Source organism: Muntiacus reevesi, chromosome 2 (genome assembly GCF_963930625.1).
Source record: "Muntiacus reevesi chromosome 2, mMunRee1.1, whole genome shotgun sequence".
NCBI lineage: Eukaryota > Metazoa > Chordata > Mammalia > Artiodactyla > Cervidae > Muntiacus > Muntiacus reevesi.
In genome coordinates, this window is record NC_089250.1 from 194196432 (window position 1) to 194773147 (window position 576716).

Sequence of the window (576716 nt, forward strand, 5' to 3'; positions counted from 1 at the left end):
TTCCTTCATAATGGATAGGACAGTGCTTTGAGACTCTGGACCAAGGACCGCCAGTTTTATCTAACCCAAAGGCTTTTGTTATAATAAGTAATATTAATGGACTCCTTACTGTCCCCAGATGAAACCCACATGTGATAGTGCCTCTCTCTACTCATAACTATTTTAAAATGTCACGTTACATAAAAATAATCTATTAGACTCTGTATTTCAATGTGTAACTACTCAGGCATGATTACAATTAGAAAGCTTAGGGAAATAATAAAATGTGTAAACTTTCATGGGCTTCCCAGGGGGTGTTATTGGTAAAGAACCTACCTGCCCATGCATGAGACATAAGAGACACTGGCTCAATCCCTGGGTCAGGAAGACTCCCTGGAGAAGGAGATGACAATCCACTCCAGTATTCTTGCCTGGAGAATCCCATGGACAGAGGAGCCTGGGGGGCTACAGTTCATAGGGTCACAAACAGTCAGACACGACTAAAATGACTTAGCATGCGCGGACACACACAAACCTGCATATACCAACACCATGGCTGTGACAACTACAAACACGAGTGTCAGGGGGCTTTTATTTGGTGATTCAAATTCACAAACAGTGTGGCCAGTGGTAACATGATTTTTTGAGATGGTGAATAACTCTTACTATGGTTCTGAACATATAGAGTACACAGTTGCCTTGATTTTCACAGTATCTTAAGAGTGTTTAACTTTCTGGAAAATTTGATATATATTAAAAGTGCAAATACCATGTTTAAATTTAAAAGAGTTCTCTTAGCAATAGACTTAGATAGTAATAAATGGATTTTTTGCCTTTACAAATTGCTGAGCATTGTGCACTAAAGAGCCTCTTGATGAAAGTGAAAGAGGAGAGTGAAAAAGCTGGTTTAAAACTCAGCATTCAAAAACTGAAAATCATGGCATCCTGTCCCATCACTTCATGGCAAATAGATGGGGAAACAATGGAAACAGTGAGAGACTTTATTTGGCGGGGGGGGGACTCCAAAAATCACTTCAGATGGTGACTGCAGCCCTGAAATTAAAGACCCTTGCTCCTTAAAAGAAAAGTTATGACCAACCTAGACAGCGTATTAAAAAGCATAGACATTACTTTGCCAACAAAAGATCCTCTAGTCAAAGCTATGGTTTTTCCGGTAGTCATGTATGGATATGAGATTTGGATTATAAAGAAAGCTGAGTACCAAAGAATTGATGCTTTTGAACTGTGGTGTTGGAGAAAGCTCTTGAGAGTCCTTTGGACTGCAAGGAGATCAAACCAGTCCATCCTAAAGGAAATCAGTCCTGAATACTCCTTGGAAGGACTGATGCTGAAGCTGAAACTCCAGTACTTTGGCCACCTGATGGGAAAAACTGACTCCTTGGAAAAGACCCTGATCCTGGGAAGGATTGAAGGCAGGAAGAAAAGGGGACAACAGAGGATGAGATGGTTGGATGGCATCACCGGCTTGACGGACATGAGTTTGAGCAAGCTTTGGGAGTTGGTGAAGGTCAGGGAAGCGGGGCGTGCTGCAACCCATGGGGTTGCAAAGAATTGGACACGACTGCGCAACTGAACTGAACTGAACTGAACATTGTGCAGGATGGCAGGATGACCCCAGGCATCACTGGCGGTCTCGTTTCCTGGACCTTGCCTACCAAATGTGACTGGTGCCCTTCCATCATCATCATCATGATCAAAATGCTCCCCAAGTCCTCCAAATGTCCCCCAAGGGGCAGTGGTACTCCGAGGAGCACCACTGGCCTTACATTCAGGCAGCATTCTCCCAGCTTTCCATCAGCCTCACTTCACCTCTTCTATTCTGGTTTGAACCCCCAGGCCCAGTCCTTATTGCCTATAAGCAGATCTCAACACCCACTCCCCATGCACTGCCCTTAATTTCACTTCTGTCTTCATTTCTGGTCCCTGGTGAGTTTCCTCTTGGGCTATTAAGTTTAAGTGGGTATCCTCATGTTTTTATGATGTGTTGTCCAGCCTAACTATGCATCTGTGGCAAGAGAGGTTGCTGTCAGCCTCAGTTTCACCTGACAATTTACTAGAAATCACATGTGGTTCCATTTTCTCCCCATCACACTGCAGCTCCTGTCCTCATGGCGACATTGTTCAAGTATGGCCATTACAAGTCCACCCCACACTTCTGCTGGTCATTGACCCCAACCACCCCCAACCAGGGCTTCTCAAATCCACCGTCTATAGTCATCACACCCCTGTTAGGACAACACCTGTCCCAAGTTTTTCATGACAGAGACCTTGGTTCCTAACTCACCCCTGCAGTGTCAGGGCATCTGGTTCTAGAAAGGTCTCAGTCATGGCCTCATGACTCCCTCACTTGCCCGGTGAGTTACTCGCTCAACCTGCCCCCCCATGACAACTTGGTCTCAGCCACCTCCCCAGCCCAGCTTCTCCCCATCTGCAGTGAGTCTCCCAACTGCCCACCCCCAGGGCATCCCTCGGGATTGGTGGTGACATCAAGCAGGACCACATGAGTTAGGATTTCCCTGGTGGTCCAGTGATTAAGAATCTGCCTTGCAAATACAGGGCACATGGGGGTTCGATCCCTGATCAGAGAACAGATCACACACATCATGGAGCAACTAAGCCCACATTACAACTACTGAGCTTGTGGGCCACAACTAGAGAGTCTGTGCACCACAGTGAAATCAATAAAATACTTAAAAAAAAAAAATACACGAATCAGCAGAGATATCCTATAACCTTGACCCTCAGGTACTCAGGGGTCAGCATGTCAAACCCTTTCTCCCCAGAAGGGGTCTCAGCCCCCTGGGCAGCTGTGCCCTACTCCCTGTAACACCCTCTGTATTAGTTTTCCGTTGCTTCTGTAACAGATGACCACACTCTGAGTGGCCTCAAACAAATGAATTCTCTATTGTTCTGGAGGGCAGACCTCTGAATTGAGTCCTGTAGGCTAAAGACGAGGTGTCGACAGAGTTCATTTCTTCTGTTGGTGCCAAGGAAGAGTCTGTTTCCTTGCCGTTTTCAGCTTCTAGAAGCTCCCTCAATCCTTGGCTCATGGCCCTGCATCATATGGCCTTTTCTCCCTCTGCTTCCATCATCATCCCACCTGTTCCTCCACTGACCTCCTTGCCTCCCTTCCATAAGATTTGAGGCCCAACCAGTCCAGGATCACACCCTCCCCAGCAAGATCCTTACCAGAGCTAAAGAGCTCCTCCTGCTAAATAAGGGAACATTCCTTGGATCCAGGAATTAGGACTTGGGTATGAAACTCCAATACTTTGGCCACCTCATGCGAAGAATTGACTCATTGGAAAAGACCCTGATGCTGGGAGGGATTGGGGGAGGAGGAGAAGGGGACGGCAGAGGATGAGATGTCTGGATGGCATTACTGATTCAATGGACATGAGTTTGAGTAAACTCCAGGAGTTGGTGTTAGATAGGGAGTCCTGGCGTGCTGCGATTCATGGGGTCGCAAAGAGTCAGACACGACTGAGTGACTGAACTAACTGAACTGATCTTTGGGTGGGTGAAGGGGCATCAGTCAGCCCACCACACTCTCCACCACTTTATAAAAGAGAGTGGGAGTGCTGAGGTCATCAAACTAAAGAAGAAAAATGTTTACAAGCTGTTGCACACATCTAGGGTTTCCACAATGACTCAGCAGGTAAAGAATCCACCTGCACTGCAGGAGATACAGGAGATGTGGATTCAGTCCCTGGCTTGTGAAGATCCTATGGAGAAGGAAATGGCAACCCACTCTGGTCTTCTTGCAGCCCTCTCCACCAATGGACAGAAAAGAAGCTAACAAGGTGTGCATGGGAGTTTCTTGTCTTGTATTAGTAATCATTACAATAATGGGTCTTACCTTACCATGAATCTTGCTGATAAAAAGTACAGAATTCTAACAACAAATAGAACACACTTTCTGTGCCAAGTCTATACATGTTTTATCTCCTTTGAATTACCCTCAAAAGCCTACTAGTGGTACCTTCCTTGTTTTCTGGACAAGGTAACAGAGGCACAGCTAAGTAGCTTGTCCAAGTTTTCCAAGTTAATGAGAGGCAAATCCACAATTGGGAGCCACACACATGTGGACTCAAGAGCCTGCTTCTAACAGAGAGCCTGCAGATCATTCTGCTGCCCAATTATACCACCACATTGCTGTGTGACTTCAAGTCAGCCCCCTTCCCCCTCTGGGTGTTGGTTAAAGCAGAAGTAATAAGCTAGGTCAGGATTTCTTAACCCTCAACTCTACTGACATTCCAGTGGCAGGGGCTGTCCAGAGCACCATAGGATGTAGAGCAGCATTCCTGGCCTCCGCCCACTAGATGGCAGGAGCGTCCCTCCGCTCATCCCCTTCTCCATTGTGATAACCATAGATGTGGAGGAGGGACTCTCCCCTGGTTAAGAACCACTGAGCAGTCACCCATCAGGACTTGCCAAACTTAAAATATTCTGAGATAATTTCTTTCATTCTTTCTTTAGCTTCAATTTACGAATCGCTTTATATTCAGGAAGCTCTCTCAGCAGGCAAGAGTTCAGATGCAATGTGCAAGCTAACTAGTCTTATAAATTAGCACAAACATATGTCAGTGGTAATTAATTAAATACCTCCATCGCATCACTAATAACACTGGCTAAGGACAATATTACCATTCAGAGTACACTGTTACCCATTTCTAAGTTTCGTATCACATGAGGTATAAGAGTAAACAGTTTGTTTAGGGGTTTAAACAAAAGCTGTTGCTTTTCATGTTGAAGGAAAGAGGAATCTCCCCAAATAGAAACAGAATCTGCTCACGCTCCAATCCTGCCACTTTCTGCAAGATCTTCTCAAGGAGCCAATTTACATACGATGGACCAAAAAACAAAAAAGATTGGTCCTCAGAGTTGGCTTATCTTTTTCCTTCTCCCTGTGGTCTCAGGATTGTGAGCTTGCCTCTTAGTTTCAAGTTTTTCCATTACATTGTTATAGAAGCTCTCCAGCCCAACTTCTACCTGGCACATATAATGTGTTCTTATCGTTTGACTTCATCTCCCATTTAAATCAGTTTGGGATTCTTTGGGTACTGACTGAAGCAATGAAAAATATAGACAAATGTCCAATTTTGTATTCCAACTCTACCACTGCTTGTGTGATTCGGGCAAGTGCTTTAATGTCTCAGCCTCAGTTTTATCATCTTTAAAATGGGAGTGGTACCACTTATCTCATGGATGTCCATAAAGATTAAACTAAACTATACCTATTAAGCATCTAGATAGTGCCTGGCAGGTACTGCTGGCTCCCTTTTGCCAAAGCACTGGGTGAGAAGGCAGAGAAGTGGCTTTGGGCTTCTCCCTTAGCTTCTTGCTCTCAATGATTGAAGAATAAAGCTCATGTACATGAGATGGTCTAGATGTATATAAAGAGACGGAAAGAGGTAGAATAGTCAGTCTGTGAATAATGAACATCTGACTATGCATAATCACTTTGGGAAACACAGATCCTAAAGTCTGAGTCCATGCTGCCTTTAAGCAGGATCGAATGTTCAGCTTGATCATGAGCTCGGTGTGGGAAGCTTCACCACACACAATTCACATGCAAATGTGGTCAGCCTGAAAAATCAGATCCACTGGGCTACCAAACTCCTGAATCAGAGGAAAAGAACAGAAGCAATATTCCATAGGATAAGTTTAAGTTTAGCATGAGAAACTAATCTGTGTGTGTGTGCTAAGTCGATTCAGTTGGGTCCAACTCTTTGTGACCCTATGGATTGTAGCCCAGCAGGCTCCTCTGTCCATGGGATTCTCCAGGCAAGATTACTGGAGTGGGTTGTCATGCCCTCCTCCAGGGGATCTTCCTGACCCAGGCCTCTATTAAAATATTTATCAGCTCTTTGGCTAATGACGCCTTTCACCTCCTATATCAGTAAGCTTTTACTAGGTTATGGTGTGTAAAAGCAACCCACAAATCTCAGTGGCTTACAACTTAGCTTTATTTCACCATTTCTTTATTTGCTTGGAGTCACAGATCTTCTTCACCTCTGTTCCACATAAATTCTCATTTCAGGATACAGGTTGAAGGAACAGCATCTGTCAAACAAAGCCTCATGACAATCATAGGGCAAAGGGAAAGAGAAAGAGATCTGACTGAAACACACAATTTTAAAATGGTTCTTTGAACATGCTTTGCATTACATCTACTCATATGCCATTGGGCAGAGCAAGTCATGTGGATAAATCTAACATCAATGGGTCAGACAACAGAAAGAACTAGTGAATATGTAAAGATACATCTCCGAATTGTGTGGGGGGTAGAGGTGGCTTATGCTCCAAGCATTTCCAAGCCTTCTCTGATTTCAAACAAATTTTCAATTTTGAGAAGACAAACCAAGTGAAAGGCTTCTTATACACACAAACAGAAGGCGAATCTCAAATCCTCCTGAAGGTTCTTAGGGTCCATGAACTCCAACTAGGGTCTTTCTAACAGATTTCCAACAGATCCCCTACTCTTTAAATTTATTTTGCTAGAGCAGGGAGGAATCCAGTTATGAGGACAATAACCCATGACAACATCTTTTTCAGGTATCTTTGTGGCTTTTAGGCATTTTCAGCAGAGGAATATTATAATTTCTTTCTAGACTTGCTATGGCTATGAAAAGAATCTGCCTGCAATGCAGGAGACCCAGGGTCAATCTCTGGGTCAGGAAGATCCCCTGGAGAAGTGAATGGCAACCCACTGCAGTATTGTTGCCTGGAGAATTCTGTGGACAGAAGAGTTTGGCAGGCTATAGTCCGTGGGGTCCCAAAAAGTCAGACACAACTAAGTGGTTAACACTTCCACTTTCCTTCATGGCTATGATAGCTTTCACATTAGTAAAAAATGAAAGGACATATAAAGAAAATGGGATATGTATGCACCTTGGGAGGAGTGGGCCCCAAAGGAATATAGAAATGCTGTCACCAAATAATAAAAAGGATGGTGAACAGCCAAAACTACAAGGATTGAGGGACACCAGTTCTTCCATTGGTTCCTGAAATTTCTTCCACATCTAAGATGCTTTAACTCTAAGTTTAAAAATTAATTTCTCTACCCAGACTTCAAACCAACTGCAAAATCATTTTCTAAGTATGATACTTTCCTTCACACCACTCCCTCTCCCCACTGCCACTAGGAAAGAAGCTCCCAAGTTGTCCCTCATTAACTATTTTATTTAAACAAAGGACCCTTTTCTTCCAATTCACTAGCTCCACCACCACCCCAAATCCCATCACTCATCTTCCTAGTTTTCTGATTTCCCTCATTTCCCCAATGACTTTCCTGGGAAAGCTTTGCTGTCCTTGCTGGTCTCAGTCAGCATTCTGAGCATTCTTGCAGCAGCAGTATGAATGTTCACATTGAATCTGTTATGTTCACTAAAGGAAAAAAGCTCACTCATCTTTGTTATCACCAATAACTATCTATCATATTGGCTATTTATGGAGTCCCTGATAATGTTCTAGGCTCTGTGCTCCGGAGTTTTCACTTATGAGAAGCACCTCTGAGTATAAGAGAGAATATATTATGACTCCAATTGAAGAGGTGAATCAGATGGGGACTCAGAAATGTGAAGTGCTTGCCCAAGGTCGCAGGTGCTAGAAACTGGCAGAGTAGGCATTCAGACTCAGTTTTGCCTGATCTCAGTGTCCATGTCTTCCTTCTACATCATGCTTCCCTCCACCTAAATACTGGATGAAACAAGCATTATGAAGGGCACGCCACGCTGGGCCGGAACAATGCCCATTAAGTGGAATTCACACCCACCTTGTACTTCCTGCACACTTCGATTCACTCAACAGACTGAGGAATGGAACGGGAGACACTTATTCCTCTCCAGACAATAAATCACTGGCTTTCTATCTGTCACCGGCTCGATTTTCCAAAGATTTGTTTTCGTCACTTTAATGAATTATTGGATCACCTGGAAATTGCTCAGAATTAACCTGTGGCTGACATTAATGGATCTGCAATACAAGTGTCAAGCTCTCTCTAAACATTCCTATCCATCCTTTTACAAAGAGACCAGCTGCCCCGCACAAGGCGGTTCATTTATTCTAAGGCTGCATCTGCCCGGGTCTGCTGTGGGGAGGTGAACAGGCGCCGGAAGAGCCTGCGGAGGACAAAATGGCGTCCTCTACCGCAGGGGCTTCTGGGCGCTGCCTGCTGCTTCCGCCCTGCCATGTGGGTGGAATCAAGATAATCCCATTATAACTTGCCACACCATCCTCAGTTCTTTGGAGAGCCTTAGCAAGCTTCGAGCTTCTTTACTAGAATCCACTCTGTATCTTAAACATCCTTGAGTCTTCTAAGCTTTTGACTCCAGATCTATCCCGAATTCAAACAGTTCTCTACATCTCCCATGTTGCCAGCCTTATCAAGCTGCTCCCACTTCAGGCCTCAAGAGCTAGCACAAAGCAACTTCTTTGTTCTCCCTGCTGCCCACCCTCAACCTTCAATATCCATTCACTACAGAGTGGCTAGAGTGATCACTTTAAATCAGATCATGCCAACTTTCACTCTGCTTAAAGTTCCTCCTGGCTTCCCACTTTACTTGACAGGAAATCCCCAAGAGCCTCCAAGACCTGGCTCTGTCCTCCACACCGCCTCCTTATCAATCTAGTACCTTGCTCCAGACTCTCCTTTGGCTCCCATCACTTGGGCGTTTGTCCCTCCCACATTCCACTCTGGTTTTTTAGTCTTGTTTTGCTAACCGTCCATCCACAGCACTATGACAGAGCTAGGCACATAGCAGGTATTTACTGTGTTGACTTGATCAATTAATCGGTTATTTTCAGAGTTTTAAGGAGGTGGTGGAGAATGGGGAAATTGAGGGCTGCTGATCCCTTGTGAGTGGTTTTACAACAAAGCTCCACTCATGAGAAGCCCCATAGCTCACTGAGCTCCTCTGCCGTCTCCCTTCAGGGTCCAGTGTTAATTTGCAGGTTGTCAGTCGACTCTCTAGACAAAGAAGTGGTACACTTTTCCTGCAAAGGGCCGGATGGTAAACATTTGCCCCATTCAGTAGCTGTGACAGAGAACCCATGCTGCCTTTTCCAGGAGGCATTCAGTCTCTGTCACAACTACTCTACGCTACCATTGTAGTATAGGCCTCCTATTGACAGTGAAATTTTATTGACCTGTGACAGGCTGGAGCTGGTCCACTGGCTATAGGTTTCTAAATCCTGTTTACAAGTTTCAGGAGTAACCTTAATACAAGGCTGGCCACCACTCACTAAGGGCCCACTGAAGAACGTCCAATACGGTAGAAATGAGAATTCAACCACTGCTGTGGCAGTCAAGAAAGCCCTCTCCATGGTCTTCCTTTTCTGGGAGAAGTCTTTCACATCATAAATGTGGGAATCAAGCCTGTCATCTATTACGGCTTCCCCCACAGACAAGGTATGCAGCCGTGAGTGTGTGTTAGTCACTCAGTCATGTCTGACTCTTTGTGACCCCATGGACTGTAGCCAACCAGGCTCCTCTATCCATGGGATTCTCCAGGCAAGAACACTGGAGTGGGTTGCCATTCCCTTCTCCAGGGGATCTTCCTAACCCAGGGATCAAACCTGGGTCTCCCGCATTGCATGCAGATTGTTTATCATCCGAGCTACCAGCGACAAGTTACCAAATTATTTCTCCTATAAAATGGAACAAAATCTCTTAGGGTTTTTTTTACAGAGCAAAGGAGACAATGTTAAGTGATTCCAGATGAAGTGAGAATCACCCAGCAAACACGTACACACATGTGCAGGCACCTGCCCTGCAGATACAGTTTTGATTGTCAATGCTCAGCCAACAACCTGGCTTTTGTCCTCCCAACTGGTGTTTACAGCCTACATCCTGAGCTGAATTGCTCAGGACAACAGATGACATTCTTTGTAATGCTTTAGAGAAAGAGGTGAGAGAAAGATGAAGCAACTGGCAAGAAGGGAAGATTTTGGTAAAAAAATAAAAACAGGTGTTTGAAAGGGATTTTCATGCTGTATGTGGTATCTGATATAAAATCTCTCCCTTCACCACCCATGAGACTTTCTTATTACTGCATTGCAGAGTTGGGTCCATTTGTTTTTAGGGGGCTTTAAGGCATGAGCTGAGGACAAGTGCTCCCTTGCCTGGCACATTCAAGGTTCAGTAAATGCTAGTTGGGCTTCCCTGATAGCTCAGACAGTAAAAAAGCTTCCCGCAATGTGGGATACCCGGATTCGATCCCTGGGTCAGGAAGGGAATGGCAACCCACAGTTAGTTCCCTTCCTGTTTTACCTTCATCATTTTGTCTTTACAAAAAAAAAAAAATCTTGGGGATTCAGACTTAATACCAAAAAATCAGCAAGTCTCAAGTATGGATGTTTGTTAAAGGAAGAGAGTAATTCAAATGAGGCTTGCCCGATAGAGATCCCTCAAGGATACACAAGAATGGCTTGCAATTAGCATACTCATTCTTAATATATAAATGGGTTATTCTAAAGTGCTGAAGTATGCTTAAAAGCAATTTGATTCTCAGTAGTTCAAGCATTCTCTTTGCAACCTTTCCTCCATGCTGTTTACATTTCTCAAGAATGGGGAAACCAGAGACCAACCCTTTGCCTGAATTATAACAAATTACAAATTAATAATTATCCCAGTACTCCCTGGGAGAGAACTCAAATTTGAGCCCTGGGAAAGAGAACTCAACCAGGTTCCAATTGATATTTTCCCATATGTGTTTGTTTGATCCTGAATAAATCACCTATTCTGTCTGGGTTTCAGTATCTTAACATATTCAAAAACATCTCGTGTGTATTGATTGGAAAATTTAATATTGTTAAGATGTCAATATACTGAAAATGATCTACACATATTCTTGACATTGTCTAACATCTGAGCTGTGAGTTATCTCCTGGGTGAGGTGCTCTAAAAAGTTATTATTTTTGTTGTTTGTCCTCCCCTTGTCCTGGAGATATGTGCATGCACACACACACACACACACACACACACACACACACACACACAATTTACCTCTTTTCTTGCTAATGTTTTTGGTATTATATTTAAGAATTTGGTGCTGAAGCCAAGATTGTGAAGTTTCACCTTTATGTTTTCTTCCAGGGGTCTTATGGCTTTAGCGCTTATATTTAGGTCTTTGATCCCTTTTGAGTTGAACTTTGTCAGTGGTGTGAGGTTGGGATCTAACCTCATTCTTTTGCACATGGAAATCCAGTTGTCCCAGCACCAGCTGTTGAAGAGACAATTCTTTCTCCACTGAACAGACTTGTCACCCTTGTTAAAAATCAATTGGCCATAGATATATTGATTTATTTCTGGACTCTCAAATCTATTCCATTGGTCTATATGTCTATCCTTATGTCAGAAGCACACTATTTTAATTATTATAGCTTTGTAATATGTTTTGGAATAGGGAAGTAGGAGTTCACCAACATAATTATTTTTCAAGATTGTTTTGGCTACTCAGGCCACTTGAAAATCCATATGAATCTGAGGAACAACTTTTTCATTCCTGCAAGAAAGGCCATTATAAAACTCATAGGCCATTGAATCTGTACATCACTTCTATATATTGACTTCTTAACAATATTAAGTTTTCCAGTCCATGAACACAGGATGTATTCTTATTTATTTAGGTCTTATTTAACTCCATTCAGTAGTTAAAATAATTACATTTTTATAGTTTTCAAGATATAAATATTTACCTCCTTGGTTAATTTTTTTTCCTTTGATATTTTATTATTTTAGATGCTATTATATTGGGCTTCCCAGGTGGCACTAGTGGTAAAGAATCCACCTGCAATGCAGGTGATGCAGGACACTCGGCTTCAATCCCTGGGTCAGGAAGATCCCCTGGAGGAGGGCATGGCAACCCACTCCAGTATTCTTTCCTAGAGAATCCCATGGACAGTGCTACAGTCCATAGTGTTGCAAAGAGTTGGACATGACTGAAGCAATTTAGCAGGCGTGCATGCTTCTTAATTTTTTTCTTTGGATTGTTCATTGCAGGTGTATATATTCAACTTGTGTTAATTTTGTTCCCTGCAACTTTGATAAATTTTATGTTAGCTCATCAGCAGCTTTTTTGTAGATTCTTGGGATTTTCTGTGTATAAGGTCATGTCATCTATGAACAGAGATAATTTTCCATCTTCTTTTCCAGTTTGAATTCTTTTCATTTCTTTTTCTTATCTAATTGCTCTTATGAGAATTTCCAGTACAATGTTGATTATCAGTAGTAAAAGCAGACATCCTTGTCTCATTCCTAGTCTTAAAGAAAAAGTTTTCAATCTTTCCCCATTGAATGTGTTAACTGTAAGTTTTTCAGGAATGCTGTCTATTATGTTGAGGCAGTTTCCTTTATCCTTTGTTTTTTTAATGTTTTTTTAACCATTAAAGGGTGTTGAATTTTATCAAATGTCTTTTCTTTATCATCTGAGATGATTGCATGTTTTTCTTCATTCTATCAGTTTTATGTGTTATATTGACTGACTTTCTTACATTGAGCCACCCTTGCATTCCTGGGAGAAATCCCACTTGGCCATGATATATAATCTTTTTAATATGCTGTTAGCAGCAGCAGATTCTATTTGGTAGTATTTGTTGATTTAAAATAACATTTTTAATAAAAGTCAAATCCTCAAAAATCCACTGTAGCCATATTGTAATGAACAGGAGCTCTCTGTCTCCTGCCTACATATAATTAACTTAGCCTCCTAGCAGTTGCACTAGATTTTTACTTTGAAGTATAGATGATAGCTTAAATAACTGATCTTTTATATTTTTAAACATATATATGTTCTTGCGTGTGCCTGTCCGCGTGTGTGTTTGTGTGTGTGTGTGTGTGTGTGTGTGTGTGTGGTTGAGGCAGTACAGCACAGTAGTCTCCTCCAGGCTTCAGGAGTAAAAATCGCCCAAAGTCAGAAAGATCTGCACTCAGCTCCTAGCCCTCTGACACAGCATTTGTGAGAGCCTTACCAATGTCTTAGCTTCCCCGAGCTTCAGTTTCATCACAGGATAGTTTCATCTCTAGCTCTCAGAGCTGTTAGGGAAAAAAAAAAGAACAAATGAGAGTCTGTATGCAAAATATTTAGCACAGTGCCTAGCATAAGACAGAAAGTCTCAATAAAAAGAGCAATTTGCTTATCAGAATAATTTAGATTTAACAAATTACAAGTGTGTTATGTTTGTGCATTTTTTTCTCCCTGGGAGGTTAGTTTTTTTTGGGAAAAGCTGCTCAGTTAACATGAACTTGAAATGGCGGCTGTGGTTACACCTACTCAGCGAGATTGCCAATGAGATAATTCCATCAGGCATCCAGGTATGGTCACAGAGAAGGCTGACTGGAGATATGGACATCTCACTCACAAGCTGAGTGCAGTGGTTCTGCTTTATCAGCGTGGGAAGGGGGGCAGTGCTCAGCCTCCTCTGGCCAGATATTTCCTCTCTGATCTCCATTCTGGGCCAAGGGAGGTGCATTCCATCACTAAGGTGGTGGGTGACTTCCCAGGAAGGAAGCATGGCTGAGTGGATATCCTAGACTAGAAGCTGTTGGAATTAAAAAAAAAAATCAGGTATTTGAGCTGCAGTTTAAAGTCATGACCTTGATTACAGACTAATAGAAGAGAAACTGCTAATATCACTGCCTTGTTTCTCATTTTTTTCTCAAGAAATGGTACTCTGTTTAGGGTAGACTCACCTTTCTGCAACACCCTGTGTGAAAAAAAAATGCATCCAATTCCAGAAATGATGCAGCAATTGTAAAAGCTGAAGTATGCTTAAAGAATCACTATGACCAAAGTTAAGTGTTGGGGTGATTGTATGCTGGCTAAGAGCAAGGTCTCAGCCAACAGAGTGCCTCCCCTGAGGTCCAGAATGTTCCACCAGTGACCTGTTAGCTGTGTGATCTTGGACAGGGCACTTCCTCTCTCTGCACCTTAGTTCTATCACCTGTACAATGGTATAATAATAAAAGCTCTTGGGGGAGGAGTAGATGAGACTATGTGTTAAGCTCTGAGAGCAGTGCCCAGCACATCATAAGTATTCAATACATAAGAGCGATGATTCATTTAGCCAACATTTAGAAGAGTTCATGACAGTAACTCCCCAAAGGGTGGTTGTGAGAAACAAATGAGATTACACAGCTCAAGTGCTTGGAACAGAGTCAGCGCTCAAATCAAGGTTTACTATCAGTATATTAAGGGGAAGAAGCTTACAAAAATACTGACATAGAGCATGATCTCATTTTTCAGATATGCAGAGGAAGGGGAATGGGTACAAAGCTCCTTCTTCTCCTTCACCTGAACCCCTGGTGCTGCTCCAGAAAACCTCAAATACCTAACAGCACGTTCCACCCTGGAGTGTTAGGAAGAGCATGTTGCAGGTGGTTGAGAAGCCTTCAATATCCAAAGGCAAGAGTTTCCTAATGGCATCTTGGGCACCTCCACCACCTGTGCTAGATTCTGACCTTCATTCATGACCCAGGTCTCCTGGAACAGGGGTCTTCACCCTGCAAGTCATGGACCCCTTTGCAGTCAGAAAGCCCATGACTCCTCCTTACAATAATGTGTTTAAATGCATAAGAGAGACTTCATGGGGTTACAAAAGAAGCCTATAATTTGGCATAAGCTATGATTTTTATAGGGCTTCCCTGATGGCTCAGTTGGTAAAGAATCCGCCTGCAGTGCAGAAGACCTGGGTTTGGGAAGATCCCCTGAATAAGGGATAGGCTACCCACTCCGGTATTCTGGCCTAGAGAAGTCCATGGACTGTACAGGCCATGGGGTCACAAAGAGTCAGACAGGACTGAGCAACTTTCACTCTCTTCATGATTTTTATAAGTGAAAGTCACAGATACTACTAATACCATTATCATTTTTGTTTGTATTCATAACTGATTGAAATGCTAATTTTTAGTGGAAGTTAGTTAAAACTGATATGTAAAATTTCCTCTTTCAATGCACAGACTCTTGAATTCTATTCACAGATATCATGGGTCAGTGGTTCAGAGGTGAGAACCCTTGCTGGGACAAATATCCATTAGGCCTACCCTCTTAGGCTTCCCTGATGTCTCAGACAATAAAGAATCTGCCTGCAATGCAGGAGACCCGGGTTCAATCCCTGGATCAGGAAGATCCCATGGAGAAGGAAATGACAACCCACTCCAGTATTCTTGCCTGGGAAATCCCATGGACAGATAAGCCTGGGGGGCTACAGTCCGTGGAGTTGCAAAGAGTTCACAACTGAGACACTAACACTCAGGCAGGCTGACTGAGTCGTTAAGATTTTGTTGTTTATTTCAGGAACAACAGACGTTCCATTATGCTCCTTGAAATCTAAGTGAATTGATTCAGAACACATAGCTTATCACCTTCTTTTAATTATGAGATTGAGAAAAACTACAAGTGCACCTTATGTTGAGGGAAAAATCCATCTAATTGGAATTGAATGGTATCAACAGCTAATTCTTTTTTTTAACACAATGATTCTACATAGAGTAAATTGGTTTGGCTGATCAATGGAAAAGAATACTCTTTTAGGGCTTAATGAGAATAATTCCTTCTTTCCTTACAAAGTTCTCACAGCTAGATGGATGTTCCTCTTGTCACCAAGTTTGGAAGTGATGCTGCCTTGCTTTTCATTAAAAAAACCAAAACACACAACCTTTTCTGAACCTTTTTAGCACAACAGATTTTATATGCACACATGTGTGTGCATATGCATATGGATACATTTTATCCCAGAGTTATGAAACTATGATAAATAATTCTGTACCTAACAGAGAAAGCCTTTTGAGATTGTTTCCAGCAAGAAGCAGATAGAAGAGGTGAAGGACACAAGAGACTAGAGAGAGTGAGAGGGCAAAGCGATTCCTGATTCCCCTGAAACAAACATGTTTCCTTTTTTATCTTCCATTATCAGATCGGTTATGGTGACTTTGCTATCAGGGAAACCATCCTTAGAACATTTACCCCAGTTTCAAGGATCAAAAAAATAAAAAGGGTTACAGAATGTCCCTCTTGATTTTTCCCTGCCTATGATTATCTATTGCTTCTCAAAGCAGAATCCCAAATATAGTCATTTCCTACTGTATCTGCAGCACATACCCAGTGCAAACACCTTTCCTTAATATACGCTATTTAACAATTTTGCTAAGTAAGGGCATATCAGAATAGCCTGGTATAGGTTGTGTGCATGTGTGCTAAGTCACTTCGGTCGTGTCCGACTCTTTTCAACCCTGTGGACTGTGTGGCCCGCCGGGCTCCTCTCTGTTCTTGGGATTCCCCAGACAAGAATACTAGAGTGTGTATACATGGCAATGCCCTCCTCCAGGGGATCTTCCCGACCCAAGGGTTGAACCCACATCTCTTACATCTCCTGCATTGGCAGGTGGGTTCTTTACTATATGCATCACCTGGGAAAGCCCCCTGGTATAGGTTGGGCTGTGGTTATTTCAACACAAAACCAAGTCAAAAGTTTGGTTTGGTCAAGACAGTCAATTCTAGGAAGATAAAAAGGAATAGAACTACCTATGAGGGTGAAGCTTCTTACCTCTTCTTATTAAGCATCAAGATATTGAAATCATTCAATTTTATCTTCCAGGACAGTCTAAAGAGGGAATTGAAAGCCTACTTGAACTTAAGACCAAGAAATTCAATGTGTTTATGGATGTTTGCCTCATACATGTCTACACCATGTATGTATTCACAATGATCGTGCCTTTTATGTGTCTGATCCTCATATCTGTACATGTCAGTGCTGATTCGCAATGTGGGTTAAATGACCAGCAGATGTTGCCTTTGCCTGGTCTCCAAGATTATGTTTTGTGGGTTGCTTACAAATGCCAGCAAAGAAAACTCAACCATGCTTGGTATAGTCAAGAGCCCTAGATGTTGAGAATCTGAATCCCTGAATCTATGAGATACTGTGACACAGAATTTAGATGAGCAAAGGTGGAGAAGTTGAGTTACAAGTAGGGCTTTTGGCAGCAAAAATATTATTTTCATATTCTGCCGGCAATTCTCTACAATGGAGTTGAAAGCAACCTTAGGATGGATTTTTTAAAGACAAACCTTGAAACATTTTGTCAAGTGAATGAACATTAAATAGAAAAGTATAGGAGACATGGATGTAAAAGCTGATTGGTACCAGGCTGGGGAGGGCCCTGAATGCCAGGTTGAAGCAAATGGCCTTGGAGAACCCATCAGGGGCTCTGGCCAAGCAAGGCATGGCACAATGGGGGGCAGATGTGCTATAACCAGGGAGGTCCTGGCATTGGCCATGGACCAGTGTGGGCGCAGTATAACCGGTACACTGGGTGGGTCTTCATGGAAATGGAACTGAGTGAACATGAGTCCCAGTCCTCCACTGACTGCCCAACTGCAGACTCTGCCGGACTCTCAGCTTCTAGAATTGCATAAATGCTCATTCCCATTTATTCTTTCATTAGTTCATTTAACCCATGTTCATTATGGATCTACTATGTTGCAGGCTCTCTCATCAGTACTGGGGTTTGAGCAGTAAATGGAATGCCATGCTCAAACCAAATACCTGTCCTTGTGGGGTGTTCATTCCTACTTGAAGGAGACAGAGACAAGACATACATAAAAATAATAAATTATATACTATGTGAGGCACGAGTAAGTGCTTGGTAGAAAATCTGATAACATAGACAAGGGAGTTGGGAAGAGATGGGCAGTTGAGAAATTTAGATCAGGGAAGATCATGATATTCCAGGGAAATGCGAGGATGTAAGGAGCAAGCATGTGTCTGAAGAAAAAGAACGTTCATCAGAGGAAAGAGTAAGTTCAGAGGCCCTGAAGTGGGAGCTTGTCTGCCATGCTCAAGAGATTATGAAGAGATCAGCCTGTCTGGAGTGAACATGGGGGAGGTGAGGGCAGAGAGATGAAGGAGCTCACAGTAAAGGCATTGATTCAATCTGACTTCTAGAAAGTGTGAGCTACGGGAGGTCGGGAACAAAGCTCGCATTCTTCAAACCAGCATTGGGACCAACAGGACTAAAAGAAATTGCAGTTGCTGGCATGTTTGCGCGGAGCCCTACACAGTCGGTAACAACACTGACAAGTTGCACGGTGAGCAGGGTTCCTTATGTAGTTTCCAGAGAGTCTGAATTTAGAGCCCCTGAAAAAGCAGAATCCAGTTGGTCGCAATCTCTGCTCACCTTAAAGGACCGAGGTCTGTGGTCCAATATCTGCCAACCCTTTCTCTCCAGATGATGGACTCATCATCCAGTTGGATTGATCCACTCACTAGGCACTGAGGACCCAGAGGGGAGGCAACCCAAAATGCCAAAAACCTGATTTTGAGGGAAACTGTGAGGCTCAGGCTCCCCTTCATTCTGCCCTGGTTCTGCCTTCTTTTCAAACACATCTGGATTTCAAAGGAAATTGAAGCCAAGTGGCACCAGTGAGTCACAGATGCTGAACCCCTCAGATGGGTTTTACACAATCCATTTGCTATTTCAGTTTTTTTATCTTAATATCTCCTGTCTTTCCTTTCTTTTTCCTCCTCCTTCTTCTATAAATATTCTTCTTATGTGCAGAGATAGAAAGTGTTTTGGTTGTTTTATTTTGGGGCCAACAGAGCCCTACCCAGGCTTCCCTGGTGGCTAACCTGGTAAGCAAGTTGCCTTCAATGCAGGAGACCTGGGTTCCATCTCTGGGTTGAGAAGATCCCCTGGAGAAGGGAAAGCCTACCCACTCCAATATTTTGCCTGGCGAACTCCATGGACAGAGGAGCCTGGCGGGCTATAGTCCATGCAGTCACAAAGAGTCGGACACAACTGAGCGACTGACACACACACATAGGACCCTACCTTCCTCTTCCTGCTGATGCCACTTGGCACAACCTCCAAACTGGCTTCTTGTCCAATCAGTCCCCTTACTTGCCAGGAGGAAGACATCTCACTCCATCTTTCACTGTTCCAGTCCCACGTTTGCCGGACCCACAACAAACAGTAGGTGAGAGTTTGTGTGGTTCCCCTGGGAGGAGCTATAATTTGGCAGATTTTTTTATTTAGGAATTTTTATCTTTATTCTGTAAATTACCTCAAGGGGTATGTCCCTTAAAAAGAAGCAGTGCGTTAATAAGGCTGCATGGTATGGAACAAGCCACCACTTGCCTGCATGCTCAACGGCTGCTTGAAGAGAAATGCTTCTTGCTTGGGAAGTGTATTTTGGCAGGGTGTATAATAGACATTAAAAAATCCTGATTCAATCCTGTTTGGCATTACTTGAGAGCAATCTGGCTTGAAAAGATTTGAGAGTAGCTATAAGTTTGGCCTTGTCCACCTTAAGAGTCCTTGGGTTTGGTGAGACTTTATGAGCATGTAAAATTGTCCTCACTAAAATATCTCATCACAATAACACACTGATTCTCTCTCCTCCTTAGAGGGCCAATAAATCCATGTCTCATTTTTGTTTACAGGTAAACACTTGCACATCTTTGCTCCACTTAGGACCAACCTCGGTGGTCCTAAAACTTAGGTAGCTTATCCAATCCAAATGGAGTCAAGCACCTTTGACAAGGAGCAGAGTATTGGAGCCTCCTTAGGCCATTGTTGCTGTTGTTGCAGCTACAAGATATCACTGTTGAAGATCAGTTCTGCATAACTCCGACACGCTCCACGTTGGAATGTAAATTCCAGTAGAAGCTTCCGTGGTTCTTTGAGGAAAAACAACCCCACTTCCGTAAGGTTCAGCATAGCCAGTGGTGTTTTCTGCTCAGTTTTGTAAAACTGCATCTCTTTAACACTCCAGAAATCAGTCACTGGCCTCAGGAACAGAGCATGGTATTAGGGTGTCTGAGTCAGTGGCACCACCAAGGTTATAACCAAAATATCTCTTCTTTATAAAACCACAGACTCTATCTTTGGGCTGAACACTATAATGATCTCAGGGCTGTAATGCAGTTAGGACTTCCCCTTTCTTTAAAGTAATCTAATTTCAGGGGTCTTCTTGTTCTCGCCTGCCCATTTGACTTGCTCAGAGCCTCCTGTCAACCTGGTCAGATCTGTTTAACTGAGAGTGGAATAGCAGAGATGAGCTACCTGCTGAATAACACCCCTCAACAACACACGCGCGTGCGCGCACACACACACACACACACACACACCTCTCAGTCACAGGAGGACCCTGGACCCAGATGAAAAACTACATTCCCCAGCTTCCCTTGCAGGAAGGAGCAGCCAATGAGAAGGGAGTGGAGGCCATTGGGTGAGATTTAGAAAAAGACTCTTGATCTTTTCTCCTTGCTTCCATCTGGAGGCCAAACTTGTGAGGGCAACCCCCCACCCCACCAAAGTTCTCTTGGACCATGAAGTAACCTTGAGGATGGAAAACATAGACAAGGATGTTAGAGTGAAAAAATAGGAAGACTTTGGGTCCCTGATGACCAGGAACTTCTGGAAGACCTCAGGCTGCCTTTAATTCATCTTTTAGCTGGACTTCTCAAACTTTAATGTACATACTAATCATATGCTAACATGCAGATTCTGATTTGGGAGATACAGGGAGGAATGAGATTCTGCAATTTTCACATAACTCTAGGTTAGGGTTTCCAGATAAAACACAGAGAAGTAAAAGTGAAAATCACTCAGTCGTGTCCGACTCCATGGACTATACAGTCCTTGGAATTCTGCAGGCCAGAGTACTGGAGTGGGTAGCCATTCCCTTCTCCAGGGGATCTTCCCAACCCAGGAATTGAGCCCAGGTCTCCCACATTGCAGGCAGATTCTTTACCAGCTGAGCCACCAGAGAAGTCCAAGGATACTGGAGTGGGTAGCCATTCCCTTCTTCAGGGGATCTTCCCAACCCAGAAATCAAACCAGGGTCTCCTGCATTGCAGGCAGATTCTTTACCAGCTGAGCTATTAGGGAAGCCCTGAAAACACAGAACACCCCATTACATCTAAATTTCATATAAACAAGTTTTTAGTATACATATGTTCTAAATATAGATGCATGAGATATACCTATGCTCAGAAAAATTTGTATAAATATGACCCAAATATCACACAGTGAGTTAACAGGGGAACATCCTTTTAGGTACAGCAAAAAATGCATATGAGTTCTAAGGAACTTAGACTTCACAGGGTGGGTGGATTTCTAGTCTTTTTATTTTTATTTTTTTTAGTATTGATAGCAAAGGGAAAAAAGCACCCAATCTAAGTCAGATTTTTAAAACACCAGTGGAAAACGTACTTGGGAAACTCCTGGACTGCAAGATGAGATGTCCAGCATGTCACCATGAGTAGCAGCTGGGGTAGCAGCTGTTTGTGGCCAGAGGACTCTCTGCCTGTCTCCCTGATGTTGGCTTTTGTCCTATTTGTGCCTCTGTCTACTCACCAGGAACTAGCTTCTCCTTTCCCACTGGTTCCTAATCCTTCTCTATTTTCACCTTGCCCAGATTTTCACCACGATGCCAGCCCCAGCCCCAGGTCTCCTGGAGTAGTAAAAGAGGCCCCATGACTCAAGGCATGGACTCAGATTCACATCGTGGTACTGTCACTGTTGCTGTTAATACTATGGTAGGGACGTGGTCATACTCTCTGTGCACCAGCTTCCTTGTCTGTAAAATAGGGAGACAGTGGTACCCACGATGTAGGATTGCTGAGTTTGAAATAAGGTGAAATGTGCAAAAGGCCTTAGACCAGCTACTGACACAAAGTAAGCACTAAATAAATCCATTCTGGCTGCTATCACAGCATTGCCTTGACCTCAAGGTCTCATTAGTTTTAAATCTCTGGGCAGAAGGAAGAGGCTCTGGCTTCCTCGGCTCCCTGGGGCTGTCAGTGCAGGGGCTGTGAGGAGGTTAATGGTGCCTCTGGGAAGCTGAGACCTTGGTGCTGTGGGAACCCAAAAAAAGAGTTATCAGCCTTGCCTTATTTGGGAACAGCATCACAGAGAGGTGAGACTGAGCATCTTGAAGACACGCAGGGGGTTTCCAGGAGGGAGAGGGCAAGAGCATTCCAGGCGGAAGTGTAGCAGAGCAGGATGAGCCCAGCCCTTAGCACGCAGCTATTTCTGTGCCTCATTACTCCACACTGTATTACGTGGCAACAGGTCTTCCTCAGCCTTTGCTTGGTCTCTCAGTGGGCCCCGCCCACAAGCAACCACCTGTCAATCAGCGAGCCTTAGTTGTCCTGCTCAGCTATTGGTCAGTGCCACAGTGGGCCCCGCCCCAAAGCAGCCACCTGTCAATCAGCGACCCTTAATTGTCCTGCTCAGCTATTGGTCAGTGCTGCAGTGGGCCCCGCCCAAAAGCAGCCACCTGTCAATCAGCGATCCTTAGTTGCCCTGCTCAGTTATTGGTCAGCGCTGCAGTGGGCCCTGCCTACCGGTAACTGTCAGTGAGGGACCATTGGAGAAGCGATTCAGTCAAGGGTCAGTGGTGTGGCGGTCATCAGGTGGAGACTGAGGTTAGAGGCAGATTCAGGCTTTCGTCCAGAGGCCCTCCAGCACACTCAGCCTTGGGCCAATGGGTGAGCGAGCTGGAGGGCCCAGGAACAGACTGCGGACTATGTCCTGCAGGGGTCGGGAGCCCTCACTAAGGCCCTCCACTAGCCTTGGCCCAGGCCTTGAGGCAGCGGTGAAACTCTGCCTCACTCCTGTCTCTCCGACCTAATAGCAGAAGCCGTCTGCCGGGGTCACAGTCTTTGAGACCGGTCTCCCCATTTAGGTGCCTAAGGAGACTGAGGGCCAGTTGGGTTGGGCGCCTGGCTCCCTCAGGGACGACAGCTGGGCGGGAGGTGGGAGCCTGGCCCTGAAGGAGCCGCCAAATGAGATCTGCCTGCACTTAACCAGGACTGGAACCTTGGAGGGTGAAAGCTGTGCCTTGGGACTCTGTCCTTTCTCGGTCAGAACAGAGAATAGCACTTGCTTTGTACAGATTTACAGGAAAATCATTACCTGACCGTGACCTGAACTCAAGAACAAAGGTTCTGACACCAAAGAAGTTAGCAGCAACTAACGGGAGTGAGACAGGAGGGAGAGAAAGGCTCACTGCTGCCTCAAGGCCTGAGCCAAGGCTGGTGGGGAGCTTTAGTGAGGGCTCTGGAGCCCTGCAGGATGTAGTCCCCAGTCTGTTCCAGCTCACCCACTGGCCCAAGGCTGCATGAACTGGAGAGCCTCTGGGAGAGGCCTGAATCTGCCGCTAACATCACTCTCCACCTGATGACCGCCACACCACTGACCCTTGACTGAATCACTTCCCCAATGGCTCCTCATTGACAGTTGCCAGTCATTGCCCCCCATCACCTTTTGGTTTAAAAGGGCCTTGCCGAAAGTTTTCAGTAACTTTAGGGTTCTTAGGCCATGAGCCACCCATCTCCTTGTATAAATCTGTAATAAACTTTTCTCTGTTCCAGACTCTATAATGTTTTGGTATTGATGGGCCTCACTGTGCATCAGGCACACAGACTTGAGATTCAGTACCAGAAGGAAGACCTTTAAACAAAAGGAACGGAAAGTGTGGCAGAGCTTGATACCCTCTTGGAGTTTCACTAGCCCAGCAGTGAAGACATGTTATGAGATGGAGCAGCAAGAGGTTAAGATGAGGAGGTCAACAGGCAAGATAAAGAAGGTCCTTTATTGGCAAACTCAGGAGTCTGAACTTCATTCAACTAGTAATTAAACTAGTGATCCCAGCCTGGAGTCTGTGAGTTCACTTTGAGAATTTTTCTTAGAAATCTTCTGATGGGATAATTAGAGAAAAGTTAATATCACCTCTCTGAGACTCATTTCTCTCATCTGTAATATGGCAATAATAATCGTCATTTGCTGTTCAGTTGCTAAGTCGTGTCTTAATCTTTTATGACTCCATGGACCGCAGCATGCCAGGCTTCCCTATCCTTCACTATGTCCTGGAGTTTGCTCAAACTCATGTCCATTGAGTTAGTGATGCCATCCAACATCTCATCCTTCACCCCTTTTTCCTTTCTCCATCAATGTTTCCCAGCATCAGGGTCTTTTCCAGTGAGTTGGCACTTTCCATCAGGTGGCCAAAGTACTGGGGCTTCAGCGTCAGCATCAGTCGTTCCAATGAGTATTCAGGGCCAATTTTCTTTAGGATTGACTGGTTTGAGCTCCTTGCTGTCCAAAGGGACTCTCAAAAGTCTTCTCTAACACCACAGTTTGAAAGAATCAATTCTTCGGCAGTCAGCCTGCTTTGTGTCCAACATCCATACATGACTACTGGAAAAGTCATACAGACCTTTGTCGGCAAAGTGTTGTTTCTGCTTTTTAATATGCTGTCTAGGTTTGTTATAGCTTTTCTTCCAAGGAGCAAGCATCTTTTAATTTCATGGCTGCAGTCACTGTCTGCAGTGATTTTGGAGCCCAAGAAAATAAACTCTGTCACTGTTTCCATTTTTTCCCCATCTATTTGCCATGAAGTGATGGGACTGGATGCCATGGCCTGAGTTTTTTGAATGCTGAGTTTTAAGCCAGTTTTTTCACTCTCATCTTTTACCTTCATCAAGAGGCTCTTTAATTTCCTCTTCACTTTTTGCCATTAGAGTAGTATCATCTGCATTATCTGAGGTTGTTGATACTTCTCCTGGCAATCTTGATTCCAGCTTGTGAAACATCCAGCCCCACATCTGACATGATGTACTCTGCATATAAGTTAAATAAGCAGGGTGACAATATACAGCCTTGATACTCCTTCCCCAATTTTGAACAAGTCTGTTGTTCCATGTCCAGTTTTAATTGTTGCTTCTTGACCTGCACGCAGGTTTCTCGGGGGGCAGGTAAGTTGATCTGATATTCCCATCACTTTAAGTATTGTTCACAGTGTGTGTAATCCACACAATCAAAGGCTTTAGTGTAGTCAATGAAACAGAAGTAGATATTTTTCTGGAATTCCCTTTTTTTCCTGTGGTCCAACAGACGTTGGCAATTTGATCTCTACCTTTTCTGAATCCAACTTGTTTATCTGGAAGTTCTCAGTTTACATACTGTTGAAGTCTAACTTGAAGGATTTTGAGCATTACCTTGGTTGCATGTGAAATGAACACAATTGTGTGGTAGTTTAAACATTCTTTGGCATTGCCCTTCTTTGGGATTGGAATGAAAATTGATCTTTTCCAGTCGTGTGGCCACTGCTGAGTTTTCCAAATTTGCTAACTGATTGAGTGTAGCACATTAACAGCATCATCTTTTAGGATTTGAATTAGCTCAGCTGGAATTCCATTATCTTCAATAGCTTTATTCATAATAATGCTTCCTAAGGCCCACTTGACTTCACACTCTAGGATGTCTGTCTCTAGGCAAGTGACCATACCATCCTGATTGTCTGGGCCATTAACACAATAATAATAGTGCCTGCCTTATTGGATTTTAAGGATCAAGTAAGTTACTATATGGCAAGTACTAAGAACAGAGCTTGGCACATAGTAGTTGCTCAATAAATTCCAGTTATTTTTGTTCTTATTAGTTCAGTGAAGTTTAAAAAATGAATCTGGGCACTTTTAGGTCATTTGGGTGGCCCACTTATAGCCTGGGACAGCAATGGGATTACAATACCTGTGTTTGCATTAGCACTTGTGATCCCACTGGCACCACTTAGCATATCTTTCATCATCGTGGATTAATGGGGAAAGAACAAAGGTGGATTTTATCCATCAGGGGTGTTTCTGTAGCAGGTGAGGTTCCAAAAGTGTCAGGGTATGATGTTCAAAAAAGGTGACACATCTTGTTCATAGTGAGGAAAGTGATGGGAGGACTGAGCCATCTCAGGACCAGAGCACAGAGCAGAATCTCCATGAGAAGAAATCTACATCACCGCAGCCAGCAGGGCGCCACAATCTCTCTGCCAAGGGCACTTTAGTTTTGGCACAACAGCATCATCCATCCCATTAAATTAATGTTGTTAATTTAAATGTTATGGGTTTCATAGTCTTACATTTTTCAATTTATAAATTTGGCCTTTGTTGTATAACAGTTATTAGCATACAGACTATATGCCAAGCTTTATGTTGGTACATATTTAAACAACAATATAGTAGTAAACATAATTTAGGTCAATACTAGGAGTCTGCAATTTTTGTATTATTACTCACATTTGAGAATACTGTATACAGCCGGGAGGGCGTTGAAGGGCTGGAGTCTGTGTTTCAGAAAATTCAGGAAGTGTAAGGTTCTGTTGTCTCAACAGCACAGGTTGCTATGAGAAACTAACAACCTTGTGGAAATAACACTACATTTCCTCGGCGGGATTCTGCATCAGGAGTAGGTAACCGGCGGTGGTGGTTTGACTGCGAGCAGGGCCAGCTTCATGAGTCTGCGATGTGTGCAGGGTCCCACACTCAGAAGGAGACCACATTTCCGTTAATGCCCTGTGGTCACAGTCCTGAAATTCTTCAGACATTCTGAACGAGGGCCCTGGACTTTCGTTTTGCATCAGGCCCTGCAAAATTACATAGTCGGTTCTTCCTGGATGAGGTTCCCTGAACATGGAGCATTCAGTGCTAAAATGAAGATCATCTCAGCAAACTGGGAGGGTCGGTCACCCCAACGGGCAGCTGATGTCTTTGCTCTCAGTCCCCTGGCTGCTTCAAGGGGGCATCTGGCAGGGGATCTGTTGAGCCCTCAGGTCAGGAGGATGCACACACCAAGCTCAGGATTCAATTTCCCAGGGGGCTGCTCACTGCAGGGCTGGCGGGTGGCTGGAGATGGCTGCGGAAGCAGCTGGATCTCATTTGTCCCTAGGAGTGAGTCAGCTGGGGAGGAGATGGCCTGGCTCCTTGTAAATTGTTGGGACACACCAAAGGAAACAATATCTGCACAAGTCTCCTGGCAGGATTACTTTTTCCAAAGTTAACAGAAATCCCCTGACTACCTCAAGAAGTAAAAGATGCTGCTTCCTCTGTAGCAAAATCCCCAGCTGGATAAGGGCCTGGCTTCTCCATAGCCAGCTCCCAGATCTAGACCAGCTCTACAGTCTGCAGCTTAATCTCAGGTAATGGGTAATCAAGGAAGAATAAAAAAAGAAAGGTTACTATTTTAGCTGTCAGGCCCCCCCTCATCCAACTGAAGGAAGGTTCAAGGAACAGAGAACAGAAATGCCAAGGTCATGCGGAGCCACAAGCCTCAGGCCAAATACTTCTCTGCCATTGCAGCAAAATGCCTTGCCTTTCCTCAGAAGGTACTCATGGCCATTCAGTGGGGACTAGAAAGAGTCAGCCCTCTCTGGAGTTTAAGCCAGTCTTTAAAACAGCATCAGGCTATATGATCCACTGGACTTCTGAATACAGAATCAGTTCAGTTCAGTCACTCAGTTGTGTCTGACTCTTTGCGATCGCATGGACTGCAGCATGACAGGATTCCCTGTCCATCACCAACTCCCGGAGCTTGCTCAAACTCACGTCTATTGAGTTGGTGATGCCATCCAACCATCTCATCCTCTGTCATCTGCTTCTCCTCCTGTCTTCAATCTTTCCCAGCATCAGGATCTTTTCCAGTTAGTCAGTTCTTTGCATCACGTGGCTAAAGTATTGGAGTTTCAGCTTCAGCACCAGTCCTTCCAATGAATATTCAGGACTGATTTCCTTTAGGATTGACTGGTTGGCTCTCCTTGCATTCCAAGTGACTCTAAAGAGTCTTCTCCAACACTACAGATCAAAAGCATCAATTCTTTGGCACTCAGCATTCTTTATGGTCTAACTCTCACATCTATACATGACTACTGGAAAAACCATAGCTTTGACTGTATGGACCTTTGTTGGCAAAGTAACGTCTCTGCTTTTTAATATGCTGTCTAGGTTGGTCATAGCTTTTCTTTCAAGGAGCAAGAGTCTTTTAATTTCATGGCTGCAGTCACCATGTGCATTGATTTTGGAGCCTGTGTCTCATGCTTTTCAAGAGTTATTTTTCATATGTGAATTGTTATTTGTAGAGTATATATATATTCCCTTCAGTAGTGACCTCATGAACTGTAGCCCACCAGGCTCCTCTGTCCATGGGATTCTCCTGGCAAGAATACTGGAGTGAGTTGCCATTTCCTTCTCCAAGGGATCTTCCTGACCCAGGGATCAAACCTGCATTTCTTAAGTATCCTGCATTGATAGGCAGGTTCTTCAGCACTAGTGCCACCTGGAAAGCTTAAATATATATATAGATATAAAATATATATATATACATATATATGTGTGTGTGTATATATATATGGCATGCCTGTCCACTTTTCTTTGAAGGAAGTGTCCATGATCAAACATATTTGAGGACTATTGGCTCAGATGTTTTAAACCTTGAAAGCAAAAGAAGCTGTAAGTTTCCATTCAGGCTCTTTTTTCCTTCCCACACTTCAGTGGATTATGTGCATCAGCTGTGTGCTGTGTGGATGACGTCATACAGATGCAATAAAGAAAGGCACACAATTGATGTCCCCCTGGGGTCAGCAATCTGATGCAAGAGCCAGGGAGACACATAGAAGGGGTTTTTTTAAATTTTTTCCCCCATTTTTTTTTTTATTAGTTGGAGGCTAATTACTTTACAATTTTGTAGTGGTTTTTGCCATACATTGACATGAATCAGCCATGGATTTACATGTGTTCCCCATCCCGATCTCCTCTCCTGCCTCCCTCTCCATCCCATCCCTCTGGGTCTTCCCAGTGCACCAGCCCTGAGTACTTGTCTCATGCATCCAACCTGGGCTGGTGATCTGTTTCACCCTTGATAGTATACTTGTTTCAGTGCTGTTCTCTCTGAACATCCCACCCTCGCCTTCTCCCACAAAGTGTAAAAGTCTGTTTTGTACATCTGTGTCTCTTTTTCTGTTTTGCATATAGGGTTATTGTTACCATCTTTTTTAATTCCATATATATGCATTAGTATATTGTATTGGTCTTTATCTTTCTGGCTTACTTCACTCTGTATAATGGACTCCAGTTTCATCCATCTCATTAGAACTGATTCAAATGAATTCTTTTTAATGGCTGAGTAATATTCCATGGTGTATATGTACCACAGCTTCCTTATCCATTCGTCTGCTGATGGGCATCTAGTTGCTTCCATGTCCTGGCTATTATAAACAGTGCTGCGATGAACATTGGGGTGCACGTGTCTCTTTCAGATCTGGTTTCCTCGGTGTGTGTGCCCAGTAGTGGGATTGCTGGGTCATATGGCAGTTCACATAGAAGGGTTTAATCCATGTTTTTGAGTAAAAGATGGAGAGTGGAATTGAAACAATGGGTCAGGAGTTATTGGATGAATACAGAGCAGAAAGATACTTTAGGCAAAAGAAAGAATTTGAGCAACAATATGGAGAGAATAGTATTCAGTTTGTGGTTTAGAGATGGATGCTAGCGGGGAGAGCAGAGATGCAACATGGTAGTGAAAGTCACTCAGTGGCATCCAGCTCTTTGCAACCCCAGGGACTGTATCCCTCCAGGCCCCTCTGTCCGTGGAATTCTGCAGGCATGAATACTGGAGTGGGAATATAAGGCAATATTGGAGATGCCCTTCTCCAGGGGATGTTCCTGACCTAGGGATCAAACCTGGATCTCCTGCATTGCAGGCATATTCTTTTCTGATAAGGGTTCAATAAATATTTTTTGAGTGAATAAAAAAAGAAATGAATGCCAGGCAACCTTGAATGGCAGGCTAAGGACATGAAATTTAATTATAGACAATGAGAAGTCACAATAATAATATTAGTTAACATATATTATCTTCAGTAGTTTTGAGAACAGGAGGTGAGATGCTCAGAGCATCACTTTGGGGGAAACAGGGCACAATATACAGCGTCATGGCATAGATTCTGGGTTGGATGGGAGAGATTAAAGTCCAACTTCCATGGGCTTCCCTGGTGGCTCAACAGTAAAGAATTCACCTGCAATGCAGGAGACACGGGTAGATGCAGGTGCAATCCCTGGGTCAGGAAGATCCGCTGGAGGAGGAAATGGCAACCTACTCCAGTGTTCTTGTCTGGAAAATCCCATGGACAGAGAATCCTGGTGGGCTACAGTCCTTGGAGTCACAAAGAACTGGACCTGACTGAACACAGTATACATTGCAGTGTATCTATCCCAATGGAGCCTAAATTATGTTGGTGGAAACTTAGGTTGTAGAAACATCAATGCCAGAAAAATAAGTAAATGTAGAGCTAGGAAGAAAAAAGCAGGGTAGTGAGAAATACAACAAGGGGGAAGGCTTCCGTAAAGAATTCCTGCTTCAGGTGAGAATCAAAGGCTTACAATCGTTCACCAGGCAACGGGAGTAAAGCAAACATTTCAGGCAGATGGACAGTTCATGCAAATACCCTGAGCTAAGAAGGGCTTTGGTGAACGAGAGAAACAAAGTGAAACAAAATCACAACAATAGCAAAGCTGGTGTGACTGCAGCATTGTGAGTCAAACTGAGAAGTGTGGGCCATGACTAGGCCGGAAACAAGCAGGGGCCAGTTTTGAGCCAGGCCTAGAAGACTTTGTTAAGGATTTCGATTCTCAACCAGAGAGCAAAAAAGGGCCATTACAGGGTCTAAGCAAAGGAGTGATGAGCTTCTATTTATGACTTTTAACAGATCACATTCAAGGGCATGAGTCCAGATGATTTGCCCCTGGACCAAAGACCTGCTTATCTTTCTTTCCTCAGGACAGTCAGATGACGTGCTTTTGTTTGCTAGTAGTATAACTCTGGAATAAAAGTGTATTAACCATATAGATTATGGTTAGGTGATTCCAGAGTTCACTCAGAAGTTCAACAATAGCTTCTCTATGATTCTTTGTCCCTTTCCTCATTGTTCCAAGATGGCTGCCACAGCTCCAAACATCATGTCCTCATCCGGACAATATACAAAACAGAGAGAGAGGAGGATGCCATCTGCTCACATCTCCTCCTCTTTTATGAACAAAAGGTATATTTTCCAGAAACCCCTCTGAAAATTTCCTCTTTACAGAGACTTGGTCACTGGCCATACCATCATGTCAAGGAGGATGTTAAGGCAGTGATCAGTGAAGGAAGGAGGGAAAGACAAGGATTACTCAATGTTGCATTTCACCTCTTTCCCTCATTGCACAAAGGGATGATTACCTGCTTTTGGAGAGTTTTGCTGTGGGGGGAAGTTAGGAGGCAGATATACTTGTCTCTCTGCATACTTAGCCAGTTCGTTGACCTTAAATAAGGCATTGGGGGAAATAGTACAAAATAATGTAATAAACACTCATCCAGCTTAAGGAAAACATCCCAGCAACCATGAGACCCCTGATTACTGTCAATAAGATCATCTCCATCCCTTCAACCACAATTTTGTATTTGAAGTTTATAATCCCTTGAATTTGAGCATGCCTATTACATGTTGGTGTTGGACTGGGAGGCCTGGCATGCTGCGATTCATGGGGTCGCAAAGAGGCAGACACGATTGAGTCAGTGAACTGAACTGAACAGAACTGATTACACGTTTATATCCTGAAAAGATGGCCCTTCCTGGTGGCTCAGCCGGTAAAGAATTTGCCTGCAGTGCAGGAGAGCCCCGTTCGATTCCTGGGTTGGGAAGATCCCCTGGAAAAGGAATAGGCTACCCACTCCAGTATTCATGGGCTTCCCTGTGGCTCAGACAGTAAAGAATCCATCTACAATGCGAGAGACCTGGGTTCAATCCCTGGGTTGGGAAGATCCCCTGGAGGAGGTCATGGCAAACCACTCCAGTATTCTTGCCTGGAGAATCCCCATGGAGAGAGGAGCCTGGACGGATACAGTCCATGGGGTCACAAAGAGTCAGACATGACTGAGCGACAAAGCACAGCTCTGCACATCCTTAAAAGACACATGGTAATCTTTGATATATTGTCGAAACTTGATATGGAATGATCCTATACTAATACACTCCTTGGCAGTTTTTTTCATCCACACTGCTTCCTCCTCCACATTAAAGATGGTATGAATATCTCTAGTTCATTCAGTTTAACTGACATATACTCTTTCAGTGTTTAAATGTTCCAGTTTTTTTTTTTTTATCCTTTCTCTCACTGATAGACATTTGGGATTGATACCACTTGCTTCCACTATTACAAACAGATATTTTTGTATATGTTTTTGTATATTCCTCTGTGTACATGGGTATGTTTCTCCAGGGCATATAATGGGAGAATTGCTATGTGGAAAAGCACAAAACTAAGAGTCAAACCTGCTAAGACTGGATTATACCACTAGTTCTGCCACCTTCTCACCTCGTAGGTGAGTCCTCTAACTGCTCTCCCCCAGGTTCTGCATCTGTGAGCCACAGGATAATGATGTCGTTATGAGAATCATTATGAAAATTAAATTAAATCATGTCTGCTGAATACCTAACAGAGACCAGGCACAGAGTAGGTTTGTGTCCCCCCACTACCTCCCCTGGCTATTCCCTCAGTACTTCTCCTGTTTCATTATTTATAAAATGATGATTGTATTCCTCATCTTGCTAACTATCCAGAATCAAAGGGGATATGGTAGTAGGTAAAAATCTTATGAAACTGCTGCCTTTATAAGACAAAAAAGTTCTAATAGTGGCAATCTGTCACACAATTCAGCATGATATATCGAAGTGCTGTGAAAGTGAAACCCAGCGTTCATTCATTCATCAGATATTTTTTGAGATCTGCTTCACACCAGGCACCGGGTCATCAAAGGCTGAACAAACAGACCCAGACATGGACTCCCAAACCTGCAGAGAAATGTAGTGTACAATTATCACACAAATACGTATAAATTATGCTAAGTGTGAGGAAAGAAAATAATAGCTAGTAATAATAATAACAATGGCAAATAATCTTGGCACTACCCATCCTGCCTGGGAGCTAATGTAATTCTCACAACAACCCTGTGAGATTGATATTATTATTGGGTATACTATCAGTTACTATATTGATATAACAATAATACAATATTATTATTGTAGCAGGAAGCAAATGGCCTAATCCAAGGAGTAACCGAGCTGAGTGCGATGAAGGGGATATTGACCGAGGTGTGGGCAGGGCTGAAAGGTACCCCAGGGCGGGGAGGCTGCCAGGGGCTGGCAGCATTAGGAAGCTGTGACCTCCTTGGTGCTAAGGGAGTATGGGGGGGCATGCACTTTCTAGAACTTAACTGCCCATCAAGAACCTGGAGAGGGAACAGAGCCACCACTTCGCAGGTCGGGAGCTGGCTGAGTAGGGTGGCCAGACAGAGAACCTGCAGTACCAATCGTTATCCTTATTGACAAATGACGGTTAGCCACGGGAAAGGAAAAAACATTGTTGAGATCAAGGATAGTCACAAGCAACCTTTTGCTGCCATGTGTGATCCAGGAGGGCTTCTCAGAGGAGCTGACCCACCCAGTGAGCAGGGACCAGCAGGAGAAAGAATGCCGAGAGGATGTGCACAGGTAAAGATCCTAAGTGAGGGAAGTTCCAGTTGTGCTGGACAAATAGAACGAAGGTCAGCTCAGAGTGACTGCAGGGTTGGAGCCTGGTGGAGAGAGGCACCTCACGGACTATTTCTATTACTGCGAGTGGACTGGCTCCCGAGGAACATGGCTGAAAGGCCCCTCACCACTTCCCTCTCTAATCTGAATTCACAAAGGCCCGCTGTGGACACCAGGCTAGTTTCTCCTCACCGGGTCACGCCGCTGGTGCGTGGTCACCTAAGAGTGGCCACTCCTCGGCGGGAGGTTCTTGGCAGGATGCCCGGGCCAGACCGGCTGAGCTTGGCCGCAGCCCGCAGGACCCTGCAAGGGGGCCGTCAATCCGCTCAGCGATGAGAGCTGCCTAATGGCGCGGAACGTGTTTAAAATGCAACCCAGGTGCCGGACCCTATTCTACATGCAGTACCACTGGGGAGGCTCCATCCTCGGCCGAACAGGACTCCCGTGTCCACAAGGGCACGACTTAGAGTGAGATTGGACTGAAATTGACTTTGGAGGAGGGTGACCTCCCCGAGTGAGGAGCAGAGGGAAGGGAAGCAGGGAGCACCTCTGCTCTGGGCACCGCCAGGCAGTCACTGTGGGTCTCAGTTACTGCCGGTTCCTCACTCTTGCCGGGGCCTGCAATGGACAAGGCACCCTTCAGAGGGGAAAACAAACTCTTTCAGCTGTTAGCTTGTTGGAATCCAGGTGTGAGCCTTGTCTAATTTACATATTTGTTTTACTAATTTGTATGGATGTATGCATGTATACATCCACCCATCCACTCATCTATGTACGCATGTATCTATCTATCACAGATAACCACAGGGCTCACATTTTTTTTTTTTTTATCACGTATTCCATTCAAGGAATGGTTGCAATCACTTTAATTTATTTCTTCCTCATAAAACCCCTGTGTGCTAGGTACTGTAATAATTTCCATTTCATGATGGTAATATAGAGGCACAGAGTATTGATGTAGCTTGCCTGGAGGCATTAAACAGCTAGTAAATTAGAAAGTGGAGATTTGAACCCAAGAAGTATGACTTCAGAGGAAGGCTAAAGGATCTGTAAGTGACCACATGCATATCCTCCACCTTAGATTTATAATCGTTGCCTCATTGAAATTTCTGCTCTCTCTCCTTCCTCTTCGTCTCTCTCTCTCCATACAATGCAATGCTATATGTAATTGTATCTCAATAATGCTAGGAAATAAACAGAGTTAGATGAGAATATATTACTCACAGAAGATGCATGCTGAGATTTTAGGGTTGAAGTTTCATGCTATATAGAATTTATTTGCAAACAGTTCAGAAAAATACACAGAAGACATAAAGACAGCCAACAACCACAAGAAAAGATGGTCAGCATCACTAATTATCAAAACTACAATGAGGTATCACCTCACTCTGGTCTGAATGGCCATCATTAAAAAGTCTACAAGTAGTAAATACTGGAGAGGGTGTGGAGAAAAGGGAACCCTCCTACACTGTTGGTGGGCATGTAAATTGGTGCAACAACTATCGAAAACGGTATGGAGTTTCCTTAACAAACTAAAAATAGAACTACCATATGATCCAACAATCCTACTCCTGGGCATATATCCAGAAAAGATGAAAGCTCTAATTCAAAAAACTACAGGCACCCCAATCTCACAGCGGCACTATTTACAATAGCCAAAATGTGGAAGCAATGTAAATATCCAATAGACAAAATGATAAAGATGTGGTGTGTATCTATCTTTCTATACATATGTATATGTGTATATATATATGTATATAGATATACTGTGGTGTGTATATATATATAGTACATATGTACATATATACATATATTTAGATATACATGTATATATACATATGAAAAGTGGAAGTGTTAGTCACTCAGTTGCATCTGACTCTTGGTGACCCCACAGACAGTCCCAGGCAAGGATACCGGGGTGGTTTGCCATTTCCTACTCCAAGGGATCTTCCAGACCCAGGGATCAAATCAGCATCTCCTGGATTGGCTGGTGGATTCTTTACTGTCTAAGCCACCAGCGAAGCATATATTACAGCATTATTCAGCTACAAAAAAAGAATGGCTCATGAAAAGAATGAAATAATGCCTTTTGTAGGAATATGGATGGACCTAGAGATTATCATGCTAAGTCAGACAAAAACAAATCAATGAAATCACTCATATGTGGAATCTAAAAGAAAAAAAAGATACAAATGAACTTGTTTAAAAAACAGACATAAACTCACAGAGATCAAAAGCTAACTAATGGTTACCAGAGGGGAAAAAGGGAGAGGGATAAATTAGGAATTAAATTTGGGGTTAACAGATACACACTACTATATGTAAAATAGAGAAAAAACAGGGACCTACTGCATAACACAAGGAGCTATATTTAATATCTGATAATAACCTATAATGGAAAAGAATCTGAGAAAGAATTTTTATGTGAATCACTTTGCTGTACATCTGAAATCAATCAATTAAACTTCAGTGAAAGAAAGACAAGTATGTGTGTTAGTGTGTGTGTGATAAAAACGTTTGATCTACTCTCTTAGCGACTTTCAAATATACACTGTAGTATTGTGAACTATGGTCGCCACGCTGTGTACTGCATCCCCAGAACTTATTCATTACACAACTGAAAGGGTGTACCTTTTGACCTCATTCCCCACAACCCCACCCCCGCTTCTGGCAACCTGTTCTTTGTTTCTATGAGTTCAGTTACTTTAGCTTCCACATATGAGTGAAGCCATCTGGTGTTTGCCTGTCTTTGCCTGACTTATTTCACTTACTGTAATGCCCTCAAGGTCCATCCTTGCCACAAACAACAAGATTTCTTTCTTTTTTATGACTGAATAATATTCCTTTGTGTATATGTACTACTCTTTATCTATTCATCCATCTGCAGACACACATCCATATCTTGACTGTTGTGAATAATACTTCAATGAACATGGGATAGTGATTTCATTTCCTGTGGATATTTACCCAGAAATGGAATTACTAGGTCATACTGTAGTTCTTAATCTTTTTGAGGAATATTCATACTGTCTTCCATAGTGCCTTACCAATTTTTATTGTCACCAACTGTGTACAGGATTCTCTTTTCTCTCCATCCTCAGTAGCACTTATTTCTTTTCTTTTTGATGATGACCATCCTAACTTGTGTGCAATGATATCTCACTGTGGTTTTAATTTGCAATTCCCTGATGATTAGTGATATTGAACGTCTTCTTCTGTATCTGTTGGCCATTTGAGTATCTTTTTTTTTTTTGAAAAATGTCTATTCAGGTTCTTCCTCCATTTTTAGTTGCATTATTTGGATTTTTTTTTCTTTTTACTGTTGAGTTACATGAGTTTGTGTTCTCAAATCTTGCCAGCTACAGGTGAACACACTGTCTTGTGATTTATTTTCAGCTAGTAATCAATTAAATCCTCAGGGAAGCGAGGACTTTTAAGTGGTTGTGGCCAATAAATGAGACTCGGAAAATCTGAGCAAGAGAAAGTCCTTTGCAAGAGGCAAGAAGGAAGTAAAACCCAATTTCACTGAAGGTGAACTATCTTCAGCTGAGTGGTTCTACACTTTTCACCCTGATTATTGAAACTTGCAATGCATGAAGGTAAATTTCAATCCCACCTTCCCTGTCTCTGCCTAAAATATTCAGCTCACTCTTCCAGCTTGCCATCAAGATGTCCACAAACAACAGATAATTCCCTGCCTTAGTTGATTCATCTAGAAATTTCTCTGCCACTGCTGCAAGGCCACTCAGATATGATCCTATTTCCTTCCCTCGGCATCTTTTACATTTTCTCTAGCCATGAGTGGAATATTTTTCAAGTCCTGTCTGCTATTTGTTTTTTGTTTTTTTTTTTTCCTGCCCCAAGCCTATCTTCTTGTTCCTGATAGGTGGCAGGAAAGCTGCTCTTTCTGACAGCTGGATAGGCTTAAATAGATCACAGCCCATAATGGGACCCTACAATAAATAGCTATATTCCTCTGAGCGATGGCCTTTCTCAGAATGAGTTATAAAGCTGGCTGACGTAGTAGCATGGCACATTTGTACACCATAACTCCTGTTCGGTATGTTGTATTCCACGGGGAGCATCCTGAGACAAAATACAATATTTTGCAAAATCCTGCATGAACTATTTATTTGCACAGAGTTTTAACAAAAGCTCCTTCTCGAGCCTTGCATGGAGCAGGGGTTTGAAGATGATAATGAAATAGCAATATTTACTGAGTTCTTAACAGTATACCAGACACTGTGCTAACTATTTTGCATGCCTATATCTCATTTAACCCTTGCAACGGGTCTCTGAAATATAGGTACTGCTATCATTTTAGTTTCACAAATGAGAAAATTGAGGGTTGGAAAGGGGAAGTCATCTGCCCCACCCCCAGAGTTTCTAATTCAGTACGTCTGAGATAGAGAATTTGCATTTCCAGCAAGTCTCCAGGTGATGCTGCTGGTCTGGACCATACTTGGAGAACCACTGAGAGTTTTTTTTTTGATGTTACTTTTCATTTTTAAAGTTTTTATTGCCTATAGTTGATTTACAATGTCGTGTTCATTATCACTGAACTTTTGATCAGCTGTTCTCCTGCCAGTGCTTTTTCACCTCTTCACCTAGGTTGACCTGCACCACAACTCAGACAATAAGTTGCCTTCTCCCCATTTAAGATCTGAGATCCAGAAGAGGGAAGTGGCTTACTCAAGAAGGACCAGGTGTGGCTGACTTCACATTCAGCCGTCCCTACACTAAAGTGCAGCTACCTTCTGAAGTAAGAAGCTCCCTTGGACCTAGATGCATGGAGGGTTTCTGAAATAAATTTTGTTGGAAGATTCTTGACATGGATTTTGAAATCTGTAGTCAGGCAGAGAATCTTGGTTAGGATTTGCCCGTTGCTATCCTGGGATCAGGAGGTTGTGTAGAGCATGAATAAAGCAGAGACACTTATAGTGCTTCTTAATCCAGCCTGGATATTTTCCCAAGTGGAGCTGGGGAGGAAGGTCGCAGACACTCGCTCCTCCCCGTGTATTTGAGGGTCCCTTACTCCGCTGCCCCTGCCGGGAAATGAGAACCCTATTCCCTCTCAGCGCTGTGAATGGCCCTCTGGTGGACTGAAAGAGTTAATGCAATCTCCGAAAGGTTTAAGCCGGGAAGCACAGAGCAGTAGAACTTGTCTGCATGAAGAGTGTCCTGAGGCAGGTGGGAAATGCCAGCAGCCAGCCCCAACACCAAAACTGCTCATGAAAGTGAGCTGGGGGAATCTAGCGTCTCAGGCATCCCGGCTTTAAAAAGCGTTCCAAGCGAATTCTAAGATCAGTCAGGCAGGGGTAAGAACTGCTGAAGCGTGAATCAGAATCCCCTAGAGAGCTTGTTAAAACATACATTTTAGGGCTCCGCACCCAGAGACTTCAATTCCCTGGGTCTGGGGAGGAGGAGAATAATTTGCATGTCTCACCCACGACCAGGTGATGCTGACACCTGTCTTTTCGCCACACTCTGCGGAGCAGTCATGCTCGTCCATGTCAATTTCAGAGAACTGAACTCAGAACACAGAACTGAACACCTAACCAGTTACCGGCACATTCAAGATGAGAATTCAGGTCTTCTGACTTTTGCCTGAGGCATGCTTTGCTACTTTCCCCAGAGTCTTCATTCAGCCATTCAGCAAACATTAATTAAGGACCAAATAAGCAGTAGGTGCTATTCCTAGATTCTGGAGGTTTAGGATGAGAAAGATAGACACACCTTCTGTCCTCCCAGAGCCTGTAGTCTAGTGAAGTGGTTCCAACCACAGGTGACTTCACACGTGCTCCCACCTGGGGCACTTGGCAACGTCTGGAGATATTTCTGGTTGTCACAATGGAGATGGAGGGGGAAGGATGCTACAGTGTCTAGTGGGGAGAGGCCAGGGAGGCTGCTAAACATACTGTCTGCACAAGAGAGCCCCTGCAACACAGGGACCCAAATTTCAATGGAGCTGAGACTGAGGAACCCTGAGATAGTGGGTAAGACAGACACACAAACCAGCAACTAAAACACACGAGAGCTGGAGAGAAGGCAGAGTAGGAAGACACTGAGTCACTTACCTACATAGATACACCAAATTACAGCTGCCTATGAGAATGACCTGAAGACTAGCGGAAAGGATTCTCCACAATTAAAGATATGAAGAAGGAACCACAATGAGATGGGTAGGAGGGATTGAGAAATGATATAGACAGGACCCTTACCCCCAGATCAGCAATCCACAAACAGGAGGAATATCACAGTCCTAGGTGTTCTGCCCAAGGAGCAAGGGGTCGAACCTCCACACTGGGTTCCCCAGCCTGGGGGTCCTGCACCAGGAAGGGCAGCCCCCAGAATGTCTGGCTTTGAAAACCAGTGGAGCTTGTGTTTAGGAGAGCTGGAGAGCTATTGGAAACAGACTCCACTCTTAAAGGACACACGCAAAATTCTCACTTGCTCTGAGTCTGTGTCAAGACAGGAGTTTGAAAGGAACCTAAGTCATACACTCTTGCCCATCTTGGAGAACCTCCTGGAGAGGCAGGAGGCACTGAGACTCCCCTTGGGGAGACAGACATAGCAGGCAGCCATTTGGGGGAGTTATTCTACTGCAATAATGCCTGCACTGGCAAACAGCATTTAAAAATACTCCCTTTAGTGAATTAGCACCAGAGACCCAGCCCCACCCACCAGTGCACCAGTACCAGCGCTGAGCACCCCAGGCTGTACTGACAGCCACACAGAGACCTGGCCATGCCCAGCAGTGAGGCAGCAGCAGGCCCATGTCTCCCAGACACACAGCCAACCACGCAAGAAGCCTATCTGGCCTTCCAGTGAGTCCACAGTCCCTGAACAGGGCACAACCTCACGGCTTCCCCGGCTGGGGGCCTGCTCCGCCTAGCAGAGTGCCCGCAGAAGTCAGCCCCACCCCAAGAGGAGGGCACAAGCAGCCCACATAGGCACCCCTCAAGCACATAGGTCTGCAGACCAGAGACGAGGGTGCTGCTGGGCCCATAGGATGTCTCCTGGGTACGGCCATTTCTTCAAGGTTGGGAAACATAACTGACCTGCCTAGCACACAGAATAAACACAGAGAATTGGGCAAAGTGGAGGGTCAGAGGAATGTGCTTTAAATGAAGGAATAAGACACATATACACAAAAAGAACTAAACAGTGTAGATAAGCAAGCAGCAATACATTAAAAGGATCATAGGCCATGATCAAGTGGGATTTATCCTAGGAATGCAAGGAGGTTCAATTTTGCAAATCAATCAATGTAACATACCACCTTAACAAACTGAAAAATAAAAATCATATAACCATCTCAACATGGGTAGACAAATCATTTGACAAAATCAACACCAATTTATGATGAAAATTGTCAACAAAATGGGTATATAGGGAACATACCCTCTCATAATAAACATAATAAAGGTCATACCTAACAAGTTCACAGCTAATATCACAGCTTTTCTCAATGGTGAAAAGCTGAAAACTTTTCCTCTAAGATCAGGGACAAGACAAGGATGTCCACTCTCACCACTTTTAGTATTGGAAGTCCTAGCCACAGCAGTTAGACATGAAAAAGAAATAAAAAAAATCCAAGTTGGAAAGTAAGAAATGAAACTGCCACCACTTGCAGATGATGTGATACTATACACAGAAAATTCTGAAGACACTACCAAAAGCTATTAGAACTAACAAAAGATTTCAGTGAAGCCTCAGGATACTAAAATGAGACACAGAAATCTGTTGCATAGAAACACACTAGCAACTTATTCTCAGAAAGAGAAATTAAGGAAACAATCTCACAATTGCATCAAAAAGAATAAAATACCTAGGAATAAATTTAACCAAGGAGGTGAAAGATTTGTACTCTGAGAAGTATAAGATATTGACAAAAGCAATTGAAAACGATTAAAACAAATGGAACGATATACCATACCATGCTCACGTTTTGCAAGAATTAATATTGTTAAGATGACTATATTACCCAAGAAAATCTACAGATACAATGCAATCTCTATCAAAGTATGAAAGATATTTTTCATAGAACAGAAACAAATCATTCTAAAATTTGTGTGGAAATACAAAGAACCTGAATAGTCAAAACTATTTTGGAAAAGAAGAACAAAGCTTGAAGTACCACACTCCCAAATTTCAAACTATAGCTACAGAGTTATAGCCATCAAAACAGTACAGTACTGGCATAAAAACAGACATACAAATCAGTGAAACACAATGGAGAGCCCAGAAAAAACCCTCACATTTACATGATCCATGAATCTATGAAAGGGGCTCCCCAGGTACCCCAGTGGTAAAGAATCCACCCGCCAGTGTAGGAGATGCAAGAGATGAGGGTTCAGTCCTTGGGTTGGGGAGATCCCCTGGAGCAGGAAATGGCAATCCTCTCCAGTATTCTTGCCTGGAAAATTCCATAGACTGGGGTCCTACATAGTCCATGGGGTCTCAAAGAGTCAGACACAACTAAGCACACGCGCACACACACAAGCTATGACAAAGAAGGCAAGAATATACAATGGGGAAGAGACTGCCTCTCCAATAAATGGTACTGGGAAAACATGCAAAAGAATCAAATTGGACTACTTTCTTATACCATATATAAAAACAAACTCAAAATGGATTAAATACTTAAATGTTAATACTCAAAACCATAAAACTCGTAGAAGAAAACATAAGCAGTATACTCTTTAACACTGATCTTAGCAATATTTTTTGGGGCGGTCTCAGGCAAAAAAACAAAAATAAACAACTGGAACAGCATCAAACTACAAAACTTTTGCACAACACAAGAAAGTATCAACAAAACAAAAAAGCAGCCTCCTGAATGGAAGAGGACTTTTGCAAGAAATGTATCTGTTAAGGGTTAATATCCAAAATTTACAAAGAACTAATACAGCTCAACATAAAAAATAAATAAATAAATAAAAATGGGCAGAGGACCCGAACAGACATTTCTAAAGAAGACATAAATGACCAACAAACATATGAAAAGATGCTTGATACCACTCATAATCAGAGAATCCAAACCAAAAGCACAATGAGATACTACCTCACACCTATCAGAATGACTGTCATCAAAAAACAACAAAGAGCAAGTACTGGTGAGGATGTGAGGAAAAGGGGATCCTTGTGCACTGTTGGTGGAAATGTAAATTGATATATTCACTGTTTTCCAAAGAAGATTCCTTAAAAAATTAAAAATAGAGCTGCCATACAGTTCAGCAACTTCATTGTGGGTCTTTCCTGGGAGAAAACAAGAACACTGAGGAAAAAGACATATGCACACCAATGTTTTTGCAGCACTATTTACAATAGCTGCACTATGGAAGCACCATAATTGTCCATCAACTGATGAGGGGATAAAGAAGACATGTGTGTGTGTGTGTGTGTGTGTGTGTGTGTGTGTGTATGCGATGGAATGTTACTTGGCCATAAGAAAGAAATATTGCCAACTGTGACAACATGGATGTATCCAGAGGGTATTATACTGTTCTACTACATGAAATAAGTCAGGAAAGACAAATACCGGGTGATCTCAACTATGCATGTGTGCTCAGCTGCCTCAGGCATGTCCGAATCTTTGTGACCCCATGGATTGCAGCCCTCCAGGCTCCTCTGTCCATGGGGATTCTCCAGGCAAGAATACTGGACTGAGTTGCCATGCCCTCCTCTAGGGAATCTTCCTAGCCCAGGGATCAAACCTGTATCTCTTACATCTCTTGTATTGGCAGGTGGGTTTTTTACCACTAGCACCACCTGGGAAGCCTGATCTCACTTATACATGGAGTCTACAAACAAAACAAAATACAAAGAAACAGGCGTATAGATGCAGAGAACAATGAGTGGTTTCCAGAGGAGAGGAGGATCAGGGTGGGAAACAGTGAAGGTGATAAAGAGCACAAACCTCTAGATATAAAAGAAGTCATCCATGGGGCTGTGATATACAGCATTAGAAATATGGTCAATAATATTGCAATAACTTGTTATGAAAACAAAGGGTTACCAGACCTACGGTGATCATTTCATAACGTATGCAAATGTCAAACCACAATGTAATACACCTGAAACATTACACTGTATGTCAACTACATGTTTTTTTTAAATGTGAATGTTTGCCAACTGGAATTATCTCTCTCCAGAGGAATTTATTGTATTTTCAGGTAATTAAATATGTATGTGTCCCATTTAAGTTTAATTGTCACATATTCTGTGTAACACATGGCTGTAATTTTTGAAGCATTCCCAGCTGACGGGCACACACAATGTTTTCTCTCCTGTTGCCAATACAAACTGTAATATGGTACAATCTTTAAAAACTTTCTATGCATATGTACTCATTTTTGCCATTAGAGATACCTTAATATATGCAATAATGATTTGTGCTAACGGTAAAGTCATTTTTGAATTTTATGTATGCTAATGGCCAAGTCATTATGCAGTTGAAATCCTCTGAAAAAAGTCTTTACAAGTTTGCTCTCCAGCCTGGGATGCTGCCTTTTGCCAAGGCCCCTCATTCTCAGCACCCAGTCAGGAGACTGTGGAATTGGGATAGAGGTGATGACATAGAGCGTGTTAGACTCTTCTGTTCATTGAAGGTTTTCTGGCTTTTGTTTCCTTCTCCTGCTGAGGAGTTTCACATTAGCCACAAACAACATAGATAGACTTCAACATAGGATTGCATAAAAACTTTGCTATCTTTCCACCAAGAAAAACCACTCAATAACACAGGAATCATTGATCCAGGAAACAATGTAGATGAATCTCAGGAGAGTTACCCTGAGTGAGAAACTTCAAACCCAGAATGTTACATACTTTGTCATTTCACTCATATGACACTTCTGAAATGGCACGTTTGTAGAAATGGAGGACAGATAACAGTTGAATGGTTGCCAAATTTTAGGTGGTGGAGATAGCTGGAGGTAAGTGATCATGGCTATAAAAAGGCAACCGGAAGGATAATTGTGATGATGGAAATGTGTATCTTGAACCATATCAAGTCAATGTTCTAGTCTGTAGGGACTACAGTTTGACATTGGGGAAGCCTGGGCAAAGGACACAGGGGATCTTTGTGTATTAATTATTGCAGCAGTGTGTGAACATAAAATTATCTTGAAATAAACATTAAATAAAACACTGGGTATGACACCTGTGATGGAAAAAGTTGAGAGTGCTCTTGGATCCAGAGAAAGACACTTAACCCACAGATATGGGATTTGGAAGGATTCCAGGGAGAGGAAACATCTCAACAGAAAACAAAAAGAGGAGTCCACTTAGAGAATAAGGGATTGGGGCAGAAAGAGGGATTCAGACAAAAAACAGCATGTGCAAAGAAAAACAAAGCATAGTAGGGGAATAATATTTCCCACTTACCTTTTCTGAGCACACAGCATCCATCAACCATTTTGTTGGAAGCACTGTAAAACCATCATGCATTTAACACTTAAAATCACCTTGTAAAGTAAACACTTCTATTATCCCCTTGTTAAAGATGTGGCACCTGTGGCCCAGAGAGGTCAAATGACTTGCCCGAGGTCACACAGCTGATACGTAGTGGAGCTAGAATTAGAACAAGGCATCCTAGCTCCCAGACTACATAACTTTGATCACTCTTTTACATGGAGATGATGATTCACTATTTGAGAGCTTGAAGGTAAAGGGGTGGGGGTATGGATGGGTATGGGGAAGGTGGGGCCAGGATGTAGGGGACAGGCTGACATGGTCACGTGAGACACCTGAGTGGTGAAGGCACCAGCAGCAGTGGGAAATCACCAAAGGGTTTAGCTGGAAAAAGGGATGCACTTAGATATTCCGGAAGTAGCACTGGTCAGGGAAGAACCAAGATTAAGAGTGGATTGAGGCAGAGGAAGCTTTTAAATTCATGATCCTAGAGGCAGTACTGGCGCCCTTTGAATTCCAGGAAAAGATGTGCATTTCTGGGTTTCTTGGGACATTTCATCCATCCAGTATCTCTCCCCATGAGTGTCAGTAGATCACCCGTCAGCCTGCGACAAGATCAGAACAAAGTGGGGACCAGGCTTCATTGCTACATTTCAGAAGGAGTCTTCTCCGTGGCCAGCCCCCATGTACCATTTAGCCCACTCGCTAACTAGAAGCTTTAAAATAACAGAATTGTTTAGTGGTAGAAAAACACAGTTATTAGCTCTGATTATAGGGGAATCTGATGGGGCCATGAGCGTGCTCTGCCTGTCTTCTCCTAACTGGCAATTTCAAGCTGCCTCTTTTCCCCAGATTTCAGAGAAGGAGGCACCCAAACCTTGCAAACAGCTCCACATTGTTTGTTTGTTATTTTTAAACAAATCAAACGGAAATTGATCTGCCTTCTTGGGAACGCGGTGGCTGCCAAATGGTCTGGCTCTCCGACAGGTTTTTGTGGCGAACACCATCCGTTAGCCGTGATCGCTCCAATTGTGAATAATCAAGGAACTAATTACGGGCCTTGTGGCATCGCCCTCACCAGCAGGTAACATAATTCACTATTAAGTGGGGTGAAAATGAGCCTCCCAGGCTTTAAAGGAAGCTGTCAGTCCCCATAACATTCCAACACTTCCCTACTGCAGGGCTCCCTCAAGGAAGATCTAGCAAGCCTCAGCTTCGGGGAGAACGCTGACCTTCTGCCTGTCTGTCTACCTGCCCATCCCTTCCTTCTCAACATGTATTTATTGAGTCTCTAAGTCAGGCAAGCCAATGAAGCTTGTACCCTACAGGCTAGCCAAGTAAGTATGTAAAGGACATCATTGTTTAATGGTGATAAAGCCTGGAAAGAAAGGCAAACACACATTCCCATAGAATAGATTCCTTAGAAGGGAAGTGTATCTCAAGAGAGCATTTCCCAGGGACCTGATGGATGAGAAGGATGTGGTCCTGCTAAGATTGAGGAGCAGAAGATTCCAGCAAATGCAGAGGCCTGAGGAAGGAGCAAGCTCAAGGTTCAAAGGCTGGAGTAGGTTGAAAGCGGACCAGGTTGAAAGCATAGAATGTAGGGAACCAGGCAGGTAGTGTCTGCTGGGCAGCCATCACCAGGAGCTTAGGTGTAAGGCATAGTTCCGGCGAGGCAGAAAAGGAAAGACGACCTCAACAGAAGTAGGTTACCTTTATTCAGGCAAGGAGGGGCGACAGTCCGCCTAACGACCAGGCTGAGCGCCGAAAGGGATCAGGGAGGCTTCATACTTATAGGGAGGTTTGTGGAAGTGATAAGGGAAACGTCAGTCAGGCGGGATATTTTGAGTATTCTTTTGTTGAGATGACACTTGTAGTTGGGCAGGGGGTGATAAGTCTTCTGGGCGGGTGTAGGGGGTGGTAGGTTTCCAGACAGGGGGTGATAAGTCCCAGATAGATGCAACCAGCCTGGAGCATCAGGCTGGAACTAAAGTTATGCTTTGTTTTCTCCGAAGTTAGATGATTCAGCAAGAGGCCTTTGAGACTGTAGTTCTCTTTTCTAGGCCCCAAAGACTCCTTCATTAGGTATATTCTGAGGGCAGTGGGACACCCCGGGGGAGTGTCAATAAACAGAAAGGCAGGATGAGTGTAAGAGCAAAGTGGAAGATGGGGGAGCAGGGCAGGAACCCCGGGCATGTTCTGGAGGTGGAGCCCAGAGGTGCTGGTGATTTTGTTTGGATGATGAGCATCCTAGGTCCTTGGACACATCACTCCATTTCCTTCTCAGACCAGGGACCAGAGCTCTCTCTGTAAAGTATCAAGGCCCTCACCATGTGTTTCTCAAGCATCTGCTGAGCGTGTGGGTTGGAATTCTCCTTTTAGTGCTCTGTCTACTGCAATATTCAAAGGCAAGAGGTGTTTTTTTTGTTTGTTTGTTTTTTGAAAATCAGGTGGTTTCCAGAAAGCCTGCTATACAAGTAGGAAACAATACAAATTGGTTTTGGTTTTAATTTATTTTCGGGTCACAAAGACCTCACAAATTCTCATGAGAAGTGATATGGACTGCCTTCCAGAAAAATGCATATGCTTATAAGATCTTCATATGGATATTTCTCTAAAGGCTATCTGTGGACACTCTGGGGATCCATGAGCCCCCGGTAAACATTCCTGCCTATCAATTGACTGGATACTGTGCCCCTTAATCTGGCAAATCTTTTAACAATAGCCCCATTGTCATCAGGCCTGGCCACCAAAAGTTCTTGCCTAAAGTAACAGAATCAAGGGCAATGCCTCAAGGGTATATATTATCTCATCCAGTTGAAATTGGAGATAAACTCTCACTGTTGAAACCAAATGTGGAGAAAAAAATGTCAAGAGCCAGCAAAGGTGTCGGGTCTGTCTTGGCCCCATACAGGACAGACAAATTTCACCTGAGAATCAGGCAGCTGGGACTCAAGACCAGCTCTGAGGCTTGCTGAGCTGTGTGAGCTTGAGTGAGGCAGGATGTCTTCTAAAGTTTCATTTGTCTCTGGAAGGGGGACGACCATAGCACTTTCCTTCCAGGTTTTGGGGGAAGAGTAAATAAGATCATGTCGACAATGTGAACTTCCCACGGTGGTGTCATTATAAGCTGAGCAGGTTTGGGCAAGTCAAGACAGCTTGGAACCTCCTGTAACAATGCACCTCCCCTTCTGGGCTAGGATTTTTGGAGAGTCAAATGGGAGAATGTACACAAAAACCCCCTTAATATCCCTAACAGACAATACATACACTGCTGTTGCTCTAAGGAATCATCTAGACGGGCTTCTGAAGCTCCCCTGCTTATAAAAGGGAGGGTCTATGATTTAAAGCAAACAAACAAATTTTCCTTTTAGTCTGTTGCAACTGCCTTTGAGATCATTGATGACATCCTAAGCAACTGGGGCTGGAAATTTTTCGCCTACACTCATAAAGCAGATTGAATAGAACGATTGTTGAATTCAGCTGAGGAGCTGATGAATCACAGCTTGCAGTTGGGTGCGTTCCAATATGTGGCCACATCTGGATGAGCAGGATCTGCAAGGGGGAGACTCGGATCCGGGGACGTCTGGTCATGTGAGGTTTCCCCTTTGATTCTTGCCTGTGAGTCTAAAAGTCTACTGTCCTTCTTCGTCAGTAGAAACTAGGGGACAGTAGAAGCTTTGGTGAGTTCAGACCATGCCCGCATCACTGTTGTCAGGATGACAGCCCCTGTCTCTGCAGGGGCTGGACAAGGACACGGTGCAGGTTGCATATTTAGTCCAAAGCAGGATTGACCTCTGAACACTTGTAAGCCTGTAAAGAGAAACTAAAGACAAAGGAGGAAAGGAAAGATATATCCATCTGAATGCAGAGTTCCAAAGAATAGCTAGGAGAGATAAGAAAGCCATCCTCAGTGACCAATGCAAAGAAGTAGAGGAAAACAATAGAATGGGAAAGACTAGAGATCTCTTCATGAAAATTAGAGATACCAAGGGAACATTTCATGCAAAGATAGGCACAATAAATGACAAAAATGGTATGGACCTAACAGAAGCTGAAGATATTAAGAAAGGGTGGCAAGAATACACAGAAGAACTGTACAAAAAAGATCTTCGTGATGCAGATAACCACAATGGTGTGATCACTCACCTAGAGCCAGACACCCTGGAATTCAAAGTCAAGTGGACCTTAGGAGGCATCACTACGAATAAAGCTACTGGAGGTGAGGGAATTCCAGTTGAACTATTTCAAAGCCTAAAAGATGATGCTGTGAAAGTGCTGCACTGAATATGCCAGCAAATTTGGAAAACTCAATGGCCACAGGTCTGGAAAAGATCAATTTTCATTCCAATCCCAAAGAAAGGCAATGCCAAAGAATGCTCAAACTACTGCACAATTGCACTCATTTCACACACTAGTAAAGTAAAGCTCAAAATTCTCCAAGCAGACTTCAACAGTATGTGAAACGTGAACTTCCAGATGTTCAAACTGGATTTAGAAAAGTCACAGGAATCAGAGACCAAATTGCCAACATCTGCTGGATCATAAAAAAAGCAAGAGAATAATAAAGCAGAAATACATCTACTTCTGCTTTTTTGACTACACCAAAGACTTTGACTGGGTGGAGCACAACAAACTGTGGAAAATTCTTCCAGAGATGGGAATACCAGACCACCTGACCTGCCTCCTGAGTAATCTGTTTGCAGGTCAAGAAGTAACAGTTAGAACTGGATATGGAACAACAGACTGGTTCCAAATCAGGAAAGGAGTATATCAAGGCTGTATGTTGTCACCCTGCTTATTTAACCTATATGCAGTGTACATCATGAGAGATGCTGGTCTGGATGAAGCACAAGCTGGAATCAAGATTGTCGGGAGAAATATGAATAACCTCAGATATGCAGATGACATGACCTTTATGACAGAAAGCAAAGAAGAACTAAAGAGCCTCTTGGTGAAAGTTGAAAGAGGAGAGTGAAAAAGTTGGCTTAAAATTCAACATTCAGAAAACTAAGATCGTGGCATCCGGTCCCATCAGTTCAAATAGATCAGTTCATCTATCAGGCAAATAGATGGGGAAACAATGGCAACAGTGACAGACTTTATTTTTTTGGACTCCAAAATCACTGCAAATGGTGACTGCAGCCTTGAAATTAAAAAATGCTTGTTCCTTGGAAGAAAAGCTATGACCAAACTAGATGACATATTAAAAAGCAGACACATTACATTGCCAACAAAGGTCCATCTAGTCAAAGCTATGGTTTTTCCTGTAGTCATGTATGAATTTGAGAGTTGGACTATAAAGAAAGTTGAGCACCAAAGAACGGCTGCTTTTGAACTATGGTGTTGGAGAAGACTCTTGAGAGTTCCTTGGACAGCAAGGAGATCCAACCAGTCCACCCTAAAGGAAATCAGTCCTGAATATTCATTGGAAAGACTGATGCTGAAGCTGAATCTCCAATACTTTGGCCACTTGGTGCAAAGAAATGACTTAATGGAAATGACCCTGATGCTGGGAAAGCTTGAAGGCAGGAGAGAAGGGGACGATAGAGGATAAGATGGTTGGATGGCATCACTGACTCTATGGACTTGAATTTGAGTAAACTCTGGGAGTTGGTGATGCACAGGGAAGCCTGGTGTGGTGCAGTCCATGGGGTCACAAAGTTTGACACAACTGACCGACTGAACTAAAAACAGAATATTTCCTCGGTGCGGCCACTGTGGAAAACAGTATGTGTGCCTGCTCAGTCACTCAGTCGTGTCCAACTCTTTGCAACCCTGTGAGCTGTAGCCCTCCAGGTTCATCCGCTGGAGTGGGTTTCCATCTCCTTAGGGGATCTTCCCGACTCAAGGGCTTGAACCCATATCTCCAGTGTCTCCTGCATTGGGAGGTGGATTCTTTACCACTGAGTCACCTGAAAGTCCCAAAGAACAATATGGAGCTTCCTTGAAAAAACTAAAAATAGAGCTTCCATATGATCCAGAAATAATCCACTCCTGAGTATATACCTGGAGAAAACCATAATTCAAAAAGATACATTCAACCCAATGTTCATAGCAGCACTATATATGATAGGCAAGACATGGAAACAAGCTAAATATCCGCCAACAGATGAATAGATAAAAAAGATGTATATTATATTATATATATATATATATATCTCAATGTAGTATTACTCAGCCATAAAAAAAGCATGAAATAATGCCTTTTGTAATAACATAGATGAACCTAGAGATTACCATACAAAGTGAAGTAAATCAAAGACAAATATCATGTATCACTTATATGTGGAATCTAAAAAATTGATGCAAATGAACTTATTTACAAAACAGAAACAGACTTACAGACATAGAAAACAAACTTATGTTTACCAAAAGGGAAAGGTGGAGCAGAGGGATAAATTAGGAGGTTGGGAGCAACATATACACACTACTATATATAAAATAGACAAACAACAAGGACCTACCATATAGTACAGGGAACTATAGTCAATATCTTGTAATAATTTACAAGGGAAAAGAATCTGGAAAAAAAAAAAAAATATATATATATATATCTTTGTACTTTGCCATACACCTGAAAAAAATACAACATTGTAAGTCAACTATACTTCAATTTAAAAAACTCATATTATGAGACAATATTGAGGGCTTCCTTGGTGGCTCGGTGGTAAAGAATCCACCTACCAGTGCAGAAGACATGGGTTCATTCCCTAGTCCAAGAAGATCCTACATGCCTCGTGGCAACTAAGCTTCTGCACCACCTCAGCTACTGAAGCCTGTGCATCCTAGAGTCCGTTCTCTACGAAAGGCCATCACAGGGAGAAGCCCGTCACCACAATGAAGAGTAGACCCTTCTCTATGCAACTAGAGAAAGCCCGAGAGCACCGATGAAGACCCAGCACAGCAAATAAATGAATTAATTAAATTATTTAAAAAAATATTGAATGGCAAGAGATGCTATTGTGAATTATGTTCCCTCCCCCCAAAAAGCCACGTTGAAGTCATAATTCCCAGGACCTCAGAACATGATTTTATTTGGACACAGGGTTGTTGCAGACCTCATAGTTAAGATGAGGTCCATTAGAATCAGGCCACGTGAAGACACAGACGCAAAAGGAGAATGTCACACGATGACAAAGGCAGAGTGATGCAGCTGCCAAACAAGGAACGCTAACAATGGGCAGCCTCCACCAGAAGCTAGAAAAAGGCAAGGAAGAATTCCCTGTAGGTTTCAGAGGGATCATGGCCCTGCAGGCACCTTGATCTCAGACTTCTAGCCGCCAGACTGTGAGACAATATATTTCTGTTGCTTTCATCCACCCAGGTTGTGGTACTTTGTTTCGACAGCCCTAGGAAATGAATGCAGGGAGCTGTTAATGCCTTATTGCTAAGTGAAAAAGCTACTGATAAATCAGAGCACAGACTATGATCTCATTTATATAAAAATCATGGTTATGTAATTTTAAACAACAGGAAAGATAGACAATAAAATACTAACAGATTTATCACTAGGGGATGGAATAGCAGGTTTAAATTTTTGTTTATTCTTCTAGTCCATATTTTGCAAATTTTCAACACAAATAGATGATTAGTATAACAGGAGGAAAAGGTTATTTTTTACAACAGAGATAAATTGCCCCTGGAAATATGCTCCTCGCAGATACACCTTATCCCAACAAACAGCATATTGAGTTTGCTTCCTAAAGTCTCAGCCTCTCTTGCCCACACGTGCTCAGACTATGACTGTTCGCTGAGAGAGGAGCAGAAGGAGGAGAGTTCATCCCTCTTCCTCGTATAATCAGTGGCTCCCCAGTACCATCAGAGTACAAGCCGAGCAATATCTATCATTCCCAACTCCTGACAGCATCTCCACTCTCATTTCCTATTCACAACCACACTCCAATACTGATCAGCTTAAATCACACACACACACACACATACACACACACTTGTACTTATCTGGGTAGTAATATTTAGCCTCCTTTCTTAATGAATCTTGTGTGTTGATGTTCAGCCACTTAGTCATGTCCAACTCTTTGTGACCCCATGGACTGAAGCACACCAGGCTTCTCTGTCGTTCACCATCTCCAGGAGCTTGCTCAAACTCATGTTCATCAAATCGGTGATGCCATCCAACCATCTCATCCTCTGTCATCCCCTTCTCCTTTTGCCTTCAATCTTTCCCAGCATCAGTCTTTTTCAGTGAGTTGGCTCTTCACATTAGGTGGCCAAAGTATTGGAGTTTCAGCTTCAGCATCAGTCCTTTCAATGAATATTCATGACTGAGTTCCTTTAGGATTGACTGGTTTGCTCTCCTTGCTGTCCAAGGGACTCTCAAGAGTCTTCTCCAGCACCACAGTTTGAATGCATCAATTCTTCAGCGCTCAGCCTTCTTTATGATCCAATTCTCACATCCATACATGACTACTGAAAAAACCATAGCTTGGACTATGTGAGCCTTTGGTGGCAAAGTGGTGTCTCAGCTTTTTAATCTGCTGTCTAGGTTTATCATCGCTTTTCTTCCAAGGAGCAAATATCTTTTAATTTCATGCCTGCAGTCACCATTTGCAGTGATTTTGGAGCCCCCCAAAATAAATTCTGCCACTGTTTCCATTGCTTCCCCATCTATTTGCCATGAAGTGATGGGACCGGATGCCACGACCTTCGTTTTTCTAACATAAAACCACACTCTGCCATACCTTAGTGCCTTTTCCATCCTGCTTTCTTTGGCAAGTATGACCTCTCCGGCTAAGTTCCAGTCATCCTTAGATTCTTGACTTAAACACCAGTTTCTCCAGGAAGCCCTGCTTGATGACTCTGCCTCTTTAGGTTTTGTTGGGGTTCTTACCCTGGGTCATCACATCATCTGGATATCCTGATGCCCTATCTCAAGCTGTATTGTAATCCTGGCTTCCTTCTGTCTCTCCCACTGCAGCTTCAGTTCCAGGAGGACAGGAAACAATCCCTGATCATCTCTGTACTCAGAGTGACTGGGCCTGGTACATAGTAGCAGCTCAGTAAATTCTTGTTAAACTGCTTAGAAGCCCAGATAGCTGAAGGTGATATGACTGTTGGACTGTGTTATTTAGAAACTGAATCTCCTTGTTCCTGCTTTTGCCCCCTTCACCCCACCATCCACAAACCAAAGATACCATTTTCACTTAAGTTTAGGCCACCCTACACGGGTCCCCATTACTCTTAGAATAAAATTCAAATTCCTTGTCATGGAAAATAAGGCCCTACAGGATTGCCTTCTGACAATGCTAGCCTCAGCTTATATGGTAGAGATGCTATGAAATTTGCAGAATGATGAAATAGATGGTAGGTAGGTGGATAGATGAATGGATGGATGGATGGAGGGATGGATGGATGGGAGTATAAACTTATAGGAAGTACAACTTGAGTATTTATTTCTCTTCAAAGAAACCCTTTGAAAACATTCCACAGCATGGGAAAAGTAGAAAGGACATTCGATTTTTAGTTTTACCACTTATTATCATCCCTTTTTGCATGCATTTTGCTGCTCTGGAACTCAGGGGTCTTGTCTTTTCACAGGGCATTAAGTTAGATGGTTCAACAACATTCACTAGAGATGCTTCTCTGGCCAGTGGTCCCCAGGCATCCAGAGGGCATTGCCTAATAATGCTTTTCTCATCTACTCTCATCTCTTTTTTCTTTCCTCCAATCCCACACTGGTGCCTCAGACAGTAAAGAATCTACCAGTCATGCAGGAGACCCAGGTTTGATCCCTGGGTTGGGAAGATGCCCTGGAAAAGGGAATGGCTACCCACTTCAGTACTCTTACCTGGAGAATTCCATGGACAGAGCAATCTGGCAGGCTAAAGTCCATGCAGTCACGAACAGCTGGACATGACTGAGCGACTAACACAACCCCACACTAGGGAAAATTCTGGATAACCATTAAACTTTGCTTTAGTGGACTTTGCTTTTATTGACTGACGATTTCAGTGTCTCATTTTTTCCTCCCAGCTGGCCATCAAGGTATCTTTCTTTAAAAAAAGTTTTATTCCCAAGAGGAATTTTCAAGTCAGCCAGCAAGATAATGGAAATTTCCCTACAAAACAACATCCCTACCAATCACTGAGCAGACGGAATGTCTGAAAAAATTTTCCATCACAGGATTCAAATCTCCCTACTACACTTCACTTCAAAGTCAGATCATAACTCCCTCATACAATTTTTTTCTCACAACTAGAATTCCACCTGAAGTTTTCAATTGTAGGTCAGAGGTCCCCAAACACCCTAGAATCCATCCACTTTCCCTCACCTTGTGTTCTGCTGATGAAATCTTGGCCAGAATCACCTCCTCCCTGGACTAAGGGGATGACCTCTGAATTGGTCTCCATGCCTCCTCCACTTCCCCTCTAAGATAATTTTGCCACACAACTTCCAACACAGTCTTTTTTTATTTAACAGTGTAAATCAGGGAACTTCCCTGGTGGTCCAGTGGTTGAGAATCTGCCTTCTAATGCAGAGGGCACACCCTGGTGGGGAAACTGAAGTCTCACATGCTAAAGGGCAACTACGCCTTCATACCGCAACTAGAGAAAGCTGGCACGCCACGACAAAGGGACTGTGCAGCCAAAATAAAATAAATATATAAATATTTTAAAATAAAAATTAGTGCATGAGAATATAAACCGAGGCGCCATTGTGGAAAATAATTTGTCTGTTCCTAAAAACAGGAACTATGTTCTATGTGCATTAAACATAGAATGCCCAAGCTTGTGTGCATGCTGTTATTTCGGTCGTGTCTGACCCTTTTCAAAGCGATGGACTATAGGCCGCCAGGCTCCTCTGTCCATGGGATTCTCCAGGCAAGAATACTGGAGTAGGTTGGCATGCCCTCCTCCAGGGGATCTTCTAGACCCAGGGATTGAACCTGAGTTTCTTATGTCTCCTGCATTGGCAAGTGAGTTCTTTACCATTAATGCCATCTGGGAAGCCAAGAATGTGCTTATGACTCAGCAATTCCATTCCTAGGTAGATACCTTACAGAATTGAAAACTGGTATCCAAACAAAAACTCTTGCAAAACGTTCATAGTAGCACTATTCTCAAAGTGAGGAAACCATCCAAATATTCATTATCTAATGACTGCATCAACAAAATGTGGTCTATCCTACAATGGAAGATCATTCAGCCATGAGAAGTATAAGTCACATATTGTATGATCCCATTTATATGAAACATCCAGAATAGATAAATGAATAGAGACAGGAAGCAGATTAGTGGTGAGCAGGGCTGAGAGAGTGATTACTTAATGTCTACAGCTTTCTTTGGGGTGATGCAAATGTTTTGGAACTAGAGATGGTAGTTACACAACATAGTGAATGTACCAAATGTCACTAAATTGTGCACTTTAAAAATTAGTTAATTTTATGTTAGGCAAATTTTACCTGCATTTACAAAAAGTGCAAATCAGCTTATGTCACCAAATGACAAGTCTCCAATGGCTTCCCCTGAGAATCTGAGTCAAGTGCACACTTCTTCCCTTCAGGTGCGTTTCCAGGATCTGGTTCCTACCTACCTCACCCTCTCAGCTTTTGTCTTCCCCCTTGTAACCACAACCTCCAGCCACACTGGCACCCATTGGGCCCAGCCCCTTCCTGCCCCAGGGCCTTTGGTCTTACTCTTCCCCCTGCCTGTAAAGTTATTTACTAATCTGCAAAGTTCCCCCCACAGGCAATTGCCTTAAACACTGTCCCTTTGTGGACACCCTCTGATGATTTCTCCTAATAATGCCTTACATTTCATCTCTGTTGACCTCATTATCCTGCTTTATTTTTCTAGTAGCTCTTCTCATCTGAAATTATTGTATTAGCATGTATTTTTTAATTAAGGTGAATACACATAACGTTGGGCTTCCCCGGTGGCTCAGTGGTAAGAATCCACCTGCAATACAGGAGACTCAGATTTGATCCCTGGGTCAGGATGATCCCCTGGAGGAGGGCATGGCAACCCACTCCACTATTCTTGCCTGGAGAATCCCATGGACAGAGAAGCCTGGCAGGCTACAGTCCATAGGATCGAAAAAAGTCAGACACTACTGAAGCAACTTAACATGCATGCACATATAAAATCAACCATTTAAATGTATAACATTGGCATTAGGCATTTTCACAGTATTGTACAACGGCCACCTCTGTCTAGCTCAACAATATTTTCATCACCCCAAAAGGAAAGCCCATACCCATTAAGCAGTCACTCCCATCCTCCCTCTTTAGCCCTTGCCTCTGACAGGCTGTTCTCTGTCTCTATGGATTTACCTATCCTGGATGTTTCATACAAATGGAATCATACAATATGTGGTCTTTTGCGTCTGACTTCTTTCACTGAACATAATATTTTCAAAGTTCATGCATGTTGTAGCAAGTATCAGAACTTCATTTCTTTTTAAAAAAATGTTTTTTGGAGGATACTTGATTTACAATGGTGTGCTTGTTTCGGGTGTACAGTAAAGTGAATCAGTTATACATACATAGATATCCATTATTTTTTAGATTCTTTTTTCATATAGGCCATTACAGAGTATTGAATAGAGTTCCCTGTGGTACACAGTAGGTCCTTATCAGTTATCTATTTTATATATAGTAGTATTTATATGTCAATTCCAATCTCCCAATTTATCGCTCCCCCTCCTTACCTCCTGGTAACCGTTAAGTTTGTTTTCTACATTTGCAAATCAATTTCTAGTTTGTAGATAAGATTTTTGCACCTTTCTGTTAGATGCCACATATAAGTGATGTCATACAATATTTATCTTTCTCTGTCTGACTTGTTTCACTCAGTACGACAGTTTCTGGACCCACCCACGTTGCTGCAAATGGCATTACTTCATTGTTTCTATGGCCAAGTAATATTCCATCGTGTATGTGTGCCACATCTTCTTTATCCGTCCTCTGTCAACAGGCATATAGGAAGGAGAAAAGGGTGGTCTTCAGGTCAAACAATAGGGTCCTTTGCTGCATTCGTGTCCCTTCAGTCGGGCTCCAGCTGAGGCAAAATTCTGTCCCAGGACTTTCTGAAAATAGCTCACTTCACTGAAGGAAATCCAGTTTGCAGGAAAATGTTTTGGAAAAACTGCAAGCTTCCAAGGATCAGGGGAGAAGCTTGGAAAGAATGTGGTGCATCTCGCCAAAGAGTGGGATCCGCATCGACCCTCGCCCCTCTCCAGGGAGCCCCACACCACTTGCTATCAGCGTCCCCTTCCCCGGGGCAGAGAGAAGGGACAGCTTTCTCCATCCCAGGCTCAAAGCCACGCAATCAAGGATGTCGCCAAGATGATACACCCCGTCAGGATCTTAATCCCCGGGTGGATGAGAGCAGACTTAACGACTCCAGGACCAGAATTAGAGCCCGAGCTATTAAGTGCTTCGTGACTCTGGTGAGGGAACAGATCACTTAGTCCAAGTCTATTAAAATATGTAATAAATTACAGCAGCTGGTAATGGCTCCAATATGGCAACTTTAGCAAAAAAAAAAAAAGAGAGAGAGAGAGAAAGAAGACATTTTACAGTTGGATATTGTCCTATCTCTTTTTCTTTCTGTGCGCCTCCCTCCTCTGCCTACACATATGTATGTATATGTGTGCACACACAGATGCACAGACACACACACACACATACTCACACAAACACACACGTATACACATTTACTGGAGCCCCATGACACTTTCCTCTTCAGAGAGGCCATAGAAAAAACATTATAAAGTCAGACAGAATTGTGTTAGCATCCCATCTTTTCCACTAACCAGCTGGGTGAGCCCAAACAGCTTACTTTACCTCTCTGAACCGCTATTTCTTTTCCTGTAAGACAGGAGCCTCAATAATGCTTAGGCCAATCACCACGACAAGCATGAGACAGATGTTGGATCAGGTGCACCCCTGCAGTTTGTAGGGTGAGTAAGCCCCCTTTTTCATCCCAAGGAGCCTAGATGTCAGGGGAAGGAAGTGGCCCAGGGCTCAGGATGCTGTTTTTCAGAGTCATGGCAGCCATGTCCAGGGAAAGTCATCTCAAACAGAAGGCCAATTGGAGGCATTTGGTGATAATTAGAAATCACAAAGAATAATGTGTAACCCAGCAATCTTTGAAATACGCATTAGTGCAAACCCTTAAGGAAAAAGCAAAGAGAGCCGCAGCATCATTCAGCACTAGATTGCAGACTGACACGCTTTAATCCAGCTCTTAAATTTTTAATTATGTTAATCTAATTTTAGACAGTAATGAGATTGTGGTGCACAGCCTTTATTTCCATTTCAGGTTGTCTCCCTTCCTTCTCAATCACCCACACTCCCCAACAGCGCCGGGCACCGGAGCCAGCCAGCTCCCTCTTCCTCGGAACTGGTGATGGCTTCCCAATGCCTCTGCCTGGCAGCTCCGTGCAGTCTGCCCACGAGCAGTGGCAGCATCACCTGGGAGCTTGTTAGAAATGCAGACTCTCAGGCCCTGCCCCGAATCAGAATCTGCAGTTTCAAAAGATCTGCCAGGAGTCCATCAAAGCATGAACTACTGCATTTGAGGACCCTCTAGACAACAGGAGATCTTTCTAAACACAGCTGGTCCCTGGAGCCCGGGGCCACAGGAGGCTGCAAACCTAGTCTGCCAACTTCTTGTGCTTCCTGAGTTTCTGTAGTTATTCTTGTTCTTATTTTAATCAGGCATGAAGATTAGCTAATCTTGTGTTGCCAAAGGATGGTGTGCCATCCTTTGGCAACACAAGCTTAGTTCTCTCCCTGTTGGCAGCTGCAGCCAAAGGGGCCCAGGGAATAATAAACCTAGTGCACCTTTACACTATGTTGACTGGGCCAGGTCTTGTTCTCAATGCTTTGAAAGTGAAAGTCGCTCAGTCATGTCCAACTCTTTGCAACAACCATGTACTATACAGTCCATGGAATTCTCCAGTCCAGAATACTGGAGTGGGTAGCCGTTCCCTTCTCCAGGTGAACTTCCCAACCCAGGGATCGAACCCAGGTCTCCCGCATTGCAGGCAGATTCTTTACCAGTTGAGCCACCAGGAAACCTCAATAATACTGGAGTGGGTAGCCTATCCCTTCTCCAGCGGATCTTCCTGACCCAGGAATTGAACCGGGGTCTCCTGCACTGCAGACAGATTCTCTACCAGCTGAGCTACCAGGGAATTCTCAATGCTTTACTGGTAATGAAGTACCCCTTGCAGCATCCCTGGGAAGTGGCTGCCACTATTATCCCTGTTTCACAGATGAGGAAACAGAGCCTAACCAAGGTAAGTGACTTCCCCAAGGTCACAGTTAGTCAGGCTTGGAACGGAAGAGTCTGACTTCAGAGCCTGAACCTTATCAATTGTGTGCTCCCACAGGGACTTCAACCCACGTAAGACCCTGATTTCTTCGCTCAACAGATATTTCTCGAGCCAGGAATGTGCCAGTCACTGGGGGGGTGGATTGTAATTGAAGAAAGAGATTTCACCACGGGGACCTAGGTCCAGTGGGAAAGAAGGACATTAACCAGACAATTACACACACACACACACACATGTATGCATATGTGTCCTTACAAATGGAGAGGGTGTTAGATGGAAGAGGCACGCAGTAGTCTAAGAATGACTAGCTGGGGGAAGTGCCCAGGGTGGGTGTCAGGGTGAGCCCCCAGGAGACCTCTGAGCTCAGGGATTTTTGAGCACAGGGCTCATGGAAGCATTAGCTAACAATGGGACATGAACAGTCCAAAAAGAAAAGATGTGAGAGTCTAGGAAGCAAACATGATGGAAAGAGACAGGCCCCACCAGGACTTCTTCAGACCATGCTAAGAACATCATTATCCATGGCATCCTTCTCTTCACGATTTCCTCCCAGCACAATTTTCCCTCTCCTGCCTCACCATACCCCTGCTTCCTTGCCTCTTCTCCAAGGTTTTCCCTTCCCCTCCTTCTTCTCCTTGTTGTTCCAGTCCTGCTCCATTTTGGCACTGATTTGTGGCTATAGTCATCAGGTCAGGGCTAGTTGCATATGACAGGAGCCCAATTCCAACAGGTTTAAACCTAAATGGTATGGCTTCAGGAGCAGTTGGATCCAGGTGCTCTACAATGGTATTGGGAATTCCTTCTCTCCTTATTTGGATTCTGATTTCTTGAGTTGGCCTCATCTCCAATGAGTTCGATGGCCCCCTGCAGCTCCAAACCTAGATATCCCATTGACTTGTTACCAGCCAGGTAACAATGGTTACCTAATGGTTCTGTGACCTTTCCAAGGAGAAGTCAAGCAGCCCAGCTTGGATGATACATCTGTCCCCGAACCAGTCACTCTAGCCAGGATACATTAATGCTTCAGTTTGCCAAGCCAGGGGATCATCCCTGGAGCCCAAGGTTCCTAAAGGATCATGAGAAAGAATTTGAATAGCTGATATTTCAGGCATGATGAGCATGTGGGGAGGGGCTAGAGGAAAAAGAACCATGACTGTCTTCTGGGTGCCCTTCAATACTTTGCTTGCAATCATCCTTGACAGTTCCTAATAGCAGGGTCAACTGAATCATTCTTTCTTATAAGAATTTGCCTCAATTATAAAATGTCATTGGTTATTTTTATCAGTAAAATATAAAAAGTAGACTTTTATCAGAAAGCACATGCTTGCTTTAGAAATGTCAGCGTAGTTAGGACAGCATCTTAAAATCAACAGGATGTTATCAAAGGTTCTAGTAAGCATGAGGTTTGGGGTGAGGCGCAGAGAATTAAATAAGTCAATTCTCATCTCATTTTCCCAGAGTTACCATGTTCTGCTTCCTAATCCCTAGCAAGGTTGGTTATGATAGCTGATAAAGCTATATTCATTATCTACAGAGGATAAAATTCTGTATCTTGGTGGAGAGAAGACATACAGACAGAAATGGGGTTGATAGAGACAGATAAAAGGAGAGAGCAAGAAACCAAAAATAAATACATAAAGATTGGGCTTACAATTTACAAGACAGTTTAGGGAGATGCCCCAAGTACAAGTGTGAAATTAATCATGATTTTCTTGTAAGTGGGTATGATTCTTGGACCAAAGGGCAGGAAGCATTTTGATCTCAAATATTCTAAAGAATTATGGACTGTTTCTGTTTCTGGGAGGGAAGAGAACAAGAACAGATCAGAGAATCTTCTTCTTCCCCAAGACAGAACCGGCCAGCAACCTCCGTCTCCGGGAGGAAGTGCCATGGCTCAGGCACGTGGCGTCTGCAGCCAATGCACACACATCCACCCCGTACTGTTGTTGACAAGACGTTTACAAATTCAGGGAGAGAAAAATGTGGTCGTTTATACTGCCACGCTCTAAAGCTTGACATCAGTGGAGCTACCAGAGTCCATGAATCACCGAAGGAGGTAAAAATCCAAATGGATATAAATGTCCAATAATAGTGGCAAAGTTAAATAAATTACACTTCATCCATATCATGGAATAATATGAAGCCATTATAAAAGTGAGCTAGACCTCCACTGAGTGCCACAAAAAGGCCTCCAAGAAACACTCAGTTAAAATAGAAAAGCAAATTGCAGAACAATACATATAATATGAGCCCATCTATTTATGCTCGGAAAAAAATAGCTATGCATATAAATGCATAGATAAAGGATTTGTACCAAACAATACCAGTGACTATCTCCTGGGAGGAACTGGGCATAGTAAGATTGAGATTTCCATAATTTCTTTATCTATTTAGATTTAGATAAAGAAACATTTTTCTACTATTGGGCTCTTTTTCAAGGAAAAACTATATCTATATATCTATATTATATCATATACATGATATCATTGTACTTACCATGTGAGAAATGACAATGGAAGTTAGCGATCTGGGGAAACAGAAAACATTCATTTATTTACCCCCAGCCTCATGAACACCCCCTGCCCCTCTCCCCCAAGACTACTGGTACCCTACCTCTGGCCACACTGGCCACTGCGGTTCTCCTGTCCAGGCTGGACTACTCTCCATACCGTCACGGTCCACCTTTCTGCTCTGTCTACAGGGCTGGGCTCATACAAGAGCATTTTGTTCAAACACATGTAGAATCAAGAGATAACACTATTACCGAAATCACCACCGTGCTTCCGTCAGGATGGGCCTGGTTATGCCACAGTAACAAAGCAGTCCTACACCTCAGTGCTTCAGCATGGCAGAGGTTTGCTTCTTGCTCACGGTTCATGTCAGATCTTGTCACAGATCAGAGCTGACTCTGCTTCAAATTGTCTTCAATTCCGGGGTAAAAGTTAAGCCTCTGGCACATCCTCTAGGATGTTGCTGGTTTCCTGTTACAGTCAAAATGAGATCAGGGTGAACCATGTGATGGTTCTTAAAACTCCTTCCTTGGAAGAGAAGAGGCCCATGTCACTTCTGCTCATATTGCAATGACTCAAGTCACATGGCCAAGGCCAATACCAAAGGGTCAGAGAAGCATGAGCCTCCTGGGGTAGGGACATATGATGGGGAGGAGGCAGCAGATATTTTTCAACAGTAATACATCCCCTCATGCATGATTTTCAAAGACTTGAACCACAGCAAATACTCCTGGAGTGCCTGCTATATGCTAACTACTGTACCACTTGAGGGGATATGAAGACAAATCATAATGTTAAAATCTAGACATTTTTATGCCTTATGACAACAGATACTATGCTAAACATGTTGCATGAATTAACTCATTTAATTCTCAAGTCAGCTATTATTGGGGATGAGCAACCTGGGGCTGAGAAAAGTCAATCACTTGCTCATATGCACACAATCCCTCTCCTCCAGGAGTTTAGTCTGCAGATATCCTAGGATGTGTCCCAGGCTTGGAATACGAAAACTGCTTAAGACTTTATGCTCTTCAAGAATTTATTTATAGATTCAATCACCCACCACATGTAAGAACTGAGTTGGGTTCTTAGGATGCTTTAGAAGAGAACTATCACCAGGACATTAGTTCTTCCTATCACTGTATTAGCTATAGAAGCTAGAGAGTTGCTCAGCCTCTCTCAGCCTCCAGATCCTCATCTAAAACTGAGGATGAATGTGGAGTCTGCTCTTTATTCAATGGGATCTACACAACTCCTCCTCTATACCAGACAAAATTCTAGGTATCAGTGCCGCAGCAATGAGTGGATCTCCCTCCACCCTTATTGGGGGCTGAGAGTCTACTGGGGGAGAAAGAAATTAATCAATATATAACTTAGTGATAATATATAATAAGTGCTATAAAAAGTAATAAGGCAGAAGAAGGAATTTAGTGATGAGGGTGCTATTTTTAAATAGAGTGGTCAGTAAAGACCTTACTGATGAAGTGATACTTCAGCAGAGACCCAAATAAAGCAAGTGACATATAGTCATGTGAGGTTCTAAGAGAGCATGTTTCCAATAGAGAAAATAGCAGATACAAAGCCTGTGAGGCCAGGCTGTGTACCCTGTGTTGGAGGAGCAGAGGAGGCCAGTGTGGAATGGCTAAACCCAATAAGCAAGCAGGAGAGCTCTAGTAGAGACAGAAAGGCAGGACCACATCATGAAGGATCCCATGGGCCGTGGAAAGGGGTTTCAGTTTCATTCAACCAAAAGGATGAAATGAGGTAGTCCCGGGAAAAGTGCTTAGCACAATGCCAAGTGTGGAGTGAGCCTTCAACAAATGAATGGATATCAGCAGTTCTTCATACCATAAGTGCCTAAAGATTTATGCAAGACCTTTATGTGCTAGGCATTTTCCTGGAAGCTTGGGAATCACCAGTGCACACGGCACAGAAAGATGCTCTCATGAAGTTTGATTTGAACATGAGAGCCAGACAACAAAATAGATAAATATAACAAATAAATAAGTAAATGGTGAGGTGTGTTGGAAAAGTAGCAAGTGCTATGTGTAGCAGATAAGGAAGGGGGTTCAGGCACAGAGCAAGGTGATGTCACGCTGTGATGTTAAGTCTTGTTGAATGGGTGAGTAGGCTTCATGAGAATGAAGTCTCAGGTGAGGAGTTCAAGGAAGCAGATTTCTGGGGGAGGAGTATTTCAGGCAGAGGGAACAGCTGGAGCAAAGCCCTGGAGGCGGGGCTGTCACTGGTGTATTCAGGGGACATCAGTGACACCAGAGAGGAGCAGGGGATGAGGTCACCGGGGTGATGGGAGCCAGAGCACGCAGGGCCTTGTAGGCCATTGTAGAAACCTGGGCTTTTGCTCTGAGTGCTGAGGGTGCACCAGAGGGTTCTGAGCAAAAGACGGACATGATCCAAGGTAGGTTCTAACAGGCTGGCTCCAACAACTGGTTGAAAAGGTGGTTGCTTAGAAGCAGGAAGACCATTTGGAAACTGATGCAGGAATCCAGGTGGGAGATGCTGGTGGCTGTGGCCCAGCTGGTAGTGATAAAGATGATGAGAAAGAATAGGATTCTGAGTATATTTTGAGGTTAGAGCTCCCTCCCCAGGCCCCAATCCATTTCCTCTACCCCAACCTCTATTATTCCTGCCATAAACAATCAAGGAGAGGGGAGGCCACCATCAGCATCCCATGCCTAAGCTTAAACTCAGGACATTGCACGTGTCTCTATTCCCTGCCTTGCTGGAGAGCTCTCCATTTATTGATAGCAGCTGCTCCTACCTCTGATGGCATGGAATCAGTTCCATTAAGCCCAGATTGGCAATGTGAGGCTCGGCGAGAGAGGGGTACAAAATAAAGATTCCAGCAGCAGAAGGAAAGATAGCCCTTATATAAGAGGAATTTCATGCCTCAGCCCTCTCCTGGTGCTATTTCTAGAAGCCCCCAACCCTTTGATCCTAAATACACCCCCTTAAAGTCTTGAGAGAGTGATCTTCCCTGGTATCTTGTTATCAAAAAGACATGCATATTGGGTCTTTCTTTTTTAAAGGAATAATAGATTCTTTTTTTCCTCATGTCCTTTGATTTATTCATTTTGCAAATAATTATTTTAGTGCCAGGCATTCTGATAAGTGATAAAGATAGAGTGGGCACAATCAATACAGCCCTTGACTGCACAGAGCATATAATTGAGCAGAGAGACAGATAATGAATAAGTAATTCAACCTGTAAACAGTGGAACACTGTGGCCAAGAGGAAGCAGGGGCTAAGGATGCAGGCTTTGGAGATAGCTGTTTGCTGGAAAATATCAGGAAAATTACCTAGCGACTCTGTGCCTCAGTTCCCTCCCTTGTGAAATGAGGTATAATAAGACTGCCTACTTTCCAGATTTGTTGATGGATTGAATTCACATATACAAAACTCCTATGAAAATATCCAGCACATAGGAAATGTTGTCTCAATATTTGCCACTATTATTATAAGCATTTAATTCAGGTTATGATTATTCTGGGCTTCCCAATGGCTGAGTGGGTAAGTCATCCACCTGCAATGGAGGAGATACAGGAGATATGGGTTTGGTCCTTAGGTTAGAAAGATGCCTTGTAGGAGAAAATGGCAACCCACTCCTTTATTCTTGCCTGAAAAATCCCATGGACAGAAGAACCTGGCAGGCTACAGTCCAGAATGTCTCAGAGTTAGACACGATGGAGCCCAAGCACAAAACAATGATTATTCTTTGAAAGAACTGTATAGCATATGTACATAGGTGGAGAAGACAGAAAAGTGTGTGGAGGGCAGTCTCTCCATGGAGGTGAATTTAAGGTGAGCCCTGAAGGACAATCCGGAGGCACCTTTGCAAAAGTGTGGGGGGAGGGGCCACAGGGCAAAGTGTTTGAGCAGAGAGAAGCGTGTGGGCGAAGACTCTTGTTCAGGGAAGAGGATGGTTTGGGGGGAGCCTCGCAAAGAGTCGGACACGAATGAGCGACTGAACTGAACTGAACTGAACTGTGGAGAGGGTGGTACAAGGCACACGAACCTGCAAAGTCGACCGGTCCTTTCCTGCAGCAGGAGCGCAGGTGTTGGGGGATTGACTGAAGTAGCCAATAGCAAGCTTATTGCCTCAGAAGATTTTGACATGGATCCTTATCACGTGGTCTTACCAAAGCCCAAGTCATTCTCAATCACAGCAGGTATTTGCCCTCTTTTCCTGCTTTGTCTAGCGAAGATGCCTTTGAAGACCCATATCCAACGCACACCCCAGCAACCCAGTATCTACCCCCTCCCTTTGTAGCCTTGTTTGTGATGTGGGACTTTGACCCTGAGCATATATGATTGGATGAAAAAGCAAAAATTGGCCAATCAGATTCTCCCCTGGGAATTTTGAGTTGTAGTACCTGATCACTTTTGCTCGTCAATTACTGAGACTAGATCTGAGAGATGTCACACTACTTGCAATAGCTAGGACACCGAAGCAACCTAGATGTCCACTGGCAGATGAATTGACAAGGAAGTTGTGGTATATATACACAATGGAATATTACTCAGCTATAAAAAAAGGAATCCATTTGAGTCAGTTCTAGTAAGGTGGATAAAACTCTGGCCTGTTATATGGAGAGAGAAAATGAAGAAAAAGTATGGTAGCCACATTTGGGCTGTGGGCAGGATAAGTAGAAAAGCTACTCTGCATAGAAAGAATGGGGAAAATAAAAAGCAGATGGGCTGAGAGCAGCAGAGAGGAGGGAGAATGCAGCTCCAAGAAAGCAGAAAGAATAGAGGAGCCTCAGACCCTGATATGTTCAGTTTCTGGTTCTTGAGTCCAGGTGAGCTGTTAAGAGGTACCCTTGTGCTGATCAAGCTTAGACTGATTTGAGTCAGCTCCTTTGGCTTGCAACCAGCACGCCCTGAGCACCTCCTTGACCATTCCACAAAATGCCAATTACATTGTTGAACTTCTAGGTCTAGGGAGTGGGCACAATAAAATTTCATGGACACTCTGAAAAATTTTCCATGAGCATTTTATTTTATATTTGCTTTCTTGTTCTAGTCCAAGATTTCTTTTTTTATTGAAACATTGTTTATTTACAATATCATGTTTGTTTCAGGTATACAGAAAAGTGATTCAGTTATGCATATAAATATATATCCATTCTTTTTTAGTCCACTTTCCATTATAGGTTATCATAAGATATTGCATGTAGTTCCCCATGCTACACTGTATTTGTTGGTTATCTATTTTATATATAGTAGGGGGTATATGTATATTTTAATCCAAACTCCTAATTTATCTCTCTGCCCCTTTTCTCGTTTGCAACCATAAGCTTGTATTCTATGTCTGTGAGTCTATTTCATGAGCCTTTTGAAGTAGAAAATTCTCTGTAACTAATACATATGCATTCCAACAACAACAAAAAATCCAGCTCAACATGTAAACTCTTTGTACATGGGTTATGCCAATAGCAATAGTTTTAGGTGGTTTATCCTAGAATATCTACATATCTGGGCATTTCATTGACTTAAATATTTAAAGGAGCATAGATCACTTGGACATTGTACAAAGAGATCTATCTGCAGAGTAGCACTCATGGGTTTATTTTTAAAATTTTTTTCTTGATTAATTAGTTGTAGAATTAATACTAATAGTCATTATTTATCAATTAATTATTATATGTCAGATACTGCTTTGGGGGTTTGACATGAATTAACTTATTTCATTCCCATTGCAATGTTATGATATAGGCGCTATCATCCTCATTTAAGGGGCTTCCCAGGTAGCACTATGGTAAAGAATCCACCTGCCAAGGCTGGAGCCACAGGAGATTGGATCCCTGGGTTGGGAAGATCCCCTGGAGGAGGAAATGGCAACCCACTTTAGTATTCTTGCCTGGGAAATTCCATGGACAGAGGAGCCTGGTAGGGTACAGTCCATGGGGTTGCAGAGAATTGGGCATAACCGAGTGACTAAGAACAAACATCCGCATTTAAGATGGGAAAACTGAGGCACAAAAGATGAAGAAACTTGCCCAAGAGCATCTGTTAATAAATGACAAAACTGGAGTTAAAGCTCAGTTGCTGAGTTCCAGAGTCTAGGCTTTCAGTAATCACACTACTTTTGTCCCACGCTCTCCATTTTGTATCCACATAGCTGGTTCTATAGCTTATTTTTATAGCATTATCATATTTCTGATAGTTACTATTTTATTTCTGACACCTCTGAGGTGTTAGAAGGGCTTTTTCCCCATCTTCTCTGTCACCACCTCACTCCCTTCATCCCCAAATGTTTGGTAGATATAATCACAAATATGTTTCATATTTGCAGATGAAACAGTAGAGCCACTAGGTAAATAATTTTTTACCCAAGGAAATAAAAATGATAGCATATATTTAGTACTTAGAGTATGCCAGGTTGTGCTTGTTGCAATCAATATTTCATTTAATTCATAATTTTCCTTGTGAGGAAAATTATTTCCTCCCCCTCACTTTGCAGATAGTAAAACTCAGACTTGAAAAGATAATGTGACTTGGCCAAGATCACAGAGCTAGTATATCATGGATCCAATATTTAGACTCCTGTCATATGACACACACATGCACACACTCCAATTACCAAGATCCGTGGCCCCAGAACTGGAAGAAAGGACAAGATAGAACGCAACACGAGCCTTGTAATTTAGACTGGTCCCTCTTGAACCCGAGGGACTAATGTCTGAATGCAAAAAAGCACAGGCTACAGCAAAAGAGAGGTCAAAACCAAAAGGTGGTCTGGGGGTTAAGATTTCACCTTCCAGTGAGGGGGGTGCAGTTTGACTCCTAGGTGAGAAGCTAAGATCCCACATGCCTCACAGCCAAAAAGCCCAAACATAAGAAACAAAACCAATATTGTAACAAATTCAATAAAACTTGAAAAAAAAAAAAAAACTAAAGCCTTGTTTTGGTGAAATTTCTGGGGACATTGATTGCATCTGAGTTTACTAGTAGGCTCAGCAGTATTTGTTTCAACAGGGACTTTTGGGATGAGCTGTCATTGTGCTTCCAACACCATCTCATCACCCTTGGTGCCAACGGTGTTCTCAGCCCTCACCCAGAGCGAACAGCGCAGAGCAGAAAGAAAAAAGCAGGCTTCATGGGATGGCCAAGCAAACTGGGCTTGTGAGAACAGGCCAGACATTCCCCCAGGGGCTCCCAGAAATGGTGAGGTTGCTGGCATTGGGAGCTTCAGGTGGATACTGGGGTTATCACCACTGGAAGTAGAAATAAAGTTCCGGGGTATGTATCCAAGATGATCAATCTATCCTTGTCACATTATGGTCCATCACACACAGACTGAACACACATCAAAACAGCACAGCTTTATCACCCCAAATTCACAGAACACCTACCATGTGCTGGACACTGTGGGGTCAGCACTCATGACAGAAGAGTCAGTACATCCACAGGTAACCAATCAAGGTGAGGCTGTCAGATAAGAGCGGTGACAATAGGCAAAACAATTGAAGGTGCTTCCACACATTTGCGTGTGTGAGCGTTATACTAGGAACTTCATTGAATCTAATACACAAAAGCAAAACCAAACAAACAATGACGATAAAAAACAAGGAAGATGTTAATATTCCCCAAGGATGAGAAAACTGAAGCTCAGAGAGGTGAATAATATTCTCAGAGCCACACAGCCAGTAAGCTGTTGTACCAGGATTCAGGTTTCAAGATCCCTGTGGCTCCTGAGCCCAAGTGTGTCAACATCTGGCTAGTATTTGTCAAGTTGTTTTTCTTCCTTAAAGTGGGCTCCAGACCTTCATGGAAGTTTTCCCTGGGAGAGACTCCACTCTGACCCCGTGAGATGACAAAGGTTGATGCTTGCTGAGAAGAATACAGAGAGGTGAGGCATCGCTGTCTCCCCAGAAGCATTCTAAGGGTGTGTTCTTTTTCTGTAAGTTTCTGCAAGTGACTTTGATCTGGTTTTTATTTTTTAACAAAGCCCATAAATAGTTGATGTGGTGAGGCTGACCACCTAGCCATCCTTTCTATGGTAGGGTCTGCCAGCTTCATAAGGCTGGGAGACATGTTTTAGCCTAAAAGAAAATGTCTCAAACACAGAGCTTCTGAAATAAGCGTTTCCTCCCTCCATGGGGAGGCAGGAGGCAACGAGGCGGGAGGAAACGTGAAAAAATGGGAAGGCCAGGCATTGTCCATGCCTGCAGAGACCAGAGTCCCGGGCTTGGGACGCCAAGCAAGGCTGCGTGCCAGGCTCCTCTTCCCAGCTGGAGACGTGGAATAGAAATGCAGGTAGGGCGATGTCAGTGTCAGGCTTCTGATTTTCAAACAAAGGGATCAGTTCAGGATGGTGTGAGCTGAAAAGAAACATATCAGAAGTGATTTGTGAACTCACAGGATCTTTAGGAGGTGGTGCAGTGGATTGAATCCTGGCCTGCCAAAAAATATATCCATGTTCTAATCCCTGAAATCTGTGGATGTGATCTTATTTGGGAAAGTCTCTGAAGATGTAATTAAGGTAAGGTTCTTGAGATAAGAAGACATCATTCTGGATTATCCAGCTGGGTCCTAAATCCAATGACTGCTGTTGCTGTTTAGTCACTAAATTGTGTCTAGCTCTTTGAGGCCCCATTGACTGTAGTCTGCCAGGCTCCTCTGTCCATGGGATTTCCCAGGCAAGAATACCAGAGTGGGTTGCCAGCTCCTTCTCCAAGGGACCTTCCTGACTCAGGGATGGAACCCACGTCTCCTGCATTTGCAGGTAGGTTCTTTACCACTGAGCCACCTGGAAGATCTGCAAATCCTTACGAAGCAGAGATTTGACACAATTGGAAGGGAAGACATAGAGCAAAGGGGAGACCACGTGACCAAGGAGGCAGACTGAAGTGATGGGGCTGTAAGTCAAGGCTTGCCAACAGCCACCAGAAGCCAGAAGAAGCAGAGACCCATTTCTCCCCTAGAGCCTCCAGAGCAAGCATGGCCCTCTGACACCTTGATTTTGAACTCCTGACCTCCAGAAATATGAGGGAGTAAATTTTGTTGTTTTGACCCACCAAGGTTGTGGTCATGTGTTACAACAGGAAACGAATGCCCATGAAGAGAACCAAGTTTTGAGGCTCTGCTTAGGGTAATTCTTAAACTCATACTGCAGAACTGGTGCAGCAGAGGCATCACCACCCCCATGGTTGGCTCCATGGACCTTGCAATGCCAGCCCCTGGGATGCTCCACTAACCCAGTGGCCCCTGCTGCCTCTGGAAGCAAGCTGTGGCCATTATGGGCGAACCAGCTTTCAAGGCAATGTCTGTAACAAGCAATCTGATTGGTGGAAACAGTGTCACATGTTTTCACTCTAGCTGCAAGGGAGACGGGAAAGGTAGCATCTGGCTTCTGTTGTAAAAGGTGGGAACTTAGAGCAGGTAAATTCCCCAAACACAGGAAGGTATGGGGCAGTCAAAAAGAGAGGAGTATCCTCTAGAGGTGACTTGCCAAGCAAGCCCCCATCCTATTCCCTGACTCCTCCCATTCAGCATCTCCAGGTATTAGCAGCCCCAGAACCATCTTACTGAATGAACTGTGTTTTTGGTGTAATAAGGTGTGGGTATAAAGAAACGGTAAGGGCATCCCAGGTGCCTCAGTGCTAAAAAATCCACCTGCCAAAGCAGGAGATGCGGCTTTGAACCCTGGTTAGGGATGATCTCCTGGAGAAGGAAATAGTAACCCACTCCAGCTTTCTTGCCTGGGAAATCCCATGGTCAGAGGAGCCTGGTGGGCTACAGTCCATGGGGTTGCAAAAGAGTCAGACATGACTTAGCGACTACACAGCAGCAGCAGAAGAAACTGTCAGGCTTGCTTCCCCAATTTCATTATTGCAGCAGCTGGGTTTTGTTTTCACTTTTGTTCTTCAGAGTTAACTTACCCTTTGTTGTTGAGGTTTGCTTCCTATTGAAGGCTGTGAGGTTACAGGTCACGTTGCATGGTCTGGCCCCACCACTCTCCTGGCTGCTACCTTGGCTGCAAGCCACACTGACCTCTCTGCTGCTGCTTCTTCCTCTTTGTTTTAATGATACCATGTAACATTTTTTATAATATTTATTTTATTTATTTGACTGCATTGGGTCTTAGTTGCGACACTCCAGATCTTCACTGTGGAACACAGGCTTCTCAAGTTGCAGCTCATGGGCTTATTTGCCCTGCAGCATGTGGGATCTTAGTTCCCTGAGCAGGGATCAAACACATGTCCCCTACATTGGAAGGCGAATTCTTAACCACTGGGCCACCAGGGAAATCCCTCCACCGCTTCTTGAATATGCCAGTGGCCATCTGACTTATTCCTGCCTGAAATTCACTTTCCTTGAAACTGACATGATTCACCACCTCACTTGGTTCAGCTTCAGTTCTTGACCCAAGTGTCATCTCTTTTGAAAAACGTTTCCTCACCACTCAGTTTGAAATAGCAACCCCTACCCATCATCTCCATCTTCCCACCCTGCTTTATTAGTGAAAGCACTCATCTAACCAGTGTAAATTGCATTTATTTGCTTATTTTTTATGGCATCTTACCCTCCCTAAATTCCACAGGAAAAGGATCTTTTGTTTGTGTGCCCCTGGGTCCCCAGTGCCTAGGGATAATTCCTGGCATGTAGGTGGTGCTCACTAATGTTCGTTGAATGCAGAAATCATATTATCACTAATAGTTTAAATATTTTCTCTCCCCCAGTAGGATTTAGCCATTTTTACAAAATGATTCAATCTTATTATTCTGTATTCCCCTCGGAGCCTAGCAGAGTGCTGAGCTCATAGAGGACCCCAGGGAGTATTTGCAAGAAGAATAATTGAGTAGGCAAGCACATTCACACTCTTGTTAAACCCAAACACTTGTGTATACAAGCAAGATTCTCGAGTGGAGATTTCTCCTAATGGTATTTCCCAGCTTTAAGCTGGCATCCGGTATAATTAGATCTGCCTTTCCATAGCTCTCTTCTAACATACAGACAGACAATGTGGTTTTGTACACATAGTATCTAATTCTAGTAAGTAGCAATAAGCATCCACCCAACTTGCATGTTTTTATTCATTAACAAAAGAGTTCTCTTTTCCCTCAAAGATCCCCTGGAGGAGGGCATGACAACCCACTCCATTATTCTTGCCTACCGAATCTCTTGGACAGAGCCTGGTGGGCTATAGTCCATAGGGTTGCAAAGAGTCAGGCATGACTGAAGTAACTTAGCACGTATGCACGGGGCCATTATGAAACGAAGTTTCTTAATATTTATGTACACATTATATTTATAGTATGCATATATTGCATAATTATATACATTATATTTATAGTATATATTATGCTTTAAAATAATATATGATATTATAATATTCCCAGGTGGTGCTAGTGATAAAGAACCCGCCTGCCAATGCAGAAGACATAAGAGATGTAGAATCTTATGGGTGAGGAAGATCCCCTGGAGGACAGCATAGCAACCCACTCCAGTATTCTTGCCTGGAGAATCCCATGGACAGAGGAGCCTAGCGGGCTACAGTCTATGGGGTTACAAGAGTCAGACAAGACAGAGCAACTAAGCCACCAGTGCTAAACATTGTCTTCCTTTTACAGAGAAACAAAAGGTTGAGAACCATTAATAAACATGTTTGGCACCTGAGATGTTCTCTATAATATTTTTTAGTAATTTATACCAGTAATAAATAACTGGTATTTATGTTCACCAATCTACAGAATGCTAATATAAAGGAAAGTTCAAGGTTGCTTAAGGAAAGTAGGATATGTAGTTTAGTAAAGGAGGTATGAGGAATGAAATTGCATTTTGTTAAGGGAAAAAGAAATAGGTCTGACTTACAGGTGTCTGTTTCTGAATGGGAAAATTAAGTTATGGATACAGAAAGGGATGAGAAAGTTTTGTGGAAAAAGGGCCCATAAAGAGTTTCATACATGGCACAAGTTTCCTAGGGATGTTGAAATGCCTTTGGTAACAGATTTGGTTTCTTTACTTCTCAAGCAATCTCTTCTGTATTTGCCTTTGAAATATTTTATCGTTACTTTGGTTAAGTGAATATTATTTCACAATGACCTATGATCCGATCTAAATATGTGTTCTAAACCCTTTGATATTTTTGACAGAACTTCCTAAAATCAAATTCTAATTATCAAGAGAACACACTGATCATAAAAAACATCCTCTTCCAACAACACAAGAAAAGACTCTACACATGGACATCACCAGATGGTCAATACTGAAATCAGATTGATTATATTCTTTGCAGCCAAAGATGGAGAAGCTCTATACAGTCAGCAAAAACAAGACTGGGAACCAACTGTGGCTCAGATCATGAACTCCTTATTGCCAAATTCAGACTTAAATTGAAGAAAGTAGGGAAAACCACTAGACCATTCAGATATGACCTAAATCAAATCCCTTACAATTATACAGTGGAAGTGACAAATAGATTCAAGGGATTAGAGCTGATAGAGTGTCTGAAGAACTATTGATGGAGGTTTGTGACATAGTACAGGAGGCAGTGATCAAGACCATCCCCAAGAAAAACAAATGCAAAAAAGGCAAAATGGTTGTCTGAGGAGGCCTTACAAATAGCTGTGAAAAGAAGAGAGGCAAAAGGCAAAGGAAAAAAGATAATATATACCCATTTGAATGCAGAGTTCCAAAGAATAGCAAGGAGAGATAGAAAGCCTTCCTCAGTGATCAACGCAAGGAAATAGAGGAAAACAATAGAATGGGAAAGACTAGAGATCTCTTCAAGAAAATTAGAGATACCAAGGGAACATTTCATGCAAAGATGGGCATAATAAAGGACAGAAATGGCATACCTAACAGAAGCAAAAGATATTAAGAAGAGGTGGCAAGAATACACAGAACTATACATGAAAGATCATAACCCAGATCACAATGGTGTGATCACTCACCTAGAGCCAGACATCCTGGAATGCAAAGTCAAGTGGACCTTAGGAAGCATCACTACAAAAAAAGCTAGTGGAGGTGATGAAATTCCAATTGAGCTATTTCAAATCCTAAAAGATGATGCTGTGAAAGTGCTGCACTCAATATGCCAGCAAATTTGGAAAACTCAGCAGTGGCCACAGGACTGGGAAAGATCAATTTTCATTCCAATCCCAAAGAAAGGCAATGCCAAAGAATGCCCAAACTACTGCACAATTGCACTCATCTCACATGTTAGTAAAGTAATGCTCAAAATTCTCCAAACCAGGCTTCAACAGTACGTGAACTATGAACTTCTGGATCTTCAAGCTGGATTTAGAAAAGGCAGAGGAACCAGAGATCAAATTGCCAACATCTGTTGGATTATTGAAAAAGTGAGCGAGTTCCAGTAAAAAATCTACTTTTGTTTTACTGACTATGCCAAAGCCTTTGACTGTGTGGATCACAACAAACTGGAAAATTCTTAAGGAGATGGGAATACCAGACCACCTGACCTACCTCCTGAGAAATCTGTATGCAGGTTAGGAAGCAACTGTTAGAACTGGACATGGAACAACAGACTGGTCCCAAATTGGGTAAAGAGTACATCAAGGCTGTATATTGTCACCCTGCTTATTTAGCTTATATGCAGAGTTCATCATGAGAAGTGCTGGACTAGATGAAACACAGACTGGAATCAAGATTGCCGGGAGAAATATCAATAACCTCAGATATGCAGATGACACCACCCTTATGGCAGAAAGTGAAGAGGAACTAAAGAGTCTCTTAATGAAAGTCAAAGAGGAGAGTGAAAAAGTTGGCTTAAAACTCAACATTCAGAAAATTAAGACCTGGCCCCTTCAGTTCATGGCAAATAGATGGAGAAACAATGGAAAGAGTGAGAGACTTTATTTTGGGGGGCTCCAAAATCACTGCAGATTGTAACTGCAACCATGAAATTAAAAGATGCCTGCTCTTGGAAGGAAAGCTATGACCAACTTAAACAGCATATTAAAAAGTAGAGACATTACTTTGCCAACAAAAGTTCATCTAGGCAAAGCTATGGTTTCTCCAGTAGTCATGTATGGATGTGAAAGTTGGAGCACCAAAGAATTGATGCTTTGAACTGTGGTGTTGGAGAAGACTCTTGAGAGTCCCTTGGACTGCAAGAAGATCCAACCAGTCCATCCTAAAGGCAATCAGTCCTGAATATTCATTGGAAGGACTGAGGCTGAAGCTGAATATTCAGCTTCAATATTTTGGCCACCTGATGTGAAGAACTGACTCATTGGAAAAGACCCAGATGCTGGGAAAGATTGAAGGCTGGAGGAGAAGGGGACGACAGAGGATGAGATGGTTGGATGGCATCACCAACTCAATGGACATGAGTGTGAGCAAGCTCCGGGAGTTAGTGCTGGACAGCGAAGCCTGGCGTGCTGTAGTCCATGGGGTCGCAAAGAGTCAGTCGGACAAGATTGAGTGACTGAAATGAACTGAACTGAATGAAGTTCTTTTGAGCTTTAGCTAACTTTGGGGTACTTCAGAGGGCCCTGAGGCATCCCGAAGAGAGAAATTAATTAGGTTCATTTGGTATGGGAGATTTTGTCAAAATAGTTACAAATATCAGGCTATATTGTATGATAAATCTTACTAATACAGAGATTCTAGAGATTATATAGAATTCATAAAGATCTGATATGATATATCCTGGCAAACTGTTATAATTCATAATTCTAGTTATTATATAGAAGTGTTACATGTCACAGCCATGACCAGGTTACTTTTTCATTTGCAAAATAATCAGATTTTAAATGTGTCTTAACTCTTTCTGTCATTATGGACTGGACAGCTATGATTTCACTCTGATGCCTTGGCAAAAAAAAAAATACTACAACCTTTTCAAGATTTATAGGAAAGACATTCTAAGATTAAATTAAAATTAACCAGATAAACAAATTTTGTTATTAACAGTAAGCTGTTCTCAGACTAGAATTTGGTTTTCTCTCTCTGCTAAGAGAACAAAGTTTTCTTGGTATGTGGCTTTCGATAACAGACTGTGAATTTTTGGCTTTAAGTGATTTATATTTGTTTTTTAAACCTTTTGTTACTTTGGTAAGGTAAATAAACATTATTTCACAATGATCTATGAAGACTGTGGCACACACAGATAAAGCTCATTCTGCTTCTTCAAAAAATTGACCCCCTCATTTTGCTATCCTGATGTCCTCAGGACCTGGCAAGAGTCTACTCCTGAGTTAAGGAATTTAAAATCGGTTAAATAGCTGTAAATGAAACAGTCAGGGTTATGGGAAATCCAAGACGGCTGCTTGGCTTTTCCTGGTTCCCTGACAAACTTCATTTTTTAATTTGATGGGATAAAGCCTTCCCTGGCTGCAGACTTGTGCATGCATGCTAAGTTGCTTCAGCTATATCCGACTCTTTGCAAACCTGCGGATGGTAGCCTGCCAGGCTCATCTGTATATGGGATTCTCCAGGCAGGAATACTGGAGTAGGTTGCCATGCCCTCCTCCAGGCAATCTTCCTGACCCAGGGATCGAACTCACATCTCTTACATCACCTGCATTTGCTGGTGTGTTCCAGGTGGAACACACCTGGAAAGCTCAACTGCATGGTTAATGCCCTCACACACACACACACAAAATTATGTATTTCACTGAACATTAAATTCTAGCTTTGTTATTTTGAAATCTATGTTGACTAAGACTTACTTCCCAGATATTTCCTTGCTGTTATCTAATATTCTGTGAGCTACAAGGAAGGGACATAAAATTACACATGTTTATCAATGAACTATATGCTAATTGAAGCTTATGGCAAAAACAGCAAGGCAAAAGAGTGCCTTTATGATTCTGGGTTGGGCAATTTCCAGAGACTGGTGGAAATTACACTACCTTTGAAAAACAGCTTTGACTTGTTTTGGGGCTTTGATTGATATGAAGCAACTGACTATAGATCACACTGTAATATTAAGACCTCAAGTACCAGTCATGCAATGGTTACTAATACAAAGTGCACCCAAAACCCACAGGATTGGGCAAGCCCAGGAGTCCAGCATAATAAAATGGAAGTGGTATATTCAGGACTGAGCCAAACCTGAGCCCCATGGAGTCACTGCCTTCCGTGAAATGATGCCCTAAATTCCTACAGAAGGCCTTGAGCAAGAGGTTGTAATTAGACCTGAGATAACTGTCTTTTTTCTTTTAAATTAATTAATTTATTTTAGTTGGAGGAAAATTGCTTCACAATATTGTGATGGTTTTCGTCATACATCAACATGAATCAGTCACCAGTGTACATGTGTCTCCCCCATGCTGAATCCCCCTCCCCTCTCCTTCCCCACCCTATCCCTCTGGGTTGTCCCAGAGCACTGGCTTTGGGTGCTCTGCTTCATGCATCGAACTTACACTGGTCATCTATTTTACATATGGTAATGCATATGTTTCGATGTTATTCTATCAAATTATCCCACAATGGAACATTACTCAGCTATAAAAAGGAATGCATTTGAGATAACTGTTATTAATGTTGTTTAGTCACTAAGACATGTTCATCTCTTTTGTGACCCCATGGACTGCAGCCCATCAGGCTCCTCTGACCATGGGATTTCTTAGGCAAGAAAACTGGAGTGAATTGCCATTTCCTTCTCCAGGGGATCTTCCTTGACCCAGGGATCAAACCCACATCTCCTGAAGTGACAGGCAGACCCTTTTACCACTGAGTCACCAGGGAAGCCCTGAGATAACTGAATCACCTGTAAAATGGCGAAAGTCCTTTGACTCTTTAACTGCACAAGAAAAACAGCCTGCATGATTTACTGATGGATCAGCCAAATATTAATATATAGGATCCACCTGCTATTGGGGAAGGTAAAATAGTCAGTTTGCCAAGTTATACACTCTTTATCATGTGTCAAAGAAGAGAATTTAACTCAATGTCATATATATACACACAGATTCTTGGTCAGAGGCCAATGGATGTGTTACTTGGCTTCCCCTATGGGTAAAGAATAACTGGCAAATTTACTCCAAAGAGCTATGGGGAAAGGAATTATAGTCTCACATTTGAGGAATTGTTCATCCTACTAATGTTTCAGTCGTCCATGTAGATGTTCACAGTGTTCCAAATTATACAGAATAATGGTATAACTCTATTACGAGAACAAACCTGAATCCAAGCAGTAGAAATCAATCCAGACTCCAGCGATTTAAAAGGTTTGACATAGTGGGCACACCAAAAATGGGGCCATCTGGGAGAAGAAGCAACACACATGTGGGCTCAGGATAGAGGTATTTATTTAACTTTTATGAAAGTAAAAGTGTTAGTCGGTCAGTTGTGTCTAACTCTTTGTGAATCCATGAACTGTAGCCCACCAGGCTCCTCTGTCCATGGCATTTCTCAGGCAAGAGTACTGGAGTGGGTTGCCATTCCCTTCTTCAGGGGATCTTCCTGACCCAGGGATCAAAGCCAGGTCTCACGCATTGCAGGCAGATTCTTACCACCTGAGCCACAAGGGAGACCCATTCTTTAATGATGAATCTCATTAAATCTGTAATTTTATACTATCTGATTTGTCAACATATTAAGTGTAGAAGGTTGCCACAATTAATCAAGGTACAATTGGCACATTACAAACTGCCTGGACAAATATGAAAAATTGGGTTACATTGGCTCATTAATTTGAGATAAAGGATGCCAATATGCGTGCATGGCTGTGGACACATATTCTGGATATTTAGTGGCCATTTCCTTTGGGAAATCCAATCAGACTAATACTATAATTTCATGACCGAGTTATAGACCCAGACTATCAAGGAGAAATCTGAGTAATATTGCAAATTGAAGGAAAGAATGCTCTATTTGTCAATAAACATAATCAAATTGCCCAACTGTTGATTCATCCATATGTAATTGGCAAAGTACAAAAAAGAAGAACTTCCCATCTTATTCCACTCCAGTATTCCTACCTTGAGAATTCCGTGAACAGTGTGAAAAAGCAAAAAGATACGACACCAGAAATAAGCCTCCCAGATTGGTAGGTGTCTAATATGCTACTGAGGAAGAGCAGAGAAATAACTCCAGAAAGAATGAAGAAGCTAGACCAAAGTGGAAATGACACTCAATTGTAGATGTGTCTGGTGGTGAAAGTAAAGTCTGATGCTGTATAGAACAATACTGCATAGGAACCTGGAATGTTAGGTCCGTGAATCAAGGTAAACTGAACATAGTCAAGCAGAAGATGGCAAGAGTGAACATCGATATTTTAGGAATTAGTGAACTAAAAGGGACGGGAATGGGCAAATTTAATTCAGATAACCATTACATCTACTATTGTGGGAATAATCCCTTAGGAAGGTGAGAGTAGCCCTCAAAGTCAAAAAAAGAGTCTGAAATGCAGTACTTGGGTGCAGTCTCAAACATGACAGAATGATCTTGGTTCATTTCCAGGCAACCCTTTCAATAGCACAGTAATCCAAGTCTATACCCCAACGACTAACATTGAAGAAGCTGAAGTTGAACGATTCTGTGAATAACTCCAAAACCTTCTAGAACACCAAAAAAAAAAAAGATATGCTTTTCATCTTAGGTGATTAGAATGCAAAATCAGGAAATCAAGAGACACCTGGAGTAAAAAGCAAGTTTGAACTTGCAGTACAAAATGAAGCAGGACAAAAGCTAACAGAGTTTTGCCAAAAGAACACACTGGTCATAGCAAACACACTCTTCCAACAACACAAGAGATGACTCTACACATGGACATTACCAGATGGTCAACAGTGAAATCAATTTGATTGTATTCCTTGCAGCTGAAGGTGGAGAAGCTATATACAGTCGGAAAAACAAGACCTGGAGCTGACTGTGGCTCCAATCATGAACTCCTTCCTCCAAAACTCAGGATTAAATTGAAGAGAGCAGGGAAAACATTAGGATACTTAGGGTGCTCATGTGTACTCAGTCACTTCAGTCATGTCCAGCTCTCTTTGACACTGTGGAGTGTAGCTTTCCAAGCTCCTCTGTCCATGGAATTTTCCAGGCTAGAATACTGGAGTGGATTGCCATGCTCTCCTCCAGGGGATCTTCCCAGCCCAGGGATCAAACCCGCATCTCCAATGGCTCCTGCATTGTAGGAAGATTCTTTACTGCTGAGCCACTGTGGAAGTTCAGGTCATACAGGTATGACCTAAATCAAATCCTTTCACTCGAATCCCAAAGAACAGTGCCAAAGAATATTCAAACTACCATGCAATTGCACTTATTTCACATGCTAGCAAGATAATGCTCAAAATCCTTCAAGCTAGGTTTTAACACTATGTCAACCGAGAGCTTCCAAAATGCAAACTGGATTTAGGGAAGGCAGAGGAACCAGAGATCAAATCACCAATGTCTGTTGGATCATAGAAAAAGGGAATTCCAAAAAAAAAAAACTACTTTTGCATCATTGATTGACCTAAAGCCTTTGACTGTGTGGATCACAACAAACTGTGGAAAATTCTTAAAGAAATGGGAATACCAGACCACCTTACCTGTCTTCTGAGAAAACTGTATGCAGGACAAAAAGCAACAGTTAGAGTCATACCTGAAACAATGGACTAGTTTTGTTCAAAACTGGGAAAGGAGTATGATAAGGCTGTATATTGTTACCCTGCTGATTTAACTTCTATGCAGAGTACATCATGCAAAGTGCAAGACTTGGTGAATCACAAGCTGGAATCAAGATTGCCCAGAGAAATATCAACAACCTCAGATACATAGATAATATCACTCTAATGGCGGAAGGCAAAGAGGAACTAAAGAGCCTCCTGATGAGTGTGAAGGAAGAAAGTGAAAAAACTGACCTAATACTCAATAGCCAAAAAACTCAAATCATGTCAGCTGGTCCTATCACTTCATGGCAAATAGATGGGAGAAAAATGGAAACACTGTCAGATTTTGTTTTCCTGGTCTCCAAAATCACTGTGGATGGTGACTACGGCCACAAAATGAAAAGACGATTGCTCTTTGTAAGAAAAGCTATGACAAATGTAGACAGTATTCAAAAGCAGAGACATTACTTTTTCTGACAAAGGTCTGTATAGTCAAAGCTATGGTTTTTCCAGTAGGCATGTATGGATGTGAGAGTTGGACCTAAAGAATGCTGAGTGCCGAAGAATTGATTCTGTTGAATTGTCATGACTGAAAATACTCTTGAGAGTCCCTCAGACAGCAAGGAAATCAACCAGTCAATCCTAAAGGAAATGAACCCTGAATATTCAGTGGAAGGACTGACGCTGAAGCTCCAATACTTTGGGCACCTGACGGGAAGAGCTGACCCTTTGGAAAAGACCCTGATGCTGGGAAAGATTGAGGGCAGAGGCGAAGGGGGTGACAGAGGATGAGACAGTTGGAGCACATCAGCAATTCAGTGGGCGTGAGTTTGAGCAAACTCTGGGAGACAGTGAAGGACAGAGAAGCCTGGCACGCTGCAGTCCATGCGGTCACAAAGAGTTGGACACGACTTAGTGACTGAACAACAGCAACCCACCTTAACAGCCAGAGGTGATGGAGGGTTTGGATCCACAAATGAAATACACGCAATCAGAGCTAAAGTCTGAGGGAAGGAACCTAACCATCTTCCCATATCTGCTGATGCGACTTCTCAGAGGAAGGATAATACCGTATTACTGATGATATCCATCAGGAAACAGAGAAATATGTGCCATTAACCCCAGTTATTCTCATAAATAGATTATTCTTAAAAGCCTAACTATAAAGTGGATTGTCATTCATGCCTCATCCGCAAGGGTATGCTACAATTAAAAGAAAAATATGTGTGTCAGGGATGCATGTATACCTGTGGCTGATTCATGTTGATGTATGGCAAAAACCATCATAATATTGTAAAGTAATTATCCTCCAATTAAAATAAATAAATAAATTTTAAAATTTGTAAAAGAAAAATATGAAGAAAGTTCTTGGGTAATCTTCAGCTAGAGAAACATGGGCTGGACCTCAACACAGGATAACTTCACCTGCCCAACAAAAGGTCTGTCTTTTCTTAACTTTGATTTTGTAGGGACAATATTTATCAATATGCTAGATTACACATCACTGGTAAAGATATAGCTCAAGCCTTGAACACAAGTATTATGTGCCAATTTCATGTGTTACTTTAATAGTTGCCCCCACTTATTGATAGACTCTGACAAAGCTACCAAGGGACTGCTATGTGGACCAAGGGAAGGGCTACCCACTCCAGTATTCTGGCCTGGAAATTCCATGGACTATAGTCCATGGGGTTGTAAAGAGTCGGACACGACTGAGTGAATTTTGCTTTTACTTTCATGTGGACCAAGGTCTCACATTTGGGAATCCTGCAAATTGGAGAACTCCACCAACTATTATGAATGGACTATCTTCCCTAAATCCTTCAATATGTTTTTTGAAATAGCCCCTCAATTTATACGTATTGTAACCAGTAGATGTAGATACTACTTCTGGGTGTCAATTAGGAGCTTTTTTTTCCCAGCAGCCTAACACATGTTTGAATGGGACCACCTATTACTTCCCTCCTCCCCAAGTGTGCATGCATACTCGATCGCTTCAGTCATGTCCAACTCTCTGCAACGCTATGGATTGTAGCCTACCAGGCTCCTCTGTTCATGGAATTCTCCAGGCAAGAATACTGGACAGGGTTGCCATGCCCTCCTCCAGGGGATCTTCCTGACCCAGGGATTGAACCCACATCTCCTGCATTGCAAACAGATTCTTTACTGCTGAGCCACTGGGGAAGTCCCCCCACCCTCATGAGAATTCAGGTACTGCAGACTCAAATGTTATTCCCTACTCTTTCTTTTCCTAGTATTAACTTCCCCTCAGAATGCTTACTAAGATTTTGCATGGAACCATTTGCAAAATTTCATAGCTAAGCATAATTTCACCTTGATAGAACATTCTGTTGTTACTACTATTTTTGCCAACAAGTTAATGGATGTAGGAGTTGATGTACAAAAATATACGTCTCATTCATGGTGGGATGTTTTCTTTTTTTTTTTTTTTTTCATTTATTTTTCTTAGTTGGAGGCTAATTACCTTACAATATTGTAGTGGTTTTTGTCATACACTGACATGAATCAGCCATGGATTTACATGTATTCCCCATCCCGATCCCCCCTCCCACCTCCCTCTCCACCTGATTCCTCTGGGTCTTCCCAGTGCACCAGGCCCGAGCACTTGTCTCATGCATCCAGCCTGGGCTGGTGATCTGTTTCACCCTAGATAATATACATGTTTCGATGCTGTTCTCTCTTAACATCCCACCCTTGCCTTCTCCCACAGAGTCCAAAATTCTGTTCTATATATCTGTGTCTCTTTTTCTGTTTTGCATATAGGGTTATTGTTACCATCTTTCTATGATGCTCAACATCACTCATTATCAGAGAAATGCAAATCAAAACCACAATGAGGTACCATTACACGCCAGTCAGGATGGCTGCTATCCAAAAGTCTACAAGCAATAAATACTGGAGAGGGTGTGGAGAAAAGGGAACCCTCTTATACTGTTGGTGGGAATCCAAACTAGTACAGCCGCTATGGAGAACAGTGTGGAGATTTCTTTAAAAACTGGAATTAAAACTGTCATATGAAAAAAAAAAAAAAACTGTCATATGACCCAGCAATCCCACTTCTGGGCATACACACTGAGGAAACCAGATCTGAGAGAGACACGTGCACCCCAGTGTTCATCGAAGCACTGTTTATAATAGCCAGGACATGGAAGCAACCTAGATGCCCATCAGCAGACGAATGGATAAGGAAGCTATGGTACGTATACACCATGGAATATTACTCAGCCATTAAAAAGAATTCATTTGAATCAGTTCTAATGAGATGGATGAAACTGGAGCCCATTATACAGAGTGAAGTAAGCCAGAAAGATAAAGACCAATACAGTATACTAATGCATATATATGGAATTTAGGAAGGATGTTTTCTTTACTAAATGCCCTACTTCTCAAAAATTGCTTGCTGCATTGTTTAACCCATTCCTTGTTTCTTTGATCACTTTATTTCTATTGGCCATCTGAAATTGTTATTTGACTTACAGAATTGAGGACAGCTCCTGTTATTCTGCCTTCTTCCTATACTCTTCAGCCTCAACTATCCTGGGCCTGACTAGTAGGGAAAGTAAAATGGAGGCTTCAGAAGCAGGAGAGCAGGCCTCTGACCTGCTTCTGACCTGCCTGGACGCTGCCTGGATTCCATGCCTGCCAGGAATCACAGCAAGTCAGGCAGCACTTTGGACAAGAAAGCCCCTGAGGGTCCGGTCAATCTCCGGGGGTCTAATCCTAAAACTCAAAAGGTGAAACAAACAGCACTGTTAAAAGGTTAAAGTAAAGCCAGAGCTGCATTGTTCTCGCAAACTGATTATGATATCAGTCTGCAGCCTGGGATTATGGACAGGAGCCCCAAAACTCCAGCTTGAAGTCTGGCCTGTGGGGTGGACGCACTGCCAGGGACCTTTTCCCAACCGGGACTCCAGATTGTTGTTACTTGTAACTTCCAAGAATGCTGTTTTAAGTCTGGATGTTGGTCAGCCCGATTTGGTGGTGTATGTGCTGTTACTGTCCTCTGTTGTTTCCATTCTCTTTTCTTTTAATGACTGTGTATTGACATTAAATTAAATTATCTTCAATTAAAATATTAAACTTTTTTATTTGTGTGTAATGAGTGGTTTCTGTTGTTAACAAATCCTTTGAACCTGGAAACTAAAGTAAAATTTTTGGCAAGACACATCCATCAATCCACAATTCCTGGGGGCCTGCTCTGCACCAGTGCTGGGCGCTGGGGTTGCACAGTGAGAATGACCGCCAAGGCCGACCAGGCCAGCGGACCATTCATGGCCTTCAGCCCCTGGCTGTGCTCTGGATGCCTTTGTATAGTGCATGGAGGTACAGCCCTGACCTTTATCTTCATGGAACTATTCATCAAAAGGTGGAGGGAAAAAATACATGAGTTTACTGAATACACCATTCACATAAGAGTGACAAGAGGGGGATAGAAATGCATAAAAAGGAAATTGAGCTAAATCACGGGGAGCCAGGGAAATCTCTCCGATACAATATTTGATCTGAGATGAGAGAGATGGACAAGAGTAAATGATGCAGTGTGTGTGTGTGTGTGTGTGTGTGTGTGTGTGTGTAAGAGAAACAGGGGCAGAATCCAGAACCCAAACTAAAGGAAGAATTTATAGGAAGAGGAAGCTTGATGCTCAAGGCCTGCAGAAGAGTCGCATAACAGGTGCCCAGCAGGCAAAGGGAGGGGCCGTGTGTGACTCAGGTGAGACCAGGCCACCTTCAGTTTAGTCTCAGCGATGTTATGCTAAAGAAAGACAAACCTAAACCCAAGAGAAGCTGAGCAGAGTGATATGTATCTTTCCTAAAGAATAGGAGCCATCAGCCCCCTCTCCTGAAATTCTCCATCAGCCATCTTTCCCAGGACCCCAAGAACTGTTATGTGAAACTGAAAATGATGTTCTGCCTCTTAAAGAAGGATACAAGAGGGTGTCTAAGTGACTCTCCTCTCTCATCTTTGTGTTAGTTACATCTGAGTATGTCTTTTTTTAAAGATGAGACGTTTATTGCTTTTTGAGAATCAATCTAGTAATGACCTCGACAGTCTCCACGTGTGAGATCCACTTACTATCACTCCATCTTCCCAGCATCGCCTGCAAGTGTGGCAACGACAGATTATTATTAGCTATCCTTTCTCGACATCTTTCATTAACTCGACATTGATGAGGGGTTGCCCTGATGAGTGTCCCTTGCCTAAGTTCTGGCTTTCTCGTCCTTACTGCAATAGGTGAGAAAAACATTTACACAGGACCCTGAAGGCTGTATTATGTATCTTGGATTTTTTTTCCTAAAAACAATAGGAAGCCAGTGGAGGATTTTGAACAGAGGAGTGTGATGTGATTTGTGATCTGAAGTAAGAATAGTTCACCTTTCTCGACTCAGCATAAAAGTTTTCCCAAGGCCAGGAGAGATCACCTTTTTCAAGTTGCAGACTATACATCTCAAAAGAAGGCAGTGTCTTGGGTCTGGCCCCTTGCTCTGGGGGGCAGTTTCTCAGCCCCATGAACACTGTGGACCAGGTGATCCTATCCTGGTGGGCAGCTGTGTGCCTGCCAGCATCCCTGGCCACTCCTCACTAGATGCTGGTAGTAAGCTTTCAGGTCCAACAACACAAAATGCCTTCATCTTATCAAGTGTCCTCTGGGAGGAAGGACAAAATCGCCTCCCTTAGGAAGCTCTGCTGTATAGTTTAGTACTTACACTTTTCTCACCCCATCATGGGGTTATCACCTAAATGCCATCCACCCAAGATACATGGAAGGCTCAGTTTCCATGGATATTGACATTTAAGCCCTCTGTTTAAGCTCTTGTGGATTTTATTCTTTCATCAATGAGATTTAAGGTGCTTGTTCACTGATCCTTCAACCACCTTCTGGGAACCTTTGTCAAGTCCCAACCCATTCACCTGATTCGTATCCTCTTAGCTGGAATGAGCGCCCCTTTCTCAGTTCTGTGGACATCATCCAGAATGCAGGGGTCGTATACAGACTTAGACAAAGAAGGCATTGGCTAGCCATGAAGTAACAAATACATTTTCCTATACTTAGAACTGCAAGGCTTTTTATGATTTACTGGGGATGTCTCCAGGCTCCTACATTGTTTGAAATTTTAAAAAAATGACCTTGAACATAAATGAGTTTTCACTAACAAGTGAGAGAATTCATATTTCTAAAGCAGGAAGCCATCCTAAATACTTTCCAAAATGAGGCCTATTGTATTCACTAGGGAAAAGGAGGTTTAGGCATGTACCCTCGACTGCCTATATTATTCATCCATTTCAGACTTCCTAAAAACACCCCGGACTTGGGATTCTCTATTTCCAGGCTCCCTGCGCTCACTAATTTCTCTACAGAAGAGCAGGTGGCCCGGCTGCCACAAAGTACCTGGAGCTTGGTTTATTGGAAAAGAGATGACAGAATGTCAATTTCCCTCCTAACTGCATGTCATCGTCAGGAATCAAATAAGCAATTACACAAGGCTAAATTGAATTCATTTCAAATTCAGATGGGCAGCCTGCACTTAGGGTGTCCCACCAAGGGGATACAGCCTTTCTGACTGTGTATATAGTAACAGCAAGCCTGCAGATGGTGGGTGTGTGAGAGATGCTGCCTCTCCCCTGCTCAGGGTTGCCCTGAGATTGTCACTAAAACAGTTTCCCACCTGTACTTCCCATATCCACTCTCCTGATCTGTCATGCCCTAGGTGCTCCAAGACTAGAGCTGTGAAAAGTGGCGGTGAATGGCTCTAATGATGGAATTTTAGGCAACAACTGAAAGTGTGGGGATGTGTCCGTATAAGATCAGCTCCTTCCTGACTCCTCCCAGGGGTTCTCTACAGCATCCTTCCAACTGGTCCTGCCAGCTACCATGGTAGTCTTTGAAGATGAGAAAAAGAGAAAGAGTTTGAAAGAAAGGCTCATTTTTAAAAATGTCAGTCATAGGATGGTACAAGATTAAATGAACTAATTTCAGTTTAGCTCATTTAATTCTTAACTCTCTAAAATAGGTATTGCTACAATTTCCTCCATTTTTACAAAATCTTAGTTGACAGAGACAATCTCACTGTATACTCATGTTCTCTACTATATCTCCCTGCTTTTGTTGGTATTTGTTTTGGACCACATAACTTATTATAATACCGAAGAAGTTCTCACACTGTTGTGAAATTTCTAGGCGCCACATCAAACTTCCCAAACTGGGAATCTAGCAAATGGACTGAGAATCTCCAGGGAATTTGACTTTGAAGGACAGTGGGATTTGATTACTGAATTTCCATGGGACTGGGGGAGACAGAGACTCTTGCAGAGCACAAACAAAACCTTGTGCGCACCAGGACCCAGGGGAAAGGAGTAGGGACACCACAAGAGACTGAGCCAGACCTGCCTGGGAGGGTGTGAGGGTCTCCAGTGGAGGTGAGGCTGGCAGTGGCTTGCCGTGAGGACAGGGGCATTGGCAGGTGCAGTCAAAGGAGGCACATGTTGGCATAAGTCCTCTGGGAGGTCACCAGTAGCCCTACCACAGAGCCTGTCAACCCCCGGACTGGGTCACCTCAGGCCAAACAACTAACAAGGAGGGCACACAGCCACACCCATTAGCAGACAGTTGGATTAAATATTTACTGAGCATGGCCCCAACCACCAGAGCAAGACCATTTTCCCACCAGGAAGCTTGCACAATCCTCTTATCCTCATCCATCAGAGGGCAGGCAAAAGAAGCAAGAACTATAATCCCACAGCCTCCAGAATGAAAACCATAATCACAGAAAGCTAACCAAAATGATCACATGGATCACAGCCTTCTGTAACTTGATGTGAACTAGACATGAAACAATATACTGGTTCAAAATTGGGTAAGCAGTATGACAAGGCTGTATGTTGTTCCTCTGCTTATTTAACTTATATGCAGAGTACATCATGTGAAATGCAGGGCTAGATGATTCACAAGCTGGAACCAAGATTGTCAGGAGAGATATCAACAACCTCAGATACAAAGATGATATCACTCTAATGGCAGAAAGCAAAGAGGGACTAAAGAGCCTCTTGATGAGGGTGAAAGAAGAGAGTAAAAAATCTGGCTTAAAACTCAGCATTCAAAAAATGAAGATCATGGCATCTGGTCTCATCACTTCATGACAAATAGATGGGGAAACAATGGGAACAGTGGCAGATTTTATTTTCTTGGGCTCCAAAATCACTGTGGCTGGTGACTGCAGGCATGAACTTAAAAGACACTTTCTCTTTGGAAGAAAAGCTATGACAAACCTAGACAGCGTATTAAATCCATGACTGATTCACGTCAGTGTATGACAAAAACCACTACAATATTGTAAAGTAATTAGCCTCCAACTAATAAAAATAAATGAAAAAAAAATTAAAAAGCAGAGACATTATTTTTACGACAAAGGTCTGCATAGTAAAAGCTATGGTTTGTCCAGCAGTTGTGTATGGATGTGAGAGTTGACCCATAAAGAAGACTGAGCACCAAAGAGCTGATGCTTTCGAATCCTGGTGCTGAAGAAGACTCTTGAGAGTCCCTTGGGCTGCAAGGAGATCAAACCAGTCAGTCCTAAAGGAAATCAACCCTGAATATTCATTGGAAGGACTGAGGCTGAAGCTGAAGCTCCAATATTTTGGCAACCTGATGTGAAAAGCAGACTCATTGGAAAAGACCCTGATGTTGGGAAAACATTGAGGGCAGGAGGAGAAGGGGGTGACAAAGAATGAGATGATTGGATGGCATCACTGAGTCACTGGCCACTAGTTTGAGCAAACTCTGGGACATAGTGAAGGACTGGGAATTCTGGCGTGCTGCAGTCCATGGGGTTGCAAAGAGTTAGACACAACTTAGTGACTAAAAAACAACAAGAACTTTTTATAGCCATTGTGCTGTAAGCAGGGGTGATCCACATCACTGCTGGGCCATGTAGTTAAGAGGCCTCTTCCTTCCTTCTCTTCTCCTATTGCAACAAACATGGAGGCCATGTGGGCCAAATAGTGCAGAACCAAGATGGCAGAGGGCACTGTTAATTATCTTATACACTTGTGTTTTTAAAATTAACTTATCTATTTTAATTGGAGGATAATTACTTAACGATATTGTGATGGTTTTTGCCATGTATCAGCATGAGTGGGCCATAGGTGGACATGTGTCCCCCCATAGTTGAGAGAGTTTTTAGAAGGTTGATACTTCTCCCACGTCCCAGCCAAGTTCATTTCCTCTTCTTGTACACTTTCAGTAACAAAGATCTCACCACCTCCTGAGCTCCTTGTAAGTAATTCAGCTCTGTCTCCAATAATCCTTATTCTATCCTTGGGAGCCACACAGACCAATTATCCTTGCTTGTAAGCAGAACATCTTTCTCAGTATTTGGGCAGAAGCACTCTGTCCTCTGTGAGTTTTCCTTTTCCCCAGCTTAGTTTTTTAAGCCATTTTTGCTTGGTGTTGTGTTCACTCACCACTCATAGCTCAAGCAGAAAAACAGAAGCCCACAGAAGCAAGTGATGTATCAAAGTATAAACTATTCCTTAATGACGGAACCTGGCATTGAATTGTCTTAAGTTCCAGGAGGGAAAGGATTTGAGTCTGTTTGATTCACTCACTGTTGTGTTCTAGGACAGTGCTTGGCACTGTAGGTACTCAATTAAATAATTGTAGGTACTCAATTAACATTTATTGAGTAAATGAATGAACCCAAGAGTCCAAACTCATTTTTCTTCTTTTTCCTTTAAACAGTGTAAAGAAATCAACCTGCTAAGTCACTTCAGGCGTGTCCGACCCTGTGTGACCCCATAGATGGCAGCCCATCAGGTTCCCCTGTCCCTGGGATGCTCAAGCCAAGAACACTGGAGTGGGTTGCCATTTCCTTCTCTAGTGTGTGAAAGTGAAAAGTGAAAGTGAAGTCACTCAGTCATGTCCAACTCAGCGACCCCATGGACTGCAGCCTACCAGGCTCCTCTGTCCATGGGATTTTCCAGGCAAGAGTACTGGAGTGGGGTGCCATTGCCTTCTCCAAGAAATCAACAGTCAATCATAAATTCCATGCTAAACTCCTATCTGGGAACCCCTAAGAACAAAGCACTATAACACATCTATAATCCAAATAAAACAAGTATCAAATAGGCTTGGGCATATAAGGCATTTAAACCTGCCAAAGAAGATAGTGTGTGTCCATGTATATATAAAGATGATGATGAACATATGGTTGACCACTCTACCTTCCATCCCCATAGCCTTAACTTTGTTGGGTCTTTAGTAAAGCTTTTCTCATGGAGAGTGTTCCAGATGCCCTGTATTCTAATTCTCTCCACCAGCATCATGGCAATCACTAAAGTTTTATTAATACACATGCATTTTGAGGCATATTTCAACAGTTTGGATAATACCTGCAAGGATTAGAGTTAAGAACAATAACAAAATGTACCTAGTTTTTGACATTAAAATTGTTATTTACACTTTTTTTTCTGCAATGTGACATTATAATGAGGGTAAACTTTTCTTTTGAAAAGATTAATACGATTCTGGAATGAAAATGAGCACTGGTTAATAAAACCACAGATAAATATACCTTTACATGACGCCATTATGTTTAGTCAATAATTTAAATATGTTTATCTTACTCCCCAGTGGATGAGGCAACATCTTCCTGAGAAAAATATGTTTGGGGGGGATGGGTGCAGATCCCAGCTCTGACATGAGCTATTGTAATACACCTTTTCATTATGTGTAAAGTGAGAATAAGATAAAGTTCACTAAAAACATAGTTTTGGAACTCCTAAGATATGTCATGAACTGGAAGTTTGTTTTCTGTAGTAAAGGGAAGAACAGTCCTAACTAGCTAGTTATCTGCATGACTAAGTGGTAGGTGGATGGATATATGTGTAGATGGATGGTCGAATGGATGGATGGATGGATGAATAAATGGATTAAAGATGGCTAGATGAACAGCGAGATAGATAGGAAGGATGGTAGAGAGTCTTTCTTTGCATTTTCAGGATTATCCCCTCTTATCCAATAATAGCAATCCAATTCTCCTGAGGGAATCCCTCTTCATCAGTCTCTGCCCGTGTATTTCACATGGATCTGGCCAGAATTGTGACCAAAAGACCTATTCTGACCAATGAGACCACTGGGACTGATTCAGGGCTAGGCAGAGCCCAAAAGCTCTAATTCCAGAACTAGGGCAGGTGTGACCTGGAGAGAGGCAACTCTTTTCTACTGGACTTGTATTTGGGAGGTTTGGCTCTTGCTTGGTAGGTGTGGGTGAACACAGAGGGAGCTTACCTGGGAGTAAAATCACCAGAGAAGAAAGCAGCACTGTGGGAAGTAAAAAGTGGAATACTGATAAAATGACTTAAACATCTGATTTCTGCCATGCCTGATACTAATATCTAGGCTTTTGAACTCACTTGAGATTTTATATCTGCACCTTTTTTGGCATAAGTTTTTCTTTTGGTTGTTTGCAATGAAAAGAGTTATTTAAAAAAAAAAAGAGAGAGAGAGAGAGAGAGAGAGAGAGAAACAGATACCTAACCCAGGAGAGGGCCTCAGCTATTGTGCAATGTGTGGTGGAGGATGGAAAGTGGAATCAATCATGGTGTCCCATTCACTACCTCTTGGATGAGTAACCACAGCCTGTGGGCCATGTGACCTGCCTAAATTCTGGGATATATAATCTAATTTCAAATTCAACAATTTGAAAGTCAACTCCACAGGACTACTTCTCAAATATTGATATTTAATATTTAGTATATCAGATGTCCCAAATATTTGCCTTTTAATGGCCAAAGAGCAAGGCCAAACCTTTTACTGAAAACCGTCTATTCAATTGAGTAAGTAAACTAAGTTGTGAGAATGTCTCCCTTCCTGGCGAAGAACTTAATAAAACTATTCCATCTTGAATTTGCTTTGAATGAACCAAAAGAATGTAGATGGTAAACATGTTTACTTTCCCTGAAGCAGTTCTTGTGGATAGAGTGTTGCCCAGCATTGGTTTTGATAGATGATATCCTCCCAGGATCTTTTCAGCTTTAAAATCCTGAGGTTACATAAAAAGGGTAGTGAGAAGTTTCTCTGCGCATTATCATGTAAAACCCTCGCAACTCAGCACAGTGCCCAGCACAGAGAAGGTCCTCAGTAACTATTTGGGGAATAATTGATGAATAAATGTTGTCTCCTCCAGAATTCTCATCCTCTACCTGCTTGGTTAGGAGGACCCTGATAGACAAGGCTCACAAGAGGCAGTTAGATTCCAAAGAAACAATCCCAGAGAGTAAAAAATGTCCCTTAAAACTCCTCTTAAGTTACCTATGCTGTGAAGAAGCAGATCACCTCTCAATATGTCCAACTGAATCCATTTTCCGTCCATCTTGAACAGACTACTGTGTCTTGGGCTGAGCAAGTGATGAAAAGGCTGAGTTCTGTTTAAGCAAATCCCGCTGACTATAAACAGCAGCCTGGCCCTCAGCATGGGGAAACGCTTGTACAATGAGAGGAAAAGGGACGAGAGGAGGGATCTGCAGAATCAGATTTTCCATCTTCTGCTTTCTTGGACTGTGAGTGGGGTGGAGGTTGAAGTAATGTATGTGATTTAAAAGCTTCTCTCTCCTCTTCCCTGGTCTCCTCCTCCTTCCTTCCCTCCCTCCCTCTCTCTCTTCCTTTATGTACCCTCTCTCTCTCAACTCTTGCCCTCCCTGCTACCCAACCCCATACAGTATAATTTTGGATAGCTAACATATACTTCTGATGCAACTATATTGTACAACTATACTTTCACAGACCAATGAATGTCTCCAGTAAAAAGCACAAAAAGGAGGTTTCGCTCTGTCCCCTGATGTCTGTCCCAACACAGAACCTTTCAGGGTTGATAGAAAGTATCCTTCCTCCTTCTGTATTCTGGTGATCTTGAGGAAGCAGAAAGATCAGAGGAAAATGCTTCAAGCAAGCTCCATATTAGACTCTGAAAACCATCATGATTCATTCTTTTCCCAACCAAATAAAACCTCTGTCTTTACGGTAAATGCGGTGAATAGAAACAGCATCCTTGGAGATTTATATACATCTTGCAGGCTTCCCCCCTACCCCCGCCCCTTTCTCTCTCCTCTTCCCCATCTTCTTTTCATTTTGCAGTGCAACAAAGTTTCACAAGGAAGGGTTTTATAGGAAATCCATGTCTGGGGATTTATTCAGGCTTTTATCATAAATTATGGCAACACAGAACCAGTCTCTCGCTATACAGTTCCAAATATTTCAACAAGGTGATTACAATGAAGTCCTCAGCTCTTCAGCTGGAGTAGAGCTGGTGAGTGTGCAGCTGTTCTCCCAGATATGAGTGAGACAAACGCAGTACAAAAGCTTCCTTTGATGAGAAGGCAAGGCTGAGTTTTGGAAGGGAAGGCAGTCTTTTTCCCCAAAGAATACAATGTTGAAATAGAAGTGTCTTTTTAAAACCCAGATCCGCATCTAATCTACAGGGCATGGAAATGACAGCACACAAGACTATAAAGCCTCCCTGGATGAGAAATGACCTCGTCCCTTGATTCATCTTTGCAGTTAATATAATGACCTTTAAAATCGGGTTGCTGAGAATTGGACAAAGTTTTTAAAAAATCAAGCATGAAAGCCCTGGAAAGACGATAAGGGATTGTTTAAATGCCTACTAATCGGGTGCCATGCCATCTGTGACCTACAACATAAACCAAGGGAGCAAGTGAGCCATTTTCCTCACTGTTTTTGGATAAAAATCTAATGTGAGAAAGAAGTACTTCAAAGATCAATTTCCACTCTGAGTTAAATTTCTATGGTCCATCCAACCCTAGCTGCAGCCTCTGTGGGGGCCGTCAGGGATGGTTGGAGGTCCAGCTGATCATCTCAGATAAGCAAGATGGTCCATCTATTAGATGATGCCATTGATTCATCTGGGCTTTCAGCAGGAACACGTGAATCTCTTCCATTTCAACAGATTGAGTTTTATCTGCAGAAGCCTGGATCTTCTTTTTCCTTCATTTCTCAACATCACTGCCATCTCCTCCAGACATCCTCCCAGGCCACTTCATTGGAAGACTCTTCCCATACCTCAGTCACTGGCTACCATTCCCCATTTTTATTTTCCTCATGTGTTTTATATCTATACTTTCTTATTAATGTATTTATTTATTTGCATATTGCCTCTCTCCCATAGAACCTAATTCCAAGAATTCTTATCTGTCTTATTCACCATGGTGCTGGTACTGAGACTAATACCTAGAACCCTGCAATGATGAAAAATTAGTTCTGAATAAAGAAATGGCTATCCTTTCTAACAATAATTTTTCCATGCGTACTTTACTTTGTGTAAGCCAAATATATTTTTAAATGATTTATAAGATTCTTCCAGTTAATAAAGAAAGTATGATATGTATATATGTATGTGTGTGTGTGTGTGTGTGTGTGTGTGTGTGTGTGTGTGTGTGTGTGTGTGTGTATTTGGGCTTCCCTGTGGCTTAGCTGGTAAAGAATCTGCCTGCAGTGTGGGAGACCTGGGTTTGATCCCTGGGTTGGGAAGATCCCCTGGAGAAAGGAAAGGCTCCCCACTCCAGTGTTCCAGTGTTCTGGCCTAGAGAATTCCATGGACTATAGAGTTGGACACAACTGAGTGACTTTCACTTCACTTCACTTCATACACACACACACACACACACACACATATATATATATATATTTTTTATACAATGGAATACTACTCAGTCATCAAAAAAGAATGAAATAATGTCATTCACAGCAACCCGGAAGAACCTAGAGATCATTATACTAACTGAAGTAAGCCAGAGAGGGGAAACAAATACCACATGATATCACTTATATGTGGAATCTAAAATATGACACAAATGAAACTATCTAAGAAACAGACTCACAGACATAGAGAACAGACTTGTGGTTGCTAGGGTGTTGAGGGAAGAGGTGGATTGGAAGTTTAATATTAGCTGGTGCAATATAGTATATATAGACTGGACAGACAACAAGGTCCTACTGTATAGCATAAGGAACTATATTCAATATTCTGTAATAAACCATAATGAAAAAGAATATATATATATATGTATAACTGAATCACTTTGTTATGCAGCAGAAATTAACACATCGTAAATCAACTGTAGTTCAATACAAATTTTTTAAAAAGGAGATTCTTCCACTTGGAATTCCACAAAAGCATCCTACAGCCAGCTCCACGAGGGCATGAAGGGACCATTTCACCCTCTCTCTTTCAGGAGCACAACAGATACAGTTGGAAGCATGAATCCACCTTGGAAACTGCCGAGGCCGCTGTGGCAGGTCAGATCTTCTAGAAGCAGATGTTGGCTTGGAGTCTGGGCTACAAGGTGTTTATTAGGAATCAACACCAGGGAAAAGAAGCAGGTTGGAGATGGGGTGGCAAGAGGTGGAATCACAATGCAGGGCTGTCTTAGCTATGGAGCAAGTGCTGGGTGACATCGGAATGACCCCAGTGAGATCTTAGGTCATATCCCTGCTTCACTAAATCATAGGCTGTGGGCTGACTGGGGGCCTGAATCTCTGGAGCTGGGGCTGACCCAGAAAGAGCTGATAACTGGAGGTCATTTCCAGCTACACTCCCGAGATCTGGGCAGGGAGTCCTTGGCCCAAGGACCCCTGGTCAGGACACCTCCCCCACACTTCAGTGTTGCAAACTTCAAGTGCAAACCAGCCTTTCCAGAAGACTGGCTACTGGGAGTCCACTGAGCTCCCACTGTCTTCAGAGATGAGCCGCAAATAGTCCAATTCCTAAATTAGAAGTCACGTCCTGTAAGTGCTTGCTGACTTGGCAGCATTAACACTGACATAATTTCACAAATAATGATGTTATCCGAGGGAAAAGTTGCATTAGATCAATTACCACTCTATTTCAGTGCCATCTCAGTAGCTCTCAGTGTTTATTTCAGTTCACCTATTTTTAAACCAAAGCTCTCAGGCTTCTGAACCACAGCCATGAACATACCTTCCTTTTCTAGTCCTTGACAGCATCTTGCTCGCATTGTGAACTAAAGACGATTTGAATATCATCCACCCCAATCTAACTTTTCAGTTCCCTTTCTTTTTGTCCTTTAATCTGGGGGGAGGGGGAGTGGTTTTCAGCTACAGGAAGAGTCAAAAGCTTAAGGCTCAGAAAAGAAATGAGAGAATATTGATATCTTAAGAGAATGAAAGGCGATGAATTTGAACTGTGACAAGAGAAGGTTTGGATTATATTAGGAATATTTTCCTACTGGAGAAGGATGTTAAAAACGGCTGGGCTGCCAAGAGAAATCGTTACACCTCAGATGCACACCAGTGTGGCTGGTGTTTGGGACTGAATTGTGTTGCCCCCAAATTCACATGGTGATGTCCTAACCCGCTCTCCATACCTTAGAATTGAACTTTTTTGGAAATAACTACGGAGGTTGAAGTGCAACCATTAGAGTGGATCCTAATCCAAAATGATTGGCATCTTTCTAAAAGGGGGAAATTTGGGCATAGATATAGAGGAAAGATAATGTGAAGAGCCATGGGGAGGAGATGGACATGTTCTGAGATGACTGTTTGTATCTCCCTCCCTACCTCCTCACCCCACCACCATGGGTTTCTCCGTTACTCTTACATGACTACAGCGATTACAGCACTTCTGACACCAGATGTGGGTGGGATTTCCCCCACCAAGCACTTTCTGCAACACCAGCTGCATGATCCTCAATCTCACTTCATTCTGACACTCTCTACCTGGAGACAGCATCAGATTCTATAGGTGAAGAGCTTAGCCTCACAAGACTGCCTCACCCTACTTCAGATGCCAGTCACAAGTTGTAGGTCTCCAGATGAGCCACAATTTCTGTCCAATGTGGCCACAAGTCAGAAATTCCCATAACCTCCTCCTGCTGGACTGGATGATTTGCTAAAACTCAGGGAAACACACTTATCTGTTTACTAATTGCTGTGACAAAGGAGACAGACATGGAGCCAGATGAAGAGATAGATATATAGTGAGGTCTGTGAGGGTTCCAAGCTCAGGATCTTCTGTCCCTGCAGAGCTGGGATGAATTACCCTCCTGAATGGGCTGCCCAGGTGGCGATAGTGGTAAAGAACCTGCCTGCCAGTGCAGAAGACATTAGAGACCTGGGTTCTATCCCTGGGTTGGGAAGATCCACTGGAGGAGGGATTGGCAACCCACTCCAGTATTCTTGCCTAGAGAATCCCCATGAACAGAGGAGCCTGGGGGTCTATAGTCCAAAGAGTCCAAAAGAGTCCAATACAACGGAAGCAACTGACCACACATGCACACACCATCCTGAGTATTCACTGCAAGGAGTGATACTGAAGCTCCAATACTTTGGTCACCTGATGCAAAGAGCTGACTCGTTGGTCAAGACACTGATGCTGGGAAAGATTGAGGGCAGGAGGAGAAGGGGGTGACAGAGGATGAGATGGTTGAACGGCATCACCAACTCAATGGACAGGAGTTTGAGCAAACTCTGGGAGACAGTGAAGGACAGGGAGGCCTGGTGTGCTGCAATCACCAGACACAACTGAGGTTGCAAAGAGTCGGACACAGCTGAGCAGCTGAACAACAGCAACAACCCTCCTGGTACATGGATGTGTTCACCGATCTGGATGCTCTCTGACCCCCACACTACTGGAATTTTATGGAGGCTTTCTCATGTGACCATGGTCCATTATTAACTCCATTTGCAGCCCCTCTTCCCTCTCTGGATAATGGAGGGGTGAGGCTGAAAATTCCAAGCTTCTAAATAAATCATGGTTTGGTCTTTCTGGTGACCAGTCTCCCATCCAGGAGCCATCCAGGTGTCCATCCAGAGTCACCTCAATAGAACAAAAGATGCTCCCAAGGCTTTTAGGAGCTCTGGGCCAGGTACCTAGAACAGAGAGCAATTTGTATGTTTTCTATTATCTCACACCCTAAAATTCTAGGTTGAAACCCCCATCCCCAATGTGATGGTTTTTGGAGGGGAAGACTTTGTTTAAGCTCCTCAGTTTCTGCAAATTTGTTAAGGCAGCCCTAGCAAACTCACCCAGTTGGAAGGGATCAGGTGAAGGCTAGGTGATCCTTAGGAACTGTCCTAGCTCCATGCTGACGGACTCGCTGAGCCTCAGAAAGCAGGGGGATTTAGCGGAGAGCCCTGCTGTCCATGAGAATATGAGAAAATCATTTCCTCCCCCCTTTACCCTTCTCTCAACACTTTACCTTTTCATTCCCTGCCCTTGGGTCTCTCTCAGATGTGTTGGTGTAAAACATGGGACTTCCTGCATTTCAGGGGTCTTGCATATCAAATAGGCATAAAAGATAATCAATGTGCAAATGTTGTAGAGGGGAATGTGTAGGACAATACAAATAAAGTACAGGCACATAGCAAGTGATCAGCAGACGGACACCGTAACCATCAATATTGGGGTGAGCAAGAGCTTCACATTATACTTTATCCGCTGTAAGTAATGATAAGAAATTATAATTAATGGGTGAATCATTATTAATATTGGTAAATCAAAGTCTTCTTCTAATCTCCCTGTCACTCCTGGGATGTGTCATAAATCACACCAGCCTCAGTTCAAAGCCTAGATCTATAATTTACAAGTGACAAGACCCAGGTGAGAGGCTTAAGGCATTTGCAGAAATAGATATGGGAGGGGGGCCCTGAAGACAGAAAAGGGGCTGCGGGCTGGGAAGACAGACCCATCCTGATGAAATAAGAGTTGAAAAGGGAAAAGAGAGCGGAGAACACAGTAATTGGGTGGTTTTAAAACATCTGGGTAACTTTGGGGAAGAGGCAAGAGGAATGATTATTTTGTTTCTGACACCCCTCCATGCCCTGCTCCGGCTGGTTAGCATTGAAGGCGGAGCCCTTAGTCCTGAACACCAAACTCCTTACATCTTTTATCCTAAGTTTTTATTTTATATTGGAGTATCGCTGATTAACAATGTTGCAATAGTTTCAAGCAAAGTGATTCAGTTATACATATACACGTTTCTGTTCTTTTTCAAATTCTTTTCTCATTTAGATTGTTACATAATATTGAGCAGAATTCCCTGTGCTATCCTATACATCCTTGTCAGTTATCCTTTTTCTTTCTCAATAAGATGAGACTTTTATTGACATTTGATAAACACACAATTTGAAAAACTCCACAGTAAAATACAGGTTTTACTGTAAAAATGCTATTTCCTGGGTTAATATTTCAGTGTATATATTTCTGAACAGAAGAAAACACAATTCACACTTAAATCCTTCTATCTAATAAGGAACATGTGGAAACAGAGCTTTTTCATACATGAATGTTAAGCTATTAAAACTATTTGATCAGAGGTATGTAGTGCTGCTAACAAAAGGAGTCTCATATTTAGCATTTTTCTCCCTGTCTGCCCAGAAAGTAGCAAAAGATCAGATTCTATGGGTAATAGAAAAGTGACAAATTTCAGATGTTACTGTTCAAAAGTTTGAACCGTGGCAGTTGGAACCCAGATGGGGCCCAGTGAACCTCTGCTAGGGCTGCCAGGACAAAGTATGCAGACTGGATGCTTACACAACAGGCGTTTATTTTCTCACAGTTCTGGAGGCTGAAAGTTCAAAGTCCAGGGTGTTGGTTTCCTCCTAGACCCCTCTCCTTAGCTGGCAGATGGCCTTCTTCTCTCTGCGTGTTTATACAGTGTTCCCTCTGTCCGTGTCTGTGTCCACATTTCCACGTCTTGTAAAGGCATACCCCATTTTAACTCAATTACCTCTTAAAGACCGTATCTCCGTATCGCATCCTGGGATGCTGGGAGTTAGGATTTCCAGATGTGACATTTCAGGGAACATGGTAAAGTCCAGAGAAACAAAGCGCCCCCCACCCCAAAGCTGTGTTTCCTCAGCAGTTTGAAATGCATGCCATTGATAAAGTGGCATGGCTTCAGATATGACCTGGGCTGGTGTAACAACACTGAATTATTCCTAGGGAAAGCAACTCTCTTTTCAGATGTCTTCCAATCACTCTGATCAGCTAGGGAGACTGTCTCAGCTAGGTGTTGATGACTTTAATACTTCTCCAAACCTTAGAGGTCTGTTCTTTGAACAAAGACAGCTATCAAGATAACTAACTAGAATATAAAGCCTGGCTTATTTTCCATTTTATATTTGTTTTTCCAGTGACTTCCTCATCAAGGCTAGGAAAAATAGCCTTCCCTTTTAAAGAACTGATATGACATTTCCTTTTTAAATAAATGCACCTTTTTAAAAAAAGAATGAGTCCATCTAAAGAAACAACACTATGAGCAAATCAGAGTCAGAATGGTTCACAGAAATGACAGTCCATGGAGTATTTCTACAATGACTGAAGTTTAGGAGACTTTTGTCTGTATTGCAGCCACAGGAATGACAGAAACAGAAAGAATCCATAAATCAAAGGCTGAGAAGAAAAGAATTCCTGAAGGGACACCTCAGCTAGAGATGGTGGGGCAGTTCTGTAGGTCTTAAGATTCTGGGGTCTTAAGTCAATGCTACAAAGCTAATTGACCATTTCACACCAGAGGGGTGGGCCCCCTCATTTGGGAATCCTTTCTTTTTCAGCCTTCAGCCTCTGAATCTCACCTCTTCTCTTATTTCTCCATCCTGGACAGGACTGAGTCCTGTTGACAGGTCAGTGTCAACAGAGCTTTTCTGAATTTACTGAAGTCATCCCACCAGCCAGGGTCAGGATGTCGCTCTGGCTGGTTCATGAGAATCCAGACATCAAATCTCCTGGGTATGCATCAGTCCAGGAGTTTTCTGGAGTGAGGAACTCTTCCATCAAAAGATGGCCATAGTGACCTGAGCCAGACCCCAGCAAAGCCAGGGAGAAGATACTTGGGGGTCTTCTACCTTCTCTGCCTTCATCCATCTTCCTATTCCAGCTACTTCCAAATCTTTTCCCCACTTCTAAGCAAGTTCATATTGTCAACTAGGTAGCTAAGATCTGCCTGCCATATCAGTCGGTGTTCTCCAGAGAAACAGAATCAATAGGATGTGTGTGTGTGTCTGTGTGTGTGTATATATATACATATATACATATACATATATATATATATATATATATATATATATATATATATATATATGGAAAGAGGTTTATTGTAAGGAATTGGCTTACAAAATTATGAAGTTATGGAAGCTGGTAAGGCCAAATCTAGAGTGGGGTTGGCTGGCTAGAGACCCACGAGTTGATGGCACAGCACTGATGTGAAGGCAGTCTGCTGGAGAATTCCCTTTTGCTCAGGGGAGCCCCATCTTTCTGTTCTATCCAGGCCTTCAACTGATTGGATGAGGCCCATCCACATTACTGAGGCAATTGTGCCACATATTCGCCATGTCTCTGGCCTGTTTCTGTCAGCTCAATGATGGTCACTTAAGCCTTGACACATGCTCTGTATCCTGCAGCTTGAAGGAACCAAATTTCTACCCAAGTTAACATCCTTGGAGAAGCATTAACACAAGAGGAAAAAAGAGTGAGGGTGTCCCATGTGGAGTCAGCATGCCTGGGTCAGGGCTTGGGGTTGGCCTTGTGGAGACAAGGTTTCCCAGGTGGCTTAGATGCTAAAGACTCTGCCTGCAATGTGGGACACCCAGTTTCAATCCCTGGGTCGGGAAGATCCCCTGGAGAAGGGAATGGTTACTCACTCCAGTATTCTTGCCTGGAGAATTCCAGGGACAGAGGAGGATGGTGGGCTACAGTCCATGGGGTTGCAAAGACTCAGACATGACTAAGCAACTAGCACGGTCACTTTCACACTTGTGGGGACAGAAGAGGGTGTCCCTGTCTCTCTGTTTCCACTCTGGGCCCCAGAACAGCTCCCCTGAAGCTGCTGGGAGCACCTGTTCTACTCACTTGTTGTTCCTCTCCAGAGGATCCCAGGATCCAGATGCAGGGACAGATTGGGGTCACAGGTCCAAGACCCAGCTTCCAGCCCTGTGTTACCAACAACAACGTTGATACTTTCACAGCTGTTTGTTCCTGAGCCTATTTCTCAATTGATTCATAATGCAAAGGTGAACAAGTGATATTTACAAATTGCACACGACAGGGGACAACAGCCAAACTTCTACTTTGTCGGTTAGTCAAGAATCAACGAGTAGGAGCAGCTCAGAGAAAATGACCTTCAGCAGCAAAGTCAGAGTCTGCTTTGGGTGAGATGGGGTGGACCACATCCCATATCCTAACCCACTGTGCTTACCAGACAGTTAGTTGTGGGCTAATTCTGCCCCTGGGCATGGGGAATTGCAACCAGTTTACCCAACAGACACAGGGGATGGCAGGAGGTCTGCAGAATGCATATTGCAGTTGACCAGTTAGCCAGTTGTTCTACTCATTTTTCCCCTCATCAAGTTTAGTTTAGTTTTGTTTCTAGGTAATTAATTTCTACAAAGACAGAAAGGAAACTATGAGGGAATTGGCAGGCCAGTAGGGAAACAAGATCTCTCCATACATCAGTTGCTTCCAAAGACTGAATTCCTCAGCTCCCAAGAAGTTATTTGATCTATTTAACAATATAGGATTCCCTGAGTCAGTCCCATTTATTTCGGTGCTGAGGTTAGTGGGTTAATGGGTATCAAGGTCTCAGCCAACAGCTTGCTGGCTGCTAGTCTTTTGTGTTGAAAAGATACCTTGAAAATACATAGACTCAAAAGCTCATAGGAGCAAATGTATCCCGGGGAAGATGGAACCCTAGGCCAAGCGTGGGGTGTCTCTTAGTCACCTATTGTAATGCAACCATTGGTCACTTCATCTAGAATATCTCCCTCTCCCTCACCAAAAAGTTACTTGCTAAGCTCTTACCCATTTTTTTTTTTTTTTTTTTTACTTCCTATCTATACCCTGAACCATTTGGAGAGAGATTTTCTCGTTTACACAGAAAATCATATATTGTATGATCCCACTTAGGTAAAATATTCACAAAAGGTAAATCCATGGAGACAGAAAGTAGATTAGCACTTGTCAGGAGCTGAGAATGGGAACAGAGATTAGCTGTAAATGGGCAGGCGGGTTCTTCTTGGGGTGATGAAAATGCTCTAAAGATAGATTATGGTGATGGTCAGGCAACTCATTAAGTTGGCTAGAAATGATTATACAATTAAAACGGATAAATGTTAGTCTATAATTTACACTTCAATAAGGTTGTTTATAAATAAAATGAAGAAGAAAGAGGACTCAGGGAGTTGCTGATGTCTGCCCCCATTCTCTAGGCCTGTGGGTTTCCATACAGTCTCCCTGGCTTCCACCTCCAGCTTAGATCTCTTGGCCTCAAGGCTTTTTCTGGCCACCAATACTCACTCTGCCCATGTGTGGCAGACTGAACTGCCAAGGAATTCATGTCCTTTGAGAGTAGCCTTCAACCAATAACTGCTAAGAATTAGTGTATAAATACCTTACCAATGTAAATGTAAAAAGCTCTCTGCCCTAGAGGCACATTTTGCATGGTACTTCCCAGAGTTCTCCAAGTGGGCCTGAAATTCCAGTTTCCGGCAGTAATGACTTGCTCCAGGACATACATTTTACAGGCTCCCTTCCCTCCCCTGCCTCAATTTCCCACTCCTGTACTGGCATTTCATACCAAATTACTTCCACTTAAACCTTCATCTTAGAGACTGATTTTAGGTTAACCCACTAAAGAAGATGTGTTGGAAATTGGAAAGAAGTAAAAGTCAGTTAAATCATTTAGACTGGAGTTGATCCACAGACTTGGGAGTCAGATTGCCTAGGTTGGAGCCCCGACCCTACTTTACCACTCATGAGATTTCCACTGGGTTTCTCTGCCCTGAAATCTCGTATCACTTATGTGTCTAAACAGGATAACTATACCATCTCTGTCACAGGGATGCTGCGAGGATGCAATGCAGTGATACAGCTGGAGCTCTTAGCAGCACATAGTAAATGTTTAATAAGATGTAATTATATGTGATTTTATGAGGCAATGACTGGTCTACTAAATAATAACAGACATTGGAACCAGACCGAAAAAGAGGGTAGGGGTGGATTTTCCTGGGGCTCAGCCATAGAGGGTACATTTGTAGCCAAGATCGTAAAGCTTTGGGCTTGTTGCTTGGATGACATGAGTGCCACCCTCACCAAATGACACCAGTCACTCTAGAGGTGGGCAGAAAATGGAACAGACAGTGCCTTATTTTGTCTTAATGAGTAAACTGGATTACCTATTTCTCTACAGGGATCCACTTTCCTGAGAGTAATTATCAATAATTAACAGGATTAGCTTTATGACCTTCTGAAAAGTAGAGGACACTATCATATTTTATTTGGTTCCATGTTGAGCCCACATTGTTATTGGATCATATTTTAATTGGTTCCATGTTAAGCCCAAATTGTTCATTGGATCAATGAGCAATCCTGCTGTGACTGTGTTACTTTGAAAAGTTGTTTCCTTTCTCTTAGCCTCAGTCGTCATCTGTCAAAAGGCAATAAAAATACTCAACTTGAAGGGATATCCTGAGATGTTATGACTCATTATACGTAAAGAGACTCGTGTATAAGGTCTAGCATTGAGCAGATAGCCAACATTTACCCTTTTGTCCTCCTCTGGTAATGTTTCTCCAGTGATGTTAACATGGAGAGAAATTGGGTTCTTCAACCTGTAGGAAATAGGGCATGTGTCAAAGCAGAGGTGACAATCATTAAATTGGCAGAAATAATCCAGTAGGCCCAGAAAATGTGTGGCACACATCCCCCAATTCCCCTGTCCACAATAACAGCAGACATTACTAATCAATCATTGCTCTTTTTATTTGAGTTTGGATACAGTTCCAGAATCTTTTCCAGCAGAGCCCTCAAGGCCACCATTACCAACTGATCAAATTTGGCATGCAAGATGAAAGTTATTTGCCAACCTCTAGTGTAAGCTTGTAGGACTTCCCTGGTGGCTCAGGAGGTAAAGCGTCTGCCTACAATGTGGGAGACCCGGGTTCAATCCCTGGGTGGGGAAGATCCTCTGGAGAAGGAAATGGCAACCCACTCCAGTACTCTTGCCTGGAAAATCCCATGGGAGAAGCCTGGTAGGCTACAGTCCTTGGGGTCGCAAAGAGTTGGACACGACTGAGTGACTTCACTTCAGTATAAGTTTAAAAATAGTGAAGTTTACCACAGGTCTGGTACTCGATAAACAATAAATAGATGACTAAAGGATAAATGCAGTGAGATTAGTTAATACTGCCATCACCTATGTCTTTATTAGCAATCTCATTCAATGATCAAGTCCAAATTCCTCCAAGGTCCTCCTCCCATAATGTGAATCTTCCCTTGTGGTTTAAGGTTTTGGAGGAAACCTGGAATGCTCATAACTATAGGTTCAAAGGAACCTCCTATGAAAATACATATATTGGTATTATCTCATCTTGGGAGATTAAAGTTCCTTTGAGTTACAGCATTTTCATCTAGCACTGGCTGCACAGAAACTTCTGAGATGTGTAAGTTTCTGAAGCAGCGCTTATTCTGGCAACAAAGGAGAAATCCTTAATTGGTAGAACATAGCCAACTATTTTCTGACCAGGAGGCACATCTCAAAACTGCACGTCAGGAGGATACTACTGAGCTGAAATGCTGAAGCTGATGGTGATCTCCTTAGGAAATTGGTTTTAGCCATAGGAATGACTGCCCTTTTAAAACAAAAAGACCAGCATCTTACATCAAGTCTGTAATTCCAAACATCCCATGCTATTAGTCACAGCAAGACTGATTCTTGGTCCAATGTTTGCTTTTTTCATATTATAAATTTAAAGGCATTAATTATATTTATATCATTATGAAATCTAAACATATTCATTTTAAATGCAAAAAAAATTGAAAGAAGAAAACAAAATTATCCCTAGATTCACTACTCAAAGATAGTCAGTATTGGGTTTCCCTGGTGGAGCAGTAGATAGGAATCCACCAGTTAATGCAGGGAACATGGGTTTGATCCCTGGTCTGGGAGGATTCCACATGCCAGTGAGACAGCCAAACCCACGTGCCACAACTACTGAGCCCCTGCTCTAGAGCCGGTGTTCTGTAACAAAAGAGACCATCACAGTGAAAAGCCCGTGTTCCACAACTAGGGAGTTGCCCCCCTCACAGAAACTGGAGGAGCACACAGCAATGAAAACCCAGCCAAAAATAAAATAAATAAATAATTTAAAAATCCACTGTGAAAGCTGACCTGCATCATTAATTAAAAAAAATACATAGTATTAAAATATGGAGTATTTCCCCACTGTCATCTTTCTATGCATGTTTTAGCATGTTTGTGTATTACATGTAAAGATTTTACATTCTACTTTTTTTTCCAATTTAACTTTAGCATGTCGCCATGTTTTTGCAAACTCTCCACACATATTTTAGTTGTTGTATAAACATTCCAATAAGTGAATATGCTCTAATTTACTTAAACTTTAGATGATATTGTCCAACATTAGGTTGTTGCTGATGTTATTTCTATTGTCAAAATGCTATGATGACTGTATTTGCATATAAAGTTTTTCCTGTATATATGAATGTATAAGGGTTTCCTTGGAATACTTAGGTAGATTCCAACTCACTCTTTGTCCCTTCTCTCTCTCTCTCTCAGAGGTACAGAATACATAAAATGATAAAGTATGCACATTTTAAGTGTAGAGCTCAACTACTCTTTACATATGTACCCAGGTACCACTATCCAGGTCAAGGTGTAGTATTTTTCCAGCACACCAAAAAGTACCCATGAGTCCCTTCTATGGCATGATTTTTTCAATAAAAATTTGTGCTTAGCACCCTACAAAGAAACATGCCTCCTTCTTTGTCCTACAAAATTAACAGTTCCTTTCCTGACCCAGAAAAGTCAGAATCACTATCACTGTTCGATTATAGTGATGTCTTCCTTTCCCATCACCCTGGAATCTCAGTGTATGCGAGGCCCCTCTCAAAGCTGCTCAGAGGTTGCTTCCACCATCCTTAAAGGAACTCAGACGCATGCTAGTCAAACTCTACAAATGGCATTTAGTCCTCCTTCCATCTGTCCTTGGCATGTTGTTTAGAAAGTTTAAAATACTACTTATTTTCTCTCCAATTTAATAAATGACTTTGGGAGAAGCCAGTGATTTTCTTTCTAGCAACTGTGGAACTTGATAAAGTTAATTTGTTAGATGATAACTCACCAGGGATAATAGTATGAATGCAAAAATTAAAATATCTATGATACAAATAAATATATATGAGTAAAAATTAGAATGAAGATAAATAAACATATATATATATATATATATTTCTCTAATTCTTTCCTTGATCTAATTCTAAATCACCACAAGCCCATTATCATCATCACCATCATGTTTATTGAATACCTACTGTGTGCCAGACATTACCTAATTTATATACATTTAATTCATTTAATTCTCATTTTATGGATAAGGAAAGTGAGGCCATATGCCACATAGGAAGCATCGAGATTGGCATTTGAACCCAGTGTGGTTGCCTCTGAGGCTAGCACATTTAGTCACCAAGCCACACCTCTGCTGAGGTGAGGCACACTTGACGTTTTAGGTAATGGTGATTCACTGAGCTACCATTTAGATTTCTGACAAGTGATCTATTTGCAATGGTATATGCCAATTCTGGGCTTCCTAGGTGGCTCATTTGTAAAGAATCCTCCTGCCAAACAGGAGACGCGAATTCGATCCATGGGTTGGGAAGTTCCCCTGGAGAAAGAAACGGCAACCCACTCTGGTATTCTTGCCTGGGAAATCCCGTGGACAGAGGAGCCTGGCCAGCTACAGTCCACGGTGTCGCAAACAGTTGGACATAGTTTAGCAAGGAAACAACAACATGCCAATTCTAAGAAAAGGAAACCTGCACTTTGTATCCTTGATAAAATAGGCTCCCTGTGTTCTACCCAGGCTGTAAACCAACGTGGAAATGAGCTTTATTGTGGCTTAACATACATATTGTAAAATTCACTGGTTTTGGCATGTTTATAGTTAGGCAGTCACTACCACAATCCAATTTTAGAACATATCCACCATCCCCCAAAGAAATCATGAACACATCATAAGTCGCTTCCCATATCCCCCTTTCCCCAGCCTCTGCCAACCACTAAACTGCTTCCTGTCTCAACAGATTTGCCTCTTCTGGACATTTCATAAAATCCGACTCACACAGTACATGGACTCCTGCGTCTGGCTTCCTTCTTGTCCTTGTGGTGGCATGAATCTGTACTTCTTCTCTTTATGCTATCCAACAGTTGTCCAGAGTGCCATCAATATTTTCACCACACTAAACATCTTTCTCATTCTTTCCCAGTTTATAAGACTCAATTTGTTCAAAACTGTATTTCTCTCTCTCAGATCAAGCTCCACCTGACCTCCATGTCCTGTTGAAGTTTATTCTTAAAGAGTTGCTTACTCCTTTTCTTTCTTTCTTTCTTTGTCTCTTCTGAATTTTTGTTGTTTTCGTTTGATTTACTTATATTCAAGACCTTAATACATCTGGAATTTTCTTGTACATAATATAAGTGCTCAACATTACTTTTTCCCAGAGGAAAATCTTTTGGGTCAGGAACTTACTTTACAAAGGCCATATTCCCTACTGGATTCAAATATCATCTTTGTCATATAAAGTGTTTTCTGCATGAGCTCTAAATGATCTACCTACATTTTTCTATTCCAAACCCAGCAGTAACATGTTTATTTGCTACATTTGACTTATATCCTAACGTAAGTTGAAGCAAGTCTATCCCTGCCACTTATTTATTTATTGGCTATTTTAGGGCATCTCCTCTTCCATTTGTTTAATCCAGTTTCCTACATTCCCTCTCCTCACTACTAAAAGCAAATTGTTGACATTATAATTGATTCTAGAATTTTAAGTTAATTTCATTAAATTTTACATCACACTTCCCCATTCAAAAAATATGACATTTATTTCCATTTGTGTGGATCTTGTTTTATGACATTCAATGAGATTATGAAAATAATTTTCTAAAATAGTTTCTTCATATAATTCCTGAGCTTCTCTTCTTAACTGTGTGCCAGGTTATTTTATAGTTAGCGCTACTGTGATTGGGATATTTTTTCCATCTACATCCTCCCCATATCCATTTCAAAGTCATTATTGTTAGTATAGAGAAAAGCTATTAGTGTTTATATAATTCTATTGTTTCTAGTCACCTTGCAAATACTGATTCTAGTAAGATTATTGTCTTAATTTTTACAGAGATTTAATTCTAGGCAAAAGGAGAAAGGAGGTGGTGGAGGATGAGATTGTTAGAGAGCATCACTGACTCAATGGACATGAATCTAAGCAAACACCAGGAGCTAGTGAAGGACGGGGGAGCCTGGTGTGCTGCAGTCCAGGGGTGGCAAAGAGTCAGACATGACTTAGAGACTGAGCAACAACAAATTTTTACCAGTTTCCTTAATACACAAGCAAACCATCAGTAAAAATAAAGTTTAAAATTTTCTTTCCAATGCTTACACTGATTATTTTATTTTCTTATTTTAAATCATTTGCAAGAATTTTGTAACTATTTAACTAATTCACCATTTGAAATATGGTTTTTTATTCATTAACTTAGATTTAGGCAATTTCCTTCTATTAGTGGTTTATTTGTTGATTTATTAGGAATCACCACCTATTCAAATGGCTTTTCAGCTTCACCTTTAATATTGATGTAATGAAAAGATTATGCTGATACCTTCCCTGATCCAAACCAGCCTTGAATTCTTGGAATGAATCCTCCTTGGCCATAATATTTTATTCCCTTGATGCCAATAGTTTAGTGAAAATACTTGCCTTTATTCATAAGTAAGTTTACATATAGTTTTATTTTTTGGTGCTACCCATCAGAACTGGGTTTTGAATGAATTGAAACACTTCTAATTACTTTCTGTGGACAAGGTTATCAACCCTGGCTGCACATTAGAATCATCTGGAGAGCTATTGTTAGATGCTCATGCCTGGTACAACCAGAGGTATTGAATAGGAAACTGGGGATGGGATTTGAACATCAGTAGTAAGCAACAATTAAAACCAGATCTGAAACATTGGACTGGTTCCAAATTGGGAAAGGAGTTTGTCAAGGCTGTATATTGTCACCTTGCTTATTTAACTTATATGCAGCATACATCATACGAAATGCTGGACTGGATGAAGCACAAGCTGGAATCAATACTGCAGGGAAGAAATATCAGTAACCTCAGATACGCAAATGACACCACCCTTATGGCAGAAAGTGAAGAGGAACTAAAGAGTCTCTTGATGAAAGTAAAAGAGGAGAGTGAGAAAGCTGGCTTAAAACTCAACATGCAGAAAAATAAGATCATGGCATCCAGTCCCATCACTTCCTGGCAAATAGATGGGGAAACATGGAAACAGAGAGAGACTTTATTTTCTGGGCTCCAGAATCACTGCAGATGGTAACTGCAGCCATGAAATTAAAAGACGCTTGCTCCTTGGAAGAAAAACTATAATCAACCTAGACAGCATATTAAAAGTCAGAGACATTGCTTTGCCGACAAAGGTCCACATAGTCAGAGCTATGATTTTTTTCAGTAGTCAAGTACAGATGTAAGAGTTGGACCATAAAGAAAGCTGAGTGCCTAAGAGTTCATGATTTTGAACTGTGGTGTTGGAGAAGACTCTTGAGAGTCCTTTGGCCTGCAAGGAGATCAAACTAGTCCATCCTAAAGGAAATAGTCCTGAGTATTCATTGGAAGAACTGATACTGAAGATGAAGTTCCAATACTTTGGCCACCTGATACAAAGAACTGACTCATTAGAAAAGACCCTGATGCTGGGAAAGATTGAAGGCAGGAGAAGGGGACGACAGAAGATGAGATGATTGGATGGTATCACTGACTCGATGAACATGAGTTTGAGCAAGCGTTGGGAGTTGGTGATGGACAGGGGAACCTGGCGTGCTGCAATCCATGGGATCGCAAGGAGTTGGAAATGACTGAGTGACTGAACTGAACCAAACTGAACTGAATTTTAAAAAATATGCCAGGTGATTCTGTCATTTGGTCAAGTCTCAAAATCACTATGATTTGCAATTATTTGAATAATATTGGAGCACCAGTGAGTGGGCACCAGCCCCAGGCCCTCCTAGTCCCCCCAGCTGGCTGCTCTGGGAATCTGGCCTTGCAAACCAGTGGGTCAGCACCAGCCCCAGACCCTCCCGGCCCTGTGCCATTGGACACAGCCCTGGTCACGAGAATTCTGGCACCAGCACCAGCTGCTATTGACCCAAAGGCAGCTACCCTAGGGCCCAGCACAACACAACAGCAAGTCAGCAGCCTCTGTATGAGGCAGGATCTGACTGCCAAACGGGCCAGTGGGCCAGCCCCACCCACCAGTGTGCCAGCAGCAGTCGGCACTCACACAACGAAAGGAAACATTCAGCCTGTATAACCGGCAGCCCTAGAATATATAGTTTTTGTGTCCAGAGGGGAGTATGCTGTTGGGACTCAGGATGGATCTTACATAAGGCCACTTCTCCAAGACTTGGAAATTTAACTAACATACCTACAGCATGTTAAACCTCTTCAGGTTCGTCCGACTCTTTGCAACCCTATGGACTATCACCTGCCAGGTTCTTCTATCCATGGGATTCTCCAGGCAAGAATACTGGAGTGAGTTGCTATGCTCTCCTCCAGGGGATCTTCAGGACCTAGGGATCAAACTGGCGTCTCTTATGTCTCCTGCATTGGCAGGTGGGTTCTTTACCACTGAGCCACCTGGGAAGCCCTACCTACTATGTAGACATAAATACAGAAAAATAGGCAAAACTAGGAGACAGAAGAATATGTTTCAAAGAAAAAAAGATAGAACCCCAGAAGAAGAACTAAGGGAAGTGTAAATAAACAGACTGATAAAGAGTTCAAGGTAATGATTAAAAAAATGCTCAGTGAACTTAGAAAAAGAACTGATGAACATAATAAGAAGTTTATAAGAGTTAGAAAATATAGAGAAGACCCAAACAGAGCTAAGGAATACAATAACTAAAATGATTTTTTTAAAAAATACAACACTAGACAAAATCAACAACAAAGCAGATGATACAGAAAAATAGACCAGTGAATTGCAAGACAGAGTAGTGGAAATCTGAAACCTGAGCTGAATAGAAAAAAGGAAAAAGAATTTCAGAAAAAAATGAGGACAGATTGAGAGACTTCTGTGATAACATCAAGCACACTCACATTTGAATTATAGTGGACCAAAAGGAGAAGAAAGATAGAGAGGGGGAAGGTGATTTATTTGAAGAAATAAAAGCTGAAAATTTCCCTAACCTGGGGGAAAAAACAAGCATTCAGGTGCAGGAAGCACAGAAAATTCCATATAAGATGAATCCAAAGAGGTCTACAACAAGATACATTTTACTTAAAACAGCAAAAATTAAAAAATGAATGGAGACTCTCAAAGGCAGCAAGAGAAAAGCAGTGAGTTAGATACAAGGGAACCCCCATCAGACTATGAGTTGGCTTTTTAATAGAAATCTTCCAGGCTGAAAGGGAGAGGGACAAGATATTCAAACTGATGAAAGGAAAAAAATCCCTAAAACCAAGAATACTCTACCCAGCAAGGCTATCATTCAGATTTGAAGGAGAGATAAAGAGTGTTACAGACAAGCAAAAGCTTTCAGTTCAGCACCACTAACCTGGCTTTAAAGAATTGTTAAAGGGACTTCTCTAAAAGGAAAAGAAGAGACCATGACTAGAAATATGAAAATTACAAAAGGACAAATCTCAGTCATAATGGCAAGCATATAGTAAAGCTACTGGACCAACTACTTATAAAGCTAGTAGGAAGGTTAGGGTTCAGGATGGGGAACACACGTAAATCCATGGCTGATTCATATCAATGTATGGCAAAAACCACTACAGTATTGTAAAGTAATTAGCCTCCAACTAATATCAATAAATGAAAAAAACAAATAAAAAATAAATAAACATTTCATAAAAAAGTAGTAAAGTCATTTATATTTACAATAAGTAGTTAAGGGATACATGAAACAAAAAGATGTAAAGTAGAACGTCAAAAGCATGAAGCACCGAGTGGGGGAAAAACAAGTCAGAGTTGTTAGAAGACACTGAACCTTAAGAGATCATCGACTTAAAACAGCAGATAATTATATACAAACCTCATGGTAACCACAAGCCGGCAGTGGCACCCCACTCCAGTACTCTTGCCTAGAAAACCCCATGGATGGAGAAGCCTGGTGGGCTGCAGTCTATGGGGTCTCTACGAGTTGGACACGATGGAGCGATTTCACTTTCACTTCTCACTTTCATGCATTGGAGAAGGAAATGGCAGCCCACTCCAGTGTTCTTGCCTGGAGAATCCCAGGGGTGGGGGAGCCTGGTGGGCTGCCGTCTATGGGGTCCCACAGAGTCGGACACGACTGAAGTGACTTAGCAGCAGCAACCACAAGCCAAAAATCTGTAACAGATACACACACACAAAAGTAAAAATAAATCCAAAACATAACATACATAGGCAATCATTGAATCAGGAGGGAAGAGACAACAGAAGGAACAAAATTGTGCTACAAAGCAACCTGAAAACAATGAACAAAATGGCAGTAAGTATATACCGACCAATAATTACATTTTTAAAAAATTACCTAACTATGACATTTATTAAGTAGAATAATGCACTCATTCAATTAGGAGATGTGTCCAGTACCAATAAGCTCCTTAAATGTAAATGAACTAACTGGTTCAATCAAAAGACATAGATTGACCGAGTGGATTTATAAAGAGATATACATATATATCATATAGATACATAGATATTTATGATGTCTACAAGAGACTCACTGCAGATCTAAAAACACAAACTGAAAGTGAGGGGATAGAAAAAGGTATTCCATGTAAATGGAAAAATAAAGAAAGCTGGGGTAGCAAATAATACTTATACCATGCAAAATAAACTTTAAATCAAAGACTGTAACACAGACAAATAAAGGCATTACATAATGATACAGAAAATCCATCAAAAAGATGCAACAGTTACAAATATATACGCATCCAACACAAGCACATCTAAATAAATATCAAAAATATTGATATCAAAAAACATAACAGGAAAAACTGACAGTAATGTAATAATACTAGGGCACTTTAATACCCCATTTACACTAATGCCCAGATCATCCAGACAAGAAATCAATGAAAAAACACTGGCCTCAAATGACACATTATACCTGATGAACTTAGTAGCTATATAGAGAACATTCCAACCCAAAACAGCAGAATACACATTCTTTTCAAGTACACATGGAACATTCTCCAGAAAAGAACATATGCTAAACCACAAAACAAGTTTCAATAAATTTAAAAAGACTGAAATCATACCAAGTATCTTATTCAACCACAACAGTATGAGATGAAATTAACTACAAGAAAAAAAATCCTCAGAAAAATACACAAACATGTGGAGGCTGAACAATATACTGCTAAACAACAAATGGGTCACTGAAGAAATCAAACAGAAAATCAGAAAATATAGGGAGGCAAATGTTAATAGAAACAGAACACTCCACAGTCTATATAACAGCTCAAGAAACAGGAAAAATATCAAATAAACAATATAACCTCACACCTAAAGGAACTAGAGAAAAAAAAACAAATGAAACCCAAAGTTATTTGAAGGAAATATATAGTAAAGATAAGAGCAGAAATCAAAGAAACAGAGGCTAAAAGAATACAATAGAAAAAAACAATGAAAGTAAAAGTGGTTCTTTGAAGATTTTTTTAATGGATAAACTTTTAGCCAGATTCATCAAGTAAAAAATAGAGGACCCAATTAAATAAAATCAGAAATAAAAGAGAAGACATTATAACCAATGCCACAGAAATTCAAAGGATCACAAGAGATTATCATGAACAAGTATATACCAGTAAAATGGACAACCTAAAAGAAATGGATGAATTCCTAGAAACATATACTCTCCCTAGACTGGATCAGGAAGAAATAGAAAATATAAACAGATCAATTACTCAGAATGGAATCAAATCAGTAATTTAAAAAAAAATCTCCCAAAAAACAAAAGCAAGGACCAGATGTCTTCACAAGTAAACTTTACCAAACAGTAAAAGAAGAGCTAATACTTCTCTGGGTATTTACCTGAAGAAAACAAAAACACTGATTCAGAAAGAAGTGTGTACACCAATGTTTATCACAGCCTAATTTACAATATCCAAGACATGGAAGCAACAGAAGCATCCACCGATAGCGAAAGAAGGAAAATTGTACATGTGTATGTGTGTATAGACACAGACACACATATACACACACAATGGAATAATACTCTAACATAGCAAAGAATAAATTCTTGCCAGTTGCAACATCCTGAATAGATCTAGAGGGTTAAGTGCTAAGTTAAATAAGTCAGACAGAAAAAGACGAACACTGTATGATTTCACTTACATGTGGAATTTTAAAAACAAAGCAAATGAACAAGCATAACAAAACAGAAACAGATCCACAGATACAGAAAACAAATTGTTGGCTGTTCGTGCAAGGGGCTGGGGGGATAAGCAAAACAGAGGAGGAAGATTAAGAGTCACAAACTTCCAGTTAAAAAATAAATAAGCTACACGTAAAATAATGAAATTAGAACATTCTCTAACACCATACACGAAAGTAAACTCAAAATAGATTAAAGGCCTAAATGGAAGACCAGATACTATGAAACTCCTAGAGGAAAACATAGGCAGAAGAGTCTGACATAAATCACAGCAGTATCTTTTTGATCTGTCTCCTAGAGTAATGGAAATATAAAATATAAGCAAAAATAAACAAATGGGACCTAATTAAACTTAAAAACTTCTACACAGTAAAGGAAACCATAAACAAAATGAAAAGACAACCTACAAAATGGGAGAAAACACTTGCAAATGATGTAGCCGACAGGGGATTAATCTCCAAAACATATAAACAGATCATACAGCTCAATATAAAAAAAATTTTTTTAATGGGTAGAAGATCTAAATAGACATGTCTCCAAATAAGACATATAGATGGTCAAAAGACAAAGATCCACATCTATAATTATTAGAGAAAGGCAAATCAAAACTGCAACAAGATATCACTTCACACCAGTCAGAATGGCCTTAATCAAAAGTTTACAAATAATAAATGTTGGAAAGGGTTTGAAGAAAAAGGAACACAGCTACACTGTTGGTGGGAATGTAAATTGGTATAGCCATTATGGAGAACAGTCTGGAGGTTCCTTTAAAAACTAAAAATAGAGGTGCCCTATGATCCTGCAATCCCAACTCCTGAGCATGCATCTGGAGAAAATCATAATTTGAAAAGATACATGCACCCCAATGTTTACTGCAGCATGATTTACAATAGCCAAGACATGGAAGCAACTTAAATGTCTATTGACAGATGAATGAATGTATTGGTACAATGACATATTACTCATCCTAGAGATTATCATACTAAGTGAAGTATGTCAGATACAGAAAGATGAATATCCTATGACATTATTTACATGTGGAATCTAAAAAACTAATACAAATGAACTTATATACAAAACAGAAATAGACTTACAGACATAGAAAACAAATTTGAAGTTACCAAACGGGAAAAGGGAATGGAGAGAGATAAATTAGGAGTTTGGGATTAACATACGCACACTACTACATATAAAATTAAAAAATACATAACCAACAAAGACCTGCTAAATAGCACAGGGAACAATACTCAATATTTTGGGAAAAGGAATCTGAAAAAATAAATATATACGTATGCATAACTGAATCATTTTACTGTATACCTGAAATTAACAGAACATTGTAAATCAACTATACTTCAATTAAAAAAATAAAATAAACTGAAAACAAACGTGCAAATAAATAAGTCACAGGATAGAATGTACAGCACAAAAATGTAGTCAATATGTATGGCGACTGATATTAACTGGATTTACCATGGTGATCAATCTATAATGCTGAAAACATCAAATCACCATCTTGTACACCTGAAACTAATATAATATTATAAGTCGATTATACTTCAATAGAAGGAAACTGGAGCAATTTGCTTTTCATATGACATTATATAGAATTCAGCTAAGAACCTCTCTGTTCTGCAGCTCTTTTAAAATGCTAAACCTTTCATCTCTTTTAGGTAATTGGTTCCTTCAAATGTTCTACCTTTTCCAGAGTCATTTTATTTATTTTTTCCAAAAAAGTAACCATTTCATATGACCATACTTTCTTCCTGAGTCAGACTTATGTGGGGTTTAATTTGGTATTTTCATTTTTCCAATTTAAATTTTTAAATTGATACATAATTGACATATAGCATTACATTAGTTTCAGGTGTACAACATAAGATTTGATATTTGTATATTGCAAAATGATCACTCTGAGTCTAGTTATCATCTGTCACCATCAATCAGTTCAATTCAGTCGCTCAGTCCTGTCTTGACTCTTTGCAGCCTCATGGACTTTAGCATGCCAGGCTTCCCTGTCAATCACCAACTACCAGAGTTTGCTCAAACTCACGTCCAGCTTGTTGGTGATGCCATCAAACCATCTCATCCTCTGTCATCCCCTTCTCTTCCTGCCTTCAGTCTTTCCTGGAATCAGGGTCTTTTCCAGTGAGTCAACTCTTTGCATCAGGTGGCCAAAGTATTGGAGCTTCATTGTTGGCATCAGTCCTTCCAATGAATATTCAGAACTGATTTTCTTTAGGATGAACTGGTTGGATCTCCTTGCAGTCCAAGGGACTCTCAAGAGTCTTCTCTAACACCACAGTTCAAAAGGATCAATTCTTCGGTGCTCAGCTTTTTTTAAAGTCCAACTCTCACATCCATCCATCATCAGACATAGTCATAGTTGTTTTTTCTTCTGAATGAAGATTTTTAAGATCTGAATTTTTAATAGCTTTCAAACATATAATACAGTATTATTAACTATAGTCACCATGCTTCACAATATATTCCCAAGACTTATCTATTTTATAATTAGAAATTTGTACCTTTTGATTCCTTTCACCCAATATGGTATTTCAAAAATGAGCTTTTGAGCTTGTTTTCTTTTTTGCTATTCATGCCTTCTGTTCTATTACATCAGATTCTATAATTATTAATTTGCTGTTCAGAATGTTTTATTGTATTTTGTTCTTATTCTAACATCCTGGGGTTTCTAACACGTTCTCTTATTGTTTTACTAGTTATTCTTTGCAGTAAAGGCATTGAAGTTTATTAATTTTCCTCTGACTACAGCTTTTATTGTATTTCATAGACTGTTATAAAGTGTTGCTTTATTTATTGCTTTAAAAAAGATTGAATTTTGTTGTCTAAGATTGTGTTTCTCAATTTTTAAGTTCTAAGAAATGAATTTCTAATATTATTGAATTATTAACAGAGAGAATTTGGCTTGAATAAAATCTCTTTATTTCATTTGTTGAGACTTTAGATTCAGACATCATGGGTACTAGAAAACAATACTTACCTTCGTTAATATAAATCTGTTTCTGTACATATCTATTGAGTTTTTAGGTTGCACAATGCAATTTCTCCTGTTATATATTTTTATTTCTATTTTTTTCTTTATATGGAAAAGAGTATTGATTTCTTCAAAAACATACGTATTCATTTTATCAAGTTCTCACCATTTCGCTAATAGTTTTCAGTTTTTGAACTTGGTGTTACTTTGTGTTTGGCACTGGTTCAAGTGCGTTTTAACAGTAACTCATTCATTTAAGCTCCAGGCATCCCCTGGAGGACGGTAAGAAGGATGTGAAACGACTTTGCACAGTGTCAGAGGTAAGATAAAAGGAGTAGATCCAGGGTTCAAACTGGGATGGTTTGGATACAGTCTTGTTCTCAAACAATACCCTGCATCTGACATCTGTGGCATGGTTGACTTTGCACTCTTGCAAATGGTCCCCTCATTACACTAATGCAAGTTCTCCATCTTCTTAGGGGAGCCTACTCTTGTAACTAAATCCAGTGGGTCCCAGGCAGCGCCAGGCTCAAGCCAGGACCATCAGCACTCTTGCTGAGATGTTTTTGGATTATGTCTAAAAAAGTGATTAATTCACTGATCTATCTAAAATATAGTTCAACACCTACTCTGTGCCAAGGACTTAGTGCTAGAAGTAGAGTAGCAAACAAAACGATAATACCTGCCCTCATGGGGCTTATAATCTGTGGGGTGAGACAGTTATAAAGCAAAAACTGCAATAAATGATTTTTTCTCTTTTATAAAAAATATTTATTTATTTGGTTGTCCCTGGTCTTACTGTGGTATGTGAACTCTTAGTTGCAGCATGTGGGATCTAGTTCCCTGGCCAGGGACTGAACCTGGGTCCCCTGCATTGGGAGCCTGGAGTCTTACCCACTAGAGCACCAGGGAAGTTCCATAAATGATTTTTATACAAAAGGAAATCAGTGCTACAGTAAAGGTGATTAGGAGTGTTGACTGCAGTTTCACTAGGATAGTCAAGAAAGGCATAAATGAGGTGACATTGGTGCACAAGCTTGATCAGGGCGAAGGAGGGAGGCGTGCAGAGATCCTGTTCAGGGCTGTAACTGGTGAAGAATATTCTATACAGAATGAATAACCAGGGCAGTGTCATGAGAAAGGCCTGACTGGTGTGTTTCAGGGACAGCAAGGAAGCCAGGGGAATGGAGGAGCATGAGTGACAGGGAGGGGAGCTGCTGACGGTGAGAGATGATGGGCTTGAGAGCAGTTTCACTGTGTGTGCAAAGCACAGGCGGAGGACAGGGAGCCAGAACCTTGTTCAGGAGAAAATAGGGAAGTGCGTACTGGAGACAGGGAGTTAGGTAACTCTTCTGAGGACTTCTGCTGCAAAGGGAAGAGAAACACAAGGAAGCAGGACCGAGAGAGGACTTTGTTTTTGATCAGAGAAGTAGCAGTTAAGTTTGAATCCTGGAAACCATGCTACTGGAGAGAGTGGGGAGGCGAGAGAGGGACGCGGTGGAGTGATGTCCAAAAACCAAGAGAAACAGTGGAGTCTCATGGGCAAGTGAGAGTAGGCTTCATGCAGGAGCCTGGCTAGCACGTCCACCAAAACACAGTTGATGCAATGAACACTGCGATATGTGTCTTTTTGAATTATGTACCCCAGTGTGCACTGCAGCACTATTTACAATAGCCAGGACATGGAAGCAACCTAGATGTCCACTGACAGATGAATGGATAGAGAAGATGGAGTACCTATATACAAAGGGATATTACTCAGCCATAAAAAGCAATGAAATTGGGTCATTTGCAGGATGTGGAGGGACCTAGAGTCTGTCATACAGAGTGCAGTGAGTTAGAAAGAGGAAAACAAATATTGCATATTAATGCATATATGTGAAATCTTAAAAAAAAAAAGGTACAGATGAACCAATTTGCGGAGCAGGAATAGGAATGAAGATGTAGAGAATAGACATGTGGACATGGGGAAGAGGGGAAGGTGGGATGAATTGGGAGATTAGGACCCAGATGGGGGTGATAAGGGGGTGGGACGGTGACCCAAGAGGGAGGGTGTGTATGTATACATACAGTTGATTTATTTCACTGTATAACAGAAATTAACACAACATTATCATAAGGCAATTATACCCCAATAAAAAATACCTTAGTCAACGCACATGCAGGGGAGTGTGGAAATGAGGCAGAGGGAGCTTGTGGGAACCCCTTTCTGCTTGCTTTCTCCTTCATCAGTGACCCACGAAGCAGGTCCTCAGGCAAGCGAGGGAGAGAGAGGGGCGTTAGAGACTGAAGGGCCTGGGAGAGTAACTGGACTCGTGACATGTGGAGGGATAGAGCAGCCTCAAGGGCCCACCTGAGGTCCATCGTTGTTACGACGGCCATGGGACGTGCCACTCAAGACCTGGGCAGCTGCGTTTCTTAAACATGGAGGGCATCACTCGGCTGTGAGAGAGAACTAACCAAGCTTTCAAAGAGGAGCAGAGACAGAAGATGAACGGATAGATTTGTGTCTTCGCATCTCTGGTTCCAGCTCTTCCCAAGGCATAGCTCTATCCCTAACCTTCTTTCAGTTAGGTTGTTCAATTCCATCCCATATCTCAGGGTACCAACTGCAGAAACAGAAGCCCAGTGTGAGTGGCTTCAACCACCTGAAACAAGGAGCAAGGGTGGGCCATATATGGCAGCTCACAAAGGCTTCAGGGATCTAGGCTGCTTCTCTCCTTCTGGCTCATTACTTCCGAGTAATGACTTCTATCCTCGTGGTTATAAAATGGCTGCTGGAGTTCCAGCCATCCTTTTTACATTCCAGAAAGAATGGAAATAGCAAGGGACTAGAGGGCACTCACTAACTGATTTAGCACTCTCTCCCAAAGGGTATCTTGGAAGCTCCACAAAGACATCTATTGCTCTTTCTTTGATCACTGCAAACTACAAGGAAAGTTGGGGACCATTGTTTTATGCTTGGGCATATCATCACCCTAAATAAATCAGGATTTTTTATCAAGCAAGAGGAGAAGAACAGGTACTGGCAGGCATCTTGCAGACTCAAGCGTATCCACTTTTCCCTTGAGTCTTTTTGAAATGGATTCCTGAGGTATACAAGCAAAAGGGACTTGAGCTACACTGAGGAATAAAAACAGGTACAAGGTGAATTGAGATGAGGGTACAAAACAGAGGCTGCAAGCAAGATGGGAAATGAGTTTGGGGTACAAGGCTGAACCTACAACTTAAAGACACAAGGACTAGACAGAAACACTGGCAACACACTGAACTTCTGAGAGGGGTGAAGGTAAAGTTAATAAAACAAAAGAGAATTTGGACAAAAAAAGTTTGAGATAAAATACATCAGTTCAGTTCAGTCGCTCAGCATGTCTGACTCTTTGCGACCCCATGGACTGCAGTATGCCAGGCTTCCCTGTCCACCACCAGCTCCCAGATGGACTCATGTCCATCGAGTCGGTGATGCCATCCAACCATCTCATCCTCTGTCGTCCCCTTCTCCTACTTCCAATTTTTCCCAGCATCAGGGTCTTTTCAAATGAGTTGTCTTCAAACTTTTTTTTTTGGTAAGGTGGTATCCCTTTAACTTTTTACTTTATTAATGAACTTTTCACTCATTCTATCTTCTCATCATACCCAGGAAAATTGTCGAGTTTTGACCAATCATTGTTTGAGAAAATCCAAAACAACAAAAGAACTTCCATGAATTAGGTAGCATTTTTCACTTACAAGATCATATACACACATTTGATAAAAACAGACCTAACCTTTATTTATTCAGTCGCTAGATGATGGAGCTTTAAAGAAATCAGACTCCTTAAAAGCTGGATTTCATGAGATAGTTCATGAAACACTCTAGTAGAACCCTATCAGTGAGGTCCTCTTGACAGGTCTATTTAAACTTGCCCTATCCTGGTCATTCTAGCAGACAGCCCCTTATAATTTTCTTCACTCTTCACTCTCTGATAGTACTTGTTCATATATTTATTTGCTCATCTTGGTCACATGTATAATCAAGAATCTAGAATTTAGAATGCAGTTTTCAGGAGGGCAGGGACCTTCCATGTTTTATTCATCATTGAATGCCCCCCTGCATGAGCACCATCCTGGGTATCATAGGTTCTTGATAAATATTTGGTGATTACTACTGTTAACACAGCTCAGAGGTTAAAGCATCTGCCTGGAATGCGGGAGACCTAGGTTTGATCCCTGGGTCAGGAAGATCCCCTGGAGAAGGAAATGGCAACCCACTCCAGTACTCTTGCCTAGAGAATCCCATGGACGGAGAAGCCTGGTAGGTTACAGTCCACAGGGTCGCAAAGAGCAAGTCTCCATACAGGGCTTGGCACACAGTAAGTGCTCCATAAACTTCTAACTGTCACCATCACAGTCATCAGTATCATCATTCTCTGTTATCACTGCTGTCCTTCCGCAGTTCTAAGCCTATAGCCCCAGGGACCAGACTGTGCACCACTAATACACACAATGATGGAGAAGGAAAAGGAAGCCCACTTCAGTACTCTTGTCTGGAGAATCCATGGACAGAGGAGCCTGGAGGGTTACAGTCTGAGGGGTCGCAAAGAGTCAGACGCAACTGAAGCAACTTAGCACGCATGCAATACACATATAAACACTTATTTTGAAGAGAAAAAGTCTGCCAAGCTAGTTTGAGACTTGGACCCTTTTCAGTCATCATATAAATGAGAGGCTAGTATTGAACAAAGGCTGTGAGATGACTGGGAGTGGATAAAAGGGCTGGTACAGAACAAGGTCAGATAATCCCCTAAGCAGTGGTGGCGGTGGCTGATTGTCATGCATCCTTTCCTCAGCTGGTGTCTCCTCCTCTTTCAGATCACTCTCCAGTCCTGACCACCAAGCCTCCCACCACCCCACACCACCCCACACCACCCCAGCAAATCGGTGGCGTTTGCTTCTACACAGGACAGATGCCAGACCCAGTTAGGACCCCCACTTATTCTAGTTGTCTCCTGCAAATCTCATCTGCAGGCAAGTACTACATGCTGTCAGAGGAAAGTTATTTGCTACCTAGAGCTCCCTCTGCTGATACAGTGGGCAGACGGTTCTCCGGAAAAGCCGCAGGTTTCAGAAGCACAGCTGGGCGTCTGGCGGGGCATGTCACCTGCGTCAGCCTGTGGTCTGATCAGAGGCCGTTTCCTTCTTTTGGGTGGGGTTGAGGGTGATGCGTGCCCATGTCCTCATGTGTTTTGGGGAGCCCTGGGGGAGGGGCTTTCAGCATCCTGACTCTTCTGAACTCCAAGCACCCAGGCACCCTGTGCCTGCACGTGCTTGTTGGAGAGAGTCAGGAATTCCTGGGGGCGGGACAACGGACGGATGTTTCATGCATAACTCTCTTCCTGACCTTTAGGAACAGGTGATCCATGTCTATGATTTCTGTCTGATGCAGAAGTGAAACCTAAGGCGAGGCTTTAAATTTTTTAAGAGCAAAGTCAGAGTCAATTTGTAGAGTTTGGGTAAACAAAATAAACTCTGCAATAAACCAAAAAGAAACAGGCACATGATTAAGGTTTCCAAAAATAAAAATTGTGTATTTGACTAAATTTATTATTCAGCTGAAGTTTATTTAGATTTAGAAGAAGGCATGTCAATCCCTAGTCTCAGGTAGCGTCCGTCAGAGCTACTGGAGAGAAAGGGAGGGCATCTCCTTTATAGACCAGCCTGCTAACATTCCTTCAGTTCTGCCAGGGGTCAGTACCAGCATCTTATAGGAAATGTATTATGCCACTCCCCCGCCTCTGACCTCTAGTAGCCTTTGTCTGTGTGTGTGCGTGCTTAGTCATGTCCGACTCTTTGCAATCACTTGGACTACAGGGCGCCAGGCTCCTCTGTCCATAGGATTTTCCAAGGCAAGGATACTGGAGTGGGTTTCCATTTCCTTCTCCAGGGGATCTTCCTGACCCAGGGATCAAACCGGAGTCTCTTGCAATCCAGGCAGATTCTTTACTACCCCGCCACTCAGTAGCCTTAAGACATGGCTATTAGTCTTCTTCATCTTTTACACATGGAAATGCTGAGGCTTGGTAACGCTAAACAACTTGCTTAAACTCTTACAACTAAAAAGTTGCTGTGATGGGGTCTGTGAACTTGAGGTACCAGGCTCCACTCAGCGGCTGTCTTACTGCTGGAGGAACATACCAGGCCCATTCCAGCAGCATGAATGTTATTGGGATTCATTGTTCAACCAAAGTTGACTCTACCCTGCACTATGGAAAGTGCCAGAGACAGCAGAGATGAATGAGGCCAGTTCCCTAACCTTGGAGGCCTTGGCAATCCTCCATTCAAATCAAGGGCTAGGTTGAGTGCCACTTCTTCCAGGTTGTTTTCCCTGACTACTCTTTTTTCCCTCTGATATCTTCAGACACTGCCCTACTGTTATAAATGAAATGAATAGTATCTTACGTTTAATGAGCACTTACTGTGTGCCAATCTCTACAGAGAAAAAAATCTTTACATGCATTATCTCATTTAATCCTTATAAGAAATCTATGAGAAAAGCCCTATTATCATCCCACCCCATCCATTTCACAGAGCTTCCCAGGTAGTAAGTATAGTGGTAAAGAATCTACCTGTCAACGCAGGAGACTCGCATTTGATCCCAGGGTTGGGAAGATCCCCTGGAGCAGGAAATGGCAACCCACTCCAGTGTTCTTGATTGGAAAATTCAATGAACAGAGGAACCTGTTAGACTACAGTCCATGGGATCGCAAAGAGTCAGACAGGACTGAGTGCGCACAGATGCACCCATTTTACAGGTGAAAAACTGAGGCATAGAGAAGCAAAACAACTGATGCTGAAAGTCTCAGCTGAAAAGCGGCAAAGCTGGCAATCCGTTTGACAGCTCCTTGAGGGTAAAGACCCCGCCCCAGTTTCCCTCTCCTCCCCTAGCCTCATGCTGAGCAAACCAGGATCTCAGAACTACTGATTCACTGATTTACTCTCCCCTCACTGAAAAGTGGTGATAAAACAAGATTCAGGGATGGGGTAGGGAAAGGAATCCCACAAATCAGCGAGAACTTCTTCAGAGCGCTGGCTCTCAGTTAATGCAAGCATAGGAAGCACACTTAAAAAGAAAAACTCCTTAGGGAATCTTCTGCATTTCTATATCACACTTGCCCAGCATGATGCCTAGCACAGAACAGGGTCCAATACATCTGTGTTGAATGACTGAATGAGATTTAAAAATTCTCAAGAAACTTGCTGCTGTTGTGAAAGTCTGCTGCTGCCAGACGCTTAGGCATTACTTGGGCCCCACAAAGATGCTTGAGGTTCTGCTGTCTTGATCTGTCTTGGGGCAGGAAGATGGTCCCTAGGATCCCGCTTTCCCATTCCTCTATCTCAGGTGATTTTTTATCTTAAAAACCTCACATAAGCTGTTTATGGCATCCATAACCTGCCGGAGCTTTTAAACCTCTTTTTGGGGCGGCATTTTATGAGTTGAGATAAACAACTCTCTCTTTTTCCAGGGACCCAGGGGGCTGGATCCTTAACCTCACTCCAGCCTGTGGCTCTCGAGGGAGCTGAACAAGAATGTGGGCCCCAAAGGACTGTGGTTAAACAGTCCTTTGGTTAAACTGTGCCACGTGGAGGAAGCAGATAACATCGTTGCTGCCTAGAGGAGAAATGCAGCAGAACGACTGAAGCAAAGATGGGCCAGAAGGCAGGGATGTCAAGTGTCTCCAGGGCAGTCCCGGCTGGGTTGGAAGCTCTCTTTAGATACTAAGCAAGAGTTCCGGGGACATGACATGATGATCTTGGGGACCGTCTCATTGAATTCTTCATTTGGCTTTAAAGAAACTGAAGTCCTGGGAAAGAAGTGGCTTGCCCAAGTCAGGTAAGCATCACAGTGACTTCACAGAGTAGAAGCAACCTTCCCTGCACCTATTCCCACCTTCCCGTAAGACCTTGATCTCTATAGATTCTATAGGGTGGTTGGAGGGAAGCTGGCTTTGCCCCAGTGCTCGAGGTGGTGTATGGGACCTTGGCCAAGCTGATGAGCACATTCTATCTTTCCGGCCACAGAGCTTGGTTTAGGGGTGACCTGTGACCCGAAGCTGGCTCAATCAGAAAAAATATCTGGACCTTTGAGGAGAATGCTGGGAAATCCTGACCCTCCTTCTCTTGGGCTAAAAGTGAACAAAAGATACAATTAGTCTGAGCAACTGATGCCAGGCTGTGACACAAAGAGAGAAACTCAGGATGAAGCTGGCCTCATGAAAGGCAGAGAGGAGAGATGGAAAGAAAAGCAGTCCCAGGACATAGTTCTGAGTTGCTGGATCAAACCTCACCTGATGTCTTTTCTCTGGAACATTTGGTTATATGATGCAGTAAACTCTATTTTTAAAGACATAATAAATGTTTTATTCCCTGTAACCAAAATATTCCCAGGTGATAAATAGATGGCCAAAGACTCATGGTGTGACCATAGGAGCTGGCCTCTCTTCTGTCTCACTCCTGGTTAGAAGGGCTGTGCCCAAGGTGGGTGGCCTTTATGCTTGGCCACATGCCCAGCCAGGCTTGGATAATCTGAAGGCTGAGCCTCGTGTGGAGTTTAGATCTCCCTAGCTGGCATTTTACATTGCCAGTTCAGGGAAATGGGTTTGCTTATTACATGAATCCAGAAAGCACCTTCTTAGAGGCCACTCCCACTGCACCCTCATGAACCCAGAGCACTTGGAGCACATCTCCAAAGCAACACTGACCTCACTGTCAGTTAGTGACCAACATGCACATCTGGCTCCTCGAGACTCCTGGCTTGCTGAAGGGGAGGTTAAGCCTCACTCATCTTTGGATTCCTGCCGTTTGCCGTGATGGTCACACACTGTTGTTGAGCAAGTGAAACAATCTCTTCCCTGCCTCCTCCTCATTATTCTTTCACTTTTTTCCCTTTAAAGTTAGGATCAGGTTGAAGAACACAGTGGATAAGATGCAAAGCCTTCACCCCCTTCACCCCGAGTCCCCGATTCACAAGCTGGGGGGTTGATGTGCTATGGGTTTTGGGTACTGCTGAGTCTTATCCGGGACACCCACTCCCGCTTTGCACTCACCACGTGCTCAGGGCTGCTGGGCAAGAAGACACCGGAGGGAAAGACTGAGTCAGAGATGGCTGACGATGAAACTTGAGTCCGTTGGGATCTGTGAGCCTAAACCCTCATTGGCAGAGGAGGATGCTCAGGCCCAGGGAGGAGTTCCTGGCTCAAGGTCACCAGGACAGTCCAGCCTTGATGGGAAAGAACTTGACTTTGCAAGGCAAGACCCACTTGTTCTCTCAGGAGGTGAGCCTTGGGCAGTCAGGCAGGCGGGTTTCAGGGTGGATGAGAAGGACCTGGTGGAAGGCAGGGACCAGGCTTTGGGGCTTGCAGCCTGAGGGATGAGGAACTCCACGGAGTCTCTCTGTCCCCAGGAAAGCACTTGCTTGCCAACTGTGTTTGGAAGTCTCCTGGCTTGTTGGTCCTTGGGGATCAGAGAAGTGACTCAGTGAAGCACTTAGTACATCTTTGGCACTAGGGGACGGGGTGTGATTCAGGAGTCACGCACACTCCCGTGTAGCCTCCTCCCCTCCCCTTCCAGCCAGAGATCCAGGGATCGGCCGCGTGAGCCCCTTCCCTGGCTCAGACAGTCCTGACACGTTTCTCGCGTCCCCACCTGCCAAGCAGTCTCTGCCCAGAGAAGACTCCTGGACCGCGAGCTCCGGGCGGGGAGCGCGCTCCACTCAGCTGCCTTCCCACATGGAAGGCTGGATCTCGGAACCCTCGAGCCTCCCCACCTCCCCTAGATTCTGAGCCGGCCCACCCTCACCCCAAGCTCCCTCTTCCTTTTATGCCCCCGGCCTCGTCTCTTCGGCCGCAGGCGGGGACTGTCCCCCCATCGCCCACCCAGTCCCGCCGGGGTCCGGGGGACCCGGGGCCCTCTCTGCTCGCCGCCGCCCCCTTCCTCTCCCTCCTTCTTTTCCCTCCCTCGCCCCGCCCCCAGGCCCGCCCCTCTTCGCTCCTCTCCGTCCGGGCCCGCGTCCCCGCCGGCCCCGTGATCCCAGCCCCCGCGCCCCCGGGCCTGGGGAAGGGGCTGCGGGGCGGGCGAGCCCCGCGGGCGAGGCCCCCGCCCTCCCCGCGCGCCCCGCCCGAGCGCGCGCGCCCGCCGCCCCCCTCCGCGGCCTCCGGCTCCCCGCCTCCCCGCCTTCCCCTCCTCCTGGTGACGTCCGGGTCCCTGCCCGTCTGAAAACTCCGCGCCGCGGCGGTGGAGGCGGCGGCGGCGGCAGCGGCGGCGGCGGAGGAGGAGCAGCGGCGAGCCGAGGCGGCGGCGGCGGCCCGAGCGGGAGCCCGAGCGGCGCGGCGGCGGCGGCGGCCGCGGGAGCCGCGGGGAGCGCGGGGGCGGCCCGGAGCGCCCGGGGTCCCCGCGCCCCGCTCGCCCGCCGCGCTCCGAAGATGGTGGCGGCGCCGTGCGCCCGGAGGCTGGCCCGGCGCTCGCACTCGGCGCTGCTCGCGGCGCTCACTGTGCTGCTGCTGCAGACGCTGGTCGTGTGGAATTTCAGCAGCCTCGACTCCGGGGCCGGGGAGCGCCGCGGGGGCGCAGCGGCCGGCGGCGCGGAGCAGCCGCCCCCGGCCCCGGCCCCGCGCCGCGAGCGCCGGGACCTGCCCGCCGAGCCGGCTGCAGCCCGAGGAGGAGGCGGCGGCGGCGGCGGAGGAGGAGGACGGGGGCTCCCGGCGCGGGCGCGGGGAGGCGGCCCCGGAGCACCCCGCGCGCAGCAGCCGGCCAGCCGAGGGGCACTGGCCTCACGGGCGCTGGTAAGATGCCCTTTCGGCTCGCGTCCTGGAGGGAGGGAGGGAAACCGGAGGGCAGGCGGCCGGACCCCACGTCCCCCCACCTCCAGCCCTTGAACCCCGCTCATCAGATCGGGACTCCCCAAGCCTGCTGTCCCCCATATTTCTTTCCCCTGGAAGCCGGGGCTGGTTCCCTGCCCCATCCCGAGTCTGAGGTCTGCCCCCTGGGGGTCTGGGGAAGTTATCTCCAGAGGAGGCGCTCTGGGGGTGGGGGGTTACCGGAGCCTGGCTGGATGCCTGTCCCCCGTCACTCTCGCTGGGCGCCCCGACTTGCTCTGTGCTTGTGGTTGTTGCTGCCTCGCTCCCGGTCTGAGTGCCTGGACCGTGCCGGGATCCGCAGCCACTGTTCCGGCGGTGGTGCTCCGCGCATCTCTGGTTTTTGCCAGGCTGGCTGCACACCACTCAGTCCTCCGTCTGCTACCTCGTTCGTTGTCTTTGCCTGGCCTGAGAGGGGTCTGGGATCAGTGTCCCAAGTCCTCACCCGTGCCCCGGAGTCAAGACTCTGTCTCCGGCGCCCGGTCTTACTTTGAGTCTCCCGTTTTGCATCCCTGGATGCCTGGGACTCCTGTCTCTCCCTTGTCCATGTCTAACCTTGCCCTCTCCTGGTTCCCAGTCTCCAGTGTCAGGCGGTGGCCCCTTCTCCTAGGCGTTTGTGTCCAACTCTCTGTCTCGTCTGGGGCTCATTCCTGTCTCCAGCTGTGTATCAGATCACAGCACCTCAACTTAGGCTTCTGTGGGTTTACTTTGCCCTCTTTGGGTGTGAACAATTCAGGCTCTGAAACTGTTCCTTCTGCAGATCTTCTGGGGCCATCTGGGTGTCTCCTACCCTGCCCCTGACCTCTCCTCGGAGGCCTTTCACACCTTCTTTGGGCCACCTTGCTTAGCCCACTGAACTCAGATCACACAGGAGAGGTCAGAGTCCCCAGCTTTGAGCCAGGGTCTCAGCACCCTGTGGGTGTGTCTGTCTTCAAGCTTACGGATGTGTATCTTCATGATGTGTCTGTATCTTCATCCCTGCTGCTTGCCCATAGAGCTTCTCCTAGCCCTTAGGGACATTAGACACCAGGGGGGTAATTTCAGACTCTTAGGCATTGAATGCATGTCTCTGTCACCCGTCACTTTGGGAGCCTTCACTGAAGGCTGCCTTCAGACACAGCGTGATACCCTTTGATTTGCCAAACTTCTTTGGAGGCAGAGAGGCGACCCTTTTTGCTAGAGTGCGGTTCTTTGTGTCTGTGGGCTGAGCCAGCCCAAGGTGTGATGTGATGGCATTTCACGTTGCTGGCTGCTCTGTGTGGGTAGCAGGGAGAAGTCTTTTCCCTGTTTGCAGGGAGGAGGATGGAGTAAGAGTCCCGGTGGAGAACCAGAACGTTCCAAATGACTTTTATTTGTAGCAAAGGGTACTCTCAGACATTGCCTTTGAACTGCAAGAGTGGATAGTGATGTGTTTGGGCAGAAATGCAATTAGAAGTTCTTTCTGGAGTCAGAGCCCTATGGGGAAGTGGGATGGGAGGAGGTTCAGGACATGCACCGCTAGCAGGGTGTGGGAACATGTAGGATGGCCATGGAAGCACGGGGCTGACTGTATCCTTTGCATCTGGGGTCCAGATGGGCGTCAGGAGGTGCCTTTCCCCATGCACTACCACCTGTTGAAGAAGCAAGTGGAGGGAAGCCTGCTTGGCTGATTCCTTCCTGGGTCTCTGACATTTCGGGTCCTACGTCCACACCTGCTCTCTGGGTGTTCAGTTCTGTGTCTTCCTCTCTCGTCCTCCAGCGGGGCCGCGCTGAGGTTAGCAGTTGGGAAGGTAGGAGGGAGCATGCCTCTCTTTCTTTTCTATTCCTTTTGAAATGCCAGTGCTAGCAACTGAGGTGCTTTGCTTTTCTGAAACCCTGCTCTCATCTGCAAGTTCAGTGACTGTCCCCCTACACACACCCCCCAGGGTCTCAATTTCTTCTGATATAGACACACCTGTATTTTGTTTTTTCATTTTTCCTGTCCTCCCCGCTTCTTTGTGGCTGTCTGCCGTGCAGTTGTTCACTGCCGTCTCTCCTGGGTTTGTACTGGATATTTAATCTGTTTGTCCGTGTCCTTGCTCTCCCCTTCCCTGATGATGTCTACCCCCGTGCCCTGTCAGATCCTGAAATCACAGCGCAGACCTGCAGGGTGGAGCCGGGGGCCCATCCTCCTGTAGCTGTGCCCACCCAGCCCCTGCCCTTCCATGGAGCTCAAGGAGACCAGAAGGGGGCAGGCTGTTCCCAAAGTCCGACTTCGCCTGAGCCTAGATTGCAGCCTAGGAGGAGAGGACCAGACCGTTTGGGCAGGCCACTGAGGCCCTCAGAACACGCGGTCTGTTTGCAGACCCCGCGGAGGCTGCTGGTGCGTGATGCCTCAGAGGGAGATTGGGGAGTGGGACTTAAAAAAAAATCCCTGTGATTTTCCAGAGCTGATGAGGCGCGTGCTCGGGAGATGATGCTTCATCTCTGTGCTCTGAAGAAGGTGGGGTGGGCAGTTGTGGTTTGGGGTGCAGAGAGACTCAGAACTGGCGGCGGTGGTGGTGGTGGGTATGTCTCAAAGAGTGTCAGGCCGACACTGTGTTCAGGGTATTTTCTAAACCAGACTTCGCTGCTTCCTTGTGCTCACCTTTCCAGAGCTTCTGCAGTTGTACTTTTTCTGTTTGGGGAGCTGCATCCCAGTGGAAGGGCCTGATTGTCATTTTGGTGCATTTTAAGGAGTCAAGAAGAAACACCCAGTTTCTCAAGCAGACAGAGCCAGAGAGCTTGCGGGTGGTGGCGAGACGGGCATTTCCCTAAAAGATTTGCAGGCTTTGCCTCTCAGCCTCTCCCAAAGCTCTTACAGATTAGAATTGTTGGGCGGATGGCAGCTGAGTTCCGCGGCTATGGCACTCATTCCTTCACGGGGTCCCAGTATGCTCTGGGTTTTATTGTCATCTCAGAATGTAAGAAATGGATGAGCTCACTTATAAAGGGAGGGAAAATGTCGAGGAGAGTGTCAGAAAGATCACACTACAGGTTCTGAATCAATTTTGGGGAGCATGAAAGGAGCTGTGTGTTAATGTAAATGAATGTTTATTTTCTTTCCCCTTGCCTCCAGTGATCCTCTGAAGTCCTCACATTATTGCTTGAGCCCTTAGATAAACTATTATTCAGTAAGTTTCACTTAAGAAACCTAGTTTTTTATTGTCCTGACACACACACAGACAGACACACACACATACACCCTCTTAAAGTAGAATGGTCTTTCTGTATTGTCTGACCCCTTTGAAATGTTGATTTTTCGGCAGAAATTCCTCATACTTCACATTACTCAGATAACTCAGGACTTTTTCAGACATTGGCAGTGACTTTGAAAAATTGGTTCACTGTATCCAGATCGCCTCTGGTTCTAACAGCCTCAGAGGCGTAGCTTTTCTTTCTATCCAAATGTTTTGAGACCAGAGAGAACAGAGGGTATTTTATTGATGGTTCGTTTTTCTCACACTCTCAATGGAGTTTTATTTTGCTTGAGCAGTGCATTACACTTTGTATACAGAAATATGCATCACTGAACAATATTTATCTTGATGCAGATGCTGCCATCTGCTTAATCATATCCTGAAAAATGTTAAATAAAATAGATAAATAAAAGTACAAATCATTATATGCATATATGCATATATAATATTTATATTCACTTTCCTTCCAGTCTTCTTACACCTTAGACATTGTCTCTAGTTTTTCAATTCTTTTTATTTTAATCTTCCAGAAGGTTGAGTGGCAGATGCTTGCTGTTTTGCAAATAGGAAGCCAAACTCTTAAGTTCCTATTTGCTGGGGATTGTCCAACTTTGATCCAGCCTCTTCATAGAAAAGGAAATTATTTTGATCTTGAGCAGATATCTGACATCGTTGTGTATGTGTGTGTGTGTGTTTTCCCAGAAGACAACATATCCTTAAGCAAGCATCTGTCCTCCCACCCAGAGCTATTTACGATCAATGGGGCCATAAATCTACATGTAGAAAGAGGAAAATGCATGGTGCTGTCATAATTGGACTACCCAGGGTCAGGGCTGACCTGGTCTCTAGCTTGGTCAATACTTCCCTAAGACTTGTCACTTATGATAAATCTTCCATTTTTTTCATTTGCATCTTCCACTTCTATTGCTTGCAATCCCTATCTACCAGGACCAAAGAGAAAATACTTTGAAGAAAATGAAAAGATGAATAAAATACAAACTCAGCCTCATAACACCCAAGTTCAAAGGAAGGGCTGTGGGAGCAGACGAAAAGTCACAGGAAACCTGTGCCCGGCCCTGGTACAAGGGACAGAAAGGCGTTGGTTTCTAAGTCATGTCTGACTCTTTGTGACCCCGTGGACTGTAGCCTGCCAGACTTCTCTGTCCTTGGGATTCTCCAGGCAAGAATACTAGAGTGGGTTGCCTTTCCCTTCTCCAGGGGATCTTCCCGACCCAGGGACTGAACCCAGGTCTCCAGCATTGCAGGCAGATTCTATACCGTTTGAGCCACAGGGAGGGATACTCGGGGGACAAAAGCCTCTGTTAATTACCTTTGGGTCCACTCCTGCCAGGTTCAGATCCTGGCTGTATTCTTGGCCATCCCTGGGATCTTGGGCAAGTTATTCTAACTTCATTCCTCTGAAAATCAGGGCCACCTCATGGGGTTATGTGAGGATGAAATGTAATAAGACGTGTGAGCCAGTTTGTGCCTGGCACATAATAAATGCTCAAATGTGAGCCATTATTCTTAAAAAGAAACTCTTCGTATGTTTGAAAATAAGCAAATTTTTGCAATTACTCATTTTTCCAAGCCAAGTAGGGTTTGAGCGTAATCCAAGGCTGTAGAACGCATCCAACTCCTCTGTGTGACAGCCTTGGAGCAGGATGGAATGTGGGAGAGAGAGGAGTGCTAGCATTTGTGGAGTGACAACTGTATGCCAGGCATCCTTTAGGTGTTCTACATACATGATGTTGTTAATTGCTCAAACACACACAGTAATGCAGGATGAAAGAAAGGGTTGCATACAAAATTGAGACTACGGTCTCCTGGCTAGAAATCACGTTTTCTGGGTACAGTCTTCAACAGTACGTGAACCAAGAACTTCCAGATGTTCAAGCTGGATTTAGAAAAGGCAGAGGAACCAGAGATCAAATTGCCAACATCCGTTGGAATATAGAAAAAGCATGAGAGTTCCAGAAAAACATCTACTTCTGCTTTATTGACTACGCCAAAGCCTTTGACAGTGTGGATCACTACAAACTGGAAAATTCTTAAAGAGATGGGAATACCAGACCACCTGACCTGCCTCCTGAGAAATCTGTATGCAGGTCAAGAAGCAATAGTTAGGACCAGACATGGAAAAACAGACTGGTTCCAAATTGGGAAAGGCGTATATCAAGGCTATATATTGTCACTCTGCTTCTTTAACTTATATGCAGAGTACATCATGCAAAATGCCAGGCTGGATGAAGCACAAACTGGAATCAAGATTGCCGGAAGAAATATCAGTGACCTCAGATTCACAGATGACACCACCCTTATGGCAGAAAGTGAAGAACTAAAGAACCTCTTGATGAAAGGGAAAGAGGAAAGTAAAAAAGTTGGCTTAAAACTCAACATTCAGAAAACTAAGATCATGGCACATGGTCCCATTACTTCATGGCAATAGATGGGGAAACAATGGAAACAGTGAGAGACTTTTATTTTGGGGGGCTTCAAAATCACTGCAGATGGTGACTGCAGCCATGAAATTAAAAGATACTTGCTCCTTGGAAGAAAAGCTATGACCAACCTAGGCAGCTGTCTAGTCAAAGCTGTGGTTTCTCAGTAGTCACGTACGGATGTGAGAGTTGGACTAAAAAGAAAGCTGAGTGCTGAAGAATTGATGCTTTTGAACTGTGGTGTTGGAGAAGACTCTTGAGAGTCCCTTGGACTGCAAGGAGATCCAACCAGTCAATCCTAAAGGAAATCAGTCCTGAATATTCGTTGGAAGGACTGATGCTGAAGCTGAAACTCCAATACTTTGGTCACCAGATGTGAAGAACTGACTCATTTAGAAGAGACCTTGATGCAGGGAAAGATTGAAGGCAGGAGGAGAAGGGGACCACAGAGGATGAGATGGTTGGATGGCATAACTGACTTGATGGAGATAAGTTTGAACAAGCTCCGGGAGTTGGTGATGGACAGGGGAGCCTGACATGCTGAAGTCCATGGGGTTGCAAAGTCAGACAACTGAGCGACTGAACTGAACTGGGTACCGGTTACATGGTGGGGATAATGAGGGCTCTGCCAATGTTACCTCACTGTCTCAATGAATCCTCTCAACTCTGTAGGGTAGAACTGTTGCTGTCCCTACTTGATAGGAAAAATGGGGCTCGGAGTGGAAAAGCAGCTTTCACTAAGATTGTGCTGAGGAGCAGCAGAACTGGAATCCAGACCTCGGACTGCCCCATTCCACTCAGTGTACAGATTTCAGGCTGCCTTGTCTGTGGAGGTCTTTGAAAAACCCAATATGCAGATGGATCATTCCTGAAAATCTTTATGTCACTTTCCTTACTTGTTGCAGATTCATAAAAATGTGCCAGCCCTAGAAAAGGAGCAGATACGCAGCTTTTCTTGAATCAGACCCCTGAATAATGAGATCAGATAGAAGGGCTTCCCTGGTGGCTCAGACGGTAAAGAAATTGCCTGCAATGGGGTCTGATCCCGGGTCAGGAAGATCCCCTGGAGAAGGGAATGGCAACTCACTCCAGTATTCTTGCCTGGGAAATCCCATGGCCAGAGGAGCGTGGCGGGCTACAGTCCATGGGGTCGCAAGGAGTGGGACACGAGTGGGTGACTGCTGCTTTCACTTTCAGGAGGGTAGTCATCATAATAGCAGTGATGCTTCTGTAGCAGTTATGGCTTGCCAGGAATTGCTTTAGTCCTCCTAATGTATTTTATTTTTTCAAGGAATGTACTATCATATTTCAACAGCCAACAATCATGATGCTTAATAGAACCAGGCCCTGTATGGGGTGTTTCACAAATATTAGCTCATTTAAACCTCACACTACAATGAGGAAAGTGAGGTGTGGGGAGCCTAAAACAGTTTTCCCAGGGGTCATAGTACCCACGGCAGAGCTGGGATTTGAACCCTGGCAGTCTGTTCTCTCAGCCGTTCTATTCCACAGCTTCCCTCTTCTAAGCCTCTTGCGAAGGTCCCCAACCTTGGAACCGCAGACCTCATTTAAGGAGGCGCATAGGTAATTGATTCGGTCACAATTTGCCCTGCCCCAAGGATAGGATTTTATGGTCCAGGAAAAGAAGGTATCGCCCTGTAGTGAAATATGCATCGTGCACGCTAGGGAATAATTGAACCTGAACTGCTGGAAGTGGAGTTGGTGGAAGAAGGTGTTTTGAATTCAGCTCCCCCTGGCAGGGGAGGAGGGGAAGAGGGTGCTACGCAGGCTTCCTTGGCCTTTCGTTCGTGGTCAGCAGGCCTCCTGCTGCTCTGCTCACCCATGACTTGCCCCCAGGAGCCCGGGTGAAGCTGGAGGTGTCATCAGGAACATGCAGTCTGACTGTCTTTTGAACACTTCCTTCCTTCCTTCCGCCTGCAACAGAAACTGTCCGTTTGCCCACAAATACTGATCGAGTTCTGCCCTTCTGATCCCTGAGGTTAGGGTTGCCCCCTCCCCCATCGAAAGCCAGAACCTTGACAAAGAAGGTGGCAAGGACAGGGCAGGTTTGTGTGTGTGTGTGTGTGTGTGTCTCTGTGTGTGTGTGTGTGTGTATCAGAGTCCGGGAGTCCAGACACCCGGCCTGATGGGCAAGGAGCAGGACCCTACGGGCATCTCCAGCCTTTGGGGAAGGGGGAGAACTCCCCCTCCAGGGGCCTCTGAGGGCAGCAAAATGGATTTGTTCTGTCTCAGCTCTGGTTTGTCCCAGGCAGGCTTATCTGAGCATCTAATCCAGGCTGATGTGTCCGGGGATGTTAATGACAAGCGTTTCTCCTCCCAGGGGATCCTTTGCTGTAATCCTTGGCCACGCGTCACATGGTTTAGGCCCAAAGGAGTTGAGCTCATGGGGCAGAAAAATTGATGCAGATGTCCCCTACCCAAGGGATACAGACATCGTAACTGTGATCCTGATGAGGAGGAGGACTTCCTGTATTGAATGTTTCCCTTGCTCTTGATGCTGTGGAGATACTGGGAAGACATGATCTTATTGAATCCCTGTCCTGCAAGTTAAGGACTGCTAGTTCCATCTCTGTTTCACTGATTACAAATAAGGAAAGCAAAGCAATGAGTTGTATGAAAGTTAAAGAGCTGAGAGGCAGCCAGACTAGGAATTGAGGCTTGGTGGTGACTCCAAAGGTTGAGTTCCTGGTCTCTACCCAGTTCAGAGTCAGTAAGTCCCTCGTTCTTCACACCCTGCCCTCTCTCACTTCTCTCCTATCCATGTTTGCATCTCTGCATGCATGCATGCGTGCGTGCATCCATCGACATGTCCACCCTTCCACCCACCCTCCACTCCAACATGCCCAGCACTAGGACTGCCTTTGTGAAATAGGGCAGTTGTACCCCTGCCCTCCCAGAGGGCCAGTCCAGCCGATGAGGGTTGGGACCACGGCCTGTCAACAGAGAGGTTCCTCTCTGGTCCTAGCCCAGCTCACTGTACAGTGGCTTCTTGGACACAAGAGAAAGGTGTCCTCCATTAGATGGGAGCCAGGAATAGTGTGTTTCAGGAGCCTGAAAGCCCTCATATCTCTAATACCCCCCCCCAGACTGCCAGACTTGAGGCTGGCTTGCCCCATCTGTGGAGTTCAAGCTCATCTTCTAGTCTAATAGGGAGCCCAGAGCTGAACGCAGAGGTAAGGTTTGTGGGGAGTGCAGGTTGCTGGAAGTTGCAGGGCCCGGGAGGCGTGCCATGCAGTGTTAGGACGGAGAACCAATGTGTCACGCACACGTCCCTTCGCCTCTCTGGGGCAGGATTTCCTCGCCTGTGATGCAGGGACCTTCCTACCTGGAAGAGCCTGATGATGAGGCGCTGCCTCCAGGCTCATGGTCCCTGCTCCCACCGTCCCTAATGCAGCCTCACCACAAGGGATGCTTGCAAGATGGGCCTTTGTGTTTGTGGCCCGAGGGCAGGTTTTATTTAACCCGCACCGTCTTAAAATAAAAAATGCACCAAAGTGTAAGGGTTAGGATAGAAGACGATGTGGTCCTTTGGAATGCTTAAGAAGTCAGGAGATCTGACAGCCCGGGGCCACATTCTTTCCTGCTGTTCACTGGCCAAGTCGGGAGGGGCTTCTTGGGATCCTCCACGTTTCTGAGACCCCCTCCACCCAAAATCTCTTCCTTCACCTGTGACACCTGACTCAGTCCTTTGGGCTGAGAAGTTTGCAGCCTCTGCCTGGAAGATGTCTTTGTTCATTGTGCCAAGCTAAAAATAAGTGTCTGTGGTTCTTTTCAGTGATCCCCGTGCAGTTTATTCATAGCACTTCTTTATCTCAACTGCCTTTACCTTCCCCTGTGTGGTGGAGGTTTCCTTCCTTCTCCCCCTGCTGTTAGTGTACACCCAGAATATGCAAATTCTTGTGAGTGTTAGGCATTAGGACGTGGTGAAAGAAGTGTCCTCAACGGGAATAGAACCATGCATTCTACCGTTTGGTCAACTGGCTTCCCCTCTGCTGTGGGGTTAGGTCATGCACTGTTTTGAATCATCTGCCTTCCCTTCTCTGTGCTCCTCACCACCTTGTGCCGTCCTCCCCCAGAAACACCTGTGGGGATGTTGTGAGTTGTCAGAGAGCTGGCTTGGGGGTTGGACTAGGGGGTAGAAGAGTGTAATATTCTGGAGCGTCTTGGCTCAAGTATCTTTAAATGTATTCAAGAGCCCCGACTCTGTCAAGGGGCAGACCCTGACTTTCACCTCTTTGTGTCTTTTTTGGCATTTCTGCCAGATGATGCCAATAAACCCCGCCCTTCCTTAGACTGGGTTTTGAGGGTGCGAGTTGATGAATAGATGAGAAAGTGTATTGAGGCTCAGAAACACTGCATGAATGTAAGGCGGTGCTCCCGTCTTCAGCCTTGAACAGAAGAACTAGTGGGAGCAGTCAGACTAGTTGGCTATCACTTTGTAATCCCTGGTGGAGCAAGAGAGAATGAGTGAGTAAAATCCATCAGCGGTTTCCCATTCCCTCCTCCATCTGTGCATTAATTCAACAGGTAGTGCTCGAGTGCGTGCTGTGAGTACTCCACAAAGTATGAGGGGAGAGACAGCTGTGCCTGCCCTCATGGGGTGTATGGTCTAGAGGCAGAATGACCCCCCAGCACACACATTTTTAAAAATATCAAATTGTTCCAAATGCAGTGACTTACAGTTGGAGTGCTGAGAGAAGATAAGAGGCCATGCGTGAAGATTTATTCACGATGCGGTGGATCCATTTTATATAGTTTTTGCTTGAGGACTTATTTTGGATGGATCTCTTTTGCTGGAATAGCTCTAGACTGACCCCAGGAATCCCAAGTGTAGTATGCATGTGAATTCTGATACATGTATGATTGAAAGCGCTATGTGGGCACACAGTCTCTATTATAGTAGCTTTTAATAAAGAATTTGTATTCATAGTGTGCAAAATTTATTTCCTAACTTTTGCCTATATTTTTAAGTTTTTTTTTAACCAAAATATATATACACAAAAGTGCACATTATTCTAAATGTACAGGTTGATGAATTTTCATGTACTGAATAGACTGAGTAACCTCCTCCAGTAAAAGCAGAGATATCAGTTTGCTGACAAAGGTTCATCTAGTCAAAGCTGTGGCTTTTCCAGTAGTCAAATATGGATGTGAGAGTTGGACCATAAGGAAGGCTGAACGCCAAATCACTGATGCTTTCGAACTGTGGTGCTGGGCAAGACTCTTTACCGTCCCTTGGACAGCAGGGAGATCCAACCAGTCAGTCCTAAAGGAAGTCAACCCTGAATATTCATTGGAAGGACTGAAGCTGAAACTGAAGCTTCAGTACCTTGACCATCTAACGCAAAGAGCCAACTCATTGGAAAAGACCCTGATGCTGGGAAAGATAGAAGACAGGAGAAGGGGACGACAGAGGATGAGATGGTTGGATGGCATCACCAACTCAGTGGACATGAGCTTGAGCAAGCTCTGGGAGATGGTGATGGACAGGGAAACCTGGAGTGCTGCAGTCCGTGGGGTCACAAAGAGTCAGACACGACTGAGGATAGAACAACAGCAAGAGCAACGCCCACCCAGACCAAGAACCAGGGCATCTGTGACCTCCCAAATGCACTCAGCCCTTGCTTCTTGGTGAACAGTTTTTGACACTTGTCATGGCTGTATATACCTTTAAATGTACATTAGGGAAAATAGGGAAATATAGCCAGTCAAGCAGAATGATCTCATCAGGGCTCTTACTGCCTAGCATGAGGGTTAAGTGGCGTTTAAGTAAAAATGTTGGTTGACATGTTGAAAATACCTAAATTATAGTATCTAAACATATTGTGCTAATGCTAATCCTGACCTCACTTTAGATGTATGATTGACGGGGGCGATGGAATGACCAGGGTTTGGTAAACACTGACTTAACCAGCTTGAAGATACCCCGCACTTCTGGTAAACAGCTGTGTTGTTTTGTTCTCAAGTCCACCTGGAGAGGATCTAAGTTAGACGTCAGGAGGAACTGTGCCCTGGGTCTGTGTAAGTGGATGTCCCTGTCGTGGGCCCTCGCTGACGTTCTGGGTCACTGTCTGCAGCACTCCTGTAGTTACGGATGTCCCAAGCCTCTCTCCTGGACTCGAGTCTGGACCCTTCCTGGCGTCTCTTGGTTTATGCGCTGGGCCTCTGCTTCCCACTGACTCTTTGACTGTAGTCCCTGTGTGTTGGACATGAATTAGGCTTGATGAATGGGTCCCCAATCGGGCCCGTAATGAGTACATTAACTTAACCCTGAACCAAGACTCTGTCTTAAGAACCAGGATAACAGAACCACAGCACTAGAACAGCAATTCAAAAGGGCAATGGAGACAACTAATCATTTTATAATGAGCAAGAGAAGAAGCAATAAAGAGAGAGCCCAAGGACAGCATGGTAATTTCCCAAAGTCCTAGCACTCAACCAGACTCACGTTAATAAAATAAACAAATGTTTTTGGTAATGGAGAGCTAATGTATACATTATTTAAGGGGAGTATTAAAACCAGATTAGATAGATCAAGTCATACAGTGGTTACCTCGTTAAGCCTCCTTTCTTTGGGGATGTGGAAAACTTGTCTGTCTTTTTTCCCTCTTTCCTTGTGAAATGGTGCTTTATTAATTAGAAATGTAATGGGACATCTTTTTTTTTTCCTTCCCGGACTGGTGGCTGTTTTCTATTTATTTTTTAATGTAGGACCATGCTTTGCAGATGTTCTCTTTGAAATAAAAGCCTATTCATTGTCTCTGTTCCTCTCTCTTTTATCCCCAGCTCAGAAGGGGCAGCTCTTAGGAAAGGCACAGAGAGCCTGTTTGCTTGTCATCAGGCATTACGGAGGATTCCACTCCCCCATGTGAAATACTCCCCTTACCTGCTTTTTTTCTCATCATCCTGCTGAAGAATAGTTTTCAAATTGCTGCATCTGATTCCCTCTTGTTTAGAAGAAGAGGTGATGACAGAGGACAGGAGGGAGATGACCTCAGGGTGGCTCTTATGAAAGAAAAGCTGGCCTGTTTGCAGATGGGCATGGATGATTATTAACTCCTCTTAGCAGAAGTGGTGACTGCTGTCTGATTTTCTTTTAGAGTGAAAAAAAAAAAAAAGATCATGGGCACAAGCAAATGCTTTATTAGAGCGAGCAGGTGGTAGAAACCCCCAACAAAAGTGGATGCTGGAAAATACAGGTGAAGGGGGCCAGGGCCTGTGGTTGGATCTGAGTTACAGCTGGAATAACAGCAGCATAGGCTTTCTTCTTTTTGCTTTCTCTCTCTTTTTTTTTAAGTTAAATTACTTTCCAACATTTTAAAATCAGTGATTTCAAATAGACATCTGATTTGAAGTTGCTATTAAAATTTTTGAAATTCTGGCCTTTCTTCCCAAAGAGGTAATAATTTTAGGAAGCAGGGGACTGTGGCTACCCTGCTTTCCAATTTGCCATGGCTCCCACATGCGTTTTTTGCAGGACTGCTGTTAGGATTTGAGTTTATTACTGTCAAAATGATAATGATAATAATACTATTATCTATTAAGTACTACGTGAGAGGCACTGTGCTAAGCAGCATATCATGAATTATCTCATCTAATCGTTAGAGCAGCCTTACGGTATTATCCCCATTCACAGATGAGGAAACTGAGGCACAGAGCTGCCCAGAGTCACAGACAGTAGACTTGGAATCTAAACTCAGGCAGTGAGGCTGGGAAGCCTGTGTATCAGATCATATGCTTGAACTGCACAAAACGTTTTAACAAAGCAGTTCTGGTGAGGAATTCATCACAATACCTCTGCAAAAAGATGGCACACTCTTTGCCCACTGCGTGAATGAAACCACTGAGACACACCAAGTTCAGACCGTGATGTAAAATGCAGGTCATGACTCACCATCTCTAAAGAGAGCACCGGCATTAAAATGACCGTGGACTTGGGCACTGGTGAAGCCGGCAGTCTGGCCATGGTAGAAGGACCCCCACCAGGGTCCCCGCCGTCCTCTCATGTAGAGCAGGGTGGGGTACTGGCCTCTACCCTGCATCCTTGCAGCAGCGAGGTAACACCTACAGGGTAACATTTTGATAAGTTGCTGATCTGTATTAAAATAATAATTGCAGCAATAATTACAAGCATGGATTTTGGTGAGACTCAGCTGCTGACCGCGAGGAAAAATAATTAGCTGCGTGTTCTCTCAGAATCACATGGTAGCCAGGCCTGGCCTTTTTCCTTTGTGTGGGCCCAGTTCAGGGTCTTTTGCAGGTTGAAGGCCACATGTTTTGCCAGATGCTATTTACGTTCACAGTATCGATGGCAGATCTCCACACGAGGAGGAGCTGGTCATCGGGCTAACATCATTGCTTCCCATGAATACAGACAAAAGTGACCTGACAGGGATCCATGGACGCACCATCCTTTAACTTATGAAGTGTACCTCGCCCTGGAAGCAAATGCAGAAACAGCTAGAGGGAAAGTGATTTAAATCTGCTTTTAATAAATGTTTTTGAATACTCTAGCATTGGCTCCTATCTGACCATGGTGATGAATGTGTAGCTAATTTAACTGGATGGCTGTGGTTCTCTTTAAATGTCTGTTTTTGAAGCTGGTTGAATAGTTTTGGCTTGATTTTAACAACTTGCTAAATTTCACTTGAAATAGAACATGCGTACAGAAAAGGGCAGAAATTGTGAATGTACAGCTCAACCAAGCGGCCACATTTGAGTAACAAGGACTCGGATCAGAGCCCAGAGCATTACGGCTCCCTCCTCCCCAGTGTCCTTCTTATTTCCACTTCTAATCCCTACATCTTCAAGGGTAACCTTTGTCATGACTTCTGATCCCATAGATTATTTTTGCTTCTTTTTAGAAATAGAATCATGTGGTCTGCACTCCCTTTTGCCTGGTTTATTTTGCTGAACATCATTTGTCATTACATTTTATGAGATCACATCAGTGGTTGGCAGACTATAGCCCCATAGGCCAAATGCAGCCCGTTTGTTGTCTGTTTTCATAGGCTTATGAGCTAAGAATGGATTTCACATTTTTAAATACATGGGGAAAAAATCAAAAGAAAGATATTTTGTGATGTGAGAAAAGCACTGAAATTTAAATGTCAGTGTGTATCAATAAAGCTTTATTGGAACCTGGTCATGTCCGCTTATTACATACCAACTATGGCTGCTTTTGCCCCCTAAAATGGCAGAGTTGAATAGAGTAAACAAAGGCCGGAAGATTTACTATTTGGCATTTTACAAAGAAGTTTCTGACCCTCTATCTGCATTGTTTTATGTATTTGTAATTGTCTGTTTACATGGCTCCATAGTATCTCATTGTGGAACATATCACAATTTACATATCTGTTCTGTTTATTGGGAAGATCCTAGTTTTTGGTCATTACAAAGAGCACTGCCATGTACATTCTTGTGCAGGTCTTTAGGTAAAAAAAAAAAACGTTTCATAAGCATTTCTATTGGGAATTTATGTATATGGATATTTATGTAGGAGAGGAATTTATTTAACTGCTCTTCATTGTTTGTTTTTTTTTAATGGGTTGATTTGACAAGTGTATTTAAAATTGGAAGTCTTACTTTCCCTACGAGGGAGTAAGGCTCGGTGATATTTACATGTATTGAAACTCTGGAGCCAGGCTTACTTTAAAAAAGATAATTAGTCTTGCAAAATTGAGCATCCATAGAGCCGCAATTCATTAGTGGATTACTATTCTTCCACCTCGGTACCTTCAAGGATATTGGGAACATGCCTGATGTTAACTGCTTTAGTTGGTTCTGGGAATGGTACCATCATTGAATTTCTTATACCAAAGCCGTCTTGTCCAAAGGCTGCTTATCTTTATGCAGCAAAACAGGTCTGGCAGAGTTAGGAGAGTTTTTCTGATGTCACTTTCTGCTTTGATTGACTTCTGTTTATCTCTGGCTGTTCTGGTTTTCTTGCTGGGCAGTAGATGAATACAGCTCTGCATCCCCAATAAGATCTCTAGCCTTCAGTAGCATGTGTCATTTTGCATTGAAACAGCGTGCTGAAATGCCCCTTCAGGGACTGCAAACGTTGTATGTGGCCACAGCAATGGAGCTCAGAGATTCCCCCTAAGGAGCTGCCTTCCTGTGCATTGTCAGTATTGTTTAGCAGCGTCAGTCCTGCGTCAGTACCTGCAACACTGGGCCTTTTCCATTTGCTGTCCTACTTTTGTAGGCAGAGGCACTGACAGAGTTGAGAGAAGAATGTCAGGATTCCCTGGGATCCACTTGTCTTTCAGGTTTGCTTGGCACTGGCTGACAAATGACTTAATACTCTTTCTGGGGCTCTTTAAAAGTTGTATCAGCTTCCTTTTTCAGACCAGCCCACTTTACAGGGGGTAAAGTCTTGTTTGTTTTAATCCTGCCTTCTGTCTGTGCCTTATGCAATTAACAGAATTCAGGAATGTCACCAGAGAAGATGCTCAGAGGATGTTTTAGTATTTCTTTGGAAGACAGCTGGATTCTGTGGTGAAGGAGTTAGTGGAATTGAAATTCAGTCTCAGCTGAAATGCAATGGTACAGCTGGCTCAGCCTCAGACAGCCTCAGTTTAGTCTTTAAAATGGGGTTATAGAGCAGTGCCATTACGGGTAAAGTTCCTAGGTGTTGAATTTCTAGATAGGAGAACTTTAATCTTTAGATTCTGGTAGATCTTCCCCCTCCTTAATAATTTGTTTACTTTCTTCCTTTGGATATTTACTTTTGAAAAGATAAACTTTTTTTGTTAAGTATTCTATGAAACTGTTTACAAAGGTATATGTGTGTTTGTGTTCTAGGAGAAGCTTTCTCTTTCTAAAGATTCTTTCCGAGATGTTCTATGATACCTTAATTAAAATGGATAATTGGTCTCAAAAGAAATGTAATAGATTTCAAAAGTAGAAATCATCCAGGCCTGACTTACAAAACAATAAGATATATTAAAAATTAGCCTTCTAAAAGACTGTCACTTAGAAAATTTAAACAAAACAACAAAACTCTTCTATATAACTCTTTAAGGAGAAATCAAACTTGGAATTTCAGATTCTAGGGTGATGAATGAAAATGAGAATACTTCATATCAAAACCCATGGGATGAGGCTAAAACTGTGCCCAGAGGAAAATTAATAGCCTATTATAAAAGCACTTTAGATTTTGACATTAAATGCAAGAGATGAAAATGATGGTTTCCAATTTTTATTTAAAAAAACATCATTGAAAACCTGAAAGAAGATAGGAAAGGGGCTAAATAGAAATAAAAGCAGCCATTCGTGAAACAGGACACAAACATGATAGCATTGTCCTACAAGATCCTCTAACTATTAAGCACACAATACTGATCTAGTTCCTCTTAGGGTTGGAACCTGTGAATGGGCCGAGTGTTCCTAACTCACATTGTTTGCTCTGGGCTTCTGTTCTGACTGTTGAATAAAGGAAGCGGTGGGTAGCAGAAGTCTCTGAAGTTTCACGTTATTTGGGCGGGGTGGGTTAGGGGAAGTTACTGCTTAGCCTACCCACATCAAGGCAGAGCCAGCCTTCTGCACTGTTTTCCTATTGACCAACTTCCTCTTGCCTTTAAATGTAAGAAGGCTGGCAAGGCATTTTGTTGTTTTGTAGAATACACTGACACTCCTCCAGGTTCCCAGAGAGCTTTACCCCCTGGTCTGATGCTTTCCTGGTCTTGTAAAGCCAGCATTCTTCTTGTCCTGGGATTACTGTTGAGGCTGGGTGGGGCCTGGGGAATGGAACCTGGGGAGCCAGGCAAGAGGCTTCTGTCTGGCTACTTTCTGGGAGGAATGGGAGACCAACTTTGTGGGCTGGGCTTCGGTTTTGGTGTCTTCCAAGCAGCATCCATTGATGATCTACCATGTATCATGTGCTAGACATTTTATGTGCCTTATCTTGCATATAATTATCATGTATCTAGATTTCCCCAGGGTATACACAGACCCTTAATCATTCATTCATTTGCAGTATTACCAGGCACATGCTGACACATGCTGGGAGCAGTGGACAAAACAGGGTCCCAGCCCACCTGGAGCTCACATCCTGGTAGCAGGAACAGTGAGTAATGGAACAGTCATTAGGACAGGCTTTTCTGGCAAGATGACATTTAAAGTGAAATAAATAGAAGGTGGTCAGGCAAGGATTGGGGGAACACAGGGACAGAGTGACCTTCATGAGCAAGGCCATAAACGTCAGTAGGAAGAGACAGGAGCCGGGGCCTGCAGGGGCTTCAGGGCCACTGTGCAGCGCTCTCTGATGTAAGCTTCCTCTTAGCCTTGTCAGTGTATCCATCAGCCCCATTTTCCCGAAACCTCAAAATTGTTGACTAGTTCAGACGTGTGATGTGGAAGTGGTCCTTGAACAGAAGAAGGCTGAGTGGCGAAGGATCGATGCTTTCAAATTGTGGTGCTGGAGAAGACTCTTGCAAGTCTCTTGGGCTGCAAGGAGATCAGACTAGTCAATCCTAAAGGAAATCAATCCTGAGTATTCATTGGAAGGACTGAGGCTGAAGCTGAAGCTCCAGTACTTTGGCCCCCTGATGCAAAGAGCCAACTCATTGGAAAAGACCCTGATGCTGGGAAAGATTTGAGGGCAGGAAGAGAAGGGGGTGACAGAGGATGAGATGGTTGGATGGCATCACTGACTCAATGGACATGAGTTTGAGCAATCTCTGGGAGAGGGTGAAGTACAAGGAAGCCTGGCATGCTCCAGTTCATGGGGTTGTTGAGAGGCGAACAGAACTTAGCCATTGAACAACAACTTAAACAGATCGAAAGGTTTACTGTTGGTTGTCCAAAATCGTTCTGTCTCCCATGGTCTTTTCAGCACTTTCTAGCCACGCTGTCTGTAACAGGAGACGTTCCTGCCTTCTCCGGATCCTCTCACATTCCCACCTGCCCCTCCAGAATGATGTCTCCAACTCAGCAACTTTCTCTGCCTTCATCCCATATCAAAAGTCACCCATCCATGGTCCCATTCTCAAGGGGCTTGTTTGGTACTGGCATCCCGCACCAACTCTTGCTTAGTAGCATCGGCCCAGAGAAGTGGCAGCAAGGGGCCTGGCACTGTGTCTGGCTGTGGCTGTGCTGGGCGCTGTGCAGTGCTGGGCTTGCTTCTGCACTTCCCAAAGCGGTCTGTCCTTCTGGGAGTCAGACACCTGGGGGCCAGTCCTTGCTCTGCATCTCATGTGGTGGGATTTCTGTGTGGCCCTTTCAGGGCCTCTGTCTCCCCATCTTTTAGCTGGACTAAGAAATTTCCAGGTTCTTATGCTTCCCACTCTTAGGTCTTTTGTGGTTTCCTTTGCTCAGATGCCTGGCTGTTTTCTCCCAGCTGTGGCCTGCCCCCAACAAGGGGGATTACAGGGAGCCTTACCCTTTTACTCCATGCACGTGTACTTGGCTGGTCTGGTGTGGCTTCTGTGCAATGCATGTGTGTGTGCTGGGTCTCTCCTGTCGTGTCCGACTCTTTGTGGCCCCATGGACTGTAGCCTGCCAGGCTCCTCTGTCCATGGGATTCTCCAGGCAAGAATACTAGACTGGGTTGCCATGCCCTCCTCCAGAAGATCTTCCTGACCCAGGGATCGAACCTGTGTCTCCTACATGGGCAGGCAGATTCTTTACCACTAGCACCAGCTGGGAAGCAGCTCCTGTGAAGAAATGCATCTTATTCCTCCCCGCCCACCCCCACCTCCCAGATCTATCCCTCTGCTTAATGATAAACTCCAGTGTCAGGAGAGGCTGTATTGGGAGTCCCCATCACCAACATGGCTGATCTCTGCCCCCCTGCCCCCATCAGGGCCTCCCCAGGGCTAAAACGGTGAATGGCACATAACAGATGCTCAGTAAGATTTTTGTTGGTTGGCTGGTAGGTTTCCTTCAGACAATGTGTGAAAGATCAGATGATGACATTCTCTAAAGGAAAGAGCTAGAAGGCCCTGTTTCCAAATGGCATTTTACCATCCAGAGGCAAAGTTTTGCTAGAACTTGAATCGTGTGTAGTTTCTTTGGTTTCTCGTTGACTCTCCAACCGTCCTGACAGTACCTTAGGGTTTACCTTGAGGTTTTAGTACGTGATGCAGGGGCCTGTGGATGAAGACGTTCATGATGTTACTGAATTATAATAATTAAATGGTAATAATAATAGTAGGTGCTATTTATTAAGCACTACACATGCCAAGCATTTTACTCTTAATGCTCCCAGCGCCCTGGGATGTGAGCATTGTGGAAGTCATGGTTTTGTGGACTGAGGAAGTAGGGCAAGAGAGGGGAAGTGACTCCCCCAAGGTGGCACAGCTGGTAGGAGACGGATCTGCTTTCCCACCCAGGCAGGCTGGTGTGGAGCCCGCATTCTTAACCACCGTGGCTCCTGATGCTAAGTCATCTTCGTGTGACTGAGAACTGGCTGAACCTGGTTGGACCAGGGGCAGTCCCTTCTGCCAACCCTGGCCCCGCCCCTTCCTTCCTGCCCACAGGTCTGGCAGATCTCCGCTGCTTCTGCCCTCTTCGGGGACCCCCGTTTTCCAGGACCACAGACAGGGCGAGTGAGAGGCTGGTTTCTGTGGCATCTTCACCGGGGATGGGGCGGCACACGTGGTCCTCTCTCCATTGCCGAGCTCAGCTGGCCCCATGCAGACGCACCCGGAGGGCTGGGACGAGAGGCGCAGACCTGGCCAAGTCTTTCCCAAGGGGGAAGGAGGGATGGGCTCTCCAGGTTCGAAGGAACTGTTCTATTACTCTTCATCTTTGCAGGAAGAGGAGGAGGGAGGAGGAGAATAGGAAAGGGGGGAGAGGAGGAGGAGGAGGAATTGGAAGCAGGGGGGGTTGCCTGGATAACTCAGCTCCTCCTCTCCTTCCTCCCTCCAGAGAGATGGGGGAACTGGATCCTGTTCCCAGCTCAGCTGTGAATGACTGTGTGCCCTTAGTCGGTCACGTGTTCTCTCTCTACCTGCTTTCTCACCAAAAATTAATACAGTGATTGTAATGATGGTAATAATTGAATTCATTTTAAGATGCATATTTTTACACTTAACAAATAGCATTTCTAACATCTGGCATGGGTTGTACAATTGATGTGTGTGTTTCTTTTATGCTTCCTCATGCAGCCCGTTGCCCGAAACAAATCAACAGTGCAACTCAGAAGCAACAGGGTCTTAGAATTAAGAGGCTATGGTGTCTATGAGGTACCAAACAAGATGGTACCTGAGTGTGTTCACATGAACTGTTTTATTTACTACAAACTACAGCCCTAGGGGGTAGGTGCCATTATTCTCCCATTTTACAGATCTGAAAACTGAGGCTCAGAGAAAAAGTAGCTTGTGTGCAAGGTCATGCCTGTTTAAGCAGCAGAACTAGTGCTCAACCATTGATGAGTCTGATGTCAGAACCTGCAAGTCTTTCCCAAGGGTGTCGGGTAACATCCCTCTCCTTCTGGCTTCTCGGGGATGTGGGTACTTGCTCCTGAAGAGAGCCTCAAGTTTTTAGAGGAAAAATGTTTAATGGTGGTCTTAATGCCTCATAGGCCTCCGCCAATTACCGAAAGTCCTTGACCGTGAGCTTGGAAGGGTGGCAGCGTGCCTGGGAGATCCTCACAGGTCGTGCTTTCTGTAGAACACAATGTTTTCTGAGCCTGAAGCATTTTAGAAAATAACGTGGGATTCATCCCAGAGCCTGGCAGAGGGTCTGGAATTCCTGAGCCCTGTTTTCCAGTTGGATTAAACTGAGGTCAGACTTTCTGCCCCGAAGCCCGAAGTGAGTCACGCAGGCTGGGAGCAGCCCCTGGCTGGCTGACCTGCTCCCAGGCTCTGGGCAGTGAGGGGCCTTGCCCACTGGTCTGTGTGCCCACTGCCAGGGTGGGTAGTGTTTGCTGGGCTTTGGGGGGGTCTCTGGGGAAGGGAGAAGAAAAACAGGGGGCCATCTGACAGCCTGGAGCAGTTTTGGGCAGAGTCCAGAAATGATCTTGCTAACAGTGACAGTCTGAGTCTGTGGGAAGCAGGGTCGTGAATAATTGATTGCCGCTAATTAAGTTGTGAAATCCATTTTCAGAGATTCCAATCAACAGGCTGATGAGGGGATAGACAGGATGAGGGCTTCCTTCTCCCTGGAGCCCAGGGGACCTTCTGAGGCTCCCTCTTGTCTACCCAGCGAGCTTGGCCATGGGCCCCGGACTTGGAGGTGGTTCTGGTTGCCCCGTGTCCTCTTCGGGGACCAACTTCAGGTCAGGAGGAGGGGTGGCCTTGGCTCTGCTGGGTGGGCTGGGCCTCCCCCCGAGGGGGGACCCCAGGTTGTCTCAGATACAGAGTGGCTCCCCACGTCCACAGAAGGGGGACACTGCAATGCAGGCCCCAGGGTGCTTTGGGGCTCGTTCATCCTGCTTTGTTTGTAGAAGAGAAGCATCACCTCATGGTTAGGGAGGAGCTGAGGGCCCGGGCTCGGATCCTGGAGCCACCCCTAACTATTGGTCTGAGTTTGGACCAGTCACATTACTGTTCTCTGCCTCAGTGTTCCATCTGTAAAATGGGGCTGATGGGGCTCCCTACTTTAAAAGATTGTTATGACAGTTAAGTTGGTGTTTAAACCCAAGGATAGATAAATACAAGTGCATGTAAAATAAAACTGCAGTTGTTACATCATTCAGTCCTCTTAACAGCCCGTGAGGAAGGCAGGGTGAGAAAGGACAGGCAGAGGAGACCGCACGGAGGAGCAGAGGAGGCAGGACAGATGCCGCGTGAAAGCCGCACAGCTGGTTTAAGGAGGGTAGACAGCCTCTGGGTTTGCCAGAAGCGAGGTTGTGAATAACTGACTGCTGCTAACTGAGTTGTGAAAATCCTTCTTGGAGATTCCAGTCTGGGTTCAAATCCGAGTGCCACCAAGGACCAGCTGTGAAAGTGAAAGCACCTGCGTGGTGCTGCTGGGCCCTTCAGAGCCTCACTTCATCACATGCAAAATGGGGTGAGAATATCACCTCCCCTGTGGGGTGAGGGCTTCCCCGGTAGCTCAGCTGGTAAAGAATTCACCTGCAATGCAGGACACCCTGGTTCGATTCCTGGGTTATCCTTGGGCTTCCCTTGGTGGCTCAGATGGTAAAGAATCCACCTGCAATGAGGGAGACCTGGGTTTGATTCCTGGGTCGGGAAGAGCCCCTGGAGAAGGGAATGGCTACGCACTCCAAGATTCTTGCCTGGAGAATTCCATGGACAGAGGAGCCTGGCGGGCTACAGTCCATGGGGTTGCACAGAGTAGGACATGACTGGGTGGCTTTCACTTTCACTTGTGGGATGATGTGCACAGATGGCCGCTCATTCATTCACCCAGTAAACATTTACTGAGTGCTCAGTACCTGCCGGGCACATCCGAAGAGTTTGAACCATATTTATGAACACAGCAGTGGCCCTGCCTTGTGGAGTTACCATTCTAGAGAAGGAAGGCAGTTAGTTAGTGTTAGTCGCTCAGTTGTGTCTGACTGTTTGTGACCCCCCCTGGACTCTAGACCCCCAGGCTCCTCTGTCCATGGAATTCTCCAGTCGAGAATACTAGAGTGGGTTGCCATTCCCTTCTCCAGGGGATCTTCCTGACCCAGGGATCAAACCTGGGTCTCCTGCATCGCAGGCAGATTCTTTACCATCTGAGCCACCAGGGAAGCCCTAGAGGGGGAGGGCAGATAATAAATAATAAACATTTTTATAGTTGGAGGGAAATTGCTTTACAATGTTGCATTGGTTTCTGCTGTATAATAACAAACCAGCCATAATTATACATATATCCCTCCCTTTCTAGCCTCCCTCCCCTCCCCATCCCCCCCCCAGGTCATCACAGAGCGCCAGGCTGTGGTCCCCGTGTTACACCGCAGCTCCTCACCAGCTGTCTGTTTTGCACGTGGTAGTGTATAAATGTCAATGCTGTTTAATAAATCCAGTAAACATCCTAGAGAAGGGGTTGGCTAACATTGTCCGTATAGGGTCAGATAGTAAATATTTTAGGCCTCATGGGACTTAAGTCCCTCTTAGTGTAATTGGCTTAGTTGTGTCCGACTCTTTGCGACGCCATAGACTGTATAGCCCTCCAGGCGCCTCTGCCCGTGGGGTTCTCCAGGCAAGAATACTGGAGTGGTTTGCAATTTCCTTCTCCAGGGGATCTTCCTGACCCAGGGATTGAATCTGGGTCTTCTTCATTGCAGGCAGATTCTTTACCATCTAAGCCACCAGGGAAGCCCCGAGATCCCTGTTAAGACTACTCAACTCAGCCTGGAAGTTTGGAAGAGAATGGATACACATATATGTATGGCTGAGTCCCTTTGATGTTCACCTGAAACTATTGTTAATTGGCTATACCCCAACAGAAAATAAAAAGTTTAAGGAAAAACAAAAACAGTTAAGGCAACCCTGGACAGTATGTGAGTGAATGGGTGTGGCTGTGTTCCAATAAAACTTTATTTACAGACTGAGGCAGTGGACTTGATTCAACCCATGGGTCATCGTTTGCCAACCCCTGTTCTAGAAAAGAGAATCAGAAGGTCGTCGGTGGTCTAAGAAAGGAAAAAAAAAAAAAAGGCCTACTTTAGGGTGAGTTGGATATGCAGGTGGGAAGGATAGTGCGTGTTGGAGTTTGAACACATGCAGACACTCACGTAGCCTAGTGAGGCTTCTCAGGACTGGAGGGTTCGTTTGCCAACCCCTGTTCTAGAAAAGAGAATCAGAAGGTCGTCGGTGGTCTAAGAAAGGGAAAAAAGGCCTACTCCAGGGTGAGTTGGATATGCAGGTGGGAAGGATAGTGCGTGTTGGAGTTTGAACACATGCAGACACTCACGTAGCCTAGTGAGGCTTCTCAGGACTGGAGGGTTGAGGGCCAGGTACAAGGTGCTCTCTCAACAGGGAGTGGAGCGAACTTGGTGATACAGTGCAGATGGAGCCGTGTCTCAGGGTCCATCCTTTCCCTCTGACACCCTGCTGGGCACAGAAAGGAGACTGATGGGACCCAGATTCCCCTCTCCAGCCCCCGCCAGGGTGAGATTAGTGACTGGTGGTTGTTAGCATCGTGAGAGATGCTTGGAAGTGGTCTCTGCTTGCCGGTCTAGCAGGCATGATGGCCGTCGACATGTCTCACCAGGAACCTCCCTACCCACTGTGGCCTCTGCCTGGAGCAGGGAGACGTTTTTCTTGCGACTCCAGAGTCCAGAGGTGAAAGCTACTTTCTGGGGTGTGTTTGAACTTGTGGACCTACTGCCAGCCTTGGACCAGATCCTCTTTACCCTTGTACCTCCATAAACCTTTGTTTCTTTCCCGCTCTCCCTTCCCTCAGCCTGCCTGTGGTCCCTCTGGGTCCCTGACTCCACGTGTCTTATCTGGATGTGAACTTCTTCCTTGTGTTCCATTGCGGAGGGAATCAGGGGCTCGTAACCCACAGTCAGATGCTCTCAGACCCCATAGAAAGTTTCTGACACCTTTTCTTTCTTCTCTGACTTATGAGAGGGCTTTGCTTAATTCTCCATTGTAGCTGAACCTTGAGGGAAAGCTTGAATGCAGAAGGAGTTGGTGCTTTATAGCCTTCCTGTCAGGTAGGTCATAGGGGATGAACCAGATGAAAGAAGGAGAAAAGAGGTTTGGAGCCAGGAGAAGCCCTGGGTGGGGAGGAAAAGGGGGCCTTCATTCTTCCTGTGAGTTTTCAACCTGAGCTGGTGAACACTGGGTGATTGTAGGCGTGCCTGATGTCTTTATGGGGTTAGAGAGAAGTGCCCACTCTAGGGAGGCGACATGGCTTGGCCAGAAAGCAATGCCTGTGCAGAGAAAAGATGCCCCTTCCTATGAGCACTGCAGTCTTGGACAGTGGAATGTGGCTAGATTTCCCCCTCACCGGGCCCTATGTGCAGTGCCCAACCTGCACAACTGTACATGGTGGCTCTGTAGAATGCCACCGTATTTAGTAGCAGGTGGTTATTTTCCCTGGGTGCTTTCTTCTCTCCAAGCCTAAGGAGCTATTCCAGGCTTCTCATATCTGCTGGTGCTCACCCAAGTCGACTGTTTGGCAGACCTCCATGGCCTGTGCCTAAATTTTCCAGTGGGAGTTGGACTCTCAGCCTTCCCTAGAGAGGCTGACGTTGTCTAAAATGTTGCCCTAAGGCCTGTGGCCTCCCAGCGAGGTGCCTTCCGCTTGTGTCCAGGCTTCCTGAGGGCCCCCCACCCTTCATCCTGTTAGAAATAAACACCGTTTTCTTCGCTCGCTTCAGCTGTGAGTTGTACCTTGCAGAGCAAGAGTTTGTATTTCCTCAAAAGGGCTCCAAAGGAAGACAAATAAACAAACTGTAAACAGCTGTTTCTCCCCTGGTGACAGGATTCAGACAATAGACCGTGAGGGTAACAGTCAGCTGCCTTTCCTGTGGCAGCTTTGCATCGCGGGCTGCGAGGAGCCTCCATGCTGGGGAGGCGGTGGCCGGGACTTCCTGAATGAGCAGGGGGCCGTCATCGCTCGCAGGCCGGGTGACGGCCGCCACCTCCGCGCAGCCGCCGGGCCTGCTGCTCTCCCCAAACAGATGTCCAGGCAGCTGGTACGAGGCTCCCAGCGTTCCTCACTGGCAGCCTCTTGCGAGAGAGCCTGGGTTGGAAAAGTGGCCCCAGCTGACTTATTCCTCCTGGTCACCTCTTTCTTTGAAAATAGATGGCATTCACTCAAATACCAGTCATCCAGCAAATATTGAGCACCTGCTGCATACCAGGTACCACAGTACCTGGGATAAATCACTGGGATACATCAGTGACCAGTATTTAATTCAAGAGGTATTTATTGAGCACCTACTATACACAGGTGTTGTACTAATTTCTTGGGATGTGTGTGAATGTTTGAAAACAGATACCCCCCTTCATTTATTCATTCTTTCAACCTCATGTCAACAGGTATTTAATGAGTACCTACTCTGTGCCAGGTACTGTTCTAGGTACTTACTATGAAATGATGAACAGATAGGCATTGCACCTACATTCCAACCAGGGAATAGACCATAGGATCAGTCCAGATGACAATGAGTGTGCTCATGAAGTGGAGAGAGGGTGGGTGTGACGGGGTGAGGTTGGCTTAGCTGGGGTGACAAGGGGAGACCACTTGGCAGATGACAGTCACAAAGAGGACAGACAGCTTTCCAGCAAAGGCAGAGCCTGGACTGAGTTTGGGATTCAAAGAGACTCCTGGGCGCAGGCACCACTGTGAGTGAGGGTCGTGTGGATGAGACGGGAGGGGTGTCTGCAGGGCTAAAGTATGTGGGTCTTGGAGACTAGAGCCAGGAGCTCCAGTTTTATTCAAACTGTGTGGGAACTCACTGAGTTTAAAGCAGGAAAATGATCTGCATTGAGCTTTTTAAAAGAAATCCTTCTGGTCTAGATATGATGACAAAATCCAGTGTGGTTTTCTGGATTGGATCCTGGAACAGAAAAAGAAAAGGTCGTTAGTGGAAAAATCGGTGAAATCTGTATGAAGTCTGCAATTTCGTGTTGTAATGAATAGTGTTGCACCAATGTAGATTTCTTGGTTTTGATGAATGAACCACGGGCAGCGCAAGATGTGGATATTAGGGGAAGCTGGGAGACGGGTACACAGCAACCCTCTGCACTGTCTCTGCAATTTTTCTACAAATCTAGAGTTATCTGAGAATAAAAGAATGACGTTAAAGATCCCTCTGGGTAACAGGTATTAAGGGAAACACTGAAAAAAGGCTAGTGAGAAGGCGGGGAGAACAGCGAGGGGGCTTTTGAGGTCAGCCAGATGGGGGATCATGGCAGGAAAAGCATAGTGGGGATTCTGAACTAGGAGAGGCGGCCTCCTTAGTTGAGTGGTAGATCTGAAGAACTTTCTGTCACTGATCTGAGTCAGCCTGTGCGTGCGTGTGTGTGTGCTAAGTCGCTTCTGTTGTGTCTGACCCTTTGTGACCCCATGGACCGTAGCCTGCCACGCTCCTGTATCCCTGGGGATTCTCCAGGCAAGAATGCTGGAGTGGGTCGCCATGTCCTCCTCCAGGGGCTCTTCCCAACCCATGGATCGAACATGCATCTCTTGTGTCTCCTGCATTGACAGGCAGGTTCTAACTCCAATTCAGCTAGTGCTTTTTTGAGAATGTTCTAGGTGCTGAGTGCTATGCTGGGGATCAGTTAGTCCTCACTCCACTCCTGGTCAGTATGGCCTCTTATTTCTACCTGCATCGTTCCCTTGTTGGAAATGACCACATCACCTTTGGTAGTGATTTGAAGTTAGTGAGAAAGAGAAAGAGAGAGACAGTGATAGACAAACAGACCCTGAGAGTGAGTGAGATTGTGTGTATGTGTGTGTGTAATGCCTGACACAGGCTAAGACACATGGAGTGGGGGTTAATGTTATCACTGGTATATAGCAAGCACTCAATAAATACTATCGTTATATAAATATGTTATTATATGTACATGGAATGAATATGTAAATACTATAAAACAACAACAACAACAACAGTGACAGTAAGCAATTAATTAGTATTTGCTGTTTGCCAAGCACATGTTAAGCCCTTCACTTGAATTTTAATGAGGTAACGACTATTTCTGTGCTCATTTTACAAAAGGGTTTCAGATTGTTGCTCAAGGTCACAAAGCAGAGCCAGGATTTGCATCCAGGCAGTCTGGGTCCAGTGACCCCAGTCTCTAAGCTCCGTGCCTGCTCTAGAATGAATGCAGAATGAATTGGTAACTTTCATTATCTTTGCTGATTAAAGAGACACATAATTCTTTGAGGAAAATTTAGGAAACCAAGACGAATGTGCGAAGAAGAAAATCCGAATTTCCCACACCAAAACTCTCGGTTTACTCCTGGAGGATGGAAATAAGTGGTCGTGTTTTCTTTCTCCCGAGAGCAATAAAGGATGCAGAGAGTTGGACTCAGGAGGAAGTGTGGGAAGCGGGAAGAGAGCTGCAAAGGCTTATGGGAGCATGCTTTGCACATCTTCCCAGCATTCCCTGGGGTCGTCCCTCGGCAGGAGAATCCATCAAGCTCACCGAGACCCAGAGTCAAGGGACATTCTGAAGCTGAAAAGATACTCCAGCCAACCCATGGCAGCTGATAATCCTCTAGGTAGTTGAGCCTCCTCAGCTTAAACAGTGGTTCAAGGGAAGAGACAGAGTTTCCCATGATTCTTTGCTTCTGATTCTCCATCATTTGTAAGCTTTGGACCATTGGTTTGATAACAGTTTTTTGTTTTCTTTTTTGAGAAGGGGGTTGTATTAGGCTTCCCCAGAGTAACAGAGTCAACAGGATGTATATGAGGAGAGAAATAGATTTATTATAAGGAATTGGCTCCCACTCTGGTGGAGGCAGAGAAGTCTGCGATCTGCACTTGGCAGGTAGGAGAGAGCTGAGCGTGTGATTTCAGTCTAAGTCCAGAGGCCTGAGAGCCCAGCGGGACCACCGATACAAGTTTCAGCTTGAAGGCTGGCCGCTCAATGCTGGGAAGGACAGTGTTTCAGTTTGTACCTAAAGGCAGGAAATAAAAAACAAAAACCTCCTCCCAGTTTGAAGGCGGTCAGTCAAGAGGGATTCTTTTTACTTGGAAGAGGCTCAGTCTTTCTCTTCTGTTCAGACTTTTGCCTGATTGTGTGAGGCCTACCCATGTCACCCTGGAGAAGGAAAGGGCAACCCACTCCTGTATTCTTGCCTGGAGAATCCCATGGACAAAGGAGCCTGGCAGGCTACTGTCCATGGGGTTGCAAGAGTCAGACATGACTTAGCGACTAAATTATAAAACTACTACCCATGTCAAGGAGGACAGTCTGCTTTAAACAGCCTACCAATTCAAACGTGAATCCCCTCCAGAAACACCCTCACAGACACACCCAGAATAATATTTGACGAAAGGTCTGGGCAGCTGGTGACCCAGTCAAATGGACATAAAATTAACTATCACTGGATTGGGAATGGGGGGTGGAGTTTTGATACTTAAGCTCTGGCAGCTCGTTTTTGGGTCATGCGCAGAGGGTTGTTGCAGAGAGCTGGATCTTTATCCTTCTGATCTGACTCTATCTTTATCCTCAGCCATTATCTGGCACTTACTGTTGCTGAGGATTTCCTTAGGGAAGACTTAATCTTATTCATTATCTATTCTTGCCATTGCTACTTAGAGTACTTGATATTAAAAATAAAGTCCTAGAGGAGGCAAGTCTTTAAGGAATTAAAGCAAGGGTCAAAACCCCAAATGTCCTTAAGGCTAGGCAGTTCTACGGGACGTGTGTGGGGCGACAGGGAGTGATGGGGACAGTGGTGAACAGAAAAGCAAGTACCGCCTTCCATGGATGGTGCTTCTTGGCGATAGCTGCCCAAAACGTTGAGAGAATCAGGCCCAAGGTTATCTGCTCTTTCGAGTTTTATGAGTAACCAGGAATCTAGATTTTTCACTGTGATCTCATATATATTGGCAACTAATTCAGATTTTTTAAATTTATCTATTTTAGTAACACCTTGTGTGAAGCAAACAAAACATTTGGTGGACTGGATTTGTCCCATAACCTCTGTGTAACCAATTGAATTAAATTATGACTTAAATAACCATAGTGAGAATAAGAATAATAAATGATTTTAACAAGATAGCTGCCGTTTATTTAACATCCGTTGCATGCCTGGCACTACTCCAAGTCCTTAATTACCTTGTTTCACTAAGTCATCAGAACAGAGGTGGGTACTGATGTTATGCTCATTTAATAGATGAGGCAAAGTAGGGTGCTTACAGACATACTGTTAGTAAGTGTTGGAATTTGACGTTTCTAGATCAGCTGCCTTTGCTTTAAATTCCTGGATGATGATGATGACTCCCACACCCACTGGAGATTTTCAGCCTGGGTTATCACAGACCACAGCAGAGAGCCCAGGAGGAACTTACACAAGGAAGCTCATATTTTATTGGGCAACTGTGCCGTAGACCACACTAAGCACTTTCAAATATAAACACAACAAACCTTTGCGTTGCCGCAGTGATGTGGATTTTTTCCACTTATTGCAGATGAGAAGATAAAACTCTGTTTCTGTCTTCCCAAGGTCACATAGCTAGTGAGGGCAGAGGTGGGCCTGGAACCCAGATCATTGCAACCCTAAGGCCCATGGTCTTTCTACTCTCCTGTATAATCAAGGTCAAAGAATTGAAAAAGAGCTGGTACAAGTCACTGACCAAGAATACCGTTGCACTGACTATAGCTAGATATGAGTATGGGTATGGATCCTCGTTCAGACGGTCATTCTAATTTATACTTTATTGCTTACCTGTGTGAGTGAGCACATCTCCATAAACTGACAAAATAGTATAAGTTTGACAGCCATTTGTGTTTCCATGTTGAAAATGGTTCTCAGGAAAGTTTTTGTTCTCTGCTTTTTCATTGGTCCAGTGATGGTGTCTGTTCATATCTGTCTTCACAAAATAAGTGCAGATTCATCTAAAGCCTTTTGATTGATGCCCTAGTTTTTGCTGTAGAATCTCCAAAGTTTCTCTCACTTACCTTTGTTTTATAGTACAAAGAAATTTACCATTTATACTTTTAGCCCCTATGTCTCATAGCATGAAACGTGTTTCATCAGTGGTATTCAAATTGATCATATGTGGCACTGTATTAATTATCTATCATGCACAAATTATACCTAAAACTTAGTGGTTTTAAACGGCAGATATTTATCATCTTAGTTTCTGTGGGTCAGGGATCTATTATATAAACAACTTAGCTGAGTATTCTTGTTCACGATCTCTCTTGAAGCTGAATCTCATTTTCTTAATTTTTCTCAATGAACATATATTATTTTAATTAGGAAAGAAAACTGAAGTTATTCATTCATTCTGCATTTGAGCTGGTGGCTATACTGTGGTCTCATCTGAAGGTTCAACTGGGAGGGGGGAAGATCCACTTCCCAGCTCACTCACACTGCTGTCAGCAGGCCATGGCTTCTCATAGCCTGGGGCCTTCGGGTCATTGCTGGTAGTTGTCTGGATGTCTTTTTCAGTTCTTCACCATAGGGCAGTTCACAACAGAGCAGGAGGATTCCCCTAGAGCCAGTGATCCAAGAAGAGAACCATAGGAAAGAGAGCTGCAGTTCTTATATAACTGAACCTTGCACATGAAATACTATCGCTTCTGCCGTATTCTGTTCATGAAACATGAGGCGCTAAACCTCAGCTCTCCCTCTACGGGAGGGATTTGCAGAAGAGAGTGAATGGTCCACTCAGAATGGCTGTGTACACCAAGCGGCATTCAGGATTCAGCCTCTTTGCTGCAAGTATTGTGAAACACGATTTGGCTCTGGGGAAATGGTACTGGAATCCACGAAAGTGAATCTTACTCTATTTTTAAAACTAGCCAGATTTATGTTTCTTCATACTTCAAACTGGTGCATGGAGAGAGGTATTTCAAAGGAGTGTTCTGATCCCACTTTCCCTCTGCCCTCTTTATCTAGAGAACTGCTCCATAAAAAGTAGGCTGTTGATCTTGTTGGACCTGGTAACACTTTTCCAGGGCGACATTCCAAGAGAGACATCATTCCAAGTGCTACAGTGTGGACACGAGTGCATGCCAAGCAGATGTGGGTGACATTGTGCACATTGGCTTAACATGGGACCATTTCCTGGAGTGAGCCCAATAAACATTTGGTACAGATAAAGATCACTTGTCCCCAGATGCCTTCTTGGTTGTGGTGGAGCCAAATATGAGTGAAGGCAGAGGATGCTGGGCTTGAAAAGTGCTCTTCTGTGGCCACGTGTGGGAGTTTAGCCCAGGGAAATGCCAGTGAAGTGGGAAACAGGCAGCTTGTATCCAACATAGGCCCAGACGGCCCTGGCCTTCTTGCCTTCCTGTCTGAGATGTTGGAATTTTGGCAAGCTTTTTTTTCCCCCTTGACGTAATCTTCAGTGTTATTTGCAGCAGTGTTGCAAATGTGAGTTAAAGACTGCATCACATGACTCTCAGTCCATGACCTGTGTCCTGAGCCTGGCTTCATTCAGTCTCCCTTTTTGTAAAAGGGGACCCGTGATGTTTGCCTGCTGCAGAAGGGTCTTAATGAGGACTAAACGGAATGGTGCATTTGAGTCATTTAGTGTGGGTCTAGCCACCAGGACGTACACAAGGAGTGTCAGTTATTATTATTGTTATTATTACCATGATCAGCCACCTCATCTGCACTGTTCTCTCTGGGAAGCACAAGTGTTGAAAAGTGAATGGAATAAGTCTTTATTTCCTTGTGTGATCCAAGCAGTTACATAAAACCCTCTGCTCCTATATTACGAGCTTAACAGAAATGCTAATTTTACAAAAAGGAAAGTGCCAGTGGAGACTTAAATTGTTTTTCTGAGCTGTTATGTAATTCTTCAGCACATCTCATTTAATCATCCTATATTGAGGCCATGTCTTAGCTCTATGGTCATTTGAATAGATTCCTTTCTGGATTCTTACCTTTAACTCTAAGAAATTCCTTAGGGTAAACTTCTGCTTTCCATTTTTATAGAATGACCTCATTCCTGGCCCATAGCTTCAAAGCTGAGAGTGACTGCAGTTGCTTTAAATAAGATGATCAAATTCAATTTAGCAGACATTGGCTGAGCCCCTACTATGTGCCACCCACCATGTCTGAAGCCACAGTAAACTTCCTTGAAAAATGAGGGGGCATCATGCTTGCAAGCAGGGACTCAAGCCAAGCAGCCTTCAGTCACAACCCTCTGCCTCCTCCTGTCTGTGTGACTTTAGGGAAATCACTTCACCTCTCTGAGCCTCAATTTCCTTAGCTCTAAGATGGAGACATAATAGTACCTGGGCATCTAATTTAGTTGGACATAAATGAACCAGTAGTCATGTATGGATGTGAGAGTTGGACTATAAAGAAAGCTGAGCGCCAAAGAATTGATGCTTTGAACTGTGGTGTTAGAGAAGACTCTTGAGAGTCTCTGGGATAGCAAGGAGATCTAACCAGTCTATCCTAAAGGAGATCAGTCCTGGGTGTTCATTGGAAGGACTGATATTGAAGCTGAAACTCTGATACTTTGGCCACCTGATGCAAAGAGCTGACTCATTTGAAAAGACCCTGATGGTGGGAAAGATTGAGGGCAGGAGGAGAAGGGGATGACAGAGGATGAGATGGTTGGAAGGCATCACCAACTCAGTGGACATAAGTTTGGGTAAACTCCGGGAATTGGTGATGGACAGGGAGGCCTGGTGTGCTGCAGTCCATGGGGTCGCAAAGAGTCGGACACGACTGAGCGACTGAACTGAACTGAGATGAAGTCATATGTTTCATGCCTCCCGTAGTACCCAAGCATTGTGCACAGCCTCTGTCCCCAGCCACGCTCAGGCAAGTGGGACAGGAAGAAAATAAAGCAGATGAGACTCTTTAGAAGATTAAGGGGACTTCCCTGGTGGCTGAGACTCCACGCTTCCAATGCAGGGGGCCCGGGTCCAATCCCTGGATTAGATCCCGCATGCCACAAGACCCAGTGCAGCCAAATAAATAAATCAGAATAAATATTTAAGAAAAGAAGACTAAGCCCTGGAGAGAGGGTACTGGGTTTTCAGTGCTCACGATGCCCTTTGGCCACCTGTTGGTCTTGTCGGGAGGAGCCATGCTGTCTCAGCCGTGTCACGGCCCCCACGTCTGCTGCTCCCTGCATGTCCCTCCTGGACTGTCCTCTCCTGCGGGCAGGCCCCATGGGATGCCAGCCCCTCGCCTGGAGCCTGGCACGTGGCAGGAGCTTTGTAAACCTTGGCTGAAGGAGCCGACGACATCGCCAGACGGTGTACCCCCACAAGCTCTGAGGCCAAACTTAGATGTAACCAAAGCTGCAGCTGCCGTCCGCCAGAGCCAGAGCCTGAAATAGCCCCGGAGCCCCTCGTCATGTGTGTTTCTTCACTACTGCAGCTGCTGGGGCTTTTTAAAAAAAGCTCGCTTGTGCACTCAGACAAAGTGACTAGATGCTGGGTTGCCTCTCTTTGCCAGACAGGGTCCCAGAGGGCTTGGTGGCAACCCTCTGGTCTCAGCTGGCTTTTTCTGAGGTGGACCGCTGCTGGCTGCCTCCCTTGTCTTTCTGCTCTTGAGTCAGCAATGTGAAAATTCAGTGGCGATCGGAGAGCTCTGTGTGACCTTCCAGGACAGGTCCAGAGGGGATGGAAACTTCCATCCTGGTGACTCCCTGCCTCCCCCGTGTGGCACCCACGGTGGACCCCTGAGCTACTCACCCCAAGGGCATCTTTAGCCGCATTCCTGCCTGGCCGCCTGCAATGTAAATGGCCCATCTATCCCCGATGCCGAGAGAATGAGTGAGAAACGGAAAACTGAGATGAGTGTGGCGAATGCAAAGTCCAGGCAGTCAGGGTATCTGTGCTGTTATTACCTTCTCACGCATCCCTCCTTTCGTCTCTACGGCTACAGGCACACTTGAGGTTGGGGCTACTAATCCATTTATTTCCGTGGCTAATCTCAGGGTTAAAGAGAGGAGCTGGCTTGCTAAGACTTCCTAACCCAGATCTTTTGCTTCCCCAGTTTTTCCCATAGCTCACTTTTCTTTATAATTTCCCCCCCCCCAGAAATGACAGGTAATGCACTTTTCTTGTTGGAAACTGAAGACATACAGAATAAACATTGTATTGTTAACAAACCTTCACTGGCTATGGCCAGAAGAAACAGGGATGTGGGGTGAGGTGATTCCTGGAAGGGAACCTATGTAAGTCACTGAAGGGTGAGGATGCTTGGTCAGCGAGGCTGAGATGTGGCTCGTTCCGGGCTGTGCCAGAAGGACTGCTCCTAAAACATCACTTGACATTGATGATGATGGAGATAATCTGCAAAGATTGGATCCAGAGGGAGAGGAGAGAGTTTCTGAGCCAGAGCGGCTCATTCTGGGGCTGTCCACTTAAATAAAGCCCTGGCTTAGAAAACCCCAAACACACTAAAGTGGATACTGTAATGGGATTTATGCAATACTCTGTTAAGGGCAAACCCAGCCCCATAAATACATGTCCGAAATTCAATCTGCTAAATGAAATGTTAAAGGCGCCAAATGGATTTCTTGAAAGGATCAGAGCTAAGATGTAGTTTGCCTGCACTTGATAAGCTTATCCAGCCTTGCCACTGGGAAAGAAAAAGAGAGAGAAAGAGGAAATGGAGTTACGGATTTTACTGTATTCTCCAGTATCTTAGATACTTTCTTTTTCAATGGGAAGGGAGAAAGAGATTATCAGACCTCTGGCTATGAAACCAGTGTTCCTGATCCAAACACCTTCTGGGCTACAGAGGGAGAGCTATTAATTCCCGTACTGGAGCCCCGGTTCTGTTCTCCCAGCCCCGGAGCCTCCTGTATAGGACTCCTCCTATACTGGTTGGCTCAGCTACCTGGGTCCGGCACCCAGGTGACTGAGGCCATGGCTGGCATGTGGGCCAGCTCGAGTCACCGTTCCCATCCCCAGGTCCCACCTTTGACTTTGGCTGCTGCCATCCAGTTGTTTGTGAGTGATGAAGTGAGTCAGGAGAGGAAAGCTGTAGTAGACACTGTGGATCATCCTATACACTTCCTCCTGACTTCCTCCTTCTTATGTTTCATGATTTTCCATCAGCTAGGAATATATCATCTCCTGCAAGTGATTTGAATTGTTCTGTCCACCCCCCCACCCCCACCCCCCACCCTCCCCCCCCAGAGAAGGAGATGGCACACATGTGTGCTTGCTCAGTCTTTTCTGTTGTGTTCGACTCTGTGACCCTGTAAACTGTAGCCCCTCAGGCTCCTTTGTCCGTGGGGTTCTCCAGGCTAGAATACTGGAATGGGTTGTCATTTCCTTCTCCAGGGGATCTTCCCAACCCACGGATCGAACCCACGTCTCCTGCAACTTCTGCATTGCAGGCAGATTCTTTACTGCTGAGCCACCGGGAAAGCCCAGGAGATAGCGTAATAGCTTGGAATTTCATAAGATGTTCTTGGTACCATTTCAGGGCAAGCCAAAGCTATATCGGCAGGGAGACGTTTTTACTTTCTTACACGCATAGAAGTTGCTTCTGGCATTGGAACGCTTTCAGAGTTGCTTTCAGGGTGACTGCATCCTTCAAAGAATATGCTGTCTTGGTGGGTGAATGAGTTTGAGGGTTATTTGGAGAGTTGATGGATTTGCTCTCAGCATACCAAGTTTCCTTTTTTTCTCTTCTGCTTCCAGCTGCTGAACTAGGTCTTCACCATAGCTGCCGTCACTTCTGACTCCCCTTGGGCCAAGGTCTTTGCGAGCCTGGTGGGCTGGGGTTGGGTTGAAGCTCGAGGCTGTTGGGTGGAGGAGCCATCTCCACAGGCACCATCCTGATGGGCCAGGTGACGATGCTCCAACAACAGGTGAATTCTGTGCATGCTGGCACATCAAGGACTGTTCCTTACCTGTTTATTTCCCTCCTTTGGTGAGTCAGCACCTTCAGGGTGTTTGTCTGGGTCAAAGTCCTGGCTTCCCTGGTGGCTCAAATGGTAGAGAATCTGCCTGAAATGCGGGAGACCCAGGTTCGATCCCTGGGTTGGAACAATCCCTGCAAGAAGGGAATGACTACCCACTCCAGTATTCTTGCCTGGAAAATTCCATGGACAGAGGAGCCTGGTGGGCTATAGTCCTTGAGGTCACAAAGAGTCGGACAAAACTGAGTGACTAACGCTTCAGCCTCAGCTGGAATAAACATAGGGTCTTCTGGGTCTGTTGCAGTGTATGAGATTCCTAAGTATTTTAAGAACTAGAGAGTGACACAGGAAAGGACACAATGGGAACATTTAATTTTTAAAACAACATTATTGAGGTACAATTTATGTACCATAAAGTTTACACATTTTAATGTGTAGCCAGTGATTTTAATGTAATGTCTCTCCAGTGATTTTTTAGTAAATTCGCCAAGTTGTGTAACCATCACCATGCGTGCCTGTGTGCTAAGTCACTTCGGTCGTGTCTGATTCTGCAACCATATGGACTGTAGTCCTCCAGATTTCTCTGTCCATGGAATTCTCCAGGCAAGAATACTAGAGTCGGTTGCCATACTCTCCTCCAGGGGATCTTCCCGACCCAGGGATTGAACCTGCATCTGTTTTGTTTCCTGCATTGCCAGGCGGGTTCTTTACCACTAGCGCCACCTGGGGAAGCCCAACCATCACTATAGTCTAGTTTTAAAACATTTCCATTGTGCCAACATTAAATTCTTCAGACCAGTCTGTAGTCACTTCCCAGGCATCTGCTCTGCTACTTTCTGCGTCTGTAGATTTGCTCATTCTGGGCCTTTCATAGAAAAGGGCTAATACCACATGTGGTCTTTTGTATCTGGCTTCTCTCACTTTGCATAATGTCAATGAGGTCTAAACTTGTGGCATGCTGCTGAGCAGTGTTCCACTGGATCATGGCCATTTTCTTTATCCATTCAACAGTTGATGGCTACTTAGGCTGTTGTGAATGGTGCTGCTGTGAGCATTTCTGCCCAAGTCTTGCATGTGAACATGCTTTTTCATTTCTCTTGGGTAGACTCCCAGGAGTGGAATTTTTGGGTCATATGATAAATTTATATTTAACTTTTTCAGGAATTGCCAGATTGTTTTCCAGAGTTTTCCCAAGCTGCATCATTCTACATTCTCACCCACAATGAATGATCAGAACCATTCATTTATGCTCTTACTGTGAACTGGACAGTGGAGATGTTTACTAGAGACCATTGTAGGTGAAATACAGAAATTGCCCCCTGCGTGTGGAGAGCGGGCCCTCAGTGGGATCTCGACAACACACCAGAAGGGTCTCGACCCCAATTTCCACATAAGCGTCACCAGCAGATGTCAGAGCTTCCAGCCCAGAGGGGCCCCTGTCCCTCACTCCCACTCCCCTCCCCCACTCCAGCTCTGCCAGCCCCAGCTCCCCTGCAGCCCTTCTCATTCCAAGGAGGATTCACTCTTATAAAAAGTTCTGCATCACACTGGTGCTAATTTAGCGACGTTACTGGGCAATGTGATTCACCATCCATGGCCCGCCTTCGAATGGATTCATTTACCTGCATTGATTGGTACATGCTGCTGTTAACTGTCACCAGAAAACGCACAGCAGTCCTCAAAAGCGGTGTAGCATTTTGCTTTCTGATAATGAGAGTTAACTCCATCCTTGATCGCCAATGACATGGTAGTCCTCTCTTGGAGATGGACTTAAATGGCGTAGCTCTGTTCCTTGATGATGAGAAAATAAATTACTTTTTGATGCTGTGTTCTGCTAAGCATTTCATAAATTTGGGTTCTTCAGTAGGTGTTTCTCCTTTTTTGGGGGGAGGGGTCTACTCCCTTTGCCACTCAAAGTGCAGTCTTGGACTACCAGCATTGGCATCCTCTGGGATCCTATTAGAAATGCAGAGCCGCCAACCCCACCTGCAATTTCCAGAATCAGAATCTCATTTTAACTCGATCCCCAGGTCCTGTTCATGCACTTTGAAGTTTTCAAAGTGCTGCTCTAAATCTGGAATCAGCAAAATAGGCCCTTGGAGCAAATCTGGCCAGATGCTTGTTTTCATTAAAAAAATTTTTTTTTATTAGAACATAGCCATGCCCATTCTTTCTGTATTATCTGTGGCTCCTTGGGACTCCAACTACACAATTAAGAGCTGCCCTATGGCTGGCAGAGCTGAAAATGTTTACTTTCCAGACCTTTGCAGAAAAAGTTGCTGACGTTTGCTCTGGAGATAGTTTTATTCTTGCTTGTTTTTTATTATATAACATTTATTAGTTATAATTTACTTATTTTTATTTACTTAATAAACTGTGTTAGCTTTTCTTATTTGACTTTTAGCATCTTCCATTTATTACAAGCTTTGGGTCATGACACTTTTTTAAAAAATTTCTTTATAATTAGAGGATAATTCTGTTGGTTTCTGCCATACATCCACATGAATCAGCACAGGTATACAGATGCCCCCTCCCTCCTGAACCCTCCCTCCCATCCCCTCCATCCCACCTCTGTGTTATGAGTACCATCCATCCCCCGATTCTCTTTGGAGCCTGCCTCTTAGGATAAAGTGATTGAACTTTGATGAAGCTTAGGGTTTGGGTTTCTCATCCACGAACTGAAAAACTCACAGGCGCCCTGATTTCTCAGATGCCACCCCACTCTACTTGAAGAGTGCTCTGGGTGAGCGTTGGTTTATGTCATTTTATTCTTTGCGAGAGAGGAGATTCATTATTTGTGAAACTGGAAGGCCATATTTGTTAGTATTTGTAAAGGCTTAAAATAGAGACATTCACAAGTAGAAGAAAGCAGAAAAGAATTCCTTGTCAAGTCACAGGGTCGAGTTAGAGTGAGAAAATCTCCTGAGAGTAACGCGGGAAGCACCCGGAAGGGGATGCGAGCAGAACTGGCTTCCAGGCGCACCCGGTGTGCTGGGTTCCCTGCTTGGGAGGACACATCCTCGCTCGTTTCATGCTGAGTTGTCACCACCTTGTAATTCTTAATAACTTTAAAAGCAGATGCCCTCACTCTTTTTTGCATCAGGCCCTACAACTTAGGTAGCCAGTACTGGAAGTCAGTGATGGGGTCGGAAGACCCGCCCAGCGCCCGTTCCTGGGGGAGCTGAGAACTGTGTGCCTGACATCCCATTAGCCTGCGGCTATGTTATCCTGGACCGGTGATTGTATCACAGCCCTGCTGTCATACACACAGCCCTTCGTGTGTCTGGCTGACTTCTCTACCTTACTATGTGCCACGAGAAGAAAGAACACTTTGAATGATTTCTTAAATTAAGCAGTTAGAGAGGTGAATCTGCTCGTGCAGAGGCATCTCCAAGTGAAGTTCGGATTATCCCCAGTCAAGGTCGGTAGTTGAGCCTCACAACTCTGATGTGATTGCTTTCAGGGCTTGTATGTTGCACTTTTCCCTGCGGAGTCAGTGAGAGATGCCGCTTTTCCGACAGGGGTACTCCTTAAAGAAATTGGGCTCCCACCTGGCTTAGGTTGAGGTCTCTGGGGACATCTTAACACCTTGGAACTTCAGGCCACAGGTCACTGGTGGAACACTTCCAAGGGTGCCACTTCCTCCTGGTCTCTGTGGGGAGGAATTGCATCCAGTGACCCTGCAGGTAGCTGATTGAGGCTGAAATAGCAGCTTCCCAACCCAGCAGGGACCAGAACAAGGAACATTGCCTTAATCGCTTTCCTCCTCCCCTCTGAACGATTGTTCATCAGGAGTCTTGTGGAAACAAAAAACGAAAGGGAAGCAAGAAACAGGAGACCTAGTTTGGTGAACCCGATGGAAAATTACTGTTCTACCAAGAGGTCCCCAAAGGGCGGTGAGTGAGCCAGGTACTAGGGATGTTGCAGAAGCTTAGACATGCTGGTGACAAGATGCTGTTAACACTTTTTGAGAGACTAAAGGACATTTGATGATCATAAATGATAACCCTAGGAGATTATGTATTAGTCATCCCAGCTTGGTCATTTATGGAGCATCTACTTTGTGTCACAGCCTGGGCCAAGTCATGCATAGCTCTTAATTCTTGCCCTGTATACAGCCCAGCTCTCTCTTACAGATGAGACTGTAAGAGAGACTTCTGAGACTCTCAAGGTTTGACTTGGCCCAGAGCACACAGCTGGTCAGTGATAGGATCAGGTTTAAGCTCTGTCTGACTCCAGAGCGTGGGCCACCTTCCCTAAGCTGCCCTCTGACCTCACCACTCCCTCTGATAGCACTACAGTACTCCCTCCCCAAAATCATGTCAGGAGCTGATTGGTCATGGGTTGCATTAAATGGGGTTCTGGCACATCTAAATGTCAGCTATTTTTTCCCAAAGTGTAGTTCAGGTGAATTTAGGTGGTAGACAGGTGAACATTTTTCCTTAAAATAAAATGTATTTATTGTATTTTAAGGAAAATGTATATTTTTACTGGTATATTAAACCTGTGATTTTTAGAGTGAACAGTTCCTTTTAAAATATGAATGTAAGTAAAGAAACAGTCTTTTAAATAAAATTAGTGTCCGTGAGATACGTGTACAGCCTGCTGGTTCAACCCTTCTAGAAGCATCTTACCTGAGCAGTTGGACAACCTTGGAGGCAGTGTCAGTGGGTGAGGGGTGGGGAACGTGGTCAGGCAGAGCTGGGTTCCTACACAGGGAGACTTTGTTCTTGGTGGGAAAGACGTCTTGAGCACAGTTGTCGTCATTTTAGGCTTTTTTATCCATGCTAATGGTGCCATCACCTCTTCCTCTTCCATGGTGACAGTCTCACCACTTGTTGCTCAGAAACCAGAGAACTGAGTGCACTGTCTTTCGAAATTGTTCACAAATATTAACACGAGCCCTTACCATGGCCTGGGAGGTTCCACATTCCCTGTGTTTTAACTGCCAAGGTCTGGTCTTGTGCCATTCTCTACCACATTATGCCACACTGGCTTCCTTTCTGTCTCTAGAATAAGACAAGCCTAAACCTACCCCAGGGCCTTTGCACTTGCTCTTCTTTCTGCCTGGAACCCTTTCCCCTAGACATTTGCATGACGGATGCCTTCTTCTCCTTTTGGTCTTAGGACTCCCCTGTCCACCCACTTTAAGTCCCCCTCTTCCTGAAATCACTAAAAGACTGGATAGGGATGTTTTGGGCTTGTGGGCCATATGGTCTGTGATGTACCTATTCAACTCTGCCATTGTTGTGAGAAAGGAGTTGGAGACAAGATGTAGATAAATGGATATTGCTGTGTTTCAGTCATTTTATTTATAGTAACAGTAGCAGGCTGGATTTATAAAATAATAGCCTAGAGCAGGGTTGGGCAAACCACTGGCTGTAGTTGGCCCATCCCTTCTCTGTACTGTTATTTTATTGCTGTCATAATGTTTATCACTATCTGAAATACTCTTGTTTGTTTTTAGCTTTGTCTCCTTGTATCTAGAATGTGAGCTCCATGCTGGCAGGGGCGTGTCCTTCCTTGTTTAGTGAGATATCCTGATGCTTAGTTCCCCACACCTGGTACGTGCCCGATGAAGACTTGTTAGATGAATGGACACTGTCCCTCATCAGATTCCTGTATTCATTCATTCTCTGAGCATACGTGGCTCGCTTACTTTGCTGATTGCTTCATATGGAACATTGGAGGCAGAGCTTGCAGTCCAATACATGTACAGGTATGGTAGCAGGCTACAGTACAACACGAAATTCAACCAAGGAGGTTCAGAAGTAGCTCAGCACAGCAGGGAATTGACTCCAAGGAAGTCAGAGGTGGCTTCTTCGAGGGAGTGGCATCTGAGCTGAGTCTGAAGGGTGTCTTTAAGCTCCCTGGGCAGATACTAGAAGGGCATCCACACTCAAGGAACAGCCTGAAGCAGAGGCGTGGCTGCAGGAACCAGCTATGTCATAGGAAGGAAAAGCAGCTTAGGTGAATGGAGTCAACATAGGCCAAGTGTAGCCAAAGGTGCCAGAAACAGCAGTAGATGAAAGTTGGGTGAGTTTTTGGGAACAGTTAACAAAGAGCCTTTCCTGAAATGTGGACTTGGGTCCTGCACATTTAATGTGGGATTTCTACAAATTGAAAGGTTGTATTGCTCCATAGACATTTAAGAATTCTTAGTCCATGAATCTGATTAATGCTGATAACACCTTCTCAGTTGATTTGGCCTCAGTCATCTAAAGGTGGCCATTGGGAGGGGAGCTCCTCAACATCCTATATAATTGGTAGGTCCAAAAAAAAAAAAAAATAGGTTTTTGGCTTTTAAAATCTATAGACAGTGCTAATGAGCTGCCTTCCCTGGCTCTCACCCTGCCCTATCCACGCATCTTAAGTCTCATCAGTTGTCAGCAGGGAGTTAAATACACAGAGAAAGGGCAGCATCTGGTGTGAAAGAGTGGAGAATAGCAAGCCCCGAATAAAATTTTATGGAGGTGGGCCAGCCCTGCTGTTTACGAGGCGCTTAAAGGGAAATCACGACCTGCAAAGCTGAGGGCTGTTCCTTCTCATCACCCTGGCGGCCTGGAAAAATCCCCAAGATTCTGCCTCCAACTTTCTAAGCCTTGGCCAAGCCCTAATGAGCCTGGAGCCAAGGTCAGGGGTGGAGGCTGATGCTGTCACAGACCTTGGGGCTGTACTGACAGGAGGACCATGGGAAAGGGAGGCAGACACTGACCCAGCACCTACTATGCGCTAGGCTGTGTCTAAACCCTTCCTACGTGCATGTGCGGGGAGGGGGAGGGTATCCACGTTCATTATTTTCTCCATGACACTTTCCCCAGCAAAAGTAATTATATATATTTATATGTGTGTGTGTGTGTGTCTGTGTGTGTGTCTCTGTGTGTGCGTGTGTATATATAGAGAGAGAGGAGCATAGCAACTCTCTCCAATATTCTTGCCTGGAGTATTCCATGGACAGAGGAGCCTGGCAGGCTACAAGTCCATAGGGTCACAAAGAGTTGGACACCACTGAGCAATTAGCACTTTCATATGTATATAATCTACTCACTTTTTACTATTGTCAGACCAACCCTATACTGTCCATTAAGTTGCGGTACTAAGGATGCCTGTTTAGTTATAGAATGTGCTATGTACTTAGTTGCTCAGTCATGTCCGACTCTTTGCTACCCCCTGGACTGTGGCCCGCCAGGCTCCTCTGTCCATGGGGATTTTTCAGGCAAGAATACTGGAGTGGGTGGCCATGCCCTCCTCCAGGGGATCTTCCCAACCCAGGGATCGAACCCAGGTCTCCTGCATTGCAGGCGGGTTCTTTACCAGCTGAGCCATAAGGCCAGTCCAAGAATACTGGAGTGGGTAGCCTGTCCCTTCTCCAGGGGATTTCCTGACCCAGGAATCAAACTGTCTGTATTACAGGCAGATTCTTTACCAGCTGAGCTACCAGGGAAGCCCTTCTTATAGGATACATTAGTGTAAATACATAACTACTGAAATTTTTCAGAAAGGTTTTTTCACAAACCACATAGGATAACTTGTGTGCTGCTGTTTCTAGTATTATGATAGCTCTGTTGCTTCCATTTTATAGCTGAGGAAATAGAGATCCAGAGAGATTTAGCAGTGCAGCCAAACTCACAGAGCTAGGAAGTGTCTGGATTTGAACACAGATCTTTCTGGCTCTAAAGTCCAGGCAATATGCACCATCTTCTCAGAGGGAGAAAATGGGAAAGGATGTCCACACTCCCTGTTGGACAGACAAAGCTCTCGGGACAGGCACAGAGGGTAAGACCGAGGGCTGATCAGACTTCCTGCTCCTTCTCAGGAGGCAAAGATATCTTTGACCTCTGACATCTCTGTTCCCTAGGTTTTGGCTACAGGACCTGCTTAGATTAAGCTTGTTCTTGGGGGCACTGCCATCATGGCACAGTGAGCCTTTAAGCATCTCCTCAAATCACAGTGATCAGTACTGACTCCTGCACAAAAGCTCAGGGGGGTGAGGTGAGGAGGTGCCCAGGATGGCCTCCACAACCCCACTGCCCAGCCCCAGGGCGGCAGGAGGCCTCCTTTGTACCAGAGGCTCATTAGTATTCAGTCCTCATGGAGGGACCTTGCAGGGAAAAAAATCATCTTAATGGGCTTTGAACGAGTCCAACTGGCAGCTGTTCCTGGATGGCCACAGGGAGCAGACGTGGCCACCTTTGCCCTTGAGGCCAGGCAGTGACTGCCATTTCACGTGGCATCAGTGAGCAGGTACCGCTGCTGAAGGAGCAGACCCGCTGGGCAGGGAGGGCTTCAGCCACATGTGGAGTTTGCAGCTTAGGGATAGAACGAAGCAGGCCTGGATTCCACTGGCAAGCCCAGCGAGGTGGCCAGGAGGGCAGAGGAGGAGTAACTGCAGTCGGCCACGGTCATCACATTGTTCCTTAAAACTCGAAAGTGTCCAGGGGTCAAGGTCTCCAACCGGGACATCTGGGTTTGGGGGCAGTGCTGGTCTATGTGGGGCCTTTGCTGGGAGGATAAAGACACTTTTGGTGGAGGACTAGGGAGAGTGTCCAGCTGGGTGACGGCCATCCTCCCTGGGCGCAGCTTGGTGAGGGCCACTGGCTGGGTTTCAGACCCGCGTTTGCAGTCTGCACACTAGATGGCCATTCACAGTGGCCTTGGATGAACTTATTTACAAAACAGAAATAAACTCACAGACATAGAAAGCAAACTTATGGTTACCAAAGGGGATAGCGGGGGATGGGGGGAGATAAATTAGGAGTCTGGGATTAATATATAGTCTCCTGTCCTTCTGTATAGCACAGGGAACTATATATTCAATATCTTGCGTGCATGCATGCCAAGTTGCTTCAGTTGTGTCCGACTCTTTGCAACCTCATAAACTGTAGCTTGCCAGGCTCCTCTGTCCATGGGATTCTCCAGGCAAGAATACTGGAGTGGGTGCCATGGCCTCCTTCAGGGGATCTTCCTGACCCAGGGATTGAACCTGTGTCTCTTACTTCTCCTGAATTGACAGGTGGGTTCTTTGCCATTAGTACCACATAGGAAGCCCACTCAATATAATAACTATAATGGAAAAGAATCTGGAAAGGAATATATATATATATATATATTATATTATATTATATATTATATATATATTTATATATATAATCTATAGTGGAATCACTTTGCTGTGTACTTGAAACTAACTCAACATTGTAAATAACTATAAAAAACACTAAATATTAAAAATGCTACATGTACTAGCTCTCTAGTATATAACAAGCTCTTTGAAAACCTAGTGAATTGAAATAGCCATCTTTTCTTCTTCATGGTTTTGTGGGTGAGGGATGTAGGAAGGGTTCTGTCGGGCGATTTGTTTCTGCAGCAGGGGCTGGAGGACCCAGTTCTAGGATGACCTTTTCATTCATATGTCTGGTGTCTTGTTTCTCCTCAGCTCCCTGTCTGTCCATGTGGCATCTTGTCTGCCAGAGCCTCTTGCGTAACTTGATTTTCTCGCAGTGTGATGGTCTCAGAGGAGTGAGGCTGCTTCTGTGGCCGCTGGCCTCCAGGAGGCAGGAAGTGGAGGTCGCCAGAAAGCACAGCATCACCCTGGCTAGTTCTGTTGCTGAGAGCAGTCCAAGGGCCCGCCCGGATTCTAGGGCTAGGAAAACTAGACCCACCTCTTGTTGGGATGCGGAGAGGGAATTTATGTGGCAAGGTTACCTCGCAGAAAAGTATATGGGATGGGTGATATAATTGCAGCCATTTTTGGAAAATACAGTCCGCCACTCCTTAATTGGCACAGATTTTTCAGGCACTTCACAATGATTCTTCTATCTTGGACTCACCTCAGCCTCCCATAAAAAGAACAATGAGCAAAGCCCTGGAGTATTCTTCTAAGATCAAGATATATGTCTAACTATTAATTTTGTTAGCAGAGTCCAGTTTGATCTGAAAGGTGATGCTAATAAGGTGAACCAACTTGCAAAGCAGAAAGAATCCCAACATGAGCCTGGCTGTAGGAAAGGGATACCAGCGCTTGCCTCTGGTGGTTCAAGAGCCCCGCGGCAAAAGCAGCTTGCCTAGGTTTGGTGAGGTCCCGAAGGTGGGGCCATCTGGCTCGGACCAACTCACCATCTGCCCTGGTGTTTAAACTCAAAGTGCATTTTATTTATTGAGTCAATTAAGAAAGATTCAGTTGCTGAAATGGAGGCAAATTCAGACAGTAAATTGATGTTTTCAGTTGAAACTTGATTCCAAGCCAAGTCCTTGGGTCATTATTGGACATTTGCCTCCCTTTAAAGATATGATGTGACAAATAATATGCACGCCCATTCAATTGAACATTTGGACCCCTGGCCAAAAAAAAAAAAAAAATCTGATAATTAGTCAAGAACATTTTTTGGATGTTGATAAACTTTGCAGAGAACAATGGAAAGAGATATTGCATATTAATTATAACTGGAGAGGAGTTATCCTGTTCTCTTGGGCTGTTTCATGTGCAAGGGGCTGGGGCTGAAAGGGGTGGTTTTGCAGCCTCTTCTCTGCCACTTATGAATTGTGACCTCGGGCCTGTCACTGGCATTTATCGTGAACTTCACTTTCTCTACCTATAAAATGAAAACAGTTATACCTATTCCATCCACTCCTGGGTCTGATTAAGAATAAAATGATGCCATACTGTTTTTTCTTTTTAAAAACTGCTTTGTGAGTTTAGAAATCCTTTGCATATTGAGCTGTTATTGCTGATAACAATAAGCATAGCAAGTTTCTGTTGCCTGAGAATGAACACAAACATGCCTTTGTGACTCATTTAAAAATTGCATATATCGAGTCTGTAATTGTTTTAAAATACACAGATGAAGAAATTAACTGTATAACTCTGACATTTAGAGTTTGGGTACAACTCATAGTTTGTGCACTATGCCTTATATATACATAAGTTCAGTTATTTTGCCAGTTTTGGCTAACCTAGATCGTACTTTCCGTAAGTGAAGGCTTGATTCCATAATGACAAAAGAGTAAGGAAGCCATTTGACAATGTTTTGCTGCTTTGAATAAACTTCACATAGTAGTTGAGCTTTATTGTTGAATGGGCTAATAATAAGTGGATTACTCTCATTATAATAGACACAGATTCAGTTTTTTTGTCAAAAAATAATTTATTGAGGGCTTACAAGGGGAAGTTCTCTTTGCTGTGAGCTGCCTCAGTACTTTCGAAATATCCCTCTTGTGGAATGTTGCTCTCATGAGCCCCCAAAATGTTAGCCGTGTCTGACTCTTTGAGACTCCATGGATGGTAACCCGTCAGTCTCCTCTGTCCATGGGATTCTCTAGGCAAGAATACTAGAGTGGGTTGCCTTTTACTTCTCCAGGGGATCTTTCCCCAGGGATCAAACCCATGTCTCCTGCTTGGTGGATGGATTATTTACCACTGAGCCACCTGGGAAGCCCCACTGGCCCAATTTATAGACAAAGAAAAGAGGTCAGTGGATGATATTTTGCTCGATATTAAATTTTTTTACATTAATTTCTTTTCCTGTAACTTAACCTTTGGCACCTGAACCTACTTGTCCATGCTCAAATATAGTAAAAATTGTCATCTACAATGCAGTATTGAGTACTGAAAGTCATTTCCATCACAGGCATTGTCTGTTTCATTGGTTCTCCAAACATGGTCACTCCCAAATTTAAAGACTATTGGATTACACTCTGTATCAGGGATGGGCAAATCTGGCCTGCTGTCGGTTTTGTAAATAAAGTTTTATTGGAACACAGCTGCAGTCATTCATTTACATGTCATCATGGCAGCTTTCACCCTAGGGTAGAATTGAATAGTTGCAACAAGTGGCCTCATGGTCTGCAAAGCTGAAAATATTTACTGTGTGGCATTTTACAGAAAATGTGTTGTCAGCTACCCTGCAGTGCCATGGTGAGGACTAACAACACAAGAACAAGCTGTCTTTAACCCTGAACTTCCGCTGGAATAGACAGCTGCTGAGGCTTCCATTATGTTGTGACAAGACTCGATTTCCTCCCAAACATGTAGCAAATATAATAGGCAGGGGGAAAAAAAGGATGTTTTCCTTTTAAGGGAACATGAGGTTATTATGGTTAAAAAGAAAAGGGAAGAGGAATTTGGAGAGCTACAAACTGATTTAGGGGCTTCCCCAGTGGCTCAGCGGTAAAGAATCTGCCTGCAATGCAGGAGACCTGGGTTCAATTCCTGGGTCAGGAAGATCCCCTGAAGGAGGGCATGGCAACCAACTCCAGTATTCTTGCCTGAAGAATCCATGGACAGAGAAGCCTGATGGGCTACAGTCTATAAGGTTGCAAAGAGTTGGACTCGACTGAAGGGGCTTATCACAAATGCATGCAAACTGGTTCAAATCTAGCCTTCACTGTTAATTAATTCTCATATTCAATTTTTCATTTAATCCACAGATAATATGTTTGAGAAGGAAATGGCAAACCACTCCAGTATTCTTGCCTGGAGAATTTCATGGATAGACTGGCCAGCTACAGTCCATGGGGTCGCAAAGAGTCAGACAGGACTGAGCGACTAACACTTAAACAACATGTTTACTAAGCACCTAGTCACAGTTGCTGCCTCGAGAATGTACACCTAGGATGCACGTTATCCTGGATCCTGTGGGTACCTGACTATCTATTGCTGTGTAACAAACTGCTGCCAAACTTAGTGGCTTAAACAGTTATTTATTATTATCTCTCCAAGTTTTGTGGGTTAACTGGGCTTTTAGCAGGATGTTTCTCCTCTGGGTTTTCCAATGTGTTACAGTCAGATATAGGGCCTCCCTGGTAGCCCAGCTGGTAAAGAATCGGCCTGCAACGCAGGAGACCTCGGTTCGATCCCTGGGTCGGGAAGATCCTTTGGAGAAGGGGTAGGCTACCCACTCCAGTAGAAACCCACTCCAGGGTTTCCCTGATGGCTCAGCTGGTAAAAAGTCCGCCTGCTGTGTGGGAGACTTGGGTTCGATCTCTGGGTTAGGAAGATCCCCTGGAGAAGGAAACGGCTACCCACTCCAGTATTCTGGCCTGGAGAATTCCACGGACTGTGTAGTCCATGGGGTCGCAAAGAATCAGACAGCTGAGCGACTTTCACTTTTACAGTCCGATTTAGGCTGGTGCAGCCTTTACAGGTTTGGCCAGGATGGAGCCCAGCGTGTCTCATTCAGAGGGCTGGCTGTTGGCCGGGAGCTCAGCTGGAGCTGTTGACTGGAGCACATGTGGCTTGGGTTCCTTCAAGCACAGTGGCTGGGTTCCAGGAAGATGCTTCTCAAGAGTTAATGTTCCAGGAGTCCCAGCAGGAGCTCCTTAATAGCCTAAGCTCAGAGCTCCCAGAACATTACTTCCACCACATGCTATTGGTCAGACAAGTCACTAAGTCTAACCCAGTTTCAAAGGGAACACAACCCCACCTTTCCTTGAGGGAAACATCAGAGAGTGTGTGGCCTCTTGAATCTGACACAGAGGCCTGCAGTGGGGAGCCTGCACACAATGGCTCTTTTGTTAAATTGCAACATTAACAAGTTCTGATGCAGAAAATGAAGCCCTGTTGATAAGAGAGCTTTTAATAGAGTGGTTTGGTCTGGAAAAAAACCAGAGAAGGCTTCTTGGGAGATGGATAAATTGAAATGTGAAGGTCAAGTGGAGTTAACCAGAATGAAGAAGGGAGGACAGAAAGCAACCTGTGCAAATGTCCTGGGGTAGGACTGCAAAAGGCTGGTGGAGCTAGAGCTGAGTGTGTGAAAGGATTGTGGTAAGAGTTAAATTTACTGGCTTGGTGATGATTGTCTCAGTTCCTTATCTCTCTAAGCTTTGAAAATAGGGTAATATTTACCACATTAGGCTGTTCTGAGGATAAATTAAGAAGGAGTCAGTAAAGCCTTGCCCAGCGAAATTTTCTTTCTTCTTAGAAATGTTTATTAGCAAATGAAAAAAGCATCCACCTGGCCTCTCTTCTGCATCCCCTTCTCACTCATCAGATCCACGCTCCAGGGTCAGAAGTGAACTTGCAACATGTGGCTTTACAGTTGCAAGCTTTCCATAAAATCTTACCTAAACTGTGAAGTGCTGTCCTGGGACTTGTGAAGAGTCCCAGTGAACTTAAATCACTGCCTGGCTATTGTTTTGAAGCGACACCGACCCCAAGCTCTAGCATGTGTGGCTGTTGCACAAGGGTTCCATTTCTTTGCCTGCCTTCAGTGCTGACTTGCATGACTTTCCCCCAACCATCACCAGCCCACCCCACCTGACCAGCTGCAGTTAACAATGAATCCACTTATAGCACATGGGACAGGCCCTGACAAAGACAACATGGAGCATCCTCCTTCTTTGCTAAAGTGTGGGCACCGGGAGTGACTGCTGGGAGTCCAGCCTGAGCCCCCCAAAGTGCAGTGTTGATTCATCTTGTCATCAGAAATGCCACCTCTTTTCTGAATAAAGTGTCCACTCCCAGAGGCACAGATGGGCCAGCTGTTGCCTTGCCTCTGCAGGATGCATGCATTGAGTATCTGAGTGTCAGGCTCGGGGCAAGGCACTGCGGTACAGTGGTGAGCAGTTAGGCTCATTCCCTGACCTCCCGACACTTGCAGCCTAGTGGAAGAGGCTGAGGTTAGTGAAACGGGGCAGTAGGGAGATCAGCCCTGGAGATCATGGAAGTCTTCTTAGTGGTAAAGAATCCACCTGCAATACAGGACACACAGGTTCCATCCCTGCATCGGGAAGCCCCGCTGGAGGAGGGTATGGCAATCCACTCCAGTATTCTTGCCTGAAGAATCCCATGGACAGAGGAGCCACTACAGGTCATAGGGTTGCAAAGAGTCAGACAGACAGAAGTGACTTAGCATGCACATACCCCACTGTGGGCTTTCCAGGTGGTGCTAGTGGTAGAGAACCCATCTGACAATCCAGGAGATTTAAGGAATGTGTGTTCAATCCCTGGGTTGGGAAGAGTCCCTGGAGGACGGCATGGCAACCCCCTCCAGTATTCTTGCCTGGAGAATCCCTTGGACAGAGGAGCCTGGTGACTAGTCTATAGGCTCACAAAGAATCGGACACCACTGAAGTGACTTAGCACACACGCACACATACCCCTCCTTGCTTCTCCCCGACAGTAGAAACATCAGGAAAAGCCACACTACATCTGTAGACACACCCCTGTCCAGGTGTTTCTTATCTGGGAAAGCAAATGTGATTAGATCTCCTTGGAGCTCCATCACTTGGGTCAGCCTCCAAAATGGTGGATGATACTTGACTGGGAGATCCAAACTTTGAGACCACCCCATTTCCTTCAGGGTCAGAAAGAGACTTGATTATTTAGATTCCTGAGAACCTTTCTGCCTTGTCCCTTCCCTATTCCCCTGAGAATTGCTAATCTCCACGTGAGGCTTTTTCTCCCCCAATCCTTGGTATTTGTGAAGTTGGAATTCGGTTGTCATGGTATTTAATCTGTTTACATGGGTTTTATTCTGCCCCCTAAGTACATTGTGGGTAGTGTGGTTGAGTCCAGGCAGGGTTAAGCCTGGGGTTCTGGAATCCTTTAGGGGGGTGGTGTGTGTGTGTGTCTGAGTGCTCACGCATGTATGTTAGGAGCACCTCACATGGACGTGACAGTCATGCCCTCCACGTCAGGTGCTATTCACACAATTTCTCATGTGAGTCATTCCCTTAGACTTAGGTCCAACTGTAGCCATGAGAATGCAAATTCTACCTCATCAGCATATGGACCCTCACCTCCAGGATCTGTGCATAGCATTTATGGGGGCATTTGGGGACCCAGAGAAACAATCTTGCATGTATTTCTTACACATGCCCTTCAAGCTGAGTTGGTATGAGCTAAGATGCTCTGGTTGCTGCGCATTAAAAATGTGATTATATTACAGTGGGGGCAACTTTTGTCCCCCTCCACCAAGAAGTTGGATTTTCTAAAAATCATGCACCAGTAGAAAGAAAGCATCCTTTTCCTGAAAGCCTCCTTGCCACCTACTGTTGAGAGTCCGGCTGAGTGTCAGAGTAGATTTCATGATTTAAACAGCTGGATCAATTGTGTCCGTCTAAACCCCATGGACGGAGGATCGCTACGAGTCGGACACGACTGAGCGACTTCACTTTCACTTTTCACTTTCATGCCTTGGAGGAGGAAGTGGCAACCCTGGTGGGCTGCCGTCTATGGGGCGCACAGAGTCGGACACGACTGAAGTGGCTTAGCAGCAGCAGCAGCAGCAAGCCTGCAATGTGGGAGACCTGGGTTCGATCCCTGGGTCAGGAAGATCCCCTGGAGGAGGGCATGGCAGCCCACTCCAGTACTCTTGCCTGGAGAATCCCATGGACAGAGGAGCCTGGTAGGCTACAGTCCGTGGATCACAAGGAGTCGGACACGACTGAGCGACTAAGCGCAGCTCAGCACAAGCCTGAGAGAGGCCTGTAGGCAACAGGGTTCTCTTCTTGGACGGTTTATGGAGTCCCTGACTATGTTTTACAGCCAGCTAAGCAGCTGGTCGTCCTCACAGGACAAAGCTGAAGCAGGATGTACCATAGTTACACTGTTTGACCAGAGCTGTTAGAGATAGGGGGTCTCGGAAAACTTACCCCCTTGAGCAGTGACCCTCCAACCCAGAGCCAGCCAGTGAGTGTTTTCATTTGCGATTTTTCTCAATTCAGTGTCATGGGGCCTTGTGGCCAAAAGATCTCTTCAAAAAGCAATAAACTTTCCTTTCATCAAGTGAAATGACAGGGACACCTTCTAAGCAGTTTTATGGTGGTGGGGCATTTTTAACAGCCTGAGGTGATACCGCCAGCATTCTCCTGAGAGTGAGACAGTATAATTCAATTTGGATATATTATAATTAATTAATTGCATTAAGTAGATAGCGCTTGGCTTTAATGGTACTCAAGAAACTAGCACTGCGAAGGGGGTTGTAATGTTGTTATTTTAATTTTTATTATCAGCATCAATAGTAGCAACTCCAACTAATACTTTTGCACAAATTTATGTTCAGGCACCATGTTGAGTGCTTGGCTTAAATTAGCTTGAATCTGGTGACTCAGGCGGTAAAGAACCCACCTGCAATGCAGGTGACCTGAGTTTGATCCCTGGAGATCCCGGGAAGATCCCCTGGAGAAGGGAATGGCTACCCACTCTACTATTCTTGCCTAGAGAATTCCATGGATAGAGGGGCCTGGTGGGCTACAGTCCATAGAGTTGCAAAGAGCTGGACATGATTGAGCAACTAACACTTATGCTAAGCTCACAGCTAGCCTGTGACAGATGTGCTATTGTGATTTGCATTCTGCACTGGAGGTTGAGTCATTGCCCGAAGTCCTCTAGGTCATAAGGGCTGGATTGCAGGGTTCAGACCCAGACAGATCAATTCCAGCCCACAGGTACTTTACTGCCGAGCGGGTAACCTGCCATCTTTATTAGAATATTTACATCAGTGTCTGGAATATGCAAGAAGTCTTATGCAAGGTGATGACGGTCAGCAACAGAGAACCAAAGTGGAGTGGACCCAGCAGCCTGGGAATGTTCAGGTTTTCTCCCTACACACTTAAGGCTGTAATGCACATTTTGTATCAGCATTCCTGGATTTCACGTGGAAACTGATGGAATGAAGAAGCTAGGCTAGCTCTCTGGTGTGAAGGGCAGCAATGTAGGTGTTGGCTCTAGGGCAGCCAGCCTGTCGAGGTTTGGGTTCTGCGCCTGTCACAGGCAATGTAAACTTGGGAGTAGCCATGACAGGGTCTGTATGAGTCAGTCCCCGTGTGGCTGGGTCATCATCTGCCCCTGTAGAACCTCCAGGCTTGACTCCTGTTATCCCAAAGGCCTTGCAGGTCACCTGATATCATTTAGTGCATTCCTTTTGAGTTTGTTGTTTGCAACTTAAACTTGATCTTACACACACCCTTTAGATATCAAGACTGTAAAAACAGTCGAGTAACTTTAGCAAGCATTCTTTCTCAATCCCTGACAACCCATCTCATCTGCTTGCTAGAGGAGCCAGGACTATAACTGTGATTCAGGGTGAAGGGCGTGCACATTGTTGTCCATGGGCTGTGCACGAGGTGGGCTTTGAGGGGCTGTTGTGATAAGGGGAACACCAGCTGTTGGGACTTTTTAATCTTCAGTCCTAATATGTGTTCCAGTTTCCTCCTTGTCTTCAAACTATGGCCTCTTGCAAATCCCATTCTTATTTTCTGCTTTCCAGTAAACTTCAAAATAGAATTAAATTGCAGGTTGGAACTTGACCTGTTACTCTTTCTAGCTCTGAAGGAGGAGATCCGGGTTCACTTTGGCAGCTTCCTGCTCTTTCCATTCACTTTTAGTAGGTGGTTCGGAAGAAGGTCTTTGTAATTTTCATCTTTTTTTCCCCTTGACTAAGGCTTTCTCTGGTTTTAATATGTGTCATTATGGGCAGATCCTTCGGCCCAGTTTCTAGAGCCCAATTTGGGTCCTGAGTACTGTCTAAATCTGGCATCTGAACCCAGAACAGGCTGGGGGATGTCGCTGGAGGGTGTCCAATGTCCCTCCCCCAAAACATCTGACACGTTATTCTTTCAGCAGCTAGAAGCATATCAAGTGAGGCTATTATGGTCCCATCTACTGAGTTTTGAAATAAGCTGGAGGAATGTTTCTATTTCAGGCTGGAAATGGGGTACCTGGTCAGGAAATTTCTGGGTGACCTATTATAATCACTCAGGTGTGAAACAGGAGTGAGTGGGAACCACAGCCGAGACTGGCTCTACAAGAGCAGTGCTGTGACCTTCCTGAGGCTTTCGTTCTGAAGACTTCATGAGAATTTGTGATATATTCATATATACCTTTCAATTGGGCTTCCTTGGTAGCTTAGCTGGTTAAAGAGTCTGCCTGCAATGCAGGAAGCCCTGGTTCGATTCCTGGGTTGGGAAGATCCCCTGGAGGAGGGCATGGCAATCCACTCCAATATTCTTGCCTGGAGAATCCCCATGGATAGAGGGGACGGGCTACAGTCCATGGGGTTGCAAAGAGTTGGACACAACTGATCGACTAAGCACAGCTCAGCATTTAGTAATCGCTTACCAAGCACATGCCACTGGACCCAATAAAAACTTTTAAAAGCAAGATCCCCTTTATTCCTTAAAAAGAAATCTGTATGATTTTGTTTTGCAGGAGTGGTAACTGAGGCTCTGAGAGGCTGAGTAACTTGCTCAGGGTCACACAGCCTGTAATGACAGGATTAGAATGCAGATCTGCCTGATCCCCAGCGTGGTGGGAATTGACCTTCCATAGCAGGTGTCCCACAGATGGGTGGTGAGTGGACAATGAATGAATGAATGAGTGTGGCAGAGGAGTTCACATAAAGAGGGTGACTTTGAAAGACTGCGAGAAGAGACGCTCTCTGTTCTTCTGTTTTATTTTCCTTTTGCATTCCCACACCCAGTCCAGTGTCTAGCATATTCTAAACACACCAGATAATTTGTTAAATGGACGCTGAATTCACGAGGAACAGAAAAGGCCACGTTGTTTTTTTCTTTTCCCATGAATTAACGATTTAGCTGTTCAGCATCTTCCTCCTTATCCTAACGGGCCTTGGGGTCCCTTTTGACCCCCATCTTCTAAGGGCTGTTGGAGAAGGTTCGCATGAACACAGCTTCTCTTCCCCAGGGCCTCCTTCTCCCCATCTGCTTTCCAGATGAGCAAATGACTCATCAGCTCCCCGCAGCCTTCCCAGACCTGCTTTTTGTCTTCTCCCCTCTCTTTCCTCGTCTCCTGAGCACAGCTCTTTTGGCCGCAAGTGATGGAAACCAGCTCAGTGTTGTTCAGACCCCAGGGAAACTCCAGATGGTGGTTCACAGAACCCTAGGAGAGACTTCACCAAAGCAGAGAGGGGAAGTGGTGTGCTTCAGGTCACATAGCTATTAACCGGAGGGAAGCCTGGGGAGAGCTTGAGGATTTTGAGAATAAACTGCATGAGGGTGGAGACTGTTTTATTCACCACTGTGTGTGCTTAAAACTGTAACACCCGGCACAGAGTACTGCTCACTACTGTCGATAGGATGAAAGAGTGAATGAATATGTGAATAGATGAAGTCTTGGTCTTAGAACTGCCCTCCTCCCCATGGGAGACCTCCCAGTGGTAAAGAATCCACCTGCCAATGCAGGAGATGCAAGAGATACGAGTTCAATCCCTGGGTCAGGAAGATCCCTGGAAGAGGAAATGGCAATCCACTCCTGTATTCTTGCCTGGAAAATCCATGGAGAGAGGACCCTGGTGGGCTACAGTCCGTGGGGTTTGCAGAGTTGGACATGACTGAGTATGCCTCACACCTCCCATGGTGGGTGGGAGGCGGGGGTCACAGATCAGGGAGCAGGTTCAGAAGGGCCCCTTCTAGCCCCTTTGCTGCCTCCTCTCTCATCGCAGGAGGCCCCACCGCTGGCTTCTGCTGGCTCCTGGCCCCAGGTTCTTTCTCTGCCTTGAGTCTATCTCAGCCCCCAGGTAATGCCTGGCCTGCTCCCCTTGGTCCCTGCTGGAGTGTCTCCAGGCTCCCCAAGGCCTCAGGGTGAATGAATGGGCTTTCAGTCTTTTTATCAGCCTGTCTTGGCTGTGACCACAGCAAGCTGTGGCCCCTGAGGAAGATGCCAGAAGCAGGGTCTACTGCCAAAGCGCTCTCCAATGCCATCCCCGGGAATTCCGACTCCCTGGGGCTCCCAGCGGGTGAGAACAAGGGCTTGCTGTGCCCGAGCCCCCCGTCTTTGGGTGGGGCGCGCGCTGAATGGAAAGTCAGCCGCTCGGGCCGCGTGGCTTGGCCTCTGTGAGCAGGGATGCCTCATAAAGTGACTTTTCAAGGCCTTGTCCTTCCACCGGGCCTTGGCAGCCATGCCGACTCTGCAGAACTGAGTGGGCCTTGTGTCTGTTGGGAAGAAAGACGTGAAAATGCAGGCTGGAACGGATGCAGGACTCCGATTCCAGGGGAAACAGGGTACCGTCCTGTGCCGCCGCCTGAGGCAGAGGCGACAGGCAGCACGTTCATTCCTGGCCAGGAGGCCCTCCCTGGGGGCCGTCACCCCGCACAGTCACCGTGGGACCGGCAGTGTTTCTGGGCGTAAGGTGGTGGGGCCGCCAGGAACCCTCGATCCTGCCTTCTCGTCTGCGTTACCCTCCAGAAGACTCTGTGCTCATACTTACTTTGTGCTCTGTGTGAACGGCACCCCCTGGAGGTGTGCAGAGTTGTGGCCCTGGTGTGGAGATGGGGCTGCAGGTGTTCATACAGGCACACCTAGCTGTATGGTATTCTCCCTTATTGCCCTTCGCAGGCATTGTGTAAATTTTTTCTTTTTTTTTTTTTTTTTTACAAATTGAAGTTTTGTGGCAACCCTTTTGATGCAGGCGAGTCTGTCTGTGTCACTTTCCCGGCAGCGTTTGCTCACTTTATGTCTCTGCGTCACATTTTGGTAATGCTCACAATATTTCAAATTTTTCATGGTTGTTATATTTGTTATTGTGGTCTGTGGTCCGTGATCTGTGATGTTACTGCTCCAACTCACTGGAGGTTCAGGTGATGGTTACCAGTTTTAACAATAGAGCCTTTTTATTTTTTTTTAATTTAGATTTATTTATTTGTAATGGGAGGATAATTGCTCTACAATGTTGTGTTGGTTTCTGCCATATATCATCATGAATCAGCCGTAGGTGTGCATATGTGCCCTCCCTGTTGAATCTCCCTCCCACCTCCCATCCCATTCCACCCCTCTAGGTTGTCACCAGCACCAGTTTTGAGCTCCCTGAAGTCTTTTTAAATTAAGGCACGTGCATAGCTTTTTAGACATAACACTATTACACACTTACTAGACGAAAGTATACTGTAAGTACAACTTTTAATACACGCTGGAAAGCCAGAAAAATTCATGGGACTCGCTTTATTGTGATTTTGCTGTCACTGTGATGGTCTAGAGCTGAACATGAAGTATTGCTGAGGAAGCCCGTGTTTACGCCTGTCTCTTGTGTGTGGACACAAGTCTGGATCTTGTGTGTGTGCACAATGCTGTGTGCATGAGTGTGGCTGCCTGGATTCAAATCACGACACAAGGCCTTGACAGAGCAACTTAACTCAGTGACCCTGACTTTCCTCACCTTTGTGAAGAAGGTGATGATTGTTCTCACCTCTCAGGATGGTCGCGGAGGGTAGGTGAGGCAGCCCCGCAGAAGTGATAAATGAATGTCACTTCCTGCCGCTCTTCCTATGTCTTGACCGTGTGTGTGTGTGTATGTGTGTGTGTGTGTGGCTTGTTTCACATCATCAGCTTTGATAGGAATTGTGTCAGCTTTCTCTCTTGCTTTCTGAGCTAAAGATACAGTACTTGGGGTTCTGAAGGGGAGGTGCCAGCCTCAGAGACTTTGGGTCTCACTGGACCTGCCCAGTCTGTTCTGCCTCACTGTGGGGGAGAGGTGTCTGTCATTCAGTGCCCTGTGTCCCGCCCAGCTCACTCAAGCTTGTCACTCTCCCTGCGAGCCCCTCTACACACACACACATACACACACACACAGAGGATCTTTTTGATGTCACTGCAGTTTCTAGGGGCCCTTAAGTAACTCTCCATGGCTGTGGTCTGCACCTCAGAGATGATGTCTTTGTCCTGATGCATAGGGTGGACTTGCCTTACCCAGACTCTGGCTCCTGAGGGCAGCCCTGGTGTTTCAGGCAGCCCGTCTGCTCCCAGAGCTTAGGAGGGCCAGCTCTCAATCAAGACCTTGTGTCTGAAATAGAGATGAGGCTGAGCTACTCTGGGCTGGGCCTCCAGGAAAGGGGCCTCTTGCATCCTGCTGTGTGCAGCCTTCCCGGCCTTTCGTCCGAGGTGGATATAGACTGGTTGGTTGGTTGGTTGAGTGTCTCCCCTCCTAGACTGTAGACTTGAAGAGCGCAGTAGGCACCGGAGCTGTGTTACTCTCCGAGGTACCTAACACAGTGAGATGTACCCACTGTTAGTTGACTGAACGCTTGATGTAACTCCTGGCACCTGTTCTTACCATCCACATGGCCGTAGACTAAGAAGACTGTGAGCATTAGGAGAGAGTTTGATTTCCTTGTTGCATAATGAATATGAACCCCAGAGAGGACCAGTTAATTCGATGGCAGCCACTGGGGAAATTTGTCAGCTAGGAACTTGGTACTTATATTTAGAATACAGTGCCTCTGGTTTTTTTTTTTTTTTTCTTCCCAGAGAAATATTTGCTTTATCTCTGACAGTGTGTATTTTATTGGAATAGAGCAGGAGGATGTCGACCTGCAACATGAAAACATAGCTTCCAAAGAGACTCTGTCAATGGCTTAAAATTAATAAAGGCTCAGTGGTGGATGGTGGGGACAAGAGGGGCCGGACAGGGAGGTGTTGATTAAAGTGCTGCCATTTTGCTGTGGGGACACGGGGCTTTTCTTTTAAAGGTAGGTTAAGGGGATGAAAATCTGAATTGGCATATCTATAAACAAGTTATTACTTTAGCTGTGAGATAATTTGTTGAGAAAATGCCATTATTTTCCCAATCTAGGGCCCTGGGAGTGTGTGGCAGGTCGGGCTGCTGACGCTGCTCCTGCATGTAGATGCTGAGAAGCCGCCAAGCGGGAGAATGAACTTTGGGTTAAAGCCTGTCTGGTCTCAAATAAATGGAGTTTTCGTTTTTCCACCCTGTAATGAAGCGGGAGAAGGGCTTGCCTGGCTGCTTTCTGTGCCAGGGTCAGGGTTGTCCATCCCCTCCCTCAACTCTGAGGGTCCTTCCAGCAGCATCGGAACCTCAGGAAACCCTGGTACTGCCCAGAAAGACCCGAGGGAACCCAGGTCCTTGTTCTTCACAAGGAGGGGGTTCAGAAAGGGTTCTGAAACTCTCAGCACCTGACCCCATGCTTTCTTGCCACCATGAGGGAATCACCTCTCATGGGTTGAATTGAGTCCCTCCCCCAAATGCATGTTGAAATCCTAACCTGAGGTACCTTGGAATGCGACTTTAATGCAAAGATGGTCATTGCAGATGTAGTTAGTAAAGATGAGGTCATTCTGGAGTAGGGTGGGCCCTTAATCCAATGCGATTGGTGCCCTTATCGAAAAAGGAAATCAGGACATAGATATGCTCACTGGCTGACTCAGATGAATGTGAAGGCAGATATTTGGGATGATGCTTTTATAAGCCACGGAACCCTGAGCTCAGACAGAGACATGGAACAGATTTTCCTCATTGCACGCAGAAGGAACCAACCCTGCTGACGCTGTGACTACAGACCTCCATCCTCCAGAACTGTGCGACAGTACACTTCCATTGTTTAAGCTGCCCATCTGCAGCATTCTGTGACGGTGTCCAGGGCTCTGCTGACCTATCACCCACCACCTAAAAACCACTCACATCCACTCAAATCTATGTCTCCACCCTGTTCCCTGAGGGGAGGCCCTTAACTACTGCTGTCTACCTAGATTTCAGCCCAGGGTGCCCTTTGCCCTTTCCAGAAACACAGTCCGCCTTGAACTGTTCCTGTGCAGGTCCAGGTCTCCCTGGGGGATTGTGAGCCCCAGGAACCAAGCCAGTCTCTCTCTGACCTGCTTCCAGCAGGTGCCTAATCAGTGCTGGTCAGATTCATTAGATTGTTGACTCTGACCTCTGAGACCTGTACACTTGTCCTTATTTCTCTATAGTTTTAACCTCTTGCCTCATTAATCCCTTGGTGAGCATATGCTCCTGAATCTTCACGCAAACTATGTGAATTCAAGACACTCTGTTATCTCCAAGGCCTTGAGTATGTGAAAGAGCACTGTAAGCTTAAATGTTCGTCACTCAGTTGTGTCCGACTCTTTGCAACCCCATGGACTGTATGTAGCCCACCAGGCTTCTCTGTTCATGGGATTTCCCAGGCAAGAGTACTGGAGTGGGTAGCCATTCCCTTCCCCAGGGGATTTTCCTGACCCAGGGATTGAACCCAGGGCTCCCACATTGCAGGCAGATTCTTCATCATCTGATCCACCAGGAAAGCCCAAACTGTAAAGTGCCCTAGAAAAATCACAGTGATGACCGATTCTTTTGTTGGAATGTCTGAAGTGGGGTAGTGAGCCTGAGTCAGAGGTCCTGGCTTCTGTCCCACTTTAGCATTTCCCAGGTGGGTGTCTGTCCTTAAGGAAGGCACTTAACCTCTCTGAAGCTCAGTTTTCCCATCTGTAAAGTGGTAATTATTGCCTTGTTTACCTCCCGGATTAGTAGGGAACTAAAGAGTTTGTATGGGATTCCTTTGACAGCCGTGGAGAGGAGGCCATAGACACAGATCAGTATAAAATGGGGGCAGGAAGTGGGTCTGGTGGGGACCATGGAGAGCTGGAGAGGGCTCTGTGGGAGGGCAGGCCCAGTGTGATAGATACTCAGAATTTGACAATAGAAGCCAAAAGGCCATATTATCATGATATAGTCCAGTCTTCCAGCACCATCTCATGAACTGCAGAATTTAATATATGTAGCAGTTGGTGGCAGGGCTTGCTTCCTTTCTTTTACCCAAACTCTGTGAAAATCAAAAATTAATACTGGACAAGGAAAAGGTAGGCTGTCACCTCTTCCAGGAAGCCTTCCCTGATCTCATTCCCACCAATTTGAATTGGTTGAGAAAAGACCAGATAATAAATGTTATAGACACTGAGGACCATTCAGTCTCCTTGGGGACTAATCAACTCTGACTCTGCAATGTGAAAGCAGCCATACATAAATGAATGGGCATGGCTTTGTTCCAATAAAACTTTATTTACAAAAACAAGCCACCGACTGGATTTGGCTCGTGGACTGTAGTAGCTTGCTGACCCCTGAGTTCGATGCTTCTTTTATATGTTGTCCTAACACTGTGAACTTAGCCCCTTATAAGCAGTCTACTACTACAATTAAGAATGAAAACTTTAATTGAGCACTTCCTGTGTGCCAGAGCTGTTCTCAGTCTGTCATTTGCAATGACTCAATTCTCACAAGTCTTCGTGGAAGGCTTGACTGCTATGTCCATTTTACAGATGAGGAGACTGAGTTTCCGAGAGGTTTAGCGAATTGCCCGGAGTCACCCATCTCAGAAAGAGCTTTCACAGTGTCTTAAAGTGAACTCTGCTTCTCTGGCTCACCCAGAAGACTGTCGCTCTTCTTCTTTGTGTCTCCTGAGTGTCTAGCACAGGGACCAGCTCCAAGGATGTCACTCACGAGTGACTGGCAGGCATTGTTTCAGGTTTTGCAGGCCATCCAGGAGGGGGATAAAAATGCTACTTTGCAGTTGTTTCCAAATAGACTGCAGCAGGAACCTGCCCCCAGACTTTTCCAAGCAGGCCTCTTTGCCTCCCTGGCACCAGGAATGTGGTAGCAACTGCTGGGGGTGGAAACTCTGGTTTGGGCTTGCATGGGCCTGATCGTGAACATCTGGTTCTCTGAACGGCCCTAAAATCGGGCAGACCCATGACAACATTGATCTCTCTGCTTCATTGCCTTCAGAACTTTCACAGCCTCTCACAGCTGATTGGAGGGACTCGTGAGTGGAATCTCCGCTAACCAACCAGCGGATGGGTGCGACAGAGAAGACATATGAGGTCTGGGTGGGTCCCTGAAGAACTCCATGTCAGTGTGGCAAATTGATTCTATTTGAAAAGCTCTTCAGATATGTCACTATAGTCAAAGACGTCTTCCATGGAAATCCTCTGGGCTATGAATGATCTCCTGGTAATTTCCCTGCTTTGGGAGTTTGACTTTGGTTTAACTGGGGCACCTCTATTGTCCTGTATTCCTGTTAGCAGAGCTCAGAGTGTCCTAAGGAGTACTGATAATGATTACGATGATTTTTATTGAGACCTTCCACTGGTCAGGCAACATGCCAGCTGCTTGTTTGACCCTCTCAACTCCTCTCTAGGTTATGTGCTGGCCTTTTACATGTGGGTAAACTGAGGTACGGGATTAAATAACATGCCCAAGGTCACATGAGATTGGTAAACGCTGGGATGTGAGCCCAAACAGACCAGCTGCAGGGCCTGGGCTCTTTACCGCCTACTGTGCAGTTCCCTGTGTGTGGCCTTATTTACTTCCAGAAATGATGCCCTTCTCCGTGGTCAGACATGGAGGCTCAGGCCTGGCACACGCAGGCCAAGGTTATGGCAGAAGTCAATGAGGCAGAGCTGTCGCCTCCTGCCTCCAGAGCTGGTCTCCGCAACACCCGCCTCCCTGATGGAGCGATGATTACTCCTGGTATTGTCATGACCTGTGTCTCCCAGCACTGTGTGGCTGTGAGCCCTTGAAGTACAGGTAGTATGATGAGAAATTTAATTTTATTTGATTTTAATTAATTTAAATTAAAAACCTAATACAGTTATTGGAAATCTTCTAAATATGTCTGGAACAACTCGAGCCTGAGAATCTATTTTTTCCCTTTGACACTTTTACGAACCAAAAATGGAGCCTGTATTTCTAATGAAAATTTAGCATCTCGGTTGAAATATACTCTACTGTGAAACACACCACGCCCTCCAAGTTCACCAATTTCCTCTCCTGATGTGGTTCAGCTGTGTTTTCTTCCAGTGGATGTGTAGTCATCGGACAGCTATTTCTTGAGCACCAGCTTTGGACACATTTTCTGTGCATATGCAGAGGATGCAGCAGTGAACAAAACCAGGGATCAAAAAAGAAGAATAAAAAAAGTAAGCGATAAGCGTTGTACATGGAATTAAAGCGGGATGATATAAGGGAGAGGCTGGTCACCAGAGGGCCCTCTGGGGAGGTGACATTTGACCTGACATCTGAATGGCCAGAGAAGCCATGTGAAAACCTGGAGGAAAAGCATTCAGGGCAGGGGGAAGAGACCTTTGGGTGTCAGAGAAAATGGAATGTTTTGGGAGCAGCCAGCAGGCTCTCAGCACTGGGGCACAGGATGAGGGTGAGTGGTGTGAGACAAGCCTGAGAACCAGACAGGACGAAGCTCCTGCAGGCCTCTGCAGGCCAGGGTGAGGGGGTTAGATTTTATTCCCAGGGAGATGGGAATGCTGGATGGATGAGTCGCTATTTCGTATGTCATTTGGTTTATAGTTTTACCAAGGTCCATCCAGCAACTGGGTGGAGACGGGACCCCAGGCCGGGAACAAGTGTTGACGTGAAATGTCCTGGACTTGGACTAGCGTGGTGCTGGCTGAGACCGACTGTGGACAGGTCTGGACACATTTTGGTGGTAGGTTCTGCTGGACTTGCCAGTGAACTGGAGATGGGTTGGCGATGGGGGCGTGAAGGAGAGAGGAATCAAGGTGACTGCTTGGCCTGAGTCCCAGGGAAGGTGGTTCACCCATCCACTTAGGGCCTTTCAGGTTGCTTCCAGCCCATGGTATTGTTCTAATTTCCTTCCTGCCCTATATGCCGAGGTCTTTCTGGCAACTGATAAATGTATATATATAGCCTCAACCTTTTAGGATACATCTCTTGTGAATGGAGAAAGCTGGACTTAGCTTGGTTCAGGGCTCTGCTTCCCCCCGCCCCTTTCTAAGTCTGTTCCTGCTGATGGAAATGACGTTGGTACTAAGAACAGACCTCTTAAACCTGGCGTTGACGTTCCTGGTGTTTTTCCCTCTGTGGGGAGATGCTAAAGATGCTGAAGAAGTGGGGGGTGAAGTGATTATTTAATTGTGTGCAAATGAGAAGCAGTGAGGAAGGCAGACAAAGGGCACTACGGGGAATTCTGTAAGAGCAACCTGACGTGATTCCATTTCCTGACTTTAGGGTCTAAGTGAATTTCTACTTGACTAAAAATACCTCGAGAGCTAGGTGGCAGCTTAAAAAGCTGTCTGTAAATTTAAAACAGGTTTACATGCTGCTGATTTTAGCGAAACATAAAAAGTTAGGAGAGATTGCTGGCTGCACATTTTAACTCCTGCTTCTCCATCCTGTCTTACGTCTGATCCACTTTGATTCTCTGGGGATTTGGGATGGCACGTTGTGTGTATTAATTTTTTTTTTTCCTTTTCACTTCTTGATGGCCAGGGACTCCACTGAGTGTATTTTAAGCTTAAGTTCCAACTTGCTTAAGAGAAGATGAGATGCAAATGTCCTGGGACTGAGTCTAGGGCAAGTTCAGTGTAAATCAGTCACGGGTGGCTTACTGGGTAAATGCTCTCAGGCTACATACTTATCTGCAAGACAGTTCTAGAATGTCTCCACCCCATTTTCTGCCTTCTGGGTCTAGTAGCCATTCTTCTAGATTATCGTGGCAGTCAAACCATCGTTAACCAATATGAAAGCACTGCAGATGGTGATTGCAGCCATGAAATTAAAAGACACTTACTCCTTGGAAGGAAAGTTATGACCAACCTAGATAGCATATTAAAAAGCAGAGACATTACTTTGCCAACAAAGGTCTGTCTAGTCAAGGCTATGGTTTTTCCAGGGGTCATGTATGGATGTGAGAGTTGGACTGTGAAGAAAGCTGAGCACCGAAGAATTGATGCTTTTGAACTGTGGTGTTGGAGAAGACTCTTGAGAGTCCCTTGGACTGCAAGGAGATCCAATCCGTCCATCCTAAAGGAGATCAGTCCTGGGTGTTCATTGGAAGGACTGATGCTGAAGCTGAAACTCCAATACTTTGGCCACCTCATGCGAAGAGTTGACTTGCTGGAAAAGACCCTGATGCTGGGAGGGGTCGGGGGCAGGAGGAGAATGGGATGACAGAGGATGAGATGGCTGGATGGCATCACCAACTCGATGGATGTGAGTTTGAGTAAACTCCGGGAGTTGGTGATGGACAGGGAGGCCTGGCGTGCTGCAACTCATGGGGTCGCAAAGAGTCGGACATGACTGAGAGCTGAACTGAGCTGAGTGCTGATGGGATTTGTTTTAAACACTTTCTGTGTGTTGTCACACTGAATCCACACAACAGGCCTCTTGAGTGTTGACAGGGTTGAATTTTTACCTGAGCCCTGTGCTCCTGGAAAAGAGCAAGTGAGTCATCTCCCTAGCTTCTTGTGTTTTGGAAAAGTGCTTACTGCAAGAGTCACTCTTCTCTGTTTGATGTATACAATGCACAAATGCCCCCTAGTTCACCAATGAGAAAGTCAGGGATACCCTCTGCATTCCCATATTTTGCCTCATAAGTGATTAAACTGAAATGCTTGTCACCGTTGATCACCTAGAACAAAATATTTGTTATCCAAGCTTTGCTTAAGCTTCTCTCCTTCCACCAACCTCAATCTGAGCCAGCAGATGGCCCCTCCTGAGAATAGATTGGCTTCAGGGTAAAGCATTCTCTGATCTGTGGGATCCCTCCACCCTTTCATCTGACTTTCCCACACCCAGTTCTTTCTGGTCTCTTTTACTCTTGTCTATAAAGGAAAGCCCCTGACCTTTAAGATGCTTGCAGATCTTATGATCAAAGCAGCCTCCTTATGCAAGCATCCCCATCCCCTTTTTCCAGAAGTTCTAAGCATTGCAGTAAACCTTTCAAATAAAGTCGGTCCTTACCAAGTCCAGATTTGTTTTCTTTTAGACAGCATCTATTTTGAAGATCCCCATTTTGCAGAGGAGGACGCTGGGGTTCAGGAAGGTGGTAAGAAGCAGAATGGGAGCTCTGGTCTCTCTGAACCCAGATTCTTTACCTCTGCCATTAACGCCTTCATTGTCATTTAGTCGCTAAGTCGTGTCCGACTCTTTGTGATCCCATGGACTATATAGCCCGCCAGAGTCATGGGATTCTCCAGGCAAGAATACTGGAGTGGGTTGCCATATCGAGGCTCTTTTTTGATGGATTTTGGACTTTATCTGAACTCCATCTGGTCCTCAATGTGAAAATTATTATTATAGTTGGAAAATGAACACATTGAGTTCATGTAGCAGCTTTATTTTGTAGCTCTGGCAAGAAAGAAACTCATGCACGATCCTGACTTTATGCGTCTCCTATCCCATATACCTGTACATCTCATATATCTGTACTGATAGAATCTTCCAATGAAGGGAAATAGTGGGATTAGCAACACACACAGGCACTCTGGTCGTGGAGCATGGGTGTTGGGGAGGTACGTGGCCCTGGAGGACGGGCACGGCGTGGTGATGTGGGGGTGTCCAGGCTCCCCCGGATGATCGGACATGAATGTGTGAGGATGAGAAAGAGGATGAGGAGCAGGGCAGTGGCAGGACCGGCGGCCTCGCCTGCCAGGCTGCCAACCGCACCTTCTCGGGGCAACGGGGAGCCACGGCAGGTCTTTAAGCAGGTGAGTGTCGTGATGAAAATGACAGTAGCAGTGATCGTGCTGCCGGTAGCCTGTTCCTCTGGGGTTTTATAGCTGCTCTCCCAAGGTGCCGTTCTCCACCAAGTGGGGCGTGCCTCACAGATGTTATCTAATGAATCACCAGCACTTCCCTGCCGGGGGAGGTTAGGGGGAGCTCGTATCCCCATTTTTCAAGGGAGGAAGACAAGTCATGAGCAGCCCTCAGGTAGCCTCGTAAGGTGGTGCCAGCCCTGGGGGAGCCCCTGCCAAGAGTTCCTCATGCTCCCTTCCTTCACCCACCAACCTTTGGGGAGTCGAGGCCCCTGCGAGAGACTGATTTGTACTCAGAGAGGTTCTAATGACAGGATCCCTGGCATTAAGGATGGAGGAGAGGGGTCAGGCATTGAGTGTTTAGAGGTGCTAGAGTATGGATAATGGGGACGTCACACGTGGCTTTGGGCACACCCTGGGCCCTGGCATCCCCTTCCTCTGTTCCCACAAAAGTCTCCTGGAGGCGAGGATCCTACCTTTGATAATCTAACCTCAGTGCTTGGTTTCTGGACTTTGACTTGAGTATCCACTCAGCCGTCCACTGGCTCTGGAAGAATCGTGTCCCCTCTCTTAGCCTCAGTTTCCTCGATTACACAGTGAATGTAACAGTGACACCGTCTGCACTGGGTCGCTTTGATAGTTAGATGAAATAATGGGTGTTATGTGGTCCACAGCACCTGGTACATTACAAGCATTTATGACATTCAGTCAGTTATCCATGTTCTTATGGTGGGGGCTTAAAATAAGCGTGCTGGATCACTGCTCTGAACTGGCTCATGGATACAAGTGCATCTTTTTTAATGCAATTGATGTGCCACCAAAATTTTGGGTAGGAGTAGGATCCTTTGAAATGGAATAGTTTTCTGTTGTTGAAATCCTTTATGATTTTAAAGAAAGCATGCGCACTTTTTAGTTTCTGTTTGGGCCTAACTAATCATGCCTTTGCTCCAAGTTCCTGGGCCCCTCTACCTCTCCATCAAGTATTTAGTAATCCATAAACAAGGCTTAAGCTGCTATTTAAAGCAACTCTGCTGTTAATCCTTTTGTAAGAGCAAATCCTTTTGGAATGTGAATAACCTTCTCTCCTTTGCCTCCCAGCTCCTCCCTTTGGCTTTCATTGTGTAGAGTCAGGTTTTCCAATTTTATTTCTTTTAAGGTAGGATCATTCATGGATTGAGAGTTTGAAATTCTGAGCTGGAGGGTGGATGGAATTTTAAGAGTGGCTAACCCAGAATTCTCATTTAAAATATGGGAGGGTGGGGGCCTGGGGAATGAGGGCTTTACCCTTCTGGATATTGGCAAAGCAGAGGCTCAGCCTGTGTCTCCATAAGTATTTTTTAATTGCTACATCAGTGACATTTTTTTTCTTTCAATTATCATTTATTATTTTAATATGGCAAATGATACTGTTTTTTTCCCCCTATAAAGATGCTAATACAAATAGCAATCAATGTGCTTACTGTGTGCCAAGCAATTTTCTAAGCACTTGCTGTGAATTAGCATTACATGTTTTAGTTCATTTACCCCTCACATCTGTTTTACAGATGGGCAAGTTGAGGAAAGAGGTCAGCTCCCTTCTCCAAGGTCACACAGCTAGCAAAGCGATGGTCAGCTCTCAGTCACGCTCATCAGTTACAGGTGCCTCTTGGTTACCTAACTATACTGCCAGAAAGTTTTATTTCCAAAATAGATGTACTTCGATAAGAAATGAGACTTGGTGGGAGAAAATATTCAGTCGTACGAGTGGCTAGAGAATCATGAAGCAGTCGTGTCAGCTTTGGAAGTGTGGACTTGTTTACAGGCACCATCCGTGGTGTCAGAGAGGCCCGTAGCAGATTTTCAGTAGGGACTTGTGTTAGGTGCCAAGTAGAGCAGGAGGCTCCAGAAACACAGCTGTCTGGAAACGGACCAAGTCTGTTTCCTGCCATCATGGAGCATAAAGTCTAGTGGACGAGAGACAATGTGCAAGACAAGTAAGATAGTGCAGCTTGGAGGGGGTAGTGTTACAGATTACAGTATGGAGGGAAAACAGAGGGGTGTGTCTGTGTGCGTGTGCGTGTGTGTGTGTGTGTGTGTGTGTTCAGCTTGGAAGCTTGGAGGGGGTAGTATTGTTGTAGGAAGGAGGACCCCTTCCAGGGCCCGAAACGGGGCTCTTGTCTAACACTTGGAAATGAATTGTCCAAGGAGACACATGTGCTGACAAAGCAAGAGATTTTATTGGGAAAGGGCACCCAGGTGGAGAGCAGGAGGGTAAGGGAACCCAGGAGAACTGCTCTGCCACGTGGCTTGCAGTGTCGGGTTTTATGGTGATGGGATTAGTTTCCGGGTTGTCTTTAGCCAGTCATTCTGACTCAGAGTCCTTCCTGGTCGTGCACGCCTTGTTCAGCCAAGGTGAATGCCAGAGAGAAGGATTCTGGGAGGTGGTCAGACATGTGGTGTCTCATTTCGACCTTTCCTGAACTCTTCCCGTTGGTGGTGGCTTATTAGTTCTGTGTTCCTTACCAGGACCTCATGTCGTAAAACAGCTCATGCACATGGTCACTATGGTGCCTGGCCAAGGTGGGCGGTTTCAGACAATGTGCTTCCACTAACAGTATTACAGTGCTGGGGGAAAACAGACAGAGGTGTGTGCGTGTGTTACATGGACAGGGGCAGAAAGCAGTCCGTCACTTCTAGGAAGACGTGACCCTTCAGAAGACAGGAAAGTGACATGAACGTGTTTGTCTCTTCATCTGCTTGTATCTCCTGCCCCATCACTGCCTCTCTGAACTGGGAATAAATGCAGAGAACTTTCAGACCCGGGTCTCTTGGTGGCTCCCGTGGCCCTCAAGGACTCTGCAGTCATCTGCAATCAGGAGTCCTTCCAGTCTTGACGTTGGAAAAGGACGCCACCACCCGATACCCCTCCGTCTGGTGGAGATTGATACGCTGTGCCTCGGGTGATTTATTTTTAGCTTCCTCTGTGAAAGAGGCAGCGAAGGCATGGTTAGCTTATTGTTAAACATAACTGTTTATTCATCTGTGTCTTTACATATTGGTGATGTCAAAGAGAAGTCAGGTGGGTTTGGAATACAGAGTTGCCCCCTGCCTCCAGCTCCATCAGCAGCGGGAGGCCTGTTTCTAGCCCGATCTCTTCTCCTGGCAGGACTAAGTGGGATGCCTTCTGAGCAGGCAGGCGGTAAGAACCAGGATGGCAGTTACAAGGGGGCTGAGAGCGTCCACATGCCATCGGAGATTAATTCTTAACTCCAACTGGTTGGGAATGGGGACCAAACAGGACCAGGTTTTCTGATTTTTCAAGCAAGTTCGGACACCCAGAATTTAAATGCACGGTCTTCCTGAAATTTGGATATGGACAGCCAACTGAAAAATTTTTTAAATGCTTCATAGGCCAAAACCAAAATCGATCTGAGGCTGAAAATATATCACTGCTTAGTGCCTTTTGTCTGAGGGACCCGAAAAAAAGCAGCTGAGAAAGCCAGCTGGGTGTCGTATTCCAAGACTTGGTGAGAAGTAAAGAGGAAGACATTGGCGAATCACCTGTTTTCCTGGAACTGACTGTCTAGTCCAGTTCCTTCCGTCTCATCTGCTTTCATTCTGAGATGTTGGGCCCATAGCTGGCTGGCTTTTGGGGGTTCCCTTGAATGAGCTTCGCTGCCTAAGCCATTTTTTCGGTGACTTGCCAGTGATCCAGGACGTTTATGGAGCGCCTTGTCTGAGCTGAGGCTCCATGCCAAATGCTTTCCATACATTGTCAGCTCACAATATCCCCTGCAGGTGGGTCCTCACGGCACCCCACTAATGAATGGGAAGTGTGGGGCTTCTGGAAGCTAAGACCCTTTGCTTAGGATCACATGGCTAGAATGCAGCTGAGCTGGAAAACTCACATTGGTCCATCTCCAGGGCCTGAGACATTGAAACACACAATTCTCTTTGACATAAGCCATTTCTTTCTTTTTTTTTTTAAGCCACTTTTTAATTCAACTGCTAAAATGTAAATCTTCCTTTTGTTTAAGCCATTCATCTAGTCATTTCCATTCAGAGTCAACATTTGCTGTGCAGGGACCATATATCAGGCACCCTCTTTGGCTCTGGGATTGCACGGATGCATGCATGCTCTGCTCTATCCAACTCTTTGTGACTCCGTGGACTGTAACCCTCCAGGTTCCTCTGTCCATGGGGTTTCCCAGGCAAGAATACTCTGGAGTGAGTTGCCATTTCCTGCTCCAGGGGATCTTCCCGACCTAGGGAGCGAACCTGTGTCTCCTGCTTGGCTCATGTTTAAAGGGTACCGTTTGATGAGTTTGGATGCGTGTGCCCACCTGTGATGCTGTCCTTGCAACTGGATGATGAGCATCACAGCCTGAAATTTCCTTGTGACTCTTTGGAATCCCCATCCCCTACCCGTAACTCATTCCAAGGTGACCTCTGGTCTGCTTTCTGTCACTATAGATTAGTTTCCTTTTCTAGAGTTTTATATAAATGGAACGATAGAATATGTACTCTTATTTTGTCTGCCTTCTTTTACTCAACATGCTTATTTTGAGATTCATTCATATCAATAGTTCATTCCTTTTTATTGCCAAGTAGGATTCCACTCTGTAGATGTACCGCAATTTGCTTATTCTTTTGTATTTGGAAATTTGGGTGGTTACTTAACATAGAAAGTTTACAGGAGAAAGAAAAAGTTATTTGCAATTCCTCAGGGCCAATAATCCCTAATGCATTTGCTTTTTAACAATTTTTGTTTTGTATCTGGATAAAACCTCTGCATGCATGCTAAGTCATTTCAGTCATGTCCGACTTTTTGCGACCCCATGGACTGTAGCCTGCCAGACTTCTCTGTCCAGGATTCTCCAGGCAAGAATACTGGAGTGGGTTGCCATGCCCTCCTCCAGGATAAAATCTCTACTTGATTCCAAAGTTCAAATCTGCAAAACAAGAAATATTTGAAGAAGTCCTTCTTTTTACCACTAAGTACCAATTTTTATTAGTTTTTATCTTATCCTTTTAATTTTTTTGTCTTTCATGTATTTTTACTGGTATAATATATGTAACATAAACCTTACCAGCTTAACCATTTTATTTTTTTTCAGCTTAACCATTTTAAGTGTACAGTTCAGTGACATTATGTTCATATGTTATGTTTATTATGTTCATCCATATGTTCACGTTGTTGCAAACCATCACCACCATCCATCTCCAGAACGTTTTCATCTTCTGCAAACCCAACTGAAACTCCATAAGCATTAAGCAGTAATTCTACATTCCACCCTCTCCAGCCCCTGGCATCCACCTTTCTACTTTCTGTCTCTCTGAATTTGACTGTGCTCAATGCCTTGTAGCGGTGGAATCATACAGCATTTGTCCTTTTGTGCCTGACATTTCTCTTAGCGAGATGTCCTCAAGGTTCATCTATGTGGCAGCATGTGGCAGAATTTCCTTCCTTCTCAAGGCTGAATAAGAGCCCGGTTTGTGTATATACCACATTTTGTTTATCCATTCATCCCTCTGTGGATACTTAGGTTGTTTCCAGATTTGGCTATTGTAAATAATGCCATTTAGACAAGGGCATGCATGTGTTTCAGTCTCTGCTTTTAATTCTTTTGGATACATACCCAGAAGTGGAATTGTTAGGCTCTATGGTAATTCTGTGTTTAATTTTTTTTTTTGAGGAACCACCATATTATCTTTTCAGTTTTAAGTGGCATATCCTTTTTAAATAAAAAGAATTACAAGCATGTGACAAAAAAACAAAAACCACCCATGAGAGAAAGATGCAAATAAAGTAGAATTCTCTCTCCCCCGTTTCTCCCAGTTTCTCTTAAAAGACATCATTGCTAACAAATTATTGTGTATCCTTCTGGGGGAAATACCACCATTTTCAAGTGTGTCTTGAGAGAGAGAGAGTGTGTGTGTGTTTGTGTGTGTGTGTAACTGAGTCATATCCCTTATTTCAAGGATGGGGAAACCGAGAGGCCGCACTTGGCTTTTCACCAGTCCTGAGGATGACATGAACTTCAGAGAAGGCTTGGAGATCACTGCAGCCCCTGGTGCACAGACTCCTTGCCCCCTGCCTCCCCTACCCCCAGCCAGTTACCCGAAGCCCTGGTGTGGCTCCCCGCAGCCCCCATCCACCGCACCCTGATTTCACGCCAGCACCCTCCCTGGGATAAGCTCTCATTTTCTTGTGGTTAGAATTTGCTCAGAAGCCCTGGGGCATCACTGCTGGGACGGACTGTGCTAACCCACAGCGGGTTTCTGTCTCTCAGCCGGCCTTTCTGATTTAAAGCTGCCTGTCAGATGCTGAGATTATGGTAGAAATAAGCTGTTTGGGCTGAATTTTGGAGAAGCGGCTGCCAGATGGGAACTCTGGAGTGTTTTCCTTCTATATTTAGCCTTTATGGTGAGCTGACTGAAGTGAGCACAGTTTATTTTAGGAGGTAACTCCTTGGAGCAGGCATGGTGGATTGGGCTGCTCGCCCGGGGAGCGTTTGAACGATTGCGAAGACTGACATGGAGGATGTGGCCTCTGACAGTTCTGGGAGAGAAGAAGATGCGCTTTTAGCTGCGCTCACCTCGGTGGTGGCCAGCAACAGTGGGGTGGTTGAGAACTGCACCCACTTAACAGATGAAGCAGTTGAGACTCAGTGACTTTGTCAAGTGCCAGCGATTGCAAAGTGGTTGTAATAGAGCTGAGATAGGACAGAGGTTTTCCAGTTCCTTATGTTATATCCTTTTGGTACAAATTCAGTTCCTTGGGGTGTTCTGTGCACGGAAGAATATGGAGGAGAAAGTAGAGGGTGGAATGGGCTTTAATCTGAGGTTGATAGGAACTTGTATAAAGATCTGGGACTTCAGAGTAAAACTCTGGTTCAGTCAGCCTCCTGCTAGCTCTGCGACACTGGAGCGATTACTTTATTGTCTTTTAGCCTCAGTTTTCTCAGCTGTGAACTGGGGATATATATCTCCTTAGAGTGTCATCATGAAAGTGAGAATCCAAAGGAGTGAAGGCCCATAGTGTACATAGTAGATGTACACTGGCACATAATAGATGCTTAATAAAGAACAGTTATTGTTACTTTTATCTAAAGGAAAGCAAGATTTTAGCGTTATCTTCTGAAAAATTACTTCAATTAGAAGGTGATCTCTTTGATAGAATATTAACGAAGATTTTAGGTTAAATTACACAGGCATATATTTAGAGGGTCATCTTTTGGAAAATGGCCATTACCAGTTATCTGGCAGGCGGAAATTTCCATCAGAATTTCCTGCAAGGGCCTGGCCTCTTTGAGCAAATCTAGTAGACATAATCATAATTACATAGTGTTTACAAGGTGGTTTAATAAAATGATTTTTTAGTAAAAAAAAATAAATAATGTCTTGGAGCAAGTGAACACCCATTTGGTATGGGAACTTCAGCATCTCTGTCTCTCTCTTTCACACACACACACACACACACACACACACACACACACACACACACACTCAGACATATTGTCCCACAACGGCGTGTCTACTAAATGCTGAGCATTCACTGAACATTTATAGAGTACCAGCTGTATGCCATACCTAGAGGGGTGAAAACTCCGAACAGTTGAGTAGACGTGTTTGACCTGCCCTAATTCAACTGTGGAGAAGAAGACAAAGGAGAACAAGAACAATGCAAGTCGTCTGACTGTCATCTTTGTTCTTCTAAGCCTCAGTGTTTCTGTCCGTACAATGAGTGCAGTTGGAGATAACCGTCTCTAGATTCTTTGTAGCCCTTTGCTTCTAGAACTTGGTCGAGGTCAGGAATTTCTTTTCCTTGATCTGCACGCCAGCAGGCTGATTCAGAACTGCAGGTTCAGCCTCCCTTTTCTAGGTGAGGCGGTTCCAGCATGACTGTTCAAATTCTCAAAGCTTTCAGTCATCACATGGCCAAGCCAAAGGTAGAAAGTAACTCATGTCTGGGCTTTGAGGACTTCCTGAACATTCTGGTTATCTTTCGAAAGGGAGGTATGGAGAGTGGATTGATTGCTGTAATCTTAGCTTCCATCCCACAGAAGGCATGGTCGTTCAACTTTCTTGATTAGGATGTGTGTGTCAGTGGGATCTTTAAGGGTGTGGTGAGGAAACAGTGAGCCAACTGAATGGTTTTCAAAGTCCTTCCTCAGGAGATAGATCATGCTGGCTGTCTTGCACACCGAATTTAAGCCTTGGCCCCACTCATTACCTGCTGTATGATGTTAGTAACTGTCTTTACCTCTCTGAGCCTGTGTTTTCATTATATTAATGCCTGTGGTTATTGCGGATTGAGCGACCGATTCATCCTAGTTTGAGACTTTCATGATTTGAGTATTGAACACCCAGGTAAACTGGGATGGTGACCACGTTAGTTACAAGGTTGAAATAAACCAGAGCACAGGGCACATAGAGGATGTTAGGAAATAGAAAAGTGAAAGTTGTTTAGTCCTGTCTGATTCTTTGCGACCCCATGGACTGTAGCCCACCAGGCTCCTCTGTCCATGGAATTCTCCAGGCAAGAATACTGGAGTGGGTAGCCATTCCCTTCTCCAGAGGGTCTTCCCAACCCAGAGATCGAACCCCGGTCTCCCACCTGGCAGGCAGATTCTTTACTGTCTGAGCCACCAAGGAAGCCCCAAGAATTAGTATGTACAGCTTGGTTTTGTGGGTGTGTTGGGGGGATGTTTTTGCTATTCATATCTTTTAACCTGTAATTGCCTCTGGCATTTTCCTAAGCCACAGAACTCCGAGTTGCAAATTGACATTTGTATAACCTAGATCGATTTCTTTTGTCTTTCTTTGTTGTAGACAGAAGAAAGATACTCTGTATACTGTGACAGAGTGACACCACTTTTTTCATTGTCTATAGCAATAATGAGAATTGATTAACTTGCAAAGTTAGTAGGTCCTAGCCACCTGTGGCTTAAACTGTGCGCTGTGTTATGATCGCTAAAAATGGGAAATAGAAATGACTTGAAACTCATCTTGAATCTTCAGCATATTGGGTCACTGAGCTGGCTTTCAGAAGTGCCTGTGGTTCCAATATGGAAAGCCAAGTAGATATGATCTGGAGGGTAGCACGGAAAGCAGGTTTCTAACGAAGACACATGTCACTCCACACTAACCTTGTCAGTGATTCATGAGACCCAAACCCCTTCCTAGGAAACTCCACCACCCAGGCCCTTCACCAATCTTCTTTCCTTGTCGCCTGCCACTCATCCGCCGCCACTGTAAGCTCAGACCTCCTTTCTTTGTTTCTTAAAAGTTATGTGTTCTCAGAGTTATAGAACAGACTTAGGTTGCCAGGGGGAAGGGATAGTTAGGGGCTTTGGGATGGACACGTACACACTGCTATATTTAAAATGGCTAACCAACAAGGACGTATTGTACAGCATGTGGGACTCTGCTGAATGTTATGTGGCAGCCTGGATGGGAGGGGAGTTTGGGGGAGAATGGATACATGTATATTTATGGCAGAGACTCTTTGCTGTTCATCAGAAACTATCACAACTTTGTTAATCAACTATACTGCAATACAAAGTAAAAAGTTCAAAAGGAAAAAAAAAAAGGATGTGTTCTTTCCTACCTCAGAGCCTTCGTTAATGCTATTCCCTCTGCCTAAAATGCTTATCCTTTCTCCCATCTGAGACAAGCTGCTCTTTCTCTGAAGCCCAGTTTAAGTTTTACTTCCTAAAAGAATCTTCTTGTCCCCCACCCTGGTTGAAGTTCCTCTGTTTTGTGGCCTTCCTACGTCATCTTCTTTGGCAGCGCTTATCACAAACTTAACTAAACCACCAATGTGGTCATCAGTTGTTTGATATATGATAATTGACTCAGTCAATCCCTACTCTGTCTCTTTGTGTGTTTATCGACAAGGTGACAGTTATTGAATTTTACAACCATAATGAGAAGCTATGGGGGTTTCCCAGGTGATTCTAGTGGTAAAGAACCTGCCTGCCACTGCAGGAGATGTAAGAGGCGTGGATTCTATCCTTGTGTTGAGAAGGTCCCCTGGAGACCTCATCTGTAAATGGGGTCGGGGCAACCTACTCAGCATTTCCTACTCACAGGGTTAGTGTGAATTCAGAAAGATTCGTTGGACAAGTGAGCCCAGGCACAGGGCAGGTGCTTGGTGATGCTTAGTGGTCCAGGTACCGTGAGAAAATCACTGACGGCTCCTCAGATGCCACAGCCGGGGATGCCTGAGCTGCGCTTGGGCTCCGGGAGCCAGACCGTAAATCCAGGCTCCACGCAACGGGCCTTCTCTGTGATTTAAAACAAAACAAAAAGTAATGATGGATGATCCAAGGTGCTGGTTTTATATGGCAGCTAACGAGATAGCAGAGCAAGTAATTGGAGAAGGTATTGCTAACAGACACAATAAATATAGCTGCGATTACATATTAGCAGTTCTCAAATGGCTCGTAATGCGGTGAGTATGCATGAGGTCAAGCAGGCGTTAGAAAACAGATGTTTAAGTGTGTTACAGCTTTATGATAGAACCCGTGCTTTGTAAAAGAAATAGTTATTGGATGATTATTATGAACCAGACATCATCAATGTGCTTTACAAAATTTTTCAAAACTGTTTATTTTGTTTTGGGTAAAGCCAGTTAACAATGTTGTGATAGTTTCAGATGAACAGCAAGGGACTCAGCCATACAGATACATGTATCCATTTTCCCCCAAACAACAGCTCCCCATCCAAGCTGCTACATAACATTGAGCAGAGTTCCTTGTGCTATACAGTAGATCCTTGTTGGTTATCCATTTAAAATTGAGTGCTTTACAGGTGTTGATTCAATTACTTCTGACAAGGGGCCTGAGAGGTAGGCATTATTAATATCCCTATTTCACATATGAGGAAACTGAGGAACCAAGAAAGTGAGTAACTTGTTCAAGGTGGAACAGAGTAATTGATGGACCCAGCATCTGGGCAGAGGTCATCTGACATAAGAGTCTGTGTTCTCTGCTGAAGCACGTGGAAGGATATGATGATTGGAAGTAGATAATTGAATGCAAAATACCCACTTTCTCCTTGCATGGGACAGACCAGCTGTCCTTGGTCCTGATATCCAAGCCTTTCCATTGATGGAACTTGTCTAGTGAATTCTGGAATATTAGCATCGGGAGAACGTTAGTCCTCAAATCAATGGAAGCTATATAATTTCTTCTCTGTACCTTTGACACTCTGCCCACCCCCCACCCCATGCCCTCTCCTGAAACTGATTTTCCCTGAATCAGTTAAAATGTGTGAGTAGTTTACCCTACCTGCTGAAAGCAGGGTCTTAATTAGCCTTAATTTTTGAAGTCGGCAGCTGTAAACTGTGTTGAAAAGATTGAAAAGATTAGTGCACTAGTAATAAGATAATTGTCCCTGAGAAATGCTGTTAGCATGTAAACACAGTTAGCGTGTGAAATCAGAACAACTGTAATATTTCCCCCATTTGGTGTTTAAAGATGCTCTTGCATGAATAATTACAACTAAATGCAAAGTGCAGAAATGAAATACTGCATGCTTTTCTTCTTTCTCGTTCATGTTACAGTTCTGAAATAAAAGTCTGCTCAGTGGAATCTCTCCTGTTGCTGCTTCCCCGCCCCCAGTGTCCATTTGAAATTAGAACCAGGAGTGGGGTAACTCAGGGAAATTGCCCAAAATGAGGGATGCAAGGCAAACGAAATCCACAGATCCCATTGCAGCTTTTTAGCAAGACTTTAGACAGGAAATACCACATATATGTGCATGTGAATGTTCTCAAATGTTTGCATATGTGCGCACACACATACATGCCCACACACACACTCATATACAAAGCTGGAAAATGGTCTCAGCTACATACAACAGAAGCCGAGGCAGTAAACCTGTCTGCCTTTTTAGGCCTAAAAGAGCTGCACCTGCCTGTCCTCTGAAGGCTACTCTCATGAGTTTTTGGTCCTTGGATACATTGGCAACTTACTTTCATTTTACGATGTCAGCATGTCATGTCTTCCCAACAGACCTCATGCTGCAGAGTGTGAATCTCAAATACGCTGCATCACCTATAAAGTTGGGCATCGCCTATAAAGTTGACCCTCTCTGCTGCTGCTTCTCAGACATCAGCCAACCAGTAGGTTGAGCTCATCTACTTCTGCTCAGTCTTTCATTCCCGTGGGACTTGTCTTGATTTTCGGTTGGGAAAACATCCTGCAACTATTAAATGGGCTGGGTTCTGAGCATGCGTCTCTTAGGGTCCATCCCAACATCCCTTGAGCTTCAGTTGATTTTGGTCCAACAAGAATTTGCTCAGGGCTGTCTGTGTGGCAGGCCCAGAACTTTGGTAAAAATGAGCACAAAGAAGATCATCTTGGAAAATGGGACCAGTAGCTAAAGGAGTTGTTCAAATAGCAGGGAGGGAGGAGAGCAGAGAACCGCCCCCCAAACTCGTGGACTCTGCTCCTGAGCACGTGTTCCTGGGTGTGTGTTCATATACATTTCTTGAGTCCAGTTTTGGATTTTGTAGCCAATTGAATTTTATAGCCAAGTTTGCCCCACAACAAGTCAGTATATGTCCCATATCCCAGCCTTCTCCCCCATCCCAGGGCCTCTGCTGAGAGCTTTGGGACTTGATATTCAAGAGGCTACAAACCCCAGTGCCCACAGTAAGCTACATGGCGGCCTTAGTGAGGGGGTCCGGCGTGTGCCCTTAGCTGGAGGGCAGGCACATGTCCCGTCTAAGAGAGACAGCCTTTTCCCAGATCGGCAATCATGGCCTTATGAATTGATGGATTCCTGTTGCCAGGTCTTCTCATTTTCCAAGAAATGCCAGAGCTTTGTAGTTTTGTACGAAACCTCCTGAACTGTAAGTGTTGGCCTCACAAGCAGCATTTTTCTTTTGAAAACATGGCACGGGCTGAACAAAACCCATCTGAGCTGATTACTGCCTGTAGGCCCCACTTTGCTGTTTGCTCTGTGGGCAATAAACTCTCCACAAGACGCTGTTTTCAAGGAGCCTGTAAAACAGAGGCTGCTGCTGGGTGGTCAGTGATGAGTCCCACCGCCTCCTGGATTTGGTCAATTTGAGACCGCAGACTTGAACTTGCATCCTGCTTCTCTGGGCTCATCCTTTCTCATCCTGCCCCCTCCTGCCCCCTCCGTTTGCACAGATGTCTCAATGAAGTTCGTGGGAAAAGAACACTTACTATCCTGAATAGATCCTACAGTTATGCCAAACATGTCACGCGTGTGAGTCTGGGTCCCCTGCCCCCGCCGCCTCCCCGCCCCGGGCAGGAAAGCCTAGAAATCAAAGGGGATCATTGTAGGCCTGGGTCAGCCGAGCCGCCCTGGGCACCGTGGTCGTCTCCTGGGGGCTGATTATCAGCTTGCTTGAGGATCTCAGGCTCTTGCCTGACCTTGGCACAGGGTCTGGCGAGTTTGGCTTTCTGGGTGGAGAATGGGTTGTTTCAGAAACAAAGCCATTGAGACCGAGTCGAGGAGAGAACTCTATTCACTGGTGAAAGGAGCTCATTGTATAGACTCGGTGGGCCCGGCAGGACCCCCTTCCTCTGGCCTCCTCCTCCTCCCTTTTCCCCAGCTGGGGCTTTGTCCGCGAGCCCTGCATGATGCTTTCTCCCGGGCTGCGCTTTCTTCCCCCTTTTCCTGTCTCAGCAGCTTTGGGACTGCCCTGTACAGAAGGAGAGTTGGACTCGCAGCCCCCACACATGTTCTCGGCTCCTTGGGCCAACTCTGTCGTCGTGGGTGATGAGAGCGCTTCCTTCCGGGAGAGCTGGGAACAAACAGCCAGTTCACAGGCAGCTGCACGCGGTGGACGTGCAGGAAGCAAGAGAACAGTGGGCGCTAACAACCTCTTCCTGTGCCACGCTCTGCACCGAAGCCTTCCCACCGGGCGCCCCTGCCTGATGCCCAGCTCCACCACCCGCCCCGCCCCCCTAAAAGTCAAGACCATGGAGCCCCAGGTAGAGGCTTGTCATTGACAGAACTGCAGTGCTCCACTTCCCCGAGCTTTATTAGAGCTTTTCTTTTTCTTCCCTCAAGTCCCAGCATCCTGAACTTTTCTTCCTTGGGGACCAGGTCTGACCGTGGGATCGTGTTGATTGAATAAATCATCTGGTGGGTAAAATGGTACTGTCCCTTATAAGGAGCAATAAAGTATGGTCGTTGAGAGATGGGAGATCCTGGGGACTTCCCTGGTGGTCCAGGGGTTAAGAATCCTCCTTGCGATGCAGGAGACGCGGATTCAATCTCTAGTCAGGGAACTAAGATCCCACCTGCCATAGGGCAACTAAGCCTGTGCACCTCAACTTCTGAGCCACAACTGGAGAATCTGAATGTCTCAACAAGAGATCACGCATGACACAATGAAGATCCCCATGCGGCAATGATGCAGACTAATAAGTAAATAATTGTTTTTAAAAAGAGATGGGAGGTCACAAACTCCCCATCCCTGCAGGTGGGGTGGGGGCTGTGGCTAAGAGGAGGATGCATACCCATCTTTAAGGAGGTGGCAGCTACTCAGCTCCAGCTGTAGCCATACCAGCCCACATCCCCATTTGGCCGGATCTTCTGACATTTAAGAAAAGCCAGAAATCTGGGTATGGTGAAATCACCCACTTTTTAAATGTTGGCAACTGGCTTTAAAAAAAAAAAAGTATTGTGCACTATGTAGGTCAAAACATACCACCTCCGCACACTTTGGTGAATTTTTGAAAACTTCTTAAGAGATATGAAGGTTAAATGAGCCTGGCTCTGCTTTTTGGGCAAGTCTTTCTGAGATTCTGTTTCCTCTTCTATAAATTAGACATCCTGTAGGAAATCCATGGTCTGGAAACAGGCGGATATATAAATAATGTCATCAAGAGCGTTGCCCAGTGAGAAGAGCAAATAATAAAATCATCTGTGTTTCCAGACTTTATGGCCATCTTGTAGTAGCTGCCCCAAGAGGATGGAATGAGCATTTACTGAAATGTACGGAAATGAACAGAGTATTTCATAAGGACTTAAAGCTGTCATAATAGCCATTGTCCATTGGCTCTGTCACCTTCCTCCTCATCACCCTCATTAGCATGAAGACACACAGGAGAAGGCCAGGAAGTCAGGAAGGAGCACTGAGTCTCCCCGGGACCCAGCCCTTTGAAACTTCATGACAATGACCCTGACTCTCTTTGTATGAGGCCTCTGCCCACCTGTCTCCTGCAGACCCACTTGCCAACCATCTCTCTTCTAGCCTCGGAGGGAGGCTCCCCTGTTCCAAGGCACAGCCAGGAGCTGGGGATACGCCTCCTGCATCCGCTGTAAAACTCTCCACTCCATAGCCATGTGCCCGCGTCCTGGGATCCAATTCCCCCATGGCTTGAATCAGCAGTTCTGTGTGTGGCCTCTTGGAGACATTCCAGACTTGAAGCACTGCTGAATCACAGTTTCTCCAGAGCTGGGATATGCTGTCTTTTGGACAAAAGTTGTCCTGGTTAGAGGCTCTGGTGAGGATCTGAAGAAGAGGAAATGAAGAAAAGAAGCGTGGGAAGGACTCACATAGACACTGATGTTGGCAAAAAAGGATGAGCCCAGGATTTTGTATCAAGAAACTTGGATTCTAGGCTGGGTTTTGCTCTACCCGGTGTATGCCCTTAGGAAACTACTTTCCATTCTGGATTGCATATGTTGCTATTGCTGTTTGATCAGTAAGTCATGTTCAACTCTTTGCGACCCCATGGACTGTAGCCTGCCAGGTTCCTCTGTTCATAGAATTCTCCAGGCAAGAATGCCTGGAGTGGGTTCCCATATCCTTCTCCAGGGTATCTTGCCGACCCAGGGATCTGCCATAACAGAAAATGATGGGTTTGATCTAGGTCAGGGCAGGAATTGCATTTCATCTCACTGGAAAATAGGAATGTACCAATAGTGTCTGTTCACAAACCGTGCTGAGAATTTGGGACCAAGTTATTGCCAGGTGATATCCACCTTGGACATCCCATAGGGAAGCTGCTGCTCACCTACCCTATATCTCTTTAGTGTCTTTCCGGTATTCACAGTCTTGGATTCTTGGGCTCAAATCTTTAAACTAGATCCTTGTGGAACAGAAAGCCTACCTCGCAGTCCCAGAAGCTGTAGAACAGAACGCTGTGTGTGTGGATCTCTGGACAGCGTCTCCAGGACGCTTGGCAGCACTGTTTCCATTTGGGCCACCTGCCATCTTGGTGACCACAGCAGATGGGTGTCAAATTGGTAGGTGTCGCCTGGCCTGTGCCTGGGAAGAGTTAATTATTGGGCTGAGCCGGAGATGCGGCTTGCATTCTGAGCTTAGGAAGACTTGTGTCCCGGCGGAATCGGGTGGCCAACTTCAGAAGGACTGTGAGCCCAGACGGTCTACCAGCGCATCTTGTCTGGCTGTGTTGGGTGGAGGTTGCTTAGTTTTTTCTTGGTATGCAGCAGGCATGTCTTGTTTCTGGTCTGAAATGCCTTCGAGCTGTGAAAAACACATACCATGAAGTGACAGTAATTGTCCTCCAAGAGGAACTGACATTTGTGGCTTGCCTACTCGCCACCAGGACTGAGCGAGGTTCTGATATTCCATCTCTGTCAGTCTTTACAGTAACCACTGAGATAGCTATTATTATTACTCTTGCTGTTGTTATTAATATTATTATAAGTTAAGTAATTAGCCAAAGATCCATAGCAATCAAATGGGACTATCTGGTATTTCCTAATACCATGTGATCCAGTTCTCTGCTCCATAAGGCTTCCTGGTGCCAACAACTCACAGAACCATGAGCTGTAGTTAAGTGGTTCTGATTTACACTGTGGTCTTACCCCTGGGAAACAGCATAGTTTAGTGGTCAAAAGTGCAGTTTCAGGGCTTGGGCTGTGTGTGTGTGTGTGTGTGTGTGTGTGTGTGTGTATGTGTTAGTCAGTTGTGTTTGACTCTTTGTGATGCTATGGGCTGTAGCTTCCGGGCTCCTCTGTCCATGTAGTTCTCCCTGCAAGAATACTGGAGTGGTTGCCTTGCCCTCCTCTAAGGGATCTTCCTGATCCAGGGATTGAACCTGGGTCTCCTGCATTGTAGGCAGATTCTTTACATCAGACTCACCATGGAAGCTCTCAGGAGTTGGGCTGTCCTCATCCAAACCTTGTCTCTGCTATTTAGTAATGAATGCCTTTGAGCCTCAGTTATACCATCTGTAAAATGGGGCTGTTAATACTAATAATACCTATGAGTAATCTGAGCTATTGTGAGTTTTTAATGAGAGTTCTTACAGCCCACTTATTATAATGTCTTGCTTCACTGTGAGCCCAGTGTTGGCTACTTTTCTGATTATCGTCAGTATTGATCAGCCACGTGACCCAGGATCACTGCATGAACAAGGGGGAGGTGACAGTTGGCGCACAGTAACCAGGCAGCAGCCGTACCACTAGAAGCTGTACTTTCTGGCAGAAATGCGCATCCAGGGCCTCAGGCAGGTGCATTCAAAACGTAGTTCTGAGAGTTGTAGTTCTGTGCACTTTGCAAAGGATTTTACAAAACCTCTGGAGGCCCACACAGCACAAAGTGTTCTGTATAACAGTTTAGATTTTTCGTGACTGTTTGCGCTCAAAGACACACACGCGGAGCTGAGAAACACTAAAGCCATTGCCGGGTTTCCATGCATCTGTGGCTTCTCCTCTCTTCCCAGGCTGGGGATGGTCAACTACTGATCCAAGGGCTTCGAGCTTCAGTTTGCAGTTCTTTGAGATTCTGTTGCTCCTTTCTGAGGTCTGGACTTAAATATGTGGAGGGAATGCAGAAGAAGATCTAAAAGGTCTCTGAACTTTTAGAACTTTCAAGACCAAAAAGAGGCAGACAGCAAGGAAATTCCACCCCGTTTTCAGGGCCCAGTCACGTCTGTCACCATCTCTCTGATGCCAGGAGAGGCCCCTTGCCCTCTCCACGGGGTTTCTGCTTTCTGCCCTGAGTCCTCTTTGAAGGTGACTTCGCATTTTCCAACAAGGTGAGTCTGTGTGGCGCTGGCCTGCGCTCACGGTCCCAGGGCAGCCTTTCGCGGAGAACAAGGGCGCTCTGTGTCCTTGTGTGCCTCCCCCGTCGCCCGGGGCCGCTGGCCCGCACGTGTCCCGCCTTCATCTCGGGAGCCCCTGCCGTGTAAGATAAGCGCGCCGTGGAATCCCACAGAAAGCGCCATTGTGTGAGCACCTGATGGTTGTGATCAGGCCTCGAGAAAGAATTGAGAAGGGGTCACATGCCCCCCTGGGGGGAATGCTGAAGGGAGGGGAGTGGTTTCTGGGGCAAGAGGGATACCTTCACCATTTACACAGGGAGAAAAGAAGGGGCAGAAACCACCCTGCACCTTGCTGTATACTGAATGTGTGGTGATGGTCATAGTCGCTGAGTCATGTCTGGCTCTTTATGACCCCATGGACTGTTGCTCGCCAGGCTCCTCTCTCCGTGGAATTCTCCAGGCAAGAATACAGGGGTGGGGTGCCATTTCCTTCTTCAGGTGATCTTCCCGACTCTGGGATCGAGCCTGAGTCTCCTGCATTGCAGGCAGATTCTTTACCCCTGAGCCACCAGGGAAGCCCAGACGGAATATATGTGTCCCTCTAAAAATTTGTGTGTTGACATTCTAACACCCCGTGGGATGGCGTTAGGAGGTGGGGCCTTTGGGAGGTGATTAGGTCATGAGGGAGGAGCCCCCATGAATGAGATTAGTGCCCTTATAAAAGAGACCCTGAAAAACTCCCTTGAATCTTCTGCCATGTGAGGTCACAGCAAAAAGACAGCGATCTATGAAGCAGGAAGCTCTCGCCAGACCCCGAGTCTGCCAGCACCTTGACCTTGGACTCTTAGACTCCAGAACTGTGAGAAATAAATTTCTGCTGTTTATAATCCACTCAGTCTACGTTATTCTCTTAGAGTACCCAGGAAAGGCTAGGACACACCCATCGTGAAATTTCCTGGAGGCATGTAGCTTGAGCACCAGAGTCTCAAGCATGTGTCAGACACTTGGTGGCTAGCTGGGTGTCAGAGGTTGGAGTCCTAATAGAGATTTTTCGTTTTTCACTGGCTGTCCTTCTCACCTTGCATGCCTTTAGTCTTGTACTATTCAGGATATAATACAAGCGTTCTCAGGCTTCAGTCTGCCTACGACTTGCCCAAGAGTGTCTAATAAAAATGCAGATTCTTTGGATCCTTGCCCAGAGAGCCTGATTCAGTAAGTTCACACTATTGGAAACACCAGAATATTGGTTAAGGGACCAGTTTCTGGCAGTGTACCAACCTGAGGACCAGACCTGGCCCCATCCCTTCTCGAATCTATGTTCTTGAGCAAAATTGTCCTGCTGGAGCATCAGTTATCTGATCTGTAAAATGGGCAGTTTGAGACTTCCCTTGGCAGGGTTACAAGTAGTTCACGTGCTTGACACAAATAAGCTTTCAAAATCAAGTAGGTAACTTTACCCATTTCACTGCTGTCCTCTTAGGTACAATAGGCTTCTCCGGTGGCTCGGTGGGAAAGAATCTGCCTGCAATGCAAAAGGTACAGAAGACGTGGGTTCGATCCCTGGATTGGGAAGATCCCCTGGAGGAAGAAATGGCAACCCACTCCAGTATTCTTGCCTGAAAAGCCCCAAGGGCAGAGGAGCCTGGCAGGCTACAGTCCATGGGGTCACAAGATTCGGATAAGACTGAGCGACTAAGCATGCATGCACCGTTATGTACAATAATTCTCAGTCCAGAAGAATTATGATCTAGCAGGGTTGGGTGTGGAGGGTTATGTCTTAGCCTTCATAAGCCTGGAAGAAGAAAACAGGGACAATTATCTTTGAGTTTCTAGCCAGAGACCAAATATTTAAAATATCTGTTTTCAGTTAATGTTCACGACAGCCTGTGATATTAGTGTTCTCCTGTTTTCAAGACAGGAGGTGACTGTGTTTCTGAGTTGGTGTGAGACGGTCCAGGTTCACACCTGTTAAGCTGGTGTGATTGTTATCAGTGCTCGTTTTCACTTATAGAGTTTGCCAGACAATACTTTCTATGCTTTACTGTCTTGCAGTAGCTCTGTAGGAGAATATAGACCCACCTGTTAACTTCATGTAAATGAGAAAGTAAAGCTCACAGATGCTATGAGGTTTGGCTGAGGTCACTAGTCTAAGTGGTTGTCATCTGCTGACTTGCCAACCCCGGTTCTTGGGAGCAAAGCCTTTAAAGAAGTGATTCAGTTGAAATGTGGCTTTTAGAGGGGGGTTTCTAATCCAGTCTGAGGGCTTCCCAGATGGCTCGGTGGTAGAGAATCTGCCTGCCAATACAGGAGATGTGTGTCCGGTCCCTGGGTCAAGAAGATTCCCTGGAGAAGGAAATGGCAACCCACTCCAATATTCTTGCCTGGAAAAATCACATGGACACAGGAGCCTGGTGGGCTACAGTTCATGGGGTCACAAAAATAGCTGGACATGATTGAGTGACTTAAACAAAAACAACAGTCCAGTCTGACTGGTATGTTTATAAGAAGAGGAGCTTTAGGTGCACAGAGACAGCCAGAGGCTCCTGTGTGGAGTAAAAGACGATGTAAGTATACAGTGAGAAGGCAGCCATCTGCAAGGTGAGCAGAGAGGCCTCCAAAGGAAAGAACCCTGCTGGCATCTTGACCTTGGACTTGTAGCTCCGAGAATTGTGAGGGAATAAGTTTCTCTTGTGTAAGCCACTCAACCTGTGGTACTTTGTCATGGCGGCCTGAGCAAGACTAGAAATGGGCTTGTGCATGATTTGAACCCAGGGCTGACCCCAAACCTGTATTCTTTCCCCACAAATGATCTTTCTTTGCCCCGTGCGAAGCCTGCAGTACAAGTGACCACATCCATTTCAGTCTCTGGCCTGGCCTCCACACTCAGCTTCCACTGGGTGGTCTCACCAGGGAGTATGTTTCTCCAGCAGGCAGCAGTGCTGAGTTTTTGAGCCCATGAAGAGCTCATTGCATTTCCCAAGGCGTCTGGTGTTGGACAGTGATGAGATTAGATCCAGTCTCTGGATGGTGGAAGCTCCCTCATATGGTGAATCAGAGGACTCCCTGGGAGAATGCCATCCAGCCTTCTGCAACGTCATCCTGGGTGTGTCTGTGCTGAGTCTTATTAGGGGTCCATTGTCTATCTGCTGAGTTGATGGGCCTCAGGGGGGAACTGACTCAGGAAGCCTGAGTCACAGGCTTGTCACCTGTACACCAGAGTCTTTGCTTAATGCCCAAGAATAAGTGCTATCTTATGATGTCATCAAAGACAAGGAAGAAAACCGCCCCTTCCAACCACTGAGGCTTACCCGGGGCTCAGCATGATCAGGAAAGCCAGAAATGTTTGGTGCAAGTCTGGAGTGAAAATGAGCAAATTCCTTCTCTTCTCTCTGCATTCTTTATGAAAGCTTAATTGCTTGTTAAAATTAGGCCCCTGGCCCTGATGGACTCAGAAGTATTTGAGCCTGGTTTCCCCGGTCTTACAACCAAGACTCTTGAGGTGCAAACAAGTTTCATTTCTCCAGGACCTGTAATCAGGCTCCCACCTCATTTAAACAGTTAGCTTTGGGATAGAAGGGTGCACAGAGTCCCTTTAAACTCGGTTCTCTCTCCCTCCTGGGGCCTGCCAGGCAATGCTAGCTGCTGAGTTGGAGCCTAGGAAACATGTGTAAATGAGTCTGGTTAACTCTGCATGGTTCCTCCTGTGGCACAGTGACTGCATTTTGCTTTTAGTCTTGACATGTGTGCTAATTTCTATCAACCGTGTCCACTACCTTTTTAAAAAATACAGATGCTCAAAAAGGATTCCAGTAGTTAAGGTGGTACTTAACCTTTTACTTCCTGTATTCTTCATTTTGATAGACCTTATCCAGGTTGCAGGATTACTTTGTGTAAGGTGGGGCTGTATTCTCTGATAGAGCTACTCTAAAATAGCACAAGTTTCTTGAATACAGGGCGCTGGGATCGAATCCAGGCTTCAGCACTATCTGTGTCAACTTGGATAAGTTATTCAATCCCTGTAGTCATGAGTTTCCCTGTCTCTATAATGGGAATAATGCTAGTGCCTACCATAAAGTTGTTACAAGGGGTAAATGGAATGATGTGTGTATACAGGTTAAACCACTGCCTGAAACATGGTATGAAGTTAAATTATTAGCCAATACTTAACAAGTAACTTAGTAAGTTACTACTAATATTCATGACTATTCTGAATCTTGGTCAAATAATATGCCTATGGAATAAAGTTTAGAATAAACCAAAGGAATGAGAAATGTCTTTATCTCAGAGCAAGGAGGTTCTGAGTGATGATCCCCATTAATGTTGTTGTGAAACTGAAGATGTTAGTCACTTAGTCATGCCCAACTCTTTGTGACCCCTTGGACTATAAGCCGCCAGGCTGCTCTATCCATGGAATTCTCTAGGCAAGAATACTGGAGTGGGTACCCACTCCCTTTTCCAGGGGAGCTTCCTGACCCAGGGATCAACCTGGGTCTCCTGCACTGCAAGTGAATTCTTTACCATCTGAGCCACCAGGGAAGCCCCAATATGTTGTAATGGCACCTAAACAAATTCAGAAGAACTGGTATATTTAGTGAAGAGGGTTGAAGGCTGACTCAGAGGTCATACCCGATACTGATGGTGAGTATTTCTTTGCTTGGTGTAATGTACATCTCGCATAGAGCCTGGTACATAGTGGGGTCTCAGGAAATGATAGCTATTAGCTGTAGTTATTGCAGGTTCCTGGGATGTATTTGCAGACTTAGGGAGAGTATGTATCTTTTTGTTTACAAGGCTGGGCTGTTTGTACAATACATTTTATTTCTATCAAGGTCTACCTTAGAGAGTATATTTACCACAACGGCGCTGTGTAACAAGTCAACCTGAAACTCAGTGGCTTGAGACAACAGGCACATATTCTCTCTGTGAGTGAAGGTTGGCTCGGGGTTGGCTCATCGACGCTGGACTTAGCTTCAATCTGCAGACTGGATCGGGTCTGCCCCGAGTGCTTCTCATCCCCCTTGGACCAGCAGGCTACCTGGGGTGTATTCTCCTGCGCTGACAGCAAAAGCACAAGAGGTCATGCTCAATCATGCACACACATTTCAAGCTTCCACGATGTCTTAACTGCTAATGGGCAAGCCCAAGTTCGAGGAGGAAGCTTGCTCTGCAAAGAAATGCACGATCATGTGACCAGAGGGTGTGGACCGAGGGAGCGGTGAAAATGAGGGCCACTAATTCTGTCTACCCAGTTCCCCACTTGGCTTCCCCACTTTAGTCATTGCAGTAGATGATATGAAAGGGCTTTCCTTGCTGTAGGTGGTTCCCTGGTTCTTGGTCCCCACATTAAGATTCTAAAAGCTCTCCACTGTAGCATCCGAGCACGTTGCAAATTCCCCATTGGTCTCCGGGAGCCTTTCCTCTGACAGACAGGAATTTACTCTACTGTAAACCAAAGAGTCTCAGTTTAGACAGACACGATGGATTAGGCAGACAGCATCATTGACCCGGTTCCACTTCGTTAGCCTTTCCAATTAAGGAGGATGTTACTGAAAGTGAGACCTCACAGAGATACCATCATACCTTGAATCCTCTGGTCTGAGCCTCTGTAGGGAGAGTCTCATATCTCAAATGTGCACAACAAATGTGAATTTGTTGGCCAGTGAATCTTAAGTGTAATGACATGGTCGTTTGTGAGTTACTGTGTCTGTTTTCTTGGCTAAGTAATTAACATGCTAAATAGATAGCATTTTTGCTTTTGTTTTTTCAGAAGCTTTTTAATGAATATTAATCCTCTGACCCTGCACCCAGAGGATCTTGGATCATAGAACACCAAATAGTTGGTGCAACACTGTATCCATGGATCAGGCTCTGGGTTTTGTCAACACGGATGTCAGAGGTTTTCTGTGGCTTTCCGGGAAGGTCTTTTCCAGTGAAGTTGTTCATGGGGTTCAGGATGGCCTTCTCCCCTCTCCCCTGCCTCCCCCGTGGGATTCAGAGCAGTGAAGCGTAAGCCCCAAACAACAGCCAAATGGGCTGTGAAGTACAGCTTAATTAATCTGGGCATGCACCCAACACCCCATCCAATGCTTTACAAGGACCTGGCCTTAAAAAATGAAGCTAATGTCTGAGAAGCAGCTTCTTATCTTCCAGTCAAAATCTGGATGCCAGGATCAGAATAAAGAGAGGGAAAGACAGACACACAAGAGACTGGCTTGAGCTGAAGCGTAGACTTGCTTGCTATCTCTCACTAAACAGCGTGGATCTGACCCAAGCTGCCCAACATGGACCAGGACCATGGCCTTGCCTCCCGGACTAGAATGGGCCCTGCGCAGTGTACTTAACTGACCCTGGGAGACTGGGAGCCCAAGTGTTCACTCTCTCTGCAGACGAGTGATACAGGAGCTGGCTGGGGGGCTCCATGAAGGATGCTAAAATAATGAGCCTCACTTGAATAAAGAGTGGTTCAGTGAAGGTTCTCCCCCGTCCTACCTCTTTCCCCTTGAGAAGGAGCTGGTAAGGATTTGAAGACAGAGGGCTGCAGTATTTCTTACAAGACTTCTTCAAGGTTGTTGTTGTTTTAATATTTATTTGTGTGGCTGTGTTGGGTCTTAGATGGGGCACGTGGGATCTTCCTTGCGTCACACAGGATCATCAACACATGGACTGTCTCGTGTGGGTCTTGGTTCCCCCAGCAGGGATCGAACCCTCGTCCCCCTGCATCGCAAGGTGGATTCTTAACCGCTGGACCACCAGGGAAGTCTTTCTCCAGGTTTCTTTCTGGGCCAAGGCTGCAGTGTGGGGAGAAGGGGAAAAACGCCCCTCAGTATCTTCTTGGGTATGAGGAATGTTCAGTGCCGGGGTAGAGTGTGAAAATGAGAGTGAGATGTCCTCTTGGCATCAACCTCTGAGCTGCACCATTGAAGAGATGCTGGGAATTAGAACTGGAATTGGGAGAAAAGAGTCCCTTGTCTTGAAGGAAAGGTCAGAACAGACCAGAAAGCAAAGCGTTCCTGGGGTCAGGTGTCTGATGCTCATCAGAACTAGGCATCCTTATAAAGATGCCACAGAGGAGCAGTAATCCAGAAAGTGAGTGACAGTTATTTAGGATGGTGTGGGGTTTGGATGTTCCAGTCTCTCTACACTTTCTATCTTTTTTTTTTTTTTTAATTATAGAAAGAACACTTAACATGAGGTCTGTCCTCTGACTGAAATTTTCAGTGTATAGTGCCATGTTGTTAACTCTAGGCTCGAGGTCCTACAACAGATCTCTGGAGCTTATTTGGCTAGTGGGACTGAAACTTCGTACCCGATACATAGCATCTTCCCCTTCCCCTCTCCTTCCAGCCCCAGCCAACCACCCTTCTACTCTCTGCTTCTCTGAGAGCTTATTTTAGTTGCCTCATAAAAGTGGAATTATGAGGTCTGTACTCCCATGATCCTAGAAGCCAAATTCTTAATAGCCAAAACATGGAAACAACCGGTATGTCCATTGACAGGGGAATAAAGAAAATATGTTGTATATATGTATGCACAGCCTGCGTGCTAACTCAGTTGTGTCTGACTGAGTGACCGACTCTTTGTGACCCCATGGACTGTAGCCTGCCAGTCTCCTCTGTCCATGGGATTTTCCAGACAAGAAAACTGGAATGGGTTGCCATTTACCCCTCCATGGGATCTTCCGACCCAGGGATGTATCAAACCTGAGTCTCCTGCGGCTCCTGCAGTGGCAGGCAGATTCCTTACCACTGAGTCACTTGGGAAGCCCCATGTATATACACAGTGGAATATTATTCAGCCTTCAAACAAGAAGGAAATCCTCCCATTTGTAACAACACGGGTGAACCTTGAAGGCATTGTGCTAAGTAAAATAAGCCCATCACAGAAAGACACATAAGGCATGATTTCTACATTTCCTCCTCGTTCACAGCAGGGGCCAGGGGGCTGGGGCAAATTTGCATGCTTTCTGGAAGCCTGTGTTGGAAAATCTGCTTGGATAAAGCAAAGCTTCCAATTGAGTTTGCCCTTCGGGGCTCTAAGATCATGCCCATTCTCAGTCAGAGGCAGCTTGAGGTTACTTTCCCAGAATCATGAATCCAAGATGATTAAGTGCAGGGCCAACACAGTCCAGACAAAAATAGCCTTTATGTGCTGAGCTTCCTGTTTTCTTTGGAATCCACTTGCTGAAAACCGCTACCTCCTCTCCAGGCGTCCCTTGCTCCTCTGTACCCACCCTGCCCCCACCCGGAGTTCACGTTTAATGACCCGAACATTTCCAGTCAATTGGCTTTTGTCGCAAGTGAATGAATGGGACTTTCTCTGGCCTTCTCTCTCCTGAAAGGAATCTTCCCCAGCCCCGTTGGAATGTGCCACACAGACTGGGAATTAAGCTCGTTCTTTTCCCTCTGTCTCATTCCTTCCCTCATTCTCTCCCAGATCAGACACAGTGGTGGCCTTCCCCCTCATGGGGACTTTATATCCTTTCAGGTTTATTTCTAACCCTCTTGTGAACCCATCTTCTCCTTCCCATCGATGATTTGAACACATTTTGAGATGCTCTGCAAGGGGGCTTTGTTTGTTTTTTCTTACCCTTGCACTTCATCTTCTTGCGTGATCTCCTGCGGGTGTCCCTGCAACCTCCTGTGAAAGATTTTATCCTCCTTCCTCATGTGGGTGTGGGAGAAGGTGGAGAATGTCGCATGGAATGGGGGCGACAGAATGGGGCCACCCTCCCTGTGTGGTTGCTTGCGCACTGCAGAGGTACAGCTTTGTTTTAAAGTGGTGCCGGGGTAGAAGTTACATTTCCCCACCACTCACACGCATTTTCTCCTTTTTTCCCCACAGGACCCACAACCAAGCCCAGTGATCACCCTGGAGACCCAGGTGAGTACCTCCCCATGGTCTGTCTCACCTTCTCTGCCCTGTTTCTCCAGAACCACCTCTCCAGGGAGCGTTTATCAACATCCTCTTGGCTCCAGGACTCAGAAAAACGGGACAGACACATAACAGCTGTCTCTCTGCCCTGTTGAGATATTGTGTGTGCACCCAGGTTCTGAAAGCACCATGGGAAGAATCAGACTTGTTTTTCTGAATTTTCCTCCACCCAGTGGTCACAAGGAGGTAAACGCAAAGAGCAGAGGCAGGGAGGAGCCATGCGGTGGGGGGTGGCTGCTCGTTCTTGCCTTGGGTTTGGAGAACTCTCTCCCTTGGGCAGTTAGTTGCATCCTTGCGCCTGCTTGTGCATCGGACCATTCTGGGATTTCTGAATCACAGTGGCGCTCCTGGATGGGGCGGGTGACCAGTGGGCCTTGTAAGGAGGGCCCTTATTGTATGCTTCTGTTTTCCTGGGCAGCTGTGAGTCCAGCAGACTCAGGTGGAGCCCTGGAGCTGTGTCTTCTGGCCCTGAGGGGCCCTGACCCACTCAGCCTCTGTCTGCCCATCTGGAATGTTGTTACCATAGGAATAGTGCCCGCCCTGCAGGGCTGTGATGAGGATGGCAGGGTAGAGTGTCTCTAAAGTCATCAATACATTGCTAAGTGCGTGTGAGTGTTAGCTTTTTAAACCAGTGGAATGCTTCCCTTTCTCATGGGACTTGCAGGAGGTGTATCTTTGTTTTTGTTTTGCTTTTAAACTTCTTATCTTGTACTGGGGTGTAGCTGATTATCAAAAACTGTGATAGTTCCAGGTGAACACTGAAGGGACTCAGCCATACTGATTGATCCATGTATCCATTCTCCCCGAAACTCCCCCCCATCCAGGCTGCCACGTAACATTGAGCAGAGATCCGTGTGGTCTACAGTAGGTCCCTGTTGGCTATCCATTGTAAATACAGCAGTGTGATATGTCCATCCCAAACTCCCTAATTATCCCTTCCCGCTGGCAACCGCAAGTTCATTTTCTAAGTCTGTGAATCTAAGGAGGTGTATCTTTGGATTGATCATTTCCTTAGCTCTGTGGGTTGGTCAGATACTAAAGAGAGAAGACAGGGGTGCACCCCAGCCAGCACCCCACGGCTAACAGTGTGAGACAGGCAGACGAGCGTAGCTGAACTTCTCAAGGCTCTTCAGTGACTCCTTCAGCTCCAGGGACCACCTGCCTCCCACTTGTTACCCTCATCACGAGCATCTCTGCCCTGTTTCCCCAGGGGAGTGAGAGGCAAGCCCACCCTACTCCTCCTTCCTTCATGGAAGGCCAGGAACTGTGAAGAAAGTGGATTTTCAGGGTTCCTTTGGGCTCTTTTGTCCTCTCCCCACCTCCATTTACTTATTTGGCTTCAGAAGTACTAGTCACTCAGTCATGTCCGACTCTTTGCGGCCGCATGGACTGCAGCCCACCAGGCTCCTCTGTCTGTGGAATTCTCCAGGCAAGACTACTGGAGTGGGTAGCCATTCCTTTCTCCAGGGGATCTTCCCAACCCAGGGATTGAACCCGGGTCTCCCTCATTACAGGCGGTTTCTTCACCATCTGAGCTGCCCGGGAAGCCCAGTGGACCTCAGGGATGTCCAGAAAACAGAGCCAGCATGAAGGAGCAATGGTGGGATTTTAAGGGGATAAACACCCAATTTTAGCTCCTGTTTGGCCATCCTCTCGTCTGCTTTTCCCCCAAACTCCTACAGGTCAGGAGGTGATGTGGCTGTCACCTCAGCCACATTTGCCATATGTGAATTGTATATTTTGTTTATCCTAAGTCACCTACAATACATTTTCCCTGACATTAACTTGTTTTACTTTTGGAAGTAGACTTACCCTAAACTGCTGATTCCCGATTAGGAGTGTCTTTGACCTTCAGAGGATGTTTGGCAATGTCTGAAGACATTTTTGGTTATCTCACCTTGGAGGGGATTCATTACTTGCATCTAGTAGGTAGCGACCAGAGAGGCTGCTAAATGTCCTACAAGGTGCAGGACACCCCCACAGGAAAAATTATCTTGCCTGAAAAATGTCAGTAGGGCCGAGGTTGAGAAATGCTATCTCAGGGAATAATATTGGTGAAATTACAAGTTTGATGAACCAGTTATGTTTTTTATTTTTTTCCAAAACTTTTAATGTTGAATTAATAAAATTAAAAAGCTCCTTTGGGTGCCCTTTAAAGTCAATCACAGCATCCTCTCAGATTTATGTGCGTTGTACTTTGGGAAATGTGTCTCTCCCTGGTCTACCCCATGGATTATGAGATGCTGGTCCTTCTCTATCAGTCTTTCCCCAGAGAGAAAATTTATGACTCAGAAAAGCCCTGGGTGCACAGTCTGCACCCAGAATTCTGAAAGCCAATCTGGGATGGAGTGGCTGCAGCCTAGATGGTTCTGGATGGTTCTGTCCTTGCCCCAGCTGCATCTTTCACTATGGAAATTGACCCACCGTTCCTGCAAAACCTCCATGGGAAGGAGCAGTCTGTGTGCCCTGGCTCTGACTAGTACGTTGTGCGTGACTGTTCCCACGCACAATTCTCCACCTTCACGGTGAGCTCTTCCACAGTTACGTCCATGGGCCCTGTACCTGAGCCCTGGTTTGCATACAGCCGGCTGTGGCACGCGGCTGGCTTTCTGCCCTGGTGCCATGTCACTGGGGAAATGACTCAATTTGTCTCCAGACAACAGTCCATCAGTCTCATCTGGCGCTCGGTCTTTGGGGAGCCATAGGATGCTGTTGTCTTTCCCCGAGTTCTGATTTCTGATGTTAAAGAGATGTTGGAACCCAACCAAAGTGCAAATGTATTCTTTGTAACTGCTGGCACAAGCTCGTGGCCAGCTTTGACTCTGTGCTGGGCCTCGGCCCATCGTGGGACTCACGAGGGGATCTTCTTCAGCTGCCTGCAGGCAGGGCAGACGAGAGGGGCAGAGAGGTTTTCTGGCAGAACGTGGTGCCCCAAATATCGCCCATATGGCCTGAGCAAGATGGCAGATGTGGCCGAGCGTGGAAGAGCCGGTCAGGCAGAGGTGAGTGGAGGATATGCCCTGAGCCCTGGGTCAGCGCCCCCTGCCTGCCCCGACTCCTTCCTGCCCCAGTGCCCTTTGCTCCCAAGAAAGGCATCACCTGCTCCGTCCTGGAAAACAGGTGCCACAGGTGGGCCTGACTTCACGATTTCATTGTGAGCTGTGTCCGTACATTGGGCTGCAGTGGCGTGGCTTGCCCAGGGCTCAGCCTGCATTGGGACGTTGGGCCAGCTGGGGCCCCGTCCCTCCCCGCATCCCCTGTCTCCCTAGTACTCCCTGCCTCGGCCCCCACCCAGTGTTCCCAGGCAGCTGTGCCCAGTTGGGGGAGAGACTTCGATTGGCTGCCGAGGCCTCTTCTGCTCTCTGCAGTCGGCACAGCCAAACTTCGCATCTGTTGGCATCAGCAGGACTTTCTCTGCTTAACAGTCAGATTAATGAATGAGGAAGTTGAATAATCCCTGGGGTCAGTTTTCTCTTGGCAGGCTGTCCGGGGGGGTACGGAGGACTCCCTGACTTGTGGTGGTGAATGCCTTTCTGGTCTCCAGATGGTGGTTACCCGGGAACCAAGTGATCTAGAGATGCAAAAAGAATGTCTGAAAGGACTTTGAATTTGGTTAGCAGTGCTGGTGTATCCCCCACTCTTACTGACCTTTACCATTTGCCAAGAACTGATTTCCCCCACTGAATCCTCAAATGCCATTATTCCATGGGTCTTTTCATGATATCCAACTTCCAGGTGAGGACCCTAAGGGTCAGAGAGGTTAAGTAACTTGTCCAAAGACACGCAAGACCTAGCACTGGTGAGTGTCAGACTTGGGGCCATATGACATTGGAATCTATCTTCTCAACCTCTCTATTTTTCCACAAAAAGTTAAAAAAAAAAAAATTTGCTTTGGCATCGACAGAGGATAAGATGGTTGGATGCCATTACTGACTCAATGAACATGAGTTTGGGCATGCTCCAGGAGTTGGTGATGGACAGGGAAGCCTGGCATGCTGCAGTCCATGGGGTCGCAAAGAGTTGGACACGACTGAGCGACTGAACTGAACTGAACCAGTAGAAAGACTTGCCGATGCTCAGAGAAGCTGGAGGGATGAACTTGATGTTTGTGCCCCAAGGTTGGTATAGATAGATAGTGCTTTGTATAGTTTTATGCAGATGTACTTAGGTAAGTAGGTAGAGGAATGATGGATAGATGGTAGGTGGGTAGATGTATAAATAAGTAGAGATAATGCTTCCTGTGAGGCCTAATTCTTTGACAGCTTGCCACTAGGCTTGTGAGTAAAAGGGTTTAAGCAATGGACCCAACAGAAAATTTATTTTAAAAACAACAAAAATGAAACATCTTCCTGTGCAGCAATAGTGTTTTGGTGAATTTAAATGCTCATTATTAACTTTTCCCAGGTGGCGCAGTGGTAAAGAATCTGCCTGCCAATGCAGGAGACATGGGTTCGATCCCTGGGTTGGGAAGATCCCATGGAGTCGGAAATGAATGCTCATTATTTGATTCTCTCTTTCTCATTGGTCCCCAAGATAGTTCATCGTTTCTGAACCCACTCCTGTTCGCAAGGTCTCTCGTCATTTAATTTTAGCTTCTCTGCTGCCCTTCCTGTCACCCCCCTCCCCAGCATCATCACTGTGAATTAGTTCATGGCCTCAGCTCCAACACTGAGATCCCCTGGGAGTGGTAATAAAGGAACTCTTCAGTAGAGTGAAGATATATTAGTCTGCATCTAATATATCTGTGAGGTTGGCTCTTCTTGGAGGGGAGCAAGCCTTCCTTTACTCTGAGATTTCTCTCTGGGCCTGAAGATCAAGGGCATCAGGGGGAAATCTCCTGACTGCTCAGCCTTCAACAACCTACCTGGTCCTTGAATTTCTTTGGTCAGCCAACAGAAGGTACAAGGGCAGGGAGTTACATTCACATTATTTAAAGATAGTGCTGAGTGCTGGGGTCACTGAGGGTGTGAACAAAACTCCCGAAGAAAACAAGCAGTGGGTGGAAGGAAATCAGTCCAGGAGAAATTCATCCAGGTGGTTACCCAGCAAATAGTTTGGTGCCCAAGAGGAGGCCAGGCCTTGATGCTAAAGATACAGCAGTGAACAGGACAGAAGGAGTCTTGCTCATGGAGCTCCCATTCTGCTTGAGGGAGTCAGTGTATTTAGAAACAAGTAAATATGTCCATACTTTCAAGGAGTATTGAGTAAACAAAAACAACACCAGTGTGTCTGTAAGCGGGAGTGATGGGATACCACAAGGGGGAGGGTGCTCAGGGAAGTCACTTTCTGGAGCTGAGTTTCAAGCTCAGGAGGTGACATTTGAGCTGAGAGCTTACAGTGGGAAGAGTTAACCAGGCAAAGAGGCGGCCCTAATCCTGTTTGGGGAGTTTTTCATATTACATCTGAAGTGAAGTGAAAGTCACTCAGTCATGTCTAACTCTTTATGACCCCATGGACTATACAGTCCATGGAATTCTCCAGGCCAGAATACTGGAGTGGGTAGCATTTGCCTTCTCCAGGGGACCTTCCCAACCCAGGGATCGAACCCAGGTCTCCCGCATCGCAGGCGGATTCTTTCCCATTACATCTGGGTTCCTGTAAAAATGGTGCCAGTTTTCCTTAGAATCAGTTCAAGTGTGAGCTCCTTGGAGCTCCTTCGATGCCTTTGTGGCATTAGAACGTCAGGATGAATAAGGAATTACCTTTCTCAGGCAAGGGTGAGGGGCAAGGACTGAGCTGGGACCCAGGGAGAAGTGGCCTAAATCTGGGACTGTCCAGTCAGCCTAATGCCTGGAGCAAGCATTTTGACAGGGAATTCCTGATCCGAGCAGCGCTGGGCTGTAATCATGGGACTTCCATGAAAAATCAGCTAATCGTCATCATCAGCTAATTAGCTGGCTTGAGTTCAGCTGAACTGAAGTCTGAGTCTAAACTAGTGGTTCACGACTTGGGGACAGTTTCACTACCTTCATGCCTGGGGACATTTGTTGATGTCTGGAGACATGTTTGATTGTTACAGCCTGGGGACTGGGGAGAGTTACTGTGGGCAGAGGGCAGGGATGGTGGTAGACACCCCACCATGCTTGCAGTCGCCAATGTCAGTAGTGCCAAGCATGAGAAGGGCTGGTTTAACCTCAGTTGCTATGTGGACAGCTTAGTTTACAAAGACAGCCCCGGCCACGTAATTGTGACCGTGTAGAAGGGCGTAATTTGTTCCTTCCTTGGTGTTCTCTTTGTTTATGTTCAAACATCACCCTCTCTGGTTAATACCAGACCTCCGCCTCCAGGCTCTTGGCCATGACACATCCACACCGCAAAGCCTCTAGGGCTGAGTTGCCAGAGGGGGACTGCACGCAGGGTGATGACTCACAGCGCTTATGAGCATGTGCCCCACGTGTGGAAAAGGGAAAACACCTCTCAGAGACGGTTTCCTGAGAGATGCGAGGGCCCAACAGTGCAGAGAATATACACCTTTTTTTTTTTTTTTTTTTTGAGTTAAAATGCCTAGCTATTTGGCTGGATTTGGAGAGGGTTGGGCCAAGGCTTTTGGACCAATGGAGCAAGACTTGTGAAAAACTCAGCTTTAAGGCCCAGTTCCTCTTTCAGAGGCAGACCACAGCCTCCTCTGTGCAAACTTCTTTCTCTTGAAGCTGTTCCCTGACTCCCAGGATTAAAGCAATTGCTGTCTCCTCGCCTGGCTTCCAGCTCTGGGCTTCGATTAACCTTTTCCTCCGTGGAGAGCGGTTTGGGGAGTAATCAGGAGTTTCTGAATGGCTCTTACCTGAATCTTCAGACCATTAATTCTTATGGTGCCCGGCATCTGTTGAGAAGACAGTGAGAGCAAATTGCTTCGCAACCCATCTGCTTTCCTCCTGCCGGCTTCCTTGGGAGAGCAGTACCTCTATGGAGCCGACAGGGCTGTTTTTGGGACCAGCCAAATCCCTCCACCATGGTCTATTCCTCTGGTTCTGATTTGCCGGGTCTTTAATTAGCCTTGGTGGGAGGGGTGGGCCCCTGCCCGGGCCGGGACTTGGCTCGCCAGGCAGGGAGGCTGGGCCAGGCAGGAGAAACATTCTCAGAGAGGGTTTGCGGTCCTATGGCCATGGTGCTGCCCCAGTCTGCATGATTCAGGGCGCATGAATTGATGCAACCTTCCACAAATAGCCAGCAAGTTCCCCGAAGTGTAGCCACATGCACGATTTTGAAAAACAGATCGTGTTGAGGTCATTATTCCTCTATTCTTGGTGGGAGACGACTTCTTCCAAGATGTTGAGAGTTTGAATTTTAGCCCTTGACTGAGAGCACTGCAAACTGTAGCTCTTGTCAATAATGACCAGTGTATTGACACAGCAACTATATGTTCACTCTGAGCTGCGAACTACTCATATAATTGTGCATTTAGTACTTTTAGCCATGGTTCTCTAAGCACTGAGAATATAGGCTATGCAGTTTTCTAAGTAAGCTCTTTACATGGATTCACTCACCAGATTTCACACCTGTCTCCTGTGGGAGATATTACTGTCATCCCCATTTTACAGACGAGGAACTGAGGCACAACCAGTCAGGCTGCTTGTCCAATAGCTAACACATGGAGCAGCTGGGATTTGGACCTGGAACTGGCAGTCTGACTTTCATTTATCAGGAAACAGGTGATGCTTGCCCGTGCAGGAGACATAAGAGATGAGGGTTCAATCCCTGGATCGGGAAGATCCCCTGGAGGAGGGCATGGCAACCCTCTCCAGTATTTTTTGCCTGGAGAATCCCATGGACAGAGGAGCCTGGCAAGCTATAGTCCGTGGCGTTGCATAGAGTCAGGCATGACTGAAGCGACTCAGTGCATAACACGCATATGTGATGTATGTACATCAGTGCATACAGTCAGCTCTCTGAATTCTCCATCTTCAGATTCAGCCAACCGTGGATCAAAACTATTTGGAAAAAAATTCCAGAAAGTTCTGAAATGCACAACTTGAATTTGCCACATGCTAACAGCTGTTTGTATATCATTTACATTGTATTAGGTATTGTAAGTAATCTAAAGGTGATTTAAGGTATATGGGAGGGAGGATGTGTGTAAGTTATATGCAAATACTATGCCATTTTATGTAAGTGACTTGAGACGCTGTGGATTTTGGTCTCTGTGGGGAGGCCTGGAACCAGTTCCCCCAGAGATACTGAGGGAAGATTGTATACACATAATACATATATGCATGCATGCATGCTAAGCCAGTTCAGTCGTGTTTGACTCTGTGACCATAGCCCACCAGGCTCCTCTGTCCATGGGTTACATTATAGTAATAATATGTTATACATTAGATGTCATATGTTATGTATTAAAAAATACAATTCTGTTTCTATATCTAATTCATATCTAATTTGTGTATCTATCTAATCATTATCTCACATGTATCTATATCTGATGTATATGTGCATTATATTGCATACATTATAATTCACATGTGTGTAATATATGCAATATAACATGCATATGCTCCATGTAGATTAGATAGCTATAGAGCTCATGCAGGGAGATACAGATTAGATATAGAATACATGTATTAACAAATATGGTATTGGTATGGGCTTCCCTTGGTAGCTCAACTGGTAAAGAATCTGTCTGCAATGCAGAAGACCCCGGTTCAATTCCTGGGTCGGGAAGATCCCCTGGAGAAGGGATAGGCTACCCACTGCAGTATTCTTGGACTTCCCTAGTGGCTCAGATGGTAAAGAATCTGCCTGCAATGTGGGAGATCTGAATGCAGTCTCTGGGTTGGGAAGATCCCCTGGAGGAGGGCAAGGTAACCTACTCCACTATTCTTGCCTCAAGAATCCCCATGGACAGAGGAGCCTGGTGGGCTACAGTCCATGGGGTAGCAAAGAGTCAGACACGACTGAGAACACAGCACATTCTGTAAGTAAACAGGCCTCGTTAATTCCACAACTTGATGGACAGTATAGGGTAAGGTTGACACTAAGTATCAAGTAAAAGCAAAAGGCACGACTGAGTGACTAAGCATAGCACAGCATGGAAGAGCTAGAATGTAGATATAGACCTATAGTAGGCATGGATTTAACTACGGATAGAGTCATAGGTGGGGCTTCCCTGGCGACTCAGATGGTAACGGATCTGTCTGCAATGCAGGAGACCTAGGTTATATGTATAGTTACAGATAGAGTTGTAAGTAGAGATGGAGAAAGAGGCAGTGATCTCTCCCTTGGCGGTCCCCAGCAGTCAGGTGTGGAAATACCTGTCTGTTCGGAGTGAATTACTCACAGCTGAGGCTCTGTGCAGTGGGAGTGAGTGCAGAGAGTGAGCAGAGTGGTTGCACCATGAGAAGGAGACACATTTCCCGTCCAGCAGATACATCTTCTTAAAGTGCCCCGAACTCCCAGCTCAGAGGGGAAGCCCACGGTGCCCTCAGCTGAGCAGCAAGGAGTGCCACCAGATTTGCATTAAATGGCACGCTGGAGGCTCAATGAGAAGGGGCTGCCGCCGCTTGGCACACACACCACATGTGTGTGCACTCAGTCACTTCAGTCGTGTCCGGCTCTGTGCGACCCTATGGACTGGAGCCCACCAGGATCCTCTGTCCATGAGATTTCCCAGGCAAGAATACTGGAGTGGATTGCCGTGCCCTCCTCCAGGGGGTCTGCCAGAGCCAAGGATCAAACCCATGTCTCCTGTGGCTCCTGCACTGGCAGGCGGGTTCTTTACCACCAGCGTCACTTGGGAAGTCCGTACCACGAGTTTTGAGGCTTAATCTGTCTTCTCCATGGGGTCTTCTGGTTGACGTGGGTCCTGGTGGAGGAGGGACAGTCGACTCCCAGGGCCCAGACTTGGAGGATTTAGGAACGCAGAGCATCCGAATGCTGTTTTTGCAACATCACTCGCATGCTTTCTCTGCACTAGGACTTTGCTAGTTTACGGGTCATCTTATGTAATCATGACCTGGGGAAGGGATGCGTGTTCCCCTCCTTTGCAAGTGAAGATGCTGAGACACTGACAGGTTAAATCCTTAGTCCAAGGCCACAGCCTCCTAAGTGGCAGAGGAAGGACCAGGGCCAGGCCTCCGTCTTCTGCAGCATTGGCTGTGCCCCCTGCCCCTCGGGGCTCACCGGGGTCCATCTTCATGTGTGTTACACGTGGGAAAACCTGGAGTGGCCTCCCAGCTTTTGCAGTCACCCAGCCTGTTAGTGATAGACTTGCATTCACGTGACCCTTCGCCATTGCCAGTCAGGTAAGCCACGCATGGCTTCTGACCACGGAGAGTTCACACTCACTCTGGACAGTCAACAGCCCCACACCTCCCTCGTGCACCCTCCTGCTGACCCCACCATGGGCGCTAGGTCTCAGCACCCTGCTGTGTGTTGGGCGTCTCCCATCCCCAGCCCCATCAGGTCCATTCCCCATCCATCCATGCTTTTCTGGGTCCCAGAGGTTGACCTTGATGGGTTTCAGCAGTGTGGACTTCTTGCTGCTTTGGCCAAGGGGAGGCGCTGGCAGGAGACGCGAGGAGAGGGGGTCCATGGATGGGGTCATTTCCTATAGGTTGGCTGAGTTGCCTGAGCGGGGCTCAGCTCCCGTAGGGCTGACCTGTCCTGTAGCTACAGCGACTTGCCCCAGAACCTGATCACACGGATTCCCAGAAGTGACAGCTGCCCGCTGTTGCCAGCACCGCTCTGTCAATTTCCCTTGTAGAAAATGTCCCTTTGTAGAGTGTCCTCAGCTGTCCCGCAGGAGAGTGGCATCTGTTTCCTCGGGGCCTGGACATTGAGCCGGCCTCTCGCCCCTTCCAAACATAGCACTCCCAGCGGGGCTTCCAGGGGTGAATCACTCTCCTTTTTGGTCCTGCTGCATGGTAGAGTAGGGGGTCCTCAACCCAGAGGAAAGCCCCAGGATGGATGGCAGGGAACAGTGACTCTCTTGTGGGTGTCTTGAGCATTTTTCTGGGCGGAAGATCAGAGCTGTTAATTCTATTTGTGACAGCCTCCACCCCCTCCCCACACCCCCAACCCAACCTCGGAGCAAACAGTCTCAGCATCGCTGTGCTAAATAAAGCATGAGAGGAACCCACGTGTGTGGGAAAGATGCCCCAGGCAGGGACCAGGCTGCTCTGAGTCTTGTCACTCAGGGTGTGTCTTGTCAGTTACACCCTTGTGCCCGGCTTGGCTCCGAGGCAGTGAAGGGCACCTTCACCTGGAAGGGACCAAGATCTAGGCTGGCGAGGTGGGAAAGGCAGGGCTTCAGCTCCTCCCTGTTCGCCCAGAGCAGACAGACAGACAGACAGAGACGTCAGGGTCTTCCTGCCAGCAAGCAAGGCCTTTGCCAACTCTCCTTTTCTCATTCGCTATCACACCTCCAGGAAATATGACCGTCTTAGCGTTTGAATCTGATTTCTCAGAAGTGCCACCACGTCTCCCCCGGGAGGGCCAGCACGTGGCCATTTCTCCCGCCCCAGTGGTCCTGGCTGGGGGGCTGGGAGGCCTTCTCCCGGTGGGATGGAGCGGTGGGGCCCTGGCTCCAACGTCAGTGCTGCCCTCCCTGCTGAGTTCCAGTGCCTTTCTGAAAAGGAACGTCTTGTTAATAACCCCTTCTGATTTTCTTCTGGGAACTGCAGCTCTTATTTTTCCATGGAAAGGAAGGGGACTGAATGGAAAAACTCAAGTTAGCCGTGGTGTAGCCGCCAGATGGGTGGGGCTGAGGACAGTGGGGCACCTTTATTGTCCTGAGAAGGAAAAGCCCAGCCAGCTCAATGCTTAGAAGAAAGAAACTCCAGCTACACAAGGGGCTTAAAGCGACTTCTTTGCCAGTGACTCGCCTGCCCTAGTTATAGCTGGTACAGTTGTAAGGGGGCAACAGCTAACTTTCTCAAGACATCCTAGAGCCAGAGTCATATACAGGCTTCCTGGTGGCATCTCCAACTGACCCACACGGTTTTTATTTGTTTGTTTGGGAGTTGAGAGGGGGTTTGGAGGATTTGTGGTAAATTGGGAGGTAAAACCACATTGAGCCTCTAGACATCAGCTAGTGGCAAGGGCCAGCTGCCACCTTTGGAAGGGGCCCGGGGTCACCCTCGTGGTCTTTTCCACTCACTCTCCTCGCTGGGAGGCCCCTGGAGCACTGTGTGTGTGGTACCCCTGGGGCAGACAGGATTCTGCATCCCACTGGGGTTCACATGCAGAGTAGTTAAGGGCAGCCTGGCCACTCCACACAGCCCCTTGGTGGGGCAGGAAAGAGCCTTGTAGACTTGGCAGCAGACCTCCTGGCTCACTGCTGACCTGCCATGAGACCTTCCCTATGCTAACTGATATTGTACCTCAATTTCTTTAAAAAATATGAAGGTACCAGCAGTAGCTGCATCTCCGGCAGCTGGGATGGCCAAATGGACTAATATGCATGAAGCAGAAGGTGAAAGAGGAGAATGAAAAAGCTGGCTTAAAATTCAACATTCAAAAAAGTGAAGATCATGGTATCCGGTCCCATTACTTCATGGCAAATAGAGGGGGAAAAAGTGGAACCAGTGTCAGATTTCATTTTCTCAGGCTTCAAATGCAGACAGCGACTGCAGCCATGAAATTAAAAGACGCTTGCTCCTTGGAAGAAAAGCTATGACAAACCTAGACAGTGTGTTAAATGGCAGAGACATCACTTTGCCAACAAAAGTCCATATAATCAAAGCTATGGTTTTTCTAGTAGTCACGTATGCATGTGAGAGTTGGACCATACAGAAAGCTGAGCGTCAAAGAACTGATGCTTTCAAACTGTGGTGAAGAAGAAGACTCTTATGAGTCCCTTGAACAGCAGCAAGGAAATCAACCCAGTCAATCCTAAAGGAAATCCATGCTGAATATTCATTGGAAGGACTGATGTTGAAGCTTAAGCTCCAATACTTTGACCACCTGATGCAAAGAGCCAATTGACTGGAAAGGAAACCCCGATTCTAGAAAGAATTGAAGGCAAGAGGAGAAGGGGTTGACAGAGGGTGACATGGTTGGATGGCATCACTGACTCAATGGACATGAGTTTGAGCAAGCTCAGGGAGAGAGTGAAGGACAGGGAAGCCTGGGGTGCTGAAGTTCATAGGGTCTCGAAGAGTTGGACATGACTTAGCAACTAAACAACTACAATGAGAACCATGCTGGCAGGGAGTACGCATTTAGGATCCCTCTTACAGTTCTGGCTTCAAATCCTGGCTCCTTCCCTTACTGAATGCATCACCTTCGAGAAGGTTTTCAACTTCCTGAGTCTCAGATTCCCTACTGGTTCAAGCAGCCATGACACCCACCTCCCTGGGCTCTTTAGAGGATGGGGTGAGCGTGCCCCGTTATCACTTACAAACACTGACCCCGCCCCGCTTTCTCTCCTGTGTGAGGAGCAGGCCCCCAGAGGGAAGGCTCTTCAGCCTCCTTACACTGTCTCCCCAGCCTGCGTCCTGGCCAAGATGAGGACGCTGGTACTCTGTCCTGGCCAGGATGAGGACGCTGGTACTCTGTCCTGGCCAGGATGAGGACGCTGGTACTCTGTCCTGGCCAGGATGAGGACGCTGGTACTCTGTCCTGGCCAGGATGAGGACGCTGGTACTCTGTCCTGGCCAGGATGAGGACGCTGGTACTCTTTCCTTGCCGGGATTTTTTTTTTTTCTTCTTCCTTCTTTATTTGGATGGCTGGTCCCCTCTTTGCAGAGAGGGGAGTAGCATTCGTTAAAATACCAGGATGTTTCTGATCGCTGAGCCAGATACTTGTGTCCTATGAATGGACTGGGACGTTTGCCTTCGCACAGGGCAAGGGCAGGCTGTGTTGTCACTGTGTAAGGAAAGCCCGGGTCTGCCTGGACGCCGAGCGGTCCACCAAACAACACAGGCAGGCACAGTTCTTCTAATGAAAGAGCATCTTCTTGAGGTGAGGTGAGGTGAGGTGAGAGGTTCCCCCTAGCCCGGGCAGTAGAGCCGCCCCTGCTCAAGAGCCCCACAGCTTCCTTAGCCAGCCAGCTGCCGACCATCTCAGTAACCCCCAGGCAGAGGATGGGCCGAGTCTGATCAACTCTTTTGCCTCTGACCTGCCCATCACTTAAGGGTCCCCCTTCCCAAGGGCTGCCTCACTCTTGCCCCTGCTCATGCACCACGCTTGCTCAGCCGAGGCACTCCTGGCCTTTTGGACTGGATGGCTCTTCATCGTGGGTGCTGTCTTGGGCAGCAGAGCTGGGCCCTACCCACTGGAGGCCAGTGGCATCCCCTCCTCAGTTGCCGCAACCCACAATATCTCCGGATACGGCCAAATGTCCCCTAGGGCCAAGTTGACCCCAGCTGAGAACCACTGGCCTGAGTATGGTTTTTGCAGTGACTGTGTCATAAAACAGTGCTGGGAAGGGTTAGGTGAAGTCCACGGGGTTGGACACCCCCGTATAAATGTCATTGGATTTTAAGTCTTTGCTCTAAAGTGACTTTCTAGGGGTGGAGTGAGGGGGTAGAGGTTAAACAAATCCGCACATGCCTGGTGAGATGAGATAAAAAGGAAAACGCAAATGTTCCAGCAAACGCTGGGACACAGAAAGGTCAAAGGGCCCTGGTGCGTTCCTGGGGTCTGGAGATCCTCACCCCAGCTCCTAACCCCAGTCGCTTTTAGGCTGAGGGCCGGGTGAGGTGAGGGCTGAGTTCCAGGCGGGGCTCCTGAAACTTGCAGGCGTCAGGGTTGGCAGATTTGCTGTGGTTTGGTTCTCGCAGGAGGGTGTGGGCTTGCCTGACACCCGGAAATAGTCTGTGGCTTTGGGACTGACTCTGTAACGTGTTCAAACTGGTCGGTTTTATTCCCTGGTTACGAGGCTCCCGCTGTACTGCATTCACACAAGCAGGTCTTTACGCCCTGGACACTGTGAAAGGGTCCTATGTGCGGAGCATCGACTCAGAACAACCGGACCACTGTGTGCCGTGCCAGAGGTTACTTGTTTACGTGTAGTTTGTCCTTGAGCGTTTCTCCACCCTGTTCTCTGTGGCTAGAAATGTGTTTGCTTTTAATCTTTATTCATTCATTTATTTTTAAATTTTCCTTTTGGGACTTGCGATCTTTTTCTGGTTTTGTTGTTCATTGTCGCTATGCTCAATAACAGACTTCCCAGGTGGTGCTAGTGGTAAAGAAGCCGCCTACGCAGGAGACATGAGATGTGGGTTCAGTCCCTTGACTGGGAAGATCCCCAGAGGGGTGCATGGCAACCCACTCCAGTATTCTTGCCTGGAGAATCCCATGGACAGAGGAGCCCGGTGGGTTACAGTCCTTAGGGTCGCAAGGAGTCAGACATGACTGAAGCAACTTAGCACGCACGCACACATGATCAATAATGTATTATATTCTCCTTTCTTATTATATTATCAATTAGGCCATTCATAGACTATTTATTAAGTGCCTACTTTGTGCCAGACACTGCTTTAGGGGCCAGAGGTACAACAGTGAACAAGACAGAAGTCTGTGCTCTCACATGCTCTCATTCTAAATGGATGGTGTGTGTTTTGATGTTATGTCAGGTGGTTATAGTTGCTAAGGAGGAAACTTAGGAAGAGGAGGGATGGGCCAGGCCAAATCAGTTGAGGACTTTGACTTTTGTGGAACTGGGGTGGGCCTCATGGAAATGAGGCAGTGTTTGGACAGAGACGTGAAGAGTATAGTGGGTGAGGAACAGAGAGCAGCCAGTGCAAAGGCCTTGAGGTGGGCTGTGCTTGGCATTGTTGTTGCACCAGACAAACTAGTGTGGCTAAAGCTAGAATGAGCAAGGGAAAGAGGGGAGGAGGTGGGGCCAGGTCTTTAAAATCTTGTTGAACTTAGGACTTTGCTTATGCTCCACCCTGAGAAGCCCCAGGAGGAATTTGAGCAGAGGAGTGACATGACCTGACTTTTAAAGATGGGACTGGTTACGCCCTGCTGAAAATGCATGGTCATCAGTCAAGAGCAGGCCCAGGGAGACTGGCCAGGGAGGAGGCTGTTAAATATCCAGAGCCATGCAGTGGTCGTGTGGACCAGCTCACAGTGGAGGCCATGATAAGTGGTTTAATTCTGGACACTGGACCTACTGTGGATTGAATGCATATAAAGTAATACAAGCACACAATAATAAATAAATACAATCAAATAATACAAAAGAGTGTGAAGTGAAAAGTGAATCTTTATACCCCCTTTTTTCTGGTCTTCAGAGGTAAATGCTATTATTTTCTTATTTCTCCTTCCAAGTATTTCCTTTGCATATTAATGTGGGTGTGGTGAGGGGGTTGCATAGGCAGGAATTTTTGTTTCCTTGAAACAGAATCTATTAAAGAAAGATATTTTATAGTAACTCGCTGTTTTTCTCACTGTATCTTAGATGTCAGTTTATAACAGCATCCATCACTCTTCTTCATTGTTTTTAGCTGCCTTCTATTTTCTCCAATTATCCCCAGCACCCAGCATGGTGTCTGGTCTGTAGAAACTGTTCAATAAATATTAATTGAATGAATTAAATATCCCATCACCTATTTAGCTGATTTCTTGTTGCTGGACACTTAGATTGTTTCTCTCTCTTTTTTTCCTGTCTTCCAGTGGACGTTCTTGTACACATACCTCTCCACAATTGAGTGTGTACATCTGTAGGGTGAATGCCTATATCTAGGGTGGCTGGCTCAAAGGGTATGTACCTTTTAGGTTTTGGCAGGCCTAGTGGAACTGTCTTATGCAGAGGTTCCTTCAAAACACCTATCAAAGCCATTTCCTGTTTCTTCTCTCAAAAGCACTGGTGATTATCAATCTGTATAATCTGTGTCAAAACAAAGAGTAAAAACAGTACTTACTGTTTTGATTTGCATTTTAGATATGAGTGGGTTGGCGCATTTTTTAAAAGTCGTGTCTGTTGGTGAATCTGTTAGCTCCATTTTCCTGGGTGCCGGATGGCGGAGCTTTCATCCTTGGCCTCCTTGAGATGCGCTGGGTGATACCCGAGACTTGCCGGGCACTTATGTGCCAGTCCGGTCACTCACGTGCCGATGTGATATCCAAGAACGCTGTGAAGGAGGTGTGGTCGGTGTCCTTTTAGATAATGGAACTGAGGCTCAGAGAGGAGTTAAATCAGTGTTCAGAGGTCACCTGTCATGTGAAGTGTACATGGGGAGCTTGCGGACCTTGTTTTATTGCACTTTGCAAATATAGTTAAGTCCTCTGCATACGAGCAAGTTCCATTCTGAGAGCGCGTTCCTAAGTCCAATTTGTTTGTAAGTCCAACAAAGTTACCCTAGGTACCTAATGAATACAACTGGCTATGTAATACTGTACTGTAATAGGTTTATAATACTTTTCATACAAATAATATATGAAAAAAACAAACACAACAAATGAAGAAAACATTTTTAATCTTAAGCTAGTGTCTTGAAAATTACAGTAATACAGTACGACACTTGGCCTACAGGGGCTGGCACACACATTCGTATCTTTGAAAGCTCACAACTGAAAGGTTTATATGTGGGGACCTACTGTACTTTTTTTTTTTTTTTAGCAAGTTGAAGTCTTGGGGCAACCATGCCTTGAGCAAATCTGTTGGCATCATTTTCCCAACAACATTGGCTCACTTTTTGTCTGTGTCATATTTTGGTAATTCTTCACCACATTTCAAAATTTTCACTTGTTATGGTAATCTTCAATCTGTGATCTTTGATGTTACTATTGTAATTGTTTGGATATATTTTAGCAATAAAAATTTTAAATTAAGATATGTACCTCATTTTCTTAGACATGTTATTGCACACTTAACAGGCAGCAGGATGGTACAAACAACTTTTATATGCTCTGGGAAAACAGAAAAGTCATGTGACATGTTTTATTATAACAGTTGCTTTACTGTGTGGTCTAGGATCAAGCCCACAACATCTCCCAGGTGTGTCTGCATTGGAACTGGGCAGAATTCTTACCCACTGTGCCAGACAGGTTGTTGGATTTGGTAATGGCCATGATCCCCCCCACTCCCACCTCCTTTAAGACTTGACCTGTTATTTGGAAAACAAGCCAGAGCATGTCCTGGCTTTAGGGAGTAACTGGACCAGACCTGGCATATGGCTGCATGTAGACCTGGGGCCCAGCCTGTGGTGTGAGAGCTGGAGACACAGCTCTGAGCCAGGCGCACTTTGCCCAAGGCCACTCCAGAGTCCGGCTCACCTTTCCCCACTCAACACATCTCCTGGAACTGGATCTGGGGGCTGACTGCAGAAGTGTCTGCGGTTAGAACCATGGCTCAGATCAGATAGATGGAAAAATGGAGAGAAGATGACAGAGGGACTGATGGAAAGAAGGAAGGATGGAAGAAAAAGAGAGGAAAGAGGGAAGGATAGATTAATAGATAGAAATAAAATCTTGGTTCATATTAAAAAATTCTTACTGTAACCTGGGGTTCCCTAGTGGTTCAGAGACTTCCCTCGTGGTTCGTTGCATCTCTAATGTAGGAGACACAAGTTCAATCCCTGGGTTGGTAAGATCCCCTGGAGAAGGAAATGGCACCCCACTCCAGAATTCTTGCCTAGGAAATCCCATGGACAGAGGGACCTGATGGACTACAGTCCATGGGGTCGCAAAAGAGTCAGACACGGCTTAGCCCCTAGACAGCAACAACTACCACAACTGTACACTGACCACTGCTTCATGGACCAGGAATTGGAAGATTACAGACCTAGTGCCCTGCACCCAGGGAGCTCACATCCAGAGCAGGGCATTTAAACCTTTGGTGTCATGGACTCCTTTGGCATCTGCCAAACTTATGTCCTCCTTCTCTGAATATTCTTCTTAAAAGGAAGAAAAGAGAATGCATAGGATTACAAAGGAAAGCAGTTATATTGAAATACAGCTATCAAAATATATATAAAAATAACAAATACATGGAGTTATAATGCATTTGCATCTTTATTAACACATTAAGTAACTAGATTTGGCAGCAGGTCTAATAACTACCGTAATTATGAAGTAGTGACAAGTGTGAACTAATATTTTGAGACATCTGCTAGTAAAGCAGTGTGATGTGTAAAACTCTGTAATTTCTATTGGAGCCAGTCTTAGGTTTTGCTAATACCTCAGCTGTCTGGTGCCGACATTCATAACTGAAGGGCATGCTAAATTTCAGTTAGAGTTAGTGAAAGTAATGACGAAAATAAATATGTATACAATCAAGACCCCCAGAATTCTCTCCACAGAACCCCATGTCCATGGACAAGGACCCCTGGGCTAGATGGAGAGATGAGTCATCGGGAGATGGTGTACACTCATTTCACAAGTGCAGTGGTGGTCAGGGTCACGTGTATTATTCAAATAAGCTGTCTTGCTGTCTCTTTCTCTCTGTCCTTTTGCGTTTTTCCCAACCATTTATAATTGAAATTATTGTAGGATAAATGAACTTCTGATATTTCTCCCTCTTGGAGTGCTGTCCGTTCAGTTCAGTCACTCAGTCACGTCCAACTCTTTGCGACCCGATGGACTGCAGCACACCAGGCTTCCCCGTCCATCACCAACTCCCGGAGCTTGCTCAAATTCATGTGCACAGAATCAGTGATGCCATCCAACCATCTCATCTTCTGTCGCCCCCTTCTCCTCCTGCTTTCAACCTTTCCCAGCATCAGGATCTTTTCCAATGAGTCAGTTCTTCGCATCAGGTGGCCAAAGTGTTGGAGTGCCGTCAGGTCTGTGATAATCTGGGAGCACCCAGCACAACCCACAGCACTCCTGGAAGGCTCCCGGGAGGAACTGTTGCCTATCTGTTGTCCTAAAGGGTAAGTGAGGGTGGCCAGGAGATTCAGGGATCAGGGGTGCACAGGCCATTCTCAACAGAGAGGACAGAGACGAAATGATAGCTTCTATCAGGAAATCAGAAGGCATGTGATGTTAATGGTGATCAGGGAGAGAAGCAGAGAATGGCAAGAGATGGGCCTGATGAGGTGGGCAATGGGGAGCTATCAAAAGCATTTGAGCAGGAGAGTAACATGGTCTAAGGCCAGCGTGAGAAGATCTTTCTGACTGCCGCTTGGGGAATAGATTGGAAAGGGGAGCCTGGAGGCAAGGGGGCCAGGAAAGGGGCATTCAGTCCAGAAGAGCTATGAGGAATGCATGAAAGGGGCAGGGAAAGAGTGGAGGGGTCAGATTTCAGGGTCATTAATATGTAGACTAGACGGGGCAGGCTTTTGGCAAGTAGGGGGGGTGTCGGGAAGGGCACATAAAAGAATTCAGGTAAGAATGTGTGTCAAGGAGCAAAATTGCACACATACACACATACAGAATTGAAGCTCCTCCCACATTTGTGCAGTGTGACAAATTATTTTCACAGGTTCTATCATAACTCATCCTCACACAATAGTAGCAGTGATAGGCAGCTTTTACAAAGCCTGACTTTGTACAGAGCCTCTGACCTAGCTCCTTACATCTGTTTATTCACTGACTTCATAAAACAACTCTATGAGATGCATGTTATTATTCACTGCATCTCACATATGAGGAAACCAAGGCACAGAGACACTTGTCTTCTCATCCAAGGTCACATAGCTAGAAAGCAGCAGAGCCAGAATTGAACCCATGAAGTTGTACTAAGTTGATGAAGTTGGCATTATTATGCCTATTTTACAGTTGAGGAAACAAATTCAGTAAAATTGGATGTGATTTGTTTCAAAAAGGTGGTGCTAATCTGTTGTTAGCTATTAAAAGTTATAAAACATGGAATAAACTTGTATGTTATTTTGTTAAAAAAAAAAAAAGAATGTGTGAATAAAGGACCGATTTGGAGGGGAGAAGAAATCTTTGGACACAGGAGTTTGTGCAAAATCTTGTGAGATAGTCAAGGAGCGAGTGGAATGGAAAAGATCTTAAGGAGCCTTCTATTCCTGTTTGTCCAGAAGGCCAACCCTTGGGAGGGGGCCTTCCCAGGACTTAGAAATATGGAAACTTGCACCCAGGACCTATTTTGGGTGGAATTGCAGTGTTGCAGGTTTAACGCAGGCCACTATCTCCCAGGAATGAAGCGAGGCAAAGGTTAGCAAGAACTAAACCACTTTTTAAAAGAAAAACTTGCACTTTGCAGGGATTTATATGCCTTTCTGGGCCTGAATAATAAGTTTTTTTACAGCTACAGCTGGCGTTATATATGACCTTGTAAAATGCCATGATAGCGTCTAACGAATATTGTATTGCAGAAGATACGACTTTCTTTTCCAAGGGCTTTTTAAAGCACCATCTCTGGCTTGGGCAGGCACTTCATCTGAGAGGGCAGCGAGCATCTGCCCTGGCACTGCTGTTACTGTCAAGGTTTCCAGGCCCCGAGGAGACAGCCACTGGCAGGGAGGGGCCTGATCTGACGCACGTGCAGGAGCCCCATGTTTGGGGGATGTCAGCTCAGCTGGCTCAAAGGTCAGACTGGCTCTTCCCCAGGGCATTCAGTCTGGCTAGACTTGCTCTGACCAATTTAGAAGTTGACCTTTCGCAAGGTATGAGTGTCTTTTGATGGTCTAGAATGGCCCTGGGAGAATTCACACACACACACACACACACAGACATACACAGACACACACACAGACATACACACAGACAGACATACACACAGATGTGCACACACACACACAGACAGACACACACACAGAGACACATACCAACACACACACACAGACATAAACATACACACAAACACAGATATACACATAGACACACAAAGACACACACAGACAGACATACACACAGACGCGCACACACACACAGACAGACACACACACAGACACACACACACAGAGACATACCAACACACACACGCAGACATAAACATACACACACAGATATACACACAGACACACACAGAGACACACAGACATACACACAGAGACACACACACAGAGACAGACATACACACAGACACACAGACACATACCAACACACACACACAGACATAAACATACACACACAGACATACATAGACACACACAGACAGACATACACACAGATAGACATAAACACAGACGCACACAGAGACACACACACACACAGACACACACAGACATAAACAGACACACACACACGGACATACACACACATGCACACACACTGGTAGGAAATGGGGTTCCAGTGTTAGCATCATCTCATTGACCTTTGACCGCCCTCCTCTTTTTCTCTGTTCCCATCCCCCTCACCCTGACCTTGGAGATCTGCATTCAGAAATCACCATCCTCCAGAAAGCAGGATTTTCCCCTGCCAGAGACATGCAGTCAAACGATAGTTTCTAGAAACCCAGAGGAGCAGTGGGGGCTGGGGTTAATGGTTTTCTGGTTAACCGGGAGTTATAAGAACACTTGTTTCAACCCTCTCTTTTGAAGTATTTCCAGTGTCAGCCGGTATTCCCAGTGCGGTAAGCCCATTACAGGTAACGGAACGTGTCTGTAGTGATTTAATTACGCAGGTGTCAGTTTCCTCTCTGTGTTACACACCCCACGCTCCCTGCGTCGGCCTCTGCACCTTTCTCTAGCCTGTGTGGGTGGCTGGGGTGGCCTCCCTCGCCCTCTGCTTACACAAAGCCTTCCCAGCCAGCCCGGCAAAGCCAGGTTTCAGCCTCTGATAGCAACCTTTTCCAAAGTGTCATGTAAACTGGCAGAGCACAAGATCATTCCCAGCAGTGCATGAGCAAACTTTAAAGAAATTAATTGCTGTGTGTTGATATTTCTAGTTACATTCTATTTATGGCAAAAATTGTAGTGTTTTTTCTTTGGTTCGTGGGTAACATTTCCTTTTTAAATTAGTCCATTAAAGAAAAAGATAGATGAGCTGATTTAAAGAACACTGGTAAATAAAGAAAACAAAAGACACTACATGAATTAGGGGAAAAAAAAAGACACTACATGGATCAGTCAAAATCCAAAATGTTAGCAGATGAATGAGTAAAATTTGGGAGGGGGTGACTGTTTCTTGCTGTCCTCTTCCTCCTGGGATTCCCAGTGGAGACAGTGGGTAATTCTTTCATTTTTCTGATCTTGGTTTTGTCATCATGGTACCTGTTTTATATGTTGGCCAGCCCTCATTTCAGGCAGCCAGCAGCCAATTTTTATTGGACTCATGATTAAGTGATTTTTTTCTCATGTGTGATTTGCCACTGCCCTGCTAGACTGCAGACTCCTTTGGGGAAAGTTTTGTAAGCACCATCAAACTCTGTTACACATTCCTGGGTGGTCAGTAGGAAAAAAGGCCTTTTTAGAGAAGCCCTTACTTTTTTTGGCTCTGAAGTGTGAGTTCGTTTAGAGTGAAAGATTGGGCAAATGCTTTCATAGTCCGAGTCTGAGAAAGAGGCAGATGGTTCAGTGGAGGTGATCGTCTGCAGCGCCTCCCGAAGCCACCATTCTGCTGGGAAGGGCCCTGACTGTAGAGAAAGTCCTTGGCAGCCCCTCCTACAGGTCCTAGGAGACCCGTGTGTGCATGCTCAGTCACTTCTTATGTCCAGCTCTTTGCGACCCCGTGGACTATAGCCCACCAGGCTCCTCAGTCCATGGGATTCTCCAGGCAAGAATACTGGAGTGGGTTGCCATGCCCTCCTCCAGGGGATCTTCCCAACCCAGGGATTGAACATGCATCTCTTATGTCTCCTGTGTTGACAGGCAGGTTCTTTACCACTAGCGCTATCTGGGAAGCCCTCTAGGAGACCCACTTGAGCTCAAATACAACTTGTCTATTGTGACACACCATTGGGAGAAGATACTTAGAAGCAATTGTTGACTGATGCTCAATTAGTTGTAAACACCCAGTACCAGCATTCGCACTTCAGACGTCAACTTCAGAGCTGCCCTGTCCAGGATGGTGGCCACCAGTGTGGGGTCTGCCAAACACTTGTCATAAGCCTGGTTCAAGGTGAGCTATGGTCTAGCTGAACCAGTATCAGAGTATCCCATCAATACTTTTTCATCTTGATTACACAGTGAAATGATAATATTTTGGATATATTAGATTAAGTAAAATAGATGGTTCAAATCAATCTCACCCATTTCTTTTTCTTTTTAAAGCCTGTAGACAATCTCAAGTTACATTTGTAGTTCACACAATGAAGAAGGGAATTGGGCTGGATCAGAGCCAAGCCTTAGAAAACAATCTTTATTTTTCTAAATTAAAAAAGAATTTTTTTTTTACCACACAGCCTGTGGGATCTTACTTCCCTGACCAGGGATCAAACCCAGAGCCCCAGAAGTGAAAGTGCCAAGTCCTAAACATGAGACTCAGGGAATTCCCCACTTTTTAAATTGTGATGTTCCTAAGCTCGGGGTCTCCTGAGAGGAAGTAAAAAGATTTGAGCTAATTGATAGTTCTGGTTAGTTGAGTTCACTTAATCAGGGCTTTGCCTCTAATTGCTTTTACTGTCGTGTCTCCCCGAGTATGGGGCACACCACTCATCATCAATTGCTCCCGAGTTCTCCTGGCTCCTGCCTGGGCTCCATATGGAAAGGTGCGGGTTGCAGAAGTCAGGGTTCTGCCCGCAGACACGTGGTAGGGTGGCAGTGGAATGTTGAAAGAAGAAGGACTTCTGGGCTCTGTCGCTGCTCAGTCTAAGGATGAATCAGGCCCCAGTTATCTGCGTGCCAGAGCCCTCAGCCCGCTGTCTGCTGGCATCTGCCAGGAGGCACTTGGCAAGGTGACCTCTTGAGGGGGCTGAGCAACAATATATTTAATCAGTGTCTTAACAGGCCTCCCTTTCCAGGAAGCTTTTTGGTGTGTGCAGCAGAGATTCCTTCCCAGGGTCCTGGGGATGGCTGAACACACGACCCCCAGTGCCGACAGGTGAGACGGGCAGCAGTTTATTAATCCCAGATACTCACAGCCCCAGAGAGGAGGATGCCACGTGCCGCGAAGGGCCACACTGGAACTTGTTCTCAAGGACAGAGTGACCATCCAGGGCCCGTGGGAGGCAGACTTCATACTTGGTTCTTTGTAGTACCAAGAGGGTGAGGTGACCTCTGGTTCCCACACGAGGATGTGATTGTCTTGTTTTGAGTAATTGTGAGAGCTGACAGGGAACTGAAGCAAAGGTGAGCAGAACTACGCCTGGTTCCTGTAATAAGGAGGGTTGTTTGGCTCAGGGACCTCATCCTGGGGAGCAGAGAGGGCAGGGGCCTCCTGGTTTTCCCCAGATGTCATTGCAACACATAATATTAATTGCCACAATGTGGTGGTCGGGGGGAACCTGGATGGTGGGATGGTCATATCTGGGTTTGAATCTTGCCTGTGTTACTTGTTAGCATTTCAGCTCGTGGGTCCTCAGTGCTCCCATCAGTAGGATGGGGATGTTAGCAGCTCCCATGGGTGTGCATCTGCTCATCTAGACACTTATCTATTCATCTATCTGAACGTATATACACGCACACACACACTTCTACTTAACAGAAGGATGGTTTACTCTCCACCACCACCTTTAAACACCAACAGTATAACCATAGCCAAGTCAAAAACATCGTTTAATGAAAAGCAGATGTGTCAGTTGAGCAAACCGAGTTCTTCCATCCAAAGGCTACATCTGGCCCTCCATGCACTGTTTCCACTGACTTACTGAGGATTTGGTTTTGTCATGGCCAGAGGCAGACATTGGCTCATTCTGATCCCCGGCCAAGGAGCCAAGCTGTTCGTTTATGTAATAATGCTCAGAGGCCAGAGCCTCCACCCTAGTGGAGACAAGGAAGTCCAAGTTCCATGGGCTTTCCTTGGCGTAGTGAAGGCAGCTGCCTGGGAGCCAGGTGCCCCGCGGCACGACCACCCTGTGCGATGCAGCCCCCCCAGAGGCGAGCCATCGTCTTTCTGGCTTAGAGGCAGCCTCGCCTCCACAGGCACCCAGGGGACTGGTTGGGACCTGGTTGAGCAGAAACACTCCCTGCATGCAGAACAGTGGGCTGTCTGTTGGCTTCTTCCCTCCCGATACATACACTGTCTTTTTTCAAAGACAGAACCTCATCCCAGCAGTTCAAGGGACCGCCCTCAAGCCTCCTTAGCTGTTCCTGCTCCAGCTGACGTGTGTAGGGGATTTTACTGCTCCTTGTTCATCCCTTACCTTCTCCTTGGTCACCTCCTGGGATCCCAGAGTCACAGCTGGGCTGAGCAGCTCAGAGGGCTGAGCTAGTCTGGTTCTTTGAGCAGGGTGGGTAGTGGTATTTTGGGGACCTGCACATGGCCAGCAAAATTTCATAATCACATGCCTGGGCCAGCCTATTCCTCAGCTCCTTCCAGGGGATGAATGGATATGGATGGACCTTGGGTAGCTTAACCCAGCTATCAGCTGTTTACAATTATCTGTTTACATTCATGAGTGTTTGTTCATAAGCAAGCAAACAGTTCTTCAACGAGCCTGGACTTTGTGGCAGATACAATTCTTGTCCTAATGGAGTCCACAGCCATGTGTGTGTTTATTTTCCTAGGTGTGTAGGTGTGTATAGACCTGTCACTAATAAAGCACTGATCATTGACAGCACATCCCTTGAATGTCAGGAACTGGGGCTGAGAATACTGTTTTCATTTAATCCTCAGAACCTCATTCAATAGAGGTTAAATGTTTACTATGTGTGAGGCATTACACTAAGCTTAGAGTTTCAAGGTAGAACCTTCTACAACCTACCCTATTATTAACCCTGTTTCACAAATAAAGAGACCCAAGCTGAACAGTCAAGTGCCTTACCTGGTAAAGAATCCATGTGCAGTGCAGGAGACCCCAGTTCAATTCCTGAGTCGGGAAGATCCCCGAGAGAAGGGAGAGGCTGCCCACTCCAGTATTCTGGGGCTTCCCTGGTGGCTCAGATGGTAAAAATCTGCCTGGAGTGTGGGAGACCTGGATTCACTCCCTGGGTTGGAAAGATCCCCTGGAGAAGGGGATGGTTACCCACTTCAGTATTCTGCCTGGAGAATCCCACGGACAGAGGACCTTGGCAGGCTACAGTCCATGGGTTTGCAAAGAGTTGGACACAACTGAGAGACTTTCCCTTTCACTTCACTTTCACATACCTGGGGCTATACATCCAGTAAGTGGGCAAGCTGGATCTCATATGTCAGACACCTAACCATCGTGTCTCCTCTATATCCATGGATAGATTTCTCAGTGGTGTGTCTACAGATTCATGTGTTCCCATGTTTGTATGACCAGCAGATCCAAAGCCAGGGGTCCCTGGGTTTGACAGTATACTTTATCTCTCTAGCTAAAGTATACTTTATCCTTCTGGCCATGAGCCCTGTTTCCTTATCAAGGAATCAGTGGATGATGTCTCTCTATCAACCTTGCAGAATATGAACAGGAGGAGGGTTAGGGGCAATGAGATAATGTTCAAGAAAGGCCATTTATCTGAAAATAATGGTATGGTTAAAGAACTAAGAAAAGTATCTCATAGAAAGAATAGCTATTGGGTGAAGAAAATTAATTTTATCAGTTCTCTACCACTTTTCCTTTTGATACTCAGCAGAGAGGCTATTCGGAGAAGGCCATGGCACCCCACTCCAGTACTCTTGCCTAGAAAATCCCATGGATGGAGGAGCCTGGTGGGCTGCAGTCCATGGAGTCGCTACGAGTTGGACACGACTGAGTGACTTCACTTTCACTTTTCACTTTCACACACTGGAGAAGGAAATGGCACCCCACTCCAGTGTTCTTGCCTGGAGAATCCCAGGGACGGGGGAGCCTGGTGGGCTGCCATCTACGGGGTCACACAGAGTCAGACACGACTGAAGCGACTTAGCAGCAGCAGCAGCAGCAGCAGAGAGGCTATTATTATCCCCCATATTATGAAAGTAGAATACAGAGTCTGGGGTAATAAAATGATAGAGACAGAATTCAAGTCCAGGTCTGGCCTTGTCTGTAGCCCATATTCTTTGATCCAGACCAGCGGTTGTTAAACTATGGCTCATGGGCTCAATATGGCCAGCTCTATTTTAGTCAGTGGAGTTTTATTAGGAACACAACCACGCCCATTCCATACATACTGTCCGTGGCTGCTTTGAGCTACAACGGCGGAGCTGAGCCATTGTGACAGAGACCATATGGCCTGTGAAGCTGGAAGTCTTTGCTCTCTGAGCTTTTCCTGAAAAAGTTTGCAAACTCCTGTTTTAGACTCTGATATAAGACCTGTGGTACAGATTATTTTTTTAAACTAGGTAAAAAGAAATGCTAAGCAATGTGAAAATGCATATATACTGTATATGTTTCATGTGTTCAGAAAAAACTCCAGCAGTCTGAAGCCTTCAGGACATAAAGACAGTCCTGATTTTCTCAAGAGGTACGTTTTACCCATAAGGAATATCTCTGAATTATATCTCCCAGTCTCCTCCTTTCTGAGGCAGAGGATGCTGGACCTGGGTTAAACTTCTCTGAAGAAATCTCACCATCATTTCAAGCACGAGGTTTTGGATTCTGCTAAAAGCACTGATGACTCCCGATGGCATGGAGAAGGATGTAGCTCTTCACTCAATGGTTCCAGAGTCCTTTTAAAAAAATCTTTCTGTCTGCTTTTCAGTCATTTTTCCTGCTCTTACATTTCTTGTCCACCGGTATTTCTCACTGCTTTCAATGCGGCTGATTGTAACCCTCGACTGGCTCTGCTTCTCAGCTCCAGAAATCATCACACTCATTAGAAATGTACAAAGCGTGAATTGGTTGCGTTTGAGAACCTGGCACCTGTGTATCCGCTCTGTCCTTGGCTGCTGTGTGTGGCTGAGCTCCGTGGAAGCAAGGTGATGCCATATGTGTTGGTTTCCTCCTGGCATCCAAAGGCAGGAAGTGGTCTGGGTTCCCTCTCTGTGATGGCCCTGGGTTCCCCGGGTTCAGATTGCCAGTAACCAAGGAAACAGCAAGCCCCGGAAACAGATGTGAGTGTGTCTGGCGCCTCAGACTTCGCAAAATACCCAATGTTATCCTCAGCTTAGAGCTTCATTGACCAGGGGCTGACTGAGAGTTACTTTCATCTTTATCACAGATGTTAGCAGGAATAAGGCTCAACGTGGTGGAATTTAAGACTTGGGAAACTCAGAATTGCCTTTGAAATCCAAGCACAATTTCATAGTTAGAAATGTGTCTTTAAAATAGAAACTGTCATCAAGTATGAAAAGGCAGTTGTTCGTTTTTAATCACCCAACCCCAAGTGTGGTCACTTATTTTTGTTGACAGGTGTGAGTGATGCTTATTGAAAATAAGAATTGTGAGTCGTTCTTATGGAAATGGACACGCTTGGTCTGCCAAACACTTATTACTAAATCTGCTTTTGTTTTGGTGGCTGGTTGTTGGTTAATAGAAACAGCTAGCGATGAGGACAGGGTTAGACGGGGCGTATGTCCTGTGCTCAGGAGGACCATGGACTTGATTGAATGATCTGTTGTCACTACCTTGAAATTCTTAGTAAGTTTTTAGTAAGAGGTCCTTAATTTTTATTTTGCACTGGGTCCCGCAATTTATGTAGTGGGTTTTGGCCGTAGCGAATAGGAGCATGGAATATCAAAGCTAGAAGGAACTTCAAGATCAGACTTTTAAAACCCCTCGTTTTATTAATTTTTAAGTTAATTTTTATTGAAGTATAGTTGGTTTACAGTGCTGTGTTCATTTCTGTTATCCAGCAAGTGATGCAGTTATACATATATATATAGTATATACATATAAAATATTCTTTTCCATTCTGATTTATCACAGGGTATTGAGTATATTTCTCCATGCTACACAGTAGGACCTTGTGTTTTATCCATCCTATATATACTCGGTCACATCTACTAACCCCAGACTCTCCATCCACCCCTCCCTTACCCCTCTCCCCCTGTCCATCACAGGTCTGTTTTCCATCTGAGTCTCTTTCTGTTTCCTGGATAAGTTCGTTTATGTCATATTTTAGATTCCATGTATAAGTGATATCATATAAAACCCCTCATCTTAAAAAAGGGAGAAACTGAGGTCAAAGCAAAAATGAAAGTGACTTGCCTAAGGAAACAGGACGAAGGATGGCAGCTTCAGACCCGTGGGACCCCCGATCCTCAGGTCCCTCGTGATTACAGCCTCTTCCCCCTATCCAGAGACAGTGCTTCCTGCCCAGTTCATGATCATGATCTTGAATGGGACGATGAACGAATTTAACAATAATCTAGCAGTTAATACTGATGAATTTAAATTTACCATTTATCCCCCTTTTCCCAACACACATGCACAAAGAGTAAGTAACCTGTTTTGTTGGTAATGTTTGAAAGTGGTATTTACTATAATAGAATTCTTATTGATGTTATAAAAATTAGGACAAAACTAAAAAATGCTAGTCATTTCCCTGAGTTAAAAATTCGAATGTCATTTTCTTTCCATTTTACAGAAGTCATACTTGTGAAATTGCTGTTTTTGTAGATCAAAAAATGTTGAATATTGACAGTTGGATGTTCAACCAAATTGCAAAAGCATTTCCTTAAATCTTAAGAGTATTCTTTGTAAATGTCATATTTATTGGCTGTATAAAGCTCCATCATGTGTCTGCATGCATTTATGTAACTTTATTGAATAGTATTATCCTATTTTATATAATAATTAGCATACTTATTATAGCGTCATATGTAAATAATTATATACAAATAACTGTATGTCTTCTTATGATAAAGCATCTTGCTCCTTTGCTTTCACAGATGGAATATTCTTTTAAAAATCACTTTGATTTCTTTTTTATGCTAAAAAATGGTGTTTTATTTATAAAGCTTGAGGAAGGTGAAAATAAAACGAGAAGTAAAATTGTCATCCTGAAATAGAATCTTCGGGGCACTTCTTTATGGTCTTGGCTTCCTGCATTTATGTGCATTTGAAAGCCTGCATTTTTTTGTCACCGAACAACATGTGGTGCACATTACATGGGATATTATGAATCTGATTAAGTGCATTCCCAGTGACTGTGGGAAAGGAACTCCTCAAAGTGAGGTCCATGGATCGGGGCCAGTCACCAAGCATTTGTTTGTCACCGTCTGCGCTGAGACAGCTTCAGAAATTGAGAGCAAGCTTTTAGAAACTTTTATAGTAATTGGGCATTGCTTGGCACCCAAGCATGGACAAGCATCTCAAGTTTTTTCTTTTCTTTCTTTTTTTTTTTTGATACTTCAATTTTTTTGTTTCATTTTACAAATCTATCAGTCTGAGATAGAGAGGAGGAAAAAGACCTTTCATCCCAGCGGGATGGAAAGGCATTGTGACAGATCCCAGCTAATGCCTGCGCTCCCATGCCGGGAGGGTGGGCGCCCCTCTCTGATCTACCCACACGTGCGCTGAGGGGCTTTTAAAATTCCTGGGGCAGCTCTCTTGCTGTTTTTTTAGTCTTTTTCTCTCTTCTTTTGTTGCTTGCAATGAGCATCTTTCACTTTCTCTGTTCCTGCCTTTTCCTCTTCTTTTCCCTTTTTCTTCTCATTTCTTCTCCCTCTTATCTCCTGTAAAAAGGGAGGAGAAAGCTAGCAAGCCCCAGATCTAGGATGAGTTGGGAAGTGTGTCTGAACTGGGGTCTCAGAGTGGCTCCATCTAAATTAAACATGCTTTCGCATCCAGATGTTGTCAAATGTCTTCCTGCACCCGGAGAAGAAGGTTTTTCCTTACTTGCAACAGTACTGGTTGCATTTTAGGTCCGAAGTTTGCTGCCTTTGAATAACTTCGATATGTTCTACAGTTAAACATTTTTCCACATTAGCCACACTTTGTCAGCTTCTCTCTCTCTCTGCCTTCTTTGATGGAGAGTCGAGAGCTCACTGCGCATTTTGGGGGACATGGACAGTACCTGATCTTTTTCTCAGTGGGATCCAAAGCCCAGAGAAGACAGCTGCACATTGGTGGTGTCTTGTTGCCGGCGAGCAGGAGCGAGTGGCATCATGCTTTGGAGTGTGGGTCCTCAGACTCCATCAGCCTCATGTCCCCTGGGCAACATGCAGAAGTCCAGTGCTGGCGATAAAGAAAACCGTGATGACGAAATAACTGGCTTTAGTTAAATAATTCGCTGTTTATGGCTTCTCTGTTTATGAATCAGTTAAAAGCCCTTTTAAGTGAAATTGGATAGACTACAAAGTGTTGGTTTCATGTGTTTTATTTGCAGTTTAATCAGCGTGATCCAGCTGCTGGAGTGGGGAGCGTCGAGCCGGGGTTTTAATTATCCCTGCTTTGCCCGAGTTAGGAATTCCCGATGGTGCCGTCTGCGCAAAGATGCCAAAAACTGCATTGTTCTTTAATTAGCTGTTGTAATTGTTTTAGTCTAATCTCCGTGATTAGCAGCAGCATTAAATACAGCAGGAAGAAAAGGCCTGTCCTCTATGCACTGCCCCAGTAAACAGAGCCGTTCTCCCTTCTGGAGCGGGATATCAGAGAGAATCAATTAGAACTCAACCAGCGTTGATTGGAAAATGACAAAGACCAGCCACCATGAAGAAGAAGTGACTCTGGGACATGGGTTTATGGTCCCCACTGCCAACCGGCCTGGCGTATTCTGCTGCCCTGCCCTGTCCTGGAGGCATTTGGACAGGCCCCACTGGATGGCTCTGTTCCTCTGTGGGGCTGGGGAAATGGACTGGTCAGGCACCAGGTCTTGTTTTGGCTTCTGGTCCTTTGCTTCATGCATCCAGCCACAAGCTTTTCTTAGGCATCTCTTTTGTGCCAGGCATCATGCCAGGCATCCGGGCTATAGCTTGGATCAAGGCAGGCACAGTCCCTGTCTGCACAAAGTCTGTAGTTTAGAGGAGGAACCTGACGTTAATGGAACACTTGCATGAGTTCATCGTAAACTGTGAAATGCTGTGAAAGAGACTGGGTTTAATAGCGGTAACTCACCTGATCTGAAGGTCAGGGTGGGTGTCCCAGAGAAGTGAAGTGTATAAGCTGAGAGCCAGTGGGGAAAAAAGTTGGCTGGACAGAGAAACCAGATGAACAGAGTTTCAGGCAGAGGGAACCGCTTGTGCAAGTGTCCTGTGGCAGGGAGGAGTTCAATCCTTCCTTTTTATCGTTTTCTTAGATGCAGTAGAGTGTGGTGGGCATGATCCGATTTCTGGATACAGGCTCCCTGGGTACAAATCCTGCCTCTGCTGTTTGTGAGCCGTGTAAAATTCTTCCAGTGGCTTCAACCCCACTCTATGTCAGTGTTTCCAGGCTGTAAAATGGGGATGTTGATGATGATAACCATAGTAGTATCTAGTTCACAGAGATGTTGTGGAGATGAAGTTCCTACACAGTAAGCATTCAGAACATTGCCTGGCATATGGTGAGGGTCAGGAGATGTGAGCTGAGGCAGCCTTGACTTTGGGATCAAAAAAAGGAGCTAAAATCTAGATCTGCTGTGTGCAAACTTTGTGACCTTGGTTACCTAACCTTGCTGTCCCTGCTTTCTTTTGGGTGAAGTGGGGACATTTCCTTGTGGTTAAGTAAGATACATCAGAGAGTTAGTCCTTTTGTAGTCCATTGAAGATACTCAGAGACTAGCAGCTATTGTCATTATTCATGAGACATCTGCTTGGCACATGGCTAGAGGTTGTTATTCAGTAATGACAAATTCCCCTGACTTTTTTCTTCTTTCTTCTCATTGTCTGTTGTCCTCCCCACACCCACAGAAAGGACATCTCTGTGGCAAGGTTTTTCCAACCTCGGCGCTGTTTCTATCTGAGGCTGGATAAGTCTTTTCTGTAGTGGTGTCCTGTGACGGTAGGGGGTTGAACATTCCTGGTGCCTACCCATGAGATGCCAGTAGCATTCTCTCCCCCACGTGGTGATATCCAGAATGTCTCCAGACATTGCCAAATACCCATGTGGGACAAAATTGCCCCCTGTTGAGGACCACTGCTCTAGGGAGAAATAGGCCAGCTGTTTCGTTAGGAATGATCATAGGATAGTAGGATAAAAACGTAAAAATCTACTGGCAGGGGAGAGTACAGCAGAGAGCTTTGAGGCCCTTTGAGCCTGAGGAGTTCACAGTGGGTCTGGATTTCAGTGCTGCCCCGGAATTACATAGGGAGGATAACACTGATGCCTGTGCTCCCTACTATAGAGGCTGATGTACGGGTGACCCTTCAACAACTCGAGGTTTAGAGGTGCCTCCCTGCTTGCAACTGAAAATCTGCATATAATCTGAGTGCTGCCTGGTATCCACCATTCCTGGTACGCAAAGCTCCATACCCTCAGGTTCAACCGTCTTTGGAGTACAGTACTACAGTACTATTGAAAAAACTCCACATTTACATGGGCCCCTGAAATTCAAACCCACTTGAGAGTCAACTCTAATTGAGCTGAATGTCGCCCAGGCGTGAGGATAGCAAAGAGCTTCCCAGGTGATTCTGATGTGCTGCCTGGGTTGAGAACTCCTGTCTGGTTGCAGAGCGGACATACCTGTGAAAGGCAAGATACCTGGGTGGACCTTGGGTTTTTGTGCCATGGAAGAGTAGTGATGGGAGTATTATTACTGCTGCTGCTGCTACTCCTGGATGCTGCTTATTCACATCGTTGTTCAGTCATTCGGTCGTGTCCGACTCTTTGTGACCCCAAGGACTGCAGCACGCCAGACTTCCCTGTCCTTCACCATCTCCTGGAGTTTGGCTCAAACTCGTGTCCACGGAGTCGATGATGCCATCGAACCATCTCATCTGGTGTGTTTATTCACATACCAGACCTAATTCTCAGTGCGTTACATATGTTAACTCATCTAATGCTGAAAGCAAGTCTGGGAGGTAGGTACCGTTATCAGTGAAAAAAGTGAAAGTGTTAGTCGCTCAGCTGTGTCTGACTCTTTGTGACTCACGGACTATATAGCCCGCCAGGCTCCTCTGTCCTTGGGATTCTCCAGGCAAGAATACTGGAGTGTGTTGTCATTCCCTTCTCCAGGGGATCTTCCTGACCCAAGGCTTGAACCCAGGTCTTCTGTGTTGCAGGCAGATTCTTTACCATCTGAGCCACCGGGGAAGCCCCCCTGTTTTAATAGTAAGGACACTAAGGCAGGCTTACAGTGTGCTAAGTCACCTCAGTCGTGTCCAGCTCTTTGTGACCCTATGTACTCTGCCAGCTTCCTCTGTCCATGGGGTTCTCTAGGCAAGAATACTAGAGTGGGTTGCCATTTCCTTCTCCAGGGGATCTTTCCTATCCAGGAATCGATCCTATGTCTCTTATGTCTCCCGCATTGGCAGACAGGTTCTTTAACACTAACGCCACCTGGAAAGTGCCAGGTCTTATAAAGGGGCCACTTTAGCCAAGACAGAGCCAGAAGGAAGGCCATTCCAGGCAGAGGGAAGAGCAGGCACAGGCTCCCGGAGACTCAGATTGAAGACCTTAAGAAGTCCAGTGGGGAGGGGGTGTGATGAGTGGACTTGGCAGGAGGTTAGGACATGAGTTTAGGGGGGTGGGCAGCAGTCAATGACACAGCTGTTATCCCACCTGATGGCTGAGGAAAGGGAGTGGAGGTGCATCGTTTCCCCAAGGTCACAGAGCTGCTGTCAGAGCCGCTTCCAAACCCAGGCTGTGCGACCTGGACGCGACATGGCCCAGAACGGCTCCTGTTTCCTGCCCTGCCCCTCGGTCAGCCTGCGTGTTCTGAGATGGGGTCTGGGAAAAGCAATGGAGACAGCACTCTTCCTGTTGTTCTTCTAGGACCTAAGAGGCAGAGAGGAACTCTGACAGGTTCCCAGTTGACTTGAACACAGCAGGCATTTAATACATCTTTCTTGACCACTTAGCTGCTTATGAAGTGCCAGGCTCTGTAATAGATATTTTCCATGTACTTCTGGACATGGTATTGAAAGCAGGCCCTTTACAATAGATGGACAGTCATTGTCACCATTTTATATATGTGAAAACCAAGGCCTAGAAAGTGGGGGCAGCTCTTAGCTCAGCCTACTTGACAAACAGCCATGCTTTCTTCCACTATGCTCTTCTGACTGTCTCTGCATTGTCTCTGATACCTGGAAGTCCATTGTATACATTGGCAGCATCAGCTGTTGAATTCAAGGGCCAGGATATGAACTGCAGTTACTCTTGGGAATCTGCATCATTGATGCCTAACATTGCGTTTTGCTGAGGCTCCAACTTGATTCTAGCATGCCGGAAACAGACCTCTAGATAGTGAGAGAAGCAGGCCAGGATACCTGACCCTGTCCATTAGGAAGACGTTAGCATAGGAGCCAAGGTAATTCTTAGGCACTGGTTTACAAACAAAATCTCAGCCTCTGACAAAATACCCCTTCCCCAAAAGCCACGTGCACCGGTGTGTCTTTGGAACATGGTGTCTTTGGAAGTTCAGTGATCTCAGCAGGATATCCTGTGCTGAGGCAATGTGGATTAGTGGTTAAGAACCCAGGCTTTGAACTGATACCAACCAAACCCCGGTTCCAGCTTGCCTCTCATTTCTTCTTTGAGTATTTACGTAGGACCTACTGTGTGCCGGTATCACTCCAGGCAGTGAGTGTATGGGGAGTCCAAGGTCCCTGACTTCATAGAGCTCAGTAAGCAGAAACAGACTATGAACACCTAAGCAAATGCATAAATAAGAAGCATCAAGGACATGGAAAGCTGCTACAGAAAAATTAAACAGGGTGATGAGATGGATTCATGGTTTGTGGGGGGGGTAGGTGGTATTTGAGCCCAACTTTGAATGATGAGAGTCAGTCAAACAGACATTCAGGGCCACAGGGGAGTACTCCAGGCAGAATAGTGGGGTGTATAAATGTCCTGAGGCAGGAATGAGCCTGGCTTGGTGCTTGAAACACAGTAATGAGTGGGGGAGGGCAGGAAGGAGCTGATGGAGGTGGGCAGTCACCGGATCCCATAGCGTCTCACAGGCCGTGATAAGGAGCTTGGGTTTTTATTATTTTATTTATTTATTTTAAAAGATCCTATGTGACAACGTGTTGTATCATAGTTTTTTTGTTTTTTTTTTACTTCTTAATTTTTGATGGTATGTCGGATCTCATGTCTCCAACCAGAGATCAAACCTGCATCTCTGTGCATTGAAAGCATGGAGTCTTAGCTGCTGGGCCACCAGGGAAGTCCCTGAATTTTATTTCAATTACAGAAGAACATGTGAGGGTCATGGGATACATGTAAATATCTGTACAGTGGCTGGCACTGTGTGCTAGTCCCTTAAATGTTAGCTGTTGGTGTCATTATGTATTTATGGTTCCTTTGTACTTGGACATTCATTCCCCAGACCTCTGGTGTATCTGCCGTGAATCTCAAAGGTTACCTTTTTTCTCCACTCTTAAATGACCTGAGGAGAAGTTACAGCTCAAGGAACCATGAAGGGATGGCACGAGGCAAACACCTAGAAATGGATTCACATCACAATTCATCACTGCCAATGACGAGAGGCCCCTTAAATCTGGGGGGGAGCTTAAAAGCCAGTTCTTTCAGATACCAGGTTCTGTGAAAAATTAGCTTTAATCCCAAATCCTTCCACTCTCCAAGTCAGCCACGTAGAGGCAGAAGAAGGTCTCAGAAGAAAGCTGACTCTGAAATCTGCATGGAGTTGGGAAGCAAGGTAACTGTGCTCCCTCCCCCAACCCTCAACTGTCATTCAAAACTCAGTAAATACGCGCTGCCAATAACCTCCAGTCCCCCAGGCCCAGATGACATGTGTAAATATCTCTTCTCCATGTGGTATCCAAAGACTGAGTCAATACGCTTAATTTCCTGTGGATTCCACTGTTGGTTGCTACAGCCTAGAAAATTGATCAGATAAAGGCTGTACACTCAGGGAGGACAGTTTGTGTTGCGAGTCGTGGAACATGACGGCAGTAAGGCCAGCCAGCCTGGTGGGATCCTGCTTAATCCCGCTTTCATCTCGCACCCTGCTGGGGCCTGACTCAGGTCCGGCTGCAGCTTCCTAACCCTCTTCTCCGAGCTTTGCAGGTCGTCATCACATTCTTGTTGGCCCCATATCAAAGCCGAGAGATCTTGGTTTAATTCAGTGGTAAGAGTCTTGCAGAGTAATCTGCTGTATTTAAAATGAATAACCTCATGCATAAGTTTGGTTGAGTCCCTTCGCTCTTCACCTGAAACTACCACAACACTGTTAATCGCCTATACCCCAATATAAAATGTTTCTGATGTTAAAAAAATTTAAGTGAATAACCAGCAAGGACTGATTGTATAGTACATGGAACTCTCTTCAACGTTATGTGGAAGCCTGAATGGGAGCTTCAAGGAGAAGGGATCCATGTGTATGTATGGCTGAGTCCCCCTTCACCGTTCACCTGAAACTATCATAATATTTTTAATCAGATATGTCCCAATACAAAATAAAAAGTTTAAAATTAAAAAAAAAATCTTGCAGAGAAAGATCTGGGATAGATATTCTGATTTGAGTTTAGAGCGATTGGATATAAGGGTCAAGGGCACTGGCCTCAGAGGCAGAGCAGGGATCCACCCAACAGGTTGGTGTTTTTGTGAGCTTCCATCTCCTAACCTAGGAATCATTCTGTGTCTGCCTCAGAGGGTTCAGAATTTATTAGGCTCCTGTTATGTGTCAGGTCCTGGACTGTGGTGCTGGAGGAGATGCACTGGAAAGTGTGTCTTGGTCTTTGTGAGATGACCAGGATGGTGGAGAGATGGGCCAAGATCAACCCACTAAAACATGGAGCAGCACTGCAACAAGGACCCACTGTGACTGGGTCCTGGGAAAGAAGGGAACACTTAAAGGATGAGGGAGTGCAGATGCCCAGACAAACACACAGGGCACTCAGAGCACGAAATGGATGGAGATCAATGTAGCTGAAGGAAGGAGACAGAAGGAAAGAGGCCTGAGCTGGGATTGAATGGAGGGATGAGTTCAGAGTGTGCCAAGCCTGGCAGGGAGTACTCTGGTTTTATTCTAAGGCTGTGCACCATCCCTGGCCTGGCATTTTGCTTTAGCCTCCACATCTGCTTGCTTCTTCTCCCTCTCCTTCTCTGACTCCCACCCCTCGGCAGATATTCTCAGCTCAGCTTCCAGAGCTGTTCTTTTAAATCACGAGTTGGATGAGGTCATGTCTCTGCACTCAGCCTTCCACTGGCTCTCATGCCACTTGAAGTATGAGCCAAAGGCCCGTCCTCAGCAAAACTCCCACTGACCTCTGGACTTGATCACCCACTGCCTCCTCCCTCCCTCACCCCTTTCAGGCACATCACCCCAGGACGGAGTTTTTCTTGTTTCTTTGACTGAGCTTCTAGGTATCAGACTGTGAGTCATACAACACAAGGCATCCCTTTTTGCTTAGGCCACCAGGAAGCTCAGAGCCTTGTCTAATATCAATTGTGATCATTCTGTCAGCTTTGGTTGATAAAGTTTTCCCTCCCTCATGTATGTATTGATCCTCTAGCTCTAGTTCAGTGGTCTTCTGGCTTTGCTGTCTTTCTTGGCAGGCTGACCTTTTATGGGATGGCGGCGGGGGGGAAGTTTAAAGTACAGTTTGGTTTCACATGCTGCTCTGAACTAATTGTGTGTCTATCTCCTCTCCCCTAAAGTAAGAGCAGACACATTAATTCCATTCATGGAGAAATAATTCATAGTGATGAGGGTTGGGGGGTGGTGTTGAGAGGGGAACCTCTGGTGATCTGAGGGGAACCTGCAATGCATATTCCGGGATGTAGAATCTAGTAGTTTCTAGGGGGCTTTAAAAGTGACTTTGACTCAGCCAGTGTGCAGCTGGGGTGGGCTGATTGCACACTCCCTCCTCTGAAGCGCCCAAGATGCTGGTGTGGACGACAGATGGGAGGCTCAGTCAGAGTCCTTTCGGGCTCCTTGCCAGGGAGTGGGGAGCTGGTGGACACTCAGGGACCACAGTTCATTACCCCGGGGCCTGTTGCTGCAGAGCTTTCTGTCTCCTGATCCAAGGGTCACAGAGAGCTCCTGTAATGACTCCTGGACAAGGGCTGTTTAGAAGTCAAAACTAGCACATAGTAAATCAGCCAGCTTGCTCTGACCCATAGGACATTTTTAGACAATTGGATTTTCATCTTCTCTGGGCTGGACAAGCCCTGTCCAGTGCTCCCGAATCAACGACCGTGACTCGGTGACTCGTCCTGATGGGGCTGCGTTTGGAATATCTGGACAGAATAGAAGTAAGAGACACCCCCTTAACCCCGCCTCCTCAATCCCACCCTCTCCCATACAGAGCTCTGTGGGTTAGCCATCTGGGTTGGATCCTTCCAGCCTAATTTGCACTTTCCAGTTGGGGAAACTGAGGCTTAGAGAGGTGAAGAGACTGATGGGGCCCTGACAATAGTTGCTCCATATGGAGGCAGAATTGTTCCCAATACCATAGCAGATTTTTGTAGAAGACTTTTCTTCCTAACGGTTTGAATTGTTTTCCCCTTAATGAAAGGAAACCTTCTTTACCTAACGACACCAGCAGCAATATAGCAATATGAACAGAGTGCCACATTGAAGAAGGAAAGAATTTACCCACAGCCCCACCTCTCTGGCTAGAAATCAAGCAGCGTCCCTGGGTCTGGGTAGTCCCTGTCTGCAGACACAGATCATCCTTACAGAGTTATAAGCACAAGGAACATTCCCTTCCAAGGAGCCCCACATGCTATAAAAGTAGCGGCAAAGAGGAGCCTTGTCTGGTGGGTGCCTGCCCACGAGGCGGCGTCTGGAGGCCCCGCTGGAGAGGGAGGCCTTGTTCTGTGCTGTGAGGCCTCACTGTGCGCCCCCTCTCCCCGCGCCTGCCCACCCCCACCCCAGCCCCAGCAGCCAGAGGCCAAGATTTTGGCCAAGCAGGCCAGGCTCCTGCTTCCTGCCCTCACAAGCAGGCCTCTGTGGGGTTGCCAGGCGCCAGGGAAGGGGCTGAGACGTGGAACAGCAGATTTCTGTCTGGTTCTGATGTTGGCAGACAGCCCAGGGCAGCCTTGCGAACATCACCAGACCAGGTACCAGGGGGGCAGACCTGGCAGACAGGAACACCTTTGAGCCGGGGCGAGACTGCTTCAGGCCCACCGGGGCAGGGCATCTGTGGCCACAGCCCTCTCCTCCAGCTTCTCCACTCAACTTCTGCCAGTGGGCCTTTTCCGCGAAGACCTGGTCCCTTGGGACAGGCCTGGAGCCTCCATGTGGCACCCAGCAGTCCTTCTCAGATATGAATACCCCTGGGAACATCCCTGATCCGTGAGAACTTGCATAAATATCAGAACTTGCCAGAGAAGCAATAAGGAGCGTCAGCTTTGAACCAGACTTCAGGAATTTATTTCTGCCCCCTGCCCTCTTTGTGCAAGTTACTTTAGTCTCTCTGTACCTCCATTTCCTCATATGCAAAATGAGATCTGATAGGGTTGTGGTGAGGAATCAATAATAAACAACACACGCACGTGTGCACACACACACACAAATGAGTTCAAGGAAAATTTGAAACCTAACTAAGGTCTGTGGTCTGGTTAGCAGTACTGGGCTGATGTTCATTGTCGGACCCTGACATATGATGTCACCTTTGGGGGACACTGGGCCAAGGAACATGGACCTTCCTGGAATATCTTGGTGACTTTCTGTGAGTTTGTAATTTTTCTTTTTAATTTTTATTTATTTTTGGCTGTGCTGGGTCTTTGCTGCTGCGCAGGCTTTCCGCCTAGTTGTGGCGAGCAGGGGCCACTCTCTAGTTGTGGGGCGTGAGCTTCTGTGTGGTGGTTTCTCTTGTGGAACATGGGCTCTGGGGCGCGTGGGCTTCAGTCATTGTGGCTCTCGGGGTCTAGATCACAGGCCCAGTAGCTGTGGCCCACGGGCTTAGTTGCTCCATGGCATGTGGGATCTTCCCGAATCAGGAATCAAACCTGTGTCTCTTGCATTGACTGGCAGATTCTTTACCACTGAGCCACCAGGGAAGCCCTGAATAAATCTTTGTTTCTTTAAAAATAAATAATTATTTACTTTTAAAAGTTGACAAACAAAGAAAAACTTGTCAAGGCATGTAAAGCCTCAGGACAAGGCTTGGGGCGTGTCTAGGACCTCGTGAGTGTAGGGGAGCTGATGGTGACAAGGGCGATCACTGAGGATGCTTCAGTCCAGCCTTCGTGGTGCTGGACCACGACAGAGCCTCCAGACGGAGAAGAAGCAGAGTTTCTGTGGCCTCCAGGTCCCCTCTGCTTCTGTCCCCTCCCCTTGCCTATCCCGTCTCTTCCCACCAAGCTGATGAAGGACATTCCCCGAGCACACCTTGTTTTTCATGCTCCTGAGTGTTGCCCCGGCAGCGCCCTCTGTCTGGATTGCCCCTCAAACCCTTCTTGTCTGGTGAGCTCCAGCTCACGCTTGCCTTCCTGACCTTTTCCTGGACCCCCACAAGGCTGCAAAGCTGTTGTTCTCAAAACATGGTCCTGGGTGGACAGGCAGCATCAGCACCACGTGGGAACCTGAGACAAATGCAGGTTTTCCTGCCATGCCCCTGGCCTCCTGCATCACAAAGTGGCGGGGGGAGGCCCCAGTCTGGCAGCCCCCGCCCCCAGTGGCTCTGAGGAGCCCACTCTGTTGTTGCTGAGTCGTGTCCGACTCTTGGCGACCCCATGGACTGTAGCCCACCAGGCTCCTCTGTCCATGGGATTTCCCAGGAGCCCAGATCTCAGACTTTAACACCAATCCCCACCCCGCTCCAACCCCCAGGCACTTGTTCAGGTGCAGTTTCTGATTCAGCAGGTCCAGGGTGGAATCTGGGAGTCTGCATTTCCAGCTGCCCCGCCCCAGGTGATGCAGATGCTTCTGGGCTCCTGGAGGTCACAGTCCACATCTCCTTTCCACTGCCCAGGCAGTAGGGACCTGACAATTTGTTGTTGGTGAAACAGTGGGTGGATTTGCAGGGGCTGGTTATCCCAGACTGAGGGGTGGTTCTTCTCATGGAGGGCTGGGGGCCAGGAACCAGGATCTGTCTTCATGTAACCACGGCTGGAAGGGGGGAAGCTTGTAAGGTGGAGAGGGAAGGGTCAGCTATGGTCTGTGCAGGCAGGCAGACATCACACTCTGCCGGGCCCTATTTCTCCCCTAGTGGTGTCTGGGAGTGGAGCCACAGGATGTGACCCCTGGAAGGGACACTTTGTCCACACTTGGAGCAAGCCTCTCTCTTCCTCCCCCTGTTTAAACATTAATTTATTCTGTAAATGTGCACTGCAACTGAGTAGAACAAAGACATGTTAGTGGGCAAAGCAGATCCCCTCTCTCCCCTCAGACGGTGTCACCATCTGTTTTGGAGACAGATGTCAGTCCTTGAGCGAGGCAGTGATAAGTGTGGTGGAGTGAAGGCTGAGCATCCCTGAGGGTTTCCACTACGAAGCCTCCTTCACAGGGAGGGGCGGCAGCGTGTCCCTGGGGAAGTGAAATTTAAGCTAAAGCAAGGACATGGAGGCTAGAAGCGGCATGTGCAAAGGTCCTGGGCTCAGTAGGAATTCATTGCCACTCATAATGACTGGAGAGAAAGCCTAGAAGCAGGAGAGAGTGGAGCAGGGCCAGGGAGGAGGGCAAGGGCTGTGTCCCTGCAGGGCTCTGCAGACTGCAGTCAGAATTCTATTTTTCTCTTTAGAAAAATAGGGAGAAATGGAAGGATTTTAATTGAAGGAGTAGCATCTGATTTGTCTTTTCAAAGGCTCTCTCTGGCTGCCAGCGGGAGAAGGGATGGATGGGCAGGTAAAGTTCGTGAAGGGGCTCAGTCAGAAATCTGCAGTTCTCGTCCAGCTGCAAGTAATGGAGGAGCTGGAGAGAAGTGGATGGATGGGGCCAAGGGAGACCTAGAACTGGGTGGGGGATTGGAATGGGGACAAGAGGAAGACAAAGTATCCAGTAATTCAGTTCAGTTGCAGCTCATTCCTAAAGGCAGAACCTGGAAGTTTCAATCTAATCCTATCATCATAGAGGTGATATGGAGGCTGCCACCAGCCTCCAACCCAGCTGTCTTTGAGCCCACATAACATTTCTCCCCTCCTACTCCTTTGTCCCTGGGGTCCCTCCACCCATATACCTGTGAACCTATGCATTTTGCTTTCTGTCTCCATAGCCTCCCTAAGCATCCGCTAAGGGTTGTGTTCAGATGCTGAAGAGAAGCATGGGTTTTGCCAACTCTAAACCCAAACCACAAACCCACAGCTTAACTCCATACCTCTTCATCTTCTCGACTACAGTGGCTCATCTACAAAATAGGGAGATTAAACCATTTGGAATGAGAAGGATCCCTTTGGAAGGAGAGGGACAAGAGGCAGGTTGAGTGGGGGGGTATTTACTGTGATATCCACATGAAATATTCAGGGCTAGAAAAATAGTGTCTCAGAAAAGCTGGCATCTTCACAAGGCAGAGCACAAATGATGCACTGCCCGACTGTTTCAGAGAAACTGAGCTGGTGTCTGGCCTGGACAACCTCTCTGCCCTCACTCATCATGGGTGAGAGCCAGGATGCAGCAGCCAAGGCAGGCGGGGGTGGCTCGGTCCTGTGCCCTCGAGCCTCAGCTCTTGCCAGCAGGTAGTTGTTGAGTGAGGGCCCACTGTATGTCAGGCACTTCTCAACCAGGGGCCATGGTGCCCTCAGAGGATGCTTGGCAAAGTCCAGGGACAGTTTTGGCTGTCGTAGCTGGGATGCAGAGTGAGGGATGCTCCTGACATCTGGTGGGTGGAGGCCAGGGATGTTGTTCAACATCCTACAGTGCATAGACAGTTCCTGAACCACAGAAAGTCATCTGCCCCCAAATGCCAGTAATGCTAAGGTTGAGAAATCCTGGTGTAGACCCTTATGCTTCCCTGAGCCTCTCTGAGCCTCCACTGGGCAAATATACGTTTAGAGCTCTCCTTCATGCTAGGCTCTGAGTGGACACTTGCTTTTCCATGAACCTTCGTTTCTTGTTGCCATTCATGTTTCCATCCCTCTCTCCCCATCCGCCCAGATTCACTTGGCACCAGCCATGGCAGGAGGCGCCGTGCTAACCACATTTCCTATTTTACCTGTAATCCTCACGGCTATTAGAGGAAATGGCATTATTTTCCCTGCAGAAAATAATGAATTCCATTTACTGCACCTCTCTTGTGTGCCAGGCACTGGGAGGGATACTGATTTCTACAACTCAGGGCACCTCAGGCTTGAATTAGTTTCTATAATCCTATTTATCGCAAAGTTGGCACTTTGGATGAGAGAAGGATCTCGGTCAAGTCCACGTGCCTGGGAAGTGGGAAGGAAGCTATGGATTGAGTCATCTTTGGTTTGGTTTGCAGGAGCATGGGCAGGTGTCTTAAGACTAAACCAGCCTGTGAGGAGTGGATGGAGCTTCATTCTTCTCTGCACCCCAGCCCCCTTAGCGGAGCCAAGGGAGCAGTAGTGGGTATAGTGGAGTCCTCCCCCACCTCATGGGGGTGAGTGGGGAGCAGGTCAAGGGGAAGAGCTCTGTAGGGAGAAGGGACTGGCCCTTCTGGGCTGTGCCCCATTTTTTATAGTCCAAGGATGTCACATAGCAACTTTTAAGGCATGTTTTGTCAACTCTGACGCACTGCTGACATACCAATCTGGATCTTTGTTATGTGGGGCAAGGGGGCTATGTGCATTTTAGGATGTTTAGCAACCTGGCCTCTTTCTACTAGAAACCAGCTGCACTTGACCCTACCTCCCTAAGTTGTGAAAATCAAAAGTGTCTCCTGGTATTTCCAAATGTTGCCTGGGAGGCAAAATTGCCCTGCTCCCCCGAGCCAAAGACCACTGCCCTAAGATAAGCAGCCTCACCCCAGTTTTAAAGCACGGCTCAGAGCGAGAAGTCGATGACTCAAAGGATGATAGTGAGTAGCGGCGTCTAAGACTGAACTTGGGTCTCTTGGTCTCCCAGCCAACGGGGCACTCAAGATGTGGGTGGCCATTTTGGGAGGTTGGGGTTGTGGACGTGTCTGGAGGAATGGGCCACCCTTCTCAACCCCCAACACCCCCTTGCCCTGTTACAGAGCCTTCATGCTCTCCCACTCTGCATGGCCCACTGTGACTGGCCGATGGACGTGCTGAGGCTCCATTACACTGACCCTGCATTGGCTATCACCCAGAGGGGCAGTGCATCTGCTGTGTCTAACGCCCAATGGCAAGACTTCCCTGTCATCCCTTGTGAGCCTCTTTATTTGAGAGACTTCCGGGCATCAACACCTCTGCAGACCCAGGAGACGAAGGCTGAGCACAATCGGCCCATCACTGCCCACTCTTCAGAGTCCATCCTCACCCCTGCTGGCCACTCCCTCCAGGAGCAACTGCCCAATTGAATCCCATTTATAGACTCAACCTCCTAGGGTGCAGGAAGGCCCCTGGGCATGGAAGATATCCAAGCCCCGATCAATCCCTTCTTTTATTCAGGGCTAAGTTACAAATGGGCCAGAATCATTGGAAAGATTTTCCACCTCACTGTGCAGAGAAACCCTTATGAAAGATGTATTGATGGATCCCCTTGTACCAGGATGTTATTGGTCTCAGAAAGGCAGGAAATAAGTATCTACTGGCTCTCATTCTGCCACAAAAACCCTCTTTCAGGTCAAATTTCCTCTGTGCCCAAGCACATTTGATTTAAATCATTTCACTGCAAAATATAAATAAAATAGAAATGACTCTGTAATGAAAAAAAGAAACACCCCAGTGATGTAGTTTTGACATCCAGCAAATAGGACGTTAAAACCACAGACTCATATAACTAACGGATTCCCAGGCCCCAGGCACTGGCCCACTTATTTCAGGCAGCAGAAGTGAGTAACCACCCAGACATGTACCGCCAAAGAGATCAGACTCTCAGCTTCAAGACTCAACTGTGACTCACTTCATCTGTGGGACCTCGGTCAGTCACTGCCTTTCTGAGCCTTAGACTCTTCCTCTATATAATGAGGAGGCTGGAATGCACACCTCTAATATCCTTTGGCTTCATGAAAGTAAGAACATTTATGAGTTGGAAACTCAAGCGTGCTAAGAGGATACATTTTAAAGACTGGGGACTGATGTTCCATTTCCCCAAAGGATCCTTGTCCTTGTGAATGTTTTGGAGATGTTGTTGTAGACTAAATGTTTGTAATCCCTGCCTCCTTGCAAACTCATATGTTGAAGCCCTAATGTGCAATGTGATGGCATTTGGAGATGGAGTATTGGGGAGATGATTATGGTTCAGTGAAGTCCTGAGAGTGGATTCCCTGTGTTGGGGTTAGTGCCCTTATAAGTAAAGGAAGCTGTCTGTCCACGGTGTGAGGATACAGCAAGAAGGCACCATCTGCAAGCCGGGGAGTGGCTCTCACCAGCACTGCCACGCTGGCACCCTGATCGCAGACTCACCCACCTCCACAACTGAGAAATAAATGTCTGTTGTTGAAGACACCCAGTCTGCGGTATTTTGTTACAGCAGCGCAAATGGACCGAGGCAGAGGGACACCTGCAAGTTGTGAGCTTTCAAAGGTATATACAAAAGGGACTCAAAAAATTCTGCTCGTAGCCAGTGTTTCAGAGGAGCCTGTGCTGCCTAAAGTGAAACACACACGTCTGGTAGCATTGTATCCTACTTGGAGTTTAGTTTTAAAATCAGCAAAAATCCTGTGTGGTCTGAATGTTTGTTCTCTGTTCTGTGTTCTCTGTCCTCCCTCATTCTTACTCTCCATTTCTCTCACTTTTCTCCCCCATTCCTTCTGTCTTTTCCCCTCCCCGGTGACCTCCATTTGAATTTTCTTCATTCAAATGCACCTATGATGTAAACCCACCTGTCTGAGCTCGGGCTGTTCCAACAGAATACCAGAGACTGAGTGACTTATAAACAGCAGATGTTTATATCTCACAGTTGTAAAGTCTGGAAGTCCGAGTTCAGGAGGCAACACAATCAGTTTCCCTATCTTTGGCTTCAGACTTTGCGTTGTGTCCTCACATGGCACGAAGAATGCAGGAGCTCCCTGGGGTCCCTTGTAAAAAAGGCACTAATGCTATTCATGAGGGCCCCACCCTCATGACCTAATCACCTCCCAATGCCCTCCTTTTGGGGGATTAGGTATATAACATGAATTGAGTGGGAAACAAACGTTCAGTCCCTAAAACCACCACATGTTATCTTCTAACAGGAGGATGTGCTCGGTAAGTTCTCTGGAGAGACCCCTGCATGGAAGGGAGAGGGAAGAACTTTCATTTGCCCTTTTGTTCTCAAAAGTCCTCTGGGCTGACTTTATAACTGTTTCCTGTCTCAGGTGTACTTCCATCTTTGTATGTTGGGGAAGGGGCTTAACACTGCAATTTTCCCTGGCCGGAGAGGGCACCCCCCTACACACACACAGCTAGCCTTATCCAAGGTCCGAGGAGTGATGGGTGAGCACAGCCAGGTTCAAAGCAATGAGTAAGCATGCCTACCTGTCTCCCCATGGCTGCCAGAGTGTCTGCAGGCAGGGGGTCGACACAGGACTGACTGTTTCTCACACGTGTGGTTTCCAGATCTGGCGATTTTCATCTGGAAATAAAAGTTCTCAGGAAGCCAGAGCCTATCGTGTTACAGGTATGAATGTTTTAGTAGAGCAACACTTCACCTGTTCAGCAAAAAAGGTATTCTGTTTTATAAGTAAATGTCCCAGAAAACAAAAGCTGACCCCTGTAAGACACATGCACACACACACACACATGTTAGTTGAGTTGTCTTCCTGGAAAATGTGTCACGTCTTCTAGGCTTTGTCAAACGTCGTCTGAAGAACAACATGCAGTGTTCTCACTGGCATCGTTGCTGTCATCATTGATTGCTGTGCTGTGGTTCTGTGATGCCTAAAGGAGTTACCAAGGCGTGACAGAGCCCCTTGCCCGTCCACTGAGTGGCCCCCTCCCTCTGCACCTTGATTCCGCTCTCTCGTCCCTTCCTGTTAGCATCCTTCTCGGTATACTTGCTTCTTGGATGCTTTATTCATCTCCCTCGGCCCCAGCCTTCCTCTCTTGTCCTCTTATTCACACACACGTACACATTCTCATCTGCTGTCATCAAGAATCCAGAAGAACATTGCTTTCAGGAATCAGAGGAAGTGGATAGATTAGCGACCATAGATTTATACTCACGTTGGACATGTGAACTTGAACCTCAGTCTGAGAAATGAGCGCCCCCCTGTCCCCGGTGGCCCTTTGGCCAGGAACTGGAGGGACTCCGGGGTCAGTCGTGTACGATGGGGGGAGCACGCAGGGTGACTGGGTGTACCTGCAGAAGACACTAAAAAGTGTGACTGTGGAAGCAGGTAGGCTTTGGGATCAAGACCTCTGAGCCACCCAGACGCCGTGACTCTGCCTTTTCTGGGTTTGTGGCTCTCTTCTGGCTGAGTTTGCCAGGAATCCCTGTGGAAGAAGGTCAGAGCCACGACCTCATGACCCCGTCCTCTCCTCTCCGCTGCAAAGTTGGGGGACATGTACAGACTTCGGGTTACTTCTGTCTGAGTTCTCTGTGAACACTTGGTGGAAACAGACACTTCCTCACTCAGTTTTACTGGCCAGGTGCAGAGAAGGAACTGGGACTCGCTTAACTGGTCCTACAACTTCAGTGACAACCCATCCAGTTCCCAGGACTTAACCTGCGGATTTACTAGGTTTTGGCAGGTGGTGCATTTGGATGTCGGTTTACAGCGGGTTTAGGGCCAAGAGCACGTGTCAGCTGTTTCAAGGGAGCTGAGAGCAGGAGTCAACTGAAACAAAACGTGTTACAGTCACTGAGCGCTTTCCCCTGCCCGGTCCAAATCCGGGATCCGTTATTTCACCCCACACCTGTGCTACCCACACGGGGCTTCTGTAACCCGTCCGTGGAGAAGCCAAGCCCTTGGTAACGGCTTTAGTGAGGGGAGAGGGGAAAAAGACATACGGCTAAGGATGTGCATCTCTGCATCTGAGCCTGCATCTGAGCCTGCATCTGCCATTTCCTCTGCCTGGAGCCCTGCGCGCCACGTTCCGGTAGGCTCACTCCCTCCCCTGGTTCGGATCACCTTCTGGGGGAACCCATCCCCACAGCACTTGTAAATTGCAGACTTCCACTGTTCTCTGACCCTCTTCTCTACTTTGTTTTTCTGTGTAGCTGTTATTAGCAACCGACCTACTGTGTGCTGACGCTGTCTGCTTCCCCCATTCCTATGTAGACTCCATACAAACCTGACGTTATGTCTTACGGACTATATATACAGGCATACCCCGCAATGTAGGAGACCTGGGTTCAATCCCAAGGTTGGGGACATCCCCTGGAGGAGGGCATGGCTACCCACTGCAGTATTCTTGCCCGGAGAATCCCATGGACAGAGGAGCCTGGTGGGCTACAGTCCATAGGGTTACAAAGAGTCGGACAAAACTGAGCAACTAAGCTCAACCCATGTCTGTAAACGTTGTTGTTGTTCAGCTGCTAAGTCGTGTCCAACTCTTTGCGACCCCATGGACTGCAGCACACCAGGCTTCCCCGTCTTTCGCTATCTCCCAGAGTGTTTTCAAACTCATGTCCGTTGAATCAGTGATGCCATCCAACCATCTCATTCTCTGTCACCCGCTTCCCCTGCTGCCCTCAATCTTTCCAAGCATCAGGGTCTTTTCCAACGAGTCAGCTTTTCACATCAGGTGGCCAAAGTATTTTTACACACACACACACACACACACACACATATATATGGTTCACATAGATGGTTTGTTCTTATATCCTGAATGTCTGCTACATCATTGATCCTCAGCAAATATGAATTAACAAATCATATGTACACAGTGACTTTAAGATAAACCTCAATTTCAGAAATGTTAAAATAGTGAGAAAGAAATACATTCATCTGCAAATCAAGAGAACAGAGTGAAATATCCTGGAAAAATGCCTCTATTACTTAGATCAACTAGTCATACTGATTCCTGGACTCAGAATGAAGAGGCTGAATGTATTTTAAAGACATGTTGGAGTGACATTGTTCCTCTTCTTACTCCCAGCCTTTGTAGTTATCAGTAATAAGGAGAAGAAACAAGCATGGTGGGTGCCTGTGTTCTAGGCTTATTTCTGAGGGCTTCTATGCATTCTCCCATTGAATCGCCTCAATGGCATGCTTATTATGCCAATTTAATAGAAGAGAATACTGGGGTCTCAAGAGGGCATCAGAATTTCGTTTCCGTTGATTTAAGCATTTTTAAGTACTCACAAATAAAACGTGGACTGGGCAGACTTTGTGTAAAGAGCCAGAGAGTCAACACTGGAGACTTTGTGGGCCAGATGGCTTCTGTCACAACTACTCACGGCTGCTGGGTCGCTCTCCAGCAGTTGTGGACGATGTGTAGATGAACAGGTGTGGCTGGGTTCCAGTAAGACTTTACACAAAGCAGCTGGCAGGCCAGATTGGGCCCAGCAGGTAGAGTGTGCTGTTTTCTGAATGAAGCATAATCTTCATGAGGGCAAAGGACCCTGTCATTTTTTAGTTCATCATTGTATCCCGTGCAGGGGACACAGTGCTTTGCGATGGTAGGTCTTGAATGAATGAATGAAGAAACCAGGGCGCTGTGGGATGTCTGTCTATTGAGACCCCGTGACTGATGCTCCGTTTTGCACCCCATGCACACACTTCCCTTCTCTTCCCTTGACCTCCTCTCCACCCTGCCTCTCCTCCTTACCACTCCAAGCCCAAGGGCCAGTCCCCCGTCTTCCCAGCCTCCCTCAGAAGTCTCCAGGGAGCTGGGCGACATGGTCCCACGAGTTCTTCTGCCGGCAGTGGCTTTTTCTGGAACCTCTTAGAGTTCTGTGTGTACTGACTGATCTCTTCACACCCCTCCCTGTTCTAGGGAGGGTGTATGGCAGATAAAACAAAGGAAGATTGTGTAGATTAAAATGAGGCCAAAGGAAGGAAACACGATGCTGGGGCCTTAACTTGGGGTCCGAACGGATCATGAAACTCAGGCTGTGAAGACCTGGCTTATAGGGGAACTGGAGATTTGGCTCTGAGCTTTCTAGCAGCCAGCAGGAAAAGCAAATCTACTCCCTTCCACCACTCTGCGTCCAAACAACTGGCGCAGATCGTGGCTCATGGCAGGCAGAGCTGTTCTTAGTGCTCAGGTCAGTGGGAAATGTCTGCTGGGACTCACAAGAGGCCAGTGTGTGGGCAAAGGAGCAGCAGCTCTAAGGCTTCCTCACGGTGGATGTGCTGGGAGTTCCTGGCCATCTGCTACCCCGACCCCTGGACCAGACTCGCCATCTTGCACTGATGCTCGATGGAGGAAACACATCTGGGAATCTGGACCTGGGTGGACCAGGCAACACCAGGCTGAGATTTCAGGGCAGCTTCATGAACACTGTGGCCTCTGAGCACCACGAGGGCACCGAGTGGAAGCTCTGAGTCAGGGAGACCAGGTAAACACCCCTGGCTCTGCTCTCGACCTTTGGCCTACTCCCGTCACCTCTTTGGACCTCAGGCTTGTCACCTGAGCAATGGGCATTGATATTAGTATTCAGCATCTGGATAAAAAGACAGCCCGGTGTGGCCTCCGCAGCTCCCATTTCGTTCAAGCCTCACAGCAACGTTGCAAGGTAAATGTCATTCCCATTTGCCTCACGCTGCTGAGTACTTTAGATCAGGGCTCCTCAACCTTTTTTTCATTAGCACCCTCCCAGGAAGAAAAATTTAATTTAATTTAAATTCTCCCTAGTGAGAGCAATTAAATAATAAGGGATAAGATTGATCAGGTAGGGCTGAGCCTTGGAGGACCACACACTGTTGTAATAGATAAGATTTTTTTTCACCACCTCATCCTCTGAGTTAGCGTTTGCCCCTTGGCAGGGTAGGGGGAATAATATCACCCCTTGAGCATGCGTGTTTTAGATATATTGCTGCTTCTCAACATGTGACGGAGGAAGAGACTGAGGCCCAGAGAGGTGCAGTAACCTGCCCAAAGTCCCACAGCTGGAGAGAAGGAATTGGAATTCAATCTTCGAGAGTCAGCCAGGCTCGAGCCACGGCTAGAGCGCCTTGAGCCATGTGCCGAGTAACTGCAGCTCTGTTCTCTGTCTGGCTTTTTTCACTTATCTGTGTACCTTGTCACTGCCGTTTCAGTTCCTGTAGAGTCACCTCATTCTTTCTATTGCCGCATGGTGTTCCATTTGCATCAGCATAGCCCAAGTTACTTAGCCAGGCCACAGCTGATGAGGGCTGGGGTTATTTCCAGCCTCTTGAAATTACAAACTCGGCTGTAACAATCCTCCCCGCATGTGTGACATTTTACTTAAGTGCAAGCAACCCTGAAGGTTAAATTCCTAGACACGGAATCACTGCACACTTGCGCAAAGATAGCATTTTGGTTGGGAGTGTGGAAACAGCTCCACTGAAATTCTTACTGAGCCATCCAAGGTCAACTGGACCACTTCGTTAGCTTCTAAGCTACTGTTTTGACCCCCACATCCTGCCTGACCTGGTTATTGATTTAGATGTGGGCTCCCCACCCCTGCCACCTTCTATGCATTTGGTCACCAGATTGTCCTCATGTCATCTGGTATTTCCCTACGAGGCTTTGCACAGTTATTTTTGAACTTAACCTCTCATCTCATTAAAAGAAAGCCTGGGCAGCCAGCTTTCATTCCTGCTGCCTGGATACATGCTTTGAAGAGGACTTGGAAGGAGGTGACACATGGCTTCTCCCGGGTCTTGGTGCCTCACGAGTTGTGGGGAGAGCAACATCCTTGCTGTGCTGCTGGTCCTTTGAAGCTTTCTCTAAGAGCTGCATCTCCGTCTGCAGGCTTCCCTTGGCCTGCGTTTATAAGGGCTGGGGCTGTGCTTTGGCAGTCAGGGAGATCCAGCATGAATGGTCCTGCTTCCGTGTCTGCAGGGGGCAAATTACAGCCACTTCTTCTAGACCTTAGTGGTAGAGTTGCCTTGGCTGAGTCAAGACTAAATCAAACCCAGATACCATGATCTCAGTTAGAAAACCATGGGAAGGGGACTGGAAGCTCATGGAAGTTGCCTTCAGCCTCTCTCCGCAGCAGTGTGGGCTGTGATTAAAGTCTGCTGCACTGTTAAAATCATCTGAGTAATTAAACCCAACGGTGTTTGGCATCGGTTTGTTCTGTACGTTCCTTGAGGAAGAGCTGGTTCACAGGATGGAGAGGCACGAATGGTGTTTGGTGCAAGTGGAATCCTCTAGCCTGTTTTGGTTGTGCAGTCTGACTGTCGCTTTACCACGGCCCCATTCCCACTCTGTCTACTGTCTTCTCCAACTCACATGGGTTCATTAATCATGGAGGCCAGGTTGACAATTGCATGTAGCTGGATTCCACTGTGGTGGTGGGGTTAACCACGCTTTCTCACTCTGTCTGGAGCACATGAGGTGCACAGGCAACAAATGTTTACCTGATTCCTGTAAGGTACTAGGGAGTGTTTATAGAACACAAGCAAGAAAGTAGCCTGCATTCTAGTCGGAGGATACAGCTAGTAAGCAAATATACAGCATCCAGGATATAAGTGGCACAGGAAGGAACATAATAAAAGGGATAGGAAATGCCTATTTTTGACTGAGGGGAGGTCCTTGGAGATGTCTTCTGAGCAGTTTCCTGAAGAGTAAACCATGAGGATATCTAGGGGCAGATTGTTTCCAGGTGTTGAGAACAGCAAGTGCAAAGGCCCTGGGGTCAGTTACAGCGTTTACCTTGAGGAGCACCACTTTAAGGTCTGCAAAGGGCATCACAGCGGGGTCAGAGCTGAGGGATATTCAGTCAAGCCTCTACCCTATAGGATGAAGACTGAGGCCAGAGCAGGGGGAGCTGACTCCCCAGATCAGACAGTTGCTAACAGAATAATTTTTTCAGGACAGTTGACTCCTGTCTTCACACTTTGAGGGGCCTCCAGGGTCGTGTCAGTCAAGCTGGTTCAACTTCTAATATCTCCATTCACCAGCTGTATGGCTTAAATTCCTTTCCCTCCCTGAACCTCAGCTGCCTCATCTATGAAATGGGAATAATGAGATCACCTACCTTCAGACTCGCTGTGAGGGTTAAGTAACACACGGACTCAATGTGCAATGGCTTAGTCTGTAGTGAACCTCGGGGCCCCAAACTTCTTGGTACTGACCCGGATGCAGTGTGCCCTCGCCCCCTCCCTCACCCCCAGCTAAGATACCATCCTTCCTTAGGAGGCTGTCGCGTGACCCAAAACACATCTTGCATTTGTTTGAATTTTTCTTGGGGAGCTCTGTTTTCCCGATGGAGATGTTTGGCAAGTGTGGCAGTGATGGGCATGCTTCTGTTTCCTCCTCTGTGAAACAGAGCAGCGAGGCTCATAGCTGGCTCTCGGGTGTGTTACAAGGACCTGGCCTGGTAGCACACGTGGGAAGTTCCATGTGCTCTGCAGATGGTGGTGGTACTAACAGAACATGGAGAAAAAAGGATTCCACTCCCTGGTTAAGACGTGGTTTCATCCCTCTAAATTGCAGCATTCTCTTATTAAAATGAGACACCCGGGACTTCCCTGGCAGTCCAGTGACTAAGACTCTGAGCTCCCAATGCAGGGGCCCAGGTTTGATTCCTGGTCAGGGAACTAGATCCCACATGCAGCAACTAAGAGTTTGCATGTCACAACTAAAAAGATCCCGCATGCCTCAACTAAGACCGGCATACCGATGGCCAATTCATGTTGATGTATGGCAAAAACCATCACAATATTGTAAAATAATTATACTCCAGTTAAAAATTTTTTTAAAAGACCTGGCACAGCCAAATAAATATTTTTAAAAATGGGACACCCAGTACCACATTGGGTTGTTATGAGAATTCAGCAAGATCATAAGTCTAAAGTTTAATAATAATAGTCTAATAAGTCTAGTAATAGTCCAGCGTCCAGCACCCTGGAATCAGTAAATATGACTTCCATCTTCTCCATTCCTTCCCTTTCTTGTCAAAGTGATTTCCAAGAGTAATTCCCAGTTATTGCTATTTGGTTCCATTTCACAGATGAGGAAACTGAGCCTCAAAGAGGTTAAACTATTTAACACAGTCAGGAAGTGAAGGAGCCAGGGTTTGAACCCTGGTAGTTTGACTCCAGCCTCGAGAGCCTTCCTCTGCCCTTCCCCATCTCAGAGTCCCCTCTGGAATTTTACTGCCTTGATGTGATTGACCCATGAGCTGCCCAAGGAAAGTCAGACCTCAGCCACTCATCTGTCCTTCTCGGTCTTTGGTGTGAGCTAAAGGGTCAGCCCAGCCCTGGAAAAATCCACCCTCATTTGGCCCCCGGCTCTGGGCTCCTGGCCCCAGCTGACCTCATCCCCAGTGATCCCCTCTGACATTCATGTCAGATCCACCACACAGTTTTATTTTCAGAGCCTCTTAGATGTCTTGCACGTCTAATTCCTCAGCCCGTGGGGCCGTGGCTAATTAGCCTTTGATTATTCACAAACACAGAGGCAGCAATGGGGCCTCGAGTCCTCCATGCTTTAATCACTCATGTGAAATCCAGGCAAAACTGTCAGTTTCTGGAAGTGGTTTGGCCAGGATTTGAAGATCAGAGATGAAAACTCTCAAGAAATCACTAGTGAGGCCCCTGCCCTCAGTCTTCACGTGGAGAAAAGCAAATGTTGAGCTGCTGTCCTCCGGCCCCCCATCACACCCCCGGATCCTGGCAAGCGTGTTTTTTATTGTTGCTTTTTGCTTTTTTTTTTTCACTTGGGAAGATCCTGGCCACCTCCATGTCACTGTAGCCAGCTTTCCAAGAAGTTCCTTCTGTTGTCACCAGGCCAGAGACAGCTGGCCTCCTTTTAGGTTGCACATAAAGTAGGACATTTCCTAGCCAGGAGTTCCACTGTGTGCTTTTGGCAGGAAGAAAGGTCCCCTTTCTTTCATTCTGACTCTATTTATAGGAGAAAGGGTTCTAAAGGAGATGAAACACCTTCCGACTTACGATTTGTGTTATCATCGGTGCAGGCGTAGGGTTGCTCATTCATTTAACAAATAATCTCAGGTCACTCAGGACAAAATCCAAAGTCCTTCCAATGATCTGAATTTGCACTCGGTGACGTCCTGGGCTGGATAGTGTCTGCTGGGCCGTCCTGTGCAGAGCGGGGGGTGGGGTATCTTCCCTGATGGCTTCGACAGTGAAGAACCTGCCTTCCATGCGGGAGACCCAGAGTTCGATCTCTGGGTTGGGAAGATTCCCCTGGAGGAGGGAATGGCTACCCACTTCAGCATTCTTGCTTGGAGTATCCCACGGACAGAGGAGCCTGGTGGGCTACAGTCCGTGGGATCGTGGAGTTGGACACTTCTGAATGACTAGCACTTTCACTTGTTTTTCCTGGGCAGTGTAGGAGGTTAGCAACTTCCCTGGCCTCTACCCACTAGATACCAGGACCTGCCACCCCCAGCTGTATCAACTGAAGATATCTCCAAGACATGCAGGATGTCTCTTGAGGGGTAACACTGCCCCCATTGAGTACCAGGGTTCTTGAAGGCATTTTAGATTCTAACCCCCATCCCCTTTCTCTGAGAGAGTCTTCTGCTTTTCATTCTTTTACCTCCTCTGTTCCATCCACACTGGCCTCCTTGTTGGTCCTCACTGGCAAGGTGAGCCATGTCAGGCACGCTGTCACCTCGGGGCCCTTGCACTGCAGCTCCATCTTCCTGAAATGTAGTTCCCCTAAATATCCATATGGCCTGCTCTCTCACCTCCTTTAAGCCTCTGCATAAATCCTACCCTCTCCGTTGAAAGTCTGCCTTGAACAGTCTTTTAAAAGTTGCCCCCCTCCCAGCCTCCTAATGCCCCTTTAAGCATGTTCTTTTGTCGTTGATTTTTGCTTTTTTCACTTGGGAAGATCCTGGCCACCTCTCTGTCACTGTAGCCAGCTTTCCAAAAAGTTCCTCTCTCGCTTGTTCTCCTGCTGTCTCCCCCACTCATTATTTGTATTACTATCATTGTTATTATTTATTGTTCTTCTCTTGATGCTCGAATCTAGTTCCATGAAGGCAAGAGTTTTGTCTGCATTGTTCACGGATGCCTCCCACACCCTTGGATAAGTCCTTCTTTTGTGACATAGTTCTGGGCCTGCTGTATACCGCACCAGGCATTGTGTGGACACCAGGAAGAGAAGAGTGAACATGTAGATCAGGGTCCTGCCCTGAAGGAGCTCAGAACTGTCATAATGAAGACTGGACTTGCCTGGAGCTGGAAGATCTTGTTCCTCCAGTGCCACAGAAATAAGGAACGTGGGCTGGGCAGATAGAACTCAAGGCCTTCCCCCAGGGCAGCAGGAGACAGGGCTGAGTTTGGGGCTTTTCTCCCTGCCTCCTTCCCCAGACCTCCCCACGTGACTGTGGCCGTGGCCAGGCCGTGTCCCCTGGAAGCCCCTGCAGCCAACCTCCCGTGGGCCTCATTGATATTCAGGCTGCCCCTCGCTCTGAATAAACATTTCGCTGCCATCCTCCCTTAGGCAGCAGCTTTTGTCTGTGGCCTGAGAGTGTCGGAAAGGCGATAAAAATAGTGTTTAGTTAGCCGCACTCTGCTTATTTTGTACTTTCCAGCAGTAACACGTCTTCTGACATGTCAGGTTGACCAGCAAGCTCATCATTTCTCCCCAGCGTAGCATGGCCTTGAAACAGCCTCCTCTGAGATGCCTGTCATCCAACCAACACCTTCAGCTGTCAGGGACACCAGCCAGGCTGGCCCAGCCCAGCCACCACCCCTTTCCAGAAACCTCCCCTCTGTCCCCTGTCTTTGTCAGCAACCCATAAAGAATGGGACAGAAGCAAGTGTAGAGGCTGTGTTGGGCAGAAGAACCCATGCTCGGGGACCACTCTGACCCTGGTAGAGGCTCTTGCATCCAACCACAAGGCTCCTTTGGGGACTCCTAATGACATTGGCTGGAACGTTTTCTTTCTGCTAATTTTCTCCATCGGTTGGTGGCTATCTTTGTCCCTATATTGCAGATGAGTAGAGTGAGGTGCAGAGAGATAAAGTGACCAGCTCAAGATCACCCCGGGCTTGAGCAGTAGGAGGTGGAGCCAGGGTCCCAAGCCCCTCCTGTCAGAGCTGTGCTGGGACCAGGGCCCTATCCTGGCCCATCCTGCCATCTCCCCCCATCCACGCTGAGGTCTCCAGGGTGTCTTGCCTGCAGCTGCTTTATGATGGCCTTTCTGAATAGCAAATAATGGTCACTAATATCAACTCTTAAGAGAGATTCTTTTTGCACTTAAAATCTTTAAGTGTAAACCCTCCTGCCTCTGGTTTGGGAGTAAATACATAGCTTTCCACCTCTCAAGTGTCACATTACTTAATTGGTACAACTATCCTAAGGGAACCTCGGTGGCTTCGCTAAGTGGTGGTTACACTAGGGAGATGCTCGAAGGTCAGGGGAATGAGAGATTAAAGAGTAGTTGTTGGGTATTAAACAGAGGTTTCTGGAGCTGTCTGAAGGCATTCAAGTCGGGATGGCAGATCCCTGTCCTACCCACCTCTCCTCCCTCCTGGTTTCCCAGGATCTCTGGACATCAGCTAGAGAGCAGACAGGGAATCCACTTCCCCATGCCCAAGGGCAACGTTCTCCTAAAAGGGCTGCTCTGCCACAAAGGGTTTGGGGAGAGACATGCATTCTCTGCTCCTGTTTGCACACAGCTGCAGTTCTGAAACTTGGCCTGGGAATGCTCGCATGTGGTCCGGGAGCCCGACTCAGTTTACAGCTCCATCGCATGGAACCAGCGGAGGAGCAGTGAGTGCCAGAGGCTGGTCCCTGCCTGTCACACGCAGGGCCCCACGTGGCCCTCTGAGTGCTTGGGGCTAATGTTAGTTGGACTCGCCTTAGATCCTTTCCCCAGAGGGACGGGATAGGGCATGAAGAGAAGTGGGGAGTGGGTTACATTTTCCCCAGCTGCTTCACTTTGTACAGAAAAGGGTTTCAGAAAACCCAGCCCAGATATCAGCCCAGACATGCGTTTTCTCATTCGCTCCCACTTTAAAGTCAGCGATTTCTCTGCTTTGCTTCTGATTGGTATTCTGCTGGCACAGTCTCCTCCCAAAATGCTTTTAGACTTCTCCTTCATCTCCAGTCTGCTCATGTGATGCTCAGTAAATAAACACTTGACTGTACCAGGGATGCAGGCATGCAAACCAGCCAACTCATCTGATTTCAGAAGCTTTTCTGCAGAGCCCTGCAGCAGGTCATTCCAAATCAGCTCAGCAGATGTAAAGACAAAACTAACACACGGAAAACACAACACAATCAGAGTCGATAGCCCTGAAAAATGATGGGTGACTGTCTTCCTTTTTTGCAAAAATGAGGAACCCCGTCATTGACATGGAAGCAAATAACTAGCTTTGTTTCCCTCTTTTCAGTGTCTGCTAGGAAGCTCAAAGACAGAATTCATACTTCTCACAAGTGTCCAGGACTTGTGGTAATTTTCTGCTTGCTTACCAAGTTCCTGTTAGCAAGTTAAATTTCCTATTTCTTGATTCCCTTCCTTGCTTCCCCCTACCTCCTGTGTTTTGTCTGTAATTTTTGGTCAGTGGAACAGTGTGTTTTGCTTAAGCCTTTTTGTACCATGAAAGAGCAGGGGTAAATAGCTATTGAGATTAAAATACAATTTGCGGCTTTTGTGCGTACTCACCTTCTATTTAAGCATGCTTTTCCCCTGCACCCCTTTGCAGTATACTCCAAATGTGAGCACTCACAAGCTTATTTTGGTCTTCAAAACTTGAGGAAAGCACAGCTCAGAGGTCTCACAGGATTCCTGGCCTTGGAATGCGTAGAGGCTGTACAAGGTGGGCACCGAACCCCCAACCCCAAGTCAAATCCGCACCCCTTTACCGACTCTGGGCAGAAAGTCTAGGATGTGTGGTCCTTTCTTGACTGTGTCACTATGGACTGGTGACTGTGGGCAGGTCTTTTCCCTTCCCTGGGCCTCAGTTTCCGCATCTCTGTAATGGGAAACAAGTACCCCTACCTGCTGACCTCATAAGTCCCATGTCTTATATGCCATACATCAAAACTCCTTTTTAAAACAAGGCAGTTGGCAGGTGGCCCAAGGATGGCTGAGATTTAGTGGCAGATCCAAAGGTGTTGACAAACACCTGGACATTGTCACCACCCACACAAAATATGACCATTCGCTAGGTCAGTTATTTCCTCATGATTAATAGAAGACTCTGAACTGAAACAAGCTGGCCGTGAATCTCAGCTCTGTCACTTGCTAGCAGGGGACCTTGGGCATTGGTCTTCATTTCTCCATCTGTATAATGGAGATAATTACGTTAGAAGAGGTTAACACAGCTTCTCTCAGAGATCAAGCATATATCATGAGGAGCCATTGATTAGTGCATGCTTGTGGCCAGATTTGGGCTCTTCATTAGGTGGATCAGGCTAATTGGGATGTTCCAATTACGGAAGGGGAATCTGAACATGCAGTGCATGCACAGTTCCACGCAGTCAAGTACTCCGTCCTGTGACGCCCCACTTTCCTCTCTGCTCCTGGCCAATGTGGTAATGGTGGCTGCAGAAACAGCTAACTCATTGCCAGGTCCTGGGACCAAGGCCGGCTGTTCTTGAAAATTGAATTTAACCATAATGAAAAGTGAGATGGGTTTTCCTCTGCCTCCCTAGCTTTAAGACTTTAAAACTTAAGTCAGTCCAGATAGACATCTTTATTTTTACTTAGAAGGTTGTTAAAAATTATGGAAAGTTTGACACTAACCCTGACTAACCTTGGATGAAATTTTCAAGACGTGGCTCTCAGCTTCTAAATTGGATGAGCTCCTTTGTTAAACTCTCAAGTCTACTTTTTTTTTTCCCCCAATGTGGAGGAAAAGCCAAGCTCGGAGTTCAGTTTAATTGCCAACAAGATTCTGTATTCTAAGTAGGGCAAGTAAGAAGTGAAAAGGGCAAGAAAGAAGTGGAAAAACTGAAATCTATTCTAACATTTTATTTTCTGGATGAGATGTACATTCATAAAACTGAAAATCACCAGGGTTTCATTTGTTCCAACCCCAATTTTCATTCTCTGCAAGAAGTCATCATCACGTGCCTTGCCTGCTTCTTAGAGAGAGATTGCCCCAGAGACCGGGTATGTGGAGTGATGAAAAAGCTCTCAGAATTACTTCTGTATCACTCTGGATTTTTTTGCGATGAAGGGGAGAGGGGCTTTTTTTTTTTTTTTTTTTTTTTTTTGGAGTGAGTCAAATTTCTACAGCTACAGAACTGAAACTTTTTCTTTAAATGTTCTGAACAGGAGTAATTTGCATTCCCAACTGTCACAGCGATGATGTTGGGTCTTGGATTTAGAATATAATCATAACTTTTTAAAGTTCCCATACCTGGGGAATCCAGAGAGCTATCAACCTAACATTAGGAAAACATATCAGTCAAACTGATTTTTGGAAATGACAGAGATTTGCAAAATTAGGGAGTGGAGTTACACACATGCTGGGAAAACAAAGCCACTGAGTTTAGAGTTAGTTGTCACATGCCGTGGAGCAGAATATCAAAATGGTGGAATGTAATGAGCGGTTTTACATAGAAATCCTCGAGAAAGAAAAAAGTGTGATTATAGAGAAAGGGAAGGGAAGAAAGGCTGGTACAAACAGTGATGATGGTGTAGGAAAGTGATCTACAGCTCATGGGCCAAATCTGGCCCTCTGTTTGTTTTTGTAAATAAAGTTCTACTGGAACACAGTCACGCCCAATTGTTTACATGTAGATATTGTGATTGCTTTGGCTCTACAATGGCAGAGTTGAACAGTTGCCACAGAAGCTCTATGGCCTACAAAGCCTAAAATAGTTATTTGTTGGCCCTCTACAGAAATAGTTTGTTGACTCCTTGTTTAGATCATTATGGATGAAAATGCTGGCAATCGGGCAGAATCCCTGCTCCCTCACTTATTAAGTCTTCCCTGGTGGCTCAGACGGTAAAGCGTCTGCCTGCAATGCAGGAGACCCAGGTTCAGTCCCTGGGTCGGGAAGATCCCCTGGAGAAGGAAATGGCAACCCACTCCAGTACTCTTGCCTGGAAAATCCCTTGGACAAAGGAGCCTGGTAAGTTACGGTCCACGGGGTCACAAAGAGTCGGACACGACCGAGCAACTTCACTTCATTTCACTTCACTGACTTATTAGCTGTGTGACTTTAGAAAGTAACATCATGTCTCCAAATCTGTTTCCTTGTATAACACTTATTATATACCATTGGGGTGATTTAACAAAGCGACCCAAACTCAGTAGTGTAAAGCAATGTTTTTGTTATTAGTTTTGCTTCCAGGTCTTTGGGTCAGTGGGGGGCTTCTTCTGGTCTCAGCTGTGGCTCCTCTGATCTTGTCGGGCTCTCAGGTCTGGGCATCGGCTGGCCTTGGACTGCTTTATGACTGACTCAGCAGCCACATGTGGACTCTGCTCCACGTGGTCCCTCATCCCGCAGCAGAGGAGCCTGTCCACGGGGCAGTTACAGGGTTCCAAGAGAGAGAGTGGAAGTATGCAGGGCTTCCTAAAGCCAGACTTACAACTGGATTGTGATCACTTCCACCACATTCATTTGGCCAAAGCACATCACATTACCAAGCAGCCCATATTCAAAATGTGGGGAAGCTGAGTCCACCTGTGACAGAAGAGATGCAAAATCACATTGCCCAGGGCAGGGATACAGCAGATCGTGGCTCGGGGCCATCAGCTCAGGAGGTCTACTCTACACCTAATCAGACAAGCCCCAGTGGGAGCAAAAGAATCATGACCATGACTGGCATGTAGGAGGCAGGTAAGAAATCCCAGCTGCGACGTAAGTGAGGCTGCACCCCTAGGGTTGTGCTCTGAGGAATGTGGCTGTGATCAGTGTATCTCATGGCCCTTCTGCTTGGGCAGAGCATCAGCTTATGTTGGGGAAGGGCAGGTAACTACTGCAGGACCACCATTGAACAGGTGTTCTGAATACAGCACTCAGCGCCTGTTAAAGTCTCATTCAGTCTTCATCTTTGTTACTCTGTTTGATAAACATGAGCTCTTGTTATTGTGTCTACCACGAGCCTCTCCCTTCCAGACAGACTTGGAGTTGGTGTCTGTTTTTCTTCTTCAGATGCCCGGTGTCTCTCTCCCCACCCCTTATCCCCCTCCCCCTCTTATTCCTCTTTTTCCTCTCTCTTACCCTCTCCCTCTTCCTCATTTGGCTTCTCTCTCAGGGACATTTAGCCAAGAGCCCAGCCCAGTGAGCCTTTAATGCAAAGTGACATCTGCTCGGAGTCGAGGGCCCTGGGAGGGCTCCCCAGCAGCAAGTGCCGTTGGCTGCAGAAGCCTTGAGCATGGCGGAGTTCTGGGAATGGCTAAATTGCAGCCTGACAGTGTGGATCAGGAAGGGTCACTGTGCAGAGTGGCTGCCTGATTGGGATGGGGAGAGAGTGCCACCACGGTGCTACCAGGATTCTCAACAGTTGTCTCACAGTGGAACCTCGCCATCTGTGAGCCCAGAGGCTGTGATGAAGGATCACAACCCTTGGGGGTGAAAGGGGTCTGTTCTGGAAGGACCTGTCCCGACCACTACACCTTGACTGAGCTTTTGCCCGTTTAGGGGTACTGGACTGAGCATTTTCTGAGCAGCCTTAGATGAATTGAATCTTGAACTGGGTTAGAAAAGAAGGATATGATGTCTGAGGTGAGTGATGAAGCATCTATAGTGGTTAAAACTCAAATGCAAGTTGGACCTGGGTTGGAATCTCAGATCTTCCTTTTATCTGCTGGGTCAGTGTTTCTATATACAGTTGTCCAGGATATACACTGCACAAGGGAGCAAGTTGGAGCTAAAATTCAGATTGCACTTTAGTCAGCAAGGTGTGCACATAAACTCAGCACTCCAATTGCCCCGAGTAAGAGACAAGTCCAGTTCGTAATTTGCACAAAGCTGCAGTTTGAGCAGTGGCCTGGTCTGAGTAGCACTGGAAGAGTTCAACCTCTCTGAATCTCAGTTCCCTCCCCTATAGAACAGAGATGGACATAGTACCAGAATTATGAGTTTGTTTTTTACATCAAATCTTTGTAAAATGCTTAGAATAGTAGAAAGGCCCAATCAGTAATGGTTACCCCTAGTGGCTCAAAGATGACCCAAGTTCAAATTCTGTTCTGTCACTTGCTAACTGTGCAACCTTGGGCAAGTTATTTAAACATTCTCAGTTTATTCTTCTTTTAAAATGAGGTGATAATAATAATACCTTCCCATGGGGTCATGCTGAGGATTAAATGAGTTAATATATTTAAAGTGCTGATTCAGTACATGCATACATATCAGCCTTATAAGCCAGTTTTAATGCTGTTATGACTGAGGGTCCACGTGGGTGACAAGTCGGTCTGAGCTAGTGAATTTGCCATGAATAAGCAGCCGTGGATATCGAGGGTGAGTGGCTTGTATGTTGGCAAGCTGACGCGCATTTCCACTGTTCCACCAAGACTAGGAAGAGATTCTTTGAAATAGTAGCTCTGTCTTTCCACCTGCCATCCTCTTTCCTGGTGATCTAGCCAGTACCACCCACTACTACCCACTTATAACCCACTCTGTGCACCCTTTCAAGTAAGGGTGGTGCTGAAGGGGCTCAATTTACAGGCTTCAGTGAGCCTGGCTCATTTCCCCAGTCCTACGAAATACTAGCTGTGTGATCTTAGGCAAGTTTCTTAGCTGTCTTAAGCCTCAGTTTCTTTATCTATAAAATGGGAATAATAAGAAGTTGCAAAAAAAAAAAAGTTGCAGGTTTACTGTTAGGGCAAGTCAAGTGTCTAGTGTGCGTTAAGAGGCACACTGCAGCTTCAAACATTAGCTGCTGCTGGTGTTATTCTTGGAATAACTAGTATACATGTGTGCGGGCGCACACACACACACACACACACATCAGGTTTGGGGCTCGACCCTTGGGAGTTACAAACATGAGTGAGTTCTGCTCCTCAGAAGGATGTGTTTGGATGGAGGTTATACCCATGCTGGGCTTCCCAGGTGGTTTAGTGGTAAAGAATCCACCTGCCAGTACAGGAGATGTAAGAGATGCAGGTTCGATCCCTGGGTCAGGAAGATCCCCTGGAGGAGGGCCTGACAACCCACTCCAGTATTCTTGCCTGGAGCCTACTATGGACCGAGGAGCCTGGCAGGCTACAGTCCATGGGGTCGCAAAGAGTCGGACAGGACTGCAGTAACTGAGCACTCACACACATCCTTGCTAAGCAGTAACCCCAGTGCATTGTGGAGGTAAGAACAGAGTTCTGCAGGTGCAGAGGGAGAAGCATGTCTAGTGCACGCACAGCCGTAAAACAGAAAGGAGACGGAAAGCAGGAGTCTGCAAATGCTCACTTGTGGGTGAAATGCATTCTCAGCCCAGGCAGCTGCAGCGAGCAGCCCTTCCAGGCAGTGGTGAAATGTGCAGCCAGACTTGAACGCTGACTCTCAGTTCTGGGCATGAACACACAGTGCCCGCTACACTCCAATAGGTGGGCACCTCCTACTCTGAGGCCATTGTCCGGCTGCCCAAGGTCACCAGGGATCAGAGCCCCAGAACTGGGGGGAAACACCTAAGTTATTAATTCTGCCACTGAGTCCCCAGAAGGATGCTCCCAGGGACCTTCTGAAAGCAGGTCAGATGCACTCGCTCCAGGACAGGTCGCCAGGGCTTCTGGAGGGCTTCGAGTTAATCAGTTCTACCCTGGTACTTGAGGCTCACTAGAATTGCTATTTAGACCCATTTACTGGCAGGAGATCACATTGGGGTGCTGGGTGATTATGGTCACCCAAACTTGCAGCCGAAGACTGTTAAATAAATTCCCATCACTTCCGGTTTTACTTGTACCTATCCCCAGCCATCCCCGACAACATCCTAGAGTCGGGGAGAGGCCAGAGCAGCGCCCAGGAAATGTGTTCTCATCATCATGGACTTGGTGAGGGCTACCTCTGTCCTCACACCCCCATTCTCTGCTTGCATCCGTGGGTGGTGAGAGAAAGGGCCGCTCCACACACACCAGCCAGAGGGACCTTTGTGAAACAGGAAATCTGATCACAGCACACTCTCCTGCTTCACAACCTCCTCTAGTGTGTTTCCAAGGCCTTAGAATGAGATCTGGGTGAACAGTAAGGCCCAGCCCCATGGAACCCCTGCCTTCCTCTCCTGTCACACCTTGGACCCTGTGTCCACATCACGGCCCCACCTGCTCCTTTCTGCTGCCCATGAAGGCCAGGCTCCTTTCTGCCCCAGAAGCTTTGCTCTTCTGCTCTTGCTGCCTGGTGCTGCAGCCCAGAATCTTCCTGTGTCGTCTCCTTCTCACCATGAGGCCCAAATGCCACCTCTTCAGGAACGTCTTCCTCTCTGACCCCCATCTGAGACGTCATCCCCCACCTCTCTCCTACTTTGTCTTCCTTTAAAGGACTCAGCCGCATGTCATGTCATATTTCACAACCATTTGTTGCTCTGTTGCCTCTCTGACCATAGAATGTAAGTTTCATGGATCTATTTCGTTCACTACCCAGCACCCAGGACAAATAGGTTTTGTCTGGAAGGTGCTCCTGTTTTGGAGGGATGAATGAATGAATAAGAAGTAGTAGTAACAATGGATATAATAGAAATAATAATAATAGTAATAATAAACACCTACTACTCTTTGAGTGCATGCCATGTTCCTGTCATCAGGCTTGTCTCACAACAAGCCTATTGAGGTCAGTGCTATTTCCTCCCATTTTACAGATGAGGAAACTGAGACGTGGAAGTGTTAGAAGTAACCCGCCTAAGATCGCCCTCTTGTAAGGGGTGATGCTGAGATTCAGATCAGGTCTTAACCCCCGCTCTGTGTTGATCTGGAATAGCAAAGACAGGAGGCCATTTCCTCTGTACTCCTTCTTTGGCTGAAGAGTGCAGGGAGTCTTCCTGCTGTTGACAGAATCACAGCCAGCTCCTGCAAAGGCAGTGAAGTTGATGAGACTCTGTCTGAAAGCTACAGCGATTGTCAAATGGAAACACCAGTGGAAAAATACTGACCACAGGCACCCCCATCGAACCACACCCGCCTCAGGATGGTGGTGATAGGGCTGTGTGTCTGACCCTGAGAAAGGCCAGAAGACAGTCTTTTCTTGCTTTACTTCATTAAGAAGATGAGATGTGGTTGCTATGAAAGTCCCAAGTGGATCCGTGACTTGAGCCATTTACATCTTTTCAAATTGGAACCTTTTTTTTTTTTCCAAACGGAAAATCTGAAACTGAGCTTGAATCTCACTGCTGAGCATGAAGGACATTGACATGGACTTTCAAAGGCTCTAGAATGTCCAGTGAGAGCCTGGTTGTTAGGGAAAGCCAGCAGTGTGCATGTGTGTGTGTGTGCGTGTGGGGATACACAGCCTGGACCACACAGTACGTGCCCTCTTCCTTGGTGCTCTGCATCCTTCTTCTCTTGTGTGAGGGGACGGCCCGGCCAGCTTCCTTTGTGTCTTTTTGAGTGACTGTGACTGCCACTGGCCTTCAGAGTTTAAGCTCCTGACAGATATTAAAGAACAATTCACTTATTACAGCTAAACAGAAAAGCATATGGAAAAAGCAAACTGCATTAACATCTGCCGCCCGGGTTCCATCTGCTCCCGTTGGCTTGGCTTCGCCTCTAGACGTGCCAGCCTGTCAGTTCTCCGTGGCGGCTCCTTTTTCCTTCCAGGTCAGGATGGGATGTGCCCGTTCACTTCGATTAACTCACACAGGACCAGGCACATCCTGGGTGTTTTGGAAACGTGGAGAAATGCATGAAAGGGCAAGAAATTGGGGGACAATGGGCTCTGGAGTTCATACTCTAGATCAGCTGCTTATTAGCTGTGTGACTGTGGGCAGGGGACATGCATGTCTCTGCCTGTTTCCTTGTCTGTCAAATGGGCTTAGCAACAGTGGTAGCTACATGTGAGGATCATTGTGAGGGTGAAATGACATAATGACCTAAATATCTTGCAATGGGGCAGAGGGTAGGGCCAGAGAGTAAGTGGGTGCGTGCTCACTTGTTCAGTTCAGTTCAGTTCAGTTGCTCAGTCGTGTCCGACTCTCTGCGACCCCACGGACCGCAGCATGCCAGGCCTCCCTGTCTGTCACCAACTCCCGGAGTTTATCCAAACTCATGTCCACTGAGTCGATGATGCCATCCAACCATCTCATCCTCTGTCATCCCCTACTCCTCCTGTCCTCAATCTTTCCCAGCATCAAGATCTTTTCAAATAAGTCAGCTCTTTGCATCAGGTGGCCAAAGTGTTGGAGTTTCAACTTCAGCATCAGTCCCTCCAATGAACACCCAGGACTGATCTCCTTTAGGATGGACTGGTTGGACTGCCTTGCTGTCCAAGGGATGCTCAAGAGTCTTCTCCAACACCACAGTTCAAAAGCATCAATTCTTCGGCGCTCAGCCTTCTTTATAGTCCAACTCTCACACTCATACATGACCACTGGAAAAACCATAGCCTTGACTAGACGGACCTTTGTTGGCAAGGTACTGTCTCTGCTTTTTAATATGCTGTCTAGGTTGGTCATAACTTTCCTTCCAAGGAGTAAGTGTTTTTTAATAGTTGCTCAGTCGTGTCCAACTCTTTGTGACCCCCATGGACTGCAGCCTGCCACTCTTCTCTGACCATGGAGCTCTCCAGGCAGGAATACTGGAGTGGGTTGCCATTGCCTCCTCCAGGAGATCTTCCTGACCCAGGGATCTAACCCAAGTCTCCTGCATTGACAGGTGGATTCTTCACCACTGAGCCACCTAGGAAGTCCCATAGTAAAGTGTACTGTAAATCCTAATTCTTGCTTTCAATAAGAGTGTTTATGCCCGCCCCTACCTGTGTTACTCATCCCTTTTTCTACAGTTTTACAACTTGACTTAAAAAGACTCACCTGCAGCATGGTCTTTCAGCCCCCTGGGAGTTTCCAGTTTGACACGGACACCCTTAAGGACACAGCGCCTTCTCCCCCTCCATCCTCCGTGGAGAGCTCCAAGCTGGAGGCTCCCAGAGCCTCGTTTCATGGGGGCAGTGAGAGGTGCCCGTGCCCCTCGCAGAACTGGACCCACTCTGGGCCAGGCAGCCTCTTCTGTGCTTCGCCTGCAGCTGCCTCCTCCCACCTGAGCTGATTTTTGCCTCCAGCTAGCAAGACAAACCAAATGTTGTTATTTTAGTATCTGGTCGCCTGTCGGAAATAATTTCTAAAAACGTTTTTCCTCTTTCTCTCCCTGGCTCCCTTGAAGCAGCCACAGCTGTAGGGGGATTAAGACAGAACAGCGGGTAACCCCCTGGCCCTTAGGGGAGGGGCTGCAGCCTGGCGATCAGTTGCTACTTACAGGCTGGGGTGAGTCTTCAGCAAGCCACTTCACCTCCCTGTGCCTCAGTTTCATGGTCTAGAAAATGGGAATGCTGGCCTCCAAGGGCTGCTGTAGGTTTAAATGAGTTAGTTCATGCAAGGTGCTTAGAAGGACTCCTGGCATATGGTAAGCGCTGCTCGTTGCCGCTGTTGTTCCTGGGAAGCAGAAAGTGACCTCAAACAGCTGTGTGCAGGAGGACAGCCTGATTAGGGAGGAGGAGTTATTGCAGCCAGTCCTGGGTCTCCTGATCCGTCCCTACACTTGGAGACTTGGCAGGGGGCGGCAGGGGAAACTTCACTCCCTTTCCTAAGATCTCTGGTAGGGCCTATAGACCTGTAGAATCCTAGAGCATCCATGAGATAAGGAACTGACTGCATGATAAATTGTTTCAGTCATGTCCAGCTCTTTGCAACCCGATGGACTGTAGGCTTCTCTGTCCATGGGGATTCTCCAGGCAAGAATACTGGAGTGGGTTGCCATGCCTTCCTCCAGAGGGGTCTTCTCGACCCAGAAATCAAATCCGCATCTCATATCTCCTGCATGGGCAGGTGGGTTCTTTACCACTAGCGCCACCTAGGCAACCCTAAGGAACTGACCAGTCCCATGTTTTTCCAAGACAGATGTGTCCTTCCAGGATGATTTCGGACACTCCATGGACTTAAACAATCTTAATTCATCCAGGGAGAAAGTGAATGCCTTTTCCACAGTTCTTAAGTCTGTTTGATGACACCAATGAGAACATCTCAGCCTGGTAAAAGCATGATTTTAGCACCTAACCCTTGCACGCCTCCCTTTACAACAGAGTGAGCCCTGGGCTCCTAGCCTCAAGCAGTCAACGTGATCTAACCCAGGGTGGGATAACATTGTTTCCTTTTCCTTGTGTTCAGGTTTTTAGGAACTCCCTCATAGCTCAGTTGGTAAAGAGTCTGCCTGCAGTGCAGGAGACCCCGGTTCGACTCCTGGGTCAGGAAGATCGGCTGGAGAGGGGATAGGCTACCCACTCCAGTATTCTTGGGTTTCCCTTTGTGGCTCAGCTGGTAAAGAATCTGCCTGCAATCTGGGAGACCTGGGTTTGATCCCTGGGTTGGGAAGAACCCCTGGAGAAGGGAAAGTCTACGCACTCTAGTAGTCTAGCCTGGAGAATTTCATGGACTGTATAGTCCCATGAGGTCGCAAAGAGTAGGACACGACTAAGTGACTTTCACTTTTTCTGGTGGTCAACTTTTCACAATAAACATGTAGACATTTAAATGGTAGCCAGCTAAGATGAATAAGTAAATGGGGAAGGTGTTAGAACATACTGTCCTAGCCCAGCACCCCCAGTTTGCAGAATGGTGGTGAACAGGGTCCAGAGAGTGCCAGGGCGCCTGATTCACAACACAACCTGAGGCTGGAGGGGACGAGCTGGGCATTAGACCTCTGGCTACACATCGGGATCACCTGGGAGCTTTGAGAAGTTCTGGTCCTCTGGCTTCAGCTCATGCCAACTCAGTCAGTATCTCCCTGGTGGATGAAACTGGACACTGCCAGGAAGCTGACCCCTTGGGCCATTTTCTGCACGGAGAGTGAGCCCGGGGTGGATCTGAAATTGCAGGTGTGGCTGCCCACGGAGAAACTGCCAGCTCTTTTTCTGGATGTGCTGCACTTAGTTGCTCAGTTGAGTCCGACTCTCTGTGACCCTATGGACTGTAGCCCACCAGGCTCCTCTGTCCATGGGATTCTCCAGGCAAGAACACTGGGGTGGGTTGCCATGCCCTCTTCCAGGTGATCGTCCTGACCCAGGGATCGAACCCACATTGGCAGGTGGGTTCATCTAGGAACCCCCCAGCGGCAGGCACTGTGGTTTAACTCCTCAATCTGTGTGGCCGTGAACAAATGCCTTTCCCTCTCTGACCCTCTCTTTACTCATTTGTCAAAAGGGATATCCTCCGACTAACAGGAGTGTTATTTCCAGTGATGATTTGTGTTTTCGGCTCTGTCCTATGTACTTTCCCAGCAATGATTGTTTCATCCTCATACCGATTCTGTGAGTGGTTATAGCTGGAAAGCCTGCTCCAAATCACAGCATTTTGAAATGGCACAGAGACCCAGGTAGTTTGCTTGCGTGCTCGAGGCCCTGGCTGCCGGGCGATACTGCCTGCTGTGAGGCTGTTGGGAACATTCAGTAGGAGACCGCGTGGAAAATGCTGCCCAAGCAGCAGTGATGAAAGGTGCATTGCAGGGGAAGGGGCTGCATGATAAAACCCTGAACACCCCGTGTCAGCTTGGATTCTTCCGCTCTCAACTGTAGGAGTGTGGGTTCAACAGACAATATTCTGTTCTCTGCCCGAGATCCAGCCAGGAGGGGAAAGTTCACGGTTGGCCTGGTCCGAGTTCAGGCACTTAGGATGCTTGAGAGAGAAGGCTGGGAGGTTAAGAGCACAAGCATTGGAATCAGACCAGCCTGGCTTTGATCCCTTCCTGCCTGTGTGACACTGGGTGAGTCACGTGGCCTCCTCTCTGGGCCTCAGTTTGCTTTTAGGTCACGTGTGGATGCTAATGTCTCCTGTGTCAGAGATCAATCTGGGGACTGCCCTGGGGGTCTGGTGGTTAGCTTCCCCTGCAGGGGGCATGGATTTAACCCCTGGTTGGGGATCTTAATCCCCCATGCCACGAGGCGCAACCAAAAAAGAAAAAAAAAAAATAAAAAATCAGTGTGTAGGTTACCTGAGGGGTAAGATGTAGGTGATCTCCCAGGTAGTGAGTGACAGCTGGGAGGGGATGAAGCAGGTGGTAGGATAAACAAGGCTCTGGGAGATGAGCAGGGCCTGCTTTATTGGGGGAGTTGCAATGACTTGGGCTTCTGGCCGAGATTTAGTAGTCAGCATGAAAGTCCCTGTATTGCTGCCTCAAACTCTTCTTGTGTGAAAAAATCCTAACAGGTATAATGCCTGAGGGAAAGGAAAGTGACCTGCCCTGGGGCAATCAGGAGCCAGGAGACTTGAGGAGACCCTGGAGGGCCCCCCAGAGGCTGAAGACTGAGATAAACTTCTTAGAGACCCATCCAGAGAGAAGGCAGCCAGTCTTCAGAACCTTGGTGCAACTGGTAGCTTGCGCTCTGTAAAGTTCACGGAAAGAGCCATCTAGTGGCCTGAATTACTGTGGTCCAGCGGGTCTCCCAGAACCACCTTCTGCTGGTCTATTTCATGGGTCGTTTGAGGCAAAAGGGGAGTGCCTTTGTCTGACTCCAGCCAGACTTGAGAAGTCAGGGCACATCCGCCAGGGCAGGTCCACCGAGCAGCCCCTTGAATAAGGAACGTGTCCAGCAGAGACCGTCTTTCCCACCTGGACGGCACATGTTCTGGGGAGGAGTGTCATCTCTAAGACAGGAGCGGCAAGAGGAGGCAGAAACAGCCCTCTCCCCTGTCACCCGGGCATCCAGCCCTGCTCCAGTTCCTATTCTCGCTTTCCCAACTCTCTGGGGCTGAACTGGCCTGGCTCTTCAGCCTACTTAGAGAACCTCTTCCAGCTTCAGTTCCCTCGTCTTTGAAATGGGTGAATATGTATGAATCACTTTGCTCTACACCTGAAACTAAGACGACATTGTACATCAGCTATACTCCATTATAAAATAATTTAAAAAAATAAAATTTCTAATCAAAAATTAAATTAAATGGGTGCATAAAACATCATAGATACTCGGCATTGTATCTGCAACACATTCCATCTGTTTTTCTCTTTTTATTGAGTCGTTGGTAAGTTGCTTGTCCATTTCGTTCCATTAGAATGTGTGTTTCATGAGAGCAGGTGTCTCCAGATCTTAGAGATAGACACAATACTTCTGCCAGGGACAGTGGCTGGCACTCAATAAATAAATACACATGAATGGATGCACCACGGAAGGTTACTATAGAAACTGGGATGAAATGATGCTGGTAATATTTACCTTCCATTCTCTGTGCTTTGACCTGTGCCTTTGCACTAACTTGGTATATTTTCTCATTGACTTTATGAGGTTTAGATATTATTATACCTGTTTTACACAGGGAAGATCAAGGCTCAGAGAGGTTTGCTAACTTTCCCAGGGTCACACAGCTAGCAAGTGGCAGGGCCAAATTTCAGATTCAGAAGAGCGACCTCAGAGCACGCTCCTGTAACCCGTCAGCATGTCCCAGGGCCATGATCGCCCATTGCCCCCTTCTGGCTCAGCACAGTGTGAGAGATGAACAACAGACACATCCCCTCTGAAGGGAGGGACCAGAACTCTCCTCTCAGGGGAGGGCAGGACACTCAAAAGTTGGTTGTGAGGAGGTTTTCTGCCCTGAAGCCCGACAGAGAATGGCAGGGGCTTCTGAGAAGCATGGTTACAAACAGCTCATGGCATCCCATGAAGCACAGCCCACTCAGGCCAGGAGGCAGAGGTCATTTTCCGAAGGTGTTAAAGAGGGCTCACCTCCATCCACTGCCCCAACAGAGGTGGCCATTCTGTGTGCCGTGTGCTCAGCCACTCAGTCATGTGACCCCTCTTTGTGACCCCAAGAATTATAGCCCACCAGGCTCCTCTGTTCATGGGATTCTCCAGGCAAGAATACAGAAGTGGATTGCCATGCCTTCTCCCAGGGCATCTTCCTGACCCAGGGATCGAACTCATGTCTCCTGCCTTGCAGGCGGATTCTTTACAGCTGAGCCTCCTGGGCCATTGCGCACAGCATGCCGAACCCTCACATGAACAGGAAGTGTCAGTGGGGCTCCTCCAGTTTGCCAAGGGTTAGGCCCACAAACAGGCAACCTTCTTCGGGAACTTAGCCCATAAAACTTTGCGTAGAGGCCCCGTCCCTGGGAGGGTGGGCCAAGGCAAGCACAGACTCATAAAGGAGATTTAGGGAGACGACAGCGGCATATTCATTTGTACCTCTGCATAGTAAAGATAATTTATTGGCAGCTGCTGGGGAGCTCAGCCCTGAAATCACATGGATGGGAATATTAGGTGCCTTTCCCTTGCTCCCTCTCCCCACCCCAAATGGCTCTAACTTTCAGATGGTGTAAATTAATTGGGTTTGTGTGTGTGTATAAGTGCATATATATTTATTTATTTACAGGCATCTTTCCTTATTTATCTCACTGGCTCCGTGAGCATTTACATTTCTTCAGAGACTCTGCAGTAATGAGCTTACAAGTGGGTCATTCATTACCCACTTGTGGCAGGAGGCGGGGGGAGGGCATGGGGGACCTGACAGATGCAAAGGATGAGTTTGATTCATCAGCAGGAGGCCCGTTTGTCTCCTCAAGGGCCCCTTCCCCAGAGGACCAGGATGGGAGAAGAGCACAAACAGGAGATGCCGAAGCAAGGAGTGCTTCCCAGGAGCTGGGACAAGAGACTCGTGGAAGGTGCGTAGGGAAATAAAACCATGACAAATAGCATGTTGGGGTTGGCGGAGTACAGAACTGAGTTAGCCTCAAGTAACAGAGACAAAGAATTGATGCTTTTGAACTGTGGTGTTGGAGAAGACTCTTAAGAGTCCCTTGGACTGCAAGGAGATCAAACCAGTCCATCCTAAAGGAGATCAGTCCTGAATATTCATGGGAAGGACTGATGCTGAAACTGAAACTCCAGTACTTTGGCCACCTGATGCAAAGAGTTGACTCATTGGAAAAGACCCTGATGTTGGGAAAGACTGAAGGCAGGAGGAGAAGGGGATGACAGGATGAAATGATTAGATGGCACCACCAACTCAATGGACATGAATTTGAGCAAGTTCCAGGAGATGGTGAAGGACTAGGAAGTCTGGTGTGCTGCAGTCCATGGGGTCACAAAGACTGAGTGACCAAACAACAAGGGAGACAAAGCTGGAAGGCAAGAGGACTTTACACCAAGGACTCAAGTTGTTCAAGTAACCAACCCTCTGCCTGCTGACCCCCTCTCCTCTTTAAAGATTTCAGCCCACTTAGTGATTGCTTTCTTTTAGGGTCTTTGCTGGAGGTGGTGTCACCCCCTAGGGATTGTTGGGTACCCATGACACTCCACCAAGGCTGATTGTTAACAGCCCTAGGGAGTAGAGTGTAGGTTTTATACCCATGTTGTGTGATTTGGAGCATGTTATGTAACCTCTCTGTGCCTCCATGCATTCACCTGTCAAAGGTCAGTTATTGTTGTTCAGCCGCTAGGTTGTCTCCGACTCTTTGCGACCCCACGGACTGCAGCACTCCAGGCTCCTCTGTCCTCCACTGTCTCCAACAGTTTGCTCAAATTCACGTCCGTATCTTCTGTGATGCTATCTAACCACCTTTTGTCAGACATCTTCATTATGACCTGTTCGTCTTGGGTGGCTCTGCATGGTGTCTTATAGCTTCATAGCAAGCCCCTTCACCATGACAAGGATGCTAATACCTACCCAAAAGAGTTATTCTGGGATTTTTTTCAGCTGTGTTGTGGTTCAGTTGCCAAGTCGTGTCTGACTCTTTGAAACCCTGTGAATTGCAGCACGCCAGGAGATCCTGTCCTTCACTATCTCCCGGAGTTTGCTCAAACTTCTGTCCATTGGGTCGATGAATTCCATCCAACTATCTCAACCTCTGTTGTCCCCTTCTCCTCCTGCCTTCAATCTTTCCCAGCATCATGGTCTTTTCAAATGAGTCAGCTCTTCGCATTAGGTGGCCAAACTATTGGAGCTTCAGCTTTAGCATCAGTCCTTCCAATGAATATTCAGGACTGAATTCCTTTAGGATTGACTGGTTGAATCTTCTTGCAGTCCAAGGGACTCTCAAGAGTCTTCTCCTACACTGCAGTTCAGAAGCATCAATTCTTCGGTGCTCAGCTTTCTTTAGAGTCGAACTCTCACATCCATACATGACCACTGGAAAAACTGTAGCTTTGACTAGGCAGACCTTTGTCGGCAAAGTAATGTCTCTGCTTTTTAATATGCTGTCTAGGTTTCTCATTGCTTTTCTTCAAGGAGCATGTGTCTTTTAATTAGGTGTAATTAAAAAGCATCTTTTAATTAGGTATGTATATTGAGGTCTAATTGACAAATAAAATTGTAAGATATTTAAAGTGTTCGATGTGCAGACTTGATATAGAGATACATTTTCCCCCACTGAGTTCATTAACACGTTGTTCTGGAATTTTTAAGAATAATCAAGTGTCAAATGTTAGTGCAGTTCTTGGAATTAATGTTCTGTAAGTGTTAGCTACTATCGTTGTTATTACTAAGTTTGAATTTTGCTGGGCTTGCTTGCCTGTGATTCCCTGTCTTCCTGTTAAACATGCTCTTTCCTCTGAAGTTCAGGCAGGAAAACTGCTTTCTTTGTGAAAACCTCCTCCGCTCTCCTTGGACTTGGATTCTTGATGAAACCCTTGGCACACATTCATCGCCACTCTGCCTCCCTTCCCTCTCATCCTGTATAAAACACTGTATGTCCACTCCCACTTCCCTCTCGTGTGTCGGAACTCCACCAACGACAGGAAGCGTGTCTTAATTCTCCTTCCTCTCCTCTGCCTCCTCCATGCCTGGCGAGGAGTAGGCACCAAGTTAAAGTATGTAGGGTGAATAAACCACTGATTCTCAACCCTGTTGGACCCAGCCCCTCTTCATGCAATAAATCTTTTAAAATAATTCCTTTTATCTATCATGAAATGAAATCCATACTTGTTACAACCTACTTACACTCACAGCTCTGAAACAGATCAATACACTGCCTTGATAATAATATAACAAATGTGTTCAAAGTAATTTGAAATAAAAAAAATGTGTATTTTGTTCTGTAAGTGATCAGGCATAACACCTCCAGACAAGCTCTTCCCAAACTGTAATGTGTGGACAAACCCCCAGGGCATCTTGTTAAAATGCAGATTCAGTGGTCCAGGCAGGAGCCTGAGAACCTCCATTTCTAACAGACTCCTAAGGATACTGATGTTGCCAGCTGACGGGCCTCCCTTTGTGTGAAGGGGCTAGAAGACGTATGAAAAGGTCAGGTGCCGGATGTTGACTCCAAGAATTACAATTACAAATGCAGGTGGAGAACAGGTGTGTTTGTTGGTAACTTACAGACACAGCTTGTGTGGCTGTTGGTGACAGGATTTTTTAAAAGTCATGCTAAAACTCTGAATGATGTAAGATCTCCCCTTGAGTTAAAGATAGTCACTTTCCTGGAAAATTCAGTTCTGTTAAAAGCACTCAAAAGTACTCTGTCATATGTAAATTTGTATGAGGTTCCTGACCTGCATAATTAAAAACCAGTTGTTCACCCACATGACAGGTAGAGACATTCAGAAGTCCTGCAGGATGTGGGACAGTTCTTCATTTCTTTGGGAATATGCATTGCTGGGGATCTGTTGACCCCATTGCTCTCTGCCAGGAGCATCCCACAGTCAACCAAAATGGCACATGTTTTCAGAACACCCCTCGAGGGGCAGTTCCACTTCTATGGAAAACCCTGGAATAAAAGGTTTCCTTAAGGACTCTTGAGATCTTTGAGGCAAGGCTCTGAAGTTGAGTTACTTGAAAATGCTGGGTCCTTGGTTTTGAGCAGGCTCCCAATGTGCAGCGGATAAGGGGACCTGTGCCGCGTTGGACAAGAGCTGTGATGGTCTGTAGAGCGGCCGCCCCTTCTCAACACTACCAGCCACTGCTCAGCCCCAGACGGTCAGCACACGTAGAATCCCAGCCCGCCGCGGTCAGGTCTCCTGGTGCTTCAAGAGAGGGTGGCAATCCAAATTTTAAGATGGAATCTCTAGACCTTGAAATGTTGGCTGGGACTATAAACCGAGACATGTGTACCCCGTACAAAGCAAACCAACCCCTTGATACAACCATGAAGTCCCAGCTATGACCTCTGGTTTAAATTTGGGGGGCTTCCCTGGTAGCTCAGCGGTACAGAATCCGCCTGCCATTGTAGGAGACACAGGTTCCGTCCCTGGGTCAGGAAGATTCCCTGGAGAAGGAAATGGCCAGTATTCTTGCCTGAAACATCCCATGAACAGAGGAGCCTGGCGGGCTATCTAGTCCATGGGGTCGCAAGAGTCGGACATGACTTAGCAACTGAACAACAACTTAAATTGGGGATGTGCCAGCAGCTTGGGGACTAGCCACTTGCTTGAATGAGTGTCCCGCCTCCTCAGGGTGACCCCGTTTCCAGCGGGGGAGTCTAACCCTCCTCCCACTTCCCCCCTTGCAGACGCAGTTTCTCCCCACCTCCTCCAGCCCCTCCCTGCTCCCTCCAGCATGCCTTTCCTTAGTTTACTCGGGCCCTTTTCCTGCGGCCATGTCTTTCTCCCTGGCCTAGCTTTCCTGTTCTGTCCACTTGGACTGGTCACTTGGGGCTGTGTTGCCTCCTGGGAGCAGGGCTTGAGCCACTGAGGCTGCTAACAGGGGCCTCTGGAGTACATGCCATGGAGCCGTGCTTCTCCAACAGGGGTGATTTTTGGCCCCCAGGGTATGTCTGGCAATGTTTAGAGACAGTTATGGTTTTCACACGAATGTTACTGTCATCTAATAGGGAGAGATCACAGATGCTGCTGTACATTCTAGAATGCACGGGACAGCCTCCACAAAGAAACATGACCTGCCCCCAGATGTCCCTAACGTCACAGTTGAGAAAGTCCATCTTGGAGAAATCCAGAAGGCTTTGTTACTGAAGCTGGACTGGGTTGTTCATTGTGACTGTCACACCCTCCTGGTGGGGCTGGAAGGACAGCGTGGGTCCAGTCTGGACTCCTGCGCTGGCCCCAAGGACACAGCAATACGGGGTTGAGAGCCAGACCGCGTGGCCTTGGGCAGTGTCAGGGATAAACAAGGCCGTAAGGACAGATTTCAGTGGGTGAGATCTTGTTGCACAAGGGGAATGGGTCCAGTGTGAACTGAACGCCACTGAGACTTGTACAGAGACTGGTCTCTTAAAGGGAGCGTGAGGGAATCGTGAGGGCGTGAGCAGGGCTTGAGCAGAGTCAGGGCAGTGAGAAAGGAGAAAAGCAGGAAGGAGGTGGGGGGCCCTGTCCCCATGAAACTCATCTGGGTTTGCCGGCTGGCGCTTCTCCAAGCTAGTCCTCTCCCTTACAGGGGCTGGAAGGGATGCTGGGGCCCTGTCTTAGGGGGTTAGCTGGCGCAAACTCGATTCTGTTGGCAGCCTTCTGTTTTCTCAGGCAGGCGCTCGAAGGGGACTAGAATCATCCAAGGGCTGTGTCCTTGAGCTGTCAGAAATGATGTTAGTGTTTGCTCCAGTCTTTACAGGCCAAAGTTGAGGCCATGTTGAGAAGGGGTTCAGAGGGGCTTGGCTAGAGTTTGGTCAAAGGAAGCATCTTGGCCAGCAGGTCATTCTTCTTCCCAGAGGGTGTCCCGGGGCTTCAGGGTTCAGCCTCTCTCTATAAAACTATTTATCATCACTCCATTTCCAGTTGACCTAGATTTCCACCCGTGTGTGTATTTGTCATGTATGCAAGTAAAATACAAACCCACAGGCCTGCTCTATAGGGAAAAACCCAACATAAAAAGGTCCTCAACTTTTTATTTCCTCAATGAATAGATATTTCGGATGATAAGTCTGTATTATGTTGGCAATTCTCAAACTTGTTGGTCTCCATGGACCCCCTTCTATTTTTAAATATTGTTTCAGACCCCCAAGGAGCTTTTCTTTATGTAGGTTATATCTATCAATTATTTGTTATATGTTGAAATTTAAACTAGGGCATTCTTAGCAATGGTTATTTATTGATTTACTTAATCATAACTCATTACGTGTCTGTATAAGTAAAAACTTTTATGAAAAATACGTATGTTTTACACAACCAAAACAAATTTCATGAGAAGAGGCATTGTTTGTTTTGCATTTTGCAAACCTTTGTAATATCTGGTTTAATAGAAGACAGCTGGATTCTCTGCTTTCAGTATGTTGTGATTTCACACATCATGGATCCTCTGCAAAACTCCACTGTGTGCTTGTGTGAGAGGATGAGTGAATAAAGGAAAAGAGCATCTTCAAATTATGATGAAAGTAGTGAACTTAAAGATCACCTGAAAGGGTCCCCCAGGGGTTCCCAGAGCACACTTTGAGAACCACCTCATTAGCTCATCACCGTAAGCATTAATTCCCATTTAATCCATTGTAGCTAATATTTATTCAGGTCTAGGCTTTGTCCTCGAAGAAGGCAATGGCAACCCACTCCAGTACTCTTGCCTGGAAAATTCCATGGGCAGAGGAGCCTGGTGGGCTGCAGTCCATGGGGTCGCGAAGAGTCGGAAGTGATTGAATGACTTCACTTTCACTTTTCACTTTCACACATTGGAGAAGGAAATGGCTTGCCTGGGGAATCCCAGGGACGGTGGAGCCTGTGAACTGCCATCTAAGGGGTCGCACAGAGTCAGACACGACTGAAGTGACTTAGCAGCCGCAGCAGCAGGCTTTATCCTGAGTGCTTTACACGTTAAAAGTGCCGTTAGGCAGGTACTCCATTTCCAGTTAGGCAGGTACTCTTGTAAAAGTGCCGTTAGGCAGGTACTAGTTATTATGCCCATTTTACAGAGAGAAAGACTGAGGCTCTCAATGTTAGATACTGTGCCCTGGGTCACACATTGAGCAAGTGGCAGAGGCCTGATGAACTTGATTGCACTTCACCCCACCCTGCCCTTCCAAATGGCTTAAGTCTACTCACTGGGTGATGGAGCACCAGCTAAAAATGTCAACTGAGTGCTGAGGGTGTATCAAGCCTCGTGCTAAATGTTCTGTTGTTAACTAGATTGAAATATGAGTGTGCCCTATTATTTAATCTCTCCCTCACCTTTGCAAAGTAGGTCTTCCGACCCCTTCTTTTCTGGTAGAGGAGAAAACTGAGGCCGTGAGAGGCTAAGCTCCTTTCCCGGTATCTCAGAGTTAAGGGCAGAGGCTGGATTCCAAGTCAAGCCAGTACTACTCATGCAGCTCGCTCCCGCCTCACCCAAAGCTGCACATCCCGTTAACATGACTAAATCTGCTAAATTACACCAGGCTTATTATTGAGGGTTTTATTAAAGTCTGGCCTGCCCGTGCCCAGCGAGGCCCCCGAGTTTCTAAGTGCTGGCCAGCCCTGCCACTCTCTGTGCATACGAATGAGCCAGCGAGGGGCCTCTGTGAGGTCTGTTTGCATTGGCAGCTGGGGTAATTGCATGTCCTAATTGGGTGCAGCTATGCACACGGCCACTGCCCTGGCACAGCCGTTCTTTTGGAAGCAGGTGCAGGCTTCTCCCCCCAGTGTCCCTCTCAATGGCCCTGGTCACCTTGGTGATGGGAATGAAGCCTCGGACACTGAGTTCACCAGCGAACAGCTACTCAGCTGGCCGTGCGTCCACATGGCGTGAAAGGGAGCCGTAACCGGGTGGTGATGAGTGAGCAGGTGGGAGGGGCGCCCTCATGCCTGCGCAGCGCACCTGGTTGGGGCTCCCCTCTGGCACCCTCCCTGGTCCTCAGAGCGGCCGAGAGGCGGGAGGTGTCGGTGGGTGTGGCCTCTACGCCTCAACTGCCTGGGGTCCAGTCCTGGCTCCTCCATTTCCTGGATCTGGATTTAGTCCCTTCTCTGAACCTCCGTGCTCCCATCCAAAAAAATGGGAAGAATAGCAGCATTTCTTTTATAGGATCCTCATGAGAATCAAATGAGTGAGTCGGTGCAGAAGGGTTGGAAGCAGAGCCTGGGGCAGAGTCCGCACTGCACACGTGTTTTCTAACAGGTGCGTGTTTGGTTAGCACCTTGCATGTGCAGTCACTGCGCTTCATCGGTTCTCAGTTATGGGGAGACAGGTGCCAGCCTCAGCCCCTGGGATGGATGAGGGATTTGAGGCACAGGAAGATGAAATCGTCTGTCCCAGGTCAAAGAGCCACAGGAGAAGGCGATCACAGGATGATGCAGGGAGGGGACCTTGCACTTAGGAGCACCCATCTATCCCCCCATCCCTGGTCTCTTAAAATCCATCAGTTATTCCTCAACGATTTGAAACGGCAGAACATTGTTAGTCAATTGTATTGATTAATGGTCGACTCGGAGAAAGTTCAGCATCACACAGGACCTGTCATCTTATAGATGAGAAAATCTGACAATCGCTAAAGCAAGACAGATCCCTGGGTCTCCTCCTTTCCTGTTTGGTGTTCTTTCTACACAAAAATAAGAGCAAAGGTTTATCAGTGAGTAGAGCATTTAGAACATAGAGCAACCCACCTCCACTCTGAAACAGGACCGGGGTGTGGTGGGGGGCGGGGCGAGAGGGGCAGTGGGAGGCAGATTCAATTGACTAAGCAAGGAAAAATCCATCCTGGAGTCTGAACCATAAAGAACCAGGAAAGACAGAAGCAGGCCCAGGTGTCTCCAACACAGCAACCTGGGTCACGTAACCTGTCTCTCGAAGCCATCTTGTGCTTGGCATATTTCTACCTGATTGAAATTGGCTCTAAACATGCCCAAGGTTGAATGGGAGTGGAGGACATTATTGCATTTAATTATTTCTCCAGAATAAAAATGGATTCTAGCAGCAGCTTAGCAGTAAGGCAACAGCAGAGCAATTAAGAGTTTTGGAGCTCGCATGCGAACATTTGAATGTGCAATCATTGTAATAAGCACATTAAAATAAAATAAGTCAAAGGGTTGCATTTGCATAAATAACCCAAGGTGAGAGTGTTGGATTGCTTAAGAATAGAAGGGGCGCAGCTAGTAGATCATCATGAAGAAATAATAATTTCTCTGTCATCCAGGTGAAGACCATCGGGGTGAGACAGTGGAGGTCCAGTGTTAATCAGTGGGGAAGCTTCTTTGCTCGTTCTTCTTCCTACTTTGGGTGTGGCAGACACATTCCAGAAGTTTTATATACACTTGTCATCACCAAATACCCATGATGCATTATTTTCAAATCCCTATTTTCCAGATGAGGAAACTGAGGCATGCAGAATTTGGATCACATCATTTCCAGCATTGCTTTCATTTCTTGGTCAGGTTATTTCACTTCCCCTTGCCTTAGCTTCCTCCCCTTCATTAGGACTCATGTTGTGGCTTCACTGGGTACTCGAGGGGATGAGGGACACAAAGTGCGTGAAGGGCCAGAGTTTAGGGGGATATGGGTGCTAAAGGTATGAGGATTATCTCATATATATTTGCCACGGTTGGTTTTTACAGGGAAAGGAACCTGGGTTTGGATGTCTGGATCTTGATTCTCCAGGGGAAGGAGAGAAGAACCAAGACTGATTAGCCTCTTGGCAAGCAGGTGAAAAGTTAAAGTAGGTGATACTTCACCAATGTATAGAAGGATGGAGGGATAAATGGATAGAGCAAATGCAGTGTATTCAATACATGGAATATTATTCAGTCTAGAAAAAGAAGGAAATCCTGTCATATGTGACAACATGGATGAACCTCAAGGATGCTGGTATGAAAGAGGGATGAAAGTGAAAGGCGCTGAGTCGTGTCCCCATGGACTGTAGCCCACCAGGCTCCTCTGTCCATGGAATTCTCCAGGCAAGAATACTGGAGTGGGTAGCCATTCACTTCTCCAGGGGATCTTTGTGACCTAGGGATCCAACTCGGGTCTTCTGCATTGTAGGTGGATTATTTATCATCTGAGCTGCCAGGGAAACCCAGAGGATGTTAATACTGAGTGCAATAAGCTGGACACAGAAAGACAAGTGCTGCTTGATCCACTTAAATGAGACTCTAAAACAGTCAAATTCAAGATTTCCCTGGTGCTTCCAGTGCAGGGGGTAAAGATTCAATCCCTGATGGAAGAACTAAGCAAGATCTCATCTGCTATGTGGCATGGCCAAAAAAAAAGTCTGCCTTCAATTTTAAGTAAATAAATAAAATAATCAAACTCAGAATCAGAGAGTTAGGATGGTGGTGGCCAGTGGCCAGGGGCTGGGGAAATGAGGAATCTCTGTAATCAACGGGCATGAAGTCTTGGTGGTGTAGGATGAATACATTCTAGAGATCTGCTGTACTGACTTGTGACTGTGGGTAGCAAGACTGTATGAGACACTTAAAGCGCTTGCTGAGAGGGTAGATCTCATGTTACATGTTCTCACCATAGTAAAATAAAGTGTACAAAAAAGAAGAAAGAAAACCGTTGGGGGAAGGTGTTGGAGAACTCATCAACTGCTGTACAAAACAGCCCTGACTCAGTGTGACCAAGAGCTTAGGCTCCTGAGTGATGCCTGATTCTCACTGACTATGCCTCAGTGACTTTTCTGGGAGCTATCGAATACCTGTGAGCTCATCATGCCAGAAGACACGATATTTCCCTTCCTTCTTACCCTCAAATCTTTTGGTTTCCCTTGCCAGCTGAGTAGCGCCTGGGGCCAGGGGGAAGGCCGCGGGTTCACGCAGAGCTGACAGTCCCCTTTGTGTGAGCGTCTCTGAGTGGACAACCCTTATTAATCTCGAGTCCTGTTAGAACTGATGCTGGCCCCTGGTCCTGATGTCACAAATTAACCAGAGGAACCAGCCGTCTTCTGACGGTCATTGTATTAGCTTCATTGATTGCAGTGTTTCCTGTGTCTGGTATTGCTTAGAGAAGTTCTGCCAGAAAGTGGTGGAGAATGTGAGCTTTTGAAATTTTGAAATTTTTACAGAGGTTTTCTGCTCAGGGGATAAACTGGTGATCATCAGTTAATGAGGAAAGAGAACAACCCAGGAACTGTACTTCGGACGTTTTTGATGAGAGTGGATGCAGGTGGCTGTGGGGGTTTCTGCTCACTCTCTGCCTTCTTGTTAATTTCTTAAAAAAAAAACGGGCTTAGGGACAGAATTTAAATTCACGTTCTTGGACAGTAAGTGCCATCAAACTGATCTTTTGGCTGTTACAGGCAAAAAGTAATATGTAATTGGGTCTTGTATCTGAGGTCAGCTAAGAGGAAGAAAGCAGATAGTTGTCTCCTGTATTAATCAGGATGAATTAGACCGTGCTGGAGTAACAAAGATCCCTAAACCTCAGGGACAGAAATCTGCAGAGGTTTATTCTGCCCATGGAGGGTTGGATGCTGGATGCTGCCAGGGAAGAAGGGACATGGCAAAATGTGCCTGGCCCCAGTCACTTGTCTTGGCCACAGCAAGTTACTTGGCTGTGCCTCGTTTAGGGGATGGGAAGTGCAACTGTACCATGTGCCTAGAAGGAAGAGAACTGGAATATTTGTCAAGAGCTTTACTGAATACCATTCACCCCACAATCCAGTCCATTCCAGCCTAGGCTAAAGTGTGCAAAGACCCCATCCACTCTGTCACAGAGAAGTGGGCACTAAATGCTCCGCCCTTGACCTTTCAGCTGAACAGAAGAGGCACAAAACTATAACAAGTTTTAGAATTATACAGGTGCAAATTCACAGTCTTCCCTAAATGACGTCAGACAAATCACTGAACATCCCCAAGCTTTTTTCCCCTCTTTTGTAAGATGAGAGAATGGTAGTATCTGCCTCTGTTACTTCAGAATTTACTTCTGAAGGTTAAATGATTTATCACATGGGCGGGCTTAGCACCGTGCTTGGCACCTGATAACCTGCCCAAGTGGGTGAAAGCAACAAGCAAGCCTTGGCTCCTCTTTCTGTAAGATAGTGAGGGGGTACTCCTTAGGGGGTGATTTTCAGCATGCAGTAGGTAATACCTGTGAATCAGCGGCATATGGTGACTGGCTTACAGGGACAGCTCAGAGAATTCAGCTGAGAGGCTGCTTGGGATTTTTCAGGGGTCTCTGAACAGAAAGAAGGAAAAGAAGAATAGCAGTAAAGTTTGTTTAGGTTTCAACAGCAGAGGCATGGCCCCCACTTGAGGGGGATTTCTTACAAGATGCATGCGGGAGGTAAGAAAAGCCGGAAATAGGTGTTAGAACCGGAAGTTCCCCTTATGAACCAGCATGTAATGTCGGCTCCCACGGATGACCAGCAGCTTCTCCATGACAGAACACAGACTGCACTCTCTCTTGGCATCTCCTCGGTTCAGTCTTCCTGTCCATTGCCTCCGGCCGCTGCCACCCTGGTGCCATGTGGCCCCTCCTTACTGTTGTCTCCCTCTTCTATGACTTTCTGACACCTGATGGCCACTGGCCAGCCTAGAGATGGCTCTTTGGAGATGATAAGCCTGTCCCAGATCCATTTAGCTGGGAGACAGTGGATGGGAGGGGAGTCAGACTGCCGTGCTTAAGGGGACAGAGTAAGGGGGATCAGAAGGGCTCTGAAGCTCCCTGGAAGTGGCTGGTGGATCTGATGGCCCAGGGCAGAGGTCAGCGGCCTATCTGGTTTGATTCCCAGCTTCATAACCAACCTCCTGGGTTACCTTGATGGGTCACTGATGCCAGTACCTGCAAAATGAGGATAAAAGTAACATCAATGTACAGAACGGCCACGAGGTATCTTAGTGTTGCTTTCATTCCTATGGACTCTTGAAATTGGTACTTGATGCTAGGGGAGATGAAACAAAGGTAAGAAGTGGGCAGACACATTGCTGGACCAAATGGGGACATTGGAGACAAGGGCAAGCAAGCCAAGCTCCGGGAAGGGGAACCTTCTAAACTCATGGTCCTGGAGAACTGGGGTCTGCACAGTGTTTCTTAAAGGGCCAGATAGAAATATTTTAAGCTTTGCAGGCCAGATAGACAGTCCCTATGGCAACCACTCACCTCTGCTGTTGTAGCAGGAAAGCGACCATAGACAAGCCATAAATGAACAGGCATGGCTGTGTTTCAATAAAACTTTATTTACAGAAACAAATGGCACGGAGGATTTGGCTCAGGGCAGGTAGTGGCTTGCAGGACCGCTGAAGGAGGAGCCGTGCTCAACGTCAGCTGCACGTCAGCCCCTCCTGGGAGCCAGCACTGCCTCCACGCTCTGCCTCCACGCTCTGCCTCCACGCTCTGCCTCCAGAGCCCTCCTTGAGAACCTTTAACGGTCACATTTAGGAAAATGAACGAGGATGTCTGCCTCGGGATTGCTACTCATTGCCAGTGTGTTTCTGCAGCAGTGGGTTTAAAGAGTCAATTAGCCTCAATTCTCCGTGGCCTCTGTGTCCCCTCTGACTAGCTTTGGCCCAGTGGATTCTCTTTCAGGTTAAGGCCTTAGTAATGGGCTCTAAACAGAAGCACTGGGTTTTGGAAATGATGCAGGACATTAGTTGGCCAGTTTATTTGATCCAAGCTCAAAATGGCCATGGCCCACATACCGTGGAGAAGCTGAGTTCCAGGTGCCCCTCTTCCTGGAAAGACTCATTGTCTCAAGAATGACTCTTGCCTTTTCTCTTGACCCACCCCCTCCCGGGTGACTTAATCAGTCCTGCTCCAGACAGTCAAAGCTATCTGGAGCTTTGATTATCCAAGAGTCCAAGAGTCAAACCTCAAACACAAGACTGTCACCAAGTCTTAGATTCATTGTAAGGATTGTCCTATAAAGGACACATTCCCATCGAGATAGCTGGTGATGTCTCCCCTCCAGAATTAACTATAGCATGATCTCATTTCTCTTATGGGCATAGATCTAGGAGCATGTCTTAAAAGCAATGGAAAGTAAATACTAGCCTACCAATGTTTTCTCCCCTTATAGCCTTATTATGGCTTTGCTAGCCATTAACCATCACAGCGCTCTCTGCTGGAATTTAAACAGGAAGCCCAAAACAAACTCTAGATTCCAGTGGCAGAAACATTCGAAGGAGACTTCCATGAAAAGGAAGTGTGTTTAATAACAAGCATTGAGGATCATAGTCCGAGCACGTTGGAGATCGCAAAAGTTTTATTTTCTAGTTGGAACGTCTTGTATTTCCAGGTTGAGAAATTGAGTTCAAGAGAAAGATCTAACACGAAGTCTAAGGTGAAGCTCATAGCAAAGGCAGGGTGTGTGACCCCAGGGCTCCAACCTCCAAACAGTGCCCCATTCTCTAGGGCCCGCCTGCTTAGCTTGATGGCTCAGTCAAGATTCTCTTCTGTGTTTTTTCCACGTCTTCTTTAGGACGGCTACTTCTCCCACCGGCCAAAAGAGAAAGTGCGAACAGACAGTAATAATGAGAACTCGGTGCCCAAGGATTTTGAGAACGTGGACAACAGCAACTTTGCACCCAGAGCTCAAAAGCAGAAGCACCAGCCCGAGCTGACGAAGAAGCCCCCGAGAGGACAGAAGGAGCTTCTGAAGAGGAAGCGGGAGCAGGAGGAGAAAGGGAGGGGGCGTCCGTCCCCGGGGAAAGGTCCCAACGAGGTGCTGCCTCCCGGTGAGAGGGTCGCGGTGAACGGCAGCCGCGGCAAGGACGCCCCCCGACTGCCCCACGGCCGCAAGAGCGGGGGCAGCTCCCCCGAGGCCAAGCCTGACCAGCCCCTCAGGTGTGACATCTCGGGCAAGGAGGCCATCTCCGCGCTCTCCCGCTCCAAGTCCAAGCACTGCCGCCAGGAGATCGGGGAGACCTACTGCCGCCACAAGCTCGGGCTGCTGATGCCGGAGAAGGTGACTCGGTTCTGCCCCCTCGAAGGTAAGTCCCAGCCCCGCTCTGCTCACGCCCTCAGACCTTCTCCGAGTGACTGCCCTATTTTTCAAACCCCAAATCAAGACGCGAGATTATTTGTTTTGGACCTTCCTGTGAATTCTAAAATCTTGCATGGGAAGTTCCCCCAAATCAAATTACCTTTTGTTGCAGCCTTAACCAGTTGCCTTTGTGACAAAGGATAAAATACAATGCAATCAGGGCTAATGTGGAAGGTGTAGGTGGTGATAGTATTGATACGGATTGTTTTCTCTCTCAGCAGATTATGGGGATTAAAATTGACATGAATATTACTGTAATTGAATAGGATCTGAAAGGATCTATTGGTTGCATTGACACTGGGGGCTCTGAAAAAACATCTTTCTCATTTTCCTCCATCTACAGTTTCTTCCTTCCTTATTTCCTTCCCCCTTCCACCCCCCACCCCCCACCAGCCTCCCTCCTGCCCCACACTGGGCCCCCTTCTCCATGCTGATGACCAGTGATAAATCAGAGCTCTCACTGGCATGTGGTATGAGGTCAGAGCTCTAAGAGTGATGTTCATAAGTGCAGGGGAGGGTCCTCAGAAACCGGGGGCATGGGGGAATGGCTCTGAACAGGTGAAGTATTACAGTGTGTGTGTCTCGGCATCTCGCCTCTCACCACTGACATGTGTTCCTTGCTGCACACGTGTACATTTCACCTCTTCCAGTGCCTGCAGAAGGGGAGTAATAACAGGTACTGAGCGCTCGCTGTGTCCTGGCATGGCACAGGCAGTTCGCATTCAATCAGCTCGTCTCCTCTGTGGCCCAGTGAGGTTGGCACTATCATCAGGAGCATATCATTTTTCATTTGAGTGGCATAAAATAACTTCCTCCTGGTCTTACGGCTTGTAGGAGGCCTCACAAGCCTGCAGGTAGAGACATCCTGAGATCGAGATACCACCATCCTGGGTGAGGTCATATTTTCTCAAGATCCAAAAAAAAAACCCCAATACATGTTATGGCAGAAAATTTCAAACCCACCTTGGAGAAGGGAGACCCTTCATGTTCCCACCGTCCGGCTACAGGTAACTCGTGGGGGTCAGTGCTCTTTCATCCACGTCCACACACCCACCCTGCCTCCCGCAGCCACACACACAAACTCATTGCAGGTCAGCAGATATTCTTTTTCTTGTAGAAGACCTTACATCCCAAATAGTTTGTGAATTAGTCCACCCCATGGCTTTCTCCGTGCACATGGCAGACAGCATCCTAAAGACTTCTCTAAAAAGAAGAGAGAGCTGATATCACTGGGAGCAAACAGTGCAATGCATTTGAGATGGAGGGCAGTGTGTTCTAGTTCAGGTTTTACCAGGAACTCACCAGCAGAAGGGAAATTGCCTTCCGCTCTCTGGTTCCAGCTTCCTTATCTGTTCAGGGAGCACCCTGCATTAAATACTCGAAGGGTCTTCCCACTCAGACCTCCCTTGGGGTCCATTCGCAATTTGCTCTTGGTCATCCCTCATTCTCATCGGCCACAGTCAATGCCAGGGGTAACCTGCGGTCCCTCACTAAGTGGCCAAGGGTTCCAAATATTAATACCACCTTGTTGCTTCTAAATTCAAATACCAATGAATGCTCGTTGTGTAGGGGATACACACAAGACCTGGGTGGGGCAGGGGTCCATGAGTGGAAGAGGAGTGGGCCCACGGGGTGCTGGGTCCATCTTGGTGTCCAGACAGGTCAAAGCATCGGGAAAGCCGGCTGCAGCGCTGGGCTGGGTGGCAAGATGGGAGCAGAGAGCTCCCAGTTCCCCCAGCATCTGAGAGGATTTGGAGGCCAGGCAAGAAGGTGCCCGATGTCTCATCAATCCCACATCCCTCTTGAGGCAGAAGGAGGTGTGAGGTGAGAACAACTCCCAAGGAAAAGGGGACTGGGTCACCTCTAGAGAAATCCTGATTCTGTCTCTCCAATGGACAGATAAGAAACGAGGCCCAGAGAGGAGGGGACTTATGGTCAAGGTCACCCAATCAGTTAGAGGCTGAACTTCAGCTACTCATCTCTCACATGTGCTTCTCTGTTGATCCCCAATCACTGGATGGAGGGTATGGATCAGGTCAGAGTTGGCCACGTGGGTGCGTGGGTATAGAGGCCTGGAAGGGTCCATGGCAGACCCTTCATGGGGTCCCCTCTGGGCGGGGTGCATAGTTTTTTCTGGCCATAGTTTTCTGATTCCTGCTAGGTACCAAGTCCGTGTAGTAGTACCTCCAACACTTGCCTTCCACCCCATTGAATCCTCATACCAGCCCTGTGAGGTCAGTCTCTTTATCAACCCATTTAATGGACGAGGAAATGGAGGCTCAAAGAGGTTTAGTCCGTGGTCAGAGGTGCACAACTAGCAGGCGGCATGGCCGCCCTTAGCTCTCAGGCTCCGGAGCCTGCATGCACCCCAGATCCTTCCCCTCCTCTGGAGGCAGGCAGTTTCACTTTAGTCCAAATTCTCAGACCTCAGGGATGTCCTGAACCTGCTGGCTGTCTCTCTCCGCCGTCTGTAGTTGGAGGAGAAGGACCTCCTCCCCAGATGTTTGTAGGGAGCAAGAGGGCTGCTATGGCCAGTGGAGGAAGGGGGTCCTCACACCTATCGGGGTCCCTCTGAGTCACCCCAGTGAGGCTATGCAGCATAGGGATCCCCCGTGGTCTCAGCTGCGTCGGCCAAGGTGTCACACCCTTCGGGGGCCTAGGAGCTGGCTGATAAGATTGGCGTGTAAGGGCCTTGGCACACCCAGCCCCAACGGGGCGTTCATTCAATGCACCACAGCCTCCCCCTTTTGCAATAAATTTACTGTGAATAGACTAATTGCAAAATAACCCTAATTGGGTAGTTATCAATGAACAACTTCCCGTGGAACAAAACGGCTTACAATTAATAGCATTTAAGCCATAAACTATTCTTCTGCAGAAAGCTAAGATGTAATTACACCCCATACGGAGCTGGTGTTCCCTTTCTGGAAACCATGGCACCCGGATTTCCCTCCGCTCAGGAGGGATTTGAGCTCTGGCTCCGTGGTCCTTTTATGTCCCGTTCAACGAGGAAGCCAGTGTGGAGGAGAGGGGAAGTCAGCATGTGTGTAAACACATGCAGACATACACGTCCACACGCAGACGTAGGCACGGTTTGTCATCTTGCCAAGCTCAGCATCATCTGACAGGATGCCGGAAGTTGAATATGATTAAGGAAACAATTCCTCGTGGCTGGAAGTCTGAAAAATTCCGAGACAGGGAATAGGTGTTAAACGTCAGCTGGTGTTAAGGGCTGCTGCTGCTCCCACTCCCACGCCTCCAGTCCTCACACCCCAGCAGCGTTCAGGGGAAAAGAAGCGTCTAGAACCCCAGAGCGATGTGCTCTGTGCGGACACCTTCCTTGCCTTTGTGACCCGTCAGCTCCACTCTCTGCCTCCTGGAGGAAGCAGCTGGGATGCTGACATGTTTTTCACGAGGAAAGGGCCAATTTGTAGACCATCCACTCAGAGCCACAAGGAGTGAGATGTGGTATGCCCCATCGGACCCCAAGCCTGGCCTCAGAGAGACTTATTTCTAATCCCACAGTGGCCCCTCGTTGCTCCCAAAGCCCCCGTGCTCCATGTCACCAGCCCCTACCCCTCCCGTATTCCCGGCCCCAGTGGCCCTGACCCCACTGCCCTCACCTCACTCCTGCAGTTGCCTAGGCCTCAGATTCCTTCCTTGGGCTCCAGAATCACCCCAGGGCCTCCAGGCACTCCCAACGGGATTTCTTCAAGTTTCATGGAAATGAAACCATGTTGTCTGGAAGGCCCAGGGCAGTGTGGACTGGGAAAACGGTTTTCCATCCAAAGATCTGCAGACATTAGGTGTTGCATCCTGGTTCTGTCCTTACTAGCCGTGTGACTCTGACTTCCTGTGCCTCAGCTTCCTCATCTGTAAAATGGACACAGATCCTTGTACCCTGTCCTCATAGGGTTGTTGGCTGATGAAACGGGATCATGCATGTGAAACGCCTGGTGCAGAGGCAGGTAAGGTACAGAGAATGTGTTTGGCTGTCAGCTGTAGCGAGGCAGTGGTAGAACAAGTGAAGAGGGCGTTGAAGAGCAGAGGGCCTGCTCCATGGTGACTGCCCCTTGCCCACCTGCAGTTCTCTCGCTCCAATTTTCAGACAAGACCCCATGTGCTTCCGTTATTCTCTCCAACTCATCCTAGCCACCTCCACTGCTGCCCCTACTACCCACTACCCCCCCATCTTGCGTGGCTCTTACCTCTTCCCTCTCCAGATCTTAGCCTAAATGCTACCTCCTCGGGGAAGCCTTCCTGGACCACACCTTGCCTGGGGAACCCTGGCCACAAGAGACACACTGACCCTGGTGAGATTTGACTTGAAAGAGGCATTCTAGGCAGGCAGTGCATCATTATATTTAGAACAATTAAACGTCAGCTTCCCTGGTAGCTCAGCTGGTAAAAAATCAGCCTGCAAAGCAGGAGACCCCAGTTCAATTCCAGGGTTGGGAAGTTCCCCTGGAGAAGGGACAGGCTACCCACTCCAGTATTCTTGGGCTTCCCTGGTGGCTCAGCTGATAAATTATCTGCCTGCAATTCGGAAGACCTGGGTTCGATCCCTGGGTTGGTAAGATCCCCTGGAGAAGGGAAAGGCTACCCACTCCAGTATTCTGGCCTGGAGAAATCTATGGACTGTATAGCCTATGGGGTCACAAAGAGTTAGACACGACTGAATGACATTCACTTTTCACTTTCAAATGTTGAGATGCTGCCTCCAATAGCCCTCACGGGCCACCAGCCTCCTTCTACCTTGAGTTAAAATGCCTCAAAGAGAAAAAAAGAAAAAACACATTTCAAGAGAGGCCCCACCTGTTAGCCCAGCCCCTCTGGCACCTCTTCACCCTTTGCTATACCAGATAAAGCCAGTGTCCAGGTGAAGAATGAGAAATAAAAACAGAAGTTCCTGGGAAAGCAGTCGCTGGGAGCAGGGTGGGCTTTATGGGGCCTCCGGACCCAAGTGGCTGATGGTTCTCTGTTGAGTGATGAGCAAGGACTGTCTCTTTTGAGTCAGCCAACCGGCTGCAAAGTTGCAAACATGTATACATGGCTGGGGCAACAGCTCCAGGATTGGGGTGAGGATGGACAGGAAGGAGGTTTCTGATGACAAGGCAACTGTCCCTGGATGCAACAGCCCATCTACCCATCAGGCTTTGCAGAAGACCAAAGACTCCCGACAAATGTGCTTCTGGCCGGAGGTGGCCGGGGGTGGGGGGTGAGGGGCTGTTGTCTGTGACAGAAAGAGACTGGCAGATGGCACTGCCAGCTGCAGTAGGGCTGGCTCCTGGACATCTCCACACCCTGAGGGCAGTGGGGTGACTCCACAGCATGAATAGCGTGGAAGCATGGCTGGCAGCCTGGCAGGGAGGAAAAAGTAGATGTGGATGTCAGCTCAGTTGCTCCAGGGCCCTGGCTGGGGCTCCTGCCTCAGTGTCCCCATCTGTCGGGCAGGGACACTGCTTTCTCCTAAGGCTCTTGGCTGCATTGCTCAGATGAGACAAGGCGGGAACAGCCACGGACAATTCATGGGCCGCAGTGGCATGATGAAGCCAGATGACCCTCCTGCAGCCCAGCCAACTGGACGGGGCCGACTTGCCAAAAGGCGAGGCTCATAGAGGACCCATTTTCATCTTCTGCTGAAGAGCGTGCAAACCCAGTAACAAGGAGGTTTCCAGTAACAGTTCATTGTGGTTGAAGTAAAATCCCAAAGATCTTGGGCTTTCACGGAAGGGGTGGGACTCTGACCATGGGGAGTCTCGGAAAAAATCACTGGACCCCATTCATTAAACACCCAGTAAGTGCCAGGTGACATCCCAGGCCAGCGCTCCCCAGATGTGTTCTGTGAAAGGCTAGATAGTAAAGTATGGACCTTGCAGGTTGCATGGTCTCTGTCGCAACTAGTTCACTTGACAAGAAAGCAGCCACAAGAAGTACATAAATAAATGACCAGTGTGACTGTGTTTGTGTTCCAACAAAACTTTATTTATAGTCAGCAGAATGTGAACCTCACATAATTTTCGTGTGCTATGAAAGGTTATCCATTTGAGACTTTTTTCCAATTATTTAAAAATGTGAAAACTGCTCTTAGCTCGCAGGTCATACCAAAACAGGCAGCAGTAGGCTGCACTTAGCTGACCCTTGTTCTAGGATCTGGGGACATAAGAGTGACCAAAAGCACGGGATGCCTTGTCCCTGCAGAGCATCTGCTCAGGGCACAGGGTCTGCTGACAGAAGCTGGAAGGTGACTCTGGGAGGCGTGCAACCCGATGGCCCCACCTTCATGGAGCTTCTGCCCTAATAGGAGAGGCCAGAGGTGACAGGCAAACCAATAGACCTACAATCTGCTGCCTGGTGTGATGAGAACTCGTAGCATGCATAGCAGATGGGAAGACGGGGCTGGGGCGGACACTGTAGGTTAGGTGGCCACAGAAGGCTTCTCCAAGGGTCCTTGATGGCAACGTCACTGGGAAGAGGAGACAGTCCTAGCAAACGGCCTGGCATGTTCTGGAAGCATCCACGAGGTCGGTGTGGCTGAAGTTAAGAGAGCAGTGAGGGGAGTAGGAGGAGGGAGGGTCACACCCTGGGGGTATGGCCAGGCTGCAGCCAGGTGTTCTGATATTGACATCAACAAAATGTGAGCCGTTGGAGGAAGTGAACAATTTAAACGTGATCTGATTTCGATATTTTTAGAACTTTGTGCTGCTTTAAATTTTTCATCTTATTTTATTTTGATAAGAACACCTAACGAAAGATCTGCTCTCTGAACCGATTTTAAGTGCCCAGTAGTCTATTTTCACTTATAGGCACAATGTTGTAATCACTCGAACTTACCCATCTTACTCAGCTGAAACCTTGTACCCATCGAACCCCATGCCCCTTCCCCCATGTCTGGCAGTCTTATTTCATTCAGCATAATGTCCTCTGGGCTCATCCATGTTGTTACAAATTGCAGGAGTCGTTTTCTAAAGCTGAGTAATATTCCATTGTAAGTGTATACAACATTTTTTAATCCTTTTATTTGTCAGTGGTCATTTAGGTTGTTTCTGCATCTTGGCTTTCATAAAAAAAAATTGCTGCAGTGACTGTGGGCATGCTCATATCTCTTTGAGATGCTGATTTTAATTCTTTTGGATAAATACCCAATGAGATATCACCTCATATATGTTAGAATGACTGTTATCAAAAAAGCACAACAAGTATTGGTGAGGATAAGAAATTTTAATTTTTGTGCACTGTTGGTGGGAATGCAGAATGGTGCAGGCGCTGTGGAAAATAGCTTGGCGGTTCCTGAAAAAATTAAAAATAGCACTACCATATATATGATCCACCAATCCCACTGTGGACCTGATTTAGTTTGAGAGAAGAAGTGGAAACAGGGAAGTCGTGGGAAGGTCCTTGCAACAGCCCCCGTGAGAGGATATGATAGAGAGGAAAATGCTGTTAGGATTGTCTGATGGACTGCATGGATGACCACAGTTGGTGGTCTGGGCTCAGGGGTTTCTTTGGAGCACAAAGACCACTTAAGCCTAACCTTGGGCAAAAATTTATTGAGCTGTGCTGTGTGCCAGGTCATGTGGCAAACAGTCCTCTAAGGCCCCCCATTGGAAGGGGGTTCCCTATAAACCAATTCACGTTGCCTTTGCCTTCTAAATGGGGCTTCCCTGGTGGCTTAGATGGTAAAGGCTCTACCCGCAATGCAGGGGACCCAGGTTCGACCCCTGGGTCAGGAAGATGCCCGGGAAAAGGGAATGGCAACCCACTCTGGTATTCTTGCCTGGAAAATCTCATGGACAGAGGAGCACTGTGGTGTTTTCCCCACTCCCCGTCTTGGAATAGTGAAGAAATTCAGCTGCCACCCATGTGGCTCTTGAGAAAGCTAAATATGCAGTTATAGGAAATACCATAAATGCCCACCTGCAGCTCCCCCCACCTCCACCTCCTGTTCCTCCTTCAGGAATGGCCTGCCAGTTGTGTGGCTCTGTCCTTCACCCTGAAACTTGTCTTTAGGGTATGTTTATTCCCTGACTGTCAAGCCTGAAAGGCAGAGCTGAAAGGTTTAGGCAGGGAAAGAAGATCAAACAGCAGCTCCTGAAAGAGTGGGGTTGTGCCCTTCCTGGCCTCATCCGGGCACACTCATTTGGAAACTTCAGGCATACATTTCCCAAGCCTTTCATAGTGCATCTGAAACAAGGGGATCATGGTGAGATGGATTCTTTTTTGCCTTCTCACGTGCTCACAATGACTTCTAGAGTCTAGGGGACTGGGAGCTCATTGATTACCCTGCATTTGTGGACTGCTGCTTAGAGCAGCTTGGCAGAGACCCTGACTAATCTGGAGTTTTGCAGGCCAGTAGGAATTTTGTCCTTACCTGAGTGACTTGGGGGAACTGCTCGAAGGATCTGAGCAAGACTGGGGAGTTTAATACGATCTCCTGGCTGTGTGCTGACAGTAGACTCTAAGGGCGAGTTGGAAGCAGGGAGAGCTGTTGGGAGTTGGCTGGTTCATTACAGGCAGCTAGCAAAGGCAGAAGTGAGCAGGCAGATCTGATGTCTGCAGAGCCAACAGCATTTGCTCTTAGATTGCACATGAGGCGTGAAGAAAGCGCCCCCTACTGTCTACCTATCTCTGCCTCAGACCCGCCCGTCACATGTCAGGGACTCTCTTACTCACCTGTGAATAGCCACTGCTTGGCGCATCACAGGTTGCAGTCTTATCCTCCCTGGGTAAGAACACAATACAGTTGTTTTGAGTTTCCATGGCTCAACCTGCCCCTCCCAGGAGCTCTGCAGAGACCTGTGTGCTCAGGACAAAGTGATGTGAATGGAATGGTTAGAAGTCTGTGAATGGCACAGCCACCAACTGGGGACTGAAAACATTTGTCCTCAGCTCCCTTTAACATCTGCTCATTCAGCAGTTATCCGGTGAGCATCCGCCCTCTGTGCTGGGCCCCAGGTTTGGGGGCTTTGTTTGGGAGGAAAACAGACAGAATCCCTAGCCTTGTGGTGTTTGCAGCCTGTGAAACATGGGAGGGGAGACACAGGAATCCAGTGAGCACAAACATAAGTGCAAGATTGCAACAGCACCACCAATTCTGCAGAGACATGTGGTTGAGTTTTAGTGGGACTGAGAGATGAAGAGTGGGAGGAGTTAACTAGGGAAAGAGCAGGTGGGGGGGCGGTGATATTCTCACACAAGGTTACATCATGTGCAAAGGCCCTGGGGTGGTAGAACTGTGTAGGGAAGCAAAGAATTAACAAAAACACTGGGGGGCCTTTGAGTATGAGCAGGAGTATTGGTCCATCATCTTCCCCATAGGATTTTAATTCCAGTGGATTTAGATGATCTATGTCGTTGTCTTGAATGAGAAGAATGGAGCAGAGGCATCTGGTAGGCATCTGGTAGCATCAGTTTGGTAGGGACCAAACTGAAGTTTCCAGAGAGTCAAGGGGACATCAACCCCAAAGAAGGGCAAGGCTCTGGCAGACTGAACCTGGGGACAGCTCCCCTCTAGTGAACCATGTTCCTTATACCTTTGGGCCCTGATAATTTTGACCTGCACCCCAGTCTGGACCCAAGCTGCCCACTCCTGGGGGCCTCGCCTCCTGTGGTACCTTTGTTTTCCAGGACCTTCAAGCAGCAGAGGGAAACCCTCAATGCCTCCAGTGATGGAGCAGACTCATGCAGGTGCTAGGTCCTGGGCAGTCTGGCTATCTCTGAGCCCAGGCAGGCTTAGGGGAAGGCCTGAACCAGGCTATCCTGGGAAGCCTGGGGGTCCTCTCTACCTCTGAGTGAGCTGCAAGACCCTCAGATAAGGGCCTTTTTTTCTCTGAGCCTCACTTCTTACCTATGAAATGTCCAATGCCCCTCCTGCCTCCTCGGCTTGCTGCTTGAATTACTGTGTTTGAGAATAGTTAGCTTTCCTCCCTCTACTCAGCTGGTGAATATTTACAAGCACCTGTTAAAAATCAGCAATAGATTATTATGGTTTGGAAGCCAGCCTCCACGTGGGCATGTGGGCCTGCTTCCCCAGCAAGGTGGTTTTATGATGCTTTTCTCAGCTTCTGTGAGTGTCTCACCCAGAACCTGCTCCGGGACCAGGCAGTCCATGGTGAGCCACCAGGACAGTTTCTTGTGCTCTGAGCCATTCCTTCCTTTGGGAGCAGCTGGTGATGTGTCAGCCATTTAGGGCTGGGAAATCAGAGACCTCGTGCAGAAAGAGAGCCCAGGCATGGCCCTTGTAGTGGCCTGTGGACGACAGTTGGCCCAAGCTTCCTCTTTGCACAAACCAACAAACATGTGCTCAGTCGCTAAATCGTGTCTGACTCTTGGAGACCCCATGGAGTGTAGCCTGCCAGGCTCCTCTGTCCATGGGGTTCTCCAGGCAAGAATACTGCAGTGGGTTGCCATTTCCTTCTCCAGGGGATCTTCCTGACCCAGGGATCGAACCTGCATCTCCTGCATTAGGAGGTAGAATTTTTTTACCTCTGAGCCACCTGACAAACTAACAAAACCAGCTTGCTTTTTCTCCTCTCTCCTTTGTCTGTTAAGGCTTAGCAGTTCATTTTAATATCACTTCCTTCTGGAAGTCTTCTGGGACTCTCTCCCCGCATCTCCATGAGGAACCCAGACTGTGTACCCCCCAAATCAGCTCACCTGCTCCCCAGTGGAGCACACATCACATTATCCTGGAGTGGCCAGAGTCACCTGCAGCCCCCACTTAGCCGTGAGGCCAAGTCTCACCTGTCTGTGTTCCAGGTTGTATCGCCAGACCCTGCTGAGCAGAGTGTGTTCACTAACCCATGTTACACATGGGGAAACTGAGGCTTGGTGAGGTCGAGTAGCTTGCCCGGGGTCACCCTTGCATGTGGGGAGTACTTCACAACTTCAGATCCAGGTCTGTCTGCCTGACTTCAAAACCCATGTTTCAGCCTCTCTGCTCAGCGGTGCCTTTAGTAAACCTGCCTTCGAAATGTGTCGAATGACTAATCCAGTTTCTCCAAAGACAAAAGGGAAACGCAGAGGCAATGTTAACACCTAGCTGTTCATTACTCTCCTTCCCTGCAGTCAAAAAGAGCAGGGTGCTGAGGTCTCTGTGCGAGAACCCGTGCTTAAATAATAATGCTTAACTTTGACCTGGGAATTGCTGAATGCCAGGGACTGTGTCTTGACCTGGGAATTGCTGGATGCCAGGGACCGTGTCCTAAGTGTTTTAGCTATATGATTTAATAGATCATTTATTCTTCTAACAACTCTGTATTCCAGGAAACTAACACACAGAGAGGGAGGAAACGTACCTAAAATCACACATTTTCTCAGTGGCAGGCAGAGCCAGGCTCTGAGCTCAGAGGCTTTGGTGCCAGAGGTGAGATGTTAAACCTCTGTGCTTCTCTGCCTGCAGCAGCGGCTGCCTTGAAGCTGCAGTTTAACTTCCTCCTGGAGTTCTATCCGTCTGTTGCAAGGAGATCCATGCAGTCAGGTAATCCACCTGGGGCTGGAGGGGAGCTCAGCCCATCTGAGACCCTCAGGACTCACCTGCAAAGCTGTGTTGAGTGAAAAATAGCCAGCACCGGCAGCTTTCCATTTTTTCTTCTGGTTTCTAGTTGCCATGGTATATTTGTGTTAGTGTAAAAATGACAAAGCAATAATTTTTCATTGTATCCTTCAGTCACCCATGAGAGATTGGATTTAGGTCACAATTTATTACCCCATGGAATTGAATCCAATTTTTAACACCATGTCAGCCATTCCGGTATTAGAGCCTTTTAATGGCTGTGAAATTTATACAATGATAAAGTAATTTAAAACATATGTAGGAAGAGCATCAGGGAAATTGATGTATAGAGAACCCCGTGGTAAAAATTGAATGGGAGATAAACATGGAAAATGGTGATTGATTAAAGGACAGTTGAAATAGGGCTCGCTTTGATAAACTCCTAATGGCGAAATTAGTAAATTAATTTATTCCTCGGAATTTTGAGGAGGGTTTATGTTGCCCTAAATCAGAATGGAGGATAAGGCACAAAGTGAACGTTAATAGCTCACCTCGGAGCGTGGCACTGTCTGAGCAGGAAGCCCTGGCTGAGTAACAGGGAGGCTGCCAGGAGTCCGACCCTGGCGGTGCGTCCAGCGGCCAGAGTGAAGGATGGGGAGAATACAGGGCAGCAAGAAGGGAAGCAAAAAATGTATTTTTTTAACTTTTAAAGCTGCTCAAATACTACAGAAAGCAAGCTTGTTATAATACATTTATTCAAGTGGTACCATATGCATCCTCATTATTTTAAAAACCTGGAAAACACAACAAATATCTGGAAAATCTTGAAAAACTTGGGACAGGGAACCCCTGAGAATACATTTTCAGTTTTGTTTATATCTTTAAACTCAACACTTGCAAAAATGTTGGTTTTGGAACAGAGGGTTTATAAATGATAAGAATCTGGAGATTACAAGAATATAGGACCTGGTTTGGGACATGGGGAAATTCAAAAATTATATGCAGTTGATATCTGGTTCTGGAACTTGCTTTTTGCTTTTTTCATTTGAACATGTATCTGGGTCTGAGACCTGTATCCCTCTTAGGAGATGGTTGTTGCTCAGTCGATAAGTCAGGTTCGACTCTTTGTGACCCCAAGAACTGTAGCAAGCCAGACTTCCCTGTCTTCCACTATCTCCGAGTTTGCTCAAACTCAGGTCCACTGAGTCAGTGATACCATCCAACCGTCTTATCCTCTGTCACCCCCTTCTCCTCTTGCCCCCATCTTTTCCCAATATAATATTTATGTACCCAGTCTCTTTTATCGTCTGTATAATTCTTTGTCATGGCTGACTGTGACTCTGGAGTATGGCTTCACTGCATTTTAACCATATCCCTACTGATGGGCATTTAGGTTGTCGCCGGGTTTTGCTTTACTGGGTGGGTCTTTTCTCAACTCTCCCAAAGATAATGCCTAACCTGAACCATTCTCGGTGCATGGGAGAAAAGCTAACTTGCTGCTTATGAGGGATGCCTTAAGACACTAGAGCTTCTAGTTTCATTCTTTTACAAGTGGTTGACCAGTTTTCCCAGCACCACTTGTTAAAGAGGTTGTCTTTTTTCCATTGTATATCCTTGCCTCCTTTGTCAAAGATAAGGTGTCCATAGGTTCGTGGATTTATCTCTGGGCTTTCTATTCTGTTCCATTGATCTATATTTCTGTCTTTGTGCCAGTACCATACTGTCTTGATGACTGTGGCTTTGTAGTAGAGTCTGAAGTCAGGGAGGGTGATTCCTCCAGTTCCATTCTTCTTTCTCAAGATTACTTTGGCTATTCGTGGTTTTCTGTATTTCCATACAAATTGTGAAATTATTTGTTCTAGTTCTGTGAAAAATACCGTTGGTAGCTTGATAGGGATTGCATTGAATCTATAGATTGCTTTGGGTAGAATAGCCATTTTGACAATATTGATTCTTCCAATCCATGAACACGGTATGTTTCTCCATCTGTTTGTGTCCTCTTTGATTTCTTTCATCAGTGTTTTATAGTTTTCTATGTACAGGTCTTTTGTTTCTTTAGGTAGATATACTCCTAAGTATTTTATTCTTTTTGTTGCAATGGTGAATGGTATTGTTTCCTTAATTTCTCTTTCTGTTTTCTCATTGTTAGTGTATAGAAATGCAAGGGATTTCTGTGTATTAATTTTATATCCTGCAACTTTACTATATTCGTTGATTAGCTCTAGTAATTTTCTGGTAGAGTCTTTAGGGTTTGCTATGTAGAGGATCATGTCATCTGCAAACAGCGAGAGTTTCACTTCTTCTTTTCCTATCTGGATTCCTTTTACTTCTTTTTCTGCTCTGATTGCTGTGGCCAAAACTTCCAAGACTATGTTGAATAGTAGTGGTGAGAGTGGGCATCCCTGTCTTGTTCCTGATTTCAGGGGAAATGCTTTCAATTTTTCACCATTGAGGGTGATGCTTGCTGTGGGTTTGTCATATATAGCTTTTATTATGTTGAGGTATGTTCCCTCTATTCCTGCTTTCTGGAGAGTTTTAATCATAAATGGGTGTTGAATTTTGTCAAAGGCTTTCTCTGCATCTATTGAGACAATCATATGGTTTTTATCTTTCAATTTGTTAATGTGGTGTATTACATTGATTGACTTGCGGATATTAAAGAATCCTTGCATTCCTGGGATAAAGCCCACTTGGTCATGGTGTATGATTTTTTTAATATGTTGTTGGATTCTGTTTGCTAGAATTTTGTTAAGGATTTTTGCATCTATGTTCATCAGTGATATTGGCCTGTAGTTTTCTTTTTTTGTGGCATCTTTGTCTGGTTTTGGAATTAGGGTGATGGTGGCCTCACAGAATGAGTTTGGAAGCTTACCTTCTTCTGCAATTTTCTGGAAGAGTTTGAGTAAGATAGGTGTTAGCTCTTCTCTAAATTTTTGGTAGAATTCAACTGTGAAGCCATCTGGTCCTGGGCTTTTGTTTGCTGGAAGATTTCTGATTACAGTTTCGATTTCCTTGCTTGTGATGGCTCTGTTAAGATCTTCTATTTCTTCCTGGTTCAGTTTTGGAAAGTTATACTTTTCTAAGAATTTGTCCATTTCATCCAAGTTGTCCATTTTATTGGCATAGAGCTGCTGGTAGTAGTCTCTTATGATCCTTTGTATTTCAGTGTTGTCTGTTGTGATCTCACCCTTTTCATTTCTTATTTTGTTAATTTGGTTCTTCTCTCTTTGTTTCTTAATGAGTCTTGCTAATGGTTTGTCAATTTTGTTTATTTTTTCAAAAAACCAGCTTTTAGCTTTGTTGATTTTTGCTATGGTCTCTTTAGTTTCTTTTGCATTTATTTCTGCCCTAATTTTTAAGATTTCTTTCCTTCTGCTGACCCTGGGGTTCTTCATTTCTTCCTTCTCTAACTGCTTTAGGTGTAGAGTTAGGTTGGAGATTTCTTAAAAAACTGGAAATAGAACTGCCATATGACCCAGCAATACCACTTCTGGGCATACACACCGAGGAAACCAGATCTGAAAGAGACGTGCACCCCAATGTTCATCGCAGCACTGTTTATAATAGCCAGGACATGGAAGCAGCCTAGATGCCCATCCGCAGATGAATGGATAAGGAAGCTGTGGTACATATACACCATGGAATATTACTCAGCCGTTAAAAAGAATTCATTTGAATCAGTTCTAATGAGATGGACAAAACTGGAGCCCATTATACAGAGTGAAGTAAGCCAGAAAGATAAAGAACATTACAGCATACTAACACATATATACGGAATTTAGAAAGATGGTAACGATAACCCTATATGCAAAACAGAAAAAGAAACACAGAAGTACAGAACAGACTTTTGAACTCCGTGGGAGAAGGTGAGGGTGGGATGTTTCAAAAGAACAGCATGTATATTATCTATGGTGAATCAGATCACTAGCCCAGGTGGGATTCATGAGACGAGTGCTCGGGCCTGGTGCACTGGGAGGACCCAGAGGAATCGGGTGGAGAGGGAGATGGGAGGGGGGATCGGGATGGGGAATACGTGTAACTCAATGGCTGATTCGTGTCAATGTATGACAAAACCCACTGAAATGTTGTGAAGTAATTGGCCTCCAACTAATAAAATAAAATTAAAAAAATAAATTAAAAAAAAAAAAAAAAAAAAAAGACACTAGAGCTTGATTCTCTTGGGGACTGACCACTCGGAACATCTGAGAAATAGAATTGGTGGGTCTAAAGTCTTGTCTGTTTTAAATTTTGATATATTGCCATCAGACTATCCTTCAAACATGCTGTACTAGTTGTGGCAGCCCATTCTATCCTGTCTTAATCATGTACAGGATGTTGGAAGTTTCTAGAACATCCTCATCCTCCTAAAGGGATCTGCTCTCTTCCCCAGAGCCCTAGTCAGGTTTCAGATTACTAGAGGTCCTGCATCCCAACCTTCTGAGATCCCGGCAAGTCTCTTGTGTGCCCCACGGATAGTGGTTTGTACATTGAGCTCCTTATTACATGGGCTTCCGTACCCACCACCCCCACCCCAGAGATGCTGTTCCAGATCTAGAACAGACCCAAGAAATTACATTTCTAACAGATGCTGCAGCTGCTACTCCAGAATCACGCTTGGAGAAGCACTGACCTGGCAAAATGATCCGTCCCCTCCAGTTCTGCCCTTTCTCCCAGTTACTGGTTCTGGGTGGGGCAGCTGGGTCCCCAGGGGGCATCTGGCCATATCTGGAAACATTTTGGTGTCACAGCCTGATGGGGGAGCATGGTGCTACTTGCAACTGGTATGTAGGTAGAGACCAGGGGTGCCAGCAAACCTCCTACTGTACACAGAACAGCCCCACAATAATTTTCTGTTCCAAAATGCCAATAGTGCCTTGGTCGAGGAGCCTAGCTGTGGTCCTATTGGGATGGTGTGTCTGAGACGGGGCCATCTGCCTCCCTCCGGGGGCCTTCATTTCCTCCTATGACTAGTTCACGTTCGGCATGGGTGTGTTGCATCCCAGCCTCTCTCCTGGCATGAAATACTTCTGTCTCCCCCACCATCCTTCTCAACCTTGCTCTCCTTTCCCCCAAAAACCTCCCTCCACTCCTAGTCTGAAGAACCACTAACAATTAGACATCATGGATTCATTGTTGACTTTTGCCAGGCTGTGTGCTGTGTATGTGAAATTGTGGTTAACAATGAGAGCTTTAGTTGCTCAGCCTGGGTTTGAATTCTGACTATGCCACTCACCGGCTATGTGACCATGAACAAGTGACTTCACCTCTCTGTGCCTCACTTTTTCACCTGTAAAATGGGGATGATGACTGACTTTCTCATTTAGTCCCACACAGTCTTGATTTGTGCCTATAGTCCCAGTACAGCTGTTACCAGTGCTTCTTCCCCCTCTCAAGAGTTTTCCAGTGTGGGCAATGAATTCTGTGGTCCCACTCATGATAAGAGTCTCACCTTGCAAGGTTGTTGTGAGGTTGAGTGAGGTGATCTATGTGGAGTGTTCATGCAGAGGGTGCTCTAGAAATTGCTTGATAAGAGTCAGTTCTTCTCTTCTGGGTCTGTACGCAAAAGAATTGAAAGCAGGGCCTCAAAGAGAGATCTGAACACCCGTGTTCATAGATGCATTAGTCACAAGAGCCTAAAGATGGAAGCAACCCAAGTGTCCATCAACAGATAGATGATAAACAAAATGTGGTCTGTCCATACAATGGAGTATCATTCGGCCTTAAAAAAGAAGGAAGTTCAGGCGCATGCTATAACATGGATCAACCTGGCAGACATCATGCTAAGTGAAGTCAGACAGACATAAAAAAGACAAATACCATGTGATTTCACTTATATGAGGTCCCTAGAGTAGTCAGACTCATAGAAACAGAAAATAGCATGGTGGTTGGTTGCCGGGGGCTCGGAAGGGGAAAGTGGAGAGTTGTTTGTTAATGGGTGGCTTCCATTTGGTAAGATCCAGAGAGTTCTAGAGATCGGTTGTGCAACAGTGTGAATGCACATAATGCTACCAAACTGTACTTAAACTCAAAACATACACATGGTTAAGATGGTGAATTTTATGTTCTGTGTGTTTTGTGCTCAGTTGCTCAGTCGTGTCCGACTCTTTGAGACCCGCAGGGACTGAAACCCGCCAGGCTGTACTGTCCATGGGATTTTCCAGGCAAGGATATTAGAGTGGGTCGCCATTTCCTCCTGTTGAGGATCTTCCTGACCCAGGGATTGAACCCATGACTCTTGCATTTCCTGCACTGGCAGGTGGGTTCTTTACCACTGCGCCACCCGGGAAGCCCCTGTGTATTTTACCACAATTAAAGATAAAGTTAGTTCTTCTTCAGACATTGCCTCACGTCAGCCTCATTCAGACTCACTGAGGCAAGCTTCATCCTCTTCACTTTACAGACAAGGATCCTGAGACTAGGCGAGGCGGGGTGATTTATCTACACACACAGCCCAGTCGTGGAGAGAGGACGGGACCTTACACTGCACCCCAATCAGAAGGCTCCTGAGTTCTGGACGAGGCCTTTCACCCCTACCTTAGGGTAGTGAGGAACCGCTGATCGGTTTTCTAAGGAACAGTGGCCTGATCTGATTTATGCTTTATCGCATGAATTGGCAAACTTTCCATCAAAGGCCAGATAGTCATGTAAGGCGTAAACAAGGTCTGTGCAGGACATGGAAAAGTCTCAGTCTTAACTTCTCCACTCAGTATGCAAACAGTATGGAAATGAACAGGCATGACGGGGCTTCAAAACAGGCTGGATCTGGCCCAAGGAAGGCCAGATTACAGACCCCTGCTTCATAATGAACTGACCCCTCTACCCTCTCAGCTGTGTTGGGCTGGGAAGAGAGTTGCAGGAGGCATGATTCTTCTTTGCCTCTTTCCAACCATACTCCCAAGAGAGTCCCCTACGTCATCACATGGAACTTATTTAGGAGCCTCCCAAGAGAGCAGGAACCCCCATTGGTGGCCCATAGGTCCCAGCCTAGATGCAGGCTCCACCCCCCCTAATTGTATTGAAAGCCCCTGGGAGGGAGGACCCTGAGAAGATGACCCAGAGGCCCTGTGAAGCTGCAGCAGCCAGGCCAGGCATGAAGGCCCTGCCATCTGCACCCCAGAAGCTGGCTTGACAGTGTTGTTTTTTTTCAAGACTTTATTAGCATTGCAGCAGGGGACCCAGAGAATTTAGAGGTGCTGTTGCCATCGCTTTCTCAGCCTAGACCTTAAGGGGCAATTAACCTGGTTATCCAGGCCTCCCTCCTCCCCTTGTTTATTGCTGTGAACACAGGAAATGCTCTGTAAAGGTGCATGAAACACTATCAAGGAATTTAACTATAACTTAAAAGGTTCCATGGGGAGGACCCCAGTGGCTGATTAATAATACATTTGCAGAGCAATAAAAACTCCAGCAGATCAGTGGAGCTCAGCCTCCAGACTTCATTTATGCAACCGGAATCCTATGAGCGTCCTCTCCTGGGAGTTTTCTACACTGGGGTTTCCTGGCTCGCATTACACTGGGCCAGACCCTTGCAGAAGTGAGAATTGCAAGAACGGAACCCTTGACATGGTGGACAAGGACTTGGAGTTCTGATACTTGGGATTTTGGAGGTGAACCCTGGAGAGCCAGGGCTAGCTATAGAACCTCAGGTGGGTTGTTTAAACATCTCTGTGCCTCATTTTTCCCATCTGTAAAATGGGACTAAAGAGACTATCTAACTCGTAGCTTCCATTAAATGAGATGATGGGTGTAAAGCACAGAACACAGTACCTGGCACATTCAGAGCAGGTGCTCTTTCAGTAAGAACTCTTTTATTTCCATCACTCTCATTTGGATTAGTGTTCCCTTCTGAGGAGCTCGGGTACTGAGGCTGGCTCAGGCTTGTTTCTGACAAGATTTAAAAAGTCAGTTTTTATTTTCACTTATCACTCAGCACTGAGAAGGTTCGTTTCTGCCTCTTGAATGGTACGCAGTGGTCCACGTCTCTCTGTTTCCTCTGCATCCTCTCTGGACAAGTTGCCGATGTGTGACTAGTGCCAATCCCTTCCAGACTCATCTTTTCATGTCTACTCTGCTGCACCTCCACCCTCCCAGCCCCGTGCCAAATGATTCTCCAGTTTGCATCCAAAGTGTTCTTAAGGTGAACATTGCTACTTGTCTGCCAAAATCCTGCCAAAGGCTGCCTATGGCATCTAGGGCAGATCTCCTTAGGGTGGTCTTCGGAACCCCATGTGATCACTGCATCTCTCTCTCCGGCTTCATCTCCCATCATTCTCAGCCCTCTTTCCCCCCAGCTCTCAATCCCATGGCCCGCTAGCATCCTGTATTTCCCAGAGAAACCAGACTTCAGCCTAAGCCTTTCTTATATGCTGGTCCCCCTGTGCAGACCTCTGTTTGTGTGTCTCTCCTGATAAGCTCCTTATGTTCATTCCTTGGATCTGAGCTTAAATCAAGTTATGCTTTCTCAAAGGAAACTTTTCTTTTATAGCACTTATTTTGGTTTGTCACATACATGTATTTTTGTGGTGATTTGTTTTAATTAGACTCAAATATTTGGGAAGGTTGGTTCTACATTTTTACTCACTACTTACCCCACCTTGAACAAAATAAATACTCAGGAAGGATGGATGAGAGGATGGATGGATGGATGGATGTGTTGATGGATCAAAAGACGAGTGGATGTGTGAATGGATGACTGAAAAGATGAGTGGATTAAATGGATGAATGGACAGACAGATGAATGAATAGGTGGGTGGGTGGATTAGAGGAGTCAAAATCTGCTGGCAGAGTCCAATAGGCATGCTTTGGGGATAGTCCAGGTGAGAAATGACCATCAGTCCATTTAAAAAACAGGAGAGGTTGGATTTGAAAACAATTCAGGAGGCAAATTTGGTAGAACTTGTCCGTTGGTTGGCTGTAGAGATGAAGGATGCAGAGGCGTCAAAGGAGCCCCTGGGTTGTTCATAGAGTGACCGGCAGTATTGGAAAACCAGCTGAAATGGAGAATTTACATTTACTGCATCTGGAAAAGGAAGCTGATGATAGCACACACGTCACTGTTGTGAAAGTAAATAAGATAACGTGAACTCCTTGGCTATTTTGCAAAAGCTGATGGAAGTGGGAAAATTTTCCAGGTTTCTGACCTAAACTGGAGTCTAGTTCAGGTGGAACTTTTGAAATAAGAACAACTGTGCAAAATCTTAAAACAGCCATGCGCTTGGCAGGATTGAGAATAGGCCGGGGGGTGGGGGGTTGGGGGGTGAAGATCAGTAAGGGACGGGGGGTCCAGTGGGTCATGAAGATAAGGAGGAAAGCAGGGTTCTGGTCAGGCAGGGCCTTGTAGGCCATGACAAGGGATTTGAAATTTTTCTTCAGTGAGGTCCAATGACATCAGAAAAAACACACCTGATTTCTTAAAGACAAGAGTCCTCGGTCCTGGCATGGGCTGGCAACCTGCTTCTGTAAAATGCCGAACGCATCCATTCATACACCTATTGTCTGTAGCTGCTTCCCAGACTCAAGCACAGAATGAAGCAGTTGCATCAGAGACTCAATGGCTCCCAGAGCCTAAACCCTTCACAGTCTCTGCTTTACAGAAAAAGTTTTGCTGGCCCCTGATCTGAGATAAAAGCTCCTTCTTGCTATGTCCTGTGTCTATTCCAACATTTTACAGACTTGCCGTTGCCTTCAAAACTGATTGATGGGAATAAATTACAAATTTAACAAGCAATGACTAAAACTTCTCGGCAGGGTTTCAGTTGGTTTTCGGGGCTGGATGGAAGGAAAAGTCAAAGGAAAAATTGCTTTGATTACAGTTCATTATTTAAAAAAAAAAGACAATGAAAACCCTCCATCCTGTGTCCTAGATATACCTACACTCACTGGAGAGATGCTGCAGGAAGGGTGGGTGCCTGATACGCAACAGATGCTCAACAGGTGTTTGTTAAATGACTAGTTGATGGATAATGACTTTCAGAGGGGTTTGGAGCTGGCCTCTCACCTGGAGTGTTTTAATACTCACTTGGAAATAGGGCCAAGACTTACCAGCCCACTGCTGCCTTTTACCTGGGTTACCAGCTAACTTTCCAGAAGAGGCTGAATACCCAGTGTTCACCCCAGTGGTACCAGAAGAGACCCTGAATGTTGCCAGCAGAGAGCATGGATACCACAGTGGCCTCACAGGGAGCAGAACTGGGCCCAGATGAATAATGGGATCATCGTTTTTGAATGCTGGTGAGAAATGCTGATGATTACCGTCTCCGGATTCTGATTACACCGCTGCATCTCTCATGAAGGAAGAGACCTTTTGCCACAGGCACACTTGCAGCTCGTCTGAAACCCACCGCGGGCTCTGGTTAATTACACGTGCGCGTCCTGAAACCAGGAGAAAGGTCCCGACAAATGAATTCACTGCCTGTCAGGACAAAGGCCATTGATCTTAAATCTTAAACATCACCCGCGTCTTCAGCCAAGACATATGCTGTACCCAGCAGGGACGGTGAGGGCAGGAGCCACCCTGAGGCACACCAGCTCACGGGGGAGAAAATTCCATTTGGAAAATAAACACTGAATACTCTCTCCAGTATTTCATTGAGCTTCTTTCCAAAAATACTAATAAACACAGATCTGAGTCTGGAGACCTTTTAAATAGTAGTAGTAGTAATAATGATGGTGATGATGATAATAATGATACTGTTTATTGATTACCATTATTTCTACTTCTAGACATTGAAGTTTGAGAAGTACCAAAGGTTTACTACCAAGCAGTTATAACATGCTTACACCTTTAATTTTTTAAATCCCTGAATGAGATTCACCTGAAGGTTGTTCTTTATCTTACTTGCTTATTGAACCTTTTATTTGCTTACTTATTGAACAGTGAGCATTCTATCTTGGTGAGTCCCAAATCAGGCCTCTTCTCAGTTACAGAATCCTACACTCAATTGCTAGGCAGATATTATGGTTGCATTGTTTCCCCAAAAAGATGTTGAGGCCCTAACCCCTTGTACCTGTGATGTGATCTTATTTGGAAGTAGGATCTTTGCAGATGATTGAATTAGGATGAGGCCGCTGGGGTGGGCCCCTAATATTAATATGACTGGGGTCCCTATAAAAGGAGGAATTTGGACACAGAGATGGACACAAATGGGGAGAATGATGTGAAATGTAAAAGCAGAGGTTCTGGTTATGCCTTGTTGAAGCCAATGAATACCAAGTGCTTAGTCGCTCAGTCGTGACACCATGGACTGTAGCCTGCCAGGCTTCTCTGTCCATGGGGATTCTGTAGGCAAGAATACTGGAGTGGGTTTCCATGCCCTCCTTCCCAACCCAGGGATCGAACCCAGGTCTCCTGCATTCCTGGCAGATTCTTTATCATCTGCACCACCAGGGAATGCCAAGTGTTACCAATAAAGCATCAGAAGCCAGGAGAGAGGGATGAAACAGTATCTCCCTCACAGCCCTCAGATCTCCACTTGCAGCCTCCAAAACTGAGACAGTCCGTCTGTTGTTTAAGGCCTCAATCCACGGTACTCTGGTAGAGCAACCCCAGGAAAGTAACAGAGTAGACATCACCACACAGAGGTCCCGCTGGCATCTCAAACTCATACCAGCTGCTCAACCCTGCCCCCTCCACCACATCTAGCCTTCCTGTATTCTGTTTCAATCAGTCACTCTAGCAAACAACCCAGACATTTTCTTTGCTTCCTAACAGCTGTTTAAGCTCAAAACAGAGACATTTAGGCCCCGCACCCTCTGACTGTTGCTCAGCCTTGGTGTTGGGGCTGGTCAAATGGCAGTTCTGGGCTAGATGTTAAATTTTCTGAATCAATTGCTAATAATTGAAATTGAAGATCCTCATTTAAATTTCCAGATATGCATTGAATTTAATGGGAAGTTCCGGCAGCCCCAAGCCTGCAGTGCCCCACGTCGCAACATTTGTCTGTTTCTGAGAAGCAACCTCTTCTGGTGGAGCACAGATCCTCTCCTTTGCAGCCCGCAGTACTCAGTCTGGTCTCCCTGCTAGGCCCCCCTGACTCATCAGGTTACCCGCTTGGCCCCTGGCTACAGCAGTTGACAGGATGATGGACCACTTCCAGCACAGTGGGTAAGAGAGATTAAGCTTCCAGAATCTCCAGTGTGAGGAGACATTAAACCATCCCATCAGCCATTGAGACCCCAGTTTCTGCAAAATCTCTCCCACCACTTAGTGATTTTGGTCCTTCTTTCTCCCCATCAGTTTAGTCTCGGATGAAATGATGTGCGTGCATGTGTGTGCTCAGTCAGGTCCAACCTTTTGCAATCCCATGGACTATAGCGCACCAGGCTCTTCTGTCCCTAGAATTTTCCAGGCAAGAATACTGGAGTGGGTTGCCATTTCCCACCCCAAGGGATTTGCCAACCCAGGGATCAAACCTGCATTGGCATGTGGATTCTTTCCCACTGAGCCACCTGGGAAGCCTCTCATGGAGTATGAAGCATGTGGTCAAAAATACGGGGATGGTGACACCTAGGAACTCGCTTTCTCGGAGGATGCTCAAGGTGCATTTACCAACACCTCAGATTTTCTGTAAACAGCTGTAGGCACTAGGCAAACGTGTTTCCAGCCTGAAAGCTCCATGATCAAGAGAGACACGGTCCTTAAAGGAACTGCTCTGAAAGCACTCTATCTCAAATGCATAATTCCTAGCCTGACTCAGTGCGTCTTTGGGGACTGAGAAGTAAACAGTTCCTCTCATGTGTATGAGGATATTGAGAATTCCCATCCTACTGCTGCCACTTTCTAGCTGTATGACTTTCAATAGGCCACTGACCTCTCTGAGCCCTTTGTAAATGAGGATACTGGTACCTTCCTTTGCAGATTCTGTGGGAGGACTAGGAAGAAGGCCTACAGATCGCTCTGACTGTGCTTAGCACTTGGCAGTCAAAGTGAAAGTGTTAGTCGCTCAGTCGTGTCCCACTCTTTGCAGCCGCATGGACTGTAGTCCACCAGGCTCCTCTATCCATGGAATTCTGCAGGCAAGAATACTGGAGTGGGCTGCTGTGCCTTTCTCCAGGGAATCGTCCGGATCCAGGGATCGAACCTGGGTCTCCCACAATGCAGGCAGATTCCTTATTGTCTGAGCCACCAGGGAAGCCCTCAGCATGTAGTAAGTCCTCCAAACAAAACAAAACCACATGATATTAAGGATGGAGACTTGCCTCTCAACTCCAGGCCACTTTCAACACACAATCTTGTTTGCAATTTGAATGGCTTTGTCTTGATATTTCTGGAATCAGGAAGTTTTTCTTTCTGAAATCCAGAATTTCATTTAATTAAGCATCAAGAACCTTTATTTTCAAACTGAATTGGAGTGAGCTCTATTTCCACACTAAAACAAAGGGATGAGCAAAATGAAGCAATACGACTCTACTTTTTCTTTCAGGGAGTTTCCCTATTTTCTCATAATGAGAGATCATTAAAATAACTAGAAGACAAGTGGCACCAAATTAATAAAAATGTAGATCAAATGATCCTCTGTTACCTATTTTTGCTCAATTGCAGTTGAGGAATACATTGATTAAGCTGCCAGCAAACCATTATGGTCGTTTTCATTACCAGAGTGTAATCTATTTTATTATGATAGGATAATAACTAACACAGTCTTGCAGACAGACATTTCTCTGTGGGCTAAGTAATCATTTACAATGAATCTGCACCAAAGAACACTGGGTTCATTTTGCTCATGGTGGAATGGAGCCTTCAAGTTTCATCTGGGAGAAGTGGTTTATTTTCTTTGTATCTATCACATAGCTCAGTTTGCTGGACTCCCACCTGGAGGGTACTTGGAGTATTGCTGTGAAACCTGTAATGATCCAAGAGAGACTTCAGAAATATCAGAAAGAGATGGTCAATGAACTGATTTTAGTACTTTTTTGTTGTTTTTATCTACTCTGTACCCCATAAGTGGATGTGACTGATTTCTCATGTGTTTATTTATTCATTAAGCTTATTTACTCATTAAGCGTTGGTTCATTATTCATTAGGCAAATACGTGATAGGGCATGGCTGAGTGCCTTGTCTTGGCCATGCAGAGATCAGTATCCCAAGACTTCCAGGTGCTCACAGCCTAGTGGGAGGGGCAGGGGTGCAGCTGAGCAGAGAGGGAGGGATAGAGGTAGGCACAGAGATTGTTGTTGTTGTTTAGTTGCTAAGCCATGTCCAACTCTTTTTTGACCCCCATGAACTATAGCCCAGCAGACTCCCCTGTCCGTGGGATTTCCATAGGCAAGAATGCTGGAGTGGGTTTCTGTTTCCTTCTCTAGGGAATCTTCCCAACTCAGGGATCAAACCCGGCAGGCAGATTCTTTACCCCTCAGTCACCTGGGAAGCCCTATGCACAGAGAACACTCACAGCAAAATTAGAGAGTTGACTTTGCCGCTGCATACAGGCAGTCTCAGAAGCATAGCCCCTAGAGTAGCCATGATGATGAGGTTGGATGCAAGAGCCATGTAGGTGGTCTGCATTTGAACCAAGACTCCATCCCTCACATGCTAGGAGTTCCTGGGCCAATCTCTTACCCCTCCAATCATGAGTTTCTCCTCTGCAAGATATGGGTGATAATAGGATTCCGCACACCATTGTTCGGAGAAGGCAACAGCAACCCACTCCAGTACTCTTGCCTGGAAAATCCCTTGGATGGAGGAGCCTGGTGGGCTGCAGTCCATGGGGTCGCTAGGAGTTGGACATGACTGGGTGACTTCACTTTCACTTTTCACTTTCATGCATTGGAGAAGGAAATGGCAGCCCACTCCAGTGTTCTTGCCTGGAGAATCCCAGGGACGAGGGAGCCTGGTGGGCTGCCGTCTGTGGGGTCGCACAGAGTTGGACACCACTGAAGCGACTTAGCAGCAGCAGCAGCAGCAGCAGCAGCACACCATTGTTTCGGCCTGTGAAGGAACACTTTGCATTCCCTGTGTATCATCTTGTGAATACTTCAATATGGAAGAACCACGGCCATGGCATTCTTGATTTACCCATGAAGAAGCTTAGCATTTAGAGAGAGTAAACACCTTGCCCAAGGTCACTAAGCCAGCCAGAGGCAGAGCCAGGATAGGAAAGCAAATCTCCTATCCTCCTAAACACAAGCTCCTAACCAGTATGAAGTGAGCGTTTTCATACATCCATGTTGTTTAATGCAGGGTCACAGAATACCCTGAGGGGCCAGGCAGGATGTGAATGCCCGGAGCAGGCAGGCAGGGATGTGATGGACTGAATAATATCACGGGTTCATCTAAAGCCCCAGATCATTCTGGCCTTGTGGGTTACAGGCTCAGACTTGCTCACTCTTCTAATGTTTTCTGAAAATAAGAAACCTGAATTTCTGTCCAAAATCTCTTGATTTAACTGACAATTATTTTAATTTAAAACAGAGTGTGAGCCCAACACGACCTGTCTGTGGGCTGGGCAGGCCTGGGGGCTGCCGGTCTTCAAGCTCTGCTTTGAAGGAAGACCTCTCTGCAGGCCATTGGGGGCCCTAAAAGCCTCCTGCATGCTTCTTCCTATGTCAGTCTCTGCTTGGAGGACTCTGCCTGGGCTCTGGGCAGTGAGAAATCCCTGGCACAGGCTGGCAGCAGGGAGCCCAACTGCTTCTTTTCCAGCCCCTCTTTCTGCTGGGCTCAGCCCCAGCACCCATGACTCACTGTTCTCAGGAAGGACGGTCAGGGTCCATCCTGTACGGGAGCTTGTCTTCTGGGGCTGCCCCCGCTCTGAGTGGTTTGAATGAAGCTGGGGATGGGTGTACCTTGGAGGCAGGGGTGCAAGATTCCCCTGAGTTGTTTCTGTTCTCATTGTTTCCTTGGGTTGGGACAAACAAATTGGAAAGCTCAGGTACCTTAGTAATCCACCCCGTTCCGTGTTAGCACGTGTTTATTAAATAGCCATTCTTTGCAAGGGCCAGCTGAGGGGAGGGGTGCCCTGCACAGCAGGAGAGACGTGTTGTGTTGGAATCCCAGTTGTGGGTATGGTCAAAGCCTTAACAAAAATGCTACAGAACACACATGAGGAAGAATTATGCCCAAAGAAGCCAATCAGTGAAAAGTGTTACAGTCTTTGAGCTACACTGTAAGCATGGATATAATTCACCAGTTCAGGAGAGAAGAGAAAGGACAATTCAGACAGAGAAAATACTACCACCCTCGCCAGCACCACTGTCATTCAATACCATCATCAACCACTAAATATCACCACCATATGATCACCATCACCATCGTCACCACCATCTTCACCATCACCAGTGAATCAATAGTCAACATTACTGAGAGCTTACAATAAAGCCATTTATGTGTTTTTACCTAATTTGAGCCTCGCAACCCTGTGACATGGGTACTAAACATATTCTCATTTAAAGATGAAGAAATTGAGGCTTAGAGAAATGAGGGGATTTGCCTCCCCACAGCTCATTAGTGTGACTCCAGATTCAAGGCAACAGCTTGACTCCAGAGCCTGCACTCAACCCCCTCACCTCACTGCCAGTCATACGCCAGTGCCTGACGGGGACAAAGGCCTCAGAGTGCATGCACAGGGCTTAGGATCCTGCTGGTGCAGAGTAAGTGCTCAGTAAGTGTTTGTTGTCGTTCAGTTGCCAAGTCATGTCCGACTCTTTGCAACCCCATGAACTGCAGCATGCCTGACTTCCCTGTCCTTCACTATCTCCTAGAGTTTGCTCAAATTCATGTCCATTGAGTCAGTGATGCCATCCCACCATCTCATCCTCTGTTGTCCCCTTCTCTTGCCCTCAATAAGTGTTAGATACTACACAATCTTGCAGAAGAATGTCCATGGCTATTGTCTAATCAAAGGGCTTCTATAGTCAAATAGATTTAGGAAGTAGTAGATCAAAGTGAAGGAACTTCTTATTTGGCTGCTAGACGCATCAGAGCCTTCCAAGTGTGAGCACACATTGACAGTCTCCAACGCAGGAAACTTTTCCTCCTGAGAGTATATTCAAGATGAGGTTTCCTTCCCTCCTACACTGTTGGTGGGAATGTAAATTGATGCAGCCATGATGGAAAACAGCACAGCGGTTCCTTAAAAAATTAAAAATAGAACTGTTGTTGTTGTTCAGTTGCTTAATCATGTCCAACTCTTTGTGACCCCATGGACTGTAGGACGCCAGGATCCTCTGTCCTCCACTATCTCCCAGAGTTGGCTCAAATTCATGTCCACTGAGTCAGTGATACTATCCAACCATCTCATCCTCTGCCGGCCCCCTTTCCCTTATGCCTTCAGTCTTTCCCAGCATCAGGGTCTTTTCCGATGAGTCACTGCAATGACTCAGCAATCCCACTCCTGGGCATATACAGAGAAAACTCTCGTTTGAAAAGATACATGACCTCTAATCTTCATAGCAGCACTATTTACGAAAGTCAGGGTGTGTAAACAATCCAAATGTCCCTGACAGATGAATGGACATAGATGTGATATACGCATACAATGGAATACCACTCAGTTGTAAAGATAGAATGTAATAGTGCCATTTGCACAACATGGATGGACCTAGATTACCTGCTGCTGCTGCTGTTGCTAAGTCACTTCAGTCGTGTCCAACTCCATGTGACCCCATAGACGGCAGCCCACCAGGCTCCCCCGTCCCTGGGATTCTCCAGGCAAGAACACTGGAGTGGGTTGCCATTTCCTTCTCCAATGCAGGAAAGTGAAAACTGAAAGTGAAGTTGCTCAGTCGTGTCTGACTCTTAGCAACCCCATGGACTGCAGCCTACCAGGCTCCTCCATCCATGGGATTTTCCAGGCAAGAGTACTGGAGTGGGGTGCCATTGCCTTCTCCGAGATTACCTAGAGACCATAAAGAACACTGAGTGCCAAAGAACTGATGCTTTCAAACTGTGGTGTTGGAGAAGACTCTTGAGAGTCCCTTGGACTGCAAGGAGATCAAACCAGTCAATCCTAATGATTTGGGGAAATCAACCCCGAATATTCATTGGAAGGATTGATGGTGAGGCTGAAGCTCCAATACTTTGGCCACCTGATATGAAGAACTGACTCATTGGAAAAGACCCTGATACTGGGAAAGATTGAAGGCAGGAGGAGAAGGGGATTGCAGAGGATGAGATGGTTGGATGTGATCACCGACTCAATGGACATGAGTTTGAGCAAACTCCAGGAGATAGCGAAGGACAGGGAAGTCTGGTATGCTGCAGTCCATGGGGTTGCAAAGAGTCAGACATGAATGAATGACTGAACAGCAACAAGAGATTATCATCCTAGATGAAGTAAACCAGACAGAGAAAAACAAATATATACTATCACTTATATGTGGAATCTGAAATATGATAAAATGAACTTAACAAAACAGAAATGGACTCACAGGCATAGAAAGTAAACTTATAGTTATCAAAAGGGAAGCGGGGGAGATAAATTAGGAATTTGAGGTTAGTAGAATTTGTATGTATATAATCCCATGGACAGAGAAGCCTGGTGGGCTACAGTTCACGGGGTCACAAAGAGTCGAACCTAACAGTGACTGAACAACTAGTCCAGCTGACCTCATTTTTTTTTCCTTTGCAACAGGCTTTTATTTTTCCTTTATTTCTATTACAGTGCTTGAACCCAGAGAAATACATTTTCTCTTCAAATTTGGATGTGTATATAAATATCATGTGTCTAGACTTAGCACACTCAATGCCATGGTTTCTTGGCCTGTGTCTGCTCTGAAATCATTAAGCTTTGTCTGTCTACCCAGGGTCCCTGAGAACACTGAATACAATAGCCAGAGCTTATAGGTCTTAAAAGCAAATTTAAAAAGAATAACCACTGCGAGAAAAGGTTTGATTCCCCTCCCATGGCCTGTGGCTGAGCACCAAAGCTGTTTTTGAGGGACATCTGGTCTGCTGCTCTGTCTTGGGTAGCTGGGACCTCATGCCCCTTTGCTTCTCTAGTGTTTCAATCAAAGACAGTTCCCACAAAAGCTGGCTAGCAGAGCCAGCACTCAACTCCAGGGCTTGAACTCTCTCGCCAAGGCAGAGGTTTATCTTCCCAAACCCAGAGGCCGAACATCTGACTTATGTAGGGGAGCAGGGCTAGAGTTTAGCAGAGGGGTCCCCAGCTGACCTCACTTTAATCTAGCTAATGACATCCACCAAGACCCTTGTTCTGAATACAGTCAAAGTGGACATGAATTTTGAGGAGACAGCTGTTCCACCTGGTGGATCGGGAAGATCCCCCGGAGAAGGGAATGGCTACCCACTCCAGTATTCTTGCCTGGAGAATCCAATGGACAGAGGAGCCTGGCGAGCTACAGTCCATGGGGTCACAAAGAGACAGATGCACTTAACACTTTTTTTCACTCACATACAGATTTTTCTTTTCTTTTTTTTTTTTTTTTTTAACAAATTTAACTTCATAACCATTTTTTAAAAATTGGGATATGGAGCATAGGAATCAGCACTTCTGGAATCTTCTGAAAAGCCAGAAGCTTTAGCAACACTAAACAGTATCCCTGATGCTAAGAGCAGTTGGTGCTGACAAGTACTAGCCCAGGACAGGCAAGCAGGCTCCTTTTAATCTGCCACAACCTGCACCCAGAAGCTTCCCTCATTGACCTGACCTGGGTGGACCTGGGTGGGCTGGAGTTTGAGCTGCCTGGCAAAAACCCTTGCTCCCTAGGCCTAGCTCAGCGCTGGGAGCAGAGGCCCCACTTTCTAAGCTCCTGATGGTCTGATGGAGATCAGCTGTCACTTTCCCTGATGTGCTTTCTGATCCTGGTTTTAACCACAGTCATGTTCACCCATCCGGCTTAAAGCACACAGCTGGGATAACACAGGCAGAACCCCCCAGTCAGCCTTCCTGGGGGTGTTGGACTGGCACTGGCTAGGTCAGCTAGTGTTTCTCTGGTTAAAATTCAGGAAGCCCATTGTCCATGGTGGTGCTTCTGGACTCCCACTTTTGAAAGGCATGGTGCCTGCTTTAGAAATCAAACAGTTCTGACTTTGAGTTCTAGCTTCAGTTCCAGGTAGCTATGAAAGTGAAAGCCGCTCAATCGTGTTCAAGTCTTTGCGACTCCATGAACTATATAGTCTATGGAATTCTCCAGGCCAGAATACTTGAGTGGGTAGCCATTCCCTTCTCCAGGGGATCTTCCCAACCCAGGGATCCAACCCAGGTCTCCCCCATTGCAGGCGGATTCTTTACCAGCTGTGTCACTAGGGAAGTCCAAGAATACTGGAGTGGGTAGCCTATCCCTTCTCCAGCGGATCTTCCCAACTCAGGAATCGAACTGGGGTCTCCTGCATTGCAGGTGGATTCTTTACCAGCTGAGCTGCCAGGTTCTAGCTTCAGGTCCAAGTAGTTAATATGGCTTTAGAATGAGCATACCGTCTGCTCAGCCTGAGGATTTTGTAAGAATAGGAAATAACGTATGTAAAGTGACTCAGACGGTCCCAGGTTTGAATTGGTCACTCGATAAATGCAACCATGAAAATTTATTATAAGTCTTATTGTTGGATGAGTTTCAAGTCCCCAGACAGATGGCAGGCACGTTGCATTCACAGGTCAGCAAGAGCAAAGTGGATGGAGAGGAAGGAAGACAAAGCCTCCCCTAGTCACAAGGTTCAGTAAGGAGGATGGCAGGATTCTAAGTCACCCCCTGGCTGTTTGAAACAGGAAGTCTTATAGGCAGCAACCATGCTTCCCTTCTCCCCCGCCTCCACCTGTGTTCTGTGCTTATTTCATATGCACCATCCAGTGTTTAGGTGACACCTTATTAAACAAGGTCTGCCTGTGACCCAGCAAGTCACAATGAAGACAGGAATTAAGATATAGCTTCCTGCAATGCCTAATTGGATTACAAGGATCATTGGAATGTCGTGTTGACTATGAAATGTGCAGGGGATTATTCAGTAATGACTTTCTTCTGTCGTCCTTCACTAATCCTGTCAATCGGGAATAGCTTTAGATTAGGTCAGAATCCCAGTGGAAGGAGAGCTGTCTTCCTCATTTACAGTTTGTGTGTCCCTGGACGTGTAGGGAGCAGAGTGACTGTAGGTAATTGATTGCCCAGTGATGACGGCTGCCGTGTGTAAGCCCCCAACCCTGGTTCTTATCACTCATCTGGATTCCTGATTCAACCACCCAGCAGTCAATGGGTGTTTCTACTCTGGGGTCTCCCCAGAAGCCCAGGAGTGTCTGTGTTTACTTTTATTCCCTTAAATCGGTGAGGTCATTCTCAATGTAAAGGCATAAACATCTCTTGTGCCCATCTCCTCCTCTGCAGCCATGTTCTTTTCATTAGGCCTTTATGAGCTCTCTTATGGTATTCCCCACTCTTTCTCTTGCCTCTGTGCCTCTCCAGTTAAAAGAGCAACAACAACAAAAAGAACAAAAAGCATGGCTTCCAGATTGATCTTTTAAAAATGTCCTTCTGGGGGTACTCTCTGGCAGTCCGATGGTTAAGGTTCTACTTTCTAATGCAGGGGGCATGGGTTCCATCCCTGTTTAGGGAACTAAGATCCCACATGCAGTGTGGTGTGGTTAAATAATATTAATAATAAATAAAAACATCCTTCTGTTAATATTCACTCCCCTGGTGAACATCCTTCCATCACAAAATCAGTAAATACATTGCATGTTTGGGTCTCCTCTTCCCACCAGGGCACAGGCAGACTAATCGATCACTGTTTCCTGCTTAGCAGGAATTGAATGGAGCTTTGCTATGAGCTTATTGTTATAATTATTATTATGCCAACAAAGGTCCATCTAGTCAAGGCTATGGTTTTTCCAGTAGTCATGAATGGATCTGAGAGTTGGACTGTAAAGAAGGCTGAGCACCGAAGAATTGATGCTTTTGAACTGTGGCGTTGGAGAAGACTCTTGAGAGCCCCTTGGACTGCAAGGAGATCCGATCAGTCCATCCTAAAGGAAGTCAGTCCTGAATATTCATTGGAGGGACTGATGCTGAAGCTGAAACTCCAATACTTTGGCCACCTGATGCGAAGAGCTGACTCATTGGAAAAGACCCTGATGCTGGGAAAGATTGAAGGTGGGAGGAGAAGGGGACGACAGAGGATGAGATGGTTGGATGGCATCACTGACTCACGAGCATGAGTTTGAGTAAGCTCCGGGAGTTGGTGATGGACAGGGAGGCCTGGCGTGCTACAGTCCATGGGGTCGCAAAGAGTCAGACATGACTAAGTGACTGAACTGAACTGAACTGATGAGTTTATTGGCACTGATATTTCAGGGATCTTCATCATCTGCCTTCTGCCTTCCTGCCTTGTTTGTCTCTTGCTCTTCCCTCTCTCTCCCCACCTCTGCTGTGGGATTTGCTCCCAACAATCCCAAGCTCTGGGTAGTTACACTATTATAGGCCTTTGCATGTGCAGTTTCTTCTGCCTCAAATGTCTGCCCAGAAAACTCCTCCTTCACTCAGATGTCATCTCAATGAATCCCTAAGATGTGAACATTTTTCTTTAAGCCCCCAATGCCTGTGTCTCCTTTTCAGAAAGTGTCCTATTGCACCAAAGTGGTTGGTTTCATGTCCAGCCACCCACTAGTTTTTCTCCACTGTCGCAGAGGGGACAAGGACAATGGCTTATGCATCACTGCATTCCCAGCACCTATCATGGCTTCACTGTGGTCAGTAGCTGACCACAGGAAGTGATTGCTTAAGTAGCATCTTCTATTGAACACTTCATGTCAGACTCTAGGCTAAGCACTCCACATGCATCCTCCTTCTCCATTCTGTGAGGTAGTTAGTGGTTTGGGGGGATTTTTTTCTCCATTTTGCATGAGAAAAAACAGGCTCAGAGAGAGAGGTGAAGGCACTTATGGGCTCAAGGCCATACTGTGAAGGACCCGGTTCTGTGCAAACTGCTATACACCCAGGGTTTGGCTTGTCTGGACACACAGTTGGTTGTTACAGCTGAGTGGAGGGTGGGCATCTAGTGGGTGGAGTCCTGAGATGCCGCTGAACAGCCCACAATGCACAGGGCAAGCCCCCAGTAACAGGGGATTGTCCAGCCCCAGTGTCAATATGCCAAGGGCGAAACCCTGCCCGTAACTCTGCACATAATCATAACCTTGAACACCTCCCTGTAGTGTGTGTTTGACTTAGCGTTTTTTATTGGTTTTATTTGCTAGGGCTCTCAAATTACATAAATATAGTTAGAAGGAGCTGCCCTCTCTTCGTTACATCAAGATTGGGTGGGAACACACATCCAGGTATGTGTTGTAAATATTGGGACTTCAGAAGAGAACTTAAACCGTGACAACCCCCAAGGATGATAAGTCTCAGTATAAACCGAATCCTCTGCAGTCGGTCCATCTCCGTTGGGTCACCTCCAAACCCACTGCCTTATGCAGATTTCCAGCAGCTGAAATAAATACTTGCAGATTTGGTGGGGAGGGAGCAGATGCTCTTAAGAGCACTGTAAATAAGTAGTTTAGATAAATCCAGAGAACCCATGATCCAAATCTGCTTACGCCCTGTGAAGTCAGCAGAGGGTTAACAGAACCCAATTCATTTTCATCAGGAAATTTGAACTTTGGTCCCAGTATGCAACTTAGCTGTGATGCTACATTATTTATTATTCATGGGGCATTGTAACTTACCACAGTCTCTGAGTAATCTTTTTAAGCCTGCCAAAAGAACCGGTGTTAATTGCTTACACTGGAACATATTTGCTGTTGGAAATGTCACACCATAATTATATCCCATTTCGCTGTCTGACAAGTAATATACTAAAAGAAAATTGGGTTTCTTTTTTTTTTTCCTTCTTCTTCCTGTGATGTGTAAAACCATTACCAAGACCCTTCAGGCAGCAAGCAGGTAGACGCTTTCTTTACTTGTCAAGAAAGAAAACTTTCGGGGCTGGGTGATCGTGATACAGATGAGCAGGCTGGTTTCGTGGAAAGACGTGCCAGCTGCGCAGTTGAGCACATTTGACTTAAAGCTCTGCTTTCGCTTTCTTGAAACTTCTCATCATTTCTGAACAAGGACCCACATTTTTCATTCATGCTGGGCTGTGGAAATGATGGAACCCATTCTGCAAAAGGGGGAGGAACAGGGCAGTGACATGACCCAGGGAGGTGTGGTCAAAGGTGAGATAGAGAGTCGATGTGAAAGGCAATGGTGAGAATTTCTGGGGCACAGACCAGTTATAAACTGGAAAATACTTATGTATCTGTATGTGTGTGTTTATGTGTCATCAGAATTGGTGGCTTGTCGGGTTAAGCAGGGCAGACTGATCAGATGGCTCTTTCTGGAAGGCAGGTGACTGTATTTGGGTGGTTGAGCGTCTCCTAAACCCAGGCTTGGTCAGATATACACACAGACCACTCCCGTTAAGTCCGGTTTTGCTGGGATGCAGCCACACGTATTCTGTTAGGCGTTGTCTGGGACTGCTTTCTCATACAAGGACAGAGTTGAGCAATTGCAGTAGAGACCATATAACCCACAAAGCCCAACATGTTTGCTCTCCAAAAGTGCAAATGTTAGTCGCTCAGTCGTGTCCAACTCTTTGCAACGCCATGGGCTGTAGCCCTCCACGCTCCTCTGTCCATGGGGATTCTCCAGGCAGGAATACTGAAGTGGATTGCCATGCCCTCCTCCAGGGGATCTTCCCAACCCAGGGGTCAAACCCAGGTCTCCCACATTACAGGCAGATTCTTTACCATCTGAGCCACTAGGGAAGCCCTCTCTGGCCCCCTACAAAAGAACTTTACTGACCCCTGTCTAAACCATGGGGGGAGCTTCATTTTCCTGGCTGCACGGGGGCTCAGAGGTCACGGTCAGGCAGCCACGTTCCTGTCTGTAGAAGAGAGGGGAGGACGGATTTTTCTGGGTGTTTAGCTGTCTCAGCCACACAACCTACTTTACAGATTCAGAAGCTGAGGTGACTTCAAGAGATCGAGCCGTTTGCTTACAGACAGAGGCCTGCCTGACTTGAAAGTATTAAAGTGCGTGCTTTATCTTTTTTTAAGCTGGTATAAAGACATGTACCTGTCGCTTCCCCATTTCTCCAACATCGTTGTCTTTTCCTCTCTTCAGTAAATAAATATGCATAGTTTCTCTTTTGTCAGTCTTATTCCAGGAGCTGACACCATGGTTTTTGAGGGATGTAGGATAAGAAATGAAGTCCACTTGTGTCGAAAAGGTATTACAGATTTATTCTATAAATACTGAACCAGGGTTCTATGTGCCAGGCCATGGGCTAAGTCCTTGGGACACAATATTGAATAAGTTGTCTAGGTGTCAGTAATAAAGTCCGTCTTTTCTAAATTGTGGTAACTTACCTGTATCAGGTCACAAGCAGACATGAATAGGGCACTCCGCTCAGACTAGGAAAGGAAAGTTGCTGAGGGACTTCCCTAGTGGTCTAGTGGTTAAGACTTCGCCTTCTAATGCAGGGAATGTGGACTTCTAAGACTTCCACTCCCTGATTGGCGAGCTAAGATCCCTCATGACTATGGGCTGAAGAACCAAAATACAAAACAGGAGTGATATTGAAACAAATTAAATAAATATTTTTTAAAAAGAGAGAGAGAGAAAGAAAACTAGCTGAGTCACAGTGGATCTTGCCCTGGAAGCAAGATGAAGCCTGAAAACCCTTGATCATCATTTAGAGGGTGATGTTGCTAAAGGTATTTGTCCATTCAAGCAATGTCCAGAAAGTTGAGGCTAACTAGACGCTTACACCTATGCCTAGCACATGCCCTCCCCTCACGCCCCTGACGAGTTACCCACAGACCGACGCTGAGAGTGTATGTAAGAGCTTCCAGTTACTAGACCGTTACTCTGTGCCACACCATTTAATTAAAACACATAGGTTAATCCTCCCAAGTATATTATTTCCATTACGTCTGAGGAAATTAGGCTCAGAGAGGTTCTCGTAACTTCTCCAAATCACACTGCTAGTAGGTTCTGGCTCCAGACTTTTCTACTTTCAGAGCCCAGATGTACAATTGGTATATATCTTAGAGCAACGTTTGCCGCTGTAGGGAACACATCCAGTAACGTGGTGGTGGGGGTTTAGTCACTAACTTGTGTTGCACTCTTGCGGCCCCATGGACTGCAGGCTCCTCTGTCCATGGGACGCCTCAGGCAAGAATACTGGAGTAGATTGCCATTTCCTTCTCCAGGGGATCTTCCTGACCCAGGGATCGAACCTGCGTCTCTTGCATTGCAGGCGGTCTCCCATATTGCTGGCGAATCCTTTACTGACTGAGCCCCCAGGGAAGCCCACCCTGTAACATACGATGCCTCAAACATGAAGGAGGCGGGGCTCTCCACCCTGCACCGTCCACAATGGATGTTCCTGAATCGGCTCCCCTCCAAGTGGTGATCCAGAGACCCAGGCCCCTTCCGTCCTGTGGCTCCACCAGCCTTTATGCCCAGATCACCGTGCTCTTCTCTGTCCAGAAGTGCAGAGAGGAAACCGTGGAGGAGGGTGTGAGGACATTCTTGTGGGTCAAGCCAGAAACGCGTGCTCGTTACTTGCCATGGCATTTTATCAGCTAGAGTGCAGCCTTTTGGGCAGATGTAACTGCAGAGGATGGCAGGAAGTCAGGACTAATGAGGGGGAAGGAAAAGGCAGACATGGGTTTGCTGAAGAGCCTCCACCCCTCTGCTTACTCCACTGCTCTGGTCTTGCTTCCCTCCGCTTGGGGTTATTTCTAGCCAAGGCCAGGTCCCCTGGCCCCTCTGAGGTCTGTGACCACGTGGCCCTTTTCCGGCACAGGGGTCACCTTCCCTGATGCTGGAGACGCATCTCCAGGAAACGTTTTCGTGTTAATGTGGCTGCGCGTCTGACAGGGATACGGGGCACGGGGGAAGGCAAGGTTAGTAATTTAGTTGTCATCTGCTGACAGGTTAGTCTTAGAATATGTTCCCTGCAATTCAAGGCTTGCGAGAGAGAGAGAGAGACGGCGGAGGCACTTAACAAATGTCAGCTTTTTTCCCCTGGCACCGCAGCTGTCTCACGCTGACCCGGACACATTCAGAGAGGGAGTGTCTCGGCATCGTTCGGTCCGTGCCTCCTCGCCTCACTCCTGGTGTTCTCGTCGCATTTTCCCAGCAAGGTTCCCCTGCCTGGGGTCCCCACACAGGGTCATCGCAATCACCAGAGGGCCCTGTGATAACTGCCCGGAGAGTGAGCTCCGGGGAGGAACCCCGGAATCTACATTTTTAATAAGTGACCCAGTGAATCTTTTGCAGATCCCTGGTTTCACGCAGTTTCTCAAGCTCAGCACTTGATATTTTGAGTCCGATGAACCCCTTCTTCATCGTAGGATGTTGAGCAGCATCCCTGGCCTCTACCCTCTTGATCCGAGCAGCACCCTGTCCCCCAAGTGTGATAACAAAATGTCTTCTGAAAAATTGCTAATTGTTCCCAGGGTGGGGTGCCCCTGGTTGGCTTAGAGCATGACTCATCATGTTTCTATGCCAAAATCTGTAAACGTTCCCCCAGGGACCCATGTTCTCCTCTCCGCGGCCCACTCCCATGCTTCTGGCTGGGGTCCCGGGGCTAGGTCTCCCAAATAGGGACGTGAGTGGAGGTGACGGCTCGCTTCCTGGCCACAGCAGTTAAGAGTGGGTGTGAACCCCACCCTGACCCCTGACCCCTCTGTATGCAGCAAGAGGACTCTGGAGTGAGATGGTGGAGTTGAAGTGGAAACAGTGTGGGTCCTCAAGTCACCTCTTGGAGGATGGACATTGGGGGAATGGCCAGAGCAGCACATGAATGAGAAATAAACCTTGGTTTTGTCCAGTGGCTGGGATATGAGGGCATACACATTACTGCAGCAGAGCCTTTGTAGCCCTGACTAACACAGGTTCCCAGTGCTCAGAGGCTTCGGAGTGAGGAGCTGTCCCCTTCTTTGCCTCCCCTGCCACCTGAAAAGGGTTTGCGATACATTTCAAGCAGAAGCAGGCAGTAGCTCTGAAATCAGATTAGCCTTGGTTCAGGTCCCAGCTCTGCCGTGAACCCTGTGACCCTGACCTCTCTCAGTCCTGGTCGTTCCCTCCTCTGCAAAGTTAGGATAATGACGGTATCTGCCTCACAGTGTTTTGTGAGGATTCAGTTGGAGAAAAGTTCAACAGAACGAACAGAAAATCAGAAACACACTTGGCACTGTGTCTGGCATATTGTAAGTGCTCAGTAACGTGTGAGCTGTTTCTTAGGTCAGCATCTTTGGCAGAGTCATGTGTCTTTCCAGTTGATCAGTTTCCTGTTGATTTATTAACCAAAGGAGGTACTGTTAGCCCTTTAGTCGTGTCCAGCTTTTTGGGACCACATGGACGGTAGCTCACCAGGCTCCTCTGTCCATAGAATTCTCCAGGCAAGAATACAGGATTTGGTTGCCATTTCCTTCTCCAACCAATGGAAGAGTCTCTGTGAATATCGAAAAGGGGTGATGGCAAGTGGATGAGGACAATGTCTCCAAACCAATATATGTCAGAAGAATAGTGGGATTGGAGGTGATTATTACCAATGGAGCAATGATGACACCCAGCGCAAAGCTGTCATGTTGGGAGTCCGGCAGAGGAATGTTTGTATGATTCTTGTAGCCCACGTTTATTGCCTGATTGCCTACTATATACCAGGAGACAGAGATATAAAGGAAAGCCCACCTTTTCACATGCCTTAAATCTTGTGTCATCTGTGACTTTAAAGAAAGGAAAGGCAATCAACAAGCATGGGCACATTTCCTGCCTTGGGTGAGGGTCCAGTCATAGCCGAAAAGAGAAGCAGAAGATTGTGTCTGCCCAGAAGCAAACAGGAGGGCATCAAAAGTCAACAGGTGCAACTAGAAATTATCATACTAAGTGAAGTAAGCCAGAAAAGGGCAAATACCATATGGTGCTGGAGAAAACTCTTGAGAATCCCTTAGACTGAAAGCAGATCAAACCCTAAAGGAAATCAACCCTGCCTATTCATTGGAAGCACTGTTGGTGGAGCTGAAGCTCCGATACTTTGGCCACCTGATGCAAAGAATTGACTCATTAGAAAAGACCCTGATGCTGGGGAAAATGAAAGGCAAAAAGAGAAGGGGGCAGCAGAGGATGAGATGGTTGGATGGCATCACCAACTCAATGGACATGAATTTGAACAAACCCCAGGAGACAGTGAAGGACAGGGAAGCCTGGCATGCTTCAGTCCATGCGGTCGCAAAGAATCAGACATGACTTAGTGACTGAACAACAACAAAATCACTTTTACGTGTGAAACCTAAAATATGGCAGGAAAGAACCCGTCTTTAAAACAAACAGAATCACAGACATAGAGAACAGCCTGGTGGTTGCTGAGGGGGAGGGGTTGAAGAGGAGTGTACTGGAAGTTTGGGATTAGCAGGTGCAGACGAGTATGTATAGAATGGATAAACAGCAAGGACCTACTGTATAGCACAGGGAATTATAATTAGCATCCTGGCATAAACCATAATTGAGAAGAATATGAAAAAGAATTGTGTATAACTGATCCAGTTGGCTGTAGAGCAGATATTAACACAATGCTGTAAACCAAGTGTATGTCAACAAAACATTTTAGTGAAATAAAATAGATAAAGAACAAGGACCCACTGTATATAAGCATAGGAAACTATGCTCAGTATTTTGTAATAATCTATATGGGAAAAAAATCTGAAAAATAATATATATATTCATACATGTATTATGTATAATTGATTCAACTTGCTGTACATCTGAAACTAATACAACATAATAGATCAACTATACTTCAATTTTTAAAAAATGAAAAGAGTTAGCAGGGACATTGGCTGGAATGCCCTCAATTCGTCCACTGCAAGCTGCCTGTGCTCCTCTTGAGCACATTGTACAGAGAAAGCTTAGGTGCCCTGGCTTGGGTGACAGCTTGCTCAACTTTCAGTTTTGCTCTTTTTTTTTTCCCTTAATGACAGTTTCAACAAATTCTACCCACTGATGCATTATTTAACCAACTGTCATTTCTCTGCCATTCTCATTTAAGCATCATCTGTTAGGTTTACACATTGGTACACCCATGAAATTAACATTACACGTGTTTCCTTTTGGAGCTGACTGAATTTAATTTAATTTAAATTGTTGTCACTGTTAATGGCCTTCCAAAATTGCAGTAGTGCGGATTCTGCCTCCTCAAAGGCTTATCTTAACCCCAGCCTATCTCAAAAGCTACAACCATGCTCTCCCCTGGAGCTCTCTGGTCTAATGTAAGTCTACACATAAGATGACCTTAGTCTACCAGTTCATTTATAAGGGTTCTTATTTACAAAAAGGTATCCTCAGAGGCCCCATGGCTTAAACAAAGCTTCCAAACCGAGGTTGAGAAATCAGGGTCTTCTAAGCTAAGCTGACATCCTGGAGTGCAAACTCAAGTGGGCCTTCGGAAGCATCACTATGAACAAAGCTAGTGGAGGTGATGGAATTTCAGCTGAGCTATTTCAAATCCTAAAAGATGATGCTGTTAAAGTGTTGCACTCAGTATGCCAGCAAATTTGGAAAACTCAGCAGTGGCCACAGGACTGGAAGAGGTCAGTTTTCATTCCAATCCCAAAGAAAGACAATGCCAAAGAACGTTCAAACTACCACAAAATTGTACTCATCTCACATGCTAGCAAAATAATGCTCAAAATTCTCCAAGCCAGGCTTCAGTAGTACATGAACCAAGAACTTCTAGAAATTCAAACTGGATTGAGAAAAGGGAGAGGAACCAGAGATCAAATTGCCAACATCTGTTGGATCATCGAAAAAGCAAGAGAGTTCTGGAAAAACATTTACTTCTGCTTCTTTGACTACACTAAAACCTTTGACTATGTGAATCACAACAAACTGTGGGAAATTCTTAAAGAGATGGGAATACGAGACATCCTTACTTGCCTCCTGTGAAACCTATATGCAGGTAAAGAAGCAACAGTTAGAACCAGACATGGAACAACGGACTGGTTGCAAATTGGGAAAGGAATACGTCAAGGCTATATATTGTCACCCTGCTTATTTAACTTATATGCAGAGTACATCATGCGAAATGCCAGGCTGGATGAAACACAAGCTGGAATCAAGATTGCCCAGAGAAATACCAATAACCTCAGATATGCAGATGACACCACCCTTATGGCAGAAAGCGAAGAGGAACTAAAGAGTTCTTGATGAAGGTGAACGAGGAAAGTGAAAAAGGTGGTTGAAAACTCAACCTTCAAAAAAAGATCATGGCATCTGGTCCCATCACTTCATGGCAAATAAATGGGGAAACAATGGAAACAGTGGGAGACTTTATTTTCTTGGGCTCCCAAATCAGGGCAGATGGTGACTGCAGCCATGAAATTAAAAGACGCTTGCTCCTTGGAAGAAAAACTATGGACAACCTAGACAGCATATTAAAAGTCAGAGACATTGCTTTGCCAACAAAGATATGTATAGTCAAATCTATGATTTTTCCTGTAGTCATGTATGGATGTGAAAGTTGGACCATAAAAAAAGCTGAGTACCAAAGAATTGATGCTTTTGAACTGTGTTGTTGGAGAAGACTCTTGAGAGTCCCATGGACTGCAAGGAGATCAAATGAGTCAATCCTAAAAGAAATCAGTCCTGAATATTCATTGGACTGATGCTGAAGTGGAAACTCCAATACTTTGGCCACCTGATGTGAGGAACTGACTCACTGGAAAAGACCCTGATGCTGAGAAAGATTGCAGGCAGGAGAAGAGGTGACAGATGATGAGATGGCTGGATGGCATCACTGACTCAATGAACATGAGTTTGAGCAAGCTCCCAGAGTTGGTGATGGATAAGGAAGGCTGATGTGCTGCAGTCCAGGGTGGAGCAGAGTCAGACACAACTGAGCAACTGAACTGAACTAAAACTAATCAATAAAGGGTGGAAAGTCAACTGAGATAGGAAGTCCCAAACCAAAATGTTAAGGGACTTGATTAATACAAACACCATGGTGGCAGGCAATGTTTATCCCACCTAATGTTTGTTCATTCCATGTTCATCTAGAGACTCACTAGAAGTGAGACTGTGCCCATCTGCTCTATGAGAGACCCCTCCATGTGTCACCCCTAGCAAGTATCTGATGCATGTGTGCATGCTCAGATGTTTGAGTCGGGTTCAACTCTTTGCAACCCTATGGACTGTAGCCCCCACCAAGCTGCTCTGTCCATGGGATTCTCCAGGTAAGAATACTGGATTAGGAGGTCATGCCCTCTCCCAGGGGATCTTCCTGACCCAGGAATCAAACCTGAAGTTCCTGCATCTCCTGCATTGCAGGCAGATTCTTTACCAACTGAGCCACCGAAGAAGCCCCAAGTATCTGATGATTATTTCTCAAATAAATGATATACAGTCATACCTTGGAGGTACTCTGGGTGTGATTCCAGATAGCTGCAATAAAGCCAGTCACACAAATTTTTTGGCTTCCCAACGCATGTTAAATTTATCTTTACACTATACTGTTGTCTATTAAATGTGCAGTAGCATTTTGTCTGAAAAAAAACAATGCACCTGCCTTAATTTTAAAATTCTTTACTGCTAAAAAATTGCTAACCAGCATCTCAGCCTTCAGTGAATCATAGCAGTAGTATCAAGGATCACTGCTAACAAATCTCCGTAACAAGTGTAATAAACACGAAACAGTTTGAAATATTGAAGGAATTACCAAAATATGACCCAGAGACACAAAGTGAACAAATGCTGTTGGGGAAATGGCACCAATAGACTTGCCTAAGGCAGGGTTGCCGCCAACCTTCAATTTGTAAGAAATGCAATGTCTGCAAAGCGTGGGAAAGCAAAGAGCGCTAAAACACGGTGTGTCTGTACCCGTCCTGCTGTCCGCTGGCCCCCACCCCAGGCCGTAGCTCTCACAGGCATTTATAATCCTGTATCAGATGAATGAATGAGTTGTTGTCACAAGCTTAGGAGACTTTGAAAAGATTTTTTTTTTTACAGTGAATCTTAGGCTGTGCTGAGATGTCAGCCATAGGCTGATGGCATCTATTCACTCTCAGAAAGGATCGTGACAAAGGGAACAAGCCCTAAGCGTGCTCACCTGGAGCAAAGTGAAGTCCGCTCGGGGTGCACACTTGGCCTGGAGGTGAAGGGCAGGGGAGGGGGCGGGGTAATTGCATAATAATTTTCAAGTGCTAGAGAGGCTGGTCTACAGCAGGAGCCACCGTGCTATCCTTGAAGGTAAAATCAGGACCAATAGCTGAAACCTTCTGGCATGTGTATTTTGGGGAAAAAAAAAAAAAGCTTATGACCAGCACTTTCCACAACTGCGGCTGACTGCTGTGTAAGGCAATGATGTTCCTGTCTTTGGACGCATTCAAGAAAGAACTGGTTGCCTTTTCATTATGTTTTCACAGTGTTTTTGTTATTGTTGCTCAGCCCCGAAGTTGTGTCCAACTCATTTCGAACCCATGAACTACAGCACGCCAGGCTTCCCTGTCCTTCACCACCTCCCGAAGTTTTCTCAGACTCATATCCATTAAGTCAGTGATGCCATCCAACCATCTCATCCTCTGTCGTCCCCTTCTCCTTCCTTCAAGCTTTCGCAGCATCAGGGTCTTTTCCAATGAGTCGGTTCTTTGCATCAGGTGGCCAAATTATTGGAGCTTCAGCTTCAGCATCAGTCCTTCCAGTGAGTATTTAGGGTTGATTTTCTTTGTCATTACACTACAGAAATTTCAAGGACACAGAAAAAGATTGTAAAGACAAAAAAGCAAACAAAGCCCCCATCCTTTTTAAAAATTCTTCAAACTACAATTTTTACCTCTTCAAGACCTTGACACAAGGCCTTTCTTTTGCCTGAAATGACACCTCCTTTCCCAGCTCCCTCTTCCTCATGTTTCAGATCTGGGCTTCACTGTTGAATATGCCAAAGGCATATTGCTGAAAAGAGAATGCATATGACACAGCAGAATGTACGTGATGATATGTAATGTGTATGCATAAAAATATTTGGAAAATGTTCACTGAAATGTTAACAGTACTGATATGCAGATGCTCTACTATTTGAGTTGTTTTTTCTTTTTCCTCCCTTTCTTTATATGTTCTATATGCTTGAACTTCCTACAATGAATATATATTATCTGCCCAGAGAAACCAAAGAAACCATCCAGAACTGACAAAGGGGTGCAGACAGACCCCTTGTTGGTTTGATCCTGGATCTGCAGCTCCCAAGTGCCAGGGGAGATCTCTGGCCTGGGCATCTGTCTCTGCACCCAGGTCTCAGAGGTGCAGGGAAATGAGTCTGTCATGGTCCCAAGTTCACCTGAGATGCTCTGTTCCCCATCACCACGAGCCCTCTTGCATGTGTGTTTTGATATCTATTTCTTCCTTCCCCAGGAATGTATTCACGTGTCCCAGATGCTCCTAAAATTGTCACTGGACACTTGATTGGGTTCCAGGGAGGCAGAAAAATACATAATCCCTGCCCTGTAGGAGAAAACCTAATGTTGTATTGGCCTGACTGTGACTTTGCTGCTACTGAGACCGACTGGAAAGCCCGTTAGCACTGGGAGTGTCTAAGAGGATGCCCCTGGTGCTTATTTCTCAGGAAGCAGGATGGCAGAGGATTCTGGAATCAGCTTGCCCAGATCCAAAGCCCAGCTCCGTTATTTCCTAGCTGTTTGACCCTGGACATGTCCCCTCTGGGCTTCCCCGGTGGCTCAGTTGGTAAAGAATCTGCCTGCAATGCAGGAGACTCAGGCTCCACCCCTGGGTCAAGAAGATCCCCTGGAGAAGGAATACCCACTCCAGTATTCTTGCCTGAAGAATTCCATGGACAGAGGAGCTTGGTAGGCTACAGTCCCTGGGGCCACAAAGAGTCGGGCACGACTGTGCAACTAACTTTCACCTTTTCACATCCCCTCTGTGGGTCAGTTTCCTCATCTGGGAAATGGGGATGAGAGTGGCACTCACCTCAAAGTTTGCCTCAATGACTAGATGAGATAATGCAGGGACAAGCCTTGACCCAGTAACCAGTAAGGATTAAACGGTGCACAAACGTGAACCGAGATAATTACTCCCGTCTGCATTCCGTGACGTGACAGCATTAACGTGACAAATGGGTAACAATTGGAGGAAATGTCCCTTTTTAAATAGAAGGCACCTGCAGAACATATTTATGGTTTATGATCAGGAGACAGCGTTAATGGCCCTTAATGTGATTACTATACGGATTTTTATTAGGAAAATTCCAACCAATTCGGCATTAATTAATGTACTGTTACTTTAGAGTGTTACTCTTCTGGTCTTTGGAGAGTTGGAGAAAATAAACCTGTTATTTTCTCAAACCCTTTCCTGAGAAGTAAATAAGAGTTGTTCCCTCCTCCAGCAGCTCCATTTGTAATAAAAATAGATGAGTCCCTGTGCTTTTCCAGGGCAGGATTTATGGAGCCTGTGAGTACCTTCAGGAGAGGAGAAAGGAGGACAGAGATGAAAGTGTCGGGCGATGGGAAGGCTCTTAGGAGAACCTGCAAAAGGCAGCTCAGGCTCCGAAGGCAGGGAGCGTGGAGGGAGCAGGTCGTTTCAACACCCCAAGCCTGCAGGAGGGCCCGGGGCTCCACCCTGCACCCTGAAGCCCATCTTCAGTTCCACCTGCCATCACTCCTTAGGCACGCATAGCAAGCCGGTTGTGATGCTTGGTCACTGTCCTCCATTGCAGCCCTTAAAGTGACGCCCTGCGTGGGGCCCCCGCTTTCTTTCCATCCCCGCCTCACCCCGTGCTCCGTCACGGCCTCTGTGCTCCAGCCCCACTGGCCCTCCTGCATGTCCCTCATTTACCACGCGCTCTCCCACCCCAGGGCCTTTGCATATGCTGTTCCTAATGCCTGGGGACACTCTCCCCTCCCCTCTTTTATCTAATTAACTTCTTATTCAACCTATAGATCTTAGTTCAAGGAATACATCTCTTGACCTCCTTAAAGTAACGTATTAGTCTGCGTGGGCTGGGCTGCCATAACCAGATACCACAGACTGGATGCCTACAGAACAGAATTCTGCTTTTCACAGTTTTAGAGCCTAGATGTCCAAGGTCAGGGTGCCAGCTGCTTGGGTTCTGGTGAGAGCTGTCTCCCTGGCTGGCAGGCTGCCTTCTGCCTGTGCCCTGGAATAGCACAGAGACCGCAAGCTCTCTGGTGTCTCTTCTAAGGGTACTAATCCCATCAGATCAGGGCTCTCCGCTCCTGACCTCATTTAACCTTCAACACCTCCTAAAAGGCCCACCTCCAGCACAATCACATGGGGGCTGGGCCTTCAACATAGGAATTTTGGTGCAAGACACAATTCAGTTCATAGCAAGTCGTTTCTTTGAAAAAGGCACAGAACAGTTAGGAACAGAAGCTGGTCTGATAACGTTCAACTGCATCGCTACTTCCCCGAAAGGGAACCTGGGTGAGTGCAGCTGAAAATGAGCTGGCAAAGGGAGAAGGGAAATAGAATGCGGTCACTTGCATGTCACTATTCAAAGTAATAGTCATGACAACTACCACTTAATTTTCTTCATGCCATGGAAATTATCTGGGAAATATTGATGTATTTATTCTGTCTTCCCTTTAGAAAGGTCTGCTCCTCGGAAGGCCAGGCTTTCTGTGGCTTGTGATTTGCTCTGTTCCTCTCCTAGAATGCTGACTGCCTGGCATGTCATCGGTGCCTGTTCCACTTACTTTTCTGAGTGAAAAACCACCCCAAACTTAGTGGGATAGAACACTGCCCATACATTCTGTGACTCTGGAATTTGGAAAGAGTACCCAGGAGGTGGGTGGTGGCATGGACAAAATTGCCCAGGCTAAGAACCACTACTCTGTATGAGACAGTTTTCTGAACTCATGACTCTGTGGGTCCCTGCTATGAGGCAGGAGTCAGTATTTACCCTTTTTGTACTGATGATGGACTGGAATCTTAGAGGTGATATCACTTGCCCAACCTCACAGAGCCAGTGAGTAAAGAGCTGTGGTTTGAATCCAGATCTTTCTGATTGCAAAGCCAAACTTCTTTTCACCTGCCACACTGCCTTTCCAGAGAGACTGCCCATGTTGCCGAAAATGCAGCAGGCCATCTTGGCAGGGAACCTTCTACCTCCCATAAGATGAGCAGTTCTCAAGCAACAACCATATTGATCCCTGGGGGGCTTTGGGAGATATAAAGAGGAAGGAGCTGTTTGGAGATGGGATATTAAGTGTCCTGTAATGCATGGGACAAGCCCAACCCAACAAAGAATTGTCTCTCCCCAAACGCCATTGGTCTCAGTTGAGAAACACTGCTTGAGAAGGTGCAGGAGGCGGGGGGACGTATGAGAAATTAATCTGTATCAAAACCATCTGGAATGTTGTTTGACTGCAGCGGAGGCTGTTGTTTCCTTGCATGGTTTAGTTTAGTTTAGTTAAGGGTCTAGGTCCCTTAGTCGCTAAGTCTTGTCCAACTCTTTGAGACCCCATGGGCTGTAGCCTGCCAGGCTCCTCCATCTGTGCAATATTCGAGGTTAGAATGCTGGAGTGGGTTGCCATTTCCTCCTCCAGGGCATCTTCCCGAACCAGGGATCGAACTTGCGTCTCCTGCATTGACAGGCAGGTTCTTTACCACTGTGCCACCTGGGAACGATCTTAGTCCCTTAGGGGCTTTTGTAACAAAGTACTGCAGACTCAGTGGCTCATGATCAACATAAATTTGTTTCTTCTGCTTCTGGCGGCTGGGAAGTCCAAGTGCCAGCAAATCTGGTGTCTGGTAGGACTATTTCTGGTTCATGGGCAACCATCTTCTCCCTGTATCCTCACTTGGCAGACGCATACAGGAGCTCTCTGGGGTCTCTGTTATAAGGTCACTAACCTCATCCACAATAGCTGTGCCCTCAGGATCTAATCACCTTTCAAAAGTCCCACCTTCTAATACCATCACCTTGGGGTTTAGGTTTTCAGCATATGATTCTGGGGGACACACAAACATTCACACCATCACAGGGGTTAAAAGCTCTCATTTTAGTGGCCGACAAATGGAGATTTGAATCCCAGTTCTACAGTGTATTAGCTGGCCCCAGGTCAGGTAACCACTCTGAGCCTTAACTTTCTTATCTGTAAAATGGGAGTAACTATCTTCATAAGTCTGCTGCAAGAAGTATATGAGATACTGTCTGTTTAAAAACACTGTGCCTGGGCCTGGCACACAGGCTATTAACCGTAACAGCGCCCTCATCCTTGTTGTGTGGGAAAAGTAACATGAGCAGGATGGACAGGAGCTTGCCGGCCTCAGCAGAGTGCTTTCACAGGTGCTGGGGAACAGATAGAGCGACCGGGGCCCAGTGAATAGCAGCTGAACGCATCATCCACCATCAATATCCATCCCACCGGTCTTCATTTATTGAGCAGTCCATCATTAGAATATCCCAGGGCTCACGACAATAAAATCAATAAGACGGTTCAGCCATGGGCTGTGGTTTAATAACTCCAGACTTGAATGAGGGGAGGAAAAAAAAAATCAGTGAGCAGGAAAATTTCCTGAATGCTTGATCAGGGGTGGAGGGAGACATTTCCCAGAGCAGGAGAGAAAAAACAAGTGAGCCAGCCCTGGGTCTCCAGCAGAGCAGAAGGCTGTGAGCATGTGAGGTGGCACCCAGAGTGTATGTGGGTAAAAACTCTTTCCACCTTGAGAGACGCAGGTTTTAATATTTAGTTCTGTGTTTGGCTGTGCCAGGTCTTAGCAAGTGAATTCTTTGTAGCAGCGTGTAGGATCTAGTTTCCCAACCAGGCATTGATCCCAGACCCCCTATATTGGGTACTCAGAGTCTTAGCCACTGTGTCATCAGGGAAGTCCCAAGAGATGTAATTTTTAAAAGGAAGTTGAGGGCTTCCCTGGCAACTCAGTGGTAAAGAATACACCTGCCAATGCAGGAGACATGGGTTTGATTCCTGGTCTGGAAAGATTCCCACATGCATCGGAGCATTTAAGCCCGTAAGCCACAACTATTGAGCCTCTCCTCTACAGCTGGGCACCGCTGCCCCTGAGCCCACGCGCCCTAGGACCTGGGCCCCACAACAAGAGACGCCACCGCAATAAGCAGCCTGCACACTGCAACTAGAGGGTAGCCCCCCCTTGCTGCAACTAGAGAGAAGCCCATGCACAACGAAGACCCAGCACCGCCAAATATAAATAGATAAAGAGTGTGAACGGAAAAGAAGGTACAAAATGTGACCCTCAACCCTAAGAGCACATGGGATCACTTGGGGAGCTCCAAAGACCTGCCAATACTGGTACCCACCAAAGTAATTAAATGATTGTTTCTTAGGGTGGGGCCAAGGCATGGGTTTTGTTTTCTGTTTTGTTTCATAAGGACATTCCAGTGATTCTAACATGCAACCAGAGGTGAGCGTCACCAGCCTGGGCCGGTGCTTTCAAACATCAGCTTGCATCAGCATCACCTGGGGGGCTTGTTAAAACAGGTTGCTGGTCCCCACCCCGAGAGCTCCTGATTCACAGGGAGTAGGGTGGGCCTGAGATTCTGCATTTCTAGCAAGATCCCAGATGCTGCTGATGCTGCTGGGCAGAGACCATGTTCTGAGAGCTTCTGTTCTAGAGCAGTACTTTCAACCAAGAGTGATTTTTCCCCTCCTCCCTGGGGAGAGTAGTCAGTGAACGGAGACATTTTTGCTTTTGCACAAATGGGAGGATACTGCTGGTGTCTAGTGGGTAAAGGCCAGGGATGTGACTTAAACATCTTACAGTGCATAGCACAGCACTCATCTCCCACAGCAAAGAATTATCTGGCACCAAATATCAATCATGCCCAAGCTGCACAGCCCCAGTCTAAGTTAGACAGTGGTTTGGAAGCCACTCACTTATTTGGGCAGGTGGTGCTAATGGTAAAGCCCCCACCTGCCAATGGAGGAGAGGTAAGAGACCGGGGTTTGATCCCTGGGTCGTGAAGATCCCCTGGAGAAGGAAATGGCAACCCACTCCAGTCTTCTTGCCTGGAGAGTTCCATGGACAGAAGAGCCTGGTGGGCTACAATCTATAGGTCACAAAGAGTTGGACATAACTGAAGTAATTAGCACACATGCTGGGAATATGAAGCTTTGGGTTCAGATGAACTTGGCATTGGGAGCCTGGGTGGAGATGGAGATGCCCAGATCTTGCTAAGAGCATGCGTGGTGCATGGTATCTGAAGTCAGGTCAGTTTGTTTCTGTTTGTTAATCTATTGTCCACCCTCTGGCTCTGTGACCTTGGCCAAGTTCCCTACCCTCTCTGAGCCTGGGCCAATTATCTATAAATGAGGATCATTTCCATATACAGCATTGCTGTGAGAAGTAAGAAGTCTGTGAAAAAAAAAAACTTTATAAATGTTAAATACTCGACAAATTGGAGTGCAAGTCAAAACGAGAGTTGTTTCACAGCAGACTCCTGTGTCTCTGTCTGTCTTTTTCTGTGGCAGGAAGGTGGTCTCCCAGAGGCTGCTCCAGAAAACTCCCAACAAAACCCTCCTGGGCCCCTGAAGCCTGGAAAGTAAATATGCTCTGGACCTACAAGTCCTTCCATGAAATATGAGGCTGCTTGGACATTAGTCTGTACCTGGCCTTCACCTGCCCTCATTTGTTTAACAGGCTCAGTACCTCCGAGTCAGGCAGCGAGCTTGTGGAGTCTAATTAATATTCTCTAAGCTTCCTTCACACTCCCTTCTTTTATGATTTTGCCATATCCACCTTCCACTTGTCCTATTACTCACATAGTTTTTTCATTGCAATAGACTCGCTTTCAGTTTTACTTAAGTCAATTTTATTTTGAAAGTCATTTTGCATCGCTGCCAGAAGTAGAGATCTTGCTCTCTGTTCTGTAGAGACAGCAGCCACGCAGAGGAATTGGTGAAATCACAGCATGCAATACACATGCGTGCTAGGTCGGTTCAGTCATGCCCGACTCTTTGCGACCCCATGAACTTAGCCTGCCAGGCTCCTCTGTCCATGGGATTCTCCAGGCAAGAATACTGGAGTGGGTTGCCATGCCCCTCCTCCAGGGGATCTTCCCAACCCAGGGATCGAATCCGGGTCTCTTGTGTCTCCTGCATTGGCAGGTGGGTTCTTTACCCCTAGTGCCACCTGGGAAGCCCCAGAAATCACAACAGTGGTCTTCAGTACCAGTGGTTCCTTCTCTTTCCTGCCAGAGACGCCAGTCCTACGGGCAGATCTCTCTTTGTTGGGAGAGGGAGCTCACTCCCCTTCAGTTCTGTTCAGTCGCTCAGTCGTGTCCAACTCCTTGTGACCCCATGGACTGCAGCACACGAGGCTTCCCTGTCCATCACCAACTCCCAGAGTTTACTCAAACTCATGTCCATCAAGTTGGTGATGCCATCCAAACATCTGATCCGCTGTCATCCCCTTCTCCTCCTGCCCTCAAGCTTTCCCAGCTTGAGGGTCTTTTCCAATGAGTCAGTTCTTCACATCAGGTGGCCAAAGTATTGAAGTTTCAGCTTCAGCATCAGTCCTTCCAGTGAATATTCAGGACTGATTTCCTTCAGGATTGACTGGTTGGATCTCCTTGCAGTCCAAGGGACTCTCAAGAGTCTTCTCCAACACTACAGTTCAAAAGCATCAATTCTTTGGTGCTCAGCTTTCTTTATTGTCCACCTCTCACATCCATACATGACTACAGGAAAAACCATAGCCTTGACTAGACGGATCTTTGTTGGCAAAGCAGTGTCTCTACTTTTTAATATGCTGTCTAGGTTGGTCACAGCTATTCTTCCAAGGAGCCAGCGTCCTTTAATTTGCGTCATTCCCCTTACTGTTAAGGAAATGTTTGCATTGATCTGAGACTCCCTTGGTAGGCTGGCTATAATCAGAAGGGCTGGATGAGAATTGGAAAAGGGAATCTCTTACCTACTCTTAGTGTCGTTTGGTGTCCTGTGTGGGGGCCATGTCAGCCTTCCCTTGGGAAAAACACCAGCTCTGAAGTCCTCAATGGCAGGTCAAAATCAGTTCCTGCCCCTCCTCCACAGATTCCCTCCACCCGCACCCCCATCGGGGGAACAGTTACAGGCTTCAGTGCATTGGCCAGGGCTCCAGAGTCACCCCACACACATGCAGCTGGCTTTTCCACTGTCAAGCTGCATCACCATCTTTTGCCTGAGTTGTAGTTTTTAGTCCTTTCAGCATGCCTCGGAGGTGAGCACTCATTGATAGATGAGGAAACAGAGACAGGGAGCAGTCAAATGACCTGTGAGTAAGTGGTGGGTTCAGGATGCAGAACGAGGTTGCGAGCCCCTGCATGGAATGACTGGGTTCAGTCCTGCAGGATGAGTTACTCAAAAAGTAAGTTCCTAAAAATGAGGTTACCATTAGATTGCAACTGACTTGGGGTTCTCAGTGGCCAGTGGGAAAAAGAGCTAGCCAACTATTTGGGAGAGAAATCAAGCCAGCCCAAGCTGAGTGTGTAACCAGTTCTTTAATATTAAGGCAAAGAAATAGGAATGAGGGGGAAGCAAACAAAGAGAAAAGCCTAGGCTCAAAAGGTGGGTTTGGAGGAGTAGCAGGACTTGAGAAGCAAAGCTACACCGCCAGATTACACTCAGTGACCCCGTGTCCAAAATGCCCGGGTAGCTCCTTTGCTGTGCCGTATGCGCTTGGCCGCTCAGTTCTGCCCGACTCTTTGCAACCACATGAACTGTAATCGGCCACCAGGCTCCTCTGTCCATGGGGATTCTCCAGGCGAGAATGCTGGAGTGGGTTGCCATGCCCTCCTCCAGGGGATCTTCCCAACCCGGGGATCGAACTCAGATCTCCCGCACCGCAGGCAGATTATTTACCATCTGAGCCCAGCCAGAAAATACTTTCATTAAACCATGGGGTCATAGGAATTTGAACAAAATTAAACTGAAAAAAGAGAAATAAAGCTACCATGGGACTTACCTGGCAGTCCAGTGGTTAAGACTATGCTCTCCCAATTCAAGATGAACAGGTTCAATCCCTGGTTGGGGGACTAAAGATCCTACATGGTGCATGGTATGGCCAAAAAAATAAATTAATTTTGAAAAATTAAGTTATGATATGATCCAGCAATTCCACTTCTGGGTCTGTACTGAAAAGAATTGAAAACAAGGTCTCAAAGAGGTATCTAAACACCTGTGTTCATAGCAGCTTTATTCACAAAGAGCCAAAAATTGGAAGCAACCCAGCTGTCTACTGACAGATGAATGGATGAACAAAATGTGAAGCATACACACAGTGGAGTATCATTCAGCTTTAAAGAGGAAAGAGATTCTGCCACATGCTACAACATTTTGCTACATGAAAGAAGCCAGTTGTAAAAAGAAGGAATATGTGATCCCACTGATATGAGGCACCTGGAGGTGTCAGATTCGTGGGGACAGGAAGCAGAATGGTGGGTACTGGAGGCTGTGCTATGCTCAGTCGCTCCAGCCGTGTCTGACCTTTGTGACCCCATGGACTGTAACCTGCCAGGCTCCTCTGTCCATGGGAGTCTGCAGGTGTGAATACGAAAGTGGGTGGCCATGCCCTCCTCCAGGGGATCCTCCCAACCCAGGGACTGAATCCACATTTCTTATGCCTCCTGCACTGGCAGGCAGGGTTTTTACCACTAGCGGCACCTGGGAAGCCCTACTAGAGGCCAAGAGAGGGGAATGGGAGGTTAGTGTTCAATGGGTATAGAGTTTCAGTGTTGCAGGATGGAAAAGGGGGTGGTGATGGTTGCACAACAACGTGAAGGTACTTAACACTGCTGGACTATATGCTCAAAAGTGATTAAAGTGGTGAATTTTATGTTATGTGTATTTTACCATCTTTTTTTTTTTTCCTTAAGAAATGCAGGATGCTTGGTGGACCTGCGGAAGGGGGTACAAAGACGGGATGGGGGGAAGGGGTCAGGGATGGCTTCTCCTGGTCTCCAAAGGGCATGACCTGGCCAGCTTTATCCTTGGACTTGTGCTTTCAGCTTCCCAACTCTGCCATCCCTGTGCAGTATCTCCTCCCTCACTTCCCATCAGGTCAGGCAGCCCCGGGGTTGGAGGGATGGTCAGGCACTTGCCCAGCTCCTCCCAGGGAGACTTGGGGCTCCTGAGCAAGAAGAAGAGGAGCCCAGCCCCCAGCCAGTTCACATGCGTGGAGACCCTCGTGTGCAACAGTTCAGGCGTGAGGCTTCCACTTCAGCTCCGCCTAAGCCCTGAACGGACAGAGCTGTCGGGCTTAATCCATCAGTCTAAATCATTCATTCACGGAGGGCTTCTCCCCTAAGCTTAGCTCTGTGCCAGGACAAGGAGGCTAGGAGATGTAAAACCTTGACTTTGGCTCGTGGGGAACTGCCAGCTATCAAGAAAGCCAGCTTGATGAGGTGTATGCAAGGGAGATGATTCAGCCTCGAGAGAGAAGGGAACCTTGCCATTGCAGCAGCGTGGATGGAACTTGAGGACCTTGTGCTGAGTGACACAAGCCAGACAAGCACAAACATTGCATGACACCGCTTTGGACGTGGAATCTTTTCATGAAAGCTAAACTTTGGAAACAGAGAGTAGGAAAACGGTCACCAGGGACTCGGGGGTAGAGAGAAGAGAACAGATTGTCAAAGGATACACACTTGCAGCAATAAAATAAATAAGATCTGAGACTACAACACTGTGTTGTACAAGGGAAAGTTACTTAGAGAGCAGAATGTAAATGTTATCACCCCCTAAATAAATAAGCGAGGTGATGATGTGTCAATTAACTAGATGGGGGAAATCATTTAACAGTGTATATGTATATCAAATCACCCCAGTGTACACTTTAAATATCTTACAATTTTATATGTCAATTATGCTTCAATAAAGCTGAACAACGAAGGTAGATCGGGAGAAAGAACCAACAGCCAGCCCTGTCTCAAGAGACTTGTTGTTCAGTCACTCGGTCACGTCCAACTCTTTGTGACCTCGTGGACCGCAGCACGCCAGCTGTCCCTGTCCCTCACTATCTCCCAGAGTTTGCTCAAACTCATGCCCATTGAGTCATGGACATGGTGATGCCATCCATCCACCTCATCCTCTGTCGCCCCCTTCTCCTCCTACTCTCAATCTTTCCCAGCACCAGAGTCTTTTCCAATCAGTTGGATGTTCGCGTCAGGTGGCCAAAGTTCTGGAGCTTCAGCTTCATTATCAGCCCTTCCAGTGAATATTCAGGGTTGATTGCCTTTAGGATGGACTAGTTTGATCTCCTTGCTGTCCAAGGGACTCTCAAGAGTTTTCTCCAGCACCACAGTTTGAAATCATCAATTCTTCAGTATTTAGCCTTCTTTATGGTCCAGATCTCACATCCATACATTACTAATGAAAAAAATCATAGTTTTGACTAGATGGACCTTTGCTGGCAAAGTGTCATCTCTGCTTTTTAATACTGTGTCTAAGTTTGTCGTCGCTTTTCTTCCAAAGAGCAAGCATCTTTTAATTTCATGGCTATAGCCACTGTCTGCAGTGATTTTGGAGCCCAAGAAAATAAAGTCTGTCACTTTGTTTTCTGTTCAGTGATGCTAATTCCGTGATCAGGCTAGAGTTCCAGACTATGGGAATGTTACCTCCTCATCTGCTAGAATAAAGCATGGGTTTGTCTCCGATCCAGCCCTCTGCAGAGAGGGTAACTCGTCATCAGTTATTCAGTGCCTCGCAGCCTCAGAACCCTCCCCCCATGGTGAGATGGGGGTAATAATCATGGTATCTGCTTCCTAGACCTCAGGGAAATTAAGTAATGAGATCATGCGTACATAGTGCTTAGGGCTCAATATGCCTCAGACATTATTATTGTTCTGGAAGTCTTGGGGACCAAGGAAGGGAAATGACTGGCCCACGGCCCCACGGCTGGTTCACAGTGGTAGCAAGATTTGGATCCAGACATGTGGCCCTGCAGCCTTTTCGAAATCCCATGAAAGCAGAGGGCTTCTCTCAAGTTCTCATCACCATAACTTGGCTTTGAAACTTCCCAGTGAGAAAAAAAAAAAAAGCCCCTTGGCCCGAGTCTGAGAAAGCACCTAGAACCTGCCAGGTTTTCTCCTCCAAAGCCCCGACTCCTGCTCAATGCAGCCGCCGGGTGTGCAAACGTGCCCCACCCACGAGCACCACCCAGCGGGGTCAGCGGCAGATTGGTCATCCTCACTATGTTTAAAAAATCACAATCCAGTACTGTAGGCTGTAGGTGCAGCGTTGTACTCAGGTCTCTAGCACTTGTTCACTGGGTTCATCTGAAACTCGATGCCCGTGGGTGGTAATTCCCTATTTCCCGAACCCTCAGCCCCTAGCCACCACATTTCCACTCTTTGACCCTGTGAGTTAGACATGGGAGGTCACTCACATGAGTGGATCACGCCGGGTGTGTCTTCCTGGGACCGGTTTATTTAACTCAGTGCGTGTCCTCAATGTTCATTCTGGTGGGAGTGCAAAATGGTGTAGCCACAATGGAAAACAGTATAGAATCTCCTCAAAAAATTACAAAATAGAGCTACCTGTGACTAACCCACTTTACAGAGGAAGAACTGACGATCAGAGAGCTGTCTTTTCATAGTCCTTGCCTTGAAGAGACAGAACTGGAAGTGGTTCTGAGCCGTGGAGCCCGCCCCCTCCCTAGGGCAGGGGCCTGGGTGCGCTCCTGACCCAAATCCTATTTGCAACACAGCCTCGTCTCCACTCCTCCCCAAGATCCAGCCACCCTTATAATTTGGAACCAAGTCAGAAAGCTCCCCTTGCAACAGCTCAAAGAGGCCCCTTCAGAGCATAAATAGAATTACGGGCTTTGTTGGTGGAATAACTATTCCAGTCAGGAGGCTCCTTCGTTTTGCCTTGGTTATTAGTTGTGATCGAGGCAGATGCTGCAGAGGGAGATTCCGGGTGTGGATGTTTATTTGCAGCAGTGAGCTCCCAGGTATGCACAGCCCCGAGAGGCTGTGTGGCCTTGGGGTAGAGTGCTAGAGCTGAGTTAAGTGGTTGCAACAAATTTGATCCTGGACAGCCAAACCGAAATGGCGACAGTAACACTGGCAGTGTTGCTATCTATTCTAACAGACACAGACATCCACGTGAGACAGACTCTGTGAGGATAATGTACCCGTTTTACAGATGAGAGAACTGAGGCGTGGAGAGGTGGTTTAACTGCTCCAAGGTCACACAGATCTGCCTGATCAGAGGCCATGCTCTTAACCACGGTAGCTCACTGTCTCCTCCCAGATCATATCCCTAAAGGGAACCACAAGCATGATCATTGCCAACATGTCCACATTTGCACGGCACATTGATCCTTGCAGAGTACCTTCATCTTCACCGTCTCTTTAAAGCCCAAGGGTTGCATAGCCCTTATTTGACCCATGGCAATAAAAACAGAGCTTGGGTAACAGGCTGAAGCTGGCACAGCTAGTTACTGGGCAGAGGCCTCCGTGAACGCTTGTCCTTGGCCTCCCCACCTGCATGGCAAAAATATACTTGATATGCCTCCCCACAACCCTGCCTTTTTAACATTTGTCTGAAGTCAGCTTCTCCCGCTGCCTCTAATCACTCTGATTCTTCCACTTATTTTCTGTTTTATGCCACAGGAATCTGATTACATTGTTAAATTCACTGCTTTTTTTAGGAACCGGGCAATGTTTGGGTTGCAGTCTGTAAAGACACACATAGCTCTGACCACACGTCATTGTTATCTGTCCTGCAGCTGAGAAAAAGCCAACCGATAGGCTTCTAGGAAGAGATTTTCATCTTTTGGAAATGAGGACAATTTAATGGAGCATAGTGGCAATAATAGGGCTTGGATTAGACAGACCAGCTCCATTTCTAGCTCAGCCAACTCCTAACCCGGAAGTCTCTGAACTTCAGCTACCTTCACCATATCAGAGGAAGATAATAACCCTTTTCCCATAGAAGTTTGGATGGAAGTAAAAAAAAATCATGCACAGAAGTGGCTTAATATATAGCTGGCATGTTCAGTAAACAGTTGAAATTAGAATTATCAGTAAGCATCTCCTTTATTGTTAGGTTGGCTGATAAAAGTTATCCATCTTACAAAATGTAGTTAACACAGAAAAGCATAAGGAAGGCATGAAAACTGTCCTGCCACCATCTGACCTTCTGTTAATATTTGGGGGCAAGTCTTTTCATTGTTATGGATTGCATTGAAGGACTTCTCTTTTGCTTAATATGTTATAGATAATGTTCTGTATCAACAAGAATTACTATGACCTTTGGATCAATTCCTATTTTGGACCATTATAAACACCACAGAGATGGAGGCCTCAGGACCTTTGCACTTGCTCTGCCAGCTGCCCAGAATCCTCCATCTGTGATAACTAAATGACTCACTCCCTCACTTCACTCTGAGCTTGTTCAAGTGTATCCACTTCACATCAGCCTACATTTGGCCACCATAGCCAAATAATCCACGCCCCCCCAACATGATTAACTTTTTTCTTCATATTCTATATCACCATTTGCAATTGTATTCTCTTGTTTGCTTGCTTTTTAAAAAATTAGAGTATCATTGCTTTATGGGCTTCCTGGGTGGTACTAGTGGTAAAGAACCCACTTGCTCATGCAGGAGATGTAAGAAACTGAGGTTCCATCCCTGGGTTGGGAAGATCCCCTGGAGGAGGGCAAGGCAACCCACTCCAGTATTCTTGTCTGGAGAATCCCTCGGACAGAGGAGCCTGGCAGGCTGCAGTCCATGGGGTCGCAGAGTGGGACGTGGCGGAAGTGCCTTAGCACGCACTCAGATAGTTACTTTACAGTGTTGGTGCTGGTTTCTTCTGTACAATAAAGTAAATCGGCCATAAGTGTCCATATATCCCCTCCCTCTTGGGCCTCCCCCATCCCCCCCATCCTGGTCAGCGCAGAGCTGAGCTCCACGTGCCTGCGGCAAGTTCCCGCTGGCTGGCTATTTCACACGTGGTGGTGTATCTATGTCAGCGCTACCTTCTCAGTCCATCCCACCTTCCTTCTCCCTGCCGTGTCTACACGCCCAGTCTCTGTCTGCGTCTCTACTCCCAGGCGGCAGCTGCGTTCACCTGTACCATTCGTCTAGATTCCACATATATGCGTTAGTACACGATATTTGTGTTTCTCTTTCTGACTTACTTCACTCTGTATATTTGCTTACTTTTCTATTGGCTTTCTACTCCACTCACCTAAGCAGCATTCAGGAAAGGACTCTGTCATGTCCAGTGTACACAGAGGAGATGCTGAATGGGTGACTAAATGAACAAAGAGCATCCTATACATGGACGTGTGTGCGTGCTCAGCCATGCCCGACTCTTTGTAACTCCATGATCTGTAGCCCCCAAGCAGGAATACTGGAGTGGGTTGCCATTTCCTTCTCCAGGGGAGTTTCCCGACCCAGGGATGGAACCCGAGTCTCCTGCATCGCCTGCATTGGCAGTCAGATTCTTTACCACTAGCGCCACCTGGGAAACCCTCTATACATGGAAAGAAAGAAAGGAAGTGAAGTCACTCAGTCGTGTCCCACTCTTTGCGACCCCATGGACTGCAACCTACCAGGATCCTCTGTCCATGGGATTTTCCAGGCAGGAGTACTGGAGTGGGTTGCATATACACGGAGACACGCATATTTGCCTTCTTCCCCCAGGATAGATTCTTAGGAGCGAAATTACTGGGTCGAGGGACCTACATGTGTAACACTGTAATACTTGTTGCCACATCACTCTGGCCAGGCTCTGCCGGCTCCTACTCCCTCCAGCGGGTGGGAAAGAGCCCCTCCCCAGTTCCTGCCCTTCTGGGAAGCTCACCACAGCCCACTGCCCATCCCACTCCTGGTGGCAGAGGCCGGCAGCTTTCCAGGACCGCAGTCCCGGAAACGGTGACCGGAGTTGAGGAGGCCCGCTCCGCCTGGTCTCTGGGATGGTTTCCTGTCTCCTCGGCAACGCCGTGTCTGAGCAGCTTGCTGGAAAGGTCGATGCGGGAGCCAGGGCTGCTGGGCAAAAATAAGAAGCTGGTGACTGGTAATAGGCCCAGAATGCCGTGAACCTCAGCCCCTTTTAATGCCCTCCCTGCCCCCTGCTGCAACACGGGGCAGAAAACTCGCCCATTCACGCTCCCTTGTTTATTCGACAAAATGCATCAGGGTCCTCCCATGTGCCAGCGTGGGGATTATTGCCATCATGATCATGGAGCCAGCCTGTGACTGTCATACCACTTTCAGTGGGTGCCTGGGCCTCTCCCTCTTTCTTCATCTCTGGGCTCACGAGAGTACAGGGCTGGTCAGGGGACAGGCGAGGGGAAAGTGTGTAAAGAATGGAAGTAGTCTCGGGGGAGGGCACCAGGCCGTGTTTCCAGCCTGGGGGCATTTTTTGATTCTGAAACTCTGGAACTTTCGTTGGCCTTTGGTTTTAAGACTAGCTACATCACTCTGGGGTCAAGTGGATCCAGCTTTTCCGGTGGAGAAGCTGTTTTTGTCTGTGTGTCTCTGTCTGTGCCCGTGGTTCTTTGTGGGTCTCTCTGTATATTTCTTTCCCATATATGTGGGAGGAGGAGGTCCTCCTGTCTCTCTGCTTTTCCCTGGATTTGTGTGTGCCTGCCTCCACCTCTCATCCCCATTGCCATCTCTCTGTCTCTTTTCTGTGGATATTTTTGTCTTTCTCACCCACCCTTAATGCCCAGAATAGCTGGATTTCCTGGTGCCTCAGATGATAAAGAATCTGCCTGCAATATGGGAGACCTAGGTTCCTGGGTCAGGAAGATCCCCTGGAGGAGGGCACGGCAACCCACTCCAGTATTCTTGTTGGAGAACTCCATGGGCAAGGAGCCTGGCAGGCTACAGTCCCTGGGGTCCAAGGAGTCAGACATAGCTGAAGTGACCTAGCATGCACGCATGCAGAGCTCTGGGGTTTTGTTCCCCCTTCTCTTTGCTCCTCCCCAGACCGACTGTCTGACCCAAGGATAACTTTAGACTGTTTACGCCCAGGAGGCTCTGCAGCCAGTGTTTGATTCCCCAGGTCTTCTCCCCCTTCTCCAGAAAGGAAGCACCCTTGATCATGTCTCTCTGTCTGTGAATGAGCTCTGCTTTCTAAAAACCCCCAAAGAAAAATTACAAAAGGCTTTTCTCAACACCAACACTCAAGTTCCTTTAGAGACCAGGGGTCTTCACGTTCTTCCTCCCATAACCTGCTCATCAGTACAGCAGAGGGCGGGTGGAAGGAGCAGGGCTGGATTTGGGTTGACACTTTCGCCTCTGTCCTCCCTTACCATGTGACCTGGGAAATGCACTGACCTCTCTAAGTCTCGAGAATGACAGTGTTTTCCTCCCAGAACCAAGTAACGACCCACACATAGCCCCTGGCACCAGCACTCAGGAGACATCAGCTCCTCTGGACCAGAGCAGCCTGCTCCAGAATGGATTCACTCGCTCACTCATTCAACAACAGGGCAAGGGACATCCCTGGCTGGAGAGCATGGCTGTTCCCAAAGGCCCCGGGAGCCTCCCTTGCTAGGAGCTCCAGGTCATTGTTACCCAGAAACCCTGGGGCAGAGATGAGCAGTATTATCTGAGTGCCAGCAGGAACCCCTACAGAGTGGAATTCCTGTGAAACAGAGTGTCCAGATCACATTTAAACCTTTGAAACATCACCCAAAGAAATTCAGGTAGAAAAAAGTGACATGATAGCCATTGTTTTTAATCTCCCTCCCTTTGTTCGATAAAGAGTATCTGAGGGAGATGAAGAGAGGTTACAGCTGGCCCTGCCATGACCTGTGCACTGCCTTTGGGCTGCAGTTGTGAGAAAGAGAATATAAGCTTTTCTCTTATTATCTTTTTACTTTGGAGTCTCACATTCCTTAATCCACTCATAATCCATGTGTGAAGACAGGCTCATGTCCCATATGCTTTTGTGCTCAAAGTTTTGTCCTAGACTGGCAAGTGGGAGGGTTGAAGGGTTCTGGGTGGTTGGATGGATGGATGGATGGGTGAATTAATGGATGGGTGGATGGATGAATGAAATGGATAGGTTATTGTGTGAGTGTCTAAAGGGACATGATTCTTCCAGGCACACTTCTCCTGTACCACCACCAGGAAAGGCGAACGTATTTGTGAGTGGTTTGGAGAGAAGAATAGAGGGAGGATAGGATATCTCTGTGGTTGCTGCCTAGCTTGTCTTCAACCAGAGCCAAGATGGTAATTATCCCCAGGATTAAATTTCCTGATGGAACAGTCAGGAGCCAAAGAGGGTAGGCCATCAGGAGAGCATGGGGAAATGGGTGCAGAAGCTTTGAGCTAAACCCTCTGAGATCTCCTCTGTCTCTGCAGGCCTCCTGTTCACTACTTCCCCCCCTCCAAGGGCACACATCTTCCATAAAGCAATTGAGCATTGTCTTCCGTGTATCCTAGTTGGCTGCGAGCTCCTCAAGGGAAGAGTTTTTCCTCCAATTTTATTTTTCTAGTACCTAGCATAGTATGTGGCATGTAGTATGTGAATGTGTGTGTACTTAGCTGCTTCAGTCATGTCCAACTCTATGTGACCCTATGGACTGCAGCCTACCAGACGCCTCTGTCCGTGGGATTCTCCAGGCAAGAACACTGGAGTGGGTTACCATTCTCTCTTCCATTTGGGAATGTTTATAACAATTCTGCTTAGTTAATGAGGTACCTTGTGAATTAGTTATTGCAGGTAGATAGGCATGCACTGGAGGACTGTCAGAGGCATTGCAGAGAAGATTCCTGTATCATGTGGGAGGCTTACTCTAGGGGGCCAATAAGGATACATCTCATCCATCCATCCTTCCACTCACCCATCATCCTCCAAGCAAACCATTCATGCATGCACTCTTCCAACCATCTAATGATCAACTCTGATCCATGCAATATTAACTTAGCCTATACTGCATTAATATTGCATGGATCAGAGAGTTGATCATTAGATGGTTGGAAGAGTGCAAGCATGGATGATTTGCCTGGAGGATGATGGATGAGTGGATGGATGGATGGATGGATGGATGGATGGATGGATGGTTTTTCTGGAGGGATGATAAGGCATTGAATATTTTGCTAGGTGGATAGTTAAATGGTTTGTTGGATGAATGGTTGAATTTGAATGGATGGATGAATGAATGGACGGATGGATGGTTGAATGAAAAGATGTCACCTTATTGGCTCCCTGGAGTCCCACATAACACAGGAATCCTCTCTGCGATACTTCCGACAGTCTTCGAGTACATGCCTATCTATCTGCAATAACTAATTTACAGGATATTTCATTAAGTAGGATTTTTATTAACATTTACAAATTCTGGGCATGGTAACATAGTCTATATTACTGGTTAAGGGCATAAGCTTTGGAAACAGACCTGGGTTTGAATCTCAGCTTAATTAAAGCAGTGGGACCTTGAACAAATAAATCCCTTGGCCTCTCTAAGCTGTGGTTTCCTCATTTGCAAAACAGAGATAATGGCCCTACCTTGCAGGGTTGTTATGAGGATTAAATGAAATAATTAATGGTAAGGACTGCTCAATGCTCAAGAAGAGGTAATTGTTACAGTACTAAAATGTATCCTCCTGTAACTTTTGTTTTCACCAAAAGCCAGCTATGTGCCAGATATTGTTAATAATGTTGTGTATTCAGTGACAAATATTCTGAAATAGTCCCTCATCTTTTGGAGTTTAGTTCTAGTTGGGTGTCCAGACAATAATATATAATATATAATATTTATATATAATATATATATAATTATATTATTATAAATATATAATATAAATATTTATTTTATTTATATTATATAAATATAAATAATAAAATATAAATATATAAAAATAAATAAATATATATATATATATAATTCCAGACAGTGTTAAATGCAATGCAGAAAATTGAAATAGGTTGAGATAAAAGAGAGCGGTGTGGTTGGTAGGGGGCAGGTGGCCTGATTGTGACCTGTGAACTAGTGGCAAGAAAAGGTATACAAAGATAGAGGGAGAGGGTGTCCCCGGGGGCAGGAATGGCCGTGGAAAGGTTCTGAGGCAAAGACAAGCTTACTAAGGAAAAAACAAAAGGTCAGGGGTCAAGGTTGATGGTGGGGGAGTCAGGGTGCAGGGGTCTGCAATCATAACTGTGGGAGGCAGGGCCGCGGGCCATGGAGTCTGTACCACGTGATGAGGACACAGACCACCCTCATCTCATCCCCATCCCATCCTCTGGGGCAACACAGAAGGAGCCACACTCGTGTGGTGGCCGTTCAGCTTCCCAACGACAGCCGACGGGCTCCCCGTCTCCTGACCTCCAGGCTGAACAGTCCAGGTTCTCAGCTTTCCTAGTTGGTATTCAGAGACACCTGCAGCCTCTATGTGCTGAGTCCCATAAACCTAAAACCTGCAAGAAATCAGGTTAGACCCAAAGGAAATTCGGCTCAGGAAAGCCGGGAGATTTCTGGTTGGGATTATAATGAACTGAACCAGTAAGCCGTGTTCCTCCCTGAAACCTTGTCCCTGGGGCATTTGCAAGGGAAAGAAGGATAAAAGGTTTCTTTGAAGCTGCTTCCAAGGATAAAGGGGGCTTCCTCAATGGCTCAGTAGTGAAGAATCTGCCTGCAATGCAAGAGACACGGGTTCCATCCCTGAGTGGGGAAGATTCCCTGGAGAAGGGCTTGGCAACCCACTCCCGTATTCTTGCCTGGAGAATCCCATGGACAGAGGAGCCCGGCGGGCTGCAGTCCATAGGATCGCAGAGTCGGACACGACTGAATCGACTGAGCACACACACACCAGGATAAAAGACGTCTGGAACCATTTATCTAGGAGCATCTGGTGTAGGATCTGGGCTTTCAAAGAAGAAGAAGCAATGACGGTGGCTGATCTCCCAGGCTGATCCAGGAGCTCAAGTGGGGTCACAAGGATCTATACCCTCCCTCTCACTCAGCAGTTTCCCTCTGTGTTGCCTTTCCTCTCCATGGGGGGATAAAATGGCTCTTAGAATCTTCAAGTTTCATGGACTTTAAGACTCTTATCTAGTTCCAACAACAGTCTGGAATTCTGTCTTCTTGGCTAAATAGCTTAGTTAACTCTGAACCTTACCTCCTGTGTCCTGACTGGCCAAGTCTAAGTCCTGTGACCACCCCTGAAATTGATAATAGATAGACCTTCTCCTTCCACACAGCGAATGGGGGAGGTTGATGCCCCTCAAAATATTGGGTGATAAATTTCTCATTAGGCACGATGGATGAATTCTAGAGATCTGCTATGTGACATCGTGCTTATGAGAGAGTCAATTCCCTAGTAGGTTGGTAAGAAATCTGGGGTCCCCGAGGAGGAGAAAGGAGTCTGGGGCTCTCAAGGAGAGAGAGTTGTCCCAGGCTCTCAAGGAGGAGAAAAGGACAATTTTTGTTTTTCCTACATTGCTTTGTCTTAGTCTATATAACAGTGTATCTTGCTCGAGGCCAGGTTTCTCTTTAACCTTCTGACTAATCTTGTTATCTTAAGACTTGCATACTGTGGAAGTGGGCCTGGTAAGACCTTTCTATTGTTAGCTCTAATCTTGTTAATTTCAGATGTATGTTGTGGGAGTGGGTCTGATGAAAGTATATAAGGCCTTGCTAAGACTAGCCAGGGCGGCCCTCTCCGTCCCCCTTCTGATGTCTATGTCAGAAGCTTTCTCTGTCCTTTGTTTACTTTAATAAAACTCTGTTGCACAAAAGCTCTTGAGTGATCGAGCCTGGGCCCTGGTCCCAAAGCTAAATTTTCTTCGGAGATCACGAATCCAACATCGTTCACCGTAAGCTATCACTTATAATCCACACTGCTATCCTGAACACTTAAACGTGTTAAGAGGGCACTCTCAGGTTATCTGTTCTTTCCACAATTAAAAAAAACAACAAAAGAAAAAACAAAATAGATGCTGTTAGGAGGAAAAACAAGAGTAGATTCTGGACAAACAAAAATAGCACGTATATCTTAACATTTCCCAAATTGAAATTAACTGCTCCTTCTTCCTCTGTGGCTCAGAAATGTACCTCTTAGGTGGCTCCTCTCCTCCGGCTTTAATATGTGTACAGGTGTCTCCATCAGTGCTCTTCGTTTCCCTGGGGATGGAAACCATGTCTTTAGCTCCTCAGGGGCCCCCACGCCTGTTTACCAGGACGGAGTCAGGGTCCAGGACTTGCTTGGTTAAGTTGAAACCAGTTTCAGGGACCAATATGACTACTGTGCCCCTCAAATAGTCCCGGGAAGAAGCATCAGAGAAACACGCCCTGAGGAGAGCCGAACTCACCCCACCTCTGTGATCTCTCTGGTTTTCCCAGGCAAAGCCAACAAGAACGTTCAGTGGGACGAGGATTCAGTGGAGTATATGCTGGCCAACCCGGTCCGAATCGCCTTCGTGCTGGTGGTCCACGGCCGCGCCTCTCGGCAGCTGCAGCGCATGTTCAAGGCCATCTACCACAAGGACCACTTCTACTACATCCACGTGGACAAGGTGAGGCCCGCGCTCTGACCGCCCCGTGCTGGCATTTCTCTGGGGCTGTGTCTGCCCCTCTCCACGCCGGCATCCCTTTCAGGGGAGCCTTGCAGGCCTTGTATGTGTGTCTGTGTGTGTGTGTGCACACGCACGTGGGTGTCGGTTTCAAAGCTCCCAACTGTGACTTTAGACTTCCTCCATAAACACTGTCATTCCTGCCTCTTTTGCTCACGGTCCTGCCCAATGCAGTGCCTGCCAATCTATAAGGATCGCTAACCCAGGTGCGGGCCCACTTTTTCCATCAAGGGCCAGGGGGCGAGTATTTCAGCCTTTGTGGTCTATACACTCTGTCACAGCTAATCAGCTCTGGCATTGTGGCCTGAAAGCAGCCATAAAAACATGCACAAATGGATGTGTGTGACTGTTTCAATAAAACTTTATTTACCAAAAAAAAACCAAAACACAAAAAACATGGTTCCAGCTTGCTGACCCCTGAGCATCTTGTTCCAGAGGTTTCTGTTGGTCTGCTGATATGACATGATTATGTCTTTGGTCAGGAAGACAAAGGAGATGCCTATTCAAAAGTCTGATTCTAGCAAGCCTGCGAGAGGGTAGTGGAGAAATTCTACCTTTCAAAATACTCATCAGGTTTAAATGAAAGTGTTAGTCACTCTTTGCGACCCCATGGACTTTAGCCTGCCAGACTCCTCTGTCCATGGAATTCTCCAGGCAAGAATGCTGGAGTGGGTAGCCATTCTCTTCTCCAGGGGATCTTCCTGAACCAGCGATGCAACCATATTATATACAATCATATTACTTAGCTTGTTATCCTCAGACCATATGTATTAGTCTTAGAGAAAAATGCAGACTCCCAGGCACCAGCCTACACCTGGGGAACCAGTAATGCAGAGGCAGGATCAGGGAATCTGCACCTCAAATTGCTAAAGTAATACTTTAAAAATAATGAAGTTTGTATAACGATGCAGAAAGACACCCCGGGTCTGAATCAGTTACGTGGCAAAGTTCAGAAGCCCTATCACCTAGAAGGGAAGGGACAGAGAGGGGGTAAGGGACAAGGCTGGGGTGTTTTGCACACTGCTGAGTGTACCTTCCTCTCCTGGGAAAGCGCTCCAATTACCTGCATCGCCAAGTGCTTCAGTTCGCCAGGCAGTACGGCAACGTCCGCGTCACGCCCTGGAGGATGGCCACCATCTGGGGGGGAGCCAGCCTCCTGTCCACATACCTGCAGACCATGCGGGACCTTCTGGAGATGACCGACTGGCCCTGGGACTTCTTCATTAACCTCAGCGCAGCTGACTACCCCATCAGGTAAGCGGCCCTGGCCAGCCTGCTTTGAGGTTCTGCTTCCTCTGTCACATCTGGGAAGCCAGAGGCAGAAGCAGCCTGCCTCCCATCTGGAGGAGCCCTCCCGCCTCTGAGATGCTTACCCACTGTCTCTGTGAGGTCTCTCTATGTGAGGGCCACGTTGTGCTTGAGAATCATGTGAGCATTCACTCATTCATTCATTCAACAGAGATTTCTTGAGTACATGGTTTTCCCAGCTCTGTTTGAGAAATCACTTCAAAGGCTGAAACCCCTGGCCACGAGGTGCTTCCATTCAAATGGGGGAAACAGACAACACGCAAACTAAGTATTGAAACTAGCACATTGGAAACATAAGGCAGAGAGCAGCAGGAGCAGGGGGGGAGGTGGAATTCTAATGGGAATGGCCAGAACATCCTTCCACAGAAGAATGGAAGATGGTGATGGAGGGAGCCGCCCAGGCAGGGAAAATGGTCCAGCGGAGGGCAGCACAGGTGCTGAGCTCTGAGGATGCCTGATGTGTTCCAGGAACAACAGGGCTCAGTGTGGCTGGAACTGAGGTGAGATCATGGAGGGTCTAGAATCTGGCCATTACTCAAAGGAAGATGGGAACCACACGCTGTGTTTGGAGCAGAGGAAGGTCAAGGTCTGACTTAGATGTTAAACTGAAAGGGACAAAGTGGAAGAAGGGAGGGGAGTGTGACAGCCTGGGCAGAATCAGACAGGCGTCTCTGGGCTGTTGGAATCCCGTGGGTTGGTTTGTTTGGCTCCTATCCAATTTTAACACATGAATTGATTGCCCACATTCTATGACTGGTAGATTTCAACTGAAACTGCAGATCTCTAGCTTCTCTTGAGGTCCTCTCCAGGCTCTGTAAGCTACTCAGCCGCAATTTGTGTGGGTGGTGGAGCAACCAGCAGCCCTGGGGCGGTGAGAAATTCAGATGCCACTCTGTCCCTTTGCACAAGCATTGATCTACTCTTTAAAAGAGGTGTAAGCAAAGAAAACCCCTGGAGATCTCTTTAAAGGGAGGGGAAAAGGCAACAAAGTGAACTATATTTCCTATCAAGAAGGCAGCTCTTTGCTTGACTGTGTCTCCCATCTTGCTTATTGAAAGGCCAAAAAGGAGAAGTGGAAGGGGTGAAGGACAGGGCCTTCCTTGCTCTGTTAGTGCTGGGTACAGCATTTCCAGAAGAGCTAGATGAAGGAGTCTTATAAAAAGTGTTTTATCAAGCCAATTCTCAAACATGCACAAGAATACAAGACTAGTATAATGACCCCTGCGTCACCCAGTTTCAACTATAATCAATTCATCTTGTATCCATACCAATAAAGACCTTGACCCTCTTCCACCAGCCCTGGTGAAGCATTTCTAAGAGGTCATATAGTAGTATCTATAAATATTTCAGTGCATGCTCAGTCAGTCAGTCATGTCCAACTCTTTGTGACCCTATGGACTATAGTCTGCCAGGCTCCTCTGTCCATTGGACCCTTCAGGGAAGAATACTGGAGTGGGTTGCCATTTCCTCCTCCAGGGGATCTTCCCAACTCAGGGATCGAACTCTTGTCTCCTGCAACTCCTGCTTTGGCAGCTGGGTTCTTTACCACTGAGCCACCTGGGAAGCCCCAAATATTTCAGAAAACATACCTAAAAGACAAAGTCTCTCTTGGAATTTGATGTCAATATGATTGCCTGAGTGCTAATTCACTTCAGTGGTGTCCAGTTCTGTAACACTACGGACTGTAGCCCGCCAGCTCCCCTGTGGTGGTCCGTGGGGATTCTTCAGGCAGGAATACTGCAGTGGGCTGCCATGCCCTCCTCCAGGGGATCTTCCCAACCCAGGGATCAAACCCACATCTGCTCCGTCTCCTGCATTGGCAAGTGGGTTCTTTACCACCTCTGCCACCTGAGAAGCTCACCAATGTGACCTGGGGCTGGATCATTCTCTGCCGTGAGGCTGCCATGCTCACTGCTGGTGTTTGGAAGCACCCCTGGCCTCTACCCAATAGATGCAGTAGTGGTTCCTGCTCCCAACCACTTGTGACAACCACAGATACCTCCAGGTGCTGTGTTTCTGGAGGAGCAAAACTGCCTCCAGCTGAGAACGCTCCAGTTCCTGAGAGAGAGAACAGCCTGGACTTGGGTCAGAGATGAACTACTTGCCTTTGAGAAATTTAAACATGGCTGGAACCTAATAAACAAAACGAGGAGGAGAGATGAGTATAGGGAAGTACAAGGCGACGGTGAGCTGGAGCCTTCTCCCTCTCCCTTCCAAAGGAGTGTGTTCAGAAATACCCCAGAATGCCAAGTGCAGCTGCTGACGCGGCAGACGCTCCCTTCAAAGGTCAAGATTCCCACTCCCCCAGCTCCAGACCTCCCGTGGAGGCCTCAGAGGTCATGTCAGCCTCAGTCAGGAGGTGACACTTGACCAGGACCTCTCAAGGGCAGGTGGGCCAGCCTGTGTGACCTTTCCCAGAAGAATCGCATCAAGTCTCAATGCTGCCCCCATAGGCCCCCTGTTGATTTGCAAGTTGCAGTTGTAACAGCGTTCACTTAGCCAGGTCAGCTGGTCCAGGAGATCAGCACTTCTAGCATTTCAGTATCTAAGAAGATGAGTGCTCAGACTCCCATATGAGGGCTTAAGGCTAAACTCTGATTCTGCCACCTCACTTGCAGGTGATCCTTGGCAAGTAAACACAGTTCAGTCGCTCAGTCGTGTCCGACTCTTTGCGACCCCATGAATCGCAGCACTCCAGGCCTCCCTGTCCATCACAAACTCCCAGAGTTTACTCAAACTCATGTCCATCGAGTCGGTTTTGCCATCAAGCAATCTCATCCTCTGTTGTCCCCTTCTCCTCCTGCCCCCAATCCCTCCCAGCATCAGGGTCTTTTCCAATGAGTCAACTTCTGTGAAATCAGATTGTAGTCATGGAACCTAGAAAGTTTGGGCACTTAGCTCAGTACCTATCAGCTCTTAAACCTCAAGCTGGATCCAAGGCTGAGCCTCCTGATCTCTGAGAAAGGTCCAGAAATCCTTTCTCAGACCATGTGCCCCACCCATTTGGGGGTTCAGAGAAGGGAGTCATCATGTTTTTAGCTTTGTTGCTCCGGTTGTCTAGCCATCCCTGTCGATCTGTCTCTCCTCCGCCTCCGCCTCCCACGGCCCTCATTTCCGTGTCCACCCCCAGCCCCCGCCAGTTCTTCCACCCACTCACATTGCCAGCATCATGGCCAGAGGCGCCTCACGCATCAGGCACTGCTGGTTCCTCTTGCTGTTGTTTTCGTGAAGTCGCCCCACACAAAAACATATGAATTTTGCAGATGAATGGTTTTATCCTGGGCAACTCTGATAGACTTTCACTTCCCATCTGCCACTCCATCTGTAGCTTCCAGAACCACGACTTCTCCCCTCCCAGGAAGGATGAGCAAACTTAGGAGCCTTCTCAAAGGGGCGGGAGTGCCCAAGTCAGAAGCTTCTATGAAACTCTGAAAACCTGGGTGTATATCCAAGGGCAGCGTTCACCTCCCCTGGCTGCTCTGAGCTGTCTGTGATTTGACATCGCCTGTCCAGGTCAGCTGTCTGGCTCTAACCGCCAGCCAGATTCATTGGTCTCTACTGACTAGTAGCCTCCTTGAGACCCTGGATGCAGACAGCCTGGCTGCAGATTCTGCCACCACCGATGAGCCATTTGAATTGGCACATGCTGCCTCAGCTTTCTGCATCTCAATGTCTGCACCTAAAAGGGACCCAGTATTGGTACCTGTTTCACAGGGCAGTTAGGAGGATTAGAGGAAACCTTGGCTTGTCAGGGCCTTAACACAGTGCCTGACACAGAAAGTGTTCCTCAAAAGCAGGCAGTAGTTATTATAGTTGTATAACAGTGCTGGCCTCACAGGCTGGACATCAACTGAGTTGCTTTCCATTTTCCCTTCACCCATGAAAAGACCAGAAAAATAGTTCTTGAACTCACATCTCTTTCAAAAGTGGGAAATGCAAAGTGAGACTCAAAGACTGAACGTTTCAAAAGAAACAGGCGAGAACCAACCCATCTATGAACAGGAAGACTGTCCTCGTGTTTGGAATATGCAAGCGAAGTATGTTTAAAGAATCTAGGCCTCCCCACGTCACTGTTGACGTGACCGCCTGGCTCACGTAAGCTCTGGTTGGAGCTGTTTATGCATCCAGTGTGTGAATGAAAATGGATATTTTCAACCATCGAGACCCTACTAGGTTTGGAATCATCAAAGAACATGATGCTTTTATTCAATATATTCTGTTTACTGAGTAAGGCTGGAAACTGCGCTAGCATTTTTCAGTTAGATGGACCACAGACAGGGCTGAAACCAAGAGCATTATGCAGTTGGTTTGTGAGGTTTGGGCCAGTAGTAACAGACCCCTCACCATCTGTCTCTGGGCCCTGTGTCCTGGAGCAAACCTGATGCAAAGGCTGAACGTGTCCATGGCCCCTCCAGGGCTCACATTCTGTCTGTGGTTTGTGTGTGTGCATGCATGTTGTGTGTGTGCAAGCATCAAGCAAAACCTAGAATCTACTAATTCTACCTCTTAGGGATTCACAGCAACAAGGTCTAACCCTATGGGGCCCCCTGTGTGGACATTTAAGCTACCCTTCACCGTAGACCCAAGCCTTTCTCTTGAGATACCACCAGGGACCCAGGGAAGGAGCATAAGAGCTTTTCTGCAGCTCCTCAGCCGGAAAAACCAGCTCAAACAGACAGGAAGCAGGTGTCTGGGCTTCTCTGCAACATCCCCAAGACCACTGTCTCCATGGCATTGATCAAGTAAGACGAATGCCCAGATCCAGCAGATGTTTCCTGTGTACCTACTGTGAGTCAGGCCCTCTGCCAGGGCCTTTAACATATGTGCTGCCTTAATCCTTATCCCTTAAAATAAAACTTCTGGTGTGTAAGAAAGTTGAAAGAGATTAGTTTTAGAAGTCCTGGTGAATTTTGCAGGGAAATTAACCCCTTGATAGTATCTAGGCACAGAGTCTAGTCGCCTGGGATCTGGCATAGGACTGTGGATCTGTGCATAGTCACTCCCCTACTTTTCATTCCTCTAGTCGGGCCACTGATTCACGAATGGGTCAAGGAATACCTGTTGTTAATAGAAAATCACAACCGCAGCAAACGCACTTACAGTGCCTAGTACATCCCTGGCATGGGTTTTTAAGCGCTGTCCGTGGTCCTGACAGCAACTCCACACATACCTTCGGGGAGGCCATTTTTCAGATGAAGAAACTGAGGCACAGAGAGAGATGTTGAGGAACTTGACCACAAGGATATAGCCAGTGGTCTTTTTTTTTAATTGAGATAAAATTCACTTAACATTAAATTAACCATTTTGAAGTGTTCAATCCAGTGGCGTTTAGTACATGCCCAACCTTGCGGGCTTTCCAAGTGGTGCTAATGGCAGAGAGTCCTCCTGCCAATGCAGGAGATGCAGGTTCAATCCCTGGTTTGGGAAGATCCCCTGGAGAAGGAAATGGCACCCCACTCCAGTACTCTTGCCTGGAAAATCCCATGGACGGAGGAGCCTGGTGAGCTACAGTCCATGGGGTCACAAAGAGTTGGACATGACTGAGCACACACACACACAATGTTGTGCAACCAGAACCTCTATCTAGTTGCAAAACACGTTCATCACCCCAAGAGGAAACCTTGTCCCTCACCATTCACATCCCACCGTGAGCCCCTGTCAATCACTGATCTGTCTCTATGGATTTGCCTACTTTGGGTGTTTCATATGAATGGAGTCATACAGTGTGTGATGTTTTGTGATTGGCTTCTTTCACTTAGGATACCATGTTCATGCTTTACCCACATTGCAGCCTGTGCCAGTGCTTCATCCTTTTTATGGCTGTGTACTATTCCATCATGTGGCTGTGCCATAATTTGTTTACCCACTCATCAGGTGGTAGAACCAGGATTCTTAAGAGCTCCCTGAAAGCCCCATCTCTTGGCCAGCTTGGGTTGTGCCCTACAACCTGAGGTGAGGACCTCATCTGGTTTAAGAAGATGCAACTCCATCACATGGGCCTCTGCACAGCACTGATACTAGGACCTTTACTGCCTGAGCTCTGACGATGCCAGGGTCAGGGTAGGGGTGCTGATCTGTGCACACTCGTCCACAGAAGCCTCGTGACCTTCCCCGTTCAGCCTGGCACTCCTCCGCCTGGTTCCATTAGAGAAGTTTCCAGTGATTCTGGTTGGCTGAGACAGATTTGGGGTTGAAGATGGAAAGATGAAGGCTTAGGGACAGAGGTCTGAGTTTCCCTTTTTTCCTCCTTTCTTCTTTCACCATCCAAGCCCCTCTGAAAGCAACCTAAGGGTGTCTTGGGGAGAAAAAAGCTCAGACCTACCTGTGAAGCCAGCTGAAAATGGTTTCACAGATGAGATCAGAAGACGGGGCTTCTCTGACTTCACTCATTCATGCAGCAGATACTTACTCATCACCTACTAGGTGCCAGACACTGTGCTGGCTACCAGATGTCCAAAGGGAAAGAGAAACATGGTTAGTCTCTGCCCTTATCCTAGTGGTTTGAATCACCTGGGTTTGAATCCCAGCTCTTCTGTTTACTAGCTGTGTCAACGTGGACTTGAGAATATCGCTTAATGTCTCCGGGCCTCAGTTGCCTCATCTGTAGAATGGGTACAACCACAACACTGCCCCATACAGTTGCTTAGAGAGAGAAATGAATTAATGTATGGAACGTGCTTAGCACCCAGTAAGCACTGTCTGTGTGACAGCCCTCGTTGTTGATAGAGGAAGTTGGAAACTAACCAGAAAGATCACATGAGTGAACATGTGATCACAAAGCGAGGCAAGTATTCTGAATGGAAGGACAGATGAAAGAGCATTTAGCAAGTGACGCTCACCTGCACCTTGGGGTTCGGGGTGGCCTCTCTGAGGAGGCAGCACGTGAATTGAGGTGTGTGAGATGGGTAGGGCTTAGCTAGCAGTGTTTTCCAGGAAAGGGGATGGCATAAGCAAAGGCCCAGGTGTAAGAGGACCCCTGACAGGCTTGAGGAGTTAAAAGAAAGCCGATGTGGCTGAAACCCAATCAGCCAGAGTGCTTTACCACCAAGGAGGATGGTCCAGCCAGTTCCTGCAGGGATTTCTGATCCCTTGTCCGGTGGTTGAATCCTTAGTCCAGGAGCTGTGCGGTTTTAATGAGAAACCCCTGGAGAAGGGAATGGCAACCCACTCCAGCATCCTTGCCTGGAGAATTCCATGGACAGAGGAGCCTGACTGGCTACAGTTCATAGGGTCTCAGAGAGTCAGGGACTTCCCTAGTGGCTCAGACGGTAAAGCATCTACCTACAATGCGGGAGACCCGGGTTCAGTCCCTGGGTCAGGAAGATGTCCTGGAGAAGGAAATGGCAACTCACTCCAGTATTCTTGCCTGGAAAATCCCATGGACGGAGGAGCCTGGTAGCTACTACAGTCCATGGGGTCGCAAAGAGTCGGACACGATTGAGCAACTTCCCTTTCCCTTTCAGAGAGTCAGACACGACTGAGCAACTAACACCTCAAAACTTCAGCCTTATTTGCAACGTGGAGAGACCATTTTGGCTGCTGTGAGATAACAGTGGGGAGGGGCCGGGGCCGGTGGGGGAGGCCTGTGAGGAGGAAGGTGATTGCTGCTGCTGCTGGTGTGGAACCACATTCGGGGAGCCCTCCTCCCCCAACCTCAGGCAGAGGCAGGAGTCTCAGAAGCCATCGTGAGCTTCCTGGATCCAAGCAGCATCTTAGCCTTTTAGGCAGAGAGCCCGGCAGCTGCTCGTGGGTAGGCCCCAGGCCCCCCATCTGCACAAAACAGCCTTGTTCTCAGGAGACCTGTGGAGCACAAGCTGGCACAAAGGACCCAGAAGGGCCAGGGGCCTGAGGCCAGAGTTTTAGAAGAGGACTGACCATGAGGCAGGAGGGGCCGGCTAAGGACTGTGAAAGAAAGTGCTAGAGACTCCTCTTTGCTCATTTGGCTTAAATGTGATAAAATGTGCATAACTTAAAACCTACCATCTTAACCATTTTTAAGTGGTCAAGCACGTTCACAGTGTGACACCACCAAGCTCCAGAACTCTTCATTTTCAAAACTGAAACTCCCCATCTCCCCTCCCCCAGGCCCTGGCAACCAGCATTCTGTCTTCTGTTTCTATGGATTTGACTACTTTAGGGACCTCCTGGAAGTAGAATTAGACAGTATTCTTTTTTGTGACTGGTTTATTTCACTTAGCAGAATGTCCTCAAGGTTCATTGATGTCGTAGCAGGTGTCACAGCTCCCTTCCTTTCTGAGGGGGGATAAATCTCCCTTGTCTGGAGAGACTCCGCTTTGCTTGTCCACTCATCCATCACTGATGGACACTTGGGTGGCTTCTACCTTACAGCTACGGTAAATGACACTGCTGAGAACATGGGTGTATGAATATCTCATCACCTCCGTTTTCAGCTCTTTTAGGTATATGCCCAGAAGCAGAATTATTGGTCATATGGTAATTCTGTTTTTAGTTTTTGAGGAACCTCCATACTGTTTTCCATAGCGACTGTACCAATTTGCATCCCCATTAGCAGTGCACAAGGGTTCTGATTTCCCTCTATCCTTGCTCATGTATTTTTCTTTTCTTTCTGATAGTAGGGCAAGGTGTTTCTTATTCCTTTTAAGGAGCGTGAGCTCCCAAAACAAGGGCCCTGGAGCCCTTGGAAGTTTCGAGTAGCAGACATAGCTCTCAGTAGACCCATGAGGTTAGCCCCAGGAAATTGTCTCTGCACGGGATCATGGCCCTCAAATGATGCTTCTAGAACTGCTTCCCAATCCACATCAGCTCCCCCTTCTAATTCCCCGTCCTCTGAGTGGGACCACCTGTTCACCAGCAGCTGGAAGCGTGTGGCCTCCATCTCCCTGTTCCAAGGAGGCCTGCGCGTTCTCATCCTAACCCTGACACCGCTCCCGTCTGCATTCTCAGCTGTGATTCCCCCACCTCATCTCAAGTCAGACCGTCATTGCTTCACACCTGGGTCTTTAGAGTCCCCCAAGAGGACATAGTCTGAGCCAGATTCTGAAAACCAGCTACAGCCTCTCCAGGGCCAGATGGAAGAGCCAGAGCCACCACCCTCTCTGGGAGCTGCTTACAAAATAGAATCATCTATTCAAACAAGCGTGCAGTTCACTTCCTGAGTGGCTGAGTGCTGGGGACTGGACACTGCGGCAGAGGAACAGATCTGCTCGTTCACTGAGGGCATCTACAGTCTATGAGAGAAATGGAGAGCTTGTTGATCAAATAACGTCAGGGTGCCATGATGGGAGACAAGGAGGAGGTCCCACTTTAAGGAGCATGGTCAGGAAGATGAGGTGCTTTTTTTTTTTTAATTGAAGGATAATTGCTTTACAGAATTTTGTTGTTTTCTATCAAACCTCAACATGAATCAGCCATAGGTATACATATATCTCCTTCCTTGAGGATATATGAACCTCCCTCCCGTCTCCCTCCCCATCCCACCCCTCTAGACATGGAGAACAGACTTATGGACATGGGGAGAGGGGAGGAGAGGGTGAGATGTATGGAAGGAATAATATGGAAACTTACATTACCATATGTAAAATAGCTAGCCAACAGGAATTTGCTATATGGCTCAGGAAACTCAAACAGGGGCTCTGTATCAACCTAGATGAGGTGCTTTTAAAGAGTGAGGTTTAAAACCAAGTCCTGAAATGAGTCCCACTGTACAAAAGAGGGGATGGAGGTACAGCAGAGGGGAGCAGCAGATCGTTGATCTGGGGGAGACACAGATATTCATCCCTTAATTACAGTAATCAATAGCAAGGTGAGTGTTAGGGTGAAAAATGTGTTAGCCTCAGTACTTCATGGGTGGTCATATTTGGGAGCCCAACACCAGATCTTTGGGTTCAACCATCTCTCCCACTGACCATGTTCTCAACATCCAGCTGCTTTTATTCTGTGGGTGTTCAGAGATACACACCCTCTTTCCTGAGACCCCAAAGCCCAGGTGGACACCATCCAGGGAAAGCTCCACCCAGATAATAGGCAAGTTGGAAAGACTGTATCTGCTGTCACTGTTGGTCACGAGGCAACTGGAAAAACATGCCTGTAATTACGCCGCTAACAGTTTTGTTTGCATCTAATAGCAAAATAATCATTTCCTCAGTCCTGTTATTTAGAGCTCACTCCTGCCTCTAGAAACACAGTCTGCTTCCCCCTTGCTGGCTGTCCTGGGTTTCCCGAGCTGTATTTTTGACTGGACAGCTCTACAAGCTTTCTGGAGGTGAGGACCAACTCAGAGCAGCCCCTGGACAGAGCAAGGCTGGAGTTTTCATGGGACACAGATGAGAAGCACCAACTCCTGAGAAAGTTGGGTTGGGACACTGTGTTGGCTCAAGTAGATAAGGAAGGATGTCCCTGGGAGAATGTAGGGAGTTCACAGAAGCAGTGCAGAAGGTGGCAGAACTCAAGGCAAGAATGACATGACTTTTCTCACTCAAGGGATGCCCTGAGGCTTAAATACTTTTCAGTCCTAATGTCTGTTCACTGGCTGGCTGTTATCTCTTCTTTCATTACTGAAAAGTGCTGAGTGCTGGGGAAAGGAGGTGGATGGTTTTATCTTGAGTCGTGTGTGCCCTGGCTTTGGCCAGCCCTTCAGTCATTCCTTCACTCCTTCATCCATCACACACTTATCGAGATCCTATTGGATTCCAGGCAGTGCTCTAGACCCACACTGTCCAGTAGAACTTACTGTGCTGATTTCTAGCTCAGCAGACACCAGACATATGTGGCTATTGAGAGCTTGAAATATGCTTTGTGGAACCGAAGAGCCAAGTTGTAAATGTGGTTTGATTTTAATTTAAATGTAAGCAAATAATATATTAAGCAGCATGATCCTTGTTGCTCAAGTTGGAGTAGTGAACACAATGATTAAAAGAAAACTCCTGCCTTGGTGGACCTTATCGTGTAGCAGGAATGCTTCCTCTGAGAGAATTACACTGCTCTGAGCAAAATAAGAGAGTGGATGCTACCAGTTCAGAGACAGATGTGATCTTCAGACTCTGCCAGTTTGATTGTCTCATGCATCCCACGTTGACCATGCATTGAGTTTGGTAAGGTATTTTCTTCCTAATTCCCCCCTCCTCAGATCTCATAGTTCTTCCTCTTGGCAGAAGCTGTCTACATGTCCATAGATGGGATGTTTCCAGCCATGGGCATCTTCCTATCCAGTGCATTGAGCATGTTTGCTTCTCAGGAAAGCTTCATTGATGTGGCTTGTCCACCAGAGGCCAAGAGCAGGGATGCTGTGCACTCTGGGATGCTCTAATCACATCCAAGTGTATCCTGCAAATTTGAATGTGAGCCCAAGTGGCCCACGGTGTGGGTGATCAGCCCTGCAGAGCCTCTTATCTTCCCCTGCCTCCCTCTCACACATAACTACTGGTAGAGATTATTCTCAAGGACTTTCTAGAGAAACAGCATGTCTTATAAGGTCAAATGGGATAAAGGAGGAGAGTTTCTACCCCTTTTATTGATGACAGCAGGGATTTAGATGAGCATGGGCCCAATGGATAGGGTTAAGGTCCAATTTTGGGGTGGCTAGATGGAAGCTCTGTGGGTTTTATTATCTTCATTATTCATCATCATCATTCATTTTCTTCCTTCTACTTGCTGCCATCTGAGTCATTGCCCAGCACAGAAAATGGTCAGCAATGTACTCTCAAAGGAGGTGCTTGGGAAAGCACTTCAAGATTCTCCAGACTCCCATGGATGATATTAGCTAGAATTTCATGAGTCCAGTCAGCCTTTGTATCCATAGTTCGCATCCAGGTCAGTTGGATCTGGAGCCCACAATTATGGAGGGCTGACTGTAAGAGACTTGGACATCCTTGGATTTTGGTACATGTGCAGTGGGTTCTAGAACCAATCCCCTGCAGATCCCGAGGGGCGGCTGTATTTACTGTGTTCAGGATCCTGGGCCAAATGATTTCCACGTGTTATCTAAAGTCACAGAAACCCCAGAAGGTAGATGCTATGGCTGCATCCCATTTTACAGATGTACAAACTGAGGCTTAGAGAAGTTAAGGAATTTGCCCTTTGTCTCACAACCAGTATGGATCAGAGCTGGGATTGACGTCCGTGCTTCTTTCATCATTGGAGGAAAGAGAAACCTGAGTTCTTCACCTGCAGGTTGTATTGCTCCCACTGGCAGTTCTGGACCGAAGCTGTCCCATTCATTCTTCCCCCATCTAAATCCTCTTCCCCTTCATCTGCAAGAGAAGCCAGGAGGCAGAAGTGCCCAATAACCAGGAGAGGCGTGGTACACATTAGTACCTGACTCCAGAGCCACCGGCATTTACCAGCTGCTGAGCGGTCATCACTTTCTGCTTTGGTCCTCAAAACATCCTCAGAGGGTTGGCATCGAGAAGGGCCGTGAGGCTTAGTGAGTGTGAGTGACTTGCCCAACCAAAGTCACACAGCTTGGCAGGGGCCAAACCTATGTTTGAAGGCAGGTGCAGCTTGACACCCAAGTGCAACATCTTTCGACTCTGCCCAACTGCCTCACCCAGAGGCTGGCTGGCAGTGGAACCGCCCCACCCAGGGAAAAAGCCAATCACAAGAGCACAAACCCTACCATGTGACCATGACAGTGAGGGTGGTCCCATTTCCCAATGGGCTCTCCCCTCTGGCTGATGGAAGATTGGGCTTTACCGGTTGTGTCTGCTCTGAGTGTGGAGGGAGGAACCAGCTGTCCTTCCTTAGCTGGGAACGCCTTGCTTTCAAATTCCTTTGTAGTCGTGTCCCTTTGGATCTCAGACTCTCCAGACCCCTCGCCCAAACTGCGAAACTGTGGTGCTAATGGAATTCTCACGCATTTAAACCTTAGCCTCAAGCAGCGTAATTAAGACCGAATGGCTGCCGTCCCTCCAAATGTGCACAGTTGTGACACTGCAGAACGGAAATGATGCCGGCGTGTTCTGAGCCATCACTCTCTCCGTGAGGGCACATGAGCAATCACGCCACGTCATCCTGACCTGGGTTTGAATCCTTTCTGCATCCCCTACTAGCTGCAAGATCCCAGGACAGGTGGATCCAACCATCCTGAGTCTCGATTTCCTCACCTATAAGAGGGAGATGATAACGTTACTAGCAGCCAGGTGAGAATCCAAGCTCCGCCTGAGGTCCAGCTTGACAGGCTGATACCCAGCTGAGGGTAGACACAGAGGCTCAGGCCTGGCATCCATGTGCATCCTCATGTTCATCCCTCCCACCATCTAAACGTTGGGTCCAAGATGCTCAGCTGTGGTGATGGCATTGAGGAGAGAGAGGTGCTCAGGCCTACCCTGGAGCCCTTAGCTTCCTGCATCCACCTAGTTGCACGAACGGAAGAGACAAGAGAAAATATGACTGATCCTGGCCCCAAGTGGTCAGGTGCAGCCCGGAGTTGAGGCAAGAACCATGAGAAAATAGTAGTGGGGGGCTTCCCCGGTGGCTGAGTGGTAAAGCATCCGCCTGCCAATGCAGGAGACATGGGTTCAATCCCTGATTGAGGAAGACCCCACATGCCGCGGAGCAACTAAGCCTGTGTGCCCCGAGTACTGAACCTGTGCTCTAGAGGCTGGGACGTGCAAGGACTGAGCCCACATGCCATACTGAAGCTCGAGTGCCTGGAGCCCAGGCTCCACAACAAGAGATGACACCGTGATGAGAAACCTCACACTGCAACTAGAGGGTAGCCACCACTCAGCACAACTGGAGAAAAGCCTGCTCAACAGCAAAGACCCGGCACAGCCACAAATAAATAAAATTACATGTATATATGTAGTGGGATCCAGCTGGGGGTTTTCACCAGACAGTAACCCAGCCCACTAATAATCACGCCCCAGCACTGAGTCATCATACTGCCAATCCTTCTTCCCTTTGGGTGAACCTAAGGAGATGGGCAGAAGGGGGCCTGATATGGAAGACAAGGCCGGAGCCTTCTCCCCACAGCACTTCCCTCCTAGGATCATTATAATAAAAGATAATAAAACACAGGGCCCAGTGCAGAGCTGGGCATTTGTTACACGTGACCAGAAAGTGGATCTCATTATTATTATGATAACAAAAAATCCTGAGCAGTTATTAATTCTGGACCAAAAACATGGTCAGGCCTTTGTTGTGGTCACTTCCTTCTTTGCTTCCTTCTCCCCTATAATTTATGATGCTACAGTGTTAGTCTGTCAGTCATGTCTGACTCTTATGACCCCAAGGACTGTAGCCCATCAGGCTCCTCTGTCCATGGAATTTTCCAGGCAAGAATACTGGAGTGGGTTGCCATTTCCTTCTCCAGGGGATCTTCCTGGCCCAAAGAGCAAATCCAGGTCTCCAGCACTGCAGGTAGATTCTTTACTGTCAGCCACCGGGGTCTTCCCTGGTGTGCCCCTTCTGTACCCCTGTATGAAATAGAAATGTGGCTCACAAGAGAGCAGGCACGCGCACACATGATCTCTAGCAAACTGTTGTCTAGAGAGTGAAGAGTTGAGAGCTCTTCGCTGGAGCTGAGCTGTGTCTGGATGCATGGGTAGGTGAGCAGCTCTGGGCCCCGTCATCCCCTCCTGCTGCACGGCTCTTTGAAAAGAGCCTTGGTGTTAATCAGCCTTCTCGACCACAGTGGGCTGCAGTAGCACTCTTGAGCCACTGTAGCTGCAATCTCCCGAAGGTTCGAGGTGGAAACTTCCTCTAAAGTTCTACCTATAGATCTCTTCAACCTCACCTCTCTCACCCATCCCCAGACTCAAGTAGTCTGCCCTGACCAAACCGGTGGCCACTAGGGGCCTTCCAGGTACGTCAAAAAGTGTCAGATGCCAGCTCTGACATCTAAATGGGTTCATAGCTTGGGGGATTGTCATAGGGTAGAAGCCAAGGCTGAGAGCAAAGTTCCCTGCTCCTCCTGGTCACTCCTGCCCATCTGAAGTGAAGCAGCCCTAGCTGGTCCCGACTGAGCATCTGGAGCCCACATTTTGGCCTTGACCTAGTGCCTATAATGCTGCTTAGTTAGAAAGTGAAGAATGGGAAAGAGGAGTCTGTTGGGTGATGCCAGCCAGGCTTCCTGGGACAGGGCCTCAGTGGGATCCCACATCAGTGTTCTGTTCCCTTGTAGAGGAGGAATGGAAATTGTGTCCCCAAGAGCCTCCGGCTGTCTCCTGTGTCCTCCAGAGAAAATGTCTCCTTGGTGCAGTTTAATTGTGTTCATCAGTCAACATTACTTGGCAAGCCCAGCCAGGGGCACAAACATCACCACCCCTTCCTGAGTGTAACTGTGCTCTTTGAGATGCGGGAATGTGGTTTAAGGCCAAGCAGTTTTTGATTACAGAGTCAATCTTTGTTTAAAAGTTTGCCGCCCTGGGGAAGTTTCTAACAAGTTACTTGAAACAATGCATTCTCTGGACACCTACAGCTAAATGGTCCCATTAATCCAAATTGCTTTGCCGGGATTTGGTGCAGCCATTCAGCAACGGGGCAGTGTCCAAGATTGGCTTCATTGAGAGGGATGACTGCAAAACCAAGTGATGGCTGCTTGTCATGAATCGATCTCCCAGGAGGTGCACTCCCCCCAGGTGTCCCTGCCTCTATTCATCCGACCCCAAGCATGCACAGGGTGCTGTGCTAAGTACTTTGATGGTCTCATGTAGTCTCGCCAGTCATCTGGTGAGGTAGGACCTCATCCTCCCCATTTGAGAGACAAGGGACTTGAGGACTCTTCCAAGGTCACTCATCTCCTGAGCGAAGGAGCTCAGACGTAGACCTGCCTGACTTTGACCACAAGCCAGGGCTTCCCAAGTCTGAGCCACAGTGAGCCGGATGGTTTACAGTAGTATGCAGACAAGGTATGTATGAATGACCAAAAAAGAAGAACAGCATAATGGTAAGGGTCGACAAAGCCTTTTTATAAAGGGGCAGATAGCAAATGAAATATTTATTAATTTTAGGTTAGGTTTTGCGAGCCGGATGGTCTCTGTCACAGTAGCACAGCTCTGCCACTATAGCAATAAGGCAGGCATAGGCAGTATGTAAACAAATGAGCATGGTGGTGTTCCAATAAAACTTTATTTATAAAAACATGTGTTGAGCTATAGTTCACAGATCCCTGCACTAGACCATTCTGCTGGATCTCCCACATTTCAGATAATGGCCTTCCCCAGACCTGTCTCAGCCTTTGCAAATTTAGTTCCCCATGCACCTTCCCATCTTCCCAGGCACAACCTTTTCTGCATTGTCTCAGATGAGTCTGTCACCCAGGTGCCAGCGTTGATGGACTTTTTGCTTCAGCTTTCAGGACCCTGGATAAAGAGTGGGCGAGATTCCCAAGGCCTTCTGGTCAACCTCCTCTGGCGCCTGGCCTGGACTCCAACCCAGCCAAGGGTAGCTGAACTTGACATAAAACAACAGTCTCCTTTTACTTTATTTTTCTCCAACCTGCCTGATTTTACCAATCCTGAACTTGAGCTAGGAAGCAACATGTGAAATGCATCTCATCTGTCAGTATTGCCAGATTGGGGCCAGCCAGAGATATGGCAGTTTGTTCACAGGGGGTCTTCCATTACCGTAGGTCTATCTGGCCCCCTAGTATGTATCAACCAGAGCAGATTGCATGTTCTTACCACTTAGCCTTCTCTGCATAAACCCATCAGAAATGCCTGGTGCCCCTGGGCGCTGTAATTCACCCTGTGCCACCTTATTCAATCTGAATCAAAAAGGTTAATGACCTTGAGCCCTGAGACTCACTGATTTCAGTACTAACCCCAGCTTCCTTCTCCCCCTCAAAGCACAAGACTCGTTTATCTTTCCTTGGCTGATCAGGCAAACTGCTGACTAATGCCCTAATGCCAGCTAATTCTCAGAGATTTCCCAGAGTGTCTGGACACGTGTTCTTGTTATGCCTTCTGTAAATCTGGTTAATCTTGTGTGTCTGGTTACCCATCATCTTTCTGCCTAGATGTGTCTGGGCTCCCTGTCTATAATTTGTCCCATGAGACTGCCACAGGTTGCAGTGCTGATTTGGGGAAGGAGAGAAATTTTCAACCAATACAATAACCACAAAATCCTTTCTAATGAAATATCAGTTTTATTTCCTCACTCTTTATTGAAGTATAGTTTATTTACAACGTTGTATTAGTTTCAGGTGTACAATAAAATGACTTCAGTTATACACATACATACACACACACACACACACATATGGGTCCCTCACAATTGATTGATCCATTCATATAGTCAATCTGTTGACTGACTAGTCAGCACATGCTTAGTGGATACCTAGAATATGCCAGACATTTGCAAGGATATGCAGTTACAGCCACCAATAAGGTAGTTAACATTCCTGTCCTCATAGATTAAGCCATTTAATAGTTACATCCTTATGACATTGTTAGGCCAGAAGTTCATATGCATGTAATACAGGAAACCAACATGCAGCCTTTTCTCTTCAAGGAAATCAGGGAAAGCTCCCTTAGAGAAGTGTCCTTGGACTGAGAGTTAGAAGAAGAGAAGGAACCAGCTGGGTGAAAAAAAATAGGGGACGAGTGTTTCAGGCAGAGAGGGATGCATGTGCAAAGGCCCTGAGGCATGAGGGAACGTGGTTCATGCAGTAAGTCAAGGGAGTGTTAGGTGGACAGGGTGTGGTAAGGGGATAAAGCAACAGAATAAGGATGGAGAAGTAGGCTGGCTCAGATGCTGTGGGACCATAAAAGGCATGTTAAGAAGGCTGAAAGTGAAAGTGAAAGTCGCTCGGTTGTGTCTGACTCTTTGTGACCCCATGAACTATACAATACATGGAATTCTCCAGGCCAGAATACTGGAGTGGGTAGCCTTTCCCTTCTCCAGGTGATCGTGCCAACCTAGGGATTGAACCCAGGTCTCCCACATTGCAGGCAGATTCTTTGCCACCTGAGCTACTAGGGAAGGCCCTAGTTTCTACTAAATGCAACAGGTTACCTGTGAAAAGTTTTTTATTGGAAAGTACCATGATGAGATTGCTTTAGCTCCTAATCAATTGCTTGGCAGTGGGAAAAAAAAAAAAAAAAGAAGGAATAAAACTTCTATGCCAAACTGCTGGAGGAGGGGAAATACAATAGCTAACATTTCTGCTAGTGGATATGTACATTACAACTCAGGTAATTACTTTCCATCAGGCTGGTCCCCCTGTTGCTTCATTGCAGTTATTTTCTCACTCTGCTGTGCTTTTCCACCCCACAATGGTTTTCTTAGTCTCCAGGCCACTGGGTTTCCTAGAGAGACACTGTAACTTGGAGTTGGACCCAAAAATCCTCTTCCTCATCTCTATTTGGCACAAATTTTCTGGGACTGAGGCCATGGAAGGATTAGAGGGTGCATTTGGGAAGTCAGCAGACTCTGAATCCAGTCCGTCCTGTTTACTGATTGTGACAGGTTGCCTATCCTTTCCTTTCATCATCTGTCAAATGGGAACCATCCCGGTCACCTGCCTCATATCACAGTTACAGCCTCTGCCATGAGGATGAAGCTGTGAACTGTGAAGTGCCTTGTCCGACACAGAGAAAGTGCTCAATCTGTAAATGTGATGATAGGATGCCAATAGTGTAAATCCACTGGTTTGACAGTTTTACAAAGTGCAGAAACAACATCTATTTCAATTAGGTTGTATCTTCAGGTCCAGGTGCACTGCCTGGCACATGGCAGGAGCTCAGTAAGTCCTTGCTGAAGTAAGAGATTAAGGAGCAAATGGGTGGTAACATGTAACACCACTGGGATGCAGCGCCCGATGCCGTTTATTCCCAAGTGATGAAAGAATCACTGACTCTTTATTGCATGTTTTTCACTGCCATGATTATTACAAGCATCTCTGGGTTTTTGGATTGAGGACCAGTGGAAAGGTTTTGTCTTTACTTATTTCTTTTGGCTCAGGGAATTTTCAGATTGCTCCAGCTTGAAAATGGAAAACATTCCACTGTCAGAGAGTCAATTTCAGAAGAACAGTGAGCCTTGGTGGGTTCTCGTAAGTCCTGAAGTTGGCTTAGCCAGTGCTCCCCTTAACTGGGGGGCCAGCACGGGTACAGAGGAGTCCCACCTGGGGGCCCAGCAGGCCAACATGTCACACCTGTCCAGGCACATGCCAGCTCCCTTGCAGCCAGGAGAGGATTGAATGTCACATGTGATCCGCTGATGTCGTAAGGTATCTAAGCTGTCCCCACCTCCACGAGAGGAGCCTGGAAGGTGGACACTGTAGCTGGCCAATTTCCCTCCAGTTTCCGTGACCAAGCCCTGTATCCTCCAGGCCTCTTTGGTGAAGCCCTTGGAGACTGAGGTCAGGTGACCAGGTACAAGGTCCTTCTCCTGTTAAATGAGGACTGTGTAACCTGCCTGAGTAATTTAACCCCTCTGTACTTCTTCACCTGCAAAATATGTGATGATAACAGCCTCCACTGTATGCTGTTGTTGGGAAGACAAAATAAGAGTCAATCTATAGCAGTCACATAGAACACAGGATTTGTATCCTCAAGAGTTGTCATCCTCATTATCATCATCATCATCACTGTTATTGGATAAGGTTTGGGGAAGGCCTGGTAGCTCAGCAGTAAAGAATTCGCCTGTAATGTAGGAGTCACGGGTTCAATCCCCAGGTTGGGAAGATCCCCTGGAGAAGAAAATGGGAACCTATTTCAGTATTCTTGTCAGGAAAATCCCATGGAGAGAGGAGCCAGGTAGGCTACAGTCCAAGGGGTAACAAAGAGTCAGACATGACTGAACACATGCACATGCGCACACACACACACACACACACACACACACACATGCACATGAGCTTTGAGAAGCTCAGTTTGCTCCCCTGTAAAATGCAGCTCTTTCTGCCTACCTGCTGGAGTGGTTTAAGGATCGAGTGAGTAGTGTATATTAAATATTTATAATATAACATACCAAGCACAATTCTTATTGTAGCTATGTTATAATGACTTGTTTTTTAGTTAGAAGTTTGGCGCGTTCACTGGTCCTTTTTTATTGTGATAAAATACATCTATCATCAAATTTACCGTTAGTGGAGTTGAGCACATTCACAGGGTCTTGCAGCCACTGTCACTGTCTAGTTCCAAACATTTTAATCGTCCTGAAAGAAACCTCTGTTCCACTAAGCAGCCGCTCTCCATTTCCCCTTCTCCTCAGTCCTGGAAATTACCAATCTGCTCGGTCTATAGATTCACCTATTCTGGACATTTCACATAAATGGAATTGTACAATGTATGATCTTTTGTGCCTGGTTTCTTTCACTGACCATCAGGATTACAAGGTCCGTCCATGTTAGAGCACGTGTCAGTATCTTGTTCTGTTTTTATGGTTCAGTAATATTCCATTGTGTGGATAGACCACATTTGCTTTACCCGTTCTTCTATCAGTGGGCATTTGAGTTTTTTTCTCTTTTTACCTTCTGTGACTAATGATGCTATGAATATTTGTGTATAGGTTTTGTTTGAACACCTGTTCTCAATTCTTCTGGGTATTAGTGTGACTTTTAACACATGTGGTTCAATTACTAAGAGAGAAAAGGAAGAAACAGCAAGAAGATAAAGTAGGAAAAGAGAGATTTCAGCGTCTGTATCTGGGTTTCCTTTTTCAACCAACCTCAGTTCTTTGGGAACCAACCACAAAGAGTTTTGTTGCCACATTGTTCTTGAATTCTTGGGTCTTGTAAATAGCCCAAGGGCCATGGGTCCCCCTGGGGAAAGCCCTGATGAATTGTAACTGGTGTGCCTGGGGAAGCCAGCCAGCCATCCTTCCCCTCTTTCAGAGGGAATAAGCAACAGGAGCTCTGAGATAACCAAACACCTCCTGTGTGCCAGGCACTGGGCTGAGCCTTTTACACAGGTGATCTCATGAAGTCTTTGCCCAAGTCAGATAAGGAAACTGAGGTACAGAGAGGTAAAGTAACTTACAAGGTCACACAGCAAGGAAGCAAAGAGGCAAGCTTTAAACCAGTCACCCGAGGCAGAGTGATGTCCCTGCAGGACCATGGTGCATCGGGCTCCCACTCAGCTGGACTCATCTCAGCTGGAAACCTGCCCAGGTGTCAGCCTTCATGAGCTTCCAATTCCATTTCAGAGGCCTGGCACAGCCTCAGAAATTTAATTCAGCCTTTGACCCTATGTATATTAAGTGACCTTTTTGTGCTAGACATTGTGCCAGTCAAACCTTTCTCAGCTGGGGTTCCTGATCTGAACCTCAGAACACAGAAGATGATCGGAGTGACTATGTTCTCGATTCTTGCAAGGCTGGAACATAACTAGAACCATTCCTGAGGCAGAGAAGGAAGCTAATCCAGGACATACCGTGGATACCCTGGGTACCAGGGATCAGTTCTCACAGGGATGTGGTCTCAAACCATCGCTGTGTGTCTCTAGCATCTAGAACAGTACCCAACACACAGCAGGTCTAACGTAAATATCTGCTTAATGGATGAGTGGGGATGTAGTGATGTGAACAAAATAGACGTGAGACCTCCTCTCATGGAGCACACATTCCTGTTTTACAATTTACAGCATGGTCCTTTTCTATAATCCAAACCATTTATATATTCAAGAACCTAGCACTGAAAATAGTTCATCAATGATCGATGATGCTAGACCTTTCCAGCATAGACATGTGTGAACAGATCTTAGGAATAGTCCCAGATGACATGTTTATTTTTTTTTCTTAAGAAACACTGTATCGGTCACTATAAGAACCAAAGGGAAGTAGGACTAAGGCATTAACCCCTGGTAAACATGTCAGGGGTGGCTGTAAATGAATAAGTTTTACCAACGAGTGGAATGCATGAGGTCACAAATAGTCAAATAAAACTGGGGCTTACATTATCCCCACTGAAATGGAACCATACAACTAAAAGTGATACCAGTGGTTTGAAAAAGCTGAGTTCATGGCTAAAGTTAGAACTCAACACAGTTCCGAGCACAGAGGAAATGCTCAGCAAATGTTGAAGGAAAAGGAGGAAGGAAGGGAAGGATGGAGGGAGAGACAAAAAGAGGGAAGGAAAAAGGAAACCTAATTACATTCCCAGTAAGTTACCCAGCTAATACTTATGAAGTGTTTACTGTGTACCATGCATCCATTAAGTGTTTACTGTATACCGTGCACCCATTGAGTGTTTACTGTGTATCCAGGCTAAGCACTTAGCCTAAATGCGTCAGCCCTTTTATCCTCAGAGCAACTCTAGGAAACATGTCCTACGGTGAGTCCGTTGTTTAGAAGACAAGAGAGCAGCTCAGAGCACTGTATCTGCCTGAGGTCTGACGGTCAGTGAGGGGAGAGCCCAGTCAGTCCTGCTACTGAGGTTTAGTCAGGTCCTCTAATCCACCCACCTCCTTCCCACCAAAAAAAAAAAAAATGGAATCTGAACCAGCTATCTTCCTTAATGATGTCTGAACATTTCTTTTTAAGCTACTACATCTTCTTTTCTCAACTAAACTTCACTTAAAACCCCAACAGAGCTGGCAGTGCCTCCTCTCTGAAGAACCTCGAGTGAGGCCCCACCAGTCCAGCAGAACCCAGGGCTGCCCCAGACGCAGCTTGAGAACCACTGATCTATACGATAACATCTCTTTTAGAACATTTCCGAAGTTTTCTGCCTCCAAAAATTGCCAAATGTCTAGACAGAGCCTATGGAAGTCTGTGGGTAAAGAATACACTGGGTGGGAGTGATGTGTATGACTTTTGGGCCACTTCATGTTCATGAGTCTGAAGATGTGGGTGCAGAGTCATTACAGGTTTATTTAGATCAACTTCAAGTATGGAAGCAGAACAGATAGCGCTGGACGTGGAATTCACATCTGCTGTCTGCTTAAACAATGGTCTTTCAGTGCTGGCCTATGTGAGTGTGATATGATGTGATATGATTGATGCATGCCTGCATAGTTCATTGACCAGAACAAGTCACCCATTTGCTTGAGTAGCTGGCACATAGCAGGCTCTGCATAACCAACCTTTTAAAAGATTAAACGAAAACAAATTAGAGTAGTTTCTCAGAAATGAGTATTTTTTTTTTAGATGGGTGAATTATCAGATGTAAACTTTGAAATGCATATTTTGGTAAAGTTCAGTAAGGATATTTAAGTATATTTTGTGATTTTACTTAGCTTTATATTTCTTATTTAAATTAAACTTTGCTTTGAGAAGAAAAAAGAAATGAATACACTGGGTGCAGCATTTCCTGATCCTCCAGAATCTTTCATGAGCCAAGAATCTATGTCTGCTTAAAATTTGCAGGAGTGACTACAGCATTTGTCTTTCCGTGGAGGGGTACACGGCTTCTCTTCTGGGTTGCATCTTGGCTTTGTTCCAATACAAACAGGCTAGTGAGCCTGGCAGGCTGCCAGCGTGCTCAGGGACAGTTGTCTCGCCCCAGGGCTGAAATCTGAACTGACCGAGCCCTGAAATTCTGGGAGATGATATGCTTTTTGTATTCCACCCCCAACAGAACAGACTTTAGTCCTAGAAGCAATAGTAATAACAACAACAATAATGATAGCTAACATTTTCTCCTTCTGGGGACTAAGCTACCCAGCCTAGAGGGATCCTGTTGCTCTCCCCTGCCCTCCAGTCATCACCCCACTTCTGAAACCAGTTTCTGTATCATCCAGGATTGTGGCAAGCAACTGTATGCCCTCTGATTTCATTTACTCTTCATAGCCACACTACGTCTAACAATGGACATACACTGTTCAATTATATACATTGTACATATAATTACATACATTGTACATAGTACAACTTCGGCATTCTTATCGTCCTCTGTTTTAAAGATGAAGAAACTGAACTTCCAATAGATGAAATGACCTGCCAAAGGCCACACAGCTCACAACTGGCGTAACCAGAGCTTAGACCTCCATCTGTCTACATTATTTTAACCACTTCAAATACTGATGTGTTAGTGTTGGTGCACTGGGGACACCTATCCACTGAATTGAAATGGATCAATTACTACCATAGGTCGTTACCATCATTTGAACCAGGAGAGTGTGAAACAGTGTAAAATACCTGTTTTTAGCCATACACACAGAGGGCAAGTTGAACTTACCAAGAGTTTAATTAGACTTCCCTGTAGCTCAAATGGTAAAGAATCTGCCTGCGATGCAGGAGACCAGGGTTTGATCCCTGGGTCGGGAAGATCCTCAGGCAGAGGGAATGACAATCCACTGTAGTATTCTTGCCTGGAGAATCCCATAGACAGAGGAGCCTGGTGGGCTACAGTCCATTTTGCAAAAAATTGGACATGACTGAGCAACTAACACCCAGGAAGCTAAATCCAACCTGCCTTGAGCTTAATTTGGTTTAATGCTAATTAATGCTCTCTTATCTTTATCTTATACTTGCATGTTCAGTCGTGTCTGACTCTTTGCAACCCTGTGGACTATAGCCCACCAATCTCCTCTGTCCATGGGATTCTCCAGGCAAGAACACTGGAGTAGGTTGCCATTTCCAGCTCCAAGGGATCTTCCCAACCCAGGGATCCAGCCCATGGCTCCTGCGTCTCCTACATTGGCAGGTGGATTCTTTACCACTGCACCACAGAACCCTTTAATTTATATCCTAGTCCTTGCCGCTTGAACTGACACTGAACTGATTCTTGCAAAAGTAAGCATGAGTTGACCAAGCAAAGATGTAAGGAAAAGATGTAAGGAGGGTGTTCCTAGCATAGGGACAGTATGGATGGGCCCTCATTCTGGAATGCAGCACGCATGCAGGGCAGGTTCTATCAGCCACTCTGAAACAGGCATGAGGACCCACAGAGAAAGAGGCATGTGACTGCTAGAACCTAGCCTGTTTCAGGTCTGTGCTGGACACTGATGAAATAGAGATGGATCAGACAAGATTCATGTCCTCAGCTAGCATACCATCAAGGAACCAGAACATACGTCACTTATGTTACTGATAGGAATAAAAGCAGGCAAGATTTAAAAAGTCACACTTTGATGGAAGATTGATAAGGAGTGGGAATACCTTTCCTCCAGCATTTCTAAGCCAAGGATATAGGGACTTCCTTCTGAAAACTTCCATTCATTGAACATTCCTGGGGGCCAGGCATTAGGGGCGTCATACCCCCAACACATAGGCAACTCAGAGACCATTGTCATGCCCATTTTGCAGATTAGAAAACTAAGACTCAGAGAACCTACTTAAAATCCAATGGCAAGAAAGAGGCAAACATCAGAGAGAAATTTCTACGAGTGCTTTTCCAAAAACAGATTTCTTTGCAGCCAAGTTTTGGCTTTCCTAGTTACATGACCTTTATTTTTAAGATTCAATCTTTTGATGCCCTCCCAAGGAGGCCTTGTCTTGTCCTCCTCAAAACCAAATCAAATAACTGGCTATAATCAGTCATTATAAAGGGATGCAGAATTTAGTTAAGCAAATGTTCTGTTCATTTGAGATGTCTCGTGGCATATGAGGAAAACCAGATTTCAGAGTTGAGATACAATCAACACACACACACACACACACACACACACACACACACACGGCTGAATGGTGATTCACTTTTTCGTTCGTGATTCCAGCAGCGTTCTTGGATCAGGCTTGGCCTCTGGGTACTGATTCTTGTCAGTTACCTTTCCATTACAGCCATCTGGAGAAAGAGTTGACTTGTTAAGAGTTCCCACTGATGGAATGTCAGATAAACTGCCTGTTAGAATGGCTGATGTGTGCTTAAAATGAAAAATGTGTGTCTTAGAAATGTTCTGTGAAAGTGTTTAAGAAATGGCTTGCCAGTTCCTGCAAATGCAATGAGCATGTTTTAATTCTGCATGGTTTTCGCCAGTAACAAAGATAAATCCAATTAAAGGCAATTGGGTTTTATTATCCAGGTGGTTATCTAGTTTGCTGTCTGGCCATGTGGAGGAGAAGAGTTGTCCCCTGGTGCCTTTGTGCTTTAGTCCACCTGGTGTTTTCCCCCATCCCAAGAATCTCCCCCTTTGTCAACCTCCCCCGCTGTCCCTACTAGACGACAGGGACCATGGCCGTCTGACCCACTGCATTTCCGGGGCTCTGGCATCTAACCTGCCAAAGTGGGACATTGTGTTTCCCAGGAGAGCAAACAGAACTTGCAAAGTCTTAGAGTCATGCAAGAGCACCAAACATTTATAGAACTTCAGGTTATCCCGAAGACTGAAAGGACGGGGCCAGCCCATGACCCACTTTGCAGCCTCGCTGAGGAGCTGGGACACTGTCCTGCAGGAGATGGAGCACCACAGAGGATATTAAGTAGAAGAAGGGGTGTGATAGGCTTATGTTTTACATCTTACAACTGCTTCCCTGAGGATGGATTAGAGAGGAGTTTGGAAGCTCAGGCGGCATTTTATCCAGTTCACTTTTCCTCGGGTGCTCAGCTGTGGCTGTAATTATGCTCGTGGGATCCAGGAAGATTCCAGCATCTAGCTTTCCTGTATCCCTGGGTCTTTTAAAAAAATTGTTTTTCCTTTAATTTTAAAAATGTATTTATTTATTTTTGTTTGCACTGGGTCTTTGTTGCTACACTCAGGCTTTCTCTAGTTATAGAGGGCAGTGGCTCCTCTATAGTTGTGGTGTGTGGGCTACTAGTTGTGGTGGCTTCTCTTGTTGTGGGGTCCAGGGTGTGGGTACAGTAGTGTTGGATTTATAGTGTTGGATCGCGGGCTCTAAAGCATGGGCTCAGTAGTTGTGGCACATAGGCTTAGTTGCTCTGCAGCATGTGGGATCTTCCCGGACCAAGGATCGAACCTGTGTCCCTTACAGGGGCAGGCCGACTCTTATCCACTGTACCCCCAGGGAACTCCAGCACTCGTGTCTTTGCAGTGGAAACCCACTGCAATCAAATCGGGGGTCGCCTTCTCTTATCTCCATCTGCCTTTGCCCTTACCTCTTCAGAGAACCCTGAACTTGGCCTTTCCTCTCGTTGTTCTGGAGTTCTAGCCTTGCTGAGAGATTTCCTAGTGGGCAAGAAGATTCAGTAAGGCTCAAGCATGAACCATCTGGAAAGTCGAGGAGAGTGTTGGCAGTATCTCTCCTCCACCCCCAAAGAAATAAGCCTGATGGATAAAAGGGTCTAAATCCATTCTTGAGATGGAGTGCAGTGAGAAGGATCAGGTGGCTGGGCTCAGATTGTAGACAAGAGCCTCAGAAAGGCCCACACCCTGGACAGAAGGCTTTATCTGTGTCAGCTCCTGATGTGCAATGTTATGTGTGGCAGAGGTCCCCTTGGAATGAAGTAGGGGGCTTCAGAAGGTGGTTGAGGTTTCCTGGCTGTTTATAAAGAAATGCAGCACATTTCTGCAGCCTATTTACCACAGGAAAATGGGGTTGAAATGAGTCTGCCTTCTGGACTTGGGTGGTGAGGTCTGAGCCTCTGCCTCACCTCTTTTAAGCCTTTGGCCAAACTGTTAAATCTGTGTGTCCCACTTTATTCACATACAAACTAGTACCCGCTTGATGGGGCTACTGTGGAAAAAGGAGGAGGAGGAACACTTAGCATGTTCCAGGCAACAAAAGGTATATTTTTTGCATTGCTATTATGAAGTGTTTTCTCACTGCCCAGCATCTCCCCCAGATCAGAGACATAGGGAACAGCATTCCTGGCAGGGGGAACAGAGCAGGCAAAGGCACAGAGTGAACATCGTGCTGTCTGCCTCCATGGGCAAAGCCCTTCCTGGGGAGCAGGCACTGTGCTGGGCTTGGCAGCTGCATCTGTGAGCCTCGGCTGGTGCTCCCCTTGGGTGCTTGTTAAACATGCCAGTGGATAACTGTTGAATACCTACTGTGTGTGAGGTCCTGGAGGAACAGAACAGAATTAGACCCAATGCCTGCCGGTCTCATGACTCTAACCAGCCTCCTGAAAAGCACTGTCCAAGGTGCCCATTGAAAATGCCAGGGCTATGGGATTTTCCGCACCCCCCCCCCACCTCTTGCTGCTTGACAAAAGGTTCATTTGGGTCCCACTGGCTGTTGGTACCTTGGGGAAACCTGGCCAGCCTGCTGAAGAAGCCCACCAGCCTCCCCTGCTCCATCTCTTCACAATTTCCTTCTTCCTCCGCATCGCAGCTGGCTCGGTTCCTATGTAATGATGTGAGTGCCAGCCATGCCCTCATGAACAGTTCCACATCTGGGGATTTAATCCTGCAGAATCTTACCCACAAGTGGAAAGATAAGTGTGTGACGACGTTAGTAGGAGCAATACCTGTATGGGGGGAGGTGGGTGAGAAAACAACCTAAATGTCCATCACTAGGGGGTTGGCCATGCCCCTTCCATAGGAGTCTGTTCAGCCACTGAGAGAATGAGGTCTTCCTGTGTGTGTTGATTAGACAGAACACGACACATCATTACATCAAAAAGTCACGTACGTGCATGTTCCCATCTCTGCATTAAAAACACATGTACACACTACAGCATCTACTTCATAGGGTCATCATGAGCCATAAGTGGGTTAATAGGTGCAAAGTGCTTAGAACAGTGTCTGATCCACACAGTAGGCACCCAAGTGTTAGATGCTGGAGGAGGGCATGGCAACCCACCCCAGTATCCTTGCCTTAGAGAATCCCATGGACAGAGGAGCCTGGCGGGCTACAGTCCATGGGATTGCAAAAGGGTCGGACACGACTGAGTGACTAAGCAAAGTGTTAGATACTATTATTACCTCTGCTGTTATTTCAGTCTCTATCTTGCTGTAGCCTAAGTTTCATGGTTATAATTTTAAAAGCGCAGGAACTGGTTACAATTAACCTTCCCACTACCGTGGTTTTCTGTACTCTTGGGCTCCTCATAGGAGGATGGTGGATGACATTTCTCCTAGGGTCACTCAGCCCTCAGCAGATCCATGTGCCTGGGGTCACAAACTTGTCTTGATTTGCCCAGAACTGTCTGATTTTAAAATGAAAAATTCTAAAAATAAATAAATAAATAAATAAAATGAAAAATTCTGTGTCCTGGGCACTCCCTCAGTTCTGGGCATCCTGGGACAGATGACCACTCTGCATATGCCTTTGGTGGCCCAGTTGCTTTAGGAAGAATACAGACAAGGCATCATTATTGCTTTTCATATATTAGGAGAAAACATAAAAGTAGTACATCTGAATGGAATATTATTTAGCCTTATAAAGAATAGAAATTCTGACCCATGTAACCACATGGATGAACCTTGAGGACACTGTGCTGTGTGAAAGAAGTCAGTCACCAAAGGTATGATCCCATTTACGTGAGGTCCTAGAGTCTGACCACTCTGAATATTCACAGAGACAGAAAGTAGAAGGGTGGTGGCCGGGGGCAGGGGGGAAGTGGGGAGCTGTTGTTTAATGGATTCAGTTTCAGTTCTGCAAGATGAAAAGAGTTTGGAGATGGATGGTGGCGATGTTTGCGCAGCAGCATGAAAGTTCTTAAGACAACCCAACTGTACAAACTGAAAATGGTTAAGATGGCAAATTTCGTTACTTGTGTTTTGCCACAATTTAAAATTTAAATTTAAGCTATAAAATAAAATTTAAATATTTTAAATATTAAAATAAAAAGGTACATCCACTACCACAGATATGGTGGCATACAGTAATGCTAAGGTGGTATTTAAATTGAACAGTCATAGGAAATAACTGTACAGATGATACACTCGTGGAAGAAGTTGGGGAAATAATGTAGTATATTCTGAGCTCAGACTGAAGGGGCCTCAGTCCTCAGCTTGCTCTGTTCCACAGGCCTCCACCCACTGCCCCTCACCACATTTCTGCTCCCGAAATGGCCCACCCACTGCAAACAGGAGGTTAAAGCCAGTGCCCTCTGTGGTCTGGGCATAGCTGGCAGCATCAGTGGCTTGAAACCCTGAATCCTGACATTCACGATACTCTGCACTGAGCTTTGCCGTGGCACCGTCAGCCTCACCTGCAGCCATGAGCAGCTGGTGGGAGGAGCTTAGCATCTGTATCGGAAGAGTGGTGCCCGGTACAGCGCGGTGGGTAGGAGGGACCCGGAGGAGGGCAGTTAGCTCGGTGTTGGGCTCCTTCCAAGTGAGGCAGGGCAGGCCCCATCCCCTCCTCACCCTGCCACACGCTGCCAGCAGACAGGCTGGCCTGCGACTGGGCTGGGTGCCCGTGGACCTGAGAGCTATACCCCTTCCTCCTGTGTGTCTTCACGCCCAGAACCATATGCACATCAGACACACAGGACGGTGTGGTGACCTCCGGGAGCCAGTTCCTAACTCTGCCACCAGCCGGGAGACTGTAGAGAGCTTCCCTCCTGTGGGGCATTTCCCAAACCATGCTCTGCAGAACATCCATGGGTATGACGCTCAGAAAGCCTTCCAGGTTCAATTTAGGTTGGGTCTTCTACTGCTATCCCCAGCTCAAAATGTCTTAAGCTTCTGATGCTCACGAAGGCAGTAATAATACTATTAAACAGCAGTTAACCTTTATCAAAAGGCTTATGTGGGCTGGATGCTACCACGCGCGTCTTACATGCTTTATTTTATTTAATACTCCCAACACCTGAGGCTTATGGAGATGAAAGTAACTTGCCTGAAGTCTGGGCTCTCAAGAAGAGACCATGGGGAGAAGATAAAGGGAAGAGGAAGAGAATTAACTACCAATATTCATGCTTGGCTTAAAGCAGCGCTTCCTAAACTTTAAAGGGCACACACATCACCTGGGAGTCTATTAAAAGGCACATTTTAACTCAGTAGGTCTTGGGTGGAGCTGAGGTAGGGCATGTGTAACAGCAGTGGGCTGATGTTGCTGGTCCCAAGACTAGGCTCTGAATGAGGAGGCTTTGGAACACTGTGTTTTCTCTTGTGCCTGAGATGGGATTCGTTCCCTCATTCATGCACTAATTCATTCATTCATCCATCCATTCATTTGTAGATGCCATCTAATAGCAAAGAGCTGGAACTTTGCATTTGGAACCAGGTTCTAATCCTAGTTCTGCACTGTTCAGTAAATGGGCGTTTTCTTTGAGTCTCAATTGCCCATCTATAAAATGGGAATGAAACACATTTTAGAGACTCTTTTGTGACCATTAAACATAATAAATTGTAGCAAAAGTCTGCCTTGGGGGCCCAGGTCATGGTGGACATTCCATAAATGGTGGTGCTTCAGGAGCTTATTTTACTATTCATGTGTTTGTTTATTCTTTTCAAGCGAGGTTTCTAGATGGTTCCAATAGATTTGTTTACATTAAAACAAATGTATTTATTAAAATAAATTATTTGTCATTTATATTTAGTTACATATTTCCATAAAGATGTCCCAGTAGCTCCAAAAGCTATAGTGATGAGCCCCAGGGCCCCCACCACGAATGCGAGACGTGCTTCCAAAAGGTAGAAAGAAATTGGGGAGGAGACAGCCACATGTTGATGAGCTGCACAAACCATTTGGCAAATGACTACACCAGAAAGGAGGAGTGAGAAATGCTTGTGAAGGGGAGCGAGCCGGAGACTGGGTAAAATGACAGCAAATCCCAAGCTGTTAATTATCCAGCGGGAACTAAATATTACGTAGGCAAGTATCAACAGCCGTCTGAAAGCCACAATAGGGAAACCTGGTCCCCAACCTGGTTCCTGCAGAAGGGCTCAGGCCACGGGTTTTATTTAGCATGCAGGGCAGGCTCTTCATGCAAGGAGGGGGCCGTGGCCGGGTAACCTTCTTGTCCAGCCAAGCCAGGACCCAGCGCTGTGCTTTGAAAATCGGTTTTACCCACAAGTTCTGGGCCCGGAATCCCCAGCCCCCTCCCCATCCGCCCTCCCTCCCCGAAGATGTCATCTTTTGAGACGATTTCATGTGGAAGCATCGCTAAGTAAATTCGCTAAATGCCTATTCATCCTTGTCAGATGGGGACGCGGTGAAGCGGTAAATGTGAAAATGGCCCCAGCTCGGGGCCCTGAAAGGCGCTTTCTGGGGCTGCCAAATGGACCCTGGGAGGCCTGAGGCTTCGCGAGAGGGGGCCCGGGAACCCCGGCCCGGCCCCTCCAATCCTCCCACCGAGGCCGCTGAGAGGCCCCTGTTTATTATTCCTGCTGCCAGGGACCCATTCAGAGGTTAACTTGTCCCTGTATTCATCGGGAGGACAATAATGAACTGTCGCGGAGAGTGGCGAGGGGGTTGGTAAATAGGCACCGCTAAGCCACGGAGCTGGAACGCGCCTCTGTGATTTGGAAAGAGAGGTTGCTTAATTTCCTTTCCAGGCTGGTTTAGTTTCCACCTCTCCAGCACCTTCAAGGAGCCCTCTGCCCACCGCTCTCCATCACTGGGCGTGAGGCACGCCTGGGCTTCACCCTGCCCGCCTGCGGAGTTGCTCCACGTGGGCACAGACACGTGGGCTTGGCCTTTGGCTGCGTCCCCAGGCTTCACCCCTGTGCATATCCGCAGGGCTAAAGCTGTCTGCCTTTGCGCCCGTGTGGATTTACCTTGTTGCAGACACACGGGGTTTTTCTGGCGTCCGGCAGCCACTAGAACAGCCGGTTTTGAAGTGGTTGACTTCCGCACTAGGATGGGCTGTCAGCAGTGCTGGGTTCTGCTGCAGCATCTCTTAACTGCTCTGTCCCCCTCCGCTGGAATTATGAGTTGGTCAACAAGAGTTAACCAATCCGCGAGCAGGGGCTTAGAGTGGCGCGACTTCTGGTGATGCAGGGAAATGAGAGGGAGGGATGGCTGGGAGTGGCCCCCTCCCGGCTGGTGAGAGGCCAAGAGCAGAGCACCTTGCATTTATTGTGCACCTCCTGTATGCCCTTCATGCAACCAGATATCCATCAGTATGTATACCTACTTTGTGCAGGGCAGCCAGGTGAAGGCTGTCACTCAGAGGTTGAGTGACTTACCCTAGGACACACAACTAGGTCAGGACTGGAGCTGAGATCCATCTCCAACCCTTTCTGCTTCCAGAGTTCAGGCATCGCTTTCTGAAGCACCTTGCCCCCTACCCCCCACAAAGTTCTAGCCTCCTTTCTCTTCCCAGAGATGCACCTTCCCCTGTTCTCCCAATTTGAAATGATGGTTAACCCTTTCCTTCTAAGTAAAAACCCCCCAGCAGAGAAGCCTGATGATAAAGGAGCTGTCACTTCAGCACCATTTACCTGTTTGGGTTTATTCAGCGTAAGAGGCGGCTGCGTTTCTGGCAGATGGAGACCCGTGTGACTGCCTTTTAAAATACTGTCACAGCTGTATGCACAAGCTGATTAGCTGTGACTACACCGCTAGTGCTGAGATTGATGGCGATAAATTTGGGATAACAATGCTGGGAACGATGTCACCTGTTTGTATTGCACTTCATATTTCTTAAAGCTCTCTCAGTCAGTAGCCCAGGGGTTAGGGAGGATTTAGCATTCATTCATTCACAGATGCATTCGTTTCTCAAAGTGCCTTTGAAGGCATCCCTGTAAATTCATCTCACCTTTAGTCATCCACTCATCCAGCAAAATCACTGTACCTCCTACTATGATTACTGCACCTCCTACTATGTGCCAGTGATGAGCAAGTTTGATTTGGTTCTGTCCTCATGGAGCTTACATCCTAATGTAAATTTAGGCCTTTCGGATGGTGATGAGATCACATGTAAGTAGAGTGATATGTTAAGTGAAGGGGAGTGGGTGCTGCTTTAGGTTGGAGGGCTAAAAATAGCCTTTCTGATGAGGTAACATTTGAAAAGAAATCTGGATGACAAGAGCAGACACAGAAGGATATGGGGCAGAATTTTCCAGGCACAGTTCAGTTCAGTTCAGTCACTCAGTCATGTCTGACTCTTTGCAGCCCCATGGACTGCAGCACTCCAGGCCTCCCTGTCCATCACCAACTCCCGGAATTTACTCAGACTCATGTCCATTGAGTCGGTGATGCCATCCAACCATCTCATCCTCTGTTGTCCCCTTCTCCTCTTGCCTTCAATCTTTCCCAGCATCAGGGTCTTTTCCAATGAGTCAACTCTTTGCATCAGGTGGCCAAAATATTGGAGGTTCAGCTTCAGCATCAGTCCTTCCAATGAATATTCAGGACTGATTTCCTTTAGGATGGACTGGTTGGATTCCCTTGCAGTCCAAGGGACTCTGAATAGTCTTCTCTAATGCCACAGTTAAAAAGCATCAATTCTTTGGTGCTCAGCTTTCTTTATAGTCCAACTCTCACATCCATACATGACCACTGGAAAAACCATAGCCAGGCACAGTGAGTGCAAAGGCCCTGAGGTTACTCTGTACCTGCCACTGAGGTATTCACTGATGTCTTACTGTTTACTGATCCCAGTGTTGGGCCCTGGGGATTCCAAAACAGGTAAGACACTATGCTAATTCTCAAGGAGTTCACAGCATATGGGAGTGTGTAGGAGACAAACATACCAACAGTCCATGTTAACATACTTTGGTAAATTCAGTGATGGAAGTACATGAAAGAAGATGCCTCATGCATCTGCGAGGTATTAATGAAGGAGGGGATGTGGTTGCTGTGACAAAGAAGGGAGCCAGTCACAAGTGTCCACAGTCTCTGGAGGGCTCTGACTTTCCTCTTGGTTTGCTTCCACAGGACAAATGACCAGCTGGTGGCATTTCTCTCCCGATACCGAGACATGAATTTCTTGAAGTCGCATGGCCGGGACAATGCAAGGTAGTATATCTTCCCTCTATCCTTGTGCAAAAGAGAAATGAAATCTGAGTCATTATTTGAGGGCTTCCTTCTAGGCTGGTTTGATGCAACCAGAAACAAGTTGACGATGGGAGAGAGGCATGGCACGGCTGGGCCTTGGCCCTTCCTGTATAGAATCTGAAGTGGTCTCTCCTACCAGCCAGAAACAGAGGAAACAGCGAATGTGTCTCATCGTGTCATATAAGCATTTTCATGAGCCCGTGTTCTCATTATGGCAGTCCTCTGAGGAAAGTAGGGTAATTATTTTATACTCATTTTATTGGGAGGAAGACTGAGGCCCATAGTTCAAGTTCATGATGTCCCCAGATCACACATTCGGTTTGCCAGTCATTCGGCAAATATTCACATGGTGCCAAGTGTGTGCCAGGCACCCTTCTAGAGGTGAATGAGACAAAGTCCTCACTCTCATGGAATTTACTTTCAATCAGGAAAGAATCTCACACCAGCAGGGAGTTGGAGTCAAGGAAACGGACTCCCAGCCCTGTGCCTTCACCACTGCCTCACTCTTGCTGTCCAAGATGTGGGCAGGGATTTGAGGCACCAGAATCCTTTGGGCCTCTCTCACTTAAACTGAGCAAAGCCAAACAGCATCACTACAGTCCCCCCTTGTGGTGGTGGTTATTCAGTCGCTAAGTCGTGTCTGACTCTTTATGATCCCACAGACTGCAGCATATCAGGCTTCCCTGTCCATCACCAACTCCCGGAGCTTGCTCAGACTCATGTTCATCCAGTCAGTGATGCCATCCAACCATCTCATCCTCTGTCGTCCCCTTCTCCTCCTGCCTCAGTCCTTCCCAGCATCAGGGTCTTTTCTAGTGAGTCAGTTCTTCGCATCAGTTGGCTGAAGTATTGGAGGGTCAGCTTCAGCACCAGTCCTTCCAATGAACATTCAGGGTTGATTTCCCTTTGAGTTGAGTCTGAATCTCTGTGGTCAGAGGCTAGAAGGGCTACAGTCTTGAGCACCCTCTGTAGGAGAGATCATGTGATCCACTTCACCATCCGGACAGAAGATACCATTACAAACCGGCTCAGGATCACTCTGTCAGCTTTTTAAAAAGCCTTATTTATTTTTAATTGGAGGATAATTGCATTTCAATGTTATGTTTGTTTCTGACATACATCAACAGGAATCAACCGTAGGGCTCTGCCATCTTAGAACCTTTTTCTAGCATTGAACTCAGAACTTAATCTGATAGGTCACAGGATAATTTTAGCATGTTAATGCGTTTTGTTTGGCCTTGGTGCTGGTTTGGTTTTGTTTAATTCAGGTGCTTCGTTTGAAAATTAATAGCCCCATTAAAAAACAGCAATCTTTCCAGTTCATCTGAAAAGAGCCACTTAAATGTCCACTTACTCTGTGCTTGAATTTTCTCATGAAGGTTGTAATTTTGTCGTAGACAAAGCCCGTGTTCTACAGGACCCTGCAGTGCTTGCTGCCGTCTCCCCTACCTGGCCCCACCGGCTTGTCAGTTTGCCCATCTCTTCTGTCGGTGTTCTCCATTGCTACTGCTGGAGGTGTCATTTTGGCTGACTCTGTGATCCACTTTGCCCAGATATACACAGCAGGGAGAGACATAGGCAAACAGTGGGCTCTATTTCCCGAGTTTTCAAGAAATAATCCCCAAATCCTTGGGTTGCATCACTTTCCTTAATTTTGACTTTGACTTCTTCCAGCTGTCTGTTTATAGATCTGTTTATAGATCTTGTCCAACTGACAGTCTGCATCTTTACATTTAATAGCAACCCCCAGACTTGAAGTTACTCTGTAAATTATAGTCACTCAGATTCCTTAGAGGTGGTAAGTTACCAGAACTAACACAGATTTTGGTTCCCCACCCTTAGACAGAGAATGAAGACCCTTCTTCCCTTCCAGATAGCTTATAATACATGGTTTGTGCAAAGTTACTTCATGAGAAAAAAATCCACTGTTAAGTTGATAAGCTTGTATCCAAATCACATCCACCCTAGTATTGTTGTTTTAGCCTACTCAGTGTTTATTCTCTGTCTGCTATTTCCAGGCACTGTGCTAAGAACTGGGTTTGGCACAGAGGTTAAGATTGTGAATTTTGGGAGTCATGCCTCCTGGGTTGGAGTCCTGATCTACCATGTCCTGGCTGTGTTGCCTTGGACTGGTGACTTAACCTCTCTGAGCCCGTTCCCTTATCTGCACGATGGAAATATTAATGGACTTATACTCATGAGATCATTGGAAGGATCGAATGAGATGCTGTGTATAAAGCATTTGGCACATCATAAATGCCCTATGATGGTGATGGTGGTGGTGGTGTCATTGATGATAAACATCAGACTGAAATGCTGCAGGTGGGAGAAATAAATAGACGATGTACAGGCCAGGGTTGTGCCTTTGGGTTTTGTGAGTATGTCTTGTCCAGTTGATGTGCCTCAGGAGTTGACAGGTGGTACCCAAATGGCACAGCAGGATACAGGGCAGGATGAAGACTCAGGCTCAGGAGATATTGCTTGCACCTCCCTCTAAAACCCTAAAACCCAAGGCTCTCTGGGCAAAAGAGCTCACAAGCTCCAACACTCATGCATGAGTCCTCAGCCAGGAATCACTCACTTAGATGAGTTAAGGATTTAATAGTAAAATGAGCCATCAGCCACCACTGTCTCCTGTTTGGCAGCTGAGGCCTCCTTGCTGTGGGAACAAGCCTCAGTTCAGTTCAGTTCAGTTCAGTCGCTCAGTCGTGTCCGACTCTTTGCGACCCCATGAATCACAGCACGCCAGGCCTCCCTGTCCATCACCAACTCTCAGAGTTTACTCAAACTCATGCCCATCAAGTCGGTGATGCCATCCAGCCATCTCATCCTCTGTCGTCCCCTTCTCCTCCTGCCCCCAATCCCTCCCAGCCTCAGGGTCTTTTCCAATGAGTCAACTCTTCACATGAGGAAGCCAAAGTACTGGAGTTTCAGCTTCAGCATCAGTCCTTCCAATGAACACCCAGGACTGATCTCCTTTAGGATGGACTGGTTGGATCTCCTTGCAGTCCAAGGGATTCTCAAGAGTCTTCTCCAACACCACAGTTCAAAACATCAATTCTTCGGCGCTCAGCTTTCTTCACAGTCCAACTCTCACATCCATACATGACCACTGGAAAAACCATAGCCTTGACCAGACGGACCTTTGTTGGCAAAGTAATGTCTCTGCTTTTTAATATGCTATCTAGGTTGGTCATAACTTTCCTTCCAAGGAGTAAGCGTCTTTTAATTTCATGGCTGCAGTCACCATCTGCAGTGATTTTGGAGCCCAAAAAAATAAAGTCTGACACTGTTTCCACTGTCTCCCCATCTATTTCCCATGAGGTAATGGGACCAGATGCCATGATCTTAGTTTTCTGAATGTTGAGCTTTAAGCCAACTTTTTCTCTCTCCTCTTTCACTTTCATCAAGAAGCTTTTTAGTTCCTCTTCACTCTCTGCCATAAGGGTGGTGTCATCTGCATATCTGAGGTTATTGATATTTCTCCCAGCAATCTTGATTCCAGCTTGTGCTTCTTCCAGCCCAGTGTTTCTCATGATGTACTCTGCATATAAGTTAAATAAGCAGGGTGACAATATACAGCCTTGACGTACTCCTTTTCCTATTTGGAACCAGTCTGTTGGTCCATGTCCAGTTTTAACTGTTGCTTCCTGACCTGCATACGGGTTTCTCAAGAGGCAGGTCAGGTGGTCTGGTATTCCCATTTCCTTCAGAATTTTCCACAGTTTATTGTGATCCACACAGTCAAAGGCTTTGGTGTAGTCAATAAAGCAGAAATAGATGTTTTTCTGGAACTCTCTTGCTTTTTCGATGATCCAGTGGATGTTGGCAATTTGATCTCTGGTTCCTCTGCCTTTCCTAAAACCACCTTGAACATCTGGAAGTTCACAGTTCACGTATTGCTGAAGCCTGGCTTGGAGAATTTTGAGCATTACTTTACTAGCATGTGAGATAGGTGCAATTGTGCGGTAGTTTGAGCATTCTTTGGCATTGCCTTTCTTTGGGATTGGAATAAAAACTGACCTTTTCCAGTCCTGTGGCCACTGGTGAGTTTTCCAAATTTGCTGGCATATTGAGTGAAGCACTTTCACAGCATCATCTTTCAGGATGTGAAATGAACCCTAGCCGGGCTCATCTTCCCTTGTGTCACCCACAGGAGCATCCTGGGTGAGGCTTAGCTCTGGTTCTGCACTGATGGTGTGTTAGGGAAAACTCTTTTTTTTTGTTTTTTTGGTGGGAAATGACAGAAACTCAGCTCAAACTTGATTAAAGGGTAAAGGAAGTTATTGGATGATTCAGCTAAAACATTAGTATCTGACTTTGGACATAGCTGAATCAAGCAGTTCAAATGATATCATCAAGCCCAGACTCTGTTAGTTCTTTTAAAAATTATTTCTTAGCAGTCTGGAGAGGGTTAAAATAAAGTAAACACGACACATCAAGTAGCCAAGTAGTTCAGTAGCAGAAATATTTTTTTAGTTGAGGTATAACTGACATATTAGTTTCAGGTATGAAAGTGAATGTGTTAATTGCTCAGTTGTATCCAACTCTTTGTGACCCTATAGACTGTAGCCCACCAGACTCCTCTGTCCATGGAATGCTCCATGCAAGAATACTGAACTGGGCTGCCTTTTCCTTCTCCAGGGAAGAAGGGATTCCTCACCCATTCCTGGGTTGGGCAATCCAGGGATTGAAACTGGGTCCCCTGCATTGCAGGCAGATTCTTTATTTTCTGAGCCATAGCATTCAATAAATGTATATACTGTAAAATGACCACCACAATATGTCTAGGTAATATCCATCACCACCCATAGTTACAGTTTTTTCTTGTGATAAGAACTTTTAAGATCATAGCAAATTTCGAATATGCAATATGATATTGTTAACTGTAGTCACCATGTTATACCTTACAACCCTTGTCTGTATTTATTTAGTAACTGGAGGTTTGTTTCTTTTGACCCCCCTTACCCATTAACTTAACCTCCGTTAGTTCTCTTCCCCTTTGTGCTGGTTTAATTTTCTGGCTTCAGATGGTGACCCTTCTCAACATATTAGCCTCATTTTACTAATGAGGAAACTGAGGCTCAGAGAAGTGAAGTAACTTGCTTAAGCTCACACAATGAGGGCAGGGCTAGGACTCAGGCCTAGATGAATGTGTCCCCAGAGCCCAGACTCAGAATCCTGCGTGATGCAGCCTATCTGTGTTCGGGTCCTGCTTTCTTCCAATATGCTGGGTGGCTTCAGGGCAGCCGCTCTGCTTCTCTGGGCTTCGCTGTGTTTGATAAACTCAGTGGTTGAACGAGACGATCTCCAAATGCCCTTCCATTCTGACGTCCCGTGCTTGGGGACCAGCCCTTGCACAAGATGACGTGACAGAGGCAGAGAGTTTAAAAGACAGAAAGATGGAGAGGGAAAAAAGCAAGCAGTGAGATAGAAAATAGGCCACAGGGTGCCTCCGTTTTTAATTCCACGTGGTTTCTAATAGCAGTTTTGACCTTCTGTCCCTAGCTCCAGTCTTTAGCAGTCAATTTGGACTTCCAGTTCCCGCTGCTAAGAGATGGCAAACTAGTATCTTAATAGCTACCCAATTGGTTCTGACTGTTCCTATAATTAAATGAAGAAGAATGTAGTGTTCACTGTATTTCCTTGTTTTCCTCCAAAAATGAAGTAGCTAGATATATTGAAAGACATGTAGTGAAGTTATCATTTTCCCAGATAATCTCTGCAGGGCTAGCAGAAGCAGGTGCCCTGAATAAGCAGGTCTTGGCAAACATCTCCAGGAACTCCTGGTTTCTGCTCAGAGCATCAGAGAAGTTCCCCCAGATCCCAATAGCCTGATCAGGTCTCAGAGTATGGGGCCCCTTACAAGGAGATGAAAAGAAAAAATAGTTTCCGTCAGCCAGAAGAGAGTTTCTGGGACTTTCCTGGCCTTGGTTGGTATAAGTGCTCAATTAATTCAAGGTCACCAGGGTCCCAGTGCTCAGTCTTGGGGCGTAGTGTGGAGTATTGGTGAGAGCATGGGCCCTGGGGTCCAGACATCTGTGTCAAAATGTCAGCTCAGCATGTGATAGCCATGGGACTCTGACAAATGGCTTCGATTCTCCATGCCTCCATGTCCTCATCTTCATAAGACCCAGACATGGGGGGATTATCTAGATCACTTAAGACCCAGTGATGTGGGGATTGTGGAGGTCTCAGTAGCCTCACAGACCACAGGAAGCATCTAGCCAGGTACCACTTTTGAGTGTGTTATCCCATTTCAGAGATGAGTACAACTGAGGCTTGCAAAGTTGCTTTAACTTGCTCCAGGTTCCACACAGCTGGTATTGGAGCCCGGTTAGATCTGACTGTTATCACCCCATTTCAGTGACTACATCTGAGAGGACCTGTTACTTTGAGTTCTTGTGGTGTGCAGCTGAAAGGGCAAAATTCTACTGATTTTAAGCAGAATTATTTTTTAAAAGAACAAGGGAGAAAAATCGGCCCATCCCCTACTTTCTAGAGTCAGCCTCATCTACATTGTGTTCATGATCCACCAGTGATACATGAGATTATTTGGGGGAGTTCATGAAGGAGTGTCATGGGAGAATTTGTATTGAGTTTATGTGCATCAACAAAAATTTATATAATTAATCCAGTACTTCACAGATATGCTTAGAATAAGACTAAGTTAAAAAAAAAAAAAAGAACAGTTGAAGCTATCTAAAGTTGGTTTAGAAAAGAAATATTGAGGGCAGTCCCATACAGACTTCGTAAAGCCTATAGCATAGCTGTTAAGAGTCCAGGTTCTGGAACCAGACTGCCAAGGTTCACATGTTCCACACTCATCGGGTATGTGGTCCTGGGTAAGTTAAATCAATCACTTGTGCTTCAGTTTCTTCATCTGCAAAATGTGAAGAATAATAATAAAACCACCCTCCTAGAACTGCTGCAAGAATTAAATGAGGGGATATGTGGATAAGCTCTTGGAATAGTTAGTTATGCATATTTAGTTGATGACAGTGGTGATGATGGTGGTGGCGATGGGGACAGTGCTGGAAAAACCTTGAAGATGATGTGTGTCCACATGATTAACATTTTAGAAACACTTGTTACAATTCTTAGAGAGACAACTAGCATTCAAATGTAAGAAGCCTAGACCAGAAGGAAGCTAGGAGGGGTCCCAGCCCTCAGGTCACAAGTGGCATAAACAAGTTTCTTCCTGTTCCCAGGTCTGGGATCCACCTGCTAGAAGCGGTGGTCCCCTGCTGGCATCGGAATGGCAGCTGAGCAGATTCGCCAGCTCTTCTCTCTGACATTGAACTAATCTTCAGGCCCAAAGCTCCCTTGATGTATAAACAGGCAACTGTTTAACCAAAAGTTGGCAAATCCATCGAGAGCCTGGCCAGGAACCTCCTCCAAGCAAATCTGCTTTCAGGAGGCCTGTTGGTGCCAACTTGCTTATCAGGAGAAGAACTCTCTCCCCATCTGTCTTGTAGCACCATGATTGATGGGAGGAGATAATTAATATCTCATCTCCAATGGGGAAAGCAGATTGCATTCCCCTCTCTCTTTTCTTAAACCCAACTGGTGAGTTTATCACTGTTTGCATGTTCACTTTATTTAATCCAGTTATGGCAGCCATGTCAAAATAAAGCTTAGCATCACACAGGCACCCACGCAAAGCTGTGTACACAGCTCTGTCGGCCTCCTCATAGGTTTGGAGGTCAACTTTAGAACTTTTCTTTTTTCGAAACAATACATGTCGAAGTTAGAACATAGACTAGAAGAAAAGTTTGTGCAGTGTCATCTCTGAGATAAAGAGTATGTTTTTTCATTTCCTTTTTTGCTTTATGTTGTGTTCCATGCCTAGGGAGGCCTACATTACTTTTATAATTAGAATGTAATGCAGTAGATATTGTTTTTAAATTTGTGTGAAATTTAAAATAGGGAAAATCAATTGGTCCTCAGTGGGCCTTTAGACTCTCAGAGGCACAAGCTGATTCGGGCCCTGAGCGCTGTAAAGAGCATGGGCCACGCAACCTGGGGTTCTTGGTTCCAGGATTTGGGTCCCTGACTATGCATTTCTGCTTAGGCTGATTTTTCTTTCATTCCTGAATGTGAAACTCAAGTCAACTTTCTTCACCCAAAATGTATGTAATATAGGGTTTACTGTGTGCCAAAGACTGTCCTAAATGCCTTATAGATATTAATTCTTTCAATTCTCATAACAATCCCATGATATAAGTACAGTTATTATTGTGCCCATTTTCTACATGGGAACACTGAGGCTAGAGAGATTAAACAACATACAGCTTGGAAATGGGGAAACAGGCTTGAACGCAGGTGGCCTGGTTCCAGGGTCTAGACTCCGAGCCACTGTGCTATACTGATTCCCTAAGTATATTCATCGTGGAGTTTCTGGCCACGTTCAAGCCACATGTTCTTATAGATGACACGTTCCTTCCACCACTCAGATCAGACCTGCCTCTCCTGTGGCTCGCCTCCTCTGATGTGAGGTGGTGAAGCTCAGCTTCTCCCAGTAGCTCTCACTCCCACCACTTTAGCTTCTCTTCACTCATTTGGGCTCCTGCACACGCTGTTTCTGTCTCCTATAAAGCTCTTTCCCACAGCTCTTCAGATGACTGATTCCTTCTCATCCTTCTTGTCTGTGTTGCCTCCTCAGCAAAATCTTCCCCAACAATCTTCACTAATTAGGTCCCTGTCTCTTTATTTTCTGTCATCGCACTCTGTTTTCCTGTATAACACTTATCACAAATGTCTAATTATATGTTCATGTATTTTGTAGCTCTTTATGACTACTTACTTATTTATTAGAGCAGTTTTACAGCCTTCTGATGAAGAGTGTGGAATCCAGAGCCTGACTGCTAGGTTTGAATCCCTCCCTTACCACTGACCAAGTGTGTAGCCTTGGGAAAATTACTTAACCTCTCTGTATCTTTGTTCCTTCACTTGTAAAATGAATTCTCATAGGATTGTGATGAAGGCTAAATGAGAGAATATATATTAAGTGCAAGGAATAGGACTTAGAAAGTAGTGAGTGCTCAATAAATGATAAATATTATTGTTTTTCCCTCTCATTCTAGAAGAGAGAGAAGGACAGGGCTCATGTCCATCTCCTTTCAACCATATTCTCAGCACATAGACTTGGAGAGCTGCTGAATGAGCAAATGACCCAAGCTCTTTTGCTCTTCCAACTACTGCAGAGTAGGGACTGACAGCTGACTCCAGCCCAGGTCAGGAAGGGGCTTAACCCACACTAGCATGTGAGAAATGGCCAGCAGATCCCTTATGGATCCCTTATGCCAAACTAGGAGCTTAATGACCTGAATCCTCACTGACTTGTGCCTTGGAAAGATGGGAGGGTTTCGTATTTGTGGCTCTCAGACAGAAGTCAGGGTGCTGGTGATGCTTGTCACATCTGCCCCCACAACTGTGGCTATCACAGGAGATTCACTGTGGAGGCGCTAAGCTTCTGTCCTTGGTGCTGAAATGACATTGCTTTTCAGAACATAAAGGGTTTCTTCTCCTTAGCCCTGAAGTGCCCTACACATGCCTGTCTACAAAGTCCTAGAATAGAGAAGAGGAGCGATAGAAGTTTTAATTTTCCAGCTTGATGATGGAAAATGTTAAGTATCTTGATGAACATTTATTCAGTTGTGTCCAACTCTTTGTGACCCCATGGGCTGCAGCAGGCCAGGCCTCCCTGTCCATCACCAACTCCCAGAGTTCACTCAAACTCATGTCCATCGAGTCGGTGATGCCATCCAACCATCTCATCCTCTGCCATTCCCTTCTCCTCCCATCTTTAATGTTTCCCAGCATCAGGGTCTTTTCCAATGAGTCAGTTCTTCGCTCAGGTGGCCAAAGTATTGGAGCTTCAGCTTCAGCATCAGTCCTTCCAGTGAATATTCAGGGCTGGTTTCCTTTAGGATTGACTGGTTTGATCTCCTTGCAGTCCAAGGGACCCACAAGAGTCTTCTTCATCACCATAGTTCAAAAGCATCAATTCTTTGGCGCTCAGCTTTCTTTATATACCAGCTCTCACATCCATACATGACTACTGGAAAAGCCATTGCTTTGACTAGACAGACCAAGCACTTGCTAAGTGCTGAGCAGTATGCTAAGCCCTCTCCATATAAAATATAATCTCATTTAAACTCTGTGATACAGGTATTATGATGATCACAGTTTCCACATAAGAAGCTGAGGTGTCTCATATTCAGGTCACCCAAGGTTAATGGCAGATCCAGGACTTGTACCAAATATTCTGGCTCCACAGACCCAGGTTTGACCACTGTGTAATGTGGCTATTTTGTGTGGGCCCTTCACATAGCTGGCTGACTTCAGACACTGTGTTCTCATGCTTTGCTCCATGACTTTGTGTTTAAACTGAAATGCTTAGGTTGTACTTATACTAAAGAGTAATCTGGGTTCAGTGACGTATCACTGGACAGGAGAAGAGAAGAAGTAATTTTATAGGCTGTGACTTTGGATGACCTTGGCTCATACATCCTCTCTGGGCCTCAGTGTGCTGGGGACTTTTATCTATAGAATTAGTTATATTAGCTAATTGCTGAGATTTCTTCTTGCTCAAACATGCTGTAAAAATCTGAGGGGCAGAGTTCTTCCTTTCAGAATTCATTATACGACAAGACAGTTCTGGAATAATTCCACAGTTGATGAATATGCCGAGATTGTAGCTAGGGAATTAACTGAATTGAGAGATTTCTTTAGTGTCTGTCTTTTCTGGGGCCATTTTCAAGGGCTACAGATTACTTTCTCAGCTAACTTTTTCTCCCGTGGGGGAGATTCAGAACCCCTGGCCCCCTCCATCTGATTAACTCTGATGCTCAATTGGTCCTTGTGATATCCCAGTAGAATCATATTTAGCTATGACTTTGTCCCATATTGTGGCAGTAGAGTCAAATCTCAGGAAGACAAACCATTCCCTGGAGCCCAGGAGGTAAAACCAAAATGTAAGCTATCTCATGTTTGCCCTCAAGTAACCTGTTCTGAAGACAGAAGTTCCTTGTGAGGTCTGGCAAGAAGCCTCTTCCAACCAGTAATGAGCCACTTTCTCTTGATTCACTCATTTCTGGGCACTGCCTTTTTGAGGAAGAACAAGTTCTCAGATCCTTGTTTTGAGTCCTTTTGGAGGGACCCCAGCTTATTGGGATGATGAATGGGAAAGTAGTTAAGCACTTGCATTAGATTCATCCAGACCTGAATTCAAGCCCTGACCTGATCGCTGTGTGACTTTGGAGAAATTACTTAACCTTCCTGTGACTCAGTTCCTTCACCTGTCAGATGTGTGTTAGAAAATTTTGATACCTGGTTAACCAACAGCAGCTACGTCCTGATTGCCTGACAGATGTGGATGTTACTCTCTCCTTTTTTCATTCACTCAACAGATATTTATTGCGCACATGCTGTATGCTAGACACTGCTCTAGGCACTAGGGATACCACAGTGATCAAAAAGAGACAGAAATGGGGAAAGGATAGCTAGGGAGTTTGGGATGGTCATGTACACACTGCTTTGTGTTATGTGTCAGATGGGAGGGGAGTTTGGGGAGAATGGATACACGCATGTGTGGGGCTAAACCTCTTCACTGCTCACCTGAAACTATCACAACATTATTAATAGGCTGTACCCCCAAAGAAAATAAAAAGTTCAGGAAAAAACAACAAACATTTCTGTCCTCTTGGGGCTTACATCCAGTAGTAGAAAAGGCAATAAATGAAATAGATACCTTGTGCATTGTATTAGAAAGTGAAAAGTGCTATGGAGAAAAATAAAATACCAAATGAGGCTTGGGGAGGGGTGTCATGTCTATGGAAAAAGGAACTGGTGATTGGGTCAGCCCGTTGTTTGGGTGGAGTCTTACTAAACACTTTGCAAGGAATTTTGTAAATATCACCCATCACACTTTTGCAGCTGCTTTGGGAGCTCGTCGGAACAGGTGTCATGGGCTCATCCTATAGGTGAGGCAAGTGGCATTCAGAGAGGGTGAGTCAGCCCCACACCTTGGTGAGTGCAGGGACAGCACTGGTACCAGATCCTCGTCATGTCTGCTCTTCCATGATATCTCCTGTTGACCCTCGGTTTCCCTGGTAACTAGGTCACCTGGAAACAAAACTAAAGGGAGGACAGCATCATTGGCCATCTTCTGTGTAATGGGCCTGTTGCTGCACATCTTCCCTCCATCCCTCAGGTGGGCAAGCCGTGCACCTTTTCCTGGTGGGCCAACATTGATGAAAGACTCACCCAGGTGTTCACAAACTTACTTTGGTTTCCAGCCTTTACCTTTTCAAATTACGGTAAATCCCCATGGGGGAATAAAAAGCAAAACCACTGCCTAAAGAGCTTGATTCTTTTTGCCTGCTGGATTCCCACACTCTGGGCCTTCTTCCACCTTCTCTCAGTCCAGACCTAAGTTCCCAGTAGCCCCTTTCAACCCAGGAACTTTTCTGAGACCTGGGCAATCTGTGATCTCTATTTCCTCATAATTAACTAAAGCATGCTTTTGCAGCTTATCGGTTTTTGAAGGCAGTAAGTACAGCAGTCAACCTCCCAAACCCCATAAATATTTTATTTTGGAGATTACTGCATAAATATTGTATTTGGATATTGCAGTCTGGGACATCACATTAAAATTGCAAGATGATGCTGTTATCCAATCTAATGGAACATGAAATTTAAAAACTGGTCCATGGCAAGAAAAACTTTGTGTGTCGTCCCACCTGTATTTCTTCTCTCTCTCTCTTTCCCTCAGTTGTCTTGATTACCATGTACGTTTTGATAAAGTATCTAAAATTTAAAGGTTTAAGCACAGTTAAGTGTACCCACCAGGCATTATCATCTAATTGGCACCAGCCAATTAGATGGATTTTCTTTTCCCTGCCTCAGTGGCTTCCTTCAGTGAATCAGTTATAGCCAAGTTTGGTGTCAGTAAGTTCCATTGTGAGTGTATTGAAAACCCTTTGCCAGGTCACTCCCCAAAGAGAATGTGGCTTTGCTAAGGATAGTGAATTTTACACTTAGAAAGAAAATGTTAGGGAAAGGTCAGGGCCAGGGACACTGGAAACCTGGGTCTTCTGGTTGGCATCTGCCCTGTGTCATCAGAAAAGTTCTCAGCCTCCTCTGGTCTCCCATATATCAGTCTAGTGCTTACCCCACACCCTCTTCCTCCGTGTAAAAGTGACTTAAGAATGTCACAGCTGGGAAGTCCCTTGTTATTGTTCAGTCACTAAGTTGTATCCGACTCTTTGTGATCCCATGAACTGCAGCACGCCAGGCTTCCCTGTCCATCACCAACTCCCGGGGCTTGCTCAAACTCATGTCCATCAAGTCGGTGATGCCATCCAACCTTCTCATCCTCTGTCACCCCCCTTCTTCTCTTGCCCTCGATCTTTTCCAGCATCAGGGTCTTTTCCAATGAGTCTGCTCTTCGCATCAGGTGGCCAAAGTACTGGAGCTTCAGCAGCAGTCCTTCCAATGAATATTCAAGGTTGATTTCCTTTAGGATTGATTGGTTTGATCTCCTTGCTGTCCAAGGGACTCTCAAGAGTCTTCTCCAGTGCCACATTTTGAAAGCATTAATTCTTCAGCGCTCAGCTTTCCTTATGGTCCAACTCTCTCTTCTGTAGATGACTACTGAAAAAACCATAGCTTTGACTGTAGGGACCTTTGTCAGTAAGTGATGTCTCTGCTTTTTAATATGCTATCTAGGTTTGTCATAGCTTTCCTTCCAAGGAGCAAGAGTCAGCAGTGATTTTGGAGCTCAAGAAAATAAAATCTGTCACTGTTTCCACTTTTTCCCATCTGTTTGCCATAAAGTGATGGGACTAGATGCCATGATCTTAGTTTTTTGAATGTTGGATTTTAAGCCAGCTTTTTCACTCTCCTCTTTCGCCTTCAATAAGAAGCCCTTCAGTTCCTCTTCATATTATGCCATTAGAGTGGTATCATCTGCATAACTGAGGTTGTTGATAGTTCTCCCAGCAATCTTGATGCTAGCTTGTGAATCATCCAGCCTAAACAGTACCTTGGAGACTACCTAACTCATCATTATTACAACTGGTGGTCTGTGGGCTGGATTCAGCCTAGGGGTATGTCTTATTTATCCAGAAATTTTTTTAAGGGGTTTGAAATTCTTTTAGAAAATGCATTCTCTACATCTTTGCTGATTCTACCTACCCTGTTATCTTATACTCAGCCCACCTCACACACTTACATTATTTGTCTGATCCCTGTAGGCATTTAATTTTACAACCTAGACCTAGCTCAACTTTGTCAGCTTCCCATGGGGGAAGTTAGTCAAGGTCATTATTTTCCAAACTCACCCAGCTGGTTACTGGTAGAGTCATGTTGTGATGAGATGAAAAGCACATTTTAACAGAATTAAGTCTGTTCACCACCAGCATCACTGTAATCACCATTTTTATTACACTAGCATCAAGTTTTCCTACGAATAAATCTATTACACCATTGTGCTCAGTGAGTGACCAATGTCTGGGGGCAGGTCCTCTCTTTGTGCAGAAGAAAGTGCTATGGGTGAGGGTTTATCAGTGAGGTTTCAGGCAGTGGATTTGTGGGAGGCTCAGTGGGAGAGATTCTTTCTAGAATTGAGCGTGGCCAGCAGGGTGGGACCATCTCCAGCTGCTATACTCTGCTGCTGCCCTGCAGTGTTCCAGAACCTGTAAGGTAGGCAGAAAGGAGGAAGCTTGGGTCAGTTCTATTGAGTGTAGCATCTGTCTCAGAGGAGACAGGCAACTCTAATGTGAAGACAGAGGTGAGATCTGTCATGGAGACACAAAAACCTGTAGAGATGCAATGGGGGATGCAGCCTGGCCTAGTGGAAAAGTGGCACTAATGTGCCGCAGCCATGGCTACCTGCTCTACCTGGAGGCTAAGAACATTTGCACCCATCATAGGAGTGATAGTGATAAAGGTGAAATCATTAAGGAATGTATTAGTCCGAACTTTTTCCATTGCAAATGACAGAAGCCTATTCCAAAATGCCTTAAGCGCATTACTAACAAGTCTCAGGGTGAGTCAGGGACAGCAAGATCCAGGGTCTCAAGCAAAGGCACTGAAGCTTTGTCTGTGTCTATCTCTTCTCTCTCTCTTTTCTCTCTGTGTTTCTGTGATACCTCCATGACCAGACAACCTCTATACACATGGTGACAAGAGGGCTGCCTGCAACCCTCAACTTACATTCTTCCAGACAAAAATCCCCAAGAAAAGCCTTCCTTCCTAGTTTTTTCGGCAAAAGTCCAGAACCCAGTCGCAGACTCAGCTTGAGTTGTGCTCCCATCCCTGAAGCAATTATGGCAGCCCAGCAGGTGGTATACTCTGGTTGATCAAGCCGTGTCGTGTCCCCACCCCTGGTGCTGGGGGTGAGGCAAACTAAGTGAGCTGAGAGTTGAGGGTGAGTGAATGTCCAAAATATAATCAAGGCATGGTTCCCACAGAAGCAAGGAATGGATGCTGGGCAGACAGACAGAAGGAAATGAAGTACCAATATGCGCTGCAATGTGAACGAAAAGAACCAAAGTGAAGTCGCTCAGTCATGGACTCTTTGCAGCCCCATGGACGGTAGCCCACCATGCTCCTCCGTCCATGGGATTTTCCAGACAAGAGTACTGGAGTGGGTTGCCATTTCCTTCTCCAGGAGATCTTCCTGACCTAGGAATCGAACCCAGGTCTCCTATATTATAGGCAGATGCTTTACTGTCTGAGCCATCAGGAAAGTCCTACAATGTGAAGGAACCTTGAAAACATGATGATAGGTGGAAGAAGCCATATCTTGTGTGATTCCATCTCTACGAAATATCCAGAATAGGTAAATCCATAGATGGATGGCCAGGATCTGGAGGGAAGGGGAATAGGAAGTAACTGCTGATGAGGATGGGGGTTTCCTTTGAGGGTGATGAACTATTTTGAAACTAGGTAAAGATGACGATTGCAGATGAACTAGTGCTGTTGAATTGTATGCTTTTCAATGGTTGATTTTATGTTGTATGAGCTGGAAGAGCAGCAAGATCCCTGAGTCAGAAAACTTGTAAATTATAAGCTCCCAAGAAGACAACCAGCTCCTGAGCGGCAGGGATCATCTCTGCTTCTCCTTGCCTTCCACCAGGGCCAGCCCATGCCTGGCACCTAGTAGGTGTGAAATTAATGCTAAGCGAAAATGAACTGAGAGTTTGGGCCAGAAGTCTTGGCCCTAGCTCTGCCCACCCTCCCAACAGCTCCATCCACCTGACAAGCTCTTTGACCTTTGATTTCTGTGTCTGTAAATTAGGGAATGCCGATTTTGCCTTGCCTGCCTCACAGAATCCTGTGTGTGTGTGTGTGCGTGCGTGTATCCTAGAGGAGGAGTTATTAATCTGAGGTTCATGAATAGAATGTAGGGGTCTGTGACTTTGAATAGGAAGAAAATTATTTTTTTTTTTTACCGTGCTGGGTCTTTTTTGCTCCGTGGGCTTTTCTCTAGTTTCAATGAGTGGGGGCTGCTCTCTAGTTGGCGGTGCACAGGCTTCAGTAGTTGCACCTGTGGGCTCAGTAGCTGCGGCTCCCAGGCTCTCGAGCACAAGCTCAGTAGTTGTGGGGCACAGGTTTAGTTGCTCCACGACATGTGGGATCTTCCCAGATCAGGGATTGAACCCGTGTCTCCTGTATTGGCAGGCAGATTCTTTACCACTGGACCATCAGGGAAGCCCAGGAAGAAAATGATCTTAATTTTCACTAAACTCTACTTGAAATCCAGCTAAATGTAGGATAACAAACCATTATAGTATTAGCAGTTGCTATTGGAATCATATAGTTCCTTTTTTCTTGTCCATTCTCCCTGTTGTGTCCCCAACAAGTGATTGAACTTGTGACCCTTGCATTGTAAACTCAGAGTCCTAACCACTGGACTGCCAGAGAAGTCCTAGGAATCATGTATTTTCAAATCACATTATAGTTGATGCCTCCATGTCTAAATATCATTTATGCTCACTTCTTCTTCAAAATTACAATAGTGTTTAGACCTACTGTAAGATCTTGTTATTAAATGTGTTAAAAAGAAAGCATATGTAATTATCATAAATTTGGTGTTTTTAAAAATATTTTGCAATCCTCTATATAGTGTGTGAATCAAGAATCATGTGAATTACTATGCCATCACTTTGGTATTTATGGAAATATTTTGTGACCCTGTGTATTTTTGTTGCATTTAAAAGATTTATTCTGCAATGGGATAAATTTAAGAGTATAGGATTAACAGATAGTTATATGTAAAATAGATGAACAACAAAGATTTACTGTATAGCACAGGAAACTATATTCAATATCTTTCAGTAGCCTATAAAGGAAAAGAATCTGAAATATATGTATGTGTGTGTGTGTGTATATATGTATGTGTGTGTGTGTTACTAAATCACTTTGCTATATGCCTGAAACTAACACTGTATTGTAAGTAAATATGCTTAGTTTACTGATCAATTAATTTTAAAGAATAAATTTAAAAATAAAAGCATTGTTCTGAGATGAGGGTCAATAGCTGTATTCACCAAATTCTAACACATCTGTGGCATGAAATGGTGATTTCAGAAGTTCTCTAAAGAGGAAGCAGATGTAGCAGATGATCATTGCCATCTAACTATGCTGGGCAAGCAAGTGTCCTAAGCTCCTTAAGCCTCAGTGTCTTAATCTGTAAAATGGGCATAATAATAGTACCTGCCTCATAGGGTTACTGGAGAAAGCAATGGCACCCCACTCCAGTACTCTTGCCTGGAGAATCCCATGGACAGAGGAGCCTGATGGACTGCAGTCCATGGGGTCGCTAAGAGTCGGACACGACTGAGTGACTTCACTTTCACTTTTCACTTCCATGCATTGGAGAAGGAAATGGCAACCCACTCCAGTGTTCTTGCCTAGAGAATCCCAGGGACGGGGGAGCCTGGTGGGCCACCGTCTATGGGGTCGCACAGAGTCGGCCACGACTGAAGCGACTTAGCAGCAGCAGCAGCAGCAGCAGCATAGGGTTACAGAGACCAGCCTCACTTGTGAAGATCAAATGAGAAGCTACACACAGAACCCCCAGCTCAGCATTGAGCATGTAGTAAGTGCTCAAAAAATGGCTTTATGGCCAAGACATTCCCTGACAGACGGTAGTTTTGACCGTTTCTTTTGGACACTGGGTTGAGCTCTTTCATGGCTAAACACTATTTTGTCTTGTGCAGATTCATCCGGAAACAGGGCCTGGACCGGCTCTTCCTGGAGTGTGACGCCCACATGTGGCGCCTGGGGGACCGGCGGATCCCAGAGGGCATTGCTGTGGATGGGGGCTCAGACTGGTTCCTGCTAAACCGGAAATTTGTAGAGTATGTGACGTTCTCCACTGACGATCTGGTGACCAAAATGAAGCAATTCTACTCCTATACTCTGCTGCCTGCCGAGGTGAGTATCTGGGGAAAAATCCCTGAGAAAGGTAGGGTCATGCTCTAGCCTTTGGAGCAAAGTGGATGCTGAATTTTTGGTGAAGCTACATAGGCATCAATACATTGTTCTCCAAACATCCAGAGGAAGATGGGGAACTATACCGGCTGTCAGGGACCTTATTCTCACAGTAGAGCCCCTGGTCCCATCCAGTCTGGATGGAGGTCATTGTATGGAATAGATGCACAATGCTGCCAACAGCAATGCATACAGTGTCTTTAAAAGTGTAAAGTAAAAAAGGCAGTTCTTGCTCAAGACACGTGGCTCCCATCAGTCATAAAATCATCACAATGTTTTTTTTAGAACAACTTTATTGCCATTTTCTAGAAAATTGCTATTGAAAAAATTGCAAAGCTGTCATACCTACAATGCCGATGGTACCCACAGAGTTGTGCAGTGCATAACCTACACAACTGTATATGCTGGCTTCTTTGGAGACACCCATACTGACTTTTTACAGCTCCTCCACAGTCACCAATCCTGTAACAACTTTTCCACACCAAAAATTCCTTTTCTAACTTTGAACAGTATTCTGTCCTTCCCTGACAAACAGTAGTTTTGGCCTCATCAGTCACACCAGAAATTCCAGTGATTGCCAAACCAGGGCTACTGTTGGGTTTGCTCTACGTCCTGCATTGACAGCCATTGTGGCCAAATGCTTAGGACTCAACATTTCTTGTTGGCTTTTGCAACTATTTGAAAAGCTCTCAGAAGTCTGTCACCACTTCTCAGACCTCAGGATGGTAAACTGTCTTATTTCAGGGTGCCAGAAGAAGATGCAATAGAATGACGGTACTTCTTATAGTTTTGGAGGCTAGAAGTCATAGGTCAAGTTGCCAGGGTGGTCAGGTGATCGCTCTCTTCTGGGTTGCAAACTGCTTATTGACAGGTCTCATTGTCACATGGCAGAAGGGGTGAGGGAAGGGCACTAATCCATTTGTGCAGACCCCACCCTCATGACAATCACTTCCCAAAGGCCCTACCTCCTAACACCATCACATGGGGGTTAGGATTTCAACCTATGAATTTAGTGGGTATGCAACCATTCAGTCTATTTCAGAAAGTCCTGTGTATAAGAGTGCAGGCTATTCTGAAACAGCCCCAGCCCCATCTGGAAATGGGCAGGGACTCGGTGCTACGCTGTTGCTCCTGACAACAGCCAGCAGCCTTCTTATCAGACCTGGGCAGAGAGATTCTAGATTAGTTCCCTGACATCTAGTTCACTTTCACCCTAATCTCTAACTTCAGAAAACTCCAGAGCTTGCTCGGTTTCTATTGAGCCTGCGACACCTCCCATCAATGGCCCATCAATGGCCCACCAGTCCTGGCTCTGCCCCATCTCTGGGCCACTCAGGTTCTGTGTTTTTAGGTCAAACAAGACAATGCATCTCATTTGATGGTTTCCACATCCCTCACCAACATCTGGGGCAGGGCCAAGCTCTGAGTAGGGCTGACTGCTGACATAACTCCTAAGGGATGATGGGCTTGTCATCACTGGGTCAGGTTTTGCTATTCTGTATACATGTTAAGTCATCAGCTTTTAATCCTATTTCAGTGAAAATCACTTTTTCTCTCAATTCCAATAACCTCCTCATCCATTATCTTTTCTGTATCATTATAAAAGGACACAGGACAATTGATAATCGGGTACCTACCCCACTGCTTGATGGAGAATATATGCCTGTTTGGACTTTTAGACAATTCAAGCTTAAAACGCAGGTTCACAGACATGTCATTTAGCATCACAAGAAGGTCAGCTGGGTGGTGTGGATAGAGCCTCATTTTATCCACTCAGCCATTGAGAAGAGACTGTTTTGGACTTTGTTTGATTTAATCAAGGCATGCATCCCAATGCTGGCTCTCTCTATCCCACCCACCCGACCCCCTACCCCCCAGTGCACCCAGGCACTTTACATTCCAATGTCTCTATTTGATCCCACCTCCTCCATCCCAGCATTTCTGCCCTGCCCTTTTCCCAAACCACCTCTAGGGGATGATTTTAGAAGAAATCTGAAGGATGTGCCATGAGTTTGCCAACAGGCAGACACGTATTCCCCAATAGTTTCCCCTAGGAAGCAGAGAGCAGGGGAAAGCATATCACCTTGGTATCTGAGGTTGTTATAAAACAGCGTCCACATAGAAGTCAGTGTGTGTCTTTCTCTCCCCATCTCTCTCTCTTTCAGCAGCTCCAAACATATGTCTCTCTTTTCACTCTCAACATTCCCTTTTTCTCGAGATTCCTAGGAGAGGTTGGCCAAGAGTCTCAGGAATAGGGGGAAATTATGGTGTCTGGTTCAGCACCATGGACAGCGGGACGCCCCAGCACACCCGACCTCCTTTCCTCCCTGTGTTGTCTGTGACTGGGGCAGGAGGGCGTCCATGATTCTGGCCTCCCTCTCCCAGGAGTGAAATTCCAGGGCCTCAGTCTTTGTTCCAAGATATCTCAGACTGAATCCCTTTGGTTTCAGGTCTAGCCATTTGTAAAATCAAGAGTCCTTTGGCCCAGGGTTTTCTAGAAAATTGTCCCAATGACTTCCTCTGGTCCTCATGTGTTGATGTACCTTGTGCTGTGCTTACTCGCTCAGTCATGTCTGACTCTTTGCGACCCCGTGGACTAGCCCGCCAGGCTCCTCTGTCCATGGGGATTCTCCAGGCAAGAATACTGGAGTGGGTTGCCATGCCCTCCTCCAAGGGATCTTCCCAACCCAGGGATCAAACCCAGGTCTCCTGCATTGCAGGCAGACTCTTTACCATCTGAGCCACCAGGGAAGCCCAAGAATATTGGAGTAGGTAGCCTATCCCTTCTCTGGTGGATCTTCCCAACCCAGAAATTGAACCAGGTCTCCTGCATTGCAGGTGGACTCTCTACCAGATGAGCTGCCAGGGAAGCCCTTAAGGGACTTTTTCCTCTCTGCTGAACAGACAGAGGATGTACTGGGTCATAAGAGATGCTTGATATCAGCTTCTAGGCTTCTGGGGAGAGGCGTCTTAGAGAAACACTCAGAGCAGTAACTGCTAAGCAGAATGTCACTCCGGACAAAACTTCCAGGGTGCTCTGGCTTGGCCTGAATGGGACCATTTGCAGAGAGAACAACTGAGTCTGCAATAGAGTCCCTTCACTGTCAGGTGGCCCCTGGGAAGGACCCCCACCCCAGCCCATTTGAAGGAGGCCGGGTGAGGTCTCAAGCCAGGCCCTTCTCTCCCCCGCAGTCCTTCTTCCACACAGTCCTGGAGAACAGCCCCCACTGTGACACCATGGTAGACAACAACCTGCGCATCACCAACTGGAACCGCAAGCTAGGCTGCAAGTGCCAGTACAAGCACATCGTGGACTGGTGCGGCTGCTCCCCCAACGACTTCAAGCCACAGGATTTCCACCGCTTCCAGGTGAGCTGCCCACCCAGCCCACCTGCCCTTGCCTTCCAGCCAGCATCTGCAGGTGTCCAAGGCAGCCCTGCAGGTCATCACATCCCACACACTCCAGCCCCGGCTGTTGATGATAATCATAACAACATCCACAATAGCGAGCACTTACTGATCACTAACACCATGCAAGGGACCTTCTAACCGCTTGGCCCATATTGACTCATTAACCCCACAATAGCCTTAGAAGATAGACACAGAGACAATTATTGTTCCATTTTAGAGATAGGGAAACTGAGGTAGAGAGAGATCAAAAACTTTATGCAAGGTCACATAGCCCAACATATCTGTTTTCAAAGGCTGTACTTGCGTCCATTTCTCTATGCTGCCTTTTGATCAGAATCTCCTGAAATATTTGTTTAAAATACATTTCCGGGTACAAACTTGGTTGGAGGGCAGAGTTTCTCAACCTTCAGCACCCTTGACATTGTGGCTGGATAATTCTGTGTTAGGGTGGAGGGATATAGGATGTTTAAGCAGCTTCCCTGTCCTCCGCCCGCTAGATTCCAGAAGCATCTCATCCTCCACTGTGACAACCAGGATGTCGCTGTTTAATGTCCCCGTGGGGATCCAGTAGCACCCTGCAGACATGACAACTAGAATGTCTTCAGATATCACCAGATATCCACTGGGGGCAAACACATCCCCAGTCAAGAACTTCTGATCTCCAGCGAGGCTCAGGGATTTTTATTTTTAATGTAGCAGACTTTGGGAAGTTCTGATGAGCAGCCAGGTTTGTAAACCACTGTGCTCTGTGAACTTAAAGGAGTAACAAGAAGAAAGGTTCTTGCCATCACGGGTATCCCTGCAGGGCCCAGCAGTTCATGCTCTGGGGAGAGGAGAGGCAGGAGGGTGGCCAGTGTCCGTGTGCTTCCCATGAGCCCCGTGAGCCTTGAACCCCAGACCTGTTCAGGATGGCAACCTATTTCCATCCCATGTGAGTATACCTTCTGCTCCTTCCAGGCCAGCACCCTGAATTCTTCCTCTTCTCCTCCTCACCATGCTCAGCCTCAGCTGCCCAGAGCATATACAGAAGGCTACACATTCACAGGTCACTCTGAGGCCACTAGAGCTACCACGTGGGGATGATATGCTGCTCCCCAAACCACTAACTAGGGGTAATGGAGGGTGTTTAGGGCGGGGACAACAGTGCCGGGCTGATAACCCAATCCAAAGTGTCCCTGCTACCTCGCCTGGCACATCACTGAACCATCCAGGGGAGGACCCAGACTGCCCCCATGAAGCTTCCAGCCTCTTAGCCCGGCTCCTCGGAACAGTAGCATCAGCATCACCAGGGAGCTTGTTAGAGATGCAGAATCTCTGCTGCTCCTGGCCTGCTGAGTCAGAATCTGCATTTTAACAAGATCCCCAGGCAACAGGGAGGCTGTTCTGTTTGTGAAGCATGGGGTTGGGGTCTTCTGTGTGCCAGGTTCTCTGCAGGCGTTGGCTTCACTGGGTAGAAATCATCTCCATTGTGTAGGTGGGGAAACCAAGGCACAGAGGGGGGACTTACTTGTCCATGGACACGCAGTAGTGGAGTGGTAGAGTGGGAGGTCCCACGCGGGTGTTTCCAGGTCCAGACCCGAGCTTTTTCCACCAGACCTTGCTGCCAACCTGATTCCACGCCTGGTGGAATGCGGAATACACAGCGGGTTTTGTCCCATCATTCATATTCCCTCAAGATTCCCACCTAACGCCTTTCACCCATGTACGCAGTTGCTGCAATGAGTATTCTTTAGGCCTGTGTTTGGTGGCAGACTGAAAGCTACCCAGAGGGCCTCCTCAAACCCATGTTCATTGAGGTTGGGTGAACTTGGGTGACATTTTAGCTCCATTGTCTGTGCATAAAGGGTCTGCTGAGCAGAAAGGGGTGGCAAGGGGAATATTTGACCTGTTCAAAAGGGGATAAAAGAAACAGAACAATTCCCACTTTTGTAGAGGATCAGCTTTCACCCTCACTGCAAAGGACCTTCATCATTTAGAGCAAGGAGATGGTGCAATTCTTGGGTGCACTGCCCCTCTTGGGCCACTCCAGGGCAGCAGCATTTCTATTCCAGTCCCAGCATCCTGGGGACATCGTGGTCACTGATAAAGATGAGCCAACATAGAGACCGAGTCACATGCTCGCAGCTCTTCAATTCACAGCAAACACAGATCAAGAATATTTCTCAGTGTCTAGACTCAAGAAACTGCTGCCTGTAAGGAACTCTGAGTTCTTATGGAAAAAACTCCAAGGACGAGAACTACAAACATAGAAATGTGCTTTTTAGGAGCTCCAGGTGTGATCAGAGAATCTTGGGAAGAGAAAGGAGGCTGCCCTGCCACTGACTCTGGTGTTCTGCCTCCAGAAAGTGAAGACTTAGAAGTCCCTGTAGCAGACTTAAAGATGTAGTGATAACAGTCTCATAATAGCTGCTAACACTGTGTGTCAGATTCTATGCTAACTATCCATATTATTATTGTACCCATTTTAAAGATTGGAAAACTGAGGCCCTGGATGACTTCCCCCAAAGACATATATAGCTAGAAAGACATAGAGTGAGAATTTGAACCCACATGGTCTGGCTCTTTTTAATGCTCATATAAGGGAACTGAGCTAACCCCTCAACTGCAGAGAAAAGGTAGGGGTGGGTGTCCCAGGTGGGTGTCCCAGGTTTCTGTGAAGCAGAGACCAGATGGGATATTCCAAAACATTAACAAGAGTTTTTGTTATTAGGACTTCAGATTCACTTGACTAGCAGTGTGATCCTAAGATGATATAGTCAATAGAATTTGGGTTTTAGGGTCATCTGGGTTTGAATCTTATGACTGTGTGTTTGTACATTATCCCTTCCCTTCTCTAAGTTGTGTTTCCTCATCTGTAAAATAGGAGTCATAGCACCTGCTTTGTGGAGATATTGGGAGGTTAGAGATAATGACAAAATGCAATGCTCTGCGTATAGTATATGATGAATTTTTATTGTCATTATTGTTGCTGTTAATGCACTGAAGTGAAAACAATGCTAGACCTAAATGAAGGTCAAAATTTGCACAAGATCACAAGCCTCTCAAAGGAAGGGTCTGTGGTTTAGTTGTTTCCATAGCCCCAGACCAGAGGTCAGCAAGCTACAGCCCCTGGGCTGATCCGGGCTGATCCAGCCTGCTCCGTTTTTGTAAATGACTTACTTTGGAGCACGGCCACAAACCCATTCATTTTCCAGTTTGTCTGTGGCTGCATTCACACTCTGAGAGCAGAGTAGTTGCAAAGCTGGAAATATTTATTGTCTGGCATTTTGCTGAAAAGGTTTGTTGATCTTGCCCCAGACCATGGTTTAAGACCTGGTAGATAACAAGTGCTCAGTACTTCACTTCTCTCGCCCGTGACCCTGGATCTGAATCCTGGCTCTCCCATTACCTTACTGTGTGACCTTAGATAAGTCCCTTTCCCTCTCAGGCACTCAGCCGCCTTGAAAAGTTGGTTTACATAAGTAGCCCTCAAACATGTAGCATAATCACCTGGGAGCCTTTTATTTGGATACAGATTCCTAAAGCTCATCTTCAGAGATGTTGACTCAGTAGGTCTGGGGAAGGACTCCAGAGTCTGAATATTTTAAAGCTGTTTAGGCGACCGATGTGCAGCCAGCTCAGATGTCGTTTGCCTTGTCCTCACACCCTAGTGAGCAAACGAATCACCTTCAAAGCCTGTTAAGAGTACAGATTTCTAAGCCTCACTTCCAGGGATTCTGACCAATAAATCCAGGGTGTTCCCTGTGAGTCTGTAAGTTGATTATAATGCCCAGGAGACAGTAGGGAGTGGTAGGGACTGTGGTGAGCCACAAGGCCCATACCCATCCAAAGGGACAGCCTCTATTCAGCTTTAGCTATCTGTTACCATGCAGGAACGTAGGCCTACCATTGCCAGATCATTTCTTTTTCAAGGGAAGCCAAAAGTTTCCACAAACTCTTCCACTTATAAAATTGTTGCCAGTTAATTCAATTTTAAAACATTCTTCCGGACAACTAAAATACTTCTGTAGGTGGTATTTGCCCTAGACCTCCCACTAAATGATTTCTGAGTTCCCTCCCAGCTATAACCATCTAAGATGTAATTATTTCACAGATATTTAAATGAAGCTGACTTCCGTGTCCCTCATTGCTTTCAATGCTTTACAAATATTAACTCTTTCAATCCTAAAACCCTGTTGACAGACGAGGAAACTGCGAACAGAGAGGGTAGTAGGTGGCTGAACGGTGAGGTGGACCCAGACAGGCTGGGACGGCAGAGCTCGCCTCCTCCAGCCCACCTCCCCCATCCCGCTGGCTGACTCTGCTCTCTCTATCCCACGAGCGCAGCAGACAGCCCGGCCCACCTTCTTTGCCCGCAAGTTTGAAGCTGTGGTGAGTCAGGAAATCATCGGGCAGCTGGACTATTACCTGTATGGGAACTACCCCGCGGGCACGCCGGGCCTCCGCTCCTACTGGGAGAACATCTACGATGAGCCCGACGGCATCCACAGCCTGAGTGACGTCGCACTGACCTTGTACCACTCCTTCTCCCGCCTGGGCCTCCGCCGGGCCGAGGCGTCGCTGCACGCCCCGGGGGAGAGCAGCTGCAGGTGAGCCGGGAGGGTCGGGGTGACAAGGGACGGGGGACAGCCCTCCTCTGCGGGGGCTGCGGCTCCAGCCCGTGCTTCTCCCTGAAAATCAGCCACGCAGACGTCCCAGCGTCCAGAGTGTTTGCTGTCTCAGCCATCGTCACCCTTTTACCTTCTCAGAATAGCAGATCTAATATTTACCTACTTATTTCCTTTCTGTGGACTCATTCTTTTTAAAAAAAAAATTTTTTTTTTTTAATTTATGTGGCTCTACCCGGTGTTAGTTGCGGCATGCATTATCTTTCAGTTGTGGCATGTGGGATCTGGGCTTCTCTGGTGGGTCAGACAGTAAAGGATCTGCCTTCATGCAGATTCGGTCCCTGGGTGGGCATCCCCTGGAAAAGGGAATGGCTACCCACTCCAGTATTCTTGCCTGGACCATGGGTAGAGGAGCCTGGTGGGGTACAGTACATGGGGATCAAAAAGAGTTGGACACGATTGAGCGACTAACACACGCGCACACACGCACGCACGCGCACACACACGCACGCGCACACACACAGGCACGCACTCACGCAGTATCTAGTTCCACCAGGGATCAAACCCAAGCCCCCTGCATTGGGAGCATGGAATCTTAACCACTGGACCACCAGGGAAGTCCTGTCTTTCTGTGGACTCATTCTTTAGGCTAAATATACATATTTTAGAAGAAAGCTTTGTCACCATATTAGATAGTTCTGTTTGTTTTACATGGAAAGTAATCATGAAAATACAGAACTTTTTTTTTTTTTTTACTTTTTGTTTTAGAAAATGTCAGATATATACTAAATGGAGAGAAAAATGAAATCCTATCTCCTATCGCCAGCTCTAGTGATTACTGACTCCTAGCCAGTGCAGTTTCATCTCTGCCTTCACCCACTTTCCCCCTCCTCCCAGATCAGTTTGATTGAAGCAAATCCCATAAACATTTCATGTGTCTCTGAAAATTGACTCCTTAAAACACGACCATACTATCATTGTCAGACCTGAAAATATAATCAGTAACCTCATGGAAGGCAGAACCATTACTTAAAACGTTCATGTAACCTTTAGATTTAGAATCAACTACCACTGGTGGGTACTAGTTGATACTTCAGGAAAGAATGTTCTAGAATATATGGAAAGAAGAGGGAAGGTGGGGAAAGGATTCAACATCACCCCCACCTCCCCTGCCTTTCCCTAAGCCTACCAAACCCTTTTAATTTGGGGCTGCTTCTCTTCCTCTTCAGCAATATGCATTGCAGATATTTCATAATTGCAAGGATTACGTGTCCTGTTTCTTTCGCTCAGCATTGGAATATTAGCCCCTCCTCTCCTTGCTCCTCTGCAGCTTCCATAATGATAATGACCCTTTTTAATGCCGCTGGTATTCCATTGAGTAGAAATTCCAGAGTTTGCTTAATCCAGCCCTTTCCTGTTGCCATTGTTCTGATGAATATCTTTTTGCAGAAAGCCTTTTTTTTTCTTTCTCCTTTCTGATTATTTCCTGAGAATGGACTCCCAGAAGTGCCTCCAATCACTCTACTTCTCTTTCTTGTTCTGCCTCTGCCTCCTCCTCCCACCTTCCTCTTTAAACAACAAAGAAAAAATTATTAGCATCAGTCTTTCTCCTCTGAGCCTTCTATGTGTCCCTCCTTACTCTGCTCTTCCTTCCTCTCAAGAATGGAAGGGGGACAGGAAAGGAACTATTTTGTTCTACAAAACTCTGAAAACATGGAAGGTTTTCCTGACTGGGACCCCATGCAGATCAGCTGGGTTTCCACATGCCTGCAGCAATTTTCCCCTCAGCCTTCTCTCTCCTCTACCCGCTGGTCCTGATTTACTTTAAAAGAAGACCAGAATGGGTTAGAAACCCAGAACCTGCCATTTGAACTCCACTCTTACTAGCTATTGACCTTGGACGAGTCTTGAACCTCCCTGAGCCTCAGTTTCCTCATCTGTAAAATGGGAATAATAATAAGCCTTACAGCATAAGGTGTTGTTAGGTTTAAAGGGGATAATCCTCCAAAACTACTTTATTAGTCATGTATTTTATTATCATTATCCCCATTTTAACAGTATTTTCTATAAGAAGTGCTTTAGTAAATGTTTATGCCATTGTTGGTATCTTAGTTGCCAGTATCCTTAAGCCACAGCTGCGTGAGCTACTTGCTCCATCACTGGTCATACGAGCTGTTTATCAGTTCCTCTGCGCTGTCCCTTGTTGACTGTCCCCTCAGTCTGCCTTTTCTGAGTGTTCCAGGGTCATCTCAGGTGCCATATCCTCTCTGAAGCTTGCTAAGAGCTCCCCCAATAGCCCACCCCACACCTCTCCTCATTTGAAAGCAGGTTTTCCTTCAACCCTCCCATTGCTAGTAACAGCCGTGCCTCAGGTCAGGGTCATCGGTGAACGTCTTTTCGTCCCTGCTAGCCCAGGGGCAGAATCCCCGACCCAGGAGCCACAGTCTGTGGCCCTGGTAGACGACACAGTGCCTGGTGCTTGGAAGGCAAATATCGTTTCAAGAGTAGTTTTAATCCTAGGTTTCATAGCATTTGTAAGGTAAATAATCTTAGATGAAATTTTGAAAGACACCTCCAAGTGATTTATGATTGCTGAAATTTTCTTCTGGTATTTGTTTTGGGATTTAGCAAGCCATCAAGTTGCCTCAGGCCTGGAATCCTTTGGCTTCTACTTCATTTTTTATTATAATGGAACCCTTGTGTCTTGCTGTGGGCAAAGCCAATACATTTATTAATACAAGCCTAAAAATAAATCAGGACAAAGGACCCCTATCCCAAAAGGCAAAAGAGAGTAAATTCCTACCCCAGAGCTATCTGGGGAAAAATTGAAAACTTTATTTCAAAAATCTCATTTTCTCTGGACATTTCATGCACATTGTGGCTTTCTAGTCTATAGTATACCCTTTCATAAAAAATAATGTTTATCAATTTTTTTTCTCATTAGAAGATAACATTTATCCAGAAAATTTCAAAATGGCAGATGGAGAGAACAAGAAAATAGAAGATTGCTTGAGAGTCCCTTTCAGAGATAAGGATGTCAGTGTTTTATTACGGGTCCTCAAGTTCAAATGTGGTCTAGGACTAGGCAGGAAGCATGTGTCCTTAGCTAAGGATGGACTGATCCCACGGACCAGGGGCCCCCGGGGTTCCAATGCTGAATTCTGGCACATCCTTGCCCTGTGGGAATGTAGACTTGGAGCTGCCAATCACATCTCCTGATTTTTTCAGACAAATTAGAAATCCACATTTTTGTGTGAGCTTCCCAAATTTTTTAATGCCCACCTCATTTAAATAAGAAATTAAAAAAAAAAGAAAGAAATAAAAACACCTTTGGGCCAAGCAAATGCACCAGAGGCATCATTTAGGTTCTCTTGTATTGCCTCTGGTATCTTCTAGCGCATCTAGTTACAACTCTCCTCTCAGTTTTAATTACTTAATTACCATATACAGTGTAGAGGAGGTACCAGTGGACTTTGTGATCTGTCCTGGTTGCAGGTTCCCTAGATGTATCTTAGAAGCAAAGGGTTCAGGAGAATATCCTTCTAGAATCTTCACTCAAACCTTAAGTATCGATTGAGCATCTACCATGTGGCAGGCTCTGCATTGGGCCCTGGGTCCTCAGCCATGACCCAGACAGACCAGGCCCCAAGCTCAAGTCCCTCCTATTCTAGTGTGAAGACAGGCAGTACCCCAGCTCACAGCAGCAAGAATGAAAGTCTCTAAAGATAAATGCTCTGCTGAGAATGAAGATAAGCTCAAGTAACAGCAGTGAGTTGGTGACTTAACATTCAGCAGTCAAGGAAGATCTCTCTGAGATGGTAACATTTAGCCAAAAAGATAAGGCAGAGCCCACCATGCAATCAGTAGAGGAAAAGAGCATCCCCCGCAGAGAGAATGTCCTGTGCCCTGGGCTAGAAATGAGCTTAGGGTGTTCAAGACTCGAAAATAAGGTCCACTTAGTTAGAAGGTGGTCAGTTGGGACAAAGGGAGACTAAATGAGGCTAGAGAAAGAGGTAGGACCTTGTAGACCAAGTAAGGAGTTTGAGTTTTATCCAAGCATAAGCAGAGCCCCTTGTGGTATTTAAGGAAGGGATGACAGATATGGCTACTCTGAGAATCTGTTACAGCAGACAAAAATAGGAGGAAGATAAGTAAGGCTGCTCCAGCAAAGGTCCAGGTAAGACTTGATGGTGGCTTGGACCAGGATGCTGGCCATGCACAAGACAGTAGAGAATGGATTCAGGTGGAGAGAACAGGATTTCTTGGAAGAAGGAACATGAGCAATGCAAGGTTAACTCTTGGATTTCTTGACCATCGCTTATTTACCTGACCCCTTAGCAGCATCCCATACAACTGACTGCCTCCTTCTGGAAACACTTGCTTCTTTTGACTTCCATGGTAATACTTTCTCCTGCTTTTCTTCAACTTTCACTAGTCCACCCACATTACAGAGCAAGCACTGACAGTGTGTTATTTATCCATTGCAATAATGTCACGTAACAAACAAGCCCCAAGTCCGTGTTTTGAAACCATAAGCATTTACAGGCTTGCAGGTGAGCTGAGCAGTGTTCCTGGGCTCTGCTGGCGTCTCTCCCGCTTCTGTAGCCAGGGGTGGGTCAGGAGGGAGGCTTTGTTGCTCTTGGCTGGGAGTTGTTGGTGGATCTAGGATGGCTTCGGCTGGGATACCTGGGGTGGCTCGGCTCTGCTCCAAACACCTCATCTTCCCACACATTAGCCCACCTGTGGTCTCACCGTGAGTACAGAGGAGCACGAAGGGGATGGGAAAATGTGCAAGGCTACCTGGGATCCTGACTCAGAATGGGCACTATACCTCATCTTCTGCTGGCCAAAGCAGATTTGAGAAGGGGGAATAGACTCACCTCACTGGTGCAAGGAAACCCATCAAGTCACGTGGGAAAGAGACAGAAGTGACAATTTGGGGACATCAATGCAGGCAACCCCTGGCCACTTTCACAGCACCATCTATGCTGTCTCCACAAGGAGTCATTTAAGTTTAAATTAACTCAAATTTAAAATGCGGTCCCTCAGTTACACCAGCCGTATGTCTAGAGCTCCGTCATCAGCAGTGGTTAGGGTTACTGGGCTGGACGGTGCAGATGTAGAACATTCCATCATGGCAGCAAGTTCTGCAGCACAGTCCTGAGAGAGGGTTTTCTGCTTCCAAAATCCAGACCCAAGTGGACCTGCGATGGCCGGGAATGTGTGGTGAGCAGTCTGAAGACGGGGCAGGTTTTTTTGCTCAGAGCCCCCAAGGCATCTGATAACAAGGCAGTGATTTCAGGAGACACATAACACAGGAAGGCAGCTTCCCTGTTATAATCAGACGTAAAGCCTTAAACTCCAGGGGAGGACCAGAGGGAAGGAAGTGAGCGGGACAGTGATTTGTGGAATGCTGGAACCACAAGCATCCTCTCAGTGCCCTGCACCTTACACAGTGCAGAAGGCGGCAGCTTTTCATTTTACAGCCAGGAAGGACAGAGATCTAGGCTTGTCCACGCTCGTCCTTCCTTCTCTGTCTGCTCTCCTCCCTCCTCTGGGCCTCTGTTTAGCTTCCCTGCCCCTTTCAGCCAGAAATCTTTGTGGATCAAAGACCTGCATCTTAAAACATGCTATTTGTCTATGTATGTATTTATCTCAGATTGGCAATACTTTTTAAGCATCATACCCAGTTAATTGGTGAAAAGGATGGTGAGAGTGTAAATTGGAACAAGCTTTCTGATAAACTTGGACAGCAGACATCAAGAGCCTCTTGGAGATTAGAGAAGGAGAAAGATGTTTCCCAAAACATTTTTGCTCAAGGATGCTTACCGCAGCATTGTTTAGAATGGCAAAAAAAAATTAGAAACAAGTTGAACACTCAATGATGGGGAACTTCCTTTGTTTATAAAACCATATTTTGGTATTATAGTTCCATGTCACGGTATTACATACACTGGAATAATGTATACACACACAAAAATCCTGTTTTCAGAGACTATTCAAAGACATGATAATGATCAGGAAATACTATGAAGCAAAACCAGGATAGAGTCAGTGTGTATATTATGATCCCAGCTATAGAGAATTTATGTAAATATGTGCATAGAAAATAAGGCTGAAAGGAAATATGTCATGATGATATTGTTTGCACACCATTGTTGCTTCTCAGCACCCAGCACCAGAGGATCACCGAATATATCTGTGAATTGACATCGTCTATCCCTGATGCTGGGAAAGATTGAAGGCAAAAGGACAAGGGGGCAGCAGTGGATGAGATAGTCAGATAGCATCACCGACCCAATGGACATGAACTTGAGCAAACTCTGGGAGATAGTGGAGGACAGGGAAGCCTGGCATGCTGCAGTCCATGGGGTCGCAAAGAGTTGGACACGACTTATTAGTTAGCTGCTGTTAGCAGCTCAACAACAACATGGAAGAAGCATCCAAAGTAGCCATTTTTATTTTCATAATTGTGCTTTCATACAGTCCATGTGTTTTACACTTATGATCAGCAGGAAAGTTATTGTTAATAGTTATTGAGATCCTAGAAACATGGGGTACAGCCTTCAGGAGTATGGTGAGCTTTGTATAAAGTGGGGGTTCTCTTGGGAACAGGATCGGCATGATGGGTGGGGAGCCCCATCGTGACTGACATGCATCCAGTCCTGACCCATGACCTTGCATGAGCCTGTGCATGTTTTTCAGGTACTATCCAATGGGCCACCCTGCCTCTGTCCACCTCTACTTCCTTGCTGACCGTTTCCAGGGCTTTCTTATCAAGCACCATGCTACAAACCTGGCCGTGAGCAAACTCGAGACCCTGGAGACATGGGTGATGCCGAAGAAAGTCTTCAAGATTGCCAGCCCACCTAGCGACTTTGGGAGGCTTCAGTTTTCCGAGGTAGGAGGCCAAAGACTCTCTCACTACATTGCCTCTGGCCACACTGTTGCTGGGTTCTATTCCTGCTCTGACACTTGTAGTTGGAAATGGAGGAGAAGGTGCCTTGAAGAACCCCAAAGATAAGCTTGCCCTGTGCCTGGAGAAGGTCCGGGGTGGTGCGTATCAGTGCACCAACCAGCCTGGAGCCCTGGTATATCTTTAGAGTAGAACTTCTATTCCTTTTCCGTTTTTACCCTAATTAGTGATTCCTTCTAATCCTGTGTTAGTAATAAACCAATAACAAACCAGTTTCCTAATGAAGTTGTGGCATTAGTCCCATCTTACAGATTGGAGAACTGAGGCCTATAGAGAGTCAATAATTTTCTGGATCATAACTAGGAAGCAGAAGAGCTCAACACTGAATCCAGGTCGCGTAGGCCACAAATCCCTTGCTTAACTGTGTTTTTGTCTCCCCAGTTCCTAGAATAGGGCTTAACTCAGAGTAATCACCAGGTCAGTCATTGAATGGATGAGTGGTGGATGCATGCATGCATAAAGGATTGGACAGAGGTGTCAGTAGATGGACAGATAGTCTGATACATGAATGCCTGGATCCATGGAACGCGGTTCCTACCTCCCAGGACTACATTGGCTTTTAGTTATTTTTCTGCCTTGGGAGATGGATTCATCTAGCACCTCCCTTGTAACATCAACACCATCTTGAGGCCTGAAATCTACATAATCTGGCCTCTGTCTGCCTCTCCAGTCTCACCCAGGACCCACTCTCTTTCCCACTCACACTTCTTGCATCTTTATCCATATTCCAAGTTCTTTCCTGCCTCAAGCTTGTCACACACTGATCCTCCTGCCCAGAATACTTTCCCCCAGGTTTTCACCTTTTTCCTTTGGTCATTCTGATCTTAAATCAAATAGTGCACCTTCAGAGAAGCCTTCCATGCCCACCCACTTTTGTCACAATTTTTCACCCAGTTCATGGCTATTTTATGTTTCTTAGCGTTTATTATCTCAAATGACCTTGTTGATTTCTCTGATCACTTGGTGATTGTCTGCAAGAGAGCAGAGACTGCAGCACTCTCTCACTGCTGTATCCTCACCACATCGAAGAGGACACAGCCTTTGTAGATGCGAACAGGATTTCTGAATGAGTGAGTGTATGTGCCTGGATAGTGATGCTGGTGGGAAGGGGAGGCATGACCCAGCTTGGTGAGCGTTGCCCACACAAAACTCCAGCACCTGATTTCTTCCTTCCCCGTGTCAGCAAGTAGCTAAAGAGGTGGTCCATCCCTGGAGTGCAGCATTCCCAGTGAATTTGGCTGCTGGGTTAGGGGTAAAGAGTCTGATCATAGAATATGGAGAATCTTGGGGGCCAGGAGTTGGGTGGGAGGAAGCATCTGACCTGCTTACATTTTCCAGCCCCTGTGGCCCTGCCTGGCTGACCTAGGCCTGACTGGATGAGCACTGCACAGGCAGGGGTGGAGATTTCTTGTTAACCTACCATTTTCTTTGAAAAGATTTGTGTATTTATTTAGCCATAGTGGATCTTTCTGTTGCAGTGCTCAGGCTTCTCATTGCGGTGGCCTCTCTTGTTGCAGGGCTCTTGCTCTAGGGCACACGTGCTTCAGTAGTTGAGGCTCAGGGTCCCTGGAGCACTAGCTCCATAGTTCTGGCACACGGGTTTAGTTGCTCCATTACAATGTGGAATCTTCCCGGACAAGGTATCAAACAGGCGCCCCTTGCATTGCAAGGCAGGTTCTTAACCGCTGGACCACCAGGGAAACCCCAAGCCACCATTTTCAATTAGGACTCCAAATGGATTGGCTGGATCCGAGTTCTGTGGGAGCCCACTTCATAAATTACTGGTGTCAAGGAGCAATTAGATGCTGCCCCAGTTGGAGTCTGTGCTGGGGGCCCACGCAGCCGATTGAAGACATTAATGTCCCATTAAGGAGATGGATGCCTGGTCCCTGGGCTCTCCCTGTTTATCAGCCTGGTGGGTGACTGGGCACTTCTGGCAGTGACAGATGTTGGCCACTCCATGACCAGTGATTAGTGAGGGCTTGTGCTATAGCTCTGGTACCCTGGGTGTGGGAACCACCTGGATCTCTGGCAGAGGAACAGCGTGGGGTTCTGGGAGCCTTGAAACTGGTGTCGTGAATTTTTTTCTTGGTTTTAAGGTAAATGGTGTAAAGTTGGACAAGAAGGAGGGAACCAAGTCCAGGGCCACTTTGTGGGCTGTTGAGAATCTCCATCAGGTCACATGGTCCTGGGGCTTTGCATAGGGCCTGGTTCACACACTCCATCCCTGGGAGTCCCATGCTCATGGCATAGAGGAAGGATTCTCCTTCCTTCAGCAGGCAGCCCCCGAGTGCCTATGATGTGTGAGGGTGGGAGGGGCAGTGATGAACTGAACAGACCAGATCCTTGTTGTCGTAGCATTGCTGTTTACTGGGACAGCCAGCCAGTGATTGAGCAAATAAGTGAATGAAATTACAGTTAATTTCATTCCAGTTAATGACAAGGATTATAAAGAAAATAAGACTTCATCCATGTTTTCTGAGGGTTTGACAGGCTGGTGGGACAGCTTTCTGTTACCACAACAAACTTGGGTCCACTCACCCACACTCAGTAAAGCTAGTCTATTGACCTAGGGTTGTGGTGAAGGAAAAGTGTGGTGTTTATTGCAGGTACCAAGCAAAGAGACCAGGCAGCTAGTGTTCAAAAAGTCCAAACTCCCAGATAGCTTTCAGGGAAAGTTTTTTAAAGACAGGGTGAGCGAGGGCACTTGTGGGGTACATGACCAGCTCATAGATGTTCTTCTGATTTGGTTGGTGGTGAGGTAATCAGGAATCAACATCATCAACCTTCTGATTCCAACGGTTCTGTGTTCTCTGTGCTTGTGGGCAGCATACAGTTAACTTCTTCCACCTGCTGGGGATTTCAGTACCTGTGAAAAGGCTCAAGGATATGGCTCAGAATATTATCTATTGTCCTTGAGGAGGAACTAAAAGATCCTCGACTTCATTTAATGGCTAAACTATTATTATTTTGCCTCACTTGACTGTTTTCCTTTCTTTCTGCATTTTCTCACACCTCTGACTAAATTCATTCTTTAGAACTTGAAGAAGGTCTTGGAGGCTAAAGTTTTTATTACAGGCAAGAGGCAGGTGAAGGACCTAGGGGATCTGTCCTGAGGAGGCCCCATAAGGTCTTGCTGGGTTACACATTGATGGAGTGAGTCATTCAGGAAGGCATTTCTAATGAGGTAACTTCAGAGTTGAAACCTGTAAAGGAGTCAGTGGTGGGGAGACCTGGAACACTCTGGGATCTTCCAAGAGAAGAGCATGTGCAAAGGTCCTGAGGCCCCAGGAAGGAGCTTGGCATGGCCAGTGAGCAGGAGGAAGGTCTCGGGAGGACAGGGTACAGATCATGAGGGGTTTCACAGGCTCTGGAAAGAAGTTTGAATTGCATTTTAGGTGCAGGGGGAAAGAAGTCGTGGTAGGCTTGAAGCTGGGGAGCAATATATTGAGCTTGAACTGCAATACATACTTAAATTTGAGTAATTGATCACTTGATGGTGAATGGCAGTGGACTTCCACAGTGAGGTCAGGTGAGATCTTGAGCCGCAGACATGTGATAGCAATGGGACCCTTCTTGGACAGCCCTATGTCCCCTTGTGCTGAAGACGGCAGCTGACTTCCTCCTCCTCCTCTCCTAGATTTAGGACAAATTCAAGTTTCCCACTGTCAGCTGCTCTACAACTCTTCCACTTGGGTTACTTGGTTATAAAACTCAAACTTAAGAGAATTGTTCACCCCCATTTCTTTGGAGAATAATCCCCTAATTGGTCATAAATCCCTCCATTAAGTAGGATCCCAAAGTAATTTTGTGATCATTAATCTCTTTGCCCATATTCTCAGCCCCTAATCATTCATAATGTATATAGATAATGGATGGTTTGACAAAGACTGAGAACCTACTGTGTGCTCAGCATTGTTTTAGATACTAGTGATATTTTGGTGGACAAGCCAGATATGGTCCCTGCCTTCATGCAGTCGAGAGTTTTGACCCATGGAGAGAGGCATGTCAATTAGAATGTGATACTGCACTAAATAACTACATAAATAAAAAGCTAAGCTTAGACAAGAATGTCAGGGGTGCCTATAAGCAAGGCAGGCTTCCCAGTAGTGGTGACACCTGGGCTGAGAGCTGGATAATGAGCTGGCTAGGAGAAGAGTGAGGAAGGAAAGAAGACCCAACCTGAGAGAGGGCCAGGCACAGACACAAGATCAGGGGGTGTGACAGTCCTTCTGGCAGAAGCGCAGAGATTGTTCCAGGGTGGCCTGGACAGGGGGGAGTGGAGGAGGAGGGAGGGATGTAGGTGAAGCTGGAAACTGGATGAAAAAACACCAGACCTTGCAGGTCAGGACAGGAGGAGAGACTGGACTAAGGAACAACGGGAAGGAACTGGAAAGGATGGTATGGAGTCACAGAATGGGACATCTCTAGAAAAATCTCTGTGACTTGGGGCCTGGCTTACCTCCTGCTCGCTCCTTCATTTATTCCCTCAATAGACAGTGTTGTTCTCACTCCTCCTTTGTTCCAGCCACTGTGCTAGGCTCCAGGGGTCCTCAGGAGGAGCAGTCCCTGCTCGTCCTCTGAGAGATCAGCTGCTGCTATTCATGACTCCCTCTGCTGCCCTGAGGACAGCTCCTCGAGGTCAGTCTTGGTCCAAAGACGGAAAGTTGAAGCATGCTGTGGGCCCGTGGTTGTGTATTACAACCACCCCTGTAGGTGGTAGTTGCCTGACACATTTGTGTTGGATAAATGAATGAGTGGGTGAGTGAATAGGAGGCAATACACAGAAGAGTAAATAAGAACCTAGCCCCTGGGCTCAGACTTCCTGGATCCCCCTTATTGACCAGAGCAAGTCATCTGACTGCTCTGAACCTCAGAGCATTTCCTCATGTGTGAAGTGACAATAAGATCAAGGGTGCTCCCTCGATGGAGGTGGGAATGTTAGCTGAATCAATGCACCTATGCCCTTAGCAATAGGCCTGGAACACCAGAAACTCTGGATAAATATTAGCCATGGAGCCCTGTGTCTTAGGAATGGGTAAAGTAACTCATGGCAGAAACAATGAAAAAATAAACCAGCTCGTATTTGCACTGCACGTGTGAAGTCTGCTCAAGGTGTAGACGTGTTTACTGACACCTGCACCACTCCTCACCGCCCCCCCCCCACACACACACACATCAGAGATGCTCATGGAAGGACCACAGAAGCAGTACAGGCCGTGTAGTGTGTTCATCACCTGCTACCTTGTACGCACACGCTATGTCTTCAGAACATTATACTAAACCTCCTGGGGGAGAGAAGACCCCCTAATTTCATCTGACTTGAAATAGTAACAGAGCTTAGTATCAGGGATCTATGTTGTTAGTTCATTTTTTGCCGAGTTATTCATGCATGCATTCACTAGGTGATTGATGGAGCATTGACTGTGTACCAAGCAGTGTTGGACCCCGGAATTCAGCAGGGGGGCAGTCACAGGGATTTGAGCAGTGAGAAGCCATTTCACTAGGTTGTTCTGGATACTGGGTGGAGAATAAGTTGGAATCCCCAAAAGGGGAAAGATGGAAGCCAAGAGCAGATTTCTGGGGTCAAAGCTATACACACACACCCCACTGACTGGCAAGAAGGATGGATCATACAACCATCACTCCCCTTAGGGTCCAGCTCAGGATGCTTTGGGAAAGTCAAAACTGTCTCTTCCTTGGAAAGCCATCTGAACTCCTGCATATGATAGATGATGCTGAGGGACCCTCCTTTTTCCTAGCTTATGACAGGGCAGCTCCAAATCCTGAGCTCCACTCTTGTTCAGAGTGATTGCTCTAAAAAGAGGCACGTGATCTGGAAAGCCAACGACCAAAGTGGAAATCAGCTGCACTTTTTGAGTGGCAGGAGTTATGTTTCCTTGGGATGGCCCACAAGTGGTCATTCATTCATTCCACATGCACACCATGAACCAGACACAGGAGGCCCAAAGTAAATGGACCATAGGCCCACTATCCTTCAGACTAGATCCAAATCCCAGATCTCCTGCCAACTGCCTGCCCAGCCTTAAGTTACTGAGCAAGTAACTTAATTGTAGCCTCAGTTTCCTCATCTGTAAAATGGGTAAATGAAGCCTAGTAAGCAGGATCCTGGGCTTCCTTGATGTCTCACTGGTAGAGAATCCACCTGCCAGTGCAGGAAATGTGGGTTTGATCCCTAGTTCGGGAAGATCCCTGGAGGAGGAAATGGCAACCCACTCCAGTATCCTTGCCTGGGAAATTCCATGGACAGAGGAGCCTAATGGGCTATGGTCCATGGGTTCACAACAGAGCTGGACACAGCTTAGTGCCTAAACAACAACAAAAGCAGGATCCTAGGCCTTTCTGGGATGGAGCACCCACATTCAGGCCCAGTGATTTCAGGATTCACTCTTGTGTTTCAGGTCGGTACTGACTGGGATGCCAAGGAGCGGCTCTTCCGCAACTTTGGGGGTCTCCTGGGGCCCATGGATGAGCCGGTAGGCATGCAGAAATGGGGGAAGGGCCCCAACGTGACCGTGACTGTCATCTGGGTGGATCCCGTCAACATCATTGCAGCCACCTACGACATCCTGATTGAATCCACTGCCGAGTTCACCCACTACAAGCCCCCTCTGAACTTGCCCCTGAGGCCGGGAGTCTGGACGGTGAAAATTCTCCACCACTGGGTACCAGTCGCAGAAACCAAATTCCTCGTTGCACCTCTGACCTTCTCAAACAGGCAGCCCATCAAACCAGGTGAGTGCTTCCCGTATGTCTGCAGGCTAAGTATTCCACTGCCAAGGCCCTCCCGGGTCCTCCACCTGGGTGGGCGATGCTGCTCAGATGTGGGGCATGCGGGCCGCCTTTGAGAGCAGCACTCGCCTCTCAGGATTTTTTCCTGCTCATTTGTCATACCGAACCTTCTAATTTTCTGCCTGTCTCTGCACATGGAGGTGATGTCGTCTGTCTGTATTAGACACCTATTTATTAGATGCTGTCCCGTTGGACTTCCAGAAGGCCCTAATCATATTTGAAACAGATGGGAAATAAACCCAGGCTGATATTGAGTTTCAGCAAATCTTGTTCACTCTTTAAAATAAAAATAATTAAAAGAGGAATTTCTGTTTATCAAAAACATGATACACTGGGTAAAGAGACATATCACATACTAGAGGAAAATATTTGCCATACATTTTAAAAAGCACTCATATTTGAGTATACAAAAAATACTCAAATTGAGAAATTCCCTGAGTCAGAGCAAACTATAAGCCACAAGCCAAATCCAGCCCACTCTGTTTTTGTAAATAAAGTTTTATTGGAACACAGTCACACTCATTTACATGCTGACTATGATTGCTTTGGGGCCACAATGCCATCATTGAGTGGTTGCCCACAGAGCCAAAAGTATTTGCTATCTGGCCCTTTAGAGAAAGGGCCAATCTCTGATATAGAAGAAATAAAAAAGAGAGAGAAAATATACATGCACACATATACAAAGGTGTTCAGCCTCATGAGTAATGAAAGAAATGCAAATTCAAATCAAAAAGAGATTCTACTTCACATCCGCCGTGGTAGGACATGTTTGAAGTTGAGACAACATTATCTGATGGTCAAGTTGGAGAATAATAACCATCCATGTCTGTCCTGGAAGCCACCAGCTTCCCAGGTGACACAGTTGGTAAAGAACCTGCCTGCCAAGGCAGGAGACACAAGAGATGCGGGTTCGATTCTTGGGTCAGGAAGATCCCCTGGAGGAGTAAATGGCAACCCACTCCAGTATTCTTGCCTGGAAAATTCCATGAACAGAGAAGCCTCATGAGCTATATAGTCCAGGGGCCCACAAAGCATCAGGCATGACTGAGCTCGCACGCAATGAAGAATGACGTATGTCCTGGTGGGAGAACCACGTAATAAAATGAGTTTGGAAAATGCTTTAGCATTTGCTGGTAAAGTTGAACATAGATACATACCACACAGACATTCCACCCGAGGTAGAGGCTTGTGCAGAAATACAGCAGAGTTGTTCATAATAGCAGCAAACCTGAACCGATCCAGATGTCCGACATCTGATGGGCCATCAGTGTGGTCTGTTCTGACAGCGAAAGTGTGTGCAGCAGGGAACCCAATGCAGGAACACTCCACATGCTGATCTGGACAAGTGTCTAGGACAGAACTTTGGAGCGGGAGTGAATATAATAATTACAGTGCATGTATTTAAAGTTCAAAAACTGGCCAAGCCAACAATATGTTATTTCATTATTCACATTTCAGTAGAAAGCTATGAAGAAATGATGGGAATTATTAATAGGAAATTCAGGATGAGGGAGTCAGGGAGAGGGGTGTCAGATTCCTAGCATGTCTGCCTTTTTTCTTTTTTTCCCCAAAAGGATTTCTTTTATTTTCCTATTTCCCCTCCTTTCCTCTTTCTTTTATCATGGGGACCATCTTCCTTGCTCCCGCAGTGACTCAGCAGTAAAGAATCCACTTGCAATGTAGGAGACGTGGGTTCAACCCCTGGGTCAGCAAGATCCCCTGGAGGAGGGCACAGCAACCCACTCCAGTATTCTTGCCTGGAGAATCCCATGGACAGAGGAGCCTGATGGGCTACAGTCCATGGGGTCAAAGAGTTGGACACGACTGAAGCGACTCAGCATGCACGCAGGCACTCACAACTCACAGGTCTTCCTCCATGCTCAGCTCCACCCCCTGGAGTGGCCACTGTCAAGAGTCCAGTGTGCATCCTTCTAGACGTTTCTCGGTGTTGGTAGCTCAGCTGGTAAAGAATCTGCCTGCAATGTAGGAGACCCCGGTTCGATTCTTGGGTCGGGAAGATCCACTGGAGAATGGATAAGTTTCCCACTCCAGTATTCTTGGGCTTCCCTGGTAAAGAATCCGCCTGCAGTGCGGGAGACTTGGGTCGTATCCCTGGATTGGGAAGATCCCCTGGAGAAGGGAACGGCTACCCACTCCAGTGTTCTGGCCTGGAGAATTCCATGGACTGTGTAGTCCATGGGGTCACAAAGAGTCAGACATGACTGAGCGGCTTTCACTTTCAAATACAAAATAAATCACAAAGATATCATCATTTTTTGAAAAGTGGAATGATACACTTTGTAGTAAAACTTGCTTTTTTTCACTTTCGAGTCAATATTTGTAAAACTACCAGCTGCCTAGTATTCCTTTGAGTTTAGGATCCACAGTCTGTCTCCCACCTTGGTGGACACACACCCTCTTTTATTGTTGTTGTTACAGATAACACTGCAAAGATGATTCTTGAACCTAAAACAGTATGTGCCCATGAAAATACTTCCATAACACAGAGTCCTAGAGACAGGATTTCTAGGTCTCTGGGTGTTTGAAATTGTCCATCTCCATCTAACAGATCACAAACCCAGAAGCAAGGAGCGCTTCATAGTCTCTGTTAGCTAAAAAGAGCTCTGGGCTGGGTGTCACTTAGCTAGTGACACAAGGAGAGAAGGATATATATATGGGGAAGGGCACTTGGAGTCCTATAAAGGGGGTGTTGATGTGAAGTCTGTCAGTTTCCGCCAAATTTCTGTGCTAACAAGCAGAAAGATTTGGACCTCATGTTTTGGACCTCCCCCATGAAACAGGCAAAAGACAGTCCCTCCAGAACTAGCTGGGCCAGAGACCATCCACTTTGGGGCCTTGAGTGTCCCCCTGAAGAAGCTCACATTCTTAGCATCACTAAGGGTTCCCAAAGCCAGACATAGAGGAGAGGCATGGAAGTGACCATCTCCTCTCTGCTTTCAATACATCTAGAACAAGAATGGCCCTGAATCCATCCTACCTCAGTAAAATGGCCCAGGGCCATGCATAGGGTCCCGATTTTTCCAGTCTTTTCCTCCTGGGGTTTCTAAAGACAACAAGGCTCTTCCCACCCATGCCCGGGATGAGCCAGGGGTCATTTTATCCCACTGGGAGCAGCCCCCCTGTTGTCGGTAATTGTATCTGTTAATGATGTTCCAGTGACAGGGAACAAGAAGGTGGGAGCAATGCAATTTGTAAAATGATTCATCAAGAGTAATTTGCTATTGATGCGTCCCTGGTAATCTCAAGAAATCTGATGAGGTGGAATTGAGGGAAATTTAATTAGAGAGGCGAGCATCGCGGGCTGATGCTATAATAGCATTTCCCACATTAACCTCATTTTTCATAAGGGTTTTCTGCACCAACCACAATATTTGATTCCCAGTGTTCAAATGTTTGTTAATTGCTCTTTTCACTTTGCAAGTCCTGCCTTTTCTCAGTTCGGGTGTCTCCCCGATCCCCAGCTTCTCATCTTCGCAATCTCTGCTGAGATGGGGGCAGGAGCTGCCCACCCTGTGGTGGGTATCAGGGAGAAATGGGCAAGAGTCGGACTTATTAATGAACTTGAAATAGAGAGGCTCTGCTAAATATAGCAAGACAGGACACGTGCTTCATGCATGCTTTTCTGCTTTCTCCCACCTGTCTGCCTCCGAAACACAGAGTCCAGCCCCCCAGCTTCCTGGGGCATTGGGAACTGAAGGAATGACTTTCTTGTATAGTTTTTTTTCTTTATGGGAGTATAATTGCTTTCAATGTTGTGTTAGTTTCTGCTGTACTGTGAAGTGAATCAGCTGTAGGTATACCTATATCCCCTCACTTGTGGACCTCCCTCCACCTACCACCCCCACATCCCACCTCTCTAGGTCATCACAGAGGACCAGCCTGAACTTCCTGCACTTTATAGCAGGTTCCCACTAGCTATCTGTTTTACATATGGTAATGTATATGTGTCAATCATCATCTCCCAATTAGTCCCACCTTTAAATGCCACGGACGGCGGAAGAGCGTGGTAGGCTACAGTCCATGGAGTCGCAGAGTCGGACAGGACTGAGCAACTTCACTTTCACTTTATCTTCCCCACCCTCCTGGTGTCTGCATGTCCATTCTCTATGCCTACATCTCTATTCCTGCCCTGGGGATAGGTTCATCTGTACCCTTTTTCTAGATGCCACATATATGCGTTAATATACAGTATTTGTTTTTCTCTTTCTGACTTACTTCACTCTGTACAACAGACTCTAGGTCCATCTCCATCTTTACAAATGACCCATTTTTTTTCCTTTTGTAGTTGAGTTGTACATACATATATACACCACATCTTCTCTATCCGTCCGTCTGTCGTTGGACATGTAGGTTGTCTCCACGTCCTGGCTATTGTGAATAGCGCTGCAGTAAACACTGGGTACCTGTATCCTTTTGAATTATGGTTTTCTCAGGGGATATGTCAAGGCACATGTTTTTGCCTTTCCTTTTTCAAAATTTACTTTTAATTGAAGGATAACTGTTTCACAATACTGTGTTGGTTTCTGCCGCACATCAGCGTGAATCAGCCATAGGTATGCATGTGACCCCTCCATCTGGAACCTCCCTCCCACCTCCCACACTGTCCCACCCCTCTAGGTTGTCGCAGAGCCCTGGTTGGAGTTCCGTGAGTCATATAGCGAGTTCCCACTGGCTATGTATTTTACAAATGGTAGGGTACATGTCTCCATTCATCCCTCTGTGTCCACAAGTCTGTTCCCTATGTCTGCATCTCTACTGCTGCCCTGCAAATAAGTTCATCAGTGTCATGTTTCTAGATTACATATATTTGCGTTAATATACGATATTTGTTCTTCTCTTTTGACTGACTTCACTCTGTATGATCGGCTCCAGGTTCATCCACTTCATTAGCACTAACTCAAATGTGTTCCTTTTTATGGCTGAAATTCCACTGTATATATATATATATATATGCCACAGCTTCTTTATCCATTCATCTGTCAGTGGACATCTAGGTTACTTCCATGTCCTAGCTATTGTTAATTGTGCTGCAGTGATCATTGGGGTACATGAGTCTTTGTCAATTATGGTTTCCTCAGGGCAAGGCATATTTTTAATTCAACTAGTTTTCTCATTGCTTTTTGAAGGGCAGGCATATATACACTATCTTTCTTCTTCACTCAGGACCGCACATATTAGAAAATAACCTTCTGATGATCCAGGTTCTCCTGGTTGTCTCCAAGAGCGACAGCCACTTTGAAGTAAAGAGGAAGCATTGTCATCTGAATGCTGCGTTGTCTTATAAGGAAGTTTCTTCTAATCCCAGTGAGCTCGTCTATAGCAAAACCTGATTTGGTGAAACTTGACTTACCAGAATCGTTATCCAGTCTTTCTTGAAAATATATTCTTGTAATTAGCAATGAAATAAGCCATGAGAGGGAGCTTCCTCAAAACAGAGATATCTAGCTTCTTTTTGTCAGCCCAAATATCTATATTTTCTGCTTCCCCATCTTAAGCCCTGGGAAACTGTCAGTGTCTCTCTTGTTCATATGTTACTTTACAAACCACATGGGCTTTTCCCCAAGCCTCGTGCCAGTCTTGTGAGTCTATTTACTGGAAGGGTAAGTATCCCCATTTTGCAGTTGAGGAACCAACTCTGCAAAAGACTAGCTCCCAGATGGAAAAATAAAGTAAAAATGAAAAGCACCATTTTAACTTCCTGTGGATGTATGGGTTTATTTACTGTGTTTACAATGACATGCTCTGGCTTTGGAGTCAGCCAGCCCTGGATTTAACTCCAGACCTAATCTATAGCTGCTTCTGTTTCCTCATCTGTAAAATGGGGATGATAAAAACCAGCCCTATAGTTTTGTGTGTGTGTGTGTTGTATACTAATAATGCCAATAATAATAGTCCTAGCTAAACTTTCCTGAATACTTCAAATATGCTGGGTGGCATTTTAAGCACCTCACATGAATCAGCATACTTAATCATCACAAACAAAGCTGCAAGGAAGGTACTAGTTCTCTACCCATTTTTATTGATGAGGAAGAAGTCAGATGCCTAGTGTGCGAGACGTGGGGATTCAAACCCAGGCAGCCTTACTGTGGTCCCCGTGCTCTGGCCTGAGAGCAAGGCAGAGCTGTTTCAGAAGCCAGTTGGACCTCCCACCTACCCAACTCTGGTCCAAACTTTGGGCTCCCCAGGACTCCTTGCTGTGGTCCATTCGTGCACTACACCTTGGACGAAAGGAGAAGTCCCTATCTTATAGAGAGCTCACGGTGGACATCCAGCAGCCAAGTGCAGGACTCCGCTCCAGGCTTTGAGGTCCACAGACCCCGGCTCAAACCTTGGCTCCAACTCTCATTACCTGTGTGATTTGGAGAAAGGTGCTCAGTGAGGCTTAATACTTTCTGTTTCCAAAACCTAGAATTCTCTTCTCCAGGATCTGTGTGTAGCTCCTTCCTTCACGTGAATCAGCTCTCAGCTCAGATACCACCACCTCGGAGAGGTCTTCTCTGCCCATCCCATCTAAGATAAACACTTTGTCACTCTCCAACCCAGGCATCAGCAAGTTTTTACTGTAAAGGGCTAGATAGTAAATTTTTCAGCTTTGTGGGCCATGTAAAATTTCTATCACAACTACTCAGCTGTGCTGTGGTAACAGCCATAGACAATATGTGTCCAAATGGGCATAGCCATGTTCCAGTAAAATTTATTTGCAACAACAGGTGGTGGGCCAAATTTGGCCCAAGGGCCTTAGTTTATCAAGCCCCTGCTCTGACTCAACACACCCCATTAATTCCTTTCATGACCTTTATCAGTTTGGGGATGACCTTATTTATTTGCTTGTTTCTTTATCATCATCATTGGTTTGCTCTACCACAGAATAGAACCTGGCACTTAATATATCTGCATCAAATAAATGAATGAATGAATGCCTTGCAGATAGCAGATGTTTAGTAAATATGTGTTGGATGAATTACTGTCTGGACTATAGTAGAAAGAAAGCAAAATCGCTCAGTTGTGTCCTACTCTTTGCAACCCCATGGACTGTAGCCTTCCAGATTCCTCCACCCATGGGATTTTCCAGGCAAGAGTACTGGAGTAGGTTGCCATTTCCTTCTGCAGGGGATCTTCCTGACCCAGGGATTGAACCCGGGTCTCCTGTAGTGCAGGCAGACACTTTACCATCTGAGCCATCAGGGGCTGTAGTAGGGGCTCCATAAATACATGCTGAATGGATGAATGAATGGGCCACACAAAGTGGGCTCGGACCTCTTGAAGGAATGTCCTCGTGGGCTCAATTTCTTTGTCTGTACAATGGGATTTCTCAAAGGACTTCCTCATGAGATTGTCCCATGAACGGGACAGTGCCGTGGGGTGCCCAGCATGGTGCCAGGCACGCAGTAGTAAGTTACCTGTCCGTGGCTCGTCTACTGATGTCATTGTTGCCTTTGACTTTCAGAGGAGGCGTTGAGGCTGCACAATGGGCCCCTCCGCAGCGCCTACATGGAGCAGAGCTTCCAAAGCCTGAACCCCGTCCTCAGCCTACCCATCAACCCCGCCCAGGTGGAGCAGGCTCGGCGGAACGCGGCCTCCGCCGGCGCCACGCTGGAGCGCTGGCTGGACTCGCTGGTGGGCGGGATGTGGACCGCCATGGACATCTGTGCCACGGGCCCCAGCGCCTGCCCGGTCATGCAGACCTGCAGCCAGACAGCCTGGAGCTCCTTCAGCCCTGACCCCAAGTCGGAGCTGGGGGCGGTCAAACCCGACGGCCGGCTCAGGTAGCACTGGGCACGTGGGGACCCCCGCGGATCTCAAAGGGAAAGAAGCCAGATGGCCGGTGGGACCCAGACCCTGACCTCCCACCCCTGGGGCGGCCTTTGGTGAGAGGGGCTCTCCTGGCCATAGGATGATGAAGAAGGAAGGTGTGGAGGCCAAGGCAGTTTCTGCCAACCACCTGCACCCTGCAGGCTGGCTACTGGGGACGTCAGTGGCTTGGTCCCAGCACCATGGTGGTCTTACCTCTTCTGGTTGATCCTCGAGTCCTACAGGTTCCTTGTCTTCCCCCTCAATGACATGACTCCTTCCCTCCCCCCCAGATAAGTGACTCCCAAACTTTTCTATTGAGCAGCAGAGTATTTGTTTTACTGAGTCATAGGTGGAGGTTCAAGCTACGGAAAAAGTCCAGGCTGCTTTGGTGGAAGCTGAGGGTGTGAGATTCTATCTCATAGCTCAGCCCACTGGACAGTCCCTTTGCCAAGGGCATCTCCTAAGGTACCTCTTCAGAACCCAAGGGCTCTGCAGAAGCTAGTTTGGGAAGCAGTGCCCAGAGCGGGGGTTTGATCTCCAGTCCTGCCCTTCCTGCTCCTCTGGGCCAGGAAGCCCTTGTGCCAGCCTTGAAGTGACAGGACAGGAAAGTCACATCCATGGGCTCATTCCCAGCGAGGTAGTGGGCTTGGCAGAGTTTGGGGGGGGCGTCGCTTTGAGCCTCCCACCAACCCTTCTTGGGTTCAGCCATCCTCCTTTAGTAACTAGATGAGCAGGAGAGCCTTGTGATGTGACTTGGCCAAAGTCCAACCAAAGTGTCACTGCCAGACGTTCTGGGCACCCAGACGTCCACCCTCTCTCGAGGCAGAAATGGGGTGATGCTCATGAGTCTGAGGCTAGCATTAAGCCCCCCAGCCATTCATGGGCCAGGAGACCAAGACCATGACCCCTCTGGGCTTTGACAGTGGGAACTTTGGGGGACCATGGCCATGAACCTCATAGAGATCGCTGGGAGCAAAACTCCTGAGCTGGTCAGAACAGCAATACCCCTCACCTGCCTGAGCCCTTCGTTCTGAGGTCAGGTGCTCGGAACTTTGTGAAATGCGTCTTCGGTGCTGCTGGGAGCAACCAAACCACGTGGAACACTTTTCACAGTGAGGAAAAAGCATTTCAGATTCAGTTTTTAAATTCATGGCCTTTCTTGTCCGAGGTGCCAACTGGCCCATCTGACATGCAGTGTGAAAGTGGAAAGCTTTGAGTATCTGGTTGTTTAAAACCTAAAGAATAGCATTATTCAAATTGCTTGAGTTACTAGAAACCCAAAGGGTTTCCTTGCCATGTGCCCGTTGGGGGGTCGCCCTGCTCATCCAGCGATCCCTCCCTGAGAACCCCATCCTCCACTGATCCCACCCTCCCCCAAAGGACAGGGTTCCCTTGGAGAAGTCCCAGCCTTGGGTACACTGTCCTTTCCCAGGAGAGCTGATCCTCGTTGGATTTCTCTCCAATGTGGCTTTGAAGGTACTGCCGATTGCTCCCAGTGAACTGTCAGCTGTCGCCCCCTACTCGCCCCACCCCACCCCTGCAAGGCAGGATGTCCTGTGGGCCATGGAGGATACAGAGAAGGGACACTTTAGATATTTATTATTTATATGTTTTAGTCAATGACTAATTAGTAGGTGCTGTTTTTGCAGCTTGTCAATTATGTTATCTTACTAACTGAAGCTGCCTTTATTCACAAAAGGCCCCCTCCTCTAGCCCTTCTAGTTCCCCCAGCCCCTCATGTCTATCTCCTTCCTGCTTTCTCTATGTATCCATCTATCTACCTACCTATCTCTGTCTGCCTCTCTCTATCTGCCCTCCATCCTCCATGTCCTCAGTGGAAAGCTAGGGAGTTGGACACCATGAGGGAAATGCTTCAACCAGCAATGTCCATGGGCTGAAAGTGGGGTGCCCTTGGGAACACCGGTACCTCGCTTTTCCTCATGCAGGGTGGAGTTAGCTCTCCAACCCTGGGGGTGTTGGAATTCCTGAGCCGTCCCCGCCACCGGCCCCCAGCACAGGGACGCAACAGGCCTGCGACCTGTGGAGGATGACCATCCGGCTGCAGAGCTTGGGCCATCTGCACGTCTCCATCACCATCCTCCCACAGCCAGTCTAACCATGGGCCTCCCTGTGGCCAGAGAACAGAGGGAGAGCAAGCTTCTCCCATGCCCGGGAGCAGAAGAGATCAATTTTAGGGAAAGGGTGGTGGGGGTGGTGAGACAGGCCAGGAGAACCCAGGGGCAGGGACCTGGCATGGCTTTCTCAGAAAGCCCCATGATTGCCACGTGATTCCGCAAGCTTGCTGGGAGCCTGGAGGCCTGTGTCACATCCTCTCTCTGCCCCCAGCCTCTGCTGTCCAAGGACCCTTGGAGCCTGGGGAAGCTGCCCAGGAAGCCAGCCTTGCACCTCCTGGCCAGGCAGCTAGGACTCTGTGCATCACTTATGGTGGCTGTGGGAGCTCTGCCCTGTATACAGCATGAGCCTGCAGACTCCTCAACGAGGCCCCTCCTGCACCCTGACGTTGCTGACTCCTGTTCCATTGGGAACACGTGGAGAAATGGCAGAGCTGACTTATTACTCTAGGGACGGTCCCCTCCCATCCCCAGCCCGGTCCTCACCCCCCGCTGACCACCAGGAAATTGGGAAGCTGAGCAGTCACACGGGATATTCCTCAACATCTTCTGTTTTTGAATCAGAGAACCGCTTTGAAGATGTTACATTTGGCTTTAAGGGGAAAAGGGAGAATTTCAAACAAAGCCCATGGTGATTTGAGCCAAGGTGATGTTTTCCCAGGGGAGATAGTTTAACTCATTTTTATTGTCTACCTGAGAATGATTTATCAGTTCAAGGCCATTGGTCAGGCAGCCGTGAGCTGTGACTGCCTGAGGGTTTCAAAAGCTGAGAACGTGGTCCCCTGGAAATTCTTTTAGAATTTAGAAGAGTGTGACTGAGTCGCTGACCAGATCCCTGGACTTTAGGGGGCTTGAGAGGTGGGATGTGGGTTTGGGGGAGAAGGATGCATCCAATAAGCTGTGATACTTTGTCCAGTTTCCCACTCAGCCCTGTGATGGTCAGGCAGAAGCCACACCCAGGAGGCAGACAACTCTGCTTCCCGGGCCCAGTGCAAAGCAGTCTGTCTCCAAGGAGGGCGGAGCCGTTCCTAAGACTCTCACATTCTAAGAAGTATTTGTGCTCCTCCCTTTGGAAAAAGGCCCTTCTGATCTGACCAGGGGTCCCTCTGCCTTCATTTGCCATTGTTGAACTTTCAAAATGCCAGTGGAGCTGAGGTTTGAGTCAGTTCCCCGAAAAGGGCAGTTGACAGCTGCTCTGGGCACAGGCCAGGATTGGGGGACTGTGCTTCCTTCTGGTTCTTCAGTTTGTAGGTGCAAGGAGAACCCTGGCTGGAACCTCGATCTCTTTGCCAAGAGGGTCCCCAAGAGAGGAGAGCGGTAGCAGCTGGTGTGGGGGCCTGAGCAAAGACCCCTTTCATAGCCCCATTCACTGGGGTTGCAGGACCCAAGCGCCCCCCACAGCACAAGGGGGATATACTAGAAACAGCTGTTGGCAAAGGCCTTCCAGGTCAAAGCCACACCCTCTGGCAGGGGTCGCCCATGGTTACGCAGTCCAGGACACGAGCACAGATGAATGAAGCAGCTGGTGTCAGACAAGAGGGAATGGTGGGGATGTGGTCTGCAAGTGTGCACCTTACACAGGCAAAAACTGCGGCTGCATCTCCCTTCCAGTCTGAAGCTGCGAGTGAGAATACAGGCATGGTGCAGCAGAACCATCTAATTTGGTAAGAGAAGCCAAAAATCCATATTTTTATAGGAAATCTGATTTTCAAACATTGGCAAGTTTTGTTTTTACCAGAGTGAAGGCAAAAGGTTCGGTCCACAGTTCAGCCTGTGCACGATGGAGAGGTGTTTAAAAGGAGGTTAGATGTCATCCTGGTGGAGGGGGAAAGGCCAGCATTGGGAAGGGGCAAGAATAATAGCTTATGTGGAACTCTGAAGGGAATGAGGGCCTCTTCCTAGTCATTCCCATCCCGAAGAAATGGTCCCTCAGAGGAGAAGTGTCCCGTGAGATCTGGCTTGTTGAGCTCTCCTGATCTCAAGACAATTTATACTGAAGGGAAGATGAAACAGGATTCGCTGACCTCGAGAGCTGCCCCTTGAACATCAAGGAGGTCCACATGGCCCAGTCCCCACCTTCCAGAATTCCATCACACCAGGCGGAGATGTCCAGGAAATTGTTCATGGGGAGAGGTTGGCATGTCAAATAGCCCGGCTCACTTCAGATCCCGGGTTTTAGCGACCACCTTGCCACGTGTCTGGAAGCATCTTTGGAAGCTGTGTTCACGGGAGGTCCTCTCTGCTTTTTGCCTCACCTACCTTACTTTGCCCATGGGTCAACCACAGGCGCTACCTCATGTGTCTGCTGAGAAGTTTACCTTGGGGGAGGAGGGGGAGGAATAAAGGTGTCCAAAATCTGCTGGAGCTGAATGTATAATCTATGCAAATTCTCTCTCTGTGTCTCTCCTTCTCTCTTCTCTCTGTGTCTCTCTCAGAAGTATTATTTTTTTTTAACCTGGCAAACAAGATACTGTACAGACCCCTCTTAAGACTGAGGGCTTCCGCGTGCCACCTGAATCTACCCCTCACGTTGTCGTTGGTTCTGTCCTTGCCAAGCCCCAGGCAGGGAGATGGAAGCCCTCTCTCTTCCCCTTCCCCTTGGCTGGGAATACTCCATCCGCCTCTGCCTACAGACCCCATGGGAAAGCAGGTTCTTTGTCTTGCCACCTCCTAACTACATCCTCTCCATTCCTCACTTGCCTCCCTTATCCTCTCCTTCCTCCACACCAACTCCCACCCCCAAAAGCCTTAGGTTTCTCCGTTTTTAAATGTGGCCTTAAAATTATTTTTGGAGAGCTGACTGCCCTCTCTCTCCCATTTCTACCAACATCCAAGAGAAAAGAGCATCTTGAAGCTTTCGGAGCAACCTCCTAAGCCAGGGGCTGCCAATCTGTAGCTTGCAGATGTGGTAGAAATGGCTTCTATGTGTCGTCTTGAAGAAAAATATCCTTCTATTTTTCCTATGGGTAAAATGAAAGCTTGGGTGCTCGTCTAAACCTCAGCCGACTCCCAAAGCACTCTCTTGGAGCATAATGCCGCTGTCGATAGGCTGGTTTAATTACCGGCAGGATGCCAACGTGGGCTTTCCAATCCTCCCCCTCCCCCAAAGACTTGGTGACTTATGTACTTCATTCAAGGGTAAATCAGCAGAGTTTCTCAATTTATCTCTTCGTCCTTCCTGCCTGGAAAGTGATAGCATTTAATATTCCCAGTGGATGGTCATGTTCTCAAAGGGATCACATTCTCCCTACTTTCAGAGTCCCTCCTTTTCCCGGCCATCGCTCCAGGGCTGATGGAGGCCAAAGAACCCCAGGGTTTTCATAGGAAATTCACTGGAATTGAGCTCAATCGTCTTTGTCGTCCTTTGTCTCTTTTTTTGGTATTACTATGTTGTCAATAGCATTTGGGTATTTTTTTAGAGGCCTCACAATAAGTTATTACCGTCCCCTTCATTGTTTTTCAAAGACATGTGGTGATATAGTTTTTAAAAATAACTATTTTGTTATAGATCATAATATGCATAAAACTGTACAGAAATATTTTGTAATGTATTGATTTTAAAAAAAAAAGAGAGACTCTGTAAATAAAGTTTTAAAAAAAAAAGAGAGAATTCAAATGGCACACACTGAAAGATGTAGATATTTTGCTATTTATTTAAAGGAGTATTTTAAGAGATATTGAACTATCTGAAATTGACCAGTAATCAAATTCCAATCATCCGAATGCTTTTCCTCACAGTAGAATGTGATTCTCGGAAACAATTGCACTACCCGCCCATTTTTGCACCTTTTCTGTCTTTTCATTTAGCAGAAAAATAACAACAAAATTGTGCCTTAGCTGTATTTTTTTGTCTAGGGGAGTTTGTTTCTGTCTGACAAAGCAAAATCTTTTGCAGAAAACAGTGGATGTATTGAATACTGTATCATACCAAAAACACTGCAGGTGTATATAGACGCTTTCTGTCATACTGTGTTTTCAGATGCAGAATTTTAAAATTAAAAAAAAATTACTGTCTTTATGGAACAGTAGGTGTGTGACTTTTCAATGATATCTTGCATTTTCATGCCATCCTGTGTTCTCCCCGCTCCTCGCACTGTCCTCATGCTGAGACCACCTCTCCTGGGAAATCCTGATGCGTGCACACACTCCCTGATCAAGCCTGCTGTCACCTCTCAATGTAGATGACAGCGAGGAAGACTGCTATCTAAAGTGGCAAATGTTTTCTATAGCCAACTGGCCGGTTGTGTAGCAAACCTGTTTTCGTTTCCTCTTCTCTACACAGCTAGTCTGCATTTCCTCCCAAAATTGTGCATTAAACCCATTATATAAAAAGCCTTGGGGTCCAGCAGTTAGGACTCCATGCTTCCACTGCAGGGGGCGCAGCTTCCATCCCTGGTCAGGAACAAGAATCCTGTGTGCCACGTGCCCCAAAAAAGGGGGAACATTGGAGCCGGCAGGGGAGAACACTGGGTTCCAGAAGGGAGAGGGGTCGTGGGTGGGTGAAATAGGTAAAGGGGATTAAGAGATAGAGACCTCCAGTTATACAATAAATAAGTCACAGGGATGTAATGTACAGCATAAGAAAGCGAAAATGGCCGCTCAGTCATGTCTGATTCTGCGATCCCATGGACTATAGCCCGCCAGGTTCCTCTATCCATGGAATTTTCCAGGCAAGAATACTGGGATGGGTTGCCATTTCCTTCTCCAGGGGATCTTTCTGACCCTGGGATCAAACCCAGGTCTCCCACATTGCAGGCAGATTCTTTACCATCTCAGCCACCAGGGAAGCCCTGGAGCATGAGGAATGTGGTCAGTAATGTCCCCACTTTTGATGGGGACAGGTGGTTAGTAGAATTAGTATGGTGGTCACTTCATAATTATGCAAATGCCAAATAATTCTGTGTACACCTAAAACTAACATACATCAACTAAATATTTCAATTTAAAACAATAGAATAAAATGAAAGTAACGGTGCTAGGAGGGCTGCTCCAGTTGAAGTGGGAGTGGAAATTGTCTTTGCAGTGTCTCCCACTCAGCCAGTCCCTTTGGTGGCTCCAAGGGTTATGTAGACAACAGGCCTTAAAACTCTTACTTCTCATGGAAGCAGCTGGGCCTTTGGTGAAACTGGCCGGAGGGCTGGCTGCCAGGTTCTAAGCTGAGTCTCTGAGAATGAGACCAAACTGAGAATAATTCACCCCTTACCTAAGGTGGAATCAAAAGAGTGGAAAATTAGAATTGGAACCCAAAGGAGGTAGGTCAAGTGTTGGAGACTCTTGAGCCTGTGCCTCCATATTTAGTTGATTTGATCTGCTGGGAAACTGCACGCTGCCCCAGCTTCTTACAAGAAAATGCTCTCAAAATATGGTTTTTGATGTTCCTATCTGTGTTAGTCAGAGTTCTTTCACTTGGAACCAACAGTAGCCTAACTCAAGGGAATCTATTGGCTCCTGAAATTGCAGAAGAAAACAGTTAAAATGCAAAGGACAAGGAAGAGAGATTCTCCAGGAGACTCAAGACTGGGAACTGGAACCTTGACAGTCTTTGTCCCCTTTTGCTCCATTTCTGCTGCTCCCAGTTTGATTCTGTTCCCCTCTACAGACAGCCGGCGCCATGTGATAGAGACAGGAGGCCCTAGAAATCACTCCTTAGCCTTCAAGCAGCACAGCAGAAAAACATCTATGTCCTTTGTTCTCATTGCCAAAGGAAGTGACTCCAACAAATCACTGGGGCCAGGCAAACAAGGCACTGTCATTGGCTGAGTCTGGATCATGTATCGACCCCTGTGGCCAGGTGATTGGGTAAGAAACTGTGATTGGCAGCCCCATTCCAATCACATGGTCAGAATGGAAGAGGAGCATTTCCCCCAAGGATGTGCTGAACAGACAAAAACAACAGATGTCCATCCACTGGCCACAGCCAACTCCAGGCTCAGGTGGATTCTCGGCTTGCCAGTCCATTTCATTCCTGCTCTTCAAATGCCCAAATTGTCTCCACCCAGCTCCTAGCTATCTCCCCAAGGAGAAGGATTCTGGGCAGGTCTTGAGCAAATCATTTTAAATAAATATAGATGGTTCAGATTTCATCCTCACTTAATTAGTCGAGACAATATGATGAATCTCTCCTTTTCTCCTTGTACCCTGGGCACAGGACTCATTTCAAAGACCCAAGTAACTGCCCTTTGCTAATTATGGTGAATGATTCTTACTTGCATGAAAAAAACAGTCTGTGTAGCTGCAAAGAACAACATCTTCTCCGAGTTTGTGTAACATCGACCTCCTGGGATCTCAGTCTTTCCTCTGCCACTGCAGCAGGTACCCAGATCCCCCGTGCTAGCAAACTCATCCATAATGAGGTGATGGAGTCTTGCTGAATTGGTGGCAATATTCTAAAAATGGGGATGAGGTGGACACAGCATCGGCTAACCCAGGTGAAAGCAAATAGACTGATGGGCATCATGGCAGACTGGATAGGACTCAGGACAAATATGGGGAGTACTTCTAAAATACACTATCGAGCCTGAATGCCTACCAATTTTCCCATGCCCCTGGCCAAAATAAGGACGCTTCCTCCGAGTTTGGAGTCAGATAGTCCTGTGTCCAAACACAGATTTCATTATGGATTAGCTGGGTCAGATTTGGGTCAAGGTCCCTAACATCTCTGAGCTTCAACTTACCTATCTATATGGGGATAATAGTTACTCATAAAGCTGTTGGGAGAAGTTTAGAAAGACAGCACATGTGAAATACGAAGCCCACTGTCTACACACAGGAGGAGCTCGAAAAATGTCAGCTCCTCTTGCCTTCACAACCGAAAGGTAAAGCTCCTCGAGGGCAAGGGTTGATGTCTATATTTTCAGCATACATTGAGGGGCTTGACACATAAAATGATGTCCCAGTGTTTGATGAAAGAATAAATGAACAGGACTGCTACTACTTCCATAATCTCTTTAGAGGCATTTCATTTTGTCTGTCACAACAATTGCTCTCTATTTGAGACCTGATGTCTTCTATTCATGATAAGATGGTATCACCCTGACTTCTAAGATTCAAGTGATATTGTTCAAATGCCCTGAAATAGGGAAACACAGCATTACCTCCAATGTCTTTGGAGATTCCTGGGGAGGCTCAAGCTCAACTACCACTGAGGATCTACTTCCACTAAATTGGTTCATTTGACATATCATTTCTCTATTCTGTATATTCTTTTTTTCCACTCTAGGTACTTCTCCTGTAAGCATCTTTGCCATAAACATCTTTGTTGCAAAGCATTTTTGCCTCATACCTAATTGGCCATAAGGCAATCTTGCTTTGAAAGATAACTGGTTGGCAGTTTTGGTTCCATTTCTCCATTGACATAGGACTCCCATTTTTGCATTCCATCAATCTTAGCCCTCATAATAGACTGTACAGTAATGAGTAGGTGTGGCGCTCTTAAAATAGTGGAACATAACTATGGATATGAACTTGATAGAAAATACTACGGTAAAACTTACTGGACGTGTGAATGAGAGAATATAAAGTCAGGGCAAAGTCTGTACTAGAAAATGATAATGTCCTTTGCAATTCCTCCAGTGATCTGAAGGTGCAGAGTTGAATCCACACCTTCCATAGAACTTTGGAACGTCTATCAGTGGACATGTGACAATCTGCCAAGAACAAAGAGCTTTCTCAACATGGTTCAAAGCTCGGATGCAAATTTGCATCCTAGAATTTGGAAGCTGATGCCTCTCTTAATGAAGAATTTTATCAAAATAGAAATGTGTGATGCCAAATGAGGAGACACATCAACAAGCCAAAAAAAAGTATAAAATTCTATGAATGAAAAACTTGGAAGACAAGCGCTTAGATATAACAGGCAAAATAAAATCAGTTATTTGCACAGTATTGCCATGAATCTAAATACATTTCAAATGTATTCAAATATATTTCAATAAGGCCTTTTTAATTTTTTTACTCATTTTTCATGTTCCAATATGTCCTTTTTAATGCCCTTCTTTTACTTTTCCTTATTTTCTCTTTTACAACAAAATTGTCTTATGGTCAACTAGTTACACGGCAAAAATGTTTGTGGCTAAAAAGCTTACAGCAAAAATATCAGACAAACATTTTCTTCTCTCTGCACTATATCACCCCCTAATAAGCACCTCAAGCTATCACTCCCCCAAAATACTACTGCCAGACTACGTAAACAGAAGATTTTGCCAAAGCTTTCAGGTAAGAAATGGCCTGAGAGTATTTCAAATGATTTAGAATTTAATATCAGACGCTCCCATTCACAAAAGCCCCAAATCCCTATCAGCCACCTGCCCACACAACCTCCTGCTTCCAGGCATGTGCGGGCCTCTCTCTCCTCTTTCTCTTCGTCTGTCTGCCCTCAGGCAACCCTCCCATAAATGCTCTATTATCTCTTGTCCCACCGCCTCTTTGGAGACCAGTCTCTCGGGACCTCACACTCCACAACTACAGAAAACTCTAAAGGTAAGATTCTCCTCAGTTCTAGACAGACAGTTTTCTCCTAAGAGGAATGAGCTCTGGAAGCACCTTCAACAACAATTACTTCAAAGTACTTTTCTCTCCCGATTGCTCTGATTTAACACATTCTCTGGCTGCCAAGTGGTGTCTGAGCACTTTGGCTCCATTCTTTAGCTAATGCTTTTTCTTTTTCTAAAATCTTTGAGATCTCCCTCACCACCACAGTAATCTTTTCAACATCTCTAGATTACATCATGACCATCTGCTGATTTCACTGGGGTTGGATGGTGGGCAGGTAGGATACAAGGGTCCAAAGGAGAACTTGGATGAACCCCAGGATCAAAAATCACTCAAAACTAAGAACACTGATGTTCTTGGTTTGGTTCCAGTAAAGTATAATCTTTTCTACGAACTTTTATTTTCCAACCTAAACTATTCATGGCCTGCATCCACAGACTCTGACATTGAGCTTGTCATCAAGGACTCGAGGGTTTGTTCATCTAATTTGGGTGTTGGCCCAAACTTAGCTTCAAAGACTGGAAACAGGAGAGGAAGGAACGTCAGGGATGTAAGGGACATGGAGCCCTCACTAACCATCCTCTAACTCAAAGTCTGATCTTTATCCAGAAACCTAATTGTTCCGTCCCTCAGTGTCAATGTTCTCCAATAGGAGATATTACTAGAATATAAGATTTACTATTAGAAATAAGATTTATTATTATAAGTAATTGGCTCACATGATTATACAGGCTAAGTCTGCAGATTAGCAGTCAGCCAGCCAAAGACCCAGGAGAACTAATAATGTGAGTTGCAGTCCAAGTCCAAAGCCCTGAGAAGCAGGAGAGTCGATGGTGTAGCTCCAGGTCCAAAGGCTGGTGACTCAAAACCCGAGAAGAGCTGATGTCTCAGTACTGGACTGAAGCAAGGAAGAAACCGATGTCCCAGCTCAAAGCATTCAGGCAGGAGGCTTTCCCCGTACTGGCAGGAGGGTCTGTCTTTTTATTCTACTGAAACCTTCAACTGATTGAGTGAGGTCCACCCACATTAGGGTGAGTGCTTTATTCACTCAATTGAAATATTGATCTTATTCAAGATACGCCCAGAACAATGTTTAACCACGTAACCAAGACCCCTTGGCCCAGTTAAGTGGAAATATACAATCAACCATCACACTCAGCTTCTCTTTCTTTGTAATGGGCATAATATTGGCCACCTCGAGGCAACACCGATGCAAATTGAAAAAGCACAAACAGCTAACATGGGTTTGAGTTCTGACCCTCCCGCTTATAGGTTGGTGACTTTGAGCGAGTCACTTGACTTTGTGATAGAGCTTTTTAATTTGAGGGAAAAAAGGAAAACTGAAGTGAAAGTGAAAGTCACTCAGTCGTGTCTGACTCTCTGCGACCCCATGAGTTATACAGTCCATGGAATTCTCCAGGCGAGAATACTGGAGTGGGTAGCCTTTCCTTTTTCTAGGGGATCTTCCCAACCCAAAGAAAGGAAGAAAGGAAGGAAAAGAAAGGGAAGAAGAAAAGAAAACAGAGGCAGAGAGAGAGAAAGATGAAAACAGAGAGAGAGATGGAAAGTGAGAGAGAGAAAAGAAGAGGATAATCTTATCTGCCTCACCTATTACTCAAGGTTTCAAGTAAGGTTAGTTCGGTGCCTCTCAACAATGGCCACACAATAGAATTACCTGGGAAGGGTTTTTAAATGCTGCTCAGGCCACACTCTAGACCAATTAAATCAGGAGGTGGGACCCATGCATCAGTAATCAGTAAAGCTCCCTGGTGATTCTAATGTGCAGTCAAGGTTGAGAACCTCTAGATTAAATCTGTGAAACTTTTCCCCAAATGTTGGGAATTATCATTATCACCCTATGCTATGTCAGCCCTTCATGTAGTAAGAAGAAATATCACGTTTTTGAGACTTTACACATATATACCAGTGCCTCACGTTGTTCAAATCAGAGCCATGAGGATAAAAGTGAGTTTTAAGGTATTAACTACACTTGATCTTAGTCAAAAGGCTGAGAAGCAGTCCTAAAGGAAATCAGTCCTGGGTGTTCATTGGAAAGACTGATGCTGAAGCTGAAACTCCAATACTTTGGCCACCTGATGTGAAGAGCTGACTCATTTGAAAAGACCCTGATGTTGGGAAGGATTGAGGGCAGGAGGAGAAGGGGACGACAGAGGATGAGATGGCTGGATGGCATCACTGACTCAATGGACATGAGTTTGGGTGGACTCCAGGAGTTGGTGATGGACAGGGAGGCCTGGCGTGCTGTTCGTGGGGTCGCAAAGAGTCGGACACGACTGAGCGACTGAACTGAACTGAACTGAAGGTATTAACAGAAACCATCTCAATGTTCTGGATCTACCCTGTTTTCCTTAAGATGTAACCCTGAGAACGGTATATCCCAATACATACATCATCATGTTAATCACCCTGCCTCCAGCCAAAGCTTGTGTTTCCATCACACAGGACAGACTGGGTTTCTGAGTTCTCTGAGGTGAGGGTGGGGTCTTCATCACCTGCCATTGCCCACTGACACTTTAGCCAGGCTCCCTTTGGCCCTCGCTCATGCCTCACAGCCCCTCTGCCCGGCACATGAGTGACGCCTTCCTAGCTGTGTACTGCAGACCTTTCCTTACTGTCTTTTACCAATTTCTCCTCCTTCACCCTAGGCTGATGGAGGAGGCGGAGCCCAGCACCCAGTAGACGTGCCCACAACTGGGCTGGCACTGCTTTGTGGGTGGCTCCAGTCTGCCCTGCTGGATGAAGTGTCTTCCCAGCTAGATTATTAAGCTTGTCTGGGAATAAGATCATGTGATCTAGACCCTCCCTCCATGAAGCACAGCATCAGAATCACCTAGGAGCTTGTTAGGGAAACAACATCTCGGGCTCCTCCCCAGACCTCCTGAACCAGAATCCTCATTTTAATAGCTCCCCCTGGGTGTTGTATATGCAAGGAAATTTTGAAAAGCACTGATCTATACCCTTTATGAGGGCTTCCTTGGTGGCTCAGGAGTAAAGAATCTGCCAGCCATGTAGGAGATGCAGGAGATGCGGGTTCAATCCCTGGGTTGGGAAGATTCCCTGAAGGAGAGTATGACAACCCACTCCAGAATTCTTGCTGGGGAATCCTGACAGAGGAGCCTGGTGGGCTGCAGTTCATAGGGTCACAAAGAGCCTGAAGCAACTGAGCATGCATGCACACATACATTTTGTGCGTCTAAAACAGGTCGTTGAGTCATTTGAACAAATAGATGGTTACCAAGCACTGTGCAAGGGACTGTGGTAGGATCTAGGAATATAATTGTAATTGGAAACCAATCCTGAAGCTTAGGGAAGTAATGAGGGAGACAGACTGTGACAACACAGTCTGCTAAGTACTAACGTAGGGACAAGAACAGGATGCTCTAAGGGGCTCGATGATGGTTTCAAAATGTGTTTGCAAACTCTCCTCCTTTCAAGAGGTAGAACTTACTTCTCTTCCCCTTAAGTGTGAGCCATATCTAATGCACCATTTCTAACCAATAGAATATGATAGCAGTCACAGGATGTAACTTCAGCCTCTGGGACATTGCCTTACCTTGCTCAAGGTGCTATAACAGAATAACAGTGGATGTCTTATAAACAACAAAGATGTATTCCTCACAGTTGTGGAGATTGAACTGAAATCAGGCTGCAAGAACAGTCAAGTTCTAGTGAGGACCCTCTTTAAGATTACAGACTGGGACCCTCTTGTCCTGTTCTTATATGGCAGAAAGAAGGGGAGGGAGCTCTTGGGGTCCTCTTTATAATGGCACTAATCCCATTCATGGGGGATCCACCCTTATGACCTAATCACCTCCCAAAGGCCCCACCTCCTAACACTATCACATTGTTTGTTGTTTACTCACTCAGTTATGTTCTACTCTTTTGTGACCACACCCCCCCACCCCCACCCCCCCAACTGCAGCCTGCCAGGCTCCTCTGTCCATGGGGATTTTCAGGCAAGAATACTGAAGCAGGTTGCCAGTTCCTCCTCTAGGGTGTCTTCCTGACCCAGGAATCAAACCCACATCTCCTACAAGTCTCCTGCTTTGCAGGCAGATTCCTTACAGCTGAGCCACCGGTACCATCACATTAGGGGTTAGAATTTCAATATATGAAGTCAGTGGGGAGACACAAAAATTTCACTGCAGACATAAAATGCATCATAGCGACCTCTCAACTCTCTCTTGGACCACTCGCTGTAGGGAAGCCAGCTACTAAGTTGTAAGGACATTCAACAGTCCTGTGAAGCAGTCCGTGGGGTGAGGAACTGAGGCCTCCTGCCAACAGCCATGTGAGTGAGCTATTTTCAAAGAAGATCCTCTAGCCCTCGTCAGGCTTCAGATGACTTCAACCCCAGCCAAAGTCAAGACTACAACTCATAAGTGACCGTGATTCAGAACCACTTAGCTAGGCTACTCCCGAATTCCTGACCCACAGAAAATGGGAGATAATAAATATTTGTTGTTTAAAACTGCTAAGTGTTGGGGTAATTTTTAAAGCAACAATAGAAAACGAATACAGGTGCCTAACCACATTCTGAAGAAACATTCCTTCCCCAAAGGAAGTAATCTCTAAGGTAAGACCTGAAGAATGAATGGGAGTTAGTCAGGCAATATAGGCGGGAGAGAGTGTTCCACAGAGACCCACAGCATATGCAAAGTTCTGCTAGGGAGTGTGTGGTACCTTGCAGGGACCACAAGTGATTCAGATGGTAAAGAGGGAATGGTGATGGATGACCCTGGAGAGGTTGGCAGGGACCAGGTTATACAGGGCCATGAAGAGGAGCCTTGATTATCATGAGGACCTATGTAGGATTTTCATCAGCACAGAGTGATGAGGTCAGATTCATGCTTTTTAACATGTATTCTGATATCTTGGGAAGACCAGGTTGGAAGTGAAGCCAGATGGGAAATGAGGAGCCCAGAGAACAGGCCACTGCAGACTCCAGGTGGAGAACTATGGCAGCTGGAGTGGTTGCCATAAGGTGGGGCTTCTATAAACATGACATGCTTATTACTGCTTGGCGATGTGACCACACAGGGGGTGGGAGTCTTCTGTGTCCACTCATGCATATTCATGCTCAGCATTTAATGGCTGGGAGCGTGTAACCTCAGGTTGGGGTAGAGACTGAAGTGAAGATCATAGAAGAGTAACTATGTACAGGCATACCTTATTTTATTCTGCTTTGCTTTATTGCACTTCACAGGTATTGAATATCTTTAAAACTGAAGGTTTGAAGCAACCTTCTATCAAACAAGGCTACCGAATCATTGTTCCAACAGCATTTGCTCACTTCATGTCTCTGTGTCATATTTTGGTAATTCTCATGATATTTCAAGATTTTTCAATATTATTATATTTGTGATGATGACCTGTGATCAGTGATCTTTGATGTTACTAGTACAACTCACTGAAGGCTCAGATAATATTAGGCTTTTTTAGCAATAAAGTATATTTTAATTAGGGTATGCACAGTATTTTTTAAACATAATGTTATTATTGCACACTTAATAGACTACAGGATAGTATAAGCGTAACTTTTTATGCACTGAGAAACCAAAAGTTTGTGTGACTAAATTTATTTATGACATTCACTTCATTGCAGTAGTCTGGACTGAACCTGCGATATCTCTGAGGCATGCCTCTGTCAGGCTAGTACCCCCATACCATACCCCAAAATGAAAGCCATGGAAATTTGGATCCTGGAGAAAGTTGCAAGGCAAACTTTCCAAGAGGAAGAGGACCAAGTGGCCTCACTTTAGGAGGTGGAGATAATAAGAGATCCTTCCATGTCCCCCTCACTCTCAAAAGATGACTTTTTTTCTGTCCAGATTACTCACATCTAGGGAGACAGGTATATTAGTGGCTGCCTAGGGTTGGAAGTATGGGCTGGGTTAGAAGATGGTGATAACTAAAGGTTACCATTTCTTTCAGAGGTGATGGAAGTGTTCTAAAATGGACTGTGGTGATGATTTTTACACATGAGTGAATACACTAAAACCACTGAATGGTTGAGTTCTATATTATGTGACATATCTAGCTCAGCTAGTAAAGAATCTGCCTGCAATGCTGGAGACCTGGGTTCAATCCCTGGGTTGGGAAGATCCCCTAGAAAAGGGAACAGTTACCCACTCCAGTATTCTGGCCTGGAGAATTCCATGGACTGTACAGTTCATGGAATCACAAAAAGTCAGACACAACTGGGCAGCTTTCACTATCACTTATATCTCAAGCTGTTTCTTTTTTTAAAAATTAACTTTTTTTCATATTAGTAGAGAATATGGTGGGGGGAGTGGGAGGGGGGCACGGGTGCTTCCCAGGTGGCTCAGCAGTAAAGCATCTGCCTGCAATGCAGGAGACACAGCTTTGATCCCTGGGTCAGGAAGATCCCCTGGAGAAGGAAATGGCAATTCACTCCAGTATTATTGCCTGGGAAATCCCATGGACAGAGGAGCCTGGCAGTCTTCATTCAGTCCATGGGGTCACAAAAGAGTTGGACACGACTGCACGACTAAGCAACAACAACGATGGAGAATATAGAAGCATCAGATGGAAATCCTGCTTTATGTTAAATCAGGTATTCATTTGATTATTGTTTACTGACCTCAGAACATAAGCTTTGTTTCATTCACCAGTGGTTCTCCAGAGCCCGACACACATAGCAGATGACTGGAGAAGATTTGATGAATGAATGAATGGATGAACATCTTGACCAAGCCTACCCGTCTCTGAAGCAAATCTTCTCCTTGTTCTAATGGAATGTGTCCTTCCTCCTTTCAAAGGTCTCTGGGGTGACATTATCTTCTGTAAGAGTAACTGGAGGAGGTTGCCCCAGTAATCTGTGACATTGGCATCATGCAGAACCCTGATTTCCAGAAGCCCCCAGATCCAACCATCACACCAGAATGCTCCTCCTCCATTTGACACTATCCCTTTTAAACCAGCTAAGTCATCACCAGTTAACACTCATTAATCCATTTTTCATGAAATTGGACAAGCAGACCCAGAAGTTCACACTGCAGAACAAATTACTGGAAACCAGAGTGAAATACCTCTTCTGGCTTAGTAGCCTGCTAAGATGTAAAGGGCCCTTCCAGTGGGAATTGGGAAGCAGGTACAGTTCAAGGTCACCTTGCATGCAGATTGCTGCCTTACCATCATCAGAGGCTTGAGAAATGAAAGGTCTTGTAATAGAAGCCCTTTCAGTCTTGTTGGAACTGGAGCATAGTGAATCAATCACAGCACCCTTTCTGGCTGGTAATTCCTGGTGCCTGTCCGTACGTATATGTCCTCTCATTCAACCTTGAGACTTGAGGAAGAATGGAATCTTCCATCTGAGGAGTGAGAACATGAATGAAAGGACTCATTTATGGACCCAGAATCAGTAAAGGAGCACTTGCAGTAAAATAGCTAAGCCCGTGAATTTTGAAGTCAGCCCCAAGTTTGAGAACTAACTTTGCCAATCTCTCTCTGACCTTAGGCTGTCTATTGATCTCTCAGCCTCAGTTCTCTCATCTACAAATTAAGTAGCGACTACAAATTGACTTCCCAGGGCTAAATAAGATAACACATATAAAACATTTATCACAGAGCCCAGCAAAAAGTATATTTTCAGTAAATGTTAGCTTAAAGAGAAACCAAGCAGGCTCTTTCTATCCTACATTTTGTGAAAAACTTCAATATACCATGTTCTGGTCAATAATTATCCCAAGCCTTCACTTGCCTAATTCTTCCTGAATGAACCTCAGTTCAGATAATAAGATGGGCATTAAACCCATGATGCATACAAACCTTCATCTGACATTCTCTGAAGGGTAAATAGATGGATGGATGATTGAGAATCAGTCATTGAATTACTGAACGAATGAGAAGGCAAATGGATGAGTGGCTAACAAAACTAATGAATTAATGAATATACAACCTCTGTGTACCATATAAAGCCTTTACTTGGATTATATTTCAGGTTTGCTCAATTGTCACATTTCCAATATTTTCCATGATATTTTTATGTCATATATATATGACTTTTATATTTTTATTATCTGTCTCCTCCTTCTAGGATGTAATCTCCATGAGGGCAGGGATTTTTGTCTATTTTATTTACTTTGGTGCCTTAGCACCAAGCATAGTGCCTAACAAATAGGAAAACCTAACCCTGGATTTGGAGAAGGAAATGCAACCCACTCCAGTATTCTTGCCTGGAGAATCCCATGAACAGAGGAGCCTGGTGGACTACAGTCCATGGGGTCACGAAGAATCAGACACGACTGAAGTGACTTATCACGCATGCATGCAACCCTGGATAAATATTTGTGAAAGGTATGATGTACCTTAATGCTCTCAGCCAACTGATGGGGAAGGTACAATTTTTGTTCTTGTGTGACTAATGAAAACACTGAAGCTCAAAAATGTAATTTGTCCAAGGACATACAGCTAATAAGTGACAGAGCACAGATTCCTACTAACCCTAAAGGGCACTCTTGACTTTTGTCAAAAATGAACAACAGACCCAAATGGAATCACTTGTGCTAAGCTCACATCATCAAACCAGGGCTTGATACCTAACCTAACTACTCTTATAACCTCTCCCAGGAATGTCATCTTAACCCATCAATTTGGAACTTTCTGGATAGCTTCAATGAGGTAATCTGCCACACAGACCCTTCCCATCCTCCAGAGAAAGATGAGGTTAGTCAGCCCTCTCCTTCTCCCTTCCCGCTTCTGCCCATAAAAGCCTTCCGTTCTGTACACCTCCTCAGAGCGCCTTTCTCCTTGCTGGATGGGATGCTGCCCAGTTCATGAATTGTTCAATAAAGCCAATTAGAACTTCAGGATTTACTTGGTTGAATTTTGCTTTAACACTATCAAGCAGCATTACCGCATTTTAGAAAGAATGAATGCAGGTCAACTCTTTGAAGACTTTCCTGGCTTCAGTTGTAGCTGTGATAACGGAACACAGCTGGTCCCTAAGCAATCTTTTTCCTTACCAGGTGGAACCATGATTGAACAAGGATTGCAGGGCTCTAGCTGAGGAGACCAGGGGCATATCCCCCAACCTAGCGGTCCTAGAGGCAGGCCAGACTCCGAGGAATGCGCCCAGGGAGTGCTGGACTCAAGTCTCTTTGTTTCAGCTTACAAACTTCAATTGGTTGCTAAGAGACTGTACAAAGGGAGACCCATTAGAAGCCCTCAGAACCCACACACAGTTGCATAATACCAGGCCCTTCCTTTATAGAAATGCAAATAATACAAGCCCAAGACCAGCCTGCAATCTGTGCTGGCTGTGATAAGGGGATTTCTGTTTGGGGCCCCAAAGAAACCCCCTCTCAAGGGGGATGGGCTGTGGAGGAACCAAAGGATCCAGGAGGGGTCTTGCTTCAGTGCCACTTCCAAAGGACTTAAATATTAATTAACACGAGATCCAATCCCCACTCCACAATAACCGGATTTTAAACAATCGGTATCCACATTAATTAATTCAATGATCCTGTTGTGTTATTTCTAGCATTGCTTTTCTGGCATTTCCAATCAGCAAGCAGTAAAAGTCATTTTATGACCCCACATGTGGCAAAAATGACATTTTCTCATCAAGTGTAGGTACCTCTCACTCTTGAAACTGTTCCCTGACCCGTACTTATCAAACCTAATTCAAACAAGGGGTGACAAAGAATAACCAGGTAATCTCTGGGTGGGCCTGTGTACCCGAAGTTGACTTTACTTGGGATCGCCTGATATGGAGATGAATATGATTCCTGGTAAGCATAGGAAGGCAGGATTTTGTGATTCATTGTTTTAAATGACAAGAAACGTGTAGCCAGGATAACTCACCCACAACTACCTAACCCATGGCAATTACAGTGCCTTACACTCAATACACTATTCCACACATATTCACAGAGCATCTACTATGTTCTAAACACATAGCTTAGTTTTCAAGGGGATGAGCCTACCACAGTGAACCAGAGAGACAGCAGCCCTATCCTCTTGGAGTTTACATTGTAATAGAGTAGAGAGGTAATACATATGTAAATAAAGAGTATCAGTTATTGACAAGTACTTGTGAACAGCAAGGAGATCAAACCAGTCAATCCTAAAGTGAATCAACTGTGAATGTTCATTGGAAGGACTGATGCAAATGCTGAAGCTCTAGTACTGTGGCTCCTTCATGTGAAGAATCAGCTCATTGGAAAAGACCCTGATGCTGGGAAAGACTGAAGGCAAAAGGAGAAGGGGGCGGCAGAGGACGAGGAGGTTAGATATCATCACAGACCCAGAGGACATGAATTTCAGCCAATTCCAGGAGATAGTGAAGGAAAAGGGAGCCTGGCATGCTGCCGCCCATGGGGTTGCTAAGAGTCAGACACGACTTAGCAACTGAACAACAATGATGAAGATTTTACAGCACAGTGATACGATAGAGAAGGCATAAATAAAGAGAAGGGTAATCACACAACTTGACTAAACCAGGACTATTGTCCTGGCTTAATTGTTACAGAGCCCCTTTCTCTAGTCAAATAAGTGCTCTAGTTTTGACCATAAATTATATGATCACCTTATTAGTGATCCTACAGTGATAAGCAACATTAGACAAGGTGGTCAGGGAAAGCCTCTCTGAGGAGGTGACAATTCTGCTGCGACCTGAATAGTGAAAATAAGTCATCCTGGAAAGGGCATCCTGGGCTGAAAGAGCCAGAAATACGAAGTCCGAAGGGAGGAATGAGTCTGACTTATTGCAGGAACAGAGAGGACAGTGCAGCAGAACCAGGAGGAACAGAAGGGAGGGTAAGAGCTGAGACTGGAGAGATGAGCAGGGGTCTGATCACGGGGACCATGAACAGCTGTGTCCAGATCTTTAATTCTAAGTAGTAGGGGGGCCCGTTGGCAGGGGTGACGTGAGTCGAGATTTTAAAAGATGATTCTAACTGCCACAAGGAGAGTGGATTTTAAAGACCGTGGGTCATCACAGACTGCCAGGCTGGGTTCCCTGCGTTATATAGCGGCTTCCCGCCAGCTACCCGCCTTACACACGGTGGTGTATAATATGTCATTGCTACTTGTTCAGTTTTTCTCACCCTCTCCTTCCCCCACTGTGGGGTGGGAGGGAGACATAAGAGGAAGGGGATAGGTATGGCTAATTTACCTTGTTGTAGAGCAGAAGCCAATACAACATTGTAAAAATAAAAATAAATTAATTAAAAATAAACAAAAGACCACGGGTCAAATAGAAGGATTACTTAGGATGGCACTGCCACAGCCAAGGTGATGGAAGTTGGAAGCCTGTAAGTTTACAAGAGAGAGCTGGTAGAGTTGAAGAAAGAGGAATGGACTCAGGTGTGTTTTTGAGGGAGACCTCACTGGACTTACCAACGGGTTAAAATGCACAGGGCATCAGAGAAGGGGAAGAATCCTCAGTTTTGATGGGAGTGACTTTGGACCTAGGATGCAGTGAGGTTCAAGAGCTGAGTGGAGATGAGACCCCACTGACAGACTGAGCACTAAGATAGTGGGGTGATCTAAGGGGGGACCCCCATGGTTCAGGCACGGTAATGATTGCTGCGCATCTGAATCTTGCCAAGCCTCACAACAGCCCCATAAAGGTAGATTATGAATGGGAGCAGGATTTGCTGCCCCAAAATATGTCTCTTTAGCATAAAGATTACGTTAGGCTGATTATTTTTAAGAAACAGCAGATGCAGGAAAAGTTCTGAAAACACAGTAGAAATTATCCTTTGTAAGAGACATCTATATTTGTGAGGGAAATATTCATCTGCAAGGGTGTCTTTCTTTTAGTAACAGGAAGAGCAGGATGGTTCTAAATCAAAGGAAACTCTTACCTGTGGAGAAGACTTGACTTAAATCTGTGTATCAGCCACACCCTTGTTTACTATGCTCTGCCTGATAACTTCCCATATCTGACACTCCAATATCTTTCTTTTGTCTTTAGCTGGTTGTGGAACTAAAGGTAATGCTTCAGCCATTTGGGGTGTTGCTCAGTTTTCCTGGGTATCTTGCATGTATGCAAAATGTATGCATGCATACTTAAGTCACTCAGTTGTGTCCGACTCTGTGATCCTATGGACTGTACTCTGCGAGGATCCTCTGTCCATGGAATTCTCCAGACAAGAATACTGGGAGTCTTCCTGACCCAGAGATTAAACCTAGGTCTCCTGCATTACAGGTGGATTCTTCACCAGCTGAGCCACTAGACGGTATTCATTTTATTAAACTTCTATTTGTTTATCTCCTGCTAATCTATCTTTAATTATGGGGTTGGAGAAGGAAATGATAACCCACTCCAGTATTCTCACCTGAAGAATTCCATGGACAGAGGAGCCTAACAGGCTAGTCTATGGGGTCATAGAGTCAGACACAACTGAGTGACTATCACTTTCTGACTGAGGGGGGTCTCAGCCAAGAACCTAGAAGGGTATAAAGAAAATTACTTTTCCATCCCTACAACATAGATGAAGGAAAACATCCTCTGAGATGATACATGATTTGCACGAGTAACTAAGCTGTGGTTCAAAGATGTGCACCCGAATTCCTGTAACATCACACCCTACAGGGAATCGGGCAGAATTTCACACACACACACACAGACTGATCCCCATGTTGCCAGATCTAGGATCCTTACTTTGAAGTAATCTTTAGATAATAAAGATCGGATTGGATTGGATGGAACTTATCCTAGGGAAATGTTGCAAGGCAATACTTTGGAGGGAGGTGAGGAGGGGGAAATGTCCAGGGCAGGGCTCTACCTTCTTTTCAGACTCTAAAGAATAAGAAACGTAGTCCAAAGTCTTGAACAAGCAATGGAAAGAACCTCCCAAGATAAAGTAAAAAAAAAATAAACAATCCCACAAAGTAAGTGCTAAACATTTTCTTGGCTTTATTCAATGATTCCTGAGTTATGCAGCATCTAACACCTAGAAATGAGCTCTGAGAAGCTGTACAGAATGAAAGACTTTTAAAGACAGAAGGAAACAGAACAAGGAAGTTATGCTAGACAAACTAGGACTGGTCATCGCAAGGTCACTTTCCTTCAGGGGCTGGCGGGGGTCTGTCAGCAGATGACCTCAGCGGTGCTGAGCAGGTGCTTCCTGGCTGTGTCAAGATTCCATTTCTGAGAGGGCCGAAACAGTGGTTAAATTGAGTCTCAATTTGGTGATGTGGGGCTTAGTATAAGCGACTACATTTGGGGTTTGTGTTTTGTTTTTAACAATAACACAGTCCAGGAAAAAGTCTTAGAATGAAGGATTCAGCTGCCAGGATAGAGAGTTTTTTGCTTTTTGTTTTTTTTTTTCAGGAATCTTCAATTCTCCATGTGAGCATTCCTTTTGAAATCCCAAGCCTTAGTAAGATTCTCCCAGCTCTGAAGCAGACAGAGTACTGATGTCAGAGGAGATTTCCTGAGGCCCATTGCACAGACCAATGCTTGTCTGAGAGTCCCAACATCCTGTGGAAGTCTGCTTTGTACAGATGGAACTGTCTGTTGCAAATCCCACTGTTAGTCTCACCTTGGGAGGGTTTGGATTTAATCCAAACTGGTCCTGACCATTCTAGCCTTTGGTGACAGTATCATCATTCCTCCCAAGGGCTACATTTCCCCCACCATCTGGCAGGGAATTATTTTGCTGAAATACAATGAAGGCTGGGCTCAAGGAGGAGAGGAGAGAATCCACCATGGTCTCAGGAAACAAGAGGAGGTTGAACACTTAGTTTGAGACAAATCCTATTAGCGATAACTTAGATCCATGGAAAGATTCTGCTCAACAACTCTGAGGACAGACAGGAATATGACAGTATAAATGTGCTGAACTTGTCAGGTTAGACGATAAAAAGTCAGTTCATTTTCAATTTTCTAGATGCAGGATCTGTGCCACTATTCTTGCTGCTTTTAGTCTCAGTGACAGAGTGATGCCAGCCCAGGGGCTGTCAAAGCCCTCACAGAACAGGATTATTTGATTTTTGGTTTATTTTATTTTAATGAAAACTTAGCTGTGGCCTCAGAATAGGAGATTTCACCTCCCAGGACGCACTTTGGAAATATGTGGAAGCTTTGAAATGAAAGTCGCTCCGTCATGTCCGACTCTGTGACCCCATGTACTATACAGTCCATGGAATTCTCCAGGCCAGAATATTGGAGTGGGTAGCCTTTCCCTTCTCCAGGGGATCTTCCCAACCCAGGGATTGGACCCAGGTCTTCCTCATTGAAGACGGATTCTTTACCAGCTGAGCCACCAGGGAAGCCCAAGAATACTGCAGTGGGTAACCTATCCCTTCTCCAGTGGATCTTCCTGGCCCAGGATTCAAACTGGGGGCTCCTGCCTTGCAGGTGGATTCTTTACCAACTGAGCTACCAGAGGAAGCTTTGAGCTGCCCTAATTGTGGGGGTGGGCCACCATGGGTATTGAGAGGGTGGAGTCCATGCCACAGAGAGGAGCACTTCAGGCCCTGCAGAATTGCCCCACATCCCAAGTGACTTTCTAATGTCCCTCTGGACACCCAATCACTGAAAAACTTACTTATAAAGTCTACTTTCCCTAGAAACACAAAGTTATTTTTTCACAGTCTTAATTTACACTGAAATGTCTATGGACTAAATTGTAAATCTTGCTTTGTTTTATTCAGAGCTTTACCAGAAATTTGTTCACTATTTCAGGAACCCCCATTCCTGGTGGTGAAGCCATTCAAAGTAGGAGAGTCCCCAGTAAAACACATCTGTATCAGTTGGCTTCTGTCAGCATGCCATTCATGATAATTTTAGATAGAGATGCAAGAATCTGTCTTCATCATCTCTTCTATCATCACAACCAAGCAGTTACATATTAAAATACAAATTATTTTTTACAAACTACTTTCTCTTACTCTCCTGTATAATATAGGTAGGACATTCTATTAAATTTTATGAAATTATGTGTGAGTTATATAACCTATGAATTTCATTTCAGGATAGTTAAGGGGATGTCACAAACTATTAGTTATAAAAAACGGGCATTGGATCTGACAGGGTAGAGAATCATAAAAACACAATGAAATAACATTATTAAAGAAAATTTTGAAGAAGAAAATCACCCTGGTCAGTTATTCTCAGCCATTCCTTCCCAGTCCTCTTCCTCACACTTGCCCCCTTTTGAAGAGTTGCAATTACAGTTCACATAACTATACAGTCCAAGTTGCAGTTATACTTGCAATTAAAATTTGGCTATTCGAAGCCACTCTTTGAGGAAATCCACATGATGGATCTGAAATCTGAGGCTCAGAAAATTTCAGTATATTCACAGTATTTATGAGCACCTGAGCCAAGTTTTCACTCCAACTTTGACTTCAGAATGGGCTGCTCCCAAGCCAAAGTCTGTTTTCATGATAAATGCTAGCTTTTGCTGGTGCCATTTGTGGCTCAGATGGTAAAGAATCTGCCTGTAATGCAGGAGAACTGGGCTCAATCCCTGGGTTGGGAAGATTCCCTGGAGGAGGGGAATGGCAACTCACTCCAGTATTCTTGTCTGGAGAATCCCAGGGACAAAGGAGCCTAGCAGGCTACAGTCCATGGGGTCTCAAAGAGTCAGACACTACTGAGGAACTTACACTTTTGATTTTGCTGGTGCAAATGATTCTTGGATACAAGTAGTAGAGGCCAAGGATGTAGGAGAAGAAGACTGGAAGGAGATGGAAACGAAAGAGACAATGGAGGGTTAGAAAGCGGAAGAAGAAAAGGTGGTGGGGAGGCTGATGGATAAGGCGGGTGGAAATGGTATGGACAGAAGGGAAGAGAGAGAGCAAGAGGAGGATACAGAAGTATTCATCTAGAGAGTTGTTTTATCCACAAGAAGGAAAGCATGATTTAACTGACAGATTTACAAGCCGAGATAAAATAAAAACGAAAGGAGGAAAATCAAACAAGGCCAACAGTCCAAGACTCTATAATCCAACCCGCGGCAGCACTGACAGGTATCAGTTGTGTTCATTCAGGACAGGATCTGGGTCTGTTTTCAGCACCAGCCTCTGGTCGTGTCTGGGCCTCATCAGCTGGTACTCCCGGGGTCTGCCTGGGGTCCACTCTAGACCTCAGAACTTGAGGGTGAAGCTGAGACCTGCAGCTGAGGCCCCCTGGTTTGTGGTGGCTGTCGCCCAGCCATGTATAGCCCCGGCCTTCCTCAGGGGGACTTCAGGCTGGTGCCAACCTTCACTCTGCTGCTTGCTGTTGGCGGGCCATACGGGAACATCAGGGAGCCAATGGGCGGGGTGGGGGCATCTCATGGAAATACTCAGCTTGAAGCAGTCTTCCAAGTTGACCCTGCACCCTGGGAAGCAGGTCACAGGTGGAAGTCCAGGTCAGCATGGAGGATGTCACAGGGGTGCTTGGTGGAGGTCATCTTCTGGACTGCAGGGAGGTCTTTTTGCAGCCAGCCTCGACTTTCTCACTGGGGGTCTTCAGGTGCATAAACACCTAATTGATCTGATCAATTTCCACCTTCCTAAGAAACAGTGGCTTCTGAGTCAGCATCACCCCCCAAGATGCAACCCACCAACCACATGTCCACAGATATCCTGTTCCTCGACACAAAGCAACTGCTCTGGGGTAGAGGACCATGGGGTCATGCCAACCATGGTGTGACCTTCAGTAAGGCTCAGTAGCAGTTTGGCCAGCTGTTCTGGATCCAGTTTTTCCTGCAGAAGCTTCACAGAGTGCAGCAGCTGGAGGCAGCATCAGGGTCTTCACCTCCTCAACAAAAAAGACTGCTTCACAGTCTCCATCAGGCTCTTGAGATCATCCATGCAGGTCCATGCAGATCTTTACACTGTAGATCTGTCCTTGTTCCTCCTACAACCGTTGCTCTGATGGTGATGATGTTGGGGTGCTGGGCCATGAGAATGGGAGTGACTTTCCCCCAGGAGCATGATCAGAAGCCCTCTTCTCCACTTGCAGCCCCATCATAGCCACAATCCATCTGTTTCCTGTCCCTTGCTCTCTGCTCCGCCCCATCAGGGCCTCCTTCCATCCTCTGCGCTCTGACAGCCCCGGAGGCATATGGCTGCTGGGTGGCCCCTGTTTGAGCGCAGTGGGCACCCAGGTTGGGCTTCACAGATCTTAGACCCAGCACTGCTCTGAGGGGAGCCCTTGCTCACCAAACGCCTCCCTCCCCTTCTTCACTTTCCCCAGAACTTAGCCAAATCATACTCTGGAACAACTGTCATATGACTTCACTCTTCCGCTCTTCATCTTCATTCATTTCTTCAGCCAACTGGCCAGAGGGTTTTTGGGGTTGCTCCCTGCCTCCTGGCGGGCCCCCTGCTCCATCCTCTCCCCTCCCCTCCATCTCCTTTCCTCCCCCACCCCCTCATCTTCCTTTGATGAGCCTGGGCTGGATTCCACTGACAAGGACTCAGCGGGTTTTCCTTTCAATGTCCCTGATCTCCTGTGAGTCAGACAACAGGTCTCTCTCTTTCACTTTCTCCTCGTTTACTGGCTTCCCGCAGGATCCCAGTGTGCGCAGCTGTGTCCAGTGGCAACTTCGTGTAATGCCATGCTCCTGTCTCAAGATCCAGTGATGGACGTGCAGCTTCCCTCCAGCCTGATGCTGCCTGCGCTCTGCCTCCTCCTGCTGCTCCCTCATCTCGCTTCCTTTCTAACTGCTCAAGGTGGCCCCTTCTCTCCTGAAGTGTCCTCTTGCCATCTGCCTCCTGCTTTGTCTTTCTCAGCAGACTTTATTTTGTTCTCAGTTTTCTTTCTGCCCAGCAAGCATCCCACCTTCTGCTGAATGGCTGTGATGCCTACGTTTCTCTTTTTGTCTTTCCTATGATGAGCTTTTTCTTTCCAAAATATTCTCTCAGGGGATTTGATAGCCAAAGAATCATGGTCTTCTCCTCTATCTTCCCCAGGATCCTCTCTTCCAAAGTATCCCTCCCTTCTCTGGCCGCTCTGTCCATGAGTGGTCCCTCAGCTTCCCCTCCTCAAGGGAATCATATTTTGCACCCGAGTCATCAGAATTTGTTTAAGGATTTTATTTCTGCTTTCTCCTCTGGTTCCTTCCACTGTTCCTTTGCCTGAAGGCTTTCATCTAAAGTTTTCACTTTCCAAGAGAACTTTGCATCACCCATTTGTGTGAAATACCCTGCGCTGCCATCACTGGTCTCAGAACCTGAGACCAGAACCTGGTCACTTCCTGTGTTATCATAGATTGATGTATTTACACCAATCCAAGTTGTTTATTTAAGCCATCTGCTGCCATAAACGAAGAGAGAGAAGATCAGATTCTGGTAGGAAGGGAAGGAGATGGGGAAAGAGGAGATGCAGAGGAGAGGAGCTGGAGGGGAGGGGAGTATCCAGTGAGGAGGAAGAGGAAGAAGGGATGGAGAGTGGAGAGGTGGGGGCGGGAAGATGGAGGAGCTTGTAGACCCTGAAGCAGCATCGAGCTGTGCTATCTGTGTGACCACAGGCCAGTCACTTCCTTCTGTGTCTCCTTTTCCATTTGCAGGTCTGCCTTGTAAATGCACAAGGGTTTAGTAAAGCCAACCAGCACAACGGATGAGAGAGAATGCTGGAAAGTTTAAAGGTCTGACACTGAAGCGGAGAAGGCCATGCTCTAGCTTCCTGTGGGGGCCTCCCTACTGGATCCTTGGTGCCCCAGGTGGGTATGTTTGTGAGGATTCTATGTGTGCCTTCTCTCACAGCGCCCCCCACACAGAGGAAACAGCTGAAATGCAGCCATCAGCAAACAGCTCACATGCCATGATTTCCCCCAGTCTATGCCATGCCGGTGCTAAGAGGACAGTCTTGGCCCAACCAGAGGGATATGTGAAGCATTTGTCACTGAGGTCCATTGAATTTTATTAGCAATTTTCTCCTTTGTTAGCAATTTCACATTGCATATTAGCATTTGTTTTCGTATCATATTAGTATTCATCACAAAAGGCTAATCCCATTAGCACTTTTTACATTGTGTTAGAGAAAACAAATAATCGCTTGGTACCAACGTGTCACTGCAACAAGAATGACCTTGTTCATCTGCTGTTTACTGCAGATCTGCCCCACCTCTCTGCAGAATTACCTACAAACAGAGAAAGCTTACGAATTTAGACTCTGAGCCACGTGAGCTGTTTCAGAATTGGGATTTGCACTTCCAAAAATTCCCACCCAATCATTCATGCATTCAGTTAATATTTATTGAGCTTATACGTGTACCAGGTTTTATGCTAAATACTGGAGGTGGAATGGCTAGTAAGACTCTCTGGACAAAAGACAATCAAATATTTTCCTCAGGTTGCAGCAATGTAGAAACAAATTGCAAGGATATATTTAAGCAGACTTTTAAAGAGCATCTTGTGCCTTGCTGAACCTATTAGAAATAATCCTGTATTTTCATTATATTTCATATTTCAAGATTATCTTGATTTGTTTCTGAAAAGTAAGGTGTTTTGAGCATCCTGAGCTTTACAAATGTAGAAATTTGGAGCATACACACAAAATTTAAATAGATTTTATTTCTCTAAAAAGTTAATCTACTTTCTTATATTTTCAGTTTTTCTCAAAGAAAAATTGGCCACGCCTCACTCATCAGGTCCAGATGCAGAAGTTCTTGCAATTTCTGGTAAATGGCTCATTTGCCAGAGGAATGGCTATTAGAACCCTGATGTGGGTATGTCACCAGCAGGTGCCAGAGGCTATGCAGATGAAATGTAAATTTGGGGGGAAGAGACTTTGTCAACTGTAAAACTTGCTACAAATGTGTAGAGCTATGATTACAAATCAAGTTGATGTGTTGTGCTAGGGCAAAACATGATGAAGACCAAGAGTTAAGAGTATCTAGAAATACTCTTAATTTAAGCATTTAAGAAACACTCTTTTGCAGAAGAAATCTTTAGCTGCCTGGTGAGGTCTATGAACTCCAGCTCAGAAAATTTAGGTTTTTAGATATATAAAGTAAATTACATAGTAATTCAAAAGAAACATTATATTGAACTATAATCACCACAATACTTTTTAAAATTGTGATAAACCAATATGTGAGGTTATTTTTTAAATTTTAGAAATTTATTTTTAATTGGAGGATAATTGCTTCACAATATTGTGTTGGTTTCTGGCATACATCAACATGAGTCAGCCAGAGGTATAAAAATGTCCCCTCCCTCTTCAACCTCCCTCCCACCTGCTACTCCATCCCCTGATTCCAGGCAGTCACAAAATGCCAGGTTTGTGACTACCTAAAACTTTTTAATGGAAAACTTAATCCAGTTAAATGACTAGCTGCTCCAGTAATGACTGGTGCTCTTAAAGAGCTTTGTAAAGAAATTATTTATTACTTAAACATGAAAGTGTCTCAGTCATGTGCAACTCTTTTAGACCCCACGGACTATAGCCCACCAGGCAACCCCATCCGTGGGATGTTCCAGGCAAGAATACTGGAGTGGGTTGCCATTTCCTTCTTCAGGGGATCTTCCCAACCCAGGGACTGAACTCGGATCTCCTGCACTGCAGGCAAACTCTGGACCATTGAGCCAGATCAAAGAGAGGTCCATAGAGGTGAGGATGATGAGGATGACGATAATGATAACTGTACAACTTTTCAGGCCCCGGTTCTTCATCCCTCTCTGTATCCACATCCTTACCATAAAACTTTGCAACTCCTTTCACAAAAGGGAGGGCGTGTATTTCCTACTCTGACTTTGGACTCAACCACGTGCCTTGTTTTGGTAAATGGGATATTAGCAGACATAACACAGGAGGGATCTGAAATATACTTGTATGGTTGAGCAGACTCTTTATTACTCTACCATCTCCGTGAGAAGAGCTTTCCCTGGGTAGCTGTCTCCCTTTCAGCCCAAGCCCCAGAAAAAAACACATGAGCGTCAGAGCCACCCTATGCTGAAGTGAAATAGATACTTATAATCATGTGCCATTAAGATTTAGTAGATGTTTGTTACGGAACAATAGCTGACTGATACATGGTGGTGAGGGCAATGATGATAATAAACAAATTCAAAGGAATTTTCCTCCAGTTAACAAATATATTAAAACTAATAAATAAATTTGCTTCTATTTATAGAGTGGATGAGGGCCTGGGTTGTGAGATCTGACCTGATTCAAATCCAGGTTCTGCAAGTTACTACGTGATTAGAGGCTTCAACCCCTCTTAGTCTCAGTGTCCTCATCTGTAAAATAAGAATCTTATTTTTCTTACTGTGCAGTCATGGAGAATAAATCAGATGAAGCCTAGTAAGTGCCTGGTACAGAGTAAGCACACAACAAAACAAGAAGAAAGAGAGAGAAGGAAGGGAGGGAGGGAGGGAAGGAAGGAAGGGAGAGGAAAGGCGAGAGTAATAAGGAAGGAAAGTTCATGAAAACAGAAAGTTCACCTAGAAATGAGGGCACAGATTCACAGTTCACATTTCACCTGCCTCCAAATTCTTTCTATCCAGCCTAGATACTGAGAAGGATGCTGCACCACCCTCCCTGGGCCTCCCAAGACAGCATCTCCAGGAGTAGCTTGCCTGGTGTTTAATGCTCTCACAAAGCTTCTCTACCTTTTAAACCTGTTGCTACAGGCATACTGCTCCCATACTGGCAAAAGACTGGCAGAAAGAATGAGGAGGAGGGAAAAAAAATCTACCCTCATGTATTCTCACTGGGAAATTATCCCTAGCCTTTGAGACATTAAAATGAAGAGCCAGTAAATGCCTGTTGTCATGGCAACATTTTGCATGCACCCCCCCCCCCAATGATTGGTGGTGCAAGTTCACTTTCCTATGGGTGTTGCAGCCTAATTAACTGTTATTTTTGTCAGTGTGGAGGAAGAGCCCACACTTGGGGGGTTTGGCAGTGATTGCAGCCCCTGTGGACCAAGTTAATTTTCATAGACTACAAAGAGAGAAATGGCTGAGTCCCAATCATATTTATAGTCTCAGGAAAGTTGCCAATGTTTAAGTAAGAGTCAGAGAAAATATTCAAGCACCTCCAACTTCGCTCTTTGGCAATTTCAATTTCTCTAGCAGCCACAAAACTTATTTGGGTTGGAGAGGGGATAATCACAGCGGTTAACCCACATAAAAAAATCAGGCTTTTGTTCCTAGCTCCAGCTGACTTGGCCCCCACTCCCCGCACCTTGCCTGCCCCACCAGGCGCTCATACATTCATGTGCCTGGCCTCGCTAGAATGTCTAGCTTTGCACCATCATCCCATATAGGTTGGTACCACACAGTAACAGCATGCAAGCAAGACTAGCAGGGACATGTGAAAGCTGTTCGATCTACTTCTCTATCTCCACACCCAACTCTGTCCCAAATATGTCAGCCAACTTGGTGGAGCTGGTCAATTCCCCAGAGACCTCCAGGAAAGGAATTCCATATTGCCACAAGTCTGAACATCAGAAAACTCTCTTATCTCAATTTAAACCAATTTGCTTTCAATTTAGATTCTTCGACGAGCTGAACTTGACCTGCTATAATGTGAATTGCTTAACTCATACTCTCTCTCTTGATTTTTTTTCTGCTTCCTGCCATGTGTTTTTCAAAAATGGAAACACTCTCCACTTCAGAAAAGGGGAAAACAAATGTTGCACTGCTAAGAACATGGGTTCCATTCTTAGGAGAAATAAGCTCTTCCTGAAGGGCTAGGGGCTTAGAGTTGATAATATAGCACATACTTTGAGGGCTAAATATAGAGAATGTGGGTGGAAAGTAAAGTTAATCTGGGAAGAGGGAAGAAGTAGAAGAAACCTTGGATTGAACCCCTAGTACAGTGAACCTAATGCCCAACAGCTGTCTCAGGAGGTCTTGCTATTCCAGCTCAGTCGTGTCCAAATCTTTGTGACTCTGACCACTTTGCTCCTTTGCATACCCTTTCTTTTTGTTGGGAGACTTCTCCACTTTGTGGTAGAAGCTTAAAACTTTCTTTCCCAGGAGTTGTTGCAGCAAGAACATATGCATGTGGAATAAACTCCTCTAATCAACCGAATCTGTGCAAGACTTTGAGGGGAAGCTGGTTGCCCCCAGAGATCTACTCTGGGAAGAAGGGCAGCAGGAATGCTCAGCTTCCAGAGGCAGGAAAGACAGAGATTCTTGCAATAGCATCACTTGCTAGGTACCAACAGTTGGACCAGAATGTCTGGATGGGTAAGCCCCTTGCACAAGTCTGTAATGCAGTTTCAGCCACGCTTCTGAATCCATGACTTCTAAGCCAGGTTCTCGAGAGATTTTGTGAGTGTGCATGACAGATAGTCTTTAATAAAAAATCTCTGTGCATGTGTGTGTTTACATGTGAATATACACATGTGTTGGATTGGGGGTTCCAAGTAGAATGAGGCTGGTCCAAGGAATCTTTGAAACAGTCCCCAGTTCTTATCCAGGAGATATCATCTGGGATTATCTAACACCATAACCTACAGAGTCACTGTGATCTTGAACTAATAATTAAGTCAGATTGGGTAGTGTCTCGCTTCTTGGACATAAGACTTTTCTGGCATCCAAGGAACTGGACTTTGGTCCTGAGTTTGAGAAGTAAGAAGTAACTGACAAATATCTGGTTCTTGATAACTGTTGAAAGTGTGATGTTCTTATGAAGCAGTGGCCCATCACAAACATTTCATCTGTTTGATTGGAGCTGTGTCCAAGTCAAAAGGGGAGCAGTCAGCTGTCTTTCCACACAAGGCTCTGTCTGTCGTTACACCCTCAAGAAGGGATCATCAGTTCTATGGGTGCTCCCAGAACCCTGAGGTTCCTTTCCACAATTTAAGGTTTTCCACTCATAATTTCTCTTGTGGCCATTCAACCATCCATTTGACAGCTTAGTAATAACTAATGCCTACTGTATGTACTGACCACATGAGAGATAGATGTAAGCCAAAGTTTGTTCTTGTTGAGAATATCTCAGTGCAGAGCAGTGTTTTGCAGAGAGGAACGCCTATTTTTTCCAAACAAGATCTTATGCACAAGGCACTGAAAAGAGAAATAAAAGTGAGGAAGCTATAAATGAAGCCAGGAGGGGTCTGAGCTCAACCCACTTAACTTCCTCTTGAATCTTACTCCCCAATCCATTCTAAAGAATCGTAAGGAATCCCCCCAGAGCTTTAGGAACTTTTAGAACAAAAACTGAAGAACACTGACCTATGTAGGATGAATGTGGGAATCAGGGCTGGACTATTAAAACATTTTTTTCCTATGTTTTCTCTCTCTTGAGAAGTTGAGGGAAATCTTTCTGGTTCTTCTCTAGTTCTGTGTTTCCATTTCTGAGCAAACCTCTCTGTAAGCTCATTCTATCTTTCCCTCTTATCTTCATTCCCTCTATCTCTCCTCAAATATCCACCTCCCCCATAACCTTCAGAACCCAGAGAAGACAGGAGGCAATGAGGCTTGACAAGTGTGGTGGGCATTTTTTGTTTTGTCTGATCAGCATTTCTTTCTCCTTTTTCAGGGTACAACACCCCCATTGTCCTGACAGGTGTCACACTTTCCTCCTGCTCTCAGACCACATAACTCAGTGACTTCATTCTTGACTCCAACCGGAAGTATGTGACTCAGGCTGGCCAACCAGAGCCCACTACATCCTCTATCCTTGATGATTGGTTTATTGGAAGTAGGTGGCCTAATCAGAGCTTGGAGAAGAAAAAGTTCTTCTACTGAGCTTGAGCTGTGAGATTGCAAGCCTGATTGTCTCCAAAGTGTGATATAGAGGGAATAGAGGTCTCAGACCAGCATACCTTCTTGGCCTCCATACACACCTCATCCCACAGGTGAGAGGCAGCTGGTAGGGGCCAGGGGACCAGAGTGTCCAGGTCTCAAGTACATCCCTCACCAGGGTTCCACTTATTCAAGATTTGTGCACTCATCCTTAAAAAGACACCCCTCCCCATCATTAGATCATTATCGTTTAATAGTAAAGGGAGTGGTCTCCAAAGTCACAGAGACCTGGGCTCTAATCCTGCTCCCACCAATCACGGGCTGCATGAATCATGGGCCAAGTCACTTGGCCTCTCCAAGCCTCAGTTTCCTCATCAGTAAATTAGGGATATTAGCACTTCTGTCATTGATTGTTGTGAGAATTTAAGGAAGTCATAGAGGTATGTACTTTATCACAGTACCTGTTTTTAGTAAATATTCTAAAATGTCACTAGTAGCTCAAAAGGGGAAAAAACAAAAAAACAAGAGTAGCTATCCAGGCTCTAGAAGACTGAATTTTCCATGGTCTCCCCCAGTAGGTAGGGGAATAGGCAGTCAGTTTATTCTATCACTTAGAAAGAAAAGACTTTGGGGGTGGGGTGGCCATGAGGACTAGAATATAAAACTTTAAGGAATGGTTTAAGACTTAGTCTTCAAAGAGCTGCCACTCCTTGACAGGAGCCATTTTATGCTTGACTGTCGGCTGTGACAAGCGGGAAGTGGCCGATCTCTGCAGACGGGCAGATAGTGTAGCTCTCACGGTGTCATGCTGGGTGTTGAAAGGCTGCTCAAATCGATTCCACCACTCCCTCTTCAGTCTTGCCTTGCATTTGTTGCCCTCGGATTCTTATTGAACGGCCAATGAGCCCCACCAGTCTCTGCTCCATTCTTATTGCCAGCCAGGGAAAAAGAGGAGGATTCTATTCATGCCCACGGAATAACTCGAAACAATGGTGAGCTCGTGCCAGTGGCTGGCTGGCTGTTGTCGCCATGGTTGTCTCCTTCTCAGCCATTATTATTAGCTTCTGTTGGAGACTCAAGCAGTGTCTGAAATCTCAGCCCCTTTCATTTCTCCTCTGCTTTGAAGGGAACAGCTATGCACAGCCCACCAGAGAGGCGATCTCTTCCTCTATCATTTTACGCCACATTACAACAGAAGTTGCATGACTCCAAAGGGTGTTTCTGACTTTAAAGTTCTTGTGATCTATTTGTCCAATACACATGTTGAATTAGAAATTCAGTTGTCACTCCCAGATAATAATGCTCAGAATGGTGCTGCCTGCATGAATCATTATCTTCGGCCTGGAGTTGTTCTACTAATGAATATGCATGAGCCCAGAGAGGGGGGCTGTGAGATTTGCACAACCTGTTTCCTGGAGGAGCCTCAGATGGCTCAGCTCAATGTTCTGAGCTGAAGCTTCCAGAGCCAAGCCCAGCGTCTGTCTCACCACCCACAGCTCGTTCAGGCTTCTCGAAACACCTGCTCTCTGGTGATGGGGAGCGCCCGGTGACAGTGGGGGGCCCACATGGTCAGGAAAATGCTGCTGCTCATTCATTCATGAGCCGTGAACTTAGCGGAGGGTCAGAAGGCAGCAGAAGTGGAAGTGGGCTCAGAGTGTCCTTCAGAAATGCCAGCTGGAGAATCGAGAAAGCATGAGGGATGCCTGCTGGCTCTGCCCCTAGGAAGCAGGAATTAGAAATAGGAGTCTAAAGAGCGATTATCAACGACAGACAAATGCTGTCTGCTGGCCACAGCCATGATGAGGAAAAGGAGGCTCTTCCCAAATGAGCAGCTGAATGTCAAACAAAGGCAAGAGAGGGGGATGCATCGGTGAGAAGCAGCTGCCCGGGAGGCCCGCAGCAGCTTGGCCACATCTGCATGATGTCATGGTTTCAGGTCCTTTTCTCAAGATCTAGGCTTCAGTCGCTAAGACAGAGCTCATTTCCTGGCACAGAAGAGGCAGTTCTTCAGAACACCTCCTGCCATTTCTATGGATTTCTTATCTGATCAAAATTTCTTTATGCTGAAGCTCTCTCTCATATCCTCCAGCTTGATCAGAAGGGATCATGTTTATGGATCAGTTTCTCTGTTCTAGGCACTGCCCCAGATAGAACTATGATCATTTTTGAAATAGTGTACATGAATGTCCTCTTTCCTCCATGAGAGCACCCACTGCCCTAGAAAGGAAGGATTGGGATAGTTACGACAGAAACACAAAAAGAAAGGAGCAATGTCCAGCTTTGGGCTTCCTAAAGGGGCTCTCATTGCCCATCATGAGCCAATATGGAGAAAGACCGACAGATTGATTTATTAAAGGAATTGGCCCATGTGATGACGGAGGCTGAGAAGTCCCACAGCCTGCTACCTGATAGCTGAAGCCCAAGAAAACTGGTGGTGTATTTCGATCTGAGTCAAAAGGCCTGAGAACCAGGAACATTGATGGTGAAAGTCTTGGTCCAAGTCTGAAGGCTCAAGAACCAGGAGCACCAAGGTCCAAGGGTAGAAGAAGTTGGACATCCCAGGTTGAACAGAAAGAGCATATCTCTCCTTCCTCTGACTTTTTCTTTTTTTTTTTTCCTATTCAGGCTCTCAATAGGTTGAGTGATGTTCATTTGTATTGGTGAGGGTAGATCTCTTTATTCAGTGTACCAACTCAAATGCTAGCTTCTTACAGGAACATGGAGGGGCCTAGAGATTATCATACTAAGTGAAATCAGAAAGAGACAAATACCATATCACTTATATGTGGAATCTAAAATATAATACAAATCAACATATCTACAAAGCAAAAACAGACTCACAGACACAGAGAATTTTCCATTATGAAAAGAATATAAATGCATATTTATATATTTTCATATTCTTTTCCATTATGGTTGTCACAGGATATTGAATATAGTTCCTTGTGCTATAACGGTAGGACTTATTGTATATTCATCCCATATATAATAGTTTGCTTCTGTTAATCCCAGACATTACATCACCTGTCTGTAATGCAGTTGATCCGGGTTCAATCCCTGGGTTGGGAAGATCCTCTGGAGAAGGAAATGGCAACCCACTCCAGTATTCTTGTCTGGAAAATCCCATGGATGGAGAAGCCTGGTGGGCTGCTGTCCATGGGGTCTCAAAGAGTTGGATATGACTGAGCAACTTCACTTTCACTTATATGTGGAACTGAAATATAATACAAATCAACATATCTACAAAGCAAAAACCAATTCACAGACACAGATAATAGGCTTGTAATTACCAAGGGGTTAGGAGTAGTAGGGGAGGGAAGGATCTGGAGTCTGGGATTAACAGAAGCAAACTATTATATATGGGATGGATATACAACAAGTCCTACTGTTTTAGCACAAGGAACTATATTCAATATCCTGTGACAACCATAACGGAAAAGAATATGAAAATATATAAATATATATTTATATTCTTTTCACAATGGAAAAGATATGAAAATATACATATATATATATGGGCTTCCCTGGTGGCTCAGTGGTGAAGAATCTGCCTGCCAATGCAGGAGATGTGGGTTTGATCCCTGGGTTGGGAAGAGCCCCTGGAGAATGAAATGGCAACCTACTCATTATTCTTGCCTGGGAACGCAATCCAATGGACAGAGGAGCCTGGCTGACCATAGTCCATGGGCCGCAAAAGAGAATTAATACATGTTAAATCAAGTACACTTCAATAAAATTTTTTTTAAATGCTAACTTCTAGGAAGACCCTCACAGACACACCCAGACATAATCTCTGACTAGCCATCTGAGCATCGCTTGGCTCAGTCAAATTGACACCTCAAGTTAATCACCACAATGGCCACCCTGCTGTGGACACCAGCACAGGTCATGCAAAGCCAAGACCCAGAATCCCACAGTGGGACCACAGAGACCACTTCTCCTTGGCTTTGAAAGACCTGACCTCTCCATGAGGTCAGACACCACCTTCAAGAAGTGGAGGAGAAAGAGCCCTGGAGAGAGGAGAAAACCACCCCCTGAGGGCTTTGACTGCTGACTAATGGTTGGTCAAGACTGAGTTAACTGGGGAAAAGATGTAAAACCAGTATCTCTTGAACTCCTGTCCCAGGCATCCGAGGGGTGGAAATATTGAGCACGATGAGATCAATTACCAAAAAATGGAAGACTCTACACAGATCCCTCAGTCATCTGAAGTCTAGTGAGAAAATGTTAAAATCTCCTGCATGTGAGGCTGGTCCAGGGTCCCAGGGGATCTCAAAGCAGCACCTGATGGGCAAGACCAGAATCATGAGCCACTGATGCAAAGTCACTGCTTTTCACAGCAGCAGGCAATGCCCAGCTGGGGAAGGGAGCATTCGCGTATGTGTTTCCTGCAATCCTCTTACTGTACTTGATGGCCTGGAATGTTCTTTGTGTTTACTCATTTCTCCACGGCAAGCCCTGGAGTGGCATTTGGTCTAATGAAAGAGTGACAAGGACAAAGATTGCTAGACTCTAACATGGGAGGTGGCCCATTTGAAATATGACAGAAAGCTCTGTGGGCTCTGTGGGAGCAGAGAGGAGGGGAAACTCTTGCTTCCAAGTGAAAATTCGAGCATTTTGTGGCAGAAGGAACATTCTTAAGGGCACATGGACTGCACCCTGGCTACTCCAAGTGTGGGCCACCATCAGCATTCACTGGGAGCTAGGGAGAACTGCAGACCCCAGGTCCTGCCCCAGTCCTGCTAATTCAGAATCTGCATTTGGTGCTCTGTGACAATGTAGAAGGGTGGGATGGGGTGGGAGGTGGGAGAGAGGCTCTCAATAGGGAGGGAACATATGTGTACCTATGGCCGATTCATGTTGGCATATGGCAGAAACCAACACAATATTGTAAAGCAATTATCCTCCAATTAAGAATAAATAAATTAAATTTAAAAAAAGAAAAAGAAAGACTGCGTTTTAACAAGATCCCGGGGGATTCACATGCACATGAAAGTTGGGGAAAACACAAGGTTGGCACTCTATTGTGAGGAGCCTGGAGGTTCTCGGGCCCCTAAAGCCCTCCATGGTCTGGCAGGAAGGAGCTGACAGCCCACACACCCACCCCTCTCTGGGTTCCCAGAGCCTGAGCTGTGTTACAAACTTTCCAGGACATAATCAAACTGAGAGTCCCCCGAGGCACCAGTGCACAGACTGTGGAAATCAGATTTTCCTTTAAATCAAGCCTTACAAAGTGTTTAAAATAGAGTTAGAAATGCCAGAGAATCCCACCTGCTAAGGAAAATGATACAACATGGAGCCAAAGAAGAACTTGTCAGAGGGAGAAAGAGATCCAAACACACGTCTAAAGACAAAGAGAGAGAGAGAGAAAGAGCATGAGGCATAGTGAGAAGCAGCCACTGGGAAGGAGGAACAGAGAGGGAGAGAAATGGGACAGGAGGAGGTAATGGAGGGAGAGAGAAAGACCAAGGAGTGGGGTGGAAAAAGAGAGTTGGGGAAGAAATGGATGGAGAGAGCTGAGGGTTGGTAGAGTTGAGAAGCAGAGATGGGGGAGAGAGGAGGGCAGGAGGAGGAAGATGGAGAACAGTTGGATGTGCTTGGGAGAGAGATGTGATCAGGAGGAGATGAAAGAGGGAAAGAGATAGGAATGAGAGAGGAGAAAGGAGAAAGGAAAAAAGAAAGATGGAGATGTTAGGCTGGAGAAAGAGGAGGAAAAATGAGAAGAGAGAGGGTTCAGGTGAAATTGGAAATCAGAGGTGGAGAGGAAGAAGAAGATCACCAAAAAAACTTGTTGGACCCATTCCACTTGCTGGAGTCATTCAAGTAAAGACACAGGGAGAAGCTGCCCTTGTCCAAAGGCTGGGGTGCTCTGTAAGGGGCCCTAACTCCCTTTCCAAGAGGTCTTCACCCCCTTTCCAGCTGCAGCCATCACCCCAACCAGCAGGCGTCTTTCCCAAATACCCTTTGCGCACTCACAATCCCATGCACTCCTGCCTTATCCCAGGGCAACTCTCATTTGCTCTTCAAGACCTAATTTCAGTTCCAATTCCAGCACCTGTTCCTGGCCCAACTGGTTTCACACAGAATGAAATGTTCCAGCCTTTACTCATTATAGTGATTCCACATAGTGATTCAGTTCCTTTATGGGACCACATCCCCAGTAAAGGTTCTTATCTACATGTGTGTCTCCTTGATCAAAGCTTGAGCTCCTCGACAGACAAGGAACGATGTCTTATTCAGTTCTATAACCCCATCACCTACCATAAGCTTTGTCAGAATTGGTTCTCAATAAGTGTTGGAGATCAATCTTGAATATCCATTGGAAGGACTGATGCTGAAGCTGAAGCTCCAATACTTTGGCCACCTGCTGCGAAGAACTGACTCATCAGAAAAGACCCTGATGCCGGGAAAGATTGAAGGCAGGAGGAGAAGGGGATGACTGAGGATGAGATGGTTGGATGGCATCACCTACTCAATGGACATGAGTTTGAGCAAACTCTGGGAGATCGTGAAGGACAGGGAAACCTGGTGTGTAGCAGTCCATGGGGTTGCAGAGAGTCAGACACGACTGAGTGACTGAACAGCAACAAAAAAGTGTTGGTAGAATAATTTTTTTCTTTCTGAGAGATATTGAAAGAAAATAATATCACAGCCTCAAAGATAATAGAATTTTCCTTAGTGCAAATGAGCGTGAGGCCACAATCTAGATACCATAAGGCCAATATGTGATTTAAATAAGCATTACCACTCTCCATCTCTATGCCAGTGGCAGACATCTCTAATCAATCAGGGCACTCTCCCACTGAGCCCAGATGTGACCTCAGAATCTTTCCCAACATAATTGTAACCCAAACAGGCGCTGACAATTGACTGGAGTTAGCTTCTTGATTGCTATCACCCACACATTCAAAAGAACTAGTAAAATTGATTCTGTTGGGTAAAAAAAATTTTTGTATGCAGTAAACATCTATGAACATATGTGATATACATGTTTATAATAATTACTGATAGTTATTGGTTGTTGTGAAAAGGGCTTTCCATACATTATCTCAGTTAATTCTCAGAAAAACCTCATGAGTTTGGGGGGATCAAGATGGTGGCACACATGTGCACCCATGGCTGATTCATGTTGATGTATGGCAAAAGCCATCACAATATTGTAAAGCAATTATCATCCAATTAAAATAAATTAATTAATTAAAAAGAAAAAAAACTCATGAGTTTGGTACTATAATTACCCCCAATTTACAGATAAGAAAACTAAGTTTTGTGATTAAGTAGCTGCCCAGGTTAGCAAGTAAAGTGGAAATTCAAGTCTTGTTTGTCTGAAATCGAGATAAATGCAGTGAACAATTATGCTACAGTGGATGGAAGTCTTCAGTAGGAAAAATAATCAGTAAATTCAATGATCTCCTCTTCAAATTATTTCTGAGGTGGTTCTTGTCATTGTTGTTAATCACTTCTCCTTTTTGCCATTGATTTTTAAAAGTTGCATCAGAGAACCATATCTAGTCGTTCCTTCTGTGTGTCTACATCTTTGAAACCGGGTATAAGATTTCACCCATTTTATAAGTCTGTCATCACAGTAGTTACGACTTACTGAGAATTAGCCATGTGCCTGGTACAATGTTAATTAGATAATTGCCTCGTCTATCCCTCAGTATTCACGTGTGCATGCTAAGCTGCTTCAGTCGTGTCTGACTCTATGGACTGTAGCCCACCAGGCTTCTCTGTCTGTGATTTCCCAGGCAAGAATACTGGAGTGGATTGCCATTTCCTTCTCTGGAGGATCTTCCTGACCCAGGGATCAAACCCTGGTCTCCCTCATTGCAGGCAGATTCTTTGCCACCAGGGAAGCCTACCCCTCAGTATAATCCTCAGCAAAAGGCTAATTATAAGATGCAGAAACTGAGGTTTACAGAGGATTCCAAATGTGCTTAAGACTGCACAGCTGGTAAGAGTCAGGATTTGAACTCAGGCCATCTGACTCCACATCCTACATCCCTCATCCCCACACAGAGCCTCCAGCAGGTCTCGGTACAGCTCTTGCCCTAATACAGCCATAAACACGCAGGAAGAAAAAGACATAACAAATTCCATGATGCCTATAAACTAGAGTTTATTTTTACTTCCTAGTAAAATTGTTCCCAGTGCTGACTTACTTAGCAAAAACATTAGGGTTTTTTTTTTAATCCCATCTTTTTGCTTTCGTTAAACTAACTGCCATTCTTTGTCTATAATTTTCAGATTCCCGTTTTCCACTTCAAATCTATCATGTAAGTCGATGTTGACAAAAAAGGGAGCACAGGCGCTCCTAGAATCGGGTCTCTTCCATCTGACGCTCTTTCTCCACCTGCCTAACAGCGGGAGCCATCACAGCCTGATCATTTCAGCTCCATGGTTCCTGCCATTCAGCTTCTGCAAAACTACTGTCTTCTCCTCAACCAAAATAACAAAGCTTTATTATTTGCAGGGAGATTCAGCTGGCCAGGGGAAGAAGTTGGAAGTTGAAGTGTCTTGAGTAGAGGCAGAAATCTTGGGTGAGAATTGCAGACAGAAAATGTTGGAGCTTCAGGACCACTGCTTCATTCTAAATGCATCCTTTATTAGGTCACCAAATAAGGAAGTGATGATGTCTCTTTTTACCCGGTGTGCTGGGATGGCAGCCAATTGCTTCTTAGGCTCTGCTGATCTTGTGCAAAGAGACAATATATTAATAGCAGACCAGCTAGATCCAGCTTTACTCTTTCCTCCTAGCTGTGTAACCTTGGAAAGGTTGGTCAATCTCTCTGGGCTTCACGTTCCTCATCTGTATTATACGGATAAAGAATTTACTACAATGTTGAGAACTTACACTAGTTTCTGCCATGTGAATGTTTGTTATAGATATGAGGCACATTAACACACCGGGTTGGTGGAATATGTCTGACACGTAGATATTGAAGGATTGATGAGACCTTATGTCTCCAGGGGAAGCAACAGGGCACTCCCCTCTACCAGAGGAGCTTCAGAACGGGAGGACTCAAGGGTGTTTCATCCTCCCCACCCAGGACATACCCCCTTCCTGCCCCTTCCTTGTTCTCATCTCTTGCCTTGAATGACAAAGATGTGTAATAAAAATATGTCAGTCACATCATAATAACAGTTTCCATTTTTTAATAGCCTATGCTGTGCCAGGCATTCAGATAGGCAATTACATGCATGCCTTCCTCCTCCTGACAAGCAGGCAGGGTGCACATTAGTATCTCCACTCACTGGAGAGGCACCAAGAAGTTAAGAATGATACACAGGGGCACAGGGGTGGAGCTGGAATTTGAACGCAGTCCTACAGTCCATGGGATTGCAAAGAGTCAGACACGACTGAGCAACCAATACACTTCCTGTCTGATTTCAGCTCCTGAGCTCCCCTTACAGGCACCCTCTGAAAGCAGAGCCTAGGACATGGCCGCGGATGCAGGAAATATGCTTGGGAGGTGACTTAGGAGCCAGGAGAAGAGAGAGGAGTGTGATGGAGAAGGAGGGAGCGGCAGCAGAGCTGCTACCATGGTGAGCAAGCAGCGCACAGTCCTGCAAGGACCTTCTGAGAACCCATGGAGACTGTTGCTCAGCCTCACTCCAGCAAGTGTGGACCTGGGGCATTTTTCCCCTGATGCCCACTGGTTGAGGGCAGGTGTCCAGGGACACTACCTGCTGCATGCAGCCAGGTAACTTCTGCATATGCACTGAGCTCCCTGGTCATAAAAAGCCAGAGACTGGGAGAGGGGGGAGATAACCTGCAGTTTGTACCTGAGGTGAGAAACCTGGAGCATGCACACGGCTGACCACGTGTGAAATCAGGTGAGCCAAAGGATGCCTCTCCGGGCACCGAAGGTGTCCATAAACAGTACCACCTCACACAGCCTCATTAGATTCCTGGATTTGTCTGGGTGGGAGTTTGCACTTTTTGAGAGGAAGGGGCTACTATAGGTTGAATGTATACACTCAAAATTTATATGTTGAAGCCTAATTTCCAGTGTCATATTAGGAGATGGGGCCCTATGGGTGGTGATGAGTTCATGAGGGTGGAGCCCCCATGAATAGGATTAGAGCCCTTATAAAAGGGACCCCCAAGAACTCCCTTGCCACCTGAGGACACGGAGAGAAAACAGCTGTCCTTGAACCAGAAAGTGAGCTCTCAGCAGACAGTGACTCTGCCAGGTGCCTTGATGCATGCATGCTAAGTCACTTTAGTCGTGTACAACTCTGAGCGACCCCATGGACTGCAGCCCACCAGGCTCCTCTGTCCATGGGATTCTCCAGGCAAGAATACTGGAGTGGATTGTCATTTCCTTCTCCAGAGGATCTTCCTGACCCAGGGATTAAACTCAGGTCTCTTATGTCTCCTGCATTGGCAGGCAACTTCTTTGCCACTAGCGCCACCTGGGAAGCGCAGGTACCTTGATACTGAGCCCAGTTTTCACTTCCCAGCCTCCAGAACAGTGAAATATGAATTCCTGTCATTTTTAAGCCTCCCAATCTGTAGTCTTGTTACACTGACCGAAAAGGACCCAAAATGATTTCTTTGTAGCTCAGCTGGTAAAGAATCCGCCTGCAATGCAGGAGATCCCGGTTCAATTCCTGGGTCAGGAAGATCCCCTGGAGAAGGGATAGGCTACCCACTCCAGTATTCTTGGACTTCCCTTGTGACTCAGCTGGAAAAGAATATGCCAGCAATGCGGGAGACCTGGTTCGACCCCTGGGTTGGGAAGATCCCCTGGAGAAGGGAAAGGCTACCCACTCCAGTATTCTGGCCTGGAGAATTCCATGGACTGTATAGTCCCTGGCGTCGCAAAGAATTGGACACGACTGAGCGACTTTCACTCACTCACTCAAAAGGACGAAGATGGGTACACGCATTTCTGTTGCTTCTCACTTGACCTGGAAGGAAGACAAGCAAGATGTTATCACCTAAACTTTTCAGCTGCCGAAATAAAGAAATCTAGAAGAACATGTGGGCTTCCCTGGTGGTTCAGTTGGTAAAGAATCCATCTGCAATGCGGGAGACCTGGGTACAATCCCTGGGTTGGGGAGATCCCCTGGAAGAGGGCATGGCAATCCACCCCAGTATTCTTGCCTGGAGAATCCCCATGGACAGAGGAGCCTGGTGGGCTACAGTCCATGGGATCGCAAAGAGTTGGACACAACTGAGCAACTAACATACATACAAATGAAAACACAATTTTCTCTCATGTTAATCTACCCGGATCCTAATTCTGCTCTGCCACACACTTGCTCTGTAACTTTGGGGAAATTTTAACATTCTACATTTCCATTTCCTCATCTGTCTATTCTTCCAACAAGACACGTCTGCTGCACAATAGCTATCTATCTCTATGTGTCAGGCCTCATTCTAGGCATGAGGAATACTGTAGTGAACTCAACAGAACCCCCCCACCACAAAATCTCCACTCTCACTCACCTTACTTGCCACAGGGTGAAGACAGACAATACACATAAGAAATGAAGACCTTGTAAGAGACTGTGGATTAAAGGATGAAAGGGAGATATGGATACGTGGGGTGAGGCGAGTGAGGAAGGGCATTCAGCATCGGGACGATCATCAGTTAGAGCCTTCCTGAGAAAGAGGTGTTTGCATCAAGATCTGACAGGGATGGAGGAGGAAGCATGTGACTACCTGACAGAAGGTCTTTTCAGTCAGAGGAGACAGCTAGTACAAAGGCCCTGGGGTGGAATCCCGCCGGCATGTCCAGGAATATCAGGAGGGCTGTGTGATGAAGTGGGCTGAGTGGGAGTGGGGGATGTGAATAGATGATGGAATCAGGCAGGAGAGGTGGGGAGTGGAACCCTGAGGACTTGGGATTTCACTGTGAGTGGGATGTGAAGTCATAGGAGGGTTGGGAGCGGAGAAGTGATGTGCTCTGACATATTTTTGTACCATCACTCTGGCTGTGTGAAATATCAGTAACCTCAGATGACACCACAGATGCAGATGACAGCACCCTTATGGCAGAAAGGAAAGAGGAACTGAAGAGCCTCTTGATGAAAGTGAAAGAGGAGAGTGAAAAAGCTGGCTTGAAACTCAGCTTTCAAAAAACTAAGATCATGGCATCCAGTCCCATCACTTAATGGCAAATAGATAGGGAAACAATGGAAAGAGTGAGAGACTTTATTATCTTGGGCTTCAAACTCACTGCAGATGGTGACTGCAGCCTTGAAATTAAAAGACGCTTGTTCCTTGGAAGAAAAGCTATAATATACCTAGACAGCATATTAAAAAGCAGAGACACTGCTTTGCCATCAAAGGCCATCTAGTCAAAGCTATGGTTTTTCCAGTAGTCACATATGGATGTGAGAGTTGGACCATAAAGAAAGCTGAGTGCTGAAGAAGTGATGCTTTTGAATTGTGGTGTTGGAGAAGACTCTTAAGAGTTCCTTAGACTGCAAGGAGGTCAAACTAGTCAATCCTGAAGAAAATCAGTCCTGAATATTCATTGGAAGGACTGATGCTGAAGTTGAAGCTCCAGTACTCTGGCCACCTGATGTGAAGATCTGATTCATTGGAAAAGACCCTGATGCTGGGGAAGATTAAAGACGGGAGGAGAAGGGGATGATAGAGGATGAGATGGTTGGATGGCATCACTGACTCGATGGACATGATTTTGAGCAAGCTCTGGGAGTTGGTGATGGACAGGGAAACCTGACGTGCTGCAGTCTGTGGTGTCGCAGAGTTGGCCATGATTGAGTGACTGAACTGAACTCTGGCTGTGTGCTAAGAATAGGCTGAGGAGGCAGGGGCAGAAACAGGGAGAGAGTCAGGAGGCCACTCCAGTGATGGGGGTGATCTATGATGGGGTCGTGGGCTAGGGTGATGTCTATGAAGGTGGTGAAAAGTGATAGATTTTGTAAAATGTGCATAACACTTTCCAGATCTTAGATGCACATCTCATCCAATTTTCACAAAATTTGAATGAGTTAGTGATGATCACTGCCCATTTTTACAAACAAAGAATAAGAAGCTGAGCACCTGACCAAGATCCCACACCTGAAACATGTTCAGACCAAATCGAGGACACAGGTCTCAGGTCAGTTCTTTAGAGTATTTCCCCCAATTCAGTAGTTCTCCTGCTGCATTTCAGTCAATAAATTGTGTTGTATGTAAAGACTCTGCTTCTTGAAAACAGTGCTTCCCAAATGTTCCCCACCACCGGTCCCTCACTTCTAAAGCCAATCAGGATTTGAGAATTTAAAATGTTCTTGGCAGATCCAAAACCAGAAAAAGAGAGAGAGAAGCAGAGAGGGTAGCCACTGAAAATTCCAGTGCTTTGCCGGCAAGGATCAATTCCTTAGGGTACTTTTCCCCTTTTACTTGAGGTTGTAAGTGGAAACTTAATTAAAAGTGTGACTTGATTCAGAGGGGCACAGAGGATGTGACACTTTAAAAATATCACAGTGTTGGGCTTGGCAGTGATTCTGAGAAATGCCTCCCTGAGACTTCAGGCATCTGCACACAGGATGATATGGAGGGAGACTTCAGCAAGACAGAACAGTACCATCCAACGGGCTATTAGGTATAAGGGTGGTGAAATGTACTGCTCCAGCCCTGACCTCCCCCTGGAACTCGAAACTCGTGCATTGAGCTGCGGACCTACCTCTTCACTTGGATGGAGAATCAGCATTTCAAACCTGTAAGCCCCAAACGACCCTGCAGCTCCCACCACCCCACCTGCTCTTTCTGATCTTTCCCAGTCAGTTAGCACACCGCCACCCACTCAGCGCCTCAAGCAAAAATGGAGCAGGAGTCCTTGATGTCTCTCCCTCTCCTCCTCCTCACCTCAAAGATCCAATGTCTCTTAAGCGCCTGCTGTTCTGCTTGCAGAATATGTCTCTACTCTGTTCCATTCTCTCCACCCCACATCATATTCTCGGTGTCACCATCTTGAGCATGAGTTTCTGCCACAGCCTCCTAGCCCTGCCCACCTCCAATCCACACGTTAGCTTTTTACAACATAAGTGTAAACCTGAACAGGTTTTTCAACATGTGCAGTGGCTTCCCATTATTCTTAGAATAAAAGACAAACTCTTTAAGATCTTGTGTGATCTGGAAGCTAATTTATTCTCTAATCTCTGCTAATACAGAGATCACGTCCCATTTATCACAGTTTACCAGCCACCTGGCCTCTTTTCTGATCCTTTGATGCACAAAGTCCTTTCCCTCCGATGGGCTATGCAGATGTTTCCTCTGCCTAAAATGCTCTAAAAGTCATTCAGTGTTTGACTCTTTGCGACCCCATGGACTGTAGCCTGCCAAGCCCCTCTGTCCATGAAATTCTCCAGGCCAGAATACCGGAGTGGGTAGCTGTTCCCTTCTCCAGGGGATCTTCCCAACCCAGGGATCCAACCCAGGTCTCCCGCATTGCAGGTGGATTCTTTACCGTCTGAGCCACCAGGGCACTCTAGGGTCAGCTATTTTCAACACTGGTTCCTCCTCCTCATCCTTCAGCTCCCAGATCAAATACACGCTCCACAAAAAGACCTTCTCTGGTGACCCTTTCTCAGACTTTCTCAACCTCAGTTCTGTTATCATCTGGGGCTGGGTCACTATCTGTTGTGGGGACTGTCTTGTTCATGGTGGGAGGCTTAGCAGTATCCCTGGCTTCGACCCACGAGATGCCCTTAGCACCTCCCTCCAAGTCATGACTACCAAAAATATCTCAAGTTATTGCCAAATATCCCCTGGGGAGGGGATGAAACAAGTCATCTACTGTTAAGAACCATTTCCCATCCCCTGACAGCTGTGTTTTATCTCTTAGCCCTTTTGGCTTTTTTCCCCCATACATTTCACATTCGCTGCGGTTAGCTTTTGTATTTTTATGTGTTCTCATGTTGCCCTCAAGAATGTCATCTCCAAGAATGAAAGAACTTTGACTATTTTATTTATAGTCTGAATTCCCAGAACCTAGAAAAGTGGAAACTGTGTGACAGATATCTACTGAATGAACAAAGAGTCGTTGACATTCTTTAAATGCCTACTGTGAGCTGAGTTCTGTGCTAAGTACTGCCTATATGTTAGCTTATTTTAATGCAGCTAATGAGATCGGTAATATTGTTATTCCCACTTTCAGGTGTGGAAAAGAGGGATTCAGAGAAATCAAGTCATGAAGCAAATAAGCATCAGAACCAGGATACAAAGCCCTGAGTTTGCTTCACTGCTGGGCTCTATTGCCTTCCTGTCTCCATTGATGAGATGGAGATATCATCATATCAGTATACACATCAACCATACAGTCTTCCAAGTTGGAAGATTTTTTTTTTTTTTTAATTTTTATTGGAATATAGTTGATTCACAATGCTGTGTTAATTTCTGCAGTACAGCAAAGTGAACCAGTTATGCATATACATATACCCACTCTTTCATAGATTCCCTTCCCATATAGGTCGTTACAGAGTATTGAGAAGAGTTCCCTATGCTATTCAGTAAGTCCTTGCTGCTGTTGCTAAGTCACTTCAGTTGTGTCCGACTCTGTGCGACCCCACAGATGGCAGCCCACCAGGCTCCCCCGTCCCCGGGATTCTCCAGTCAAGAACACTGGAGTGGGTTGCCATTTCCTCCTCCAATGCGTGAAAGTGAAAAGTGAAAGTGAAGTCGCTCAGTCATGTCCAACTCTTCCTGACCCCATGGACTGCAGCCTACCAGGCTCCTCCGTCCATGGGATTTTCCAGGCGAGAGTACTGGAGTGGGTGCCATCGACTGCTCCAACAGTAAGTACTTAGAGGTTGCCTATTTTATATATAGTGTGGATATGTCAGTCCCAATCTCCCAATTTATTCCTCCCCCTACCTTTTCCCCACTGGTAACCATAACTGTTTTCTACATCTGTGACTATTTCTCGAACTGGAAGCTTTGAATAATCATTCTTGACTCTTCCTTTCTGGGTTCTATCAACCCTTCAATCCCATTAATTAGACCTCATAATGCTGCTTATACCCAGCCCCTCCTCTCCTTCATATTGCCATCAAATTCAAAAGGGTCCTCATGAATTCACAGCTGGTGCTGGGAAGAGCCTCCAAAGTCTGGCCTCTACACTGCCTGCCTCTACCCATCTTTATCACTTCTATATGGCAGCAACGTTCACATCTCCCTCAGCTCAGGCCATGCTCTGGCTTTGAAAATGTGTGTTGACTCCCTGGTACCTAGAAGACAAAGTTCAAACTATTTAATGTGGCCTTGGGTAATTTATTGATCCCTCTGAACTTCAGTTTCCCATCTATAAGAATGGGGAAAAGAAAATAACCTTTTCAGAAATATTGTAAGATTCAGTGGGATAAGACAGGTGATCACTTACAATGGATATTCAATAATGTTGATTTCCTTTCTTTTCTTCATTATTCAGATGTAATCTGAACCCAATCTACTTCTTCAGCTTCATCTCCTGTCAGTCTTCCCACTTATTCTCCTCTTCCTTGATTCTATTTGTCCTTCAACTCACAGCTCAAAAAACTTGTTCAAAAGTTCACAGTTCAAAAAACCCACGGTTCAAAGTGGGCTTCCCGGATAGCTCATCTGGTAAAACATCCGCCTGCAATGCAGGAGACCCTGATTCGATACCTGGGTTGGGAAGATCCCCTGGGGAAGGGAATGGCTTACCCACTCCAGTATTCTGGCCTGAAGAATTCCATGGACTCTATAGTCCATGGGGTCGCAAAGAGTCAGACGTGACTGAAAGAATTTCTCTTCTTTTCACAGTTCATATGTCTCTGACATGGTCACATCTCCCCCACTGTCTCTGGCAGAGTTGATGATAGCAGGTCTGGAGTCTCAGATCTCTACTCTAGCATTTGACATGGTGTTCTTTAACTGAGCCATCATTATTTGTCTACACATCCTCCTTCTCCATTAGACCAAGGGCAGGAATCTGCATTTCTGGATGCTTAGCACTAAGTAATGGGCCAAGCACATTGTGACTACTCAACACTTTACATGTAGGAAGATAGCAACACAATTCTAGAATCACACAGACCTGGGAATCAATGCTAACACTGCCTCAAATTTGCTGGATAATCTTAAGGAATTTATGATTACTTTCTGAACCCTGTTTTTTTTCCTCTCTTAAAAAATAAAGATTATTAAATATTCCTTAGAGGATATAGTAATAAACATAAAATATCTAACATAGGCCTGCACATGGTTATCACTCAATAATGGTATGATATTATTCCTACCCAAATTTATTTGCTAATTACTATATTCCAGTAAATTAGAGTATGCTAATATTCTAGGGAATTAAGGAAGCTAAAATATCGATACTTGAAACAACTTGGAAATAGTATAAATTTTATACTTTTAAAGATTATAAATTTTGTACTTTCTGCAAAAGTATGGAAATTGCATAATATAAGCCTCATTAAGGCCCAAAACAATAGCTGTTACATAGTGGTAGGAAGGTGGTCTGGAAAAGTCAGGAAATACTTCCTGGAAGAGGTGGCATGATAAATAGCCTTCAAAGATGGCCATCACCAATTCCTTCCCTGCTTGTTTTTACACGCTGCTCTATGCACCAAGACATGAAACCATTCCTACTCCCAGTGAAATCTAGGCTCCCAAGTGACTTATCAAGGGGATGAAAATGGAACTAGCTCTTATGAGGCCTGGCCGCTGCTGCTGCCAAGTCGCTTCAGTCGTGTCTGACTCTGTGCGACCCCAGGGACTGCAGCCTACCAGGCTCCTCCGTCCATGGGATTTTCCAGGCAGGAGTACTGGAGTGGATTGCCATTGCCTTCTCGGATGAGGCCTGGCAGCTTCCACTTTTGTCTTGGAATCAGCCACCATGATACAAAGTTCTTGACCAGGACTACTGAATTCTGAGAAATAACACAGACAGAGAGGTTCATGTGAAGATCTGAAGTACCCAGAAACGTGAGGGAAGTTTCTTGAACCTTTGATCCTGGCCCAGGCAGCCAAGAGGGTATCTGAGTGAAAGACATCAACCGACACCAATGGAGTATAAGAACTACCCTGCTGACCCTTGTCTCAATTCCAAATTCATAGAGGCATGAAAAATAATAAGCTATTATTGATTTAAACCACTAAATTTGGGGACTGTTTGTTGAAAGCAATAGATAAAAGAAAGAGGTGAGAATTTGAATGTACGTAGGCCTGACATGAAGGGGAGGGCATGGTGAGAAAGGCCTTCCAAATAGGGAAATTCAGTGTAATGTTTGGAGTAATCTAATGACTGCTCCAGGCTTCCCTGGTAGCACTAGCGGTAAAGAATCCATCTGTCAATGCAGGAGATGCAAGAGAAGTGGGTTCGATCCCTGAGTCAGGAAGAGCCCCTGGAGTAGAAAATGGCAACCTTCTCCAGTATTCTTGCCTGGGAAATTTCATGGACAGAGGAGCCTGGTGAGCTACAGTTCATGGGGCAGCAGAGAATTGAACGCAACTGAGCCGCTAAGTCCAGCACATAGCAATGACTGATCCAGGCTTACGTTTCAGCTTCTCCACCCACAGCTTCCCATCTGTGACTCTCCAAGCAGGCTGAACACCCCTCAGGCTTTCTTTCAACTCCCAGCCTTTGGACCTGCTCTTCCCACTGCTTCACTATTCCTAGTCCTTTTTCAGCCCCATTTTAGGCCTCAAGTGTTGTTTCTTTAGGTTAGCCTCCTTTTGCTGTGTCCATAATTCCAACATGTATCAGTGTTGTTCTTGTTAGACTAATGACCTTATTTTTTCACAAGATCATTAATTAATTGAGGGAAGGGGAAGTGTTTTCTGTAGAATGCAAACTAATTGATGAGGAAGGAATAAAAGAAATAGAAAATTATCATTGGCAACCATCACTGTAGTAACTGACTCAGGCACAAATCACCAATAGATGCTAAAAGGAGTGGGTATAATTTTGATAAGGTACAGGTTACTTGCATAGCCTCAGAGTATATACCCTAAAATTCTCTATTAATTACAAAGGCATAACAGTAATTTTCTAATGGAGAAACCTTTAATCAAGTGATCAAAGTTAATACCAACTGTGATGGTACAAACCAATGTCATACACTTACTGAACGATTACTGAGAAGGACAAAATATCCCTTGTGGAGTAATCTGGCAAAAATGTATAACCTGAATCTAATCAGGAGACAGTTGATAGACCAAACTTTATGGACATTCTTAACACTTTTCGAAACATACTAATATTCTAAAGACAAAGAAAGACTGAGGCAACATTCCAGAGTAAAGACAGAGACATGAAAACTAACTGCAATGCATGATCCTGAATTGAATCTTGAGCCTGAAAAAATACACTATAAAGGGCACTATAGGAACATTTGGTGAAATTGTAATGAAGTCTATAGATTAGATAATTATATTGTGTAAATACTGAATTTTTCCTTATTTTGATTATTGTACTGTGACTTAAAAGATGATTTTTGACAAAAACAAAAAAGCATTTCATGGTAAATGGGGCATGATATATTAAACAAAATGTTTAAAAAACACTATATATATGTGTGTGTATATATGTATATATATGCACATGTAGAGAGAAAACAATAGAGCAAATGTGGAAAATTAACAGTTGATAAAAACAAGTAAGAGTATACATAGTTTGTATTAGTCTTGTAACTTATCTATAAGTTTAAAATTATTTCAAATAGAAGCATTGGAAAAATAAAATATAATATCAGATATTTGGTGGATAAAATACAATATCATACAACTACACAGCCACCAAATTGGCTACAATGAAAAAAGATGGACAATATTAAGAGCTGGTAAAGATGTTGAGCAACTGGAACTTACTTATGTTATTGGAATGGAATGTAAATTGTTGCAACCTCTTCAGAAAATTATTTGATTGCATCTGCTGAGATTTAAAATAGCCCATACCATGACTCAACAATCTCATGCTGAAATATAGGTCTATAAAAATGCACATAGGGATTCCCTGGTGGCTCAGTGGTAAAGAATCCCCTTGCCAACACAGGAGACACAGGTTTGATCCCTGGTCTGTGAAGATACCACATGCTGCAGGGCAACTAAGCCCATGTGCCACAACTACTGAGCCTGTGCTGTAGAGCGTGGGAGCCGCAACTACTGAGTCCACATGTCACAACTACTGAAACCCGAATGCTCTAGAGCCTGTGCTCTGCAACAAGAGAAGCCACCACAATGAGAAGCCCATGAACTGCAACTAGAGAGTAGTCCCTTGCTCACTGCAGCTAAAGAAAGAGCCTGCTCAAAAGACATAAATACACATTTCTCCAAAGAAGACATACAGATGGCCAATAGGCACATAAAAAGATATTCAACATCACTGATTATTCAGTTCAGTTCAGTTCAGTTCAGTCGCTCAGTCGTGTCCAACTCTTTGTGGCCCCATGAATCGCAGCATGCCATTTTTATCATAATTATTAGATAAATGCAAATCAAAACTACAATGAGATATCACCTCACACTAGCCAGAATGGCTATCATCAAAAAATTCACAAACAATAAATGCTGACGAGGGTGTGGAGACAAGGGAGCCTTCCTACATTGTTGGTGGGAATGTAAATTGGTACAGCCACTGTGGGGAACAATATGGAGGTTCCTTAAAAACTAAAAATCAAGCTATCATATGACCCTGCAGTCCCACTCCTGGGTAAATATCCAGAGAAAAACATGATCCAAAAGGACACATGCACCCCACTGTTCATTGCAGCACTGTTTACAATAACCAAGACATGGAAGCAACCTAAATGTCCATCAACAGAAGAATGAATTAAGATGTGGTACATATATACAATAAACTATTACTCAACCATTAAAAAGAATGAAATAATGCCATTTGCAGCAACATGGATGGACCTAGAGATGATCATATTGAGTGAAGCAAAGTAAGACAGAGAAGGAGAAATATCATATGATATCCTTTATATGTTGAATCTAAAAAGAAATGATACGAATGAACTTACAAATCTGAAACAGACTTACAGATTTAGAGAATGAATTATTGGTTGCCAGGGACAAGGGTTGGGAGAAGGGATAGTTAGGGAGTTTGGGATGGACACGTACTCATGGCTATATTTAAAATGGATAACCAACAAGAACCTACTGTATAGCACATGGAACTCTGCTCAATGTTGTATGGCAGCTTGGATGGGAGGGGAGTTTGAAGGAGACTGGATATATGTATATGTATGGCTGAGTTCCTTGGCTGTTCACTTGAAACTATCACATTATTTATCAATTGGCTATATCCCAATACAAAATAAAATGTTTTTTTTTTAAGTCTACTCAACAACAAAGACCCAGCACAGCCAAATAAATAGAATAAATAAATATTTTTAAATGCACCACCTATAAGCAAATTCTGCAAAAAAAAAATATGCATTAGAATAAACTGTAGCTTGGCTATACTTCATAGCCAAAAAATAGAAATAACTCAAATGCACACTACATAGATAAACACATCGTTGCATATCCCCTAAATAGAACCTATACAGCAGTGCAAAATGAATTATTTCTAACAACTAAGAGAAAGAAACTCATAAAAATATTAAGCAAAATAAATCAAAGTAGCGCATCTTCTATGACTACATTTATATCGAATTCAAAAGCATCAAAAATAAACTTGCAATTTTTAGAAGCCAGGATAGTGGTTACCCCTTGTGGGTAAAGCATTCTCCTAGTGCTTTGTTTAATGATCTGGGTGCTGCTTCCTTAGGTGTGTCCCTTTTGGAAACTCACGAGTTTTACCTTAATGACTGGGCACTTCTCTGTATGTATGTTACTCTTCAACAAAATGTTTACATTATTTTTTTTAAGGATGATAAAAACACCTTAAAGTACATACCAGGCACTGTTCAGCTGTTTTCCACGGATTTCTGGAAAAGTTCTTGTTTCTTCAAATTTGCAAGTCATGAACTGTGTGCTATTAGGGGGCAGTTATTGCCACACATCTGTCATTTTTGCAAATGGAGAAACTGAGGCCCAGAGTGGTTAAGCAACTTGCTGAGGCTCACAGCCAGGACGTGGCTGATCAGAACTCAATTCAGGGAGTTCAGCTACCTACAGAGTCTGCAGTTCCTCGATGCTACATTCCACTGCATTTTAATGAAGAGCCCTTTGGTGTAGAGAGGATCTTCTTCATTCCTTCATCAAAGGGCCTCCTGAATAAACCCAGGATGTTAGGCATTATGCAAATGAACTAAAAGAATCAGACTCTGCTAATAAAGATGGAGAGAGGAACACAGTGCCAAACTGAAACGTGATAATGAGACTGATCTTAATGCCACTTCTCAGACCTTATTTGCAAAATTAAGATCTAAGAGGAGGAGGGAAAAAAAAACACCCCAACCATAAAAGGCAGGATGGATACCCATGAGATAAGATGGTTGAAGAAGTGCTAATGACCCAATTAAAAAACGGAATGCAGTTCTGTGATCCTTGTTCCAATTACCGTAGAATCCGAGCCCTGTATGTTCATGCTGCAAGAGAAAATGTAGGAGGATACTGATGTTTTGGGTTTGTTTTCTTCTACCTGTGGCAGATACATTTTTTGAATTATTAATCTGCAACTTTTTCACTGCATATGTGTTTGGTTTTCCATCCCAAGTTGAGCTCAAGGATCTTTGCTGAGCAGACTGCAAAATCTTTACAGTCAGTAAAGTTTACTATATTCTGTTAAAGTTTCATGTGAAGAAAGGGATGAGGTAGCTTAACCAGATTCAAGGAAGTAGCAAATGGCCAGAGGGTGTCAGGGAAAGGAAGAGGGTGAAGATGGAGAAAAAGGGTCCCTTGAAGAGTAGAAGTTTTGGCCTGTGTGGAAAATCAGGACAGGCTGTAAGGAGCCCCTGTAGAAGCTGGACTCCAGGCGCAGGAACCCCCAGCCTTACCCAAGGGTCTTGGGTTTCAGGCTTAAAATGGAAGCAAAAGGTCCACAGACCACATGCTTCTCAGGCAGTGGGTCTGCTACAAATAAGTGAGTGCAAGCGTGCTAAGTCACTTGAGTCGTGTCCAACTCTGTGTGATCCTATGGACTGTAGCCTACGAGGCTTCTCTGTCCCTGGGATTCTCCAGGCAAGAATACTGGAGTGAGTTGCCCTGCCCTCCTCCAGGGGATCTTCCCAAGCCAGGGATTGAACCTGTACCTCTTATGTCACTTGCATTGGCAGCTGGGTTCTTTACCACTGGTGCCACTTGGGAAGCCCATAAATAAGTATTCAACTCAACAAATACTAAATGAACTCTAAGGATGAGGAAGGTCAGTATTGACTGAAATTAATTAATTTTTTTTTTTTTACAAACCTTAAAGTTTGAGGCTTTGGGATGAAACTGAATTAAAATAAGGAATATAAGGAGTGGTATTCTTTTACACTTGAGTCTAAAGGCTTAGATGCATATCTCTTCCATATGAAATAAGTGAAAACTACCCCATGTAGACTCTAAAGAGCATTTTGCATTGAGAAAAAAAATCACTTGCATAGAAAGAAAGTTATCTCCTCAGCTTTTTCTGGCAGCTGCTTAGTAATTCCCCAAGCCCCACTCTGGGGTGACAAGCAAGCCTGGATTTGACTGTACATTCCTTTCTCTTGACCTTGGGGTCCAATTGCTCATGAATTCCTGACGTTAGTATTTCTGTCAGGCAGGGCTGCTTTAAAATGACTTTGAGTCTTAACAAAACTGAATTAAATATTCAACCAAGGGGATCTCCCTCCTGTGTGTAAAGATACGATTGAAACTTGTGTGGTGATGCTATTATCATCACATGTTATAAACCAGGTGTATCAAGCCAGGATATTTAAATTTACCTGGAAGCCAACTGTTCCCACTACCAGAAGCAGCAACAGAAATATTCAATTACAGAATTGGGAAAAAAAAAAAATGAGAATCATCATGGAAGCTGGAGTCATTGGCCCAGATGTGTAGAAGGCTTGTGGTGATGATAATTACACATCATTTGTGCATTTGCAGAATGAGATCCCTTCTTTCACCAGGAGAGGAAAATCTACCCAGGGTAGGTGAACACACAGCATCATGCTGGCCATTCATTACTGTCTGGGCTCTAGGAAAAGTGCCTCCTTCCCCAGAAGCTTTTTCTGCAGGTACGAGGATACTGGAATATTCAGTGAAGGGTAATTGGCTAACAGAGAAAATGAATGTTGTCTGGATACCAGACAGGACCGCATAAGCAGAGTGTCAAAACTGGGTAGCAGGAGATGTCTTGATTAAAAATGACAAGTATTAGCAGGTATATATGGACATCATTTGCAAATCCTTTCTCACATGAAGTCTTTGTGCAGAGTGGGAGAAATGAAGGAACTTGGAGCCACACGGCAGCATTTCGTTTGTGTTTTTGGCTGGATGCATTTATGTGGATGATGTAAGCAGCTCCAGTCTTTGGAGTACTGACAATGCAGAGTCATCCACATAGGGGTTCAACTCATCAAACAGGACTAGTTGCTGACTGAGGGCTCTGAGGGCTGTGGGACTATGTTGACCAAGGGGAGTTTATGTTTGGGTGCCCTAAGCAGGCAAGATTCGAATCCCTGATCCCTCCTGTATTGGCTCCATGACTTTGGGTAAATGACATCACCTCCCTAAACCTCCCATTTCTTCATCTATAAAGTGATGGCCTCTCTCAAAAGATTGGCTTTCCAAGTGGCGCAGTGGTAAAGAATCTGCCTCTCAATGCAGGAGACACAAGAGACACGGGCAGGAGACCAAAGAGATGCAGGCTCGATCCCTGGTCAGGAAGATCCTCTGCAGGTGGAAATAGCAACCCACTCCAGTATTCTTGCCTGAAAAATCCCACAGAGGAGACTGGCGGGCTACAGTCCATGGGGTCGCAGAGTCAGATACAACTGAGCACGCACACGGACTCTCAAAAGATTATTGCGAGGGTTCAGTGAGATAGTCATGTCAAAGCACATGGCTCTGTGTCCCACACACAGAGCTTGCTCACAAACGTCAGCTGTTGTCCTCATTGAGCAAAGTGTAGAGGAGAGTGACACTGTGAGAAATGTATATTTGGTCTCTTCCCCCAGTTCCTCACACAGAGCTCCTGAATCCCTCAGAACTTCCTGGGTAAAGAAAACATCTTTTGTTCTAATGAGGTGACTCTCGATGGGATCCTGGAAGCCTTCAGAATGGAGGTGGGTCAGCAGAAAGACCAAGGTTTCCGTCCCATTCCCCGGCCTCCAGGGAGGATGAGTCAATGATGGGTCATGCTCAGGTGAGGAAGCCTCTGTGAAATCCGTAAACAATGGGTTTTGAAGAGCTTCCAAGTCGGTGAACACTGCCACGTGTTAGGAGGGTGAAACACCCCAACTCCATAGGAACAAGCTCCTGTGCTCCAGACCTTTCTAGACTTCCACCCTATGTACCTTTTTGTCTGGCTATACATTTTGTATCCTCTGTAATATTCTTTATAATAAAGCAGTAAACATAATTGAAGTGTTTCTCTGAGCTTTGTGAGTGGGGTGTGAGAACCTCCAATTTATGGCCAGTTGATCAGAAATATAGTTGACAACCTGGGACTTGCAATTGGCATCTAAATTGGGGGACAGAGGTGGGCAATTCTGTGGCACTGAGCCAGTCTGTAGGATCCACGCTAACTCTGGGGAGCTCATGTCAGAAATGAGTGATGAGACCCAGCTGGTGTCTGGAAAATTGGAGAGTTGCTGGGTGTGGGGAAAATACTGACACTCGGACGTCAGAAGTGTCCTTCGAGTAGAGAAATCATTTTCTTAAGGGTGGCTTCCAGGCAGTTTGTGGCTCTGTCGATGTGAAAAGCACCAAGACAAATGTGTGGGCATATGGGTGGTATGCTCAGTCATGTCCAACTCTTTGTGGCCCCCTTGGACTGTAGCCCATCCAGGCTCCTCTGTCCATGAGATTTTCCAGGCAAGAATACTGGAGTGAGTTGCCATTTCCTCCTCCAGGAGATCTTCCCAGCCAAGAGATCAAACTCATGTTTCCTGCATCAGTAGGCAGATACTTTACTACTGAGTCATCTGGGAAGCCCATATGGGTAGAGGAAAACAAATATAAATGTACTCAGAGTCCCCTGTGCCTTAACAACTTGAGGAACAAATGAGGTCTTGAGTAACAATTCGTAGTTCCCTGGCTTTTGACTTCAAATGTAAAATCCAGAACTTTTGTAGCCACATTCACATTTCACATGTTCCTTTGTGAAAAGAGCTCTTTTGGTTTCTGCCTATGGCACCCTGCTCAGCCCGACCATGATGGAAGATGCAGAAATAACTTAAGGGGACCAGGTAAGGGGCAGACTTTTAATAAAAGCTAAGGTTTACTGAATGCTTAACTCTATGCAGGACAGCAAGCTGAGCCCCAAGCATGCACTGCCATACTTCAAAATGATGCATTTCAAAAGGCATTCACTGCCAAACCTTCAGAATGACCTTAGGACATTAGTAGTAATTGTCCTCATTTTGTGGATATGCAACAAAGCCCAAAAGTTTAAGCAACTGGACCAGTATCATAGATATAAGAACTGGGACCAAGAATGCCTGTCCCCAAAGCCGCGGTCATCAAGACTTTGTTCTCCTGAGGTGTCCTGTGTACAAACCACCTTCTCAATTGCCCCTTATACTTCTATCACCACCATAAAATTAGCTCTTTCAAATAGATGCTTGATGGACCCATGAGACATCCTTAGATAACTTGAATCCAGGCAAAAGCCACAATTAGGCTCAAAATAAACCACCACACCTCTTGACATAAATCAGGGCATTCATAAACAACAGAGAAATTGCAAATGAACTGAGAGCCCAATAACTTGCCCCAAATTCAAAAATTCCATTAAAACCAAAAGGTAATAGACTTAGAGCAGCCTACTGGGTAGAGAGGCCATTAATATAAGATAAATAATGGTAGGAAGGTGAGTGAGAGCAGGCTTATAAATTCTCACTTGCTTGTTAAGGGACGTGTCTTTTGGCCTCACAGTTATAATGTATATGACTGCAGATAGGTGAATTATAAATGTATGTTTTTCTTAAGTATCAAAGGCAGACTGTTTTCCCTCCCAGATACAAAATAAATAACAAGTCAAAAAGGAATGAGTTAAGATTTTGTTTATCTTCTCTTTATCAAAGAGAATCCTTCATAGCTGGAAGGGAACTTTGATACCGGCTGTGTGTTCCAACTCCCTCCTTTTGCACATGAGAAAACTTGCCATTTTGGCCACACCAGAATTTCAGATGATTTGAAATTCAAACACACTAGAGGAGCCAAACATATTTTAATTGACTCCTTACCACTGACAGCTCTAATCAAGGTCTAAGTCTTCTGTTCAAACACAACAACTGATTAGCCTTAAAGATGAATGGACACAGAATCCTAATTCACATTGATTCTAGCTTCAGGCCTTTGCTCTTATTTCAGTCCTGTACTTACATGGTTATTATCCATATTACAAAGCAGTATTGATTGTTTTCCATCTTCAGCTGAAGCACGAATCTTTTGAGGAGACTTTTTCGAAGGTCCTTTGAAACTGCTAGGGTTGTATAAGCTGATAAACAGAATAAATATGATCTAGGATGATGAATGGAACCATAGATGAGTTTGGAGGAATCCTAGAGCAGAGGAACCACTATCTCATTCTCCAGGAGTTCTGTAAGATTATATGGAAGATCCTTATCCAACATGGCACCCAAGTCATAGAGTAGGAAAACCTGAGGGGACTGTCTAGGTGGTTAGGGGTAAGGGAAGCCCTGTAAACCCTGACCATATGAGTGTGGTGTGGGGAAAGCAGTTGAGAGCTCTCAATCTCCTGAGAAAGACACAGAAGTGGCTGTGAGAACCAGGAGACCAAACAATGGCCTCATGGTTGGGAGTTGGGGATGCGGAAACTTTGACTTCAACACCAGAGGTTAACGTCAGATCATGGTCAGCAGCAGTACAGGCAAAGGGCATCCACAGCCACATGAGGTGGAGAGAGCAGAGGCTGATACTTCTCCCCATGATTCCGCATGCCCCAAAAAACCAAGTCTTCACTTCACACCAGGATCTACAAGCATTCCCGGTGAGAAGGACAGAAGGGAATTTGAGAGAAACTTGGGTCGACTGAGTAGTATCCAAAACAGACTGACTTCTAAGCCACAAGTGAGTTCATTTCTTCTAATTCAATATTCTGGTGCATAGTGGAAATGAGTGCTTGAGAGTGAAATTAAATTGAGTTAGAGGAAAATAAAGTTCCACTTTCACCGACCTGAGTTTTGTGACTAGGAAAATACCTGCTGCATAAAATAAGCTCCTAATACAGTGTCAGGCTTGATAACTTCTGGCTGTTGTGACTACTGTTACTATTAATGTTGCTGCTTTTGCACTGTGAACTCCTGGAAGCAAGCATAGTATCTTCTGCTTCTGTGTCTGCAAGGACCATTACAGAATTTCTTCAGTACACACTGGTTGACTAAATGACTTGAATTTACCCTAATGAGCACTCAATGCTATCATTTGTAAAACCCAGTGTCCAGGTAGCACCTCCACTGTGCCGTTTCCTGAGTGACTGATGAGAGAACTCCATCAACCAGTGTTAGGCATAGAGCATGAGTGAGAATTAAACTTCCGCTGTGCTGAGCTACTGAGTTTGGGGGTTGCTTGTTACCACAGCACAACTCAGCTCATCCTGACTGATAAAACCTAAAATGTGAAATGCATTCAAGAGGAAGTACCTCGTCTGTGACATGCCCTTTTACTTCTTTTATGAATTTAATTTTTACTATCTGCATTTTATAGTCAATGAATATGAAAGCCAATTATATTAAATGATTTGTCTAAGACCACACAGTTAGTAAAGGACAGGACCATCAGAGTCCAGAATCCTAGGGTTTTCCGTTATACCAGACTGCCCCTAAAATAACCCCTTTTTGTGCTTACTTTTCAACTATGCATTTTACTTTGAGTTTTAGTGAGATAGCTATTTGATTCGTATTCCTTTCCGTTTCTCCAAGCAGTCCTAAAGTAATATTTGAGATTGGGTACAAGGAATGATAGATGACAGTTTAGAGAAATGTTGAGTAGAAATGAAAATTTCTTACTGTAACATTTGGGGTACATGTCACGAGTGGAGCAGTCACTATAATGTGGAAGAAAACTCTGGTGGAGAAATGAACTGTCCTGTTTTCCTGTAGGCTGGAAGAGAATAAAAAAGAATGCTAGAAATATTGGCAAGGATGGGGAACAACCAGAACTCTCACATGTTACTGGTGGGAATGTAGAATATTTCAATTACTCTGGAAAACAATTTGGCTGTTTCTAACAAAATTAAATACCCTTCTACCCATTGACCTTGCAGTTTAAATTCTAGAATTATACTCAATATAAATTAGTACATATGTTCACAAAATAATTTGTACAAGAATGTTCATAAAAGTTTAGTTCATAATAGTTTCAAACTGGAAAAATGCAAGGGTCTTTGATATAATATGCATGTGTTCTGTACTCAGTCGTGACAGACTCTTTGCGACCCCTTGGACTGTAGCCTACCAGGCTCTTCTGTCTATGGGATTCTCCAAGCAAGTATACTGGAGTAGGTTGTCATTTCCTACTCCAGGGGATCTTCATGACCCAGGGATCAAACCCACGTCTCTTGTGTCTCCTGCATTGGCAGGCAGATTCTTTACCACTGTGCCACCTAGGAAGCCTGTGTTCATGTAATACTAATCATCAATTAAAAAGTATGAATATAGAAAAACATAATAACATGGATGATTTTCAAAAACATTATGTTCAGCAAAAGAAGTTAGGTACAAACATATCTACTGAATGATCCAATTTATGAATAGCAAAAACAGGGAAATCTAATCTCTAATGATTAAGGTCAGACGGGGTGTAATCCAAGGTGGGGGCACTGACTGGAAAATGTCATGAGGGATTTTACTGAGATGATGAAAATGTTCTACAACAAGACCTGGATGATGGTTACAGAAGGCATACACCCATGCATAAATCCACTGAGCTGCATACTGTATGTATGCTGTGCCTCAACATAAACAAAATAATACAAATTAAGAGAGGATGATGAAAATTGTATCCACCTCTTAAGAGGGAAAGCGTGGCTTTTGGGTCCTGGAGGTTTGGGTGCCCTCACTCAGCACCAGAGAATGGCTGTGGAATTTGAACAAAGCAGAAGTGACCCACCGCTGGGATGGCTTGAACGTGAGACTAGGAATGGGGATTCTGTAAGGGATAGAAGGCCTGGTGGTGACTGCTCATGAATGTAATGAATGACTCAAGAGTATAGAGTGAATGTCTGCGGTTGAGTCTGTAGTCCATGGACATGATGCTCTGAGGAGCATCTCTGCATCACTGAGAACAAATGGCCCAGGGCTAGCTCTCCAAGGCATGATGGCACAGCTGAAGAAGCACCACTAACAATTACATACCCAGGAAACTAAAAACCAAGCCTATTTCACTTTTCTAACACCTCACATGTGCCAAGATACTAGTATAACCCCAAGAGGGGGCAGGAGTCCCCTAAGAATGACTATCAGATTTCTCATCAAAACTTGTGGACTAAGGCTGAGAGCCAGAGTCAACTCTAGTTACTCATTCTTAAGTGTCATGGAAACACTAGAGTCACATTTTTCAAAGTCAGCCACCCTGAAATTTGCAATGAATGGCACCTGCCAGAAAGGGGACCAGAACGCTCAACTCTAAATCAGTTTCAGCTGCTTGCTGCTTATAACCCTGGGCTTGTCAGTGCTCCTCTCTGAGACTCAGTGTTCTCATCTGTAAAATGGGGATAGCAGCTCCTCCTCCTCACTCAGAGTTGTTATGATAAAATGAGAAAATATGTGTCATATAGGAAGCCTTTCACATCAGCCACTTGGTTAAGTCAACTCCCTTGCCAACTTTTTGCTCAGAGGTTGTGAGGAGGAGACATTCAGTGTGAAGACAGTTCCTTTTTCAGAAATGGACTTGCCGGGGTCCCCAGCCGGGAACCTGAATCACTCATTGACAACAGTGGCTATTCAGATGAAGTGGTGTGGAAATAGAGGAATGATGACCCAGCAAATTCTAGAGCTGGGAAGGTGAGCATCAAAGTGTGTAAGAGAAGAGAAATCAACAGGCTGGGGCTGATTTCAGAGGATGGTGGTCTTGGAGGCTGAATTCGTCATGCTGCCTGAAACAATGTTTTTTTGCATCATCTTCCCCACAAAGTAAACACACACACATACACACACCACACACACACACACACACACACACACACACACTGGATTCAAGGCTCAGAGACAGAATGGAGCATCATAAAATGTAGCTTGAATCTTGTTTCTCATTGCCACCCAAACCTCTTCCTTTCTCATCGCCCCAGTCCAGCCCAACCCAGAGAGCTTCATGTGCTTCTGAAAATCCCTGTGGGTTAGAGTTCTTCAGATAACAAAAGAGAATCAAGAGGCATACTGAGTAAACTGGTACGGTAGAAAGGGAGACGAGGAAGTCGTGGGTCTGGGTCCTGTCCTGGTTTGCCCCTTACCTGCCATGTGATGCTGTTAAGTCACTTCAAGTCTCTTGACACCAGTTTCTCCATCTGTATAATCAAAATGTAAAGGAATTAATCAGATAGTTTCAATTTTGTTATTTTCAATTTTAGAAGTGATTAATGAAGCAGTAAAACCTGGCACATGGAAGTTACTTGGAAGACAAAATTAGAGGATATTCTTAATTCACCACTCACTAAACAATTTTAGAACAAAAAACTGAGTTTACAATGATGGAGCAAGACCTGCCTTTTTCCCCCAAGGAAATTAGAGCCTAGGGTGGAACCACAGACTCCATCCTGGTCTCAGCTCAGCCCACTCATCCGGTGAGATGAGAAGGCATGACAGCAGCAGGCGCAGGCAGAGATTTTCAAAGACGGGGGGAAGGGGAGCTTCCCTAAGGACAGGATGCTTCGACTGAGACCTGCTTCAACTTTTCCTCCTTGTGAACATATAGGTCAATGAAAAGAAAATAAACCTCACCTCTAATCCCACTACTCCGAAGTAACCCCCACAAACACACACAGAACCACACACACACTCACATCCATACTGATGCATATCCTTCGAGTCTTTTGTCTGTGTGATATACATACATGCAAACTCCTTTTTAGAAGGCTGGATCATGCAATAGATGCTATTTTTTTAAAGCTTGCTCATTTTTCACTTAATATATTATGAACATCTTCCTAAAACCTGAATTCACTTTACTAATTTCATATTATCCTATTAAGTGAATGTAACATAATTTGTTTAATGAAGACTCTAAATTTGGACACTTAGGTTATTTACAATTTTCTTTGCTACTATAAGCAACCTTGTGATGAATGTGTTTGCAGCTAATTTTTTGCACATATCTTCCTTTATTTTCTCAGAATGAATTCCTCTCCATGAAATTATTGAGTCAAAACCACATATCTTTTTAAGGCTTTGGATACATGCAGCCAGAGTTTCTCTCAGAAGATTTTGTTAATTTTTAATATCACCAGAACTGCATGAATGTGCCAATTTCTCTCACATTCTCTCCATCAGTGGGTATCATTATTTAACTTTATGTATCAGTTATACCGAATTTGGCCTTTCAAAACTGCCTATTTGTGTTTTCCTTTCACATTAATTTGAAAAATCTCTTTATACATTAAGGACATTGACATTCTGGTCTATATGTTAGACTAGAACGAGTCTAGTCTATATGTTTATACATTGACATTCTAGTCTATTATGTTACAAATATTTTCCCAGATTTTCATTCTTGTAAGATTTTTTAAACTATTTTCCTCACAGAAAAATTAGTCTGGTTATTTAAGTTTCCATCTTCCGTTCCACATAAGAAATTCCTTCCTTAACATAAAATTCTTAAAATAGTCTCAAATTGTTTATCCTAATGCTTAATCGCTTGGTTTTGAAGCATTTAAATCTTTACTCAGGTAATTTGCCTCTGGGATACCATAGAGATGGTAACGGGCAGGTTTCAATTTTTCACTTTTGTGTACTTTAGTCATAGTGGTCTTAGGATTTTTTTTTTTTATAATGAGCAAACACTACTTTCATAGTTTAAGCAATTATAAAAATGAAGGGATTCCCTGGCAGTCCGGTGGTTAAGACTCCAAGTTCTCACTGCTGAGGGCTCTGGTTCGATCCCTCGTTGGGGAACTAAAACTCCACAAGCCATGTGGTACAGTCAAAAAGAAAAGACTCCTCCAATTATGAAAAATGTATCACCATTGGGCTTTTCTTTTGAAATTTGACATATAGAAATATAATTTTTGTTGGTTTTCTAAAAGGTTCCACAGATGCCCAGAAGGAGTTAACCAGGTGAGGAAGGTGAAAAGCACATTTTCGGTGAGGGGAAGCACTCTATTCAAAGAGGCAAGAGACCAGTGAGTGCATTCAAGGGAATTCCAGGTCAGTCCAAGCGACTGGAGGAAAAGGTGTGGAGAGAGTCCTCTCAAATTCTGAAGGGGTTTGGGGGAGGGAAACATTTTAAAACTTCAGAATTCAAAGATGAGCATCATCCTGGCTTGTGACAAAGTGCTCCCCTTCTATTAGAACTATTAGACTTTTGCTAAATTTGCTTTATCGTCTTTTAATAAAAGAAATAAAACATATGAAGGCAAACAAGGTTCCCTCTGGTCAGCGTTCCCCATTCCTCTCGCTCATCTTGTGTTCATGCGCTTGGTACACTCCCACATTTGTTCCAATAAATTATCCTATGAATGTGTATAAGATTAGGTTTGACTGCAAGTAAGAGAAACTCCCCCAAGTAAACGAAAGAATGGTTTTAAGAGATAAATATTTACTTCTCTTGCATGTAAAAGTCAAGATATCTGATGTGGCTTCTTTAGATTTCGAGAACCCAGTTTTTTTTTTTTTTTTTTTTAATCTTATAGCACCTCCATGCACAAACTTGACTCTAAAACTTACTTCTTGGCCCAAGACAGCTGTTCAAGCCCCTGCCATCATACCCACATTCTAATCAGAAGGAAGAGGAGGTGCTGTGGTTTGAAATGTGCCCCCCAGAAGATATGGTGAGTATCTGCGAATGGGAGCTTATTTGGAAATGGGGTTTTGCAAATGCAATCAGGTCAAGATGAGGTTCATACTGAATTAGTATAGGCCCTATGAAAAAGGGGAAACATAGACACAAATACGCAGGTGAAGACAGAGGCAGATATTGGAATGACCTGTCTGCAGGCCAAGGAATGCCAGGGATTTCCAGCAACACCAGATGCTGGAAGAAGACATAGGATACATTCTCCCCGAGAACCACCAAGAGAGCACAGACATGCTGGTAAGAATGCTGGTCTCTGGAGCCAGGAGAGAATAGACTTCTGTCATTTACTTAGGTTACTCAGGTTATGTTGCTTTGTTATGACAGTACTAGGAAGACAGCACAGAGAGCCAAGGGGTAGAAGAAGGAGCGAGTGGAGAGGAGAAAAGTTAAAAGGCTCTTATCACCTACACTTCAGGAAGTTCCCTGGAAGCTGCCAAATAACAGTGCTCACATTCCATGGAACAGTTAGGCATGGGCTCACCTCCCTGTAAGGAAAGCTTTATTCTGGGCTTCTCTGTGCCCAGCTCAAGTTTTTATCACAATGGGGAAAAAAGTGGAAGAACAGCAGTCTTTCAAATGTACAAAAATGACATTAACTATGGTGTTCCTTTGTAACTTTTTTTCCCACTCATTTCTTTAAAGTATTTATCTAGGTTGAACCATGTAGTTATAAATCACTATATTTAAGAGTGATATACTAGTCTACTATGCATATTCACCACCATTTACCTTCTGAGTGATAACAACATTTTTTTCACTTTTTCTCTTAAAGAGTTGCAATAAATATTGCACTATCTCTTCTAATGTATATGGGAATATTTCACTAAAGCATGTACCCATAGGTGAAATTTCTAAGTGGTAGCATATACACATTTTAATTTTTTTAATTTAAATTTTATTTTATTCATTTATTTTTTTGGCTCCCTGTCATATGGAATTTTAGTTCCCTGACCAGGGATTGAACCCACGCCATGACCCTGACTCCCAGCATTGGGAGCATGGAGTCTTACCCACTGGAATGCCAGAGAAGTCCCTACATTGTCAATTTTTAAAGATATTTCCAAATTGTTTTCTCAAGTAGTTGTATCAATGTACATGTTTTCCTGTAGTGTATCCTGTTTTACCACTAACACTTTATTTTAATGGACTTTAATGGACTTCTAAATTTTTCCAAAATTGTAAGTGAAATAATAAAATGTATTCACCTTAGGTGTACAGTTAAATAAATCTTGACAAGTGTATACCCCCAAGTAAATATTTGACATGTCATAATCAAGGCATATAATATTTCTATCACACAAAATAATCCCTTCATGTATTATAGAAAGGTAATAAGCCAACAGATTGGAAAATTTAGATGAAATGGGAATTTTTCTTTAAAAACCGTTTAGCAAAATGGACATAAGAAACACCAGAAAATCTGAATACTTCCACAGCTAATAAATGAGTTGCATTTGCAATTACAATCCATCTCTCCTGCCCCCCACCCCACACACACAGCCCAACTCCTGGCTCAAATAAATTTACCCTGAATTCTTCTGAGTATTAAGGATAGAAAAAACACCACTCTAAAAAATTCTCAATTAATGTTTCAATTTAATACAATCTCAATCAAAATTCCAGCTGGAGTTTTTGTTGTGGACAACAAAATGACTCCAAAATGCATATGGTAGTGCAAAGGGGCGATAAAGACCATCTTGAATAAGAATAAAGTTGGAGGTAAGCTGACAGGATGGTTCGTATATCCTGTACCTTGTTCAGGGGGTCGTCTCATAGGGGTCATCACTTTGTAAAAATTCAGTGAGCCACAAGTCCGTTCATTACACCATCACGTGTAAAATAGACAGTTGGTAAGAAGCTGCTATATAACATAGTGAGCCCAGCCTGGTGCTCTGTGATGACTAGAGGGGTGGGATGAAAGTAGGGGAGGGAGGCTCAAGAGGGAGGAGATGCATGTATACATATAGCTGATTCACGAGTTTGAGCAAGCTCCAGGAGATGGTGAAGGACAGGGAAGCCTGGCGTGCTGCAGTCAATGGGGTCGCAAAGAGACGGACACGACTGAATGACTGAACGACAAATAGCTGGTTCACTCTGGTGTGTAGCAGAAACTAACACAACATTGTAAAGCAATTATCCTCCAATAAAAAATAAATTTTAAAAAATTCAACATGCTCTTCGCTTGAGACTTACCCACATTGTTTGTATGTTATGGTTACACGTTGATTAAAATGTTTACAAAGCAAAGCACCACCACAATAAAAACTCTCTACTTGCCAGGAGCAAAGTTTCCTGGATATTTCCTATTATTTACACCTGGCACTTTGATGGGATAGGTCATTGTATCTAAAAATATTAGGGCAGAAATCAGCTAGGCTCACTTTCAGATTTGGCTCTGCTCCTTGGATTGATATAACGACTTTGTAAAATGGTCTAGAAGTGAACACGTATATAGCCTGTGACAGGAATTAAACTACTAGGCATGTACTCAACATCACTGAGATACAGGCAAGTGATCAAAAACACAGAACAACTCAAATGCTACAGGACTGACCATCGTTGGGTAAATTGTGATACCTCTTTGAATTTTAATTTCCACATCTGTAAAATGAACATGAAAACGCCCCTAGCTGCTTCACAGAACTGTGTCCAGGCAAGGTAAGTATCTAAGACTAGCACCTGGCATATCGCAGACATTCAGTAAACAGAGGCCGATACTTTTACTAGGCTTTTAAATAAAGAGGCCATCATTCATACCCTTGTTGTTCAGTCGCTAAGTCGTGTCCAACTCTTTGCAACCCCATGGACTGCAGTATGCCAGGTTTCTCTGTCCACTATCTCCTGGAGTTTGTTCAAACCCATGTCTATTGAGTCCCCAATGCCTTCCAACCATCTCATCCTCTGTCGTCCCCTTCACCTCCTGCCCTCAATCTTTCCCAGCATCTGGGTCTTTTCTATTGAGTTGGCTCTTCGCATCAGGTGGCCAAAGTATTGGAGCTTCTGCTTCAGTGTCAGTCCTTCCAATGAATACTCAGGGTTGATTTTCTTTCGGACTGACTAGTTTGATCTTCTAGCTGTCCAAGGGACTCTCCAGAGTCCTCTCCAGCACCAAGGTTTGAAAGTAGCAATTCTTTGGTGCTAAGTTGGGAGGGATTGGGGGCAGGAGGAGAAGGGGATGACAGAGGATGAGATGGCTGGATGGCATCACCGACTCAGTGGACATGAATTTGAGTAAACTCTGGGAGCGTGATGGACAGGGAGGCCTGGCGTGCTGCGATTCATGTGGTTGCAAAGAGTCGGACACGACTGAGTGACTGAACTGAACTGAACTGAACTGAAGCTTTCTTTATGGTCCAACTCAAACATCTGTACATGACTACTGGAAAAACCATAACTTTTCATACCCTGAAAGTGAAAGTGTTAGTCATTCAGACATGTATGACTCTGCAACCGCATGGACTATAACCCGCCAGGCTCCTCTGTCTATAGGATTTCGCAGGCAACAGTACTGGAGTGGGTTGCCATTTCCTTCTCCAGGGAATCTTCCAGAACCAGGGATTGAACCCAGGTGTCCTGCTTTGCAGGCAGATTCTTTACGGTCTGAGCCACCAGGAAAGTCCCCTAATAAAGTATAAAACACCTCTCCTGCTTATGGCACTAGACTTCCTCCCAACATCAATATTCGTGTTAATATTTTCCAAGTGAGAAAACTAGGCTGGGAAATGTTCCTTCATTTGAGAAATCTCAACCTGGCCTACACCAGTCTACCCTGCTTGACTAACAGGGAAAGGACTCTGCAAAGCACTGCAACCCTCCCTGAGGCAGGAGCACCCTCTCTCATCCCTGTGTCGAGAGGTCACAGTCCCCTGGTAGTTCATTGAGGATTTCAAGTCCCACCCTGTCCTCGCCTCTCCCCGGGATCGCCCTCCCTCGAGGAACTGCCTCTGCTGAGTTCACTCCATCAGGAATCCTCTGGGAAAACAGACACAGACTGTGTACACCGCAGAATTAGCCTTTCGACTTCATTGTGTGTCTGTTGAGGCGGCGGTGAACCAAATGTGGTTTTCGGCAGACATGACTTCGAAAGTGGTAAACACAGTTATCAGTAAACTGCAGAATGCGAGGCAGTTCTGCAACAGTCAAGGTCATTGACAGGTGACATGGCAAATAAAGGGAGATTAAAAGCCATGCCTTGTCTGACATGAGCCCATTTGATACTTAGCAATGGCCAGATACGGAACATTGCCTGCTCTTGATGGGAAGGCATCGAACATAGTGTAATTTCTTGGAAAGTGAGTCCTTGTCATTTTTCTCCAAAAGGGGGGGAAAAAAAGAACAAAATACAGGTAGCTCTCTGCTGATCATCTAGATGTTTTCACTTATTTCATACTAACCTTATTCAGAGTTTGTCACTGGTCAGGTTTTCTGCTAAGCCTTCTCTTTTTTGATCCTCAACCAAATTTATCCTCACTTTAATAATTATTTTCCCTTTCCATTCAGGGAAACTGAGACTCAAGATTTATGGCCACCGTCCCAAGCTAGTCAGTGACCAGATGAGACTGAAGCCCAGAGATTATGTTATAATGCTCACTCATCATGACAGAGATTTACTCTGGGTGAAGGAGGGAGTATATTAGGATGACATCCAGATGGCATGGCTTTCTGGCAGGGTAACAGTTGGCAAGCAAAGAGAATCCTACCTATTTTTTGGACACAATGCTCTCTGCAGCCTAGAAACATGCACTCTAAAGAATTACTAGAAATGGTCCCTTGCATTTGGTGGCAGCACCAACAGCCCTTCACTCTGCATCACTGTGGCATAAATAGGATTTTCATAAATGGAACTTTTCCCCACCCCACATAACACTTTCTGTGTGCCAAGGAAACATACTCTTTGAAAAAGTCCACTCATGAGAAATCCTTTTGTGTTTCACCTGTCAATCTATCTAATGTGGATGTTAAAAAATTTTTTGAGGACTTTCCTGGTGGCTCGGTGGTTCAGATACTGCCTGCCAGTGTAGGGGACATGGGTTTGACCCCTGGTTCAGGAAGGTTTCACATACTTAGGGGCAACTAAACTCTCATGCCACAACTACTAATGTCCGTGTGCCTGGAGCCCGCACTCTGCAACAAGAGAGACCATCACAGTGAGAATCCCATGCACCCTAACAAGAGAGTATCCCCCACTCACCCCAGCTAGAGATAGTCCATGCACAGCAATAAAGACCAAGAGCAGTCATAAAGAAATAAAAATTTTAAAACAATTTGGAAATCAGGTTTAAATCATTGGGTGTATCCCTAAGAACAAACCAAAATAAGATTATATGATTCTCCAAATATTTTGTGTCCTAAATATATTCAACTCAGATGTAAGTAGGGTCCGGGCCCCTTCCTTGAGTTTTGAATAAATTTGACCTGAACTCCAATCCCAAGTCCTGTGAGCCTAACATTCTCCCAAAACTTTTGTGAATTCTCCAGGGTCTATGTTCCTCTTGATTACTTGTGCCTCCAAGTCCTTGCTCCCCTCCTCCTCTCCCGTGGTTCACATTTTCTCTCTCAAGGCTATTTTCTCTGTACAGCATGGACCTAGAGAGTAACAGCCTCTTTTGCTGATGTTTCTCAAACTGTCCAATATATGTGTCCTTGTCCTCACTTTGGGGTGATTAAGAGGGTTTCTACCACAGTAACACCAACATCTTAAACTTGTATGTTAGACAGCTCAGTTATATTGGACTCCTGACTCTCAGCCTCTACTTCATACTTCGAACCTGGCAAAATAAGCTTCAATGCCAGCCACTGTGGCCCCTCGTGTTTCCTCAGTCAGGCCAAGTTTGCCCCTGCCTCAGGGCCTTTGCACTTGCAAAAGTTTTCTCTCAAATGAGAGATGGTTTTCTCTCAAATAGTTTCATGAATCACTCAGTCATTTCTGTCATGTCTCTGCTTAGTGTTACCTTGTCAAATGCAAACATCCAACATAATAACACCGCAGTCTCCCCTTTCCCCCTTTATTTGCCTCCGTAGCTCTCAACAACACCTGCCATATTGCATAATTACTTGCTTGTGCGTTTTTTTCTGTCTCTTGTGCTGGAAACTCAGGCTCCATGAAGCTGGTGGCGATCTTGCCTAATTGTTCTCTCATGTGTCCCTAGCATCTGGAATGGAGGAATACATAGCAGGGAATACATAACATGTTAAAGTTTAAAAAAAAAATCCTTGAAGACACTTTCCATTTAATTCAAGTTTTCTTTCCAGGATCAATGGCAACATGGTCACTTTACAATATAATTAAGTATTTAGGATGACATTTTGCCATTACAGAGAAGGCATGGCATGGACATTACAGCGAGAACTCATGATGCGGGCAGGAATCCACAGGGGATTGAGACGGAACTGGAATCAGTCCTGTGGAGGGTGGGACCAGGATGCTGCGATTCGGCAGTTAGAGCTGAAGATGCGGTGTGAAAGCGTGAGGGACCTGACTCAGCAAGAAAGGCCAAAGCCAGGAACACTCCCAAGACACATGCTCCTCTTGAAAAGTAGCATAGATGGTGGCAAAGAGCTTGGCCTCTGAAACTGGACTGCAGACTGGGATCTTTATGCCACAAAATCTTAGCTGACATTGGGCAAATTATTTACCTGTTCCAGAGAGACCCTTCTCCCCCAAATTGAAAATAACTTTATTGCTTTGTTAACAATCTGTTTTGTCTTTTAAAAAAATAATTCAAAGAAGCATGCTGAATAGAAGAAAAATGCCTCATAATCATACCACCCCAAGATCCAGCAGTTGTATATAATTTGTGTATATCTTTCTAGACTTGTCCTGGGCTATATGGCAGTCACTGTGGTGGAAATGGAGCAAGTCTGAATTGAAATATGCTATAAGTATAAGCACATTTCAATTCAGTTTCCCTAAAAGCACATTACAATTGGGTTTCGCTGGTGGCTCAGATGTTAAAGAATCTGCCTGCCAAGCAGGACACCTGGATTTGATCCCTGGGTTGGGAACTTCCCCTGGAGAAGAGAGTAGCAACCCACTCCAGCATTCTGCCTAGACAGAGAAGGCTAGCAAGCTACAGTCCATGGGGTCACAAAGAGTTGGACACAACTGAAGGACACAGCTTTCACTTTTTGCGTTGGTGGTATGGTGGTGAGCATAGCTGCCTTCCAAGCAGTTGACTCAGGTTCGATTCCCTGCCAGCGTGAGTTTTCCTTTGGGCTTCCCAGGTGATGCAGTGCATAAAGAATCTGCCTGCAATTCAGGAGACACAGGAGACACAGGTTTGATCCCCGGGTCAGGAAGATCCCCTGGAGGAGGGCATGGCAACCCACCCCTGTACTCTCGCCTGGAGTCTCCCATGGACAGAGGAGTCTGGTGGGCTATGGTCCGTAGGGTCGCAAAGAGTTGGACACGAGTGGAGCGACTCAGCACACATGCACATAAGTATGAGAGGCATACCTGATTACAAACATTTAACAAAAAAATGTAAAATATCACATTAATAATTTTAGATTGGTTACAGAATGAAATAATAATATTTTGAGTATTGGGGGATAAATAAAGTATTATTAAAATTAATGCTACCCTTTTGCTTTAGTTTTTAATGTGCCTATTAGAAAATTTTTAATTACATCTGTGACACATTATATTTCTACTGGACAGTACTGTCTAGATTCTCTCCTCTTACACACACACACATTTATATATACATAAGTATTGTTTTCATTAAAAAGGAGTGCATTATACATATTGTTTTATAAACCTATTATTTTTATACCATGAACATTTTTGGATTTCAGTAACCTAAGTCTTTCATCATTATTGTCAATGGCTCCAGAGTAATAATAAAAAATACTGAGTAAATGCATTGGAGTTTATTTAAACTGTAATTGAACATTTTAAGACTATTTTCTTATTTTGTTTCATTTTCTCCTCTGCTCTCTTTTTTTCATTTCTTTTCTTTTTCTCTTCTTTTCTTTTTTATTGGTACATAAAACCCTGGGACAAGTTACATGGCAAGAACTACACGTACCATTTCTATTACTTCCCTAGGATAAATTCCTGAAACATATTTAGGGTTCATGAAAACAAAATAAGTGACAAGCTCCTCAGACCAGCAACTTTATGGAGTAAGGATGCTCCTAGATGGAGCAGCAGGATGATGTCAAGCCTCTAACAAATTCTCTGTGGTTCAGAACTGTGTAGTCCCAGGATGCAGGGAACTGTGTAATGGATGGTTGGACACAAAAGCTCTAGAGGCAGATAAGCTAGGTCATAATCTTGCTTCTCTGTCATTTTTAATGACCTTCTAGTCAGTTTTCTAACCTCTCTGAGCCTCAGTTTCCATATCTAAGAAATGGAAGCACTAACGGTACCTCCCTGATAAGATTACTTTCAGGGTTGAATGAAATGCCATGTGTAATTGTTCAGCACAGTTCTTGACTCTTGGTAAATCCTCAGGTAACGTGATTATTAACATTTCTGAAATCTTGTTTGGACATGCCAATCAACACACATACACACACATACATGTATAGCTTTCTGCTTTTTATCACACTCTCCCTGCTCTCAACTACTCTTTTTCAAATAGAGATCTATTTGCTAAAATAAATTGAAATGGGTAAAGAATATGAGGCACAATTTATACCAGATATATCTGCAATTACTAACTCTGAATTAAACATATCCCTTCATGAATAATGAAGCAGAAATAGGCCAAAGGAAAAATGAGATAAGATCTTAAATCCATGTATTTTTAATTGCTTCATTATCTAAAATTTGCTATGAATAGCAGTGGATACAGTTTGCTGTTTAAAGCACAAAAAGAAATAAGAATTTTCAGCCAAATCACAAAAGGCTATCAAAAATTAATTTTGTGTGCTATGATCACTGAAAATGTAAGTGATTTTGAGGCAGAGTGACATTAAAAAATGCCATTTATATGCTAATAATAAATGAGTCATTTTTCATTTTGATGCAAAATAAATTTTTATTTTCATTTTAATGAACTGTAGTGAATTATAAGCTTTTTCTTCTTATCTTTAGGTAAAAGTTCGGGACAGATAGCGGATGGTTGGCCAATGATAGGCAAGAGGTCTTGGAGGGAGTGAAGATGGCGCAGGTTCTGTCATCTGGTACTGACCTCCTAAACTGGATGGAAATTTTGGAGTTGAGATGGTTTTCCTCCAGGTTTCTAGAAATTTCGAAAACTTAGATTTCCCTTAGAGGTGGCTAACTACCAATTAGTATCGTATCAGAAAAAAAGTATTTATGAACTTTATTGAATTAGTGATCCTTTTTTTTTCTTATATGAAACTATATTCACATTCCAGACTTTAAAAAGGGGAAAACAGTTAAGTGATTCTTGCCATGCACATTGCTCTCTGAAGGATATTTTTCAATAATGTTTATTCTTTATCAAAACGTCTATGTCAGACATTTTGCTAAGCGTTATTATGTTCATTCTTTTATCTAATCTTCCTGACAGCCCTAAGAAGGTGGTATTGTTACAAGCCTCATTTTACAGATGAGAAACTTGAAAGGGAGAGAGGGCAAGCAGCTTCCCCAAGATTTGACAGACTGTAGGTTGTGGAATTCAGATATGAGCTCACATCTGTCTGTGAGTGAAGTGCCACACATTTATTTATGAACAATGCTGACTGCTTTTAAAAAAGAGGAAACAGAAAGGTACAAATGTTTAGCCCAAACGAATTGTGAATGAAGAAATTTCAGGCATCAGTGAGAAAAATGCTTGTGGTGACTCCCGAAAGAGATACATCGGGTACCCCAGGATGTAGCTGCCCATTCTGCCTTCAGGATGCACAGGCATGCTGGGCACCTGGCCTGTGCCCTGGCTAGCTTTAAAGCCCAGTTAGTTACTTTCTCCTCATGCTCCTGTAGACTCACTGTGTGTGCTTAGTCACTCAGTCAGGTCTGACTCATTGAGAGCCCATGGAGCCTGCCAGGCTACTCTGTCCGTGGAATTTACCAGGCTAGAATGCTAGAGTGGGTTGCCATTTCCTACTCCAAGTGTTCTTCTCCACCCAGAGATCAAATCTACATCTCCTATGTCTCCTGCACTGGTAGGCAGATTCTTTACCACTAGCACCTCCTGGGAAGCCCGTTGTAAAGCTAGGTACTTTATCGGTTCTGAAAAGTTAGGGTGCTCAAAACTTTCATATGTGTGTGTGAGGGCTTTGGCGAAAAATAGCCAGAACTTGGCTGGGCTGAGAGGCCATTCATTTTTATCATGGGCCTGATGTTATTCTCTGATGTCTGGCTTCTTTGAAGTGAGAAGCCAAGTTTCCAAATTCATTTCTGTGTTCCTCACATTCCTTACTCTTAGATCTTGCATTCCCTTTGCCAGATTTAATTCTTGATGTTAATTCTCTTTAACCAGGGTTTCTTTAAATGGGACCTTGTGAGTTATGGAACAGTAATTCACCCCTTCAGATCTAGTGGACTCAAGGCCACAGGCCAGCTTCTATTAAATGGAAAGGTCTGAATTATTATCCTATAATTCACCTCCTGGAAGTGTCTTAATTCAATTACACTGTGTCCCTGAATGACCATTAAAAGAAATAGAAAAAGAGTTCTGCATCTTTCTTGTTACAATCCAAAGTAATTTTCAGTGCCAAAGAGTTCTTCCTTTAAAGTCATTAGAAAGAAAACTAAACAGAAAGATAAGGAAAATGGTCTCTTATCACTGGAAATGCTGCACTGTAGACAATCAATCACATTTAAACCCATGGAAACATGGCAGAGATCACAGCAATCAAAAATCTTCTTTGTGGCCAAATCCTTTTGATTTATATCTTCCCTCCCCTCCCATTTCTTTGATTGTTCTATCAGTAAGTTTGAGTTAAAACTAATGCTAAATTCTGTTATCTTCCGCCCTATGATCACATAAGACTTTGTATAATAAATACAAATAGCTAATGCTTGGTGACATGCCTAGCTCCAACTAAAGGAAATATAATCTGAGTTTTGCAAAAACAAATGAACTTGAGGTGCTCCTGAGTCTTAGTTTGGGTGCTCCCAGAAGCAGATCTCAAGACAAAGATTCATACATGCATAGCTGATTTGAGAGATGAAAGCAAGGAAAGTAGTGAGATTGGAAAAGGAAATAAGCCAACACAAGGTATAAAACAAGTTACTCCTACTGACACCCAAAGTTCAGTCCTGCTGGGGAAGCCTGGGTGATGGTGTAGAAATAGGTATCAGAGAATGGTGAGGAAACTGAGGTATTTATACACCAATTTCCTCCAGGCATATGTTGAGTGCTGCTCAGGAAAATGATAAGGCTTCCCTGGTGGCTCAGAGGGTAAAGAATCTGCCTGCAATGCAGGAGATGCAGTCTAACCCCTGGGTTGGGATGATCCCCTTGAGAAGGCATTGGCTACCCACCCCAGTATTCTTGCCTGGAGAATTCCATGAACAGAGGAGCCTGGCAGGCTGCAATCATGGGGTCACAAGAGTCAGACACGACTGATTGAGTAACACACCACCACAGGAAAATGGTGAATTGGTCAACTTTGTCTTTGTTGTCATCTTATATTTCAGGAACCTAGAATTCTCACTTGATCATCCAATTAACTTTGTTCCATTCTATCTGCATAAATGAATGGACGTGAAAGTCACTCAGTCACATCTGACTCTTTGCGACCCCATGGACTGTAGTGGATATGGTAAAAAACTACAAAAATGCCTTCTGAAGTTCAAAAGCCCCGTCCTCAATTCCAAACATCTACAGTCAAATAGACAGTAATGGATAAAAAGCTCACAAAGACCTAGGCTCAAATACCGTCAGGTGAGTAGTCATATTGTTGTGTGATCACGAGCAGTTACTTCTCTTGAGACCTGGGCTTCTCACCTTCAAACCAGAGGGAATATTTCCTAGGGCGTGGTAAAAAAAACAAATGAGAGGATTGACATGTACACACTGCTATATTTAAAAAGGATAATCAACAGCAACCTACTATATACACATGAAACTCTGCTCAGTGTTATATGGCAGCCCGGATGGGACTGAGTTTGGGGTAGAATGGACACATGTGCGTGTATGGCTGAGTCCCGTTGGTGCTCACCTGAAACCATCACGACATTGTTAACTGGCTACACTGCAGTACAAAATTAAAAGCTAAAAAATAAATGAGGCCACCCTGTTAAGGCGCTATCTTAGTAGGACACCCTGTACACAAGTGACCGTTACGATGCTGATGAGGTTATGAGGCTTTGCTTTAGGGGCAGGAAATCTTCCTCCAAGTCTAGAATCCACCATCCCCTCCTTCTTAACCTGGCCCATTTATGACTTTCTGAACAGATTTGCTCTTATGTGCAGAAAGCAAATGGCTCCTAAGAATTTCAGCAGCAATCACCGTCTGATGACTCACAAGTCACATCAAGGCAACATAAATGTTTTCTGAGAAATCCTGCAGAGTCCCTTAAGACAAAGTCATTTAAAAACTCTGGTTTCTAGCTCTGATGAAGCACCAAAAGATCCTGTCACAGTGGAACCAATTGCCATTCTGCAGCGTTGGCTGGACATGAGGGACAAGTGGCCCTTCTATCCTGGGTCAGCCCCTCCAGTTCCACCAGTCTCTGTTTTAATGACTTGCTTCCTGCCTTCTCATTACCTGCCTGGGTGTCTTTGAGTTTGCAATGTCTGGTTTCTCTAACCAAAAGCAGTTGCCCTAGACATACTCTTGCCTAACAACAAAGGTCTATCCAAAATTACTTATCTTTCCTCTCATTTTATTGCAATGCGATTCATATAATCAGCTATGAACACAGTATGCGAAAGAGTGGATTTTGCTGCTGCTGCTTAAAAAATATCAGTGGAAACATTTAGGCTTAGAATTGGAAATTGTACTTACCAGCATTAATTAGAGAAACAGGCCTGGAAGTCATGGGACTGAAGGGCTGAACAGGTAGCTTCAGTGTCTACAAAGCTGAAATATGTGGCCCATGGAGATGAGCTAAGGAAGACACCTGAGTTTAATCTAATAGCCTTCTAATGACTGATCTTCACCTGCCTCTGGTGAACAGGGCGTCTTTTGTACTTGGGGTGATTCCGGATGTGAAAATGAGGGCATGTGGATGGTGATTACTTAATGAGCAGTGTTAACCAAGTGGTGGAAAATCACTTCTGCTGAAGCATAAAGGAAACAGGCAGGCGTTTGGGGAGACCTAAAGGGAAGAGGGTCATCCTTGAGCTTCTGGCCCATCTGTTCCTTTTTAGAAATTTGCTGGCCACATCAACAGACCCCATCCGTGGGCATGAATCTCCATCTCCTTGCTTCAGGATTTCCCAACCTGGGCATCACTGACATTTGGGAGTGAATGATGCTCTCTTTAGGGGGCTGTCCCACACACTGAAGGATTTTAGCCACATCCTTGGCTTCTCTCTACTAGATGCCCCTAATACCCCTCTCCCCAGATGTGGGAGCACAAATGTCTCGAAACATTGCCATCATCCCCTGGGAGGCAACATCACTGCCAGCGGCGAACCACTGCTTTTAGTTGTGCAGTATTTGTCAATATTTCTTTAAATTACTAGGTTGTCTTTAAAAATCAAGGAATCTCACTTTAAATCCTGACTTCTGGTCTCTCTGTACCTATTCTCTCTCTGTCTTTGCCTCTCATGCTCATGTTCAAGCACTCAGTCATGTCCAACTCTCTGTGACCCCATGGATTGTAGCCTGCCAGGCTCCTCTGTCCGTGGAATTTTCCAGGCAAGCATACTGGAGTGGGTTGCCATTTCCTTCTCCAGGGGATCTTCCTGACCCAGGGAGCGAGCCCAAGTCTCTGGCATCTCCTACACTGCCAGGTGGACTCTTTACCACTGATCCACCTGGGAAGCCCTGTCTTGGCCTTGGTACCCCTCTAATCCACCTCCTGTACTCCTGACCTCATCAACTCCTCCATACAGATGGTCCCCAAGTTGTGATGCTTCAACTTAGGAGTTGTCAGTATTATGATGGTGTAAAAGTGATGGTACACCTTCAGTTAAAACTATTTCAAATTTTTAATTCTGATCTTTTCCCAGGCCACCAATATATGACACAATCCCCTCTTATGAAGATGAGTTGTGGACATGCTCCTGTCAGTTGCAAGATCACAAGGGTGAACAACACATACCTAAAACCATTCTGCACCCAGAGAGTGATTCTGGCATTTTTGTTTTTGAACAGTGTTCAGTGGACTTTCCAGGTGGCTCAGATGGTAAAGAATCCATCTGCCAATGCAGGAGACACAGGTTTGATCCCTGGGTTGGGAAGATCCCCTGGAGGAAGGCATGGCAACCCACTCTAGAGTTCTTTCCTGGAGAATCCCATGGACAGAGGAGCCTGGCAGGCTACAGTCCCTAGAGTTGCAAAAGGCTCAGACACAACTTAACAATTAAACAACAGTAACAGTATTCAAAAAATTATATGAGATATTCAGCACTTTGCTTTAGAATAGCCTTTGTGTTAGATGACTCTGCCCAACTGTAGGCTAATGTAATAAGTGTTCTGAATATGTTTCAGGTAGTCTAGACTCAGCAATGATGTTTGGTAGGTTAGATGTATTAAATGTATTTTCATCCAATTTGTAAGGAATGTCAAAAAAGTTGGAAAAGGGGGACAGAAGAAGAGCATAACTTGGACTCAGAATTGCCAGAGCTCCCTGAAGAGGTGACATTTTAGCCCCCTAAGGAGAAGCTGACCAAACATCCAAGGGAAAGGGGTGCTGCAGGCAGAGAATATAGTATGTGCAAAGGCCCTGAGGTGAGGAAGAACAAGGAACTAATAGCAGGCCAGTAGAGCTGGACTGCATAGTGTAAGCCGAGTGTGAGATATGAAGGAGATTAAAAAGGTAAGAAAAGGGTGGGTCACACAGGACCCTGAGAACATGTTAAGTATCCTGAATTTCAACCTTGGAAAGTGAGAAAGGACATCATCTACCCACAGCTTGGAACTCTGGGAACCAAAACTACTTCCTAGCTACATGAACATGATTTTGGGTTTTTCTTCTGAGTTCATTAGCATGACTTCCTTTGTTTCCAGGAGTTTCCTGCCCAGGCAAATGATCTGACATTCATTACAAGAACTTGAGAAAACGATTCATCAGCTCTTCAGTGGAAAACATGGACAGTTTATACTCTAGAGATTTTTAATCCTTTTCCTCAAAATCCACACTTTTATGTGTTCACCAACCCTGGAGTGTTGCATCATGATCCTTACCAATCGTAATGAAGCCACCTCTTTGAAAGATTTCATCTTAAATCATACCTCCAGTTCCCATTAAATTGTGACCTTCCCGTCCTTGAAGGGACATTGTCATCACTTTGCAAGGTGGAGTTCTTCATTAGAGCCATAAGCAATAAACTCACTTTGTCTTCTCAACTGGTTGTGTTGGTGATATTATAAGCAGCTTTTGGAAGGAAAAAGCTCTCTGCAGGAGGCCTCATTGTCTTGTCATTAACCTTCTACTCATTTTTGGCCCTAACAAACCTCTCAAGTCTTTTGATCTCACAATTGTTCATTGCTAAGTTTTGTCCAACCCTTTCTAACCCCACAGACTGCAGCACGCCAGGCTTCCCTGACATTCACTGTCTCCTGAAGTTTGCTCAAACTCATGTCCATTGAGTCAGTGAGGCCATCTAACCATCTCATCCTGTGCTGCACCCTTCTCCTGCCTTCAATCTTTCCTAGCATCTGGGTCTTTTCAAATGAGTCAGTTCTTCTCATCAGGTGCCCAAAGTTTTGGAGCTTCAGCTTCAGCATCAGTCCTTCCAATGAAATTCAGGACTGATTTCCTTTAGGATTGACTGGTTTGATCTCCTTGCAGTCCAAGGGACTCTCAAGAATCTTCTCCAGTACCACAGTTTGAAAGTATCAATTCTTCAGCGCTAAGCCTTCTTTATGGTCCAACTTTCACATCCATACATGACTACTGGAAAAACTATAGCTTTATTTATTTATTTATTTTGGAAAACCTATAGCTTTAACTAGACAGACCTTTGTTGGCAAAATGATGTCTGCTTTTTGATACTTTGTCTAGGTTTGTCATAGCTATTTTTCCAAGGAGAAAGTGTCTTTTAATTTCACCATTCTCAGAAATTCTGGAGCCCAAGAAAATGAAATCTGACACTGTCTCCACTTTTTCCCCATCTACTTACCATGAAGTGATAGGACTGAATGCCATAATCTTCATTTTTTGAATGTTGAGATTTAAGCCAGCTTTATCACCCTGCTCTTTCACCTTCATGAAGAGGCTCTTTAGTAACTCTTCACATTCTGCCATTAAAGTATTATCATCTGCATATCTAAGGTTGCTGATATTTATCCTGGCAATCTTGATTCCAGCTTGTGATTCATCCAGCCTGGCATTTAACATGATGTACTCTGCATATAAGTTAAATAAGCAGGAATGACAATATACAGCCTTGATGTACTCCTTTTCCAATTTTGAATAGTTTCATCATAGGGGACTAGAATGCATAAGTAGGAAGTCAAGAGATATGTGCAATAACAGGCAAGTTTGACCTTGGAGCGCAAAATGAAGCAGTACAAAGGCTAACAGAGTTTTGCCAAGAGAATGCACTGGTCATAGCAAACACTCTCTTTCAACAACACAAGAGATGACTCTATACATTGACATCACCAGATGGTTAGTACCAAAATCAGATTAATTATAGTCTTGGCAGCCAAAGGGAGAAGCTCTATACCATCTGCAAAAACAAGACTAGGAGCTGACTGTGGCTCAGATCATCAACACTTTGCTGAAAAATTCAGGCTCAAATTGATGACAATAGTGAAAACCACTAGGCCATTCAGATATGACCTAAATCAAATCCCTTATGATTATACAGTGGAGCTGACAAATAGATTCAAGGGACTAAATCTGGTAGACAGAGTGCCTGAAAAACTGTGGGTGGAGGTTTGTAACATTATATAGGAGGTGGTGACCAAAACCATCCCCAGGAAAAAGAAATGCAAAACGGTAAAGCGGTTGTCTGAGGAGGCCTTACAAATAGCTGAGAAAAGAAAAGAAGCAAAAGGCAAAGGATAAAGGGAAAGATATACCCAACTGAAAGCAGAGTTCCAGAAAATAGCAAGGAGAGATAAGAAAGACTTCTTTAGTGAAGAGTGCAAAGAAATAAGAGGAAAACAATAGAATGGGAAAGACTAGAGATCACTTAAAGAAAATTGAAGATACCAAGGGAATACTTCACGCAAAGATAGGCACAGTAAAGGACAAAAGCAGCAAGGACCTAACAGAAAAAGAAGAGATTAAGAAAAGGTGGCAAGAATACACAGAAGAAATGTACAAAAATATTCTTAATGACCCAGATAACCATGATGATGTGATCAGTCACCTAGAGCCAGACATCCTGGAATCAAGTGGGCCTTAGGAAGCATTACTATGAACAAAGCTAGTGAAAGTGATGGAATTCTAGCTGAGCTATTTCAAATCCTAAAAGATGAGGCTATGAAAGCGCTGCACTCATTATGCCAGCAAATGTGGAAAACTTAGTGGTCACGAGACTGGAAAAATGTCAGTTTTCATTCCAATCCCAAAGAAAGACAATGCCAAAGAATGTTCAAATTACCATACAATGGCACTCACATCACATGCCAGAAAGATTATGCTCAAAATCCTTTAAGTTAGGCTTTTGCAATATGTTAACCAATAACTTCCAGATGTATAAGCTGGATTTAGAAAAGGCAGAGGAACCACAGATCAAATTGCCAATATATGCTGGATCATAGAAAAAGCAAGGGAATCCCCCAAGAAAACATCTACTTCTGCTTCATTGACTATGCTAAAGACTTTGTGTGGATCACAACAGACTGTGGGATATTCTTAGTGAGATAAGAAGACCAGACCACATTACCTGTCTCCTGAGAAACATGTATGTAGGACAAGAAGCAACAGTTAGAACTGGACATGGAACAATGGACTGCTTCCAAACTGGGAAAGGAGTAGGTCAAGGCTGTATATTGTCACCCTGCTTATTTGTGAAATGCTGGGCTGGATGAATCACAAACGGGATCGAGATTGCCAGGAGAAATATCAACCTCACAATACCTTGCTTAATCTGTTGGCTCTTTCCACAAGTAAAAGAAGGAGAAATGGAGAATCATTTAATGAACAGATGATCAGATCACTTCCCTAGTTTGCCCTTCAGAAATGTCCCAAACGAACTGTGAACAAAATAGCTTCTAAATGTGATACATATATACAATGGAATATTACTCGGCCATTAAAAAGAATGAAATAATGCCATTTGCACCATGTATGAACCTAGAGAGTGTCACACTGAGAAAACACAGTCAGATAGAGAAGGGAAAATATCATAGGACATCTCTTATATGGGGAATCTGAAAAGAAATGATACAAATAAACTTATAAAACAGAGAGAGACTCAAAAACTTAGAGAACAAACTTAAGGTTGTGGAGTTAGGGGGAGGTTTGGGGGAATGGATAATTAGGGAGTTTGGAATGGACATGTACACACCGCTATATTTAAAATGGGTAACAAACAAGGACCTACTGTATAGCACAGGCAACTCTGCTCACTGTTACGTGGCAGCCTGGAGGGAAGTGGAATTTGGGAAAGAATGGATACATGTATATGTATGGCTGAGTCCCTTCCCTGTTCTCCTGAAACTATCACAACAGTGTTAATGAGCTCTACCCCAATACAAAATAAAAAGTTCAAAATAAAACATAGCATCTAAAGAAAAATGACAGAAGTCGACAAGCCTTTCCATAAGCCTGCACACAGTGGGAGATGTCAACAAATGTGATGACTCTGACCCCTTCCATCTCAGTGATTAACAGTGATTATTTCCCTTTTTCCCTTTAAAAACTTTCCTGGCTGAGCAGAGTCTTCAGAGATGGTTTTGGGGTAACAACGAATCCACCATCTCCCCAGATTGTCGGCATTCTGATTAAAAGCAATTTTCCCTTCTACAAACATCTGTCTCACTCAAGTACTAATTTTTGAGTGAAGAGCAGTCAAACCTGATTCGATAACAATATGAGGAGGAAGTTTCAGGCTGGAGCCATGGAAGGAATTTCAACGAGAAAATGACAAACCCATGTCACAAGTCTGGCATTGAGTGAAGTTCAGAAAACATCTCAAAATAGCACGCTACTTGCAAATAGAATCTGGTCTTCTTGGTCACCTTCAAGCTATCTAGACAATTGTGAACATGCAAAGCCAGTAGGACAAAGGAAACAAAAACCACCCAGGAGGCCATGGCAAAGAGAAGCAAATCACACACAATGCTTCCATGTCCCTGTCATCCTTCTCTCCTGTGGAATCCAGACTCTGAATTCTTTAAAGATGTTTTTCAGTTGCTGCCTTAACATCACGCACTGGAAATTGCACAGGTTTGGGTTTTGTCTTTAATCAAGTGAAATTGCACCATAATTTTGTTTAGTCATTAAAATGTTCTTTAGTAAATCTTGTCAACAAGAGCCATTTAAAGGGTTTTAATCAGGCTTCGTCATTCTCAAGCAAGGTAGATGCACAATGTTTGCAACAAGACAAGTGGGATGTGAGATGCCCAAGGCAGGCAGCCTGAGCACCCTGCCTCCGATTCTCAGAGAGCTGTTTCCGCTCTACTTGCTTTTTCAGCCTTTCGGACTTGCCAGTTCTCACAGCCATCACCATGTCCAACTTGACTTACATGCAACAAGGTCATTTCTGAGGGTCTTAGAGCTTATGTGTATCTGTACAGGTAGGAACATGAAGGCAGAACCTGTGAGTGGATACTGTTATCCACATGGCAGGCAGATACTCTTTCCAGATATAATTTTTAAAAGAAAAATATCTGTTATATGCCTTTATCTTCCACAAAACATTATAGTCCATGAAAATCCTATAAGGATTAGAGACCCCTGAGAAGGGGATGGGGGGATTTCCTGGTGGCTCAGTGGTAAAGAATCCACCTGCAATGCAGGAGACACAGATGTGTGTTCAATTCCTGGGTCAGGAAGATCCCCTGGTGGAGGGCACGGCAACCCACTCCAATATTCTTGCCTGGGAAAAGCCCATGGACAGAAGAGCCTGGTGGGCTACGGTCCATGGGGTTGCAGAGTCGAACACGACTGGTGACTGAGCACGCATGCTAGAGAGAAGGGGAGAGCCTAAAATGCACTGCCAGAAGTAGAACTTAAAGGTATCACCAGACTGAACATCCAGCCTAGCCCTCTCTTCTGAATTTTACAATTTCAGATCATCATTTACGTCTCTATGTGTTAGGATGCTTTTGGCAACAGTAACAGAAATTCCAACTCAGATTGGTTTACATGTTAAATAAATTATTTAACAAATTGCCACTCGCTTGTCCTACCAGAATCTTCAGCTGAACATGTTTAAATAAAGTTCGATGAGAGTCTGCATTGTCTGAAATGATAGAGTGTGGATTCTGGAGCCAGCTAGTCTGGGTTTGAAATCCTGGCTCTGCCATTCACAAGTTGTGTGGCCTTAGGAAAGTCACTCAACCCCCCTTGCCTTGGGCTTCCATCTGTCAAGTGGGGGTAATGATGCCCATTCCTTCAGAGGTTGCTGGACGTGAATGTTTGTAACCTGCTTAGAAAGGTGCTCAGTCCATGGCAAGCTTCACATGCCTTTGAGTTTTATTTGCCTCCCCAAAGCCCTGCCCAAACTTGATCTTCCTCCTGAGTTTCCCTTCTCAGAAAATGGCATCACTCTCCACCCAGGCACTGAGACTGAGGCAGGAGATAAATGGACCCCAGGCTGAACAGTTTCTGCTCTGTGGACAGAAACTCCATAATAGGAGGGTAATGGAGGAGGCTGGGCCCTGCCCAGATAAGAGGTAAAAGACCACATATTCCTCCTTCTTTTAGTGAAGGAGACCTCCCCAACTACACATGCATAGAAGAGCTCCTTGGAGGTCAAAATGGGAGGGGTGCCACCCCATAGTAAGTGATGTCAACTACCCATAGGCCTCTCTGCTAGAATTTACCTGGCTAAGAGATAACACACATGCACAAGGGAGGATCCCAAGATAAACCAAATATGGACTCAGAACCAGGCAAAGCAAACTGACTGGTATGAGGAAACCTGGAAGGAATGCCCTGTATGTATGATTGAAACTGCCACAAGAGTGCTACTCTCTCTGGGTGTGCTACGTGTCAATCTACACGAACTCCTTTTCCTCCTAATAAACACTTCACTTTCCGTCTCTATGTGGAAATTCACTTCTACACAGCTGACAGGCCAGGGCCTTGTCACTGATCATGAGTCCCTGGTGGTCTAGTGGCTAGGATTCAGCCCTCTCACTGTGACCTAAACTACAATGTCTGGCCAGGAACCGAAATCCTGCTTCAAACTGCTGCAAGCCAAGGCCACTGGAGATCCATGACAGATGGCTATGTCCTCCAGACTGGGAGACATACTTCTTTGTTATAATATTTATGAAAAATCCAAATGTGAAGGGTTATTTGTCTACTATTGTTAGTTTAATTGTGTGTCTCCCTCTCCTTAAGATCTAAGTTAAGATTTCGTGTGTCTTGCACACATTATTGAATGAATGAAACAGTTGGAGGTCTCATGAACTGTTAACAACCAGAAACTTTTAAGAAGTTATGAAAACTGAAAACAGCGATGAATCAGGGAGCATGATATTGTGATTTCTACTAAGAAATACATATATTTGGTCTTCATCCCTGTTTCAGAAGGTGCGTGAGTGCTAAGTAACTTCAGTTGTGTCTGACTCTTACTGACCCTATGAGCTGTATAGCCCACCAGGCTCTTCTGTCCATGGGATTCCCCAGATGAGAATACTGGAGTGGGTTGCCAGGCCCTTTTCCAGGGGATCTTCCTGACCCAGGGATCGAACCTTCATTTCTTACATTTCCTGCACTGGCAGGAAACTTCTTTACTACTAGCACCACCTGGGAAGCCCATTTTAGGCATAGAGCTCCTGAAATCCTAAATGTGGTAGAGCAATCAAGGGCTTCCCTTGCGGTAAAGAATCCGCCTGCAATGCAGGAGACCCCCGGGTTAAATCCCTGGGTTGGGAAGATCCGCTGGAGAAGGGAAAGTCTACCCACTCCAGTATTCTGTCCTGAGAATTCCATGGACTGTATAGTCCATTGGGTCGCAAAGAGTCGGACACAACTGAGAAACTTTCACATACATACATACATAGAGTAATCAACGTGTCTTTTATTATATTAATTAGGTGACTTGTGGAAACTATCTGAAGATGGAGGCTGGTTTCCTGTGGAGCCAGGTTTTGAGTGATTCAGCAGAGCCTAAGTAATTAAGCCTCTGTGATAAGTGAAAAGGACCAGGTTCAAAGAGTTTCCATGTTGGTGAATACAGAGGGTGATACTCCTGAGAAGGGCAGGGAGATTCTGTGCTCTCTCCCCATGCCTTGCCCATGTATCTCTTCCATCTGGCTGTTTCCGAGTTATAACCTTTCATAATTACTTGGTGGTCTAATAAGTAAAATATTTTCGTGAGTTCTGTGAGTCACTCTAGCAAATTGAACAAACCCAGTGAGGGAGTCATTGAAAGCCCCAATCTAGAGCCAGTTGATCAGAAGCACAGGTGATAATCCAGGGCTTCTGTCTGCCATCTGATGGAGGGACACAGATGGGGGCGGGGGGGGAGTAGTTTTATAGGATTTGATATAGATAATGTCAGAATTGATTTAAATTGTAGGACACCCAGCTGGTGTCTGAGAATTGCTTCTCAATGTGAGGTGCAAGCACGCACACACACACATATACACACACTGCAATTGAAGACCAGAACCCTATTGGCAGAAAAAATCATTCACTGCTTCACTTGATGACATAGTCAGGGAAGAGGGGAAAGCATTGTGTGGAAGCAGCTAGGATTACTCTTGTTTAGATTGCTTGATTTTCTCTTCAGGGTCAGAGGGAAACAATGCACTTGGCGCTATCTGAGAGGTGGAGCTGGGAGAGTTTGGACAACAGGGGAAATGGCACAGTTTATACAAGAAGGCTTTGTAGAAGACATTGTTTCCACATTTCTTGATTTTCTGCTTTCTTAAGCTCAGGGCCATATTTCCAACTACCTTCTGGTGTCCAACCGAGTGTCCTTCAGACAAACCAAATAAATCAGAAATTGAATTTACCCATTTAGCTCCGCATCTCCTTTTCCTGGGTCTGTGACACTAATAGTGACCTAACACTAATCAGAAAGATCACCCTTGGTTCCACCATTTCTCTCGGCCTCCTCTTGCCCCATTGATATGAGATCAGAAGTGAGACCAAGAAATTCTTCATAAAATGTCTGGATGGCTGGTCTGGAGATGTTAGTCCATAAGAGGGCCCGTAGGTGAGTTCCCTTTTCTGCCAGACAGAACAACTTGTGCTCATTGACAAGGATCCAGTCAACTGAAACAGTCTTCATTATCATAAAAATGGACACCACATTGAAGATGTCCTGATCCCATGAAATTCCTCTATATTTGCTTATGGAAATGAAGACATTTCCATTCTAGACTGCATTTCCTTTCCCTCCCTCAAGGTCGGCTATAGATGAAAGACATCATCACTGAATTTTTCTGTTTATATCATACCATCCTCATATCATAGAGGGATCCCTTACTTGTGAAGGACACCCACTTCATTAGCACACACTCTTGTCAGATGACAAGGGCCAGGTTTCCTGTGTGAAGGACCAAATTCTCCAACCTGCCCGAGTGGAGGAGCTCCTAATGTCTTTCCCAGCACATGGGATATAGACCAACCTCTTGACCCTGGCCCGCAAATTCCAGCCTCTCTCTACTCCAGCCTCCCCTTTCTCTCTCTGGCTCTAACACACTCTGGTCTGACCACACTGATCTTTATTTTCATTTCCTTCAACATGCTGTACTAACATCCCGCTGCTCTGAACCTTTGCCCGCTCTCTCCTCTACCTTCTGTGGCCGCCTGGGCAGGGCCACTCTGCCCGCAGACCTCAGCTCTACCATCATGTCATCCTCAGCATTCACCCACCCTCCCAATGTTGCTGAAATTCAGCCTCTGTGGACCAGAGCCGGATTAAACCTCAAAGAGAGAGTTTTGGGTGAAATAGAAATAAATAACTTTATTGCTTTGTCAGGCAAAGGGTGCCACAGTGGGCTAATATAATACCCTTAAGACTGTGTGTCCACCCTGGAGGAGGTAGTGAGAAGTCTTACAGTGTTCAAGGAGCAGGGCACGATCAGCTCATGGATGTTCTTCTTATTGGTTGGTAGTGAGGTAACCAGGAGTCAGCATCATCAACCTTCTGGCTCTAACAGGTCTGGGGTCTATGTGCTTGCCGGGAGCATGCAATTAACTTTTTCCACCTGGTGGGGGTTTCAGTATCTGCCAAACAGTTCAGGGATATGGCTTAAAATATTATCTATAACCCTTGAGAAGGAACTAAAATGTCCTTGACTTTAATAGATAAACTATTATTATTTTGTCTTGCTTGACTGTTTTCTTTCCACATTTTCTCACTGTCCTTGTTAAATGTATTCTTTGACTTAAGCTTTTATACAGGCAAAAAGCAGGCAGAGGACTTGAGTGGGGGTCTATTCGGGGAAGGGTCCTGTTTCTTTACACCGACATTACCCCTCTCCCCTAATTAACAGCTTCAAACGCTTGAATACTTCCAGCATTAGTTCCACTTGGTCTGATTCTGTCTTTCCCACTAGACCATACATTTCTTATGACAGGGATTATGGCAATGCAGTCCCAGAATCTAACACAGCCTCTGGTACACAGGAGGCACTCTGAAATCTTTATTTACTTACTTACTTAATTACTGCCTGGCTGTTCACTAAGCACTGGACCCAAATAGATGAATCAGATGCACACACTTTATTCTCAAAAAACCCACAGACCAATCAAGGAGCTGACAAGAACATAGGAAGTTACAAAAGAGTACCATTAAAGAGGGGACTTGCTAACTTTTTTTAGTCAGGAAAATAGGAAATGGCAGAGGAGCTAAACCTTGAAGGTTACATTGAATTTAGACTCACAGGTTGCAGAGAATGACAATTTAAAGGAAGAAACAGTAAGTGAAGGTATAGGGCTTCAGGCGGACGGCTGAAAATCAAGGTGAGACTGTAACGTGCTCTGGACAGTAATCCCTGCCAGCCAAGCGTCGAGCTTCACCACCTCCAAAATGTTCCCAGAGGAGCCAGAGATGGAAGCTTTGCAGATAAGTGTCAAAGCATCAGCCCCACGTTATCAGTGGCTCAGCCAGGTGACCTGCACGCTGGGCTCCCATGAGGCTGAGTCCGATGATGCATACGCTGGGAGCCCCCACCTCCCAGCTAAGCCTGAAGCTAGCACGCAGATTTGCAGCCCTTCTCCATGGCTGTAAGATGCCCTCACCCTCAGTGACCTAAACTCTCAGCCCTTTTGTGATCAGGCTGCAAGAAAGAGCTTGATTTGACTTAGTTTAGGTGTGAGTTTTAAAGACAGTGTCCCCACCCCTGAGTAAACAGGATCTTCCATTCTGATGGGTGCAGTCAGCATTCCATGCCCACAGAGAACCCTGAAGCAGAGAGGAGAAGGCAGGGCAGGTAGGTGTGGGGTGACTGGAGGTAGATGAAAAAAGAGAGGAAGGGGAAGGTGCCATTCCCTCAATAGGGGAAAAAATGGGAGATGAGAGTTATCCTTTCTGTTTCTTTGGCCAGATGCAACTCTCCCTTTTGACTGGATTAACTCTTACTCAAACCTCAAAAGAGCACAGACATCTATCACCTCCAAAAGTTTCCTCCTATCTCTTATTTCTGGTTATCTATTCAATTAAACTTTTTTTTCTTTTGTAGTACAACCATAGCACATAAGATCTACCTTCTTAGCAAATTTTTAAGTGAACAGTATGACATCACCAACTCAATGGACATGAATTGAGCAAACTCTGGGAGATTTTGAAGGACAGGAAAGCCTATTGTGCTGCAATTCATGGAGTCGCAAAGAGTCAGACATGACTTAGTGATTGAAAAACAGCAACAAGATTGTCAAGTCTTACAGGTGAGCTTTTATACAAAACAGAAATAGACCCACAGACATAGAAAATAAACTTACAGTTACCAAAGGGGAAAGGAGTAGGAATAAGTTAGGAGTTTGGGATTAACACATACACATTATCATATAGAAAGAGTTAACCAACAAGGACCTACTGTACAGCACGGGGGACTACACTCAACACTTTGTAATAAACTATAAGGGAAAAGAATGCAAAATAGGACACATATATATATATATATATATATATATATATGTATTACATATACATATATATATATCACACACACACTACCTGGGAAGCCCTAGCAAATCAAATATACATCAGTAAAATAATAATAATTTACTTCAAAAAAGATTGCTATGTGTCAGCCTTATGTTGTAGAGTAAATCTGCCAAACCATCTTTTAAGTATTTTGTTTTGTTTTGTTTTTAGAAGAAGGCAAGCACAGAACCAGTGTCACACTGGACCCCTGTGAATGCCTTCTTCACAAAGACTGCCTCTTCCCAGGGCTGAGACCCCAAGGCCTTGGCACTGGGACAAAGAGTGTCGCCCACAACTTCTCCTTTACTAGAGGAGCATGGGAAACACTTCTTTCACACGGAAGAGAAACAGCTCCCAGGGTGAGGTGTGGAGATGGACTCCTTAGACTCTGTCTGCAGCAGCTTCCATGCAATCAGCCATTTAACCCTCTAGCCTGCCTACCTCTCCCTCCCAGGTCAGATTCAACCCAATGATCTCTCAACACTATGACCCACTGTTGGGTCCTAGACCCATGTGTTGGGGCCTAGAAGTTGGTTACTTTCATATTCAGCCCAGAATCAGTAGCCTGGTTTCATACTCCTCCCCCACTTCTAGCCCACTCTTGTTCTCTGATCAAGCTTTTATTTACCTAGGTCCCCATCTTTTACTATAATTAGGTTTTAAGAAACTTTAAACTGAGGAGTTGAACCTCATTTATCTGTATATCCTTTCCCATACACTCACAAAACCATTCCCACCAAAATATAATTATTTTGCATAATATGGTGAGGGCTTCCTTGATGACTCAGCTGATAAAGAACCCACCTGCCAATATCATAGACAAAAGGTACATGAGTTTGATCCCTGGGTCTGGAAGATCCCCTGTAGGAGGAAATGGCCATCCACTCCAGTATCTTGCCTGGAAAATTCCATGGACAGAAGAACCTGGCAGGTTACCGTCCATGAGGTCACAAAGAGTCAGACATGACTGGATGAATGCAGGCACACAATCACACACACACACACACATTATGGTGAAGTCATCATTCTACTGCTTAGAGCTGAGTGATCTTGGAGAAGTTCATCTGAGCTTTCACTGTCTTCCCTTTGCCAGAGTGCTGATCATCTAAGACTGTGGTGAGGACAGGTTAGGTGTGTAAAGGGTTCACAGGAAGAGCGCAGTAGGTATTAGCTATTGTTACTGGTGCTCAGTCAGCATGCTTATCACATGGAACCAGTAACAGACCTCCCTTTATGGGCTCTGCTTGGCAGTAAACGTCCTGTGTGTAAATGTTGAGAGTAGGATGGGGAAGGAGGAGGGGGACAGCAGATGGGAGCCCCAGGTTTCCTTTCCCCAAGACTATTAAGAAGAAAAATTGTCCACTTGAGTTTGAGGTTTAGCATGAGAGCAGTGAGTGGAAAGATAAACGGAGACTTGTCAGTCTTCTCCGAAATCTAGAGCATTAGCTCATTTTCTTTTTAAAATAAAATAGGTCACCTAAGTGAGATTGTGTTCCCAATCAAAGATGCTCTATGCACGTTTCTGAGTGCGAGTGTGTGTGAGAGAAAGAAAGAGAGAGGATCAGCTAGGGAGCTGTGAAGGGACGGGTTTCCCCGTGCCAGGACCTTAAGCCAAGAACCTCCTTGTGGGATTTCATACTGTTCCTGCCTTCTCTCATGAGAATACAAATAACAGGCAGAAGACTCTTCTGTTACTGCGTGTGTGTGTGTCTGTGTGTGTGTTCTGTGTGTGTGTTGTGTGTTTGTGTGTTTTCAGTAGGGCATCATGGTTAATAAATAGAATCTAAGAGATCTGGCTTCAAACCCCAGTTTTGCCACTCACTCTGGGTGATCTTGAACAATTTACCTTAATCTCTTTGAGCCTCAGGATCTTCCTATGGAAGGTGGAGTCAATATTCCTTACCTTGGTAGGTTTTTGTGAGTATTGTTACATCAGATATATCCAGTGGCAGGCACATAGAAGGTCCTGAAGATGAAAAGGCAGTTGCTAGTAGTCATGGTAGAAGTAGCAGCAGTAGCTGTAGGAGGAGGAGGAGAAGGAGGAGGAGTAACAGTAGTGATAGTATCAATAGTACTGGTAGTAACAGCAATAATAGCTGCAGGAGTAAGTAATGTAATAGCAACAGCAGCCATAATGGTAGTCATGAGCGTGGTGGTGTTTATAGTACTCTTAGTAGTAAAGTAGTAATACTAGCAGTAGTAATAGTGATATGAATAGTAGTGGTAGTAGTAATAGTAATAGCAGCAGTAGTAAGAGTGGTAAAATAGTAATAATAGTAGTGGTAGTGAGCATATTGGTGGCAGTCATAATAGTAAAGTAGTAATACTAGCAGTAGTAATAGTGATATGAATAGTAGTGGTAGTAGTAATAGTAACAGCAGCAGTACTAAGAGTGGTAAAATAGTAATAATAGTAGTAGTAGTGAACATATTGGTGGCAGTCATAATAGTAAAGTAGTAGTGATATTAGTATCAACAGTAGTAACAGTAATAGCAGCAGCAACAGTAGTAAAAATAGTAAAATAGTAACAGCCAGCAGTAATAACTCAGTCAGGCTGGTTAATGGTACTCATAGTAGTAGAGTAGTAGTATTAATGGTGATGGTAGTAGTACTAATGGTAATATTTTTTACACTCTTCTTCTTGCTACATTCTCTCTCTCATAAGTTTCTAGCATCTTAGACCCATCTTAGGAATCCTTGATAATCTTCTCAGTAATTTAGCACATAACAAGGACTCAATAAAATTAAAATGTATTCCTAAAGTCTATCATTAAAACTGAGCAGCATGTTAAGGAAGCAGAGAAATGCTGCTTCATTTACCTTCATTTTATCTTGGTACCTGGGTTTATCCTAAAAAGAAGCTGGGACTGGTTAACAAAAAGTCTCTTCTGTGGGCCAATAACTTATTTGCAAGTCTGCTTTAAACACTATATCATCACATCATCTTATAAAGGATGGCAATGACTGTGGCAAAAAAAAAAAAAAAAATACACACTACTGTGGATGAAACCCTAGAAAGAGAGAAGTGCTTAGTTCTCAAGCTTGAAATCCTCCCTGGCAGACAGCCGCCAGCTCCAGTCAAGCGTATCCACTCCTGCAAGACAATAAAACGCTTTGAAAAACTGCCTACCATTCAATGGTGATCCCAAATCATTTTCTTTTCCCATTGATTCCTTGTTTAAACTTCTGGGGAAACTAATTTGAAAGAAGGTCAGTGCTTTAAAAAGGGGGCTTGTATTTCCTGCATGTCTGGTTTAGGCTGTTTGAAGACAATAAGAAACATCAGGAGGTTTTAAGCTGTTTCCTTTCCACCAAAATCACTTTCAGCATGAAAACCACATGTGACCTCAGACCCAAACCTATTTATAAGTCTGTCTCCCCTGTATGTCACTGTGAGAATTAGGCCAGACGGACAGGTTCTGGGGGGCACTGCTGTTTAAATGGAGATCACAATAGTGATTTAAGGGTGTATATAACCCTTGCCATCAGCAACCCTGCAGAGCTGACTACGCTGATGGCTCTGATCTGAAAGTTGCAGGAAGCCTTGTGTCTAAAGTCAGGGGTATTTTTTTTCCCCTCCAAACAGAATTTAAGGAAAGTTTGCTGGAAAGAGTGAGGGATGTAGAGTACTTTTGTAATATCAAGATCAAGTTCTGAACCTCTGCCTGGCTCCCAGGAGCTCTACCTGTCTCTGTCTGCATTAGAAGTAGTTTCGCCAAAGTCTTCTGAATTCCCTCTGGGAGCGACCAGCAGAAGACAGGCCCGTGTCCAGCAAAGAGTGAAAACCTGAGCCCAGAGCTGCTCTTCAGATCAGAGTTCACCTCAGCTGTCCAACCACCTAGAAGTTTCTGCTTCTGTGACAGTTTGAACTCTGAACCCAGGCTGCAGGAACTGTGGAGCATCCCTGAGCTGGCTTCTCTGAGCTCCATTCCTTGCCTGCTTCATAGCCGTCCCTGACTGTTTCTTCCATCCTAAACGCTGGAGTCTGACCTCTGTGATTCACTGACTTTCTATGGTTCTTCTGTGTCTGGTCATCATCTTCCTTCCAGCCAGACTCTTGCTCCAGGGTCCTTCTGTTCCTCTCTGTCCTACCGAGCCTGCATCCTGATGACTCAGGACCTAGGAACACATCACTTCTCGACAGCAGCGGTGAGTGCTAGGAGATGGAAAGTTCTTCAAATATCTGAGAGAAAACTCTTCAAGAGGCATTTTTAGACATAGATGAACCCAAAATGCACTCTTTCTTGGGAAGCTACTGGATGGATGTACTCCACCAAAAGGAGAGAGTAAATCAAGGAAGAGGAAGAAACAGGATCTGAGGGATCCAACATGGCAGACCAGGCATAGTAAGTCCCAGACCCTTAAGCTATGGACTTTAGGACTGAGTCATCCAATGGGAGTGATCAGGGACATGCTGATCATCACAGAAAGAAGACAGAACCTATAGAATGTGGACAACTGTGTCTGTATATTTGGAAAATCATTGACTGCTATTAACCAAGTAGTGGGGAAACTCAGAATAAAAGAGAAATGCATACAGAGGAAACTAAATTTATATGTCATAAACAAAATTTACATAGTCATAATGACAAATAGGCTGGATGAAGCTCAAGCTGGAATCAAGATTGCTGGGAGATATATCAATAACCTCAGATATGCAGATGACACCTCCTTAATGGTAGAAAGTGAAGAAGAACTAAAGGGACTCCTGACGAAGGTGAACGAGGAGGGGGAAAAAGCTGGCTTAAAACTCAACATTTGAAAAACAAAGATCATGGCATCTGGTTCCATTACTTCCAGCAAATAAATGGGGAAAAAATGGAAACACTGACAGACTTAATTTTCTTGGGCTCCAAAATCACTGTGGATGGTGACTGCAGCCATGAAATTAAAAGACATTTGCTCCTTGAAAGAAAAGCTATTACAAACCTAGACAGTGTATTAAAAAGCAGAGATACCGCTTTGCCAACAAATGTCTTATAATGAAAGTCATTTTTCCAGTAGTCATGTACAGATAGATGTAAGAGTTGGACCATAAAGAAGGATGAGCACCCAAGAATTGATGCTTTTGAATTGTGGTGCTGGAGAAGACTCTTGAGAGTCCTTTGGACTTAAATGAGTCAATCCTAAAGAAAACCAATCCTAAATATTCATTGAAAGGACTGGTGCTGAAGATGAAGCTCCAATACTTTGACTACCTGATGCAAAGAACGACTCATTGGAAAAGACCCTGATGTTGGGAAAGATTGAAGACAGAAGGAGAAGGGAAAGACAGAGGATGAGATGGTTGGATGGCATCATTGACTCAGTGGACATGAGTTAGGGCAAACTCCAGGAGACAGTGAAGGACAGGGAAACTTGACGTGCTGCAGTCCATGGAGTCACAAAGAGTTGAACACAACTGAGTGACTGAACAACAATAACATAATGACAAAAATATTATTATTGATTTAACCAAGTATTTTGATATAACTAAACTGAAACATAGTAAATTCGGACAATGAAGCATGGGAAGAGAAAGTGGTGAAGTTTACTGAAAAGAGCTAAACCTTCAACCAACATAATCAGAAGCCAATAGGGAATTTCTAAAACTCATTATTCCAGTAATAGAGAGAGAAGAATATTAAATAAACATATGGAAGGAAATACCCAAAGAAATAGCTGAAAAAGAATGAACAGTAATTTCTGAAAAGCTAGACTTGATCTATTTCACTCCTGGCCTTTTAAGATTTTTTGCTTTTTAACCATGTACATGTATTTCTTTGATAAAAATGAAAAAAAAATTAAGATGTAATGTGTGTTGCCCAAACCAGAAAACATGGGAAAATAAAATGAAGGGAATGAAGAATGCTAACAATCTCACAATCTCGAGAAACCACTATCCACATTTTTCTGAATTTCCTTATAATCTTATTGTGTGCATTTTTAAAGAATTGATGGTTATACAATATTATGGTTTTCTTATTTTACATATTTAATCTAATATTATATCTTGAGAATGTTCTCAAGTCATTTAAATTGTTTAAAACATTACTTTAACATCTGCATTATAGTCCGTTAAGTAGATTTACAATAATTTACCCAATCAGTCCCTTATTATTACACATTTAGGTTCTGCCCAATTTTTCACTTTAATTTTTTTTTAAGTGTCCCAGTGAACATTTTGGTACATAAACCTCTTTCCTTATCTCTGATTATTTCCTCAGAAGTGAAATTACTGGATCAACAATGAGAAAAACAGAAATATTTAATGAGCAAAAAGCAGCAAAATTGTTATATGAACTTTAAAAAACCCCTGCATAACAATTGTTATAGGTTTTTTTAAGCACTACATTTAAAAGATCTTCCTTAAGATGTTCACACCCTGGGGCAAGTCACATCTGCCAACTTTTAGGCAAAATGGTTGGTTAGATTGCGGTTGGAAAGGAATGCTTATTTAGACAATGACTTCTGCATGGAGAGATTAATGAGAAGAGTCAGCATCATAAAATGATCTGCCCCGGAGCTTCCCCACTTCTCTCCTAGCTTATCCTGAGAGAACATCATAGACTTGTCCAGATTTAGTGGCAGAGCTGGAACCTGAACCTTGGATTTTGTCCTGATGCCTGGTCTCATGCACAGTGTCCTGTCACTTGATTCGAATAACTAAGTGAATATTTAATTCTTTCACTCTCTTGACTGGTCATTGACATTTAAGATGAACTGATGAAATCGACGTTTCAGAGTTAGCCAGAGTTTTCAGAGAACTTGAATAAAAAGTACAAGACTTCCTGAAAGAAAAAATAAGTCATTGATGGATTTATACTTTCATCAAATACAAATCCTTATTTGGATTGTAGAATAGAAGGTCAATTCAAATTATTTGAGACTTTAACATAAAAGAGAGAAAGCAAAACATTTCTTTGATGTCTTTTGTTTATATTAATGACCTCAGATTCTTATTTCTTTGTTGTTGTTGTTCAGTCACTGAGGTCTGTCTGACTAATTGCGATCCCACGGACGGTAGTTTGCTAGGCTTCCCCGTCTTTCACTATCTCCTGGAGACTGTTCAAACTCATGTCCATTGAGTCGGTGATGCCATCCAACCATCTCATCCTCTGTCACCCCTTTCTCCTCCTGTCCTCAATATTTCCCAGCATCAGGGTCTTTTCTAATGAGTTGGCTCTTTACATCAGCTGGCCAAAGTATTGAAGCTTCAGTTTCAACATCAGTCCTTCCAGTGAATATTCAGAGTTGATTTCCTTTAGGATTGACTGGTTTGATCTCCTTGCTGTCCAAGGGACTCTCAAGAATCTCCTCCAGCACCACAATTCGAAAGCATCAATTCTTAGGTGCTCAGCCTTCTTTATGGTCCAACTCTCACATCCATACATGACTTCTGGAAAAACCATAGCTTTGACTATGGGACATTTATCAGCAAAGTGATGTCTCTGCTTTATAATACACTGTCTAGGTTTGTCATAGCTTTTCTTCCAAGGAGCAAGTGTCTTTTAATTTCATGGCTGCAGTCACCATCAGCTGTGATTTTGGAGCCCAAGAAAAACAAAAATCTTTCTCTGTTTCCACTTCTTCTCCACCGGTAGATGATATTATATTTGCCCAAGTCTCCCTTCTCTCTTGAAATGGGTCACTGTCAAAGAAGTATATTTCTCAGCTGTAGTGAAAGTAGACTGGTAATGTGACTAGCTTTGACCAGTGGAATGTGGGCAAATATGTACAAGTTTAGGACCTGGGGCTTAGAAGCATCCTGTGTTTCTGATCACCCTTCTTGCACTGCTATCATCATCATCCATGTAGAGTAGACCTAAACTCAGTTTACATCCTAAAGTAGAGCTGTCTCAGCCACGCCACAAACCAATGGGCCAAATGAGTAAATAAAAATACATAAATGTATAAAATAAAATAATACATAATTTAAAAATACTCTTGTAAACCAATGAGATTCTGAGGGTGTTTGTCACACAGCATTGACACAACTAATCCATACAACTTCTATTTTTAGAACTTCCCTCATTCTGCATGCCATCCTCAGAAAGAGCTTGTTGATCCTACACAAAGTATAGTAATTTCCTAAATCACAAATCACATTACAATTAACAGGGTATCTTATGCTATATCTTATAATTAACAGAGTATATTATGCTGTTTTATTTAATTCTCATGGCAGAAAGTGAAGTTGAGAGGTAATATGACTCATATAAGGTCACACATTGACTAAGAGATAGGGCTGGGGCTTGAACTCAAGTCAGTTAAGAAAACACTCCCCACACATACAGAACTACAACAGTAATACAAAAGGTCCAATAAAATTAAGTTGCTAAAACATTAACAACAAACACCCTCCAGGAGATTATGGCCAGTTGGGATGAAAAACAAGGAGAATGGCATGATGTGGTTACATTCCTCTATATTCAGGGAGCAATCTGACTTGTCAATGTTATTTGAAAAGCAAACCTTGCATTTCCTAGGGAAATTCTTCCCTCATGACATCCCGGGGTACAGCTCTGTGGCCACATAAAATGTTGCTGTAAACAACTCAATATATATTTCAAACGTTAATTGCCTTCCCAGACCTTGGAATTTCTCACTGAGCTCACTCACAAGTTTTATTGAGGGCATAAAATTTACTGTGTTGACATACCCTTTAGAGTGCTGAATTCATCAAGGCCAAACCAAGCCCTGATGACATTATAGAGAGTGAGTCAAATTTTTTTATTGAAAGTTTTCTTCCATACTTCTCTTGTACATCACAACCCAAATTAAGCCACAGCAGGGGGTGGGGGGATGCCATTTCTTTTTAAAAAAAAAATATAATCAAACTTTTCCAGGCATATTCCTACAGAACTGGCATGAAGCCACATTATCTGTTCTGAAGTCTGGGCCTCAGCAACCAAAGTGATGAGAGTCTGCATTTGAAATATCTCAGTGTGGCAACCCAGAGCCAGAGAGGCCCCTTGAGAGTCTTCAATAAAATGATGAGCTTGAAGATTTTTGCTATGGGACCTTCTGACTTGTTTACAGAGAAGTTTGCTGTAACCTGATACCCTAAAGTGATAATTGTTCAAAAATTTGCCTCTGAGAGGCTTTGCTTACAATTCACATATTGACATGCCTGGTGAAGAGAGTATCTTAAAATATAAACAACTCTGAAAGATAGAGGAAAGCCTAGCCTTCTGTGATGAGCTTAGCAAAATGAACAGAAAGATGGAAAGGGGCATAGGATGCTTCTAGAATAAGCACTAATGGCCCAACAAGATTGGACTGTATGATGCTGACAACAGGGCTTGCCAGATGGTGCTAGTAGTAAAGAACCCGCCTTCCAATGCTGGAGACATAAGAGATGTGGGTTTGATCCCTGGGTCAGAAAGATCTCCTGCAGGAGGAAATGGCAACCCACTCCAGTATTCTTCCCCGGAGAATCCTATGGAGCGAGAAGCCTGGTAGGTTATAGTTCATAGGTTCACAGAGTTGGACACAACTGAAGTGACTTAGCCTGCATGCATATTGACAATAAATAATACTCAAGGGGCTATAGACACTAACTAAAAAATAAATTGAAGTATTTAACTCCCAGGGACAGTACTCAGAAGTCACAGGTCAGTTTCTTTTCCTTAAACACAAATGCTTGTTAAGAACTCTGAAGCCATGGGGGCTTCCCAGGTGGTGCTAGTGATAAATAACCCTCCAGTCAATGAAGGAGATGTAAGAGACTCGAGTTAGATCCCTGGGTCGAGAAGATCCCCTGAAGGAGGGCATGGCAACCCACTCCAGTATTCATCCTTGGAGAATCCCCATGAAGAGAGGAGCCTGGCGGGCTACAATCCATAGCCTCTCAAAGAGTCAGACATGACTGAAGCTACTGAGCATATACGCACTGAAGCCCACTGCCTGGGTTCAAATCCTGCCTCCTCTAATTACATGTAGCATCAGTTTAGATAGCTTAACTATTTTCTGTCTTGGTTTTGCATCTACAAAATGATGATATAATACTTTTTCTCATAAAGTTTTCATAAATATAAAAAAAGCATTCTCAATTCTCAGCATGTTAACTATGGAAATGAAGTACTGGGAGTAAGAAAAGAAATAAAACATTCAAGTTTATTGTGAAGCTTATAGTCCCATAATATAAATAGTACCCTAAGTAAACAATTATAAATGCAGTGTGAAAAGTATTGAAAGGCCATCATAGGGGTTCCTTAGAATGGCTACTTAGTCTAATGAAGAATATATGCCTGGATACAATGGCATCTGCCCCACCCATCAGTAGAGAGAGGCAAATTCAGACTGACCCATAGATGATCATACCTGTTTAACTATTTATTACCTATCATTGCATTACAAACTACCTAAAACTTAATGGCTTAAAACAACAGATATTTATCACCTCGTGGTTTCTGTTTCTCAGAAACCTGAATAGTATCCTGGCTGAGCACTTCTGACTCAAGTTGTCTGCCAGGGCAGCAGTTTCACCTGAAGACTCAGCTTCTGGGGAGTCCATGTCCAAGGTAATTCAGGTGGATTTTAGCAGATCACAGCCCACAGTGCTTGCTGTGTGGATCTCAAATGTAGAGCTGAACCCCAAAGAGGGAAGCTGGCTTCACTTGGAGTGAGTAATAACAGAGAGAGATCAAGATGAAGCTACAGTCATTTTATAAACCAGACTTGGAAATGACATCCTACCATTTCTCCCATACTCGATTTGTCAGAAGCAAATCAGTAGGTGGGAACTATACCATGGCATGAAGACCAGGATGTGGTGGTCTTTAGGGGACACTTCCAGGCTGTCTGTCACACTTTGTTGGATCATTTCAGGATATTTAGATGGAATTTGGCAAAAGCACAAGAAGAAAGGAAGTTAGAGATCCTTCTAGCCACTGTTTTTGCCACAAATCACCAAGCTAATATCACAAAAAAGAGAGAGAAGTAAATCTATTGGTTAAATGTCCATTCAAATGCCACCTTTTCGAAGCAGCCGTCTTCACAATATATTAGTGTGGTCCCTCCTCCCATCACTTGTTATTCCACTACCTTGTTTGATTTTCATCATTATATGACATATTCTTATTTATTTGTTTATTGATTTTTTTTTCCAGCCACTGTATCACAACCTCTATGAAGACAGGGACCTTGTCTATCTGCAAACTTCAGTACATGGTAAATATTTATGAAAGGACTGCCAGGATCTCTACACAAACAAGAGGTACATCTGACCTTAAAGTTCCGGAAATGTGGTTAGAAAGATCAGGAATAGTCAGAAATAGGCATTTGCCATAATTTTGCCTTTAGCTGTAGTTTGGTTAGAAGACTGAGGAAGCCACGGGAGGTGGAAGAATCAGAGGACTCTCAGCGGAAAAGGAGAAGCTGAGCAGGGCTTGGACGGTGGTCTGAATTCGGCAGGAAGACCTCCTTTCATGGGAGAAAAAGGATAGAAGGATAGGTAAAGTATGATCACAATCGAACAACTTGGAAATCTAAGGATATGTGAAAGCCGATTCCAACCATCACCAGGAGCCCAGCTAAGTAATATACTGAGGCCGACGTGTCTCTGTGCACTGATCAAATACATGAACGAAGCCACAGACGTTGCCAGGCCCTTCCCAGATATCTTCACAAATGTCCTCAAGTGAGAAACACATCATCGGTGTCTCTCAAGACTGATTCCCTGCCATCTCATCCTCCCGACATGAATTAACATCCTTGAAGATAACCTGATTCCCTTTTCCTTGATTTCACGTTCACCAGAAACCCATAGACGAGTGATCTGACGACAGCTCAAGTATTTCCACGGTGACCCAGCTTAGGACCAGCTTAGGCCAAGTGCCCACTCCTGAACAATCCCTCTGTCCAGGTGAAGGACAAACCCGGGACACATGCTGGCTTGTTACCAAAGAGTGAGGTCAGTCGAGTCACAACAAAGCCACGTGATCTAGAAAGAGAGGAAGAATGGTGCCCCAAGTGAAACCTGAGGTGTCTTTATCCAAAGAAGTTGAAGGATGCTGAGAAGGGAAAACAACAGATGTTCACTATACATCCTATCCTGAATTACCCTGAGCACCCCAAGAAACCACCCCAGGGTTCTGAGTACGAGTCTCAGGATCACAGCACTTCATCAGAGGCTTCCACACAATCAGATGAAGACTGTGTGGAAAAACAAACCTAAAGATGATAGACCCCAATGCCCACAGTGGCACTGATTACAAGAGTCAAGGTCTGGAAGCAACCCAAGTGCCCATCAACAGATGAATGGATAAAGAAGATGTGGGGTGTGTACAATGGTATATTACTCAGCCATAAAAAGAATGCTGTCTGCAGTAACATGGACGGACCTAGGGATTATTATGCTTAGTGAAATAAGTCAGAGAAAGACAAATACCATATAATATCACTTACATGTGGAAGCTGTAAAATAAAACAAACAGATGTATGTAGCAAAATAGAAACGGACCCACAGATGTAGAAAACAGGCTAGTGGTTCCCAGCGGGGAGAAGGAGGTGGCGGGAGGAGTAGGTGTATGGGATTACGAGTTACAAACTACTATGTTTAAAATAGATACACAGGGAAACACTGCTCATCTATTTTACAACATGGGCTTCCCAGGTGGCGCTAGTGGTAAAGAACCTGCCTGCCAATGCAGGAGACCAAAGAGGCGTGGGTTCAATCCCTGGGTCCAGAAGATCCCCTGGAGGAGGGCATAGCATCCCACTCCAGTATTCTTGCCTGGAGAATCCCATGGACAGAGGAGCCTGGTGGGCTACAGTCCAGGGGGTCACAAAAAGTCAAACAC

The 576716-nt window shown here is 45.5% G+C and overlaps 1 protein-coding gene across 1 annotated transcript; it reads left to right on the plus strand.

Annotated features, from left to right (window-relative positions):
* Positions 1–130968: 130968 nt before the first annotated feature.
* On the plus strand, positions 130969–474516 carry XYLT1 (xylosyltransferase 1). Its single transcript, XM_065924410.1, has 12 exons — positions 130969–131468; positions 226676–226714; positions 315816–316326; positions 384093–384265; positions 385374–385576; positions 420113–420193; positions 438466–438682; positions 441932–442108; positions 446477–446739; positions 453463–453658; positions 460156–460489; positions 468015–474516. Exons 1-12 carry the CDS (start codon positions 131109–131111, stop codon positions 468335–468337), a joined length of 2877 nt encoding a protein of 958 aa, XP_065780482.1. The 5' UTR covers positions 130969–131108; the 3' UTR covers positions 468338–474516.
* Positions 474517–576716: the final 102200 nt, after the last annotated feature.

Bases quoted from the DNA above. Each gene is read 5' to 3' on its own strand.
- XYLT1 (XM_065924410.1), top strand. From the start codon at position 131,109: ATGGTGGCGGCGCCGTGCGCCCGGAGGCTGGCCCGGCGCTCGCACTCG. The intron at 316,327-384,092 runs GTAAGTCCCAGC...TGGTTTTCCCAG, and splicing joins TCGGTTCTGCCCCCTCGAAG to GCAAAGCCAACAAGAACGTT. The intron at 460,490-468,014 runs GTGAGTGCTTCC...TTTGACTTTCAG, and splicing joins CAGGCAGCCCATCAAACCAG to AGGAGGCGTTGAGGCTGCAC.